We start from the raw sequence: 576,716 nt of genomic DNA, 5'->3' as shown, positions 1-576,716 counted from the left end.
ACTTCTCTAGGCAAGAAACACAACAGAAGGAAAATACCTACTATAATGAACCCAAAACAATTAAGGAAATGGGAATAGGAACATATGTATCAATAATTACCTTAAATGTAAATGGACTAAATGCTCCCTCCAAAAGACACAGAGTGGCTGAATGGATACAAAAACAAGACCCATATATATGCTGTCTACAAGAGACCCACTTCAGACCTAGAGACACATACAGATTGAAAGTAAGGGGATGGAAAAAGATATACCATGCAAATGGAAATCAAAAGAACGCTGGAGTAGCAATTCTTATATCAGACAAAATAGACTTTAAAATAAAGACTATTAGAAGAGACAAAGAAGGACACTACATAACGATAAAGGGATCGATCCAAGAAGAAGATATAACAATTGTAAATATTTATGCACCCAACATAGGAGCACCTCAATACATAAGGCAAATACTAACAGCCATAAAAGGGGAAGTTGACAGTAACACACTCATAGTAGGGGACTTTAACACTCCACTTTCACCAATGGACAGATCATCCAAAATGAAAATCAATAAGGAAACACAAGCTTTAAATCATACATTAGACAAGATGGACTTAATTGATATTTATAGGACATTCCATCCAAAAACAACAGAATACACATTTTTCTCAAGTGCTCATGGAACATTCTCCAGGATAGATCATATCTTGGGTCACAAATCAAGCCTTGGTAAATTTAAGAAAATTGAAATTGTATCAGGTATCTTTTCTGACCACAATGCTATGAGGCTAGGCACCAATTACAGGAAAAGATCTGTAAAAAATACACACACATGGAGGCTAAACATAACACTACTCAATAACGAAGTGATCACTGAAGAAATCCAAGAGTTAATAAAAAAATACCTAGAAACAAATGACAATGGAGACACGACGACCCAAAACCTATGGGACGCAGCAAAAGCAGTTCTAAAGGGGAAGTTTATAGCAATACAATCCCACCTTAAGAAACAGGAAACATCTCGAGTAAACAACCTGACCCTGCACCTAAAGCTATTAGAGAAAGAAGAACAAAATACCCCCAAAGTTAGCCGAAGGAAAGAAATCATAATGCTCAGGTCAGAAATAAATGAAAAAGAAATGAAGGAAACGATAGCAAAGATCAATAAAACTAAAAGCTGGTTCTTTGAGAAGATAAACAAAATTGATAAACCATTAGCCAGACTCATCAAGAAAAAAAAGGGAGAAGACTCAAATCAATAGAATTAGAAATGAAAAAGGAGAAGTAACAACTGACACTGCAGAAATACAAAAGATCATGAGCGATTACTACAAGCAACTCTATGCCAATAAAATGGACAACCTGGAAGAAATGGACAAATTCTTAGAAATGCACAACCTGCCAAGACTGAATCAGGAAGAAATAGAAAATATGAATAGACCAATCACAAGCACTGAAATTGAAACTGTGATTAAAAATCTTCCAACAAACAAAAGCCCAGGACCAGATGGCTTCACAGGCGAATTCTATCAAACATTTAGAGAAGAGCTAACACCTATACTTCCCAAACTCTTCCAAAATATAGCAGAGGGAGGAGCACTCCCAAACTCATTCTACGAGGCCACCATCACCTTGATACCAAAACCAGACAAGGATGTCACAAAGAATGAAAACTACAGGCCAATATCACTGATGAACATAGATGCAAAAATTCTCAACAAAATACTAGCAAACAGAATCCAACAGCACATTAAAAGGATCATACACCATGATCAAGTGGGGTTTATTCCAGGAATGCAAGGATTCTTCAATGTACACAAAGCAATAAATGTGATACACCATATTAGCAAACCGAAGAATAAAAACCATATGATCATCTCAATAGATGCAGAAAAAGCTTTTGACAAAATTCAACACCCATTTATGATAAAAACACTGCAGAAAGTAGGCAGAGAGGGAACCAACCTCAACATAATAAAGGCCATATATGACAAACCCACAGCCAACATTGTCCTCAATGGTGAAAAACTGAAACCATTTCCACTAAGATCAGGAACAAGACAAGGCTGCCCACTCTCACCACTCTTATTCAACTTAGTTTTGGAAGTTTTAGTCACAGCAATCAGAGAAAAAAAGGAAATGAAAGGAATCCAAATCGGAAAAGAAGAAGTAAAGCTGTCACTGTTTGCAGATGACATGATACTATACATAGAGAATCCTAAAGATGCTACCAGAAAACTACTAGAGCTAATCAATGAATTTGGTAAAGTAGCAGGATACAAAATTAATGCACAGAAATCTCTGGCATTCCTGTACACTAATGATGAAAAATCTGAAAGTGAAATCAAGAAAACACTCTCATTTACCATTGCAACAAAAAGAATAAAATATCTAGGAATAAACCTACCTAAGGAGACAAAAGACCTGTATGCAGAAAATTATAAGACACTGCTGAAAGAAATTAAAATGATACAAATAGATGGAGAGATATACCATGCTCCTGGATTGGAAGAATCAATATTGTGAAAATGACTCTACTACCCAAAGCAATCTACAGATTCAATGCAATCCCTATCAAACTACCACTGGCATTTTTCACAGAACTAGAACAAAAAATTTCAAAATTTGTTTGGAAAAACAAAAGACCCGAATAGCCAAAGCAATCTTGAGAACGAAAAACGGAGCTGGAGGAATCAGGCTCCCTGACTTCAGACTATACTACAAAGCTACAGTAATCAAGACAGTGTGGTGCTGGCACAAAAACAGAAAGATAGATCAATGGAACAGGATGGAAAGCCCAGATATAAACCCACGCACATATTGTCACCTTATCTTTGATAAAGGAGGCAGGAATGTACAGTGGAGAAAGGACAGCCTCTTCAATAAGTGGTGCTGGGAAAACTGGACAGGGACATGTAAAAGTATGAGATTAGCTCATTCCCTAACACCATACACAAAAATAAGCTCAAAATGGATTAAAGGCCTGAATGTAAGGCCAGAAACTATCAAACTCTTAGAGGAAAACATAGGCAGAACACTCTATGACATAAATCACAGCAAGATCCTTTTGGACCCACCTCCTAGAGAAATGGAAATAAAAACAAAGATAAACAAATGGGACCTAATGAAACTTCAAAGCTTTTGCACAGCAAAGGAAACCATAAACAAGACCAAAAGACAACCCTCAGATGGGAGAAAATATTTGCAAATGAAGCAACTGACAAAGGATTAATCTCCAAAATTTATAAGCAGCTCATGCAGCTCAATAGCAAAAAAAAACAACCCAATCCAAAAATGGGCAGAAGACTTAAATAGGCATTTCTCCAAAGAAGATATACAGACTGCCAACAAACACATGAAAGGATGCTCAACATCATTAATCATTAGAGAAATGCAAATCAAAACTACAATGAGATATCTTCTCACACCAGTCAGAATGGCCATCATCAAGAAATCTAGAAACAATAAATGCTGGAGAGGGTGTGGAGAAAAGGGAACACTCTTGCACTGCTGGTGGGAATGTGAATTGGCACAGCCACTATGGAGAACAGTATGGAGGTTCCTTAAAAAACTACAAATAGAACTACCATATGACCCAGCAATCCCACTACTAGGCATACACCCTGAGAAAACCATAATTCAAAAGGAGACATGTACCAAAATGTTCACTGCAGATCTTTTCACAATAGCCTGGAGCTGGAAATAACCTAAGTGTCCATCATCGGATGAATGGATAAAAAAGATGTGGCACACATATACAATGGAATATTACTCAGCCATAAAAAGAAATGAAACTGAGCTATTTGTAATGAGGTGGATAGACCTAGAGTCTGTCATACAGAGTGAAGTAAGTCAGAAAGAGAAAGACAAATACCGTATGCTAACACATATATATGGAATTTAAGAAAAAAAAAGTCATGAAGAACCTAGGGGTAAAACAGAAATAAAGACACAGACCTACTTGAGAATGGACTTGAAGATATGGGGAGGGGGAAGGGTAAGCTGTGAGAAAACGAAAGAGAGGCATGGACATATATACAGTACCAAACGTAAGGTAGAATGATAGTGGGAAGCAGTCGCATAGCACAGGGAGATCAGCTCGGTGCTTTGTGACCGCCTGGAAGGGTGGGATGGGGAGGGTGGGAGGGAGGGAGACGCAAGAGGGAAGGGATGTGGGAAGAGATGTATATGTATGAGTGATTCACTTTGTTATAAAGCAGAAATTAATAAAAAAAAATCTCAAAAAACCCACCCCAAATTGTGATGGGTAATGAATAGTGGATACTGTACAATAATGTGTAGAGGGGCGAGCAAAATGGGGCAAGCAAAATGAACCACCACCAACCACACCAAAGACCAGTCTTCATCCAAAGAAGGTGATGTTGTGTATATGGTGGGATTGCAAGGGGTCCTCTATTATGAGCTCCTTCCGGAAAACCAAGCAATTAATTCCAACAAGTACTGCTCCCAATTAGACCAACTGAAAGCAGCACTCAATGAAAATCATCCAGAATTAGTCAACAGAAAATGCATAATCTTCCATCAGGATAACGCAAGACCACATGTTTCTTTGATGACCAGGCAAAAACTGTTACAGCTTGGCTGGGAAGTTCTGATTCATCCGCCATATTCACCAGGCATTGAATCTTCAGATTTCCATTAATTTCGGTCTTTACAAAATTCTCTAAATGGAACAAATTTCAATTCCCTGGAAGACTGTAAAATGTACCTGGAACAGTTCTTTGCTCAAAAAGATAAAAAGTTTTGGGAAGATGGAATTATGAAGTTGCCTGAAAAATGGCAGAAGGTAGTGGAACAAAATGGTGAATACGTTGTTCAATAAAGTTCTTGGTGAAAATGAAAAAAATAAAAATAAAAATATGTCTAGATATGCATAATTTTATTTGATAAAACAAAATATAAGATATTAAATTCTTAAAATTCTCTTTGTTCCTACCTTTTTCACAGTCAGATACTTTTGGCATGATAGCCATGTTATATAAATGAGATAATTTAACTAAACAGAATTTAGTGAATGCCAAGTGAAGCAAATGTTTAAATAGGTTTGCTCTAGTTTGAGTGTCACAGAAATGGGCACTGAGATCTTTTTTTGGTTAAAAATAAAGGGGGGCCCAAGGGGAATCACTGCTTGAGTTGCATAGAGGCCCGCTCTGTGGCTGGGATGCTACTAATAACCAGACGTAGGGTAAGAAGAAAGGCAATGAAAAATAATTTTGCCAAAATATTTGCCGTATCAGCTGCTATCTTCATCCTAGACAACTGTAAATTGCTCATGTCAAGTATCCACATGTCTGCCCTACCTCACTTGGAATTAATGAAAATGGGCAAGAGACACCATATCAGAAACTCTTCTTTCCCTGCTAATCTAACAGGGTTAGAAATGGGCTTCCCCCCTAATGCTGCTTAAATTCTTAAAGAAGTCTAATCATCTCAAAGGAGCAATCTCTTTTATTAATCAAAAGCAACTGAAAAATGTATTAAGCCCATTTTTTATTTTTAAAACTTAAAAATATAGAATATTTGAAATAAAGAAAGTGTACAACACAGGGTAACTGGATGGGCCCTGACCTCATGATCATGAACTTGAGCTCTGGAGTTAGACCTATTTTGGATTCAAATTCCAGTGCCATCGCTTATGTGATAACTTGGTGAAATTATTCAACTTCTCCAATCTTCAGTTTTCTTATCTGAAAATGGGACTACTATCTGTACCCACAGGGCTGTGGCAAAGATTACACAGCAAAAGGCATGCACAGAACTTAGCACAATGCCTAGCATTTACTCACTGCGCCATAGATGTTAGGCTGATAAAATCTCCCAGCAGCGGAGATGTGTGTACAACTATACTTTAAGTGTAATCACAATGAAGCTATCAAATTTCTTAAAGAAAACCAGCACCTCTGTTTCATTTTTTAACGCATTCTTGGAAAAGATGTTGTCCTAAAAGTAACAGATTCTTGCCAGCAGGATTTCTCAAAGGCAGGACCTTAGTTGAGGCACCACGTTTTAGCCTAGAACATGGAATTTCTTAGCACATCACGCAAAAATTAGTCTCTTGGTGGGAAAGGCTGAGTTAGTGAACACAGCAGCAATTTTCTAGTGAGATGGTCCTAGGCTCAGATTTTTAGATCCATCAGTTACTAGCTGTGTGTTCTTGAACTTTAGTTTCCTCGTATGTTTGTTAAAATAAGAAGAACAGTAGCATATACTTACATACTGCTTACTATTCAATATATAACACTGTAGATTGTGTTATTCTGCATCAGGGAGATAATGTATGCAAGCACCTGTCCTAGAGCAAATCTCAAGAACTGGTTTTTGTTGCCCTGGAATTCTTTGATGATGGTGGTGGTGATGGTGGTGTCTAAAGAAACCTTAGGGTTTAGATACCTAGGAAGTTGATTTACAGATCCATTTTGTCTGATGAACAGACAAATAAAAACACGGGAAGAGAATGGTTTTTCCAGTGTTCCAGTTATCAAGGTATTGCCTCTCAGCTCCAAATCCACCCTTTTGCCTGCTCAGCTCTAAATCCAGTGTTCCGGAGCTATATTTTATAAGCATCTCTCTTTTGCAGCTGGCGGCATATTAAGCTTTGTCAGTAGAGGGCGCAGGAGGGACACTGAAGGAGGAAAGGTACCCTTTCTGTTTCACCCATTTGTGCTCCTTCTAGCAGCCTCCTTCGTGGGCCAGCTTCTGCAGGCCAGGCTCCTGCAGCATGTGTGGCAGCCTGCAGAGTCTAGTGGCCAACAGAACATAGCACCTCTCTGCAGGGGCCTCCACCCAGCATCTCTGGTGGCTTTACAACAACTTCTGAGGTATGGCACCTTTTGTGGATGATTTTCCCTTGTAGCATTCCCAGAGGTCCAATTCCCAATGAGTTCCAGCCAAGGTTTCCAGTTTGCCAGCCTCTGTTTGCCTCCACCGCAGGAGATCGTTCCTTGCATTCTGGTCCCAGCTGAAGTTCCTTGCTTGCCAGCCTCAGCTCCAAGCACCTGTGGACCAGCTGTGGTCCAGAACAGCTCAGAAATCTTCTCTGGTGGACTTCTTCGGTAAAAACTGAATCCTAGCCTTGGGAAGGGGGCCTCTCTTACAAGTTTCTTCCCTCTGTGGGTAAGCCCCATCAGCCCCAGGGTTCTCCCTTTATAGTTAATCCTCTGTTGTAGTTAATAACTTTTTAAATTAAAATTTCCCTGTTCAGATAACTATATGGTTTCTGCTCTCTGATTAGACACTGACTATTAAGGTGGGTCCTTAATCCAACTTCTGTGGAAACCCAATGAACTCTGTTCTACCATCAAAGTACCTTTCTCGTGAAAAAATTTCCTCTGTTTCTTATATCTTTCTGGGAAGTTCTGAATAGAATGGAGAGTTTGCTTTTCTATGTCGATCACGCCCCTTTTGTCAATCCATCCTTGGCTCAGATATATACATTTCACTAAATGGGCAAATCAATATTGATGGGAACCTGCAAATGTTATGCCTGTACCAGTTATTAGTTGATTTAATTTGGCTGACTTGTACCATTCTAGGATTATAGTTGGCTTCATCTCAATCTCTCCTCCCTTTTTTCTCTTCCTCTAACCCCCTCACCCTGCCAGTTCCTGACCCCCAAAAGTTGAAACAGGAAGCAGTGGGTCTGGAGACTAGTAAGGGGGAAGGAAAGATATTATAGGAACAGAGTATCATTATAACCTGACCCCAACCTTTCTCTTATGGGCACTGTCCCTTGTCCCAGACAGATGCATCTTTACATCAGGTGGCCATATGTGAACTGTTCTATATGTGAACTGTAACTTACTGCCCCTGTGCCTCTCCAGGTGGTCTGCTGGGACTGGACCCATGGTAACCTCATGCCTGCTTACTCTCTCCTATAGGGGGACAGGCTCTGGGTATGTAGATCCCAGCAAGTATCCGACTCTTGGACCTGCCACAGGGGATGTTAATCTCTATGGCCTCAGGGGGAGCCAGTCCTATCCTCGCCCCACAGGAATAACACCTAAAGCTCTGGGGAGGCTCCCCATCCCACAGTACGGCAGGTTCCTCCTTGCTTCCTTGGTTTGGGGTGAGGTGGGGCTCTCAGCTGAGCCCTACACCACATGCAATATCTTCTTCCAAAGATAGTCTTCACATGACAATCTCCTTTCTCTCCACACTTTCCTGTCCCTTTCATATTCTTGATTCTTCATAGGGGGCTCTGTTGTGAATCTTAACATCTGTTATCTTGTACTGCCTCAGTGAGAGCTTCTATCTATATGAACATTCTCTTATGCGAGACTAATCCTAATGGTAATTATTTTTATGAATTTCTTTTATAAAGAATAAAGTCAATGCTATAATTTTTATATCAAAATTCATATTAATAATTTATATATTTATAATCTAAATCATATTTATATATGAACAATATAATTATAAACTATATATATTTCTAAACTATATATGTGTATGTATCCATATCGCTCTCTGAGTCTAAGGAAAACTTTAAGACAGACTTCATATATTTGGTATATTTGTTTCTAATTGCTGCTGTAACAAATTACCAAACAAACCTAGTGGCTTAAGACAACAGAAATGTATTATCTTACAGTTTGGGGGGTCAGAAGTTTGAAGCTGGTTTCACTGGGCTAAAATCAAGACGTCAGCAGGGCTGCATTCCTTCTGGAAGCTTAGGGGAGAATCAGCTTCCTCATCGATGCCAGTTTCTAAAGGCTGCCACCATTTTGGCTCATGGCTCCTTGCTACCTTCAAAGCCAGCAATGGCAGTCCAGTCTTTCTCATGCTGCATCAGATTGCATTGGGCTCACTTGGGTAATCTAAGCTAAAGCCCCCTATCTTAAAGTCAACTGCAGCTGAATGGCAAGCTTAACTCTATCTGCAGCCTTAATTCTCTTTTGGCACGTTTATCAGAGAAGCAGAACCAGTAGGAGACATATATGAAGAGATTTATGGCAAGGAGTTGGCTCATGTGATTGCGGGGGCTGTCTAGGCACGTCTAAAATACACAGGGCAGGCTGTCAGGGAGGGCAGCTGAAACTCAGGCGTATGCGGAAATTTCTGTCCACAGGTGGAACTTCTTTTTCTTCAAGGAAGCCTCAGCTCCACCTTAAGCTCTTTCAGTTGATTGAATGGGGTCATCCAAATTGTCCAGGACAACTGCCCTTACTTAAAGTCAACTTTAATGGATCATGGATTTTTTATTTAGTACCCGGGGACTATAGCCTAGCCAAGTGGACATGTCATAAAGACCATTACAGTCCACTATTTGTCTACTTGGCACACACACACAACTCCATAAACCATACTTAGCCTCCACATAAAGACATCAACGGAATCGTACTTCCACCCGACATCACACATACTCCATACAACCAAACACACTAACCCTTTCTCCAGAAGAGGATGCAAAATCCTAGGGTAATATTCACTCTTCTTTTTGATATTCTTAAAAATGTGATATAAAATTAATTGTCATTAATATATCTTAGATGGTAAAGGAGTAAGAGGGAAGAAACCAAAAATAATTGCTTAAAATATATACAAAATATTTATAACAAAACCAGGAAGAAACACTCGTAACGATTATAGCCCTAATTTCTGCAGCTGGTTACATGGTTGTAGCTGGTATTTATAGCTATCTTCTTCCACTATCCATTTCATATTCCCTTTGCCCTCAGCAAGCACCTCAGCTAGTTGTGGTTCTTTACCTGGTGAAGTGACCCAAATCTTCATTTCTGAAGGGTCTGGGCCATCAGTGGTCCTGGCTGAATTCGATTTTTTACAGCTTTCCATTGATTTAATTTCAGGATATTATGCTTAATTTTATGTGTCAACTTGATGGGTCACATTATTAAACATTATTTCTGGATGTGTCTCTAGGGGTGTTTCCAGATGAGATTAGCATTTAACTCAGTAAAGTGAGTAAAGTAGATTGACTTCCCCAATGTGGATGGGCATCATCCAATCCATTGAGGGCCTGAATAGAACAAATAGGAGAGAAAGAGAGAATTCACCTTCTCTGCCTGATTGTTGAACTGGGACATAGGTCTTCTCCTGCCCTTGAATTGGGACTAACACCATTAGTTCCCCTGGTTCTCAGGCCTTTGGCCTTGGACTAGAGCTTATACCATTGACTCTCCTGGTTCTCAGGTCTTCAGACTCAGATTACAACTACACCACCAGCCTTCCTGGGTCTTCACCTTGCAGATGGCAGATCATGGAAATTTTAGCCTCCATAATTGCATGAGCCAATTTCTTATAATAAATCATATATACATATTATTTATATTTATACATATTTATATAATCCTATACATTCTGTTTCTCTGGGCGTGATAGTACAGTTGACCCTCATTATTCAGGGATTCTGTATTTTTGAATTCCCTTATAATCCTCCAATCAAGACTAGCAGGCTTTTGTGGTCATTTGCAGATATGGACAGAGCAGAGAAAAATTTGAATCAATTGCTGGGCATGTTTCTAAGTTAGGTTATACACAAGGCTACACTCTGCTTTTTGTTGCAGCTCTAATATAAAGATAACCAGAAGATATAGCCAGTAGGACAATGCAATGATAGTACAAGAAGTTCCAGCTCTGGGGCCAGTTGGACAGGGTTTGAATACCAACTCTGGCACCTGCTGGTGAGGTGGCCTCAGGCAAGTCACTTAACATTTCTGAACCTCATTTTCACTTTACAAAAAAATGAAACTTTTTGAAATAGTTGTAGCATTTTTCCTTTTGTGAAATAAAGAAAACAGAATTTACCAGGATGAGTTGTTTTAGGATTTAAGATTGTAATCTATGTGAGAAATATATGTATACATGTGAAATATAGACATATTTCCCCTGGAAACAGTGGTTCAATATTTACTACTCAGTGTTTGTATGGGCTTTGTAGAACATAACTACCACAAATAAAGAGAACTGACTGTACTAACAGGTGCCCTAGGGTATCTCCTGTATATTCTTCTTTACTTTCTGTATAGTAGAAACTCAATTTCCCTTGTTAATAAGGATAAATCACTCCAGCCACTAGAGTAACCCCTTATTTACCTGTGTATTCAGAGGCATGAGGACCCCAAAGTGGCCAGATGTCAGTTTCAATTTCCATTTCAGTGGAATCATTGTCGTGTCTCCTGGTGGAGCCATTCCTCCCTTTGGAACTAGGACCACTAGACCAGCCTAGACCAGCAGAACCTAAGTTTGTGTGGTCAGGTAGCAAAATCTTTGATAGTGAATCATCAGTGATAATCGTGAGTGAAGCCATTCCCGTTGCCACCCTTTGATTCCTGGACCTGTGAATCCTGGTTATGGGAGGCTGATTTAGAGGATATGCCACCTCTTGGAGGACATTGCCCCAACCCAGGAAGGTATTGTTACTTAGCCAGTGCTGTAACCGAGTCTTCAAAATGTCATTCCACTATTCCAGCAAACTAACTGCTTCAGGATGATGGGGAACGTGATAAGCAGCGATTTCCATGAGTATGGGCCCATTGCTGCATTTCATTTGTTTTGAAGTGAGTTCCTTTACCAGAAGCACTGTTGTGTAGAATCCCATGATAGCGGATAAAGCATTCATTCTACAAGTCTACTCTTTGGCACGGACTGAAGCTGCTGTACACAGGTGGAATTTCTTCTTGATTAGGAAAACCTCAGCTCTGCTTTTAAGGCCTTTCAAGTGATTGAATCAGGCCCAACCAGGTTATCCAGACAATCTCTCTTACTTGAAGTTAACTGATTATGGACTTTAATTACAAAATATCTTCACAGCACCTTGAATCTGTTGGTTTATGTCTCTTGACAAATTTGGGAACCTTTTAGTTATTATATGAGTACTTTTTCAGTCTTGTTTTCTTTTTCCTTTACTTCCAGGACTCTGATGATACAAATGTTAGATCTTTTGTTATAATCCCACAGGACACTGAGGACCTGATCAATTTTTTTCAGTGTATTTTCTCTCTTTTGTTCAGATTAAATAATTTCTATTGTCCTATCTTCTAGTTCACTGATACTTTCCTTTGTGCCCTCCATTCTGCCATTGGGCCCATCCACTGATGGTTATTGTATTTTTAGGTTTTAAAATTTCCATTTAGCTCCTTCTACCTCCTACCTCTTACTCTTCTTGCTCTTCTTTTTCTTCTTCTTCCTCTTCCTCATTCTCTTCCCCTTCCTTTTCTCCTCCTCCTGCTAAAAGAATATGTTTAGTTTTGTAAGAAGCTGACAAACTGTCTTCCAAAGTGGTTGTACAGTTTGTATTCACACCAACAATGTATGAGAGTTCCGGTTGCTCCACATCCTCATTAACATTTGGTGTTGTTAGTATTCTGGATTTTGGCCATTCTGTTGCTGTGTTGTAGTATCTCACTGTTGTTTTTAATTTACATTTCCCTGATAACATATAAACTGGAGCATCTTTTTGTATGCTTAGTTGCCATCTGTATATCTTCTTTTGTGAGATATCTATTAGGTCTTTGTCCTTTTTTTGTTTGGTTAGTTTTTGTTTTTTCCCCTTCCCAGCCCCCACATTGCCTGCTCCACTGATGGATGGGTTCCCCTGGAGCAGCAGAGCTCTGAGCTGCAAGCAACCTGTCCCCTGGAAGACTGTGGTGTGTGGGAGAAATTAAGATAACAAATCTACCTACCTGGGCCTGTTACACATTTCACCATTACCCCCTCTTTTTACCCATTTCTTAATCGTTTTTTTTTTTAATTGTTGAGTTTTAAGAGTTTTCTGTATATTTTGGGTAACAGTCCTTCATCAGATATATCTTTTTCAAATATTATCTCCTAATCTGTGGCTTTTTTTTTTATTAGCTTGACAGTATCTTTTTCAGAGCAGAAGTTTTTAGTTTTACTAAAGTCCAGCTTATCAATTCTTCCTTTCATATATTGTGCCTTTGGTGTTGTATCTAAAAATCATCAAACCCAAGGTCATCTAGAGTTTTCCCTATTTTATCTTCCAGGAGTTTTATAGTTTTACATTTTACATATAGGTCTGTGATCCATTTAAGTTAACTTTTGTGAAGGGTGTATGGTCTGTGTTTAGATTCCTTTTTTTTTTTTTTTTTTGCATGTGGATGTTCAGTTGTTAGCACCATTCGTTGAAAAGTTTGTCTTTGCTGCATTGTATTGCCTTTGCTTTTTTTGTTAAAGATAAGTTAACTATATTTAGGTGGGTCTATTTCTGGGCTGTTTATTCTGTTCCATTGATCCATCTATTCTTTCACCAATACATACTGCCTTGATTATGAAAGCCCTAACTTTGTTGTTCTTCAATACTCTGTTGGCTATTCTGGATCTTTTGCCTCTCCATATAAACTTTAGAATCAGTTTGTTGATATCCACAGAATAACTTACTGGGATTTTAATTGGAATTGCATTCAATCTAGAGACCATGTTGGGAAGAACTGACACCTTACAATATTGAGTTTTCCTACCTATGAACATGGAATAGCTCCCCATTTATTTAGTTCTTTGATTTCTTTCATCAGAGTTTTGCAGTTTTTCTCACATAGGTCTTGTACAGGTTTTGTTAGATTTATACCTACATATTTCATTTTGGACAACGCTAATGTAAATGGTATTGTGTTTTTAATTTCAAATTCCACTTGTTCATGGCTGGTGTATAGGAAAGCAATTGACTTTCATATATTAACCTTGTATCCTGCTACCTTACCATAATCACTTATTAGTTCTAGAATTTTTTTGTTGATTCTTTTGAATTTTCTGCATAGATGATCACATCATCAAAAACAAGCAGCTTTATTTCTTCCTTACCAATCAGAATACCTTTTATTTCCTTTTCTTGTCTTATTGCATAAGTTAGAACTGCCTTATTGATTGTATTTTTAAATTTATTTTGAGATCTTCCTGATTCTTAGTATAAGTAATTTTTTTATTGAAACCTGAGCCTTTTTGTATTGAGAAAATGGATCTTATTTAAGCCTTCTGTTTTAGCTGGCTTTCTCTGACACTACTCTGACAGGGTGCCATTGTTCCTTGTTAATGCTTTGTTACTTGTAATCAAACCTTGTTACTGCCAGACAGAGGTAAAAGTCCAGATGACCCACATGGCCTCCACTGACAATGCAGTGGCAGTGGTCTTGTTACTGCTGGGCGGTGGTAAAAATATTGATTCTCCAGTAGACCTCTAACACCACCTCAGCAGGGAAGTGGAGGGACACCACATTACTGCCAGGTGGGGATGGAAGTCCAGTCTCCTCACATGGTCTCCACTGACACTGCAGGAAAGTTACTCCATGTTGTTTCTTAGGTTCCAAGGTCTCTGGCTGGTTTCAAAGTCTATTTTTGCTTTATATAAAATGTCCAGAGTTTTTAGTTGTACTTAGCAGTCAGATAGAGAAAAATACATCTATTTCATCTTTCTGGGAGCAGAAGTCCTTAGCAAAAGTTTTAAAACTTTATAACACTGAATATTGTCGAGGGTATGAGGAAATTGATACCGGGAGTGTAAACTTTTTCAAATTTTGGTGAGAGCAATTGATAGTAGGCATCCAAAAATTTGAACACGATCAGCAATCCTACTTGTAAGAATCTATCCTATGCAAATACTAACATGAGTACATAAAGAATAAAGGTGATTGTTCTAGCATTGTTTATAATAGGGAAAATAATTAGAAAAAAATTATCCAAAAATAGAGAAATGGTTAATATGGTATCCATAAATGAAATTGTATGACTTTTTAAAAGCAAGCTGAAAAATAAAACTTACTGAATGTTCTACACATATTAAAATTGTTAAGTGAGGCTTTTCCTGTTGCCTTGGGCAACTAAGGCTATAGGCTATGGGCAAAGGATCATGAAGTAACCTATTCTACAGTGATACCCTCCAGGGAACCTTGAACATTTGCGGCTGACCTCTCTATTAAGGCTAAAAACAAGTGGGCAAAATTAGCTCTGTTGCCTCCAAACATTATCCTAGTACATCCCCTGCCCTTCCTTCAGCCTCAGCCATCATCTTAGTGTTCCCTTACAGTCCTATAAAAAGAAGACCTAGGGATAATGGTAGGGTTGGGAAAAGTCTTTGAAGTCAGATGCTGTTGGTTTATGTGGGATCTCTGTTTATTCCCCACTGATTTCCATGGTAAAAGGAGGGGTGATGCTTACCCCCCCACCACCCCATCTGCACAAATCAAGTAAGGGAGAGAAGATCAGGAGAACTGCTTACAGACATTAAGGTTGCCTGAAACACTGTGAGACTGGCATCTCGTCCCCTGAAGGAAATTTTGGGATTTGGGCTAAAATAGTTGATCCATCAATCGGCCCATATACGTACATGAACAGGGGAAAACAGAACTGGAGACAGATGGTAAATGGATGAGAGCTGACCACAGGGTGAGAGGACACCAGAGGCAAGAGGGAAGGTGCTGAAGAGGTTGGGAAAGCTAGACATGAAGATGTAGAGACAAACTCCACTTCATGGAAATGTGCAGAAGGGTGGCTTCATAGCATCCTCTCCCCTCCCAATATCCCCCTCCCAGAAGAAAGCCTGCAGAAGAACTTACTCTTGAGCCCAGGTGAGAAGATATATTTGGGTCCTTGTTACGTAGAGGGCAGCCAAGGCAAGTGAGAAGCAACAACCAGCAGAGGACCACAAGAGTAGGCAGTCAATAAAGAAACACCCTCTCTCATCCTCCCTTACAACCCGCACAACTGAAAATAAGTTCTTAAATAGGTAGAGGAAGAGATAAGCCAGACCCCCGCCCCCCTTGACTCCAACCCAAGTCAATGACCAAACTCACTGCAGGTCTCTGGAACCATGGACCATAGCTAGCAGAGATGAGATTTGCATCGGATGAGATTGGAGTTTTAAACTGGACAATACTGAATTTGTCTTTTAATTACGAAGTGTTGGAAATGCTGTGGTATCTGCCCAAGATATCGTTAAGGATCTGTTTCCCACTCAGAAGAGGAAATTCGACGTAGCATAGTAACAGGAGGAAAGTGAAACTGGTTTCATTTTTATCCCTGTGAACGTAAAACTGTTACTCAACATGTTACATGTTCATGTGTGTATGCATGTATGCAAGTGTGCATATATATTCATTAGTCTATGTGTGTATATATTTTCTAAGCAAAAAGAACTGTTTGGAAGTTTCTGTGCTCCATTATTTACAGTGGCCACAATCTGGCCAATATAAAGATGGAATTTATAACAACCAATAGGTTTTTAATTTGAGAAATAAAAGGGTTTTCTTTATCAATAATGGATGTACACACTGTATGTTCCAGCCAGATAACAGCATGTCCATAAATTTCACAAAGTTGAAAAGGCTTCACCAATTGATGAGAACAAATCTTTCATATTTGTATCCCACACATCCCAATGGGCTAAGTCCCCACCGTCTTGACTAGCGATCTGTAGTCTTTTTCTTAATGAATTTCTAGGAGTTTGACCCTGTAGAGGGTCATTTTCAATGTTGGAATCTCTGGGGGACTGGTTGGGTGGAGGCAGGAGGTAGATTGAAGCATCAGGGCTGTCCTTTCAAGGTAATCAGAAACAGTGGCTTCTGGCTCCTTTGAGCCAGTGTTAGCACTTCTAACTTCCTGCTCAGTTTGAGGTTGACAGCTGTCACTCTTCTCCTTGAACCAGCTTCTTTGGAAGAGCAGGCTCCCTCTCCTCCCATGGGTTTCTGCTCCCTCCTCTGCTAATCTCGGGATTGTTTCCTGGTATTCTTTTTACACTAACTATTGGAAATCTCCTATTTCTGGTGACTCCCTCTTTAAAAAGGGGGTTCCCACAGCACAGTAATTTGCTCATCTGGAATACTATTCTTTCAGCCCTCAGTGGCTAGTTCAGAGGATGGTCGACCCTAGTTTTTTATTCTCCCTGGAAAAAAATGCTATCTTCAATATCCGTACCCTGCTGCACAGCTGGTCCACTCCTTTTCACTCAGCCTTCACTGTCTTTCCACCACTCCAGATTACTTTGGGGACCCGCAGGTTATCAGGTCTGTACATCTCTTAACTCCAACTGTAAAGAGAGTTTCAAGTGATTTCTCACAGGACTTCTGAGCTCCATGCAAACCAAGGGATATGACTGGGCATCTGTTCTATACATCCCTCAGTATTTCATAGCAGTAAAGCTAATCATGCAGCAAATGTGACCAGAACATTTAGGGAAACTCTAGGAGGTGGTGGCGACTAACTCCGATAAACCATATAACTCAGCAACTACCCAGCCCAAATGCTACCAAGGGAAATAACTTGCCTTTCCTAGTAATCTGAACAACTTTGGGGGCAGAAACTCACAGTCTCTCTCAGTAAAAGCTGTATAAGAAATAAGTGAAGTTACCCCGACCTGGCTGGAAAACAAGTTGGAAAAATAATGAGACATCTTTGACAAAGACCTAGAAAGATAATGTTAAGCATTCATAATGGTTCATTGTAATGTGTATTCTTTTTTTTTTTTTTTTTTGCGGTACGCGGGCATCTCACTGTTGTGGCCTCTCCCGTTGCGGAGCACAGGCTCTGGACGCGCAGGCTCAGCGGCCATGGCTCACGGGCCCAGCCGCTCTGTGGCATGTGGGATCTTCCCGGACCGGGGCACGAACCTGTGTCCCCTGCATCAGCAGGCGGACTCTCAACCACTGCGCCACCAGGGAAGCCCTGTAATGGGTATTCTTATAGGCTGCTAGTGAGAGTTTGAATGGGTACGACCTTTCTGTAAAGCAATTTTTCAATATTTATAAAGAATCATTCTTGGAATCTATCCAAAGTAATAATCTAAGAGATAATCAAAGATATAAGGGTGCATAAGGATGGTCAATACAGAATTATTTATCATAGGAAAAATTAGAAGCAACTTAAATGTCCAAAATGAATTATAGTTTCTCCATTAAATGGAAGATTGCCCAGTCATTAGAAATCACGTTTCCAAAATATTGTATGATGTAGCAAAAAGCCTGCTTCATAATATTAATTGACAAGTAGTAGAGTATGAACCGCATATACAATATTAACCTAATTTTGTTATGTTTATCAACCTATATCTCTGGAAGTAAACCTTTTCTTTCCAAATGTTTTAAAATAATCATAGATTGCTTTTATTATCAGAAAAAAACTTACTCAAGAGCATTTGTTTTAATTTGGCAACACCTATTTTGGGACTTTCTGGTTTTGGGGTAAAATTCTTTTCTATAAGGCACACGAGGTAAAATTTTGTTTTTAAAAGTTCTTGAGGATGGAATGGAAAGGCAAAAATTTGGAAACAAGGTTACTCCCTCCCCCAACAGCTGCACAGTTATAATAGTCTTAATTTTTTCATGTTCTCCTTCAGCCCTTGCACAAAAAAAAAATATTATTTTTTTAAAGTTGTAAGTTGACCCAAAAGGGGATGATGGTATAAATTAGCAGAGAAGAGAGAAATTTGTTCATCTCAATCCCTCATTCTCTTTCCCTACTCAATGATTAGACTTCCTTATATGGGCAAGAGAAAAAAACAGTTAAATTTAAATTTTAGCCCAAGTAGTGATCTAGATAATTGCTGATGGGGTATAAAGTGAGAAGCAATTTGGCAAAATGTATGAAGAGCCTAAAACTGGTCATGCTCTTTGGCCCAGAATTTTACTTCTGGAAGATGCAGACAAAGATCCAAAATGGGTATCGTGAACAAACTTATGGTTACCAAAGTGGGGGAGTGGGGAGATAAATTAGGAGTTTGGGGTTAACAGATACACTATATACAAAGTAGGTAAACCACAAGGACCTACAGTATAGCTCAGAGAACTATATGGAATATCTTATAATAACCTATAATGGAAAGAAACTGAAAAAGAATATATATGTAAAAAAAATGGGTATCATGGCCTAAAGTGAAATACCATCTAAATATCTAAAAATCATGGAATGGTTAGGTAAACTGTGGATAGGATAAATAAAATTTGATAAGACATTAAATCTTTTGAAGGTTCAATAATTCTTCAGAGTGCCGTGCCTTTGGGCCATCATCCTCTTTTCAGCCCTATTTTGCTTATTCAGCCATTGGTGGAGATAAGCCCAGACCAGGGTCAGAATGGTAACTAAATAGATATGAACATATCATTTGTTTTTGAATTTTTTCTAAATATTATGTAACATGCAGTAAAGGAAATCATTCTAATGAGAGAGAGAGAGTCTTAGAAGGAGTCTCATGTTCTTCTTGGTTCTGTATTCAGGGCCAGCAGAGGTTCTAAAACTAGTCACGATACCAACAGTTTCTGGGTCTTCTTACATTTAGTTGAGAGTGGTTGGTCATTTTCCTGGCCAAATACCAGAAGTTTGGCTCAAAAACCACATGAAAGTGTTTTCTAGAGTTATGACTTTTAATTTAATGATGAAGGGAACTTTAAAAACCTTGCTGGTGAAGAAATCAAGGCACAGTGAGATTAAATGATTAATGATTAGCTTGGGGTCAGAGTAGCTTAGCCCCTAAAGCTCAGGCCTATGAGTTTTTTTGTTTTGTTTTTTAATAAATGTTTTATTGTTTTACTTTGGAAATTTTTAGATGTTTAGAAAAGTTGCAAAATTTTTTATAGACTCTGTATCTTAACTCACTTTCCCTATTTTAAAACTTTTTACATACACAATTTGTCAAAACTAAGAAATTAACATTGGTACAATTCTCCTAAATCCATACTTTATTTAGTTTCCTTTATCACTACCAAATGGCATTTTTTTATTCCAAAATATTATTCAGAATACCACATTTTACTTGGTCATTGTGTCTCCTTAATCTCCCTTGATCTATGACAGTTTCTTTAGTCTTTCCTTGTTTTTCATGACCTTGATAGTTTTGAAGAGTACTGATATTTTGCAGAATATCTATTAATTTGGATATGTCTGATTTTTTAAAATAATTAGGCTGGTGTTATTGGTTTGGGGGAAGAGTACCATGGTGTCTATGAGCTTTTGAAAATATCACTTAAAAAATATCTTATCCTAATAATTAGAGTATACCTGATAATGTAAATTGAAAAAGTTAGTGGAATTCAGTGTCATATAGTTTATAACTTGCTTTATAAGATTCAGAAGAGAAGAAGAAGCAAAAGACAGGTTCTGGAGATAAAAAGCTTTGGGAAGTTCGTACTTGTTTGAGGGAAAGGCCCCTGAGATAATGCAGAATGCTTGGCAGGTAAGGCATAAAAAAGTTACACTCAGCTATTATAGGGCATGGCTGACTCTGATGGTCTATAATTCATAGTTCTGGTGTTGATTTTCCAGTAGTCAACATAAGTTTCTGCTAATGCACCTATCATATCCTGAAAATGTTTTGCTTTGGACCGAGAGCACATATTTGCAAAATGACTTCCTATATCAGTGTGGTAGAAAGATGGCCCACTATATATAGCCGATCTCCAAATGGCCTGAGATCCAATTTGAGCTTTGGGAAAATAAAAGCCTCCAGGACAACTACCTTGGATGCAAAAAGTGACGTTTTGAAATCACTTCCCCAGATATTTGTTCACTCTTGGGAGATTGGTTAGTCTGGGGTAGAGGCAGTGCACCATGTTGGACTAGCTTAATGAGTGACAGGCTGAGCTGTTTGCAGCTGTCTGCAGCACTAACTTAGAGTGTGGTAGAAGCAGCCAGTATGTCCCAGTAGCCCACCCTTCTGGAAACTGGTACAGCAGGTGCAAGACTGCCCTGCTCTTTCAGGTCCTTGCAACTACTGGAGAGTAAGACCTAAGCTGGAGATAAGAAAGGTGTCATCTTATCTATTGTCAGTGTGTAACACGGGGTCCTACATACAGTGGGTACTCAGAGATGATGCATGGGATGAAATGAGCTACTATATATTATCATTCTAAGATGCATTATTTTTCACATTTCTAAAATTGAGATGCATCTTAACACTGGTCTATTTGTTTGAATTTTCTATATTGTTGGTATTATCCATGCTGGGTTAAATTGCCATGGAAAATGTCTTTTAAAAGATTATACTGCATCAGAAGAAATTTTATTTTGGTATATAGATATCAATAATAAATATAATTTTGTTATGCATAGCAAGACATGGAAATAGAGAACTAATGTATAGGAACAAATGCATTTTTCATTGGAGGAATATCCATAATTCTGTACTTTCTTGCAAAGGCATGTGCAGATGCTTTATAGAACTTAAGAAAGAAGTAAATCATAAGTAGATGACCCTGTTACATTTTGTTACTGAGATACATGCAACGGATTGCCTATCACATGCTGTATTAGTTTCCTGTGGCTGCTGTAACAAATGACCACAAACTTGGTGCCTTAGCACAACAGAAACTTACCCTTTCTTGGTTGACAGCCAGAAGTTCAACATCAGATTCACTAGGTCAAAATCAAGGTGTAGGTATGGCCCCGCTCCCTCTGGAGGTTCTAAGGGAGAATCCATTTCCTGTCTCTTCCAGCCTCTGGTGGTTTCATCACTCTAATCTCTACCTCTGTCTTCACATGACCTTTTCCTCCTCTGTGTATCTAATCTCTCTCTCCTTTTCTCTTATAAAGACACTTGTAATGGCATTTGGGGCCCACAAATAATCAAGGATAATCTCTCAATTTCAACATCCTTAACTTAATTGCATCTGCAAAGACTTTTTTCCAATTATGATAATATTTACAGTTTTCAGGGATTAGGATCTGATGTCTTTGAGGTCACCATTCATCCTCTTATACATGTCAAGTAATGAAACTAGTGTCAGGAGAACCTCCAAATTTCTAAGAATAGGTAAAAGAAAGGTGGGTATGAGTAACTTTTTATTTTAATTAATTTATTTATTTTTTGCGATACGTGGGCCTCTCACTGCTGTGGCCTCTCCTGTTGCGGAGCACAGGCTCCAGATGCGCAGGCTCAGTGGCCATGGCTCACGGGCCCAGCTGCTCCGCAGCATGTGGGATCTTCCCGGACTGGGGCACGAACCTGCGTCCCCTGCATCGGCAGGCAGACTCTCAACCACTGCGCCACCAGGGAAGCCCGGTATGATTAACTTTTGTTGGTATTTTCTTTATCCTCCCTTCTGACAAAATCAAGAAAGGGTAAGCACTGAAATTTGCAGAATGTGTATCAGTGGCTTGGAAGAAAATCACAGTAATTATAGAGGAAAACTCTTCTAAGAAATATTCTTTGTAACCCAGAGGACAAAATGGGTAGTACAGCACTAGATATTGACAATTCAAAGTGGGAACTAATTCAGAAAGGCTAGACTCTGAATATGAAGAAGTTTTAGGAAAACCTTAATATGGCAGATTAATTATAAAAATGGTCCCAAATCTCACCCTTCTCTGTATCCATGCTCTATGCGATGTGACTGCAGCTTTTCCCATCAAGAAGTAGCATCTATTTCCCCACCCCTTGAACCTAAGATGCTCTGTGACTGGCATTAGCCAATACAATGCAGCCAAAGTGACACTAGCAAGTTTTGAACCCAAGTCTAAGAAGCTTGTGTGTTTCTCTTCCCTCCCCAGTCACCATGAAAGCAAGTACATGCCGGCCTATTGGATGATGAGAGACACGTGGCTCTGTCACCCTCATCACCTCAGCCAGTAGCCAGCCTGCCATCAGACATGTGAGTGAGGCCATCCTTGACCAGCTAGCTCTCAGACAAATTGCCCCCCCAACCACAGATATATGAGCAAGCTGAGTGAGAACAGCATAGCCCTGTCCAGATCAGCAGAACTGCACAGCTGACTTGTAGACACATGAGCAATAACAAATGCTTACAGCATTAAGCCGTTGGGTTCTGGGGTAGTTTGTTACATGACAAAAACTGACATGTAATGTGTGGAAAATCACTAGATTTTAATGACGGAGTAAATAAATAATTCAGAATGAATTGCACTCTGGCTACAAAACAGGTTTTTGGACTATTTTAACTAACTTATTTTGCTTATAGTTTCCTTTTTTGTATCTTTAACAGTGGTAGAGGATAAAAAATATTAGTAAGTCTAAAAGAGTTTTTTAAATGAGTATAAAACAAAAATTCTGATTGAAAAAAGCATCATGGCATGCCCTTCTTGTAAGGATTTCTTTCTTTTATAGGGTTATAATCATCCTTAATTTCTTTTATTCTGGAGAGTCTTCCATTTTCAAGGCAGGAGACCATTTCAGTTTAATTAAAGTAGAAAAATTCTATACTCAGCTTTCTGCCACTACTCCATCATATATCTTCTGGTAATTTACTTCCCCTCTCTGTGTTTCAGCTGCTTTACATGAAAAGTAAAGATGATAATACCTTCTAGTTAGGGTTGTTTTGAAGATGAAATATGATTGTTCATATGCATGGTCTCTGTGTAATGCAGATAGATGAAGAAAATTAATAAAGCTGAATCTATACGAGTTAGCATTTTCCTAAATATGCCCAGTAATAACACTGGCATACCAGTGGTGATTTTCTCAATAAAATTATTCTATTCCATAAAGTGGATCATTTGGTTATATGTACATATGTTTTCTTGATGTTGGTATCTCTACCCTTTCCCCCCATTACAAATACAACATGACCTTTTTCCAAACACATGTTGCTCACCATTGGTGTAGCAGAATAAAGCCAGGTGGCCCATATGCAGACACCTCAACCTTGATTGCATTAGATTACATTTGTAGCAAACAGATTTGAGATTCTTGTCTCACCCAGAGCCTACATCTCAAAAGAATCTGCCCTAGCCATCAGCCAACCTGTCCATCCATCCCCAGCCAACCAGAGCTGACAGGACAAGAGGCGTACAACTGACCTGGGGAATTTAATCAGAGCCTCTTAGAACGAGTCTATAGTAGTCCATATGCATATCTCTTCTCTTAAGAATTCAAATTAAGAGGTGCTGAGACTAAAAATTTGGACAGTAGAGCCTACAACTGCATGTTTTTGTAGAATTGGGACCATAGCAACCTAACAAACAAGTTCCATCTGAAATAAAAAGTTCAGGAGAAGTAGAAAGTAAGTCAGCACAGAAAATCAGAAGAGGAAATGCAGAAGACTGGCAGAGAAAGCAGAGATAAGAGCCCAGAGAGCTCCAGAGAGAGAGGAAGGGAGTTGTACTCTTGACTTTCAGTTTCCCAATAGATTTTTCCCTACTGTTTATTTTTTGCCTGGAGATGTCAGCCAGAGTCCTTGTACTATCTTTACAATGCCTCATTCCCCTTTTTATTTGAGCCAGTTTGAAGGGATTTTTGTTCCTTGTAACCAAATGACCCCTGTTGGTTTAAAAAATTCTCCTGGGTTTAGAGATGTCTTGGGTTTCTTTTTAGTCCTTGGTGGGGAGAGAAAGAATGCTTGTTAAGAAAAAAAAAGAAAAAGTTGAAGGAGATATTGAGTGGGTGACAGATGCCTGAAAGTGAGAGATTAGAGGGCAGTAGAAGAAGATGGTATTCACATAAAGTGCAAAAGAAGAACAAAAACATTCTATTAAGATTCATTAGTGAATAATTCCAGGAACCAAACAGAAAAGTTTAGAGGTGACTGGTCCCCAGGGATAGTAAGAATACTGAAGGGAGACATGCATTGTTTTGAAAGACACAGTACTTACTATAGATGTTTTCCTGGGATTTAGTGCTAAAAGGAGAATCTGCATGTGGTGAGGACTAATGTTTCAGGTTAATTCCCCATCAACAGAATTGATGGTGATTTTTTCATTATAGATTTCTCTTTATTTTTAGAATACATGTCCATTACCAAATTCTAAAATTAAAATTAGATGATATATTTAAACCAGCCTTTGGTTATAGCAATGCAATATGAACTTACCTAGAAAACAGAGGAATCTCTAAGAAGCCTATTATTAAGCTTTATACATTCAGTCCTCTTCAAACACTTACCACATGCCTGTCACTCTGCTAGGGGCTGGGAACCAAAAGTGGATCAGTCAGACATGGTCCCTGCCCTCATGGAGCTAGTGAGGATAAGTACAAACTAAGTAAAGAAACAGAGAAATGAAAGAAAATAATGATTACCTGTTATTGATAATGTTATGAATGTTGACATACAGAGTTAGGAACCAGGGACTTCCCTGGTGATCCAGTTAAGACTCCACACTCCCAATGCAGGGGGCATGGCTTCGATCCCTGGTCAGGGTCAGGGGGGAAAGTAGGATCAGGATCCACTGTGGATAAGGTGGTGAGGTCTGTTTTGATCACATTCAAGATGACCTGAAGCAACTGGGTTCCCCTGAGAATTTAATAATTCTATATAATAATTATTCTACTCAATAATTACTACTGGGTAGATAACTATTTAGGGGAGATGCATATCATTCTTTTAGGCACTTTTATAACTTAACGACCAGAAGAAGAAGAGAGGAAAGGAAGAAAACCAATATTAATTAGTGCCCATGATGTACCAGACATCGCCCACATACATTATCTTACCAAAGCAGTCATTACCTTTTTAAAAATAATTTTTAAAATGGAAGCATAGCTGATGTACAATATTATGTAAATTTCAGGTGTACAATATAGTGATTCACAATTTTAAAGGTTATACTCTGTTTATAGCTATTATAAAATATTGGCTATATTCCCCATGTTGTACAGTGTACCCTTGTAGCTTATTTTCTACCTAATTGTTTGTACCTCTTAATCTTCTACCCCTATATTGCCCCTCCTCTCCTCCCTTTCCCCACTGGTAACCACTAGTTTGTTCTCTATATCTGTGAGTCTGCTTCTTTTATGTTATATTCACTAGTCTGTTGTATTTTTTAGATTCCACATGTAAGTGATATCATACAGTATTTGTCTTTCTCTGACTTATTTCACTTAGCATAATGCCCTCCAAGTCCATCCATGTTGCTGCAAATGGTAAATTTTCATTCTTTTTATGGCTGACTAGTATTCCATTGTATATGTATACCACATCTTCTTTATCCAATCATTTGTTGATGGGCACTTAGGTTGCTTCGTATATCTTTGCCTTTTGGGTAGCATTTGCAAAGCAGTCATTATTATACCCATGTTTTCAGGTGGAAGAACTAAGGTCCTAAATGGTCAAGTTTCTTGCCCAAGGATTCAGTCAAAAGCTTTTCCCGCTATACCCTCCACTAGATGTAGATCTAACCTGCACAAAAGGCAACAAGTTACTTACTTATCACCACCTGGATTAATTTTAAAATAAGGATCCTTTTAGTTGTATAATCTACATTTTATCCTATAAAGTCTCTCAATGTATCTCCACTCTTCAAAGCACCTTTTAAGCTAATGATTCTGACCTAAGGGCCATATAAATTCAAAACTAATAATGTCATCTTCTACTGGGAGGGGAAAGAACAGACTTCATCTGAGTGTCAGGGGCAAGGGAAATTCAAACAACCCATCCCCAGCTGATGCCATCTGGTCCCAAGATGTCTACTTGCTTTATTCTTTTCTCAAATATACATCCAGATTTCAACTAAGAGGTTATGTTTCTTTCTCTTTTTTTTTCAGAAATTTTATTTTTTTAATATTTATTTATTTATTTTGGCTGCATCATCTTTACTGTAGCACGCGGGATCTTTTAGTTGTGGCATGAGTACTCTTAGTTGTGCCGTGCATGTGGGATCTAGTTCCCTGAGCAGGGATCCAACCCCAGGCCCCTGCACTGGGAGCCCGGAGTCTTACCGACTGGACCACCAGGGACGTCCCAGTATGTTTCAATTTAACCATGGCAACAGCCCCACTGTCAATTTCTTTGCTCCACCTGCCCTGTACTTTAACTTCTTCCTTCACCATAGCCTCAGAGAGTTAATGATTCACTGGCGGTTCAACATGTATTGAGGTGTCGGGCGCTAAGCTGGATGCTGGGTACAATGGGTGAGATGACGTCGCCTCGAGGAGTCTGGTTTCATAACTCGAAGACATTCTCAACTGTTCTCTCTGCCCTTTCCACCCCTTTCTCCTCCCTCTGCCCTGGGAGGGGATCTGTAGCCTAGTCCTTGGGGTGGTTAATCTTCCCATGAACGGGCTGGAGGTGGACCAGCTGAGCCTGCCAGACAGAAAGATGAAAGGCGCCTGGAACCCCGACGCCTGGAGGAAGCCAGCCTGGCTCTCAAGAATGCCACTGGCACCGCGCGAGTTTCCTAGGGCATCGCCAGAATTTGGAGAAAAGGATGCAAAGCTAAGAAAGAAAGTTCCTCTCGCCAGCTGGCTGGAGTCTGAGCCTCTCCTTGGTGGCTGAGCAGGGTCATTACCCTAGAACCTTCCCTGGGCGGTGTCTTTGCGCTGGGCCAGTCCGCATTGGCACACGCACCCGGCTGTCTCGGAGGCGGCGCCCGGAAAGGGATGCGGACCCAGGAGGCGGTGTAGGCTGGGGCTCGAAAATCAGATTCTCCATCCTTCTCCTCCCGCCCACTTCCAGAAACTTGTCTCCCGGGTAGAAAAACCTCAGAGGAGCTGTTCCCTACTCCGCCTCTTGGCTCGGGGCCCTTTCCTGCCCGAGAGCCCCACCCGGCCCTTGCCACGTTCTCCCTACCAGCCCGAGACCCTGCACCTCAACCCCAGGGCGACTTCCCACCAGCCGGAAGCACGGGGCCCCAGCCCAGAGCAAACCCTCCTACTCCCCCTGGAGTGAAGGGGAAAGCTTTGCTGACCTGGATTGGACCGCGGGACCCTCTGCGCAACCGAGAAGTTGTAGAGGGCATGAGTCCCGGGCGCTTGGATTTCTCCCCCGCTTAGGGGTCGCAACGGAGCCAACAGCAGCCGGGCCCTAATCCATCCAGGCCTTTAATCCATCACCTGAAATCTCTTTGAGAGCTCAAGACGAACGCGCACACACTTCCATACACCAGGGTTGCACAAATCTTTTATTAATATTTTCTGAGGACGAGTGGTTTGATGTCTTGACTGGCATTTAAGCGTTAAGAATACACTGCAGGCCACCGTGGAGCGAATAGAAATGTAAATGAAACTGGAGCCCCGAACATGCAGCCTCTTAAGAAAAAGTAATTCCCAAATATTTTCTTTCTCTCCGCTTCAATGTCTTTTGTTTCTTTAATGAGGCAGATCCCCAAACAGTGATTCTGACTGTGGTTTCCCGACCAGTAGCCTCAGCATCTTTTGGGAACTTGTTAGAAGTAGAAATTCTGGGGCCTCACCTCCACCTCACACCTCTTGAATCTGGAACTTGGATGGATGGAGCCCAACATTCTACTTCCAGGAGCTGTCCCTGTGATTCCCACACACGCCCAGGAATCACTGGCTCAAAAGCCTCCCTGGGCAGTGTTTCCCACTGATCACTAAATATAACTAGCAGGTATCAACCTTGTTTACCACTTATCTGTTTAGAAAGAAGTCTGACTTGACAGTGGGGAAGACTGCTGGAAGCACAGTGAGTTGCCTATAAGAAGTCATAGAAGCAATCAGAAGGAGAGAGAGAGAGAGAGAGAGAGAGAGAGAGAGAGAGAGAGAGAAGGGAGGAGAAGGGACTTCCCCAGCTTCGGTCCACTTTCAGTATCTGTCTCCTCCTCCTGAGAACTTGCAGACATGCTTGTTTGAAACATTTCATTTTCCTTCCAGGCTTCTACAACCTGCTTTGGTCGTTCTCCTTCTAGACTATCTTAGAAAGCACCTTCTAAGATATTTTTTATAACTGAGAGGTCACACCTCCCTCACCCCTAACTATCTGGCTTGTGGTAAAGGGGGTCCCCCACTCCTTCCGATACCGCTTGCCTCCTTTAAAATCGAGACATGCCAAGTACCTGTACTGGCACAGTAGGCTCAAAGTCACACCCCGCTGGGACAGGCTTGAGAAGAGCACCAGACATTGGGAAGTAGGGCATGGTGGGTGTGGGAGGACTGATGACCTGGCAGAAGAGAAGGGTCCATGGGAAGGAGAGATGTTTAGACTGTGGATGTGTGTGTGGAGGGGGGTGGTCCTGCGCCAGGGCTAGTGGTAGCCACAGCCCAGTCATTCCCACCATGTTGCTTGCTGCTTTCTGTGGACAACCTTTGGGTCCTCTAGTGTGCCCAGGCTCAAAGGCTGAGAGCCCTGTGCTCAGGATTTCCTGACAGCCAGGCACCAGTGTAGCCCTTCTGTTTGCTGGTCCCAGTCCCTATCTTTGTTCTCTGAATTTTTCTGGACTCTGGATTTCTAGGAAATAGTCACATTGGTATAAAGCTCTGGACAAAATGGGAGAACAGTGAGGAGGGGTAAAGGGTTGTGTGTGTGTGTGTGTGTGTGTGTGTGTGTGTGAGAGAGAGAGAGAGAGAGAGAGAGAGAGAAATTGTAACCTTCAACATTGCATTGAAGGGGTGTGTTTGTTCCTGCAATAAAAAGACCCTCCCTTGTGCATGCTCTTGAGCTTCCTGCCTGAGTACTTTCAGGTCTAGTCGGGTCTAGTATAGGCAGCTCACCGCCAGCCACTTAGTACAAGTGACCAATATGTCCACGGATCTTTTCCATTACAAAGCAGTTGCAAAACTATAATTTCATTTGAGCACCACTAAGGCTTTGTGAGGTGAAAGAGGAAATGTATGAGTACGATTATTATTATCATTATAATCACGTTTATCCCCACTTTTGGAGATGAGAAAACTGAGAATCCAAACCCTTTCAGGAAAGAACTGGACGCAAAACTAGGGCTTAACTTGCATGTCCCGTGTGCACAGCTTCAGGCCTTATGCTGAAAGCACAGGCTGCAAATTGTCGGTGGGAGGCATGAGGACATTTTTTAACAAATTCTTTTGCCGTTGGGGGTCGTCAAAGAATGAGCAAGCAGAAATTTCTTCTCTAGGGGGCCGCCTGCATAGGGTGCTCAGAATTTTGAGTATTGTAAAAACGTGACTGGGAGCTTGGAAAATTTGCTGAACGTGAAACGCAGACAACTGAATCACGTTGGGACGCATCTCTGACTTGAACTCTGGATCGGTGAGGCGAGGGTAGACGGTCCATCCCTCTGGTAGAAGCGAATTTGGGAAAGGTGGAGGTGGCCAGAGCTTAAAATGCTCTCTTGAGGGTCAAGTTCGGGTAGGGGGGTAAGGGGCTGGGAGGAAAGCCTGACAACCCCGAGAGGTCCTCCGACGTGCGAATGACAGGTACGTGGATGAAGAGTCACCCGCGTTCCCAGCGCTTGGAGAATGGAGATGTGGACTTGGTAACGTGGTAACTATCTCTGGCAGAGAACATCCCTCCTGGCACAGCGGTTCCCCAGGTCAGGAGCATCGCCGGCTCCTTCCCTGCTGTCCAGGCTGAGGGCTCCACCCCCTAAGCGGCCTTTGGTGTTGGTTGAAGGTAAGTGCAAGAGCGGGGGAGCCCTTACTCAAGGTACCTAACTGAGCCGAGGAAAAGGAAAAAAAAAATCGAAAAGAAAGAGCAAATGAAGCGGAAGTTTCAAGGCCCTCTGCGAGGAATAACAGTATAAATAACCGAAGACGTCTTGTAAACACTGCGGTCATAACCCCGAACATTAAACAGCCCCGGTGGCATCTGGCGCATCGGCCGCCGCTGGCTGCGCTGGGGCAGCGAGGGAACCCGGTCCCAGGCTCCTCGGACGCGCCTCTCTGTTTATCTCAACTTAATCTTCCCCAATGAGCTGTTCCGTAGCCTGGAAGATGTTTAAATTAAAACCCAATCCACCGGAAGTCGTGGAGAGGAGCTGAACGCGCTGGCTAATGTAACCGAAAGGCAGGCATGCGCGTTGTTATAAGTAATCGTCAATTATTAATAAGAAATATATAATACACGTTGCAGCCCTTTGAAAATCGTAAAACACATTCCAAAGGTATGGCATTTACGTTTTTCATCGCTCCCAGTATTTCTTCACTGTTTTGCAGCTATGGGTTGCTTGGGTTCATGTACGTGCCTGGAAAGTTATAGAATGTGGAGATTACCTTCCTGCTCATGTTAGCAATTAAACTGTGGAACAACTGAAAATCAGATTCTTCTTTTCTGGTGTGTTTTTCTCTTGAATTGTATAGCTGTTAATAACTTGAATCCTTCCCTTTCTTTGTTTACAGTTACATTATTTCTAGTTGTCTGAAAAGTAACGTGCAAACTTGATGGACTAGTTTCTTTCTGAGGTTTCAGTGCAAAATATGATCTGCATCTTCATAGTGGAAATCGTATTTAGTCCTTGTCTATCTCTAGAAGTTTGGATTGAGATTCAAAAGAACCACTTTTATTATATAGCTCCCCCATAGTTCCCCATCTTTCTATTCCAAATATATATTTTAAAAAATCACACCAAATGTCAGGGCTTTTAGCAATATAAAGAAAGATTTATTTTTGAAAGTAGCAAAAACTTGTTTGAAAAAAATATATATCTTCAAGTGAATTACTTTATAAATGTGACTGTCAAAGTCAGCTATTCTATGATCTACATTTTACAACATATTGTACAAAAGATACACATTGATAGGCTCTTATTATCTATTTATATATTTATAATTACATATTGCACTTGGACCAGCAAGGCTCGCAGAGTCATTCACGGTAGAAGTTAATAAAGTTAAATAGATGGGAATCGTTGTAAGTACAATTGATGTCCTCTGGTTTGGAAACGAATCTCCTCGTCGCTGTAAAGTGTTCTCGAGGGGTGGGAAAGGGAGAGGAGAGTTGCAAGGGGGAAGAAGAGACAGAGAGCAGGGAGGGCAAGGGTCGCCTTCCCGGGGCCCGCTCCCCACCCCCCGCCCCGGGAGCGCGCCTTTCCCAGACTCGCACCTCCAAGGTCAGGACGCCGTGGTTCCACATAAGCGGCTTGCGGTCACCACTTCTTTCAGGTCACTCTCGGGTTTCCCGGCCACCATAAAGGGCCACGTCTGCAGGAGAGAAGAGGGTGGAGGAGGTAAGTGGCCATGGAGGAGGGGTGGGATGAGGCGGGAGCCCGAGACCAAAGGAAAGGGCGCCCAAAGGAAAGGGCGCGGTGGGGGGCAGGCAGTGAGTTGGAGAGGCCCGTTATCTCTGCAGTTTTCCCGGTGACCTAGTGCGCCCTGTGGCTGGGTAAAGCAGAAAGCAGCGTTGGCGCCAAGCCACAGCTCGAGGTGGTAGAGCAAAGAGGGGCTCGCCCTGGGTTCGAAGTGAAACCCAAGAGAGGAGACCCTTGGGAAGCCCACAGTGGCTCCTGCCCTGCCACAGCCCGGAGGCAGATGCTAGGGTGAACCGGAGCAGGGAAGCCGAGAAGGACCTCGCGCCACTGGGCACCGGGTTCAAGGTGAAGCGCCCTGCTGGCCCTCTTCTGACGTCCTGGTCAGGCTTCCCAGCCCTCTCTCTTTCACCCCCATGGATTTCCCTACTTCTGTCTTTGGTTTCCTCCATCACAAACGCCGGTTTTAACCACAGTTTCTAAATTAATCGCCAGCTCTTAAAAACAAATAATGTTAATAAAAGAATATAGCCGTGTATTTTCACATTGTGTTCCTACTGGGCTGAGCAAGCATAGCTTTCTCTTCCCTTCTCCGTTCTGTGTATAATAAAGCTCACTTAAGTTTCTTATTCAAAGATGAAGGCAGCAGCAGTTGTAAATGAAGGCACTGCTTTCATTTTCGGGAAAGATTTTTAAAAGCTGTTTACTCATTCAAAAACCCTGACTTTTAATTAGAAGGAAAAATATGTTTCACAGCAAAATGTGGTTTTGCATCCCCCCCACCCCCAATTCCTGAAACCAATTCAGAGAGAAGACAATTCAAACCTTCAAACCTCTCTCGCTAGTGCCCACCGATAAGAAGACTTTTAAGAGGAAAACCTCCCCTTCTTATCATATATAAACAGAGGTGCTAGTTAGTTTTTGTTTTTCTTTAGCCCCTGGAAGGTTTAAAATTAAATCAAATGAAAAAGGAATTAAAATATAGTTCTTAAACAGTAAAATGCGGTTGAGAAAAATGAGCATTATTTTTTAAGATAAAAAGTAACATGTTCTTAAACTTGAAGGAGAGTGACCTATTTTAATATTACTTATTACACTAATACTCGTGATAATGTTCCGATTATGCTGGTATTTGCTAGAAATTCTGGGCTTCGAAAATGTTAATCCACCTATAGGAGAAGGGCAGAATATTTAAATAGTTGGGGACTTATGTGACAATTATGGGGGGGCATGATGTGTCCATCTGTAAAGGTTCTACATATCCTTGGGAAAGAAACAGAGTTGGCTGTTCTTATTTACAGGAATTAGAGGGGGAGGGGAATCAAGTTCTACTCTTCAGCTGAAAGAAGAATAAAAGGATTACTAAAATGCCGCCTCAGCGCGCAGCACCTTGTCCGCGTTCGCTGTCCCGCACCGGCCCTGGAGGCGCTGGCGCGAGTGCGGAGGGATCCCTCCTCTTTGCCAGCTCGATACTCCTGCGAACTCCTAATTGGGCTGCCACGTCAAGTACTCGCATAAATCAACGCGTTCCCGCGGCTTGGAAGGCAGAGAGTGAGGGCCGTGTGGGGATCGCCTGCACCGGTTCCCTAGAGACTCTGGCTGGCGGTGACTGAGATGCGCGGCTCCCAGGCTGGCGCGCACCCTCTCACCGGCGACCCACTGCCGCCGCGCTGGGTCGCCCCCGCCACCCTCCCCGGGACGCCGCCGCCGCCGCACCGGAGAACTTACCAGGTTGACCGGGTGAATATAACCGTTCTCGTACTTGTCGTTGGCCAGGATCTGCCTCAAGTGGGCGATGTAGCTGGACGCCAGCCTAAGCGTGTCCAGCTTGGAGAGCTTGGTGTCCGGGGGCACCCAGGGCAGCGTGGTCTTGAGCCTGGAGAAGGCCTTGCTCAGCACCCGCATCCGGGCCCGCTCGCGCGCGTTGGCCGCGTTGCGCTGGACCTGCTTCCCTTCCTGGCTGACCCCGCTCAAGGGGCTCTTCTTGGTGGGAGCCTTCCTCCTCTTGCCCAGGCCGCCGCGGCCCTTCTGGGGAGAGCCGGCCTCGCAGTTGGAGCTCTCCTCGGTGCTCTCGTTGGAAGTCACAAACTCCTTGCTCGAGTCCATTTTCAGCCCGTCGCAGTCCAGCATCTCCACCTCTTGAAGGTCGTCCACATCGCTGAGGGAGCCGGTGGACATGTTTGGGGGAGAGGATGAGAGAGACAGGGAAGGGAGAGAGGAGAAAGGGAAGAGAGGAGACAGACCCCGAAACCAGTGGACCCCCCGAACGTGGAGTGTGGGGCAGCCACCTCGGCTTGGGAGCCGGGAGTTGCGGGTCTGGTTGGGTCTCACACCCCTTTCCCCTCCGCAGAGTCTTGAGAAGGAGCCGCGAGGGCTTCTGCGGGCAGGAAGCCGACGCTCTGTTTCCCCACCCCCGGAGTCGTGGCCGTAGAGGAGTGTGAGAGAGCGCTGAGGAATTTGGTGGACACTAGGAATTTATCTGGGGAATAGAGGCGGATCCTTGCAGCCCAGGGGAGGGGCCTGCCAGGCCCCAGCAACTCTCCTAGACCCCTTTCACAACCGGAGGGAAACTCTCACGCACAGCCCCTGATTTCCAGCTTGCAATGTGAACCAACTCCATTGCAGGACGCAAATACCAGTCACCTTCTCCCACTCTTGGCTGGTCTGGGGAGGAGCGGGCCCTACTGAAGCTCCTTCTCGGGGGGGCCCATCTCCTAAGGCCCGCTTTCCTTCTTAACAGGTCATAGCTGCCTGAAACTGAGAACTTTAGGAAAACGAGCACATCCTTTTGCTCTTTCTGGGCCTTCCACCCACAAATCTCACTAGCATCCTCTGGCTCCCCGCTTCCCCCCAGAAAACACCAATTAAAATGCAAGCAGGGATCAACTACCTCCTGCCAACACCCTATAAGGCTCTGTGGCTTTTCCAAGATATCTTCACACCTTAACTCTGGTGAATTAAGACAATAGGTGCTTTCTAGGATCATTAGGGTGATGACAGAGAAAATACCAAAAAATCCATCTACACCTGGTCACTTTAAAGATATCGAGGAACTGCCGGTGTGTACACGAACAGACTTGACCATTGCACACCCACACACAACCACACACAGTTTAGGGGGAGTGGAGGAAATGAGATAGAGTAATACTGGTGTGTGGAAAACATTTTGGTAGTCGATAATCTTTTCTTAATGAAATTAAAACTTTCCCCTAAATTTCTTTCTAGAAGTGCAGTTAATATTGTCTTAAGAATGTTAGTTGCTCTCAGACATCACCTTGTCTGGGACTTCTGGTTTCCTCCCTCCCAGTGCTGCCTGCTGCCTTCACCTTCTCCTTACATCCTCTTGGCTACTAGGGTTCTGCATGTAAAGCTGACATTACAAAACGTTAAGCAAAATGTCCTGTTCAGAAGGTTCTTTTTTCCATCTCTAACTCCAGCCCCGACCATCTTTCCTGTAGAAGAAGAAAATCTGGGGAGTCAGTAGAAAAGCAAAGGGAACCAGAAACCAAGGGATTGAATGACATCGATGGAATGAAATCAGAGAGACAGAATGCATGAATCTTTCGTACTAGTTCTCCAGGTTTTCTTTCCTTGCAATTAAGCATTGACGATGAGGGGCTAGAACAAAATGCAAGAGCGGATTCTGAGCTTTTGGCTCGGAATCTGCACCCCTCTCCTACATTAAGATACCATATCTCTAATCCTGGGCTCAGCTGGGAATTCACTAACCTCTAACATTTTGTTTTGCTAGCAGGGTCTTGTTTGCTTTCCCCCTATGCTGTAAACTAAACAGATTGTCAGCAAATCAGTCTTTATTAATGAATTAGTGAGACCCCCCCCGCCCCCATAATATCTTTGCCCAGGATCCAAAATTTGTTAATCACCGGTGTAGAGATTTATGGGCTCTCTTATTTTCTGTTGTTTGTGCAGGTGGAGATTTAAATGACCATATCCACTACCAAGATTTATTGCGAGAGTGATTGATGTTATAAACCAGGAAAAGGACTCTTCACACAGCAGGGATGATAGAAATATCAAGTTGAAGTTGCCTTTGTCCTCATGCACAAATGACCCAGCACTACAACACAGAAAGTGTAATAATTTAATCTGAGATCCAAGACAGCATTAAGAGAACACCCAACAGGCCTGTTAAATGTTTCCCCTCTGATTCCCAAATTAGTTTTCTTTGATTTTCCCTCCCTTTTCTCAGTCTTGGTAAGACATGAAAGTTTCAGTTATTTTTAGACTCAAAGAGCTATGTGAAAGTGGGCATTGGCCAATACTTTGTGAAACATGTGTGTGTGTGTAGCTACTGAGATATCTGCAGAATAACCACAGGTAATTTATTTATTTGGGCTCTGGAATGGGATGATAATTAAGAATCAGAACTATGGCCTGACCACATACCAGGCTAGTAAGCTAGAAGATTTTGCTTAGAGTACTTTTCCTACTGGAGGGAGAAGGTCTGGTTTTCTGCTACCCTTCAGTTGGTAAGCTGCTGAGGCTGTTTGGGGAATAGCAACAATCATAGTAATGTATACATCCGAATAGATTTCTGCTCTCTGATTTTTCTAAGGTTTGAAACTTAAAAACAGCAATTTCTGGAAAGGAGCAAAACTAGCTTCATGCCACAAGCTGTTTTTTGTGCCTAGCAATGAGTATTATTTTCTAGAGAAGTGAGAATTAAGTCCACTTACCCTGCAGTGATACATTTAGTCTGGGAAGGGCTAGTGGGTTGATAATGAACTTGGGATATTTGTAAAAACCCTCTAAGCAATAGCTACCTGTTTGGGAGCAAGCTATGAAGAAGGCTGTTATTTAGGTACCTGATGTTCAGTCTTGAAGACAGTAGATTAAGATGAATAATACTTTTTCCTCTTGACATTTTGTGTCTACCCAGCTAATAAACACTTAGGGACAGATGGGTGGGGGAAATGACTTATTGTTGGATTCTACTGAGAAAATCAGTTAAGCTGTAACTTAAGCTGTGCCAGATTCTCCCAAAATATAAACTATAATTCTGTGAGAAGAGAAGCATTTTTGAGAAACTGTATTAACTCTTTCAATAACAAGAGAAATCCTTTGAACATTACAGTTTCAAAGAACTAAGTAGAAAACTAGTGGTGTGAGAGCATGAGGTAGTTACTAAAAGTTCTTACCTTACTTTTAAGAGAGAATTTATGCCTCAGAGACATCTGGCCAATTTGTTGCACACTTCTAACAATTTGTTCTGCAAGAAAGGCTATCTTTGAAAGATTTCAATGCTATGGAAGATTTATCTCCAAAAGTAGTAAAATGAAGATTAGGCATGGAGTGTATCCTTGAACGTAAATCCTCGTTTATCAACTGATAAATTTTCAGGAAGTTCAAATTTGATTCAGTTGCACTTGGATGGGATAATTTGCTTCCTTTTTTATGAGAAGAAAAACATCAGGGTTTCTTTTGAACTGACTTCATCTACCATCATCACATTCTCTTTCCCAGGGGGCAGGGAAATATGTCTTTAAACTTGAATTTTAGTCCTTTTCTCACACTCCCTACTAGTTGGCCAGGAGGCACGCAGGCTGGCAAATTGGTGAAACTGCCAATTCTATCTTTCTTTCTTCACTTTTAATTAACACCTCCAGATGTGTTATTCTCTTTGTTTGATGGTAACCAACACCACTTCAACGATGTGCTGACCTTCTATGCAAATTAACACCTCTTTCTCCATTGGACATAATTGCCATTGTATCCTTTGCCGCTAATTGATTATTTTCCATCTTCAGCTTATAAGACTATTGAAATTTGACTCTATTTTGTTAAGTTTTAACTTATGTTGTCAGGTGAGCATTATCTCCCCTTACTGATTTTCAAATTATAATGATGCTGGCCTGTTATATTTTGGTGGCCAAAGTGAATACAGCACTAGTGAGTGAGATTGGGGGCTATGTAAGGACATTAGTGATGGTGATGCTATTATCTTTACCTGGCACCATTTTAAAAAATTTATTTTATTGACATATAGTTGATTTATAATGTGTTAATTTCTGCTGTACAGCAAAGTGATTCGGTTATGCATATACTGTATATACATTATTTTTCATATTCTTTTCCTATGGGGCGCCACTTATGATCAGTATTCAGAAGTCGTCTTGGTGTTCACCTTACTGTTCCCCTCCTTTTCATTTAATTCAATGAACTGTAGATCCAATGCTACAGCACTAAAACTTAAAGCTGGCAGACAGCAACAATAAAGTCCAAAGAAAGACTCATTATGGTTTTCAGATCCAAGAGTTAACCTTGCATCCCACATGCTCCAAAATGTAACTCTGAAAGCAACAAAGCCTGTGCACGTGAAAGACAGATTTTACCTTAAGGAGCAAGTGAGCTGAAAGAAACTCAGGCAGATAGTGAGAAGTGAAATTTTTACAAATCGAGTTTGATGTCATCCTAAGTCTTCTAACACTAGCATATTTTATTAGACCTGCTCAATATTAGGAGAGAAGAGAGGAGAAACTGAACAACTCTCCTGTCAGGTGCCATGTGAGGTTCTTTGCCTCCATTCTCCCATTTTATGTAGAATCTCTCCTTTCTGTTGTCACCACTAAAGAAAGAGCTGCCAAATGAAATAGAAATCTTTTTTTTAAAGTTATATTTGCAATTTTTAATTGAAGTATAGTTGATTTACAATGTTTCAGGTGTACAGCAAGTATATACCTCTTTTCCAGATTATTTTCCATTACAGGTTATACAAGGTTATTATAGGGTATTACAAGATATTGAATATAGTTCCCTGTGCTATACAGTAGGTCCTTGTTGCTTATTTATTTTATATATAGTAGTGTGTATCTGTTAATTCCAAATTCCCAATTTATCCCTCCGCACCCTTTAAGTTTGTTTTCTATGTCTGTGAGTCTATGAAATGGAAATCCTAGTAGAAATGTGTGCCAGAGGCTTTCCACCCGTAACAATGAAGTTTTAGAAAAACTTGCTTGAGTGATGACTTTTCTGTGTCTTAGTGTAAAGCCTGAGCAAAACCTCCCAAGTTTTCCTAAAAAGAATAAATTTTATGGATTATATGAAAGATGCCTATAAAGCATTTTATGTTAAATATGGCTTATTGATGGCAATAAAACAAAGAGACCAACTTACTGTCAGGCCCCTTCCTGTCAGGTTAGGATAAGATGGGCAAAAAATAAAATCAAAGCTTCTTTCTGGTGATGATCTGCTTGTAATTACATCCTTGTGGCAGGTGCTTTTAGCCTCAAGGAGCCAAAAATCATGAGTCATGGAGTTTAGATCCTGGGACCATCAAGAAAGTACTTAGAATGTGACTCCTGACCTCATGAGCATAAAATATGTCCAGGTAATGTAGTATTTTAAAATAGAGCTCCAAAGTGATAGACTTTTAGAATTGGAAGGGGCTGAGAATCAAGAAGGCCCGTAAGTGGTCAAGAATTCTGTGCAGGTTCATATAAGTGGTCAGCTACAGTATTGCCACTTGAACCTGTGTCCTGATTTGCCTTGTAATGCTCCTTCCACTAAGCCAGATTGCTTTGAATTGCTTTTCCTGTTTGAATAATAATAAGAAATGGGTGAGAAAACTTATATTCTATTATCCCCTATTTAGTAACAAGAATCTGTAGCAACTGAACCCTGAACTATACAAAATGAGACAAACTTGAGCCGTCCTGGGGTATAATGATTTGAACTCTGTCTAAGAGGTTACAGTAATGTAAGTTCCAAAGTGGCCTTGTTAAATAAATCTCATTTCTACCATGGGGACCTGATGGGCAGCCCAAGGGCCACTCATTCAATGAACACATCCTCAAATCTGCCCTCTTCTCTCCATCTCCCCTGCTAAACACTGGTTCAAGTCACCAAAGTCTTTTACTAAGATGACTACAAAAGCCTTCTAAATGCTCTTTCTGCTTCCATTCTTGTCTTTCTAAAATCGTCTTCCAACAGAGTGATCCAAGTCATTCCCCTTCTTAAAATCCCTCAAAGCTTTCTATTGTGTTTAATACAAAATCCAAATTCCTTATCATGGCTTACATGATTCTGTTTTGCTCACCACCCTCCAATCACACTGGCCATGTCTGTATCTCTCAAAAACACTGTATCATTGCCACCCCAGGATCCTTGTCCTCACTCCTCTCTCTGTTTGGAGGCTCCTCTCTGGCTCTCTGCATGGTGGAGTCCTTACTTTTCAGGTCTAAGTTCAAGGGTCATCTTCTAGGTAAGAACTTCCTGAACATCCACTATGAATATTTCTGTCCCATCATCCTATTTTATTTATTGATCATAAATAATAATAGCCAACATTTACTAAATGTTTACCACAAACCAGGCACTGTTGTAAGCACTTTCCAGATTAACTCACTTAGTTCTAGTAGCAACCTTATGAGATAGTAACCTTGGAGGTGAGAAAATGGAGGTACAGAGAGATTAAGAAATGTGCTTAATTCATGAAGCTGGTGATCCAGTTGGCTCCTGTTGTGTTATAACCCAAATTGGTGGCTTAAGTTAGTGTCATTTCTCTTGGTTCTGTGGTTGATTGGGCTTAGCTGGCTGGTTCTCACTTGGGGTCTCTCATGCTGTTGCAGTCAGAAGGCAGCTGAGTCATCTGAAGGCTTGATTAGGCTGAACATCAAAGATGACTTCTTCATTCACACACCAGGATGGGCAGGACAGCTAGGGTTGGTCTGGCTGGGCATCTCTCTCTGTACAGCCTCTCCACATGGCTTCCTCAGCCTGGCAGTCTCAGGCAGTTGATCTTGTTACATGACAGCTGACCCCTTTCTGGGTGAGCATTCCATAGGATCCAGGTGGAAGCTGAAAGTCTTCTATGTCCTAACCTTGGAAGACACACAGTATCACTTCGGCCTCATTCTATTGGTCAAAAGTGAGTCATGGAGCCTGCTCAGATTCAAGGGGAGGGGTCTATAAAAGAGGAGGTGTGGTTCAGTGTGCATGTTTCTATTGGCAGGGTCATTCTTGGAGGCTGGCCACTACAGGGGATAAATGGCAAAATCTGGGTTTAAACATGGGCCAATCTGAGTGTAGAGCCTTCACTTTAAACTACTGTTACTGTTTTGAAATTATTGTGTTTATTTGTATTTACTTTGTTATTGTCTCTCTGCCCCATTTCCTCCCCCATCACTGTAATGAAAGTTTTCCTGAGTTCAGGGACTTTGTGTGCTTGGCTTAGTAGTGTGTTCAGAGCCTAGAGTAGCGCTAACACATAAGATGTACTTAAAAAGTAGTTGTTGAATGAATGGATGGATGTTCTAGAACATAGCATACGGAAGGCACACTGTAAACTGTAAGATATGCACACTGTTTAGAGGACTAAACACAACTCCAACATACAGTGGCTCAGACAAGTCACAAATTCACTTCTCTCTTTCTTATAGTGTAAACCTTGGCAGGTGGTCCAGAGTGGATGGGTGACTCTACTTCACAAAGATACCCAGGCACCCAGGTTCCTTCTGTCTTGTTACTCTGTAATCCTTTGGGAGCTGGATGACTTCACATACATAGGTAAAGTCAGCTTACCCTCACCAGCCCCCAGGAGGGAGGAAAAAGAGGGTAGAGGGCGAGCAGGTTCTTTATAATAATGGGATCTAGAAGTTATACATATCACTTCTGCTTCCATTCTATTAGCCTCTTTAGTACAAGGAAATTTTGGAAATATAGTCTCTGAATATAAGGGGATCCATTAGTAGAAAGAAGGGAAGCCAATTTATTTTCTGCCAGTGTATTTGTAGCATAAAGGATCAAGTTAACCATAGCTAGAGTAGAATATTTTGTTTGATTCGGATAGAAAAGGCAGATCACAAGTTCTCTATGAAGTTTACAATTTGTTCAGAGTACCAGTGGGCTTCACTTCTTATTTGGAGCTCAGAATTAGTTGAAAAATGTTTAACAATCTACTTCTGACTACTCATCTGAGCAAACTCATCAATATGAGCCGTTCCAGCAAATTCTGTCATTAACTTACTCTCAGTAAAATGACTTTTTAAAGTTACTGCTCTTGAGAAGTGACCAGAAAAAATGTGCAGGTTGTTAAGGCTGTTTACTACCTACTATTGGCCCTAACTGAAACCCTGTAAATTGCTTGTTTAATTTCTATCAATCTGATCATGCAGCAGGTAAATTTATAAGGGTTTAGAGCAAGTGGAAAGCTTTTTTAAAGTGTTTTACTTTTCTGATATATTTTTAAGGTTTGCTAATAGTTTATCATCTTAGTCAGCAAAATACCATAGACTGGGTGGCTTAAACAACAAACATTTGTTTTCTCACTGTTCTGGACGCTGGAAGTCAGAGATCCTGGTACCAGCCTGGTTGGTTTCTGGCGAGAACTCTCTTCCTGGCTTGTAGATGGCCACCTTCTTGCCATGTCCTCACATGGTCTTCCTTCTGAGTACTTCTGAGGAGGGAGAGAAAGAGAGCGGTCTCTCTCTCTTCCTCTTCTTATAAGTCCACCGATGCTATTGGACCCCACATTTACGACCTCACCTAGCCTTAGTTACGTCCTAAAAGCCCTATCTCCAAATACAGTTACATTGCGGGTTAGGGCTTTGACATGAATTTGGGGGCAGGGAGGACACAAATCAGCCCATAGCAGTTATCTTTAGAAATTACAGCTGGAAAATGGTTTTTCTTATTTATTATTATTTCCAACTTTCAATCTACTCAGGATATGCCTAGGACTCTTCTGTCATTTGAGAGTTTACTGCATCCAATGTTGTTATACCAACCACAATTACAACAATAAGAACAACAAACCTCAGGCTTTGTTTGTCTTGGTTTTCTTTTTCTGAGGAATCATTAGGAAGAAGAGCTTTAAATCCATGGTCTATGACAAGAAGGGTCATCTGATACTTATTCTTAAAATTTGCAAAGGGCAATCCTCCTAGAGAAAGGAGGACATTCTATAGTTAGAAGCTCTAAATCAATTCTAAAGAACCCATTAGTAGAAGAATTTAGGAATTCTTCATCCATTGCATTTGAGTATACCACATAGCTCCCACACAGAAACAGACATGGGTTAGATCAATTCAGTACTGAAATTTGCTAAATGTGTTTTTGAGGGTTACTCAATAGACAAAACAAACTGTTGATTGACTGTACTGGGTTTTTTTTTTTAACTGGTCACTGTGACATATTTTAGATAAAGCCAGTATTATTTTCAGCCAGAATTTTAGGCAAATACTAAACTGCCCCTCACATGAATAAGTTCTTTTTTCTTTTAACTCAATTGCAGAACTGACCACAGTGAGACAATCTACCCAGGAAAGGTAGGGTATAACACTTCTCAAATGAATTTGGGCAGAAGAGTGAACTAAATGTTGGATGTATAGTGTAATGATCACATCCTGTTAAATTATAAAACGTGAATGTTCTTAATAGAATTATGATTTTTGTTCTTATGTTTTTCTCTTAAGCTATTGTGGCAAGTACGACACTAAGGGACTGGGTCTAAGTTCTGCTTATAGAACCAGTTAGTTGTGTGAACTTGGACAAGTCCCTTAATTTAACTTCACTGGGTCTCAGAGTCCTCCTATTTAACCTGATGACAGCAGGGCTGGGTCCCATAGTGTTTAAGGTGTATTAACTGAGATGAATTTTCTAGGTGCACTATCATCTCTAAATTATTTAGTAATGTGGTTCAGATGTATGTGTGTGTGTTTTAAAATAAAACATTGGCATATAAAAACAACTCATGTTGTATTAGACTTCCATCTTTGATACTAGCAGTGGTATTGACACATACCAAGTGAAACTAGTTAAAAGAATAATATTATCTTAAAGCCCCTGTAGATATTATTATATCTTTCACTATGGAAAATAAATGACATGTAAGAATAAAACATTCTTTCTCAAATCCTAGAGAGCTCATGAATTTTTAAATCAAGTAACTGATGTCTATTTAATAAGTATTCGGTGCCATAGAAACTCAAACCTGTTGAGAAACAAAATATCTAGAATAAGATTCTTTTTAAAAATAATTTGTAACAAATTCAAAAGTCATGCAAACTAGGCTGATGGCTATTTGTCAGATGGCTACGTGCTCTGTCATCTCACAATTTTCTCTACAAGGAAAATGTTGAGAGTGATAATGTCTTTTTTTGACTGCTTGTTCCTAGAATGTTAAACTCTACACTAATATACTTCACTTACATTGTTTGTACATATGCAAAACAATTAGAAGAATTTTCATCTTTAGCACAATCCATGCCAATATTTTTCTCCTGAAATATCCAGATAACTGAGACAAAACTGGTATTTCGGGAAAATGCTTAAATTATCTAACCAATTGCTTTCCTTCTCTGCTTCACAAACATAATTATAAATTTTAAAAAATTCTTGAATATTTTAGCTTTCTTTTCTTATATTTTACCTTTAGGTCTGTCCATTTTGTGATAAAAATGCTGTTTCATTTAAAATTATATCCAAAAGAGTGGGATCGACTTAGCCAACTCATCCTTTTGTTCCTGGCTTTCTATAGTTGGTTTCCTTTCAAGGCATGTTTGGTGTGATGTCCTATTTCAATTAACAACTACCAGGTCACAAACCAAACTCAGCTGAGAGTTGCAAACTTGTGGAAACACAAAACTTAAATGCCTCTGACAAAAAGAAAGAGGGTTTTTAAAGGAGTAGGCAAGGCATAAGTTATCATGAGGGCTGTGGGTAACTCTATAGTGTAAGTAGCCATTGACCTGTCCACCGAGTTACTGAAACCTCTCCGGGCACTCCAGGAAGGAAAATAAAGTGTTAGTAGAAGTTTCCTGTAATCCCTCCTCATCATGACATAGAATCCCTTGGGAAACTGCTGCTGTTTTAAGATTTCTCTCCCTGTATGTGGAGTGGTAATTATCTTCCCAATGTCATATTTTAGGCCCCTTAGCAAGTAATCCAACTCATTCTTACTCAGTTGCCATCTTCAATGGCAGGTCTTTTCAAGTTGCTGGACCTCTCCCATTCTAGCTTTACTTTAAAATGGGCTAGTTAAGGGACTTCCCTGGCGGTCTAGTGGTTAAGACTTCACCTTCCAATGCAGAGGGTGTGGGTTCAATCCCTGGTCGGGGAGCTAAGATCCCACATGCTTCATGGCCAAAAAACCAAAACATAAAACGGAAGCAATTTGTAACAAATTCAATAAAGACTTTAAAAATGGTCCACATCAAAAAGATCTTAAAAATAAATAAAATAAAATGGGCTAGTTAAACAGTCCGTGTAAATGTTAAAATTTAACAGACTGAAGCTGTTTCTTCAAAAGCCCAAATAATTTATAGATTGCATTAATTAAGTGAAATCAAACAACAACAACAACAAAGAATTAGATTTAATACTTTAGAGATATTATGACAGCACTTTAATTTTCAGCAGCTTTATTGAAGTATAATTTATATACCACAAACTCCACCCTTGTAATTCAATGATTTTAGTAAATTTATAGAGGTATGCAGCCATCACTATTGTCACAATCTAACTTTAGACCATTTCTGTCACTCCAAGAAGTTCCCTCTTGCCCATTTGCAGTTACTCCTCACTCCTGCCCCCAGCCCCAGGCAATCACTGATCTGCTTTCTATGTCTATAAATTTGCCTTTTCTAGACATGTTATATAAACCATAAGTGATATAAATCAAACATTATGCGATCTTTTGCATCTTCCTTATTTCACTTAGCATAATGTTTTTGAGGTTCATCCAAAATATAGCATGTATTAGCATTTTATTCCTTTTAATTGGTGAATGATAGTCTTGCATTTTAATTTTTAACTGGGTATTTGGCATAGCATGGAAACACAGACCCAACTAAGGGGCATAACTTTGACTTTAGTATTAACAAATATATGTTCAGTGTTTTAAAGAGAAGCAACAAGGTAAGAACTTTCCTTTCATTTTTGAAAACCATAATGGAGTATGATGACTAGTTCCTCATAGTTTTTACTCAGGTTTCTTATGAAGATTACACTCAATTTGTTCTAGGAAGGCTGTAATGTAGAGAGTCGGCAGCTTTTTCTCTATATAAATAACTCCTGAGAGAGAAACTATGTTCCTATTTACACAGACACTGGCTGGGATATATTCCACTCCCAAACTCCCAGGTTACATTAGGTTTGAAGAAAGAGGAAAAAACTGAATAACAATACAGAAAACAAATGCTTACTATTATACAGCAGGGAAAATTACATGAACTACAGTTACACTCAACATTATGGATGAAACAATGTTGAATGAAAAATCAAACCATAGAAGACTACATACACTATGATTGTATAGGGATATATATATATATACATTATATAAAATATTATATAATATATACATATTTAATAAATTATATAGAAACATATGGGGAGGTTGAACACAAAATTCAGAATACTGATTTTATCTAGGGTTAGTAAAGGGATGTGACTGATGGAACGCAAAATTAAATTCACTGGTGTTGGCAGTGTTCTAGTTTTTATGTTGAATAGTGGTACTAGGTGTTTGTCTTAGTCCATTTGGTCAGCTATAACACAATACTATAGAATTTGTGGCTTATAAACAAGAGAAATTTACTTCTCACAGTTCTGGAGTTTGGGAAGTCCAAGATAAGGCATTGGCAGATTCTGAGGCTGGTGAGAGCCTGCTTCCTGGTGCCATGTTTGCACTGTGTCCTCACATGGTAGAAGGGGCTAAGAAACTCTGTAGGGTCTTTTTTATAAGACCACTAATCCCATTCATGAGAGTTCTGCCCTTATGACCAAATCATCTCCCAAAACCTCACTGCCAAATACCATCACACTGGGGATTAGCTTTCAACATATGAATTTTTTTTGGGGGGGGGACAAGCATTCATTACTATAGTAATGTTTTTTATTACTATGTTTCATAACTTACATATGTACTGCACAAATTTCTTTTGCGTGGATCAAATATTGTACAATTATATCATTGTATGATATAACCATGAAATGAACCGGATACAACCCCCTAAGTTTTATGAAGTTCATTAACTTATTATGTCTTCTCAAATAACACAGAAACAGATTTATATTTCTAAGAAAGACATTCTTTGATAGCTCTGAATATTTCAAATATTACATTCAAAAGAAAATCTACTAGCCACTCTCCATCAGTATGCCAGGAAGAACTAGCTGAAGGCGATAACTTCAGTGAGGCCAAACAATTTTTTACTGGCTGAATATCTTTGGAGTTCACTGCCTTTGGGATTGATTATCCTCTTCTCTTTCTCATTCACCTTTTGGGACTTTTCACTACTCATTAAGCAGCTCCATTAGAGAGGAGGGAAAGGAAAGGAGAGGAGGTGAAATCCAAACCACCCAATGTTATTACAGTGTTGGTTAGCAAGTTCTTCTGGTAAGAGCTATAGGACAGACGCTGAAATTAATGGCCATACTAAATTTTTTTGGTTATTTGTGAAATTCACTTTAAGATGTTCTTTCATAAATTATTTAGACAGAGTCCCAAATAAAAATAAGCCTTTAGGTGGGTTCTGTGTCAAGTGACAGAAAACCCATCATGATTTAATAAGCAAAGGGAAATTTATTGGTTCTTACAGGTGAAAAGTCCAAGGATATAGTTGGTTCAGCATATTGAGGATTGGTGCCTAATTTCATCGTCAGAATTCAGCCCATGTTTCTCTGCTGCCTTCTGCTAGGTTGATTTCTTTATCAGACTCCAGATGGAATCAGAATTGCTGGCTAAAGGTCTAGTTACACCTCCTCCCATGTATAACCTCAGTGGGAGGTGGGGGGAAAGAGCGAACGATCTTCTCCCAAGCTCCAGCAAAAGGTCTCATGGCAACTCAACAGCTCTGACGGGCTCACTGAATATCTCCCAAATTTAATCCCGAGAAAGTCTCTGGTTACCAGTTTTCTTTAGTCTTTCCCCAAGGCACAGATAAAAATCTTGAGTAGGTCGTATCTGTGACTCCCCCCCGCCAACCCCTTTCACCTCTTCTCACCCTTGTAATCAGGATTCTTTCCTTACCGGTATTCTGAACTTGCTCTTTTTAGTCCACCATCAAATTGCTAATCATAAAACAATGGCCTTTCCCTTCATTTTCATTCTCTTTGGTTTCTTCCTACAGCATTGGTTGCTGGCTTATTGTTGGTTTATTACAAAAATTATATATAGTTTATTACCATTTACCCAAGTAGTGCTTAAGTATAGTTTTATTGCAAAGCTTGAAACAAAGCAGAAGTATCTTAATCAAAATAAGAAAGTCCTACTTCAGACTTTTCTCAAGCCTGATTTTTCAGTGTGGTGATCAACCTAAAAATCCTACAAGTACTATATTCTATGTATATCTATCAATCAATTGATCAATAGATAGCTCTAGATTTATAGATATGTGCAAGAATATATATATAGGTCCTACATTTGTATTATGCAATGCTTTTCATTTTTCTCTTGCATTATTTGGAATCATAATATACATAAATCATAATATATAAATATATATATATTTCTGTGATTTACTTGTAAATTTAACAATATGACTTGGAAATCTTTCCCAGGTAGCAAGCATAGATTTACCTCATTCCAATGGTTGTGTAATAGTCTATGGTATTACTGAACCATAATTTAGTTATTTGCTGACTGATCCATTTAGGTTATTAACATTTTGTTGTTGTTATTTCAAACAAGGCTACATCACTTTCTATGTATATATTAAAATTATTTTCCCTTTGTTTGGATCCTGTGACACTATGTACTTTATGTTTATGTTTGATCATTTGTTTTATTTTCACTGTCTTCTTACACAAATCACCTAAATATGGACATTTCTCAAATTTCCATTGCTGGTTTTCTCATTCCTTTTACATTGAATGATCACATCCATTTTCAAATCTTTATTACCATTTCTGTACGTAGTTCTCCAATTAAGTCTTTACTCTGGATTTAATTCCTAAAGGCTAGGAATGAATTTTCATATGCCTCCTGGTCATTTCCATATGAATATATCTTGCAGGCAGCACATCCAAAACTAAACTCTTTACTTTCTCCTTCAAACTAACTTCTTGTGTCATACTGATTACTGATAAGAAGGAATAATTGGGATTACAGTGAACCAGATTTTTCAGAGGCTTCCAGCCTTATCAAACCAGCCCAGGCACAAGTTATGCAAGATGAAAATATGTTTTTACAATGATGATAAAGAAAACCTTAAAAAAAGCATCAAATTGAGAAAATAACTAAGGTTGTGAGATATCAAAATTATTTGTCAGAGCCTTGTATTCTTTGAAAAATTATGGTGGTTAAAATCCAGCCATCAAAATGGGCCCAATCAGATATCTCTGGTTAGGGTTCAAGTCATTGTAGATGGTGTGAGCAGACACTGTGCCCCATTCAATTGGTCAGTTGGTCAACAATCCAGATTAACCTTGGCTGGTCTGAAAAAATAGCCTTTCTTTTCTGAGTCTTGTAATATTATTGTAAGAAGTGTTGATATTCAGTTGGTAAGTACAAAGATGGCCATGCCATTGGTTAAATTTCAGATACTTTCATTCAGGTCAGTAAATACTCCAGTCTTGTCACCTGCCTCCTCAATCCTGCCTTGTACTTCCACAGATCTCCCCGGATTTATCTAAAAGGGTTTATGCCTGGGACAACTGAAAGGCCAGGAAAGTAGGGGCACTTAGGAGCTTGCTTTAGTACTATAGGCTCCCAATTCTCCTTAGTTAACAGTACAGGTTGTTAAATATTTTGAATATCATCTGTTTAGAACTTGGAAAATTATTTTTTAAATGTGAGTAAGTATAGGGAAGATGAAGGAGCAAATTTAAATTCAAGGTATTAATACATTTTAATCCACTTAAGTGTAATAGGAAGTTCTATAATCATTGTGATCATCTGTGTGAGTTCTTCAAAGTGTTTATATATATCTAATATATTAGCTTTGGGATTTCAATTAAATGAGAATTTTGATTAAGTAAATTTGAAAATATTATTGAAATGGTTGAATTACTTTGTTAAGTTATAGCTTTTGATTTATTAGTTGTATAATAGTGTTTGCTTCTAATAAAATTGTAAAATCAATAAACTGAGTAAATACAATGTACAAACAACAGGGATTATCCTTGTTTCAGAAGGACTCTTCTTAAATATATAAAATAACGCTATCAACACCTGTAACAACCAATTCTTGTTGTCCAACCCTCAGGCTCCTTTTTCCAGTCTGCAAATATATATTAGAACTTTCCATGTGTCAAGTAACATACAAGGCCCTGTGGACTTTACCTTGTTCATCTTTATCGCCATCTTATTCATCAGGTTGGAATGCAAGGTGCTTAGTTAGCTACAGCACACTGCTTAGGGCAGCAGGCTGTAGCTGCAAACTGCAATCAGCAGGTGCAATGTTGGATTTCTTTTTTCTTCCTTTCATTTCACACATGTTTTGAACTAAGGCATTTTTCTACTAAAGCTGTTTTTTAGATTTAGGTCTGTGCTCCAAATATAAGAGTTTGGTTTGTTGACCACAAAATAGACAGGTCTGAAGCAGAAAGGGATCCTTAGTGTATTGTGACCCTTGTCTTCTTTCCATGAACTGGCTGCTCGAGAGAAATGGGTACCTATGAGAGACAGACTAGCACAGCCAGGTTTGGAGCCAGATGGATGGGTTGTTCCCAGTTCTGCTTCTCTCTGGCTGTATGAGCTTGGGCATGATTAACCTCTTTTAGTTTCATAGGGTGGTTAAGAGGGCTAAGTGAGATTACACACACACATACACACACAGAAATTAGCACATCCGAAATTCTCTATGAGCATGACCTCTTGCTATTACATATTCTATCTTGTGTTTCTTATATGCTCCAGGTTACGGTTCTTTTTCTTCCCCTTTCTCTAAGTAAAATATGCTACTTCTCTGATCATTTAGGTGTATATCTTAACCTAAAGTTTCTAGAGAAATTAATCATTATAGTCTGCAATGTGAACTTTTAGTGAATTATAAGCTGCGTGTTTGAGCAAACCCACGTACCATGAAAATCTTTGTATAACAAAATGACTATAAAGCCATGGCTTTAATTTATGCATTTTAATAAGCATTGACTAACACAACAATTTCAAGGCAGTTAAAATATTTGAGCTCTTAATATCTTTATAACACAATTAGAACTGTATCATTGTTATAATTTTGATGAAACTTTTAAGCTGTGTTATACAGTTATAAGAGTACCTTTCTCCCATATGACATTTAAAGAAGTTCAAAGCAAAGAAATATATTAGAAAAATCAATGTCCTGTGCCTTTTAAAAGACCAAATTTCACTGTGACAGTACTGTGTTTTACGTTCCTTCAATGCATTTGGTCGTTTTGTAGAAATACAGGTTTATATACCCTTTGTAATAATTCTTTCTGCATTCATTATTAAGAATTTATAAGATTACAAACTCATTTCATCAATATTAGCCTCCAAAAGTGATATTTTTATTTAAAAGGCAGTAAATAATTTGCACTAAAGTGTGAAGGACTGGCTGATTTACTCTTAGGAATTATCTGTTTATTAAAAGCAAATGTGGTAATAATTTGAAAGACTTCTGATTTGAAGGGAAAGAGCTACTGTGTACCAGGAGGGTTGAGTGCTTGACATGTGTCATCATGTTAAATCCTCATAATAACATTTTTAGGTAGATGTTATCATCTCCCTTTACAGACATAAAACTAATACTTAGAGTGATTATCCACCCAAGTTCACTCATTCAGCAGCAGGGAGAAGTTGATGGAATCCAGGTTTTCCTGACTGGTATTTCTTCACTGCTTCATACTGCTTCCTAATTACCCCTTTCTGATAGAAATCTTTCTCAGTGGAGTAATTGCCAGATGCCTTTCCTTGTCAGATAAAATGGTATTCTCTCAGAGGTGGATTCTTGGGGATCCATCTTTTTATAATTGTTTGAACTATTTCAGGGACATGGTTTGGTATCTTTGTAATATCTGCAGATGCCTATATTAATTTCTTAGATATGTATACTAACTTCTTAATTATGCTCACATTTTCATGAGTCTTGAAATTGAGATACTCCTGTTTCCATGGTCATCTCTGTTCCCAAGCCATGGACACAGATCATGTGAGCCTCGTTCCTCTGGAACAGCATCAACTACAGAAGCCAGAAACTCAGGACTGATTCTCGACATTTCTTTCTCTCTCACCTTCCATAGAGGATAATCTATCACAAGTTCTGTTGATTCTACCTCCTAAAAAGCTATGGAACCTATTCACTTCTTTCATCTTCCCAACCAACATTATTGTTCAAGGTACCACCACCCCTCACCTTAATAGCTGCAACTGGATTTGTTCAAAGTGGTCCTACCACATCCTTTCTTGCCCCCCTCTATCCATTCTTCATTATGCTGCTGGAGTGATCTTTGAAAACATGAATCTAATGAATTCAGTTCTCTGTTTAAAATCCTTTTTTTCTCATTCCTTTTTTTTTTTTTTTTTTGGTGGGGCCAGGATATCATGCTTATCATTACTTTTAAGCTAAAGACGAATAGTAGTTTTTGGTGGGAGGTAGATCTAAATATGGCATCTTCACTGATGTGGTGATATAGAAAGGAGTAGTATCTTCCATGCCTTTTCTCATAGCTTGACATTATGAAAATTTACTGTGTCCTGCTGTGGAGATAAAAATGCATAATTTTGAAGAAAAATATGATATAGTAAAACTCAAACCAGATGAGGCAGATGAGGACTAATAGTCCTTAGAAAAAATGAAAAGTTGTCAAGACTTTCCACCACACTCCTCACCAAAAAAACAACAGAACTAGATGATTTTATCATTCTATAGTCTCTAAAGAACAGATAACTGCATTTACTTAAGCAGTTTCAGAGAGTAGAGAGAAAAACGTTTCTAAGTTATTTTTATGAAGCGAGTATAATATTGACACCAAATTTTTAAAATGCTATTATACTTGAACTTGTAATAGCCATTCACCATGCCCAAGAACTCTAGTCTATTTTTGTGGAAATCGTCTCAAAGATCCTAAACAAAATATGAGTAAATAGAACTAAGCAGCATATGAACAGACTAATATGATACACATAAGTGTACTTATACACTTTTATATGTATGAACACAATGATATTTAATATTAGGAAATCCATCAATATATTCATTATGTTAATTGATCTCAGGAAAAAACCCCACAGAGTCACGTCTGTATGTGCTAAAGTCATCTGATAAAATTTAACATTGACTTATTAAAAAAAGCATAACTAAATAGAAACTTCTGTAATGTGACAAGGAACTAGACACATTCTCATTGAAGCCAAGGACAAAAAATTTATATTATCTCTACTATGATTCTTTATTGTTCTAGTAGTCTTAGCCAAGGCAATTATACAAGAAGAAGAAATGGGTTAGTAAAACTTCATCGGAGAGAGACAATTTACAATTGTTTTCAGGAGGACAATGTATAATTGTTTATAAATGTTTTCAGATGATAAAATTACATACTTGGGTAATTGAAGAGAACCTACTGAAAAGCTACAGAAAGTATAATAGAATTAATAAAGATGGCAGTTTGTAAATTGATACATAAAATCAACAATTTTCTTAATACAAGTAACAATCTGCTAGAAAAGAAAAAAGAGGAAAAGGTTCCATTTACAACAATAATAACAACAAAGAATTAAACACTTAGGAAAAAATTCAAAAGGCAATGTTCAGTATCTAGTAATAGGAAATATGTATTGAACACTTACTACTGCTGCACACAGTTTGTGCTTTGAGGAGCTTCTCATTGAATTCTCATTACAACTCTCTGAAGTAGGTGCTATTATTATTTCTGTTTTACTCATGAGAAAAAGGAGGTACAAAGTGTTCGTGTAACTTGCTCAAGATCTTATAAGTTTAAGAACATATACTTTTTTTATTTTTTATTTTTTTTATTTTTTGCTTTATAACAAATTTAATCAGTTATACATAAACATATGTTCCCATATCCCCTCCCTTTTGCATCTCCCTCCCACCCTCCCTATCCCACCCCTCCAGGCGGTCACAAAGCACCAAGCTGATCTCCCTATGCTATGCGGCTGTTTCCCACTAGCTATCTACCTTACGTTTGGTAGTGTATATATGTCCATGCCGCTCTTTCACTTTGTCACAGCTTACCCTTCCCCCTCCCCATATCCTCAAGTCCATTCTCTAGTAGGTCTGTGTCTTTATTCCTGTCTTACCCCTATGTTCTTCATGACATTTTTTTTCTTAAATTCCATATATATGTGTCAGCATACAGTATTTGTCTTTCTCTTTCTGACTTACTTCACTCTGTATGACAGGCTCTAGGTCCATCCACCTCATTACAAATAGCTCAATTTCGTTTCTTTTTATGGCTGAGTAATATTCCATTGTATATATGTGCCACATCTTCTTTACCCATTCATCTGATGATGGACACTTAGGTTGTTTCCATCTCCGGGCTATTGTAAATAGGGCTGCTATGAACATTTTGGTACATGTTTCTTTTTGAATTATGGTTTTCTCAGGGTATATGCCCAGTAGTGGGATTGCTGGGTCATATGGTAGTTCTATTTGTAGTTTTTTAAGGAACCTCCATACGGTTCTCCATAGTGGCTGTATCAATTCACATTCCCACCAGCAGTGCAAGAGTGTTCCCTTTTTTCCACACCCTCTCCAGCATTTATTGTTTCTAGATTTTTTGATGATGGCCATTCTGACTGGTGTGAGATGATATCTCATTGTAGTTTTGATTTGCATTTCTCTAAAGAGTAAAGATGTTGAGCATCCTTTCATGTGTTTGTTGGCAGTCTGTATATCTTCTGTGGAGAAATGTCTATTTAGGTCTTCTGCCCATTTTTGGATTGGGTTGTTTGTTTTTTTGCTATTGAGCTGCATGAGCTGCTTATAAATTTTGGAGATTAATCCTTTGTCAGTTGCTTCATTTGCAAATATTTTCTCCCATTCTGAGGGTTGTCTTTTGGTCTTGTTTATGGTTTCCTTTGCTGTGCAAAAGCTTTGAAGTTTCATTAGGTCCCATGTGTTTATTTTTGTCTTTATTTCCATTTCTCTAGGAGGTGGGTCAAAAAGGATCTTGCTGTGATTTATGTCATAGAGTAAGAACATATACTTTTAATTCACAGAATACAATTCCTTCTGGGCAGTGTAATACTCATTGAGGAGCATTTGTTTTAAAAACCCACCATGAAAACTTATATTGCTCTTGGTCTGAAGACTCAATATTTTGAAGACATCAAGTCTCCCTATTTAATTAATAAATATAATGTAATATCAATACAAATACAAAGAAAAAAATTTAAGTTAGATAAACTGGATTTTATATTGCCAGATATATTCCAAAAAAGAATATAAAAAATAATAAGGTAATAAGGGAGGAATGGTACCCTATATTAAAATATATTATAAAATTATATTAATTTAAATAATTGTGTGTTGGCACCTGAGTAAACAGACACATTGTTGGAACAATATGAGGAATCTAGAAATCCAAATATAAATGAAAATTTAATTTTCGAAAATGGTCTTATTTCAGATCAATGGAAAAATACATCCCTTAATAAACTCTGTTAGGACAAATAGGCTGTATCCTTACTTCACTGCTTGAACTCAAATTCTAAATGGACTAAAGATTTAAAAGTAAAAAATTAAAACTATGAAACTAGTAGAAGAAAAGTGAGAAACTTTAAAAAAATTTAATTCTAGTGTGTGGTGGGGGGAGGCAGGGGGAATGTGGCTTTCCAAGCAAACATGAAACCTGAAAGCCATGAAAGAAAAGACTGATAAATATGCTTCCATACATATTTTAAATATAAACAAAATCAAAACACAGATTACAAATAGGAGAAATACTTGGAAGTACATGCTAGAAAGAGGGTTTATTTCCTTAATCTATTAAGAACTTTGTGAACCAATATGGAAAAAGCCAACAACTCCAGTAGCAACATGGTTAAAAGCATGAAAAGGGAAGACTTGCTTTCTAGCACATAATCTTTCTGTAGTTTAAAATTTCATATATATAATATAAAACTTTTGAACAAAAAAGTAGAATATAATTACCCTGTGATAAACCACCTACATATATATCTTCTGAAATATTTTCTATAAATATATTTTTTACAAAACATTGAATTGTATTTTATAATAATTCATTTTGTTATCTTACATGTTATAAATATCTTTGGATGTCACGAAATGTTCTATGACACAAATGAATGGCAAAATCATTTTTCCTGTTGTACATATTTGTTTCCAGTTTTTTGTTATTATGAGCATTCCTTAAATAAGAATCCTTATCCACACCCCATATGATATTAATTAATTCTTTATGTTGAACAAATTCGCTGAAATAGAATTGCTAGGTTAAAGGGCATATGTATTCTTAAATAATAATTTAAATAATAATTTTGAACATTTTTAGATTGTTCTAATTTATACATTCTCAGACAGTATTTGGGAGTAGTTGTTTCATTGATTTCTTGTCAAAATTGTGGATTACCATTTTAAGAAATCCTGACTAATAAGATCACTGAAAAATGTATCTTATTATTGTTTTAATATTATATAAATGATTACAATGAGATTGAATCTTATATATACATACAGACTTTTTTTTTTTTCTCTTGTGATATTAGGCATCTACTTAGAGAAAATAAATGCTGTGCCTATTTGGCTAAAATAACTATCCGGGCTAGAAACAAATCATCTGATCATTTCAATTTCCATAGTCACTGTAGTAGGTATTCTTGCAATCAGTTTAAGGATAGTGTCACAAACAGTACCTTAACTCTTAAGTAGTTACTATTAGGGAACCTACATATGCAGATTCACCAAGCAGTCATACAAGAAGAAAAACCTGATGAGTCATCACAAAATTTGGATGGTTCGCCAGTGTTTTTGCTGATGGTAGAGTTTTTCAACCACTTCCTATACGTTTTTCTTATGATTTCTTTCCATAATAAACCTGATAATTTAAAACTCTCCCTTCAACGGAGCTGGTTTCATTTCCAACAGTCAAGGGAAGACACAAACAGCTTGGTGTTACATAGTCAATTAAACCAAGGTGGAAGAGGGGGAGGGTGGGCACAGTGATAAATGAGCAGTCATTTCAATGTTTTCTTTCCAGAAGAAATCAGAGCCAGATTACACATTATCTCCTCGCCCTGACTTTTAGCAAGATAGATAGCCACGCAAAATTTTCAGGTTCAAATAGTCTCCATCAAAAGGGCGAAAACCCTCATCTTCTGGGCACACTGAACTTTCATCTTTTTTAACTGAAGGGATCCGATTTCTCTTACTGAATAAGAAAGAATTTATTCAAATGACTCTCTCAGTGTTAGGTCTTTAACCAAAATAAAGGCAAACGATGAAAGAAATTAACATCACCACTTGACGCAGAGCTTTTTAGAGATTGTCCAAAAAGTGCTGTTTCAGATTCTAAAAGCAAAGTGATCGTGTTTACTTGTCATCAGTACTCCGAGTTCCTGTTCAGAATTTTGTATTTTAGATGTCGTCTTACATCGTTGCGTTACTATAATACATCGTTGGCCTTAAAGCTGAGGCAACAATAAATTACATTAAAAGCATATACTGTTGGGAAAATAAATCCTTTTGATTGTATTTCAAGTTACAAAATTACCTATTTATCTTTGCCGGTCGATATTTAGTACAAACTTCTTTGTTTTGAGAAGATTTTAATGTAGCACTTCATATATTAACGACAGAAATAAATTCTAAGAAATAAATTAAGATTAGAAATAGAGAATGAATGAATTGGTTTGTTCTTTTCTCGTTAGGTGTATTAACTGTAAAAGCAAACGCTGTAGGCTTTTGGAGCGAATCCACTGCAGAATCTGCGACACCAGGGTCTAAGTTATCTTCAATTAGGGACCAGTGAGTACATTAGGTTGCATTCCATATTGGGTGGAATTAAATTTCGGGTTCAAATCGTTTGTCAGCGCTCTAAAAACCCCAAACGACCTCTCTGATATATGACCCGGATGCTGCCAGACCAAACAATTTTTACCAAAGTGGGCCCTCCAGCGTGGGCTTAGAACTGGGTCACCTGCAGGGCAGATCTCAGCTTTGGTGACCTTCCCGGAACCTGGGGAGAAGGTTCCGCCGCAGAGGGAGCGGAAATCTCCCTTGAAAGGGCCTGACGGCTGCAGCCCAAACCCCTCCAACAGGGAGAGGGTATCCGGGCGGGCTGGGGCGGGTAGCTGGCCGCAGCACATCCGCAGGTGGAGATGCGCATCTCCGCGGAGGTGCGCGCAGCTGTGGGTAGGGAGCAGGTGGGAGGATCCCGCTTTCCGCCCCAGCACCGCCCGGGGTCAGAGGGATTGTCCTCTCTAGCACTGCCCAGTCAATTTGTCAAGGACCCGCATCGGATAAATAGCTGTCTCCCCCAGACCTGTATAGTGACTAATCCAAATAAATCGCAGTCACTTTTCCTGAGCGCTTCAGCGGGCAGCCGGGCTTTAAAGGCTCTGCCTCCCAGACCTCCAGGGAAGACTGGCCGCGGCCTCTGCGCACACCTCAGCGCCCCTGGCCTGCCCGGGAGCCGCAGCCTTCTCTCCCGCGACTTGGGACCAATGAGAGCTGTGGCAGCCCAGCGCCAGCAGCGCTGGCATGATCTGCCGGCTGGAGTTGCCCTTTGGGGTCCCCGGGGTGAAAAGCTAGGGTGAAGCCTCTCATCCTCCTGTGGACTTGTCTGGAATTTTACCCCCCTGACCTGGTTTGAAGATCTCTCCTCTGGGATCTTTACTCCCCACCTTTCTACCTCTTTCGATGCTGCTCTAAGCCTCAGAAATTCGAAATATCTTCCGCATCTCGTTTGAAGCTTTTGGGCCAGTCAGTCAGGATCTTTACCGGTTTCCTCCGAGATTTTTAAAGCTTTGATCCCCAAACTTACAGCTCCATCTCCCCCACTTCCATCCTTTCTCCTCTGGGATCCCTCTGGATGCCTGCTCAAAATACCTGCTGGCGCCAGAGGAAATTCACTTGTAACAGATACTCAGAGGGTGTAAAACCAACACTCTGCTTCCGGGGTCATTTTCCTCCCCACCTTCTGCCCCATCAACTTGTCGCTTAGCCAGCGCCAACACCGGGAATTATTGTGAATCCTGAGTGCAGGGCTGGACAATTTGGAACCACTTTAATAGACCCGATGATTGCTATTTAACACGTTGTCTCCGGGACACTGCTTTGTGCAGCCCTAGATTCTTGGCATCTGTGAAATGAACATGAGGCCCAGGATTGGTCCACAGGTAGCTTTTATAAAGGGATCCAGCAAGTCTTAAAGCTTCAAAATATGTAAAGTAAAAGTGAACTATTCCATTTGCTTCCAAAACCCTTACTGGAAAAAAAAAAATGCTGGGGAAAGCAGAAAATCTCACTCATTTTATTTTGGTGTTAAACTAGAAAGATTTAGGCAACATAATTTTACAATGGATTTATTCCCAGATATTATTTACATTTCATGTATAAGGTGAATCATTGATGAATATATCGATGTTTTATGAATGTTTACCACCAGGAGGTTGAAAGACAGACTTTCTTTTCCTAAACATTTGTAAGAGCATCAAGTGTGTTTTATTTGAACAAATAAAAGCATTATTATATCATTTCTTTTCACAAAAGCAAAACCTAATAGTCCAATAATGTTTTGTGACTGTTATAAAATTTTGCTTTTCAGTTCTATCTAATATCTCATTTATTTTTCAAATTTTACTCTTTATGAATCATTTGCCATGCCTATGTTTATTATGTAAAACTCTTGAGCTTTATAAAACACTGAAGAACTATGTGCTGTGTTTATATTTCTAAACATTTAAGTTTGTTGGAGAAATAGCAGATACTTTTAGGTAATTTTATTTGAAAATTCATCTGAAAATTGTTGTCTTTCAAAGATCTTTGTCTGGATTTGTTTTCTGCTTGGCCCTGCCTCTGTGCTGCTGAGCAGAGCTTCAGGTCTTCAGTAAATGTTCACAGAACTCATTTTGGTTGATAGCTAAAGAGGAGAGCCTATCCAAAGGCCCTCACTTCAATTTCCCTGTCACCTAAAACACCTTGAGATTAGCTCAGCTGTCGTGGGGTGCAATTTTCAGTCAAGATCTGTGACGCTTCATAGTTTACTTTCTACTGTGGCATCACTCCCATGGTCATGAACTTCTGGAATGCTGTTGAGCAGAGATTTTCCCGTTTCATAAATCATTTTCAGAGATCTCGCCTGATTTGTTAGTCAGAGACGGAGTTTAAACAGTGGTCAAAGATAAGGTACAGATCTACACTGGGAGTTCATTAAGATCTTCCTGTGGGAAAAGATCTGTCATATTTCAGAGATTTGGAGTTCCTCATGGAGCCAAAAGTGACATACGATTTTTGTTACTTGAGGTATTTCTCATTTACAAGGTTTTCCAGTTTGTTTCTCTGCCAAAAAGAAATGGCAGAATACATCAGTGTATGAAATTTGTAATTTAAAGACAACATCTTCTAGGTTCTAGAAAAGCTAGGTTAATTTTATGAATACCAAGGTAGACATATGAAATACTCCACAAATTAGAGCTAGATGTCAATGTTATAATTGCTGTTTCTTGAACCTTTTAGAGAGCATGAGGGAGGGACAAGGAGCAGGAGGGAGTTTCTCAGGATTACCAAATTAGATTTTTGAGTTGTCCATTATGGAATTTATTTGACAATTAAACTGTGCAAGGTCAGTTAACCAACTGAATTTTCTTTTCTCACTCCAGAGTATGTTGGTGGGTGACAGAGCATAACAGTGTTATTTCAGATATTATTAACTTATCCTGAAAATAAGTCATTTTTGGACACCACTCAAGGTAAATGATTAGCTTCAGGTTAACACTGACAAATATGAGAACAAAGCCTCATTTGGGTTAAGTTGAAGCAAATTGTTCTCCTAGTAGAACAGAAAAATGACAACAAAAAAGGAATGAATAAAAGATTAAGACAAAAAAATAATGCCGGTCTGATCATTGTATCACTTTTGATTTTTATCTTTTGACCCAATTTTTTTAAAAGTCTGTCATACTTTATAACTTTCTCAAATTTTTTTAAGAAGGGAGATTTTTAAAAACTCCTTAAAATAGTTTTGAAATACAATAATTATCTTTTCAAAAAAATAGAGTTGACAGTAATTTTCTAGTGAATTTGATAGAATTTGTTTAGAAAAGCAAGTAGACAATTGTGCCTCCAAATAACAAATCTAAGCCCAGATAATTACTCAAACCTCCCCTCTGCTTAAAAAAAAAAAAAAGAAACAACTTTATTGAGATATTATTCACATACCATACAACACAAAGTGTACCATTCAAGGTTTTTCAGTATAGTCACAGGATTGTGCAAACATTACTACAATCTAATTCAAAATATTCCCCTCCTCACTACAGAGAAACCCCCAACAATTAGTGACTTCCGCTCCCTCCTTCTCACCCCAGCTCTAGGCAGTCACTAATCTACTTTTCTTTACAGATTTGCCTATTCTGGACATTCCATATAAATGGAATCATATAATATGTGGTCTTTTGTGACTAGATTCTTTCACTTAGCATAATGTTTTTGAAATTCATCCACATTGTAGCATGTATCAGTACTTCATCCCCTTTTATGGTTGAATAATATGCCACTGAATGGATATACTACATTTTACTTATCCATTTATCAGTTAATGGGCATTAGAGTTTCCATTTTTTGACTATGGTGAATAATGCTGCTATGGACGCTTGTGTATAAGTTTTTTTTTTAAATTTTATTATTATTTATTTTTTAAATATATTTTTGGCTGCGTTGGGTCTTTGCTGCTGTGCACAGGCTTTCCCTAGTTGCAGTGAGCAGGGGCTACTCTTTGTTGCGGTACGCTGGCTTCTCATTGCGGTGGCTTCTCTTGTTGCAGAGCATGGGCTCCAGGCGCCCGGGCTTCAGGAATTGTGGCTTGCGGGCTCTGGAGCGCAGGCTCAGTAGTAGTGGTGCATGGGCTTAGTTGCTCCGCGGCATGTGGGATCTTCCTGGACCAGGGCTCAAACCCGTGTCTCCTGAATTGGCAGGCAGATTCTTAACTGCTGTGCCACCAGCGAAGCCCTGTGTATAAGTTTTTGTGCTCCACTCTGCTTTGATTGTATATAGTGTCAAGCACTGCTTGATCTGTATGTTCATGTGATAGATAGATGGAAATTTGCTTTCTATCTTGAAAGAAATAGAAATCTAACCCCATTTTTTACTGCCCATTTACCAGATTGTGAATTGTTTTCCATGACATAGTCATACAATTTATCTCTAAGAAACACTGTAGGAGTAAAGAGTTATTTAATTTGTCTGTTCATTTGAACCAGGTAGAAAAAAGGGCACTGAAAAACAGAAAAAAAATTGTTTTTGTTTGCAGATAGTCAAATTAATAAAGTTATCCAAATGAAACTATATGCAAGTATTAGGATCTAGCTATATTTGCTTATGGACTTTCCATCTGGTGCAATTTAGTTGATTTTGTTGTTGTTGATTGTGCTAACCCTAAAGTCTTGTATGCTTGCTTACTTACTATTGTAATTCTCATATTCCCACAGAATATTCATTTTACACTTTAGTTTTCTCTTCCATTGGGTAAAAAGAGCCTCTTTAGCCTTTTTTGGTTTGGTTTTATCAGTGAGCACTTGATTTCTATGACAGCAGGCTCATTTCCATTTTTAAGGGGCTGGGTAGAATACTTATGGTGTTCTGCCTTGCAACTGTGATGAATCTGACTCCAACGTGTATTTTAAAACATTCATTATTTGCACAGTAGAACTCCAAGAAGAACAGATGGCATGATATTAGATTGAATGGACAACAGTTAGAACTTGTACATGTTCTCTGTAAAAAAGTGTCGTCCAACAGATATTTATTGATTGCCTCTCAACACAGTGCTGATATGGTTGATGCGGATGAGTTTCTTGTATTTGTTTTTTATGTAACTAAGGATTTACATTCTTCGCACTAAAATAGATAAAGTACTGCTCAAGACTGGGGCACTCTTTGATTGTGGCCTCAGTTGCGAGAGACTAACTTGCATAATATGTTTAATTATAACATCAAAACATGAATATTAAAATCTTTTTGTTTTAGGATATTATTTATTACATAGATTTATTACATAGATCCACATAGCACCTGCTGGAATACCTGAAACCTTTTTGGAACCAAACACTTCATGGAACCAAATTTGTAACACACAACAGTTTACTAGCTTTGAAATTCAGTTGATTCTGTTAAGAAACCATGTAACTACCCTAATTCCAACTGAATTAAGGTTTACATTCTGTAGCATCAGTTACAGTATAGAGCTGGTGGTTGTTACTATGTAGTTATTAATAGTTAATCATTGTAGATAACTCTGAAAAAGAAAATCCCCTTTGGTAGCATCTGCAACACTTTGGCAAAAATCTCAATGTATATGAGGTTTCAAAGGAAATAAAGTAGATCTCACTCAATTTGCAAGAAGGCTTTTAAAGAGGTAGATTCTAGTTATCGAGACTCAGCAGTGGCAGTAGGGTTAAAATCATAATTCCCGCAAAAGATGTCATTGACTCTTTTATAACCTAAAACACGGGCTTTCCTGAGCTATGTGAGGTTTAGAGTTAATGCAATGAGATTCAACAGGACTTCCCTGCTTTCCAATTCCCTTTCTCTCCTGTGTCATTTTGATTAAGCACATTTATGTTTTAAATCCAGACACAAGCTATATCCTTTATTTTAAGGTCTCTTTTAAAAAATATGTATAGGCAAGAAGCGGCTTTGGAATTGGGTGAGATTCGTGGCCTGAGAATGGGGTTTTAGACGTGGCAGCATGAACTTCCGGGGTATGAAGTTCAGATGAAGACACTCCATTCCATTAACTTCTAATTGCTCAAAACTTTTGACTCCCTTTTCCTGCTCTAGCATTTCAAAAGAGGTCCTGCACAGTCAACATCCTCCTGAGCTTTGGAAAGTTTGTTTCCAAGTGTACTGCTCAGGACAAAACATGTTTGGGTGCTAAATAGTGTAGGAAGGTGATTCAGTGCAATGAAAAATGTTAATTTGATGAGCCTGGGTATCCCAGGCCTAAGATTCTTCATTACAGAATGATTCTCTGATAATCTTCTTTGCAAGAAAAGAAATGAGACCTGACTTCCTTTCATGGATATGCACAAACTTAGCCTTTCTTGTAGCTTTATATGTTTATCTTCTTAAGTATACACAGATTTATAACTCCATGGTATTTACTTATTGCAGGACAGGTGGCCTCCTGACAAGTTGTCTTCAGAATAGGATACAGTAATTAATCTTATTATAGATATATTGATATTAGTACCATAAAAATCACTCTCTAAAACCATTGTATAGACTGTCTACTGGCTTCCAATTAAACTTAAAAGACACAAAGATAAGTGAATAAATAAGAGAATGAATGATGTAATGAATACAGGATAAAATATAGGCATCTGTTGTCTGTGTAAGAGGGAAGGAGATAGCATGGTCTTTGGCAATCTAGTTAAGTAATTTGCATTTTATTCTAAGGATACTTATCACCTTCTCTCTCTCTCTTCTTGCACTATGTTAGTTACGATTATTATCTGGATAGTTAAAAAGCTTGGCTACTATACTGTATAGGTCATCAAGGGAATGAGAAATTGGAAAATTAGCATGTATCTCATTGGGAATTTCAAAATGCTTATGTAAGTCTTTTAAAGATACTCTATTGATGGATGGGGGCAGGATCTTGAAGAAAATATAGAGAAAATGACAAAGCAACTGGAGTAAACACTGATTTTCCTGTAGGAACTGTAGGAACCTGGGCTCTGAGTGTTTATAAACTATAAAAAGTATCCTTTTTCTAACTTTATTAGTTGAATCTTCTATGGTAGAGTGTCATTGCCTAACTAACATCATGACTATCCAGTAGGTGTCAAATATTGCTTAAATAATTGCCATGTGCCCAGACATACAACTCTGTGCTTGGTGTGTGTGTGTGTGTGTGTATGTGTGTGCGTGCACGTGCACACGCATGTGTGGTAGGGGAGAAGAAGGAAGAGGAGGTGGGAGGAGGAGAGGAAGGAGAAGAAATAAAAGATCTTGAACTTGCTACTCTTTAATAACGAACAATACAAGGCGTACAAGTGCTCAAAAGAAAGTTTCTTGTTCAGGATTATAAAATTAAAAAAAAAAAGAAATTTATTAAGGTGTTAATTTTGTAATGGGAGAGAGAATAAACTCAGTTTTCACTATAAATATGGTGTTCTTTTAGCAGCAGTCGTTACAGAATGTCAGCTGAGTACCACTTAATATTTTTTTCCTCTGAGGGGAGGGAGATATCATACCTTTTGTTTTTATTACTGTCTCCATATGTTCAAGAGCTGGGCCAGGAAACTGATGGTGTTTAATCTGCCACAAGTTTTTGGGAAACCATGATTCAAAATTTCTTCTTTTTTAAAAATAGCTGCATTTTCTTCACTTTGGAAAATTTTGAAAATGCAGAAAACGCAAAGCAAATGATAATTACAGCCATGTTTTGATTCTGAATTAATCTTACAATAAGATTATCTTTTTTATAGATGACCTTTCAGTGTCTGGTTGAGCACTTATCACTTCCTGTGTATTCACATATGGTGGGAAGACTACACATCTCATTGGGCAAAATAGGCATGAAAATAAATCCTCTAAAGCTTCCATTACTTTGCAAGGATAAACAGAGTTGACATTAGAACAAATAGACAAACATTTGTGTCTTTTATTCTCTAATTTTGAAACTAAGGGGAATCTGTCCAGTCAGTGGTAAGAGATACATGTTGTTTTATTTTAGAGGAAACAAACCTTTAAAGAACTATCTGTGTTCCTCTTAGTTGTAAAAATTTCAAAATATGTACTAAAACAAGACATAATAAATTATTGTTGCTTACAGTTCTTTCTTACTAGTGCAAAGAACAGTGGAAAGCTGAAGAATTATTTATTAGATCAACTGAATCTTTGTTGTGAAATAAAAAATACTGCCCTCTAAAACTGTGATTTTTTAAAAAAAAATTCAAATAACCCAACCTGCCAGGGTAAACGTGGTCTACATTATAACCTAAAGCTTAGGGGGAAAACATACACCCTGACTATTAATTTAAAATAAATACTCACCATTGTGCATGCTTTTATAAGTCATTTAAGTCAGAATTTCAAAAATTGAACTATGTACCACTGAATATTAACTGAGCAATTCAGATTAGCATGACTCTTGTGGTTAATATTTGCAGAAACTTCTAATAATTATCAAGATGGCCTTTATTTGTTTTTTCTTGCCAATGACCCATAGGATATACGAAAAGAAAACAGATCAGCTTCTTTCCTGATAAGAAGAGCAACCAAGAAGGCCATCTGCAAGAACTAAGTCGTGAGTAATTTCTTTTTTTAACATGAATCGAAATATGTTAATATACATTACCTTGGGCAGATGAGATGTATGATTTCTTTAAATAAGTTCAAAGACGTTTATATAAAAACAGTGAACAGAGGCACGTTACTTTATCTTTTGAAGAGAGAAGAACTAGTGAAAATGGAAATTCCAGAAATGTCTGTTTCTTAGAATGAGATCAGTTTAAATTTTTCCAGGGCATAACAAAACGCTTAAAAATTTTTAAGCATTAAACTTAACATACCACGTTTTAGAAAATACATAAGAGCAACCTGGATTTAGGGGGTTTAGACCAAGTCTTTGAAGTATCTTAAATCTCCTTGAGACCTAAAAGATTGTTTATAACTAACGGTTGCTTTGTAAAAACAATGTTGACGAGATGTTTTAAAATTTTCCTGTTAAATTTTTATGAGAATATGTGGGGTTGGGAAAAGGGAGCATCTGTATTGCAAGATGATTTCATAAAATTGATTTATGTAATCTCAAAATTGGGGAACAGAATGCTTAGCAGGAAAGAGATTTATCAGTGGGTTGTATATGTGAAGCAAATGAAAATATGGAAAGCTATATCAGCTTAGATGGGCCTAATAATTTCTGAATATTAGTATAAGATTAGTGATACAGCATCTTTAATAGATTTTTTGTGGGTCTTTTTTGTTAGGCCAGTGGAACCCAATACTGTGGTGCACATGACTGAGAGGGAACTGTCAGACTATTGGATATATCAATTCCACTAATATATGTTTTTCTGCAAAGTTTTACTTTTAGAGTGATCAGATTTTATTTAAAACAGATCTAAGAAGGAAAGTTTTTTGGAAATCAAGACTGTATTAGTATTTGGAGCTGCTGACAGGGAGAAGATTCTATTCTTAAAAAAGCATTTCTCTGTCTGGCTGTATTATATGAGTTTTTTTTTTTTTTCTTGTTTGCTTTTAACTCATTCATTCTTGGCTATGTGCTCTTGTAACATAGTCAGTTTTTGTCAAGAGAAGGCCAAATAATGGAGGGATACTCAACACAGAAACAACCTTACAAAATGTTGATTTTTCATTTCTCAGCTATCAATTAATCTGCTGGTCATTTATTTCACTAATTAGCCTCCTCTTGGAAAAGGTGAACAGAAATTTTTACCACTGCTAAATTCCAAGTTAATAAAAACATTTACCTTAGTTTTAATTAGCAAGAGATTTAATAAAGAAGAGAGTTAAAAATACTTGGCATTTTACTTATTTATATTATTAACATACACTTGACTATATTAATGTATAATTCATAAATACATTTATTATATATTACTATATATGAATTGTATTTGTTTTTTCTTATCCTAATTACATATGCACTACAGCATAGAATTTTCAGAGTTAATTGCAGTGACTCTCCTGTCTTTCACTCCCATTCTCTCTAGATTCATTATTTAAACTATTAACACCTTATATTTTCCAAGATTTTGTTCTTATACCTAAATAATATCCCTCATGATATAATGAACGTATTTTGATCTATTTTCACTTCAGATTTATAAGGCTTTATCATTACATAGTAATAATCCTAGATTTCTTAACATTTGGAGAATTCTTTTATTAAATTAGTGAGTGATTTGAGGAAAGCTCTTTTTGTGGGGGAGGGTTGCTTTGCATTTTGTTTCTTATTTTGGGTTTTTTTTTTTTGATCATCAACACTATACTCTTGACAAATGGACATATTTGTGCTTATGTTAAATAAAGTGAATTGAAATTAATCTTATAAGAATTGCATTTATACTCCTTTAAAAAATCAGTATTTCTTTGATACATATATATGCACTACAAAAAAGTGCATTTGACTTGATGTCATTTTTCTAAAAGAGATATACACTTAGAGACTTAAAAAGATCTATATCAAGGTACTTAGTGGGAATATGAATGTTTTAAAGAGATTTCCCTTTGTTTATCTGTATTTACTAACTTTTCTAGAGTGAACTTTAATTGATTTTTTACTTAGAAGTACAAAAATATATTTTACATTAAATTTAAAAAAATCAGTATAGTGGAATTGATCCAGAAAGCTAGTCTCACTGGGTCTTGACAGATTATGGTACCCCTGATCCTTTGTTCAGTGGTTAAGTCAGAAGCCACACCCTTGTCTGAGAGCTGGTACTGGATGTGGGGAGGATGATTATAACCCAGAATCAATGAATTCTCACCTTGAAGGGGACCCCAGTGGCTGCTGCTAGGGCAGCCTTCTCATCCACCCTACAGACGTGGTCACTTTCCAATTCACATGGCCACATAGCCAATGCTGGTTTCAGGAAGTCTTTTTCCAGAGGTCACAGACTCATGAAATATTGGCTGCCATATCAGGTCTGCAGGTCTTCTCTATTTCTTAACAATAGTTAAGAAATTTGGAATTAGTAGGTGCATTTAGCAATCAGGAGTATTCACATAAAAATTCAGATATCTAGGCTGTCTTGAAAATAACCTTGAAAAGGCCAACTTAGAGTTCTTTTCATAGGTGACAGGTGAGTTGGAATAGTGATTGCCCATTTTATGAGGGCCACACACTTTTGTTCTCGACTGACTTCCTATGGACCACCTGGCCCTACAGGCCTTTGAGTTTGCAACTTCGATACATTAGTCAAAAGTAATATAAAACCGTGAGAAAGTGATTCCTCACTGATCATAATTAGGTTTGCCAAACACCAGTTCTCAGGCTGCCTTAGTTTTCCTGCTTGTACTTCTATGTTATTTGGGAATCACCAAATGGGAAATGAAAAAAACAAATGGACCTAACTCAGAGTTTGAAGTACTTAAGAGTCAGACTAAGTTAGGAAACATGGCTTGAGAATATGGGTTTATTAACTCTATGACACATGGATGGTGGGGAAGAGAAAACATCAGAGGCAATAACACTGTCCATTGGATTTTCCTGAGACCAATTTTAGACAGCAGGAGAAGATGACACGGCCTTCTAAGTGTCTTTTGTCCTGGACTCATAATTCTTCCACTTATATTCATTTATAAAGTTCTTAATTTTAACTACATCTCTGATGGCACCCTGAAGCAAAGCACAGAGTGGGAAAAATGCATTGCTAAATCTTGACCTTTGGATTCAAAGAGGATGTTTTAGTTGTGATGTCATTTCCAGACTATCCTTCTGCAAGTAAATTATTAAGATTTGTTAGTGGGAATTCCCCAGCGGTCTAGTGGTTAGGATTCCACGCTCTCACTGCAGAGAGCCCAGGTTCAATCCCTGGTTGGGGAACTAAAATCCCACAAGCCTACGGCATGGCCAAAAAAAAAAAAAAAATTGTTAGATGGAGATACCTACTTGTGTACATCTTACTAAACCTTTCCAAGATGGAAGTGGATTCTAAGATTGACATTAACATCGTAATTAAGGGTGAGTGGCAAAAACATTTTACTCAGAGAAAGAGGAGTGCCATATATATTTAAATAGGATGTCAAGTAAGATATGTGTTTCTTTCATGCTCTATAATAATGACACATACCTTGAGGACATTGAAAATTTGGATTTGTTTTGAGGTTTCATTATCTGTTGTCACATAGGTTAAACCTTTATGTGCTGTAGTTAGAGATATGCTGCAGTTAGAGATTGCAAAGTGTTTTTGCTCATTTAATATTCTTCTAGAATAACTCTCATCTCTTGGCTCTGAATGACCAAATACGTTGCTTATTGTAGATTCATCTTCATAGCTACATTATTTGACCTGAACTAGATGATAACCAGTTTTATTTGCAGGAAAACATTAATCTAAGCAGAAGCATTCAAACATGTGTGTAGAATCATTTCTCCTAGTACACATCTATTTCATTAATTTTATTTCCCAACATCTCACCAAGCTACCTCTGGCACAGTTTTCTTGTTCGTCTAAATAGGAGAGTCCTCTTCAGTCCTACATGACTGTTTACCTAGGCTGTTGATCAATTTTGTTTGGATTTTTAAAAGTTGTCATGGCTATTAAACTGAAAGGCAATACTTAAAGCACATCCCTTTAGATATATTTTTTTTCCTGATTTTATTCCTAATTTAATAATTAGGAAATGAAGAACTGATTCCTAAATAGTTTTTGGCTGAAAAACAAAATAGTATTTTTTAACACAATGCTTAGCTGTGGCTTTTGGCCAACGTTTATGCCTTGCATGTCATTTGTGAATGCTTTCAAATAAAAAATGTGCAGAGTTGCATTTATTTTTTGGCCTCATAGACTACATAAGAGCAATTTCCATGCTTATTCTAAGCCAGTTCTGTAAAGAGATGTAATGCTACTTAAATTTTAAACAAGTCAAGAATCTCAAACAGGGCTGTGTTATGTTATCACATCTGCTCATTCTTTGCATTAAAAGGATTATTCTCCCTGGTTTGCATTGTTCACTACTTGGACATCCAAAATATCAATAACAGACCAAGACCCCAACAGGTCACTAGAGGGAAAAGAATATGGAGAGTAAAGAATAGCATTGAAATACGCTTTAATCTCTAAAAACTGGTTTTTAAAGTTTTGGGTTCATAGATTTTTTTTTTTTTTTTTTAAGCGGTACGCGGGCCTCTCACTGTTGTGGCCTCTCCCGTTGCGGAGCACAGGCTCCGGACACACAGGCTCAGCGGCCATGGCTCACGGGCCCGGCTGCTCCGTGGCGTGTGGGATCTTCCCAGACCGGGGCACGAACCCGCGTCCCCTGCATCGGCAGGCGGACTCTCAACCACTGCGCCACCAGGGAAGCCCAGGTTCATAGATTTTGCTAAGAATCTAATGAAAGCTGTAGAACCCTCTCTAGAGAAATGCACATATACTTGGAAAATCTGAATATTCAGTGAGGCTCCTCATGACTTTGGGCTTGGAGATCACAGGTTAGAAACCCCTGCAACAAATTGATATGTTATATTTTACACACAACATAGACTATGTATGTATGCACATATGTGCTAAGATGTACATAGTCTAATTTTTTAAAAAATTCCTTTAAGTAGTTATGAAGTTAACTCCCCAAGTAGTCAAAAGCTTGGAAATCTTTGTTGTTTCTGTCTAAAGGGATGTTTAATTCCATAAGACACAGGTAGTGATGCTAACTTTTAAAAATCAATATTTTAATGGAATAAAAGAGTATGCCGAAAACAAGTGATATAAAGGTAATTTATCTAACTGCAATTGGGTAATACCTTCTTACCCTCATCCCTTTAACAGTTTTTGATTTCAAATGTTGATAAGATGCCCATTTTCTATGTAAGTCTGTAAAAATTGGATGTTAGATTCCTTACGTCTTCAATAACATTCAGTTCAAAATATTTCTAACTTTCCTTGTAATTCCATCTTTGGACACAGAAAAAATTTAGAAGCCTGTTGTATAATTCCAAAATTACTTAGAAATGTGTTATTTAGAGTGTGTTCATTATTTTCAGGTATTTGGGGGTTTTATATGTCTTTTCTTATTGATTTCTATTTTAATTCCATTTTCATGAGAAAACACTGTGTATGAATTAAATCCTTTGGAGTTGATAGTCACTTGGTTCTATTTATTTATTTTTAGTCGCTTGGTTTTTATATGACCCATTTTGTTGAATGTTTTAGGTGCACTTGAAAAGACTGGGCATTCTGCCATGGTTGGATACAGTGTTCTATTTATGTCAATTAGGTCAAGTTGGTCGATAACGTCCTTACTGATTTTCATCTACTTATTCTCTCAATTACTGAGACTGGAATGTTAAAATCCCCAAACATAATTGGTGTACTGGGTTGAATGGAATGGTGTTCTCCCCCAAATCCATGTCTATCTAGAATCTGTGAATGTGACCTTATTTAAAAATAGGGTCTTTGCAGGTGTAATCAAGTTAAGATAAGGTCCATCCTACTGGAAAAGAGTGGGCCCTTATCCATTGACTGATGTCCCTATAAGACTAAGGAAATTTGGACACAGACACAAAAGGAAGGCAGCCATGTGAAGATGGAGGCGGAGACTGGAGGTATGAAGCCAGAAGCTGAGGAATGTCGGCTGGCAATCACCAAATGCTTTAAATGGCAAGAAACACTCCTTCCCTAAGCCCTTCCGAGAGCATGGCCCTGCCAACACGTTGATTTCAGACTTCTAGCCTTTAGAACTGTAAGACAATGAATTTCTGCTGTATTAAGCTCCCCCCACCTGCACCCGAAAGGATGTTAGGACACTGTACTAATTACTTTGACAGATTTCTCTGGAATGTTTTAAAGTTTTTAGAAAGCAAAAATGCTCCACCATGTTATTGATAACAAACAAGAAATAGATGCTTTAGCTAGCATGGTCTTAACTAATATTTTTGGGTATATGAATAGGGTTATGAAATAGAGATTTTCAATAAAATAGTAAATATTTGTCTTCCACACTTTCAATTATAGGGTTAAACCCAAACAAAAATCAGAACACAAAGATGAAAACTTTCACCCAAATCTCGACCTAGATCATTATTTATCAATCATTCCACTCTGTGCCAAGTACTGGGCTATGTGCTGTACCTTTTGAGGATTGAAAAATAGAATAGAAGCAGCCCTGTTCTCAAGGCGTTCCCAGCATAGTGCCAGAATAAGACCTATAAGCGGCGACCTCATTACAGAGGCCATCAGTACTCTAGTATGCTACCAAGTGTGATGTTTTGGACATATGTCCCAATTAATGTTTCCTTATCAGCTAGCCAAGTTTTCCCTCCCTGCTCCTTCCACGTCTTATTGGATCCAGGAAAGAGGCTGACTGAAGCTACCAGGAAGGAAGGAAAGTCGGCCCCTTCCATCCTCGGAGGGTAACAGGAGGAGGAAAAAGGTGCAAGGGACTGGGGGCATCTATGTCCCAGCTTCTCTCCTGGAGTAGAAGTTCCAGGTCCAGGCCTCTTAGACTCTCGGGAGAGAGCTGATGAGGAGAGGGCGATGCGGTTTGCGGGTTCGGCCGGGGAGAGGCGCCCTCGTGGAGCGCCCCGCATCTCAACACAGCGGGAGCCAGAGGACCGTGCACTCCCATCCAGCCCCGACTCGGCAGAGGATGCGCGCGTGTTGCCCAGGGAACAAGGGACCAGAGACAGCACAAAGGCGCCTGGCACAGATGCAAGACAGCTCCTTCCCCACCCAAAACAAACCCCAAACCCAGAAACTCACAGCGAGGTCCCTGTGGAAATGGCGCCCTCTGGAGGAGACGAGGAGAGGGGTAGAAATAGAAGAGACCCGCCTTGCCCGGAAGAGACAAAGCAAAAGCAACGCTTGGATGTTTATGCAAAAGAGATGACTTAAACTTGCAGACGAGGAGGAGCTGTGAATAGTCAAGTTAAAATTGCTATCCTCTCCCTCCACACCACACCTCACTCCCAGGGTGGGAGTGTATTAGGAAAAATGGACTGCAGGGATCCTTACCCGAGATCTAAAGAGGCCACATTTTCTTCTCAAGTGAAGATCAAGACGACTGAGCCTCTTGCCTTATATGTTCTCATCCTCCGCCCCTACTTGTCCCTGCAGACAAGGTCAAGCCTTTGCATAAACAAAATGGAATATATCTAGGAGTGAACTACCCCAAAATTAACATTCCTAACTGTGCCCTTTCTAAGGCTGTCTTTAAAAAACAGCACCCAATTTCTTCACGTTTTGCAATTTATTATTCTAATCATGCATCTCTGTCTTTTAGAAGTCTAAATGTCACTTTTCCCTGCTCTTATCTACCTCATTTGATGGTTTGATGGTTCCCATTAAAATAAAGTGATGGAGTATAACTGGCTTTTAGTGCAATTGATCACTGCTAGGGGAAGAGTCAGCAAGGGAGCATTCTAGAGCACAAACTTTGGTTCTCCAGAATCAGGGCTGGATTCCTCAACAGATAAAGACAGGCCTCTCAGGGCACCAGCTAAGCTGGGCACCAAAGTAAGTAGGTGCTTAAATCCTCTGAAAGCATTACCTGGCCCTGTGCAGAACAGCTTACTAGAAAAAAGCAGCAATAAGACAAGGATATTTCCCCACCTGATTTTAAGAGGTTTTTTTCCCTAGATAAAATGAGAATAAAAACATGAAATTTTGTCTGTCTATTGAGAAGGTGATATATGAAGGGGAGGAAAGAACCAGAACTCACTCTATTGCACGCTTCTGCCTTGATCTTTGTTTCTTCTCATGAGGAGCTGTTAAAACCACATTAGGGTATATAGTTGAGCTTCCAAAGAGACCTCTGCTTTGGGGATGTGTGTTTGCTTTGGGAGTGTGCGTGTGTGTGGTGGGCAAGGGAGAGGCAGACCAGATACATTCCCTCAGACTAAGGTGGCCCAAGTCCTAAGAAAGAAATGAGGTGTGAACCCCATAACTTTGGGATAATAAAGCAGGGCTGTGAAGACTCACTAGGCCTCCAATACCCCCAACTTCAGCCCAAGGCAGGAATCTCTGCAATGGACAAGAGTAGGTTCCAGATCCGGTATGTGACCAGGGAGTTGATAACTCACATTTCTTACTTTCATTTCTTATTCTTCCACATGATAGAGGTCAACAAACATAGAAACTTGTCTCAATTAACTCTTGCTCCTCCTTTCAAAGTTATATATATATTAAGAGCTATATAAATGTAAGATATCTATCTATCTATCTACCTACCTACCTATATCTTTCTATCTATCTCTAACTCTATCTATATATATTCCTTTTCACCTGAGTACATATGACTTTCCAGTGCCTAGAAGAGTACTTTGCACAGAAGCACTCAATTAATGCTATATCAATCCTCTGAGGGATCTGAAAATTATCCGTGAACTTTTGCTATTCTCTTTTTAAGGATGGTATTATAAAATTTTAAAATATACAGAGTTATTTCAAAACAGCCAATGATTTAGTAATCGATAATGCTAAGATGATGGATAAGTGCTCATTATGTGGACAACATATCAAGTACTCCACACACATCACTTCCTCTGATCCTCACCAGCCTGAGAATAGTAGCAAGTACCAGGCCTTTCCATGTGCTTGGCCCTGTGCTCAGCACCTTGACGACATGTACTATTAACTTTGTTTTTCATGACAACCTTAGAAAATAGGAAGTACTATCAATTCTACCTTAAACTAAGAAAGCTGAGGCTTAGAAAGGTCAAATGATTAGTTTACAGGTCACACTGCTAGTAAGTGGTGGCACTGGGATTGGAGCAGGCACTCTGCTCTTAACCACACATTATTTTTCCCATTTTATAGAGGAATGAGTTGAGGTTTTCTTACAGGTAAGTCAAATCATGTTACTCTTCTAATCAATACCCTTTAGTGACTTCCCATTTCAATCAAAGTAAAAACCAAAGTCCTTATCATCACATCCACAGCCCTCCATGTTCTAGTCCCCTGTTACTCTGACATCACTTCCTACTGCTTGCTGGCTCTCCACCAGGTATAGCTGTCTCTCTGCTGCTCCTTCAACACTCCAGAGAAGGCCGTCCTATTTCAGGGCCTTTGCACTTTGCACAGACAAGGCTGTCCTATCTCAGGGCCTTTGCACTATCTCAGGCCTTTCCTCTGTTGGGCATGCGTTTTCCCCAGATATCCACATGGCTCACTCCCTAACTTTCTTAGATGTAGTCAAATGTCACATCAGGTAATTCTTGACTATTCCATTGCAAGTTGCCACTTTTCCTCCCACCCTGACTCTTGACACTCTCTGTTCATCTTCCCTTATTCTTTGTATTTTTTCTTGAATGTCTGTTTGTATTATAAAACTCATTAGAGAGGGGTCATCTCCCCTCTCTCAAATATAAGCTTCACCAAGGACAGGTTTTTTTATTTCTGTTATTTTTTAAAAATGCAGCACCAGCATTTAGAACAGAACCCAGTATAGTAATGGGTGCCCGAGAAGTATTTAAGTGAGTGCCAAGAGCTTAAGGCACTCACAAAAGGTCACACATTTAGTAATAGGCAAAGTGAGGCTCATTACAAATCCAGTATTGGAGCTTATCCACATATCAAATGCATAAAGTATCTTCTTGAGCTCTTCTTCTAAGTCTCTTGGTCTTTAATTATAGTAGGTCGGGTGAATGTGAATAAACAAACCAAACAGGAAAAAGGCAGCCTTTGTTACTGTCTCTTAAAGTGGGATACTTTAAAGTGAGATCAAATCAGAGGCCAGGTCAGGGAAAGGGGACACTGGTCTTTAACAGAAAGGGAGTTGACAAGTGATGAAGTAAGGAATGTGCTGATGTTTCTGGGCTGCACGAAGGGGCAAAGTGTGGGAAGGTCCTGGATGAAGTTGGTGTTGGGTTAATTAATTAGGGTGGGATGCCTGCACATTAAGGGGAGGAAGGAACCGAGGGAATTGATTTGGAGTGGACTGAAGTCTCAAGTAGCAGTTACAAAGGATCCTGGAGGCACAGGAAGGATGGGAGAAGTGCTGGGTACAGCTCAATTTGGCGAGTGGCCAAAGAAACATGTCAGATATTAGTGAAAACAGGCCACAGCTGCTGCAATTTACAAGCTACATGTCAGGCCTTTCCTTAGCCACCCTTCCAGCCCGCCCCATCTCATGTCCTGGAATAGCCATTTTCTTCCGAAGACAACCAGTCATAACTCAGTTCTCACTTGAGGGCATAAGAGAAGGCAGGGGATGCTCAGGATTCATGGCTAATGGAGAAGGACTCACAGCATTCATGAAAACTCAATTTCCCCCCGAGACTGAGAATTAAAATGTTAGTGTACTGAACTCCCACCTCTTTTGTTCCTAGGACAGTTTTTAAAATTATGGTTATTTTTCTTTAATCTCATGATATCTAAACTTGTAATATCTAAGACTTCTAGAATATTTAAAAGTGTCTTTTTACTCCCTTCCTCTTCAAAACGTATTGATATGTTTTGTATATTTCTCCATCCTAGGAAAAAGATTCTAGATAATTCAGAGTAAAACATATATATGTATGTATATACACATATACTTATATACCGGACAGTTTAAAAGTGGAAACAACAAAGGCATTTAAAGGTACACATGTTGTTACTGAATAATGTAATTTGGCAGAACTACTTAGTAGCATTTCTCCACTCCCCCTGCTCAGATGGTGATTAAGTGCATAGACTCTGGATCCACACACGCTGGGTTGGATTCCAGGCTCTGCCACTTCCTAGCACTTTCAAATTATTGACCTTTATGTTCCTCATCTCTAAAGTGCAGCTAAAAATAATTCTTCACTAAAAGGGCTTTAGTAATGTTTGAGTAAATACATATAACATTTATAATAGTATTAAATGTTAAATATTGCTACTATTTATAGACGCTATAAATACTTAAAAGATTTTTCGTGGTTTCTTAACCTGTTATGTACAGTATTTAGAAAAGGATCCATAGAGAGGTACTTAAATATTTCCTATCACATTGAGGAAAAGAAAATACCATTATAGTTCTAGCCAACCAGTATTTCTTGTTCTGATGAAACATGTAAATGGCATATGGGAAGCTCTTCTATTTAGGGAAATAAATTCAATGTAAAATAAGAGCAGGTTTAACATACAGGAAGTGAATTCTATTATTTTTTTCTATCAGCTTTCTTTGTGATGCTGCTTCAATGCTGAGTGAAGTTGTTTCATGGAATAGCTCTCATTTGCATTCTGAGATAACATAAGGCATAAGGTAACACGATGCCCAAGAACTGCACACTTTTTAGGATGGAGAAGCTAATGTTTTATCAAGCACACCTACTAAGAATGAAGATTTCACTCTAAGTCACTTTCTTCCTTGAGTTTCTTCTAACATGAATTGATCCCTAGCTTACACAAGTATTTTAAAGCATGGATAAAGATTGTGAAAAGCACTGAAACCAAACTAAATCCTAAATAAATTATCAATGAACACATTTACCTCAAGTTGCTACTTTTCATACTTTGTTGTTTAACCAGTTGTTCTGTGGTCACTTGGTTATTTAAACTAAAATAAATTATGGACCACTAATCAGATGTTGGACACTGTTACAGGGGTTGGATACAGAAAATTGAATAGTCCTGTTCTCAGTAAAAAGCATTGTCTAATGAGAGAAATACAAATTATCTTCATCTAAGTATAATGCACGTGGTAATACTATGGTATCAATAGCAATATATTACTAGGGAGATGTTAAAAAGAGAGGGATTAATTCTTCTGCAAGTATGGGGTGCAGGGGTCCTTGAAGGATGAATATAGGTAACTAAGCTTCAACTGAAAGAGCAGCCAAACAGTACATAGTGTTTCTAGTCCATGCACAAAGTCTGTTGAAGCAAGAGTATGAGTTGAAATGTAGAGACTGTCATGATACATGTGGCTGAAAAAGGGCTAAAACCTTAAGCAAGGCAGTGACAATGAAAATGGTGAGGAGAGGATTCATTTGACATTTTGAGGCATAATCAACAAGACTTGATGACTGATGCTCATGTTTAGGGGGGTTAAAATTGGAGATGATATGGCTTGGGTTTTTGACATTACTGAGATGGGGATGCAGCACAAATTTTTGTTTTTTTCTGTTGGTTTTGCTTTTGTTTGGCAAGAATGTATGTACTGATAATTCAGATTGAGATAGTTTTAGTTTGAATATTTTGTCACTGTGAAATTGAAAACCACACTTACCCTATTATCTCTGTGTTCAACTCATCACAGTGTCCTAACTTACAGTTGCACTTGTGTCATGCATCTCATGGTTTCTCTGGCTCATTTTTTTTTCCTGTCCTACAGGCTGTCTTCAGAGCTCTTGGTTTTTAACTCTAGTGACAAACAATAGAATTGACCAGTGCTAACCCAAATAAAATAAAAACAACTCTTTCTAGGATTCGAATAGGACATGCGTGTAGAAGATGTAACCCACTCCCCTGGGAACAGTATTCCAGGTGACTGTTTTTGGCCTTCCAAACCTCCAGATCCCTAACTAGGCATGAGAATTAGCAAAGGAAAGTAAACAGGCCATTTTAGCACACCAGGAAACTTCTCTCAAGTCACAAATACATTCCTATTCCTGAGAATTATACACAAGTCAATAAAGATTAACTAAACAGTTGGAAATACAGCTTAATAAAAGCTGAGACTTTAAAAATCACTCAAGAATATGCACATTGCAAGCAGTTTGGCAAGAAGCTCTTGCACGTTTCTTTTTGCTGTATTTCTTAACACAGTTTCTTTAAAAATCAGCTTTGGCAGACAAACGGAGATCCTCTATTAACGGATACTTGAGCACTTGGGCTGTATTCACAGTTTACTTCTGCAACTCAAAGCCTCAATTCAGACTACTGATGGAGGAGCTTTTTCTTTTATTTTGTTTAAAAATTATTTTTTTAAATCATCATTTAAATGTAAACATGTAAAAATGACATATTAAACAAATGCATATTTCAAGAGTTTTTGAAACAAATGAAGGCACATCTTCTTTTGGTGGTCAATATATATTTAAATGTCAGCCTAAGAGGATTTTAAAGTACATGTAATTGTGACTGGGGCATAATTTTAGAGAATTGTTATCCAATTTGTAGACCCAAGAGATCAATGAAGTTTTAAAACTATCCATTAACTTCTACCTTTTGATCCTATTGTAATTTGTTTGTGTATTTTTTTCAGGGTGAAGATAGAAAATGAAACTCAGATGAATTAGTTTTGCTCCTTGAATGTAGCTTCACTACGAAAGTAGATGAAGTTGAGGAGGTTTAAATTACTCCACAAACTGGAATAAAATATCTAATGATATGTGCATTTAGATTGTTTTATTCCAGTCCCCCAATTACTATTTATAACTAAAAAATATATTTAAATCATAGAAACCATATGTATTTCAATGCTGGAATGCTTTTCTTTAGAGAGAAATATAAAGTATAATAAGTTGATAATTTTTTATAAGTAGTTAAAAGACAATTTATTGAAAATCATCAAATGCTTTAAAATGTCTGTCTAAAAACTCTTGTGTTTGATTTCCAAAGACGTGACCCAGCATGGCTGGTTGTTCTGTTTACATAGTCAGAGTTTCTCTCTGGCATAATCAGTTATCTTACTACTTTTTAAGAAAAACATTAAATCTGAGAATTGAACAATTGCCGGAAAAAAGAAAACAAACAAAAAAACTTTCATCATAAACGGCTTAAGAAGGTATTTTTAAAAAAGTTTTGAGGCCTGAGGAGTTCATTTAAAAGTAGATTTTAAAAGTATTTCAGGGCGCCTTCAAGAGGGCAGAGGAGTAAGACATAGAGATCACCTTCCTGCCCACAAATACCTCAAAACTACATCTACATGTGGAACAACTCCTATAGAACACCTACTGAGCACTGGCGGAAGACCTCAGACTTCCCAAAAGGCAACAAACTCCCCACGTACTTGGCCGTGTGGCTGACAGGGTCTTGGTGCTCTGGCCAGGTGTCAGGCCTGAGCCTCTGAGATGGGAGAGCCGAATTCAGGACACTGGTCCACCAGAGACCTCCTGGCCCCATGTAATATCAAATGGTGAAAGCTCTCCCAGAGATCTCCACCTCAATGCTAAGACCCAGCTCCACTCAATGACCAGCAAGCTACAGAACTGGACACCATATGCCAAAGAGCTAGTAAGACAGGAACACAAACCCACCCATTAGCAGAGAGGATGCCTAAAATCATAAAAAGTTCACAGATACCCCAAAACACACCACCGGATGTGGTCCTGTCCACCGGAAAGACAAGATCCAGCTTCATCCACCAGAATGCAGGCACCAGTCCCCTCCACCAGGAAGCCTACACAACCTACTGAACCAACCTTACCCACTGGGAGCAGACACCAAAAACAACGGGAACTACGAATGTGCAGCCTGCAAATAGGAGAACCCAAACACAGTAAGTTAAGCAAAATGAGAAGACAGAGAAATACACAGCAGATGAAGGAGCAAGGTAAAAACCCACCAGACCAAACAAATGAAGAGGAAATAGGCAGTCTACCTGAAAAAGAATTCAGAGTAATGATAGTAAAGATGATACAAAATCTTGGAAATAAAATGGAGAAAATACAAGAAATGTTTAGCAAGGACCTAGAAGAACTAAAGAGCAAACAAACAATGATGAACAACACAATAAATGAAATTAAAAATTCTCCAGAAGGAATCAATAGCAGAATAACTGAGGAAGAAGAACGAATAAGTGATCTGGAAGATAAAATAGTGGAAATAACTACCACAGAGCAGAATAAAGAAAAAAGAATGAAAAGAATTGAGGACAGTCACAGAGACCTCTGGGACAACACTAAATGTACCAACATTTGAATTATAGGGGTCCCAGAAGAAGAAGAGAAAAAAAAATGGACAGAGAAAATATTTGAAAGGGATTATAGTTGAAAACTTCCCCAATATGGGTAAGGAAATAGTCAATCAAGTCCAGGAAGCACAGAGAGTCTCATACAGGATAAATCCAAGGAGAAACACACCAAGAAACATATTAATCAAACTATCAAAAATTAAATACAAAGAAAAGTATTAAAAGCAGCAAGGGAAAAGCAACAATTAACATAAAAGGGAATCCCCATAACGTTAACAGCTAATCTTTCAGCAGAAACTTCGCAAGCCAGAAGGTAGTGGCAGGACATCTTTAAAGTGATGAAAGGGAAAAACCTACAACCAAGATTACTCTACTCAGCAAGGATCTCATTCAGATTTGATGGAGAAATTAAAACCTTTACAGATAAGCAAAAGCTAAGAAAATTCAGCACCACCAAACCAGCTCTACAGCAAATGCTAAAGGAACTTCTCTAGACAGGAAACACAATAGAAGGAAAAGACGTACAATAACAAACCCAAAACAATTAAGAAAATGGTAATAGGAACATACATATCGATAACTACCTTAAATGTAAATGGATTAAATGCTCCAACCAAAAGACACAGACTGGCTGAATGGATACCAAAACAAGACCCGTACATATGCTGTCTACAAGACACCCACTTCAGACCTAGGGACATATACAGACTGAAGGTGAGGGGATGGAAAAAGATATTCCATGCAAATGGAAATGAAAAGAAAGCTGGAGTAGCAATTCTCATATCAGACAAAATAGACTTTAAAATAAAGACTATTACAAGAGACAAAGAAGGACACTACATAATGATCAAGGGATAAATCCAAGAAGAAGATATAACAATTGTAAATATTTACGCACCCAACATAGGAGCACCTCAATACATAAGGCAAATGCTAACAGCCATAAAAGGGGAAATTGACAGTAACACAATCATAGTAGGGGACTTTAACACCCCACTTTCACCAATGGACAGATCATCCAAAATGAAAATAAATAAGGAAACACAAGCTTTAAATGATACATTAAGCAAGACGTACGTAATTGATATTTATAGGACATTCCATCCAAAAAGAGCAGATTACACTTTCTTCTCAAGTGCTCATGGAAAATTCTCCAGGATAGATCATATCCTGGGTCATAAATCAAGCCTTGCTAAATTTAAGAAAGCTGAAATCATATCAAGTATCTTTTCTGGCCACAATGCTATAAGACTACATATCAATTACAGGAAAATATCTGTAAAAAATACAAACACATGGAGGCTAAATAATACACTACTTAATAACCAAGAGATCACTGAAGAAATCAAAGAGGAAATCAAAAAATACCTAGAAACAAGTGACAATGAAAATACGACCACCCAAAACCAATGGGATGCAGCAAAAGCAGTTCTAACAGGGAAGTTTATAGCAATACAATCCTACCTCAAGAAGCAAGAAAAACCTCAAATAAACAAACTAACCTTACACCTAAAGCAATTAGAGAAAGAAGAACAAAAGTACCACAAAGTTATCAGAAGGAAAGAAATCATAAAGATCAGATCGGAAATAAATGAAAAAAAAAATGAAGGAAATGATAGCAAGGATCAATAAAACTAAAAGCTGTTTTTTTGAGAAGATAAACAAAATTGATAAACCATTAGCCAGACTTATCCAGAAAATAAAGGAGGAGACTCAAATCAATAGAATTAGAAATGAAAAGGGAGAAGTAACAACTGACACTACAGAAATACAAAGGATCATGAGAGATTACTACAAGGAACTATATGCCAATAAAATGGACAAACTGGAAGAAATGGAAAAATTCTTAGAAAAGCACAACCTTCTGAGACTGAACCAGGGAGAAATAGAAAATATAAACAGACCAATCACAAACACTGAAATTGAAACTGTGATTAAAAATCTTCCAAAAAACAAAAGCCAGGACCAGATGACTTCACAGGTGAATTCTATCAAACATTTAGAGAAGAGCTAACACGTATCCTTCTCAAACTCTTCCAAAATATAGCAGAGGGAAGAACACTCCCAAACTCACTCTACGAGGCCACAATCACCCTGATAGCAAAACCGGAAAAAGATGCCACAAAAAAAGAAAACTACAGGCCAATATCACTATGAACATAGATGTAAAAATCCTCAACAAAATACTAGCAAACAGAATCCAACAGCACATTAAAAGGATCATACACCATGATCAAGTGGTGTTTATCCCAGGAATGCAAGGATTCTCCAGTATATGCAAATTAATCAATGTGATAAACCATATTAACAAATTGAAGGAGAAAAACCATATGATCATCTCAATAGATGCAGAAAAAGCTTTCAAGAAAATTCAACACCCATTTATGATAAAAACCCTCCAGAGAGTAGGCATAGAGTGAACTTACCTCAGCATAATAAAGGCCATCTATGACAAACCCACAGCCAGCATCGTTGTCAATGGTGAAAAACTGAAACCATTTCCACTAAGATCAGGAACAAGACAAGGCTGCCCACTCTCACCACTATTATTTAACATAGTTTGGAAGCATTAGCCACATCAGTCAGAGAAGAAAAAGAAATAAAAGGAATCCAAATCGGAAAAGAGGAAGTAAAGCTGTCACTGTTTGCAGATGACATGATACTATACATAGAGAATCCTAAAGATGGTAACAGAAAACTACTAGAACTAATCAATGAATTTGGTAAAGTAGCAGGACACAAAATTAATGCACAGAAATCTCTTTCATTCCTATATAAAAATGATGAAATATCTGAAAGAGAAATTAAGGAAACACTCTCATTTACCATTGCAACAAAAAGAATAAAATACCTAGGAATAAACCTAACTAAGGAGACAAAAGACCTCTATGCAGAAAACTATAAGACACTGCTGAAAGAAATTAAAGATGACACAAACAGATGGAGAGAGATACCATCTTCTTGGACTGGAAGAAAAAACATTGTGAAAATGACTGTACTACAAAAAGCAATCTACAGATTCAATGCATTCCCTATCAAACTACCAATGGCATTTTTTTACAGAACTAGAACAAAAAATTTCACAATTTGTATGGAAACACAAAAGACCCCAAATAGCCAAAGCAATCTTGAGAAAGAAAAATGGAATTAGAGGAATCATGCTCCCTGACTTCAGACTATACTGCAAAACTTCAGTAATCAAGACTATATGGTACTGACACAAAAACAGAAATAAAGATCAATGGAACAGGATAGAAAGCCCAGAGATAAACCCACGCACATATGGTCACATTATGTTTGATAAAGGAGGCAAGAATATACAATGGAGGGGTTCCTTGGTGGCACAGTGGTTGAGAGTCCGCCTGCCGATGCACGGGATGTGGGTTCGTGCCCTGGTCTGGGAAGATCCCACGTGCTGGAGAGTGGCTGGGCCCATGAGCCATGGCCACTGAGCCTGTGCATCCAGAGCCTGTGCTCCACAACGGGAGAGGCCACAACAGTGAGAGGCCCACATACCGCAAAAAAAAAAAAAAAAAGAATATACAATGGAGAAAAGACAGCCTCTTCAATAAGTGGTGCTGGCAAAAGTGGACAGCTACATGTAAAAGAATGAAATTAGATCAGTCCCTAACACCATACACAAAAATAAATTCAAAATGGATTAAAGAACTAAATGTAAGGCCAGACACTATAAAACTCTTAGAGGAAAACATAGGCAGAACACTCTATGACATTAATCACAGCAAGATCCTTTTTGACCCACCTCTTAGAGAAATGGAAATAAAAGCAAAAGTAAACAAATTGGACCTAATTAAACTTAAAAGCTTTTGCACAGCAAAGGAAACCATAAAGAAGACAAAAAGCCAACACTCAGAATGGGAGAAAATATTTGCAAATGAAGCAACTGACAAAGGATTAATCTCCAAAATATACAAGCAGCTCATGCAGCTCAATATCAAAAAACCAAACAACCCAACCCAAAAATGGGCAACAGACCTTAGTAGACATTTATCCACAGAAGATATACAGATTGCCAACAAACACATGAAAGGATACTCAAAATCACTGATCATTAGAGAAATGTAAATCAAAACTACAATCAGGTATCACCTCACACTGGTCAGAATGGCCATCATCAAAAAATCTACAAGCAGTAAATGCTGGAGAGGGTGTGGAGAAAAGGGAACCCTCCTACACTGTTGGTGGGAATGTAAATTGATACAGCCACTACAGAGAACAGTATGGAGGTTCCTCAAAAAACTAAAAATAGAACCACCATATGACCCAGCAATCCCACTACTGGGCATATACCCTGAGAAAACCATAATTCAAAAAGAGACATGCACCACAATCTTCATTGCAGCACTATTTACAATAGCCAGGACACGGAAGCAACTGAAATGTCCATTGACAGATGAATGGATAAAGAAGATGTGGCACATATATACAATGGAGTATTATTCAGCCATAAAAGAAACGAAATTGAGTTATTTGTAGTGAGGTGGATGGACATAGAGACTTTCATACAGAAGGAAGTAAGTCAGAAAGAGAAAAAACATACCATATGCTAAGACATATATATAGAATCTTAAAAAAAAAAAAGGTTCTGAAGGACCTAGTGGCAGGGCAGGAATAAAGATGAAGACATAGAGAATGGACTTGAGGACACGGGGAGTGGGAAGGGTAAGCTGGGATGAAGTGAGAAAGTGGCATGGACATATATACACTACCAAATGTAAAATACATAGCTAGTGGAAAACAGCCGCATAGCACAGGGAGATGAGCTCGGTGCTTTGTGTCCACCTAGAGGGGTGGGAGGGAGATACAAGATGAAGGGGACATGAGGATGTATGTATATGTATAGCTGATTCACTTTGTTATACAACAGAAAGTAACACATCATTGTAAAGCAATTATACTCCAATAAAGATGTTTAAAAAAAACTACCACAAAAAATGTATTTCAGACTTTACTAATGCTTTTATGTCTGAGTTCCAGTTACTTTTTAATAATTTCGTTTTCAGTTATTAAGCTTGAAGTATTAGCACAGACCATAATAATGGTAAAATTTATTTAATGTCGTTCAAAACTGTCATGCTATTTTAAATTGATTATTTCAGTTTTACTCTTTCCTAAGTAGGTGCTACTGTGCAGAACCATTCTAAATATTGTCAACAAATAGAATTTTCCCTCCGAGGTTCACCCTCTATTTCTCACCATTAACAAAGACCTTGTGTATTTCCTTAAATAAATAAGGTTCCCTACTGCAGAGCCTCCTTCTTCTCATGTTGTGGACTTTCCTTTCTTTCTCCCTGTTAAAACTTTTTTTTTTGTCTTTTTCTTCATCCTGAGCTCTGTTCCCAGACTGTCATTAAAGCATTATGACCAAAATGGCTTAATAATAACTTTTACTTTCTAGGTAACTTCTTTCTAAAATGCCAAAGCAAAATAATGCTATGGAAAAAAAATCAGGGATGCTTTTTTTCAAGGGAAGACTTTTCAGTATTTCCTTAAATCATATATGTAAGATCTGCTCTCTTGCTTTGGTCTAATATTTCCATAATAATCCCACAATGCATTTCATGGGTTAGAGCTTGAGTTCATACAGGAGTGCTCACTTTATAGTCTTATCACAGATCTATGGCAATGATTCCTAACTGGGACTGATATGAACACCCTCCTCCCCCCAGGGATATCTGGCAATGTCTGGAGACATTTTTTGTTGTCACAACTGGGGATGTGTTACTGGCATCTAGTGGGTAGAGGCCAGGGATACCACTCAACACCCTGTAATACAAAGGTTAGCCTCCTATACCAAAGAATTACTCATCCCCAAATGTGAATAGTGGCAAGGTTGAGAAACCCTACTAGAGGGCAAAGCCACACTAGAAAGCAGGTAATTAATCTGGCTGAAAGGCTTTCCTTTTAATCTGGAGTCAGAGGTAAAATGAGTTTTGATTTCTACCAAGAATGGTACAGCTATTTATGAAATGGTATATTACCTTTTTGCTTTGGTAGAGATAAAGGATTAAAATATATACACTTTCAAATTTGGATTTAAATTAAGCAGTCTGTATTAAATCAAATAGGCAAGTTTACTGTTTTGCCTTGATCATTAATAAAATAGTTTTAGAAATAACACTTTTGGTGTTTTTTATTTTATTTTTCCACTTAGATTATTTTTATTTTCTCTAACTCAAGACAAATAATTTGGCAAGCCACTTGAGTCTGTGTGACTGCACAATATTTATTAATATCTACCATAGTTTTCATTACATCTTTAAATTACGTCAAGCCCTGCTGGAGTTCTTCAACTTTCCCTGGTTTGTCTCACTAGTTAATTTATTCATTAAATAAACATTTATTGATTATTAACTAATCCAGTCATTGTTCTCTCTCTCTCTCTCTATTTTTTTTTCTGTTGTGTATTTTATTTATTTACTTATTAACTTTTTTTGCTGCATCGGATCTTTGTTGCTGTGCGTGCACGGGCTTTCTCTAGTTGTGGCAAGCGGGGGCTACTCTTCGTTGTGGTGCACAGGCTTCTCATTGCTGTGGCTCCACTTGTTGCAGAACACGGGCTCTAGGCACACAGGCTTCAGTAGTTGTGGCACGTGGGCTCAGCAGTTGTGGCACACGGGCTTCGTTGCTCTGTGGTATATGGAAATCTTCCTGGACCAGGGCTCGAACCTGTGTCCCCTTCATTGGCAGGCATATTTTTAACCACTGTGCCACCAGGGAAGTCCCTGTTCTCTGTCTCTTACTGGTCTTACAGGGAAGACCAGTAAGGAATCAATAGATGGTGGTTTGAGCCAGGATGCTAGCACTAAGTGATTTATAAATTTGTTGATTTATTGATGGATTGGATTTGAGAAAAAGAGAGTAGCCAAATTTTCAGCTGGAGTAACTGGAGGACTGGTGAGATAGATTGTTTCACTGTTTACCAAATATTTCAGTTTCTTTAAATGTAGAGTCTCTTCCAGTGGGAGAATAATACGTCTCTGTCCTATTGAAATTGGGAGGCCATGTGACTTGCTTGACCCATAAACAGTAGGTAGATGGTTTAAGAGCCAGCACTTGGCTTGCCACATCATTTTTCCTTCTTCACAAAACCAGCAATGTTCCAACTAAAGCACGCTCTATCAGTTTGGCTCCTAGAACAAAGCCATTGTGCATTATAACTGCAGGATACACACAGAGGATATGTATCAAGAAATAAACCTTTGTTGTTGGAAGTCAGCAAAATGTTCAGGTTGCTTATTACTGCAGCATAAGCCAGCTTAGCCTGACTAATACAAATGTAGTTGGCAATAACTAAAATGGGGACACTTGCTAGAGTTGTAAGTTTTGGCTGTGTATGGAGTAACCAGGAGTTCAGTTTTGGTACGTAAGATTTTTGAGATGCATATTAGACATCCAAGTGGAACTCTCAAATTGCCAGTTGGATATAAGGGGCTAGAGTTCAAGGAAGAGATATAGACTCAGGATACACATTTGGGAGTCATCAGTTTGGGACTGAGCAAAATTACCAAGGGAGTGAAAAGATAAGAAGTCCAGGAACTGAGCTCTGGAGTAGTCCCACAACTAACAAATGAGACTGAGAGGGAGTAATCAGTAAAATAGGAGCAAGACCAAGAGGTGTGGTGTCCTGGAAGCAAAGTGAAAAAAGTCCTTCAAGGATGATCATCTGTGTCCTACAGTGCTTGTAAGTCAAGTGGGGGTGAGGACTGAGAAATGACCTTTGGATGCAGCAATGTGGAGGTCACTGATGACCCTGACAGGTGCAGTTTAAGTGGGGAGGAAAGCTTGAATGAGACAGGTTCAAGAGAGAATGACAGGAGAAAAGTAAGATAGCAAGTGTAGGTAATTCTTTCAAAGAGCTTTCCTATAATGAGGAGAAGAGAAATGATAGCTGAAAAGGGAAATAGGGTCAAAAATGTTTTCTAGTATGTTGGGTGAAGTAACAGCTTATTGATATGCTGATGGGAATAATCCAAAATGGAGGGAAACAATTGATGAGGCAGAAGAGAGAGGGGAGAATTGCTGGAGAGACCACATTTAATAGTTGAGAAGGGATGGGCTATGGTACACAAATAGGGATGTTGAGCTTTGATAGGACCTCATACAGTTCATTTATAGAAACAGGATAGAAGAAAGTATGTGGATATATGATGGAAATACACAGTTGGAGTGACAGCTTGTGGAACTTCTGATTACTTCTATTTTTCTCATTAAAATAGTAACCAAGGTCACCCACTGAGAGTGAGGATGGGTAAAGAGCTGTTGGAGATTTGACATAATTGTGTATTTTTCTCCATCTATGTTCAGCTGGAGGTGGGGTGGTTTGAAATGTTGGAAATATACACTTAACCATAGTTGGAAGTTGTCCTAGCAAATCTAACAAAGCGTAGGAGGATGAAAAGTTTAAGAATATATTCAGGGGAACAATTGAAATGACCAGCCATGAAATTTTAGCTGCCTTTTCATTTCATTTTAGGTGGCCTTGTCATTTTGTTGATGGTTTCTTTTCCTGTGCAAAAGTTTTTAGTTTGAGTAAGTCCTATTTACTTATTTTTGCTTTTGTCTCCCTTGCCTGAAGAGACATATCTGAAAGGGTATTGCTAAGAGTGATGTCAAAGAGCATACCACCTGTTTTCTTCTAGGAGTTTTATGGTTTCAGGTCTTGCATTTAAGTCTTTAATCCATTTTAAGTTAATTTTTGTATACAGTGTAAGAAAGTGGTCCAGTTTCATTCTTTTGCATGTAGCTATCCAGTTTTCTCAATACCTTTTATTAGAGAAACTGATTTTCCCCTATTGTATATTCTTGCACTTTGGCTTACTTTAGATTTATACAAATAAACATTTACAAAGCCAAACTGAAGAAGGAAGGAGTTTATTGGATATTATTTAATAAGTGAGATGGGTTCCTATAAAGATGACCTAGTCATTCGTTAAAACCTCTGCATATATTAGACAGTTAAAAATTGGTTATTTGTTCAGTATTTGGCTTATTGCCTCCTTCTATAATGTATTGTCTTGGAATATCATTACTCTCAACATCATCCATTGAATTAATGATATTCTTAAGACATTGGCTAATATCATTACAATCACTAATTTTTATGTTGTGGGTATCAGGCATAGAGACAAGTGGTACTTGACTACCAAAAAATGTGAATCTGCTGTTTATCTTAAACTCTGGAGGGAGTCCTGCTTTTTACCTAAAAAAAAATAATAGAAATATAAGTTAACTTTGAAACACCAGGGCAGCAAGTAGTTTTGAAGGCTTAGAAAAAGTTGGTAGTAATCAATGAACTTATGTTAAAAAATAATCACAAACAATTTAAAGTCACTTCTGAAATTAAAAATGGGTTTCATTCCTAAGTAAAAAATATGGTTATTGATCCTACTACTACTCTCAACAACTTTCAAATATACAACAGAGCATTGTTAACTACAGTTACCAGACTGTACATTACATCCCCAGGACTTATTTATCTTATAACTGAGTTTGTACCTTTTGACCACCTTCACCCAATTCCCCCACCTTTCACTTCATTGTGTATATATATATCTGTATATATACATATATATATACACACACATACATATCCATTTTCTTTATCCACTCATGTGTCAGTGAACACTTAGTTAGTTTTCATGTCATGACTATTGTAGATAACACTGCAATGAACATGGGATGCAGATATCTCTTGGAGGTGGTGATTTGAATTCCTTTGGATATATAGAAGGTCCCCAATTTACAATGGTTTCACTTAAGACTTTTCAACTTTATGACGGTGTGAAAGTGATTCGCATTTGAATTTTGATCTTTTCAAAGAAGACACGCAGCTAGCCATGTGCAGAGTGACACTCTCTTGTGATACTGAGCATTGGCAGCAACCACAGAGTACAGTCAGTCATGCGATTATGAGGGCAAGCATACTCACAACGATTCTCTACCCATACAACCATTCGGTTTTTCACTTTCAGTACAGTATCCACTAAATTACATGAGATATGCAACACTTCATTATAAAATGGGCTCTGTTGTAGATAACTTTTGCCCAACTGTCAGTTAACGTAAGTGTTCCGAGCATGTTTAAGGTATGATGTTTAGCAGGTTGGGTTTATTAAATTCATTTTCTACTTAGGATATTTTCAATTTACAATGGGTTTTTCAGGACATAACCCTGTTGTGAGTCAAGGAAGCTCTGTATACCCAGGAGTAGAGTTGCTGGATTATATGATAGTTCTGTTTTTAATATTTTGAGGAACTTCTATTCTTAATATTTTTCATAGTGGCTGTACCAATTTACATTCCAAGGGCCATTGTTTTCATTCACAGCCATTTGTTTCAGTCTTCTACATCTATGACTGCAGTTCATTCTTAAATTATTAAGTAACAACTCAAATGGTAGCTCTGAATGAGGATGAGGGTGGAGGAGTCGCAGAGTCAGTTTGGGGAAGTTTTCCAAGTCATACATTCCTAGCTCCATTATCTTGCTGAGATGCTGATATTCTCCTACCAACTCCCATTTGAGAATCACTTATCTAGAGCACATCCGCAAGTTTATATTTGCTTCCAAGTGGCAAAATTTAAACCAATACTTAAAAACTAAGTAGGAATTTTGCTAAGTGAAAAACTAGAGTGTTAGGATGGAGTAGAAAAGAGGTATTATGTTTTAATATTTTGAAACTTAAGAGTTTCACAACCTTTTAATTTAAAAGCATTTTGAATCTTAGTTCAAAAAGCCCAGTCACATATCCATAAGCAACTGTATTTTTTTCTCCACTAGGTTCTTCCTAGAATTACTCCTTCAGGAATATGGGGAGGGAGTGTGGAGGAAGATACTGTGCCATACCTCCGTCTAACCACTATTTTTCTTTTCACTATCATGCTTGCAGGAATATTTGTTAAATATTATGGCCTATGGGTTGCTGTGCTAGGCACTATTTGCACTTGCCAATGACAAAACACAGTTATCTCCTGTTTCCATCAAAAGCTCTTCCAGTTCTCTGTGGGAGGAACTAGTGTCTTCTTTTTCACTCTCGTGGTGGGTGGCCTGTTGATTTGGGCTGACACAGTTCAGTATGTACTCATTTGGCTAAGCTGTAATTAGACGAAGACTGTGGCACTTCTTGCTTTGTCTACAATGAGAACTGGTGATAGAGGAGACAAAGAATGAATCACATATACCTGAAATATTTGATAGGAAACTCTTTAAGCATAAAAACCATCCAAAAGAAAACAAGACAAAAACCAGAAGAAAGACAGTCTTTATATATAATAAGGAAGTGTCTTTAGCTTAGACGTGTAACAGCAGCACTGCAGATTTTAAAACTGAGAAATAAACTATATACTGCCTTATATTTTTAGTTCTCCGACTACAGAGGAAACTCTTTAAGGTCAGGATGCAAATATTGTATTTGCTTATATTCACAGCATGGCTGAAGATGGGACCCTGAGCAAAGTCTGTGTTCAGGGCATGTGTTTTAACTTACTGACTGATTAATTTGAAAAAATAAGTAGAAATTTTGTGCTTGGGTAATATTGAAAGTTAATTTCAGTCTAACTTTGGGTATTTCTTTGATTTTTTAAATCTTATTTGTGCAGCTTATATTTAATTGTACATAGCCTTGTGTTCTTTGTTAGTGGATATAGGCTCTGAGAAGTTAGGGATTTATTATTATGGTATTTAGCTCAGATTGGACCCTCAATATATTATAGACAAATTGAAGAAATCCAAGGAATAAAATGCAGCTGTAGATTTGACTCCTTCTCCCCCATTACTTAAGACTTAAGCCCTAAGTGATGGATTTAAGAGAGTGACTGTGGCAAAGATTGTCAGCTAGCTACCAAGCAGCCAGTCCCTCCTCTGCTTTAGTGAAAGGACAGTAGGCAAGCAAGCACCCAGAATTCACTTCTCTTTCTCCCTTGGCTTGGAGTGTAAGTGACTTGTGCTCATCTGGGCTGGGACTTTTCAGAAGTGTGTGTGTGGATCCTTTAGGCTCTCCTTCGGCTTCTGCTAGCTAGGTGAAGATGATGCTGCATCCATAGAGAATAGAAAAGCCACAAAATAGGTTGAGGAGAGAGACCCACCACCATGGTTACCAGACCTGAACTGTTGCATGAGTGAGAAATACATTTCAATTGCTTTTAATTCACTAAAAATTTCCTATTTGTTACAGCAGATTAGCTTATCCAAACCAATATAGTCTTTAATTTACCTATATATTTAGGAGTAAAAAATGAATGACTCAACCAATAAAATGCTAATAAATCCTTAAAAGTAGAAACAGATATATACAAAGTACTATACAAACATGAGAAAATAGAAGATATTATGATCACTTTAAAAGAAGGAAAACATTATAGAAGAATGGGATTTGAGGGGCCAACATACAGGACAGAGGCTGTATCTTAAATGAAGATCTGGATTTTTCGTGCCTTAAAATGGCCTGAGTCCTGATTTTGCCACTCATTAGCTGTGTGATCTCAGGAACCTGTGCTTTGGTTTTCTCATGATTGAAGATATTAGACTATTCCTACTTCCAAAGAAGCTAAATTTAGGAAAGAGACACTGCTTCTGAAGTAAGAGCTGCTGTAGTTTCTTGGCTAATTTGAGAATGTAATTAGTTTTTAGTTAGCTTTGTCCTATCATAGCTGGCCTCTCCTGCTGTATACAGTATTCATTCTTTGTGAATTGTAAGTAGAACTTCATTAGATTTCCTCAAAAAACTTTACTTACTCAGCTTTCTTTCAGCCTCTCACTTTAACATATTATTTTTCAATTTACAGAAGTATTAGTGCATGGAATAAATGTATTTATTTCTATATTTAATAGCATACTGAATAGATTTATTTGTATTTAGTAGCATAGTGAATACATGTAATAATATTTAATAGCATACTGAATAAATGTATTTTCCCCATGTCTAGTTCTAGGTTCTAATGTTTTACCTATAAAATGAATGAGCTGGATTGTATACTCTGTAAAGTTCTTTTCTAAAAACTGCGATGTATTCTTCTAGGAGGAAGTTTTCCCAAGTACATTAATGGGGACGCCTTGGCAAAGAGCCGGACAGGCTTTTCAGCTCCAAGACCTCCACAGGCGGTGAGTGTTTTCACTGGAGAATTCCTTTTTACCCAGTGAAAACATTTTTAGAAAAAAATTTCGGTTTTGTCTTTACTGTCAGTTCTTCTCTCTGCAACTGCCCTGCTCCACTGCACCATGCTGGCCCCATCTTTCTAGGAAATAACCTGACTTTAGTGCCCAGTTCCTGGCAAGTGTACTTAATGTAGGCGGGCATTGGAGTGTTCAGGGCCTCACCTCGCCAGTAGGGGCGCTGGCCCCACCATGTTGGGTTTAACCTGAAATTCCCTGAGTCTTGGGTTCAGTTTGTAAAGTAAGTTATTTCTGCACGCGATCACTCCCTAAAAACACTTGAATTTTATTTAAAATCTTTATTTTATTTATATAATACACTTATTTTATGTATAACACCCTTACAGTAGTTAGTAGTTCTCATATAAACAAAATGGTCCTTGGGGCTCTGAAGTTCTTTATTATAGAGTGAAACATTTGTTTCAAGACATAGACTCTTCAGAATAAGGTTCCTAGCTCTTAAGAGCTGTAGTCATCCCTGTCTAAGAATTTTCTGTTGCCTTGAGTAACTATTTGGCCTGACTCTGCCAGCACCCATCTCTCTTTGCCCGTTTTTTAGAAAAGGCATTTATATGTAACGTGCTATGAATGAAGCATTTTCTTTTCTCCTTCAGCTGGCAGCCAAGAGGGAAGCCCTGACATAACAGCATCGCTACCCATTATACACACAGCATCTGGCTGCCTGCTTTTCTCTCCCAGTGCCAACTCACTTCATATGTATACAGTGGGATGGCCAGGTAGCCAAGGGTCATTAAATACACAGTAAGAAGTTGGGAAGGAGAAAAATAGATCAAAATCTATATGAGTCTCTGCCAGAGAAGCCAAAAGGCAAAAGGTCAAAGTTTCCCTGTGTGTTTAAAAATTTTTTTAAATGAAAGAAGACACCGTTTTTATGTTCTGTGTGTCTGAGTGTTAACAGGATGAGAAACACTTTTTGTTCACATTTCCTTGTAACCTTGAACTGAGAATGTTGAAGTTCTTGCCTTGCTTTTTCATTGCATCCCACAGAAAGGTTATTCCAAATTCACTTGGCAATATTCAGACAAGCTATTTCCTAATCCTGAAAATAGCTTTTGTTTTGAGTATTTCCCAAAAGTCTTAAAATATGTTCATGAGCTGTATATATACTTCATTTACTAAACTTTTGGATTGAAAATTCTTAAAGGAAAAGTAAAAGTTGAAGAACAAAGACTTTTAAATATTGTAAATCTAGATGAGCAGAAAAGCACATTAAATGATCACCTTTTTACTAAGAAATGTTATATGAATAGTACAAATTTATACTCAGAAGAGAATGTCACCAATACTACAAAGTTTAATTTTGTTGTTCCTGCTGTGATTCATACTAATTTATTGACTTTTCAACCGCAGAATCTATTTTTTTTTTTTTTTTTTTTGCAGTACGCGGGCCTCTCACTGTTGTGGCCTCTCCCGTTGCGGAGCACAGGCTCCAGACGCGCAGGCTCAGCGGCCATGGCTCACGGGCTCAGCCGCTCCGCGGCATGTGGGACCTTCCCAGACCAGGGCACGAACCCGTGTCCCCTGCATCGGCAGGCGGACTCCCAACAACTGCGCCACCAGGGAAGCCCCAGAATCTTTTTATTTAAAATAAAATTACTCCCTGAGTTACAAACAAGGAACAATATGATACAATGATTCAAATTTGAAAGTCCTTTTCCAAGGGTTTTACGTGGTATAGACTGTTCCCCAAAAAAAACACATTCTGTTTTTTAAAATGACAAAATCATTCATTTCCTTGTTCAACAAATTCCTGTTAAGTGCCAACTGGCATCGTGCTAGTATTGGTGATACAATAGCTGAGGAAATAGACATTAACCCCATAATCACACACACACACACACACACACACACACACACACACACACACACCCCATTCTGTTATTACAGATTGTGATCTATATTGTAAAGGAAAAAAATACGGTGCCTTGAGAGACCTGATTTAACTAAGCAATAGGGAAGAACCTTGTGAAGAGGTAATTGTTGAACTGTGATACAAAGAATGAATAGGAGACAGCTAGGTAAGGAGCAAGGAGGGACAGCATGTGTGATGGTCCTAAGATGGGAAGAAAGCACAGCATGCGTGAGAACCCAAAAAAAGGCCAGTGTGTCCAGGGCACAGAAGTTAAGAAAGGAATTGTCCCATGAGATAGGTCGGTCTGGATCTTGCAAGGTCTAAAACCTTGCTAAGGATTTTGATCTTTATACTAAGGCCAAAGAAAGTTCTTAAAGTGTTTTAGCAAAATGGTGACAAAACGATATGAACATTTAAAAAAATTACTCTTGCTGTATTGTGGAGGATAAATTACAGGGGAGATAAGAACAGATAAAGGAAGACCAGATAGAAACCTATTAAAATGGTTCAGGGGAGAGCTGCTAGCAGAAGTTGTGAAGAGAAGGAAAGTGGAGAGGGTCAAGGAACTTCTAGAAGATAAAATCAATAGGAAATTTCCTAGAATTCTCACTTAGTGAAACTTAGAAGGCGGGGTAAAAACCTTAGTTGATGAGGCACTCGTTTTCCTTATTGTTGAGGAGCAGGTGGCATTTATGTGACATCAGCAGAGGTGGCTGCTGAAGAAGGTAGACAAGTAATAAGCCATCACATGGTAAAAGTCTCAGAAACAGAAAAGCCAAAGTTACCGCAACATAGCGGCCAAGTTAAGGTCGGCAGCAACAGCTGGGAGTTCTCTTGGGAAGGCTTGCTGAATGAAGCAACAAAGCATGACATTCAATACTGGTTATATATGGAGTGGCTCATGATTTCCCAAGCAGCTCTGAAAATGTCCCAAAGTAACCCAAGAAAGCGAAATCTGCCAAGTCACCTGACTTACCTTTGCGATAGCTCTATGTTTTCCCAAAACATCTTTCTCCTTCTAGGGTGCAACACAATAGTCAAGGTTTCACATCCTTCCCCCCACTAAATGGAACCTGGTGTTCTAGAAAGATTTTGGAATGAGGAATCAGAAGACCTGGGGGCTAAATGCTGGCTCTGAACTTTTCTAGTGGTGTACGCTTTCGAGGTACAGTTTCCCTCATATTTAAAATATGGTGAATAGAATCTACAATCTTGCAAGGTTGTTGTGAAGGTTAGGTATTAACAGGTCCTCCACAAATGGTAGCAACAGCAATAACTATACAAAATAATTTTTGTTATTAAAATATCCTCTATCTTTCTTCCTTCTTTTATATAATTTCTCTTTTTGAAATTTTTTCCACACCCATAGTTTCAGCTATACATTTATTTGACAAAAGTTGAACACTTGTTAGGTGTCAGACAATGTATTATACAAGGTGATGGAGACAGAGTGGAGAAGACCAACATTGTCTCTGCCTTCATAGAACTTTTACTTAAAGAGAGGAGGGCTAGGTCTCCCCTGGGGCAGAGACTGCAGACTATTCACAAAATGGGTCCTCTTTTCCTGAACACAAGATAGATTACACTTCCTAGCCTCCCTTGCAGTTAGATGTGGCCACGTGAGTCATTAACAGAATGTGAGCTGAAGTAATATATGTGTCACTTCCGGGCCAAGGTTCTTAAGAGGTGGGTGTGCCTCCCCTACCCTCTCCTTTTCCCTTTAGCGGGATGGATACAGATGATAATGAAGGATCCCAGGAGAAAAACAAAGCCAAAGATGGAAGATACCCAGGTTCCTGGTTTACCATATGGAAGAGAGCTTTTTCCTGCCCAGGAATATTGACCTTGGACAGTTTTATGGACAACAATAACAAAAATAACTTCTATTGTGTTTGAGTCACTAGAAATTTGTGTGCTCATTTGTTATAGCAGTTAACCTCTCTATTGCAGTCCTCTTCGGTCCCAATCTTCTTGCTCTGTTGCAGTCAGTGGCCTTAAGACATTTCTTTTTTGTTGTCCAGAAGGCACCTTCATCTCAAAATGTCTAAAACTAAATTTATAATCTCACCTCCCAAACATTTTCTGACCTACATCTTTCTAATGATGGCATCACCATTGTAAATTTCTCCAGACTTCACAGAGGAATCAACTCTGGCTCTTTCTCTTTTTTTTTCCCCAGCTGCAATCATTAACCCATTTCTGTACCTCTTCCTTTGTGATCCTTCTGGAATTTGACCCTTCCTTTTCATCCCTTCTTGTACCATGAGCACCACTGAAAAAGGTGACTCTCTCAAGAGATAAAGGGGCTCAAGTCATGTATCCCTGCACAGGGCAGTGTCCACCTGGAGGAAGGGAAGCCTTTTTGTAATTTGCATAAAGGTGTCAAAAGAAGTGCTTCCACAAGTTTCTTGGGGGTTTGAGAAGACCCTATGACACACTTATCAAGCCTCTAGCGCTTCATGCTGAGGCATTGGTGGACACCTGCCAATTTATAACATTCTCAGCAGTCTCCCCTACTTCTGGTTTATCCTGTGACTCCCTCCTATGTTAATCTTCTGAAAGCATTGATGTCGTTAATTCCTGCTTAAGATGTTCATGGGCTCGTCCTTGTCTATCATAGTGAACTATGTATTCAAAGCTTACAGTGATATAAAATCATCTTACTTCAACCTTTTATTTTATTATTCTTTCCCATATTTCTCCATGCAAACAATATTGGCCCAAAGGAAGGAACATTCTTTGTTATGTCATAATGTCCCAAGAATTACAGAACATTTAGCCTTATTGAGCCCATCCACTAAATGCCAGGAGAATCTTCCAGGCATTGTGGCAACAACATACATGTCCACAAATTTCAGAGCTGGGGACAGAACTGGCTGCAGTTGAGAAATTCTAGGTCTACACCGCTAACAAAAAATAATATGTATTTATTGTGTTTGTACCACTCTTATTCCTTTATTCAACCAGAACAACAAACAGTGAGCTCAGTGTTATTTTTATGGTTTTATAAATGAGAAAACTTTAGCTCCAGAAAGTGAAAAGATGTAACCAAGTGTATATAACTATTGAGAGAGAGATAGCTGGTAGCTGTGTACTTTATACAAACTGGTCTACTTGGTATGTCCTAATATGCTTTGTTCTACCCTGATTTTCTTCATGGTGTTTTTTCTGCCTGGAATATCCCAAATTTATTTCTATAAAACCTGCTTCTTCAAGCACAAGTTTAGATACTGCTCCCTTCAGGAGCTCTTCTCTGGCCACACTAACCAGGGATCATTTCTGGATCATGGTGATGCTTTCTCCTGCTGGTCAGCCTGCTTCGTTGTCTGCTTTGGACCATCCTACGTGCACGCTCCTTCTCTCCTATGTTGGATCATATGCTCCTTATTGACAGGACCTTATTTATTTTATTGTTGCTCATAATTTCTAGCAGTTTCTTGCATGTGGCTAAATGTGCTAAACACCCACGAAAAGGAAGAGGCCAAATGATATGGTATAGTGGAATTAATATGACCTTTAGAGTTATTTTCACAGTGAGGCTGTATCACTTGCAGTTGTTGGCCTGGCACATGTAATATAATCTCCCCAAGCTTCAGTTTATTCATCTGTAAAATGGTGCTAATAATATTGAACCCAGTGGGTAGAAATGAGGAGTAAATAAGAAGCTATAGAATATTAAGCACATTGTAGGACAAGTAATAGAAGGTATTAGTAGAAGTAACAATGAAAACAACTAAATATCAGGTTTAAAAAATCAACACAAAACTTTTTTAATGATGACCTAGACATTTGCCTGGAAGTCCAGGACTGCATTATCTCTTTGTGACCATGTCTGGGGCTGGTGTTCATTGAATGGTTTTGGTTTGAACTCTTCCTTTTCTCACATTATTCTGGTTGGTTCTGAGCCTGGGAAAATTTAGAGATATAGGGAAGCCTTTCCCTAATACTCCCTACTAAACTTCTGTATAGACCTTGCTATCTAGACACAGGTAAGGTTGGGGGGGTGGGTGGAACAGGAATGTGCTCATTCTGATCCTCACTCAGAGGAGTTTCACTAGGCAATTGCACATCTCACTGTAACTGAAAAACTGTAATATTAACCCCACCAACAATCCATCCATATATCCATATATCCACCTCTCCATCCTTATATCCACCTATTCACCCATACACCCATCCATTTGCCATTCGACATTTCTAAGTGCCACCTATATATCTGCATTATGCTAGGAACTGGAAATATAATGAGGAAGAAGACACAGTTTCTCATCTCAACAATATCACGGTCAAAGAGCCCAAAGAGAAATGTAATAAATAAAGTGAACACAGTTATGTCAATTTAAACAGCATGTATAAGATTCAAACTATTTGTGGATCTGGATCCCTCTGATTGAGTTGAAAACTATTTGTAATCTTTAAAATAACTGTTAGAAAAGGGCTCACTTTCTCTAATAAAATAAAAGCAAAACAAGACCATTCATCTTGAAAGCTAAGTCAGCTGTGAAGTTAGAGGGAAGAGTACACACCAGGCCACCATCATTTATGACATCAATTGCAGTTTTAAGGGGTTCCCAAAACTACCCTCAGGTTTGATAATTAACTAGAAGTGCTCACAGAACTCACTAAAAGCTGTTATGCTCATGGTTATGGTTTATTACAGGGAAAAGATACACATTAAAATCAGCCAAAGGGAGAGACACATGGTACAGAGTCCAGGAGTGTACCAAACATGGAGCTTCCAGTTGTCCTTTCCCCATGGAAGCAGGACAGCATTACTTGCCTGGTATCAATGTATAACAATCAGCATTGAATATTGCCAACCAGTGCTGCTCCCCTGATATTGATGTCCAACGTTTATATTGTAATGTAAGCATTACATTATATTGTAATATAAACATGACTGATTGCCCAACTGGCTGATCTCTGTCTTCAGTCTCTCCAAAGGTCAACTGATACCACATGACCTAAAGCCCCCATTCTAAATACATTGTTACTAACTGATGCAGCCAGCCCCCACTCTAAGTCACAATGTTAGACTATCCAGAGTGACTCAGGGTCCCAAGGCAAACAAAGACACTGTATCAGGCATGACATTCCAAGGGCCTAGAGATTTCCTCTGAGGAACCAAGGGCAAAGGCCAGATTCTTTTTTGGGCAAGATTAAATTCTTTACTACAAATATATTTATTGAAAAAAATATTTTTAATGAAAAAAATCTCACAATTTATAGTAAATTTTAATTTTTATTGCCTACCCTTAATCATGTATCTAAATGAGTTTTGGAAGTCTGCTCAAAAAGTTGGGGATGAAGTGATTAAGATGAGTTTAGTAGATTATCAGATACATTATTTGGGATGTTGGTTGTAAATAGTAAAACACCTACTGGCTCTAGCTTAAGTAATAAAAGGGATTTATTTTGATGATAAGGGGTAGTTTATGAAATTCAAGGTCAAGAATTTATCCTTTCTCTTTCTCTTCACATATGTGCTTCTTTCTTCCTCAAGTTCAGAAGGAGGGAATTGGTCACTCTATGGTTCAGAATATACATGAATAAAGTTGAGTAAAGCAGACACTGATTATTTCTTTCATGGTGCTCATTCCAAATTTCTGTCAGAAGAAATCTGAGCTGCTTAACTTGGAGAAGCTATTTATCTCTGACCAATCAGCTATCACCAGTGAGGTAGGGACACAATGTGTAAACATGTGGCTAGGAGCCCAGAGGAATATGGCAGGGGAGATATCCTACCAGCTATCAACTATAGAGATCCTTATCAACTGCAAAGTAAGATCAATCATTAAGAGGAATGTAAAGAAAGGATATATGCTAGCTTAAAATCAAATTGGGTAGACTAACGGATAAATCCTGGGATTTCAAGAAGGAGACTTATGTTCTATTTTGTGACACATTTACAGTATTATGTTATGTCAGACTATGCATTATGGTGAGAAAGACATGGAATTTGGATACAGAGGACTCGCATCTTAGCCTCTTACTGATGTTGAAGTTAATTATCTTCTTGGAGCCTTTGTTAACTTATTTATCAAATAGGGAAATTCTCAACTCATGAGGTTGTAATGAATAACAAATGAGATCATGTATGTGAAAACACTTCCTAAAATGCTGAACCCACATTAATTATTATCTTTTGGAAATAATCCAAAGATTTTCTAATTTGTCTATTTCAATTCTATAATTGAGAAAATATATACATTTAATGAATCTATTAAGTATTTTGAATTCAGGATTGTATATAAATTTAAGTGTACAGATTAACTTTAACACCAAAAAAAGTGTTTTCTTAGGGAATTACAAGACTTAGCCAAGAAGATCCTCATCAAACCAGACGACTGATTTTTTTTTAACACTGAAGAGATGATTAATTAGGAATAATGCAACGTATTTCAACAATTTCTTTAAAAACTCAGCACTATTTAATTCAGTTCAAAAAGGTTGAGTGGTCATGATGTGCAAAGAATTGTGTTTTTCCTTAAGAGGAAAGAGGGAAATCTGTTTAATACCATAATTCAGGAGGTTGGGCTACTTCCTTTCTGATGTATTACAAACTTTAGGCAGAATTTATTTATGAAACAGTTACTTATTCTTTAAGGAAGGAACTTATTTTCCCTGTGTTTCTAAGGTAACAAATGCAACTGGTATATCTTATCTCACCTTGAAGTATATAGCATTTAAATTAAACGACTGTGAGCACCAAGGCTACCCATACGAGAATATCCCACCTCTTTCCCAAGGTTCCTCTTCCAGTGATAACTCCAAAATGCTCCCTCGGAGTTTTCTACAGTCCTATGGACCTGTCTACTTATTCTTGTCCCATTGAGAGAACAGGAGAGCTTGGAATTTCCATTCCTATGACTGTCACTGAAACACAGATGTTTTGGTCTTTCTAGTGATATCCTCATTGCTTACTGAAGAAAAATTCTTCAGTGACTCATAGTCACCACTACCATGGCTGACCCACTCATGGTTTCTCTAGTTGTAAAGAGAATAAAGGAAGTCTGGCTCCCCTGTGCTACTCTCACCTCTCCTAGCTGCTGTTCACATGGTCATTATTTCTCAGGCAGACCTAGGAGAGCAAGAGAATTGGGTCTGAAGGGCTTTTCAGCCTCAGTGACTTGCTACACCTGTCCTCTCTCAAACCTTCACATCCCAGCACTGGAATGTGTAACACTTAGTGCATAGGAGAAACTCTATCTTGTCACAGAGATGGAGAAGACACACTTCATTTCTTAAAGTCAACTTGGAAGACATATTTAGTATTATGCAGTGTGGTTTAAAGCTGAAATAACTGCCTCATCCCATTTACAATGAAAAAGACCTTGTGTTATACAAGCTATTATTCTTTATTATTACTTATATCCTTAATTTCTCTTTGTAACTGTGGCCACACAGTGCTTGGGACAGCTTGGTTACAAAAAGAAGATAACAAATTCAATGAAGAAGCTCAGAAACAGAAAACTGACAAATGGAATAAACAAGTTTATTGTATTTCCAAAGGGAGAACATAGAGAGTTTGCCAAGGAGACTGTAGGATTTACTAACTTCAGCCTCTATGAGTGTGTAAAATAACTTATAGGCATTCTGGCCATTTCCTTATACAGCACTGCTAAGTTACAGAGCGATCAGACAAATAAAACACAAGTAACTCAGCACACATTTATGGGCCTTTGATTTTACCCACCATCTTCGTGATTGCTCCTTACCTCAAGTTGTTCTTTATTTCCTAACAGAAGAATATCATATCTGTTTATTATTTTTTATTTTAAATCAGGCAGAGTTCTTCTAAAGACTACATTCTCACATATCTCCATTGATATAATAGATACTGGTTTATTTCAACCCACCAAAACTAAACCCAAGTAAAAGGATGTAAAAGTATTAATCACGTTGCCCTCTGTACTTCATACTTACTAGGTTGAACGGTCCTATATGTTAAAAATGTATTTTGATTTGAACTAAACTTGATGTAGTCCTGCTGCATTACAACTCTTTGGGGGACCCAAAAGGCTGATAAAACATAGTGCATGGGTTTAATCTGGTCTTTCTGGAGTTCTTTAAATTGTTTCAGATGCATCTTCTTTTTAACATTAATGTCACCATCTGGGAATCGAGTTGTGGCATGCCTCATTAGTGAAACTTCTCTAAGTGTGAAATTAAAAATAAGAAAAATAAAAATTTAATGCACTGGTGTTAATATCAAAGGGATTGTTTTGTTCTGTCCACTTCACATCTCTAGTCACTTCCACTCAAAAAGAGAAGGATGTTCTCCCTGCAGATAGGGTATTTGGTTTGTCCCATCTCTGCCTTGGACACATAGAATACAATTTTCCTTTCAAAGGATTTCACATTTGTTATTGATATTAGCAGTCTACCTTTCCATACGGTAGGAGGAAGCAAGTTTTCAATGCACATGGTACAAGTGAGTAAATTGAGGTCTCTGGTCACAAAAAGCACATCTCAGTTTTGAAAAATAATTCAACAGATTTTCTTTAACAGTCATGTTTTTAAAAGAAGTGGGTGGTCTGTGTCCAGGATTGTCCATGAGTAATGGAAGGAAGTAGAGAAAATGATCTTAATGAGGCCTCCTGCATTTCCCTGGGGTATTTGCTTTCCTCCTCTCCAAGAAGGCAAATTTATATCATCTCCTCTGTCATCAAACTGTCAACTCCACCTTCCCATTCTTCACTATCAGCTGGTGACTTCACTTACTATTTCAATGAGAAAATAGAAGCATTCAGAGGAGAATGACCTCATCTTCCCATCACCAAATTGACTAACCTTTACATATGCTTGTACGTCAACTTCCCTCCTGTTACAATGATGAGCTCTGTCCTCCTGTAAGGCCTCTTGTCCCATCCTTTCTCCAGCAACTGTTATCTCCTCTCTCCTGAATCATTATTTTATCATTCTCAGCGAGATTATTCCCACAGCCTTCAAGTTAATTCCCTCTGTCTTAAATAAACCAAACCCTCCCTTGATCTCACACCCAATTCTAGCCCATTTCTTTGCTTTTATTTAGTAAAATCCCTGGGATGACTTATGTATACACAATATATCCTTAATATTTTGAACGCACTTCAATACTAGGGATTTTCACCCCTAGTATTCCACAGAAACTGCTCTTGTTAAGGGAGCCCACTGGCTTCCAACTTTTCAGACCAATGGTTAGTTCTCCACACTATCTCCCACCCACTTGCTTCTTGTGCTTTCAGCAGCATTTGGCACTGTTGATGATTCTGTTCCTGGAACACTTTTTTCTTTCAGTACCTGAGACACCACTCTCCTGGTATCTGTAACCTCATTGCTCCTTCCCCTACTAGCTGCTCTTCCCCCATCCGACCTCTAGATGTTGGCCTGCTTTCTGTTTCAGGCCTTAGCCCTCTTTTTTCTTCTATTTACATACTTTTCCTAGCTAACCTTTTTCTGGGCCATAGTTTACAATACCTTCATTAGGCTCGAGTTTATATTCTTCAGCTACAACTTCCCTCCTGAGATTCAGACTTGTATATGTAACTAGTTATTTTAAGTTTCCACGTGGATATCTAATAGGCATCCCAAATTTAACATGTCCAAAATAGAATTTTTTATATCCCTACCCCAAACAAGTCCTGCCCCAAGCTTCTCCAACTGAATAAGTAGAATAAGATTTTGCTCAGGTCTTCAAGTCTGAGAATCTTCAAGTCTCAGGTCTTCAGGTCTAAGAATCATAAAAGATTTCTCTCTTTCCCCCACCCTTCACACCCAATCCATTAGCAAGTGCTGTTGGGTCAGCCTTCCTAATATATTTTGAATATGACTGCTTCTCACTGTTGTCACTGCTTCTAAACTTTTTGGAACATATGACTGTCATGCCATGTTTGAACTCTCATCCTAGCCTCTGAACCAGGCTTCCTGCTTTGTCTGTACTATCCCTGTGGTCAATTTCTCTTTGGTTACCATTCAGAATAAAATCCATGATTGTTCATTATCTGGTCCCTGCAAAACTCTCCTGCCTCTTTCTCCCTGATTCCTTCCACTTGAGCCATGCTTACCTTCTTGATGTTCCTCGAACCATCTGAGCCTTTACACAGCTATTCCCTCAGTGTAGAATGCTTTTCTCTCACTCTTTCACATAATCCAGGTCTCTGCTCAGATATCCCTCCTTCAAAGAGAGCCTTCCTGACTGCATGATTAAAAATATCACCATTCTTTTCTCCCGTCATTCTCTTTCCCCAAACAGGTTTCATTTTCTTCATAGCCCTTATCACCATTTGACCATATGTTATTTATTTAATTTTAGTAGTTTATTCTTTTTGTCTCTTTCAACAATATGTCCACTCGTTGTTATGTTTGCAGGACTCTTTCCTTCTTAAAATACATCTTCTTTTGGCATCTGGGATACTACGCTCTTGGTATTTCTTATGTCTTCATCAACCTGACTTCAGGCTTCCCATTCCATAACTCCAACAGAATGACACTGGGCAATAGGATAGGGAAATGCTAGACTGGAAGAATCTGAAGCACATTTAGGCGACTCAGAGGAAGTCGTAGGGACTATCAGGAAACCTCAAGGTATAAACAACTAGCCTGGTGCCAACCAAAGGTCAAAGTTGCAGGTGGGAGTTCTCCTAGGAGAAACAACAAAACTGGGTGTTCGGTGCTGGTTTTAAAATGGAGTGGCTCATTCTCTTTCAGCTGTGTTCCAGAGCAATCTTTCCTGATCTTAACGGCAACATGCTCTAGAGGGTAGTTAAGGTTCTCACATGAAGCAATTGCTTTTATTTTTCTGTCTCTTTTGTATCTTCTCCCCTTCTGTTGTCTGTCTTTTTATTTCATAAGATTCAATTCTAGCAAGTAGTAGCAGTAACACATCTTAGGGTAAAATAAGTGTGACAGAATTTTTTTATGCAAGAACCTCAGAATAAAGTGGTGAGCAAAAATAGACTTTCTTGGAACTCACAGACTAGTGGGAGAGAGAATTTAATCACATAAGTACACACACACACACACACACAAACACACATGCACACATTTTATAAACTGAAATAAGAGTTATGGAAAGAAAAGATGGCTATGCAGTGAAATCATCCAACAGCTGGGGAAGCCAGGAGTAGTTTCCCTAGAGCTCACACTGGAAGGTTGAGTAAGAGTTAATAAGTAATTTGGGAATTTGGGCCACATAACTCCCCTTTTATGAGCTAGTACTCCTATCTGTACAGAACTGGAAGTCAGGGTGTTTCTCCCTTCAAATTGTTTTTTAACACTTACCAATACAGTTGGCAACTGTGGGTCCAAGGTCAAGTCCGAAAAAGTAGCAGAGAAAGAAGTGGGAGGGGTGGAGTCTTTAGAGTTTATAGGTTATCAAATCGATAAAAATGGTTGAGTTGAAGTCTCCATTTCCATGGAGACAAAATAACCATGTTGGAAATTATATTTTGTGTGGTACAGGTGCAGGCTAGCTATTCTCCCCCAGAAAAATCAGGATAGGAGTCTCAAATACATAACACCTTCCTTGGGACCATGGCAGACATCATTAATTATTAATAGTCTTATTTCCTGCTGAACCAGCCTGGCTCAGAATCCTTCTCAAAAATGTCTCCTAGGCATCCTCCTCCAATTGGCTGCAGTTAACATGAGAGTTAGTAAAATTTATGTACTAATGCAACTGGAGGTGGTGTATATACTTGTAGTAGTATTTATTAATTAATTCCATAATTAATTCTGTGTCTGGGTGCATCACGTCCTGGTGAAGTTATGTTGTCCCAACCACAAGATACTGAGAATCAGTGGTAAAAAAGGAGCTGTGACATCCTTGAGCAGTAACTTTCAAACTTCGAAAGAAAGCCTCATACCTTATATTTCTCATACAAATTTAAAAGTAGGATTCAATCATAACTGCAACATATAACACAGGAATTAATGGGCTTGCAGCTAGATATTGAGCCCCATCTCTTGGTCACTTCCTACAGAAAATCCTGAGACATCCCATGAAATCCTAGCTACTGTGATACACATTCTGGAAACCACTCTTTCATATGATTGTCTTCTCATGGTTTTTGGTCACAAGTCATAGTCCTGGGGCTCGTGAATTAGTATCTAACTTCAATTAGCAGCCTTTGACCAGGATCTTCTAAGACAGCAAGGATGAACTTGGTCTAAAATGTCCTCATGTCTCACATCTTTGTCGATAACACCACTTGGCCACAAATCAACTAAGATGAAGATTTAACATTTTGGATCATGAACACCCTTAAAAAATCTAATGAAATCCATTGAACTTCCTTTAAAAAATGGACATACAAACAAAGACACAGACATACAAGTCCAAGGAATTTATAGAATTTCAGAAGCCCAGGTCAAAAGCCTCTGACTTAAAGATTGAATCTGGAAGATGGAATTCAATCTACAAGTAAAGAAAGTGAGGAGCTTAGCTTGGATGGAATCAGAAGTATTGGGCAGGACCACAAGTGTTCTCCATACAACAGTGCTAAGAATTTCTCCTCTTTTAAAGGACTACTGTTTATTAGGGAAGGTCCTGGTGAATGTTCTTCTTGTCCAAACTATAAATGGGAATTCATGTTTGTTGCTTCCTCTCTTCTTGGCAGCCATCCCCATGTTCAACTATTAAAGGCTGTCTTGAGTGGAATGTGGAAAATATACAATGAGGTGGCTATGGGAAATTGGAATCCTGGTTTGGAATTCTGCTTGTCCTGGGTCCAAAGGCAAGGGTAGATCAACAAGGACATAGCCTTACCCAGCTGGTTCACCACCTGGGCTGGTCCGTCAGGTGGGCTTTATCCCAGGGCAATGAGATGTCATACTCTTTGACTGAGCTGTGGCCCAATGAGAGTCACCAAATGTGTTTCAAAGTATCCTTCAAGTTTAGTATTTTGAACACCTTTTTATGCTTTTGTCAGGCTACAGGTGCACTAGTTCTGTAATCTAAGAGAAAGGTCATAAATTTTGAAATCAAACAGAATTGAAAAACTGTGCTTCTAAGCTCTAATTCTCTTTGATGAGGGGAAGTCACGCCCATTTTATGGGGCCCAAGGAGTAGTCATTAATTACTCCATACAGTAATGCTAGTGTTGGGCAAGTGGCCTGCATTGGACAGTAATTGGTTGTTGGGTGCTGCTGATGAAGGACACACAGGCATATATGCAGATGTCAGGAGGTTGGATTAGGCACTTTAGCTGGGGTTTGGTGAACAAGGGACAAGATCAAGAAACCACTAATAGTGTAGGAGTGGTGGAAAGAGAAAGAGAGGTCGTTGCTATGCAGAGCCAGTAATAGGAATAATGTTGCTCCTTCCCCCAGATAAATAGCTCTTGGAGATGAATCACATGGCAGGTTGACAGGGAACAGACTCCCAAAACATGGAACCCTGGTAGAATATTGGTGAAGTCACACAAGTTGTGAAGTAAGAGCTGGGGCACAGTCAAGAAAAATAGTTAGTGTTTCTAGTTGGTAGGCAAGGTTCTTCAGCAAAGCCTGCTTTAGAATCAGATTTCTTTGTTTAACTCAGTCGTTCAGCATTTCCAGACAGCTTCTTGGCTCTTGCTGTACCTGGTTTTAAATGGGCCATTTCTTGGAGGACTGAAAATTCTCCACTGACACTTCAGCACTTGAGACTCCTGTAAAGTGACTTGGAGGGAAGATTGGAGCCCCCTAGAGAAAGAAAAACTCTTGGACACATACTTAAGGAGTTGAACAACAGAGAGGTCAGAGAGCAAACTGGGAGCTACTGGAACTTTGTCTAAAGCAAGTGTTGGTAATGAAGCCTCTAGGTTTTGAACGAAGGGAAAAGAGGGGGAGAACATAAGTTTGAAGTAATAAAACTAAAGAACAAAAATGGATACTATTAATGGTTCATGAGTAAGTTGTTTACGTGCAATTCTTCAAGTACATAAAATGTATTTTTCAGTAAAAAGTAGTTAACTTTTTTTAAGCTTAACTTTTTAGTGAAGTCATGTTTTCATCAAGAAAAAATAATTTAGGGGAAAAGAGATCATTGTTTGTGTCAGTTATGGAAAGTTCTATGTGTTCAGAGCAAAAGACACTGAGGCACCACCATCTACCAGGTGGCAACGTGCCTTAGTTTCATAACAACCTGACTTTAAGGAAGTAAACCAGTGGATGGTGTCTCTCAACTTTCAAATACACATGCTCCCTTTAGTTGCACAAATATATCCTGCCCTCAGGGCTGGCTATATAATTTGCAGGGCCAAGTGCAAAATGAAAATGCCAGGCTGCTTGTTCAAAAAGCAGGAAAATCATGTTTTCCTTTTTTCCACGGTCTTTTTCAACCTGTCATGGTTTCTTTGTTATTTAACTTCAAACTTCCTGGGCAAAAGCAGACCCTCATAGACACCCCAGACCCTGCCCCTTCCTAACTCATGCCCAGCTTCTCGTGGGGCAAGGGTGGCCACAGTTGCTTGGCAAGGGCAAGGTGGAGGTGGGGGTCACAGGCAGCTGACAACCCCTCCCGGGGGGCAGCAGTGGGAGGAGGCAGGATTGTTAGGCTCCAAGCTTCTGACTCACCCTCCATTGTCCCATTGGACTGCATTTACAAAGCACACATTCAAAGAGAAAATGATTAAGAACTTGAAGATGGCAACTGCAGAGTCTCAAATGTGGAAGGGGAGAGAGGGAGACCCTTCTGAGTTGGCCCTGTGAGAATGCATGAGTCAAATGCCCATGGAGCTGGCCTTACCCCCATGCCATCGACAATTCTGACATATCCTCCTTAGTTGAAAATCACTTTGTCATAAACCAGTGTAGTGTGTTCATCAATGAGCTGGACAACGAAACCATTTCTGGAACTCTTTACAAATAAAGATTCCTGTCACATTGCAGAGATTTCTTCTGGTTTATTTATTCATCCCTTCATTCCTTCACACATTTATTGAACACTTACTAGTTTCTAGGCCTTAGAATAACTGTTATGAACAGGATGGATAAGATAACAGTCAACATCTCTGACTTCATGGGCCTCACTGTCCACTGGGGGAGACTGAACTTAAAGAAGTAACAAATAAACAAATATCTAACTACAGATTATGGAAAGGGTGGTGAAGGAAATAAACTAAGGTGAAAGAATAACTGGGGAGTGTTCCACCTGGAAAGGAGGAAAGATGATACTCATCCCAGAATATTTATTCTGAGAACTTTCTCAGATAATTCTTATTATTATTCAGCTTTGGATTTAACTAAAAGTCTAACTGCTGCTTACCTCACTGTGCTAGAGGAACTTGGCAAATTCACCTTTTGCAGTTTACATTATGAGAGCAATATGAAATCATAGAATGATATTATAATAATGAATATGTTTTTCTACATTATAAATTTCCCCCTAAAAAATTTTCCATCTCATCTCTTAGTTGTGAATCTACAAATCTATTAATTTCCCAAATACAGTGATGACATATTTCACTGGTGCCGAGAAAGTACATTACAGACCCAAACAAGGTTGTAGTGTGTAACAGAAACATGACCTAAAAAAACCACATCTCTTAACTTCCCATCTGTGACAGACCACAGATGTCATCACATGTCCCTAACACTTAATATTGAACAAGAAGTATCCTTGTTTCCTTCATAGAATCACTTAAATCTGTCACAGTATAATTTATGGTGGCTGTGGCAGATCAGTCAGAGAGTAGTCATTTTTTTCTTTTAATACAAAAAAGCTGTGGAAGACATTTTAGTTCATCAAAATGCCTAACAAAACCTAAATACATGTTTCAATTGACCATGTCTTCTGTTTTGTGACTTCTTTCATTATAGCTCCATGACTATTTCAGAACATAGTGAAGGCCCAAAGCCTTCACTCAGGAAAGCTAGGGATGATGGACTTACCCTTCCACAGTAAGAAACTAGAAAATCTCAGGAACTACAACAATGCCTTCCTTCTTCAGAGTGGATCTGCATTTGCTTCTGGTTAGACCAGGCACTTGCAATCTAAAATTACCTCAGTCTGAGTACATGGATTCAGATAATTTGAAGCTGTAAGAGCAAGTCAACTTGTGGTTTACATTTCCTCCTAGAGTATAGCCCTGAAGGGTTCCAGCGCCAAACCTCAAGGTTTATCAATGCTCTCTCCTCTCCCTCTTTGGTAGTCCTGAGCTTCAAGTTTTGTCCCACACTCTGCAAATTTGTTAAGACCTCTGTTCTTCTTCTCAGACTTCTGGTTGTCTCACTTCAGAATTGCCTGTTGTCCCTAGCAGAACGGTCACTTAAATACTGGACTCTACTCTCTGAGTTTCTTATCTTCCTTTGGATATTGGAGAGAAGAAGTAAAATGGAAGAAGGACCTGAAGAAATCAACCAGAATACAATCAAGAGAAAAAGTACTCATAGGAAATACAAAAGTTGATTAAGATTCTTGGTTGGTTGGTTAATATTCTTGGAGCATAGAAGAGAAAGTTCTAAAAGATATCTCATTAAAGTTCCAGAAACAGAATAATGGAAAGGCAGTATTCAAGCAGAACATTATGAGTTAAGAACTTCCCAAGAATGAAATAGATCATCTTCAATGAAATATGTGGATCATCAGGACATTCTCATCGGGATATACTAAAAAAAATTCAACATCTAAATGCACTGTGCTGAGGCACTGCAGTACAGAGACAAAAATTAATCAGACCAAAAGAAAGCCAGAAGAAGAAAAAAGAAAACTATTGCAATATCAGAAGACGTAGCATAAAATGAAGTTGAAGAAATAAACCCAGATTTGTAGTAATATTAACTACTATAAATTCAATAGACTTAACAGTTAAAAGTCATATATTGTCAAATGGGATGAAAAGCAACACCTAAAATAAGAGTATACCGAAAAGTCAAAAGTAAAAAAAAAAAAAGAAAGAAAAATAGGAAAAGATATACTAAGCCAATACCTACCAAGATACTGATAGATAGATAGATAGATAGATAGATGATAGATAAATAGATGCTATGTCAGTCAAATAGTCTTTGAGGCAAAAAAGTTATCAGGCATACAGAGGATTGCTACATGATGATAAAAATTTAATTCATCGGATATAATCTGTGTAAACTTTGTAGCATAGCCTCAAAATGTATAAGGTTATAATGGAAAAACCGATAATAGGAGTATAAGAATTTACAAACTTCTTTCAGTAACTGATAAATCAAGCAGCAAAAATTTTCTACAAGTATGTGAAAAATTTGAATAACATAATTAACAAGCTTGATATGAAAGATAAATAACCCCAAACGAGAGATTACATCTTATTCTCAAACACACAAGGAACAGTTGTCAAAATTGATCCCACCCTAAGACATAATTTCATAGAATTTTTATCACCTAGACCATTTTCTAATAAGTTAGAAATCAATAATAAACAGTGATGCAGAAAAATTCATACCTTTGAAAATTAATTTTAAAAAGCTTTCTAAATAACTCATAGTTCAAGTTGAGTAACAACAAATATATGTCCACATCATGAGATATAACTGAAGCATACTTTATAGTGGATTTATAGCTCCAAATGCTTACACTAGAAAAGAAGAAAGCTGAAAATAAATGAGCTAAGTGACTTAAGAAGTTAGAAGAACAACAAAATAAACACAAAGAAAGTAGAAGGAAGGAAACTATAAAGATGAGTGGAAATTAATCAAATGGAAAACAAATATACAGTAGAGAGAATCAACTAAGGCAAAAGTTCACTTTTTGAAAAAACGAATAAAATAGACATTTTTGGCTCCAAGAAAAGATGAAACAGTACAAATAAACAATATTAGAAATAAAAAAGAAGACAACTATAGACATTGCTGAGACCAAAAAGATAAAACTATGAAATAAATGTTTCCAAAACACATGAGAAATTAGATAAAATGCAAATTTCTTAGAAAAACTAAAACTTAACAACAGATTCAAGAAGAAATAACATGATGAATTTTCCTCTATCCATTAAATAAATTTAATCAAGTTTAGAAATTTACTAACAATAAAACCAGTTCCAGATTGTTTTAGAGGTAATTTAATTCAGAGTCAAGAAACATAACTTTATCTTTACTCCAATTTTTCTGGAAAATCAAAGAGAACCCCCCAATAAACTGTATTTTCTTTTAAAAAAATGAAACTAATATAACCTTGTTACTTAAATCAGATAAGAAAATATTAGAAAAGAAGACTATGGGCTAATCTCACTTATGAGGATAGATGTAAAATACTAAACAAAATATTAACAAACTAAATGAAAAATTAGATCAAAATAATTGGATTTTTGCAGGAATAAAAGGATTATTAGACATTAAAGCATCTCTTAGTTTAATTCTTCATATTAAGAGGTGAAAGGAGAACACCTTCTCAAAATATGCAGAAGTATTAAAATATTAAACACCTCTTCATGAAAACAATGTAAAAAATTTTGAATACACTGCTGACGTAGTTTGGGTTTTCCTAACAGCAGATACTGAGGTACACATTCCAGTAAAGTGTATCTGAGATGTGATTTCAGGAAACATGGATGATCCCACAGACAAAGGTTGAGCAAAAAAGCATCTATCTATCTATCTATCTATCTATCTATCTATCTATCTATCTATCTCTATCTTCTATCTATCTATCTGCTTGGTTATACATACATATATATTTACACTTATATTGTTATAATATAAATATAAACATATATTTATGCAAACTTTACAAGTAGGTAAGATAGCACTATACATTACTTAGGGATACCTGTGTATATAGTAAGTATAAAGCATGCAAGGGAATGATGCATATGAAGTTCAGAATAGTATTTATCTCTGATATTGGGTGCAGAGGACATATCCTTGAGGAGGAGGTTCTGAACTCTATTAGTGAAATTCACTTTCTTAAGCTGGGTAGTGTTAAAAATGTGTGCATATTATTACTCTTTATGCTTTCCTAAATAATGTCTTAAAAAAGTAAACATGGAAGAAAAATAAACTACAGACACATGTCAATGTCAAGAAAATAGAGAACAGGCTATCAATAAAAACAGAGTAATATGTCTAATATTACCAAAAGATTACTGAAAGAAGCCAAACCTTGGCATGAGTGATTGAGGGAAAAGAAGACAGAATATGCTATTAAACAAGGACAAATAACTATAGATAAAATAAACATGAAAATATAACAAGAACTTATAAAAATTATTTGCTAATAAATTTGAAAATTTGTAGCAATATAAAATGTCAAAATTGACACTGGAAGAAATTTTTAAAGATTTGAGTACATAAATAACCATTAAAAAAATCAAAGTAGTAAAAAAAATATCCAGCTCATCCCCAATTATAAACCCCAGACCCAGAAAGTTTCTAGGTGAGTTTTACTAAATTTCTCAAGTTGTTCCAGAAAACAGAAACACAATCATTTGGCTTTTGGAATGAGATTATTATAAACTGACTTCAAAACTGGATTAGTAGGACAGTGTGGGAAAGGTAAATTATGGGCTTATAAACTTGTGAACATAGGTATAAAGCTGCTGATTAAAATATTAAGTAGCCAAATCCAAGAAAGTTTTAAAAATAATACACTGTAATCAAGTGGAGATTGTCACTGGAATACAAGAAGAATTTAATCTCAGCAAATCTATAATCTGCTCATCAGTCATTTGCATCAAACTTTAAAATTGCTTTATGTCAAAAGGTAAAGAGCCACAGTAAGGGAAGATATTTGTAATGTACGTAGTAGACAAAGGATTATTATTCAGACTATTATAAAGATTCTAAGGAAAAAAAGTTAAAATAGAAAAACAGTAAATAATATGTACCGACAAACCACAAAATAACATTTGTGAGTGGTTAATTAACATATAAAAAATTCAGCCTCACTTGTAATCAGGGAAATGCAAATTAAAACAACAATGAACTAATATTTTCCAGTCATTACACTGACAATTTTAGAATTCTGACAATATCAAGGGTGAGTGAAGATAAAGAGAAAACAGTATTGTCATGTATGGTGGTATACATGACATTTGTCATTTGTGAAGCATACATTTGTGAAGCCACTTTGGAGATCAATTTGGCAGTTTATGGTAAAATTTAAACTATTCGTACCATATGACCAGCGATCTTACTTGTAGGTTTATTCCCTAGAAAGCCATTCACATCTGTGTGCAAGACAATATGTAGAAAGAGGTACACTGCAGCCTTGGTTGTAATAGGAAAAAAAATGGACACATCAACTAGGGATGTTGATAATTAAAGTATGTTGAATTCAGGCACAATTTATTCACCAATTAAAATAGATAGCATTGATTCCTATATATTAATATGACTGGAACTCAAAACATGATGTTGAATAACAAAGCAATTAGTCAAATGATAGTAGGTATATTACCAGTATGATAAAATAAGTCACAAGCATAAAACTCAAAAATGGACTGGAAGAGTACACTTTTAACTCATGATCATGAACTTTGCTGGCAGAGGAGCTTGGGAGATGGGATACAGATGGTGGTCAAATGATCTTTAATTTTATTTATAATTATTTAACATTATGTCTTCTGTTCTCTTTGGTGTTCCCCCCCCCACTTTCCCTCCTTCTTTTATTTCCTCCTCCTTTTTTCCATCTTCCTTTTCTTTCTTCAGCTCAACCTCTCTTCTTCCCTCTCTCCCTTCCTTCTTCTAATATAGGCTAATATTACTTGTATAATTTTTTAAAAGAACATATGTAAAAATTTTCTTACAGTAAATGTAACCAAATATTAGCAGCTTTTAATTCTAGGTTGTGGGAATACGGGTGTTAGTTATATTATTCTTTGTACTGTTTGGTCTTTTAAATGTTATTTTTCAAAATAAAAAAAGAATGAAATAAAGCCTAGATTTCACCATTAGAGGATATTTTTGGTGAACTACTTTAATTTCTAGAATGAGTCTGCTTTCAGGTATCACTGCTAATTAGGAAACTGTTTTATTGTGATTATCTAAAAATTTTCAATCGTATCATAAGAACACTGGATTACTCAGCATGAGATTCAGTTATTACAAAAGAAAAGAAAACTAGACAAGAAAATATCTAGTTTGACATGGAAAGTTTCACTTTTTTTCTGAATACCAAAAATGAGTACATATTCTCAGGGATAGAAGGAATAAATCCAGAATCCTTAAAAGGAACCTTTAACTTGCCTTGAAATAAATGTGTATACATCAGTTCCTTCATAAAAATTAATATCCCCAGAACCAACAACCTTTCCCACGGTCATGGATAACCTTGGTTATATTCAAAGCCTGGAAGATTTCCTTGTGGCCTGTATCAGAAAACAATTCCACCAGGATAATTAATATCTTGAGGTAACAGTGACAACATCATTTTCTTTCAAAGAAAGACAGCTGCTCTCATATAGAGTTTTTTGCCTGTTACTGAAAAGAATATTCACGATGTGATGTGACTTGACAGGTGTCCAGTATTAGAACTGGTTTTATTTTTCCTAAGAGACATAAAATTCCCATCTGACTCTGATTTCCAAAATGCCTTGGCACCGTTTATTCCAGTAATTGTTGAAAAAAAAAAAACTGCTTCCACTGGAGAGTTGTAGTGGTATCCCTGTCATAAAAGGAAAAGTACTGGTGAGATTCTGAACACCTGAAGGCCAGGTGAATCAGAAATAAAATGTTTAAGATCTGGTTGTGCAACAGCTTGATCAACACTTAGAGGACTGAGCTTGCATCTAGAAGACCATCTGTGTTGAGATTCTGGCAGTGCCACGTCATCACCTTTGAGCTTCTTTTATCTCATTTGTAGAGCATGGATAACGATAAGCTCTATCATGCTTGTGTCTCATGTGAAGATTAGTGAAGTAATGGATGTAAAGTGCTAATTGTTATTATGGGATGTTACTTGGCACAATAGCTCAAAGGTATTCTGTCTGTCTCGCTCTTCTTCTAGTGCCGATATCTGTTCTTTTCATTTGAAATGTATAACATTTTCCCTTGTGTGATTTCTTATCTATATTATAACAATTTGTTCTACTATTGACTTTTCCTTTCTTAAATACTTTGGGGAAAATGAAATATAAATAAAATTTTTATTTTTATTTATTAACAGCTAAATCTTCCTGTCTTGGATCTCCTGTGAACAAGAGTGAATATGGGCAAACTAAGTAGTTCAATTTATCATGAATATATGTGCTCCTTTCCCAACAGATGTAGAGTTTTTTGGAGGAAAGATTCATATTTTTCATGTCTTGCAGTTTCTCACAGTGCACATAGTAGTGGTTTGAAAAATTACAAATTTTGACATTCAGCAAATCACAAACTTTATTTAATTGTTTTAGTGAAAAATCATATTTGTCTTAAATCTAGTACTTGCCTGTATAATACCTCATAAAAAAGTGTGATCTCTTTGTAAATATTTCTACCAGGCATTACTTTACTATATTTTTCTTCTAGGTTTTTTTTTCATCACGAGAAAAAAAATTATATCAGCTTTATTCCAATATAATTTGCACATCAAAAAATTCATCCATTTAAAGTGTGAAGTTCAATAGTTTTTAGTATAGTCACAGAATTATGCACTCAGCACTACAATCAAATTTAGAACATTTTCTTTACAACAATAAGAAACTCCATACTCATTAACAGTCTTTCTATCACCTTCCTTCTCCCCTTCACTTATCTACTTTCTTTTTTCTTGTATTTCTTTTTTTGGTAATTTTTAAATTGAAGTATAGTTAATTTACAATGTTTTGTTAATTTCAAGTGTACAGCAAAATGATTCAGTTATACATACATATATATGTATATATTCTTTTTCAGATTCTTTTCCATTACAGGGTATTACCAGATATTGAATACAGTTCCCTGTGCCACACAGTAGGTCCTTGTTGTTTACCTATTTTATATATAGTAGTGTGTATTTGTTCTAGGGTTTAAACTTGTATCTTTATCCGCAATGAAGTCTTTCACTATTCTGGTCACAAGTTTCAGGACACTATACTACAGGTAAAAAGTACAATAAAAAGAAAGTTATAGTTATGCTATATTCTTTCCCTGCATTTGAGGTTGAGAAGCAGTGTCAAAAATCTAAACAACTTCTTTTATTACTCAGTTTAAGTGGTATTGTTTAAACACTTAACTGTATAAATACATGGCTGATATTACTGCAAACACCAGTCAGAGCTAATATAGGTATTATTTTCAGACACTTCTCACTTGAATAATGTTCTTTATCTGGCTACATTTCACTCCATATTAGTAGAAAATGAATTATGAAGAAACTTGGGGTCAAATATACAAATCTATTTTAGCTTTAAAATGGTGAAAATGTAACTTGTATATGATCCAATTTAATAGTGGAAAAAAGTAGTTTTATATTGGATATGGGCCCTAGAAATCTTCAATGTGCTTATATCTTTATTTTTTTAATTTAAAAATAAATTTTTATTTATTTATTTTACTTTTAGTTGCAGTGGGTCTTCATTGCTGCACGCAGACTTTCTCTTGTTGCGGTGAGCAGGGCTACTCTTCATTGCAATGTGGTGGCTTCTCTTGTTGTGGAGCCCGGGCTCTAGGCACGTGGGCTTCAGTAGTTGTGGCACGTGGGCTTCAGTAGTTGTGGCATGTGGGTTCAGTAGTTGTGGCTCACGGGCTCTAGAGCGCAGGCTCAGTAGTTGTGGTGCATGGGCTTAGCTACTCTGTGGCATGTGGGATCTTCCCAGACCAGGGCTCAAACCTGTGTCTCCTGCATTGGCAGGAAGATTCTTAACCACTGTGCCATGAGGGAAGCCCTATATTTTTAAATCAAATGTAAACCATTAGGATTTGCCAAGATCAAAAATTTAAGAGACCCGTAAGGCCCTGGACATTTTGGACATTTTTCTCACCCTATCTGAGTCATGCTAGTTCACATGTCCAAGTTTGAAAGGACTTTGAATTACTGATTTTTTCCCACTCTCTTTCAGACTTTAGTTTGGTCCAAATTGGCTTGGAATCTAACTTGGTGCAGTTGAAAAATCAGCTTAAGAATAAAGTCTACAGTGGTAAAAAAATATTTTTCACATTCAATAATTTTGTAAGCATTTGGAATTTCACGTCTGAGGTTTGACTTTATTTGAATTTTGAGTTTAGACACTCAAATTTTGACATGAACTTATGTACAGTTTCGATTTTTTTCATTGAAAATCCATAATTAAAAAGGTAAAAGAACTCATAGTAAACATTAAAAAGAAATTTTCAATAGAAAAATATTGACCTAAATTTTCCATTAGAAATGCTTCCTAAGAGAGTTTGAGAGTGAAGAGAACATTACCCTTAAATAATAAGACATGATAGGTGATTTCAACACATATTTAAAGTGTATATGAAGAGCTGTCATTTTGATAAATGGTTTGACTTGATGGCAAGACCTCTTATTCCAAAGTTGAAAATCAAGGTGTGGCAATGGATGTGTCATTGAATACTGTCTGGACAGTAAAGGCTATTAATCTCTTATTAATACAATTTCACTGCAAAAAACTTTAAAATTTTTATTGTTTAAGAGAAAGCGGGGTACTTCAGTTAAACCATTGGGAATGTTATTCCTGCTATGATTGTTTTTATTTTTTAAAATTATTTTAAAAGTTTTATAGTTTACTAAAATAACAGAAATTTACTGTAAAAAAAACCCCAAACAATTCAGAATGAAATAAAGAACAAAAATTTGAGTTCCCTCACCTCTCATTAGTTTTCTAGGAGAGACTTTATTAATTTATTGGCATGAGTTCTCACAGTTGTTGAATGCAGTTAACGCATAGTATAAAAATCTGTGAAAATATGATCTTTCTCTGGTGGACTAGGAGAGGACAGACAGAATAAATAGATCTTCTCTGTCCAGGCTAACTGTGTCTCTGTTTGAATTAAATTTGCTGAAATTATTTGAAGAAGGTTTCCCTAATCAGTTTTGCCCTCCACCTTATTCCACCAAGTTTTAGTATTTCCTCTAGTGTAGAGAGGCAATTCTGAAATAATTTTCTGGATGATGCATATTACAGACACATTGGGAAGAGAAATTTTTGATTGATTCAAACTTACTATACTTACAATTTCTACTTGAAGGACTAAGTAAATTCACACATGGACCAATAAGTTCTTACTGGGATGTTCATGATTCCAAAATGAATTATATAATAAGTATAAATGTACACTGTTATTTATCTCTAGAGAAAGAAACTCAAGCTGCCTAGAAAGTAGTGAGAACAGCTTAACCAAATTAGTTGTTGGGCAAAAGTCAACACGAAATTTCCAAAGAAAAATAGTTAACGACTCCTCTCACTGCCAAATTTGTGAGCAGATGGGCAGAACCTAGCATGTGCCTCTGGAAAGACATTAAAAACTCTTCTAAAAGGTTTATAAATCTTAGAAAATGCTGCTTCTATTCATAGTAAGTCACCTCACTCTAATAGCCTTTGAGTTTCTAGTTCCTAGGCTGGCCACTAATTAGACACAATTATACCATATAACCCTGCCTGCCCAAAGTAATCCACAAATAACCTGATCTGGAGGCTCGCAGCCCATGGCATTTCCTTCCCAGACTTCTTGCTTGCACTATGAATCTTTTTTTTTTTGCCCTAGTACTTCACCCTATCTTTTCTATTATTTTAGGTGTTCTTATTACTATTCTCTGTCCTGCTTTCCCCCAATATTCCTATTGTTCTCCAGTATCTGTAGTCTTCTGATTCCCATTGCTTTTGTTTATTCACTTTGTTCTACTGTATCTATGCATTCCTCAATTCACCACCACTCCATTAGTATTTGTCACTTGGACTATGGTTTCTCCTGGGTTTAGCCAGTTTCACACCTGCAACTCTGTATCTTCTTTGTTTTATCATGGCTATCCTTGCCCTATATGTTCCCCTCTTTTAATCTTGCTGACAGCCGTTCATAATACCATCATCCATGGTCTATGGTCCCTGTGTCCCAATATAAAAAATGTCTGTATACATACACATACATGAATAATTGAACTTTTATAAACACATACATATTTTTCATAAATTCATAAATGTTCTTAATGCAGTCAGTCTTTTCTTTTTTTCCCCTTGGTTCCTTCTCTTTCCTTCCCTCTTCCTCCCATTAGACTTATTAAACTTTTGCCCACCATGTGCAGAGTAGCCATATTAACAAGCTGGTTTTATCTGTGCTTAACAATTGCATGCATGCATACATATAATGTACACACACATGCATACAGAACGCCAGAAGTTGCATGGGATTTTCTGATCCAGACTTGGATGTTACACAGCATCACTTCTTTTGTACTCTATTGGTTGAAATAGTCATAAGTCCATCTACATAGATCTCACCTCCTGATGGAAGAAATGTCAACAACCTTTGGAGCCATGTTTTAAACAACCACTGTTTGTACTCTGGTCACAAATTATTTTCATTTCTTCCACAGGCAAAATAATTCATCCCCTCTCAAGATCAATCCCTCTTTCTCCTGCTCATGTTTCATCCTATTATAACATCTAGTTCAGGCTTGTTGATATCCAGAATCTCATTGTCTAAAGTAGCTCTAGAGAGAAGAGTTTCTTGAGATATAGTTCCTTGGGTTCAGCTCTGTGAATACCATTCTTCATGATCTGAAGATCTGTGATCTAAAGAAACAAGCTGTCTGCTCCTACACACCCAATATAAAATGGTGGAATAGACTGTGGATAACTGCCAGATGCTCCCATGCAAAAAGGGGAAACAGAAGGGATAGCAGTCACTGATCTATATATCTGAAATATGGCTGGGCAGTATTGCTGGTTTTCAAATTAGGGATCAATAGCATTTCCTGGGACTAATTCTCTGTGGATTTGGAGTTGTCCTCAGAATCTTGGTTTTATACTGTGATTAATCCTTCCTTTTTCTAAGAAATGGCCCAAGATGCAGCTGTAGTTTTCTCAGTCAAAGGCTTCCCTTCGTTTGGTACTGTTGATGTCCATTTCAGTCCAAGTTGATACACTTCCTTTAAAAACCCTATAAGCTTCTTGTGTATCAATTTAAAATCTACTCCATTAGATAAAAGTGACACTCACAAATCTCTTCCGGGTAAGCCCTTCACTACCTTAGGCTCCCGACAAGGCTGCTATGAGATAACACTCTTATCATTCATTCTTTGAAGCCTTGTTGTTTAACAGAGGGGATCACAAAACATATATTAAGAGACTTAGAAGGTCTTTTGTTGTTGGAAAATGTCTCTGAGGCACCATCTGAAATAATTCTGAAGATTTAAAAATTATAGCTACACATTAGCTTTGTATTTACCATGAGATCACATTTTTGCTGATTTGACATGTATCCTAAGACTTCAGTTTGAGAATCTTCTACAGGAAGAGACTGGAAGTAGTTTTATTTTGAAGCCCCTCAAGCCTTGGTTCTTTTATATTTTCTCTACATAATCTTGGAAATGGAAAATTTTCTTCTTTGGCTTATCTTGCTTTATCCATGTCATATGATATACAGCTAAAAGAAAACAGTGAGCATTTTCTTGCATTCTACCTCAAGATTTCCTTAGCCAGATCCATTATTTTATGAGGTACATTTCTATTTCCATGTTACTGCAAGCAATAGTTTTGTTAAACTTTCCCACTACAGAACAAGGATCTCCTTTCCTACAGCTTTCAATAATGTTTTTCTCAATTACCTTTAAGCTCTCAATGACAATTTCTTCAAGGGCCATTGGACTTTTGACAGTGGTTTCCTCAAGGCCCTTCTAGCTTTTACTCACCATCTGGTTTGCAGGCCCAAAGTTAATGCACATGTTTTAGGGTTTTGTTATGGTTTTCAGCAGTATCCCACTTCCAGGTAACAAATTCTGTTTTAGTTGCTACTGCTGTATAACAAATTACCCCACAGATTTAGCAACTTAAAAGAGTCCTTTTTGTCTTGCTTACAGTTTTGTGGCTCAGTAATTCAGAATGGGCTTAGAGGGGCAGTTCTTGCTTGGGGTCTCTCATGCAGTTGTTGCCAGATATCAGCTGGAGATACAGTTGTCTGAAAGCCCAGTTGGGCTGGATGTCCAAGATGCCTCAGTTGTATGGCTAGCAATTGATGTCGCTTGTTCACTGGTAGCTCAGCTGAGGCTTTTGACGTGCCTTTCCAGCATGAGGAAAATAGACTGCTATAATGGCGTTTGGCTTCTTCTGGAGAGTAACCCTTTCAAGAGGGCTGGAAAGAAGCTCTATGCCCTTTTCTCACTTGAAGATCCCATCACTTACGCCTTATTCTATTGGCTGAAGCAATCATAAGCCTTTCTGGTTTCAAGGGGATGGAACATAGACCCCACCTTTCGATAAGAGAAGTGCCAAGCAATTTGAGGGTGGTGTGTTACATCTACCATACTAGGGTAAACATATCAACAAATTACCTTGACAGTCTGTTTATTTACTAATTTGAGAGCAGAGTAAACTGCTCATCTGAACAATGTCCTACATGCCAGGATGATGAAATTATTTCTGCACCTAATCCAAATGTGGTCAGTATAGCAGTCCATCTTTTCTTCTAACCACAGGACGACTAAAAAAAAACTGGCTGTAAAATATTAAACTCAGCATCTTGGCAAAAGAAAACAGGGCTCTCAACAAGGCATATCTGGTGACAAAAACAATTTTCAGAACTTTATCTTTTGATTTAGACATGTGGTTTACCCAATCTTTTTTTCTTAGTTTATTGAATAACTGCAAGGGGCACACCTAGACTCTGCCAGTTTTTCTCATGTGGTGATGATGGGGTTTCAGGCAGCTCCTGCAGGATAACGTCTTGGCTTGGCTAGTAAGTAAGTTATATATGTGTTTTACAGAGATAAACAGCTAAATCAGAAGAATGCAGATTTGAGTTTTCCTTGCTGGGAAAACGACTGGGGTCCACCATAAACAGCTATCTGTGAAGCATATCAAGCCTGTCATTAAATCCAGAGGTGATGCTTGAGAAGCTTACAGGGGAACTAGTGGCTTTCAACCTGAATGGGAAAGGTTTATGCAATGTTGCAATGATACTGTACTTTCTCATTATGGTGGTTGGCATCACAGTTGCTTAGATTGGCATAGTGCCTTCATATACAGGGTAGAATTGCAGAACATCCAGAGTATTAAGTTATTAAGTTAATGTGATATCAGAAAGGAATTCGAAGTGCTGAAAATTATTTCACATAAGATAAAGATAAAAAGAAATCAAAGTCCCCTCATCATTAATCTTCTCATACTCTTATCTCCATTCAGGTTGGTCTTGTTCTTTCCTGGTGGTCTGGTGACTTCTCCCTCCTCTGCCTGTTGGCTCTCCTCCCAATCTCTTTATTGAAATACTGAATCTTCTAATTCTTCCCCACATTGTTAAACTTTACAAAAAGTTATAGAGAGTGTTCCTTTCACCTTCTCAACTTAGGACTGAAACATGAATTTCCTCCGATTACACTCCCTTCCTCAAACCCATCAGGAGGGAAGACTGTACATTATCCCTCTCCCCCAATCCTGATGTTAGAAGATTGAGCCAGATTTCTCCTAGCTCTCTTACTTGACCTCTGTATGATATTGGTATGAATATTTAATTTCTCCTTTTTGAAACTCTCAGTTCTCTTGACTCCCAATGCACTATTCTCTTTTATTATACCCTTTCCTCGAGATTTTCTGTGTTGGTCCCTGCCCTTTGCCCTGCCCTCTTGAAGGGATTGGTATTCTCCTGAGTTTTTCCTTGTCTAAAACTATGTCCATAATCTTCAACTTTCTACGTCTCTTCACCTCGTACTTCCCCAGTACACCTACTCTTTTTCTGCAGTCTTTATTCTAGTTAATGGTGTGTCTATCCACTTGACCACAAAACTGAAAGCCTCAGAGTCAACCTTCTCCTGAAGGTTCAGTTAGTGACCACATATAACAGATGCTACCTCTAAAATATTTTCTTGATTAAACTTCCATCTTTCAATAACTACCATTGTTTTAGTTCAGACATCATCTTCTCTAATTTGATTTTAAAATTCTCTTACTTGATTTCACTCCCTGCAGACTCTTTTACCACCAATCCATCCTCCAAACTGAAACCATAACGATTTTTCTGCTACATAAGTAGAACTGTTATCTTCTGTTTTTAAAAGTCCCTGCCAGTTCTCTGTCTTCTGCAGGATTTAATCCATTAAGCCAGCCTATCTTTTCAGTTTTGTATTCTGCTTTTTCTTCCTAGATTAATAGACAGCTTTCCAGTTCTTTCTTTATTTTTTTTTATTTTTGACAAAAGAACTTTTTTTTTTTTTTTTTTGCAGTACGCGGGCCTCTCACTTTTGTGGCCTCTCCCGTTGTGGAGCACAGGCTCCGGACGCGCAGGCTCAGCGACCATGGCTCACGGGCCCAGCCGCTCCATGGAATGTGGGATCTTCCCACACCAGGGCACGAACCTGTGTCCCCTGCATTGGCAGGCGGATTCTCAACCACTGCACCACCAGGGAAGCCCAAAAGAACTATTTTTTAATTGAAGTATGGTTGAAGTACAATATCATATAAGTTACAGGTGTACAATACAGTGATTCACAATTTTTAAAGGTTATACTCCATTTATAGTTATTATAAAATATTGACTATAGTCTCTGTGTTGTATAGTATAAACTTAGAGCTTATTTTATGCATAGTAGTTTGTACCTCTTAATCTCCTACCCCTATATTGCTCTCTCTCCTCCCCTCTCCCCACTGGTAACCATCACCTCACTCTCTATGTGTGTGAGTCTGCTTCTTTCTGTTATATTAACTAGCTTGTATTTTTTTAGGTTCCACATATAAGTGATATCATATAGTATTTGCTTTTCTGTCTGACTTATTTCACTTAGCATAATGCCCTCCTAGTCCATCCATGTAGCTGCAAATGGCAAAATTTCATTCTTTTTTATGGCTGAGTAATATTCCATTGTATATGTATACCACATCTCCTTTATCCATTCATCTGTTGATGGACACTTGGGTTCCTTCCATGTCTTGGCAATTGTAAATAATGCTGCTATGAACATTGGGGTGCATGTATCTTTTTGAATTATTGTTTTTGTTTTTGTTGGATATATACCCAGGAATGGAATTGTTGGGTCATATGGTAGTTCTATTTTGAGTTTTTTGAGAAACCTCCATACTATTTTCCACAGTGGCTGCACCAATTTACATTGCCACCAACAGTGCACAAGTGTTCTTTTTTCTCCATATCCTCGCCAATATTTGTTGTTTGTGGTCTTTTCGATGATAGCCATTCTGACAGGTGTAAGGTGTGACAGGTATCTCATTGTGGTTTTGATTTGCATTTCCCTGATGATTAGTGATGTTGAGCATCTTTTCATGTGTCTGTTGACCATCTGCATTTCCTCTTTGAAAAAGTGTCTATTCCGTTCTGCCCATTTTTAAATTGGGTTGTGTTTTTGCTGTTGAGTTGTATGAGCTGTTTATATATTTTAGATATTAACCCCTTATTGGTCATATTGTTTGCAAATATTTTCTTTAAATAGTTCTTTAAAGCAGTTCTTTAAAATAGAACATGACATATTCTTTCAAACTTCTTGTATACAGACTGTATGTTCCTAATATCTAAAATGTTTTCCATCTTCCTTCCTCTGAGAAACAATCCTTTTCAAGACATGGTTCAAACATTATCTCTTTTATTGAGTTTTTTCTACTATAGTACCTAGGGAATAGAATGGAATAAACAATATTTATTGAGTGTTAGGTATTCACCAAAGCATTTTGCCAAGTATTTAAAAATTGTTATTTCACTGAATCCTCTCAATAACTCATGCATAATTACTGTTACCCCTTTGTAGATGAATAAACTAGACCTTAGAAGGAATGGATAACTTCATTAAAACATGCATTTACTGAGGGCAGGGATTGTGTCCATTTAGTTCTGTGGCCTTCAGCACTGACCAACAATAGTAAGCGTTGAGTAAATATTCACTGAAGGAAGAAGAATGGAAGGCTATTCCATAGAACATGAACTACAAAGAGGCAAAATATCTGTAATAGAAGTTCTTAGAATAATGGGGGTTGTTGTAACATGGTATAGGAAATGGGAGGAGAGACTGAGGAGAGGAAATGTTTTTTTCTAAAAGGAAATTTAATATATGAGCTCAAGGCAGTAGCACTTTAATGTTGATATTCGTGGGGATATATAGACACAAGGATTAGAAAAGGATTGCTCTATGCCTACAATAATTTGTGGAATGTGCCACATGAGTGCCAGATAACAATGACTACAATAAGACACTCAACCACTTATATTTTTCCAAGCCAACATTATTTCTTAGTATGTTAAAAAACAAATTTATACGATTTTGCTTTTTGCTTCTTTAGTTTATCTTATCACATTATTCACAATTCAGTCAAGCTCTTCAAAGCCTAATACATAGGAATATTTATTCTGCTGTATTTCTGGAAATAGTTTAAAAATCCTTTAAAGCTTTTCTTTTTTGATTATGTATTTATTAAAGTTAACTTAACTAATATTTGAGATTTATGTAACTTTGCTTTGGATTAAATTGTAACATTTACAAAGTTCCAAGTGGATCAACATTTTAAAAGAATTAGAACATGCAAGTATTAAATCATAAGTGAATATTGAAAGAAAAAAAAAGACGTGCAAAGTAAACATGAAACTTGAAGACAAACCAGTAGTATTTGTCATGTAAGACTTATTCCATATTTTTTTATAGAATACCTCAAAATAGGTCAAAAACTCTTAGAATTTTAGATTGGGATTTTGAGAACATTCTAGTCCAAACCTCTGATTGTAAAGTGAACAAATGAGGTACAGAAGGGTAAGTGACTTATTACAGTCAAGGACAAAGCAGAATTAGAGCCAGTGACTATCACCCAACATATTTCTAAGTCCTTGGTTTCTCTTTATTTTCACCGTTGTCTATCAAATGAATGAATTATCAATGGAGGAGTGAAACCATCTAGCTGATGACATCAGAGTGTTGGCAGCTAGTGTGGTTTGTTAAGGAAGGAGGGATTCACTTAAACTGTGTCTCCATCACCTTCCCTATAATGGGCCCCTTGAGGTCTAACATTGCAGAGTTAGAAGCATAAAACGTGATAAATACCCTGAAAATATAATTTGAGCCTCTAACATGAGGAGTTACAAGAAACATAACTTAGAAAGAGGCAATTAGGAAGGATGTGCTTATCTTAGGTTTTCCCAGATTATATATAACCTTGCATTTTAGTATAAAACTGCCAAAGCCAGTAACAGTTTGGTTTATTTTGTGGGGGAGGGAAGAGTGGACATTCAGACACATCAATTAAGGAAGAAATTCTTGCTTAAGAATTATCTTTATGGCTCATAATTGTAAACTGTTTTATATTCTCTATTTATTAAATAAAAATGATTATTCATGGACTATTCAGTCCTTTTCATGCTCCAGTCTTAAGTTTTACTCCAAAGGGTAGAAGGATCTGCTTTAACTCAGAAGGTTTTTGAAGATTTCCAGAACCGGGGTCCTTGCATTTCTCCCACTAGTACTTATCCAAAGCTGAGGTATCCGGCTCAGGGCTTTTTGAGAGAAAGCCCTTTGATTGTCCTGCATTTGGCCAGCTTCCAGATTTACTGTATGATGATTAAGTGTGCTTTTACCCAAAAAAGTTCAGAAAAGCTTATTCTTGAAAAACAGAAAGTCTTATCAGACTTTATACACAATTTAAAGCCCAGATAATGACCAGCTTTTCCTACCTCTAGACAGACACTGCTACAGACTAATCACCAACTGCAAGGAAGAGATACAGATCTAAAGCAAAGAAGTACAACACACAGGGCTGATGCCTTCACCAGGTACCATGCTACTTCTTTATCTACTGACATTTCCTGTCCTCTCCTCTGACCTTTCCAAATAGGCAGATATTTATTTGATTTTTTTATTAAGCCAAATCTGGGACATTATACTTTCCTTATGAAGGAAAGTTAACTATGGTGCATTTGATTTTGCTCTCCACTTTGTTCAAACCCATACGAAGACTCTGATAAACACCAGGAAAGATTAGTACAGTGAAAGAATTAAATAAAGTTCAGGTACAAAGTAGAGGATTAGGGAAAAAGAGACTCAATTTAGGAGACGATGAAACTTGGTTCCTACATTTCTTTGAAGTACAAAGTACATATTGTTTTATGGAGTAAATTATAAGTCACTGTCTATTGCACTGCTTATAATAAAAAGCCCCATATTTTAGTTACTTTTTATAGTAGAGAACTAAAAACCACTTTCTGATATTACTCCAGTCTGCCAAATCAGATCATTTCCCTGTAGCTTTCTTTACTTTCTTACACCCAACTTGGTTCAATCTTCTTTTTTGTTTTAATTAAAAAAAATTTTTTTATTTGTAGGACTGACATTCTGGACCCCAGCTGAGAAGAGAACTTTCCACAGCTTTGAATGGACACTCAGTTTCTTGGCTCCCACTAAACTACTCAGTCAGTTGCAAGTAGACAAAACACCTTGGCAGCCCCAAGCTTGATTTTGCTTGGAACCTGCTTGATCAATGCTGGCTGAACCTGAGCTGCCCTCGTGGTTTACTGCTGGAGTTGGTAGCTGAACCTCAATTGACTCATCCACTGTTATATACCAATCCTTTATCCTCCCTCAGTATTGTCCCAGAGTCAGTAAGATTCATTTGGTTATTCATTTACTGGTCTAATATGCACCAGCTGCTAAGAGATATAAAATGAATGCGATGGATGTGGTCTTGCTCTTTGGAACTGAAGGTTTGTTTGGGAGTACAGATAACTAAACAGGCAATTACACAGCTCTGTGTGCTGGGAAAAAGGAAGAACAATGTGTTATGTAGTCACCGAGGGAGGATGCTTAATCTGACTATGAAGCTCACGGAAGGCTTTCCAGAAAAGGTAGCGTGTAAAGTGAGAGCTATAGGATGAGTTGGAGTTAGTCAAGAGAAACCTGGAGACAGTGCTTCAGGCAGAGAAACCAGCCTGAGTCAAAATCTCAGGAAGAGAGAGCATGATGTATCTCAGGAAAAGAAAGTAATTCAACATCAGTGGATCATAGAATGTGTGTGTTTTGTAGGAGGTGGAGGAGCTGGGAGACATGGTGGGAAAGAGTTAAGTAGAGGCTGAAGGGGACTTTGTAAAGCAAGAGAAGGTTCCCTCAAAGGTGTTGAGAAGCCCCTGGAAGAGCGACATAAATGGATTTGTGCTGTTAGGAAGGTCATGCTGGCTAAAGGAAGGCAAGTGCACTAGCAAGGAGGCTGCCGTGATAGCCCAGGCAAGAGGATGCAGAGACCTGTCCTAGTTCAGTAGTGACGAGGGTGCAGAGAAGTGAGCGGAGAGGAGGGAGGTGTAGGAGGCAGAGTTGATGCACTTGGTGCCTGATGAGACATAGGGAATGATGGAGTGGAAGAAGGCAAGCATAATACCTTGGTTTCTGGGTTGAACAACTGGGTGAATTACGATGCCTTTTTCTGAGCTAGAAAAGAAATGTTTGGTTCTCCTAGTGCCCGATGATCAGCCATAATTCCTTAACCATTCTGTCTTCTCTCTCTTCTCACTCTAACTGGTCTTGCCTTTTCCCCATTTCCCTATTTTCCTTCAGGCTGTGGCCAACCTCACCTTAAATATCTCCTGGCTTTGTTCCACTTTAGAGGTGCTTTCCTTCCTCATATGGAAAACCTGGCCTCACAAAGTTCACGCATTTATACCTACATTATTCCCCATCAGAAATATCCCCTGCCCTTTATTTTTCAGGCAAACTTTGCCAATCTATTGAAGCCCAGATCAGCTATGACTTCCTCAGTGAGGTCATTCCCAGCTCCAAAATGCATACTGTTTGGGTCCACCCCTGTTCCATATCCTTTGGTTCACATCTCCGTAATAGGATGTCCTACCCATTGCATTGTCTGTCTCTTTTGTCTTCACCTTCTCACCATCCCATCACCTCACAGAGGATTATTATTAGCTTCTTGAAGGCAGCTAATTATACCTGTCATTCATACTTCTATTATCACCATCAAAAAAGGGACTTGAGGGCTTCCCTGGTGGCACAGTGGTTGAGAGTCCACCTGCCAATGCAGGGGATGTGGGTTCGTGCCCTGGTCTCGGAGGATCCCACATGCCTTGGAGCGGCTGGGCCCGTGAGCCATGGCTGCTGAGCCTGCGTATCCGGAGGCTGTGCTCCGCAACGGGAGAGGCCACAACAGTGAGAGGCCTGTGTACCGCAAAAAAAAAAAAAAAAAAAAAAAAAAAAAAAAAAAAAGGGACTTGTAAATATTAGATGTTCAAGAAGAGTTTAATGATGAAATATGAATGAACTGTCTATATGCTTTTCCTTACAAATTTCTTCCAGGTTCATTTTCTTCAAATTTTTTTTCTCATTTAATCCCACTCATTAGCCAATTTGCCAATACATCCTTGAGTCTTCTTGTAATAATTGTTTTTTTTTATGTGAATAAATAAGACAACTTCATGGAACTTTTGAGTTTGTTATGAAACAGAGTTCCCTAAGAATAAAGTCATGTTGTGTATGTACAATGGAGAACACACTAATTTTCTAACATATCACCAAATTCTTCAGAACCATGGGATTAGTTGTGACATCTCAGACAAATTACTTAAACCTTTCTAAGTCTTGGTTTCCTCAAATATGAAATGGTAATAATCTATATCACATTCATTTGTTGCAAGAATTAATTGAGCAAATGCATTTAGAACACTTAGCACAGTACCTGGAGAAGTAAAATTGCTCAGTAAATGCCATCTCTTCTGAATCTCTGCTCTCCCTGTAATTGTTTAAACTTTGTATATTTTTATAACTTCTGATTTTTAAAAAATTTTATTCTAACAGAGTGGCAATTGTGCATGTGTATATATATGTGTGTGTGTGTGTGCTGGATGCATTTGACAGATGTTGATAGATCCACTTTTAAAGGAAGCAGTGCATACTTAATACATTGGTCAAGCGAGCTCTCATGTTGTGTACATTTGCCTTTAACAATAACCTTGTGAAATCTCCTGTTTCGCGGCTAATTTGTCATCTACTTTTTGCTTACGTATATTTTTTCTTTCTCCAGTGGGAACCATATCTTTTATTTTTTTGGACCTGTAGAGTGCCAAGTACTATTTTTTGTGCTTATTAGGCATTTAGTAAATATCTGAACAACTCTAGCCTTGCCCCCTTGACCTGGAAATATGGGAGAAGCTGTTCAGTCTCTCTAGTTGTGTCTACAAAGAGCCATGAGCCTCTGGAGGGAGAGAGAAAGAGGTCAAGAATGATTATTTCCCATCAGTACAGAAAGCTCTGAGAATCCTCTTGGCTGTTTTTCTGAAGCAGGAGGGAGTTATTTTCCCTCTTCAGTACTCTGTGTCAGAACCCAAAGTGAATTCTTGAGGAACTATGAGGAAGATGGAAGCTGATCCAAAGTGCCTATACTAACTTCTATGGCTGAGGATTCAGATATCAAGTGTCTGGGTTCAAAAATCATGACACTTTAGAGGCATTGTGTTGTGCTCCTTAGTCTTGCCATCCACAGCCTCCTATGGGTATTAATTTTTAAAAATTAAATCACATACCCTTCCTTCTTCCCTCCCTCCCTTCCTCCCTCCCTCCTTCCCTCCCTCCCTCCTTCCCTTCTTTCCTTCCTCCCTTCCTTCCTTCCTCCCTTCTTTCCTTCCTTCTCTTATTTTTCCTCTTTAGAAATGTTTTTACAAAAATTATACATGCTTATTACAAAAAACTTCAAGCAAGTATATTTTATTTCTTTTAGATTGCTTTCCTGAGTTTGATTAGGATCACTCTTTTAGCACAAGGATGTGAGGTCTTATTTTTGTGGTCCATGTGTGTCATATAAGTGATAACACTTCTAACAGACAAGGTGCTTCAGGCTGGTTTCAGAGACTTTTCCAAGCCACAGGTTTACCTGTACTGGATCTGTAAGGTACCCTGATGAGATCTTCATGGTAAGGTTTTGTTATCTCAAGATCTTCCCCTTTCTTCATTGAAAGAAATTTACCTAGATGTGAGATATTGATGTTAATAAAATTATTAAAGGGTTAACTTAGGGACATTAAGCTATTAACCCCTGAGTTATACATTTTACTAGTACAGCCCCAGTGTCATTAGGAAATCGAGGAAATGAACCTCAGAAAAAGTCTGTCACAGAGCTTTGCTTATAGTATGTGCTTACTAAACATTTGATGAATGACTAAGTAAATGGTTAAATGAATTGGCACCAACCTATATGTATCTCCTAGGTTGTCTGTCAATTTACTTCGAGGTTCCCTACATATTTTTCTCAGTGATTCCTCTGGTTTCTTTAGCTTTGAAAGTTAGATTAGAATGTATGTACTTCTGGGGAAAGTTATGGTAATCATCATATTTTACCAATATAATTATTATATTTCAGAGCATCTAAAGAGCAATAGAGTTAAATACTGTGGTATGCATAGTCAGGCAAGCATAGTTTGAAAATCATTAACTGTAAACACCAATATTTTAAGATCTTTTTATTTTCTGCTAAACAAATGGCATATGTGAAAGATATTTTTAAATGACTGACCCTTTCACAGATTAAAAAATGAGTTTTGGGATTTTCTTTAAGTTTTGCATAGAAAATCAGTGGTATATGAAAGGTAGAAACTCAGGAATTTATTTCTTCATCTTGTGCTTAACCATTTGGAGACAGGCCGTCTCCATACTATATTTTCTTTTTAATGGCAATAAAGTGAATGAACTCAAAAGAACAGTCTAGCATCCTGCTGAGATTGATATGAAAAAGGACAGGGAAAGAAAAGATTCCTCATTAATGGATTTATATTCTAGTGATAGGACTAAGGGGTGGAAAGGTCATTTTGGAAAGTAAAGTGAAACATAGAGCATGCAGAAAAATTATCTCGTTATCTGACTTAGAGACATGAGGCTGCACGTTATCCTCTGTTCGTTTATTTTTTCTCCTAGTTTTCCTTTTATTTTTAGATAAATGTGAGTCAGACAGATGAGACAAGGGTAATTTTTAGAAACCCTCTTGCTTTGCAAGCTTTTGGGAGCAGAGTTTTGCTTGTTTTATATGGTCTGATTGGAAGTGTTATTTGACTGTAAAGGAAGAACAAGGCATTCAATCAGAATTTGGGGATAAGTGGGCAAAACAATGAAAATATTAAAAGTTGAGTGTATAAGGTCATAACCAGACAAAATTTAAAACTTAATTTGAAGACTGAAATTGAAATTCTTTCTAGATTATCAGGAAAGGAAAGACATTGTACCACTGAAAGGACTTTTTAGTTCAACAAGGAGAGTGGGATTAGAAGGTAACTACTTAGATGACCCTATGCTTGGTGACAGGTCACTTATATATAAACACCTTCATTTAGTTTTCAACAATTTCTTGGCCAGGGATGTGTTAGTTTTTAAATATGTAGATGAGAAATTTTAGACCCTGAGAGTAAATGTGTCATCCACAGTCTCAGCTGCAGATTGTCAGAGGCCAAGATTCAAACACAGTTTTCTTTGGCTCCAGCCCTCTGCTCTTACTCCTACCCAGAAGCTCTCCTTCTATCTTCTAGCTCTGGGGATACAGATGAGTAAAGCACCTTGTGTCCCAGAGACCTTACCACCACACACACACAGATGTATCTGTGTATATGTATATACGTCTCTGGTGAGATATAGCTTGTGACACAATTATACTCAAGACACAGTCTCAGCCAAAAGAAGGGGATGATCAACTCTGCTGAAGCTGGAGTGGAGCAGGTCAGCTAAGATTTTATGGAAAAGGAGAAAAAGCCAGTTGAACCGTGTCTCTCATGTTGACAAGGCACAGTAGGTCATCTGAGATGGAAGGGAAAATCTGCACAAAATGACTTGAAACAACAAGATAGAAGATGTGTTTGTAGGATTACCAGATGAAATTCAGGGCATCCAGTTAAAGAGTTTCAGATAAACAACCAAGAGTGTTTTAGTATAAGTATATCCTATACAATATTTGGAACATACTTATACTAACACATTCTTGGTTGTTTATCTGAAACTCAAATTTTACTGGGCATTCTGTAAGTTTGTTTGCTAAATCTGGCCATGCTATACATTTGAGTCTCGTTGGAGACTAGTGTGTAAGGCTGGGAGCACCAGGAGGGGTGCCGAGAGGGTTAGGCTAAGGATCCAGTCTTTGCTATACAGGGGATAAACAGGATTTAAAACAGGATTACCCTACAAATGAGTATCTGTTTATCCTGTGACTGGGTTAATTTATGCCAATTAGTTAAAAACAACAAGCAACTGAACAAAGAATTGTCTCTAATGAAAAGGACATTTCTGCTCAAAGAGTCATATAATAAAATGACTTCCAACAAACTTTCAAATAAATTATTAGTTTCTGATGATCCTTTTCTGCAAAAATGAAAAGAGAAAAGGAGGCACCGTTTGGGTTAGAGAGGAGAAAATTAAATAAAACCAGATATATTTATATCACATATATAGTACATATGTGTTTCCTGTTTAATTTTTAAGTGGAGAAAAAATGCAGATGGAATCGTATTATCCCCATGCAAATCCCATCTAAACTAAACCAAAGATATTGAGCTCTGACTCAGTAGCATGGAATTCTTCCTGGAGTCACAGAAGAAGGCATATCCCATGAAGACAATCAGGAATGACCCTGAGGATGGCAGGTGGCGTTTTTACATTTATTTAAAAACTAAGGGTAATAGGTCATTAAAAAGCTATTTCATTATAGTATTTTTGCTTAACAATGTTCTATGTATCTATGACATTGGAGATATAACATGTCTCCTACCTTGGGGGTGTTGACTGAAAGGAGGCATCTCAATATTTCAGTATAACGTTTAGAAAATTAAGTTGTTTGTGAGAGCAATGACTGCATACCAATTTAGACTTTTCTCTCCCTTCTCATTAAATATGTGACTGTGTCTTTTATTTACCTTTCTCTTCACTCCAGAAAGGCTTTAAGGCAGCTCATAAATATGGGCAAGACCCATCACTCCTACACATGTGGCTGCTCAAGCATTTTGATGATTGTACACTTTAAAGTTAAACGCCAAAGACTTCTTTCTGTATGATTAGTGTGTGTCTGCTTCTGGGGTAGGTTATGGTAATCATTATGTTTTACCAACAACATGATTTTTGTTATTTAATAGTGTCTACTGAACAATAGCATAAATCCTAAGGGAACCATAGTCAAGCAAGCGTATTTTGAAAGCTGTTAGACAGAAAATTTCTATTTGACTTGGAGATTTTGCCTTGGTTTCATTTTTATTTAATAGGGGATTTCACTGTCCTTTGCTTAATCCTGTCCTCACTTTAGTTGAAGTTGAAGAAAGACAAAAATCTAACTCTGGTAAACATAATCTGAGTTTCATCATCAACACTTTTGTATAAAGATCAGATAAATAACCAAAAGGAGGTATAGGTCATAATAAATGACTTCGATTCATTGTGTTTCCCTGGATTATTTTTACTTTGCTAGGCATACTATTCTTGCTTAAAATAAAGTGCTATTAGTTATCAAGGATATGACTTGATAAAGAGTAAGGCCATTTTTAAATCATGGCCTATTTGAGATCTTGCCTTATCTGGGAAAGGATTTAAACTCCAGCAAGAATGGATTAAGGCAGGGGTCCCATGAAACTGGTCCCTGGTGCCAAAAAGGTTGTGGACCGCTGGATTAGGGGCTAGAATTTAACATGTTGGAAGGCCATGCCTTCCAGATATTGTTTTCAATGTTTTGGCAAGTATCTTGTCAAATATGCTAGGGTTTTACTGCATCTGATTATGACAACCTCAGGCTCCAAATGAGCTTGACAAGCTGAACAAATTGGCTGAGTCTCACAAAATGAATTTTGTGACAATAAATACACATAAATACACATCCCTGTACCTGGGTTCAGAAAACCAACTGGGAAAATAGTTTGTATTGAAAATGCTGGGAAAAAAATGGCCTAGGGCTTTTAGATAATAGTGAGTTCAATATAGGTCAACAGAGTGGTGAGGCTGTCATAAGTTTAATAGGGTCTAGGTCAATTTTGGAGCAAACTTTCTAGGCTAAGGAAGATGTGATAACCCCACTCAACATTTCACAGTGGTCAAAACTTCTTTTCAAATCCTGAGTTCATATCTATGCACCCCACTTTAAGAAAGTATGCTTTCAGAAACAAAAGATGTTCTTGGTGAGAGGATATAAAATCATGTCAAAGGAAGAAAAACTACAGGGACACAAGATGTTTTATCTGGAAGAAAGAAGAGTTTTATTATTGAAGAGGAAAAGGTTTATTCTCTCTGCTGTCATATGTATACAAAGACCAATCCATAGAAGCTTCCAACTAAGGATGGACTTGCTTATAGTTAATCCTGTTTAGATAGAATGGGCTGCTTTGGGAGACCAGCATCTCTCACTTGTTGGAGAGGCTGGAGAGGTGATTTTCACATTGGATTTATATCTAGATCTTTGTGGTCCTGTCTGAATTGGGTATTCTACTATTCTAAGGGTGTTTAAAATATTTACATGTTTTTCTGGTATGAATATCTTCCAAAGCAATCAAGTATTTCAGAAAATTTAGAGATATTACAAAACAGAAAACAATGACACTAAACTAGCATTTGTTATCACATAGACAAAGTAACTGGTTGATTGATTAGAAAATTAAATTTTGATGCATAGGTATCTAAGAGACATGACTTGTTTTCTGGTTATTGGGCCATCTTGCCTACAGACATGCCATTTAAATATAATTCTCAATATAAACAGGCAAAATAAATGACAACAAATACACATAAAACCCTGATCAAAACAGTTTGAAACTACATTAGCTGTAAAATTCCATTATAATCAGAAATTTTGTGTTGGTTGTTTTTATGCATCATTGTCTCTTTTCAGTCTTTTAATGTACAATGAAAAATCTCCAGATAACAAATGCTTGTCAAGCCCCAGCCAATAGTTCATTTGTTTCCAAGAATATTTGATATTTTAAGATACCCATATGACAAAATAAGTTAGTCCCTTGGAGTTTGTTTTAATAAGATTCATAAAATCAATTCTATGATCCTTCTTTTGTTTTCCTATCAACACCCCCTCTACTTCATTTTTGCTAGCCACCAGCTGGCTTTTTTTCCCACTGCAAAAAGACTCTAAATGGCAAGATAATATACAAAAAGAGATTTGCTCCAAAAGTTCCACGGAGCCAACTATGTCAGCGATGGAAAGAACTAGTACATTTTGTTTTGAATATAAAAAAAAAAATCCTAGATCTGGCAATTTGCCTACTTAAGCCCCAAATATTCTTGACTCCAGAATTCTAAGTGAAGCAGCTCACCTTTTCTTCTTTAATTTATTTCTAAAACTATGAGGTAAAAATTTGCATCAGCTTTATAATATCCCTTGTGATGTCAAATCACATTAAAATGTACAAAGTAGAATGTTAAATTATAGTACAATAGTGTATATATTAGTCAGCTAAATTAGAAGGCTAGATGGTGTTGAAATTCTCATAACCAGCACTCCAAATCGTGATAGAAGTTTTGATATATTCCTTAGTTAAAAACTCCTCGTGTTATGTAATCATCCCAAAGTTAAGGGATCAGGTTTGGATGACTGTGGAAGGGACAAAATCCTTGAAAGTGAACAAAGAAGTGGGTATAGCCCATATTGCTATAGACAGCCATGTTGTAGCCATGAAGGAAGCCATCCAAGGATGAGGCAACCAAAGTCAAAGGGGTTTAGGAGAGGAGCACTGAGTCCAGAGAATCACAAAGAAATGGAGCAAAAGCTCAGATCACACCGTTCATGAAATTTGTTCTCACTTGAAATATTGGAGATGTGAGTCAATAATAAGTGATATTTTAGATTAAAAAAAATCTTGGTGTTCAATTCCATTAGTATCTCACTTTCTTTCTTTTCCTGTTATTTCAATATTATTACAAGGTACTCTTACTTCCAGGATTTAGAAATCAGTTACAAAAACTCAAAGCATATTTGTCCAGCCAGGGTTGTCTCAAATTTTCAGGAAATAAACATTTAGGCAGAAAAGCAGGTGGTATGCTTTCTGCACAGGCTTATTTTTCAATAAATACAAGCCAGTTCAATTCACTGCTTTCCAGGTAAAATACCTCATAAGAGATAAATGTCTGAGGGTACTCTGTACTAACATTTTGCCTTAATGTATAAATTCTCAGAGGTATGGAAAATGCATGAGTGTTAGAAAATCATATTGAAAAATCTTTAGATCTTTAGCTCTCCAGGAGACTAAATGAGAGGCCACCTTGCTATCCTGTGTTCTAACAAACCCTTACCATATTAAGAGCTCACTTGAAAGCATTTCAGTGTATAATGTGTCATGTACGAAAAGGGCAAATTTGTACACTCAAAGCATGCATTTTTGAAAAACAAAGCACTGCTCAAATATGAGGACTCGTAGTTACATATCATTTTAATAGAGCTACATGCTAAACACCATAACTTGTAATTCATGAAAGAGCTTAGGGCCCATACGGTGAACAGGATTAAATTCTATCCTAATAACTTTCTCGGACAAGCTAGTGGAAAATTAACTGCATCCCACCAGGCAATAAATATATCACACTAAACAAAATTTAAACTAGGGAACAATCAACTCTTTTTCTTTGTTCTTTCAAAGGAAAAGCGGATTAGACCTCTGAAGAAAAGATCAAGGCATTTTATGGGAAATTCAGGGGAAAAAAAAAAACTGTTTGGACTGAAATCAAAATGTTATGAATAGTACTTTCTAAGTAATGACACATATCAGCAGCATTTGTAACCATAAGAACAATGTGATAAATTTTAATCACTTGGGACTCCAGCTCTGTGGGAAGTGCTCACTACACAGACATCATTTATAGGTTTCCAGTTATGACCTACGTCTAAAAGACATTTTAATGATAACTGGAGAAAGTAGACAGATTGTCTTCCTAGAGTGTTGAAGTTCCTGCTTGTTGTCATCCTCAGCTCTATTAAAGAGTAGAGGCTTACAAAGGTACTCTTCAGTCTAGCAATCAGGATGCAAGACCAAAGGGATGGAACTATCTAAGATAAAATATGCCAGAAACGTACACTCCTCAGGATTTCCTGTGGGAGTCTGACCAAAATAAAGCAATATTAATAAATATAAATTCTGGAACACTATTATCAACAGAAACAGAGTCTTGAAATGTTCCCTTGAAATTCTTCTAGTTTCCTCAGGCAGGTCAATTATTTCAACGTTATTGTGCAAAATGTTAGACCTCTCTACAGGGACAATTGCTTTAAATTATATTAAAGACTCTAAGATTCTAATAGACATGCTAAAGGAAGGAGTTTAATTTGTTGGATGCTCTAAATCTTTGAGCTCACTCAAGATCTCTCACTCAGGGTCCTTTAGCCTCTTGGCCTTGAAAACATTTGGGAACAACAACAAAAAAAATGTAGTTTCAAAGCATCTCAACAACAAAAAGTATGCAATTGGTGAATTTGCTTTTTATCCTTTCCCCTGTCTTTACTGCATATTTGGAGAGAAAGGAAGCTCAGGTGATTCAAATGGAATAAGAGAAAGAGAAAAGAAACAGCCAAGGAAAAGGTTTGTATTCTTAAACCATAAAGAATCATCACCCTCAGTCAGATTTCATCCCAGTAATTTGAAAAACATCCCTTCGAATGTAGCTCAAAGCCAAGCAAGATTTTTTGGTCCAAGTTTCCTCATGAGGCAAGACCTTGTGAGTCTTGAGCCTTCAGCCTCCCTGGGCTTCCATACCATCCTGAGCAAGTGAATCAATTCTTACAGTCAGGGAGACACTGCTTTTAACTATTCTCCCTTCAGAACATTTGGTCACCAGCAACGTGGGGGAATGAAATGACTGCTTGCATTTCTCCTTGCATTCTGGTTTCAAAGTATTTTTTTTTTACCCCCCAGAATAATTTTCCTTAGTAGAGTTAAGGAAGCCAATATACATATAACATCCCACTCAAATCTAGCAAGTTTATAACCAACTGAAGTAAAATCTTTTGTTTTACAAGGTTATTTGCCCAGAAGGGCTAATTACAAATGTGCTTGACTTCTCCATCTTTCAGCAAAATCAGTAGCTACTAAAATCAGAGAGTGCTGAGAATAGAAGATGGGGCAGTAATTACTCATCTTGCCTTAAAGAGTAAATAAATACACATAAATCTGAAGAGACCTCTGTTTCCTAGTTGATAAAATTCTAAAGTTATTCTAAAATTTGTTTCAAAAAATCACTTCCTTAAAGGTAGGAATGAACAAAGTGGTTGCACATCAAAGATAATCACCAAATGGAGTCACCAAACATGTCCCTGGAGCCATATTTTAGACATCCAGGGACTCTCAATATTACTATCTTTTTAAATTGTTTACATATTAAAATGTAAGACCTGGTGTTAAGCTGACAAAATACTCAGAATCAAGGTTTGTTAGTGGACACATGGAAGCAGCAGGATTCATGTTATTTGTTACTTCTAAGGATGAGGCTAGAGGGCAGCTACTCTCAAGAAAACAGACCTTTCTCAACTAGGCTGAGCTGCAAGCGCCAATGATGACCTGACCCCAAATGAAAGGGCTAAAGTTAATCTAAGATATTTACATCATAGAACTTTCGAGTTTTGAATGACCTTAACAATCTAGACACTTCCCTCCTCCTCCCATCCTCCCTATGAATGGTTCAATGACCCACCTAGTCTTCCACCCCAGGTCTCCAGATTGGTTTATTATGATTATTTTTTGGCTGCTAGAAACCCACAGCCATGGTTGATTTTTGTTGTTGTTATTGTTTTTCCTTTCTTTTTGTATTTTTTTCTTTTACTTTTAAATTTTCTAAGGCAGACTCTTTATATTCATGAAAGTCATGTCAGTGAAAATGTTCTTTCTAAATGCTTTGTATTTTCTCTCAATCTACTCTTTCAGGAATGCTTATCTTATGAGAAAAGACCGTGTCATGAATGGAGTGTCTGTAGAGCTGTTGAAAATGCTGAATGATTACAATACAGCAGAAGTATGACATCCAACACCAACTTCTTGGTTAGGTTAACTGATTACACTTTCTGTGATTAATAAACTACCCTACAGATTAACAATGAGAACTAGTTATTTAACCATAGTTAGGGCTTGGCATAGATGTGATAGGCTATCTACTCAAGGAGCCTTTTGAACTGCAGAATATGTTTAGTATTTTGATTTCAGATGAAACACCATAGTTGCAACCCTTTCTCTGTTCTTTATTTTATGACTGTGGATAAAGTTTAGACAAAGGATCATTTCAATTATATGTTTAATTCCAAGACTCTGTGAACCAGGCAAATTCCAGAGCATGACAAATTGGGCTATTTCATTTCACAAGACCTTTATTGCAGATCCTGGAGTTAAGGCTAACAAAGATATAATGATAATAATCAGCTAACATACAGGATAAGAGGAAATGAATAGAAGGAAGAAGTTACATTATAGTTGATGGATAAATGATATCTCATAAATGACAGAGATTTGTATCCGATTCTTAGGACTAGCATTTTTATCAATTGTTTTTTACTTTTTCATTCACAGGGATGTTTATTTGTTGAATAGTCAATCTAAACCACACTGCACTTTTGAACTTCCCATTTTAATGGGAAGGTTTTGTCAGAGAGAAATCTGAATTCACACAGATTTGAGAAGTGATGTAAGCTACTACATACTGTGTTTTACAGCCTTTGAAGCTCACACCCTCCCCGCATATAACACACCCATCAGTCCAACACTCACAAAGCTCAGCTGGAATGAACAGCTTCACTGAGACTGAAATTATTCAACCAATGTCTCTGCCCCTGCCTCACTGAAAACCTCCACCAATAGGCCCCTTTGCAGACCTCTGTGTTCAGGGGAGAGATGTGACCACATCAAGGGTCAGGAATCAGTCTAGTCTGATTATCTGTATAGTATCTATATATTATGATCTGGGAACGGGACTTAAAGTCCTTTTAAGCCCATTGGGACACAACGATCGGGTTTTATAATATACATTCCTAATTGAGGGGCATCTTTGCTTTAGTTTTCTTTATATTGCAGCCACATGAAAGCATCATCTGACTTGGTTAAGGTTCTGTGTATCAGAGATCCTCATGTGAAATGAAATTTCTGTTATTAAAAAACAGAAAGCAAAGAGGACTGGGGTTGACTTTGTGAATACAGCCTGAAGGGGGCTAGTGCATCACAGCTAGCCGGGAGGGAGTCGGGGAAAAAGTCTGGACCTGCCCTAAGAGGCAAGAGACCATTGTTTCAGGGTGCACAAGGAGAGGGATTCAGAGCCCTGCCTAAATAAGCTTCAGAGACAGGTGTGAGCCGCGGCTATCAGCACGGACCCCAGAGACGGGCATGAGATGCTAAGGCCACTGCTGCAGCCACCAAGAAAACTGTGAGCAAGCACAGGTCACTATCCACACTGCCCCTCCTGGGAGCCTGTGCAGCCCACCACTGCCAGGGTCCCGTGATCCAGGGACAACTCCCCCGGGAGAATGCACGGCACACCTCAGGCTGGTGCAACGTCACGCCAGCCTCTGCCACCGCAGGCTCGCCCCACATCCGTACCCCTCCCTCCCCCCGGCCTGAGCGAGCCAGAGCACCCGAATCACCTGCTCCTTTAACCCTGTCCTGTCTGAGCGAAGAACAGACGCCCTCTGGTGACCTACACGCAGAGGCGGGGCTAAATCCAAAGCTGAACACTGGGAGCTGTGCGAACAAAGTAGAGAAAGGGAAATTTCTCCCAACAGCCTCAGGAACAGTGGATTAAATCTCCACAATCAACTTTATGTACCCTGCATCTGTGGAATACCTGTATAGACAACAAATCATCCCAAAATGAGGAGGTGGACTTTGGGAGCAATGATATATATATATTTTTTTCCTTTTTTTCTTTTTGTCAGTGTGTATGTATATGCTTCTTTGTATGATTGTGTCTGTATAGCTCTGCTTTTACCATTTGTCCTAGGGTTCTGTCTGTCTTTTTTTTTTTTTTTTACTATAGTTTTTAGCACTTGTTATCATTGGTGGATTAGTTTTTTGGTTTGGTTGCTCTCTTCTTTCTTTTTTTATTACTTTTTAATTTTCTTTATTTCTAAAAATTTTTTATTTTTTACTTTAATAACTTTATTTTTTTTAAGTTTTTCTTTCTTTCTTTTTTTCTCCTTTTTCTTCTGAGCCATGTGGCTGACAGGGTCTTGGTGTTCTGGCCAGGGGTCAGGCCCGAGCCTCTGAGGTGGGAGAGCCAAGTTCAGGACACTGGTCCAACAGAGACCTCCCAGCTCCATGTAATATTAAATGGTGAAAGCTTTCCCAGATATCTCCCTCAACACAAAGACCCAGCTCCATTCAACAACCACCAAGCTACATTGCTGGACACTCTATGCCAAACAACTAGCAAGTCAGAAACACAACTCCACCCATTAGCAGAGAGGCTGCCTAAAATAACAGTAAGATCACAGATATCCCAAAACACACCACCAGACACAGTCCTGCCCACCAGAAAGACAAGATCCAGCCTCATCCACCAGAACAGAGGCACCAGTCCCCTCCACCAGGAAGCCTACACAACCCACTGAATAAGCCTTAGTATCTGGGGGCAGACACCAAAAGCAACGGGAAATATGAACCTGCAGACTGCGAAAAGGAGACCCCAAACACAGTAAGTTAAGCAAAATGAGAAGACAGGGAAATACACAGCAGATGAAGGAGCAAGGTAAAAACCCATCAGACCAAACAAATGAAGAGGAAATAAGTAGTCTACCTGAAAAAGAATTCAGAGTAATGATAGTAAAGATGATGCAAAATCTTGGAAATACGATGGAGAAGGTACAAGAAACATTTTACAAGGACCTGGAAGAACTAAAGTGGAAACAAACAATGATGAACAAGACAATAAATGAAATTAAAAATTCTGTAGAAGGAATCAATAGCAGAATAACTGAGGCAGAAGAATGGATAAGTGATCTGGAAGATAAATAGTGGAAATAAATACCACAGAGCAGAATAAAGGGAAAAGAATGAAAAGAATTGAGGACAGTCTCAGAGACCTCTGGGACAACATTAAATGCACCAACAATCGAATTTTAGGGGTTCCAGAAGAAGAAGAGAAAAAGAAAGGTACTGAGAAAATATTTGAAGAGATTGTAGTTGAAAACTTCCCTAATATGGGAAAGGAAATAGTTAATCAAATCCAGGAAGTGCAGAGTCCCATACAGGATAAATCCAAGGAGAAACACACCAAGACACATATTAATCAAACAATCAAAAATTAAATACAAAGAAAAAATATTAAAAGCAGCAAGGGAAAAGCAACAATTAACATAAAAGGGAATCCCCATAAGGTTAACAGCTGATCTTTCAGCAGAAACTCTGCAAGCCAGAAGGGAGTGGCAGGACATATTTAAAGTGATGAAAGGAAAGAACCTACAACCAAAATTACTCTAGCCAGCAAGGATCTCATTCAGATTCGATGGAGAAATTAAAACCTTTACAGACAAGCGAAAGCTAAGAGAATTCAGCACCACCAAACCAGCTTTACAACAAATACTAAAGGAACTTCTCTAGGCAGGAAACACAAAAGAAGGGAAAGACGTACAATAACGAACCCAAAACAATTAAGAAAATGGTAATAGGAACATACATATTGATAAGTAAATGGATTAAATGTTCCAATGAAAAGACATAGACTGGCTGATGGATACAAAAACAATACCAGTATATATGCTGTTTGCAAGAGACCCACTTCAGACCTAGGGACATATACAGACTGAAAGTGTGGGGATGGAAAAAGATATTCAATGCAAATAGAAATTAAAAGAAGCAGGAGTAACAATTCTCATATCAGACAAAATAGAATTTAAAATAAAGACTATTACAAGAGGCAAAAGAGGACACTACATAATGATCAAGGGATCAATCCAAGAAGAAGCTAAAACAATTGTAAATATTTATGCACCCAACACAGGAGCACCTCAATACATAAGGCAAATGTTAACAGCCATAAAAGGGGAAATTGACAGTAACACAATCATAGAGGGGAATTTAACACCCCACTTTCACCAATGGACAGATCATCCAAAAGGAAAATAAATAATGAAACACGAGCTTTAAATGACACATTAAACAAGATGGACTTAATTGATATCTATAGGGCATTCCATCCAAAAACAACAGAATACACTTTCTTCTTAAGTGCTCATGGGATATTCTCCAGGATAGATCATATCTTGGGTCACAAATCAAGCCTTGGTAAATTTAAAACTGAAATCGCATCAAGTATATTTTCCAACCACAATGCTATGAGACTAGATATCAACTACAGGAAAAAATCTGTAAACAATACACTACTTAATAACCAAGAGACCACTGAAGAAATCAGAGGAAATCAAAAAATACCTAGTAACAAATGACAATGAAAACACGATGATCCAAAACCAATGGGATGCAGCAAAAGCAGTTCTAAGAGGGAAGTTTATAGCAATACAATCCTACCTCAAGAAACAAGAAACATCTCAAATAAACAAACTAAACTTACACCTAAAGCAATTAGAGAAAGAAGAGCAAAACCCTCCAAGTTAGCAGAAGGAAAGAAATCATAAAGATCAGATCAGAAATAAATGGGAAAGAAATGAAGGAAAAAATAGCAAAGATCAAAAAAACTAAAAGCTGGTTCTTTGAGAACATAAACAAAATTGACAAACCATTAGCCAAACTCATCAAGAAAAAAAGGGAGAAAACTCAAATCAATAGAATTAGAAATGAAAAAGGAGAAGTAACAAGTGACACTGCAGAAATACAAAGGATCATGAGAGATTACTACAAGTAAATATATGCCAATAAAATGGACAAACTGGAAGAAATGGACAAATTCTTAGAAATGCACAACATGCCGAGACTGAATCAGGAAGAAATAGAAAATATGAATAGACCAATCACAAGCACTGAAATTGAAACTGTGATTAAAAATCTTCCAACAAACAAAAACCCAGGACCAGATGGCTTCACAGGCGAATTCTATCAAACATTTAGAGAAGAGCTAACACCTATCCTTCTCAAACTCTTCCAAAATATAGCAGAGGGAGGAGCACTCCCAAACTCATTCTATGAGGCCACCATCACCTTGATACCAAAACCAGACAAGGATGTCACAAAGAAAGAAAACTACAGGCCAATATCACTGATGAACATAGATGCAAAAATTCTCAACAAAATACTAGCAAACAGAATCCAACAGCACATTAAAAGGATCATACACCATGATCAAGTGGGGTTTATTCCAGGAATGCAAGGATTCTTCAATATACACAAATCAATTAATGTGATACACCATATTAGCAAACCAAAGAATAAAAACCATACGATCATCTCAATAGATGCAGAAAAAGTTTTTGAAAAAATTCAACACCCATTTATGAAAAAATCCCTACAGAAAGTAGGCATACATGGAACTTACCTCAACATAACAAAGGCAATATATGACAAATCTACAGCCAACATCTTTCTCAATGGTGAAAACCAGAAACCATTTCCACTAAGATCAGGAACAAGACAAGGTTTCCCACTCTCACCACTATTATTCAACATACTTTTGGAAGTTTTAGCCACAGCAATCAGAAAAGAAAAAGAAATAAACTGAATCCAAATCAGAAAAGAAGAAGTAAAGCTGTCACTGTTTGCAGATGACATGATACTATACATAGAGAATCCTAAAGATGCTACCAGAAAACTACGAGATCTAGTCAATGAATTTGGTAAAGTAACAGGATACAAAATTAATGCACAGAAATCTCTTGCATTCCTATACACTAATGATGAAAACTCTGAAAGAGAAATTAAGGATACCCTCACATTTACCATTGCAACAAAAAGAATAAAATACCTAGGGGTAAACCTACCTAAGGAGACGAAAGACCAGTATGCAGAAAACTATGACACTGATGAAAGAAATTAAAGATGATACAAACAGATGGAGAGATATACCATGTTCTTTCATTGGAAGAATCAACATTGTGAAAATGACTGTACTACCCAAAGCCACCTACAGATTGAATGCAATCCCTATCAAACTACTCATGGCATTTTTTACAGAACTAGAAAAAAAGTCACAATTTTTATAGAAACACAAAAGACCCCGAATAGCCAAAGCAATCTTGAAAAAGAAAAACGGAGCTGGAGAAATTAGGGTCCCTGATTTCAGACTATACTACAGAGCTACATTAATCAAGACAGTATGGTACTGGCACAAAAACAGAAATATAGATCAATGGAACATGATAGAAATCCCAGAGATAAACCCACACACATATGGTCACCATATCTTTGATAAAGGAGGGAAGAATATACAATGGAGAAAGACAGCCTCTTCATTAAGTGGTGCCGGGAAAACTGGACAGCTACAGGTAAAAGAATGAAATTAGAACATTCCCTAACACCATACACAAAAATAAACTCAAAATGGATTAAAAACCTAAATGTAAGGCCAGACAGTTTAAAATTCTTAGAGGAAAACATAGGCAGAACACTCTATGACATAAATCACAGCAAGATCCTTTTTGACCTACCTCCTAGAGAAATGGAAGTAAAAACAAAAATAAAGAAATGGGACTTAAGAAAACTTAAAAGCTTTTGCACAGCAAAGGAAACCATAAACATGCCGAAAAGACAACCATCAGAATGGCAGAAAATATTTGCTAATGAAGCAACTGACAAAGGATTAGTCTCCAAAATATATAAGTAGCTCATGCAGCTCAATATCAAAAGCAAACAATCCAATCCAAAAATGTGAAGAAGACCTAAATAGACATTTATCCAAAGAAGATATACAGATAGTCAACAAACACATGAAACAATGCTCAACATCACGAATCATTAGAGAAATGCAAATCAAAACTATAATGAGGTATCACCTCACACCAGTCAGAATGGCCATCATCAAAAATATACAAAGAATAAATGCTGGAGAGGGTGTGGAGAAAAGGGAACCCTCCTACACTGTTGGTGGGAATGTAAATTGATACAGCCACTATGGAGAACAGTATGGAGGTTCCTCAAAAAACTAAAAATAGAAGCACCATATGACCCAGCAATCCCACTGCTGGGCATAAACCCTGAGAAAACTATAATTCAAAAAGAGTCATGTACCACAATGTTCATTGCAGCTGTAGTTACAATAGCCAGGACATGGAAGCAACCTTAGTGTCCATCAACAGATGAATCTATAAAGAAGATGTGACACATATATACAATGGAATATTACTCAGCCATAAAAAGAAATGAAATTGAGGTATTTGTAGTGAGGTGGATGGACGTAGAATCTGTCATACAGAGTGAAGTAAGTCAGAAAGAGAAAAAGAAATACTGTATGCTAACACATATATATGGAATCTAAAATATAAAATAAAATAAAATAAAAAGTTTATGAAGAACCAGGAGCAGGGCAGGAATAAAGACACAGATGTAGAGAATGGACTTGAGGGTACCGGGAGGGGGAAGGGTAAACTGAGACAAAATGAGAGAGTGGCATGGACATACATACACTACCAAATGTAAAATAGATAGCTAGTGGGAAGCAGCCGCATAACACCGGGAGATCAGCTCACGCTTTGTGACCAACTAGAGGGGTGGGACAGGGAGGGTGAGAGGGAGACGCAAGAGGGAGGAGATATGGGAACATATGTATATGTATAGCTGATTCACTTTTTATAAAGCAGAAAGTAACACACCATTGTAAAGCAATTATACTCCAATAAAGATGTTTAAAAAAACAAACAAACAAAAAAAAAACAGAAAGCAACCAATAAAATTTCTATCCCCAAATTCCCCTTCCTTCAATTCGTTCAGTCTGTCCAAAACAAAGCATGGCTTACGTGAGGTCAACAGGATTCTGTTTTGGAAATAACATCTTTGATTTTCTAACATAAAGATATCTTACTTTTTAAGCTGCTATTCTGTTTGTTGACAGTCACCAATGTCAGTTTTAAAAGAACATAGTACAATGTGTAAGACCTTCCTTATTGTCAGAGTGGAAAGATTGCTATATTCAAAGCAGACAACTTCATTTTCAAGTAAGTCAGTTTCAGCCCTCCATTATTAATGGCTGGAATTTAAAAACAACAACAAACCACTCAGATATTTTTCCAAGACTACAATCTGATTCTTTCCCGTTTCGCCAAACCTCCCACTAGACAAGTAGGAAAGATAAACAAAGCAACAGACCCCTGGGTTGTACACACTGACAAGATTGCAGGCGCTAGGATTAGACTGTTTCATCCCCGTATCCAATGTCTCCCAGAAGGACATCTAGTAGGAGGAAAGAGGAAGCATGAGGTTAGGAACTTAGAAAGATTGGGCAGATAGTCAAAGCACTGGATAGATGAGGCCGCCTGTAACTCATTAGCCAAGTATCTCCCAGGGGCCCCTGCAAACATCCTACAGCCGGCAAAGGAAGCAGAAGTCTTCTTACAGTCTAGACTGGCGTTATGCCTACACCGTCTCCAGGTCAGGGCGTTGCTTGCTCAAGGTGTGTTAGGGAGAGTCCAGTACATGCTCCAAGTATAAAAGCCTTAACTCAACATTTGCTGAACTGCAGACATGGTAAAAAATATCATGGCCACGACTGCTTTCATGCAAGAGGCAGAGTGACAATGGTAAGAGAAAAAGAGCATTGTGACATGTCAAATGCCATTGGAAATTGATCAGATGAGTAAGTGACTGCTTAGCAGGCATAGGGTACCAGAGGCATGCTGCTTCAGAACACTACAAAGAAAAACCCTTTGTTTTTGGTGCGGAATTTACTGAAAAATCCTAAGGATTTTGTGCTTATATTTACTCCCATGATAAATATTCTAAGGATAAATATCATTCTGTTAGTGAAAGATGGATTGTCTTGACGTTGCTCCTTCCGTCCATTAAGTAATCATTTACTAATCTATGGCTGTATTTGTTAAGAAATGGCCCACTGAGCTTCTGAGAGTTCACTGGACACATCTGAGCCCTAGACTCTCTCACATCAGCAGGATAACAGAGGGTTTGCTCTGGAAGGGGCTTCCAGGTCATCTCACCCAGTGGTCCTCAATCTCAGCAGATATAATACCTCTTTAACTTACAAATATTTTCTACAATCCTCTTGACTAGCTGAAATAAAATTCATAGGTGCTTGTCTACCTGTACACATCATTTAAAACCCTTAAAAAGTGCCCTAACTATAATAAGAAGGAGGAAGAAAAGAAAAAAGTATTTGTAATAAAAGAAGGTGCCTTTCAAAATGTGACAACTTAGGTGCAACTATACTAGAAGATACTATGAAGTAATCTGAGGTTTGTCCCTACTTAGAATGAATGAGTTTGTATTTAAATGAAGACAATGCGACTTCCCTGGTGGCGCAGTGGTTAAGAATCCACCTGCCAATGCAGGGGACACGGGTTCAAGCCCTGGTGCGGGAAGATCCCACATGCCACGGAGCAACTAAGCCCATGCACCACAGCTATTGAGCCTGAGCTCTAAAGCCCACGAGCCACAACTACTGAAGACCGCGCCCGTAGAGCCCGTGCTCTGCAACAAGAGAAGCCATTGCAATGAGAAGCCCGCGCACCTCAATGAAGAGTAACATCCGCTCGCCACAACTAGAGAAAGCCCGCACACAGCAACAAAGACCCAATGCAGCCAAAAATAAATAAATTTATGAAAAAAATAAATGAAGACAATATTCAAGTGCATATTGTCAATACCTTCTTTTATATTGGCGTTTTGAAATATGAGCTAAATAATTATATTCTTATAAATACTTCGATTTACCATGAAGGTGACAATTTTATTGGTAATCCAAGTACCACAAGAGTGTTACATCTAGGGAAAGCAACTACATTAATATTTAATTAACATACTTTAAATTTTCAAACAAAACAGAATTGGCTTTTAGGCTCAGATAATAATAAATAGGTTATTCCCCTATGCCTTGAGGGACATTTGAAAACTGTGTGAACATTTTCTGGTGGGATCGTTCCATGTGTTGCAGAATATCAGGCATTTTTGGCTAGGTCCATTAGATGCTAATATCACTCTCCTTTCCCAAATCTTTAGTTGTTCCTTCATAATTTTCCAAATATTTCTGCACCTAGGCGTTGAGAACTATTTATCTATTCTAGTCTTCTCAATCTACAGATTTAAAACTTGAGGCCCTGGTAGGTTAAATCCTTTGTTCGGTATTATACAACTAGTTTGTGCCAGAATGGGGACAAATCATGTTCATGGATTGACTGCTCCTTAATCTAATTATTTTCGAAGTTTCTATGAAATGTCTATAATGGTTTTAACCCTTATGCCCAGGCTCCATCCTACTTTTTTCTTATATCCTCTAGTCTTGCCCTTGGGCCCAACCTGTATATTCACTATTTTCAAAATACATTGTCCATTTGCCAATTTGCTATAGTCTTTCACATTTCCCATGCTCAAAGTGTCCTCTCTGATCATCTTTTTTCAAATATACTCTGTTCCAGGAAGAATTTCCTCACATCCAAACCTGAAATTGTCTCTCCCTCTGGTTACATTTTATGGAAGTCCTTGTCCAGCCCTTGTCCTAATCACTCATTGACTTGCACCATTTTAAGAGTGTATCTACCTAGTAAACAACCCAATGGCAGAGCCTACGGCTCATACTGCTTTGTGTTCTGCTTACCATTTATCACAGCTCTGTAATGCAGAGTAGGTACTTAGAATCAGTTCTCAATTTTTATTGTTAATCACTGCAATGCACACAATCTTCAACCAAAGGGATACTTGGCATTCAAGTTAACTTATCTTGTTCATCCCTGAATGAGGCAAAGCACAGCTTCAAGTAACTTGGTCGTGCTGGGGAACATCTGGGAAAGAACAACAGAGACATCAGTCTGGCTTGCAGTGATCAGGAAATGGAGTGGATCATTCCTAGCAACGGCCCATTTTGTATTTTGGAGGCAGAGATATAAACAATGGCAGGCTCTGTTAAAAGCAGCTGCAGTCACAAATCTCCCAACAAGCTTCATATGTGCAAACTACAGGAAGGATTTCTGGTACCATATTGGGCTTCTCAGTCACACACGGAGCTGGAGCAATCACTGTCAGTCGTGTCATCTTTGAATACGACACAGAACAACGTGTTCATATCCCACTTGCCATGTGAGTGAAGGTGGAAGAGAAATGGGGTAGGGTCACTGACACCAGCTGGTCATTTGTTAGACTGTTTATTAACCCTCTGCAAAATAGCAATAGAGATTTCATCCTTGAACAGAAAAAAATTTTTTTAAAGTATAAGTAGAAAATAGCCCTCAAATTAAATCTGCACCAATTTTATAGATTCTGTCTAACTTCAGGTTTTATTTTTTGCAAGTGTCTGCTGATTCATTGTCAGGTTGTTTGGGTTATCGCCTTCTCATCTGAACGTTTTATTGTGAAAGTGCAAGATGTGAGATCTAACATGATGTATTAGGCATAAAAGTAATCAGGGGAAAATGTAGTTAAGCCCATGTATGCTTTGGAAATGTGCATAAATATTTACAAATTATAGAGTTAAATCCAACTTTTTTTGGTAAATGAAATATATCCCAAATTTTTGTAAATGAGAAACATCAAACTCTGGAAAGCAGTAGGACAGCAAAGCAAAAACACTGGCAAATTGATTCACAACCCCAGCAAAGCCAGTGCATGTCAATTTCTCTTGCTCTAACACCTTTATAGATTTATGTGTCTGAAATGTATTTTTTTACACTCATACATAATTTTGGTAAGGATTTTGATGATTAGCTGTGCATCTGGACAGAGACCATCTAAAGTCAATGCTTTCTTAAATGTTAACGAAACTATCCATAATATTTCTGGCTTGGGTTGTGTTTCATGGTTCATCAGACCAAATTTCCAAAAAGTGTAATTTTTGATCTATTTTCTTTCTCTTTCTAGATTCTGACTCAATATACAGAAATGAAAATGGATGCTGTCTGTCTGTTGGCAGTGTGGGCAATGACCGACCTGGCATAAGTGACCCTCTCTGTGTTAGCGCAGTGATCGTAACACTTTCATTTTTCACTGCTTTGTGTGGTTTGGTTAAATAGCAAATTCTATTTGGAAGAGACACTTTTAGCTTATATTCTTCTATATTTTAAATAATTATCTGTGGCTATTAACATAAGCTTTAGTTAGCGTTTTACATTAACTGACCAATCATCTAAAACACTAGAGAAAATGACACAGAGGATGGGTAAGCTCAGGTTGGAGAGGTAGGAAGAAAAAAATGTTATTTCAGGAGTACGGACCATGATCTACATCAGTAATAAAAAAAGATTATTTTGTGTTAGTCATAATTAGAAGGTAAAGGTTAACCATGATTGGTAATGGTGTTGTTTTCCATTTTTATCAGTGAACACACAGTAATTATCTTGGGGGTGTTCATTTTCACTCATAAGTCTCAGTTAGCTGGAGAGATACACAATTAATATTCAATGACAGTCCCTGGCAGTAATAAGAAACCACCATGCCTATCTTGTCATACAGAGCTGCCTGTAAAGGGCAGGGAGGCATGCAGTGGTCTCCTTAACGAATGACTAAGAAAACTTTTCAAAGGTAGGTATAAATTGTTAGATGATTTTGATTGAATCAGCTGGCTCCATAGAAATGGGCAGACATTATGTGTAATTTTTTTTAAAAAGCAACATGAATTCTTTTTTGACCCAAAATAACTAGTCATTTTAGTCAAGACAGGCAAACCATATGTATATTTAGATAGACTCATAGAAGTGGGAGGGTGGATTCTGAAGGAGCACATGCAGAGATCGGTGGAGGTGGATTCTTGTGGATCTGGGGCTGCATGAAGTGTCTCGTGGCAATTAGCCCCATACTCCTGGGCTTATTTTCAAGAGTGACATGTTCATATTCCAGATAAAAAGTATCTTACAAGAATATTATGTGGGATGAAAAGGAAAAAAGAGTATCAGTTCTCACTTATTTACCAATAATGTTAGCCAGAGCAAAAGAATTTATTTCCTACTCCTTTGACCTAGACTAACAATATCGATCTTTGAAAATGATTTTTATGGGCAGAACATTTATTAAGAAGGCTTAATGATAATTTCTTTTGTATTCATAAACATTTCCCTGAGTCAGTCTCTGAGACCATCTAATGCCTGAATCCCAGGCTCAGGATCCTTAAAGGGCTCTGAGCATGTGACCCATAACTGAAGGTTAAAGACATTTCCCAGGCTTTGCTCCACCTGAAATACCAATGTGCAAAGTATCCGTATTGCTAGATCCAGACTCCTCATTAGGATGGAGAAGTCTACTTATCTTCCTTATTCTGACCGACCTTTCAGCTTCATGTCTAACACACCTGCTACTCCTGCTGCTCCTCAAACTGAACTCATCTCTTCTCCCACATACACTTTTTAAAAATTAATTTATTTTATTTTTATTTATTTTTGGCTGCATTGGGTCTTCATTGCTGTGCGCAGGCTTTCTCTAGTTGTGGCGAGCGGGGGCTACTCTTTGTTGTGGTGCGTAGGCTTCTCATTGCGGTGGCTCCTTTTGTTGGGGAGCACGGGCTCTAGGCACGTGGGCTTCAGTAGCTGTGGCACGCGGGCTCAGTAGTTATGGCTCACGGGCTCTAGGGAACAGGCTCAGTATTTGCTCCCACATACACTTTGATGCCTCCTGTTTACTGCAGCTCTGCCACTTAAAATTCTGCCACCCTTTTGAGACTTATCTCAAATATCACCTCTTTTGGGAAGAGTTCCCTCATCCTTCTAATTAAATTCATCTTATTCTCTTTGATATTTTTATGCTTCATACACTCAATAAGAGTACAGACATTTAAGGGAGAGGAGAAGGGGAAAATAATAAAGTTTTTATCATGTAATCAAGCTTTTTAATAGTACTTAAAATGACTTCTATCACTTCTTGTACTGTATTAATAATACATATTTACTGAAAATGAAAAGAACAGTAATTCTACTAATAATTTAGTATATATCCTTCCATTACTTTCATCCATGTGAATGACTATATATGTGTAGATATATAACATTTTTTACTCAAAAGAGATCACATGATAAAACTTTTAAAACTGCTTATTTTATCATAAATTGTTCCACATTTTTAATCAAATGTTTTCAATGGCTACACAATATTTTATTGAAAGGAGATATCAAAATCTATTTAACTAACACGTTATTATGGGACATTTCCATTTTTCCCATTTTTTGCTGTTTTAAATATTCTTAGAGCAAAAAATTTTTACACATCCCTTCAAAAATATTTATTAGGTGCTTATTTTATCTTGGGCATTTTGTGATATATTTTCTCTGAAAAAAATAAAGTTTAAAAAATCTAGATCAAATTGTATGAATACATTAAAGTATTGATTCCCTAATACCTTCTTTATATTAGGATATATACTTATTTTTATACCTTTTGCCAACAGGTCGGTGAATACCAGTTTGAATTTATTTGATTTCCAATGGATTTTACATTTAAAAATGTGTTTTAGCCATTTTATTTTTTCTTCTTTTGTGAATTAAGTTACTACCTATTGTACATTTAAAATATCAGGTGTTCATCTCCTTTTTATTAATTTGGAAATCTTCTTTATATATTAAACATTTTAACAATTTGTCTATCACTACACTGAAAATATTTCCCTAATTTTTTCTTTCTTTAAATAAAATAATTGCGTGTGGTTTTTGTTGTTTTTGTTTTTTTAAACAGACTTAAGAAAAACTTTTATGAAGTCATATCTTTCAGTTTTTTCTTTATGCTTTTTGCCTTTGATGTCATGTTTAGAGAATTCTTCTATACCCTCAAAGCTCTATAAGTCACTACTTTCAAAAAGTTTGTATGGTTGTGGTGAGTTTGTATTCTGTCAGCCTAGCTAATTTGCCAGTACATTAAACAGAGTTCCATTCCCTGAATAGTTCCAAGTCTGGCTGGGCCAGAAGAGACATTTTGTATGAGATTTGGAAGGTGGAAGTAAAGCAGGGTTATATGTCTTTTATTCTCAGGAGGTTGGTGCAGGGTCACCAGGCACTGCTGCAGCTCAAGCATGTGGTCATATATCTGCTAGCTCATCTGGTTCTTCCCACCAGATCCTTCTTCACTTTTTCCAACTCCTGGACCAGGTGCATATTTACATCCATTGGTAAGAGCCCCAGTCCTGCAAGACACCCTGCAACACTGAGACCTGTAGTTGAGTTGAACTTGAAAAGCAATTACAGGAGAATATCTTTAAAATAAAGTCTATAATCAGTAACATGGGATATTATTTTATTTATTCAAGTCTTCTTGACATATTATTGTTTTCTTAATATAGATTCTTCATATTTAAAAAACTAATACAAATAATTTACATTTTTTCTTGGTGCCACTTAGTGGGATCTCTCTCTCTCTCTCAGTCTCTCCATATATTTAACTGTTACTTCTAATAATTTTTCAAACCATGCTTTTGGCTTCTCTGATAAGGGTGTGCATGCAAATAACAATACTTTATATTTTATTTTACAATGTTTGAAAATATCTTTATTTCCCCTACCTTAATGATAATTTAAAATATACAAACAATGCTAATCTGTTTAACTTTTTTGCAATGAATTTTTACTTAATTAGCTAGCATAGATAAATAAGCACTTAGTCTGCTTTCAGGTAAAGTTATGTAACTGATGAAAACCAGTGTTTTTCTAGGACACTGGACCAATTAGTCATTATAATTAAAGACAAATGTAATTACTTAGGTAGTATTTAGATTTTCTGATCATTTGCATTTAAGTTGTATGATGAAATCCATATCATGAAACAGATATCACAAAACAGTGATGGAAGAAGAATATGCATAAATGAAATCTCTAGATGGCTTTCTTCCAGGAGAGTGAAGAACCTGGTGCTCTGGTCCATGAGGGTTTTGGGAGCCAAGTTTTCACAGAGGAGAAGGTGCGGTTGTTCTAGTCTCTCCATGAGAGTGAGAGACAGAGGGGAAATTGATTTAGTGTTTCTGGATCCAGCCTCATATGTGTATGAGTGTCTGTGGTGTGTGCAGTGTGTGTGCTGACAGTGGACAGGGGCTAGTCTCAAGTTAATTGCAAAATAATAGATCGTATTACATTTCTCTCCTTCCCCTTCCTTTTGCTCTTTCCATGTCACACTGCAGTCAGTGTAGGAGCAGCTTGGGTGGTAATGAGGCTGTCACTGCCCACAGTACAAACTGCTGCAGGGAGACCTAGCTATCCTATAACCCTTGTTTAGATCTCCCCACTGTGGGATTTGATGCTAAGCCTTCTAATGGACAAGTAATAAACTCTCCTAGGAAGAGACCCTTTTCCTGCCACCACTACAGCTTGAAAAGTGGTTTTCATTTCGTCCTCCAAAAATGACAACCTCTACATCCAAAGCCACAGCTCACTGGGCTAGGCCTTTTTTTGTAAAAAAGATGGAACTTTTTCATTGAAGCTTTTTTTTTTTTTTTACCTCCAAAGGCATTGACCTGTGTCAAGTCATAGTCTCAATCTTTTCACTCTAAGCTTCTGATGATCTGGAGATGAGCAGGGTCTGATTTCTTTGCATTTACTGGCCCAAATGACTTAATGATAATTAAATTCCCTTAAGTACTTTGCCTGTACTCATTGGCTTGAAAAAAAAATATGGGTAGAGTTTTGTTTAAATGAGAGGTTTCAAAACAGACTGGAAAATTAAGCAAGAAAATTCTTCCGTGGGCTTATTTCATGTAAATTGTGAATGGCTTTGGCCTGAAGCATAATTACAAACTGGACAAAGATTTTTTGGAGTTAACCAAGAGTTTGGTTTCAGGAGTCTGTCCATATTCATATAGCATACAATTCAGTTCTAACAACACCAAGGTTAGATTTACATTTTTTCATCTGATTTCTTTTCACTTCCAGGAATTTTATAGGAACCTCGGCTTCTTCTTATCATAAAAGAAAAGAATGGAAAAAGTGACAAAAAGAGTGCTGCTAGCCAGTAGGAATGCTTGACTGACAAATGTTGATGCTCAGACCTTAGGGAGAGTTCAATGTGAGACATGTTAGGAACCGGGGCTTTCTCAGTGCCACGAAATTTGACAGTGTGGATTTCTGCCCACATGGGGACTGTTAAGTATAGAAATAAGAAAGGAGATTAGCATTTTTCTCCATAACCATAGCTCAAAATTCTCCTTGAGTTTTGACTTTTGATAGATCATAGAAGTCAGTTCATTGTTATGGCTGTTTTGGTTGTAATAGGCATACTTGATTAAACTCTCCTGCTCTCTCAGTCAAGCTGAGCACGGGAATCAAATCCCACATGGAAAGCACCGAATACCATGGGTAGATGAGAAGCTAGTGTGCACACCCACCATCATGCCTGCTCAAACTCACATATCTTCAAGAAGCATCTGTCAAGAAAGATTTCAGGAATAACTTGAATATTGACCTTCAAGCAAGGGAGTCAGGGTCCCCAACCTAAAAGCAAGAAACATTGAAGATTCCCTTAAACTGCATTTCCTGTGCTTTTATACCAGGGAAGTAGAATCCTTTAGAGAAGACAAAAATTGATACTTTATTTTCTTGCAGAGCAAGGATATAAGCTAATCAGACCTACTAAATTAGAATGGAAAACCCTAGTGTTTTTGAAAATGCTGGTGGGAAAGCATCAGCGATACCTGTCTTATTTCTTTGTGTTCTTCCTTCTTCTCTTACTTATCATTTGGATATTTCATAATACCTAATATATAACACCCAAACCTTTCAATGTCTGTTGATTAAGTCATAACATACATATGCAGACAAATTAAACAAAATAGTCCAATAGAAGTACTGAATGTTTGGAGTAAAACTGAATTTTCAACACTGTTTTCACAATCAGAAAATATTTTTCCTTTAAAAATAGTCACATAAATAACAAAATAAATTCGTTCTCTTTAACTTTAAACTGATGAATACTTTCATTAAAAATGGAAGAATTATTGTTTTTCCTTTTCCATTTTGGTTTATCACAGGATATTGAATATAGTTCCCTGTGCTATACAGTAAGACCTTGTTGTTTATCCATTCTATATACAATAGTTTGCATCTGCTAATCCCAAACTCCCAGTCCATCCCTCCCCCTTGGCAACCACAAGTCTGTCCTCTATGTCTTTGAGTCTGCTTCTGTTTCATAAATAAGTTCATTTGTGTCATATTTTAGATTCCACATATAAGTGATATCATATGGTATTTGTCTTTCTCTTTCTGACTGACTTCACTTAGTATGATACTCTCTAGGTCCATCCATGTTGCTGCAAATGACATTATTTCATTCTTTTTTATGACTGAGTAGTAGTATTCCATTGTATATATACCACATCTTCTTTATCCATTCATCTGTCAATGGAAATTTAGGTTGTTTCCATGTCTTGGCTATTGTGAATAGTGCTACAATGAACATAAGGGTGCATGTATCTTTTCAAATTACAGTTTTGTCTGGATATATGCCCAGGGGTGGGATTGCTGGCTCATATGGCAACTCTATTTTTAGTTTTTCAAGGAACCTCCATACTGTTTTCCATAGTGGCTGAAAAATGGAATAATTCTTAATCTTCATATGAAGCCATTTTTACTCAAGGTAGAATACATGTAGTCATGTTGATGAAGCAGAATTTATCTTTTCAGTGACATTTGGGCAGAGGTGTAAATATCTATGCATGGTTATCATATCAGAAAAATTCTAGAGTATTTTTGGTTCATTTACAGTAAAGCATAAGAAAGTCAGTTTCCTTGGAAAGAAAGAATGCAAACACTAATAATTACCAAACACCGTTGTGAAGAACAGAATCAAAAGGAAGTTTTCTGGAAAAGGAGAAAAAGGGAGGAAGCTGAGTATTAGATAATGCAAAGAAAGATAACATTAACCAGATGCAGGATGCATTCACATTCTGAGTTTCATGGGAGACAGTAAAGAAGGGTTTAGGCAGGGGAAATGAGGTGGTAAAAGAGGAGGAGAAAGGAAGCTGCCGAGAAGTGTATCCACTGAAAAACACAGTTCAGTCAAATTAGTGACATTTGCAAAATAATATAAAATCTAAAGTCACTTCCAAGAGTGTGAAAAATAATTCAAGCAACTGAGGACAAGGAGACTAGATACCCAGTTGACACAGAGCCTAAAGTATTATGTAAAAAGTAAAAGAACACTGGTGTACTTATTCCCATTATTTTGCTTGTTTAGGGATGAGGATTAGAAAAACTAGAAATATAAAAATTGGTTAAAACTATGCAGTATTTATTAATCAAAAAGAAATTCTATTCTTTTTTTTTTTTTTTTTCTTTTGCGGTACGCAGTCCTCTCACTGTTGTGGCCTCTCCCGTTGTGGAGCACAGGCTCCGGATGCGCAGGCTCAGTGGCCATGGCTCACGGGCCCAGCCGTTCCACAGCATGTGGGATCCTCCGAGACCGGGGCATGAACCTGTGTCCCCTGCATCGGCAGGCGGACTCTCAACCACTGTGCCACCAGGGAAGCCCTATTTAATCTTCTTAATATACTGTGACCTAGGCATTATTGGCATATTTCACAGATGAGAAATTGCAAATCAGTGATCTTAACTAACTTAAGTCCACCAAAGCTAGTAAGTGGCCGAGTTGTGATTCAGACACAAGTCTTGCTGGCTCTGTTAGATTACATTCATTAGACTATAATCTGTTGTCTACAACTACAATGGGCAGGTTCACAAAAGAGTCAACAAAATCTCCTATAATGAAAATACACCTGATAATCTCTCTTTAATGTGTATTCCTTAAAAGCTCCAAAATTTAGAGGAGATTCAAAAATAGTGAAGTGACATGAAATTTAACTGGCTTAAGTAATAATGAGCAGGGACTTCCCTGGTGGTGCTGTGGTTAAGAATACACCTGCCAATGCAGGGGACAAGGGTTCGATCCCTGGTCTGGGAAGATCCCACGTACCGCAGAGCAACTAAGCCTGTGCACCACAGTTACTGAGCCCACGTGCCACAACTACTGAAGCCTGTGAGCCTACAGCCTGTGCTCTGCAACAAAAAGAAACCACCACAATGAGAAGCCCACGCACAACAACTAAGACCCAAAGCAGCCAAAAATAAATAAATAAATAAATTTATTTAAAAAAACACAACAAAACAAAACCAAAAAGTAACAAGGAGCAAAACAAGATGTAGATTAGTATCTTAATATGAAGAATGTATCCAAGTTGAAAAGAGCTTAAAACACAAGAGCTACAATTTTGGTGGTTAGTAAGCTAAAGAAAAAAAATAGTTTAACTAAAACACATATTTCATCATATGACATATGGCTGTATGACTAATTCAATTACTTTAGCTGTCTTTATATATGATGCTTATTGGCTCAGTGTAAGTGATAAATCATAATGACTGTTCAAACGAATGGATTTGCCATGCTGAAATCCAGATTTAATTAATTTAAGCAGGCTGGAAACAATAGTATTTGTGATATAAGAAATAATCAGAATAGATGGCCCAGATAAAATTCCCTCTCTCATGTAGAAGTTATTTCTCTCAATAATATCAATTTATTTGTTCATGTAATGATTGAAAGCCTTCCATACATGTGCATTCTTCTAGGTGCTGCCAATATCACACAACAATATGAAGTTCCTGTCCTAATGGAACTTATACTCTAGGCAGAAGACAGATAATGAAAAGTAAATAGAGAGCTAAAATATTTAATGTCAGGGAGTGCTATAAAGTTCTATGAAGACAAAGTGGAGAAAAGGGGATGGCAACTGATGAGAGATTATTTTAGAGAGTTTGGCCAGAGAAGGTCTCTTTCAGGTAAAAATTGAGGAGAGATTTAACAAAGGACAAACTTCATTAGAATATTCCTTGTAAAACCAAGATTTGTTATTAATTTGCAAGTATAAGACTCTATGATTCAGTAATATATGAATATCAGATTAAAGACATGGGAGATACCTGTAATGTGATTGATATTCTTAACCTCTGAAAAGAGTAATTTTTTTAAATTGTGGTAAAAAATGTTAAAATTTACCATTTTAACCATTTTTAGTGTATAGTTCAGGTGCATTAAGTTTGGTCATATTGTTGTGCAGCAGAACACCAGAACTTTTTCATCTTGCAAAACTGAAACTCTATACCTATTAAACACTAATTCCCTCTCCCCCATCCCTCTAGCTCTTGGCAACCACCATTGTACTTTCTATTTCTGATTTTGACTACTTTAGACATTTCATGTGAGTGGGATCATACAGTACTTCTCTTTCTGTAACTGGCTTATTTCACTTAGCTTAATGTCCATGAGGTTCATCCATCCTGTAGCATGTGACAGGATTTCCTTCTTTTTTAAGGCTGCATAATATTCCATTGTATGTATATACCATATTTTCTTTATCCATTTATCTGTCAATTGACATTTGGGTTGCTTCCACCTCGTGGCTATTGTGACCAATGCTGCAATAAACATAGGTGTGCAAATATCTCTTTGAGATCCTGCTTTTAATTCTTTTGGATATATACTCAGAAGTGGGATTGCTGAATCACATGGTAATTCTATTTTTAATTTTTTGAAGAACATCCATACTGTTTTTTTCATAGAGTATGATGTATGAAGTGATGATGGCACCATTTACATTCCCACTATGGTGCACAAGGGTTCCAATTTCTCCACATCCTTGCCAACACTTTTATTGCCAATAAGTTTTGTTATTATTATTATTATTATTTTCATAGTAGCCATCCTAACTACTAAGTTGTGAGGTTATATCTCATGGTGGTTTTGATTTACGTTCCTCTAATGATTAGATGATGAGCATCATTTTATAGGTTTGTGGACAATTTGTATATTATCTTTGGAGAAATGTCAGTTCAAGTCCTTTGCACATTTTTTTAGTCAGGTTATTTGACTTTTTGTTGTTGAGTTGTAGAAGTTCTTTATATATTCTGGATATTAATCCCTTATTAGATATATGATTTATAAATATTTTCTTCTACTCCATATGTTGCCTTTTCACTCTGTTGATGGTTGTCCTTTGATGCATAAAAGTTTATAAATTTGATGTCCATTTGTCTATTTTGCTTCTGTTGCCTGTGATTGTAGTGCCACATCTGAGAAATCATTCCCAAATCCAATACCATGAAGTTTTCCTCTATATTTTTTTCTGAGAACTATAGTTTTGAATCTCACATTTAGGTCTTTAATCCATTCTGAGTTAGTTATTTTATAAAAGGTAAGATAAGAATTCAACTTCATTCTTTTGCATGTAGTTATCCAGTTTTCCCAATTTTATCTATTGAAAAGACTGTCCTTTCCTCATTGTGGGGTTTTACACTCTTTTTAAAAAATAAATAAATAAATTTATTTATTTATTTTTGGCTGTGCTGTGTCTTCATTGCTGTGCATGGGCTTTCTCTAGTTGTGGTGAGCAGAGGCTATTCTTTGTTGCGGTGTGCAGTCTTCTCATTGCGGTGGCTTCTCTTGTTGTGGAGCATGGGTTCTAGGTGCATGGGCTTCAGTAGTTGTGGCTCGTGGGCTCTAGAGCACAGGCTCAGTAGTTATGGTGCATGGGCTTAGTTGCCCCATGGCATGTGGAATCTGCCAGGACCAGTGTCCCCTGCATTGGCAGACAGATTCTCAACCACTGTGCCACCAGGGAAGTCCAGGTTTTTGGCACTCTTATCAAAGATCATTTGACCATGTATGGGAGAGTCTGTTTCTGGGCTCTCTGTTCCATTACATTGACACTGCTTTGTATTTATGATTGTACCACACTTTTGTTTACTGTAGTTTTGCAATATGTTTTGAAATCAGGAAGTGTGAGTCTTCCAACTTTGTTCTTCTTTTTCAAGATTGTTTTGGTTATTTGGTGTCTCTTGAGATGCCATACTAATTTTGGGATGGATGTTTGCATTTTTGTAAAAAATTGGTGTTGATCTTTTCGTTGAGATTTTATTCGATCTGTAGATAGCTTTGGATAGTATTGGCACCTTAAGGATATTAAGTCTTTCAATCCATGAAGTCAAGATGCATTTCCATTTATTTGTGTCTTTTAAAACGTCTTTCAGCAAAGTTTTGTAGTTTATAGTGTACAACACTTTCACTTCCTTGGTTAAGTTTATTCCTAAGTATTTTATTCTGTTTGTAGCTATTGCAAATGGAATTGTTTTCCTAACATATTTTTGGCAGAGGTGCTCATTGTTAATATATAGAAATAGAGCTGAATTTTGTATGTTGACTTTGTGTCCTGAAACTCTGTTGAATTCATTTACTATTTCTAAAAGAATTTTTGTGGAATCTTTAGGATTTTTATACATATGATATCATGTCATTTGCAAAGATAATTTTGTTTCTTTTCCAATTGGATTATGTGGTTTTTTGTTGTGTTTTGTTTTGCCTTTTGCCTAATTGTTCTTGCTAGGGCTTCCAATACTGTCTTGAATAGAAGTGGTGAGAGCAGGCAAACTTGTTTTGTTCTTGATCTTAAGGAAAACTTTTAGACTTTCACCATTGAGTATGTTGTTAGCTGTGGGCTTTTAATATATGGCTTTATTAAGTTGAGGTACATTCCTTTTGTTTCTAATTTGTTCAGTGTTGTTTTTTTACCATGAAAATGTGTTAAGTATTATAAAATGACTTTTCTGCATCAGTTGTTATAATCATGTGTTTTTTTGTCCTTCATTCTGTTAATGTGGAGTATTACATCAATTGATTTTCATATGTTGACCCATTCTTGCATTATAGAAATATAACCCACTTGGTCAAGGTGTGTTTAATCCATTTAAAGTACTATTGATTTCTGTTTGCTAGTGTTTTGTTGAGGATTTTTGCATCAATATTCATTGGAGATATTGGTCTATTTTTTTTTCTTGTAGCATCCTTGTCTGGCATTGGTATCAGGGTAATGCTGGCCTCATGGAATGAGTTTGGAAGTGCTCCCTCCTATTCAATATTTTGGAAGAGTTTAAGGAGTTTTGGTGTTCACTCTTCTTTAAATGTTTGGTAGAATTCTCCAGTGAAGCCATCTGGTCCCAGGCTTTTCCCTGTTGGTAAGTTTTGGATTACTGATTCAATCTCCTTACTAATTATTGGTTTAGTCTAGAGTAATTTTTAAAATAAACTTTAGGGAGATATAATCAATGTGCAATAAAATGTAGCCAAAGTTCAGTGAATTTCCCAACGCTAGTGTTCTAACAGTTCAGTATTGTATTTTTGAAAACTTTTCTCTATATTAAGAGCATCTTATAACATAGGACAATCAGAGTCTTAAGAGTCAATCAGCAGAATGAATATAACCTCATGATGTAAACCACAAAATAAGTTAGGCCATTAAATTATGTCCACGAAATAGAGAGTTTACCTTAGAAATTGAAAAATAATTATTATGCTTTCCAACTTTTGTAAAGAGCTAAGAACTGAAAGAATCCTGATAAGCTCTTAATTTAATTAAATAAGTTCAAATTTGACAACTATTTGTCAAGTATTCACTATGTCTGAGGCATGATGTTAGGTGCCAGCAGGATGAAAGTACAAGAGATTACCTCTCTTTTGAAGAAGCTTAAATAGAAAGTGAGAGACAAGAAAATGGTCAACTATAATTCAAGGGAGAATATTCACTAAAGAGGAAATAGTGAGCAATGGTGTAGAAGAGGACTGACTGACTCACACGCATGTGTGTGTGTGTGTGTGTGTGTGTGTGTGTAAATGTAAGGAGATGTGGAATATTCTCCCCATGACATCTCTTTTAAAGACACTATAATTGATGGACTGCAAAATGGTTGAGTGCTTCTTATTGGTAGCAACCCTGGGGAGGTCATTCTGCTGCCAGGTTATAAAGACCAGGTTATAAATATTGTGCCCATAGTACACGATTTTAGAATAGTACAGAAGATGAGCTGCCGTAGAAGATAAGTGGAGTGCCCAAACATGGGCATTTTTGCTTGATACTGCTGAATTCTTCTACTTATTAGGTCTTTCTTTTTCAAGAAGTACATTTAAGACTCCTTAGTACTGAATCCCATTGAAAAGCAGAGGATCAGACGAGGAGGAAAAGGAGAGAAGACAATTGACAAAAGGAAGGATTTATTTATTTCTCATGTAGTCATCGGTGGGATCTTTGTAGATGCTGAATGTTGAGAAGGTGCACGCACCCTAGTGTTTGTGAATGTAACTGAGGACTCCAGTACATTGTGGGCTGGATTCTCTGAGCAGACTGACCAATTCGCAGAGAAGCATTAAAAACCTTTTATTTTCCTTCTATAAGGGAGGAATCTGCTACTCTGCAATAGGGCAGCTATTATTTGTGTGACTGTTACTAAATTTAAAGGATATTTTATACTTTCCATTGTTTTGTCCTCTCAGTAATATTCCATGCTGTTGAACATTTTCTCTTTCCAACAAACTCTCCTCCTTTGGCTTCCATGATAACACACTTTCCTGGTTTTCTTCCTCTCTGAATGTTTCTTCTTAGTTTTCTTTATCAGAACATCTTCATCTCTCCATCTCTGAAATGTTATTTCACATCAGGTAACTATTTTTGGCTCCTTTTTTCTTACGTCATGTGTTCCCCCTCATAGGTCTCATCTACTTCCATAGCTTCAACACATTCTTTCTAATTCATCCATCCATCCTTCCATCCATCCCTCCAACCAGTCCCTAATCTATAAACTGACTTATGTATTTGACATCTTCACTTGGATATCCACAGACGCCTCAAATGAACATGCCTAAAAGTGATCTCATTATTTCTACTCCCCAATTCCAAAGCTGTCTCTCATCTTTTGCTTTTTCATTCAATGAATAATATATTGTTCACCAATCCAAAACAGCATTTTCAGCAGTATTCTTCACACATCCCTCTTCCAAACACCAAACTTTTGACCAAACATCAAATCTTGGTACCTCTATGTCCTTGGTACCTCTCAAATCTGCCCACATTCCTGCATCCCAACTGCTTCTACCCTAAATAAAGCCATGAGCCTCTCTCTTGTGACTTACTGCAAGAATGTTCTAAGCTCCTTGCCTCAGGCTGTGCCCCACACAACCATCTATTCACCAGATGGTGATCTTTCTAAAATGCAAATCTGATCATGCCTCTTCTGCTCTCCACTGTTCTCAAGACGAAAACTAGGCTCTATAACATGGTGTACAAGACTCTTTACTAACTGAGTCCTGTTCACCTCTCCACCCTTGTTTCTCACCCCATTATCTTCACATCTGCTCTTTATGTCTCAGCCTTCTACACTCCTTCTTGTGTTTCTAAAACAGTTCCTTTAAGCATTAAGTCGGTGAAATGTTCCTTGAATACCCTTCCCCTCAGTTTAGGTTGAGCCCTCCTCCTACATACTTCCATGGTACAGAGCAGTTCCCTCTTCCTGGCATCGTATTGTATTGAGATTGTGTTCTTGCTTGCCTGTATCTCCCACTGAAATCTAAACTTCAAGAAGGCAGAAACCCTGTTTTATCAACAATTTTCCCCTAGTACTTATCTTATAGTAGGTGCTCAATATAAATGTATTCATTTAATGAATAAATTGCAATGTATTCTAGAAACGTTAAAGAAAATGTTCTGTCCAAAAAGGCATGGCTATCAGGCACACACACACACACACACACACACACACACACACACACACAATTTCTTGCCTAATTCTTCCTTAAATCTCCTTCAAGATTTTCTTATGGTCCCTGTCCTCTATTCTCAGAACTGATCCCAGGCTAGACCAGAGCGTGTATTGGTTTTCTAAGGGGTAGAACTCTAGTTCTCTTAGTGCTTTCACATACTGATAGAATCCCCCAACCTCTTTAAAACTCCATCTCTTTCTCTACTACTTTATCACAGTTTTAATTCCCATTTATTCTTTCTCTAATTTATTTGTGAAATAAGGGAAGATTGAGTGGGGATTTCTGCTTCTCATACATCGTTTTCAGAATAATTTCACTTGCCTTCCCTCTCTCCAAAGCATATTCATAAAGGTAACAGATCACACAAATGACTATATAGTAGTAATTTTATAATTCAGAATTACTATTTGACTACTAAGCCAGGAGGCTGAGTTTTTTTGCTTTTTTAAATTTATGAGGTTAGTAGAGCCTTTAGTCACTTGCCCTGTCTATTACATCTTTGTGCCACTTTATAATAATAAACCGCCTCAGCTTGTGTGAGAGTCCTAGACTCATGTTTAGATTTGTAAGGTAATAAGTTCAAGGAAAACGTAGCTGAGGTCTTAATATTCAAACCACTTTGCCTCAGTGTTTATTCTTTATACTAAACATGTCTATAATATTATACATTTTATACTTTTACATTTTTACATGGTTTTGATGACAAGGAATGCCACATCCGTACATCTGGAAGTGGCAGTTACTTCCTCACATGTAGGATAAGTAGACTTTTTATGACATCCTCATGTATTTAATTAGTTTTGGTACATCAAAATGCATTCTCCTTAATTGAACATGTAAATATTTGGAGACTGTGGGTTGAATAGTGAATTCTAATTCCAATATTTTTGTGATAAAAACATTTCCAACAGAAATAAAAGGATGTCAAGTTCAGTTTATAAGCCAGGTAAATATTAACTGCTAGGAGTTCTATAATGGCTCCAAGTATTTTATTTGTATTAGAAAGAGCAATATTGTGTACTGCATATTTATTTCAAATTTATAGTTCTCCACCTTGGCATTGGCTTTCTTTCCCTGTACATCATTCTTATGTAACTTAATTAAATATTACTTCAGCATTTTCTGTTTTTATAAACAGATGTTTATCTTAGCTCATCTACAAGAATATGGTTCCTTTCCTTTGCATGTACAATCTGGACTAAAAGGGAGCAAATCCCACCTGGATTTATTGTCATAAACAAGTCCCCATAATGGTAGTCTCCAGCTAATATTAGTTTGTCAGGGCACTGTCTCCCAGCTTCTCAGTACTAGACCCTTCAAGTTCTTCTGTGCCACGTTCTTGTCATCTGCCATGACATTAGTTTCTGGAAGATTCCTTCATTGCTATATTGAACCGTTCTGCAGAGATAACCATTGCTGCTACCAACACTTAAACACAGGGTGGCGAGGGGAGAAGTGGCTCTTATTTATAGTATGTTTATGTTTTCCGTTCTGTGAGTTGCCAATTTATATTATTTGTCTATTTTTCTTTTGCATTTCTTGCCTTTTCCTTTGCCTTTGTAGGTGTTCCTTGTATAGTCTGGATACTAATCTCTTCTTCCAGATATTTGCAAATGTTTTCTATTAATCTATAATTTACTAATCATTCACATATTAAAACTTTGTATGTAGTGTCTTTTGTTGAACTGAAAAACATAATTACAATGAATTTGATAAATATATTTTTTTTCAACTTAGACTTTATGTTGTTGGAGTCTTATTTAAGAAGTTCTTTCACATACAAAGTTTAAAAAGACATTCATTTTTTTAAGCTTTATAGATTCATCTTTCACACTTAGATATTTAATCTACCTTGAATTCATATTTGCAATATGGTGCAATGTTAAAATCCAGCTTTTCTTTAGTTTCAAAAAGCAAGATAATTTCCTAACCCTTCAACTGTGCAATCTATTTTCCTCACTGATTTTAAGTATAATTTTTAATATATAGTGTCCATAAATATATGAGCCTATTGGTGAATATTCTGTTCTGTTCTACTGATCTGATCTGTTTATCTATTCCTGTACAGATATCTTATTTTTTTTATTGTTACAGCTTTCTAATGTATCTTAACATCTTACAAGTTGATTTCTCCCTATTTGCTATTCTTGCTCAAGTTGACTCAGCCCTTCTTGGGTAGTTATTCTTACATAAATATTAGTATATATGTCAGGTTCTTCAAAATATTCATCTCAACTTTGTGTGTGTGTGTGTGTGTGTGTGTGTGTGTGTGTGTGGTATGCAGGCCTCTCACTGTTGTGGCCTCTCCCGTTGCAGAGCACAGGCTCCGGACATGCAGGCTCAGTGGCCATGGCTCATGGGCCTAGCCACTCCGCGGCATGTGGGATCTTCCCAGACCGGGGTATGAACCCGTGTCCCCTGCATCAGCAGGCGGACTCTCAAAAAATGCACCACCAGGGAAGACCCATCTCAACTTTTGATTGGTATTGTAAAGAATTTTTAGATTAATTTGGGGGAAAAGTCATTATCTTTATTGGTTCAAGTCATGCCATCCATGAACATAGTTATTTTTTCTTCGTTTATTGAGGCCTTTTTCTATGTCCTAAAATTGAACTGTAAAAATTCTCCATGAGATTCTCGTGCATTCTTTTTAGATTCATTCTTAAATCCTTTTTGTTTGCCCTTGTTACCATTTTGTGTCAGCTTGATCAAATTGGAACTATGATTTATTTAACAGTAGAGATATCAAATAATTTGTATCTTTCAAGGAATTTGTCCATTTTCTTTAAACTGCCAGACCAATGGGCATAATTTTGCTTGTAATAATCCGAAGATAGGGAGATTATCCTGGATTATACCTGTGAACCTAATACAATCACAAGGGTCTTTATAAAGGACACAAAGGCAGGAACGTCCAGAGAAGAGATGTGACTACAGGAGCAGAGGTTGAAGGAATGCAATGACTGGCTTTAAAGATGGAAGAGAACCATGAGTAGAGGAATGTGGGCAGTCCCTAGAAGCTGGAAAATACAAAGCACTGATTCTTCTCTAGAGCCTACAGTAAGAATAAAGTCCTGCCAACACCTTAATTTTTGCTCTGTTAGAATTTTGACCTCCAGAACTGTCAGATAATAAATGTGCATTTATGTTTGTGATTTATGATATTATCTAACTTTGTGGTAATTTTTTACAGCAGCACTATGAAACTGATACATATGGGTGATGTGATTGGTTTTTTAGAAAGTTGTAATTTTTATTGTATCTTTCTGAATTACCAAAAAGATCTATTTTATAATAAGTCCTGAGAATTAAGGGAAGTAATGAATAGAAAAGAACACAATCCAACTCCTGCTACAAAGTAAATGTTCTGTAAATATTGATCCTCTTTGCTCTTTTCATATATTAGGAAGTACAACATCATTATGGAGTTCTAACCAGGTTGAATGATGTAACTGGGCAATTCTTTACAAAGATAAGCCTCGTAGCAACCACAGAGGATAAGCAACTAGATGCTTCTACAATGATCTGGGAAGCAGATCTAGTTCACTCCTGAACTAGAGTGATGATAATGGGAATAGAAAGGAGAAGTCCAAAAGATATTTCAGAGAAGTCAGTGAAATATTGAATGTGGAAGACAAAAGAGAGGCAACAGCAAAAGATAACCCTTAGCAAATATGCCTGTGACAGGGTTAAATTCAAAAGTACCCCTCAAACCTTTAGGATCTAGGGAGATTAGCATCAGCGTTAGTAAAGCCCATTGTCACTGGCCCATTGTCATGTTCATGTCTGATTCTGAGCTAATGTGCAAAGTATCTGTTGCTGGTGCTCTTAACAATCTTCCTCCAAGTTGCTCCACTCTTTTCTGATAAACTCTTGACTGTGTCAATACATATTGGATATGGTCTAGGAGAGTATTTTCCAAGCTGTAGTTCATGACCCATTAGATATCATGAAATCAAGTTGGTGATATGAAAGCAGTATTTTAAAGATGTAATAGAACTGAATAGAAGAATAGAAAAAATATGTATGTGTAGTTCATGTGTAGTAATGGTAAGAAATATTTTCTTATGTGTGTGTGTGTTTGTTTATGTGTGTGTGTAAGTGGATTGCAATGTAAAATTAATTTTTTGTGGATCACTGTCAGAAATGTTTGAAAAATCTGGTATAAGAGGCATCAACCTATCCATACCCTTTTTACACAAGGGAGGTCAGACTCCACGGCAATGTGGAGATCAAAATTCCTTTCATCCTTCACTGCAAGAGATTGATCTCAGGCTAAAAGAAGAGTAATAACCACTTAAATTTTCTATTAATTGACTTTTATAACACATATACACTAAGACTACATGTTTATGAGGTATGCCCTCAGATAACCTATCATTCACTTTGTAAATAACAACCATTTATTTAATACCCATTGGAGACATGCACACTATCATGGATAATATTGTTGATCATCTTTGATGGTGTCCTAAACATTTTCATGTACATCTTTAAATTACTCTAATTCCCATATGAACTAGTTCTATCACCATCCAAACTTCAGACACAGTTTAATGATGGGTATTCTAGACTTCATTTATAATGAGCTTTAATAAAGGCTCCAGTAGCCAAAAAGTCACATGAATTTTGATACGGCTTTTAATATATCAAGGATAGAAAATGTCTTTATGTTGTTAGGAATTAACCACAAATAGGTATTTGGAGATATAAAATATACTAAACTTCAGAGTGCCTAAAATGTTTTCATGAATCTTTGGTTCCTCCCTTTGAAAAGATGGAAAGTTATTTGAAATCAACAACTTATGATTCTAATTATAATCACTTGAGGAATTAATGACAGTATAAAGATTTCTTTTATAAATTGAGACAAAATAATATAGTAAAGTTAAAGTGAAGTGAATATCTGATAAAATACTATTTGAATAAGAATTGAAACACTTTAGGGACTCTCACAAACCAAATGATTGATGAAGTGTTAAATTCAGTTTTTAAAGCAGCAAGATAAATCTTAATGAGATAAAATAAGACTAATTTAAAAATTAGTCACTACTTATTCAAACAAACTGTAAACAATCTTGACAGTAAAACAATGCTGGGTAATCACTGATCAACTTTTATTTATTTTACATTTATATTCCACAATATGATGTAGGAGATAATTTGTTGCTTTATAAATTATGTTTTCCTTATACCTAGGGAGAATTTTCCTATGAAAGACATTAGATTCTTGGTCATACACGTTGTGGTATTTTCTCATTTCATAAGATTTAGTGTTACTAGTCTAACTTTTCAGTTTGTAACAGATTTCAAAACAAGTCAACAGACACATTGGGACATTGGTTATTTTGGGTTAGTGTCGAGTAAGTGAATATTCTAGGAGATTCTGGTGCTGTGCCAATGTCATTAAGGCTAAGTTACAGAGTCAGGTTTTTCAAAAACTTTGTTATTTGGCAAGAGGTCCTTTTTTCATATTGTTACCCGTTACTACATTCAAAGGACTTGTCTACAGATAGGTTGATAGAGGGCAGTCAAGTCTTTTGTACTGCATAAATTATATCATTAAGTGTCTGAATATGGATTGACTTGTTCTCAAGACCTAAAAACTAAACACAGCTGAGAGCTAAATCCCATGACAAATGAAAGCTCTGTGCAAAGATCACAGACCGCATATAGCAAATGGAATTTCTAAAAACCACATTATCCTCTAATATACACCTGATAAATGATCATCTACAACTGCAGTTTGAGAGAAAAAAAGAATTTAATGTTGCTGCTTCAGGATAGCAAGAATCAAAGAAAAAATGTAGCATATACATTAGAAGCAGAAAAGATTAATGCATTCAATTTAGTGTTCAATGTAAAAAAATTGGGGGGAGGGTAATAAATGATAAAGTTAGATTAAAGTTAATGCATTAGGCTGTTCCTCTTGAAATTCCTGTGGAAAAAAACTTTTGTGTTGTATGAAGTAGCATATTTAATGCTACTTGCAATGTTAAACCAAACAACTATGGGTTAAATATGGAGAAATTCAACTGTAGTACTCTTAGTTTTTTTGCCCCCCCCCCAAAATTTCTTGCAATTGTATTTTAAAAGTAACATGATTATTTTGAATAATATATATATTTATTGAATAATAATAATTTGTATTATATAAATAGTATATTATATAAGATTTATATTTTTGAGTAGTAGTTTAAATTAGCCATGCTGGTCAAATTTTAAAGAATTATCATTATAACTAATTTCTAAAAAACTGCTATCAAATCAATTAACTAGATAAAGTGGTATTCTTACTAAGCAGTCTATTAATCCATAGTCCATTTGATTCTATTTCTTTCTCAGATTTTTTATTGTTTAGTCATGGCTACTATTTCTGATAGAGAAAACATATAATTAATTTGGAATAATAATATAAAGTGATTGAATTGAGATTAAAGGCCAAATGGGCACCCAGAATTTGAATTTTATTTCATACCATCAAACGAGATTCAATCTATATGTGTGCAACTTAGTGCTTTTTGATGCTTTCTCATTTTATATTTACATTGGTTGATTTGTGCAATAGATATTTACTAATCATTACTGTATGTCAGACTTTGTACAACCCACTACAGATACAATAAAGAACAAAGTACAAAGAGGCTTCTTCTCTCTTTCTCCTTTTATCTATTTTTGACATTGTCATATCTTCCCTTCTGGGGTACAAGCTCCATAAGAAACACTATAAATCTTTTTTTAGAATCTTACCATACTACTTAGTACAGGATATGCAATAGTAGATGCTCAATAAAATGTAAGTCAAAGAAAAATTACAATTAAAAGTAGCTTTGAAGTCATATAGTCTAATGGTTTATTTCTACAGATGACAAAGCAGTTAGGCAACTTACTACTTAAGATCCATAGTTAGTGCCACAGGCAAGATTAGAATCTAGGTCAACTTCAGACCCCAGGCTTTTTATAGTGTCATGCTCTTCCACTTCTAAGAAGATGATTATCATAGGATATTCAAAGATAAAATGAAACTAGTGTGTTACATCATAAATAATTTTTTAAACAGATTAAAATATATACATTCCATATAATTAATTAGAAAAGAATATAGTGAGCAGACTATAGTGGTCGTGAGTCAGGAGGAGCAGGATGATGTTGAAGATAATGAACAAGTTTGATTTTGCATAAAATATCTTCAAAGATGTAGACAATTTTATTATAAATCTTATAGAGAAACAATGAAAAATCTAGTACAGAAATTTGAGAAAATCATAGGGAAATAAGAGATGGATAATATATGGATTATATGACTCAGATAGAAATGGAGTAGTTGAGAAGGGAGAGAGGGTTTGAAAATAGGCTTTCTCAATTCTATATTTACATTATAGGATTTGAAGTAGAAGTTTAAGGATATTGTAAATTTTTGTTATAAACAGAAATCTTCAGTATATCTAAGTCTATAGAATTTTGATCACTATATGATAAATGTAATTGAGTTTTATTAGGGTAATATTACTTCAAAAGGTGCATATTAATTTTATTAGGGAATAGATTGAATTAGGCTTGGATATAACTATAATATTTTAAATGAAGGAAAAAAGAGAGTTATTCTAAACTTATAAATGTGGGAAGTCAGTATGACAACAATTTGAACTTCTAGTTTCCATAACATTTTCCTCAATTTTATGGTTTTAATCTTCATATCAGCTTAATGAATGCTAAGGAATGAACTGTGTACCCCCCAGATTCATATGTTGAGCTCCTAACCTACATGTGACTGTATATTGAGATAGGGCTTTTAGGAGGTAATTAAGATTGAATGAGGTCATAAGGGTGGAGTCCCAACCCATTAGGATTGGTGGTCTTATAAGAAATTTCTCTGTCTCTTTCTCTCCCCAATGTGCACACAAAGAAGGGGTCCCATGAACACACAGCAGGAAGGCAGCAGACTACAAGCCAAGAGGAGAGGCCTCAGAAGAAAACATACCTTGCTGGCATTTTGGACTTCCCAGTCTCCAGAACAATGAGAAATAAATTCTATTGTTGAAGCCACCCAGCCTATAGCACTTTGTTATGGCAGCCTTAGCAGACAATGAATAAAGTAAGAATGAATAAAACAATAAATAAAGTAAGAATTTTGCTAATAGCTACACTTGACAGATAATATACCTGATATGAGGAGTGACATTTTTGAATTAAGCTTATGTGGTTGCAGGTTTGGGACATAAAAACAGGTTGCTTTAAGTCCATTGTTCATTTTCTTGGTTCATCCATAATTAAAGAGTCATTTTGAACTAACCTTGCTTAGATACTATATTCAGTATTTTAAGTCATAGATTAATCAGTAATGCAGACATCAGTTTAAGTTCTGCTAGCAGTAATCAACATATTATAGAGAATTTAGTTGCTGAGCAATGCCATAGTAGTCAGAAAGTACAGGAAACCACAGCTAAGATTTCAACTGCCCATACCATTGGGGAGTGATTTGAAGATTGCCTAAAACCACACAGAACCTTACATTTGCAATCTGCTGAAGCCAACTGTCAAAGGGACAATAATGGCTTTACCTCACTTCAGCCTGTCACACTCCATGCAAATACCTTTTGTTGGCAGGTCTGCACTGCAATCCTGCTGGCAAGGGTGTCTGGAAGATGCGCTTCTTGGTTCCAGCTCCAGGAATACACAAGACAGAGGGCAATAGGGAAAGCATGCTTTTTACCCCTGAAGAAAATAAATCCATCTCAGTTAAGAAGCATGCTAATTGTCTTCTCTATGCCTATTTGTCACTGTCGTGGACTGAGGAAAATTCAAAGACAATTAAGTCAGAGTCAATGACAATGCCCTCAGGTCCTCACAATCCAGATGACACACAAGAATAACATCTGCTGATAAATGCTATAATGCTATACTGTAATTCTTTACCAGTTATATCATTTATATTATGTAATACCTCCTCAGGAGAAGACTCATTCAGAAAAAGGTCTTCTCAAGAAGAAAAATGAGTATAATTTATTAATATATTTTGAATTCCACTCTGACTAGATTTTCTTGTTCAGTTATTATGTTAACTATCTTCAGGAACATCTTTTATGAAAGTGTCTTCAATATTAGTGTAAGCATTATGAATACATTTAAACATAGTCATAACATTTTATTATCTAAAATAGCTATTAGTATAACTCAATAAAGACTAGTCTAGATCAAAGACTAAAATTATAGCTCACTTTAATCTTCAGACATTATCACTGAATTTATATATGATTTGGTTCCAATTTACGTTTGGTAGAACAACTACAGTTTTCAAAATTCTCTTTTGACAACATCACAGGATTTATAAAAATGTCTAACTACTTTTTTATCCTGCAGAAATCTTTACAATAATATCTCATATCTATGAGTTATATTTTAATATAATTATCCCATTATAATAAGTCAAATTTAAAAATACCTTTTACAACTTCCCACGAATTGTGATTTTCTCATCTTTCTTTCACTAGAAAAAAAAAGCATGAAAAGAAACATATCATTAAGTTATATTATTTATACAACTGAATATTATCACTTCGTTGTACAAAATGAAATCTAAAGTTTTCTAGTTGCAATTATTGCTAAAATTAATTTTAAGATCACACATGCCTTTCCTTAGAATCTTATCTAACACTAACTGTTCTTTTCAATATGTGTATATATTTTGGAGATCCTTAAATGATTCTATCTCAAGAATAATAAATGAGGATTATATTTCACAATGCAGAGCTCAGTAGATACCCCTTCCCCAATGTAGATCAGGGTCTTTGATGACAATTTTAAATAGAGGGTCTTGCAAATGTTATCTCTTTCTCTTTTCCACTAATACATTGTCTGTCAACATATAGCTTATAAATGCCTTAAGAATAAACTCTCTGTATTCAAAATTATTGTATTAATTAAATTAATTCTAGGTCTTAAATAGACCTAGAAGTTTCCCAAGCTTAGTAGGTACTCTACATGTTTATTGCTGCTGCTAATAAAAACATCAAAGTGGTTTTCTGCAACTTGCTTCAGTGTCATATTGCTCTGATACACTCTTAGGAAAATGATCAAACCTGCTCTACATATACTTTTAGAAATACCTTTGATTATGTCATCAACAATGACAAAGAATTCATAATAATTGTAATAAAAGTAATATACAAACATTTACTGAGTGCATACTATAATTCTAGTAATGCCCTTAGGTTCTTTACATCTATTATTTGAAATGAACCACAATCTTGCTAGGGCGGTATTGTGAGCTCCACTTTACAAACTAAAACTACTATTTGAAAAAGTGGAAAAAGAAAATGTTATAGAATGTAAAATTACATTTCATAGAAATACAATTCTCATATTTTAAGGAGACTCATAGTGTCAATTACAAAACTAATATCTCCTAAAATCTTATTTTCCAGCAAAACAATAAAATCCAGAAAGGATCTTTTGTTTTCTTTCAGTTCTTTGTTTCAGAAAGAGTGACAGGGAGAAATGGCCGGAGGACTGTCGCTGATCTCTTTTCCAATTTTCTTCTTTCTCAAAATGTATTCTTTTGTAGCCAGCCCAAGTGATTAGGCAACCACTTCCACCACTGTCACTGTAGGCTTTCCTGAATATTCCTTCCAGACGTTCCTCAGTTAAATTGCATCAACGACCTTCACTTTATTCTGAGAAAGTATCAACAGGTGCAGCTGAACTCTGATGCTTAAAATTATGAATTATGAAATAAACCCAGAGCAGAACTAGAAAATTAACAGTGGTTTGGCCACGATGACATAATGGTGACAGAAGGGCTCAACTTAAGCAGTTTAGAAGGATCATTTTCCTAGACATTTGAAAAACAAAATACTTCCCTCTGATTTTTAAGCTGGGAAATAATCTCCAGCTAATTTATCAGAGGCACTCATCATCCAATTAGCCACCAAGTTAATTCTATTCTCCTTACAGAAACAATTATTTCAGAAAGATATTAAAGATAATTCTTATTATTCAAATTAAAAAACAAATTATGATCTTTCCCCAAACCTCTATCCCAAGGCTCTAGTGAATGGCACCATGGTGCCTCTAAGTTGTGCAAACAAGAAAAGTTGTCATCATTGTTTATGACATGTTCCTCTCCTTCACCACCTCTTCCCTGTATCCACTCATCAGCAAATCCTATGGATTTTATCTCTGAAATTTTTACCAAATCCATGTAAATTTTTCCATTTCCCCTCAACCCTAGTCTAAAGCTACCATTGTTTCTCATCTGGACTACTTCTAGAAACATCTCAGGGACTTATTTATAATTACTGTTGTATCATACTCAAATCACCACTGATCTAGAAGTGATCTTTACAATGTAAAAGACAGAGTCATGTACTCCTTTCTCACCAGTTGGTTTCCCATAGCTCTAAAATATTGATTCTTGACAGGGCCCTTCATAGAATATTTTGGAAATATGGATGCAAATATTTTATTTCTAGTCCATGGCAGACTACATTTCCAAACAACGACAGTATCCTTAATTCCATATACATTTCCTACAACATGACTTTGGCACGTATCCCATCAAGAAGTGAAAAAATTTTCCCTCTCTTTCAATCTAAGTGGCTTGGTGACCACAGAGTAAGTGATATTATGAGACTTCAAAAGTTAGTTCATAAAAGGTGATACCGCATCCACTTAGCTCTCTTGGAATGCTCTTGGTACCTAGCTACCATGTTTTGAGGAAGCCACAGCCACATAGAGAGGTCACTTGCCCATGTTCTGCTCAATAGTTCCAGCTGAAATCTCACCTTTCAGTCAAAATCAAGCACTAGATGTGTGTAAACGAACTTTCAGATTATTCAAGTCCCCAGCTACTGAGTCATTCTTAACTCTCAAGTCTTTCTAATTGAGACCTCAGACGTTGTGGCTCTGAGATATGCTGTCACTGCTTTGCTCTTTCTGAATTCTTAATACCCAGAATTTGTGAGTGTAATAAAGTGGTTATTTTATGCTCCCAAATTTGGGGTTGTTTGTTATGCAGCAGTAGTAACTGGGACACTGCTTGAATTTATATGTTGAATTCCACATAATTTTATTATAAATTGTTTTTCTTTTATTTACTTTTATATTACTGTAAGGGCATTATTGATTTTTTTAAAAAAATTATATGTCTAGGTAGCTGTATTAGTCAGTATTCTCCAGAGAAACAGAACCAATAGGATGTATTTATATCAATATCTGTATCTTTTTGTCTAGATTTATTTTAAGGAATTGGCTTATGTCATCATGGGAGTTGGAAGACCACAATCTTCAGGGCAGACCCAAGGAAGAGTTGACGTTTAATCTTGAGTCCAATGGCAGTTTAGAGGCAGAAATCTTTCCTCTGCTGGGGACCTCACTTTTTTGTCTTAAGGTTTTCAACTGACTGGATGAGACCACCCACACTATGGAGGGTGATCTGCTTTACTCAGAATCTACTGATTTAAATGTCAATCACATCTAAAAAGGAATAAAAACCGTGCAAGCTGGAGAGTGTCAAGAGAATCTCCACTTTCTCTCTTTTTCTCTCTTGGTCCTGCCCTGAGGCCAGCCCCAGGTGTGGAACTGTACAGTCATGGCAGCTGTGGCAGCAGGCATGTGAATCCCCAATGGAAAATCCTTCTCTGGATAAAAGAAACTTAGAAAATAAGTCCCTATGCTGATTCTAAAATTTACATGGAAAGGGAAAAGAGCTAGAATTGCCCAAACCATTTTGAAAAAGAAGAAAAAAATGAGAGAACTCAGAATTCTTGATTTTAAAATGTACTGTTAATCAACAGTAAGCAAGGCAGTGTGGTATTTGTGAAAGGATACATATTTTTACTGTGTGTAAGCTAAAAATAAATGGTAAAAAAGACAAAATGGTTATATGACAGCAATTTTATATGATGCAATCTAATATACCAAATATTGATTTAGCCAAATATTGTGACATCACTAGATTGGAAGACTAGCAGGAGGAGATATGTTTGTGTTGTAGGTGGTGAAGCTAAAGAGTTAAATCCTGATGTTGAATTGTAGATAGTCAATAGATAATTTCCTATATTAAAATATTAGGAAACATCATTTTAAAGTATGTTATTTGGAAATACTGAGACATACAACAAAAGAAATGGTGGAGAATTGAAAGTGGTTGTTTCTGTGCAGTGGGATTCTGGGGTAGAGAGACAGGCAAGAATCGTTGTTTGATAACACATTACATGTAAGATTTAGGGCATAGTTATATGTAATTGTTCTCTACTATACAATATAAAATAAGTAGGATTTAAAAGGGTAGAAACCATTCTGGACTAGGGAAAGACTGAGTGCAGAGACCAGCTCTATCTAAATAGGAGTTCTTCACCTGGAGATAACGGTGGGTCTAGTGGGTTCAGGGGACAGTAAAGACAATGAGCTGTTTCCAGCAGGGGACTGTGTTAGGAACAGTAGGGCAAGTAGTTGTGTCGACCCTGAATGCCAGGCTGGGAGCTTTGGACTCAGAAGTCTGGAGGTTTTGAGTCCAGATGAGAAGTAATTGCCTCTACCTGTGTGACCTGGGACAAATTGCTTATCTTCCTGGATCTCAGTTTCATCACTGTAAAAATAAGTAAATTATATTTAAGGGTCACTTCAGATTCTATGATAAAACTAAGGTTCCAGGATGGTTAATCTGTGGCAGTGAGAAAGGGGGAGACACAAGCAGGCAGTCTAAATTGGAGGCATTACAGTTACTTATTTTAGAGTCCCAGGAGAAAAAACAAGGTATTTATTTTGTGCAAGAAATGAAAGAATAGCAGTAATGTATAAGACAAAGTTTCTCAAACTCTTTGGTCTCAGGATTGTTAAAAAAATTTTTTTTTAATTATTAAGGATCTCAAAGAACTTTTGTTTATTTGGGTTATATTGATCAATATTTACTGTATTAGAATAAAACACAAATGTATACAATCTCACACAATTTTGCACTCTATTTCAGAGGGCCCCAGGGCTCCCTCATGGGTCATCATAGATTACAGGTTGAAAATCTCTAGTATATGAGTTTGAGGTTAGAATAAATGTGCAAGGCAAATCTGATTTTGCTAGAAAATTTTGGATTGGTTCTAGAAAACAAACTACCCAACATTGGTTTTATGTTGCTGAGCCAAAATAGTCTTTGGTCTAAATCATGTTGCTGGACTAGATGACCTTTAAAATCCCTTCAAACCTAAGATTATATTATTCTGTGATTCATCCTTATTGGCTAGTTAGACTGTTCTGATTTCATTGCTTTGTTTCACCACCCTTACTTCACTAGGGTTATATCCAACTGGCCTCATGTTTATTCCCCAGAAACTGCAGTCATAAATTTATCTTCCAATTTCCTTTGCTTAACTTGGAAAATGCCTAGTGAATTAAAAAGTCTATTTCCAGAGAATAAAAAGCAATGGCAAGTAGCTTATTTATTATACACATACATGCTTCTAATGACAAGGAACAAGAGAGGAAGTGTTTTTTGGCCAAAGCATTGCATTTTTACAATTCAGAATCATTTTTAGCTAGTAAATCCCATTATTCTTTCCTACACCACTTTTCCAACAGAAGAAGAGTTCCATTAAAAAAGAAGAAAACATCTTTATCCAAGCGTGTATACCAAAGGAAGAAGGTCTTCTCTGCTTGGGAAAGGCTACAGTACCATAAATCAGCATGCACAGATATTTTCAAAAATTCCAAGAGCAAATTGTGACCTTGAACATATCATGTATTTTCCGGGACTTCAGAAAAACTTTGGAGGCAGAGAGCCCACCAAACTTCAAATTTGTGGTTAAGTAACTTGAAACAGCCAGCTGATCATTAGAAAATGCAGCCCCAAATAAGGATTCTCCAAATATAGACATGTTTCCAGAGAAAAAGTGCAGACTTTATTTTAAAATTTTAAGTTTATTATAGAGACAGAATCCAAATCTCTGAAGAGGCTGAGAGGCAGAGGTTGTAGGCTTGCTGGGAAGAAAATTAAATTCACATAAATGAATAACAAACCTGATTCTCTGCCTAAATTTTATCAAAGTGCGATTTGGCTTAGCTTCAAGATTAAGTCAACTAATTAGTGTGTTATTATGTTTCCAACGGCCTTTCTGCCTTGTCCTCCTTCCTACCTAGCTTGAAATTCCCGCCATGTGATAGTCCTGGTGAAATACCCCTTTGCCACCTAGACGGGAATGCTAGCCCTCTCCCATCAGTGCAGTGCAGGTCAGAGCTTTAGTGAGCGATGCCTTGTGTCTGAGAGTAACACACATACTCTAATGTTAGTAAGAAGAGAGAGTCACTGGCCTATATCCCTGAATCTCCCCTTCCACACACACCTCACCCCTTTCCCACAAAAAGCAAGCCTGAATGTTCCCAGGGACAGGAACAGGCCGAGGAGCATCCAGCACAGAGCCATCATCAATACCTGAGCAGTGCGGATGCCCAGGACAAATATCACCTGCCTTATATTTTTTCTATCACCACGGCAAGGGTGTAGGGGTGAGGGAGCCCAAGAATTAGTCTTTTTCCACAAGATAGGGAGCCCTGGGATGGTACATGAGAGAAGGAGATGTTTTCTCTCTGACCCGGTATCCGTGCTTTCTTCCTGAAGGGTGTTGCCAGGCCCCACTCCTAAGCAACGGCTGAATTGACAGGGATGAATAAAGCATATTAAAATAAAAAGAAGTGATGTACTCAAAAGTGCAAGCATGGTAGCTAGGAGTACCTTTCTCAGCCTGATTAACATTAATTAGCTCATCCTCTTAAATTAGGGACAATTCCTTCTCCCTCATAAAATAAATCTTCTGTGAAATCAAATATATAAAATGTTGAAAGAAGGTGTATCAAGGGGAACTCATGGATTGCTCATAAAGTAGAATAATCATTTTGGACAATTTGGCCTTCTCACGTGAGATGAAACATGCAAACAACCAGCAAGTCTATTCTAGAGGAAGTGTAGCAGGAGTGCTCCAAGGGCCACAGGCAAGAATGTTCAGAGCAGTTCTGTTCAGACACCTAAAAAACTGGAAACAACCCAAATGTTGGCAGGAATACATATAAACATGCTCTGGTCTAGTCATACAAAAGCCTAATATATAGCAGAAAATGTCGACAATCTCTATTCCACAGAACCACATGGATGATCCTTAGAAGCATACTGGTAACTGATAGAAAGGCAAGTTCCAGAACACTGTACAGTGGGCTTTGCCTATCTGCAGGTTTTGCATCCACAGATCCAACCAATCTTGGCTGGAAATTTTGGTTGAATCAGCAGATGCCAAACCTGCAGCTATGGAGGGCTGACTGTATACAGTATGATATCACTTTTATAAAACCCAGAAACTAAACATTATGTTGGTTAACCATACAGACATATGTGAAAGAATTATTTTAAAAAGTAAGGAAATGAAAAACAGATAATGTTGGATACTGGTTGACTTGTGGGGGGCTTGGGGAGGCGGAAGTATAAGACTAGTAAAAAGCATCAGAGTAGAGGCCAATTATCAGTAATGTTGCAATTCTTGGATTGCAGATGCTTTTTAAATTAGAAGGAGATAAAGGAGAAAGAATTGAAGAGTTATCTTCTTTCATTTTTTCCTGCCCCTAATCAAGGAAAAATCAGTAAATAGCTGAGAGTCCCAGAGAGAGACCGATGGTTGGAGAAGTTGTGCTCTTGAACTTCTTTCTGTCTTCAACACAATGCTTTCCTCACAGGAAGTGTCCGCAGTAAAGCTCACTATCAACTCCAAACATGAAGCTCTCATCCAACAGCACATGGGAGGCTTTTTGGCTGCCACAAGCTGCCCCCAGAGAATCCACTCATTCTGTGTGCTTGTCGACTGTGTCATAGCTCAGCTTGAGTCTCCACAAGATAAGCTCTTCAAGGCAGAACATTTCCAGCTGTTGTGGTCAGACAGCAGCAGGTTCTTATCTGAGGACAGCAGGGCCATGTGGCACACTGCAGCCAGGGCAGTGTTGGAGAAGCATGTGGTCCCTGTACACAGTAGCAAGGTCCAATGGACAGCAATTAGCACCAGGAGAATGAAGATGAACGGGACATATACATAACCTTCATAAAAATGTCACAGGGAAAAAGACTCACAAACCATATGGATCCATGCCGGGTCTCTCCCAGGGATGGCCTTTTATATTACACTAGTCCAAGTGATGGCTTTTAAAAAGAGATTTTTTTTCACTCCCATGTCTTTCTGACCAGCCCTACCAAAAGAAGTAAAGAAATAGGCTGTCTATGTGATGTTGGATGAAACAATCTTGACATTTTGTGGCTTTCTCCACTCCGAGTTTCTGGACCAGCATTCTCATCTGCATATGTTGGTAGCTAATTAAGTGGACAGCCTCCTCTGGTACTATTTTCCCTTTTATTTTTAGTGATGTTGTTCTGAACTTGTGGGTATTTCAGATATGTCCTCATCCATTTTCAAAAGGTCAATACTTAAAAGTTCGTTGTTCTTAGCAAAGAAACAAGCCCTCACCAGCTGATATAAGCAGAAAAAATGTATTCAAAAGAATTTTGTGTCACTTGCAAGATCACACAGATGGCTGCAGAATCAGTCCCAAGTTACAGGCAGGCACTAACAAGGAGACTGAACAAAACTGTAGCCAAAATCCAGGCACAGTGATGGTCCAGAAGTCAGTACTGACACTGCTGGTGACCACAATATCATGGGGTGCTGGATACACTGGCTTTATTGTTGCTGCTGCCCTACATGCCCCATCCTGGGAAAGTGAGTGTGGGGCTGCTGACATTACAAATAGGAAGAAAAGTCATTTTGATTTTATCTATTTGAGACATCAACTTCTGATTCAAAATCTGGAACACCTAAAATGTGCCTCATGCCACTCGCGGTGTTTGGGATATATCACTGAAAGAACAAACAAATGCCTCCATCCTCTTAGAAATTATATTCAAGCAGAGGAGAGTGGAGTATCTTGAGACGAACCATAAACAATAAAGTAAAGGATCAGGTAAATTGATGTTAGATGATAAAGTGCTTTAGGAAAACAAGGGTAGAGTAAGGGGGATAAAAAGGGTGGGCTGGGTGGGTGCTTGTAGGTGACAATTTTAAATGGAGTGTTTTGGGAGTCCTCATAAAAGAGTGACATTCCAGCAAAGATTGCAGGAGTAGAGGGTTGAGAGATCTTGTGGCCACTGTAAAAAATACAGTCTGGCACGTGGACCATGAATTTCAGAGGGGACAGTGAAGTGATTTGTGGAACTGGAGCAGTGGGAGAGGGAGACAGTACAGAGTGTTACGGGGAATAAAAGCAGAAGAAAAAAGGTTAACTGTGAGCCCAGGTGAGAGATAAAAACAGTAATAAAGGGTTAAATGAGAGTATTTCCAGGGTGAATTCAAGACAGAGAATGTGCATTAGGGGATTGGGAGCAGGGTGAGTACCAGCAGCTCCTTATCAATAGAGGTAAGGAAATTTGGGGTACCTGGGTCATAGTCTCAGGTTGTAGGTCCTTTCAGCTCCTGAAAATGATGGTAGAAGATTTGGGTGGAGGAGTGGTCACAGATTCAGTGCACTTATTGGAGGAGACAGAGTCTTATACTAGATGTTTGGACTTTGCCTTGATATCTGTTAATGGAATGCTATAAACTGAATGTTTGTGTCCATCCAATATTTGTATTTTGAATCCTAGTGCCCAATGTGATGGTGTTTGGAGGTGAGGCTTGGGGAGTGATTAGTTCATGAGGGTGGAGCTGTCATGAATGGGATTAGTGCCCTTATAAAAGAGGCCTCAGAGAGATGGCCATCTATGAACCAGGAAGCAGGCTCTCATCAGACACCAAATATGCCGGCACCAAGATTTGGCACTTCCCAGCATTCAGAACTGTGAGAAATAAATTTTTGTTTTTTATAATCCACCCGGTTTATATCATAACAGTAGTTATAGTTTATATTATAACAATAGTATTTTGTTATAGCAGCCTAAATGGACTAGGACAATAGTAGAGATTTTTGGAGAAGCTGATGGTTACTCTCAGTGTGTGGGCCCTCTCTTGACTCTTGATGATGGGATAGAAAGTCTAGGTGATTCTTGTGGAGTTATCTGATTGGCCACACTTAGGTCGGGTGCCTAGCCCTATCCACAAAGGAACCTGGCAAATAAAATATCTGACCCATATGATGGGAGGAAAAGTGTCAGTTCCACCTTATAATATAAACCCAGTTAATAAATGTAGAAAGAAACAAGGGAATAAAAACTCACCATTTGGCAATCACCACAGTAATAATTGTTGCAGGAAGATGCACTGATTGACCACTGGAAAACTTGAGGAGAAACAGGATAGTTACATAGACTCAAACTGTCTCTCCCAAGATATTTATCAATTGAAAAAGGGAAAATAGTAACTACAGTGGAGAATCCCAGCAGATATCACTTAAGCAAGTGTTCAAAGGTTGATATCACCAGTAGTAGGATATATTGAAAACATATACCCCCTGTTTCAAAGATACATTGAGGACAAAATATTATTTCTGCAGTATTTTTGCCAAAAACTGCATAATTTCAATCTAATTGTTGGAAAACATCGGACAAACCACAAAATAACTGACCAGTACTCATCAAAATTGTCAGGGTCATGAAAAAAATGGAAAGAATGAGGAACTGTCATAGATTGCAGAAGACTAAGGAGACAAAACTAAATGCAGTGTGATATCCAGAATAAGATCTTGAAACAAACAAAAAATGACATTAGAAGAAAAACTGATGAAATTAGAATAAAGTTTGTAGGTTAGTTTGGTAGTATTGTACCAATGTTCATTTCCTTGCATTGATAATAGTACTATAGTTACATAAGTTGTTAACATAAGGAGGTGAATTATCTGTACTATTCTTGCAACTTTCTGTAAGTCAAAAGTTATTCACAAATAAAAAGCTGGAAAAAAGAAAATATGTAATTAAAAGACATTCCACAGTGTGAGAGAAAATAGTTCAACAAATATAATGATCAAAAGACTCATATCCAGAGTAATTTGTGAGTCAATCACAAAATAAATAAATAAATAAAAACAACAGATAACCCAATAGAAAAATAGGCAAGAGACTTCAACACATACTTTACAAAAGAGGATGTCAAAAATTCCAGTGAACACGTAAAAACGTGTTCAACTTCATGAATCACCAAAGCAATGTAAATTAATAACACAATGAATACAATATTAACCTACCAGAATTGCTAATGTTAAAGAGATAACACAGTCAAGTATGGGTCAAGATGCAGAGCTGCTGTGACTCTCATATACTCGTAGCTAGAATGAAAATAGGTACAAACACCTAAGAACTTTTTGGCATTATCTACTAGAGTTATATATATATATCCTTTGACCTAGCAATTTTACTTCTAGATATATATCCATTAGAAATGAGACAATGTGTTTACCAAAAGATATGTCATAGCCTACAAGTAAAATCTATTCAAAAGTTCATCAACAGTAGAATGGATAAAGTATGGTAATCATATAATGAAATATTATATAGCTATGAGAATGAATGAGAAGTGAAACATGAATGAATCTCACAAGCATAAAATTGAGCAAGAGAAGCCAGACTCACAAAAACATGTACTATGATGTCATTCATATGAAAGTCAAAACAAGCGAACCTAATCTATGATTTTAAAACTTACAATAGTGAATTTATTTGGAGAGGAGAATGGGAGTAGTAATTGGAATGTGCAGAATGGGGAGTTCTGGGAATTTGATAAGGTTCTATTTCTTGATCTGGGTGGTCTCATGGGTATGTTCAATTGGTGATCAACAAACAAACTGTACTCTTAGAATTTTTGCACTTTGATGTATGTATGGTAGATTTCAATAAAAAAATTTAAACCTTTTTTCTTTGATAGAAAAAATGTATTATTTAAAAATGGAGATATGGTTATTTGCAGATATCCTCTCCCCGCTTTTTGTTCAGGATGGGATTATAAGCATTCTTTCCCATATCGATACACTTCTGTCTCTAATTTCTTATTTATGAGAAATTCTCTGTCTCTTTTATTTCCTTTTGTTTATTGTTTTCTTTCATATGTCTCAGGTTGATACTAATGTGGAACACAGGGTCTTTTCTTTGATTTCTTTCCAAAATATTACCAGAAAGCCAACATAGGTCATAGACTTTTACTTATTTTAGGGGGCAAATAGGGCAAGGCAGGAGGCTTATGCAGAAGATCATATGGTTTAAATATAAACTTCTTAACCTTAAAAGTCATTGCCATTACCCTTATCCTTTCCTCCCCCTCCACAATCTCCTGCTGGAAAAGTTTAACTGCTTACTTCCTCTTCCTGGATTCCCATCCCCATCATGTTTCTTCTCTTCCCTAATCTAATGTTTGTTATTGGTGGGTTTTTTTCCTTTCTAGCTAGCTTATTGAAATCTCCCATATAATTTTCTTTAAAATCACTTTATTTCATGCATAAATTTTACTGGCAATATTCTGAAAGCTAATTTCCCGTATCAAAGATGTCTCATCAGATTAGCCAAGCCAAAATAGCCCTCCCCACTAGGATATGAGTTTGTTACTCTTCTCTAGGCAGAGTCGTGCTGCTGGTCCTTAAACTGATAATCATTCTTCACTTTTCTTGATCCTTACACTGTATTTACTCACAGTTATTTTCCTAACCATGTAGGTCCTGGTGCACTGCCCACGTTAATATCATATCTATTTTTCATTGAGATATAATTGACATATAACTTTATATTAGTTTCAAGTGTTGTTGTACAACACTTTGTCTTTTAATTTAAGAATAGAGGCAGCACAGGGCCATACAGCAGCTCAAAACAACAGAACTGGTTTACTGTTCTTTTGTGTCATTTTTCTCTGAGGACTAATTTATTTCTGGAAGACCTTGTCATCCTCTTATAATTTATTGCCAAACCAATATTTTCATGCATATTCATTTATTTTTTACCTTGCTACACAACCATTACATTTGTAGTTGCCTGATGGGCATTATTACTTGGAAGTCTGGTTATTACAACACTTTTATTATATCTAAAACCCAATTAATATATTCTGTCTATCCATGGCACTGGACCACAATATTGATTATGTCATGCTAACTGCAGAGGATGAACAGATAGTGGCAAGTGCATTGAATGCCCATTAAGACTGATGAATGGCACAGGAGAGACAATAAACTCTCAAAAGTTTTAGAAGGCCTATCATATTGAAGAAGTTTTAATGGGTCCAATGATCTGGGTTATCCTTAAACAACCTTTCTAAGGACACATTGTTATTTATTGCAGCCCTCTTCATTAAGAAAGAATCTCAATCACTTTGTTGAAACTAGCACAATATTGTAAATCAACTATATTCCAATAAAATTAAAATTAAAAAAAAGGAAAGAAGCTCACTTCACCTCAAAGAGATTGTAAGTAAGAAATTTTGTAGGCTTGGCTATCATGCATTTCTTATGTGAACCCCTAGGTATGAAGCTAGAAACATTCAGCTTCCAGAAAGAGATGGGGTCATTATTAGCCTCCAGTTTACTAAGAATACTGTGAAGTTCTAGTGGTCCACCTCAACCCAGTTTACTCCTCAGAGAACCCTCAAGAAATTGTTTTTGTAGTTGCATTACATAAGAAATTATATCTATAGCCAAAACTAAATTCTATGCTCACTTTATCAACATTATAAAACCATTTCTCCTGTGTTTGACAAGCATAATATCAATAAGTCAATCTTAGTGTTTTAACATTAAAACCTTGTCTCTTTTTTTGTTGGGTCTGAAAGTGATAGCACATCATCTATAATGTACTCTGAACCAAGAATGCCCTCTTATAAAAGTCCTCAGTTTGTTTTTCCTCTGTAGAACAATATCCCTATAAACTGTAGAGAATCCATTGTTAAAACATGAAATCTGTCTTTGATAATTTTAGCTATACTAAGTAATAAAGTAACTTTGGTTCAAATGTAAGAGAAACATCTCTATCCTTCTTTTATTTCTGTCTGTCCTGTTAAAGAAAGGTTTAAGAATTAATTTAGGAATTCATCAACTTTAAATAATGAAGGAGATGAGTGTTTAGGTACCAATAATTTCCAAATCTGTCTTGAATATGTCAGCATTTGATAAGAAGAAAGAATGATGAAGATATTAATAATTCTGCTTTACTCTTACCCCAAATTGTTTTAAGCCAAGGCAATATATCTGGATTTAAATAATGTTGGTCTAAGAGAAAGATAGCGCCTAAAGAATAATTGGAATATCCAGTGGAAAAACTTTTTTTTTCTTTTGTCCAGTGGAAGAATCTTGACTCTATAATCTCTCTACACCACACCTGAGCCTGCCCTTAAAAAAAGAAAAAAAAAAAAAAAACTATCAAAGATTTCTCCTCACGTTCCCATTCTTTCCCCCAGCCCCACCTAGAAAAGATGTGAAGAAATTGCTTCACTTAAAAATTCAATCTAACCTAAATGTGATTAAGTCTGTTGTTATTTTTGTTTAGTCACAAAAATGTAAATCAAATTTTCACTTGGAAATGAAACTGATAATTTGAAATGGTAGACCAATATGAATTAGTCTGAAAGATTTTTAGATGAAAAGGAAAGAACTTTTGCAAGTATAGGAGGATGAGAAACAGAAAATTACATCATTTATATGAAAGAAAAATAGTTTACCTCATATGATTAATGTAAAAATTAAATGTGAAATTTGAATCCTAAGTCAACTGAGTAAGCCATCGCATCTAGGCCAACTATATTTCTAGATAAAAAAGCAAGATAATGATTTTTTATATCAATCCTATTGTGAGAGGTAGTCCAAAAGGGATTGGTATTCCTAGAATATATTGATAGTTTACAGAGATTATAAAGAGCAATTTATATCCAAACTATCCCCAATAAATCTACACCATGTGGTCAGTGCATCTAAAAAAGAAAATTTTGACACCACTGGTAAATTTTTAAAACACACAAAAACCAGAAATGAAAATAATGAGCATATAAGACTAAATATTTGTTAACATTTTGCCATATTTAATAGATTTGTGAACATTATTCCCACACATATGCTGTACTTTTACTGCACACTTATTCAGTCATAAACAATACATATTTTTTATCTTTAAAATGTTATGCAACTGACATCATACTGTATGTATTCTTTCTATAACTTCTTTCCTTTCAGTATTATGTTCTGGAGATTTTTTCATATTGAACGCTAGTTTTAATGGCTGAGAAGTTTCCATTGCACGTCTTTTTTAGTTTAGTTTAGCTTGTTTGTTTTTTTATTTTAACAATCAGTGTTGCAATGAATATCCCAGTACATGTGTCTTTATGCACGTGTGTTAGAACAGCTGGGCTACAGGGTATAAAACTTTAATTTTATTAGCTGTAGAGAGGCAGTGCATCATACAGTAGGTATGTTGTTTGTGTGAGTTCAAGTCTTGACTCTGTCGTTTACTCTGTGTGTACCCTTGCCATATTTGACTCTGTTTCTTGATCTCTAAAATCATGATAGTAGAAGTAACTGCCTATGACAGACTGCCTGTTGTACTCCAATATCCATTATCTCCTTTGTCCATAGCAGAGTTTCAGGTGCCCAGATAAAGGCTACATTTCTTAGCATTCTTCCAGCTAGATGTGAACATGTGACTACATTCTGGTTAATGGGGTGTGAGTGAAAGTGATGTACACTCCTGCATGTGTTTGTCTGCCTTTCCCCACTTCCTGCTATCTAGAAATGGTGAGAGAGAGAGAATGGTATGTGTGTGTGTGTGAGAAAGAGAGAGAGAGAGAGTCCTTATTCCTAGAGATGGAATCTCCATCTTGAAATCTTGAACCTGGTAGAGTTGCCCTGTTAGCCATCTACTGCTGGACTGTTATAAGGAGGATAAATAGATGTCTTATTTAACCACTGGGTTTTTATTAATCACTTTTTTACAGCAGTCCAGTTCAGACTCTAAAAATACACCATTTATGACATTGTCATAGTAAATACAACAGTGCTTAGAACAGTGTTCAACGAGTATATCAATTATTTTGTTATCATTCCAACAATTGCCGAATTGCTCTCTAAGGTGTTTCACTAATTTATAAACTTACAAGCAGTGCATAAGTCTTCACACTTCATTGCATTTTTTATATTGCTGCAATTTGATGGATGTAAATTACTTTTTATTAATTCATATTTTCTTATTAAGATTTTTTAAAATGAAGAGCAACAAACATTTAGAAAAGTGCACAAATCATCAGTATACAGCTTAATGAGCATTTATAAAGTGAGAATACATGTATTATCAGAATCAAGAATATCAGACCTCCTTTTTCCTCCTCCCAGTTACTACCACCATCCTCCTTAAAGGTAAACACTACCCTGAATTTTAATCACATAAATGTTATGGGCAAAATTGTACCCCCCCCCCCACACAACTCATTTGCTGAAGTTCTAACCCCCAGTACCTCAAATGAGACTGTATTTGGAAATAGAGTCTTTAAAGAGTAATTAGTTTAAAAAGAGGTCATCGGGGTAGACCCTAATCCAACATGACTGGTGTTCTTATAAGGAGAGATTAGGACACAGATGGGTACAAAGGGAAGACAATGTGAAAATATAAGGAGAAGATGGTCTTCTACAAACCAAAAGAGAAACGTCTCAAAAGAAACCAACCCTGCCAATCTTGAATTTCTAGCCACCAGCACTGTGAGAAAATAAATGTCTGCTGTTTTAGACATCCAGTTTGCAGTGCTTCATAATGGCAGCCCCCCCAAAACTAGTAAAGTAGATTAGTTTCATTCAGATTGATTTAGTATCAGAATCACTATCGGATTCAGAATCTTTTGTGTTAGATCTGTTCACTAAAGATATTTTCTTGAGATTTACTGCATTGTTGAACATGGTGGTAGTTTGTCCATCTTGTTGGTCTATGGCATTCCATTACGTGTGTGTAAAAATTTATTGCTCCATTTATGTTGATAAGCATTTGAGTCATTTCCAGTGTTTGGCTGCTATAAAGAGTGTTGCTTTGAAGATTCTTGTACAACTTGTTCATATTGGTGAGCACATGTTCATTTTTCTTGGGTATTGATCTAGGAATGGAATTGTTGCATCATGGTAAGTGCATTTGTTCAATTCTAGTAGATTCACACAAAAATTTTTCTAAAGTAACTTCACCAGTCTACACTCTCAACAGCAGTACATTCCAGTTGCTCCACATTCTTTTGGCATGAGGTATTTTCTGTATTTTTTATTTTGGTTACTCTGATGTGTAATAATTTCACTGTGAATTTAATATGTATTTCCTTAACTACTAATGAGACTGAGCACTTGCTTTATGGACTAGCATATGGCCAATTTTATACTTGAAAAGAATGTGTATTCCATGTTTGTGCAGTGTCCTCTATTATTTCAAGTCAGTTAAACTGGTTACTCATGCTGCTGAAATCTTCCATATCCTCATCAATCTTTGTAATAAAATGCCCCAATGATTGTGGATTTGTCAATTTCTTCTCTACATTCTGTCAGTTAATTGATTTACATATTTTGAGCCTTTATGAATTGTTATATATGCCTAGTAGATTGGATCTTTTATCATTTTGAAATATTCTTTTTTATCTCTAATAGTGATTTTTTCAGTAAAGCGTACTTCTAATATTAGTACAGTTATATAAATTTTATTTTGGCTAATATTTGCATATGTATCTTTTTTCATTCTTTTTAGAAAAAAATTACTTTCAACATTTCTACATTCTTACATTTAAGATGCATCTTTTGTGTGTCATAAATGGCTGACTTTAAAAAACATCCAGGGACTTCCCTGGTGGCACAGTGGTTAAGAAACCGCGTGCCAGTGCAGGGGACATGGGTTCGAGCCCTGGTCCAGGAAGATCCCACATGCCATGGAGCAACTGAACCCGTGCACCACAACTGCTGTGCCTGTGCTCTAGAGCCCGCATGCCACAACTACTGAGCCCATGTGCCACAACTGTTGAAGCCTGTGTGCCTAGAGCCTGTGTTCCACAACAAGAGAAGCCATTGCAATAAGAAGCCCACGCACCGCAAGGAAGAGTAGCCCCTGCTCGCCGCAACTAGAGAAAGCCTGCACGCAGCAATGGAGGCCCAATGCAGCCAAAAATAAATAAATAAATAAATACCAAAAAAAAAAAAAAAAGCCCATCCAATTCGATAAACTTTGTCTTTTAATCACAGTGTTCAGACTACTTAACATTTAATTAAATAGCTGTTATATTTGGGTTTAAATCTACCATCTTATTATTTATTTTCTATATTTTTTTTTTGCCCTTTCTTGTTTTCTTTTAGATTAATCAAGTATTTTTTATTATTCCATACTTACCCTCTATTACTTTGTTATTCATTATTATACTATTCTTTAGCTGATTAGACTAAAGACTAAAACATGAACACTTGATTTGTTACATTTTAATACAAACTGTTACTTTTGCCACTTCCCCAGTAATGCATATATTCTTTTCCCGTCTTTCATTGTTACGTATTTTACATCTTCAAATATTTAAACCACACAATGTATTAGACAATATTTTAGACATTCATTCAGATGTATTAAAATAATTATCCTTTTTTTGTTCTTTATTTTTTCCTGCTTTTCTATGCAAGTTTTCTACCTAAAGAACTTAATAAAAATTTTATTATATATATATTTTTTATTGTGGGTCTGCAGGTCACTAACCCTCAGTTTTTGTATATCTGAATATATACTTATTTTACCTTAAATTTTTTTTTTTTTTTTTTTTTTTTTTTTTTTTTTTTTTTTGCGGTACGCGGGCCTCTCACTGTTGTGGCCTCTCCCGTTGCAGAGCACAGGCTCTGGACATGCAGGCTCAGTGGCCATGGTTCACGGGCCCAGCCGCTCCATGGCACGTGGGATCCTCCCGGACTGGGGCACGAACCCACATCCCCCGCATCGGCAGGCGGTCTCTCAACCACTGTGCCACTAAGGAAGCCCCTACCTTAAATTTTGATGGATATTTTTGCTGTGTATACAATTCTAGCTTAGCAGGTAGTTTATTCCAGTATTTAAAAACTATTACTTTCTTCTAGTTTCTAATGTTTGTGTTGCATATTTAGCCATTAGTCTGTTTCTTGCTTATTTGAGGGTAACATTTTCTCTCTGGATGCATCTGATATTTTCTCTGTATTTGTATTTGTATGTTTGAATCTTTTGTGTGTCAGTAGTTTTACTCTGATGTGTATCTGTGTGGACTTGCTTTGTATTTATCTCTTGTGTGGTTCATAAAATTTATTGAGTCTGTAGCTTGATATTTTCTACACATTTATGGAAATTCTTAGTCATATTCTTCAAATATTGTTTTGTCCCACTTTATCTCTTCTCTCCTTTTACACATATTATATATTTATTACATGCTAGACTTTTCATCATGTCCAGTATGTTTCTTGTAATATATTCTATACTTTTTCTCTTTTTTAGTCACTGTGTTTCATTCAAGCTATTACCTGCCAACCTGTCTTCCAGTGCCCTAATTCTCTCGTTAACAATGCCCAGCCTTCTGTTAAACCAATCCACTGAGTTCTTAATTTGGGTTTTTATATTTTTCCAAGCTAGAATTTTTATTTGATTCTTTTCTCTGGACTCTAGTTCTCTGCTAAAAGTCTCTATCTTGTTCTGTACTTTTTTTTGATCATATTAACCATAATTATTTTTAATTCTGTGTCTGATAACTCCAATATTTGGATCTCCTATGGATCTGTTTTTATTTTACCAAATTTTTTCCTTTTTGTTCTAAGTAATTTGATTCTGTTTCTGGTGTGACTGGTTGTTTTAAATGGATGTTGTCATTGTATATGAAAACGTTTAAAGATAATCTGACACTCATGATAATATTACTTTCCTACAGAGAGTACTAAATTTTGCTTCTGGTAGACAGACAATTAGAATAGAAGGAGGTCATCCTAATCTATTTTGGGTTGAACTAATTCCAGATATTTTTCACTAATAGTCTATTTCCAGTTTCCTTAGTCCAAAGCGTAGCCTTTCTGAAGTTTCAGCTGAATGTCTGGGACATTTTACCATGATCTTCTATGGTAAGCCCTGTATTAATTTTTTGTCTCCCCAGCCTTTGTGACTGCTGGAAACTCTGAAGTTTCTTAATCTCTTAGGTACCAGTTTTTGTTTGGTTTTTGGCATCCTGGCTGAAAGTTACAGACTGGCAAATACTGACAAATATTTCAACAGGGCAGGCAACAGTGAATATTGAGCTTACTTCTCCGTTATTCCTTTCTCTTTGGAATTTTGGCTTCTCAAGTCCTAACTATTTTGATGGCTCTCTGAAGTCTTACAACAGATTTAAAAATTTTTCCAGACATCTTTTGTTGTTTTATATTAAAATATTTAGTCTTATGCAAGTTAGGCAGCTATACCCAGATGCACACATCCTCTGGCTGTTATTTTAATTTGCATATCCATTTATTATAGTGGGATTGGGGAGGTCTTTATATATTTACTGATCATTGTGTTTTCTTCTCTGTGAATCCTTTGTCCAATTTTTATTAGGTTGTTTTTTGGTTGCTTACACATGAAGAACTCCAGATACTATTTGGGGGAAAGGAAGCTATAATATGTCTGCAAATATCTTCCTCTAGTCTGTGACTTGTCTCAATTTTTTTATGTTACCTTTTGTCACACAGAAATTTTCAATGCTAATAGATAAATTTCAAACATTTTTTCCTTTATAGTTTGTGGGTTTTGTGTCTGGTTTAATAAATTTTTCTGAGTCCTGATGTTATAAAGATATCCTCTTAGGATTCTCCTAAAAGTTTTTCAGTTTTATTTTCATATTGAGGCCTTTAATTTACCAGGCATTTACTTTTTCTCTGTTGTATTATGTAGGAATAGCCACATGTTCTAGCACCATGTATCAAATGCCAACCACTTCCCAACTGTCTGGTAATGTCACTGTTAGTGTTTTAGGTAAGATTAATTTTAGTATTTTTAATGTATTAATGACATTAATTTCTTTTTTATGTTCATATAACTACTTAAGGACAGTAATCACATCTCATGGCTCTTTGACTCTCCCAAACTTTTTAACTTTTACAAAAATTAAGTATAATGAAACATTGTTAATAGATATATTGATCTAAACTGATTCATGCTATATGTTGATAAACAACATAGCTCTTTCTACCTAGCACAAAATGTGCACCCATGATTTCTGTTGGATATTGCGACATGTGCAAGAAAATATTTACTTGTGGTGACTCTAAAATAGAGCTCTAGAAAAATATTATTAGTATTAGCTGAGATTTATTGGATACTGATTATGTGCTTGGAAATATTCTAAAAACTATGTTAACTCTATATGTGTTAACTTTATATATTTAATGCATTTCTAAGAAAACTGTGACTTAGGAAATACTATTATCAACATTTTTCAGATGAGAAAACTGAAGCACACTGTAACAAATTTTTACTCAAGTTTATAAAGATAGGCAATGCAGAATCATTTTATTTAATCCACTTCATTTTAACTTGAAAAATAAATGAAGTATTGCTATTGTATAACTTTCAGGTAAACAATAAATTGTGAAAATATTTCTAAATAAATATATATATTTTTCTGTGATATATGTCCACATTTATATTTCATTTTATGAATACAGTTATCATAATCATCAATAATAATTTATTGGAAAAGTACCAATTTGTGGCATTGTACAAGGTGTTAAAATTAACTGGAATTTTCTTGAATCTGCATAAAATGTTTGGTATGTTTGACTTTCACTGCTCTTTACTTGATAATGGCTGCATTTCAAGGGATAATGCACTTTATGTGCTGCTCTGGTGGTTAAAAACACATTTCACATAAATGGAATAAAGAACATTTAATGAACTAAGCTCTATGCATGTGAAAGCCAACAGAAATATTTGAAATGGTGTTTATTTTATAGCCCAGAAACTGTATTTTAAATGCTAGTATATGTTTATATGACAGTTCTATTAAATATAAAAGAGTCCCATTACAAGGGAAGTCCTTTACATAGACTTTTTATGTGGTCTAAATAGCATACCCAGCCCTGCAACTCCTCATGTGAGACATTTTTAGAACCTTATTTATGTTAAAGCCATAACAAACTAGCAACTAGAAAACTATATTGGGCACAAACGGCTAATAAAAAGAGATTGTTGAAAATACTTCTTAATAGCAACTTAGGAAGAATCCTGATGAAACAAAGTCAAGGCTCAGTGTCTCTGGAAACCTGCCACCCCAGTAATCACAGACCACAGGTACTCCCCCTTTTCCATCTTCATTGCTTTCTTGGCTGGAAATTAAACAGCCAATGAACTTTAAGATTGGTATTTGCCCTACTTTTCATCCGAGTGCCTACTGAGCCAGAGGTGTTCTGGAAAAAATCCTAGGATCATTTTCCTCCCTGTGCTGATTATTTACTAGATGATTCCTCTGAGAAGTAGGGCAGATACTCCAAAACTGGTCAAAGGGGGAAGAATGGCAGCCTGTGTGCACACATGAATCTGCATGTGTGTGCAAATGTGTGCATGTGTTTTCTATATGTAAGGTCTGGACACTTGAAATCTGGATCACTTCTCAGCTGAACTGCTGTGTTTAGACAAGCTAGCTAAAATGAACAGGTCAAACCCTTTATTTATAGAGTAAAAACTATTTGATCTGGGGTAGATATCAACTCTACAGTCAAACATGTGGGCCAAAGTCATTTTTATTGCTACTTTGTGCAGAATTCTGAAATGGTTCCTGTGGTAATCCATGTGAGCAAAGGAAAAGTTCCCACAGAAAAGTGGGCCAATCAAGTGTGAAATGTTGCTTGGATCACTAAAAAGCCAGTATGTGTTTATATAATTGAAAGTGTAAAGCAATGGAAGGAGAATGACTTTAATTTCTGAACTGCAGGAATCTCCTCATGAATTTTGCTCACCCAGGCGCTGGAGGTACACTGCTAGGGCAGTAGCTGAGGCAGGCACCAAACCAACGCTCTCTCTATGAAATATATAAAGATGCTGTACTCTGGAATATAGTTTGAAAACTACTCACCTATTGTAGTTATCTATGCCATAAGATGAATTGTTCAAAACCCATCAATTTTTGGAGTTGGCTGCCTCCTTCAGGTCAGTGACATTTGTCTCTCACCCAGTGAGGAAATTTGCTCCCCAACACCCTTGATGGAGGGGCTCCAGTCTGTTTCTGAACTCACAGTGTTGGGAAGCTCAAGACCTCAAAATCTGTCCAGATTTACTTGTAAGGAAATTTTTTTACAAGACATTTCCCAACCCATGTGTACTTAATTTATGTAATCATGTCACTTAAATGAAAATGGCCACCCAAGAACAGTTGGCTTATCTTAGAAGTTTCCCACTGCCATTCTTGGAATTTCCCTTTGGAATAGGGAAAAATTATACATATATACATACATATATATATTGAATATATATATAGCTCTATATATCTCACATATATAAAAATGTATTTTTAGCCTGTGTCATCCTGCTCAGCTTCTGAGCCTTTGTTGTGCTGAGTGGAGGAATGTGCCTTAAAGAGAATATCTTGAAGCTGTTCTAGGGCCCTAAATAAAGTATGTTTGGACTTGGAATATGAGTCAAGTTAATGAAATTAAAGTGCTTTCTGATTTTCTTATTCTCCATTCACATTTTCATTCTCTTTTAATCAAGTTGATTCTTCCTATTTGCAGACTGTTCTCCTTGATAGGGTTCTTCTAATAATACAGCTTCTGGATATGGTATAACAAGATATTGATATATGAATAACATCAATTTGTATGTGTCCATTTTTTTCTAAATTTTATTTCTGATTAAGTGTACTAGCACCAAAACTTTGGAGGGAAATATTGGGACTTTTGAAGGTTTTAAGATATCTGATTCTACTGGAATATTTAAGACAACTTTGAAAACAAAAAATAAATTTAGAGGACTAACACTGTATGTTATTAAGACTTATTATAAAGTTATAGAAATTAAAACAGTGTGGCATTGGTCATAAGACAGAGAAATAAAAGAGTAAAATAAAATAGTTTACAAAATGACCTACATATAATAGACAACTGATTTTCAACACAAGTTCAAAGGTAATTCAATGGTGAAAAAATAGTCTTTTCAATAAAAGTGCTTAGAAATTGGATATCCATATGGAAAAAAATGGATGAATAAACAAAAATTTGATTCATACATAACATTATATGCACAAGTTAACTCAAAAATAGGTTACAAACTAAATGTAAGATGTAAGACTATACATCTTCTAAAAGAAAACATAGGAGAAAACGTTTATGATCTTGGGTTAGGTAAAGATTTCTTAGATGAAACACCAAAAGCATAATTCATAAAAGAACAAATTAATAAATGAACTTAATAAAAATTGTTCTTTGAAAAACCAAGACTAGGAGAAAATCTTTGCCAAGTACCACTCTGATAAAAAACTAGTATCTCGCACATGTAAAAAATTCTCATAACTCAACAATATGTAAACAAATAATCCATATTTTTAAAAAGTGGGCAACTGGGTTTCCCTGGTGGCACAGTGGTTGAGAGTCCACCTGCCGATGCAGGGGACACAGGTTTGTGCCCCAATCCGGGAAGATCCTACATGCCGTGGAGCGGCTAGGCCTGTGATCCATGGCCGCTGAGCCTGCGCATCTGGAGCCTGTGCTCCGCAACGGGAGAGGCCACAACAGTGAGAGGCCTGCATACCGCAAAAAATAAATAAATAAATAATAAAAAGTGGGCAACAGTTTTGAATAGACACTTCATCTAAGAAGATATAAGAATGGCAAATAAGCACAAGAAAAGAAGTTCAATATTATTAGAGAAATGCAAATTAAAGCTACAATGTAATAAGGCAGAGATTCTTTGCAGAAAGTCACTGTGGCTTCCTGTTTCAGTAGTCTTTCTATGGAACCTAGCTGGCCTGCCACTTAGGGCCAGCGCTCTGACACCTCCTCACAGATCCCACAGACCACCTCCAGGAGCCCACTGCCTGCCGTGGTGGCCAGTTCCCCCTTGCAGGTTTACCAGAATGACTGCCAGGACTCAGAGGTCACCAGCAACTGCCAGATCAAGCAGGAGCTCTACATTTCCTATATCTACCTGTCCATGCACCTCTTACTACTTTGACTGTGATGATGTGGCTTTAAAGAACTTTGCCAAATGTTTTCTTCACCACTCTCATAAGGAGAGAGAACATGCTGGAAACTGATGAAGCTACAAGAACCAAGTAGATACCCAAAACTCCCATCAGGATATCAAGAAACCAAACTGAGACCACTGGGAGAGTGAGTTGAATGCAATGGAATGTATGTTACACTTGAAAAAAAGTGTGAGTCAGTCAGTACTGGAACTGCATAGACTGGCATTGACAAAAACAGACCTACTTGTGTGATTTCATCTGGACATACGACCTGAATGAGCAGGTGAAATCCATTAACGAACTGGGTGACCACCGTAATCAACTTGCATAAGATGGGGGTCCTGCAACCTGACACTACAGAGCCTGTCTTTGACAAGCACACCCTGGAAGACAGTGACCCTTAGGACTAAGCCTTAAGTTGGCTTCTCCATAGCCATGGGGGTGACCTCTTTGGTCACCAAGGCAGTGCATGCATTTGGGTTTACCTTTACCTTTTCTATAAGTTGCACCAAAGCACCAACTTAAGTTCTTCCATTTGTAGCATTCTTTCAAATAAAATAATTAGGTACAGCACACCCCCCAAAAAAACTGCAACAAAATAACACTGCATTGCATACTTATTAAATGGCTAAAATTTTCAAAGCTGATCATACTAAGTGTTGATGAGGAAGTGGAACTCTTACTGGTAGAGATGTAAAATGGTAAAACAGCTTTGGAAAATAGGCAGTTTCTTAAAATGTTAAACATACACCTATCATCTGACCTAGCAATTCCACTAGATCCTACCTAAGAGAAATGAAAGTACACGACCCTATAGAGACTTGTACACAAATGCTCATAGGAGCTTTATTTATAATAGCCAAATTTCCATTAATAGGTATGCATAAACTAAGTGATGTGGTTCACCCATTCAATGGAATGCTACTCAATAATAAAAATGGATGAAATATTTATCCATGTTACAGCAGGAAAGAGTTTCAGAATAATTATGCTGAGTGAAGGAAGTCAGAAAAAAAAATCCTGTATGATTCCATTTTTATAAACTTCTGAAAACTGCGAACTAATGTATTCTGACAGCAAACAGATCAGAGGTTGCCAGGAGAAAGAAGGTTAGGTGGTCCTGAAGGAAGGGATTATGAAGAAGTGCAAGGAAACTTCTGAGAGTGATAAATATGTTCATTACCTTGCAGGGGTTGTTCAAATTCTGTACTTTAAATATGTGCAGTTTATGTACGTCAACTATGCCTCAATAAAGCTATTTTAAAAATCTCTGAATGGCGTAAACTTAGCACAGGTTTATCTTTAAATAGATTGTTTATTATTTTTCTTTTTTTATCTGTTTTCTTTTTATTAAATTAATTTTTATTGGAGTACAGTTGATTTACAATGTTGTGTTAGTTTCTGCTATACAGCAAAGTGAATCAGTTATACTTATACATATATCTACTCTTTTTAAGATTCTTTTCCCATATAGGTCATTACAGAGTATTGAGTAGAGTTTCTAGCTATACAGTAGGTTCTTTTCTTTTTTTTTAACTTTTTATGTTCTATTGGAGTATAATTGATTAACAATGTTGTGTTAATTTCAGGTGTACTGCAAAGTGATTCAGTTATATATATATATATATATATATATATATATATATATATATATATATATATATATATATATATATATATACACATGTATCTATTCTTTTCCAATTTTTTTTCCCACTTAGGCTGTTACATAATATTGAGCAGCGTTCCCATGTTATACAGTAGATCCTTGTTCGTTATTAGTTGACATATAAATACATCTTTTAAATGAGCCTTTAAAATGTTAGCCTAGCACAGGTGAGAACACTGTAAGTAGCAGTGACTGTTTCCCTTGTTTTCCTGGGCTCTTGCCCTCATCCCTTTGGGCAACTTGCTGCTCTCTAGCTCCTAGGTCCAAGGTCATGCAGGGTTGCTACTGCTATTGGCTTGCTCTTTCACTGCTCATCTTTTTCTCTCGAACATATGTTTCTCAGACTTAGATTCTCATAAGATCCTTTAAGAAAAGATATGTGTAAAATTGGTAAACACCCTTCTTTCATTTCCTCCTTTAAAAAAACACATCAGTTCCTAAATTAAATAACATTGTTTTTTGTCTTTTGGTTATGTTTTGGGTTTTTTTTTTGGGGGGGTGGGAATAAAAGTATTAACTTTAGCTTTCCGTTTGACATTTTAGAAGTGAGATAATTAGCAAAGTAAGCCTTCTTTCTAATGAAAATTAGTGCAAGCAGATAGATTTTATTAATTTAGTCAAGAAAATTGGAAAGTGAGAGCTTGCCCATGGAACCCATCTGGTTCTTGACTAAATTTCAGCCCACAGTCAAACAGCCCCAAGTGATAAGGGTGCTTGCTGCACTAGGTTCATGGGCTTTAAGGACCCAAAATGCAAAGTCCACAAGGTGAAGGTACTTCTCTGTGGAAATCGGCCCTGCTTCTCTGTTTCTGTGTTAATGACTGTACATCTCTTCCTTCATAGGGCCCCTTTCTTTATCTCTTTCTGTGTGACTGTGTGTGGTCTCCTTTTGTGTCTATTTCTCTTCCCTCTTCTTTGACTCTATTAACTATATCATGAAGTTAAACTTTGTTTTTATTATTTTATTTATTGAATGGAATGTTTGAATCTTCTTCCTTAGAAGCAGATGGGTGACATATTTTTACTCCTCTCCAAAAACCACTCCAATTACAATGCAACTAATAAAATCTAGTCGTTTTTTGCTTTTTAGTTATATGCACTTCAATTTGTTTTTTTCTGTGCTAGTGGCTCTGCTCTCCCCCATCTTTCCTTGACAGCAATAATGCTGTTGTAAAGTCATAATTTGGTGAATTATTGTAGTTTATAGACTTATTTGTAGGTGGTGTCAAGTGCATTACAATACAGTTGACAGTATATGTATTTGCTATTTTCCCCTTTAATTTTTTTTTGCCTATTTTGATTGCTAATAAATATTTTATCAGTAAAATAAAACTAATTAAGTATATGCATTTTTTAAAAGCTTGCTTATTTAACAAAATTATTATAATCTTCAAAACTGACTTGACAAAATAAATTTTGATTACGAAATCAGTAGGGGTCAATAGGAAACATCAGTTTTCTTATATTGCTTTGGCCAGTTTTCTCATCTTTGGATGAGCGGGTGATTGTGACCACACCATTTGCACTGAGAGGACACCAAAGACTAGTTTTAGATATTCAGTTTTGCACAATAGAAGATCCCCGAACTTCTAAGAAAGTTTACTTCATAAACTATGGCTAATCATCTATGTCTGGTATTCTACCAAATAAAACATGAAGCCATGGATAATGGACCTTACCAACAATTAAAGTGCAGTGTGAAATACAGAGTGAGGCAAATGAGAGAAATATTACAAAAGAGTTTTGAAAACATTAAGCAAAAATATTCTAAATTGATTTAGTCAATTCTGTAAGGAGATTAGAAAAAAAATACTGCTTGAAATCCTGAGCCTCTGATTCTATATTATTTTAATCATAGAAAATAAACAGTACAAGACAGGGGAATTTCCTTTGAAATACAAGTTGGAGAGAACTTCTTTTGCAGTTCCTTTATTGTATCATCATCTCTTTCCAATTCTGCTCTTACTTCATGACTTCCTGATAAAGAGCAGTTATAAAATTTCCAGAATTACGCCCACCTGCAGCAACAAGATTTAAAAATGGGAGTATTTACAGAAGGAGAGTTCAGCCACATTCACACTGACCTCTGGGGATATAAAACAGCCTCTAGTAACAAAGAGAGGCAAGGCTTCTTCAACAATAGACAACCATTTAGAGGGAGCTCTCACCTATATCTCTCTCTAACCCATGGGTTTCCTGTCCCTGTGAAAAAACAAGGCTGTTTGCGCAATGAATACTCCTCTATGAATAGACCAAGTGGCTGATAGAGTTTACACCAGGTTTGGAACAAGAAATGGTCACCAGTGGTACGAGGAGGAATCACAAGAGCAGCTCAAGTTAGAGCAGATGTTGGCCTTGGTTGTTTCCATATTGCAGTGAACACTCACTGTGCATTAAGCAGTAGCCAGCAGGCAAGGCACACTTTACCTGCAGTAGCTGTACAATCTTCCAGTGAGACTCTAATTCCTCACACTTGTCTGGGAAGAGAACCTAGAGCCTGGAGCCTTTCCTAGGATTCTTAAAAGACAACTTCTAGGCAGCAAGTGTGCATCTTCTCTTTTGCTGCCAAAAGTCAGCAGTAGGCCGAGGAGGCCAGGGCAGAGGCATTCAGGCCTTGGACTCTTGAGTAGAGACTCAGCCAGAATTCTTTACTGTGTAGTCTTGTTTGCCTTTATAAGGTCAAGCAAACAGCCTGCACTCCTGCTACTGCCATCCAAGCTGCCCCCTTGATGCTAGTGGAGTCACAATGTAAATAAAACTAGAGCGGAAATTTTTTAGGTAGCAATATGGATCTGTCAGGTTTTGGTAAAAGAGCAAGAAATCAGTGTAGGCAGTTCAAAATGTGGGGTTTAATACAAAGAATTTGGTGTTTATAAGTTAGTGGAAAAGGCAAGAGGGGCAGAAGTCGGGGTTGCACTGGACATCTGCATTCAAGGTCACACCACTGTAGCTGCAATTGATAGGTTAGGAGACAGCTGCCACTCCACTTCACACCCAGAAATCTGGGGATGAACAGGGGAATCTGGCTTCCTCACACCCCTGGTCTCTCAGAGCTCATGGTTGGCCAGTAAGGCCACAGAACGATGGCCTGTCCCACCCCTACACCTTCCAAATCTCATGGGGGCACTTTGCATTGATAGAAACTACATCATATCCAGGATGCAAAATCAGCAAGTTGGTTGCAAGAGAGTTTCAGAAATGTGGAGGTAGGGATGGATGTGGAGGGTCTGTAGACACTGTCTAGTATCATCTGTTGCTATTATTCTAAAACCAAATAAAATGTGACTGTAAGTGTTATTTTCCATGAGCATAGTACTCCTGGCAAAGTTAGTACATTATTGATAAATAAAAGAATTCAACAGCCAAAAACTATAGTCAACACTTAGCAAACTGACAATGTTAGATAAAAATATATTAGTTTTTTTCTGGTAAATTCAAGTCGGCTCTTCATAAGAAATGGTATAATTTCATCATTTAAAATTCTCACCTCTATGATGCTTATGGATAAAATATTTATGCATGTCTTTGCATACAAGTAACTTGAAAGTTTTAAGCAAAATGGACCACTAATTGAACTAAATAATTTCAATTTCCATGAACAAACAGTCTTAGACTTAGTTTTATAATCAGTTTAATATAGGTCATGTGGATTAATCATGCTCATGGTGATTTTTATTTTTTATGACTAAAATGTACCATTGCCAATAAAGCTGATAAGTTCAGAGGATTAAATTTTCCTGTGGTTTAATTTTCTTTTCCTTCTTCTGTGACTAGACTTGGTATCTAATATATATCAGAAAGTAATTTCCTAATATAAAGCACAAAAACGTCTAGAGTGTTGAATACCATTATTCAAATAATGTTTAAAAAATTGCTGTGGCTTCCTTCTTTCCCAGGAAACAGACTCTGAGACAGAAATTTGTGCAAGTGATTAATTGATGAGCACTCTTGGGAGAAACATCTGCGAGTGTTGAGAAATACTGCGAAGAGGGGAGGAGTTGAACCATGATTCTGTTGTAACAGAGGCCTCAGCAGATCCTCTGGAGCGGAGATGACCCTTCAGAGTCGTCCTGAATCAGGTTGGACACCTATCTTGACTACGTTGGATGTGGGCTACTCCCAGGGAACAGGTGTTACCTTGGGTGAGGCAACGTCCTTCTACAAAGGGCAGTGTCCACTAGAGATTATCATATTAAGTGAAGTGTGTCAGACAAAGACAAGTATCATATGATATCACTTATATGTGGAATCTAGAAAATGATACAAATGAACTTATTTATAAAACAGAAACAGACTTACAGACTTCAAAAACAAATTTATGGTTACCAAAGCGGAAAGGTGAGAGGGTAGGGATAAATTAGGAGCTTGGGATTAACATACACACACTATTATATATAAAATAGATAATCAACAAAGACCTATGGTATAGCAGAAGGAACTCTACTCAATACCCTATAATAACCTATATGGGAAAAGAATCTGAAAAAGAATCTATATACGTATATGTATAACTGAACCACTTTGCTGTACATCTGAAATTAATGCAGCATTGTAAATCAATTATACTCCAATATAAAATAAAAAATTAAAAAAACAAAATAGATAAACAAGGATCTACTGTATATTCAATATCTTATAATAACCTATAAAAGATTCTTTTCGGATTTGCTATACACCTGAAACTAACACCACATTGTAAACATTTAATACTTCAATTTAAAAAATAGTTTAAGAAAGGTGAATTAATAAAAAAATTATCATAAGAAAGAGCAATGTCCAGAGAGGAACTCACTAAGAACCTTCAGCTGTCAACACCCCAGCATCTGGAAGGATGAGTGCTTCAACCCTTGAGGGGGATCTGGACTGACAGACCCTAACATTCACTATACCTCCCACAGACACCATGTTGAAGACACCCTAAGACAGATCAAGATCCCAGCCTCACCCTATTTAAGGAAAACATTTGTTTGGACACACTGATACATTCTATATCAAACCACAGTATATTATCTTGTTGAGTCTTAAATACTGGAAAACTTTCTGGTTAGATTGTACCTATAGTGAAAACATAAGTATTTTGGAGTATACATGTGATACAGTGTTTTTCTATGTCAGAAGGCAGTTTTAGTTTATTTTTCAATCTTACAACTATCTTTTGGAAGTCTAATTTTGATTCTGTGTTGTATGAATTACAATTATTGTGAACATTCTCTTATTACTCTAGCATTGTACATAGTTGCCTATTTTCCAGGCAACTTGAGATATCTTGTGTGAGAAAAGATTTTATTTTCAATCTGAAGTGTCACATTGTTATAAAAAAATGAGTCTTGAATCTTTGAAGAGCAGTCTAGTTTTATTTGTGTTATCAATTCTACACATCAGTGTTCTGAACGTGAACGTTTCAATTTTTGTGAAATTAAATTACAATACTGTCTGAAAAGTTAAAATTAAAGGAAAGGATATGTCATTTTGAATGATATTTGTTTAAGATAACTTATATTAGAAGTCAATTAGTATATAAAGCAGTGCAAACAAGAAGATCAGCATAAAACAGAGGCATAATGTTGATTTTGTGGAACATCAAACAGAAATCGTGAAGCACGATCATTAAAAGAAGTTACATCAGAATGATAGTATATGTGGCATGTACAATTATAGAAACAAGTGTACTTAAAAGTTACTATATTTGGTGCAGGATCCAGGTGATGAACATAACTCAATCTGTGTTACAGAAAAAGAAAATTTTACTATTAATTAACAGCAATCAGTGAAGAAATAAAGCCAAAGGGAGTTTTGAATACATATAGACAAGTAAGGAGAACATTTCAGGTGAAGAAATTAGCAGTAGGACCTGGGAAATAGAATACATCTAGAAAAGTCAGTCATGACTGAAGATAAATTATGATTAATATATTCACCACCATAGGAATATTAATATATTAGTGTTTTCTGGTGTTCACTAGACCTTGCTTTTTTTGCCAACTTTATTTTCTTAAAATATATCTTTTTTTTTTCTCCAGAGAGATTGCTATTACTGATCCTTGAAAAAACTCATGGGAAGTGGTTTTCTCCTTTCTTAGGGTTGGACTTAAATCACCCTGAGATTTTTCTAATTGGACGCACATTTGGCTGCTGAACAAAGCACAGGATAACCCATCACCTGAGGCTATAACAATGATTCATTTGCACTAAGATGATTAAGGAATGCTTATATTTTAGTTAAAAGTCAAGAATCCAATGTTGAATATCAATGATTTTTCATAAATCTGGAAGATACTTTACCCACAATTTTCCCCATCAACAACAAGTAAAGGTTTGGAACACTGGAATTGCCTTGCAAAATTAGTTTTGGGGGTTGGGAGAATATCCATGAGAGAGATCAAATGTATGCATCATGGGCTTTTTATGGACTGTCAGTGTTCTTTCAGTGACCCAATGAGACTCACTGCATAAAATCAGGCTGTACCATAAGAGATAACAATGAAGAAAGAGCATCATCACTAAAGAAACTTACCTCCCAAAAGCCCTTACCCACAATTTCTCTAGGCTGAACATTCAGTCCAGGTGAACTGATATGCCCAGGGTTTCCCAGCACATCTGGTTTCCCATATCAGCATCCCCATGACTGACTTCTGATTTTAGCCACATCTGCACTGCACGGTTCCAGGTGACCTCAGGCTCATCTCAGCTAACACTGTCCTATCCAGGGTACATGCTCTCTACTTACGGGCTTCCTGCACTCAAGTGCAACATAGGGGGTGGAGGGGTAGTTTAAATGCCCAGAGGCAATCCTCAACGGAGGAGGGATAGGAACTGTTGGATAAATGCACTATTTTCCTCCAATTCTTCACAGGGGACAATTCTGGGAGTCATTCTGAACATTTCCCAGTCAGTCCCAGAGGAACTAAGCCCATTGCCCAAAACAGTAACCTTAATCATACACCTTTAGGTTGAATAATCCTGCTTTCCTGCCTCATTTCCCTCTTTTTCACTTCTCCCAGGGACCAGATTCCAAATAAACTAACAGCAGCCAAGTTCTTGTCTCTGCTTTCCTTTTGGGGGAACCCTGATTAATATACTTCTGATTATTATTATTGTCATCATTATGTTATTTATCTCATGTCAAAAATGAGTCATCTCAAAATCCTTCCTGCTTAAATTAGACAAATATTAAGTTTTTATGTGTACTTTTGTCTATTTTGTTCTACTGACAAATTTATGTATTGTTTGGAATTGTGTTTTTTTATAATACATTAATACATATTAAAGCATAGGTTCCTTCCATTTTTCCTCCTTGTAGAGATATTTGTGGTTCTTAGTAATTTATTTTTCATAAGAATTCTAAATTAATTTTATCCAATTCCAAGATAAATCACATTGTGTCTGCAATAAATGATTTCAGAATTTGCATTAAATTTACATATTAATTTGGAAAGAATTACATTTTAAATATTATGTTTTTTCATTCAGAAATAAAATATATTTTCTCAAGAGTCTCAGTTCATTTGGGATGCTATAACAAAATACTACAGACTGAGTGGCAACAGAAATTCATTTCTCACAGTTCTAGAGTTTGGGAAGTCCAAGATAAAGACACCAGCAGATTCAGTGTCTAGTGAGGGCCCTCTTCCTTGTTCATGGACCATCTTCTCTCTGTAACTTCACATGGTTACTGGTGGGTCAAAAGGCTAGGAAGTTCTCTGGGATCTCTTTTAGAAGGACACTAATTCCATTCATGAGGACTCTACCCTCATGACCTAATCACCTCCCAAAAGTCTCCCCTACTATTACCATCATATTGCAGGTTAGGTTTCAACACATGAATTTTGGGGGAACACAAATATTCAGTCTATAGCACCAAGTGTTCAGGTATCACTATTATATAATTTTCTTTAAATTCCTTACCTTTCTTATATAATATATTCCTAGGTATTATTTTTTCATTTGGGTTGTTATTATTAATTGATATTTGTTTTTCAATTTGGATCTTTAACTGGTTGCTAATATAGAGAAAGTCTGTCTTGTAAGTTTTTTTTCTTTTATCTGGCTACTTTACTAAATTTATTATATAGTCTTCTATGTACTCTGAGCATATAACCCTATCATATGTATTATAGGTAACTTTGCCTTCTCTTCTTTAATATTGATTATTTCTATTTATTTTCTCATTGCATTTGTTAGAGCCTCTCAAATGGTATTGAATTATAGTAGTAATAGCAGGTATCACATACATAGCTTTTATTTTTAGTAGAAATTATCTCAGTATTTAATTATTTTCTACACTGGAGTTTTGGTAGCAAGCTTTTTATTATATTTAAGTAGTTATCTTTTATTTCCATTTTATGTAGAGTTTTTATTATGAGATTTAACAAAATTCCAGGAATTGAGGGAGTGAGGTGGGGAGAATTCCTCATGACTGTACACAGAGGGGAAGGAGGTAGTAAAATGGGAGAGTTTGGTGGAAATAAAATTACTTAGCAAGGTTGCAGATGAGAAGAGTTACATATGAAGTTTACATGTGGAAGGAGACTGGCCTGAGGAAGAGGTATAATCTCTCTCTGGCCAAGCTGAAAGGAGGGAAGGCAAGGTGCTTGAAGACCCAGAGAATCTCTGACTTGAAGAAAGGGGATGTTTTCTTTCCTTGTAAACTACCTTGTCTCCTTTTAAGAAAAATTTGGGTATAAACTAACATGGGCAGACAAATAGGGCTTATTTTAGATTTGAGACTGGCGGGTATGAATGACGCTGTATGACTCAGAACAGTGATCACAGACTGGCAGACTGGGAAGCTCGAAGGAATAAAGACAAAGGGCAGATTAGCGAGAGTGCATACAAAGGGGCTGATGGGAGTAAAGATGCTATGGTGAGAGAGGGTGATGTCAAGATGCTATATGAAGCTGGGTGTCAGTGACTTAGCAGGGTGATGGTGAGTGAAATTAAAATCAGAGGACTCCAAGGCAAGAGATTTTAAAGAGCTGTTAACATGGAGGTTGAAGTAAATCTAAGTTGATGGTAGAGACTTCAAAAAGAAAGAACAAAAATAAGCCAGGTGCTGAGTCACTGAGGAAAATAAGATGACAGAGATGAGTGTGGGCACAGGTAGTAATACTAGATGATAAACTTAAGTAAATATCAATAGTGGTCTTCGTTAAGGCAGTGGGGAGCTACTGGGGGGTTAGAATGAGAATCAAACAGGCTAATAAATGCACAGGTAGATAGTAGGGAATTGCAGAGCAAGAGAGGAACAAGTGTTCAGAAGGAGCCTGCAGGTGGGCAAGGCAAGTGAGGATAAGAAATAAAGGAAGGAGACAATTTCGAGTTAGTTTGGAGTCACATGTTAATTGTATCAGAGAGTTTAAAGATTATGCTGTATGTTATCAGTGGAGGGCTGAGTAGTCCCTCCAGTCCCAAAGATTTAAATAAACCTTTGTGGTGTGTGGCTTCTAAAACTTTGTTTTACAGTAGGCATAGGGGTTTAAAGATTCTTCTATTGGCTCAGTGGTTAAGAATCCGCCTGCCAATGCAGCAGACAAGGGTTCAAGCCCTGGTCTGGGAAGATCCCACGTGCCGTGGAGCAACTAAGCCTGTGCACCACAACTACTAAACCTGCACTCTAGAGCCCATGAGCCACAACTAATGAGCCAGCGTGACACAACTACTGAAACCTGTGCACCTACCCATGCTCTGCAACAAGAGAAGCCACCACAATGAGAAGCACTCCTAAAGCAACTAGTCCCTGTTCACCACAACTAGAGAAAGTCCGCGCACAGCAACAAAGACCCAACGTAGCCAAAAAAAATTAATTAATTAATTAAATTAAAAATAAAAATACATTTAAATATTCTTTTACTTGTCTTGTGTGTGTGTGTATGTGTGTGCATATGTCTAGGTCTGTTAGGGTTGCCAGATTTAGCAAATTAAATACAGACTACCCAGCTAAATTTAAATTTCAGAAAACAAAGAATAATTTTTTAGTATACATATGTCCCATGCAATTGAGCATATTTCACAGGCCATATTTGTACTAATTTTTTTTTAATTTATCTGAAATTCAAATGTAACTGCTCTGTGTCTGTGTGCATATGTAGGCAGGTATCGGGTATATGAGCTGAGATATCCTTTCAAACTTAGTATCTTAAAAGAACAGCTCAGAATAAGTCATGAGAAATCTTATCGCTGTATGTTTTCCTAATCATTATAAATTTAACAGGCAATGGAATTTACATACATGGAATTTGTTTCCAATTTCTTAAAAAACGTTTCCAAGGTTCAAGCATAAACAGAGGAATTTGTTCTTTAATAATAGCTTCTATAGTTAAACTTTTCATGTACTTCCTCACACCAACCCCTCTCAAAGACCAACCTAAAAAGAATTTTCTTTCAAAGGAAAATGTCATATTAGGATTTTGAGAAATTTATGACTTTTTAATATTTAGAAACTCACATTGGAATTCTTGCACTGTTCAATGACTATATTGCTGTTATCAACCTATAAAATTCAAATATAATTGAAGAACTACACACATGATTTCCTTATGTGAGTGGAAAGGTTATACTTGCAATTCAACCCATTCATTATAATTATAGTCAAATTTTTGTGAGATTAAAAAAATTCTGTAAATATAATGGAATTATTTACTTAGATTCTACTTTTTAAAAAATTGAAGGTGCCAAAAATTATGTGAGTTGGGACAAAACAGAAGCCTGGAGTTTGTTTTCTAACCATGGCTTGTGGTCGCTTCACATGATACTCAGCATCTCTACTCAGAGAAGAATGTGGTTCTGATGAGCACATGGACTGGAGTACCGTCTGGGGCTAGTTTTTAGCACTCCAAACATGTGAGTGGCTGAAGTTAAATCCAGAAGTCTTTAGAAGTGTGTTTTGTGTGTTTACATAGCAGTTCTCAGTGGCATCCATCTTCCTTACACCGGATGGTCCAACCCACTGAAGTAGCATCTCTGTGACGTTAGATTTAATAGTCTTTACTGGAGATTGCCTCTGTTTCAAGGTCCTGCCTGGTGTCTGCAGCCCTCCTTGCCTCGCAGATGAGCCACTTGTTATCTATATGCCATCACCTCCACTCCTTCTCTTTACTCCACCTTCCCTGTGGGTTGAGAGCTGTGTCCTGACTCCAGATGGCAGGCAGGGGAACTGCAGGCACTCGAACTTGGTACTCTGTGATTTGGAAACAAAGCACCTTGCAGCTTATGTATCTTCAACATTTACCATGTGAATCCATGGTTCTTTATGGTTTCACATCCACTGTGAAATGATACAAAACCTCCCACGGTAAATTATATTATTCACAGATTACAGATAAGGGGACTGAGATCAAAACGGAAAAGACAAAGGAACTAACATTTACTGAGCATTTGCTTTGTGCCTAGCACTGTGTCAAGCATTTTACAAACATCGTCTCATTTAATTCTCACCACAAACCTAAGAATTATGTGTTGTAAGAGGCAGGAGTTACAACATATATTTTGCAGATGAAGAAATGTGCTCAGAAGAGTTAAGAAACTTGTCCAAGCTAACAAGTGGTAGAAGAAGAATTCAAATGAAGCCTTGTAATTCTAAAGCTCACACTTGTCCCATTTCACAATGGTTCTCCGTGGAAGTCAGTTAGCTTGTCTAAGTTTACTCACCTAGGAAATGGGAGATATAGGATTCAAACTTATGTAGGTCTGACTCCAAAGCCCATAAAAAATAACATTTAAAACAAACTTATGGGGCTTCCCTGGTGGCGCAGTGGTTGAGAGTCTGCCTGCTGATGCAGGGAACGTGGGTTCATGCCCCGGTCTGGGAAGATCCCACATGCCGCGGAGCGGCTGGGCCCGTGAACCATGGCCGCTGAGCCTGTGCATCCGGAGCCTGTGCTCCACAGCGGGAGAGGCCACAACAGTGAGAGGCCCGTGTACAAAAAAAAAAAAAAAAAAAAAAAAAACCTTATGGTTACCAAAGGGGAAGGGGGGGAGGGAGGAATAAATTAGAAATTTGGATTAACAGATACACATATATACATATAACTGAATCTCTTTGCAGTACACCTGATACATTGTAAATCAACTATACTTCAATAAATAAATAAATAGCATTTAATGGGGCTGGTTAGACCATTCAAAAAATGTTGCTGTCTGTAGTAGATCCAAAAAAGAGCACTACAGCTCTTGTCATTAGTAAATTCTAAAAATGTGTGTGTGTGTATGTGTGTGTGTGTGTGTGTGGTTTTGGGAATACACTGATCACATTGCCTTAAAAAAGATGTTAAGTCTACCACTAACTTCCTCCTTCCCCAAGCATTAGTGCTTAAAGTCCATTGAGTGAACCTGGTGTTTGAATATAACTACTTTATTCACACAGCAATGGCGTTAGGCTGATGCCATCCCTCTAATGGGTCATGCAGCTCAGGCACAGGCTTAAGATACTAATGGCTTTCTTAAGCAGCAGAACTCAGTGTCCAGAGATAGTACCAGATATGCTTCTTAAATGATGGAGTATGGGTAGGTGGGAGTCATTTCATGGGAGTAAAAGATTGGAAGAAACTTGGCTTCTAGTTTTAGCTTTGAGACTAATATACTGTGGGATCTTGGGCAGACTGCTTAACCTGTCTGGGCCTTTAGTTTCTTTATGTAGATGGGGGCTGGGTGAGCCATGTCTTTATGTTCACCTATATTTAGCATTCATTATATTATGACTTAGTGATATTTTCTGCATTTTGCTTCCACCTGTTAAGAAACAAAAACATCTGCAGTGGCTCTACAGCTATGATGGGATTTCTTTAGAAAGTAGAGTCAGGGAAGTCATGGGGAAAATGGTATGGCAGACAGGATTGACCTTTGAGTCAATACTCTATCTTCTCCTGGCCTCAAGTACTCAGCAACAGCAGATGTCTTGCCTGCTTTTAGCATATCCCCCAGATCTGCTCCTTTGCAGGCAGCTTTCCATTCACAGATTTTCCTAGTGGGCCCTTGCTTGCTTCATATACTCCCTGCAGACCAGTCTGTTCTGGGCCTCATCCTGGGTCTCACACAGAGGTAATATTCACAGTAATTCTAGCCCTAGGGGAAAACTATTTGGGTTTTAATCTTGGCCTGATCATCTCTCAGCTGTGTGGTATCTGGAAGATTACTTCACAATTCTCTATTCCAGTTTTCTTACCTGTAAAACAGGGGAGATGATGGTGCTTACCTCACTAGCATGTCATGTGCATTAAATGTGTTGAAAAATGTAGAAAAATTCAGCAGAATTCCTGACATATAGTAAATGAAAAATGTATATTATATAACAGATAGGATTAGAAGCTTCTGGGTGACTGATATAACATGTTAATTAGAACTAATGTACTCATGGATGGCTATGACTATACATTTTTCCTATCCCTGAAGATGAATGTGCATTTTCCCACTTTTGTGTATTAATGAAATCAATGGCTTCATGGGGATTCCTGGCATTATGGCTTACTATTAAGGCAGGCATATTGGCTAAATACCCTTTCAGCAATGCTCAGATCACAGCCCATAAGCTCCCTTTGAATCATGGGACTGGCTCTGAGTGTACAGTTGACAGTACTGGGCAGAAGGCTGCCCACGCTTGCCAGCACTCCTGACAAGAGAAATCAAGAGTCACTACAAGAACCACCAGAGATACATTTCTTACCACTCCTTTGAAAAGTTGTTAGAGTAGCACTAGATGTGTTTACACACACACACATACACACTAAATACTAGAGTCCTCTCTAGGGTACTGTCTAAAAGAACTATGAAAGCATCATAGGGCATTAAGGCTCCCTCTTGCGAGAGAACCAGAATCACAACTAACTGATGAACAATCATCGACAGGAAGACACTGGAACTCACTGAAGAAGATACCCCACATCCAAAGACAAAGGAGAGCCACAGTGAGATGGTAAGAGGGGCACAATCACAATAAAATTAAATCCCATAACCACTGGGTGGCTGACTCACAAACTGGAGAACAATTATACCACAGAAGTCCACCCACTAGAGTGAAGGTTCTGAGCCACACGTCAGGCTTCCCAATCTGGGGGTCCAGCAATGGGACGAGGAATTCCCAGAGAATCAGACTTTGAAGGTTAGCACGATTTGATTGCAGGACTTTGACAGGACTGGGGAATGCAGAAACTTCACTCTTGGAGGGCACACACAAAGTAGTGTGTGCACTGGGACCCAGGGGGAAGGAGGAGTGACCCATAGAAGACTGGCCCAGACCTACCTGTTAGTGTTGGAGGGTCTCCTGCAGAGGCGGGGGGTGGCTGTGGGTCACCAATGGGACAAGGAGACTGGCAGCAGAATTTCTTGGAAGTACTTCTTGGCATGAGCCCTCCCGGAGTCCGCTATTAGCCCCACCAAAGAGCCTGTAGCCCCCAGTGCTGGGTTGCCTCAGGCCAAATAACCAACAGGGAGAGAACTCAGCTCCATCCATCAACAAACAAGCAGATTAAAGTTTGACTGAGCTCTGCCCAACAGAGCAACATCCAGCTCTACCTACCACCAGTCCCTCCTATCAGGAAGCATGCACAAGCCACTTAGATAGTCTCATCCACCAGAGGGCAGACAGCAGAAGCAAGAAGAACTACAATCCTGCAGCCTGTGGAACGAAAACCACATTCACAGAAAGATAGACAAAATAAAAAGGCAGAGGACTATGTACCAGATGAAGGAACAAGATAAAACCCCAGAAAAACAACTAAATGAAGTGGAGATAGGCAACCTTCCAGAAAACAGATTCAGAATAATGATACTGAAGATGATCCAGGACCTAGGAAAAAGAATAGAGGCAAAGATAGAAAAGATGCAAGAAATGTTTAACAAAGATATAGAAGAATTAAAGAACAAACAGGGCTTCCCTGGTGGTGCAGTGGTTGAGAGTCCGCCTGCTGACGCAGGGGACACAGGTTCGTGCCCCGGTCTGGGAAGATCCCACATGTCGCAGAGTGGCTAGGTCAGTGAGCTATGGCTGCTGAGCCTGTGTGTCCGGAGCCTGTGCTCTGCAATGGGAGAGGACACAACAGTGAGAGGCCCGTGTACTGCAAAAAACAACAAACAAACAAACAAACAAACAGGTGAACAATACAGTAACTGAAATGAAAAATACACTGGAAGGAATCAATAGCAGAATAACTGAGGCAGAAGAACGAATAAGTGACCTGGAAGGCAGAATGGTGGAATTCACAGCTGTGGAACAGAATAAAAAGAAAAGAAAGAAAAGAAATGAAGACAGCCTAAGAGAACTCTAGGAAAACATTAAATGCACCAACATTCACATTATAAGGGTCCCAGAAGGAGAAGAGAGAAAGAAGGGCCCTTAGAAAATATTTGAAGAGATTATAGTTGAAAACTTCCCTAACATGGGAAAGGAAAGATCCACCCAAGCCCAGGAAGTGCAGAGAGTCCCAGGCAGGACAAACCCAAGGAGGAACACTCTGAGACACATAGTAATCAACCTGACAAAAAAGACAAAGAAAAATTAATAAAAGGCACAAGGAAAAAATGACAAATAATATACAAGGGAACTCCAGTAAGATTAAGAGCTGATTTCTCAGCAGAAACTCTATAAGCCAGAAGGGAGAGGCACGATATATTGAAAGTAATGAAAGGGAAACACCTACAACGAAGATTACTCTACCCAGCAAGGATATCATTCAGGTTCAATGGAGAAATTAAAAGCTTTACAGACAAGCAAAACCAAAGAGAATTCAGCACCACCAAACCAGCTCTACAACAAACGCTAAAGGAACGTCTCTAAGTGGGCAACACAAGAGAAAAAAAGGACCTGCAAAAACAAACCCAAAACAATTAAGAAAATGGTAATAGGAACATACATATTGATAATTACCATAAATGTGAATGGATTAAATGCTCCAACCAAAAGACATAGGCTCGCTGAATGGATACAAATACAAGACCCATATAAATGCTGTTTACAAGAGACTCACATCAGACCTAGGGACACATTCAGACAGAAAGTGAAGGGGTGGAAAAAGATATTCTATGCAAATGGAAATCTAAAGAAAGCTGGAGTAGTAATACTCATATCAGATAAAATAGACTTTAAAATAAAGAATGTTACAAGAGACAAGGAAGGATACTACATAATGATCAAGGGATCAATCCAAGAAGAAGATAAAACAATTATAAATAAATATGCACCCAACATAGGAGCACCTCAATCCATAAGCCAAATGCTAACAGCTATAAAAGAGGAAATTGACAGTAACAGAAAAATAGTGGGGGACTTTAACACCTCACTTACACCAATGGACAGATCATTCAGAGAGAAAATTAATAAGGAAACACAAGCTTTAAATGACACAATAGACCAGATAGATTTAATTGATATTTATAGGACATTCCATCCGAAACAGCAGATTACCCTTTCTTTTCAAGTGCACACAGAACATTCTCTAAGATAGATCACATCTTGTGTCACAAATCAAGCCTCAGTAAATTTAGGAAAATTTAAATCATATCAGGCATCTTTTCCGACCATGCTATAAGATTAGAAATAAATTACAGGGAAAAAAACGTAAAAAACACAAACACATGGAGGATAATCAATACCCTACTAAATAACCAAGAGATCACTGAAGAAATCAGAGAAGGAAATCAAAAAATACCTAGACACAAATGACGATGAAAACATGACGATCCAAAACCTAGGAGATGCAGCAAAAGCAGTGCTAAGAGGGAAGTTTATAGCAATATAATCCTATCTCAAGAAACAAGAAAAATCTCAAATAAACAAACTAACTGTGTAAAAGAACTAGAGAAAGAAGAACAAACAAAGCCCAAAGTCAGTAGAAGGAAAGAAATCATAAAGACCAGAGCAGAAATAAATGAAGTAGAAAGAAAGAAAACAATAGCAAAGATCAATAAAATTAAAATCTGGTTCTTTGAGAAGATAAACAAAATTGATAAACTATTAGCCAGACCCATCAAGAAGAAGACGGAGAGGACTCAATTCAATAAAATTAGAAATGAAAAAGGAGAAGTTACAACGGACACTGCAGAAATACAAAGCATCATATGAGACTACTACAAGCAACTCTAAGCCAATAAAATGGACAACCTGGAAGAAATGGACAGATTCTTAGAAAGGTATAACCTTCCAAGACTGAACCAGGAAGAAATAGAAAATATGAACAGACCAATCACAAGTAATGAAATTGAAACTGTGATTAAAGATCATCCAACAAACAGAATTCCAGGATCAGATGGCTTCACAGGTGAATTCTATCAAACATTTAGAGAAGACCTAACACCTATCCTTCTCAAACTCTTCTAAAAATTACAGAGGAAGGAACACTCCCAAACTCATTCTACAAGGCCACAATCACCCTGATACTAAAACCAGACAAAAATACTACAAAAAAGAAAATTACAGTCCAATATCACTGATGAATTTAGATGCAAAAATCCTCAACAAAATACTAGCAAACGGAATACAACAACATATTAAAAGGATGATACATCATGATCAAGTGGGATTTATCCCAGTTATGCAAGAATTCTTCGATATAAGCAAATCAATCAATGTGATACACAATATTAAGAAATTGAAGGATAAAAACCATAAGCTCATCTCAGTAGATTCAGAAAAAGGTTTTGAGAAAATTCAACACCCATTTATGATAAAAACTCTCCAGAAAGTGGGCATAGAGGGAACCTACTTCAACATAATAAAGACTATAAATGACAAACCCCCAGCAAACATCATTCTCAGTGGTGAAAAACTGAAAATATTCCCTCTAAGATCAGGAACAAGACAAGGATATCCACTCTCACCACTATTATTCAACATAGTTTTGGAAGTCCTAGCCATGGCAATCAGAGAAGAAAAAGAAATAAAAGGAATACAAATTGGAAAAGAAGAAGTAAAACTGTCACTCTTTGCAGATGACATGATACTATACATAGAAAATCCTAAAGATGCCACCAGAAAATTACTAGAGCTAATCAATGAATTTGGTAAAGTAATAGGATACAAAATTAATGCACAGAAATCTCTTACATTCCTATGCACTAATAATGAAAGATCAGAAAGAGAAATTAAGGAAACAATCCCAGTCATCATTACAACAAAAAGAATAAATACCTAGGAATAAACCTACCTAAGGAGGTAAAAGACCTGTACTCAGAAAACTATGACACTAATGAAAGAAGTTAAAGATGATACAAATAGGTGGAGAGATATACCATGTTCTTGGATTGGAGGAATCAATATTGTGAAAATGACTATTCTACCCAAAGCAATCTACAGATTCAATGCAATCCCTCTCAAACTACCAATGGCATTTTTTACAGAACTCGAACAAAAAATCTTAAAACTTGTATGGAGACACAAAACACCCCGAATAGCCAAAGCAGTCTTGAAGGAAAAAAACAGAGCTGGAGGAATCAGACTCCCTGACTTCAGACTATACTATAAAGCTACAGTAATCAAGACAATATGGTACTAGCACAAAAACAGAAATATAGATCAATGGAAGAGGATAGAAAGCCCAGAGATAAACCCACACACCTATGGTCAACTAATCTATGACAAAGGAGGCAAGGATATAATATGGAGAAAAGACAGTCTCTTCAAAAAGTGGTTCTGGGATAATTGGACAGCTACATGTAAAAGAATGAAATTAGAACACTCCCTAACATCTTACACAAAAAAACCTCAAAGTGGATTAAAGACCTAAATGTAAAATCAGAAAATATAAAACTCTTAGAGGATAACATAAGAAGAACACTCTTTGACATAAATCACAGCAAGATCTTTTTGGACCCACCTCCTAGAGTAATGGAAATAAAAACAAAAATAAACAAATGGGACCTAATGAAACGTAAAAGCTTTTGCACAGCAAAGGAAACTATAAACAAGACAAAGATACAACCCTCAGAAAGGAGGAAAATATTTGCAAACAAATCAACGGGCAAAGGATTAATCTCCAAAATATATAAACAGATCATGCAGCTCAATATTAAAAAAACAAACAACCCAATCAAAATTGGGCAGAAGACCTAAATAGACATTTCTCCAAAGAAGACATGCAGGTGGCCAAGAGGCACATGAAAACCTGCTCAACATCACTAATTATTAGAGAAATGAAAAACTACAATGAGGTATCACCTCACACTGTTTAGAAAGGGCATCATCAGAAGATCTACAAACAACAAAAAATGCTGGAGAGGGTGTGGAGAAAAGGGAACCCTCTTGCACTGTTGGTGGGAATGTAAATTGATACAGACACTATGGAGAACAGTATGGAGGTTCCTTAGAAAACTAGAAATAGAATTACCATATGACCCAGCAATTCCACTACTGGGCATATACCCAGAGAGAAACATAATCCAAAAAGACACATGCACACCAATGTTCATTGCAGCACTATTTACAATAGCCAGGCCATGGAAGCAACCTGAATGCCCATCAACAGACCAATGGACAAAGAAGATGTGGTACATATACACAATGGAATATTACTCAGCCATAAAAAAGGGATGAAATTGGGTCATTTGTAGAGACATGGATGGACCTAGAGACTGTCATACAGAGTAAAGTGAGTCAGAAAGAGAAAAACAAATAACATATGCATATTAACACATATATGTGGAATCTAGAAAAATGGTACAGATGAACAGGTTTGCAAGGCAGAAATAGAGACACAGATGTAGAGATCAAATGTATGGACACCAAGGGGGGAAAGTGGGGGTTGGTGGTGGTGGTGGTGGGATGAATTGGGAGATTGGGATTGACATGTATACACTAATATGTATAAAATAGATAACTAATAAGAATCTGCTGTATAAAAAAAATTTTATAAAAAGAAAGCATCATAAGGCATTTATAATACAAGTATTGCCCTCTACATCAATCTTCAATATTTCTGTTAAACACTGCACTGCATTTTATGCTTCTATTGACTTGACATTGAGGGTAAAAGAGTGAATTGGTGTAATTTTTTGTTTTGTAATAATATTGTGCATATCAGAAGTTTATTATGTAACTATTGAAAGGAACAACTATCCAAATGTGAGCAGAAAAACCTGGATTTTTTTCAACTGTCATACATTTCCTTATTAATGAAATTTTATGACAGTGTTTTTTCTGGTTATGGTCAGAAAACCACAAAGAATGCAAAGAAGGAAAGAAACTAAACAGAAAAACAAATCAAATGGAATTAATTTTTTTACCAATGTCCTGCTTTGCTCCATCTATTGGGTTTGATATTTGGAAATTTGTAAAAGGTTTGGCATTATGTGTATGAGTATTTTTCCACATCATGCACGCATTTTTACTGAGTCCATTTGGCATCTTTAAACATCACCATGCAGTGAGTGCCAAGTGCCAGTATGATTAAACACAGGAATCTGAACGGTTTTGTTGACCAGCTATTGGGACTTTTCATTATAAAACCTGACCTTGTCAAGGATTGGTTTCAAAAGAAACCATGTACTTTATTGATTAGGATTTTTTTTTAATAAAAAGTTACAGCGAATATTTTGAAGAGCAAAATACGAAGAAGGCATTTGAAACATTTCTGTATGGACCAGAATAAGATTTAGCACGCAGAGCAGAGTTTAAAGCCAAATATCCAACTGAAGTTACCAAGAGCAGCTGCAATGTGTAGTGGATTTGGACTAATAATGAGAGATACTTTGTATTGCTTTCCTTATAAGATCGGTATTTTTTTGTATTCTACTCTTACCAAAGGCCAAGTGTCCTGGCTGATATTGTTTTGTGAATTGAATGAATGACTAGAATAACCGTTATGAACCTCCAGTGAGCTACTAACCATGCACATAGCCACATCTCTTCTGCTATAGGAAAAATCTCACATTATTTACACATATATGCAAGGTATTTCTCCATTCTATTTTTATACCTTTTTTTTGCATCCTTTATTTACTTACAATAATCTTCTCTTTTATTCAAGGAACATTTCAATAACTGCAGGAAAAAAAGAACAAGGTAAGATATCTGTATTTGAAATATCAACATCAAAAAGCACAGGGGAGAAAACAGTATGTTTCCTGTTTCTTTTCCAAAACAAAAGAAGTAAGAAATTCTTTCATGGTTTTTTGTTTGTTTGTTTTTCAAATCACATTTTCCTCAACTTTTAAAATAATAATCTTCCTTGACAGCCATTTAATAATTGTGAGTGATCTATGACTTTATTATAAAGTACTCATCTCATCTAATGATCTATTTCCTTTACCCCAGGGGCCAAGTACAAAGCTAAGGAATTATCTTGGTGATACTTTTAATAACTTCCTGTGGGATTGCAAACCTCAACTGCAGCCAGCTCTGCAAAGGAGTTAATCATGTAATTTCACAGATTAGACACCACAGGGTTACTAATGAGAAACTTCAGTTTAGTGATAAACTTTTTTTTTCCAGGAATATTTTGAGAGGCCTGTAACCTTTGGCTGACACCCAGCAAGGCTATTAGTTTAACCATGGGATGCACTACCAAATGCGCAAGAGTCAGCAGAACTTCTTTTCTGGAAAGCTGATTATAAGAATAGTTTTTTTAAGAGACTCCAGAAACAGATGGAATGGGCAAAAAAAAAAAAAAAAACAGGAGGAAGGAGAAAGAGAAGCATAAAAGAACTATCAACTTCTGTTGGTTGGCATAACTTCAGCTTCTAGTGTCTTTTCTACCATATGCTCAAGATGGAAACCACAGTTCACATTTAAATGTCATGCTGCCCTCTGTTCCATAAACATGTATCATCCATCACTAAATATTTAGATCTGAATTGTTGGAGCTGAGTTCTGTGCCAGGGGTAGGGGGATTAATTCCTTTCAAGGTCCTCACATGATGGATTTTACACTGGAGTAAACATCCGAGAAGAGCTCACACTAAAACCATAAAATATATAAAGTTTAAAGTTTAATTAAGTCAACATTATTCAAAGTGGTTGTCATATTTTATGGCAAACTTTTCATGTTTATTTTGTATGACTCCTAATAAATAAGCCCCTCCTGATCAGACAAAAAACACAGTTAGATTAAAGTCAAGGGCTCCAAACCTAGGACTGGAAAAAGAGTATTCCTAGATTGCGGATAATACAACCTTTTCCCATTATACTTTTAGTTCAAAAACTAACCTCTTAGCTAAACACTGAGTCAATATCCTGTATAGACAGAATATTCGAAAATCCTTTAAGGCTTTATCAACTGGACTGTGGGGAGACAATAAACTCACATAGAAAGGAGCACAGGCTAACAAATAATGATGAAGAACCCATGTAATGAAACAACTTTCATTTGATGTTTTCATCCTATAATAATATATAGACAGCATAAGAAGAAAAATAACTAATTCAAAATAAGCTCATACTAGCTTGTTAACTTCTTAAAAATAACTTTTCTTAAAAGGTAAACTTTTGAAAGGAAGCTAACCCCTCCTCCATAAATCAGTACTCTAGAGCACTAGATTTTCTCCCTTAGTATTAAATAAGGAAATTGATAATCATACACTCTTTCATGTTTGATGGATATGGTATTAAGGATAAAGAGAAAGTGAAGGACAGAGACCAGCTAAAGCGAATTCCTTACCGCAAAGAGTTGAAGTGTGGTTGCCACTCTGTTCAGACTTTCTCTCTCTCTTTTTTTTTTTTTTTTTTTTTTTTTGCGGTACGCAGGCCTCTCACTGTCGTGGTCTCTCCTGTTGCAGAGCACAGGCTCAGAACGCGCAGGCCCAGCGGCCATGGCTCACGGGCCCAGCCTGTGGCATGTGGGATCTTCCCGGACCTGGGCACGAACCCACGTCCCCTGCATCGGCAGGAGTACTCTCAACCACTGAGCCACCGGGGAAGCCCCAGACTTTCTCTTTTTAAAGTGAAATCTCCCTCAGTACAACAGTGAGAGCCCTATTTCTTCCCATAGGAAAAAGAAATCTCTGTCCAAAGAAGTAGTTAAGCTTGTAAGGAGAATTTTAGAGTTGGAATAAAACTTTAGCACTTGTTCAAACGTGATGTTTTCTGAGAAGAAGACCAAAGCTGAGAGAAGTGAGTCTTCCCAGTTCACACCACTAACTGGTGGCAAAGTAGGTTTAGAATGTGTATCTTCCATTGTCCACCTTACTGCTTTCCTATTCAGAATACTGATTTAATAATGTAGATATCTGCAGAGAAAGTGCAAGATAGGTATAATGGTCCTGATGGTCCTTCAGAAGATGGAGATGGTAATAATAACTTCGATGGTTCTTGGGTTGCATATTTTCAGAGCTAGGTGATTTGATGCAACACACTAATCACTGTAAAATGTAGCTACAGTGAAAGTAAAAGATACTATTTTTCAATTGTATCCTGCATTTACACAGTAAACACCCATCAATGGTATCAGATATCACTGGCTTTACATCCGTATTTTAGAAGCTACATATTGAGGGCAAAGTGTCTTTCCAAAATACCAAATTACTGAGAAGACTGAGGATAATTTTTCCCTAAACTGGGGCTCACATTTATTTTATTTTTGACAAGTCCATATATATATATATGTATGTGTGTGTGTGTGTGTGTGTATATATATATATATATATATATATATATATATATATATATACACACATATATATATACACACACACACACACATATAAAAGAACCTAGATAGATTTCTTTCCTGGAATAAAAATATTTATCTATCAAATGAAAAAAATACATGCTATCGATATAGTTCATTATCATTTGGACTAGAGTTTGAGGTTTCAGTGAACTGAAAAAAAATTTTTAACTTATTGAAATCTGACAAGAAAAACACAAAATTCATCTCATTCTTTTCTGCTGAGAAAATGTCTCTTTACATTGCCATGCTTAACATATTTTGTAAAGTCCAGACATCATTCTTATTTGAATTTTTGGTTCTAGATCACTTTCTCTCCATATTTCTACATAGTTCTCTTTGTCATAAACAATGAAATGATTGTATTGATACATATGAATATATCATAGTTTGCTAAATGCCTCCTCTGGAGATTACATATTTTATGAAATAAACATGTGATTAAAAGGAAAAGAAATGAAGATAAAAATTATACTTTTGCACTGAAAGAGAACTTCTGATTAAGATTGTGATTACAGAACACAAAAACATTATTCCAAATACAGTTGATTTTGTGGGAACTTGGATGCAAATAATAACTGTAATCAAATTGTTCACTGTTTCAACATCTAATAGATCTATTAAAAGATCTATTTAAAATTCACTAAGGCAAAAAAGGTGAAGCATAACTCCCACTCACCTGCTGGATGCTATGGTGTTTATCTCACATAAAAATTATTTCACTGGATAATTCTGAAGTTTAAAGTTCTTTATTAAATTTCATATTTGAAAATCATGTTTAAATTTTTCTACTGACTTTGAGTAATATGCAGGTACAAACTTACACCTACATATATCTGACTGAGAAAATTATTACTATGTATTACATTCTTAATTAAAGAAATCAACTCATATAAAGTAAATCTGTATATACTTAGTATTTTCAATACATAAATGAGTAAACTGTCTACAGAGATATTTTAAAAACTATGAAAAAAATGCCATACACAAAATTCTGCTTTCTTTTCCATTGCGTTGCTTGCCAAGAAACCTTTCCTTGATTCAACCTAACCTCATCCTACTAGACTTTCAGGAGTGTGGTTTCTGATGCTCAGAAACTGGTGACTCAGCAGGCACACTGGAGTGTAAGTCAGTTTCATTAATGCATTCTCAGGGTAAGTACATGGGCAGCTAGTATTTCCAAACTATTTATTTTGTCTAAACATTTTCATGAGTAACCCCAAAAAATGAAATTTAAAAAAAATCAGACTGCAGTCAGAGATATGAATAGGAGAAATAAGATTTCAAATTTTAGTAGCAAGTGTGACATTATAGTATGATTGGTTTGCTTTAATTATAAAACCTCCAAATAAAGCTATATTGGTCTTTAGGAGACACCTCCATTCCGCTTCAGAACTGGCTGCCCACTAACAAGAAGAGAAGTAATGTCACTAGAACATCTAATCATTAAATACGTAAAATTCACAAAGGTACATGAAAAATGATGATAAACTGTGGAGAGTTTGTACATAGAATTTACTCCATAGTTATTTATTGAATTTTTAATTTTAATCAGCAATTTACCAGATGTAATCATCCTTATCCAAAACACTAAGAACTATTAGGTACCTACCAAAGCTTGGTGAACTAGGCACTTCTCTCTTGTTCTCCAAAAACCCTGAGTGGGAGGTTTATTGTCTTTATTTCACAGAGGAAAGAAATGCCCAGAGTGAGTAAGCAACTTTCTTATGGTCACACAGTATGTAGCAAAGCTGTGATACGAACTCAGACTCATCTGATATATAGTCAAACTTGTTCCATCAAATTATTCTGTAAACTCTAAAAATATAATATAAAATGTGGTTTAAGAAAATACTGGACTGGTTTCAATTGCATCTCCGTTTCCCCTTCTTTCAAAAACCAAACTAAGCTTTAGCTGACACTCTAAAACCAATCATCTGAGCATAAACATTCAAAAAGGAGGTGAAATGGCGAAAGTATTGCTATGAGGATTTTAAAGGATGAGGTGTGGTAGATTGCAAAATGGCCACAGATTCTTCCCATCCTAGTATGCATGTCCCTTGCAAAGTGACGTTGCATCTATTTCCATCAGGAAGTCAAGTCTATTTCTCCACCCTGTGAATCTGGTCTTGGACATGTGACTTGCTTTAGCCAATGAAGATAGGAAATGTGACACAAGCAGAGTTTACTTCCACCAGGGCATGAGGAAATCCAGTCTAGCTAGCAGGAGAGGCCACATGGGGGAGGACCTAGGTGTCCTGACCAGCAGCCTGCTGACTTGTGGCCTATGAGTGAAGCCCACGGGCCCAGCCAAGGTGCCAACGGACTGCAGTGAGCCCAGGTGAGGTCAGCAGGAGAGCTCCCCAGCTGCCGGCCCTCTCCCTGACCCACAGAATCCTGAGAGAGTAAATATTGGTTTTTATAAACCACAAAGGCTCATGGTCATTTAACATATCAAATGCTACAGTAAGTTAATTTTTTAAAAAATACATGGAATTCCTAGTCCTTTCCCTCAGAGGTGGCAATGAGCTTGCATTGAGCTATATGATTTTTTTTCTTATGTCCAATCTTACTTTTTTTGTTCAAGCAATCTACTTTAGTAGATGGCTTTGTTGCTATGAAATATTTTTTTTCTCTGAAGAAAGTTAACTGAATTCTTTAGGCATGAAACCCAAGATCCCGGCTTCATTAGCATCCTGCTTCTGGAACTGACAGGCTTGGCTCAGATACTGTTTTCACAAGGGTCTCTACAGCTAACAGAATGGAGCACAGGCACCAGGGCCACATTCTGACGTTTGAGAGTCCTGACCCCTTTGACTTTGTGGGCTGCTTCCTCCAAAAGAAGGATTGATAATTATAGTTTATGACTGTATTGGTATAAAGATGAGTATATTATATTACATCTTAAAATGTTTCCTTCAATTTAAAGGTTCATTTTTTTTCTTCTGATTTTAACAGAAATTAAAACAGTTTCAAAGGCCCTTAAAAGTATTGTGGGCCCCGGGCACTGTCCTTATCGTGCTTAATGTATGTCAGCCTAGACAGACATTATAAAGGATAAACTTATTTACTCTTTTCTAGTTCTTCAGAACTACTATTTTATAACCAGGTTGAGAAGACATGTGTGCATGTGTTTGTGTGTGTGTGTGTGTGTGTGTGTATGTGTGAGTGTGTGTGAACATTTGGGCTCCTTTTATGGCTGAAGTAGGTAAGTCACCTCTCCACCTTCTCCCCCAGCCACATCTCAAGCTAAGGGGTCCCTGCCCAGAGATAATTACATAGGGATTGCAGAGGACGTAACTGTTCATATCCTACAGAGACCAAAAAAAAAAAAAAAAAAAGAAAAAAGAAAAAAAAAAGAAAACCAACACTAGGGAATCTTTAATATAAACATTAATAGTTTCCCACATCTTTGTTTAGAGAATAGCCTGAGGATTTCTAAACTTTTAGATCCTGTTCATTCCAGAAGAACTGTTTCACTTATGGCCGCATAAATCTTTGGCCTTTAGAAGTTCCAGGATTAAGACTCTTTAGAAACTAGAGTCACAGAGAACTCACAGGTGATTGTATAGCACAAATCTGATTCTGGCTATTCAGGAGACATAATATTTGCTAAGATAATTTGAGTCCAGCTCTGACATCAGTTATAGAGAATAGAGATTTGAAATAGAATAGAATGAAACATGGAAAGGAGCATTTGGTAGTAATTCTAGTATTATTGTTTTTTAAATAGGTTGTATTTTTTTTCTGATTACAAAGGAAAGATAAATGCAATGTAGAAAATTCAAAGAATGTTTTTTTAATTAAAAATGAACACCATGGAAAGTAGTATTCAGGACTACCAGGTTGGATGTGACTTGAGAGAATTTAGGGTATTATATATTTTTTCTTGACCTCCAAACATATTTCACTGGTATTTCATTTTTTAAAAAAATTATTTCATTTTGAATCTAATAATGTAAAATGTTCCATCCACTAACATGTTCCCAAGTGAAAAAGTAACTATTTTAAATAAAGTTAAAATGAGAGCTCCAGGAGTCCATAACTTAAATGTCCAGCCAAGGTTTAGATCTCCACATCCTCTCATATTTACCCAGCATTTCACATCACCTCGTCTTTGCTCAATCCCAAGCCTCCTTGGGGCTGTATTAATGCAGCTCAATCTGCAAAGCTGAGAGGTTGGAAGTACAGCAGAGTGCAGGGCCCACTTCTGACCATTTTTCCTCCCTCCCTTCTAGAGTCCTGGGAAGAAGAACTCAGGTAAGTTCCATATAAATACAAGGACAGGACAGACCTAATTTTATACATTGTGCTCTCATCCCTAGAAGCTACAAAAATGTCCCAGAAACTAAAATATATTTATATCCAAATTTTATTCTCAAGGCTCTCCTTCCCACTTGGGAGTAACTCAAAACCCCAACTTTGGGTTTAGGATGTAGGACTGAACTTTGCTGCACAGGTAGGCAGGCAGGCATGTGTTCTCCAGAAGGAGAGATTCTCCCAGCTGCTTTGGCAATGCTTTCCAACTGCTGCAACATGGTAGACCCAAACTCACAATAGGAAGAATAGCATCACCTCCAGGCTCACAGTCCCTGCTCAGGAATCTCACTCATCACATGGTCTTCACATCTTCGGAGTTCTCATAAATAGGCCATCCGTTTCATCAAAGGCATCCTCATTGTTCCAGGCAGGTGCAGATGATTTGGCAATTAGACAAGGTGATGCAGCAAAGGAGTGGCTTGTGACTGTGGTCCTCTTGTTCAGGATAAAGCTGTGAACTTGCCTCTGAGCTCAGCGATGTATCTCAGTGGTGTTTTCCCCTGACTAACCCACCTCAATCAGGTCAGTCCCTAGCTCCCCGTCCCCTCAGCATTTTTCATTCCATTCGAACCGATTTACCGGACTTACTTGTTATGGGTTTATTTGTCATTTCCAGATCATTTCTACAAATGCATTATAAACTCTAAGACACTGTCTGATGAACTTCTCTGCCTCCACCATGTAACTTCCCCATATATACACTGGTCGTTCCACATAGGTATCTAAATTCATGTTGGTCATCAGCACGTGGATGCCCCATGGGAATCTCCAATTCAACATCCAGAGCAGAACTCACCATTTCTTCTACTCCTGAGGCCCTGACTTTCCTCCTCTAGTTACCAACCTAGGGAACAGCATTCAATCCAGACTTCTGCCAGTCATCTTGACTCCTCCTCACTACAGAATTCATTGAAATTCTTATTCCCTTAATAATTCGGGACTACTTATCCTTCTTGCTCCTCATACTGCTAGTATGGAGGAAATCATCCTTTTTGGTCTGGATTTTACTGCCACAGCCTCTCAGCTACTTTCCCTGTCCCTAGTCTTGATTTACCCAACCATACTACACATTGTTGCTAGGTTATTTTTCTAAAACTGAAATCTGATTATGCAACAATCTTGCTTAAAACAACTCAATGATTCTTTGTTTACCTATGGCTATAATTTACAAACAAGGAACTCCAGGAGAAGCAGGATGCATCTTCTTGATGATTAATTGATTTTCAGGTTAAAAATTCAAAGTATATTAAAATTAATATATTTTAAAGGAGGTTATAAAATTCACATTTGTTTTTAAATATGGAAACGAGGAATTTTAACTTGAGCAGCAACAAATTTAAGGAGGCTACATATCTCTGGAGGATAAATACTTGCTTGCTTTTGCTGTTAGTTGTAATTTGCCAAGAAAGAGAGAGAGAGACAGAGAGTGAGTTAGTTTAATGGATAAAATTTAAATTCCTTAGTATGGCCCAGAGAGCTTATTATGATCTGGCCCTCTTTATTTCTTCAGCCTCACCACGTGCCTCTTTTGACCACATCTAAGCACGCTGCCTAACTCTTATTCATTTTTTATGTCTCAGGCACGGCTCTATCAGGAAATCTTCCTTTTTCTCTCCCTTCCCAGTCTGGGTTTATACTCCCTTGCTCTCTGATCTCCCAGCATCCTATGTGTACTTCTATCATAGCTTCTACCACACTGCTTTTCCTTTGCAGTTTTTTCATGTGAGTCCTCCATGTGACTGTAAGCATCCTAAGGGTAGGGGTCATGTAACTCTGAAAGTCCTGTGCCTAACAGAAACCTGAGCACATAGCAGTTGCTCAGTGAATGCTTGAGATTAGTTGAATAATTATTGTCCACAAAGCAAAGCACAGGAAATCAATAAGTATTTAATTTAACAAATGATAACTAGGAAATAGACATTTCTCCTCAATTATTTTCCTTTTCCTTTGAACATTCATAATTTCTACCTTTGAGTTCATAAACTCCTATCCTATCTTCTAATCACAATCTCCTACTTTCCTGTTTGGTGGGCCGGGGAGGATGCTGAGGGCAGTCAGAATGCAGATTTGTAACTAGAAATTGATCCTTCTCTGTCCCAGCTGGGACTTCTTTGTAACTTGGCAGCCTTTTAAATTGCTCTTTTCCCTCAGTGGATGTTCAAATATTGCCCACTGCTGTCAATTCCATTGTCATTTCAGTATCTGATCTCACTTCCTAATTCATAGACTAACCTTAAACTTCTGCCTTCCATTTAAAACACTGGAAAATTCATCTTTATCTTCTTTATCCTTTTCTCTTCTCTCCCTCTCTTAGAGAAAAAGTAACCCCTTCTCTTCAAGAGCCCCCCGCCCCAACCTGTGCTCTAGGTCCCAATAATTTCATAACAGTCAAATACCATAAATGCTTTTCATTATGTAGTCTATGTGGTCATCCTGTGACATTTGACATCATTGCTGATCTCTTTTAGTTGGAAACTCTTTTCCCTTAGTTTTGAGTGGTTGATTCTCTTCTACCTTCTACCCTTGACTACTTTTCAGGCTCTTTCTCCTTCATGTATCTCCACTGTCAGTGTTTTCTAGGGTTCCTTCCTCTGTTCTTCTCCCATTAAGCACATTCTATCAACAATCCTTCTGTTTTGGATGTAAGTGCCACCAACATATTCATCATGTTGGTCAGATCTGTACACTCTGAAGTACAGCTCCCAAGGCAACTAAACCTAGAAGTTTCATGGAGATTTCAAACTCAACAAGAAAGAACTGTCTTTATATCTTCTCCCCTCCTCTAACCCTGTAAGTTGCTCTTCTCCCTATGTTCCCTGTCCAGGTTCATTGGTGGCACCATCAAGTTGCCCAAGTTAGAAACCTGGGAGTCAGCTCATGATGTCCCTCTCTTTAATGGCAACTGGTTGATGAAAGGCTCTTGACAATTCTTCCTCCAAACTTTAACTCAGTTTATCCCATCCTCTCGAATCCAACTGCTCTCATCAATCAATGCTCTCATTTTGTTCTTCATCATTTCCCACTTGGTGTGTTACAACAGGCTCTAGCAACTCCCCTCTTGGGCCTCACCTTCTCTCAACCCACACTTCTCATGGCTGCCAGAGTTGGTTCTCTGAGCCAGCCCAGACATTACTTCCTGGAGAACCACGGTCACCCTCACCTCCTCCCCAGGTGAAGAAGGCTGCCTTCTTGTGTGTGCATGTAAGGCCTTGCACAGCATCAAGTCCTGCTATAGTTCTTGTACTCTATTGCATTCTTTCATCTTCTGCTTCCCTCCATTTTTCTGTCTTCCACCAAATTTTGAGTTCTTTGATCACAGGAACTCTGTCTTCTTCAATAGCTCAATAAATACTGTCTTTCCAGTTCAATAAATATTTATAGGATAAAATGTTTATTGAATAAATTCTTCTAATTCCTTACCCTTTTCCACTGCATGTTGTTGTTATTGGTTTTTGTTAAGAGGTAGTACAGTACAGCATTTAACAGTGCAGGTTTTGAACTGAGATTTCCTGAGTTCAAATCCCAGCTTTACCACCAAGAAACTGCACTAACTGTGCAAGAAATTTCACTTTTCTGTGCCCAGATTCCTGATCTAAAAAATGGAGATAATAATTTCCAGGATAGTATGAGGACTAAATGAATTAATACGTGAGAGACTAGTTTCTAGACTATTGCCTGACACACATTGAGCCCTTAATAGATGTTAGTCTTACTATTGTCATATTTTTCTTTCTCTTTTCTTTACCTTCCTTTACTCCCTCCCTCCCTTTCTTCCTTCCTTCCTTCCTTTCATTTTTATTCTTTTTGTTTATTTGGGATCCAATTTTCTCATTTTCTCCTCTATCTGTTTCATATTTACTAACAACTCATAATGTTCCAGACACAGAGAAGGCCTTGCTCTGGGGAGTCACACAAACAAATACCTCCTCTCAAAGGTTATGTTGATGTGACATTTTGAGATGGAGTAAACAGTTGCATTGTGGCAGTGATCGTGCTCTGGAATTTGGCTGCAACACAGCCCTCTATAGCATGGAAAGCAGAATAAAGATCTCTAGAATCCCATCCAAGGTGGGTAGAGCTTTTCTAGGATATCTTATGTTATGACTCTGAACATGGCACTACTGTGGGCTTCAGGATTGTTTCTTCATGGTCAGTATCATCTGACAGAGAGACCCATTTCAGAACCTCCCCTGAGCTAGTCTTTTCTGCCGGAGAAAAGAGGACTTTAGACTGGATTTTGGTAGCATACGATTTTAACCCTCAAAGTTAAATTTCTCTGGAAATTTGACGGCTACCCCCCTTCCAATATTTCGAAAAGGTTAAAAATAAGAACCACTGGCTCTTATGCAAATGTTTGATTGCTTGTGGCCAATGTTATAATACAGGTATTCAAAATGGTCTGTCAGTGTGTGTCTGAGTTCACTCTCATTCATGAATTTCTAAGGAGAAGTGCAGGTAAGAGAGTGTGTGTGTGTGTGTGTGTGTGTGTGTGTGTGTGTGTGCTGTAGGGAGAAACCACAAGGGCAATTTGAAAATTTGCTTAGCTTTCTAACTCGAATTTAGAGAAGGAGAAAAATCAAATGTTTATCTGCAAGCAAACACTTAAGTAAATGTGGGCAAAGGATTTTATTTTCTGTTTTTACTATTGATTTTTGCCACAGGCTGAGAATTGGATTTGGTCATGAAGAGGCCCTGACACATTGAATAATGTAATATAATTCCTTGCACACAGTTATGTACTTGGTAACTATTTGAGGGGTGATTAAATGAGGAAATAAATTTATGAATATGAATGAAGTGTGATGTAATATAGAGTTGCCTAGATACATTTTTCTGGAGGAATATACTTGTGAGTGCATCAGGCAAGAGAGTTAGAATAAGAGAAAGTAAAAACGATAAAAGACTATGATAAAAAAAATCTTTGAAGAAAAAAGCAAAGAGTGGTTATAAATATAGAAATTTTAGTTCTGTTACTATTGGCCTAGTGACACTTGAAAACCACTACTCTCTGGTGGTGATGGAGACAAGGAATACCTTACAAATGGAAGCATGTTAGGAACTTAACATAATTCTGAATTTGAAATGCATACTTATTCATACTTGAGGACATATGGACAGATCCTGATTTCAGGGCAGAAGTAGAAGCTTTCAGGCAATTTACACAGAGACAGAGCTAGAAATTTGAAGCACTGAGCTCATCCTTTTGTCCTCCCACTTTGGCCAGTGTATTTGGGAACAACCTACCAATCCCAACTGTACTCCTTAGTTTGACTACAGTGTTCTAAGATATTAAATACATGATCACCCATAACCTTACCTTCTACTGGTATTTGAATAGGAGTATCCAATGGTAATTTTTTGTGTATCTCAATTGCCACACCAAGTCACGGACTACCAGGGCCCTTTTCTACCAGTGGAAATAGAATTATTAATGCTTTTAAATCTAATCACGTTATAGAACCACTTCAAGAAAACCTAGAACCAACCCAGAAAACTCATCCTTGAGATTCTGGTCCTCTAGAATCACTTCTCATACCAAAATTTGTATCAGTCATATTTCAGCCAGAGACACAGAACTACACGGTCATTATATTATACCATTATCACATCACACTACACCATTACCTCCTGACACATGTGACTCCATTATCACATCACATCATCATCACACCAAACCATCATCAAACTACACCTTAATCACACTAAACCATCCTCAAAGCAAACTGTATTCACACCACAGCATCATCTCCCCACATCAGCATCACAGTACATCAACTTTACCAGCCCAGCATCATCGTCAGCATGATCAGTTTTGCTACTAAATTAAATTAATCTGAAAGAACATTATATCATGTGCTTACCTAAAACAGTAAAATTCTGGCTGAAAAATCAAAATCAATTTATATTTATCTATATGATCACCATTCCCACACTACTCTTTTCATTCGAATTAGTCCTACCATCATGAACTGAACTACTACAGCCGCTCAAGTTCTCATACATATATTATCTAATTTAATCCTTGCAACAATCCTTCCTAGGTATTTATTATTACTCCTATATAGTAGATGAGGAAACGGTGGCTTACATAGCAGGTAAATTGCAGATTCAAAATTCTAATTAACGTCTGCTTGTTTCTAAGTACTGTGCTTTTTACCTTACACCATGTTGTTAAATTTGCAAATACACATCACTTTTTTTTTTTTAACCAATAAATGGCTTTTATATGTCTGTGACCTATTTACACAAATAGAAAAATTCACATCAGATAAACTCATCTCTACAGCTAAATTATGTGAAATAAAGCCAAAAGTACTGGTTCTAGTGTACAAAAACTTTAAGATGTTTTTCAAAATACTAGAATAGTTGGATGACACAGTCCCTTATTTGTTTCTTGTTTGATTCACTTTTACATAAGACATAGTACCACATAATAATTGTATCTTGATAAAGTAAATTCATTTCTCTCAACATTCATATATCAACACAGTACCTGTAAATAAGTGGCATAGAGTCCACTGGCAATTCAGAGAATAGTATTGCACAGCACATGATAATGATACGAGGAAAATAGCAAATGACAGCAAATTTCTATTTAACTTTCAGTAGAAAAGTAATGGAAAGAAAAATTAAACTAGACAGTTCACCATGGAAAAAGAATTTTAAATGAGGGTAAGTAAAGTGCAATGAAATAATATGGAAAATAACTATAAACCTTTAAAACAACTAATAATAAATAAATGTTATCTGGATTAAACTGACAGTTTTTAATGAGCCATACGTAATTTATTTGTGTCCTGATGAGACTGTAATTTTCTCCAAAGCTTATATCCAAATATTTTTTTCTTCATGACAAAGATAAAGTAGCACACATACCAAAAATCTCTTGAAAGATGCTATAATTTAATCCAAAAAGATAGTGAAGGCCCATGTCCATTTTGGGGGAAGTTGTATTTTATTGCATAACATGGTTTACAACAAAAAGTTGGCCATGGAATAACATTTTATTCCATAAGCAGCCAATATATTTGCTAAAATGTTAGTTCTTTTAGTCCTAATCATATTGCAATCTTTTGGGACTATTTCAATAACAATAATTTCAACAATTAATAATATCTAATGAAAAAAACCTCATGAAGTTGCACAGTTATGTTCTATAGAAACTTTATGGGGCATGTGTTCTACAATCTGATGTTTGACATGCAAAAGGGTTCACTCTCCTGATATGCTACTAAACAATTCATGGGTGGTATTTGAAAACTGGTCAAAGGAGATGCTATCTAAGTTTCAAATACAAATCTTGCCTAATGCAAAGAAAAGGAAAATCATAAAAGATAAGAAGACAGTTTAATTTCTACACTATATATTTCAATAGAATGGGCACATTTGTGCATACCTGAGCTGTTAATAGATGAGCTAAATTCCCATTACAATTCATTACCTCTCTAAAATGATTTGTGATTTATTTATTTATTTTTTTTGTGGTACACGGGCCTCTCACTGCTGTGGCCTCTCCCGTTGCGGAGCACAGGCTCTGGACGCGCAGGCTCAGCGACCATGGATCATGGGCCCAGCCGCTCTGCAGCATGTGGGATCTTCCCGGACCAGGGCATGAACCCGTGTCCCCTGCGTCGGCAGGCGGACTCGCAACCACTGTGCCACCAGGGCAGCCAGATTTGTGATATTTTATTTTCATACATTATTCTTTGGTCATTTATTCTTAAAAGATAATCCAATTCATGAAATCTGGAATCTTTAGGTAAAAGGTATTTCTCTAGCGTTTTTCTTGAAAGAATGTTGGTGCGTTAGTAACATGAATGCCATTATTTCATTAAACAAGTGCTTGTGCAAGATACTTTTTCAGACTTTTAAACTTCAAAAATCAATCAAACATTGACCCTGGCATCAAGTTCTTACCATATTGTAGAAAAGATAGATATGCAAATAAATAAACATAGCATAGTCTGATCAGTGCTAAAATTGAATAAGAGAATGATAAACTCCTGAGGGAGAATGGAGATGAAGAGTTCTCTATGGAGAACTTCCTCGAACTTCCCAGTAATGTAGGTGTTCCTCAGATTAGAGGAAATAGGTATTCCCAGGCAGAGAAAAGAGCTTCTGCTAGAAGCCAAGGAAGGAAACAATGTGGCATCATTTTATCTCCCTTGCAAAAGGCTTAGTCCGTAAGGAGCATTGTATTTCCTAGTTAGTCACAAGCAAATGATGCAATCAGTTCTGAATAAGATGTGTCTCCATCGATAGAATATCAGAGGACCCATTGATTAAGATGTCAATAATGCTCTGATCAAGTGGCATCCATATGACACAACTCTAGAAACCAACTCTAGTAGATTCTTCAGAAAACTTTATCTGAAAGAAGTAGAACTTTTAGAACAGATACTGGTGGAGAGATTCATGGACATCTCAGTTAAATTCCTGGTTTCCAATGGTGGGATGGTAGAACTTAGTTTTAACTAGTTAACTAGGAAGGTATTGGTTTGGAATGGAATCATGTGGAAGATTGAATGTGAAGTGCTAGAATGCTCTTTCTCTTCTTCATCATGATCAACATTACATTCACCACCATAGTCATTGTCATCATCATCATCATCATCATCATCACTGTCATCATATCGCAGCATGTTCATACCACACCACCATCACAATCCATTCACACCATCTGGAGTGGATCATGCTATAGAATCAATTCCTTGAATAGCTACAGAAGAAGTGATGAGAATGGAATGCCAGACAATCACTGGGTGGGATTCTGTCCCAAATGCTTGCCTCCATTAGGACTTGTCTCAGATGTAGGTCTCTTTCTCTTTCTATTTTTCCTTCATTCTTACTAGTGACTTTTTAAAACCTCTCTTCACCTTCTGTCTTTATTTTTTCTTTCTTTTTCTTTTCTCTAGTTTACTATGCCTAAACAAAGAAGCAAGATTAAAGGAGCATTACTCTGATTACAGTGTCAATTTGATGACATCAATTGATTCAACTGACCAAAGAGCATTCGATTAATGGCTGGAGGAGCCATTAGTAATCCTTTAGTACATTTCCTTATTTCACAAATTAGGCCACTAGATTCCCAAGAGCAATTGTGCTTTCTCAGTCTTTCTCCATCCAGCCAGTCATCAAATTCTGTTTATCTGCTGATTTTCTTTTCTTTATTTCTCACTTCAATATAATCCTAAAGAAGCAGGACCTGCCGCCAGCTGGAATTAATTCTTCATTTTTGCTGAACTCATATAATACCCATTTTTGCTTTATGACAACCTTTACTTTATTGTATCTTAGAGTCTAGTTAGTCATTTATAAGCTTGATCTTCTCTGTTAGCTGGCTAGAAGACTTGTCTTTATAGTCTCCATCCCTGTCCATAGTTAATGCACTGCATGTCATTCCACAGCATTTTATTTCATGTCTATTTATGATGCTAAGCACATAAATAAATAAATGACAATACTATGTGGGAAATTCAAAAATGAAGGTATCTTTGAAATAAAGAGAGAGCCCAGAGGAAAGGGAGTGATTAGTTTGTGTTGAGGTATCTCAAGGAAGACTTCCTGGAAGAGGTGATATCAAAGCTGAGTTTTACCAGATGACACTAGACACCCTAGGGAAATAGTGGATAAGATGAAACAACACAGGCTATACAAAGGCATGAAAACCCATAGTATGCTTGGCAAAATATAATTTACTTGGAGCATAAATTTTTGTGGAAAGAAGAATGGTAAAAAATGAGTATGTCAGTTAGGTTACCATTCTGCAACAACAGTAGAGAGCCCAAATTAACCAAATAAATGGGGGTTCATTTTTCTCATGTAAGTTTGGAAGTTTTGTTCTAGTATATCAAGTATGTCAGGGCCAATTCTAATGCCCTTTTCCTCAGGGTCACAGGATGGCTGCTGTAACACTAGGCATCTTGTCTTTGCTAAGACCAGGAAACTGAAGGAAGAGGGGACAGTGGAAAGCATTAGTGTATCTGTTCCTTTGACCTAAGAACAAAATCCTTTTCAGAAGTTCCTTCACTGATTCTGCTTGCAACTGTCTGGAAAGCACTGCGTCACATGGCAGCCTAGGACACATGGCAACCCAAAGGGAGGTTGGGAAAGTGACAGTTTAGCTTTTTGCATTCTACTGCAGAGCACTCAGGGCGAAGAGCAGTTGAGAATGAATATTAGATTAGCTAACAGCTGTGTCCGCTACAATGAGCTTTGGAAGAGAAACTAACTCTATAACATGAAGGTTTTGGGGTTTTTTGTTTGTTTGTTTGTTTGTTTGTTTTGCTGTATGCGGGCCTCTCACTGTTGTGGCCTCTCCCGTTGTGGAGCACAGGCTCTGGACGCGCAGGCTCAGCGGCTATGGCTCACGGGCCCAGCCGCTCCGTGGCATGTGGGATCTTCCCGGACCGGGGCACGAATCCGCGTCCCCTGCATCGGCAGGCGGACTCTCAACCATTGTGCCACCAGGGAAGCCCGTTTTGGGTTTTTTTAATGACAGGTTGACAAGCTTTAATTTTTCCTTGTGTAAAATAAATTCCAGTGAACAGTTTTGAGAGGTGTGATCAAAGTTGTATATTAGAATAAACAGTTGCTTAACGGCTTGACAGAAGACACACATAAGTTGTTCCTTATAAATGTGAAAGTAGTTTGAAAGGAAGTTCATATTAGCAAACCATTGTTCAAACTTTGGTGTCTCTGAATCTTGACACACAAAGTGTGAGTAATATCATATTTAAGTATGAAGGATATAATCTCATCTACATGTGCTCAGACACACACACAATATACATGTACTTCCCATGCAATTTACATGGATAGATCCCCAAGTTAATTTAGTTCATCATGATGACTGGATCACCATGCTCCTCTGTTTTTTCTAAATAGTTAATTTGATCATTTTCGAAGTGGGCAGAGACCACATTTTTCTGATGGATGACTCCATTTTTATCCAATTCCTTTGGAAGAACCTTTGATTATTATACTGATTTACAAATTAATTCTTAGAAATTAAGAATCAAAACCTTCTCAGGTCCCTGGTTCAAGATAGTAGAAGCCAGTCATTGTTATGTTCCATTATTGGGTTATAATTGAATAGGAATATCCATAACAATCACATAGGAGCAGCCTGAAATCTCATGACAAGTGTGGAAATTGGTAAGAACAAAAGGATTCTGGTATAATACCTGAAAAAAAGGACTTTTCCCAGAACATTCACATTTTTAAAAAAATAGCCATTTCTCAGACTTAATCTCTGAAGTGAAAGTACTCATTCCACTTTCTAAACTGTGGAAGAGCCCAGATGAGTTTAAATAGCAGAGCCAAAAACCACGACACTTATTGAGTGTATAGGAACAGAAACAGGAAGAAAAGAAGATAGTTAAACATAATTGTTTCAATATCAAATGAGAGAAACAGAGGTGAAGAATCTCTTAGAGAGTCAGGAGAATGCCAAAAAGAGAAAGCTGATGAACGGGAGAAGTGGGGCAAAGTAGTTGGCGATGTCTCGGCAGGCTTTTTTAGCAGTAGCCTTGGGGTGGGAGTTCCTTCCTGCCATCTCCACAGACAGACTCTTTCTGCCCCAAGGGTACGAGCAGCAAACTGCCAAACTGCACAATGGGTCAAGAGGGAGCTGGACTGATTTTTGGAAACAAAGAGAAAATGCACAGCTGCTCCCAAGATTTTTAAGATGAGGATGAGGAGTTATTGTGCAAATGAACTGGCATTTCCTGGGCAAGTCTGCACTGAGTTGCTGTCTTTTCCAAGTCCCACGTGTTTTACCATTTTTGGTTAAAATTTCAAGTCTACATAAACCTTGTGTCTTCCTTCACCTTCTCTACCTAGCAGACAGTGAGACCAATATATCCATATTATTGAAATCTCCACTGCATTTCTTAACTTCGTTTTCTGTCCTCCTATCTCTGGTCAATCCTTGTAGGATTCTGAATTATAGTCTGGAACTGTGGAAAGGAAAAGAAATTTATTCTTATTGATAACATCTATCTATACTTACATTTATATCTACATTTTATTCTCAAAGCAACAACAAACCTATGAGGTAGATATCATCATTTGTGTCTAAGCAATGATGAAATGGGGTGCAGAGAGGTTAAGTGTCCTAAGCAAAACTGGCAGCAAGTCTGCACAAGAATAGAAATCCTGCTTAGGAGCCAAGCTTGTGCTGGGGAGGCATGGCTGAGAACTGTCACTGCTTTACAGTTGTGTAATCAGGCAGGTTCTGGTTATAGATCTCAATAACTTAGAAAGGGTACATGGGACTCCAGCAAACCAATGATAGTTATTCAGCTCTCAACATGTGTGCAGGACACAATTATCAATACCTAGGGGAAGAATCAAAAGTAAAAATAGAATAGAGCCCCTTCCACCTAACAGCTTAAAATATGAATAATATATAAATATGTTTCAATTATGAAAGACCAAAGATGATGTATTAATTATTTGCAATAATATTAAAGCAGAGCTTGTGCCCATAGGTCCTGAGGGAGGAACACCTTAACAGAGCATCAAGCTCTGTTAAATACATCAGATTGTTATGGCTTTTTGGAGAATTGACCCCTCTATCATTATGTGATGCCCCTCTTTATCCCTGATAACTTTCCTTGATCTGAAGTGTGCTCTGTCTGAAATTATTATAGCTTCTCCTGCTTTCTTTTGATTAGTGTTAGGATGGTATATATCCCTCCATACTTCACCATCTTGGAAATACCTTTGATCAGAAATAGGTCTGGGACCACCACAGAGTGCCTTTTTTTTCTTTAGAGATTTTTTTTAGATCATTTCTGAAATCATCTTGGCAGTTTGGGCTTCCAGACTTGGACATTCACGCATTAATTCATTCTATGAATATTTATGATACCTCTCTTTTGTCCCATACATGCCCAGTACTAGACCCTGGTGATATAATAGTAAACAAGATAGATGTTCCCCTTAGGATTATTTTTCAAAAAGACTAGAATGCAGATAATTTTCTTTCCATTCTCAATTTCATCATTACAAGATATTTAATTTTTAATAAATTACCTAATCTGAGCCTCAGCATCTGTAAATGAAAAAAAAAAAAAAAAGCTATGGATTGGGTTGCTTCTTTCAGCTTTAAAATTCTGTGATTATATACTTCTTTCATCTTTTCCACACTTCAGGAGAAAACAAAAATAAAAACAAAAACAAAAGAAATCAGAACATCTGCTGCCTAACTTAGGAATGCCCATAAAGAGAAGTCTCTCATTCCAAAATGTAAGTGATAATCCTGAAAAGAAACTTGACTCAGTCCAAAGAAAAAAATCAGACAGAGAGACAAAGAATTCAATCCAGATTTAAAAATGAACAGCAATAAACAGTTCTAAAGCTAAAAAAGAAGGAATGGGCCCATGAGTCAATCTGCTAACCACCTATGTGTTGAAAAAGCCATAGGTATAGAGCTTCTAAGACCTTTCCCAAAGCCATGCCACAGAAGTGATTCCCATAAAGAAATGGTGTAATATTGGTTTGTGAAGAGTACAGAGACATGAACATAAATGTACTTTGAAAAAAATATTTTCAAAATTAGAAATTAGGGTAAAAAGATAAAGCATGTGCTTCTCCACTTCACCCCAGTGGCGGGCATACAGCAAAAGCTGTAATACTGCTCACTTTCTGGATAAGCATTTCTTATTCTCTATTATTTTCACTTACACATGCCAATGCCTACCTCAGATCATATGGTCCCTTAGCCACAATTATCACTTATTCCAAGACAAGTTCCTTGTGAATTTGAAGAGTAAAGTTTAATCTTCAGTTGTTTCAAATGTTCACTGTATTTTCCTTATCCTTCATGTCAGAAATGCAAAAAGATTATGACAAATGAATTCTTACATGTATTTCTCTGGGAGATGCTTCTTATATTTTCAAAATATAAGGACTGAGACCAAGTACAAATAGGGAAATTTTCTATAATGCCATCTAGGAGTCTCATATATCTATCTCAAGTAGAATAAAATAACCTCCCTGTCATGTATCCAAACACTTGAAGGGAAAATTTTGTGTTATCAGATATGACACGAGTATATTTCTCAGCAAAAGCTGTCTCATATTCTTGGGGAAAAATAATATATTGATTTTTTTCTACCTTTTCCCTATCTTTTCTTATCACTTAAGCAGATAGCTAGCTCAAGTGTTGGCCTGTGACAAGTACAAGACAGAAACAGTTTCTGGTTTGTATTTCCAAAAGCCCAAGAGCATCAGAAAACCTCACTGGACTTGCAGAAGAGGGAGCATGGAGGAAGGAGAGGGTTGCAGTGGAGGGGGTAATGGTTAGGGGCATGTTAGGATGTAGGGTTCCAGCATGGGGTTATCAGCCTTAGCCAAGATCCCTTGCCTCAAGAATAGCACAGTAGGGCTTCCCTGGTGGCGCAGTGGTTAAGAGTCCGCCTGATGATGCAGGGGACACGGGTTCGTGGCCTGGTCCGGGAAGATTCCACATGCCGCGGAGCAGCTGGGCCCGTGAGCCATGGCCACTGAGCCTGTGCGTCCTGAGCCTGTGCTCTGCAACGGGAGAGGCCACAACAGTGAGAGGCCCGCATACCGCAAAAAAAAAAAAAAAAAAAAAAAAAGAATAGCACAGCAGCTGAACCCAGCCATCTCCATGAGAACATGGCATAGAAGAATGCACCTATAGCACAGATGTTCTGCTTAACTATGGTCAGAGGTAAGTGAAAACAATCTAAGGCTCTCTAAAGAAATTCTTTCTTTTCTTTAAAATTTAATTTTATTTATTTTTTTATACAGCAGGTTCTTATTAGTCATCCATTTTATACACATCAGTGTATACATGTCAATCCCACTCTCCCAATTCATCACACCACCACCACCACCACCCTGCCACTTTTCCCCCTTGGTGTCCATACGTTTGTTCTCTACATCTGTGTCTCTATTTCTGCCCAGCAAACCTGTTCATCTGTACCATTTTTCTAGGTTCCACATATATGTGTTAATATACAATATTTGTTTTTCTCTTTCTAACTTCACTCTGTATGACAGTCTCTAGATCCATCCATGTCTCTACAAATGACCCAATTTTGTTCCTTTTTATGGATCAGTAATATTCCATTGTATATATGTACCACACCTTCTTTATCCATTTGTCTATCGATGGGCATGTAGGTTGCTTCCATGACCTGTCTATTGTAAATACTGCTGCAATGAACATTGGGGTGCATGTGTCTTTTTGAATTATGGTTTCCTCTGGGTATATGCCCAGTAGTGGGATTGCTGGGTCATATGGTAATTCTATTTTTAGTTTCCTAAGGAACATTCATACTATTCTCCATAGCGGCTGTATCAATTTACATTCCCATCAGCAGTGCAAGAGGGTTCCCCTTTCTCCACACCCTCTCCAGCATTTGTCTGTAGATTTTCTGATGATGCCCATTCTGACCCATGTGAGGTGATACTTCGTTGTAGTTTTGATATGCCTTTCTCTAATAATTAGTGATGTTAAGCAGCTTTTCATGTGCCTCTTGGCCATCTGTATGTCTTCTTTGGAGAAATGCCTATTTAGGTCTTCTGCCTATTTTTTTATTGGGTTGTTTGTTTTTTAATATTGAGCTGCATGAGCTGTTTATATATCTTGGAGATTAACCCTTTGTCCATTGATTCGTTTGCAAATATTTTTTCCCATTCTGAAGGTTGTCTTTTCATCTTGTTTGTAGTTTCCTTTGCTTTGCAAAAGCTTTTAAGTTTCATTACGTACCATTTGTTTATTTTTCTTTTTATTTCCAGTACTCTGGAGGTGGATCAAAAAAGATCTTGCTGTGATTTATGTCAAAGAGTGTTCTTCTTACGTTTCTCTCTAAGAGTTTTATAGTGTCTGGTCTTACATTTAGGTCTCTAATCCATTTTGAGTTTATTTTTGTGTATGAGGTTAGGGAGTGTTCTAATTTCATTCTTCTACATGTAGCTGTCCAGTTTTCCCAGCACCACTTATTGAAGAGACTGTCTTTTCTCCATAGTATATCCCTGCCTCCTTTATCATAGATTAGTTGACCATAGGTTCATGGGTTTACCTCTGGGCTTTCTATCCTCTTCCATTGATCTATATTACTGTTTTTGTGCTAGTACCATATTGTCTTGATTACTGTAGCTTTATAGTATAGTCTGAAGTCAGGGAGGCTGATTCCTCCAGCTCCGTTTTTGTCCTTCAAGACTGCTTTGACTATTCGGGGTCCTTTATGTCTCCATACAAGTTTTAAGATTTTTTGCTCTAGTTCTGTAAAAAATGCCATTGGTAATTTGATAGGGATTGCATTGAATCTGTAGATTGCTTTGGGTAGTATAGTCATTTTCACAATATTGATTCTTCCAACAATCTAAGAACATCTCTCCATCTGTTGGTATCATTTTTAATTTCTTTCAACAGTGTTATAGTTTTCTGCATACAGGTCTTTTGTCTCCTTAGGTAGGTTTATTCCTAGGTATTTTATTCTATTTGTTGCAGTGGTAAATGGGAGTGTTTCCTTAATTTCTCTTTCAGATTTTTCATCATTAGTGTACAGGAATGCAAGAGATTTTTGTGCATTAATTTTGTATCCTGCCACTTTACCAAATTCATTGATTAGCTCTAGTAGTTTTCTGGTGGCATCTTTAGGATTCTCTATGCATAGTATCATGTCATCTGTAAACAGTGATAGTTTTACTTCTTCTTTTCCAATCTGTATACCTGCTATTTCTTTTTCTTTTCTGATTGCCATGGATAAGACTTCCAAAACTATGTTGAATAATAGTAACTAGAGTGGACATCCTTGTCTTGTTCCTGGTGTTAGAGGAAATGCTTTCAGTTTTTCACCATTGAGAATGATGTTGGCTGTGGGTTTGTCACATATGGCCTTTATTATGTTGAGGTTGGTTCCCTCTATGCCCACTTTCTAGAGAGTTTTTATCATAAATGGGTGTTGAATTTTGTCAAAAGATTCCTCTGCAAATATTGAGATGATCATATGGATTTTATCCTTCAATTTATTAATATGGTTTATCACATTGTTTGATTTGCATGTATTGAAGAATCCTTGCATTCTTGGGATAAACCCCACTTGATCATGGTGTATGATCCTTTTAATGTGCTGTTGGATTCTGTTTGCTAGTATTTTGTTGAGGATTTTTGCATCTATATTCATCAGTGTTATTCATCTGTAATTTTCTTTTTCTGTAGTATCTTTGTCTGTTTTTGGTATCAGGGTGCTGGTGGCCTCATAGAATGAGTTTGGGAGTGTTCCTTCCTCTGCAATTTTTTTGGAAGAGTTTGAGAAGGTTGGGTGTTACCTCTTCTCTAAATGTGTGATAGAATTCACCTGTGAAGCCATCTGATCCTGGAATTCTGTTTGTTGGATGATCTTTAATCACAGTTTCAATTTCATTACTTGTGATTGGTCTGCTCATGTTTTCTATTTCTTTCTGGTTCAGTCTTGGAAGTTTATACCTTTCTAAGAATTTGTCCATTTCTTCCAGGTTGTCCATTTTATTAGCATAGAGTTGCTTGTAGTTGTCTCGTATGATGCTTTGTATTTCTGCAGTGTCCGTTGTAACTTCTCCTTCTTCATTTCTAATTTTATTGATTTGAGTCCTCTCCCTCTTTTTCTTGATGAGTCTGGCTAATGGTTTATCAATTTTGTTTATCTTCTCAAAGAACCAGCTTTAAGTTTTATTGATCTTTGCTATTGTTTTCTTTGTTTCTATTTCATTTATTTCTGCTCTGATCTTTATGATTTCTTTCCTTCTGCTAACTTTGGGTTTTGTTTGTTCTTCTTTCTCTAGTTTCTTTAGGTGTAAGTTTAGATTGTTCATTTGAGATTTTTCTTGTTTCTTGAGGTAGGCTTGTATAACTATAAACTTCCCTCTTAGCACTGCTTTTGCTGCATCCCATAGATTTTGGATTGTTGTGTTTTCATTGTCATTTGTCTCTAGGTATTTTTTTATTTCCTCCTTGATTTTTTCAGTGATCTCTTGGTTGTTTAGTAGTGTATTGTTTAGCCTCCATGTGGTTGTGTTTTTTACGTTTTCTTCCCTCTAATTGTTTTCTAATCTCATAGCATTGTGGTTGGTCAGAAGAGATGCTTGATATGATTTCAGTTTTCTTAAATTTACTAAGTCTTGATTTGTGACCCAAGATGTGATCTATCCTGGAGAATGTTCCATGTGCACTTGAGAAGAAAGTGTAATCTGCTGGTTTTGGATGGAATGTCCTATAAATATTAATTAAATCTATCTGGTCTATTGTGTCATTTAAAGCTTGTGTTTTCTTGTTAATTTTTTGTTTGGATGATCTGTCCATTGGTGTAAGTGAGGTGTTAAGGTCCCCCACTATTATTGTGTTAATGTTGATTTCCTCCTTTATAGATGTTAGCAGTTGCCTTATGTATTAAGGTGATCCTGTGTTCGGTGAATATATATTTATAATTGTTATATATTCTACTGGATTGATCCCTTGATCCTTATGTAGTGTCCTTCCTTGTCTCTTGTAACATTCTTTATTTTAAAGTCTAATTTATCAGATATGAGTATTGCTACTTCAGCTTTCTTCTGATTTCCATTTGCATGGAATATCTTTTTCCATCCCCTGACTTGCAGTCTGAATGTGTCCCTAGGTCTGAAGTGGGTGTCTTGTAGACAGCATATATATAGGTCTTGTTTTTGTATCCATTCAGCATGTCTGTGTCTTTTGGTTTGAACATTTAATCCATTCACGTTTAAGGTAATTATCGATATGTATGTTCCTATGACCATTTTCTTAATTGTTTTGGGTTTGTGTTCATAGGTCCTTTTCTTCTCTTGTGTTTCCCACTTAGAGAAATTCCTTTAGCATTGTTGTAGAGCTGGTTTGGTGATGTTGAATTCTTTTAGCTTTTGCTTGTCTGTAAAACTTTTGTTTTCTTCATTGAATCTGAATGAGATCCTTGCTGGGTAGAGTAATCTTGGTTGTAGGTTCTTCCCTTTCATCATTTTAAGTCTATCATGCCACTCCCTTCTGGCTTGCAGAGTTTCTGCTGAGAAATCAGCTGTTAACCTTATGGGAGTTCCCTTGTATATTATTTGCCCTTTTTCCCTTGCTGCTTTCAATAATTTTTCTTTGTCTTTTATTTTTGTCAGTTTGATTACTATGTGTCTCAGCATGTTTCTCCTTTGGTTTATTCTGTATGGGACTCTCTGTACTTCCTGGACTTGGGTGGCTATTTCCTTTCCCATGTTAGGGTAGTTTTCAACTATAATCTCTTCAAATATTTTCTCTGGTCCTTTCTCTTTCTCTTCTCCTTTTGGGACCCCTATAATGTGAATGTTGTTGCATTTAATGTTGTCCCAGAGGTCTCTTAAGCTGTCTTCATTTCTTTTCATTCTTTTTTCTTTATTCTGTTCCACAGCAGTGCATGAATTCCACCATTCTGTCTTCCAGGTCACTTATCCGTTCTTCTGCCTCAGTTATTCTGCTGTTGATTCCTTCTAGTGTAGTTTTCATTTCAGTTATTGTGTTGTTCATCTCTGTTTGTTCTTCAATTCTTCTAGATCTTTGTTAAACATTTCTTGCATCTTCTCGATCTTTGCCTCCATTCTTTTTCTGAAGTCCTGGATCATCTTCACTATCATTATTCTGAATTATTTTTCTGGAAGTTTGCCTATCTCCTCTTCATTTAGTTGTTTTTCTGGAGTTTTATCTTGTTCTTTCATCTGGTACATAGCTCTCTGCCTTTTTATCTTGTCTATCTGTCTGTGAATGTGGTTTTTGTCCCACTGGCTTCAGGACTGTAGTTTTTCTTGCTTCTGCTGTCTGCCCTCTTTAAGGAAATTCTTTATTTTTTAATTCAAAGGAGGTGAGAATCTGGTATTCATAAAGACACAGAGGTGAGAGCAAGGGAGTCTTGCTGGAGATGACAAAATACCTCCAAAGTCATTGGAGAGGAGAAGGAAGGATGCTGAGCAAAGAGGTTAACATGAAAGGAAAGAGCTAGTCATTAATTGGGTTGAAAAGACTAGAAATTACCTGAGTGGTTGAGCCAAGACTGAGATAATGAAAGCTTCCTATTCAGGGACTACACCTGTTGCATTTGGGTGAATTCAAGAGAGGCACTTGGAGATGGTTCCAAGGAGGAGATAACCATGATGATTTGGGTGTGCACTGAGGAGGGCCTTGAGCATGGCAAACAGAGTGGGGTTTTACAGACAGGATTATCAGCCTGCACTAGTGATGGATTAGAGATGTTGGCAAAAGAGAAAACATTTTAAAAGAGCTCAACACCAGGAGTCTGGTGCCTGGGGTAATCTTGGTGCCATGGAGGTAATAGAACATTGGAAGAGATGGGCAGGAGAGACGTTGAGAAGAGGTGGAAGGAGGGTACAACTGTAATGGAAAATGAAGATGAAGAAGTAGTTCTATTAATTATCCTACAAACAAAAATAGTTACCAAATTTTTATAATCAGAATATTCAGTGTCTTAATAATCATTTAAACCTTATCTTACGGATGGGAAACTAAGACCCAGGAAGAGTATAGCTCCTTTGTCCAAGACTGTTCAGCAGGCCACTGGAGAATGGGCACTAGAGTCCAATGTCCTGACTCTACATAAGGACCCTCACATATTGCATTTCTATAGCTCTTGGCTCCATCCCAGTGCCCCATTATGCCTTTCCTCACTCTCTTTATTGGTAACATTCATTCATTTATAAGAAACTTTATCCAAAGGCTTTCTTCCTTTCACAGTACCAAATTTGGCATTGTATTTCTCTAGTACATCAAAGAAAGGCTAGCTCTAGGAAGTTTCTTCTAAACCATGTCACTATTTCAAAAAAATTCCTTGAGCATCTACTCTGTGCCAGACAATGCTTTGATACAGCAGTAAGCAGGATAGTCCCAACTTGAATGGAGATTGCATTCTAGTGGTAAGAGGCAGACAGAAAACAATAAACAAAATATGTCAGGTGGCAGTAAGCACTGTGACAAATAGAAGAGGGTCAATGGAGAAAGAGTAAATAGATGGGTGATCAGGGACAGCCACTCTAATAAAGTGACATATGAAATAAACTTAAATAGAGGGAGAGAGCCTTGTGCAGATATCTGGGAGAAGAATGTAAGAGCAAAGAGTATACAGCAAGTGAAAAGGTCCTGGAAGGGGGCTGTGCATGGTGTATTTAAGGAGCAGAAGGAGGCCAGAGAGACTGCAGCAGGTTGAGCAAGAGGAGAGAGGAAATGAGGTCAGGGAGTTGGCATGGACACAGACCACCGGAGGCTCATAGGCTATGGCCTTTGGCTTTTGTTATGAGTGAGAAGAAAAGTCATTTGAAGGCTTACAGAAGAGGAGTAACATAGTCTGGTTTGCCTTTGAAACTAATCACTGTTTGCTGTACAGGGAAGAGGTTTTAAGGGTGGATGGATGAACACATGGAAACCAACAAGGAGACCTTTGCAATAGTCTAAGTGAGAGATGATTCAGGCTCTGTCTAGGATAATGGGTATGACAGATGGTCAGGATTGGGATATAGTTTGAAGGCAGAGTCAACAGAATTTGCTGATGAATTACATGGGAAGCAGAGGACTCATGGACTTTAGCCCTGATAATTAAATTGTCCATTACTAACAAGGAGGACTTGAGAGACACAGGTTTAGTGTGAAGTAGGGAGAGGGGAAGAATCATGAGTTGTGTTTTGGATATTTCAAGTCTGAGATACCTGTTGAGAAAGAGAAGAGCAGCCCCTGATATCTGGGAGCTGGCCTGGTCCTATCCAGCCCGGCCTGGGGGTGTGTTCCTGGTTTTCTTAGGCTGGAGGGCTTTGACTCCCTGTAGACATCCAAGTGGAAATATTGAGAAGACAATAGACTAGACCAGGAAGAGTGTCAAGGCTAGTGATGTAAATTTGGTATTCATCCGTATAGAGTATTCAAAGCAGTGGCACTGTATGAAATTTCCTGGCAGTGGGTGGAGAAAAGAAGAGGTCAGAGGACTAGTTCTGGGGCACTCCACGTTTGGAGTTTAAGGGGAAGATGAGAAACATCCAGCGAAGGAGACTAAGAAAGAATGGTGACCGAAGTAGGATAAAAACTGAGAGCAGGGAGAACCCAAGAGAAGCCAAGTAAAGTATTTCCAGATAGAGTGGGGAACAGTGTCAAAGGTGAGAGTTCGAGTAATCTGAGGATGGGGAAGTGACCATTCCATCTGGAATGTGAGGTCCTTGGTAACCCAAGGAGCACAGTGTTGGTGGAGGGGTTGGAATGAAAGCTGGCTTAGAGTGGCTTCCAAAGAGAATGTGAAGAGAGGAAGGGGAGACACTGAGTATGAATAACTCTTCTGAGGAATTTTGTTGTAAAGGGAAAAATATCTAGAGAATTCTGTGGGAAGAAATGGAGCAATATCTAGAGAAAATATGGGGATATGAGGTAAAAGAAGGACTTTTATTTTGGAAGATGAATATAAAATGTTTGTGTGCTGTGGGGAGTGACTCAATATAGAGTGATTGATTAACAGTTTTAAAGGAAGGATACACTTGGGTGAGTCAAAGGGGTGAGATTCAGGCTCAAGTTCATCCATCACAGGGGAAAACAGAGTGTGAGGTACAAGCAAGCTGGCTGATAGATGAGCTGGTCCAAGCATGTGGGCATTTACGTCTAACACTCTGACAACTTCTGTGAGCTTTTCTGAGGAAAATAAAGAAGGTCATCAGCTACCTGAGAAAAGGAACGAGAGTACTGGAACTATAAGAAATGAGAAAAGGTTGCAAAATATACTCTAGGAGAGTGGAAGTGTCTTACCACCGATCTTCCTCTTCTTAATGTAACAAAAAGGAACCTCAGATAGACATAGATGACCATATCATAAGGAGTCTTTAAAATAAAATTCCACATGCATATATACACATGTATAATTTTGAATACTTTTAATTATGTGGTATGTGTATACAAACATAAAGCTAAATTTATGTTTTATTAAATATGACACTCATTAATTTGAAAAAAATTGTTGAACTCAGAAATAAAATCCCCCGCAAAAAATTTTTAAAATCTAATTACATTTTTGGTGATGCATCAATTTTTATGCATTGATTTTTAGATTTTTTAATTGACTTTTTAAATTTTAATTTTTATTTTATATTAGAGTATAGTTGATTTACAATATTGTGTTAGCTTCAGGTGTACAGCAAAGTGATTCAGTTGCACATACATGTATATTCATTCTTTTTCAAATTCTTTTCCCAGATAGGTTATTACAGAATATTGAGTAGAGTTCCCTGTGCTATGCAGTAGGTCCTTGTTGATTATTTATTTATATATGGTAGTGTGTATATGTTAATCCCAAACTCCTAATTTATCCCCTACCCCACCTTTCCCCTTTGGGACTTTTTTTACTTTTACCCAGAGACCTTTGGATGTTGCATCTTTTAGACCAGTGGTTCATAAGATTGAGCGTGCTTCAGAATTACTTGGGAGGACTCATCAAAACACTGATGGCTGGACTGCAATCCCAGTAATCCTGACTTAGTATGGCTGGGGTTGGCCCTGAGAATCTGCATTTCTAGTAAGTTCCCAGAAGCCGCTGATGTCAGTGGACCAGAGACCACACTTCATGAACTGCTGATAGAGAGTCATGGGTTTTGTCAGTCTTGTGTGTGTAAAGAGCAGGAGAGATCTAGGGAAAGAGATTAAGAAGGTGGATAGGTGTAAACAGGAAATAGAAGTGAAAACAACATACTTGTTATTACCTGGGTGGGGACCTAGATTTCGAATAGCCTTCAATCTGCATTTCTTGTTTTATTCTCCAGCCACTGTGCTTTCTATCATTCCTGGAAGAAACCTCCAATTAGAGTGGAGCCAAGATAAGATTTCATTCCATTGCAAATGTTAAGCTCTCATTGATAAGAGCCTTTTCTCTCTCTATTTCCAAGGTAGTTTCTAGCATTTATGGATGTACGACTGAAATAGAAAATGCTGTACTGATAGGTAAATAAGCCATCGTTTCAGCAGCTTACAACAGTTGCCACCTTGTATGTGACCCCGAATTCAGTTTTCTTATGGGGATACAGGCTGTGGCCTTAAATTCCCTCACCACCTACTCATCTCTCCTTGCTCCTGCTTGCCAACTTTGGCCTAAGAGCCCTCTCAGGGCTGTCCAAACCCATTTGTCAGGAGGTCATGCAGTAAATATGCCACTGATCCCAGCCCATTAGAAGAGCTTCTGCCAAAGGGCCATCAGCACCACAGCTCTCAGGCCTCTTATTTACTTTCAGCTCCCTTTGCATCTTTATGTTTTGTTTAAAGTCAAGTATACAGTTCTCACATAATAAATGTTAACTAATTACTTGACCAATGCCTGCAGTAACACAAATGGGAATGTTGTGAAATTTCAACAGAGAAAGTAAAAACTGAACAAGGGAGGGTATTTCATAGACAATATCAAGTTTCTGCATGGTAGATCATAGGGTAGCTTATTTTAAAAATTCCTTACATGACAAAAATTCTAAAAGAAAGATACATTCATTGTTTTTATCAAAGCAAAAAGACAAAAATTAAAGTGCTTATAATATCACCCATAAATAGGCTCAACTGTGGCTTTGATGACTGGCCTTTCCAATAGAGGCACACATGCATGCACAAAGACACACATCTGTGATAAAACCAGACATGCTTTTTTGTGACTTTTTAAAAAAATTTAATTTGTTGTAAGCAGCTTTTCACATTTTAAACAAAACAGGCTCATTTAAAATTGCTGCTTAAGTATTCTTTCATCTGAATGCACCATACTTTATGTATTATTGAACCAGTCCCTCTCTTTCTGAACATTTCCACTTGATTTCTTACTTTTATAATAATGCCACACTTAGCCATTTTGTAGCTAAATTGTTAAGTTCATCTTTATTAATTGTTTTAAGATAAATTCCTAGAACTGTCATCTTAAAGTATTAATGCAATATTACTAAATGACTTTCCAGGAATCTTTTACAAATTTTGTTTTCTACAGCAGTGAGACTGCCCATTTCTCTAATACTTTTGTAAACTATAAGTATCATCAGTTTTCCAAACACTTTTGTTTTAATTTCCATTTCCTTCTTAGCTAAATGATACAAGTTTTTTTTCACCAAATATTTCTTGTTATTTCACATTTTTCTTTTGTAATTTCTTACTATTATTCTTTGTTTAGTTTTTTTATTTGTTTTTTTCTTATTTTGAAAACATACATTTTACATATTAATAATATTTGGTTGTTTTATATGTTGCCATGTTTTCTTTGTTTCCCCTTTGCATCTCAGTTCTATTTATGGATTGTTTTTAACATTTACATGTCTTAGATGTTTGGATTTGTACCTCTTCAGATCTTATCAATGTTTTCCTTTATTGTTTATGTTTGTGGCAGTATGACAAAGCAATATTTTATAACTTAGGGCTTTCCCAAAGTAAAATTTTAAAGATATTTTTCCTTATTCTAAATAAACTTCTGTTACACTCTGTCCTTTACTGATTAGATGTTGCCCACTCCAGGGTTTATAATAAAGTTCCTCTCCAACTATGGATTGCTCTGAGATCATCCCAGTCTTTCCAATGAAGAGATGTTGAAAGCTAAAGATACATATGTCAGCTCCAATCATGAGGCGACCTTAAGAAAAATTGGTCTTCTTTATCAGAGATGGGGTAAAATAGAAATTAACAGCCCCAGTTTTGAAGCCATAAAAATCAGGTTTCAAAAACTGATTCTGCTACTAGCTAGCTGACACTGGGTGAAATAGCTGTGAGAAGACAATAATACTTATCTGACAAGATTATTGTTGGTATTAAATAAGATAATTCCTGTAAGCATCTTGCATGTTTGGTAGGTAGTAAAGAGAAAGTAAATTATTTCAAAAGTTATTTCCAAATTTCAAGTATCTTAATGTAGTTAGATCAATTAACTTTTGCCATACCATTACACAGAATGCTGATCAAGGTGATGTTCATTCCCAGAACTTGAGTTTGAACTCTTTGAAAGCAGAGACTGTATGTCATTAATATCTCTACTCCCAGCATCTTTTATAGGGACTGACACATATAAATAGTTGTCAAATGAATTAACAAATTTAATTTATAAGTTCAAATACCTAAAATATTCATGTATGTTTTTCTTCATGAATCATGAATGGAATACTTTAGCTAAACATATATCATCTTATTACTAGGAAAGCTATAACAATTTGAATGGAACAATTCAATCTATTGTTTTGGTGAAGGGTTGGGAGATCACAGAACCTTGGATAAAGAGAAGTTGAGCTGAGAGTACCCTACTGTTGGGGATTACAAAACAGAGTGAATTGGAGCATATTTTAAGGAACATCGTATGGTGGGTAGCATGTATTGATAAATGGGTAAACTGATTGTAGCATGTAATAGCTTTTTTGGTAACAAAATGTACAACATTAAGGATACCATGATTTTATTCTTATAAACACCAGACTCTCTCTTAAAGGTTTCATCCATGTTGAGGCTATATCAATTCTCTACCTATCTAGTATTCTAAAATCTCTCTCTCAATTTGCAGTTGCTTTGTATTAGTGCCCTTATATAGAGACATAAGTTACTAGATTTTTCTCCTTCCACTGAGTGTCCAAGGTAAAAGATGTATGGTTGATATTGCTCAAAAGAATAGAGAGATTAAAGTAAATGAACTTACACGAGAGCGATTAGTAACCATGGAGCAGATATGAAGTGATATAAGAATAGGAGTCTACAAAGGTTTAACACGCTAGACAAGACAATAGAAAGGGATGATAGGGTCAAAGATTATTTAGTTTGTTACTTAACATTAATCAAGACCAGACTATGGTTAAGGCACTTGACTGGGTCCTGATGGAGTACAAAGATGACCAAGAATAGGCACCTGTAACCAAAGAAAGTAAAATGTTTTATAAATTGAAAAATATTATATCATAAAATTTGTTGATCTTTACAGTATCCTTGCAATTTAAGTAGGACAGGTATTATTAGGCACAGGGTACAGAAAAGTAAGAAAAGTGAACTGAGGCTCAGAGAGAATTTCTTAAATCATGTAACTTAGTATCAAGTTCCCAATCTCAGACCTTATCTTTTAATCCAATGCTTATTCAACTACCACTTTGCTAATCTCCTAGGGGTGTAGGTACTTTGGTTAAAACAAATTAGCACTGATGACAACTGAATTAAAATTTTCTCATCACAGTTTTTTTTAATAAGATAATGGTGATATGAGGGCAAGGTGGGGCAGCTTTTTCTGTATCTTTTAACACATCTGTTCATGTTTCAGGATGAAAACTGCATTAACTTTTGTAAATCACTGTGCCTGGATGGTTTACTCCTATTGTCTTTCTCAGCAGCTCTTGTAATTGCAGAGGGATCTTTGAGAAATAACAGAGTAAGCTTCTCTGAGACAATCAGCATCAGAAGAGAGTGCTTAGCTTGTCTTAAATGTGCTGCTCTCTGAAAATCAGTAAGGACCCGAGATAACAGGACCTGTGAGCTCTAATACTTAAGAATCCATGAGAAATGGAAGGTGCCTTCTGGATGCAGAGGCTTATGGCAGAATGGGACTGGAATCCTGAGTAAAAAAGAAATAGAAAAGAGAGAAAATACAATAGGGAGAAGAATTCTGGTGCTAAAAGTTTTAACGAGTCCAAGCTCGCCCTGCTCGCCACTCGGCAGGCAAATGAATCAGAGACGAGGTGTTGAGGCAAAGAATAGGACTTATTCGGAAAGTCGGCAGACCAAGAAGATGGCAGGCTAGTGTCTCTGGAAAACCATCTTATTAAGATTTGGATGCCAGTTTCTTTTATAGTACAGAGAGGGGGAGGAGATGAGGAAGTAAAGTAAAAAGGCCATAAGTTTTACAAATATCCCCTGGAATGGCCAGCCTCAGTGAGGGGATGTGTTAATTTCTTCTTCTTCTTTTTTTTTTTTACATCTTTATTGGAGTATAATTGCTTTACAATGATGTGTTAGTTCCTGCTTTATAACAAAGTGAATCAGTCATACATATACATATGTTCCCATATCTCTTCTTTCTTTCGTCTCCCTCCCTCCCACCCCTCCAGGTGGTCACAAAGCACCGAGCTGATCTCCCTGTGCTATGCGGCTGCTTCCCACTAGCTACCTACCTTACGTTTGGTAGTATATATGTCCATGCCTCTCTCTCGCTTTGTCACAGCTTACCCTTCCCGCTCCCCATATCCTCAAGTCCATTCTCTAGTAGGCCTGTGTCTTTATTCCTGTCTTACCCCTAGGTTCTTCATGATATTTTTTTTTTCTTAAATTCCATATATATGTGTTAGCATACGGTATTTGTCTTTCTCTTTCTGACTTCACTCTGTATGAAATACTCTAGGTCTATCCATCTCATTACAAATAGCTCAATTTCATTTCTTTTTATGGCTGAGTAATATTCCATTGTATATATGTGCCACATCTTCTTTATCCAAGAATTTCTTCTTCCTTGCAGCTATCCACAGGCTGGTGGGATTAAATTATCTCCCTGTGAGCTGAACAGAGGCACTTTAGTTTAACATTCAGGCAGAGGGGCAGGGTTCCCTGAGGCAGGCCATGATGTATGATTATAATAACAAAAGCAACGAAAAGCAAAGGTTAAAGTAGACGAAACAAGCAAAAAAAATGTAGAAGAAACAGATAGAACATGGAGTCGATTTAGCTCTTCCCTGTTACAAAAGGAAAAAGTTTCTTATGGATCAAAAAGGACGATAGGGGAAGAGGAAAGGGATGTTTATGAAATTCTCTTGTCTCCAAGGATATTTGTAATGAGCTGAAAGTAAGACCATGTTCTCAAAGTGAGGGATTAATGAGTGGACCCTGCCTGGCTTTTCATTTGTAGCAAACATAATGTCAGGGTTTGCTTACCAAATTTTATTTAAATGTATTTGTTTAAACATTGGCATTTTAGGTAATTTTAAAGATTTTTCTATTAAAACCATTGATTAAATGAATTAGAAATTGTAGAATATATGATTTGAGCTCTTTGCCTAGCTCACATTGATCACTTACTCTAAGAAAGCCTCTCTGCAGTCATGGGGTAGGTTCCCCACAGTCACGTCTTTGGTTGTGTCCCTGTTCCTCTGTCAACAATGAATTAGACTTAGGTATACACGTTTCCCAGTGTGGGCCAGGGAATCTGCACAATCTGCCTTTCCAGGAAATTTGCAATTGTGATACAGTGATGATTGCTTTTTCTCAGGATATGAATTAAACGAGGGTTTTGAAATTGGGAGTTATTGAGTTATCTTCTACACATTGGAGTGCAGATAAAGAGATGTTCAGAGAAGAGCAAAAATGATAGGAAGTCTACTGCCATTCTGGTTTTCAGAGTCATATTACTATATCAAAAACATATTTTTCTTTTTATTAAAGTATAGTTGATTTACAGTATTACGTTAGTTTCAGGTATACAATATAGTGATCTAATATTTTTATGGATTATATGTCATTTAAGTTATTACACAATAATGGCTATATTTCCCAGTGCTGTACAACATATTCTTACTGCTTATTTATATTGTACATAGTAGTTTGTATCTCTTAATCCCCTAATCCTATCTTGCCTCTCTCCCACTGGTAACCACTAGTTTGTTCTCTGTATCTGTGAGTCTGTTTCTGTTTCGTTATATTCATTTGTTTTTTTTAGTTTTTAAATTGAACATTTAAATGCTAACATACAGTATGTCCTTCTCTGTCTGATGTATTCCACTAGGCATAATATCCTTCAGGTCCATCTACGTAGTTTCAAATGGCAAAATTTCATTCTTTTTTATGACTAATATTCCATTGTATGTGTATTATATATAGATATATGACATATCTTCTTTATGAATTCAGCTGTTGATGGATACTTATGTTGCTTCCACATCAAGGCTATTGTAAATAATGATTCTATGAACGTTGGGGTGCATGTATCTTTTCCCTGAATAGACATTTTTCAAGAAATGACATATAGATGGCATGAAAAGATGCTCAAGATCACTAATCATCAGAGAAATGCAAATCAAAATCATGGTGAGATATTACCTCACACCTGTCAGAATGAATATCATCAAAAAGACCACAAATAACAAATGTTGGTGAGGATATGGAGAAAAAGGAACCCTTGTACATTGTTGGTAGGAATGTAAATTGGTGCAGTCATTGTGGAAAACAGTGTGGAGTTTTCTCAAAAAGCTAAAAATAGAACTAGCGTATGACCCAGCAATTCCACACCTGGGTATATATTCGGAAAATAACAAAAACACTAATTTGAAAAGATATATGCACCCCAATGTTCATAGCAGCATTATTTACAATTGCCAAGATATGAAAGCAACCTAAGTGTCCATCAATAGATGAATGAATAAAGAAGATGTGGTATAGGTTTACAATGGAATACTACTCAGACATAAAAAAGAATGAAAATTTGCCATTTGCAGCAACATGGATGGACTTGGAGGGCATTATGCTAAGTGAAATAAGTCAGACAGAAAGACAAATACTGTATGATATAGCTTATATGTGGAATCTAAAATATACAACTAGTGAGTATAATAAAAATGAAGCAGACTCACAGATATAGAGAACAAACTAGTGGTTACCGGGGGGAGAGGGAAGGAGGGAGGGGTTAGATAGGGGTAGGAGATTAAGAGGTACAAATTATTAGGTATAAAATAATCTACAAGGATATATTATATAACACAGCAAATATTTTATAATAACTATAAATGGAGTATAACATTAAAAATTGTGAATCACTATATTGTTCACCTGTAATTTACATAATATTATACAGCAACTATACTTCAATAAAAAATAAAATAAATATCCTTATCTTTTATAAATACATGCTAAATTGTTTATGGGTTGAATAAGAGAAATAAGTAAACTGAACCAAAACTAACATCAAACTTAATGGTGAAAATCTCTACTAACAGGAAAAAGAAAAAAGATGTCCACTCTTGGAATCATCATTTAATATTGTTTTGGAAGTGCTAGATAATTCACTTGGGCAAGAGAACTATATAAGGAGTATAATAACTACAACAGAGAAAGCAACATTATCATAAATTACAAAAAATATTTATAGAGCATGAACTGAAAACCTATCAGAAATAATTTAAAAAATCATTAGGAATACAGGTTATAATACTAATGTAAAAACCATTAACTTTCCCTCATATAAACAACAGAAGACTGTGATGTATAACAAATAAGCAAGATCTCATTTAAAATGTCAAAAACATTTCAGAATACCTAAGCATATATGTAACAAGAAATATGGAAGACTATATGAAGAAAATTTTGAAACTTTTATAAAGCATGTGAAAAATACATAGAAGAAATAGATATTACAAAGATATCCACTCCCTAAATTAATCTATAGATTTTGTACATTCTCAGACAAAAGTCAATATGATTTGGGGTGGAGAAGAAGTTTTAAAAAATATTCTAAATTCGTTTTTACTAATCAGCAGGTAAGTATAACTAGGGAAAATGTTGGTTTGTAAATCCTAGTTTTCCACTCTCCCAGTTTTTGAGGATGAGGGAAAGCAGAAGACATCCCTGGATGTCTACTGGTAGTGGGTTCCCTAATGGGGGCTTTGGCTTGGACGGGCGGCCCCACTGGACCCAGCTGAGCAGGAGAGGACAACGACAGCAGCTGTAAGCCCTCAAACAACATCTCACTTAAAATGTCATGTGTGCTACTTGGTTTAAATTGTCACCCCTCCAGCAACCACAAACAATGCAGACACAGCAGATGTGTTTTCTATTTAGAATTAAACAGTTTATCTCAACCACTGTCATTGTTATAGAGAAAAAATAAATAAATATCCATCTTAATGTAAACTTCAAAAGGTACTTTCTGGCAACAGGAGATATTTTCAAATCCAAAGTCCTCTGAGAAAACTAGGATTTGACCACAGATTTTTTTTTCAAATCGGGATGCTGGCAGCTCCAAGAGTAGTAAAACACAGCCTGGTCAAAAGATTTCTGGCCAGATATTACATACAATAACTCATGTCACTGATGCTTAATGGTCCAAAACATTAAGTAAACATCATAAATGTCTTTTGTTATTAAATGTTCCATTCAAACATTTTGTTTAACTTTTGTGTCATGGATAGAAAATAAGAAAGCTGCGGTAGAGATTGGCCCTCATGATAATCTTTGATTCACCTTCAGAGATATTTTTTTAAATGTATGCCATCCTCAAAGTTACAAAAAGAAAATAGCATTTCTAGCCTTTGGTGTATGCATTCTATCTCTGGAAGTTAGACTACTTGTAAGCTTGACTTTTTTAGGTCAAGTTCAAATTACCACCCATGTATTCAGAAGACTATAACTTTGTTCTCTCTAAAGTTGGGAAGTCAGCCTTCCTCTGTGATAAGTAAAGTAGAAATATGGGTGTTTTCTTAATGTGAGGTTACTAAGACAGGGAAAATGCTACTATTCATAGATCATTTTGCAAGAATAACAATTGCTGTAGTAAAAGGAAAACCAAAATTGGTTCGTAAAAAAAGCCCTATCAAGACAGTGATTATCTAGCATACTCTACCCCAGTTCACATATTTTGACATAAATGCATCTGTGTTTCACTAATCTGAAGGTTCCATTTAGTCATAAAAACATGACTCATTTTATCCTTGATCTAACCTCACCTTTTCTCTTGTAGTGTTTTTTGTTTTTGTTTTTTTTTGTGTGTGTGTTTTTTATCTTTAGCTGAAACATCCGTGAAAAACTCTGTCATGATATTTTACCTGTATTTTTCCATGGAGCTCTTTTTCTTCCAATTTAAGTAAAGCCATTTGCCCAGCTACCCTTCTTGGATTATATATTCTCATAAGCCCAAAATGCTGAAAGGGTTATCAGGATTCTTTCTAGTTCTATTAGGGAGGAGACCATCCAAACAACACAAATCAAATGGCCATCCATTTCTATTCTATAATTTTTATGTAAAGAAAATCTGAAACCACATTTGGTATGTTGAATCCCATCTCAGTTAATTCTAAATGCATGTTTTCTATCATATGCAGCAAGCCTTACACGTTTTGGGGAGAAGGGTACCTCCATTGTTCTAAGTAATAAAATTTTCTAAATGGAACTCCTGGAAGTTTGTGTTTTCACAGTGTATCTATGATTCATTTGTTTATTCATTCATTCAAGCAATGTTTCATCTGACAATTAGTTATTAAACACATACTATGCTATAAATGAGGAAATTTCATCTTTTCCTTGATGAAATTGAAATGAAACAGAACGCTGTGGGCCTCCTCGGAAGAAAAACCTTTCTGTGTCCCCCATTTCTTGATTACAGGAAATAGGCTTCATTCAGCCTCTATGACCTTCCCTGAGTTCCGAGGGCAGGTTCAAACAGTTGGTAATTAGAGAAGGGAGGGGATGCAGAGACAAGGGAGGAATAGTTGGGAAACAATAGTGCAGCCTTGGGGCAGAGTCCTGGTCCCCCATCAAGGGATACACATAACAATATCTTTGAGTTGTTTTGCAGATACTGCAAGCCCCCCACTAGGTGGGAGAAGTATACTGCCCACAAGCGCTTAGACCCCAGACTGGTTGGAACCAGATAGTTGATGATGCCGACTCCACTTACCTCACCACCAACCACGTAGAAGAATGTCCACGAGCTGATCCCCCATCTTTGAACCATTACTATAAAATGCCTCACTACCCCCTCCAGGTCGGGACACACAGTCTTGAGGGCATTAGCCCGCTGTGGCCACCTTTGCCTGGCAAAGCAATAAAGCTATTCTATTCTACTTCACTCAAAACTCTGTCTCCGAGATTTAATTTGGTGTTGGGGTACAGAGACCAGATTCGTCTTCAGAATTGCTAGACTCCAGTCAGTCTGCCATATTTTTCTCCCTGCCAGGACAAGTACCATTTTCTCTGTGTGTAAAATTCATTCAGAATCCTTTAGGACAATCACTCCCTGAATCTATTGTAGAATGACCAAGAGCATTTTGTTACACTTTGAACTATATTTATATAGCATCTAGAGCCATAGATTATGCAAATGAATGATATAAAAAGTAGCAGGATTGCACAATTTTATAACAAAAACAGTAATAGGAAAGGAAGAAAACTCTTACACTACACTCTAAAAAGGAAAAACATAATTGCAGAAATCCCAAGTGATGAAACTAGTTTTTTTTTCTTCTTAATAGTACAGAGGAAACAAACATAATGGAATCAATAAACAATGAAATAATGATACATGTTTAAACTAATGTTATACATATTATTATTATTAAACTAATTATTAAGCTAGTAATGAAACATACAATTTTAGACACAGTAGAACATGACAAGCCAAGGCAATGCCTTCACTTCAAATGGAAAGAGTAGTTGGCTATCTTAAGAGCAGTTGGTTCATAAATTGACTTCAAGGTGTTTCTTTTAGCTTTTAGCTAAAATTCTTTTTTTTAAAGAAAAAGGTATTCAGAGATAAGATATTCTTCCTGGCTCAAAGTGGTCCTGTGATTGCAGGAGAATTTTAGTGTTTACATATCCTAAAGGATGGGAAGAGCATGAGACAGTGGAGAATGTTGGACCTTCATCCTTGTGACCAGTTTTTTTGGTGAGAAATCTCTTTCAATACTTTTTTTTTTTTTTTTTTGTGGTACATGGACCTCTCACCATTGTGGCCTCTCCTGTTGCAGAGCACAGGCTCCAGATGCGCAGGCTCAGTGGCCATGGCTCACAGGCCTAGCCGCTCCGCGGCATGTGGGATCTTCCTGGACCGGGGCACAAACCCGCATCCCCTGCATCGGCAGGTGGACTCTCAACCACTGCGCCACCAGGGAAGCCCTCTTTCAATACTTTTAATGACTAAATCTCTGTAGATAGTAGATTGGCCAGAGCTTTTTCAGTTGCAAGTGAAATAAATTTGAATGAATTTGAGTTCATATAATCAAAGCAGGAAGAGTAGGACTGGAGCTGAACACTCTGACAATTCATCCTAGGTCCTGAATTCTGTCAATTTCTCTCTCTTTCTCTGTCTCCCTCTATCTCATGTTTCAGTCACTGTCCTACACATTGGAGATACAGCAGTGAATACACAAACAAAGCAACTAGATTTGTCCTCCCTTATGAACTCACATTGTTTCATAAATCTTTAAGCATGGTTTTGATACAATCACACAGAGATGGCAAAAGGGCATCCCTGGAAGAGAAGGAAGCATGAGCAAACATCCAGAGGGAGGGAAGTGTATGTGATGGACATGCCAGTAATAGCCAAGGATGGCTGAAGCACAGATTATGCACAGGCATGAAGAGGGAGATGAAAGCTAAGATGGAGTCAAATGCCAAAATACATTGATTGCCCCAGTAAGGAATCAACAGTGAAGACGTCATTTTGAAGATGAATCAATAGAATTTGAAAACACATAATAGGTAAAGAAGAGAGAATTGTCAAACGGGAGTGTAAAGTTTTTAACTCTAGAAACTGTGAAAGAGCATTCCCATCCCCTCCACTCACCTTCACGCACAGCCACACAAAACAGTAATGTGTCAGTGGATTCATCAGGGTTCTCCAGAGAAACGGGACCAACTAGATGTATATTTATATAGAAAGAGATTTATTACAAGAAATTGGCTTATGGGATTATTGAAGCTGAGAAATCCCAAGATTGTAGTCAGCAAGATGGAGACCCAGGAAAGCCAAAGGTGCAGTTTCACTCTTAGTTTGAAGACCTGAGAACAAGGAGAGCCAGTGGTGTAAGTTCCAGTCCATAAACCTGCAGGCTGAACACTCAAGGAGAGCCAATGTTTTAGTTTGAGTCTGAAGGCAGGAAAAGACTAATGTTTTAACTCAGAAGCAGGCAGGAGTTTAACTAACTTGCAGGGAGGTCATCCTTTTTGGTCTATTTAGACCTTCAACTGATTAGACAAAGCCCACCACACTAGGGAGAGGAATCTACACAGTCTACAGGTTCAAGTGTTAATTGCATCCAAAATCTCCCTCACAGACACACCCAGAAAAATGTGTCACCAAATGTCTGGGCACCTGGAGGCCCAGTCCAGTTGACACATAAAATTAGTCACATTGGGCTTAGGTACATTTGAGCCTTGTTCATGGGAATTCCTCTGTTTGCAATGCTTTCTCCACCCTCCTGACCTTCCCCACCCTGAGTCCTGTTAGCCACCACCATCATCCTTGAGAATATTTCCTTGTCCTTTAAGAATTTTCCCAAATGTAATTTCTACAGTCTTCCTTAAAGCCTTACACCCACACTAAGCCATCCTAGGTATGTTCTAGTTGACATAGCACTTTGCACATGCTACCATTATAGCACATATCATATCACTTTAATCATTAGTTCAAATTTCTTTCATCTTCTATTAATCTGTGAGTCCTCCAAAGACACAGACCATTTATTACTATTATTTTATTGTGTTAAAGTATATAAAAACATAAAAATCTGCCATTTTAACTATATGATGCAGCAATTCTACTCCTAGGTATATACACCCAAAAGAATAAAAAACAGGATTCAAACCAATGTTCATAGCAGTGTTATTCACAATAAACTAAAGGTGAAAACAACCAAGTACCTATCAAAAGATGAATGGATAAACAAAATGTAGCATATTGATACAATGGAATATTATTCAACCATAAAAAAGACAAGTTCTGATACATACTACAACATGAATGAACCATGAAAGTATGCTAACCGAAATAAGCTGACAATGTTTTACTCCTCCTTGTATATATATCACCTAACATGGCTCCTGACATGTGCCTAGCAAATTATTTCCTGTATAGATTTGGAGCCAGAGTTTCTGAGTTCAAATCTTAGAAACTTCATTTCCTAGTTGTTTGATCTGGGCAAGTTATTTAACCTCTTATGTATGCCTCACTTTCCTCATTTGAAAAGTAGGGGTAAGAATTGTATCTATGTTGTAGGGTTATTATTTTGATTAACCAAGTTAATCTGTAAGGAGCTTAGAGTAATATCTGAAACACAGCACTCACAATTGTTAATTATTATCATTATTATTCATGTTATCATTTAACAAACTTGTAGATGAGATGCAGGCTGGGGAAGAAGTTCTTAACATCTGAGAGATGGAGTTTTTAAGAAAGTACTGTTAAGGCTAAGAAGACCGATATTCTTTTTAAAAGCATTTTGTGTGCCACATCACAGAGAGCATAAGAGAATGGGCACTGAAGTCATGTTTCCCAATTATGAATCATGGCTTCACCATACACTAGTTAATTGGCTCTGGGTAAACTACTCATGCCTGAGCCTCAGTTTTCTTGTCTAAAATGGGGTTAGTAAAGGTTGTTATGAGAACTAAATGAAATAATGCATATAAAGTGCTTAGCATTGGGCCTGATACAAATTAAGCACTCAGTACGTGCTAGCTGCTATTAATAGTGTTAAATTAGATAGTCTTGACTGAGTTCTTGACACTCTTTCATCAAAAACATTTGTCTGTGATCTCAGATATTCTATCTGCTTGACTCTACCCACAACTTCAAATCAAAGACAATCTACTTTATATTGGAATTGGATTTTAACCATTTTTTCAGAATGCCTACATATTCAATAATAAACATGACATTCCTCTGAAACTGACCTCAATCATCCATTACTATCTAGACACGGAGAAAAAAAACCCTTCACTTTGTGTAATGTCAAGCTCAGTGCATGTCCTAGTTTTAAAAATAAGACAATTATATAGATGGAGGGAACAGATGGATTAGATCGGTGAGTGTTTATCATTTTTTAATATTTTGAAACCAGATGTGCTACATACACATTGCTGGTTGCCTCCTCCTAAGGAAGTTTCATTGGTGGGTTACTAATCTTTAATAAGAAATTACAACATTTTCATGCAGCTTAAATCAACTATTTTTAATATACAGTTATACAACCACTGCTGCAATCCTTTAGAAAATAGAAAACAGATGCTTAATAGAAGGAATACTATCAGCCAAGAAATTCCTGATGATCTTTTTATAGAATGTAAACTTACATATTTTATGGGTCTTTTAATGAACTGCTATAGAACAACTTCAGCAGTCAAAACATTTCATGAATGTAAACGTGAACAATTTGTCACTTGTTACTATGTTCACAGGAAAACCTTCAGTTGCACTCCTGGGAAAATGGGCATATTAGTTGCTCTTACTATGTTATTAACAACATCTGTTATTTACCATAGATCTGATTGGATACAATGGAGAAAGGAGGAGTTAGAATAAACAAACCCAAATGCCTCTATTTCTCTAGGTGTTTCTGCTAGACCTGTCAAAGATCCCTTGCTAGATGTGAATACTTCTGTGCTAATCGTGCTCATAGGGGGATGGCACAGTGGAGTTAAGACCAGAGATTGTGTTCTGTTTCAGGGATAGCTTTAGTAGAGAAAAGTTCAGTAGAAACTTGGATCCTTGTGAGCAGGACTGGACTAGAAGTGTCTAAAAGGAGACTATCATTCACCCATTGGGGCAACACCTTAACCAGACTTCCCTTGGCTCAGTCCAGCTGTGAAATTGATGAAAGGAGGTTGCAAGCAATAGTCACCTAGTTCCATTTCTGAATTCACTTCTGTTGGATGCCCCCTGTACCTCCACAAGGTAGGACACCGAAGCAAGGATTGAGAGAGTAGGAAATTACCCCTCCCATATATCTACCCCATCACCTATGTTATTCTCATATATCCTATGTGATTTTTAATGCTGGTTTAGAGCATGAGGGAGGAGGGTGAAGAAAAGGAAAATAAAAAGTAGAAAGAGATGATAGTACATTTAAGGAGTAGTGTAAGTACTCTGCCCTCAGCAGAATCCCCAAAGAAGAGGGTAGGTTTTTAAACAAAGCAAAATAAGATGAAATAATGTAGCATCCTACCCACTCCATCTCACCACTGTCTATGGGAAAAGATGAAGGCAAATTGTCTGATGATGCTAAAGTCATCAAGTTTAGAATAGAAATGTATGCAGACACAATTTTCTCTCCTAGAAGAATATGAAAACTATTTCCCTTGTTTAAAAAGAAAAATTTTGGTCTTACAATCTTTTAGAAGCTTAAAAACCTGTCAGAATGGCTATCATCAAAAAGACCACAAATAACAAATATTGGTGAGGATGTGGAGAAAAGGGAACCCTCGTACACTATTGGTGGAAATGTAAATTGGTACAGCCACTGTGGAAAACAGTATGGCGATTTCTCAAAAACTAAAAGTAGGACTACCATATGATCCAGCAATTCCACTCCTGGATATATATCAAAAAAATAAATAAATAAAACAAAACAAAAAAATATTAATTCAAAAAGATAGATGCACCCCAATGTCCATAGCAGCATTATTTACAATTGCCAAAATATGGAAGCAACCTAAGTGTCCATCAATAGATGAATGGATAGGGACTTCCCTAGTGGTGCAGTGGTTAAGAATCCGCCTGCAAATGCAGGGGACACAGGTTCGAGCCCTGGCCTGGGAAGATCCCTCATGCCGTGAAGCAGCTAAGCCCATGTGCCACAATTACTGATGCCTGAGTACCTAGAGCCTGTGCTCTGCAACAAGAAAAGCCACTGCAATGAGAAGCCCACACACTGCAATGAAAAGTAGTCCTCACCTGCCACAACTAGAGAAAGCCCGTGCCCAGCCACAAAGACCCAATGCAGCCAAGAATAAATAAATAAATAAATTTATTTTTTAAAATAATAGATGAATGGATAAAGAAGACTGTATTCCAGATACAATGGAATACTGCTCAGCCATAAAAAGGAATGAAATTTTGCCATTTGAAGCAACATGGATGGACTTGGAGAGTAACACTGTATGATATCACTTATATGTAGAATCTAAAAAATACAATGAACTAGTGAATATCACACACAAGAAAAGCAGACTCACAGATAAAGAAAACAAATTAGTGGCTGCCACTGGAAAGAGGGAAGGAGGGAAGGGCAAGACAGGGGTAGGGGATTAAGAGGTACAAACTACTATATATAAAATAAATAAGCTACAAGGATATATAGTACAGCATAGAGAATATAGGCAATATTTTATAAAAACTATAAATGGAATATATCCTTTAAAAATTGTGAATCACTATATTATACACCTGAAACTTACATAATATTATACATATAAACTATCCCTCAATTTAAAAAAAAAGAATTATGTACTAGTTTGCCTACTAGATTTATCACATATAGAAATAAAAGTGGTACACATGTTCCAAAAAAACAAAAAACAGAAAATGGAAATACTGTCGTACCAAAAATTTGCTGCCTGTGGAAAAGTTTAGACAGACTACCTGACCCTCATAGAAATGAGTGGAAACCTCCATCTTGAAAAAAATTCAACATAAAATACAACATTTATAGCCTAATGACAGTGTTACTATAAAAAGACACGTAGGATGACCCATAAGCCTGAGCAGATAGCAGGAAATGGGTAAGCTCTACTTAAGTGGCTTTCATGCATGGTTCAAGTGAATTAATATTTGTTAGTTCATTCATTCAACAATTTTGAGTGTCCTATATATGCAAATCATAGTGTTGTATTCTGTTCAAGATGAACAGACATAACGTGCTTTCAAGGAAATTATAGTCTTCTAAACGTGATAAAAATGAATATAAAGATGTCAGAGACTACTAGTTACCAGTTAATATTTCTTTTTAACATAGAACTAAATGGCTACACACCTGTTGCAATTAGGTGTTACATTTAATTAGATTCTGATTAATGGAATGTAAGCAGAGTGCTGTTTGCGATTTCTGGAAAGACATCCTAAGGGAAGGTGACTCAGCGAGGTGGGCTCTTTTCCCCTTTCCTTCTCCTACCGTCATTCCTGTTTCCTGGAACACGTGCACCTTGAGATTTAACAATTATCTTGAACAATCAAGTGACCTTCAGGATGGAAATAGCAGAGTGGACAAATCAAAAGATAAGACAAGACTGGGTTTTTTGAGCATACATACTAGACCTAAAATGCCTACATCCCACTGCTTTTACATTAGAGAACAATTAAACTCTACTATTAACTGATAAACTAAATTACTGTAATTAATGCCAGAAAGTGATAAGTAATATTGTATAGATACAAATGAAATGCCATGACAATAGAGGAGGGAAAATCTTGATGATCAGAGAGAATTTGTGGAAGAGGTTGTGTATTAGTCAACTTGAGCTGCCATACCAAAATAGTACAGACTGGGTGGTTTAAACCAGCAGTCCTCAACCATTTTGGCACCAGGGACCAGTTTCGTGGAAGACAATTTTTCCACAGACAGGGTGGGGGGAGATGGTGCAGGTGGTAATGTGAGTGATAGGGAGCGATGGGGAGTGATGGGGGGCGGTAGATGAAGCTTCGCTCGCTTGCCCGCTGCTCACCTCTTGCTGTGTGACCCGGCTCCTAACAGGCCAAGAACCGTTACCGGTCCACAACCCAGGGGCTTGGGGACCCCTGGATTAAACAACAAAAATTTATTTTCTCACGTTCTGGAGATCAGAAGTCCAAGATCAAGGTGCTTCAGAGTTGATTTCTGGTGAGGGCTCTCTCCTGGCTTGCAGAGGATTGTCTTCTTGCTGTGTCCTCACCTGGACTTTCTTCTGTATGTGTTGAGAGAGAGAGATCACTGTTGTTTCTTCCTCCTCCTCTTCTTACAAGGCCACTGGTCCTATAGGATTAAGGACCTGACCTTATAACGTCATTTAACCTATATTGTCTCTCTAAATGTCTCTGCTAAATATAGTCACAGTATGGGTTAGGACTTTAAGAATTTCGAGGGGGAATGTGATTCAGGTCATAACAGGTGGTATGTGAACTGGGCGTGCAAATTTGGGTAGAATTTAAATATACAAAGACTGCCAGTATCAGAAACAAGGAAACTGAATAGTTAGATAGGGGTATGCAGGGTGTACACATAAAATAGGAGTGGTTCCAGATGATTGGACTCTAAGGGCCATAAAGGGAATTGAACTATAAAGACCATAAAGTAGAAGACAGAATTGGAAGCTAATTTGGAAAGTGAATGGCCGGTTCAAGTTTGGACTTCATTGTTCAGAGAACGAGGAGTCATTGAAGGTTTATGAGCTGAGGAATGACACGATCAGAGTTGAACTTCAGAAAGATGATTTGTGGGTAGAATGTAGGAGAGATTCGAGTGAGTCGAATCTCCTACATTCTACCCACAAAGCTGGAAACAGAGAGAACAGTAAAAAAAGACTATTTCAATCATTCAGGGAAAATATAATCACTTGAAAGTTATATCCAGTTAAATGCAGTCATTGTTTGCTTTAAAAGTGGAATTCTTAATATTTTTCTTATCTCTATTTTTCCATTTGGTTTTTGGCATTTTTGTCCTGCAGCTTTTGTCTTGGCATTTTGTGTTCTGAAGACTTAATCTTACTACTGACAACATCTTGTGTGTTCATGGAATTCACACCCAGGAATTAAGGAATTTTTGGAAATTTCAAAGGCAGAATAAATCACCTGTCAGAGATTCATAATACCCACTATGTAATTGGAGTCACCTACCCACCAAAACCCTACAGTTTTGGTTTTCATAAAACATAAATATTTCACAACAAAAAATGTAACTGTGAAAAATGCTAAACTGGGAATTTGAAATTTATTGAGACATCTTTTATTTAGCTACACGAATTGACTTCCAAATGAACACTCATTGTGTTATCCATACCATTCAAAATAAATATCAAAATTTATTACATGAGTGGGAATTTAAAAACAAAAAAGCCCCCAAATTCTCAGCAAAACCTCTAGTATAGCAAAAACAGCATATTTTGCTTGTATTTTAGCTACCAAGTTGTTTAGTTTTTCTTTTTTTTAAAAAAAAACAACCTTATTTCTTCTCATGATGGAATTCTGCCCATAGCTCTATTCATGATAACCAGAACTCCAATCCATTTGGCATTGACTCAGCTGAATCTTAGCTGAAATAATTTAGTAATTTCTCAGTAGCCCCTCTAGACCAGATAGAGGCTCAGTGGTTTATAACACACCCTTGTATATATAGTTTCTCCCCAATGTCAGAATCACAATTGACTTTCCTAGTTTGCAGAGCAATAAAATATATCATTAATCAATTAATAGCTACAGACTTACAGTCATGAGCAAGGCTAAGCACTGTTGGGAATAGAAATGGAACTCCTGTTCACTGATGTATGAATCTTAGCTCCAGATTTTATAAAAATGTGTTTTTTTTCAGACTTTCTCCAACGAGAGAATTCCAGGAGCTCTGGTCTATTTGAAATTCCTCTACAATAGCCTGGTCCTCCCTAGCAAGGGGCTCATGCATGCCTCTCACTGGTGCTTCTCTACTGCCATGTTTCTCTGCCTACTCTATAAGCATCTCTATGCTCCTGTTCTATGGCTCTGGCTGCTGAGTGATGCCTGCCATCCATGTGGTAATCTGATGACTCCTCTTCCTCTGTCCCTAGGTGTTGGTTGATCATCCATTCCCAGGACAGTGTGTACATCCCTGCTTCACCAAACTCTAACAGGCCTCATTCACTAGACCTGAACTGCACAGACTACAAAACAGCGAGCCCTGTTCTAGTAGATTCCTAATCTCAGTTTCCAACACCCCATTGAAGCAACAGAAAATCAGACTTCAAACACAAAGATGTCTGGGTTTAAGTAATTAGAGACAGATATTATAACAATCTTACATCTCTAGGATAAACTCCTCTTGGTTGTTATGCATTATCCTTTCAGATATTACTGGATTCAGCTCACTAATATTCTTCTTATAATATTATTGTTTTTTTATACAATTTTTAAAGGTTACACTCCATTTACAGTTATTACAAAATATTGGCTATATTTCCCATGTTGTACAATATATCCTTGAGCCTATCTTACACCCAATAGTTTATACCTCCTACTCCCCCACCCCTATATTTCCTCTCCCCTCCCTCTCCCCACTAGTAACTACTAGTTTGTTCTCTATATTAGTGAGTCTGCTTCTTTTTGTTACATTCACTACTTTGTTGTACTTTTTAGATTCTACATATGAGTGATATCATACAGTGTTTGCCTTTCTGTCTGACTCATTTCACTTAGCATAATGCCCTCCAAGTCCATCCATTTTGCTGCAAATGGCACAATGTCATTCCTTTTTATGGCTGAGTAGTATTCCATTGTGTGTGTTTGTGTATATACACACATACGTGTATATATATACCTCATCTTCTTTTTTTATTGGGTTTTGATATCAGAGTTATGCTGACATCATAGGCTGAGTTAGGAAGGGTTTCTCCCTACTCTATCTTCCAAAAGAGTTTTGTGCAACAGTAGTATTATTCCTCAAAAGCTTCATTAGAACTAACCAAATAATCCACTTGATTGTAGAGTTTTCCTTGTGGAAAGGTTTTTGATTATGAATTCAGTTTTTAAAAACTAGTCATAGGTTTTCTATATCTTCTTGTGTCCAGTATGACAAATTTTGTCTTTCTATATCTTCTTGTGTCAGGTATGACAAATTTTGTCTTTCAAGTTTTCTGGTGGCATCTTTAGGATTCCCTGTGTATAGTATCATGTCATCTGCAAACAGTGACAATTTTACTTCTTCTTTTCCAATTTGTATTACTTTTATTTATTTTTCTTCTCTGATTCCTGTGGCTAGGACTTCCAAAACTATGTTGAATAATGGTGGTGAGAGTGGACATCCTTGTCTTGTTCCTGATGTTAGAGGAAATGCTTTCAGTTTTTCACCCTTGAGAATGATGTTGGCTGTGGGTTTGTCATATATAGCCTTTATTATGTTGAGGTTAGTTCCCTCTATTCCCACTTTCTGGAGAGTTTTTATCATAAATGGGTGTTGAATTTTGCCAAATGATTTTTCTGAAAATATTGAGATGATCATATGTTTTTTAATCTTCAGTTTGTTAATATGGTTTATCACATTGATTGATTTGCATGTATTGAAGAATCCTAGCATTTCTGGGATAAACCCCACTTGATCATGGTGTATGATCCTTTTAATGTGTTGTTGGATTCTGTTTACTAGTATTTTGTTGAGGATTTTTGCATCTATATTTATCAGTGATATTGGTCTGTAATTTTCTGTTTTTGTAGTATCTTTAACTGGTTTTGGTTGATGGTGGTGTCATAAAATGAGTTTGGGAGTATTCTTTCCTCTGCATTTTTCTGGAAGAGTTTCAGAAGGATGGGTGTTAGCTCTTCTCTAAATGTTTGATAGAATTCCCCTGTGAAGCCATCTGGCCCTGGACTTTGTTTATTGGAAGATTTTTAATCACAGTTTCAATTTCATTACTTGTGCTTGGTGTGTTCATATTTTCTATTTCTTCCTGGTTCAGTCTTGGAAGGTTACACCTTTCTAAGAATCTGTCCATTTCTTCCAGGATGCCCATTTTATTGGCATAGAGTCGCTTGTAGTAGTCTCGTATGATGCTTTGTATTTCTGTGGTGTCCGTTGTAACTTCTTCTTTTTCATTTCTAATTTTATTGATTTGAGTCCTCTCCGTCTTCTTCTTGATGAATCTGGCTAATGGTTTATCAATTTTGTTTATCTTCTCTTATCAATTTTGTTTATCTTCTCAAAGAACCAGCTTTTAGTTTTATTGATCTTTGCTATTGTTTTCTTTCTTTCTATTTCATTTATTTCTGCTCTGATCTTTATGATTTCTTTCCTTCTACTGACTTTGGGTTTTGTTTGTTCTTCTTTCTCTAGTTCTTTTAGCTGTAAGGTTAGATAGTTTATTTGAGATTTTTCTTGTTTATTGAGGTAAGCTTGTATTGCTATAAACTTCCCTCTTAGAACTGCTTTTGCTGCATCCCATAGGTTTGGGATTGTCATGTTTTCATTGTAATTTGTCTCTAGATATTTTTTGATTTCTTCTTTGATTTCTGCAGTGATCTCTTGGTTATTTAGTAACATATTGTTTAGCCTCCATCTGTTTGTGTTTTTTACGTTTTTTTCCCTGTAATTTATTTCTAATCTCATAGCATTGTGGTCAGAAAAGATGCTTGATATGATTTCAATTTTCTTAAATTGACTGAGGCTTGATTTGTGACACAACATGGGATCTATCCTGGAGAATGTTCCATGTGCACTTGAGAAGAAAGTGTAATCTGCTGGGTTTTGATGGAATCTCCTATAAATATCAATTAAATCTATCTGGTCTATTGTGTCATTTAAAGGTTGTGTTTCCTTATTAATTTTCTGTCTGGATGATCTGTCCATTGGTGTAAGTGAGGTGTTAATTCCCCCATTATTATTGTGTTACTGTTGATTTCCTCTTTTATAGCTGTTAGCATTTGCCTTGTGTATTGAGGTGCTCCTATGTTGGGTGCATATATGTTTATAATTGTTATATCTTCTTCTTGGCTTGATCCCTTGATCATTATGTAGTGTCCTTCCTTTTCTCTTGTAACATTCTTTACTTTAAAGTCTATTTTATCTGACATGAGTATTGCTACTCCAGCTTTCTTTTGATTTCCATTTGCATGGAATATCTTTTTCCAGCCCTTCACTTTCAGCCTGTATGTGTCCCTCGGTCTGAAGTGGGTCTGTTGCAGATAGCATATATATGGGTCTTGTTTTGTATCCATTCAGCAAGACTGTGTCTTTTAGTTAGAGCATTTAATCCATTCATGTTTAAGGTAATTATCGATATGTATGTTCCTATGACAATTTTCTTAATTGTTTTAGGTTTGTATTTGTAGGTCCTTTTCTTCTCTTGTGTTTTCCACTTAGAGAAATTCTTTAAGCATTTGTTTTAGAGCTGGTTTGGTGGTGCTGAGTTCTCTTAGCTTTTGCTTGTTTGTAAAGTTTTTGATTTCCTCCACATGCAAGGGATTGGTTAAAAGTGATTATCCTGTAGCATTTTATATAGATAAGTTTCTTTTATGATTATCAGATATTTACAAGAAATAATCTAAAGTAAGTTTCAATTATGATCATGAAATTAGCTAGATTTAGTTTTGCTTATATGGCTTAAATGGTTTTGTCTGCTTGGGGGATTTTTAAGCCTGGCCTCCATTTTGTTTTATTTTAACAGTATGTTGAATATCTGTAATATTCTCTTATTATTCTTTCATTATCTGCACAGTCTGTAGCGATAGGTCCTCTTTCATTCTTGGTGTTGAAAATCTGTGTCTTCTTTTTTCTTTGTCAGTTTAGCAAGGCATTTATCAATTGTACTGATGTTTTGAAAGAACCATTTCTGGTTTCATGGATATTCTTTATTAACTTATATTTATTGACTTCTCCTCATTACACATGATTTTTATTATCATAATTATATTGTATGTAGTTATGTTTATATTTTATTTCTATTTTTTACATTCTTCTTTTGCTCAATTTGGATTTTTTTATTCTTACTTTTCTAGTTTTTTAAAGTAGAAGCTTCTTTTTTTTTATTGAATGAAAGATTCATTAAATTCTGTAGTGCTTTACAATTTTCAAAAGTTTCACACACATTCTTTCATGTAATCCCTTAATAACCCCTTTTGCTGCCCCACCCCTATATTGTCCCTCCTTTCTTCCCTTTCCCCACTGGTAACCACTAGTTTGTTCTCTATATCTATGAGTCTGAAACTTTGACTTTTGATTTGACACTTTCTTCTTTTCTAATATAAGCACTTAATGCTATAAATTTCTCTCTAAGCACAGCTTTGGCTGTATCCTATAAATTTTGATATGTTGCATTTGCATTTTTTTCAGTTCATAATTTTTTCTAATTTCTCTTGAAAGTTCTTCATTAATCTATATATTACTTAGAATGTGTTGTTTAATTTCTAAATATTTGGAGATTTTTCTCTTATTTTTCTTTTGGTTTGAAGTTTAATTGTAGTATGACCTGATAACATATATTGTATAATTTCAGTTCTTTCAAACTTGTCAAAGTTTGTTTTATGATTCAGGATATGGTCAAATGTTCCATGTGCACTTGAAAAAAGAATGTGAATTCTTCTATGTTGATTAGAGTGTTCTATAAGTGTCAATTAAATCCAGTTGATTGATGGCATTGTTCAGCTCTTCTATACCCTTGTTTATTTTCTGAATAGTAGTTCCTCCTACTCCTGAGAGGAAAGAATTGAAATCTTCACTTATAATTCTGTATTTGTCTATTTCTCTTTTCGGTTCTGTATGTTTTTGTTTCATACATTTTGAATTCCTGTTGTTAGATGCATACACAATTAATATTATTATGTCTAACTGATAAGTTGACCCTTTTATCATATGTAATGTCCCTCTTTGTCCCTGATAATTTCTTGTGCTCTGAAATGTATCTTGACTAATATTAATATAGCCATTTTGGCTTTTTTTTCGGAGTATTGTTTGCACAGTATACCTTTTTCCATCCTTTTAATTTTAACCTACCAATATCCTTATATTTGAAGTGAGTTTCTTATAGACAGCACATATAGAGACCTATCATTCAGTTACTTGGATTTACAGCTATCATTTTATTATCACAAATCACATATCTACAAGTAATTTTTAGCAAGTATATAAAAAATCTCAAAATTCAATTAAAAATGAATCACACTGTGCAATTAAACCATTAGCAAAGACATGAACACATACTTTATCAAAGAAGATATTAAAATGGCAATGGGCACATGAACCTAAGTGCAACATAATTAACAACTAGAGAAATACAAATTAAAACCACAATAAAATGCCACTACACATCTATTAGAATGACTAAAATAAGAAATAATGGACTATATCAAGCTCTGGTGAACTATCTTTGCAGATGAGTATTCAAGAAATAGTACTGGTATAATTGTTGCAGGAAAAGAAAACCTGGATGTCTCTTTCTCCCTCTCTCTCATACACACACACACACACACACACACACACACATGCACAAATACATTCACAAACACAAAATTGCAAGTGTATTAAAGATCTAGCGTAAAAAGAAAAAAAAACATTTAAAGAAAATACATGAGAGATACATGAGAATGTGCTTACAATTTTAGAGTGTAAGTGATTTTCTAAACAAAATACAATAATCACAAATTACAAAATAAACAAAAAGATAAAAATTAACTTATTTGGAATTCCCTGGTGGGGCAGTGGTTAAGAATCCACCTGTCAATTCAGGGGACATGGGTTCAAGCCCTGGTCTGAGAAGATCCCACATGCTGCAGAACAACTAAGCCTGTGCACCACAATTACTGAGCCTGCACTCTAGAGCCCACAAGCTACAACTACTGAGCCTGCGTGCCACAACTCTTGAAACCTGCACACCTAGAGCCCATGCTTCGCAACAAGAGAAGCCACCATGATAAGAAGCCTGCGCACTGCAATGAAGAGTATCCCCCACTCGCTGCAACTAGAGAAAGCCCATGTGCAGCAACAAAGACCTGACACAGTCAAAAATAAATAAATAAATAAATTTATTTTAAAAAATTAACTTATTAAAATTTAAATTCTCTGTGTTATACCAAACCCTTAAAAGGGAAAAAATGCAAACCACAGAAAGGTGAAAGATAGTCTTAATGCATGCATAAAACAAAGAATTTATATACAGAATACATAAATAACTCTAAAAAAATGAACCAATAAAGAACAATCTAATAGACAACTGAACATAAATATGAACAGGTAAGTTAAAAGAGGAAGGCAGTAAATGACTAGTAAACAAATGAAAAGATACTGGAAAATTGGAATATGTAAAGGAAAATCAAAAAGATATACACTTGCATGACATTGGGTTGGTGAAAAAACTTTCACACTTATTGCCATGGAATATGTAGAAGAACATTAAAACTATACAATTCTGGTTGAAGTGTGGCTTGTTAAAACCATTTTGTAGAGATTTGGTTAAACACATATAGCTTACGACTCAGAAATTCCATGTGAACTTATATCTCTAGAGAAATTCTTACTCTTGTGTATAAAGAAAATATAAAAAATTGTTCAAAACAGCCATGTTTATATTAAAGAAGATGGGAAACACCTTAATGCTAAACAACATAAGAATGAATAAAAATTGTGAAAGATAGACATTTAATGGCTTACTATATAGCAATGAAAATGAATGAATGAATGAATGAACTTCACGAAACAATGTTGAGTGAGACTAGTAAGTTGCTGAGGAATACATACATCATGACACTACTCCTATAAAGCATAAACACATGCAAAACAAAACTATATATTCCTTAGGGATGTGTGTGTGCATGTGTGTATCATATAGGTATATGTATTCTAATTAGTAAAAGTGAAAAAAAATGGCTGGAAATTTTAAATCTCAAGATGAGGGTAGCAACTACCTTTGAGAAAAAGGAAAATTTGATCAAGTAGATGTATTATAGGAAACTTCAACTCTAATGCTAAATTTTTATTATTTTTTAATTTAATTTTATTTTATTTTATTTTTTGCGGTACGCGGGCCTCTCACTGTTGTGGCCTCTCCCGTTGTGGAGCGCAGGCTCCGGACGCGCAGGCTCGTGCAGGCTCAGCGGCCATGGTTCACAGGCCCAGCCACTCTGCGGCATGTGGGATCTTCCCAGACCGGGGCACGAACCCGTGTCCACTGCATCGGCAGGCAGACTCTCAACCACTGCACCACCAGGGAAGCCCTAAATTTTTATTCTTATGCTGGGTGGTGGCCACACAGTTTTATACTTGTTTGTATGTCTGAAATATTACACAATATATTTCAGGGAAAAAAGGAAAATAATTTACATATCAACAGATCAAAAAGACAAAATATCAAACAATTATCTCAGAGGCAGGAAAAGCTCTTAATAGACCCCAACCTTCATTCGTTATCAAAACTCTTAGCGAAGAAGGAGTGGAAGGCAACTTCCATAATACAATAAAAGAATACAAAAGACTTAGCAAACATCAGACAACTTGATAAAATATTTAACGTGTTCACTTTAAATTCACATCAAGACAGAGTTGCCTACTTCTCTTCAACATTATATAGTGGATCAGCTATCACAACCAGACAAGGACAAGACCTAACAACTATGACTGGAAAGGGGGGATCAAATTGTCTCCTGCAGTTCTTGGTTTTCCTTTTTGCTTCTCCGGGTTCGTGGCTGAGCCTGCTCACCTCTCCTTGTCAGCACTGCCCGGGACTGGGGCAGGGGGTCCTCTCCCCAGGACCCCTGCTGCCGAGTAGGACAGAGCTTCTCAGTTTAGTAATTTGCAGCCTAAATTTGTTATTGCTATTCTCAGAGGGAAAAAGAAGTAGCAAAACAAACAAAGCATAGAAAACAAAACTTTTATCATCTCTTGAACTAAAATTCCTATCTCTCATTCTTAAATGATGAGGATTAGGACTACACAGTCCCAGCATGCCCTCTGCCTTGTATACATCTTCTTTCTAATTTCAGATGCGCTGTCGTTCCCAGAGAATTGTGTCACAATGGCTTTTCCTGAGTGTCTAGGTTCAGGCAATGTCACACTGTGTGATATGTATGGATCACCCCAGGGCACGGTTTCCCACTGCTTACAGTTCTCATGATGTAAAGTCTTACTTTATCAGTTAAACCTGTATTAAACACAACAGACCAACTGTGTCTTCACATTCTTTTGGGGAAGTCATTCCCTCTTACTCATAAAGAGAAGGAACAGAAGAAAGATTTTTCTGGGTTAAAATCTTATTAAATCAATCCTCAGTATTAACAAGGGAAACAAAAATGATGATTCAAGGAACTATTCACTGCAGTAATAAAATCTTATACTTACAAAGCATTTTACAGGTTTCATAGTATTTTTACATCTATTAGCTTGGCAATTCCAAACTCATTTGACCCAAGAGTATGAAGTATATTTATAATGGAAATGTAGATATATAGTGTGCTTAGGTTAATGTAAGCAGTGAAAAATCATCTCATAGGTTAATTTCCAAAAAAAAATCAAATATAATTTTTTAAAAGCCTTACAGAATTCTCATAAAATGTAGTTTGGGAAACATGAGATTTTTTAGAAGAATTGACAGGCACAACAAATTCTATGATGTCAATCATGAAAAAGTTATTTTTCTCAGTTATTAATTCTTTCAAATTACTATGTAAAATTATGGTGACAAAAATAATGGGGAATACAATATAAAATATTTAATTCATCTAACCCTTTCATTCTGATGTTTCCTTCTAGACTTTATATTTGGTTTTATATGCATGGCATATTATCAGTACCCATTTTTTTATTCAGCAAATATTATATCAGAAGCATTTTCATAACTCTCATTTTAATAGTTATATGGTTTTACACATTAGGCTAAAATTTAATTATTGCCTTTCCAATTGTTGAGCATTTAGATTATGTTCAGAGAATATCAGAGAATACGCATGTGCAGACAGCTGTTTCTTTTCAATTTAAAATAACACCAGAGGGCTTCCCTGGTGGCGCAGTGGTTGCGAGTCTGCCTGCCGATGCAGGGGACACGGGTTCGTGCCCCGGTCCGGGAGGATCCCATGTGCCGCGGAGCGGCTGGGCCCGTGAGCCATGGCCGCTGAGCCTGTGCGTCTGGAGCCTGTGCTCCGCAGCGGGAGAGGCCACAGCGGTGAGAGGTCCGCGTACCACAAAAAAAATAAAATAAAATAATACCAGACAACAAGCAACATGGGCACAGAGCCAGTGTGTCACTTTAGGCTAGCCACTGTGCTTCCAGCTAACCCCTAAATCAGTGTATTGGAGGTACTCAATAGTTATTGTTTGATTCTCTGAATTAATAGAAACTTGCCTTTGAACTGTGTTGCAATTTGCTTTTCAAAATGACTGCTTTAACTTTTATTAAAACTAACTATGTGTGAAGATACTAGTTTTAACACATCCTCTTTAAAACTGGATATTTCATCGATTTAAAAATATTTCATTATTTAAAAATTTTTCTTATGCAATATGTAGTAATTTACATTTCTTTGGTACTGAAGTTGAATACATTTTCATGTTTGTTATTTAATAATATTTGCTTTTTCTAATTGTTGGTTCAAATTTGGAAAATGAGATTCAGAGAAATTGCATATAAGCAACAAATATGGACTTGAGCAGAAATTAGGCAAGTTTCTAATCTCTAACCTTCTGATGCATTAAAAATGATCTCTACCATAACACTTCAAAAGCAGTTAATTATTGAAGCAGCAGTTTTGACTAATTTAGCTTACAGGGTATTATATATTGATGTGAGACTCTAGGTAAAATATTTGTGCCTTGGCATCTCTAAAAATTATGAATATACTATTCCCAGATCCCAGATTTTTATAGAGTTAATTTAATTGAACCTCCAGTATTTTGCTAATATTAGTAATAACTTGGAATCACTGACTATTTGAATTAATAAATTATTTTCTGAATGTTTAAAATGTTTCAAAATGGTTTAGGGTTTGAGAGGACTTTACTTACAGGTTAAAATGCTTCCAAGTACTTGTATATTTTGAGTCAATTGCATTTTGCACGTCCCCTTAACTGTTATTATATGACAAGTCACAGAATCATTTCTGAATATTAAATGCAGCTTCACAGAAAATAAAACTTTGGGGTCTGGGAGAAGAGACAGTGATCTTAGCTTATGTTTCAGAGAGGTTTTCAGGACTTCAGGGCCATACCCTTCTGTAAAGAGGTCACAGGAGGCCAGAATTGGGGGCAAGATGGGGGAAGCAAATTGCTAACCCAGTCAGTTTTCTTTATCACTGTTAAGCTCTCAGGGGAATCAGTACACTTTTATTAATGGATTGGACGTTTGCTTTTAAAAACTCAATTTCTGGTATTTTTTGACAAAGTTGCATTTATACGAAGCATATACAAATCAGGTGTGCTAGAGTTAGCACGATATTGCCCAGTTCTAACTGGAGGGAGGGCTGAGATCGCCACTCAGTGGGACCTGGTTTGAAACACGTTTCTCAGGATGGCTAAACCTCACCACACACCCTGCAGATGCAGCTAAGGGGAGACAAGCTTTTAGTCACCAAAGCTCTCATCTCCATTCCCAGTAAAACTACTATAAATCAGTAGTCAGAGAATGATGAAATGATATCTGTAACGTTAATATTTGAGAGAATATGCATAGTTTTTTTGAGGGGCTCAAAATTTGTACAAATATACACATACATGCAAATATACAAAACACATATATGCTGCACATATGTGTATATGAACTTGTTTTTATATGGCACCATATGAACTTCCTGTAATTCTTATTGCTTTACCTATAACTTTGTAACAATATCACACTTATCAAGGAGGTAGTTGCAGAAAAGAAGCTTATTCCCAGGAGGGATGCTACCACAGTGTGAAGCAAACTACTGTTTTCTAAAGCTTTAAATACTTCCTCTTCTGAACTGGCCCCCTTTTAGACTTCAAATAATCTTCGTATTTGTGCAGTTAGAATAAATTCTGTTAAATGAAATATTCATATTGAAGGATAATAACTAACATTGCAGCTTCTCTACAAGTCATGCTACTTCTGACTTTATTTTGTGGACTAGTTCTTAGAGGAATTCCTGCATTGAGATTCGAACTCTGAAAGAGACTGGATATTAGAGGGATTCCGAACAGTTAAAATGGATCGCCCTCTGGTGTCCCTTTGAAGTATTGCCAATCAGGAGACAAAAACCGTGAGCGTGTATTATTGAAGAGGAATCAAGCAAAAGTTTATGGAGTTTTTTCTCCTTTAAATGAATACATTGCAACAATTCCAAGGAAGCAGCTGTGAGATATTCTTGTGAACCCACCGAAGGAATCTCTTTATTCTTCTCTCACTCCTTAGGTTCTGTTGATTTTATGTTACTGCTCTTTTCTCTCAAGTCTTAGCCAGTTCTTTACCCATCAAAGCTTTAGACTCTATATCTTTTGGTCTCTGAGAGTAGTCTTTCTAATCAGTTAGTCCATGAAAAAAATATTTATTGAGCTTCTACTATGTGCCGGATACTGTGCTAATGGCTAAAAGAAAGATGGAAGAGATACTTTAAATTTTCTCTTTTGCCCTCTAATATTTTCTGGCTTACCAGGTTTTACTGATTATTTAGGGAAACCCACCAACTTGTAGGTAAACATAATATCAGCTTCCTCTTGCTCTTTGGGAATTCCAGTCACCCTCGAATTCTTCCCCCACAATTCTGAGAATCCTCAAAATTGTCTCAAATGTGCTTGAGAATTATTCTCTTATACTCAAAGGTTAGCCAACATTTCTTGGCAGAAATTGAATCCTGGGAGGATGAAGCATTCATTCATATGGGAATCAAAAACTGAAAAAGGAGGCTGGAAAGGTGGAACATTGAGATCTGTTCAGACAATGTTGGTTGGGGGGAATGATTAAGTGGGTAAGGCAAGGAGCAAGAAAGCATCATGAGGATGCCTGACAATTGCAGTGTGAATGAGAACATGCAAGGTGTAGGGAGATGCACTGGAAAAATGTGTTATTAAACTCTGTGTGCATTATAATTAAGTTTAGAAGTTGGCCTAGAGAGAGGAGGTGGCAGCACTGCCATACCTTGGTGTATCCCCTGTCTCTCCCCAAGTGATGAAAGGCCAGGGAAGTTGGGCCAGCAATATCCCCAGGCCTGCACTTGGCATTAGAGTATAGTTGGAGTGGGTGATCCTAGAGGTACTCTTCAGAGGCAGTGTATGAGGGGGTTTTAGCTAGCATGAAAGGAAACAATACTGGATTGTATTATAAAATCCAAATCGAGAAAATCAAAAGGGGTCTGAGATGTGAAATAGTGAGTCAGGGACTGAAGGGGAAGCTACCTGAGAAATACAAATGTGAAAGGAATTCATGGGGTCAGGGTTCTGCATCGGTTATGTTTTATGTTTGTTTTCAGTTTTGTCTTCTTTGGACTCCTCATGGCCTATGCCACAATCTAGGGAACTGACATGCCACAGAAAAAGGTTATGTCTCCAATTCATATTGGTTCAAAGTCTGAAGATCCCCTGAACTTTGGGCTGAATGCTAGAGGTAGTCTTTTGAAAATTAGTTTGCTTTTTTTTAACCTACATATCCCTTCCCTCTTTGAATCTTGAAGGTGGATAAGCAGTAGTGTACCTGTACAATCCAGAATCTGGAAATTGTTAATTAATTTGAGATGAAGTAGGATCATAATCCATTCTCATCACATTCTCTGAAACTACATCTTTTCATCTCTACTGTAACACTTAGCCGTTAGAGTTTTGTGAGTTGTTTTCAGACCTACATATCCCATTTGTATTAGAGCCCCTTAAAAGCAGAGACTATGTCTTATTCACTTTTGTATCCCTAGCACCTAGCATAGAATGTGCTTGTTTTAAAAAATGAGATTTATAAATATTTTGTTGAGGAAATAAATTAATGAATGATAAAATTACATTCTAATAAATGGAGTGAGTGCAGATTAGTTGTTTATATTTGGGTAACCATGTGTGAGGCCTTTAACTTTCTGTATGATATTGGGCCATCAGGAGCTTGAACAAATGAAAAATAAAAACCAAACAAGCATAATAAAATGTTCCATATTGCTTAGCATATAAAATGCAATTCAAAAGAGACCCCTGACTTCTTATCAAATTTAAATCATACAATGAATCTATTTTCTCCATAAATCTCAAATGTGACACATTTTATAAGGAGAATCAAGTTTTAGTGGTCAGCACTAGGAACAAGGACCGATTTCTGATGATTGGTTACCTAGATTAAGACCGAGATGAATGAAATAGAAAAATCATAGATCCCGCTTCATGTCTTTCTGGGAGACCCATCTTTCTCATCTTTATTAAAAAATAATAATTTCTCTGAAATTTGTAGACCTCAGGACATCTTTCTGATTGAACACAAGTAAAAATTGCAATCTAGTCAAATTCAAAATTTTTTTAAAACCTGGGGTTTTTTTTCTTCTTTTTTCCCCCCTCCAGTAGATAATTTAAGTATTTTTTAATGGCTTATCTGAGTGATGGCCTCTGGTCTTGGTAAACCTGTTGACCATATTGATTCTGCAGGTACAGTTATTTGAGCAGAACCCATGCCAGTTTTTTTGAATGTCAATGTTTCACTTCCAAAAATTATAAGCCCTTTGCCTATTGCTGATTTATTATAATTTTAAGTTGGTTTATTTCTTGACAAATTGTAAACCTGGGTTTCTGACACCAATATTTTACCTGAATAATAAAATAGATTCCCATTTAGGTCTTCCATGGTGTTTTTTTATTATCCATAATCTTCTTTGGGGAGTACATGAGGAACCACCCAAGATTGTTCCTTTGGTTGTTATTTTGAAATGTTTGACTCTGTGCCTGGAAATCTACCATGCACAAGTTGTAGGAATGCAATAAATATTCTCAGTAAGATGGCTACTTGGCCGTGGGATCTGCACCTCGATATTACTACAGGAGTCCCCAACAGGTAAGCAAGACACCCTAAAAATAGAGACAACCTTATTTAAGAAATAGAAAACTAATTTTTTTTCTGCATACTTCTTCTTAAAAAAAAATATTTGCTCTCTTTTTAAAAGATATCTAATGCAATATTTACCAAGATTTGAGTATAATGGTTCACTTAAAATTTTTTAAATATCAATGAAAAATTACAAACATTCCCAGAAGTAGAGTGAACAGTACAAGGGAACCCTCAGATTCAACAGTTTACTACCTTTGTTTGACTATTCCTTTTTCTTTCCTTTGTTTTCTTTGGTGAAATATTTTAATATTTCAAATCCCACACCATATTATTTCACCCCTAGATATGTGCAATCTCAAAATGGACGCTTTTTTAAACATAAATGCTGTTACCACATCTAAAAAAATTAACAGTAGTTCTTGGTATCACATGATATTTAATTCATAATAAATTTCCCAGATTGTACAGAAACTTGTTTTTACTGTTGGTTTGTCGAGGATGCAACATTCAATATCTAAAATGTAGTTGAATCCCCACATGTGATACCCATTGATAAGAACATAAAGACAAATCACCTACATGAACTTGGTAACACTTTTAAATAGGATTGTATTTTACTATTCTCAATATCATCTACATATATTTGTAAAACGATAGTGCATATGTGTGAGATACTTTTCAGGCTACAGGTAGTACTTGATGACCATTTTATTTTGTACCCTCTCCTCAGGCTGTGAGTCCTTAATCTTGACTGCATTTATTTATTTATTTATTTAACATCTTTATTGGAGTATAATTGCTTTACAATGGTGTGTTAGTTTCTGCTTTATAACAAATTGAATCAGTTATACATATACATATATCCCCATATGTCTTCCCTCTTGTGTCTCCCTCCCTTCCACCCTCCCTATCCCACCCCTCTAGGTAGTCACAAACCCCCTGCTGATCTCCCTGTGCTATGCGGCTACTTCCCACTAGCTATCTATTTTACGTTTGGTAGTGTATATATGTCCATGCCACTCTCTCACTTTGTCACAGCTTACCCTTCCCCCTCCCCATATCCTCAAGTCCATACTCTAGTACGTCTGTGTCTTTATTCCTGTCTTAGGCCTAGGTTCTTCAACACCTTTTTTTTTTCTTAGATTCCATATATATGTATTAGCATACAGTATTTATTTTTCTCTTTCTGACTTACTTCACTCTGTATGACAGACTCTAGGTCCATCCACCTCACTACAAATTGACTACATTTATTAAATGGTTAGAGACAATTCTAACTTAGACCAAGATTTTTATCTTATATTTGTACTTATCAAATGTTCTTTTTTTTGTTTGTTTGTTTTTTGTTTTTTGCTGTACATGGGCCTCTCACTGTTGTGGCCTCTCCCGTTGCGGAGAATAGGCTCCGGACGCACAGGCTCAGCGGCCACGGCTGACGGGCCCAGCCACTCCACGGCATGTGGGATCTTCCCAGACGGGGGCACGAGCCCGTGTCCCCTGCATCGGCAGGCGGACTCTCAACCACTGCGCCACCAAGGAAGCCCCCATAAGTTCTATTTTATTGTTAGTTTTATTGTTAACTAATGGACCTCTGTTGTTGGAATTTTAATTGTAACCCTGGATTATTATTCTAGTGGTTTTCTAAGGTTTTATGCCATAGACTACTTAATAAATGAGATAATTTTAGATCCTTTAGGCATGCTAAAATCTGAGCTTCCTTATACTTGATTCTACTCTTATTTTTATAACCTTTATTAATTACTAATATATTTCCAAATACAGATTTTGTATTATTTAAGTTATTTTTAATTAAAATAATATCTTATGAATTAAATTCTAAAAATTATAATCTTAAAGAAGTGAAACATATTCATTGTTAAAAGCATTAAAATTAGAGAAAAATTAAAGAAAAAAATAATCTTTTATAATCTTGTGACCTAGAGAGAAACTCTGGTAATATTTTGTTGTACAGTCTTCAGTTTTCCCTAACTATTAAAATGTGGCTTATTCTGCATATACAATTTAGTTTCTACTTTCCTACTCAGCTTTGTGTTGTGGGCACTTTCCTGTTTCATTATGTTTATAAATGTGATTTTACAGGCTCCATAATATATCGGCATATGGATATATCATAATTCACTTAAACATTATGCCTTTGCTGAGTCTGTATACTGTATATATATGTACAGTTGACCCTTGAACAACATGGGTTTGAACTGTGTAAGTCCACTTATATGTGGATTTTTTTAAAAATAGTAAATACTCAGTACTATACAATCCCCAGATGATTAAATCTGTGGATGTGGAACTGTGGCCATCAATGGATTCAACTTGTCATAAATTTTTTTAATCTAAAACATTTTCTATTTAGAAGGATGTTTCTTGATATTTAATGATAATTCTTATAATAATCAGAGCAAAATCTAAAACAAACAAAAAAATTGGCTTTCCTATTCCTCAGAAAAACAGTGTGAGAGTGTGTGGACAAATATATGAGAAAGGAAGAAATGGAGAAAGGAGAGAATGAGAGGAAAAGTGAAAGAGAAAATGAGAGGACAGAAACTAGGGGAAGCAAGAGATACCTACACATGCAAAGGAAGGCACTTCTGTCTTTAGCACAATTAATTAAATTATCAGAAAATAATCATACTTTTGCTGACTTAGAAAGGTGGCAAATATTTTTTCCCCAGACAAAACAGAAACTCATTGAGTGTGTTCTGATTTAATATTCCTTACTTCAGGTCATTTCTTAAAACTTTTTATTTTGAGATAACTGTAGATTCCTGTGAAGTGTTAAGAATAATATAGAAATATGCCATTATTATTTACACAGTTTTTCCAATGGTAGCAACTTGTCAGGTCATTTTTGAGGGAAAAAAATAACATAGAATCATTTAATTGAAAAAAAATGATTTAAGCCCTGGAATACAAGAATTTTCAACATAACAAAAATCAATCAATGTAATACACCACGTTAACAAAGTGAAGGTCAAAAGCCGCATGATTATCTCAATTGACGCAGAAAAGCATTTGACAAAATTCAACACCCTTTCATGATAAAAACTCTCAACAAATTAGAAATAGAAGGAATGTACCTCAACATAATAAAGACCATATATGAAAATCCACAGCTAACATCAAACTCAATGGTGAAAGTCTGAAAGCTTTCCCTGTAAGTTTGGAAACAAAGTAAGGATGCCCACTCTCTATTCAACATAGTGTTGGAAGTCCTAGCCAGAACAATTAGGCAAGAAAAGTAATATAAAAGGTATCCAAATTGAAAAGGGAGAAGTAAAATTATCTCTTTTTGCAGATGACATGATCTTATATGTAGAAAACACTTAAGATTTCACAAAAAAACTGTTAAAAGTAATAAATTCAATAAAATTGTAGGATATAAACCTAACCAAGGAGGTGAAAGACTACACATTGAAAACTATAAAATATTGCTAAAATTGGTGTTAAAGGTACAAAGAAATGGAAAGTCATCTCATGTTTATGGATTGGAAGACTTAATATTGTTAAGATGGTCAACACTAAAAAAAAAAAAAAGTATCTACAGATTCAATGTATTCCCTATCAGAATCCCAATGGTATTTTTTTGCAGAAAAAGAAAAATCTCTCCTAATATTCATTTGGACTCTCAAGGAACCTAGAATAACCAAAACAATTTTGAAAAAGAAAAAAGATGGAGGACTTACACTTCCTGATTTCAAAACATATTACAAAGCTACAGTAATCAAACCAGTGTGGCACTGGCATAAAGACAGACATAGAGTAGAATAGAATAGACAATAGAATAGAGAGCCTATAAACAAACCCTTGCATTTGTGGTCAAATGATTTTTGACAAGAGTTCTGAAACTATTCAATGGGGAAAGAATAGTCTCTTCAACAAATGGTATTGGGAACGCACATGCAGAAGAATGAAGTTATGCCCTTATCTGCCTTTATACAAAAACTAAATTGAAATGAATTAAAGACCTAAATGTAAAACTCAAGATGATGAAAATCCTAGAAGAAAACATAGGGGAAAGTCTTCATGACACTGGATCTGGCAATGATTTATTGGATATGACACCAAAGGCACAGACAACAAGAGCAAAAATAGACAAATGAGACTACATCAAACTTAAAACCTTTTTGCATCAAATGACACAATCAACAAAGTGAAAAGGCAACCTATGGAATGGGAGAAAATATTTGTAAATTATATGTCTGATAAGGGTTAATATCCAGAATATATAAAGTACTACAACTTAATGACAAAAAATCAAATAACCCATTTCAAAAATAGGCAAAGGACTTGAATAAACATTTCTCCAAAGATGACATACAAATTGTCAGTAAGCATATGAGAGGATGACTCATTATTACTTGTCATTGGAGGAATGCAAATGAAAACCACATTTAGATATCATTTCACGCTCACTAGCATGAGTACTATCAAATAAACAGAAAATAACAAAAGTTATTGGCAATAAAACGTGTCAGCTAGGATGTGGAGAAATTGGAATCCTTGTGCATTGTTAGTGGGAATGTAAAATCATGCAGCCATTGTGGAAAACAGTATGGAGGTTCCTCAAAAAATTAAAAATAGAATTACCCTATGATCCTACTTCTGGGTATATATCCAGAAGAATTCAAAGCCAAGTCTTGAGAAGAGATTTGTACATCCATGTTTAGCCAAGAGATGGAAGCAATCAATCTCTCCATCATCAGATGAGTAAATACATACAATGGAATATTACACAGCCTTAAAAAAGAAAGAAATCTTGTCACATTCTACAATATGTGATGGATGAGTATACATGGTTGAACCTTAAGGACGTTGTACTAAGTGAAATAAACCAGTCACGGAAGGATAAATACCATATGAGTCTATTCATATGGAGTATCTAAAGTAGTCAGAATCTTAGAAAAAAAATTGAAAGGTGATTGCTAAGGTCTGGAGGGATGTTTAATGGGTTATAGAGTTTCAGTTTTATAGGATGAAAAAGGTCGAGAGATCTGTTGCACAACAATGTGAATATACTTAACACCACTGAACCATACACTTAAAAGTGATTAGGATGGTAAATTTAATGTCACGTGGGTTTTTTTAACCACACACACACAAAAAGTGATTAAAGCACATTCTTTCTCATCAGTTTCCAAAGTTCAAAAAGCACAGCTTTGCTCAGTGAGTTATTTAATCAATGAACTCTCCAGTTTTCCTGAAAACATTGGTGATGACAAAAGTGATAGCACTTAATACCACCAAAATTTCACACTTCTGGCCATCTGCTTTTCAGAGTAAGTGAATCTTGAAGACAAATTAACATGTGGTGCATGAAAGAAAGGCAGAAAAATTGGGAATCTGCCCAGACCTTCCAAGGCCAGCACTATCCATTTGGTTTGAGAGCAGTATTCTTACATATGCGCAGGTCCTTCACATTCCAGGCCAAGTTATTTCTTTATAGAAACAATCTCCTATAGCTCAATTCACCCCATGTTCCTCTGATATAATCATTCAGCCTGAAGCACAGCAACCTGCATACCTGATTGATTGCATCTCCTTTCAGATTTGGCTTTCAAACCCAACTTATTCTTCTTATGTGAGGTAGAGGATAGGTTAGAATAAGCAATACAATGTAAATCCTCATAGGGCCATAGAAGTTGAGTTGTTTTGTCAGGAAACCTTTAGGCAAGCAACCCAGGACATCTTTGGCATTTTAAAATAGATCAGTGGCTGGATCTGAAAGCAGCTCTTTTGCTCCTTCCCTGTTTACCCATTTCTGTCCCCCTCTAACCTTAAAAGCTTAATTATAGGAATGAGATCACTAAGCAATTGAACCTAAGTAACTCCTGACTTATGCTCTCCTGAATGCACAACATACCTTGTCTAACTTGTTGATTCTTTTCCTAAATAAAAAGAAGTAAGAATGAAGACTTAAGTAGTTAAAGAGTGATTAGCTCTCTACCCCCAACAGCCTCTTAAGGAATCCTACAGGCAGATCATGCCAGCAAGATAACATCTGAAGAGTGAGTCGGCCAGCCTGCACGTGATGGAGAATGATGCAGAACCCAACCTCCTGCCTCGATGATTCACTGAGATTCTTCCCCCATTTTTTCCCTTTAAAAACTGCCGTGGCTGAGCAGAATCTTTGGAGTTGGTCTCTGGACACTCGTCCACCTTCTCCTCAGATTGCTGGCTTTTCTGATTAAAGTGACTTTCCCTTCTACTGACACTTGCCTCTAGAATTATTGGCTTGTGAGTGATGAGCAGCCGAACCTGGGTTTGGTAACAGACCAGCAGCAGCATTACCTGGGAACCTAGTTAGAAATATAAATTCTTCAGCCTCATCCGGACCTATTGAATCAAAAACTCTAGGGTGGGGTCCAGTGATCTGTATTTTTATAACCCTCCAGGTGATTCTGATGCCAGCTGAAATTTGAGAGCCATTGCTCTACATTGTCTGCCTCTATGTGACAGAGGCCAAATAAAACCTAAATTTTAACAGTAAATGTGTAACAGCAACAGCAGTAACAGCAGGTGGCAGTGTTTGACTATTTCTGCCTTTTTTCTAGCTACCTGTACTCACTCACTATAGGACAACTCAAATTGTCAGACCTGAAAAATGTATCGCTGGTTACTGGCCATTTACTAAAAAACAAATTTCATTGCTATTTTTCTTTCCAAAAAAAGAAGACAAAGCTTCATTTTTCTGAAAATATAGAACCAAAATCTAAAAATAAAAAATATATAGATATATATTTTTTCCTTTTGGGAGCTTTTGGGAAATTTAACTTGGAGGGTTTTTTTTTTTGAATTGTGTTACACCAAGATATCAAGATAATAAAGTGCATGGACAGGGGCTTCTTAAGTATATTCACACAGAGTCAACAGAATTTGCATTCTTCCCCTACCACACCCAGCTAGCTGTACTTTTTAGTTTTCTATTCTATGCAGTCATGACTTTGACCTGTCCTATTTACATATGTGTCCCTGGTGTGAATCCTGAGCTTAAGGATAATTTAATATTTTGAAAAGGGATGATTACAGTGCAAGCCAGAGTTTTAATTATAGCAAATGGGACGGAGTTGGAAAAGAACTATCACTGCTTTAAGAGATTATATGACATATGTATGATTTCAAGAGAGTCAGGCTTTCCAAAGTGAATGATTCCTTTTCTCATTACTGGATCCAGCACCAGCCACTTTCTGATCATCAGTGGCTACAGGGATTCAGTCCTGATCTGCCTCAAGTCTTCTAGAAGCCTGGCCTCCCAGTGACCCTACCTAGATCACAGAGACTCTGGCCCACTGCACTGGGCTTGCTCAAAGGAGACCGTCCTAGCTGTAGCCATGGCCTAGTCCCATTTACCACGTTCTTTAAGCACAAAGGGTTTTTTCTTTTAACATTATTGTACCCTGAAGGGCTTTTCTTGATAAATGGCCCCTTGAATGACACGTATAATAGCATGCCGTGCCTTCTCAAAGACGAATGACTACTGCCAATGACAGCAGATTCAGTCAGGGCTACTGCTACCTATTACTGGAGCTCTGTTTTCTATGTTCTTTTATCTTTAACATCAATTTGTTCCTGTCATCCATCATAAACTATAGAGGCAGGATTCCACGTACAAAGGCAATGTTTGAACTTCTCTAATGGCAGCATGTTAAATATACTTTCCTGATACCATGTCCCATTAATGTTGTGCTGCCGGGGGACAGAAATCCATCAGTGCCTCTTCAGATCATAATCCTGTCTTGTCTTGAGATCACGTTTCATTATTCCCCAAGCCAAGAATACATGGGGTCTGAGTCCCAGCCAAATAATGTGATTCTGGGACATAGATCGGGATTACTGAAGATAAAGTGGCCTGGCCATGAGGCGTACTGTAAGAACACATGTGCTTATTAGATTGCGTCCCATGTCTGTAGCAGACGCCCTCCTGCCAAGACTGAATGCTACTAAGCACCTACCGCCCCTCGGCTCCCATGTGAGTCACAAGTTTGCTTTCACTCCAAAAGCAAAACATAACAGTGAGAGAGCTCATGTCTGCTCAAGACCGACAAGCTGTCAGCTCGTCTGGGGACAGAGGGTGTCTCCCAGCTGATGCAGCACCCCAATAATGCCAAGTGGCGCCTGAGGCGTCCTCACAGCTGCAAGCTATTTCTTCCAGAATGAATCATCCATTCTCCTCTGAGTTCCTTGTGCTACTCACCGTTGCTCACATCATGCACATACACACGGAGGCTGCAAAGCCTCACACTTCGTTCCAAACATCTAAAAAGCCTTTTGGCCTCGGTGTCCCCCTCCTTACATGGTAATACTAGAGCTCTGAGCCACTGACAGAGCAGGGCCCTATCTCTGAAGGAACATGGAAGTCAGAGGCAATATCAACAAAGACCTAGGGTAGCTTGTTTCTGTACTTGATAAAAATGTATTTAAGGCAGATATACAGTCAACCACCTTTTTTTTTTTTTTTAATTATTTATTTATTTATTTATTTCTGGCTGTGTTGGGTCTTTGTTTCTGTGCGAGGGCTTTCTCTAGTTGCGGCAAGTAGGGGCCACTCCTCAGTGCGGTGCGTGGGCCTCTCACTATCGCGGCCTCTTGTTGCAGAGCACAGGCTCCAGACGCGCACGCTCAGTAATTGTGGCTCACGGGGCTAGTTGCTCCACGGCATGTGGGATCTTCCCAGACCAGGGCTCGAACCCGTGTCCCCTGCATTGGCAGGCAGATTCTCAACCACTGCGCCACCAGGGAAGCCCTCAAGCACTTTTTAAGTGGAGTTACGTGTACGGGATCACAAGGAACAAGTCATGAGCCTTGGAAGCACTTCGACATTCATGACTGAAATCCACTTGGTCTTAAGTGAAAAATGAAAGAGGCAGAAATGATTGCTCTGTAATTTTATCCTTCCATTTGCAGACAGTGACGGATGGTCTCATAGTTTCTGAAAGTGTTGGGTGCAGATCATCTCCATCAAAATCATCTGGAGTACTTGCTAAATGCTGATTCTTAGCCCTCATCATCAATCTACTGAATCAGAATCACTGAGTTGGGGGCCTTGGGAATCTGGATTTTAATAAGATTATTGGGTAATCTTTTTGGACGCTGAATTTTGAGAACCATTTATCCAGGATCTTAAAAGACTTTCAGATTACTAATCACAACGGAATTCTCTGAAGAGCGATGGGGTGTAATGGGCTCCAACAATGCCTTCAATTAAATTTTCATGCATAATTGTCCGAATGTAGGTGGTTGTTCTCATGATGTATATATACCGCCAACATACAAATCTCTAACAGGCAATAATCAGGTCTTTTACTTCCTTTACATTTTCAGCAGTGACAGTGGCAATACAACTGTATGTAAACAAGACATACAATCTTGTGAAGCTAAACATAAAACAAGGCATAGAGGAAGTCAAGCAAAACTGAAAAAATTATTTGAATTTACTGTATTATAATTGAAGGAACATCTCACTGGTATTCAGTTGGGTGCAGAATAAGTCTTTCCTGATTGCATAATTTAACTGAAGCCCACAAGGACACCGCAAGGTTGATGAGAGCGCTTAACTGGCTGTTGGCAAAGTTCTGTTAAGAGGACAGCATTTCCAACCTGAGTTGAAACCGGGTGTGATCCAGAAGCCTAAGTGCTAGAAAAGATCCTGGCATGTACTAAGTGTTCAATAAATGCTTGTCACATGAAAATGAGAATTATGATTCCATTGCTTCTCCCTTTTTACTGATTCATAGCTTCCTCCACATTTCTATCCAGTTATTTTCTTCTTACTGTCCCACATATTTGCCCTAACAAATAATAGTAATTCTTAAATGGAAAATAGCCAATGGTATAAATTAAGAGAAATGGTCACAGTGATTTTATCAGACATTACTTGTTACCATTTAGACAACTTCAAGCATTAGATCTAAGCAGAAACTCTAAGGTGATTAAGTTTTAGAGAAAATCAAAATGCCCAAACCTCTAAAAAGACTGTCCCGAGAACCTTTACCATTTCTTCTTTCTACCCATAAACACTGTCTCAAACATGTTAGCTGAAAAAGAATACTTTACATGTATTATTACATGTGGTTCTAATGCCTCCCTCTATTTAGAAAGCTAGCTCTGCGAAGACAGGAACTAAAAATATACTTAATACTCTTTATAGGCACAAGTAGGTTACAGGGTTTAGGTAGCTTGCAGGCAGTTAATAAATACCTAAATACCAAATGAAAGACAGCCAGGATCCTGGCAAAAAAAAGTAGCCAGGAAACAGTGCTCATGCCAAGAAGGGGCTGCTGGATAGTAAGGAGTATGCCTTAGGGAGAGACTAGTGGTAAGTCCTTGCTAACAGCAACATAAACAAAAGATTCAGAGCGAAATTCTTACTTACTCCCAAGGACTAGCCTGACTCTGGATATGCTGTTCTTGGAAAAAAGAAAGAAAAAAGAAACTCTAAATGGAAGTAAACAGATTTGAGACAAAGGTATCTGCAAGAGTTCATCCAGCTTCTCAGCCTCTCTCCTATGCTTGCTGCAAGTGAATGACCCCTTCCCATCCTTCTCATCGGGAAACAGGTGTCTCCTGCCAATTAGGATTTAAAAATCAACAGGGGCTTCTTAAGAGAATGATGACAAGTCTAATTGCAAGAAGCAGCTGTTGAGACCTTGGTTACACTGGGGCAGGGTTTATTAATCCCTATTTTGCTGGGTCCCTGGCACCAAGCTGGGGTCAGCTCCCCTGTCACGGGGTCGAAGCTGTATAATGTAGGGCGAGGATTTAATGACCTGAGCTAAGCAGGAGGGATGAGAGCACCCCGCACTGATCCTGGGAGTTGGGAGTATACAAGTCAAGTGGACACAGAGGCACTGTCAACAGCAGCCTCAGTTGAAAGGGTTGCCACTGCTCTAGAACGTGAGCTGCATGTTTACATGAGGCCCTGTGAGTTATTCAATCTACCATTTTTTCTGGCCTGTTTCTGGCTCATATGCATATGCATATATGCTCAAACATCACCTCCCGAGGAAGCCTGCTCTCCCAGTCCATCTCTCTGCTTCTGGAACACAGTCTTCAGGGCTGCACCCCACCTCTTCTTTGTGTGCTTTTATTATTTGCATGTACACCTGCCTCATTCATTATTAGGGTGCAAATTTTTAAGGACAGATATCTGTTTTAATTGTCTTTGTAGCCTTATCATCTAACCTAGAACCTGCCATGTAGTAAGAGCTCAATAAATGTTTCTTTAAGCTCCCACCTCCCAAACCAGGAGGTGTGGAATCTATCTGCCAAAGCATCGCTAACAACTGCCAAGGCAAACAGGAGTCTCTGCTGCCGTCTAAGTCATTCCTTTAAAATGACAGTGAAGACAGGAAAGTCCAAGAAACATTCCTCTGGAAACACATGCAAACATTAATTCTGGAATGCCTTGGCATTCTCTCATAAGAATAGCTCAGTGAGAGCCCAGCAGAGACCAAAACGAAACCAGAGACTAACATTTGCTCCTAGAAACTTACAGACCTTAATATAGGCAGTGCTGAGAGGTCAGGGTCAAGTGGATTTACACGATGAAGAGTTTTCAGTAGAGAAATTCTACAAGTCCTATGAACACATTAAGGTCAGCTGCTATATTAGTATATAGTCCATATACCAATGAAATCCTTTTTAATTAACAGTTACTGGAATATTACTCTGTATTACCATTTTTTTCTCACCAATAGAACCCAAAGAGAAATAAGATTTTGCTTTTGTCTTAAGCTGCTTCCAGTAAGGACATAAAGCACTGTACGATGAGCATTAATGCACTGAATTCCATGTTCTACTAGCAGAATGAATTGCAAAGCATAGGGAGATGATTTTAGTATGAGCAGTGTTCAGAAGACGAAAAGGATTTTTAGGAAGAGGAATTAATTAGCAAGAGCAATGAGAGTACAGGGTGTTTAAGGAAGAGCAAGCAATTTCCATGGGAAACCCCAAATCCCAATGGGCAGAGAGGAGGGTGAGTCAGTAGCATTGGTGTCACACATCATAGGAAGGAGTCTCTACTTAGTCCATTAAGAGATCCTGGGGTCTTTAAAACAGGCTTTCAAACAGCAAGGAAACAAACTTAGTTCTGTTCTTTATCACCCCGGTGGTCTGGCTCACAGGTGATGTATTAGAAGTGTGTGGAGGAACTTTGGGTAATCCTCTTGGCAAAAATGAGTTGAAATCTTTAATAAGGGCTAGGGCCAGAGGCATGAGGTGAGGACAGAGATTTAAAGAACATTTCAGAAATAGTATTGCTAAGCCTGGAGAGGGAAGAAAGAAGGAAGGGTCATTACTAAGTCCAAGGCTTATAGTTTGGAGAATGAGGTGGACAATTATGGCATAAAAAATGATAGGGAATCCAAACTGTGTGTTGGACAGATTAAGGGCAGAATTTGTAAGTAAAGATAAACTTGTAAAAGGCAAAGAGATTTTACATAGGGGTGTGGATGTATATTAGTATAGAATGTTTCCTAAATAAAGTATTTTAACATCATGGGTCACTTTGTAGAAAAACAAGTCTACGCAAAGTGCTAAGTAAAGTTCGAGTCATTTTATGATTTCAAATAATGTGTATATAGCATCAAAAAAGGAAGAGATCAACATATTGGATCCCCAAAATACAAAGTTGAATTTATTGTTTGCTGAAGTAGGAAGAACTCGGCTAGTCATACTGAGCAAAGAGAGATCTTACAAAGGGTTTGGAGAAGAACTTGTTTTGGGTGGTGTTGGTTACAAAGGCAAGACAAGGTTGCCACAGTCTTGGAAGCAGGGTTTTGTGTTGGTGAGGGGCAAGAGTAGTTTGATTTCAGCCTTAAAACATGTTCACTAGAGTGTGAGTGCTGCGCAATTGCTGACTTTGAAAATGTAAGGCTGTCATTGATTGGTTGGTTTTCAGAGTTGCTTCATTGCAGCAAGTCCTCATTGATTGATTAGGTAAGTTTAAAATCAGCTCTGGTGTTTGCTTGTTACCACTACCCTTTAACTGAAATTTGTTGATTAAACAGGTTTAAAAGAATTTCTAGTCTTTACTGAGTAGCAAAGTTTTAGAACTTTCAGGCTTTCCTGGGAGCATGGGGGAGACTTTTGTTTTTCTTTAATTATTCTCAATAGATATGAGACTGTTGCAGTAATGACCTAATAGTCCATTTTGCTGCATTACTACTCTGAAAATCTAAGAATAAAAAGCTTCTTCATTTTTGAAACTTGTCATACAAATAGTAGACTATCAAGCAATCAAAGATTTCCAATATTGCCAAGTGTTTTAGATTTGTGGAATTTTACCTATTAATTAATTAATTATTAATTAATTAATAAGGAATGAATTAATTATTAATTGATCTGCCATTATTTGGCTAGCACCTAATATGTCTTTTCATTTGGCTTATATTCATGGTGTTACGCATTGTCTCATTCAGTGGAGAAGATTCTAAATTCAGTACTGGAGTGAGACAGTTGAAATTCAGAATGTTCCTTACTGAACTTAGGGGATACATACATCTGTGTGCTGTGGGTTTCCTTTATAAATCATTGGTTGTGCCTGTCAAGCTGTTTAGATACTTTGAATTCTAAGGTAATTTTTGAGAAGACACCATTTGGTTCCCTTACAGCTGATGTCTGGGTCTATATGTGTTTCAGCTGGGGTGCTGGTCCTGACAGGCTGACAGAATGCTTGCTAAGTGGACGTCTAAACAGATGTCTCTGAGCACATATGCCATCTCTGCAGCAGATCAACAGAAGGCCTGCATTTTTTATATTGTGATGTAAGATTAGGAAGCCATTTTAGTTTGACATGGATGAAAAGTGGTTCCACTTCAAAAACTATTAAATTGGAAATAGTATTCAATTCCAAATACCATCCCGTACAGCTCTCATTATAGCACTTATCCCAGGCATTGTAGTTGTCTGTGCTTCTAACTGTATCCCTCTCCAAACTCCAAACACCTCTTGGGGACAAGGTCTCCTTCCTTTGCTATTTTGGCCCAGTGCCTAATAGAGGGCTTGATAAGTTTTTGTTGAGTAAATGAGTCAGTAAGTTTTTATTGCCAAATGCCAAAATATTTCTTAAATGTAAACAGAAGTCACATACTCCTTTTATTGATATTATGTTCATTTCCAATTTTCAATCAACTATAAATGCTCAAATCCCCAAATAGGAAAGAATATTGGAAACAATACTTTTCATTCCCCTTATTTTAACTTTATAAGTGTTCCTGAAAAACAGAGGGGAAAAGAATTTTTTTGATGAACCTTGAGGGCACTATGTTAAGTAAAATAAGTCAGACAGAGAGAAAGACAAATACTGTATGATCTCATTTATATGTGAAATCAAAAAACAAAACAAAACTCACTAAACTTATCGATGTAGAGAACAGATTAGTGGTTGTCAGAGGTGGGTGGAGTGGGGATGAGCACAATGGGTGAAGGTGTCAAAAGGTACAAAGTTCCAGTTATAAAATAAATAAGTCCTGGGGATGTAATATACAACATGGTTAATACAGCTATAGTTAATCCTATACTGTATATTTGAAAGTCTCTAAGAGAGTAGATCTTAAAAGTTCTCAGCACAAAAAAATTTGTAACTGTGAGGTGATGGATGTTAACTAGATGCACTGTGGTGATCATCTCACAATATACACAAATAACAAATTATTATGTTATACACCTGAAACTAATATAATATTCTATATGAATTATATCTCAATTAAGGGGAAAAAAACCCTAAAAGTAAGATCAATAAATAGGTCTTTTGATTCTTAATCCTGTGCTTTTCCAATCATCCCAAACTGGTCTTTCTACACATTAAAAACTTTTTCTTATCAGTCCAAAACACTTTCTAAGCATCATTTTTGTATCAACTTTATCGGACTATTTAAATTTAGAGTCCATATTTTCATTAAAATCAGATTCAGAGAGCAGAGTTCTTGTGATGGGTTCTTTGTCATAGTAAACCACTAAAACATCTCCTCAATGATTGTCACTGGATACTTCAAGCTACTACTCTTAGCTTCTTCCTTTGTAGTCATCATGTTACCAAAAGTGGGATCCAGCTGCTCGCCATTCTAAAGCCAATAAAGAGGCAAAGTTGGTGGAAAGGAAAGTTTGCTTTATTTCAGAGGCTGGCAACCGGAGGGAAGGGCAGACTCCTGTCCAATGGCTGACTCCTCCCAACTGACCATCAGTGGGCAAGAGCTTTTTAATATAGAAGGAGAGAGGGGACTACATGCAGAAACAGCACAGTTGGCTCTGACAGTCATCTTGAAATTGGTCATGAGGTGGTCTGATCAGCATCATCTTGATTGTTTCAAGTACAGTTAGTCTTCAGTGCCAGGGTCGGTTTGTTCCCATTTCTCTGAGGCCAGTTGTTGGAATTGTGGCAGCTTATGTCATGGCTACAGTCTGGTCATCATGTAGTTAAGTTCTTCCACCTGGTGGGGGTTTCAGTGTCTACAAAACAGCTCAGAGGATACAGCTCAGAATATTATCTATAGCCCTTGAAGAGGAACTAAAGGTCCTTGACTTTGCTTAATGACTAAACTGTTATGTTTGTCCTGTTTGACTGCTTTCCTTTGCTTCTCTATTTTCTCACTTCTCTGATTAAACTTATTCTTTGACTAAAGTTTTTCTACAGACAGAAGGCAGGTGGAAGACGGGGAGGGGTGTGAGGGGGAAGGACCACAGGATCATGCTCTGTTTCATTCACATAAAATATATATCTAAAAAAGGAATTCTAATGACAAAGAGAAGAAGGGGACAAATGTTAAATCATATAATTTAAAGCAGATTTCAAGCTTGATTCAACATCAGAACATCTTGTAAACCCATAGCCAGATATGCTGAAGAGGCAATCTCTTGGTTTTCCTTGACTAGGTTTCAATCTGGCCTGTGCAAATCGTTCATTCCTTCTTTCCTCAGGCATGAGCAAATATTACAGCTCTTGACCTTAGAGACACTCTTGTTGACAGGCAAAAAGGGGAGCGTGACTTTAGTAAGAAGGAAGTAAGCTAGAATATTTTGGCATATACGGCTTTTACAAGTTGTTCATGAAGTGAATCACATTTTACAGAAATTGAAGAGCATCTGCTGCTAAAGAATCTTGGGATAAATCTTTTGTAAGTGAAAAAAAAAACAATGAAAGTACACATATTAAAATGTCCTTAATGCCGCTCTTAGCTGCTGACACTTGGCTCCTGATGTAAAACCAAGTAATAGGCTCATGGCCTCCCTTTTTGCCTTGAAATGGAACACCCACTTGACTTGGAAAGATCTAGGGACATCCTTACTCCATTGCCCTAAGCAATACAAATAATGCAAAATTGGCAGTGGTAATTACTTGTAGACAGTAGAAGAAACCAACATGACTTTAAATTTTGCAGCTAAATTTTGGGGTAATTTGTTACACAGCAATGGCTAACTAATACGTGGGGTAGACAAGTAAGTCTTTCTCCATCAGCTTTTCTGATATAGCTGGGTAGAGGAAACTTAGTCTCCAAAATCATACCATTTAACCTATTGTCTGCCTCAGCTCACATGAGGATGAATAAAGACTTCATCTCAGGCTAGAGCACTAGTGTCCAAACTTGCTTCTACTATATCAAATATGAAGAGAAAAGGGACTGATAACTCTCTTTTTCACAATTTAACAATTGTGGTGCAAACATTCCCTCTCAAGCCCTTTACTCTTCTTAAGGCTCTGAGGAGTGATTACTTGTAGACAAGTCTGAGTTATTACTGAATAACATCCTCACATGCAGTTTGCACAGTATTTATTGAGCAGCTTTTAATGATGAATAGAGTGAGAAATACCAGGCAAAGAATATGGTAATAACAGTACATAAATTTTATTTTCATTTAGCATGAAAACACCTGATTTCCTTCAACATTGTAAACATGTCACATTATTAGGCAGTGAAAGTCTGATGAATTTAAACATTTATTTAGACATTGTTTTGAATGGAAAAGGTACTTTAATTCGACTTGCCTCCACTACTCCAGATCACTTTATTTTTATTTGTTTTATTTCACTTTGGTTGGGTTTAATTAAAAACAAATATCCCAAGGAGAGAAAGCAACTGGAAATTTTTCTCAAGATGGGATTGGTTATTTTAAAGATATTTCTCTTCTTATTCTCTTGAGAACAGAGAGAGAAACTCAAGATAGAATACTTTATGGTCAGATTTTGGCAAATAGCTCATGTTCTGTAGTTAATAAATATGATTCAAACTAAGTGCTTAGAAGGAAACTCTGCTAGACCATTTTTTTAAACAAAACATAAAAAATGCACTAATTAATTATGTACAATTTGGTCATTATTTAAAGAAGGGAATTTCAGGCTAGAAAGATGATTTATTACTATATATAATGTTAAAGAAATAAGTACCTAAAAGGTTAAATTACTGCCCTGTAAAAAGACCAACAGACAACAGCCTCACAATTGTCAAGGTCATGAGTTGTTTCATTACCATGATGTGTTCTCCAGCACTAAGTTTCTGTCAGTTGTTGTAATAGAAACTTTTACTTTTAGGGTTTATCATTCAGCTGTTAAAAAAAAAGGTTCTGGTTGACCTAAAAACAAAGTAAATAAGCTCTCAGGGTGTGCGCCTGTATGAGTGTTTTGGGTTACATGAAAATAGGGGAAAAGAGAAAACCTGTACAAGTCCTAACTATCATGCTAGTTCTGATCATACAGAATGTTGGGGACTTGTTGTGACTTGGCAGTGCCCTTTTTGCTGAACACATTGTGTGCCTATCAGAGGGGCTGTCATGAGTCAGGGTGATAGGCTAAACATTTTCCAAAGAAAGAAAAAGTAAAGAGTGGTCACAGGATTTGGCATCCAGTTGACTAAGTTTGTTCTAAACTGCTTTTCATAGATGAGTAGGTGATGTGGTCACTGGATTTAGGGCAGGGAGGATGAGGGAAGCAGATGGAGCTCTGAGATTCCAGGCCTACATACCTGTGTTCTCAGGATGTACGGCCAATTTATAGGGTGACATAAAGTAAGGTGCCAGGACTGATCAAGGGCACTGTAATTTAGAGGGGGGAATATTTGAAAGTAACAATTTAAAACTATTCTAAGATATTTTAGGTTCCTTTCTTTTTTTTTTTTTAATTGATTTTTGGCTGCATTGGGTCTTTGTTGCTGTGCGCAGGCTTTCTCTAGTTGCAGCGAGCAGGGGCTACTCTTTGTTGCGGTGCACGGGCTTCTCATTGCGGTGGCTTCTCTTGCTTTGGAGCACAGGCTCTAGGCGCGCAGGCTTCCGTAGTTGCAGCACGTGGGCTCAGTAGCTGTGGCCCGCGGGCTCTAGAGCTCAGGCTCAGTAGTTGTGGTGCACGGGTTAGTTGCTCTGCAGCATGTGGGATCTTCCTGGACCAGGACTCGAACCCCTGTCCCCTGCACTGGGGGACACGAGGGGAGTCCTAGGTCCCTTTCTTTTAGATAAACAGTTCCCTCCCTTTTATTTTCCTGCCGATCCCATGTCTCTTGGCCGCAGCGTAACCGGAAAGAGCAGACCCAGAGAATCAGGAGTCCTAAACCACTTAACATACTTTGACCAATTCTAACCTCCTTTATTCTCTCAGACGTTGATTGGAGGGCATCCTTTGGGCTGTTTGCTCCAGGAATCACCATTTCCAATTGTTTATTAGTGCACACTCTCTTGACGACAAGTTTAAGGAACAAAAGGAAAGGAAAGGAAAGGAAAGAGAAGAAAAGGAAAGGGAAGAAAAGGAAAGAAGCACTCTTGGTTTACAAAACTAAAAAAATCCAGGCATGGTTGTTGAGTAGAAGTTCTGGCTCCTGACATGCTGAAACTAAATTCTCCAATAATATCACCAGGCTCCATCTCTCAGCTCATGTGCTGGCTTCATATTCAGGTTCTCTCTCAGCATGGTGGGAAGAAGAATCCTGGTGTTTTAGGCTGAAAAAGCCACCAGAGCTTATTATCCCAGAAGGACAGTGCATCTCCCACAACAGATTTGGAGAAAAGCCTTGGGGTGGGCTTCCATAAGCCAAGTTTTGGTCCTATACCTATCTTTGGGCAAATAAATTATTGTGGCAAATAGGATGGAATATGCTGATTGGCTAAGGCTGAGCCCAGAGGTATGGTTGTTCCCTAAAAAGGGGGATACTGAGTACACAAAAAAGCTCATGTTTACTATAGAAAAGGCAACCCATGGAACAGCAGAAAATATTTGCAAATCATATATCTGATAAGAAGTTAATATCCAGACTACATAAAGAATTCCTACAACAACAACAACAAAAAACAACCCAATTTAAAAATAAGCAAAGGACTGAACAGACATTTCTCCAAACAAGGTATATAAATGGACAATAAGCACATAAAAAGGTGTTCAACATCATTAATCATTCAGGAAATGCAAATCTAAACCGCAATGAAATATCACCTCACACACATTAGAATGGCTACAATCAAAAAACATAAAAGTTAATGATGATGTGGAGAAATTGGAACCCATGTGCATTAGTAGTGAGAGTGTAAAATGGTGTAGTTACTATGGGAAAGTGTGGTGGTTCCTCAAAAATTTAAAACTGGAATTAGCATATGATCCAGCAATTTCACTTCTGGGTATATACCCAACACATAAAGTAGGGACTCCAAGAGGTATTTGTACACCCATGTTGATAGCACCATTACTTGCAATAGCTCAAAGCTGGAAGCAACTCTAATGTTTATCACTGGATGAGTGGATAAACAAAATGTGGTATATGTATACAATGACATATCATTCAGCCTTAAAAAGAAAGGAATTCTGACACACACTGGGTCAAGGATGAACCTTGAGGACATTACACTAAGTGAAATAAGCCAGTCACAAAAGGATAAATACTGTACAACTATGTGTACATGAGGTACGTAAAGTAGTCAAATTCCAGGGGCTTGAGAGAGCGGAAAGGGTTTTATTTTTCAACGGGTGCAGAGTTTCAGTTTTGCAAGACATAGTGTTCTGTGGATAAATGGTTGGTGATGGTAACAAAACAATGTGAATGTACTTCAAACCACTGACTGTACACTTAAAAATTGTAAAGATGGTGGATTTCATGTATATTTTACAACTTAAAAAAAGCCATGTCCACTATAGAATTTTTAAAAAGATATGAAGTTGACCAATCTGTTTCTAAAAAAGTTTTCTCCATTTACCCTTTAGGGACTTTCTTCTGAACATCTTCCTTCTAGACACTGCTGAGATCATTCTGATTCTTCAGTGCTCCACCTTGGTTTGTTTCCCCTCATACCAGGTGGCTCTTGAAACTTCCTAATTCCCCACTCTGCTCAGATGCCTGTTCAGAGCCCTCCTTAAGGTCATGCCTCAGGTCAGGGAGCATGTAAGTCAGTTGTGCTAAAAGCTGTTGATGTATGTGTTACATTCAAGAAAGGTGTTTTGAAAAGGGGACATTTTCCAATGTTTTTAACTAAATGTCAATCAACTCAGCAGCTTTCATTGGATAGTTATCTCTTGGGTTTCCATATAGAACTGGATATAATTGTGATCACTAAGTCAAACCATTAGCTAAGGGTCCTTTTACCATTTACCTGCAAAAGTTACATTTTTATAGCACAAGAGCCATTTGTCACATAGGCAACATAGGATGTTACTTGGATGGCATTTATACCCATGTGGGGAGATAAGAGTTACAGTTAATTCCATTACTTGCAATCTCACATGCTTTTTTAAAAACATTTATTTTATTGACGTATAGTTGATTTACAATGTTATGTCAATTTCTGCTGTACAGCAAAGTGATTCAGTATACATATATGTGTATGTATGTGTGTATATATATATATATATTCTTTTAATATTCTTTTCCCTTATGGTTTATCACAGGATATTGAATTCAGTTCCCTGTGCTATAAGTAGGACCTTGGTGTTAAATCTCCTATATATAATAGCTTGCATTTGCTAACTGCAAACTCCCAATCCATCCTTCGCCTCACCTGCTCTTGACTGCACTTTTCCTCAGGTCATAATTCTACAAGTTCTGAGCAACTCAATTACAATAGTTGGACAGCCAGATACAGTGCAAGGAGCGTAACTCTGCAGCCTAGATCGTCCACCTGATAGACCTACCTTCCAGTTCTATTTGTGCCACGCACCAGTCATGTGACCTCTGGAAGGCACTTAAACTATACAATAGGATGAATAATACCAGCTCTCAGGGATGTGATCATTAAATGAGGTCACACAGGGTAAGATCCTGGCTCATTATATGTCTCCAAATGTTAGTTTCCTTCCTCTTCCTCCTCTGGCACGCTCTCTCCCTTTAGAGCTGACTCCAAAGCTACCAATTAAATCAAAGCAAGACTGCAAGATGCTCCCATTGCTCACCTCACTTCAGTGGTACCCACTGTCTCCACCCAGCTGACAATGCTGAGGTCAGACGAGTAAAACTACAACAACAATAAAGGCTTCACACAGAGAGGAGGAGCATGAATGAATATTCACACTCTGCACAGACAGAAAGAAAATGTTCCCTTGTCTATTCTTAGAAACCAATTCTTGAGCCAAGCCTTGTAACAATGCATATTGCCAAAAGGGGTAATAGTATGTGGTAGTAGATTTTATTGAGAAGAGGGGTGGGTCCTCAAAACTTGGCAAATGCACTTGTCATTTGTAAAACTCTAAATGCAAATTTTAAAAAATGATGTGTTAGACCACTTTTTTTTTCAGAGCCCTTTCTAGTGTCTCCTGTACCTCCACCCCCTGCTGTTCCCATAACTGATGTAGAAGTAATTTCATGAGCCAAATAGCATAGTTTTGCAGGTGTGTGTTTGGCATTAATTTTAATTTCTGTTCACATACATGTTATTACTGCCCACTCTCATGACATAGTTTATTCAACCAAAGCATATATCTTAATGAAAGCCATATTTTGGGGGAATACATGAATCCATCTAAGAATAAGTGATTAAATCATCTGTCATTTACTGTCGAAAATTTCACAGAGGCATTTGAATTTCTCCAGGGTTGTAAACCAGGGTTTATCTTTACTGGAAACTGGGGTAAGGCAGGAAATGGGGAGCAGCATGTTAAATCAATTGGTCACCCCCAATAATTTTCCCTGGTGTGCATTGTTCCTACACATTCTACATTACTGCCATCTTTCCCAAATTTCACTTGAGCTGTCTCAAGTTTGCACAATGCTAAATGCTTCTTAAATGACTAACTGATATGATCAGATGAAATTATTTAGATTTTTGGACTGTTTTCAGAGTAACTCAGTTATGATGCAGTAGGGTGTTTAAGAAACAGCCAGGAAGTTGCTGCAAAGTCAGCTTCACACAGAACAATTCTTCCAAATGAACACTTTCAAACACTGTATCTTCCTTCAATAACAAACACCACCACCAGCAATAAAAACAGCAACCAGAAGCTTTTTTCCTTCTTTTGTGTTTCTGATCTCTGTGACCGGCACTGCATCTTCCAAATTTCCCAAACCAGAAACAGAAGGCAGGCTGGATTTACCTGAGAAGCAGTAATGATTGCTAAGTCCTTATCCTTTTTAGCATCTTAATCTTTTTGAGTCTGTGTACATCCATAGTCACAGCCATCATCTAATTCAGGAATAGATCAATAACTCTCTGGGATCCTCTTAGATCCCTTACCTCTAATGAGTTGCCAGAGAAACTGTTATCAGGCATAAATCCGGACGCATAAATCCTTTGTTTATAAATGGTTTACTGAGTACTACTTATCCCAGGATAAAATCAAAATTGATTAGCAGTGTATTGGAAAACTTCATAATCTGGCCCTTGTTTATTTTCCAGCCTCATTTCTTACTATTTCCTATCTTTACTCTGTGCCTCAGAAACAGGAATTATTTGCAGGTCCTTGACCACATCATTCTACTTTTCTCTCTCTTACTTACAGTCTCATATATATATTTTCCATTTTATCTGGGTGCTTCCCATCGCCTTTTCCCTGGCCTTCTCCATTTTGCCAGTGGAGTTCCAGCTTGGAAATCATCTTGTCCAGGAATTCTCCCTTTGTGGGCTGGTCAGGTGCATATGCAAGTTACTGGCCACGTACCATGTGCTTACTCATCGTGGCACCTTTCACACACTGTCTTCACACCCTCCACCACCGAACCGAGGGTCAGGAGTGTGCTGAGTTCAAGGTCAGCCCTACCAGCTGTGGTTCTGTGAAGACTGACGTGATGGCTCTTCCACCGCCTCCAACACATGCTCTCATTCAATTCTTTGTATTTCCCGGAAGGCTCCCCAGAGAACTAGATTGACATAATCTTCACAGCTCCCAGGCACAAAACTCCAAGACTTCATGACTACAAAGGACAATACAGTGCCCTTTAGCTGTAGAGACAGTGTCCGCACAAGCCCCAATCAAAAAGTATTTCATGGGCAGGGAAAATGAGCATCTGGGTTGTATATATCTGCTTTGTCAGAGATTTCTTAGCACATTATATCTTCACATTTTTCAAACTCTGTGCTAACACAATCCTGGAAGATCCTCTGGAGGAGGGTCAGGCATTTAAAGTCAGAGCTTGGAATTATTTTTGCTGTGTGCAAACATCTTTCTTGGCCAGAGTACATCCCCAGAATTGACTTTGGCCTGGTTAGATTTGAGAGGGCTTTGAGAAGTGACCAGTGAATGAGAATATATGTATCACTACATCCAATAACTGATTTTTTATAAATAAATTCAAACCATGCACAGATATTAAACAATGGTTACCTTTTGCTACCTAAGGAAAATCATACACTTCTCTTTCTTTCATTTTTTTGTTTCTGGGATTCAGAATCATGAACCACAGAGTCTGCATAGATCTGATTTTTACATAATATTTTGTGGCTTTAAGTAATTTAAATCAACTAAATCTACTGATGTTGCATATTATTTTTTTAAAGAAAAGAGTAAAAGGAAGAGGAAGAAATCATTGATTCATTATGAACTTATTACTTTTCCTCATGTATAACTTTTCAGCTCATGTATAACTTTTTTCCAAATACACCTATGCTTATGGCTTATTGTTCTTTATTTTCATGAATTATTAGGACAGTAAACACTCCAGCTAAGTTGTAAAAATTTACATTGGTCCCATCTAAACTTACCTGTATGTTTTCTTTTTCTTCTTTTTTTAAAAATCTAACTCTACCATTTTAAATTTCTTTAATTCCAAACCATGATCATACAGATGTTTTCCTATGGTTTATGCATTCACTCACTATTATATGCCAGACACTTTCTTAGATACTGGTTATATAGAAGTTAACAAAACAAAACAAAACAAAACAAATCCCTGCCTTCACAGAACATACATTCTAGTAGGTGAGTCATCTAATACAAAAGATAAATAAAATATGTGCCATTTTGGATAAGTGTAAGTATAAGGACTAAGTACTATTTAACAGTAAAGCAGGGAAATGACAGAAGTGCTGGATGAGCATATGCAGTTTTAGAGATGAGGACATACTCATCAATTTGGAGGGTGATGTTTTAAAAAGTTGTGAAAGAGCTTGGTCTGAAATTTCCCTATGGTTTGCATTTGAACAACAGACTTGCAAGTAAATCAATACTATACACAAGATGATAAAGGAGCTGTTATATCTGTTTCAGAAAAACATTCCTTTATCACTCTTGGAAGCTACTTATAAACCATGTCCCATATTCATCTAAAGGGAACTTGCTTTAAATATTCTAAATGGTATTATTTTATCACTAATGATACATCTATCACTAATGTAGTCACTGTCACTAGTGACTACATTATGCATTATACTTTAATGTAACTACCTGTATGTAGAAAACTATGTACTCACATCTTTTTCAGTACATCAGCCCACTTTTAGTCTTAATTAGTGACATTTTACTGTGTTGCAGCTCAGCTTGCCTTAACTGCAAACTATGCAATTTAGGCACAAACAAGGGAAGGTAAGAAGACAGCAAGAAGCCTAAATACAAATTTCACGTTATTTAGAATCAAGCTTAATACACACAACAGAAACTCTACGACATGGAGGGTGAAGAAAATGAAATCATTTCCAAAGGTATTTATTGAGAAATAGTAAAGATATACATATTTTTACAAGCTTTTAATATTAATTTACATTTCTTTAAATTATGTAGGCCCCAATAATCTATACTTTACTAATACATAACAGAAACCCTTGACTTTGTTAGATTTCCATAATGCTACCATAGTTGGGAGTCAAAAATGCAACTTTGGCTCAAGATGCTTGTTTGTTTTTAAAAGAAATACTAAATGCCATATTCACTGAGAATGCAGGCTTGTCATAAACAAATGTGCATTAAAAAAAAAAAACCCAAAAAACCTTCATACTGAGCATGCTGTTGACACTATTTTGAATCTTAGCTCACCAGAGACTAAGGGAAAAAACATTTTTAGAGTGTTATTATCTACTTTTTGTGCACAAATTGCATGATACTAAAATATTTTTTTTTTTTGCCTCTGAATTTGACTTACAAATCTTTGTAGGGTGTAATGACTTAATCTTGTCTGTGACACTATTGTAGCTGGGTCACCTGTTTTGCTATTTTTCAGGTGGAACACGAGGTGGTTACCTGTCCCGGTGATATCACAAGTTTGTACATATAGGAACCAAAAACCCATGCCCATGACAAAACATTTTCAAATTGGTTTATAATAAGGCACAATATCCTATATGTCAACAGAACATGGAAACTTCCAAAGGGGCTTGTTTGTTTGTTGGTTTATCTTTTGTTTTTAAGATCAGAAAGGAATAGGATCTTGGGTTCCTAAGGGGGGGAAGAGAAGCGTTCTAGCCTGAGCATGCTCAAAGTCACAGGACAAACTGTGATGTGGGCTCACTGGCCTGCACCACGGTGGTGGTGCCAGATGAGCTGTTCTCCAACAACTTAGCATTTAGGTTTTAGGCTGGCAGCCTCTTCTGAACCCATCATCATCGGAGAAGAGGTCTGTGAGCAATAGCACTGCTGATGTAATCAGTGACTCTTCTCTTTGCCCTGTAAAGGGGTGTTCCTTTCTGTACCTGCAGGTTTAGCAGCATAAGAAGCCTTGCCTGTTTGGTATGAAAAAAAGAGTGAAAAATTTCAATGTAATGCCAAAATTCTATCATTTAAAGAACCTGGCTCTACAGTAAAGATAATTTTGTTTTGTTCACAGTAATAAATATTTAAGGTTTTAGTGCACAAAATAGAATTATGTATTGATAATCAATGCAGCTCTTTAATTTTTTAAAACTACTATTTTCAAGCTAAAGGCCAATAGAAATGTAAGATTTATTATTATTATTATTAAGTATTCCAACCTTAATCTGTCTGCAAGAGTACTTGGTGCAGAGTAGCCAAAAGCTACAAAATTTAAAGATTAAGATTAAGGTCTACGTGTGATGAAACCACAATCTTAAAATCTGCAAAATAGGGTCTCAATCTCTTTCTGCCCAATGTAAACATGGCCTTAGCATACAGCAAAGAAATACAGGTTTATAGCCTGGAAAATAAAATCACATTTCCATAGCAAATGTTGTGATCAGTGTACAAAGCACCAATCTTTTGGGAGCCACTGAAGCTTCAGATGATGGATTATCATGGACCAGCCTCTGGTTAGGAGCACTGCTTAGTAGCTGGATGGCAAGTTCCGCATTGTGACATTTTAAACACAGAACTTCAGGTGTAGACACCATTAAAACACTCCTAGATCTTGAAGTCTTAAATTTCCACAAGGGAAATCATGTCATACGAAATGACAGGAGAACCTGTATCGTGTTCCTAACATGGGCTACACACCAAGAAAGAAAAAAAACATGCAAACACAACGATGACAGGCTCTCCTTGCAATGAATGAAGTCCATTGTGCAGTAATGGTACAGCCAGAAACTAAGGTACGCAGGTCTGTAATGGAGAGAAACTGGATGGATGTGTTAAGACAGAGAACCAGATACAATTTCACTGTTGTAACTTCAGTAACGCTGCCAAGATCTGGCTCACTTGTTAATTTATTTTATGATGATAGTCTAGGTAAAATTTTCATTGATTCACTTCTTTCCTTAGAAACTATCTGGGGCATTCACCTTCCACTACTGATGATATTTCATTTTTGCAATGGCATTGGGAATAAATGCACTTAGCTTTATTTTAAGCCCTGTTCACCCAATGTGAATTTTAAGCCATGTTCATGCATATCCTAAGAAAGTTTGGGTGATATTTGCTCATGATTTTCATCAGAATATTTTCCTCTATACAACTTAGACGTATCAACAAGTCAGACTCCAAATAGTATAGGTCATGATGAATATGGCTCCTAGTTTTCTCCAGTAAAACTGTAGAAAGGGTACTCGAGGTTTCAACATACATTTCACTTTCTAAGTAAAGGTCCCACAGTCTTTCCCAAACCTTCTGCTTCTGGTTGGATGCACAAATAGTTGCCTCATACAGTTATTGGAATTATTAAGAACTCAAATAAAACACAAGCTTTCCTTTATTATTATTGTTTTCTTATTGCAACAAATACTCAGTTTCTTGCTGATGCATTATTAAGCTTTGATAGCTTGAATTTTAAATTTGGTCATCTTAAGAATGATCACAAAGGTTTTTGTTTTTCATTATCTACAGAGATTTTAACCAAAGTTACATTGTAACACACAAATGCTGTCTTGTCTTTAAGGCACAACACATCAGTATGAACATTCTGTTTGCCAAACTTAAAAAAGAGACATGATTAGATTCCCATTTCCCCTCCCACTACCCTCCCCGACAAATGAAAGAAAAATTGCATCCACTTTCAAAGTCAGTTGCTAATAAAGTCACAGTAAATTACTTTCATCAATAATTTACACAAATTACAGGTCTAGATAGGACTGTCCTTACACAGTCTGGGTGCATTCCAATTCAGATTTTCTGGGCTAGGTAGGCTAAAGTCAGATTCAAACCTCAGGGCTGAGAAGATCTCCCATTTTGAGGAATGTTGTTGAACCTTGTCAGACGGAGCCTGTGTTGGTGCTTTGCCAGGGTGAGAGCTCTTTGCTAAAGCTGTTACTTCCAGTTAGGACTCATTCGGTGTGTACCAGCAACCTCCACAGATTTTTTTTTTAAACCATTAAAGTGTTGTAAATATAAGACCATAGAGCTTCCTTTCTGTAGCACTAAAGTTTAATTCCATTCAGCAATCTGAATTCTTCATTCTGGAATTCTCATTCCAAATATGATTTCATCCTTTAAGACAATTTATATGTGTAAAGCCAGAGGCATTGAATCACACATAAAAATTCAGTGTACTTGAAATATATAAAAAAAAAAAAAAAAAAAAAAAACGGATCTCCAGCTAGAGAACACAGTTACAAATACTCTAATTCCAGTGCTTGATGTAGAGCCAAGAGGTCTGAATGACTTGATATCCTCCAAAAGGGCATATTGTGCTGTGTGGTTAAGAGAGGGAAGGATGGGAGAGAGAAAGGGAAGGGATGGAGAGAGATCATAACTATTATCTCAGTGAAGCAGCGGTCCACACAAGGAAGTGTAGTTCACCCAAGTTCAAGGGAGGGAGTTTAAGGGAGGGATGATCATATTTGAAGGCTTGGTAGCATCAATGTGGTATTGTCAAAATAATAGAGAAATAGATCTGAACTGGATTTTAATCATAATAAAAGAAAGTAATGAGATTTCTTAAGTAGTTTAATATTTATTTTGGAAAGTATCATTACTAATATCAGCATCTGGGAAAGCAAGCTGAGCACCAAAATCCTACGTGGCTGGAGGAAAACAAATTTTACTTACTACATCACTCCTTAAGGTCCATCTCTCAGAAAAAAATGATAAACTTCCTAAATCCAAGGCTTTTTGTCGATTTGAGAGGAAGAGGGTGAATTCCTTTCTACATTAAAAAATAATTTGAAGCTGGACTATATAAGGTAGAAAAAAATGTGGGGATGATCAAGTTTCTTACTTGTCTGGGGTAAGTAATAATTTAAGCCAGCAGAGTTGACCTGATTTATTTCCTTGGTGTGGGATTGAGGGAAAGCACTTCAGCATGCATGCTCAAGAGGGAGATATCACCCCCCTCAAGGGGACAAAAATGAGTTTTTGTGGGGAAAAAATTCTTAGATATTACAATGGTTTGTGGCTCTCCAAAGCTATACCAGTAATGGTATATGCGTGGTATTAAAATTTCATGAAGGATTGTAATTAGGAAAAAAAATGTCTAAAAATACTTCATTGTGGACAATAATGAAAAAAAAAGGAAATAATGCACTATAGCTATTTAAAAAACCAAAGTTTTATTTATAAGTTTGGGCTGATCACATCTTGTAGAATATATATTTTCATGTAAAATGGAAATATATATATATTATATGTAACATGGAAAAGACACTTTATTATAAAAATTAATAATTAAAATAATAATCACTATTGTTATATAGTTTTTTACTGCCCAATATGGTAGCCACTAGTCCAATATGGCTATTGAGCACTCAAAATGTGGTAAGTCCAGTTCAAAATACGCACTGAATTTCAAAGACTTAGAATTGTTTTAAAAATGTAAATATCACATGAATAGTTTTTATACTTATTAGGTGTTTAGACAATAATATTTTGAGTATATTGGTATATTATTAGAACTAATTCTACCTGTCTCTCTTTTTAATTCTTTTAAACACAGCTTCCAAAAAATTTTAAATTACAAATATGACTCACATCATATATTTCTATAGGGGAATTCAGCTGTAAACTTTGAAACTTCTTCTTAGATTTACAAAACGAACTATGCTTTTGGGTCAAATTAAAGCACAAAATTCATCTAGAAGTAACTTTTTAAAATTCAGCTCAGATCTATTTGTAATAGCAAAATAGTACTTTATATTTTTGCACATGCGATTACAGCTACATCCAAAGAAGAGCATGCATTCTGGATACTAGAGAAACCAACCACCTGTGTTTCAAAATAGGATTATAAGCCTTCACCATCACCAAAACTGTACCTACATAAACAACCATTTGGAAATAGCATTCTAACCAAGGTTCTTATCCACTTGGAGGCATGCCTTTTTCTCCTGAAGTTTTGGGTTTAAAGCCGAAGGTGTTAGCAACTGGTATACCAAGTCTAGTTTTCACGCCACACATAAATGGAGTTGAATTTATAAGTTTTAATTTTCAAAGGCATATACTGTTTCTGGTTTGGAAAAGTGAATTTTATTAGCCCTGACCTAGATGTGTGTGAATTTCACATAGGCTAAAAGGCATGTAAAATGCTTGCTATGGTGGCTGCACTGACTGCTCTTTGTTGTGTGTAATTATGGTGCCAATATGAAAAATTGAAACAACAAGGACTCAGGCCACTGACAAACTCCAGAAGATATTTCAACTGTGTGCAACCGGAAGGATTTCAAGTGGTTGTCAGCTTGGGTCACTGACAACTGCTAATTAAGACCGAGGGGCACTGTGGGAAGATGAGTCTGAAACAACTCTCTTAATGTTATGGAAAAGCATGGAATATTTCAAGTATGGCTTCCAACACATCACCAAACCTTCTAAAGTGGAAGCTCCTTCTTTTTCTCCATTTTGCTTGATTTGAATTGACCACAAACATAGATCATATCTTTTATCTTTCTTGTATCACTATAAACTTTCCTAGGAAACTGTTTATGTTGTTTTTTTTTTTTTCGGGGGGAGTGTGAGGGGGGACAGAAATCAGATAAACACTCCAGCACATGCAAGTGTTTAGTGAAGCCTTTATCAGATGATTATTTGAAATCTCCTCAGGATAATAAAGACAATATTCTTTCTATGTAAAACAATATATGCTGACATGTCATTGTTCAGCAATACTTATTCATCATTTTGCTTTGTTTTATAAATTATATCACTATAATCCTGGCTAGATGATATTTTGCAATCAATCAGTGAAGGAAGCAGTAGATCTCAGTGTTGTGTTGATCGGTAGTCTGGTATCTGGGGCCAATCTTGATATCATTCTCCTTTTGATGCTGGACCAACCAGTTAATGGTTTTTTAATTGCCTTGATTTTTTCAGAAATATGGGCCAGATGAAAAGGCTGATTTAAACACCTAAGGCCTATGAGATCTTCTGAATATATTCAAAGCCAGGTGCTTGGCTTCAATCAAGTACCAATGACTCACCAAAACAAATAACACTCTTCTAGAAGATGTATGGGACATTGCTTCTAAGTCTCTATAACAAGTTGGCACAAAAGGATTTGAATAATATATCCCACTCCAATAGCATTTATTAACTTCTCTAGTAAGTTTTTTTCTTCATCTATTAAAGCTACCCTCAGATTTATCATCATGGGGCACAATTACTACTAGGCACTCGCAAGGGCCATATGGCATAGAGGATGGATGGGAAAAGGGTAAGAACTGAGCCACTCACATGGCTTTCTATGGAGCTCATTAAATGTCTTTAATCTTGTTGAACTTCATGTGCTCAAAAATGGTTTTTTTCCCCCATCTTTCTTATATCTGTGTGTATTACACTCACACACACACACACACAAACACACATAAGCACACTCACAAATAAATGTAACTAAATGTTCCTATATTTCCTATGAAGTTTCAGGCAAAAAAAAAAAAAAAATGCTAGACTCCAAATGGTTTATTTGAATGTAAGTACTGACCTTCTCATGCTCTTACTGCTTTGCATCTATAAATTTAAATCATTTGTCAAGCTGCCATTGGGCCAAACTACAGGAATGCAAACAAAAAAGCTTGCATTAGAAGTATCACACCAACATTGTTTGAAACAGGTTACCTTTTTTGCTGCCTGTTCTTCTTCTACACCATCCCCAATTACAACATATACTACTTTTCTGCCAAACCTTTGCATTATTCGTTCAAAGCAACTTTCTTTTCCTGGAAGATAAACAAGATAAAGTTCAGAGCGAAGTTACCTGATTAGCGGCATGCTCCTCATCTCGGCCATCTCCAATCACAACATAAGTTATGTTAGTGCCAAATCTGGACACTATACGCTCAAAACAGCTTTCCTTGCCTGAAAAACAATGCACTGCTTATTCTTCCAGCCATTGCATTCATTAACCTAAAGATTCATAAAGTGTTAAGTTACTTTCTCTTGAACATCAATCACTTAAACTTGCTTGCAAACTCTGGGTTTATGAAATCAACAAATATAGCTGAATACTCTAAGTCTTTACTTAAGACAGATTATTAAATGAATGTATTTCACACTCCAAAAAAAGTCAGTAGGGCTAAGTATCTAATTGGAAAAAAAAATTATATCTCTTTTATACCTTTCAGTCCATCAAAAGACTATAGGAACAACTTTACAAGCAGCTATCAGTTTTTACATTTATTTGTGTAATTCTACATTTTATCTAGTTTGTTTTAAGTAGTATAGACAAGTCAGCTAAAATTATTACTCTGAAAAATTGAAGGTTCACCTAGAACGAAAGAGGAAATACTAAGATGTGGATTTATCTTGATAAACAATTCCTTTCTTCAAGTGGCTGGGAGCTAGTCTGCTCAGATTACTTGTACTAAGGGTGCTGTTTGCTTGGGCCACAGCACTGGTGACACTAGTATCCTCTGATTGCACTATGGGAATAATACCACAGAATTTTTACATGTTCTTTGTTTTTACAACCATTGGCATTATTCTCTGAATTTCATTCCCAGCATGTTCATTCAGTCATGGCTTCTTTTTCACTTTTTCTTACTCTGATAGTTCAGAACTCCAAAAAAATACTAGCTTAAAGGGAAAAATAAAAATGATTTTTTTTTCAGATTAAAGATAAGGAACAATTTGGCCAATAAGAAAGAATGTTGTCCTTACTAGAGGAAATGTTTATGCTTGTGTAAAACTACTTGATTTGTCAAAAAGCAAAATCAGGTTTGATGTATTAATCCTGTTAGCATAAATATACTTATATAAAAAATGAATGGGATTGGTACCAGGGCTCTGAATTGCAGTGCTTAGGACAATGAGGAATTTACTTTATGAAAGCTAGGCTCTCTTTAACTATACTCCCAAAACAGCTGTAGCTGGGGGCTCTTTTTGCCTGTGCCAATATCAGAACTCTGCAAGGCCCTGGGCAGGTTATTTCTGGTAGGGGATTTTAGGATTCTGAACTCTTGTCAAGCTGCCAGAGCCTAAGTTTGTTGACCCTCAAGGCACATTGTACAACCCATCTATTTCCCCAGGCATTTCCTTGACAGACAACAGAATACATGAGTTGCTTTCTTTTAACTCTTTCAAGATGGCAGAAGTTGATGAGCTTTGTTTCTGAAAGTTTATTAGAAGTCTTAGTGCCTCTGAAAGGCACTTAAAGTCAAAGATGGCTCCACAGATAGCTATGATCTAAATAAACAAGGTTGTAGTTCTTTGATTGCTACTGAACTTCTGTAAATGTGGATTTCCAGCCATTCATATGTAATGAATGCTCCAATTATGTTTTCTGATTCATGAAATTTTTTTCCCCTGGAATTAAGGTTACTAGTTCAATCCATCTGATACTCCCTTATAATGCCAAAGCCGTATTTTTATCTTAGATCTAGATTATTGCACATGCAAGGATGTAATACCATATACCATATTAGGTAAAATATTAAATACTATGGCTAAAGGTACTGTATATTATTTAGATAACATGTGCCATAATGAAATACAAATATAATATAAATGTATATGTATATATAAAGAGTCAGAACTATCCAGATACCGAGTTCAGAATTTCATAGGCAACAGTTTTCATAAAGTTTGCACATGCTCAAAGAGTTGCAGGGGACTTCATTATTCAAGCTCTATTCAAATTTGCTTGATATTCTTATAGCAAAATTGATGAAAGAGGGAATCATGTGGAGACACACATTAAGACAATCCCCCAAAACACAGATATGAACATATTTCACAAGGAGTTAGAAATAATTTTCTTACCTATTTTAGTTGCACTGTAAATATTCTCAATGGGAAAAGCACCTCCTAAACTATAGAGTAGAACCTTCGCAAGTGCTGGGATCAGCTGGGTTGTTGTTACCAAGACATTTACGCAGTTACTCCTAAGATGAGGAGGAAACAGGCATTTTTGTTTTCTAATACTAGATAACTTCTAATAGTACCAATGTTAAATTATCCTTCAGTCTTTCAATTCCAGAATGAACAGTCCCTGATAACCTACCCTTTCAATTTTCAACAGTTGTGTATGGTACCTATCACCTGGTAGGCACAATGCCAGATGCCAGAAATACACTCCAAAATGAAGGAAGTGAAGGAAAATAAGTTTGCCCTCCCATCCGGATCACAAGCTAGACAGGAGGGAGACAAGTAAATAGACCCCTGCGAATAAGAAATGTGTTCTATAACCAAGATCTCCTCAGGTCCCTGTGGAACCTCACAGAAGGATACCTACCTCGGCCAGCGGCAATCATGGAAAGATTATTAAAGGGGGCATGGCTTACCTCTGAGTTTTACAAGTGTGCACATCAGCAGTTTTCATAAAATTTGCACATATACAAAGAGTCACAAGGGACTTTGTTATCTGAGGCAGGTAAGGTATTTCTTAGGGTGATAAGACTCCATGTCCCAGAGTTTTTAGAGCCTGGGAAAGTAGAGGACACAGGAAGGGAGGAGGTGATGGGATGTGTAAGAGGAGTTTTTAGATTTTGTGCAAGAAACAGCCCAGAAAGTCCCAATCAAGGTACTGACAAATGTGCATCCTGAAGAAGTAAAAATAGAGAGGATTCTTACTTAGAACAGAAGGGGTTGAGTTCCTGAATCTCCCTCTACCAACCAAGGGCAAACTGCATTTAATGGGCCTTGTTTTAATCCATCTACTAAGGCCTTACCCTTTGGGAGTGAGAATCTCCCACTCTGCAATTTACATCTGTTTCTTTCACAGTAGACAGGATGGGGGTTGAGGGTGCAGTGGGGAAGGTGAGATAAAGGAAACACCAAGAGAGGGGAGACTGTTAGCCTGAGTCAGGGAAAAGAATGGACTGTGGCCCTTCCTTCTGGATTACAGGGAAATTGAGCTGTCCCACCTGGAGGGGCTCAAACCACACACCTGAAACTGGGAATCAGAAGGCACATATCTAAGCACCTTTCTCTACTAGATATTTTGTATCATGAGCCTTTAATACATATTTGTAAGGGCTGATACAATATTCTCTAGAATTCTGCAGACTGATTTTCAGAAAACTGGTCTCAAGGGCAACTTAGAAGGACAAGTTGAGTGCTAAATTCTCATAGGTATGTATATGCTTAGCCCCCAGTACTCTTCATATTATGCTTTATATTCTTTAGACATATCATGCGTAAAGAAGGCTACAATTTATTTAAAAACAATTATAAAACTTTTATAATGATAGCCTTTTAAAACATTTTCACTTCTAAATTATCTCCATAGACACCTGATTTTTGTAATAGGAGCACTGACTCCTAGATACAAATGATGAGTTTATCAATTTATATGGGACAAAGAAACAAAGACTTCTAGAGGTAGAAGTTTAATAAGTATCATGAATACAATATTAAATTTTACTAATAAAAAAATAGAGAGCTAGAAAGTGACTTGCCTATGATCAGACAAAACTTCCCCAAATAATGGCAGACTACTAAGAATAATACACAAATACATTACTGTATTGTGACACAAGGTTCTACATCATATTTCATCAAAATAAGATGTTATTCAATGTCATATATAGATGAGTGTTACAGAATGAAAACATGGTGGAATAAAATATAGCACAGGCTTTGAAATCTAATAAATAAATTACAAACATTGCATATATTTATATGCAATTTATAATGCATTGTAATTTTCAATTACAAACATTGCATACATTTATAAATTGCATATATAGACATTTGTAAAATGCAAGCAAATATAAAGAAGAAAATGAAAAATACCAATTATTTAACCATCCAGAGATGATAACTGCTATCCCCATTTTGTGCATTTATTTTTGGATTTTCAGTCTGCATGTAGATTGTTTTCCCATTAGGATCATACTGTATGTGTAATCTTACATCTTACTTTTTTCATTTGTTTTTATCATGAGCCTATTTATATATGTCATATTGTCCATTATTCTCCCTCTCCAACAAAACATAATGTATGCAAACTACTCTATCTTGTGGCTGCACCACCATTTTTTAAAGTTAAGCTTAGTCACTTAGATGGTTTTGATTTCTCAGTATCATAAACAATGCTACCTTACATATAAATTTTTCCTATGCATATGATTATGTCCTTTGACTACATTCCTAGAAGAGGAATTAGAGTCAGAGTGTACACACTTTGCTACAGGCTCTGATATATAATTCAGCAGTGTTTAGTGTAAACATCTGCTTTTCTGACAGAGTTTGTGAAATTTACCAATAAGGTGATAGATGTGGATAACTTGGCAACTTTCATGGTACTTAAAACTTCAATGTATAATGATTTATTTTTCCCCTTCATTTCCTTGTCATACATTTATTTATTTAGTTAGCTATTTATATCACATACCCGTGTGTTTAATAATAATCTATATATAATATACAATGGCTACACATAGATAATCTATATAACAATGTAATGTAATACCCTTTGGTTTTTAACTATCTAGGAGACCTCTTTAAAAATAATGAAAGCACCTTCTACATTTTACACACGATTTTAGGGGCTTTTGTCCTCACATCCCAGCTTTCTTGCCCTTTGGTCTCCGTGTCTCTGTGACCGCACAGAGCTCACAAGGCAGCAAGTCCCATTTTAAAACAGCTTTAATTGTTAGACAATTCTTCCCACATGGAGCCAGAACCTCCCTTCACTGGCTTCCTAGTCATTGGGACCAACTCTCTCCTTCATAGATGCAGAGAGAAATGTAATTTATTTCCAGCCCAACATCTCAAGTAGTTGAAATTGGTAATCTTGTTCCACACACGGCTCTTCTTCAGACTAAACTCCTTGGTTCCTCCCTCTGACTGTTCCTTTTTTGTAGTTTCCACAGCCTAAACTCTTCTGGCCACTTTGCTGGACACAAGATGCTACAAATATGTCACAGCCCCTGTTGGAATGAGGTGCCCAGAACTGAGCAAAGTACTCTGTTCTGCTTCCCCAGCCTGACCCAGGAATCTACTGCCCCCTCCCCCTTCCATTTAGAGACTCTGCTATAAATGCAGTGGCTTGTCATGCCACGTGGTTAAAAGCCACGTGCGGGATTTGGGACACACTCTTTTACTTCCATGTTCTGATTTGACTCTCCTTTTACCCTGCTAAGGTGTCTCTGTATCTTGATTCAATCAGTCCAAATATTAGCTCTTCTCTGAATTTTTTATGCACACATTTGCTAAGCATGATTTTATTTATTCATCCAACACAGAAATAAAACTAAGGAATAGGATAGAACAAATATTCATCCCCACCCTACTAGCTATCATGTTCCAGATTTATATTATTAATTAGCATTTATGGCACATGGTACACAACTAGTTATGTCAATTCAGTTCTATTATGTACACTAACAAGTCAGCATTTCACTGTTTGAACTAAACAACACAAAGGTTACAAGTTTTCAGGAGCTTCCTCTTGCTTTTTTTTGATGTGTTCAAATTACGTATATTCTCTATAATGGCATAAAAGACTTAAAAACATGCACTAATTGTATAAACAGTATTGTGTTTTTTGCCATCATCTTCTGTACTTTGTCACCAACAGAGTGCTTTTTTTTTTAAATTTGAAAGTCAAATGACATTCCCATGGGGTTTATCAGGGGTCATGAGGAGAGAACGGTAAAGAGATGGATCTCCCAGTTATTCTGAGAAGCAGCAACCCCCATCCTCCATCCCCAAACACACACACACACACACACACACACACACACACACAGGGAATTTTAGGTCCCTTCAAACTCTAAAACAAATCTGGGAATTAAAACATTTTAATATATGCTATGCTATTAGAACTACATCTTCAATACAATAAATATAGAAACTGCAACAATACCGCTTACCTAGTACTAATAATTGATAAAGATTTAAGTGCATTTGTTAGCCAGGAGTCCGTCAGACCTTCAATCTCAGCCCTCAACTGCAGCCACGCATCTCTCTTGGCAGGGCCAAGAAGTCCTGCAACACAGAAAAGTAGGGCAGAGTCAAGAGATGAACATTTTTCAGGGATGCCTAGTTTGGTCTTCCTTCTGTCTACTCCAGATGATTTTTATTCCCACCATATCAAAAAGAGAGAGATTGATATCAACACTGATCTTCCATTTCAGAATTGATTATCCATTGATTCATTCATTCCACAAACATTTATTGAACAACTTCTACACATCACATTCTGGGCTAAAAATTAGGGATATAACAGTGAAAGGGTGGGTCCCAGTCTCTGCCCTCACTGATCCTAGAATCTGGCACGGTGGATGCCAGTCACCTGAGGAGCTTTGACAACTACTCCAGAAGACTGACAGGATAGGTGTGGAGAAGAAGTAGGGGTCTACCAGCCTAGAGATACAAACCTCAAATACTTTGGTTGTCTGAAAATGTTTAGTTTCTTAATAATCACAACCATTACCACTTGGAAACCGAAATAATGACATTATCGCATATAGCTATAGAGTTTTCTAGAATTTGTTTCTAATACTAGTGCTAAAGCTGTCAGAAATACTTTGTTTTGTAAAAAGGAATTAAGAATTTTGTGTAAAATACTGAAGCCTATGATACAACTATAGACGATGGTTGAAAACTACATTGATGTTAGGATAAGAAAAGAAGTAGGCATACTAATTTTATTGAAAAAGCTGTTGCTTTCATGAGGAAACAAGATCATGTAAATCTATTAAAAATAAAGTTCCTTAGTTAACTCATATTTCAGAATATTAAGAGTTCATTTATAGGTGGATAACTTTTTTTTAGTAAATAAATAAATAAATAAATTTTTGGCTGTGTTGGGTCTTCATTGCTGTGCATGGGCTTTTCTCTAGTTGCGGCGAGTGGGGGCTACTGTTTATTGTGGTGAACGGGCTTCTCATTGCAGTGGCTTCTCTTGCTGTGGAGCATGGGGTCTAGGAGCAAGGGCTTCAGTAGTTGTGGCATGTGGGCTTCAGTAGTTGTGGCATGCGGGCTTCAGTAGTTGTGACTTGCGGGCTCTAGAGTGTAGGCTCAGTAGTTGTGGCGCACGGGCTTAGTTGCTCCACGGCATGTGGGATCTTCCCAGACCAGGGCTCGAAACTGTGTCCCCTACATTGGCAGGCAGATTCTTAACCACTGCGCCACCAGGGGAGTCCTCGGTGGATAACTTTTTAAACCAAAATTTATAGTTTCTACTGAGCCTCATTTGTCATTATTTCAATAAAGAGATGCTAACATATCACAAAAAATGGATTAATATCTCATTGCTTAAACTTTTTAAGCTATACGATTATTTACTAGTAATCTTGTTAATTTTAAAATAATTTTAATAATACCCTTTAAGAGGGATATAATGACACGCCTGAATGATAAAAATTAATTCAGATTTCCCAAAGGGATATTTATCTTAAAGTTAAAGTTATTACCCTCAATTGCTTTTAAATAGAATACCTATTTATTTGATTTTACAGAAGTGTCTTGTATAGAGTGTTAGAGTGAATTAGGAAACCTAAGTTGCCTGCCTAAATGCATGGGCAGGTTAGTAGCCTGCAGGAGCCTATTTCTCATTTGGAAATAAAGATCTTCCATATCTAAGCGCCGTTTTGGTTCTAACATTATTACTGTCTATGGTTCTACATGTTTTGGTTCTCTTGTAGTTACTGAACATCTATTGTGCATCTATTACGTGCTTCAAGCTATCTAGGCACTGGGATACAAGGCCAATAGACACACAGCCAACCTTAAGATGTGTATGGTGTAGTATATATTTTATAGATGAAAACTTTATTTACTATATTGCATTCTATGACATATATGTAAATATACACATGTATAGCATGCACAAATATATATTTAGCTGTCTTATTTCAATTTTAGATTCTGGTTTATACTCAACCATCCCTCTTTTTTTTAAAAAAAAGAGAAACAAACAAAAAGCCCCGAGAGAAGAATGTTAAGTGACCTCATAACTAATCATACGATCTTGTTGTTCTAAAATTGATCCTAATAATAAAGACCATCAAGGTTTATTATACCAAGAAGCACATCCAAGATCTAAGTTTTGATGTTACAGGTTTTGATATCACCTGTAATATATGAATGAGTACAAAATGGTTTAGATACTACCTACAGAGTACTTGAACTTATAAAAACCATGATATAGTTAACACTATACATGGCAAAGATATACTGTCAGATAATATGCAGTTTTTGACAGGATAAATTTAACTTGTTGAAGTCTTCAAAATGACATAAAGCACAGTTTGCATTTATTTCTGATAGCATTCCAGAAAGGTAATGATTGCTAACAACTCTGCTTCACTGACTAGGGCTCTTGTCTTTAGACAGATCTTTCCACAGCCTGTATCAGTTCCTTTGTCTGGTTTTCACTGAGAGCGTCCCAGCTGAGGGAGGGCAAAATAAATGTCCTGCTATTAATCTTTCTTAAAATTTAATTTAATTTATTTTTTATACAGCAGGTTCTTATTAGTTATCCATTTTATACACATCAGTGCATACATGTCAATCCCAATCTCCCAATTCATCCCACCACCACCCCCTCCCACCCCCCCGCTTTCCCCCCTTGGTGTCCATATGTTTGTTCTCTACATCTGTGTCTCTATTTCTGCCCTGCAATTAATCTTGACCAAACATCTGGGCACAAAGAATTCCCAATTCCTTTGACAGTGCTGCACGTTTTATTTTGCAGTTAGATTTCCCCCCCACACACACTAACTCTAAGAAACTAAAAGTTCTGGCTCACTGTCGTCCAGCATGAGCTCTTGGTAATTTATCTTACAGAAGGATAGTCCCTAATATGAAACTTGAAACTACAGTTGAAATTGTACCTCTATCTGCAGTACCGTTATTAAATTGTAAAAGCCACACATACCTCCCACATTGTTCTTGTAGGTGTTGTATAATTCTTTTACTCTTCTGTAACGAAAAGCCAACTTCCTCATCCAGTCAACCCCTCCTCTTACACCTGTTGGCAAACAAAGGTTTGCACTACTTGCAGCTGCATGGAAGCCATCAGTTGCAAAACTGTAGGTACTGCAACACCCAAAATACATTAAAAAGAAATAATTACATGTGCAAAACTTCACAGCTGAATTTCTGTAGGAAAGAGCATACTGAAAGGCATGGCTTACCTTAAGTCTTGCCCATTATCATCAGAGGAAACATCATCTATATGAACTTGATCACACTCCTGTTAAAAACATTGGAAGAGTTGTTTTTCAAACGATGCTTGTCACCCTGTTTGAAGCTTTTTCCATCTTTCCACTTGATCAGCCCATGGCCAGAAGAGGGCAGCATTTGCCCACCCATCCCACCCTCTCACGCTGGGAAATGGCACCATTTCTACTCTGTAAGATCTAACTCCAGAAGAGGACCTTAAAAGGGGCCTGAAAACATATGGCATGTGAGTTTCTTTAGAGCAAATACAAAAATAATTTTAATCTTAAAATTATTGAGAAGAAATTTTCTTGAATCTTTACAATAATCACTGGTGATCACTTTCAGCCATTTCTGTTAAGCATATTTAAGTATGAAAATAAAGCTAATCTGAAGATACTCAAAACTTGTTTGGGCTGAACACCTCAGTGGTTACTATTATTTATTATTTTTGGAGCAGCAACAGAGGGGCTTGATGATCATGGTGTTCTGTTAAATTTCTATGACTTCCTTTTTGCTGGGCCAGTGATACCATGAAAAGAATCATGCTGATGTTGTTTTAAAAGTCCTGATCTTTCAACCAGCAAAAAGCTAATAACTGTAGAAGCCGACACTTTTTGTGGTTGTTTTAAATCTTTAAACTGAAAAGAATACTGAAAGTAAAAGGGAGTAATGAAGATTTACCAACTCAAATGTGCTACAAATTCAAAGGAAAATAAACTTTAGGTACATACGCCCATATAATTGACCTAAGTTATAGTGTACTCAGAGCAAATGGTAACTTTTCTGGAAAAGAATTCATTTCTTCTTTGCTGTTCTAAGAGTCGTTTTCTATCTTCAAATAATCTGCATAGTTCCAGTGAAATAGTACATGATCTGAAGGTGGAATTTTGGTAGGGCTTTCAATAACTAGTTTACTAACCTCAGAGTAAGTATGGTTTAGCCTTTTGGGCCTCATTTTTTCCCCTCAGATAATTAGAGTTCATCATTCAAAATCAATTCTGAAAAATCATTAAATTTGAAAATAAGATGCCATACTAAAGGCTTTTCAGCTACTATTTATAATCATTATAGGACTTGGAAGTATCTGATGGTGAAATATATAATATCTTATCTCTAGCTTTCCACACTGAGTATATTAGATCTTGTTGCAGTCTGAGGATAAATTAGTTGGCTCAGGTTTCTTTTAAAATATAAAACTTAGTGAGTAGCTCAATCAATACAATTTTAGTACATAACTTGAAAATCCAGGTCAACTAATTTTAAAGGTTCATATTATGTACATAAATTATAGGTTTAGTAATTTTTGAATAAATATATTCATAAGTAAGGAAGGGCCTCAAAAAGTTAACCTTACTGGAAGCTCCCTGAGGGGGTTGTTTGGGTCACCCAGATATGCTATACCCACACTTAAGGCACTCTCTGGCACGAAGTAATCACTCAACACTTCTTTGTTTGAATGAATGGCAGAAGTCTAGACAAATGTAGTTCATGACAGAATTACCACAATCATTTAAATTTTCTAACATATAGTTAGGTGATAAAAATAATAATATTCTAGATGGTAAGGGCTGTAAGAAGATATTTATATTAAGAGTGGAGGGGAAGGCAGGAGAACAGAGTACGGGCTGAGGCTACAGGAGAGGCATTTACAGAGGTTCTTCCCCATTTTGACTGAGTGTTTGTTGAAAGGAGCACAGCCCAAACTTTAACCAAAGAAGGCATTATGCTTCCAGAAAATTCTCAGGGAAAAGTATTGAAAGCAACTATAGTAGCTCTTGGATTGGGCTCTAAAGGAAAGGGTGAAGAGATTTAACTAGTTAGTATGAAAGCTGAAAATAAAAGTTCTTCCAGAATACTGAGGCAGCAAAGTAGTTCTCGATGGCAAGGATTATTTCTTGAGTTGGTGACGTTCTTGGTAAGTATGAAGACCAAATTAAACCACTATTGAAATAGAATCATGCGAAGCTTCTGATTCCACTGAGGTTCTGAAATCTTTTATCATATAAACAATTTCCATAATTTTATAATAAACTAATGATATTAAAAAAGGGGGGGTCTTATGAATTACACTGGTAATTAGAAGTAATTTCTATATTTAATATCCTCCCATATAATTTTTATAGAAATTCCTCTGACATTTCAAGTATTAACTCATATGATTAATTTGTACATTTTGCCCCCAAATTTATTTTTTACTCCTGAGGACATCAGTATATCAAACTTATTGGACCATGAGTTCCATATTTGAAGTTATGTTTGAGGTTTTTCCAAATGGAACTTCTCTTTAAATTTATGCCTAGTTAACTATGCTTGTTGACTCTGGACCATTGCCCGAGGATTACAGTCCAGTGAAAGAAGCCTGAACTTCAATCACTTACATTTTTAGAAAAATCTAAATAATTGTTCTTCAATTAGTGTTCACTCAGAGGAACTTTATAAGAAACATTTTGACAAAACACAAAATAATAAAAACAGTGTCATGCTTTGGCTTTAACAAACCAGTGAAAGAACTCAAACATTTGGAATAATTCTGGCACTAATCTTAAATTCTTTAATTTTGTCTTATAAGGTGACTGCAAAGTTGTCACTGATCTGTATCAGTTATAATCCATAGCAGTCTTCTCTCACTTTTGTTAGCCAAAACTCCCTGGTGCCTTCTCTTCTGGAAGTTATTTTAACTGAAATAACATTTTATTTAAACAGAGAGTATTCACTTCTTAGGGACAGTGGTGTGAGCATTTGCCTTCTCTGCAGTTGGACAGGATGTAGTGAAGTATCTATTAAGAGGATTTAAATTTGTATCTTTTAAGGAATTATGTGAGAGCAGCTGCTACTACATATGTTGCAGTAGCTATTGAAGGATTTGAGTCTCAAATTAGATTTTTAGGTTAAGAAAAGGAACACTGAGAGATTAAATACACAAGGGGAAATCACATAATAGGCTAATGATGAAGTTATTCTCTTGAGGAATTCCCTTTGTCAGTAGAAGCAGACATAGCTTAATACCAGTTATGAAGCTCATGACAATCTTTGCTTATAAGAGGTTTACTGAAATAAAAAACTGGGAGAAAGTAAAGTTTCAAAATCAGATACAGAGGATAGTGGGTATGTATGTAACTTTACTGAATGATCTTGAAAGCTATTGTTTAGATTTTATTAGTTTTAGTGTTTGTTTATCTCACCTAAGTTAGCATAAGCCTCTGAGTTTCCTTGGGCACCTGGATGTGCGTGCACGTGGGTGTGTGCACATCTGAGAACTCAATCAATTTCTATGCAGAGACTAAATCATTTCATTGATTTAGTACATTATTGTTGGATACTAAGTTTTAGTGTTTGAGTAAAATGGAATTTTTATCACTTTCTAAAACACAACTAAAAAGCTACCATCATAGACTAGAAAGTCAATATCAATATTTTCTCAGTTACTATTTCTACCTGAGATCCTGTTGGGTATTTTAAAGATATGTTTTATATAGTATCAAATCCAAAATAAAAATTCTTAAAGCACCATAGCTGACCACATGTTTCTGATATGCCAATATTCACATCAAACTTGCTAAAGGTATATTCAAATTCACCATCATCAATATAAAGTTATATTCAAATTCATCATATGTTCTCACTTTAGTGTTCTGTTAGAAGTTGGATGATAAATTTATTCCATCTGGCTTCCAGTGTGCCACTAAATACCTAGAGTCATTTATTTCATTTATTTCTAGTAAAAATAATAAATGAAATGAAATAAAACTGTAAAACTTGGATAAAACCATATCAAACTTCTTTTTTGTGTGTTTTACAGGCTTGTGAGGAGTAATAATCTTAGAATTCTTTTTAGAATGAGACTTGTCCATTTTACCCAACAGAAATATCAACCTAAAAAGTTATCACCATATATGTATAAAAAAATCAAGTTCCCAAAAGATTAAAGTGTGTTTCCTATTATTGTGTATATATAAAATCATTCTATACAGTAGACAGTAATAAGTAGCAAGATTAATTTAAATCAGGTTTTAGAGAGGTGATTATTACTTCTTATTATCTAAAACTGGAAGACTTGCCCAAGAATACTGATCTTTCATAGTGTCTCTTAAAGAAAAAAAAATAAAACCTCTTTAAACAGAATTTAAATTTTATTATCCAGTAAAAACAGTGACTCACTGCAGAGAGAACAAGAAAGAAAATGCTATTACACAGGCTTCCAACACATATGTTTATGGGATATACTGAACAGCACATCTTTTACTCATGCCTCAGATGTAACTAAAACTGGGTTTAAGAACTTGTCAATTAAAAAAAAATTATTCAAAGCACTAACTTGGCTTACTTTCCTTGCACACGTCTGTTAATTTCAGCATGGTATGGGGACAGGGTATGTGTTCTGGAGCCAGACAAATTCCAGAGTTTCAAATCCCAGTTCTATCACTTAGCAGGTAGCCTTAGACATGATTTTTATGCTGGTGAACCCTACAGTTTCTTCTCTACAAAAATAATGTGATAAACATATTTATTCCAAAAGTTTGTTAATTAATTAATGGAAAGCCCAATATAAAATGTCAAACACAAGGTGCAGATTCAGTAATAATAATCCCCATCTTCACTCATAATGTGATTATAGATAAATGCTTTAATTTCATTGTGAAATTATGGGATAAAAATCAATTTGAATGAGTCATTTAAAAAAAGAAAGAGAAATCTATTTCAGCATAGTTGTTCTTGACAGAGAAGAACTTCTGTCCAGTGCCCAAGTTACTCAGTTATTTCAAATTTTATCATCTGAATGCCTAATAGCTCAGATCATTAGCACTCATATTATATACCTTATTACAGTACTTATTTAGCTATCCTGAGGCTATTTTTTCTTGGGTTCTTTTAGTTTGTTGTTTTTGCTTTTACTTTCTCTTCATTTGAGGTTGGAAATGGAAAGATGAATTAAGAAAAAAAGAGAAAATAAGTGCAATCAAACCAGTCAGAAGTGCTATGTAAATAGCTCTTGCATGGTTTTATCCAGAAGGGGAAGAAATAGGGAATGATAATGCCTAGAATTAAGTTTCGGATTATCTATATTTACAAAACAGAAGTAGATTCACAGATGTAGAGAACAAACTTATGGTTACCAGAGGATAAGGGCGGGGAGGGATAAATTGGGAGACTGGGACTGACATATACACACTACTATGTATAAAATAGATAACTAATAAGAACCTGCTGTATAGCACAGGGAACTCTACTCAATACTCTGTAATGACCTATATGGGAAAAGAACCTAAAAAATAGTGGATATATGTATAAGTATAACTGATCACTTTGGTGTACACCTGAAACTAACACAACACTGTAAATCAACTATACTCCAATAAAATTTTTTTTTTTTAATTAACGATCCACGCTAGAACCAAGAACAGTATCTGTGACTAACTATTGTACAGTGATTAACCTAAATTGCATCCTGGTTAGTAACCTGGAAAAGCTAATGCTGATTACAAAGATGGAATGAATTGTGGCTGAGACACCAAAAGGACCAGGAGTAGTGGACAGGGGTGTATGGTATGAGACATCAAAGCAGACCTCCTTTTTGAAGACACTTTTTGTTCTAAATATGCACCAGTAAATATGTATCATTCATTAACACAATTTCGCTTTTGTTTATATTTGCATATACAATGTCTCCCCTTGACAGGAACTTTACTGTTCTCTTCAGCTAAATTTCTATCTTTCTGGTTTTTTTGAGGTTATCTGCATATATAGAAACCATATAAGATTTTTAATAGTTTGATACAACTATTCTTAGCTCTGTAAATTCTTACCTCTAAATCATTAAAAAATAAATGTGTATCAGCAAGATTAAAAATCATCTCCTCCATTCGGAGTCCAAGGGTTACAGCCATGGGGGGATCCTGAAAAGGAAATGCACATATAATAAAGTAAATTTTCAATAACCACAGTTATTATTAAAATTATCTTAAGTGCATATGCCTGTAGGGGGTAAGGAGGTGGAGACTGTTTTGTTTTGTTTTTTTTTTTTTTTGCGGTACGCGGGCCTCTCACTGTTGTGGCCTCTCCCGCTGCGGAGCACAGGGTCCGGATGCGCAGGCTCAGCGGCCATGGCTCACGGACCCAGCCGCCCCGCGGCATGCGGGATCTTCCCGGACCGGGGCACGAACCCGTGTCCCCTGCATCGGCAGGCGGACTCTCAATCACTGCATCACCAGGGATGCCCTGTTTAGGTTTTTAACCTAAGATGCAAAAGATTTCCCAATTATCAGAAAAGGTGCCTTTCTAAAGGGTTATCTACAACATATTAAATATACTGCTACATCTGTGAATTTACAGAACTTTATATGAACAGAAGAATGACTTAGATACATTTTCACATAAAGCTATATGTTCATGAGAGGAGGAGGAAGGAAGCAAGCTAGTTCACAGGACCCAGTTTACATATACTCCATGGAAAGTCCTTTGGAGAAAGGTACTTGGATGGGACACTGAAGAATGGAGCAGATCTGTTAAAAAGAGAAAAGGATGTCCTTTTAAGAATGACAACAAATAAGTATAAAAGAGAGAAAAGTAGGTCTATTGGATGTTTGTAGGAGGAGAGCAGATGATATTGTCTGGAGGTGGGATAGGAAGAGCTGGCAGAGCAGCTCTAACTTCATTATTGATTTTATTTTGATCAACAGGCAATATTTATCTGAATATGTGTAGAGTCTGATCTAACCTGCATTTGACTAGGGATGAAGAGGGAAGGGTGGCGTAGGGCTAAAGGAATATTAATTGAGTAAATATAATATAGAAATGTCTAAAAATAAAATATATACATCTAGAAGTCCAATGAAAGTAAGGGGATTTAGTAAAAAGTCAAAGTGACTTAATTTTTCTTTATAGAAACTAAGAGATTACACAGCAGCAAGGAGTTGAGAATGAAGACCAGAGTTGGTATTTTACCACAGTTAATTACAGTTGAAAGCCTGGAATAGAGAGGCGTAAGACTTTATTTTAAAAAGTAAGCCCTTTATTTTAGGGCTAGGGAAATAAGTCATGCACAAACCTTGTGTTTAAAATGATCAGAGTTGGAATGATCTCTAAAGGAGAACAGCTCTGGATATGACTCTGGAGATGAGAAAAGAGAAAACCTGGAAGGGACAAATCCTCAGAATTTGAGACCAGAATGGGTGTTGTCAGGGAGAAGAAAATGGTTTCAAATAAGGCTGACAGATCTAGACGGATACTATTGGTTTTGGCTGAGAAGTTATTTTGGAAGACCTTAGAGGGTGATTTGGGTTGAGTGGCTGGGCCAGGAGCCAGACTGTAGGGATGTGAGGAGAGAGAACCAAACTTGTGTTTTCAATGTTCTAATAAATGGCATTTCAAGAAATGTATTTAAACTTGGGGAAATGTAATGCTAACGTTACTTCAATTTATGATAAGAATATGCAACCCAGGTCAGGTCAAGCAGTGTTCATATACACCCCAGAACTTCCTCGACTTAGCAAGAAGAAGACCCTCTTTATGTCACACCTATACTGCAACAACCAATGTTTTCCCTCTGTACTTCCATAATACTTTGAGGGGGGAAATCCTAGAGTGTAACCATATTTGAAGTGAATGTCAGCCTCATATTCTGTAGTGTTGAAAACCTACAGAATAGGAACTGAGTGCTGAGAAGGAGAGAGAGGAGAAGGTCACAGAGATGTTGAGCAAAGCTAAGACTTGATGTGGGAGAAGATGAGAGGACAATCATAATATGTTGGGTGTCAACATAATTTTCCAACAGTTTTTTTTTTTTTTTTTTTTTGTGGTACGCGGGCCTCTCACTGTTGTGGCCTCTCCCGTTGCGGAGCACAGGCTCCGGATGCGCAGGCTCAGCAGCCATGGCTCACGGGCCCAGCCGCTCCGCGGCATATGGGATCCTCCAAGACCGGGGCACGAACCCGTATCCCCTGCATCGGCAGGCGGACTCTCAACCACTGCGCCACCAGGGAGGCCCCCAACAGTTTATTTACATCTCTTTCTTGGAGATTTCTGTGGATTTCATAGCTAGACATTCTCTCTTCTCAAAAACAGAGACTCGGGGCTTCCCTGGTGGTGCAGTGGTTGAGAATCTGCCTGCTAATGCAGGGGACACAGGTTCGAGCCCTGGGCTGGGAGGATCCCACATGCCGCGGAGCAACTAGGCCCGTGAGCCACAACTACTGAGCCTGCGCGTCTGGAGCCTGTGCTCCGCAACAAGAGAGGCCGCGATAGTGAGAGGCCCACGCTCTGCGATGAAGAGTGGCCCCCGCTTGCCACAACTGGAGGAAGCCCTCGCACAGAAACGAAGACCCAACACAGCAAAAATAAATAAATTAATTAATAAACGCCTACCCCCAACATCTTAAATAAATAAATAAATAAATGAAAATAAAGTAAACAGGAATTCTTCTATATTAAAAAAAACAAAAAAAAAAAAACAAAAAAAAAAACAGAGACTCATCGTTCACATATTTGATGGCATCTTGGTGTTATGTCCTCTGGCCAGTATGACTCTATGCTAGATTCATCTGTCTTCCAGTGACAGGATCATTTGGAGCAATGTACCCAAAGATCAAATAAATTCCATTTTATCCAACAAGTATTCATTCAAGAACGAGAACAAAAATACGAAGTGCCCCATTTTGTGTCTCAAGGAGTTTCAAAACTCAGAGGGATCTCTTGCTCTGTTTCCTTCAAATATAAAATTGTTTTTTCTTATTTCTTTTTTTTGTTGTTTATGTTTTTGTTGCTGTTGCTGAAAGAAAATCTCTGGAGGTAAAAAAATTTAAAAATATACGTGTCTTCTTTCTGTAAAAAATTCCTGTTTCCAGACTCCCTCTCTCTTTTGTTATGGTGGTGGGGGGGTTGACTAGGCTGAGGACACAGAAAACTTGTAAATATTCCATCTAGTCATGGAACCATGAACAAAAAGCCTACAGAAATATCAGGAAAAATCAAATGTAATTATAGCATGAAAACATATAATTCCATTAGTGATGCTCTATGCTTTTGAGGAATGTTCACTGATGCAAGACAATAAAACTGAGCTCCACAGGACTATGTTATGTTTCTGATGATTACTGCCCTAAAGATATATATTTCAGATGGGGGTTCAGAAATGTCTTCTATAAAAGATTTTCCTTCTTGAGACTAGATTGGTTAAAGTCTTATCGTATGATTTGCCAATTTTTCTTTTTAAAGTTTTAGATAAAATTTTTCAATTTCTTATGTTCATGCCTCACATTCTTTGCATTTACAGATCAGATTTATAGGGATGGGAGAAAACGTACTGTTTCTTTTTTATTGTTACTTTCGTCAATGCCACGCTTCTGTAGCACGTAACTCTCTATGATACCTAAGCAGTGATAGGAAAATCCATGAAGAATGCATTCTGTGCATCTGATAGGCATGCAAACAAATATAATTTTTAAAAAATCAACAAGAATTCTCTAACAAAGAAGCATAGCGTATGACATGATGAAAACTGTTTTTGAGCACCCCACTGGAATGCAACCCCATGGCAAAGGAAGGGGCAGTTATTTGTTTCTCGAGCTCTGGCAATTCCACATCACACAGGCTCCTAGAGCCAGGACTTAGTAAGCATTTTGGCAAAACTTCATTGGTTCACCGGGAAAGTTTCAGTTTGGGGTTTGCGTGAGTGTGAACTGGCTGTATTTTGCTAAGGCCTGTTGAAAGGGAGGTGTTTTGTCACCTATGCCGAAGGCTTGACACAGAAGGGCTAGGAATAGCCATGCCACAAGCCAAGGAAAGCCGTGCTTGTAAGAGGTGCTGATCTTGTTTCTAAGAGAACATCAGGTGAGGGCTTATTTTCAAATATCTGGTTTTACTTTTCTTTTCTTTTTCCAGTTTACTAAGTCACTGGGATAGCTAATTCTAAGTAAGCAGATTTCAGCACCCCATTTTCCAGCTAAAGAACCCCCAGATGTAAGAATACAAGAGAGATGGACAGGAAGTTGGTGGATGTCGCTGTCATGTTGGACACCCTCGCCCTTGCAGAGCACCGAGCAGGAGCTGCCAGAGCCTGCAATCCCACGGCTTTATCAGGCATTTGAGAATTAAACATACTTCTGGATTGAAGCCAACTTTTATACAGAGATGTTTGCTCGTTTTCATTAGACGTTTGTAGAATTATGGTCACCTTATGAATCAAGGGTTACTGCCTTTCCTCAGTTTAACTGTAGTGAGTGTTGAGTTTAGGGTCTGCAATGAAGTGACAGTGAAAACTTGGATAGAGGGGGAAAGTGGGATAATAAAGTGAGTAACAGGGTTTTGTGGTAGCTCTGATACATATTATACATGCATAACAGTTCCAATCGGTTCAAAGTGTCTACAGCAGAGTTTCATATGGGGCAAACTGAACCTCTGCCAACTTAAATTTACTCTGTGTAGCGTTCTATGAAAATACTGAAACTATTCCCAAGACATTTGTTGGAGAGAGAGAGATAGACAAGAGACACAGAGACAGAAACAGAGACAGAGGGGAGATGAAGAAAATGAGTAGCTCTTGGCCCTTAACTGTGTGCTTTTCAGCCGGATGTGATCAGTGTATAACCAAGTCAGGATCAAGGACAGCACTTCTCTATATCAAAATACTAACGCCTATTAGCCATGTAAGCGCAGAGCATAAATTGGAGCCAGACAGTCTGTCTATGGGCCTTGCCCTGCACTGGGCCATCAGCTGGAATTCCTCCTCTAGGGACACACTGTAAAAATATTTCAGGAGAGGCAGCAATTATGTATTTTTAAAGAAATGGGGGATTTTTTTCTTTTAAGAACTCAAGCTCTTGAAACAGTTACTCCCTTGGGACCTGAATCATATTTGTGGACATGTGCACACAGAGGCAGAAGATGTGCAAATGCATTACAGGAAAAGAAAGATAAACTAGCTCCACGAACCAAGGTGGAAATAGCTAGTGGGTTTGTTAGAATACCTAAACTCTTTTAATCAGCGACAAGAAATGTCATGACATTCAGTCATGAATCAGAAGGGAAATTTTACAATTGAGTTGTTTTTCTATAATGGACAGGCAGTGGGCTTAAGCGTTCTCAGTGGGAATTGGAGAAGGATTTTAGGAACTTTTATGTATTTATTGAGTGTCTACTATGTGTCAGACATGATCAAATTCTGGGCAGAGAGCAGAAAATTAAATAAGCAAACTCCCTGCCCTTATGGGGTTTATATTATTACTGGATGAGTCCTCTGATGAATACATGGACAAAAAACAAGGAAATCTGTAGTATTTTAGGTGGTGAAAAAAATCAGTCAGCAGACACAAGGCTATGGGGATGGGTGGTGATGGCTTATTTAAAGAAAGTGAAGGGAAAGCCTTTCTTAGGAGGTGATAGTGGAGGATAAGAGACCTGAGAAAAGGGAGGGGACTAGCCATGCACAGACGTGGCGATAGGGAACATACACAGAGGCGACAGTGAGGCTAATGTGTACGGGAGAGTGTGAGGCACAGTGACCCAGGTGAGAGACATGAAATGGACCAAGGATTTTAAGAAAGAGGGAGTGATTAAGTGGGTCAAATACAAGTGAGAGAGACCCCAGGAAGATAAACCATGAATTTGGCAATATAAACCATGAAGTTGGCAAGATCATTTCTCAGACTTGAAGAGAGTTGTAAGACTGGCAAGAGAGGGAAGAGCAGAGAAAGAGGGCAGTGACTGGAAAACGGCTCAGGAGGCTTTTCTGGTGATGGGACTATGACGATATGTAAAAGAGTGATGGGAATAATCCAAAAAAGTGGGACACTGGGGATTCAGGAATGAAAGAGGTCTTTTTGGGAGGCGATTCACTGGGTAAGTGAGAGGGCCTGGACCCAGGGCATGAATGGGGGTGCAGAGAGCAGGAAGAGAATACGGTTATGGTGCAAAGATAAAGTGATCTTTCCAGTTTGCTTTTTTTTTCTTAAAGTGATGGAGGAGGAGTTTTGTGCAGAATTGAGAGGGGACTTTGAAGGACTGAGGGGAGAGAAGGTTTGAAATAATCAGCTGGAAGAGTTAGCCCAGGAGTGCTGGGACCCACTTGAGATTTGTGGCCACGTTCAGCTCTTGAGGTACAGGTAGAGTGTTGGACAGGGTTTTTTTTGATTTGTTTTGTTTTTTTCAAGGTGAGCCTGATGGAGAAAAAGAGGCATAAAGATGATGAGGCTTTATGCAAAAGCGGGGTGATAGCATCATCCAGGGCTGGGATGATGACGTCTGAGGCAGAGGCTCCTGAGTTTGACCACATATGAGAAGCACCTGGGGAGCTTTGAAAAATCCTGCTGCCCAGGCCACACCCTGTATCAATTAAATCAGATATTCTCTGAGGTGGGACACATGCATCAGTAATTTCTAAGCTCTCCAGTGATTCTAATGTACACAAGACTGAGAATCAGTGATTAAGATCTTTCTACTCAAAGTGTGGCTCACAGACCAACAGCACTGAGTTAGGAGCTTGTTAGACAGGCAGATCACAGACTCTACTCCAGAGATCTACTGAAGCAGAATATACAGTTTAACAAGATTGCCTGGTGACTCATAGGCATGTTAATATTTAAAAAGCACTGGTCTAAGAGCTCTCCTGAAGGTCTGGGATGGTTAGGGAACACCAGAGCTGGCATGGCCTTCTGGTTTCCCAGGAGTTAAGCCTCTGAGACGCTTCCAAAAGACTCTTATGACCTGAATCAGTCTGATTACTGCGTAGCATGGTGACTCAGTATAATTTCTTGGAAATTAGGTTTCCCTGGAAATAGCTTACAGTTATGAGTAAGAGTGAATTGCCCCACTTTCACCTCCATAAAGATCATCTGTGGACTTAACTTCAAGGACCAGAGGACCCATGGTGCCTCTTTTCTTAGTCATGTAGCCAACGACCTTCTAGGGAGCAGGTAAAGGTGTGAAACTAGTTAATTTTTCCTCTGGATTAAAAGGATTTGTTCAAAATCCAAGTATTTGATGTAAGCATCATATTTGCAACTGAACAGTAGTCAAATTAAGTAATCAGAATCATGAAGGGGACATCACACAGCTTACCTACCACTACCAGCTTCTACTGTTTTGATCAGTAGAGAATCCAATGAATAAAGCTCACCCACATTTATTAAACTAATAACAGATTAAATATACTTCAAGGGGAATTACAGCAATAGTAATATGTTACAACTATAGTTGCTATGCTATACTACTGCTATCGTAGAGATTATGGATTGACAGAACTTGCTTCCAGCCCATAATATATCATAAATATTTTTAAAAATAAAAAATAGTAAAGTATCATATTTATATTATGCAATATATAATAGTATAGCATAGCAACCGGATGGAAAGGGACAAGAAAAGAGAATGGTAAGAATGACCATGGAAGGATGAGCTAGAAAGCACAGGACTGAGAGAAAAGTGACAGAGATGGCAAATGAACCCACCCAATTGAGGCCTCAGGACTTGGAGAAAGGTGGGTGGTATATTAGAGGAAGACTGTAGAAAAGATAAGTGAGACATGAATTTCAAAAAAGGCAAGTTAATGATAAGTTATGGAAATTTAAGGCAAGGTAATAATGTAATCTGCCTCCCTCCAACACCCAAGATGTGAGATTGAATGTTTTTTTAAAATTTATTTATCTTTTTGTTGTTGTTGAGGTATAGTTGTTTTACAATGTTGTGTTAGTTTCTACTGTACAGCGAAGTGAAGTAGAGTTACCTGTGCTATACAGCAGGTTCTTATTAGTTATCTATTTTATGCACATCAGTGTATACATGTCAATCCCAATCGCCCAATTCATCCCACCCCCACCCCCACCCCCTACCACCCCTTGGTGTCCATACGTTTGTTCTCTAAATCTGTGTCTCTATTTCTGCCTTGCAAACTGGTTAATCTGTACCATTTTTCTAGATTCTACATATATGTGGTAATATACGATATTTATTTTTCTCTTTCTGACTTACTAGAGACTGTCATACAGAGTGAGATTGAGTGTTCATAAGCGAAGATCATAAACGGAGATTGAAACTTCAGGGAGGTTATAAAAGGTGTCTCCAGAAGTTTGTGCTTTTAAGAAATGAATAACCACTTATCTTTCTCGTATATTAATTTCAAGTTTCACTGTCTCTCAAACTCCCTATGAGAGCTTGAGAAGTGTCACTGTCTTTGATTTAGCTTTACTTTTACATACATATGTACAAGTGACCCTTGAACAACATAGGTTTGAACCTTGTTGGTCCATTTATATGCAGAATTTTTTTTCAATAAATATGCTGGAACATTTTTTGGAGATTTGCGATAATTTGAAAAAAACTCCCAGACCAACCACATAGCCTAGAAATATTGACAAAAAAATTTAAATTAGGTATATCATGAATGCATAAAATATATAGAGATACTAGTCTATTTTATCATTTAATACCATAAGATACACACAAATCTATTAAAAAGTTAAAATTGATCAAAACTTATGCACACACAGACTGTTCATGGCACCGTTCACAGTCAAGAGAAATGTATACAAACAAGATTAAATGCAGGATTAAATCATAACTGAAAAAATTAACTGTAGTCCATATTGTACTACTGTAGTAATTTCATAGCCGCCTCCTGTTACTATTTCAGTGAACTCAAGTGTTACAAGTATCCGCTTAAATGCCAAGTGACGCTAATCAACTCCTTGTGAGCAGTTCATTTCTCCAGTAAATTGCACATTGCAGTAAAAAGTGACCTCTTGCAGCTCTCACGTATTTTGCATTGTTTACTGCAATACCATAAACCTTAAATAACACCAGGGGACCCATACAAGTGCCCCTAGTGATGCTAGAAGTGCTCCCAAGAAGCAGAGAATAGTCATGACATGACAAAAAAAAAAGTTCAATTACTTGATATGTACCATAGCTTAAGTTCTTCAGCTGTGGTTGCCCTCCATCTCAAGATAAATAAATCCAGCGTAAAGACCATTGTAAAGAAGAAAAGGAGATTCATGAAGTCATCGCTGTGGTTACACCAGCAGGCTCGAAACCTTGCTCTTTTTCAGAAATACCTTTTTATCTCACGTGGAAAATCCATCTTTGATGCGGGTTCAGGATTACTACAAGAAAGGCATACCTGTAGATTCTAATATGATTTGAGAAAAAGTGAAGTCATTAAATCACAACTTAAAGCAAAAGGAAGGTGAAGGAGCTAAAGCTGGAGAAATTAATATCAGCAAAGATGCTCTGATAATTTAACAAAGAGGTTTGGCTTAAAAAATGTCATGATAACAGGAGAAGCAGCTTCACACACCAAGGGGCAGCAGATGTGTTCCCAGACACCATTAAGAAAATCATTGGGGAGAAAGAATATCTGCTGAACAGGTTTTTACTGCAGATGAAACTGCCCTATTCAGGAAAAAAAAAATGTCACCAAGGACATTTGTTAATAAGGAAGAGAAGATAGCAGCAGGATTTAAGGCAGGAAGGGACAGTCTAATACTACCGTTTTGTGCAAATGCAGTCAGGTTTATGATCAGGATCGCCCTTATATATAAAGCTGCTAAACCCAGTCCTTGAAGGGAAAGGATAAACACCAGCTGCCAGTCTTCTGATTGAACAAAAAGAAGGCCTGACAATGAGAACACTTTTTCTGGATTGGTTCTATTGAGGCTTTGTCCCTGAAGTCAGGAAGTACCTTGTTAGTAAGGGAATGCTTTTTAAAGTTCTTTTGATATTGGACTACGACCCTGGCTATGCAGAACCCCATGAGTTCAACACTGAAGGTACTGTAAAGTGGTCTACTTGCCCCCAAACACAACACCTCTAATTCATTCTCCAGAACAGGGGGGTCATAGGGCCCTTTAAGGCTCATTATATATGGTACTCTATGGAAAGGATTGTCAATGCTATGGAAGAGAACCTCAATAGAGAACATCATGAACGTCTGAAAGGATTATGCCATTGAAAATGCCATCATTGGTATAGAAAAGTCCCTAAAAACCATCAAGCCAGAAACAATAAATTCCTGCTGGAGAAACCTGTGTCCAGATGTTGTGCATGACGTCACAGGATTTATGACAGAGCCAATCAAGAAAATCATGAAAGAGATGGTGGATACAGCAAAGAGAGGTGAGGGCGAAGGGTTTCAAGATATAGATCTTGGAGAAATTCAAGAGCTAACAGACACCACACCAGAAAAATTAACAGGGGACAAATTGATGGAGATGAGTGCATCTGAACCAGTGCCAGACAACGAGGAAGAAGATGTAGAAGAAGCAGCGCCAGGAAACGAAATGACATTAGGCAGTCTGGCAGAAGGTTCTGATCATTCAAAACTACTTTTGATCTCTTTTAAGACGCAGACCCTTCTATGATATGGGCGCTGAAACTAAAGCAAACGGTGGAAAGATTGGTACCATATAGAAACATTTTTAGAAAAACGAAAAAGCAAAAAAAGTCAGACAGAAATTGTGCTGTATTTCCATAACGTTACACTGAGTGTGCCTGCCTCTCCTGCTTCCCCTTCCACCTCCTCCATCGCTTCCACCTCTGCCGCCTGGTGAGACAGCAAGACCAACCCCTCCTCTTGCCCCTCGTCCTCAGCCTACTCATTGTAAAGAGGCCGAGGATGAAGAATTTTATGACGATCCACTTCCACTAAATGAAGAGAAATCATCATGACAGACAGTTAATAACCTTATCTGTTATGTATGTGTGTTGAATGTCTTCATGTGAAAATCTAATAACTGTACGGCAAGAACTGTATGACACGTTTTTGTCCCATAATCACCATTGCCTAAGTTTTCGTCTTGTAGAACATCGTGTGCAAAGACTTGTATTGAAGTGAACAGCTTATCCTTACGTGTGCATAAGGTGAGTGATATATCATATAAAATTAATAATGTGTTAGCTTTCTTACTGTTTTATAACTTTGCTTTCAAAGAATTACATTACTGTACAGTATGCCCCTCTCTAGTAACTGGAGAAACGGCATATCAGCCTATCATCACAGGTAAATGTTTTTGTTTTTTTTTATAATGTAACTGTGTCTCCAATACTGTATTAAGAATATGACTGTAGGGCTTCCCTGGTGGCGCAGTGGTTGGGAATCTGCCTGCCAATGCAGGGGACACGGGTTCGAGCCCTGGTCTGGGAAGATCCCACATGCCGCGGAGCAACTAAGCCCGTGCGCCACAACTACTGAGCCTGCGCATCTGGAGCCTGTGCTCTGCAACGGGAGAGGCCGCGACAGTGAGAGGCCCGCACACCGCGATGAAGAGTGGCCCCCGCTCGCCGCAACTGGAGAAAAGCCCTCGCACAGAAACGAAGACCCAACACAGCCATAAATAAATAAACAAATAAATAAATTTATAAAAAAAAAAAAAAAAAAAAAAAAAAAGAATATGACTGTAATGCTGTGTGCCATGAAAATTTTACAATGATTCATTCATTAGTGTATAGGTTAGGCTACTGTGAAGCAACCATATTGATGACACTTAGGCTACCATAAAGCAATCACATCGCTGCTTTGTTATCAGTGCATGAATCGTTATGTCTGTAAATAAATATGAATTTCTTTTTCACATTATCTTTTCATTTTTGATGTCTAGTGTTAGTAATGCGTATCACATCTACAGTATTTTATATCATGTAAGACAATACTGACATAAGTACTGACAGACAATTCACCTTATAAACAGATGACAAACTTATGGTATTGATAAATACAGTACAGTACTGTAAATATACTTCCTCTTACTTATGACTTTCATAATAACATTTTCTTTTCTCTAGCTTATTTATTGTAAGAATACGGTATATAATACATCAACATGCAAAATTCGTGGTAACCATTTATGTTATCAGTAAGGCTTATAGTCAACAGCAGCCTATTGGCAGTTAAGTTTTTAAGGTGTCATAAGTTACTCAGATTTTTGACTACATGGGGGGTCGGCGCCCCTGATCCCCCGCATTGTTCAAGGGTCAACTATAGTATGTTTACATGCATACGCATGTGTGCCCTTAAACACATATACTATGAGCAACCATGAAAAACACTAAAAATTTTTTCACTTTATTTTTCTTTTCCATTATGGTTTATTATAGGATATTGACTATAGACCCCTGTGCTATACAGTAGGACCTTGTTGTTTATCCATTCTATATATAATAGTTTGCATCTGTTAGTCCCAAACTCCCAATCCATCCCTCCCCGACCCCTCTCCCCCTTGGCAGCCACAAATCTGTTCTCTATCACTAAAGTTTTTGAGACTTGTAAATTCTGCATTCATTCAATTTATATGTCCCATGATCACTCTCTAGTTATGCTCTTCTTCTCTACAACATTGAGCTGAGTATCTCACATTATGAGATGAAACAACACATACATTTTTTGATAAAACACCCAGTTTCCCCAAATTCAGTTTCTCAACATTCAGATTTCCTTGGAACTAAAAAAACAGGTTACACTCATTGAATGTTTGCTCTGAGGTAGGTAATGTGCTGAGTTTTAATGCACCGACTCATTTAACCCTTCTAATCAAATTATGAAGTTATTATTCTCCCCATTTTATATAAAAGGTAACTGAGGCTCACAAAGACTAAATAAACTACCCAAGGTCACATGCATAGTAGGAAGTGGAGATAGAATTTAAGCTCAGGTCCCTTCTCCCTCCAAATTCAGAATGCTCTAACCATTATGCCCAGAGGGGTGGTCACCTGCATGCTGCCATCAGATTGGCCTCCAATCCATGGTTCCAACACTTGATTCATTCTAACCACATTCTAGCAAATCATGTTGCTTTTCTTTAGGTGACATACACATAAGTCAGTACTTATCTTCATGACAATCTCATCATTTAAAATATAGCTTGTGCTGTTTCAGAAGCCTTTCCACATAAGTGTGTGTAGATTGTTTAATATAAAAGTAACCAGTGGATTTATCCTGATGAACATATCATTTCTCCAGTGCTCCTCTTATATAAGATGTTGTCTAAAATGAGCAAGTAGTTTTGGGAGCTTGGATTTCAGTTTTGCAATATAACTGTTCACTTTTCCTTCAGTCTTTTCCCTGACCTGGGCTATTTCCTTTGCATCCTTCCTGTGGAATGACTTTTAGAGAATCATGGTCTCATAGCACATGACACATTAATGCTTCAAAATAAACCAAATCCCTAAAGCACAATTTTTTTTAGCTTCTTTCACTTCTTCCTCTAACAAAGAGGAATTACTGCAACTTATCAGGTAAAATACTATATACATTTAATCAGGGAATAGAGATAATCTTCATAAACTCTAACAGATGATGGATGATTCCTGGTCTGCGTCCTGCCAAATTTACAAACTCCTACTTTAGAGCTGTGCAGTGCTGAAAGGTGTACATGCCAGCTGGTGCTCAGCTGCAAAGCCCATCATCAGCTCCACAGGCAGCAGAACTCAAATACTGACATCCCTCATTTGCCATCATGGTAAATATCCAGCAATAGTTCTGCTTGGGAAAAGAGCATGTTGTGTTGACAACTGAACAGGGTCCAAAAGTGATCACATATTAGGAAGATCCTTGGAAAATTCACAATATTATTTATTTATAAACGGAAGCAGGATTTTTCTAAAGTTTCTTTTTTAGTTAAAACACAAAAGTTAGTTACGCAGAGCAATTTATGAGTAAAAATGGCATTCCTATATTATTATGTTCCATGAATTTTATTTTGATAGGTGGTGGGGAAAGACATGAGACCAAAAGAGTGCAGTGGGTTCTGGCTGGCCAAACCACTTGCGAGCTGTGTGACATGGTACCAATCACATAGGGTGGTGGTGAAAGTGAAGGAGATAGTAATGCATTTAACAGGACACTCAGAAAAGTGCCAGGCACATAGCAAGAGCTCAAAAATGGTACTTACTTACTTATTTGTTTGCTTGTTTGTTTATTTTTACCGGGGTTGGAGGTGGGGAAGAGAGAGAAAAATAGGTAGATGGGTAGTTAGGTGTGGTCATGGCAGGACGTGATTTTACACACTGGTGGTTGTATTTCCAGCTCTCAGCTCACTATATTTCAGGCCACTGCAGTACCACTTTGTGCAAACATTGACCTTCTGCATGTCTGGAGATTTCTGTCTTTGTCATTTCCCCTTTTGGGGGAAATAGTGCATTAAATTTCTCCGCCACAGGACATGGATGATAGTTTTCAGAGCTAAGTGCTACTTTTATACTTTTTTTTTACATTATATCATTTAATCCATCCAGTAACTCCAGGAAGGAAATGGATTATAACCATGTTTAGATGTGAAAACAGGCTCAGAGGTTAAATGGGTAGCTTAAGGTACATGTAGGCACAGGACTTCCTCCTAACCTCTAGTTTGGTGCTCCTTCAGCTGGATTACTGCCTTACAGAATGTGTTCTGAGCAACCCGCAGGACTCAGGAAACCCTTTTGGGGTGACTGAGAACAATGGGGGAAGGGATTGCCTACTTGAGGGAAATGGGATGTCTCCAGTCCCCCAACTTCTACATTTCACCTAGAGCAGATCTGCCCTTATATGTTTTATATAAAGATACTCAGCGTGATATACTACAAACATAAAAGATTCTCTGGTTAAAAGAACAGAAAAATCACTATGTCATACAAAACTTTTACACTCTGGAAGTGCACACTGTGGAAACAAGACTGATCCGAGAAATTAAAAGGACTGAAGACATTAACAATTTCAAGATCAGATAAACTTTACGTAGTACAGGGGTCTTTTTTTTCCTCAGCAGAAATAATGGCCCAGGTCACTTTCGCTATTGGCAAAGTCCTTCTGAATTGTCAACTGATCACCAGAAAGACCTCATTTCAGCCGGTCCTCAAGGTCATTACTTAGACACTCAGGAATGGAGGAATTAAACATGGTTACAAAGGATTCTTAACTGTAAAACATCTCAGGACCTTTAAGATGATAACATATACTGAATGGCCATAAAATTCAAGTATTCCTCAAATTTATTTGGCCATCGGGTTTTTTTCCACAAAGACTACCAATTAACATATTTTGGAACTCATTTTCCCAAGAAAAATGTTGGGGAAATGCTATTTTCTAGCGGTTCCCAAAGCATGGTCCATCAGCTTTATTGAAAATTTATTCCAAAGGTGAAATCTCAGGCCCTACCTCAGACCTACAGAATCAGAAACTCTGGGTTTTACAATCCCTGAGGGTCAGGGACTCACATTCAACTTAAAGAAGCCTTTCTCCAGTCAGCAGTCTCCTAAATGGTCTTCTTCCTCTAAACTCCTTTCTCCACGAAGCAGCCGATCTTAAACCACCGGGCCCCAATTCAACCTAAACCCTACAACAACTTCCACTGCACCTAGAATAAATTCCAAATGCCTTACGGCAGACACTGGACCTGATGCAGCCCCCTGCCTGTCTCTCTGTTTTTACCTTGTGTTATCTTGTGTTACTCTCCTTTGTTTACAAACTTCCAGCCACACTGCTCCTTTATATTCCCAGAACACTGGAAGATTGCTCCTGCCCAGAGCCCTTCTATGTCCTCTGCCTGGAACGGTCCCCTCCACACTCCTCTCCCCCCTAATCTGCACGGCTAGTTCCTTCTTGTAATTCAGGTGTCAGCATCAATGTCACCTCCCCAGTCACCCGCCCAGTCACTCTCCATCTGACCTAGTTTTATTGTCTTCAGAGCAGTTACCATAATCTGAAGTTACTTTGTTTGCTTGTAAGCTCCATGAGAGCAGGAAGCATGTGTACCTGTGCTAAGTAAATATTTGTTGGATGAACACAGCTGTCCTTGGAGCTCTAGTTTATTTTATGGTGTGTGGTGAAGCTGCAACTACCCAATGCCCTCTGTGTCCCCTTCAAATGACCCCTGAGCTACATGTGATCCCAAGCTTCACAAGATGGGCCTCATATAACAACATCCTTTATTTATCCACTTCTTAACATGCCAAAATATTAATGTCTTACTAGATAAAAGGCAACACTAATTTCCTTATTGACATTAAGAAAAAAGATCAAATTACTTTAAAAAATAAATAATCATTCAATAAACATTGTTATCTAAATTGTTTTTCATGCAACTCAATAAAGGAATTTTCATTTTGATTAGAAAAAAATAGAGCTTAAAAACATTTTCCCTTTAATTTCTTTTAATTTCCTGGAGGAAACCATTATTCAACATGGTCAACTCCAGCAGGCCCCCTTCCACTAGCAGAGAATAGTATTAAGGACAAAGATTTGTTATGAGAATGACCTGGTTTCCAATATTCGTACCAGCATTTATCACTTTGTGACCTTGGTCAAGTTTCTTAAACGCCAATAACCCAGGTTTCCTCATCCACAGAACTTGGATCACAATACGTTACAGTAGAGTAATTATAAGAGTTAAGTTGGATAACATTTGTGAAAGTAATCACAGTTACAATATTTTTGAGCGTTAGTTCACATCAAGTGTTCTGCTAAGCTATTAAACATGGTATTCTCTTTACTTCTCCTTCACTATAGATAGTAGTATTCCTATGTTACAGAAATGGAGATGGAAGAATTAAGTAATTTGCCCAAGGTCAGAAAACTGTAAGCATCAGCACTGGGTTTTCAAAGTTAGGTTTCTCTGACTCGAAGGCTCTTGTCCTTCTCCCCCATCCCTACTGCTTGTGAAACGCCAAACACAGGTGCTCCCATATGGTAGGTGTTCTAGAAATGTAGGCTTATCTTCCCCACACCCTGCCCACAGTGCCTCCGATCCTATTCCAATTCTGCACCACCATGAGGTCCTGGTATCTGTCTACCACACTCTATTTCACTGAACATTTCTTAAGTTTTTCCTTTTGATGGAAAACTATCCCAATTGTCTGCAAGAAGATAATTAGAATCATTCCAACTTAAAGGAGAACTCACACAACTGCCTTCACAGTACCTCACTAATTGTCCTTATTCCTTTCAGGAAACGTCACTTGTATATTGTGTTCATGGTAGCTTAATCGTCTACGCCATGTGATGTTCTATAAGCAGAAACGACATGGGCTTTGAGGTCAAAGAGTCCAGGGCCCCAAGAGTCATCTCTACCACTGACTAGTTGTGTGACTTTGCACACATCTTATTCCCTCTCTGAGCATGTTTCCTCACGTACATATTGGGGAGAAGAACCCACCCCTTAAAATTGTTGTGACGCTTAATGCTGGCACATTGTGGGCATTAAATAAACATTAGCTTCCTTCTTCCCCTCACTTTTCCTGCCGTTTCTGCAAGCTCTGCTGTTTTAAGCCTCTGTAGGCATAGAGAATGTCTCTCTTTTCTATGCGAACAAAGCTTTTTGACAATACTTTAAAATAACGGAACTTGTTTGTGAAATGAATGCCGTATGACCAGGTGGCCATCCCGGGACGTGATGGGTTATTTCAGTGATGTACCACTGCTGAGGGAAGTAGGAGAACTTTGCTTTTGGAATTGCTCTTAGAGCCAGTTTATTAGTCACTCAAGAAAAGCAGCTTCATTATTTGATGTTGTTTTTTAATGGTTTACCACATCTCTGCTTCTTTACTGGTACCCCTTCATATCCCAAATAGAAGGCCATGCTCAGTTCTGGGATGGTAGAAACTTTAAGGTATTTTTGACGAAAAGGGAAATATATATATATATATATATATATATATATATATATATATATATATATAGTGACATTTTGACCATGCACTTTATTTATCGCCTTGGGTTCAAATCATCCTTTTACTTCTAAATATCACAATTACCACAAAAGGATGAAGAATTGAAGTCAGGAAATATTTTACAAATCCAAAGGTAATTCCGAAAGATGAGTCCCACCAATGATTTGGCATAATAGAAGCAACATGGATATTTAGGTATAGCCTCCAATGGTGAATATTTTGAAGGGAACTTTATTTGGATTTGTGTGTTCAAATTAGACTGTTTATTTTAAACATTTATCTAATATGAAAATTTGCACAAAAATACTGTAATCAGTTCAATAGGATTACTGTGTATTCCACATAAGCCAAAATTATTTCAGAAGAAAATGCTTTAGATTACTATTTGGAAACTTTTTAGACTGTATATTTGGAAACTTTTTAGACTGTATGCTCTATCAGTAATAGAATTTTGAGTGTGTACCACAAATTTATGTATAGTTAATTTATTTATAAATTACATACATATTCTTTGAGTTATAATCATTTACATGTATTGAAACAGATAAGAATAGAAATTGCAGGGTATAAGTGTGTTATTTTCTCTCCTTATCTCAGTGAAGCTCCTTGTGTATATCTGGCACATATGCATACATCCTGCTTTGGAGATCACTGTTTTAGATGATAATTGTGATAAAAGAGCTAAGAGTCCTTTTTCTGAATGGTCACTAAATAAAATTGTTACCTTTCATATGTTTAGCAACTTTCATTACTTATACTAAAAATCAAATGCAATGCAAATTCATCAAGAGTGAAATTTAGGAGGAAATGCTTGAGTGCAATTAATTCATCACAACTAGTCTAGAAGATGTTAAAAACTGCATGTTGAGCTAACATGAGACCCTATGAAATAATGTGACACTATAAAGATGAAGGGAGACACTTCTGTAAGTGTCATATGAAAAGGAACCAAAGTTAGATACAACTTTGAATACAGTAATTGAAGGCAGGCCAACATGTTGTGAATTGACTCTGGTTAGACTGTGAGTCCTACAGAACCAAAGACTCAAATGGCCTCTACAACTGTGTTTCTAGTTGCAAAACCTGTTGCAGGTGCATCACTCTTTGAAACAGACTCACACACGTGTATAACAACACTGTTACAAGAAGCAAGCTGACTATGAAAATAATGGCAAGAGACAAAGGAAAGTAACGAGAACATCTGCCTCTGGATTTGTATGTGTGACAGGGTATTATTCCCAGTCTCTATAATATGCTTCCTCTAAGTTACCAAAAAATACTTATATTTATAAATGCAAAGGATCTGTCAGACAAAAGATTACTTCCTTATTTCAAGTGGCGTTCCATAGCAACATTTGGTGCAACAAATTAATTCAAACAATTTCTTGAAGTGCCCTTATTAGACAATAATATACATATTATAATGTTTAAAGTCCATTTCAATTTACAAAAACATTTTCTAAAATAATTATGTGAGGGTAATAAGCTTGGTTTTTCACATAGAAAATTCAAAGTTATTATGAAGAAAGGAAAAAGAATATGATTTCTAATTAAGTTCTGTAAAATTTGCCAGTTCACGTTAAAGAACAATGAGCCATTGGAAATAAATAATTAAGAGCAGACTTGACAGACTGCAATAAAAACACTACAAGGTATTTTTAAATGGCTTTTGAGTTTATTTAAAATAAAATTCTAACAAGGTGTCTTGAGGTAAAATTTCTTGATTTCTTACCTTGCCATACTTCTGGGCATAAGATCCCGTGAGCAGTGAATGGAAAACAATGATGGTTTCATCCAAGTCCCAGACAAACACACGCTGGAGAAAAAAGATAAATATTGAAGAATTATCAAGTTCTAAGGAAACAGAATTCTCTTTACAAGTAGAAGTCCTCTTGTTTTATCATTGGATATAATCTTGATACCATTATAAGGAAATCTATGCTACTCCATTAATTTTTCCTCCAAATTTGTCAAATCTAACCCCTGTAAAACCTGAGGAGCAAGAGTGACAAAAATAATAAGGCTTAAAAATGCGATGTCCTAATCTGAATGAATTCATTCAAATATGTATTTGCAGTTAATACCCAAAAGACATGTTTCGACTTTATGATAGAAGTGTGTTCTTATAAAATTTTATGTCTCATGAATTCATGAAGTTTTCTAATTCATGCAAAGAATTATATTTTAAAAAATATTTTAAAGAATCAATGAACAATCCCTGAATAGAAATTGTAATGTGTGGACCCTTGGGTCAGATTAAGTCATAAGATGGGTTGTTTGGCCTGCACAGTGTTTTGAACGATTTCAAATTATTGATTAAAATTTCCAGATTAGAAGATTTCACACGAAGTTCAGGGTTCTGACTGCAGTAGACAAACTTCCGTTTTGTGGCAATGGTCGCTGACAGTCCATGTGGCAATGATGCAGGGGTCCCTTTAGACTGGGCCGGTGCTCCCCACTCTTCCCAGTCTGCTGGCCCCCTAGCCCAGTTCACTCATTCATATCACCTGCTGGGTTCTTGAAGGCATTTGAATCTGCTACTGTTGTTCGCATCAAGGAAATGATCTCTTATGCAGAGGTACAAGGGCTAGTACTTGACTTTACTAAATCTGGAGATTTAACTTTTTTTCACAATTAAAATATGCAGCTGTGTAAGAAGTAACACATTATGGTTAAGAATAGTTTCTTCTAACGTTTTATAATAAAAAACAACCTGCTTAGTATGTATATATCTCAAAAGATCTGTCCCAACTGGAAACAATGACACACAGAAATTTTTACAAGTATAAAAATTTTAACATATGTATCAAATGATTGGAATTTTTCTTATTTTCTGATGACAACTTCTTTTCTCCATACAGATTAATTTTACCTTTTAAAATTTATTGACCCATGTAAAAACATCTTTCATGACCCTAGTACTCCCAGAAAGAGTGCTTCTCAGATAAATACCCCACAAACAATGGCTTTATTTTTCTAATTTCTGCTTGTGCCTTCTGTTTGTGTCTTTTGGATCAAAAGATGCAACTATCTCAGGCCTAGAATTTATAGAGCATTTTTAACTAAGTTGTTATTCTCTTTAGTTTTGCCATTATAATGGACGAAATCTCTAATTTCAGAGCTGTGAAATGCCTACTTCATAGTAGGTCCACTCATTTCATGATATATCTTTTTCTTTTAAGTCTGAAACTTTACAGAACTGTACGGTATAGAATATATCATTCAATAAAATGAAACATCACATTACACCTTTTAAGGAGAAGTCAACATACCTCCAGGTCACTGTCGGGAGGCGGGGAGGGATTACTTTTCCGGCCTCTTCCTCGGGACTTTGACCCAGAACTCCTGCACGTTCTCTCATCAAGATCCTTGATGGGTGTGGAGGGGCTCTGCACGGTATCAAACTCTCCTGTAAATAACATGAATACTGTCAAGGACGGCACTTCATTTTTAGATCAGGTATGAGTCTTCATGATTAATGATTTTAACAAATCCTACAACAGAAAATTCCTTATGACAAGAAAGATTTATAATCAAATACACAAAATTTTAATTTAGTCAAAATTTTGCAGGTCACACAGGTTTCTCCTAGTTTTGATCTATGTGATCTATTAAACCTGAAGACCTTTTGTACTCCAGATGCCCTCAACTTCCTATCTCTATTCCCACCTATGTATTTATCTAAATTTAGATCTGTTGTCACCTCCTTATGTCTGAGGATGAGATCCCATCCCTCCCCTTGCAAATATGACTTCCGTGCCTCACCTATTAGAGAATAATCATGCTCCACTACCCAAACTCTCTCTTACCTTCCCTTCAATCTCTCCTGTTTCTAGGGGTGGGGGGCACACAGACAAGTTGAAAAGTCCTTCCCTTTGACCTTGCATTTCTATCTAGAAGCTATCTGTTTGCTATCTTTTCTTTTTAAAGGACCCGTCTTAAAAGAACAGCATGTACCAGTGCTGTCCAACAGAAATACAAAGTGAGCCACGAATGTAACCACACATACATATAATTTTAAATGTTCTAGAAGCTGCATTAAAAAAGGTAAAAAGAAACATGTAAAATTAATTTAATTCCTATATGCTAATTGCTCTAATATACCCAAAACATTATCATTTCAGCATATAATAAATATAAAAATGACATGTTTTACATAATCTCGTTTTCATGCTAAGTCTTCGAAATCCTGTGTGTATATGACACTTAGAGCTGACTTCAATCTGTACTAGCCACACGTGCCTATTAAGCCCTTGTAATGGGGCTAGTACAGACTGAAGTCAGCGGCTACAGTACTGGATGGCACATTTGTCTCCACTTCCTGACATTTGATTTGTCATAATCTAGCTTCAGTTCACCAAAACTCTAAGAAAACTACTCTTACCCAGAGTCCCCAGAACCACCTAAATGGCAAATGCGATAATAGATAGACTCAGTCCTTACCTTCCTGGATCTCTATGCTGTGTATGATCCTCTTCAACACCACCTCCTCAGAACCATTAGCAGCTGATATCCTGCATGTTTTAGAATCTTTCTCATGAGTCCTTCTCTGTCTAGGAGACACGGACTCCTTTTCCTTCTCCCATTCCTTACATTCTGGTACTTAGTACTCCCATCCTTTGATCATTTTCCCCACTCCACACCATGTGGGCAATCTAACCCTCTCATAGGTCAGTCACTTTCTACGTGAAGACCCATACATCATACCAAGTCAAATCTTAAGTTTCAGACTTTATGTTTAATTGGGTTCTGCATGTCCCACAGATACCCAAAAGTCCGACACGTCTAAAGCTAGTGATGCAGCATCTTATGAGGTGGAGAGTACAGAGCAGTGGCAAGTCTGTAGGAGAGGGTGTTAAGATAAACCCACCAAGGCGACAGTGAGGTGCAGTAAAACTTCACAAGTAACAAGAGTTGGACTTACTATATGACTTCAAGCATTTTACTCAATCTCTCTGGATCTCAGTTTCGTTGTATACTAAAGCCTGGGTAATAGCAGCTATCTTTTTTTATTACTGAGATAAATCTGATTTATGTTTACTTTAAATCATATGCATAATGTTAAAATGTCTAGGAGAGTCCAATGGCAAACTATATTAAAGTTACACAATTTTTAAAAGTAAAGATGTTATGACTCTCATACTTTATCATAAAAATTAAAATAAAATAATTATGAGGACAGCCAAGCAGTTATTAATCTAAATAAACACGTCTGAACAAACTAGATCACACTTAGGTAACATTTTTTCTGAGATGTTTTAGGTAAACAGTGTTTATATAGCTAACCTCTAATAATTTCTAACGGTCAAATGTTTTCTTTGGGAAACATTTGTGCATGTCAGGACAGCATCAAAAAAAATGTCTGTGCTCCAAATATTATTTGCTCTTAAAACCTTGTTAGCACAGTTCATTGCATGGGTTTCTGCTATCGAATGCATGAGAGTAGAAAGCATAATAAAAGAATCTTTAGTTACGATGCTGAATATAGCCCTATGTCATAGTAAATCATGTTTCAGCTTACTTGTATAGGCGTTAGCTGGGGATTTGGGTATTTAAACACACACCTACTTTTTAAAAATATCACACAAAATGTTTTCTATTTTCAATTATTTTTATAAAACAGAATTTTTCTGAGGTTACTATGTCCTGCCAATCAAATGTTCTTTTTCAGATAAAATATTGATTCAAATTAACACACATTTATTAAGCTTATAAAAGTTTTTTGGTTGACTTTCCATAAAACCTATCTTTCTATCCATTATAGATCAATTTTCAGGAGTTAACTCTCATCAGGCAGCTTTGTTCTTGCTACAGTGCAAGAGGTGAATAGACAAAGTCTTGCAAAATCCCAAAGTTACTCTGCTCAGTTATGGGTGGTTGATTGTTGACTGGATCCATAAAGACGGGGTTAGGCAGGAACAACTCAGCTACTCAAATGAACTGAAAGTCAGCAGCTATCACAGCAAGAGAGTGAAAAGCGTAGAAGGAGGAAGGTAAAAGACTGGTCATAGGAAGTGTCTGGGTCTCAATAAGCTTATTGGAATACGTGTTTGGCTAGAGTCACTGTTCATTATGTCTGAGATTCACCCACATTGTAGCCTGGAGCAGTTGTTTGTTTTTTCCTTAATGTGGCTGGAACTTCATGACATATGTATACTATGCTTTATACATTCTGTTGATGAACATTTGGGTTATTTGTAGTTTTAGGCAACTATGAATAAAGCTGTTATAAACATTCTTGTTTATATCTGTGGGCATAAGCTCCCCTTCCTAGCATATCCCTATATGTATATACCTAGCATATCCCTATATGTATATACTAAGCATATGCCTATATGTATACACCTGACAGAGGGACTGTTGGGTCGAATGGAAGGCATATGTTTACCTTCAGTAGACACTGAGCACTCTTTTCCAAAGTTGTTGTATTAATTCACTCTCTTACTGGCATTGAGAGTTCTAGTTGCGCTACATCCTCGCCAATACTTGGTATTGCTAGTCTTTTTTATATTAGCGATGGTAGGGGTTGGTAGTAGCTTATTGTAGTTTTAATTAGCATTTTCTTGATGAGTAACAATGTAGAATACTTTGTTTCTTACTCATTTGGTATCTACTTTTTATGAAGTAACTGTTTAAATCTTTGACTAATTAAAAAAATTGGGTTATCTTTTTCTTATTGATTTGTCAGAGCTCTTTACTGTGAAACGTTCTTTACACACACACACACACACACACACACACACATATATATGACTTAAGCTTCACTTCTACCCAGTGAATTTGGACCTGTATTAGCCTCTTTTAATAATGGGAGAACTGGAGACATGTGGGACTCAATTAACTGACCAAGATGAAATAGCCTGTATGTGAAAAGTTGATATGGTTCCAGAACTCCCGCTTTAACCACTAGGTAATACTTCCTCTCCCAAATAGCACCGGTCTGTCCAGGTTACAAAAAGGTCAAATGTATATCTGTTTCTACTAATCAAAAGAGTTACACAGACTTTACACAATTTCTGTGACAGTGAGGGCCAAGGAATTCATCTGAAAACATCAAAGTAAAAGAGCAGGTCCTTAAGCGGGCATGTGCTGTATTTGGGCTCCTACAGCAACCACCCAGATGGAAATGAACTGACCTCCATATCTTTTGAAGGTTCTAGCCTTTCTTCTGATAAAGGGTAAAATCAGGAACTTGAGCTCAACTGGTCATTAAACATTTGTTGACATTTGTTTTTTAAAGGAGAAAGCTGTTAATTCCAGTGCCTCTGTCAATTTCACTCAGGTAATTGCACTAGGGTACAGTAATGCTGCAGGTAGGGAAAATGCAAATTGGCAGAGAAGTTAAATGTGGTCAGTCCTTTCCGTTTAAATCCTCTTGTTGCCTTCAATGAAATGAATTAGTACTTTGCTTTCCTTCCTGTCCTCATGTGAAATGCCATGAGGCCTAGAAAGTCTACTGAGTTCTGCCTAAGAAACTGGCTTCTTTTCAAAGAGTGATCTTACCATCCTTTACTTTTCTGCAACACTTGTAAAGTTTAATTAGCTAATGTATCTGAAATGTTTGCCAAGGTCTCAGACTACAGAATGTTGTTACAAATTGCTAGTTATATTTAATTTTAAAGATGTTTAAAATTTTAAAAAGGAATTATAAAAATATCACTAAGCTTAATGTGCTATCAGTCATCAAACATTCTGAATGCGAATCAAAAATATAATATACCTAAGATAACCTTTATGTTAAAGGCAAAGAAAGATCTTTTCAAAGATAATGAACTAAAATATCTGTTCTTAATCAGCATGGTAATGTTTCTTTAAATACATTGTCAAATTACCTAATAAGGTAAAATAAATGACTGAATGCTATTTGTAATTTCCAAATAACATCAGTCATTACCCATTGCCCTAGGCTTTTTCCTGGGCTAACACTATACATGACTGAATAATTATCTTTTAATCAGTACCGTAATGAATAACTGCACCTTCTAAGTTTTGGATATTTAGATCCAACTTTATTTCATTAGGTTTATCGCTAAATCAGAGCAACCAGCTGTCTCTTATAGAACATAAAGTATGTTTCCATTTTAAACATGGGAGAAGTCAACAGTGAATGATTTATGACAAACCGTGGATTTAACTGTTAGGTCTCTGCTTTAAGTCCAAACGCAGAGCCAGTCAGTGGAAAATACTCTTTATACCCTTAAACAAAATACCTCAAATTTCCTCAATAATAAAGAAAAATACCATAGTTATGAACTTGTTTACTTTTTGGATGCATGCCAGATCTGAAAAGGCAAAATCAAACTTAAAACTACCTTGACTGAAGGTCTGAGGTCACAGAATTCCTTAAAGATCTAGACACGTGTATTGTTATGATTTTGGTTGAGAGAATAATATGGGTACAAGTAGAAATAATTTCTTCTTTAAATTCAATGGAAAGTCTCGTAAGATCTGACAATTATGTCAAACTATATTCGTTGGTATTAGCAACCAGTGGAAAGCTGAAGAAATTGCAGCATTCTGATACTGAATATGAGAATGTCACATATGAATGTGTTACATTCAAAGCCACGTACTCAGAATATCTACATGTCTGCGTTTAGTATTTTTAATGTAAATAAAATAGCTATTCTGAAAGTTGATTATTCTTTAGCTAATAGAGAGTACCCATCTGTGTCTTTCGTGCATAGAAACTCTTGTGGTCATATTGAAATTAGAAAAATCAATCTTCCACCCAAAGTTCTACCCAGAATAAACCATTTTTGGGTATTTGAATGGTTTTCATTCCTGGTAGCTCAATTCTAGTAAATTCCAAAACACTCTGCCAGTCCTGTCACTCTGTCTCTGATATCTCAATGATAAAATATTTAGTCTGTGGTTTTGCTTCTGAACACAGTCATTCTACTTTGTTTTCCCCGTGCATTCACCAGCGAGAAACACCTTTCACAGTGTGAAGAGAACATCAAATATCTCCCCACCTAAAGTGCTTCCACCACTTGTAAACAAGGATTCTGAAATCACTCATTCTTTAAATTAACATAAGATTCTTAATGAAATGTAAGTGTTTACTGAAAGAGGATCAGGACAGAATTGGAACATGGGATTTAGGCTGGGCGGAAGTTAAGGCAGGTAGTGTGCCAAGGGTGTAAAATTTAAGGGCTGTGAGAATGAACGCCCCCTTACATTCTGCACCCCAGGCAACTCTTGCCTTCCCTTCATCCTGGCCCTACATAAGATATGGCTGCTAAGAGACAGGGAGGTTAGGTGGAAAGCCTAAAAAGAGGGAATGAGGATTAGAGGTTCAAAGGGGCTATGTGTTTATAGGAGGGAGGGTCTAAAAAGAAGATAAGGGGAAAGAAATTGACAGTAGGGGCATCAAAGTCTAGTACACCTATTAACAATTTTCTCTTCGGTCCATAGTGAGATTAGAGACAATATTTTGAGATTCTTTTTTTAAATATTCTCTTCCATTATGGTTTATCACAGGATACTGAATATAGTTCCCTGGGCTATACAGTAGGACCTTGTTGTTTATTCACCCTATATATAACAGTGAAGCAAAAAGAAAGAATGTTGCCATTTCATGAATATAATTGCATTTTCTCTGTCGCTTAAAGTATGTTTCATTGTCGGGCTTCCCTGGTGGCGCAGTGGTTGAGAGTCCGCCTGCCGTTGCAGGGGACACGGGTTCGTGCTCCGGTCCGGGAGGATCCCCCGCGGCTGGGCCTGTGAGCCGTGGCCGCTGAGCCTGCGCGTCCGGAGCGTGTGCTCCGCAACGGGAGAGGCCACAACAGTGAGGGGCCCACGTCGTTAATATTACCCACATTATCTAGCATTTTCCTTTTCTCAACATTCATACTATTTTAATTATTTTCTTGATCTTTGTCTTGCTTGTTAAATGGAAGCTAAATGAATCTAAGTGAATGCAGATAACATATTCACTGCTGAAATACCAGCAGTGCCTGGTACCTAACAGGCACTCAATAAATAATTGTTTAATGGGCTTTTTGTCTTCTTGGAACCACTGGTCCAGTTAGAAAGAATTTACAGTATTGTGACCACGTGTCCCTATTTTCTTGCCCTTCCAAAGCAGGACAAAAAAGAAGCAGAGATGAGTTTGGATCTTGCAAATAATTGGAAGTCAGAAAAAATATTCTTGAACATACTAAGTGGTATTTACAAAAACAAAAAATTTCTTAACTTTGATTTTCTTATTGAGTTTTGATAGTTCTTTATATATTCTGGATACAAGTGCTTTATCAGATATGTGTTTTACAAGTATTTTTTCCCAATCTGTGGTGTGTCTTTCTATTCTTGTGATGGTGTCTTTTGAAGAGCAGAAGTTCTTTGTTTTATGAAGTCTAATTTAGCTTTTCTTTTCTTTTATGGATTGTGTTTTTAGCGTGATATCTATTAAATTTTTATGTAACCCAAGGCCACAAAGAGTTTCTGTATGTTTTCTTCTAGAAGTTTTAGTTTTAACATGTTTTGTATATGGTATGAGTTACAAGTCAAGGCTCTGTTTTATATTTTGTTTTGTTTTGTTTTGCATATGGATGTCAGTGTTCCAGCACCATTTTCTGAAAAACTATTCATTCTCTCTAATTGCCTTTGCACCTTTGTCAAAAAACAAACTTTTAGTATATGTTGTATCATTGTATATGTTGTATATATTATACACAACATATACTAAATATATCCAGAAATATATATATTTCTGGACTCTTTATTCTATTCCATTGCTCTATGTATCTAACATTTTTTTTTTTTTTTAAATTTATTTTTTATTTATTTATTTATTTTTTTTTTTTTGCTTTATCACAAATTTAATCAGTTATATGTATACATATGTTCCCATATCCCCTCCCTTTTGCGCTCTATGTATCTAACATTTTTGCCATTGCTCTATGTATCTAACATTTTTGCCAATACCAAACATTCTTGATTATTATATTTTATACATTTTGAAATCAGGCAATGTGAGTCCTCAAACTTTGTTCTTATTTTTCAAAATTATTTGGCTATTCTAGTTCCTTTGTCTTTCCTTGTAATTTTAGAATCATCTTGATAATTTCTCCAAAAGGTCCTGCTGGAATTTTGATTGGGATTACAATGAATCTCTATTAAACTTGCTTTTAACTTTAAGTTCTTCAGCTGTGTTAAATATGTGTCAGCAAATACAGTTCTAATAAGGATACAGACAAGCTTCTGGCAGTGAAGACTACGATGGATTTTAAATATGTGTTGATCAGACAAAGATATTAAACTACCTACCAATGATCCTAAAAATCCTAGGAATGTGGGAAGTGTTCACTGGCTGGGGCTACTGATGACTCGTAAGGTGAAAAAGTTATACAGTTTCTCAAGCATAAAGGAAATATTATCAGTTTTACCCAAAGAAGATACTATTACACTTTTCTATGTTGTCAAGGTCTCCATGAAATAATTAGTCTGGTAAAAGATCCACTTACCTTTTATCTCCATATTCATATGTATTCTGTCATTTGATATTAAAATCTCCTAACTGTCCTACACCTAAAAGAAAGTTTTCTGGAATGCCAGAAAAGCCTCATCTAAATCACTGGTACTAGCACAGATTAAACATCAACATAATTATCTGGAAGCTTTCAACCTTGTTTTTAAAATGCCCATTTTCTCCATATTATTAGATACAGCAAAACATATAAAAAGTATTTCACCTGGATGAAGATCTGTACCTGGTTGGCTAGTCAGTCCTGTGAGAGATTCCTGCAACTGGTAGGTTGAGGTTGAGGAGGACGTGCCATCAGCTGTGTTATTTGATGTCATATATGCTCCATATGTTGATGCAGAGTAATACTGTGCATACTGGTTTTGGCCAAAGGCTGCATAGGATGGATAATCCTGAAATAATAATTGACATGTGTGTGTGTTTGAAAGACAGATTACCCTCTAGTATACTCCAAAGAAAAGCAATCACAATGGCAGTGGAAAGATTAGTATCTGGCTCCACTGGTTCTGGAGTCCACAGCTTTGAGGTGATCCTAATAAGCAGAGACCATTCTGTGGGCATCTCCTACATGCACATAGTAATGAAATACCTTGCAGGTTTTGCAAACCATGTCCAGTACACAAATTTTAATCTGTTTAAAGGTTGTATATGCATCACCTTCCCCCCAGAATTACATTTCCAAAGATGTACATCCTCAGGTCTTATGCACTTGAAGAGGAGAGAAGGAGGTGTTCATATTCACAGCATTCATTCTCATCTTCTAATATCACCAGCAAGGAGGAGGTGTGCCCCTCTCCCCGCTTCCATACAGACCTTGGGCTGCATTATTGTGATTTTTGCTCCCTTTTTAGGCTACCCTTGATAATTTTGTTTTCTTGGCAGGAGGTAAACAGTAGAGAAAAGAAAATGAATAAAAGATATTCTTACCCAGTTTCTCACAGGCTACATACCACCTGAGGCCTTGACCTAAAGTCTTTCATGAGGCTTTCATATATTTAGTTTGCATCATTTGTTAGAGAAAAAAGAAAGCCATTGGGTCAATTCCTTTCACCTGATTTTTATTTAAAAAATTTTTAATAATTTTAAAATGATGTAAATAATCCTTCAAAATCCTTTTACATATTAAGATAAGGAATAAGTATTTGTTGCAAGAATTGGTGTTTAATATATCTGACATGTTTTAGCCCAACTTGTTATCAGTGATGACAAATCCTTGGTCAGGATGAAGATTCCCTAATGCACGCTTCTAAGGGAAACAAAGATCCATGGTTGATGTGGTTTCCAAAAGAGGAAATTCTCTGCGTTCGTAAATATATGTATAAGCAAATATATGTATCATCAGAAAGGGTTAAGCAGTACGGCAGAAAATGAAAATTCTATTTGTCTGTTAATTTCAGGATCTGATGTTCCCTACTATTACCTGAGACTCAAAAACAAAACAAAACAAAACAAAACAAAACAAAAACCCAGAAAACTCTTGGCAGTATTTGGACAAAATTCCTAGTAACGTATTTTTCTCAGAGTAAAACATGGATCACAAATATTAACACAGTGCTTACTTTCTGTCAGGCACTCCTCTAAGGCCTTTAGTAGATTTACTCATTGAAATCTCACAACCTCCTATGCAGTATTATTACTATCTCTATTTTACACTGAAGTAAAGGGATGGGATAAAGGCACAGAATGTTTAAAGTGATTTGCCCAAGGTCAGACAGCAAGTTTCAGGGCTCAAACTGGAAGCCAGAGAGACTGACTCCAGCATCTATCTGTGTGGGAAGCTGTCCACTGGGCTGCCAGTGCCCAGAGAGGAAGATGAAGTTACTCATTGGAACGGTCCAGTCTACCAGCTTCCAGTGATTATAGTGTCTTTTTGCACTCAAATATATCTCAAAGATTTCCCCTACTCTTCATTTCCACTCTTATCACCTTGTCCAAGCTACCTTCACTGCCTGTTGTAGCCAAGGTACCAGTTTTCTAACTGCTCTCCTCCTTTCCATTTTTGGCTTTTTCCAAAGTCTCTGAAGCCAGAGTAATATTTTTCAAAAATATATTACATGATGCTATTCTCCTGCTAAAATATTCTTTAATAGCTTCCCTTTGGGCTTGGAATAGAATTGAAGTTCCTTATTATAAGCCACAGGGCCCTACATGAGCAGACCGCAGCCTACCTCGATAAATGGATTTTTTCCCCATCTGCCCCTTAGGTGCAAACTAAACTCCAGCCTTCTTTGAGTTCACTGACACCCCAAGGTTTTCACCCCTCAGGGATGTGATACATGCTGCTTTCTATGCCTGAACACCCTTGCCCTCATTCTTCACCTAACTTTTGGAAGACTTGGCCTAAATGTCATTTGCATGGAGAAGCCTTCCACAAAATCCCCCTTACTCAAAATTAGCCTTCTCATAATATTTTTAATAGGACCCTGTTCTCCCCCTTCATGCTTTCCAATTCTATATTTACTCAGGTGTTTACTGGTTTACTGTCCGCTTTTCTCAGTAGAAAGCTCCCTGAAGCAAGAAACAGGTTCCATTCACCCTGCTCCTACCTTCAGCTCCCCAGGATACAGACCAGTTCCTAATATCTAATAGGCACTCAGTGAGTATTTGCTAAAAGAATAAATTAGTCTTCAGACCATGGTCCAAAATACAGATTACACATTATATTGGGGCCACTGAATTAAATATACTGCTAGTACTAGATGTATTTTGTGATATAAAACTGTTTGTCAATAAATTTTCTTCTCCTTATTAATCATTTTTTTAATCTTCCCAACAAAGAACAAAGCAGTCTTCCCCTTATGCTACCACTCTGCCTAGTGTATATTTCTTTTATTATATTCCAAATATTCCACTCCGTGTCCATATTATTTTCATGTCTGTGTCTTCAGGAGGATTGTATCCTTCCAGAGAGCAGGGAACACCGACTTCGAATCTCCAAAGCACAGTCAAAAAATCTAATGGCTAACAGGTGCTCAATAAATGTTTGGTGTATTAATAAATGAGCGAGTGAAATTAAGCTACCTGGATTATCAAAAATTCTCAATTTTTTATAATAAAATATGCATACTGACTTTGATGTTTACTGTTTTAAGAAACCATTTTTCAAACTAATGTCAAACTATACAGTTTAATCCTGTCAAAAATATCATTATTCCACTGTTTAATCATCAAATTTTCCTCTTTACCTCTTGTTACCTTAATAAAAATTGAAAGGAGAAGGCAATTAATATAATTTCTTCAGTAAATCCAAAGAGCAAACACTTATGCAGTAACTTATATTTTAGAATGCACAGAAGTCCAGCGATTATGTTAGTGTATTGCTTACCCATGAAATCAGCTACCCTTCTACCTCAGCTACTCTGAACATGACTGAGAAGCAGGAAATAGGGACAAAACTTTCTGAATATATCACAAATTCATGTCGTTCCATGCTAACTCACTCATTCAGGCACGTCCACACTTGTTCCACACATAATTCTAACACGATTCTAAAAACAATCGCAGGTTTCAAAATACACAAAAATTTTAAGCAAATATCACTATGAGGACTAAGGAATTCTAGGAGCAGGTGTAGTGGGTGACAAAAGCAAAAAATTACAGCTGTCAGGACAGTAGGAATTTAACAGTTATCAAGAAAAATCATAGAATTAAAAAATAAAAGCCAATAGTAGTTTGAGAGGCATTTTGTTTAGGAACAAATGCTTTGGTTTTGGACCGAGTGTTTTATAGTCTACATCATAATTGATTACTGATTATAGTTTAACCTATGAATTTTCATAATAACTGTTTTGTCAAGAAAAAATAAAATTATGTTTAGTATAGTTTAAGATAATAGAAAAATATGCAATATATTCTGTAATTTCCTGTCAAATGACTAAAACAATCATGGCTTAAATGTTTAAAGGGCAAATCTTTAGCAATCAGGAAAACTGAAACATCCAGAATTACACAAATCCAAAGAATTCCAGATAGCTAATTTTTACTACCCTGAAATGTCATCTTAATTTTAAATACATAAACCTTACTAACCTGATACTATTCGTCAAAAATCTGAAATATATATAAAAGCATAAACACAAAAAGCTACTATACCTGTTGTGAACCACTGAAGTTCGTTGAATTGGAAACTGAATTATTTGCATAAATAGTAGATGATGGTGCAAAGCTAGAACCTAGAGGTAAAGAACAAATTGCATTTTAAAAATATTTCTTGAAAAATATAAAAAATATTTCACTTTGCAGAATTCAATGAAATATATATTAAATTTTGTTGTTGAGACAGTGAGATTTAAAATTGAGAGATTTCTAAGGAAAATGTCCTTAGCTCTGTCTTGTGACAACAGGTAAAGTCTTTTCTTTAGAAGTCTATAGAGGTAAACAGGAGCTTGTGGGAACAGTCTTACCAAGGACTCGGCTAACCTTCAAGGGTCAATGTCTACACGTACAGAAGTACTCAAAGAATAAGATATTATCCATACTGAGACTACTTCCAGGAAACTACTGGAACTTTCCAGTGGTCATATCAACTGCATAACATACAAAAACTACTCAAGTTCAAACATTTGGCTGGGGCTAGCTTAGGAAATAAACACATGGAATTCATTTAGAGTTCATGCTTCCAGCTCCCCATCTTTTTGTTCCTCTATGTCCTTTCTTTAGAACAAAAAAAAGCTGTGAGCTAGGGCTCAGACCCAAGGGAGAACTGTTTATACTGCAATCATCTAAGGTTTGACGATCTTCTAAAATTTTACGACAAGGTCTGAAAGTTATTTAATTATTTTTAAAATTAGATCAAAAACAAGTGAACTATCAATTTACAGATTCAAAAAAAAATGTTCTCATGGAATGTACTTGTTAAGGAATAAAATAAAAGACTATTGAGGCAGCTGATTACTTGTTTTGTCAATGTGTCTTGAATAGCAATAGTATTAGGTAATCAACACAAACTGACATGGCCTGGAATATCCGATATGAAAGTATTCTGGGTAATAAATGGATATGTCTCTATGGCATTTCCCACAGTGGCTTATTGTGGTTGAGGCATGTATGCATATATGTATCTACCATTATAAGGAAAAAAGAGACCTGTCACTTCAGCCAAAAAGGTCTAAGTAATTATTTCATTTTAGTCAGTCAACTAAAATGGCAATATTAGTTGGTTCAAATAATGTTAATATAGCCCCCAAACTCTGACAACCATATAGAAAAAAATGACAGATAGGAAATAACCTTTTAATGTTTTTAGTATGTCACTAAAATATTTTCTGCAACTACTACACAATGTTCAAAAATAATTTTTAATTGGAGACAAAAACAAAAAGAAAAATTAAATAATGATCGTACATGGAGAAAAAATTTTTTAAGGTGGAGGTACAAATTATCTAAATATTCCTATTCAAGAAATATAGTATTAACAGGGGAGAGGTATTTTAGAAATGAACAAAAAAATCTCCAATTATTCAACAGTAAATGGGACTTAGAGAAGTGCTAATTCAATTTTAAATTTAATCAAAAAAGCATTACGTATGTAAGGAATCCTGACAAGAAAATACTGGGTTTTGTCATGAATCTTTGAAATCACTTAAATAGGTGCCAAACATGTGACTAGCGTGGCGACTGGCTTGGAGGTTGCTTTGCTTGGACTTAGTTTCCTGCCAATTTTATGCAACTTAAACTTAAATATTTAACTTTGATATGGGTCATGTTTCTTGATGTATACTGAACTCTTTTCATCATGTTTCTTCCCAGTTATTTGTCTTTTCTGATGACCTCGTGTGAGCAGTGGTAAGATTTAAAACTGTCCTCATGACTTTAAATTCCTAGTCTGAAGCCAAGGAGTCTCATTCAAATAATTCTTTCTCACATAACATGTTTCTTGTGTGGTACTTACCTGGCATCTGGTAAGAATAAGGTGTCTGGCCTGGCTGTGGGGTAGAAAACCCTGGGCTGTAACTGAGGCACCCACTCTGTAATGGCGACTGAGTTTGTGAGAGTCCGCCCTCTGTCTTGATGCCTGGTAACATCACGCCCAGATCTGTTTGGAAAATGCATGTGCAACCCATTTCGTTAGTAAAGTAATCTTACTTCTGAGTTGTAACATATCAATATATTAGACTATACAACTACTAGCCAGCAGGATTACATGCTTATAACCAAAGAAGAAGAGAGAAGATGTGAAATACCGTAAGTGGGCAGGCTATAGGGCTGTCCTGTCTGTGAGTACGCTGTGTAGACGGCTGGCTGCTGCATCCCCGAATACTGAGTCTGGCCTGCATAGGCAGACATTGTTTGAGCTGCTGGTGTAGAAAGAATGTGTGGATAGGGCCTAAATATCAGAAAAATAGCATTACTGTGGCAACAAAGACTGCATATTAATTCAGACAGCTTAGATTCAGTGAAACCTGATAATAGCCCGGAAGTAATCCTCTTCTTTATCCACATATCATTTTAACAATATGGAAAAGGACAAGAGTCTGAATGTCAGGAGCCCAGGCTCTGCTACAAACCAGTCTAGTTACCTTGGACACATAATTTAAACTCGCTAAGTCTACACCTCACCTGTGAAAAGAAAACTTTGGTTTAGATATCACACCTAAAGTCTCTTCCAGGTCTATATTGCTTACATTCGAAATAGTATTCTAACTGATATGTAGATGAGGAAAGTGAAGCCCAGGCCAGTTAATTAGTACATTCATGAGCATATTTCCTGTTACCATGCATGACCCAATGCTATGTAATGACTACAAAAGTCATTAAAGGCCCTACCAAGAATTCTCTACAGAGAACTAGAAATCTTAAACAATAAATAAAATTAAAAAAAATTAAAAAGTAGGCAGCTTCCTGAAAAGAAATGGAATGCCATTCCCTTCATCATGCCACATCTAACAGAATGTTCCCAAAATGGATATCCAATCTCTAGCCTATACTTAAGGAGAAACACTCTAGCTGCTGTGGAAAATAACTTTTAACTGTACATGATCAGGAATCCAAAATCTTGACACATCTGGCTGATGGCAACCAAATTCAGATACACCCAATGTAGTTAAACTTGAAATTTCTACCACTGTGCTCAGAAAGTTGACTACATTAGTTATAAAAGCAATAGTGCATATCTTTCAAAAATGTTTATTAGAACTTGAAATCCAATAAAAATATCATAATGATGGAACAAATTATGAAGTGTTGATGTTTGAATAAAATATAATCTTTTTAGATTTTCTTTAAACTAGTCAGCATTTTTGAAGTTTCATTAAAAAATCTGTGTTTTCTGATTTGAGCTTGATGCTTTCCTCAAAGTATATAAATATCCAGAATTAAAGCAATTGTCTAGATATAAGTGAGGGTATTCCTAGACTTGTGAAGGGTATTTACCTAATGTCTAATCTATCCAATGAATCTATCCAAGTATCTGTCAATTCAACTGCCTATCTATAACATTTATATACATAAATATATCCTGATTTAAAGTTGTTATATTGTGTAAACATGATTAATCAAGATAATGCTGGAAAATTATTCTAACAAATCTGAAAGACTACTGACCACTTACTTGGAAGGATACAGCTGTGGGGAATATTGATGCGCTGATCTGGGGCTATAGCCACTACTTGTTATTACTGTAAGACACAAAAACCAGTGCAAAAAAAGGTTGCTTTATAAATATATTTCACTGGAGTGTGCAAAACTTATTTCAAGAAATGACTATGTTAGAGATATGTTTCAAAAAATTCATTCATTTTCTAGACAGAAACAGATGCCTAAACATTTTCTTCTAATTAAACTGTTTCACGTATGTGCTAGGAGAATGACACGAACTTTTTTCACAAATCATTCCCCTTCATCATTCCTCCATTTTCTTAAATCCGTAGCATGCTCTTACATATTAATATGCTATGAATAGATCTCCTTGACTATAGGTAATCAAGCTTTCATGATATAAAGGTAAATTTTTAAATTTGCAGACTTTATGTTTTAAATTCCAAATATATTGCTCTTCCTGCATATTTATTCTAATAGAAATATAATAAAAATTAAGAAAAATATGATGTTTCAACCTTCATTTTCAAGTTGTAAAATGAAAGCGTTTTCTCTTTCCTTTCATTTTGCCAATCCGATGAGTAGTTAAAAATGCAGGGTCCAAATAATTCTAATAATAATTGGAATATACACAGAAAGCATGGGTGATAATGCAACATTAAAAAAAAATTTAACTGCAAGAAGCAGCAGCAGTCATATTTATAAATATATTTTGAACTATCAGAGATTGTACTTTTTTGAGAAGAACTTAAAGGTGAAAATCAGGTCCTATTAACATTTCAGCCAAACATGCAGTCCCAAACTGGAATGTATCCAAAAGTTTGGAAGTTTCTCTTTCCTTTAACCATCTGCCTTGACTAAGACAGATGTACTGCAAATATATGGGCCCTAAAGTGTTAAGGCAGTCCCTTCAGAGCCAATCCATACTGGGCAAGCACACAGAGTGTCTTTATTAGGCCATCTGCTGTTCATTCACTTTTCAAAAAGATTAAAGTAGTATACAATGCAGTGCTGGAATTAGTTTAGTCTAATCAATCATAGTTATACTTCAAAGTACTATGTCTTTTCTAAGTTGTTCATAATAATTCTGGAGCTAAACTTTTAGAATTGTAAAAGTGACAAATAGGCTTAGGTTGCTAACTATTTTATGAAACATGATATATTTCTATATCCAAATGCTATTAAGTACCCTTGTGATCTATTGCTTCATAAACACATAGAATTTAATGTATTTAAAATACTATTTAGACTGTAAGTTCTGAGTAGGGAGAGTATATTATAGTTTTCATAGCAATAATGCAGAGAGTTTATTTTCAAGAATATTATGGATCAATTTTGACAATCACTGAATATGATTAGAGGTGTTATGTTCTAAATATTTTCAGCAACCAAATTTAAGTGAATTTGCTATGTATATTTGAAAACACATGGACCACTGAACCATTAATTTTCTACTTATTTATTAAAAACATAAAGTATGTTTAAAACTTTCAAATCAACTCAATGAGAACAGCCCTTTTCTCTCACACTATGGGCACTAAACATACACTACATAATAGCAACAGTGTACTGCACAGGAAATTCAGTCTGATTCATTGATTCATAATAATTATACCCTATTTAGCAGAAATATACTTAAGTAAGGCTCAATTCCACATTTTTTGTTTCATTTATAAAACTTCATTGTGGTACACTCAAGACTCAGGCTATACTAATCAGTTATTCTCAAGACTGTTAAACACAAGGCTTTTCTAAAGAAACATCAAATAATAAAAAGAAACATTCAGCTTTTATTGAATTAGCCAAAGAACCAAATTATTTCAGAAAAGTAGCTTCACATATATGAACACAAATCTGAATATATAGGATGCTTCTTCCCTCTAATGAATGAATCTAGATATCATTAGAATAATGTACCCATAACAGTATAGAGGCTCAACCTTTAAAATTTCATATCAATGTCTATATGTTCATTTTCTAGGTAGAAAACAAAACCTTTGACTCAGAAAACTATGTTTACATAAAACTTAGAAAGTTTATGCTTCTAAAGAAGCTGTATATATTTTATTCTAACTAATAAATCTGCAGATAATTGAAAACAACAACAAAATTGGATTAAAGTGAGCTGAGATTATGCTGATCAAAGTAAAGACTGTTTCTACACAGAGCAGCCTAATCTTTCCAGTATGATTTCTGGAATCCCATGTACAAATTTAGGAGACCTTCCTTTTATTCCCTGTTGTCATTTAATTCATCAAGAGATGTATGCAAAGCACTCAACTCATTATACTCCATCATTTCTGCATACAAAAGTTAGCAAAAGTGCTTGTCTTCAAAATGTCCTGAAAATTAATTAAAACACATTTTTAAGGAATATTATCATATTCTCATAGGGTGGTGTCAAGCAATTTTAAGGTTTTACCCTTATTACTGTAACACCTTAGATTAGTGACTCTCAATGGGATGAGAGGTGGGAGATGAAGTTGGGGAATGGGTGGAAATTTTGCCTGCCAGGGAACATTTAAAATGCTAGAAGACATCTTTGGTTGTCACAGCTGAGGAAAGCTACTGTTAACTTGGGATAGATGCCAGGGATGCTGTTAAACACCTTACAGTGCAGAGGACAGCTCTCCCACAATAAAAAATTAGCCAAGTTTTTAATAGTGGTGCTGTTGAGAATCCCTGACCTAAAGCACTCTGTCTAATTGAACGTGGTCCATGGCATTGGAAATGTTCTATATCTGAGTTGTCCATTATGGTAGCCACTAAAAAACCCCACATACAACTCTTAAACACTTAAAATGTAATTAATGCGACTAGATAAAAGATGTTTGCTTTACCAAATAGTATTTAATTTAGACTTAAATAGCCACATATGGCCAGTGGCTACTTTTCTGGACAGCACAGCCCTAGATAATTCTTAAAAAAAAACTGGGACACTATTTGTAAATATAATATGAGTAAATTCCAGACAGCTTGACAGTTCACACCTGTTTCTTTTTCCATCTTTATCTTTTCCAGTGGGGTATTACAGAAAAGACTGTTGGACTGACCAGGACATTATTCTAGAATCATTTATACCAGTGACCACCTGTGAGGCCTTGACTGTATGGGCTTAACCACCTTTAACTTCTCTGTGCCTCCATATTCTTGCCTATAAAACGGATCATCACAGATCTCTGAAATTCCTTCTGGAGCTAACATCCCATAATTTTTTCATTCAGCTTTCATTAACTTGTAGTGTACTATTTAAGTATATCAGCGATCACTTAATTTCATTCCTATCCTTAAAAACTGTGTTCATATATGCATTTACTTTGCAGAAAGTTTACAACACTTATGGTAAGTAATATAAATGCTAGGGTAAGTTGGTGCCTATTTATCTGCTAAGAGGCAAGAGAATTGCTAGAAAGGAGGTGAATTAGGACACATGCTTCTCTATACAAAGTGTATAAATTATTATATCTTTCTGTTTGGAGTACTAATATTTAAGTGAATACATGGCAGCTGCTTCCAGTCAGTGTGAACCAATGAAACGGGATCATCTGTATCTATAAAAATCAAATATATGCTATAATGACATTATAGTCAAGGATTTACCTCAGCTCTTTTTACATGAGAAGCATACCCACACAAAATCCTTGTATATGCGAACATGAATAAATATAAAATATATTAGAGTAGAATAACAGAACCAAGATTTAATTATCACAAATACTTTTCTAGGTTTAGTGTTCATCTTTCTGCTATACAAATTCCTCCTCAGGTTAAAAAAAAAAAACGGCCTTTCACCAGATAATCAACCAAACGAAATATAGTAACGAAAAAAAATCTTTCAGTCAACTTATTGCGTGTCCTTGTGCCCACCTGGGGGTTATCAGGTATTTCTATTTAAAGAGGATTGATGTTTAAAGACACGCTATTGTTCTCTTTGAAGCATTTGAGCGAAATTCGTGCTCTCAGAGGCTGGGTTCTAATGCGACCAGCATGTGCTGTCCTGCAGCCCATTAACCTTTAATACCTGTCACTCAGCTGCTTACACAGGAAGGTTTTTTTTTTTTAAACCCAGAGAGGAAACAAGGTTATTTAGAAAGAATCAAATGGATAGTTTTACATCTCGAATGTTGGAGAGAAGGCAGTTTTGATGTCATTTAAATGGGTAAGTTGAAGGAACAAAGTTAAGAATTACAACCTAATAACTAAATTAAGCACTGTATAAAATAATTATGAAAGAATTCAGTTCTGCTTATTTCTAATAAGAAAGTCAGGGGATTGCTTTGCTGTCAACTGCAGATTCAGCAAAACTATTCTAAACATCATTTCTAAAAAAAGCATAATTTTATGACAATGAGTTTTCCAAAAAGTGAATTTATTGCTGAATTTATAAAAATCCAATTCTCGCTTATTCACCAGCAGGATGAGGTGGACCCCAATGCGTACGGAACAACACACGAGCTTAAGGCTTTACCTGACCCAGTAAAAGTGTCAAGCGCTCCATCTCCAGTCGTGGTTGTGGTTTCACTGCTGTTCAAAGGCTCTGTTTTGACTGCAAGGAGAGACACTACGTAGAAGAATAAGTACATGTGAGTTTTATTTCTAACTTTATATCAAAGATGCTGACTGTACGACTAGTGGCTTTTCTAGCTACCATGGCATGCAAGAGAAAACTTGGGAAGTCGATGAGGAGAGTTTTGTTAATTTAGCTTCTAAATGGACATGCATTTATAGAGGATTTAATCTAAAAATCTTCTGCCTAAACTGGTTCTCTCGAATCTGGCTTTTAAGGCAGTCAACCTTACACAGTGAAACAGCAGTACGTGTATTTGCATTTTTAAATCACCTAAGCACACTCTGGGATTATAGTCAAAAGGCAGAAGAAAGGAATCGTCAGTCAGTCTTTAGCACATTTAATCCAAATCGTAACAAAGAGATTTACTGCTTATATTTTATTCTTCCCAAGGTGACATTAAAAAAAAAAAAGATTGTTTAAGAATATAATGAGGCATATGCAAATACAGAAACCAGGGGTGTATTCATATGGTGGGTGAAAAATGAAGCACTCAGTAAAGTTCTGCTCTACAAAAGCCAAAAGAGCCATAAGGTGTTGGGCTTTTTATTCTAATGGTATAACAATTTTTAATACATTATAGACATAAACATAGAATAAGAGATGGTTTCTACAACAGTAATTGTATCTTTTGAAAACTCTTTCATATATTATTTCTCCTTTGAGGTGGTATATTTTGGCAAAATCCTCACTTGGCAATGATGTAGCCACTGAGGTATACATCACTGTCATTATTAGATGCAACGAGTTTGGCAGGGGCAGTGAAAAAGCCTCTACCCATTTTGTCACACCATATTTTCCCTTTGTGGGCAGAGCTCCATGTATCACAGCAGCAAGGGAATAAACTAAATTATTTTCTGCTTAACACCTCTTATGTTTCCTGGTCATAAATGGAATGACACAGTTCAAAACCTCAGAAGCAAGCAGAAAACTATAAAGAAGAAAGCTGAAGACTAGCCAACCACGGACAAATATGGCCAAAAGAATAGTGGGTTCAGAGAGTACCCACCAAGCAAGCAAGTCAGCGACGTTACTCTGTTAGAAAAGCAATTAATGATGGAGAAACATGCAGTAATGATTATGTTCCCTTTCCACATGAAGAGAATTGGCTGGACCCTCCCTCAGTGAGCTCTGGGGTTAATTTAGCATCCGGGATTTAACTATGTCATGAAGATTTGCTGGAAGATTCAGAGTCGAACTGTAAAGGTTGGAAAGAATCCAAACTCTAAACCACACTGCCTCACAGGCAGCACTAACTAACCAAGAATTCCTTTCATCTGTACAGAGATGGTCCAGAGTAGGGTTTAGAAAGGTGTAAAAGCTACTCTCTACGATGCAATGTCCCCATCTGACTTCTGACATATGACAAAAAGGAATCGTCCAAAGCCACCAGCAAAACTAAGATAAGAGACAGTTTGTCTTCCAAATTCTAATCATGGCTAAATTCCTATTTAAACATGTCTAAATCTATAACAATATTTTTAAAATAGATGTATTAATACTAATGGTTATATATATTTCACTTGTGAAATGGGGAGGGGGGAAGTAGAATGTCTAAAAAACTAACCAAGCTAGACATGAGGTTTAGTTTTGTTACTTTGGATCCCAACTTTGAGGTTTGATTTCAAAAACTTAGAATTGGTGTTATTTATAATCTCCTCAATTTGAAAGTTTCAGGTGGTCAAAAGGAGAAGGAAGAAAAGCCAGAGAGAGAGTTTGAAAGGAGTAGGAAGAAAAGCCAGAGAGAGAGAGTTTGTGGTTGCATTCATTATCCTGGAATCATCTCTCATTAAAATTTTAAAGGTCTGCTTTTAGTCAAAGACAAAGGAGGCTCATTTATCTGAGAAGAGGCATCACTAGAAAGTATATAAAGACAAGCATACACATCAAGATGTGTTCAGTGGACTAAAACACATGGATTTAAAAGTAATAGTTAAATGGATGCTAACACTTGGGGGAAAACATTACACATTAATCCAAACTTATTTTTCATATGTGGGTAAGAGTTGAAAAATAGGGAAAAGGGGGAAAATCAATCAGAACAGAAAATAATTTATGTTCACAGGAGGGCAGCATCAGCAAACATCTCTTGAGTAAGATGCAAAGTTATTTTGATTTGATTTTTATAGAGAAGGAAAGTAATATTAAGTAATAATGTTTTTTTCAGGAACAGAAAACTCAGAGAAGTGAAATGGGCATTCTTTATATGATTAGCTGATTTATTAAAAAGATGTTAAAATACAAAGAAGTGTCTTAATATTTAGAAAACAGGTAATGACTATAAAGTAAACATTATGATAATTATAAGGTTTGAAAAATGGAAGTCGTTTTCACTACAGGTCTGAATATATTTGAAATGTATTCCATTTTCTTTTGTCATGGTTTTGTTTCCACACATTTAATATGTGTAAGACACTATTGGAAAGATGTTCATCAATGAAACAAATCTAGTTTTATGCATCTATTTTCTAAAACTTATAAAAATACTCATTTCAAAAGTTTATGAGTGTACATTCACTGTCATGTTCAAATGTATTTTTTTTTTTTACTGTATTCTATTGTTCTTAAGTTAACACAGAAGTTAAACAGGGCTTTTAATTTATTTTAAGGACTGTGTCCAATATCATTACAGTTCATGCTATCAAATGTACAGAATAACCTTCTATAGAAGGAAAGCATCATCTTTATGAACAAAATTCAAACTTACAAAATAAACATTTTGATTTCAAAAGCCGCAATCATTTTTTAATTCTTAGGTTAGAGAGTTTTGTGGTTTTATTCTTCTACATGCTTGAAATAAGTGATTCAAGGTTCATTTCCCAAAAGGTGGGATGGAAAATCTACATACATATAGCACTTTGTACAGAACCATTACTTCGAGAAATAATTATATTGCCAGGCCCCCTCCATGCTAGTTATCCACTTGCAACTTAGATGTTTTTCATAAAGCCAAATAGTTAAAAAAAGTCAAAGTCATTTTATTATACTGATATGACAGGGTTTTATTTTTAACCTTCAAAAATAATTGATCTCTGTGGACTAAATCAAGATTGCATGAGATTATTGTCAGCTATGGCTACTAAGTCACTGATTTTCTCTCTTTACATCCCAACCTTCTTCTATACTCTCATACAAGTATTTTCAAAGCAAATTTAATCTTGTCCCCTCAGATTATCTTTAGAACTCAAGTACAACATTAATATATATTAATTATTTTTAGAGGAAGTCTGTGTTATTATCATAACTTAATGCTCATGTTCATTTTTTGCAATATTAGGCTTAATTAACCCTTGAAAGAGAGGTAACCCAAGTACTTTACATTTTACATTTCATCTTCAGAGATCTGTGTTTAAACTGGTGTCCGCTTAAAAGACTATATATGTAATTCCAAATATACTCCTTCCTGAACCACAAAATCTCACGTAGCCACCTCTGACAACTTAGGTTCTACAAAGAATTTCAGGAGGAGTTAGATCAGGAAGGATACAATTTACAACACTGCAGGGGAGGAAAGAGGTACTGCCTACTAGTTTTATGATTTATGTTTTTCTAAATCCATTTTTTCACTCAAAAACCTATGAGCACCAAGTGTCTTTCATTTCTAAATATCCATGAAGTACTTAGTTTTGTAAAATAATTTGATGATGCTTCCAATTTACGGCTTTCATTCCAGAAAGAAAATCTAAAAAGAGTAGAGCCACAGTAGTAGCTGGTTCTACTGCACAGACACATAATACTCAGAAACAAATTCATCCCATGTGAATCAATCATCTATATATTAAAAACTCTGGGAGATTCTTTTCTGTGCTCTACAGATTTCAAATATAGAAAACACCATAAACCCAATCAGAATGTCTGATCTTGGTTCCCCCAAATCAGAATGTCTGATCTTGGTTCCCCCAAATCTTCTCTTTGAAGTATTTTCTTAATCTCCATGTAGAATCAAATATTCCCTCCCTCTGCTGTGCACCCACCTTGAACACATTATGCACTCATTATTTTCTTTTCTGTTTCCCTCTGCTAGTCTTTTGGTCCCTTGATGGCTAGTATCATGTTCTATAGGTCATTGGGTTCCCATTTCCTAGCACAGAACCTGGCATATAATAGGAACCTGATACATTTTAAGTTAGAAAGTGAAAATTCACATTTAGACCCTATCCTAAGCACTTCCAATAAATATAAGTATTTTGTATATAAAGTATAGCTAATCATGTATCTTGACATCATTAGGGAAATTAGAATCTTACTTATATATGGAAGTAACTTTTCACATGATTGGCATGCATTTACACGCATGTATATACATGTACATGAAGTAGCATACATGAATTTATATCTGGGTTGGCAAACTACATCTCAAGTGCCAAGTCTACCCCATGGCCTGTTTTTGTATAGCCCGTGAGCTAAGAATGACTCTTTCATTTTTAAATAGTTGAAAAATATCAAAGAAGAATAATATTTTTTGACATAAAAATTTTACAAAATTCGAATTTCAGCATTCATAAATCAAGTTTTATTTGAATATGGTCAAGTTCACTTGTTTAAATATTGTCTATGGCTCCATTTGTGCAATGAAAGCACAGTTGAATAGTTACAACAGAGACCATATGGCCTGCAAAGCTGAAAATATTTACTATCTGACCTTTTACAAAAAAAGTTTGTTGACCACTGATCTGTATGCTAAGATATGATTGTATTTATTATATTTTTATTGACAGTTCTTCATTTTAACAATTTCACAAGTGACAAAAATTTGAAAGGAAAATCTAGATTCTAATATAAATCTGCAGATATAATTACAGAATTAGGATTAAGGTGATGAACCCCTTTAAAAATTACTTTAAGGAGTAATGTAATATATTTAAACAGCACCAAGGTAGTAGGGTAGGATATTAAGGTGACACTATTGACTCATTCGTATCAGTAAAAGCTATCAAAGTTATCATTTTGAAAATCTAAAGTTAATGGAAAGATCTTGAAAAGCCACTAAATTAGCTTTTGCTTTTGTCTTTTGTTTTATTATAATAATTTTATAAAGTGATCAAATTCCATCAATAAAACCCAGAATTATAAATAAAATAGTTTACTCTCAATGGGAAACATTGTGCATCAAATGCTCAGCTTATGTTATAAACACATGGCATAAAGAGTCATTAAAATTCATTAAATATTTCATATCATTATGCCACTGAGACTATATCCTTAATAATCAAAGTGTACTTAACATTTTATTACTAAAAGTTTGCCTCTGTGGCCAGTTTACATGTTCTAAATGCAGAAAAATTTATTATCTGACCAAACATTGGAGAGTCTTTTAACACACTGACTGCACGTTTCCATTTTCCTTAAAAAACTGTTGCCTAATTATTATTGAATTATTAATTAAGGAAAAGGAATTATGTTGGTTTATATTGCCCCAAATTTACATACATTATATGATTTAAAACAAAAGCTTTGCCAGTAAAGTATTATTATCTTTCTTTTGTAGACAAGAATTAAAGCTCAGAGAGGTTAAGTAACTTGTCCAAGATGACACAGCAAGTAAATGTAGTGCCAGGTTTCAGATCCATGGTCTTCCTGACACAGAAGTCCTTTTTTTTCCCACATGGTCACACAACTCTTAAACATTAATACTAAGAACTAGGAAAACTTGATGTTTTACACATAAAAAACTTTTTTCTGTTGGATATTAGATGTAAATTACTAAATATTGATTGTATATATTCACTATTGTAAAGTTGCCTATGTTACATTAATATGTCAGAATAGAACAACAGCCAGTGAGCTAAGAATGTTTTTTATATCTTAAATGTTTAAAAAAAAATCAAAATTAGAATATTTTGTGACATGTGATAATTATATGAAATTTAAATCTCAGGGTCCATAAATCAAGTTTTATTGGAACCTGACGACTCTCATTCATTTATGTATTGCCTATGGCTGCCTCTGAGCTACAGTGACAGAGCTGCATAGATGAGACAGAGAGAGACAGCATAGCCTACACAGCCTAAAACATTTCCTGTCTGGTTCTTTGCAAAAAAAGACCCTTGAGTTAGAATTAAGAGGAACTAAGTTCTGGCAACATATTTTTTTTAAGTATGAAAGTATATTTTAAGTGTGGAATTAAAAAAAAAGAAACTAATACTATAAAAATTTAAATAACGGGCATAATGGAGTATTTTTCATCCACTGGTCATATATTCTAATTTAATCTACATACAGCAAGGTCCAGGCAAACTGTGCCTATTCTAACTGCTTGCTTGTAATGCACATTTCTAACAGGTCATGAGCTCTTCTTTTTAATGCTAGAATTGGGTGGTTCTACAGAGGTTTTATGTGGTTTTGTTTTAATTTTTAAATTTTGATAGCACATTAACTTTTGGTTTGGGAAAAAGTTTATTTATATTATATATATATAAATATAGGGATGTAGTTAATATCTATAGTTCAAAACATTTTAAGAGATTTAATATTAATTTATAATTTTAAATGTATAGCTTTCATCACTGGTAATTTTTTAAATGATGGGTTTTTAAATGTTAATATTACTTAAGGTATTTTAATTGGAATATTTATTAAAGTCTGTAAAATAGGAAATATCATTTTGCCATGTTATGAATTTAATTTAATTTATGAAAGCCTATAGGCTATGGAGATTGAGTTTGTACGTAGGCGCAATCTGCTTCAACTGCTCATTGACGTGACAATTGTGTTGAATTATCACTTAATAAACTGATAGAAAAATAGTAGATGCACCCGTTTGTGCAAAATTATGAAAAAACTAAGAAAAGAATACTACTGACCTAAGATTAGAATACCAGTTGATAAGAAAAACATAGCCAACTGTTATCAATAAACAACTAAAAGGTGAGTTCGTGTCTCCTTTTTTTTTTATATAACAAGTACTGAACACAGAAAAGAGAGTGCAAACAGAAATAGCAACAGAAAGCAAACCAGAAGGGCAAATCCACACACCCAAACACATGCAGTGTACCATCATCTCTCATACTTGTTGCGGAGGAGGGGGTGTTGCAACTCAGCAACCAGTCTGCAGTGTTTAAAACAGTCATGTTGTCCCCTGAGAACAGGAACAGCATAAGGGTTCATTGTCTGAATGCCTGCTCAGTGTACGAGAATAGTCTTCAGTGCTTGTACTAGTTTCTGACCCTTTTGCCAAAATTATAACTGCACGGTATGACTTTTACATTTTAGTTTATCAGGTATGTTTTAGTTCAGTTAAATATACATACATGGTGATTAGTGACCTTCAAAGTCTGATTTCAGAGTGCATGTTTTTTTTTTTTAATCTTATTATTTGCACCCAAGTTAAGGTTTAAATATAAATGTTCTTACTCCACAAGTGATCACTAAACAATCTTATAAATTTGCAATCCTATAATTAATTAGCCAAAATTATAGATGCATGTTTAGAGACAAACACTATAAACAAGGAAAATGTTAATTTACAAAGGGTTTTATGTAAAACATTATTAAATACAGGCAAGTTGCAATCCACACAACTTTACAAAGAAAATTTTAGATTTCACAGTTACTCTAAAATAAGTGGAAAGAGGTGTATCAATTTAATAAATATTTACTGAAAATTTAAAAGAAAATATGATGTGGCAAATGCTGATATCTAATAAAATGAATAGCTTACAAATTAAAGCAATTTCCAAGTAATTTTTCACTCGATGAAAACATCTATATCTACAAAACTTCAAGGTAATTGTGAGTAATTAAAAATGCAGCTTATATATGTGTATATATGTACATATATATGTATAGGCTTTCTACATATACATATTCTGATGCAAAAATCAGATCCTATTTTCTGACAGGTTGAATGAATTTTATAAAAACAATAGGGTTGGGCTTCCCTGGTGGCGCAGTGGTTGAGAGTCCGCCTGCCGATGCAGGGGACACGGGTTCGTGCCCCGATCCCGGAAGATCCCACATGCCGCGGAGCGGCTGGGCCCGCGAGCCATGGCCGCGGAGCCTGTGTGTGTCCGGAGCCTGTGCTCCGCAACGGGAGAGGCCACAGCAGTGAGAGGCCCACGTACAGAAAAAAAAAAAAAAAAAAAAAAAAAACAATAGGGTGAAATATTTGAAATAGTTATTATTGTTGCCATATGTTGTGGCATAATTATGAGCTAATCATATGAAAAGGTATCTAGAAAAAAATTCAATTCCTATTTTAAATACATGTTAGGTATTTCTCTCTTTGAAAAGAAAATGCAGCAGATATGGACATTTTTCTATTCCCGAAACCATTTTTTAGAAAAATTTTGGAGTAGGCTTTCTCTCAAAATTCAAAATAAAACCAAAAACTCATAGAATTTCTTTTCTGTTTTCTATTTTTGTTGTTGTTGAGTAAGATCAGAGAGTAAATCATTTGGCCACATTTTTTACATTTTGAAAAATATGTATAAGGGCAAATACAAAAAGAAAGCCTTGCCAAAGGCCTTCAAAATGTTGCTCTGGGCTATCTATTCTTTCTGACTGTTTCCAGCTATAGAGGAGGAGCAAAAATTTCAAGAAAATCAACAGAACAATAAATAATCCATTAACTATATATTACTTGAGTATAATGCTATGATGTTATTGCTTATGAGATATAATATTTCTTTATTAGCAGATCCCTAACATGTAAAGCCACAACAAAGTTTGAAATGTGATTCTGGGTGTCTTCAGGGTTGTACACTTACCTCCTGTTCCATTTGTGGTGACCGATGTGTTGCTGAGATTAGCTTTCTCCAGTTTGGAGCTACCAGGAGTATCGCCACCTCCAACAAGAGGATGAGGACTTGCTAGGTCCTGCATTTCCATAGACCTGTTGGAGCAGGAAACAGAGAAAAAGTTGAAATTTCAGCAATGCTTTCTTAATAAACTATGTATATCACTCTACTGAGCATGAAGGTGATCTCACAATAATAGGAATTGAAACCCACAGCTTAGACTTTTTGGTTAATCAGGTGAACATGATGGTCCATTAAAAATTAATAAATAAGTAAAGCTTCCATGATAGTTAAGCTTCCTCATTTGTTTGTTATTTGTAATAATCATACAAAAACGCAGATCTACAGGAAGAAATGAAGAGTGACAGAAAGGTAAATTTGTAGGTAAATACAAAAGCTTATCTTATTTTTCTCTTACTTCATGAAAGACAGTGAACTGTGTAATTTATGATATAGGATAAAAGTAAAATATGTGACAACAACAGCACAAAGAATAGTTGCCAGGGGTGGGATTGGGGTGGAAATGAATAGGCAGAGCACAGAGAATTTTTAGGACAGTGAAAATACTCTGTATGATATTGTAATGAAAGATGTATGTCATTATACATCATGCAAACTCACAGAATGTACAGCACCAAGAGTTAACACTAAGGTAAACTATGTACTTTCAATGTAGGTTCATCCTTGGTAACAAATGCAGCATTCCGGTGAGTGATGCTGATAATAGGGGAGGTTATGCATGTGCAGGGCAGGGGGTAGATGGAAAATCTCTGTACCTACTGTTCAACTTTGCTGTAAGTGTTAAACTACCCTAAAAAATAAAATCTTAGGAAAAATCAAGTCAACACTGGTTGTATGCAAATAAAGCAGTGGTTAGTGAGAAATTTATATCTTTAAATGGTTACATAAGAAAAGAAGGGTTTAGAATCTGTGATCTAAGTTTCTACCTTAAGAAACCAGTGACAGAAAGGCAACTGAACCCAAAGTAAGTAAAAGACAGGAAACAATGAAAAGCAGAAATCACTGAAATAGAAAATCTATGAACAACAGAGACAATTTACAAATCCAGAAGATGATCATTAGAGATACTGAAGATATTAAAAAGGATAATAAGAGAATATTATGAACAATATTATGCCAAATAATTCAATAATTTAGATAAAATCAGACTTTCTTGAAAGACACAAACTATAAAAACTTATAACAACTTTTAAAAACTGTCCTATACCAATTAAAGAAATTGAGTTCATAATTAAACATTAAAAAAAAAAAACTCCACAGCCATATGGTCACATTAGTGAATGCTAGCAAATATTTAAGGAAAAATAACAGCCATCTTTTATAAATTCTTTTAGAAGAAAATAGGAGGTAACACTTTTCACTCCACTGTAAGTGACCAGAATTACCCTGATCCAAAGTCTGCCAAAGGCAATTCCAGAAAAAAAATTATGGATTTATATTTCTCATGAACATAGATGAAACAATATTTCAAAAACTATTATCAAATAAAATCTAGCAATGAAAAGGTAATATATGATGACCAGGTGTGTCTTATTCCAAGAATTCAAGTTGAGTTAACACTTAAAAATCAATAAATGTAATTCAATATATTAACTGAATATACTTTCAATGGGTGTAAAATGCATTTGACAATATTCATTATCCATTCATGATACAATTCTGAGAAAACTAGGAAAAGAAGAATTTGCCTCCCATATGATAAAGACCATTCTTGAAAAATCTACATCTTACATCTTATTTCATGATGAAATATTGAATGGTTTCTCATTAAAGAAAGATCAGAACTAAGGCAAGAGTATCTCTTTTTCCCACTTCAACACAACATTTTATTGGCACTCTTAGTCAGTGGGAGAAAACAAAAATGAATAAGTAAAAGGGGTAAAGCTTAGAAAGAAAATTTGTTAATTCAATAAAATAGATAACTAATAAGGACATGCTGTATTAAAAAAAAACCTGTTAATTCACAGGTAACATAATTGTTTATGTAAAAAATTCTGAGAAATCCATTAAGAAAAACCCTATGAGAACTAATGGGTGAATTTACCAAAGTTACAGGTACAAGGGCCTTGCCAATCATAAATAAAAACATGAACCAAAAATATCTGAAACATCAGTCGATGCCTTTCTAGTTCAAACACTGAACTACCAAAACAGTGGCTGTTCAGGAGGTTGGAAGTTGGGTTATTCACAGTCCCGCTCCAGCTCAACTCAACTCCAAAAGGAATCTGAATGCTCAGACCTTGCTCTCACAGTCAGCCAGAACAAACAACTTAGACATTTTGGGAAATAAAACAAAATAAATACCATGTTTCAGTCTCTACTGAGTTTCTGTACATAATCTTCAGAAAACTACAAATATATGATTTTCAGAATACTATAAATTATTTTGTACATAATGTTCAGAATGACATCTTGACTCATAACAAGAAGCAGGAATATATGACCCATAGTAGAGAGAAAACACAGTAAATAGAAGCAGACCTGTAGATGACTCAGGATTTGGAATTAGCAGACAAGGATTTAAAAAACTATTGTGTATATGTGAAATAATTTATAGGAAAATATATGTACACAAGGTATAAACATATAAATATGCCATGTATATAGATAGATACATATATGGCATATATACATATGTGCCATATATATTTTATATGTATGTATAATTATGAATATAACGTGTATGTATTACATCTAAATATTGCATATAGATAAAAATGAAAACTGCAAAAAAGAGCCAAATGAAAGTTCTAGAATGAATATTATAATATATTAAATTAAAAAATAGTGTTTGGATGGACTTCAAGGCACTGCAAAAAAAAAAAAAAAATCAGTAAATCTGAAACTGGGCCAGTAGAAGTTATCCAAACTGAAGCAGACAGACAAAATATTGGGGAAAATATTGAATAAAGTAAAAGTAACCTGTGGAATATTATTAGAAAGCAAGAAAGGGAAAGAGACAGAATAATTTCAGAATAAATAATGGCCAAATTTGATAATAAACAGCAACCCATAAAGCCCTGAAACACAATAAATGAGAAAAAGAAAAAGAAAACGAAACCTTCAGCACATTACAGTCAAATTCTTAAAATAAGATAAAGAGAAGTCTTTATAGCAATCGGATAAAAAAGACACAGAGGAGAGGAGAATAGTAGGAACTCCCAAAAGTATTATCGGTAACACACTCCTGATAACATGCCTAATTACGGTAAACAACGAATGCTTGTGATTTTATCTTCTCCTACCGAACCCACCCAACATAAATATTTTTAGTTTAATTGAACTAATAAATGAATAATTGCTTATTATATGCAAAGTACTGTCACAGGTGTTAGGCTTGCTAAATGGAGAAACCATGGTCCTACCCTCAAAGAAATTTATGATCTAAATGAGAAAGCAGATCCTGTGCATAGAAAACTACAGTACATTAAGTATCCAGACAGAGCCTGGCGGCACATCCTGGAGGACATTGAGAGCTGCGTTCCCTCCCTCTGACCAGAGGCGTGTGGGGCTTGGGAGACATATGAAGAGGATTTTCCAGCTTTACCACGTGTCCACTACTAGGTTATATGTCTGAAGGAGTTGTATAGAAATTCGATAAGTGGTTGGGATAAATGCTGCGTAGAAGGTAAGAGGCTCCATAAGAGTTAGGAGGTGGATGGGGCCCTCAGAGGAAAGCACTCAGGAGCAGAGGCCAAAGCAAGACAGAAACCTTTGGCCAGAGAGGTTTCATCACACTAAGTTCATTTTAGGGTGCCAGGGGAATGTGCTGTCAAACTTGAGGAGTTTATTCCTCTTCTTTTTTTTGTTGTTTTGGGGTTTTTTTGACCGTGCCATGTGGCATGTGGGATCTTAGTTCCCCGACCAGGGATCAAACCGGCACCCCCTGCAGTGAAAGCACAGAGTCTTAACCACTGGACCACCAGGGAGTTTATTCTTGACCCATAGGCAATGAGGAGGCATTGAGGGTTGTTGATCTGGGGAGTCATGAAAAAAATCTGTTGTAGGATTGATGTTAGCAGTGGTTGTTGGCACGCAGGGTGCCTGCGACACAGGATTACTAAACCCAAGGTGGGTCGATGGGAGATTATAGAGGCGAGTTTTCCAAGGAGTGGGGCAAGCAAGGAGTGTTGCTACTATTAATAGTGTGAACTTACTTAAAGAGTCTAGAAAATTTTCTCAGAAATTGTTAGCTGGGTTTTGATGAATTCAAAGAAGGGGTTCTAGGGGAAGCATCTGGTTGGTAGTATTCCTGAAACTGCAAGGTAGTGTAGGGGTTCACAGCCAATCTGAACCACATGCAACATGAAGAAGCAAGGAAAATCAGTCAGGAATGAAAGGATGGAGCCCACACTACAGAGAGGAGTGGGAATATGTCACTCCTGGAAAACAAAAGAAAGATAGCCTTTGTATCTCACATTCCAGTTTCAAGGAAGCCAAAATGCAATTATCTGGCTCTTTACAGTAAGTGTCCTTTGCTTGAATTTATTTTAATGGGTTGATATTTCTTACAGTTAATAGAGCCTTTAGAGAATAGGCATGCATTATTGCTATAAACTATACATTATTGCTATAAACTATAAACTATACAGTAAGAATATTCCTGTACTTTCTTTTGTACGTGAAACTTCAGATTCTTTTTAAGTCTAGTTCATACAATATGTAACATATAAAATATAAAGTTTACCTTAGAGTTCAACAGCAGAAAATGTTTAACAGCTACCAGTTTTTACTGAGTACATATTGTAAGACGCAGCCTATGCTTGCTACTTCAAATATATCCTCTCTGTTAATCTTTACCTTAACACACTGATGTGCATATTATCTTCCATATTTTATAGATAAAGAAATTGAGACTCAGAGAGGATATACAGCATGCCCAAGACCTCATAGGTTGAAAGTAGCAGCACCAAGACTTGAACTCAAGTCTATTTGATGCCGGAGCCGAGGTTCTTTCTGTCACATTATATGTTTCCCATTTTTTAAAGTGGCTTTACTTTTTTCACACTGTGAAACCACAATTAGGAATGCATATTCTTGCAATAAAATATTCTGAATGGTTTTCAAAAAATACTCAGTATAAGCATCTACTCTGACAAATCTACATTACCATATTTAAAGGGGACCCCTTTCTAAATAGCACAGAGAATTATATTCAATATCCTGTGATAAACCACATTGGAAAATAATTTTTTAAAGAATGTATATATATGTATAAAGGTGCCCCTTTTTTTCTTCCAAGATGTCACTTTCAACCCATGTCATAAGGCCATGTGAATACTAGCATCTTTCTGGACAATATAGAAAACAAACTTATTCATAAGCACAAAAACTCTATATAAAAAAAAAAGAGAAGACTTGCAGGTCACGTGCAGCTGTTTTCTTGGTTCTTGTCTGCATTCTTCTGTAGCACAGGTGGAATTTATTTCTAGCAGACTTAAATATCCTCTTCAAACCCAAGGAAGAGCATGCTTTATACTTGTGCATTTAGCGTCTCCTGTAACTCAGAAACCATGATTCCTTCTGCACAGAGCCTGGTAATGAGTCATAGCCTGTTTATTTACAGGCTGAGATTCCACCAATTCTTCATGACCCAAGAAATGCAAAAACATCCTAGACTTTCAAAGGCATTCACTCTCATGCCAGCTTTTTTCTCTGCATAAAGTGGACAGCATGTATGCAGGGCTCTGTGTCCCAAGCTCTCAGAGTCTACCTAACTAGCCAATTTTCATTTTGACTGTCAGAATGCCTTTAAGGGCAAGAGTTCAGGTATTTGCTTTACTCATAACTTCCTTTTTTATGTAATATAAGCCTTTTCATCCTCCTTAGCTGAAAAATTGGAATAACAAAATCAGCTTTTACTTAAATATTGAGAGTATAGGTTGCATTAGGGCAGGGATTATTTTCTATTCATTGCTTTTTTCCTCTACACTTAGAATTGTGTGGGGTACTTAGTGAGTGCTAAGGATGAATAATAAAATAGGAATAGGAAAAATGCTGATGAAGTGATTTGAATTACTTGGAGTCAAGCATACTCTCATTCAACAAACACTGCTTGAGCATCCAGGAAGTTCAGGGACATTTCTAGGAATCCAGAAACTATCTTCTGAGGGCTTGGAGGCTAATAGGAGAGCAAAGGGATGGGTGGAGGGAGATGGGGATTAGCACTGTGATGTCAATGTGTATGGAAGGTTTCATATTTGCATGTGAAAATGTTAGGACTCCCAAATGAGTGAGGTGTGTGTGTGTGCATGTGCACCCATGAGTGTGCAAGAGGGTGGGGAGGAAGATGCCCTGCATGGATACAGAAAACCACTGTGCAAGAAAAAATATAATAAAGCCATTTGGTCAACTTAGATTGGATGAGAGTCATAAGCATGTCACTACTGGGTACCAATTTCCACTCTCTGGAAAAAGCACATCCGTCCACCTTAAACCAACACATTTCAGATTAGGAGCCAAGAAACCCTTGTCCCAGCTGCAGTCCTGAGCCAGTTTCTCCCCTGGCTCAGTTAGGCTGGGAGATGTGGATGCTCTCTGCTTCACGGTGTCTATGTCCCTGATCAGGTGGCCAGAGAGTCCCAGAAGGAGGCCCTCACTAGCCCATTTCAGCAGACATCATCACAACTGGACTCTGCTGCAGAGAAAAGGAAATGTTGGAGGAAGAAAACCCCTATCAACAAGGATCAGGGAAGTGGGCCATGAATAATGGGAGCTATTCTTGCAATTTGCCAGTGACCTCATGCCTGTCCCTGAGGCCAGCCTGAATGCTTGCAGTGCAAGTGACCCATCTGCCAGAGTGACCTCAGGCCCTGGAGTAACAGCAAATAAAGCCATGGACACACTGTTCTCTGGACACTTTTACAGTCCTTCCTTTCCAGGGCTTCCTTACAGATCTAGAAAAGTCCTACAGTTCTGGCCCTTTCTTCACTACGACTCTTAACAGATTATTTAGATAAAACATGGTCTCCCCACCCAAGAAATGTGAGTAAATTTTTAAAAAATGTATCTCTAAAGCATTTCTCTAAATTTAGGTTTTCAAAGCCCCCCCCTTTACTTTGAAAACAAAGGAAAAAAAGCCCAGTGAATTCTCCAACCGTTATTTGAAAAGTACAGGACTCAAGTTTCTGTTAGATCAGTTACAAACCATGGTTAATGAAGCAGGAAATTATTTCCCTGCAGTAAGCAGAAGAATAAAGCCATACGGTCACAATAAAAACATCTAATACCATTAATTATACCAAGAAATATATAGACTCTTTTTCTAAGGAAAAAACTCTACCAGTAAGGATCAAACATTTTACTGGATGATTGAATGAGGGTTTTTCAATGCTAGAATGTTGAATTGAAAAGAGCAAAGCATTAGCATAATGTACACAATAAAGATAACTCTCTATGAAAATGATGGAATTTCGGAGTCTTGAGGGACATTCAACGTCCTCGAACGCAAAAATACCATTTTATGTGCAAGGCTGTGAGTACTATGTTAAGCGCCTGTACTATAGGCTGAAACCTGGGTTTTAAACTCCATCTCTATCACTTACCAGTCAATGGACTTTAGGCTCAAAAATGAAGTTAATGATACCTACCGGAGGGTTACTGAGTGAATGAAATAAGATCACGCACGCAAATTACACAGAATTTGGCACACAGTGTATCTTTATGAATGTTAGCTATTACTAAAGTCACTTCTACAATGCTGCCAACAAATGCCTGATTTGTCTGTTTGAAAACCTGTAGTATCAAGAAAATTGTTTTCTTAAGAGGCGGCCCATTTCATTTTCCGCTCACTTATTAATCAGAAAGTCTTCCATACGTGGTTTCCATGCAACTTTGGTCCTGGAAGAAATTTAACCCATTGACATGGGGTAAGTCTAAACGTTCTTTCCCATAACTTCCCTTCAAACCTCAAAGAGGAATGTCCCAACTCAGAGCCTTAAAGGTGCAAAACATGGCAGGAATATTAAAAGTATCACTCTGGACCCATCAGTATAGTCTGAAGAGTACACTAGCTTTGCTATCAGACACTTTACAGTATGAACAAACACTGAAACCCAGCCAACCAAACCCCTATGATTTGTCCCATGTGATGCTTTAGAGCCCTGCTTTCTCTCAGCCACAACACATGCCATTGGCATTTGGAACCTAAGTGAACAGCTTTTCATATATTCCTCTTAAATGCTATCTTGTTGGACTGAGCCCACTGTTTCACCTTGTCCTGTCAGATTCTGATTCTGCTGTTCCAAGTATTCTTTCCCTGTGCCATTTCACCCATAAACTTTCCTAGCATGCACTCATTGCCAAATCACAATAAACATGTTGAACAGGCCAATGTCAAGGACAGGTCTTGAAGAAGGCACTAGAGTTATAACTTTAGATCTATATCACTGGGAGATAGTTACTGAGCTAATAGCAGTACTATCTTTCAGTCTCTATTTTTCTGTATTTTCCTCATAAATATATAAAGAGCCTTTGAGACACATGTTGTTGAATGCCATATGTGCTAAGTATAATGCAGGCCTTTGTTCCTCTTTTCTGGTATTGCTGTCAGGCTATTCTGTCATGGCTTTTGCTTAGAGAACTTATGCTGGATTCTCATGATCACAGCCCTCTTTCTAATTATTTATATTTAGTTATCTAAGAAGGTAATTTTATTTTTTTGAGATTGATTTAGAACATTTTATTTTAATTTTTAAAATTTTTAGTGAAGTATAGTTGATTTACAATGTTGTGTTAGTTTCAGGTGTACAGCAAAGTGATTGAGATATACATATATATGTATATACACACCTATATATATGTGTACAGTGAAGTGATTCATATATATATATATATATATATATATATATATATATATATATATATATATATATTCTTTTTCAGGTTATTACAAAATATTGAGTGTAGTTTCCTGTGCTATACAGTAGTAGATCCTTACTGTTTATCTATTTTATACATAAAATATATAAAATATCTATTTTATATATAGTAGTGTATATATGCTACTCCCAAATTCCTAATTTATCCTCCCCACCACCTTTCCCCTTTGGTAACCTTAAGTTTGTTTTCTATGTCTGTCTCTGTTTTGTAAATAAGTTCATTTTGTATCACTGGTCTAAATTTTATTGTGTCACACAATGAAAAAAATGATTTCTCTTTAGAAATCTGATCCTAAAATACACATATGGCATGTGCTTTATTAGATAACAATATGGATTGGGAATCAGGAACAGGAATCTAAGTCTATGATCTACTACTTAGAAAAAGTTAATGGGTGTGTGTGTAGATGGTTTTCCTAATATCTTCTCAGGTTTACACGGCTCTCGAAATAACACTGTGAGTCTTCCACAGACAGGCATTCTGTACTCTCTCCGTTTCTATGCCAAGACATTCTGTATCTTTATGAGGTTACTCAACCCATTCACTTTGAACGCAAGGAAGTTAGCACCTGCCACGGGGGATCAGAATGTGAAATGTGAGGAGGGAGCCCTGTGATAAGTGCCTGACCTTACCAAACAAACAAAAAAAAAACCTCTAAGAAAACAATGAAGAAAATGCAGTAATATACCAACATACCGACCAGAGTGTTGTGCGGCTCTTAATACAAGCAATTAAAGTTCCACTCTACAGGAAGCAATGGTTGAGGCTGTGTGTAATTCACAGAACAGCCAGCGATGCTAAGAGACGTCAGGGAACTCCCCCACTGCCCCATTCTTATGACCCCATAACATGATAGTCTCCACTAAAAAAAAAGTCAAACAGCCATCTTAGTGATAGAAACTTGGGGCCCATTTCTCGTCTGACGTAATACTTCACGGAGCAGGTCCAAACACAATGCAGGGCCCTTGAAATCAGCAGGAGCTCAGCACTCTCATCCATGCCAAAGAGCAAGATGAGAAATGGGGCTGGTATAAATATTCATTGGGAAGTTACGGCCAACCTCCTTGTGCTGTGTGTTTAATGCAACTCAAAACTGCTCCACCTGGTCCCTTCTGGCTCCCTCATGTCTACCAGGGGCTGGCAGCTGGAAGGCAGGCTGAGCTTAGAGATCTTTTAATTTGCTGTAGCACCAGAGGGACAGACAGGAGGGATGACAATGCATATGCTGGGATTCAATTACAGGGCTGTCTTTTTCCCAGGTGGGAGGTAACACTGACTGCAGAGAATTCAATGCTTCATCTGTTAAGGTCCCTTAGGAAAAGATGGGTGGTTTGCAAAAGCTGGGGGTGTGGAATAATGCTCTATGGTCGGCCCTCAAGACAAAAATCTTGGCAGAAATTATCAGGCAAATTGAATGGTATTTTGTTAGGCTCACATGCAATCTTTACTTTTCTCATTTTCCAAAGCAAAATCATTCTGTAAATTCTGTCTAGAAAATACAGATGGCTGCTCCTAAATTCTGAAATCAGTTGATGTGTAGCCTATAAAATGTAGGATGAGAGAAGCTTTGAGATCACTGTCCCATAAGTCTCACTCCCAAAAAGGTGTTTAAATATTCCATAAAGTTAGATGTGCTCCAACCATGAACATTTAAGGGGAACACACACTGTTCTGAATTTAAAGCACTGAACAGTTCCTAAAAGCTTGACAAAAATACCTACAATGTAATTTTTTCTTTACAATAAAATGGCATAATGGCATTACTCTTTAGGACCCTAAACTCAATAATCTGTTGTAGTTTGTTGGGGTTAAAGGGGGAGGGTGTGCTTCTTATTCTAACTGCTACAAAGCAAGGTTCACCAAATACAAAAGTGAGGTTGACTAGTGTCTGCTGGATTATTTCTCTATGAATAGTTACTGCACTACTAATTACAAACCAATACTATCTATTTCCTGGAGCAGATCTATCCGTGCTATTACTTGGACAAACTTCCTAGGTGGATGGCTTCATTTTTATTCTGTATTTAAAAGGAAAAAAGAAAGCTGCATTTGTTTTTGTCTCTCAATTTGATGCTTGCCCTAGGACAGCATTTTCTCCCCATGGTGGTTAGAGTGGAGCTTTGCAATAACCAACTCAAACCAAGTTCATCTTCTGTTCAAAACCTTCTAACGTTTTCCCATCGCTCCTAGAGAAATTCCCCAGTTGCTCACCTGGCCTCTCAGGTCACTTCCTTATGTGATACACCGATGCACCATTTCCCTGACCTTGGCTCCCAAGTGATTCCCTCACTCATGGAGCTCCTCTATCCCATGGCACACCATCTCCCCAACCCTGACCTGTCCATCTTCAAACATACCCAACAGGCTCCTAGAACAGACTCTTTGCACTTGATTTTCCCTTTCCCTGGAGCACCGTTCCCTCAGCCATCCTCCTTGTTCTGTTCCTCTGCTCAGACCCCCCCCCACCTTTCTCTGCCTTCCTTATAAAACAGCAACAACCTCACCCAATAATTACCCACTATCCAATTTATATTATAATTGTACCATTTATACTGCTTTATTCTTCTTCAAGGCAATTATCTCCCCTGACATAGTATATATTAATTTATTAGTTAATTGTCTCTCCCTCTAGAATGTATGCTCATGACAGGAGGGGAGTTTTTATTCATGGCTGTATCTGTAGTGCCTAGAACTGTGCCTGGCATATACATGTTCAATTAATAGTTGAATGTGTGAATAGATTTTCCAGTAATTTCAACTGACTGACCTAGTTAGTCCTAGTTACCTAGGCTTGATCACACACCTCAATATCACTAGTTTTCTGTAGCATAGTTTTATTGTTTTTTAAAATCAACTCTCTGATTAAAAAAATACAGTTCAAATATACAGAATTTTACAATTTGATTGACAGAATCTCTAGTATTTTTTCATCTTAAAATTTGAAGAATAGAGTAAATTAATAATTATTTAATGAGTGCCTAGCATGTAATCAGGTACTACGTTTTCTATATTTTTAGTAAAAACATAGTTTTACCTGAAATTAAACATTTTCTTATACTCTTTACAAAATCCAAATTTTAGCTTAAGATCAAGTATCTTAGTATGTTCAGGCTGCTATAACAAAATACCACAGGTTGGTAGCTTATAAACTACAGAAATTTATTGCTCACAGTCTGGATGCTAGGAAGCCCAAGATCAAGGTGCAGCAGGGTTGAGTTCCCCGGTGAGGGCCCTGTTCCTGATTCATGTTTTCTGCTTTCTCACTGTGTCCTCACATGGTGGAAGGGGCAAAGGAACTCTCTGGAGCCTCTTTTATAAGGGCACTAATCCCATCCATGAGGGCTCCACCCTCATGATCTAAGCATCTCTCAAAGACTATTTCCTGATACTATCATTTTGAGGGGTTAGGATTTCAACATATGAATTTTGAGGAGACACAAATATTTAGACCATAGCACCAAGCAATGAGGTTGAAAGTAAAACTGTTCTATTTTCAGTCCCCAAATATTTTTTGAAGCCTCAGTAGAGTATAACATTTAAAATCTCTCCTAAACACACACATACACAGACACCTAAAATTAAAAATAATATTATTTTCTTCTTTAAAATATTTCTGAAATTTAATAACTCTGTGAGATTAAAAACAAAAACAAAACAACAAAAAAAAACATAGCTTTGTTTTTCTGCCTTTAAAGTGATTGGGAACTCAAGAGGGCTTGAGAAATTGACTAAGTTCGTACAACTGGTCACTGGAAGAGCTTCAACAGAACCTAATCAGCAGCCATGGACTAGACTTTGACACAGGAATAGGTGGTTGCAAAAAAGCACTCCTCTTTCTATTTCCCCCCTCTAGTTGCTATATAAACATTGCTCTTCCTTTCAAAACTCAGAATTTTCAAATTAGAGTCAATGCTTCATATTTTCTTTCTCACCTCACAGTAATCTTCTTTCCACTTCAATCAGTTTCCAGAGTCTACCTAGATTAACCTCGTCCCAATTCCTAATATAATAGGCTTTTTCTTTAACTCTTAGTTTGGCCCCTCTTTGGCATTTCACATTGTTAATGACTTCTCCTCAAAATTTCTTCCTCTTAGGCTTATCTAATAATTCTGTAGTGGTCCTGTTGCCTGGCTATGGGTTTGCCATTTTTAATTCATTCCCTTTTACCTAAAAGAATCTTAATTTTTGTTTAGGTATTTATTTCCCACCAAAAAAGCTCAGCGTCTTAGAGAAAGCTAAGTCTACCCTCATTTCCAGGAGATGGCAGCCTAATTCATCTTCCCAGTTAATGATTGTTTCAGGAATCCTAAGGTAACCATATTTGTGCCAACGAGATCCAAGGAATACTGTGCTGGAGACTTGTGGGTAAGTTCCTCTTCATACTTCTCAGAGAGCTTCCAGATCCAAACTGAATCTTCAGCTGGTTGTGAACGAAGGAGCATGGAGTGTTGATTTCTACCCCCGGTCATTTTATCCCCAGTGGGGAAATAGCCTTAGGGCACATCCAAAACTGTGGAGGGCAGAGCAAAAGGAGACAAAGGAAAGTGATTTCTCCATGAAGTTATTGAGCTCCTGGATCAACCACTCAGAGGCCATTCTACCTCCGGAATTCCAGTTATGTGAACCAATAAATTACCTTATTGTTTAAAGCTCCATGAGTCAGCTTCTCTATTACCTGCACTTGAAACCATCTTAACTGATACAACTACTCTTTCCTGGTTTCTTGACGTCACATCTGGCCATCAATTTTCAGACTTCTTCGTGGGTTATTCTTGTCCTCTTAACCTTTTGATGCCCATAATCTTGCAGCCTCGGCCCTCATCTCATGTCACTCAGGGAAACACCCTTCTGGGGAATTTCCACACATATTTATGTCTTTAACAACTATTTTTTGTTAATCAATTCAAAATCCCTCCCTCCTCGCCCTCAAATCTCTTCTAAGTACTGGATCTTATCTACAATGCTATACTTGTCATCTCCACCAGGATCTCTCACAGACTCTTTTAACATTCTCTGCCCACAGCTAAACTCATCATCATCACTTTCACACCTATTCGTGCTCTTATCTCTAACTGTACTATTACATTGGTCACTCAAATCAGAATCCTAGGCGAGATCCTCAAGCCTTCAGTCTTTAGCAGGTTCATCAAATATTCTCAGTGCTTCTGCCTAAATAGATTCCAAATTAGGAATCTATTTAATACTTAAATTAGATCTTCATAATTCTTCACCTAATCTTTTCTACAGGCTCTACATATCACACAGAATCTTAGCAGTTCACTCATTCTTAAGTGTATATCAAGTAGGAGGGGCTCTGACCATACCTTGATGATGAACAAATAGTTTCCTGGTGTTTCTATCTTCTCTCCAAATCATCCAGACAATCATCAGAATTATTTTTCTCAAATACAGCTATAACCATGTGACTTCCCTTCTTAAATTCCCTTCCCTCCCCAATACCTCTCGGGGGAAAAAAGGTTCTCTACTAGCTTAAGTTCAAATATTTAACAAATATGTACTACACTTAAGATTCTGGGTTAAGAGCTTTGAAAGAGTGCATTATGATTTTCTTCTTTTAACAATTGCATAATTTAGGAAAGAGTTGGTAGATGACCTTAGCCATGACAAAATATAAGTATCATCATTCTATTCTGAATCCAAGAAACTGAATCAATTTACTCTGAGCTAGAATATTCTCATATCATTTTTTATGCTCTATCTAGACCTAGAATGATCTTGATCTTTCATCTTATAGTAATGTACAAGAATTCCAGAAAACACATGATTGACTAAGTGACACTGTCAGGTACAGAAATCGCTACTTTTCGGAAGCTGTATCACATTCTTTAAAATTCAGAGATCACTCAAATTTGTTCATATTTCCTTCCAAGTTGTTCTTCTGAAGAAAGGACTATTGTTTATTATCCCCACCATAGAGTAGACAATTTCATACCTTTATTTATTATTTGACAACTATTTGGGTACCCAGGTGCCCTCAGTTTTCCTTTATGAAAAAAACAAATTCTGTGCTTATGTGGAGCTTACTTTCTAGAGTGGGATAGGAGAAGAATATACATCCCCTTATATTATAACCATCATTCACTTTGAAATGTTGCAGTGGGTTATTTCACCTATTTATAAGACTGGTTACAATGCAGTTAGATTCTGAGTGCTATAGATCAGAAACACCAAAGGTGTCCATGGGAGATGTGGCTCAGCCGCACAGGTGTAACTTTAACGAGACATAAATTATTAGCAGAATTCAGATACATGGAGGAGAGAAGAGAGAGTATTCTGGTGAGAGGATAAACTTGAGCCCTGGAACACAGCTGGAATGAACACACCTTGGCATGGGGAAGTGGGAAGAACAGGCCAGCTAAAATGGAGAATGTGTGTTAGAGAAGAGAAAAAAGTTTGATTACTAGCATAGCTAGAGCTTTTAAAAGCCAAGCAGTGGAATCTGACCAGGGCGGGGTACTGTAATTAAAGCAGTCATTGTAGGAGCTTAGCCTGGCTAATCTGCATTAATATGGTTTAGAAAAGAGGGAGAAGTTAATGACACAGGCAGGTTTGGACGCCCATGCAACAATTCAGGCAGGAAGTTAAATGGATTTTGACTAAGTTGGTGATGACAGGATTGAAAACAAGGGAAAGGCATTAAGCATATTTTGGTTAGAAAATTACAACTTGATGATCAGATATCTAAGTCAAACATTCATTTATTCATATGTACTGAGCATCAAAATTTGAGTTATTAATACTTCTCGAGTATCCAACATATTTACTGAGCACCCAACATATTTACTGAACACCTGCTAAGTAACTACCATTCTACCTGTTAGTAGATTCAAAAGGAAAAAAAGACATGGTCCCCACACTCTGTGACTGTGGTCACAGTCTAGTAAGGAAGCTGGAACAACAGCACAGAACAAGGGCAGGGCTATGGACATTGGCAGCAGAGATGAGAAGTGATTAACTTTGCTGGGGTTTTGTAACTGCACGTGCATCTGTGTATGCAGAGATAAAAGAAGGCTTCAGGACTGAGTTCTGAGTGATTCTCCTGGTCAAAGTTGGTGAGGGAGTTCAGAAGATGGGAAAACAGGTTTATTCAAAGGCCCGGAGACAGGAAATGGCCTAGTGTGTTGAGATACCTGCAAGTAGTACAATATTTCTACATCCTAGAGATTAGGGAGCAGGTGATGAAGAGCACAGAGAACTCCTTCACCTCCATGATGAGGACTGTGAGTTGTAGTCTGCTGGCAGGGAAGAGCAAGTGGAGAGCAGGTAGCAACAGTGCGGTGTGGTCAAAACTACATTTTAGAAAAATATGTGATGACCACGTCGAGGCTGAATTAGAGAGGGGAAGTCAAAGGGTGTCAAGGAGTCAAGGGGGGGGGGTCCAAGATGAGAGACTATTGACCTGCTGAGGCAGGAGGTGAGAAGAGACTAAACTTGAGCATGATAGAGACAATGCAATGATGGTCAGGCAAGACGCTGGATTACCAGAACCTGGAAACTAATTAGATGTGAAGAGAGGGAGATTTCAGAGATCACTCAGGCTTTGAACTCACTGGTTGGAGGAAGGATGGAACAAAAGAGGAAAAAAGAATAGAGATTGTTTTCAGTGAAAGTGAGTTGATGTGTTGCTTTGAAGAAAAGATTTCCAAGGAAGCGGTGCAGGACCTCCTGACCTCGGGGTAAAGGAAAAATACCTCTGATTTCAGTTCTTCACCTGCCCCATGATCTTCTACTTAGGTTTGCCTGCTTTGTTTTCCTCATTAGCTTTTTGATTTGCCAACAGATATCTAGTTCTCACACCACATAATTACTGAACATCTATACATGCCAGATACTGTCTCAGGCTCTGATTAATAACAGGTATTATTTCATGTTTAATGTTTTGCTTATGAGAAAGTTTATGGATGTAAACGTTTTTCTCTAAAAAGGTCAATCAATTCAATAACTGGAAACAACACAAAAGTCTGTCAAGAAGTGAATGGCCAAACACCAACCAATACAATAAAGCAACACAAAGGAATGACCCACTGATAGATGCTCACAGCATGGAAGAAAGTGAAAATAAATAGAAAGAAGATATGTGCGTGCAGGAAACTGAAGGTGGGGGAAGTGGAAGGGAGATAGGAAAAATTATTGAGAGGCAGGAGCAAATTTTGGGGGTGATGGATAAGTTGACAGATAATTGTGGTGATGGCTTCACTGGCGTACACATACGTACACATACGTCAAATCATCAAATTGAACGCATTAAATATGCATGCTAAATATACCTCAATAAAGCTGTTTTTAAATAATAAAAATCATAAGTATCTTTTTGTGTGGATTATGCACTTATTTTTTCTCACTTCTCCTTTCAACTTTTTAACAATATGTCTGTATCCATACAGCAATATTAAAATATTCAGTAGCTGTATCAGTGAATCTTTCTGTTTTGTATCTCTTTTAAGACCTTCTTTACTAAATACATACATATATATATATATATATTCAATATATATCTACTGAATCACTTCACCGTACACCTGAAACTAGCACAACTTGTAAATCAACTATATTTCAATAAAAGTAAGTTAAAAATAAATAAATAACTCTCAGGAAAGTTTTCTGTATACCTCACAAGTGGATAGTCACTGTCACAAAAGAAGTTGACTTTAATTTTCTTCTTTTGCTTTCTTACATTTTAAATGGATGCTATAAAACCATCTCATCTTTGTAATAAAATTCATTTCAAAAATTGTAAAAATTATAAAAATGCACACTGGCCAGGCACACAATTACTCTCCTAATAATCAGGGAACAGCAAATTTAAAGAACAGTGAAATACTGTATCAAACCCGTCAGACTGACAAATACTACAAAATCAGGTAAGGTCAAATGTCGGCTAGAGTGTGGTAAAATGGGTAAGTCTCATGCTTCTGGTAGAAATGTAAATTGGTACAGAATATTTGGAAGGAAATATTGCAATATCTAATAAAGTTGAAAATGTGTTTATACCATTAGTGGTTTCAGAACTATTATTTATTTATTTATTTATTTTTGCGGTACACGGGCCTCTCACTGTTGTGGCCTCTACAGCTGCGGAGCACAGGCTCTGGACGCACAGGCTCAGCGGCCATGGCTCACGAGCCCAGCCGCTTCGCAGCATGTGGGATCCTCCCGGACCGGGGCACGAACCCGTGTCCCCTGCATTGGTAGGCACACTCCCAACCACTGTGCCACCAGGGAAGCCCCTGGTGCCATTTTTAAAATACTGGAATACTTTTTGGGTGTATTTTGTGAAAATATTCCACAGCTTAGTTCATCCCTCCTAGATTTCTCTCGAATCCTCTCCTGCCCCTGTCCTTCCTCCTCCTCCTCTCTGACAGCCTCCCAAACCCTCCAGTCACTTTACCATTCCTGGAGACCCCTTGCCTCATAACAGCTCTCTTTCTCTTCCCCATCCCAACCTCCCCATTCCAAGCCCACATTTATCCCCCAAAAAAGGCTGAGCAGGGATCAGAAGTGCCACCTGAAGAAGACACATCTCCCTGCTGGGGTGGAGACAGTCCATCAGTGGGCAAGGTGGACACAGCAGGCAGGTACTGAAGCCCTTATAGCATGTCAGAAGAGGCTATTCCAAGGGCATCTGGCTGAGGTAACAACACCCAGGGATCAGCAAAGCCAACAGCAACAACAGAGATAGTTTCCAGTTTTATAATTCGTAGCTATTAATTTTTAGTGATATATTTTAGATATTTAGTGTCATAAAATGCTTTTATTGATGCACACACTCTGACACTTTAAAGTGCTGTTATTAATACTTGTATTACAAGATAAATGCTGAGGTGCTGGCTGTCATTTGCTCTGATACAGCAAACACCATGCACTCAAATTCCTCTTTTCTGTTTCAACTCCTCAAAAAATGTATCCCATAACATTGTTTGTTTGTAAGAGTAAACACTTAGAAACTATTTAAAGGTCCATCTAGAAAAGAATGCATAGATTATTAGGGTTATGTAAATACAATAGAATACTATACAATGTTTCCAATAAATGAGCTATAGCTACATATATTAATATAAATAAAGAATGTAACGTTAGAGGAAAAAAGTCACAAAACAATGCATATTGTTTTATAGTCACATGGCGTTTAAAAATTGGCAAATGCATATCATATACTGCTTTTGAATTCATAAATATGTAGTAACATATAATACACTCATGGTAATGATAATTTCCAAATTCAGGATAGAATTTTCTCAAGGAGAGAGGGGATAGGTAGCTCACTACACAAGGATCTTCAGCAGTGTCTGTAGTATGTATTTTTTGATCCGAAGTGAACATAAATTGATGTTAAGATCTTATATAGAGTGTGGGTACAAATATTTATAAGTGAATAAAAATTAAGCAATAGTTTTATTCCCTTTTAAACCAAAAAGATTGGTACCAAAACGATTTCATATTTTCTATTATAGTGTAAAAACAAAAACACAGTCTTGTAGACATATGCTACCTTTAAAACCCCTTTATAATAGAAAATAGTGAACTATTAAGATGTAACAGAGGTGATGGAGGCTGACTAGGTTTCAATTCCAAATTCACACCCCAGCTATGAAGTTATGAACATGAGGAAAATGTCCTGGTTAAGCTGCTCCTGTAAACAGTTCAGCTTTTGATGATGGAATACTCTTCTAGAAAAACATCTTCTAAAGCTGAGCTGCTCTTGTGCAAATTTAGCCTTAAGCAAAATAATAAACATGGTTTCAATCCTTTCCTATTATGTGATGCCCAGTTTCAGAAAACTCTGGATTTTGCAATTCAATTAGTATCACCTCAAAGTGAGGTAGAGCTTCGGGAACACCCACGGAAATATCTCCTAAATCCAAAAACATTAAAATGAAGACTGTCTGGGCCACTCTCGAGAACCATGTTAAATGAAACCTATTGTAACCAAATTTCAGGCATGTGGAATACATTCCAAACATTGTGGCTTGCCACAAGCTCAGTATATTAAGCCCTATCCCAAATGAGATGTGCCTTGATTTATTTAGACTCCTTGGCATGTCTGGATTCATGGGTTGGCAGTTTGAGTAGCTCTTCTTCCTGGGTTCTTACAAGAATTCTTGGAGAGAAGAGTTAAGCTAATTTGAATGACATCTATATGGAACCCGACTCCAGGTGCAATTATAATCAGCATGCGGGGGAGGGGAGTGCGCGGGGGGTCGGGGGCTCGGGGTGGTGGGGTGGGGGGGGATGAGCTGCTAAGCGCATCTTGGGGAGGGGTGGGGGAAGCAGATAGCTCACTCTGACCTGCCTCTTGCATGGCCGCATCTAGCCTCGTCTTCCCTGGAGAGGAGGTACGTCTAAGAATGAGCCAAATGGGAGAAAGAAGGAGGGAAGGGTTTTTTTTTTTTTTTTTTTAGGTGTCTCCATCTCCTATCTGCAGAGAAACTTGACTTAGAGGGCAGCGTGCATGAACAGTAGGGAGAAGAAAAGTGAACCAGATAAAAGGTTGTGAAATAGTGTCCTCTTCTGTACCAAGGATGCAGCGACTTCTTGAACGACCATGGAGCCTGCTCAGTTTGCAGTAAACTGAGTGTCAGAGTTTACAGCGCTGCTTGTTGGATTCCTCCGGCTCAGTCACCAACATTAACTCTAGCAGTCTGGCGGCAGCCGCTCAAAATGCAGTCATGATTCAGGGTGGCCCCTTCAGTTTCCAGCCACTGACGGGCACACCGCAGATTGGACCTGGATCTGGCAGAGGAGATGTGGCCCGTGCTCACACAAGTGTTAGAGCCCTCAATGTCATCAAGGTCACCCCTCCTTCGAACATTATTTAGCAAAAGGTAAACTCATGAAGCCGCTTTCAGAGTTCTATTTTAGAAGTCCAACTGGTCTGGATGGAAGAATGGCATGTTTACAAGGCCTGGACTCTAGTCTCCATTCTTTTCCCGGGGAGTGGCATTACTTAGATTCCACTGCACCTCTATTTTCTCATGGAGAGAACCAGGAAAACAGCACTTGTCCTGCCCAACAAGGTAGATGGTATAAAGACGATAGAATACGTTTGGGAAGATGCTTTTAAAACTCTAAGTCGTATGCAAATGCAAGAGGTTATTTGTAATTATCGCAAAAATAATCAGGAGAGACCTTATATTTACAAAGTTCCCCTTCTCTCCATAGTCTTATAGTGTTAGGTAAACACTGGATGTTTATCAATAGGCTATCAGCTCTGCCCCCAAGGGATGCTGAATACATGTTCATGGACTTCATAATAAATACGAAAGCAAGCATGAAGATATGATTTGCCCCTAAAAGAATGCCTCTCAAATTATGAGAAATTCCTACATGCTAAGTTGTGGGTGATTTTTGATGATGTCCCATAGACTAAAACTACAGATTTCATTAGAGCTTTCCTGTGCGGTCCCTTGCCTAAATACATTCCTGTAGCTTCTCCACTATAGCAGGTCACCTCAGAATGCTTCCCATGTTTACACTGGCACTATTTCCCCAAAAACACACTAAACAGGACCCCTGAGCAGTAGTATTAACATGAAACATCTCTTCTGATTTTTCAGATGTGAGGCATTTCATTCATTCATTCATTCATTCTCAAAGGTCTTTCTTTGATGCCCGCTGTGTGCTGGGTACTGAGCTAGGCACTCCGTACACCAGATGAAGATGGACTGTTTGTTCTGCATAATGAGATCACACCTACTCAGACTGTCATGGCTGATATATTCTTTGACTGTATTGTACTCCTTTTTAAATGCACAGAAACCTTTTTTGTTTGGGTAGTATGATGTTTTGGTTTGTTTGAGAATGTGCACATAGAAGACGCATAGTATTTATGGAGTTTTTGCATGCTGTCTTCCATTTCAGAATTATTTTTGTATAGGATGAAATTATCTCATTCACTCACAAATATTTATCTGAAATCTACTGAGGTTTGTAAGTAATAATTCATTTCCTACAAGACTTTAGAGTTTAGTTAGAAAGACAAGCCATAATGATCATAAATGAAAAGCCAGTACCAGGCAGGGTATCACAAAGGGGCAGTGATGACACACATGTAAGATGTGCCCTGAGGGGTCCCAACACATAAGACCACTGACATCTTGTGAAGGACAGGGATATATCTCAAAGAAGGAACTCTGATGAATCACAAATGAACTGCAAGGGATATTATATCTGCATGTAAATGAAATATTTCCATTTTGATCTAGGACTAACAATATCTGGGCAAGAATTGCCCTATCACACAGTGTAAAGCTGAGTGACACACTGGTTCATGGGTTTGTATAAGTGGAGATCATGCTCCTGGACATTTTTTCCCAAACTCTGTCCTGTCTCCTTTATTTGTAAGGCTAGGCAAATTCTGAACTTATTGAAATCACATCAGAAATTAAAGAACTTGAAGAATTTCTGGAATGAATATTGAAATACTATTGCATAATTCCACCCTCTATAATGAGAGGAAAGGACCATCCCATGTCCTGTGAGTGGATATGATTAGACATAATCTAACAGTGGCCCAGAAACAAGAGAGAGACAAACTCACAGACACAGAGAACAGACTTGTGGTTGCCAAGGGGGAGAGGAGGGTGGGGAGGGATGGATTGGGAGTTTGGGATTAGTAGGTGCAAACTATTATGTATGGAAAGGGTAAACAACAAGGTCCTACTGTATAGCACAGGGAACTATATTCAATATTCTCTGATAAACCATATGGGAAAGAATATGAAAAAGAATATTTATGTTTAACTGAATCACTTTGCTGTACAGTAGAAATTAATACAACACTGTAAATCAACTGTACTTCAATAAAATAAATTTTAAAAAAGAAACAAGAGAAAGAAATCAGGGAATTATATCACTCTATTTATGCTTCTCAACCACAGGAACAGAATAGAATGCCATGGCAGTAAGTCTTCATCAATTTAGAAATTATTGCTCATGGCTTAGCTATTTTCTCTATTTTCAAGTACATATCAAAAAAAGAGAAATATACAGTTTTCTAACCTGGAAATGCCCAAATTGTAAACTTTATAAAACCATAATTTTTCTTTTGATCCCTGATTGTATCTGTTTGGTTAATCTGTATATCGGGTTATGCTGAGCTACTGTACTACCATTTCCCCAGCTAATCTGTCTAAAATATAAACTACTCAGGTTGAATAAAACCTTAAGTTCATGTATCAGACTTCATACAATTTATCTGTGTACTGTCTTAACAATTATGTGTATTTGAAATATATTGAGAATAAATACAGATAGTTTATATTTGTGTGTGTGTGTATATATATATAAAAAGGCATACAATGCATGTGTGTATATGTATATATGTATACATTTCAATGTTAAATGTCATAGTCAGGAAAAAAGTCCAGAGTATAATGACAGCAATAACTTTCATTAATCATGCATTCAACAAAGATTCTTGAGCAATTAGTATATGCAAGGTGCTGCACTGGGCAGTGTGGGGAGAAGAGATTTATAAGACGTCTAAGAGTCTAGCATACACATAACAAAGCCCAAAGCTCAGCCACAGCTGTCACATCCACTTTGTGAAAAATGTGGGCTGTTACTCAGGCACCACCCCTGAGAGGCAGGCTCTTATGAAAAACACTCCTAGCATACAGTCAACCACGACATAGACATTACACATTTTTACTAAGTAGTACATAGGTTCACAAAGTATATTGCTTTCCCTCAACTGGTGAAGGATGAAAACCTAAAGTGGGAAAACTGAAGACCACAGGCAAAACTAATGCCACAATGCAGCACATCATGGGGTGAGCTGTCAAACACAGGGAAAAGCAGTAAAGGCAAAACAAATCTGGAAAATCAGAGAAGAGGGTGTGGGGTATACTTCCAAAGCAGGAATACTATGCAGTGCATACAATAAAGGAATAAAATGACATACCTGGTTTAAAAACCAGCCATGGCAGAAAAAAAGCAGAATATTCCTTATATATTTTGGGTAATTAAAAAGGTTCCTGTAGAAAGATTCAGGTTTTCACTCAAGAAATGTGTCTTCAAGTCTCAACTCAGCTCCTCACAGAACTTTGTGATTTTAGGCAAACATTTAACCTCTCGGAGACTTATTTCTATCTATATATTGTGAACAATATCTATTAGTGTTATTGTAAAGACTAAAGGAAAATTATTTTTGATTGTTGTTTTGTTTTTTTACTAATATGAATGAAATATCCAATTTACAGTGTATTCATGATATGTATGAGGGCTGTGTATACACACAAGTGTATACAAAGATAAATCCTTATTCACTCAACATTCTACAACATATATATTCTGACTGTCTACCATGTGCAAATACTGTGCATTAACCAACTCATCACAAGTCCCATGAGTTTATCTTGAAAACAGACCCCATATTCACCTTTTATTTCTTATTCCCATTTACTTCACCCTAACCCTGACCCTCTCTCTGTTTCAGGTGTGAATCACAATACTGTCCAGACCTTATTGCTTCAACCATAATTCCCGACCTATCAATAGATCCACCTTCCTAAAAGATGGCTTTCCTTCCCCTGTTTAGGTACCATTTAGCTCACAAAGTGTAGTGGAAAGAGAGCTGAAGTATAGGCCAAGAGGTTAATATCTAGTCTTGGTTCTTCCTCAAACTCCCCAAATATTGAGCAAATCCCTTAACCTCTCTGGATTTCAGTTTCCCCCTCTATAAACTGAGTAGATTTGAGATAAATGATTTATGGGTCCCTTCCAACTCTAATATTCTTAATTTTAAATTTAATATTCAAATGACACATCAAAAGCATCATTGTAAAAACCTATAGTCAAGACAACTGTTCCACTGTACACCTGTCAGAATGGATATTAATAAAAAGACAAGAAATAACAAGTGTTGGAGACAATGAGGAGAAAAGAGAACTCTCCCACACTGTTGGTAGGACTAAGCTGGTGTAGCCACTAGGGAAAACAAGTATGGAGGGTCCTCAAAAAATTAAAAATAGAACTACCATATGACTCAGCAATTCCACTTCTGGGTATTTATCCAAAGAAAATGAAAACACTAATTCAAAAAGATATATGCACCCCTGTGTTCACTGCAGCATTAGATACAATAGCCAAGACATGGAAGCAACCTAAGTATCCATTGATGAATGAAAGGATAAAGAAGATGTGGTATTATGTGTGTGTGTGTGTATATTATATATGTGTGTGTATATACAAATATATATATATATATACACACATCATACACAATGGAATACTACTCAGCCATAAAAAAGAATGAAATCTTGCCATTTGCAACACCACAGGTGGATCTTGAGGGTATTAATCTAAGTGAAATAAGTCAGACAGAAAAGACAAATACCATAAGATTTCACTTTCATGTGGAGTAAACAAAGCAAAACAAATGAACACACAAAATAAAACATAACTAGACTCATAGATACAGAGACCAGATTGGTGTTTACCAGAGGGAAAAGGGGTTGGAGGGCTGGTGTAATGGGTGAAGGGGATCAAGAGCTTCAAACTTTCAGCTATAAAATAAATAAGCCATGAGGATGTAATGTACAGAATGGGAAGTATACAGATGACCCATGAATAACTCAGGTGTTAGGGGTGCTGACCCTTTACACAGTGGAAAATCTGAGTATTACTTATAGTCAGCCCTCCATACATGCAGTTCCTCCATACCTACAGTTCCATATCCGCAGCTTTAACCAACCTCCCATCATGTAATACTATAGTAATTACTACTGAAAAAAAATCCACATATAGATGGACCAGAGCAGTTCAAACTCATGTTGTTCAAGGGTCAACTGTAGTCAAAAATATATTATTAATTTTGTATGGTGACAAATGATAGCTGGACTTGTTGTGGTGACCATTTCACAATGTATATAAATGTTGAATCCCTATGCTGCACACCTGAAACGAATATGACACTGTATGTCAACTATACTTCAATTTAAAAAAAGACAACTGCCCCAAATTAAATAATGATCAGGACAGGATGTCCTTTACCAGCATATTGCTTTACCCTGATCCATGTAGGTAGCAGGCGTTCAACATGCTCCCACAGCCACCATTGCACCCACAGTGGAATAACTATAGAGGTCAGCTGGCCCCACCATCTCTACTAATTTCTGTGAAACTAGAATGGATGCTATGAGGGAGATGGTTTTCTGCCCTACCCTCCCATTCATGTGTGAGCCCTGGTATTTAAGGAGTAGAGGGACATAAAGGGAATATGCAATTTCACCTCAAGGAACGTGGGTCTACTGCTTTTTGCCAAGCAAGCTGGAGTACTCAGATTTGGTGCCTTTATTCTCAATGCAAAAGTCTGATTGCTCTGAATGCAAAAACATAGGTGTGTAAATTCTCATGCATGTATAATTTTGTTTATCTATGATATCAACATACTATAAGGTATACATATTGTTTTATCTTTCCTATATGATGTTGAAATACTCTCTGAAGCCCCATCTCCTAATGTACAGATCCTTCATTCACATTCCCCTCATAATCTTCCTCAAATACGTAAAAACGCATGATTGCGTTTCAGCCAAGATGGAGTAACATGAAGCTGACTTACCCTCCCACCTGAAAAACAAGCAAACACAACACACAGAACAATGGTTTTCAAGACACTGAACATCAGGCAACATAGAACAGTGATCCCTGAGAGATAGGGGACAAATCAGATGAGACCTCCAGCCTAGTCTCTGGAGAAAAGTTTCAGGTCATGGTGAAGAAAGAAAAAACCCATGTGGAGCCCAATGAGTTGATGCGCTAGCACCTGGCACAGCAGGGCGCCTGGCCTCCTTCATATCAGACCTGTGCAGATGCTATATCTGGTGTTAACTATTTTGAATATCATCTATAGATTCAGAGAGGAATAAGACAGAGTTTCTGCCCTCAAGAAGCTCAAAGGCCCACTAAGGAGAACAGTATGGAGGTTCCTTAAAAAACTAAAAATAGAGCTACCATATGATCCTGCAATCCCACTCCTGGTATATCTCTGGAGGAAACCATAATTTGAAAAGATACATGCACCCCAATGTTCATAGCAGCACTATTTACAATAGCCAAGACATGGAAGTAACCTAAGTGTCCATCAACAGATGAATGGGTAAAGGTGTGGTATATATACACAATGGAATATTACTGAGCCATAAAAAAGAATGAAATAATGCCATTTGCAGCAACATGGATGGACCTAGAGATTATCATTCTAAGTGAAGTAAGCCAGACAGAGAAAGACAAATATAATGTGATGTTGCTTATGTGTAGGATCTAAAAAAATGATACAAATGAACTTATTTACCAGACAGAAATAGACTCACAGACATAGAACACAACTTATGGTTACCAAAGGGGAATGGGAGGGGAGGGATAAATTAGGAGTTTGGGATTAAAATATACACACTACTATATATAAAGTAGATAACCAGCAAGGATGTACTGTATAGCACACGGAACTATACTCAGTATCTTGTAATAACCTATAATGGAAGAGAATGTAAAAATATATATATATATATATTTATATATATATATATATATATATATGTATAACTGAATTGTTTTGCTGTACACCTAAAACTAACGCATTGTAAATCAACTATATTTCAATAAAAATTTTTTTAAGAAAAAAGAGGCTGGGGGACTTCCCTGGTGGTCCAGTGGCTGAGACTCCACGTTCCCAATGCAGGGGGCCCGGGTTTGATCCCTGGTCAGGGAACTAGATCTCACATGCTGTAACTAAGAGTTTGCATGCCACAACTAAGGATCCCACATGCCGCAATGAAGATCCCACATGCCACAACATACATACATACATAAATAAATATTAAAAAAAAATAAAGGGGCTGGAAAAAAAAAAGAAAGAAGTTCAAAGGCTAGTGGGGATGCAGACATATAAAAGAGAAAATTACAATACAGTTTTCTAAGTTCTCTACAATAAGAGCAAACACACAATCATTTGGTAATATACAATAGGGATTCTTCACCAGACCTTGGAGGGAGCAGATCTGAGAATAGTTCCTAGCAGAGGAAACCATATGCTATGTTCTAAAACCTAAACAGGAGCTGAGCTAAACAAGGGAGGGTAGGGGGATCCAGCAAGAATGGGGAACCCACTTAAAAGCCCAGATATGGGAAGGAGCATGAAGGCAAGGAAAATAAAAGGGGCAAAGAAAGAGAGAAAGTAGTGGAGAGGTCAGTAGGCACTAGAGCATGAAGAGCCTTCCATGTCTGGCTAAGAAAAGTGGACTAAAATTCTGCAGGCGATGGGGAGCCACCTATCGTTTAAGGAGGGAATAATTAAACTTGTATTTTGTATAAATCATTCTACTTAATGTGGAAAGTAGATTGAAAGAGAAAACCAGATGCAGAGAAATTATTAGGAGACTGTTATTTAGGTGATAGATTATGGGTATGAGCTAGAGCAGTAATAGTAGAGATCAGTAAAAGGCAATAGATTCTAGAAACTCTAGGGGGATAGATTTTATCATTGATCAACTATGGGGAAAAAGCATGAGAAAAGAATCAAGGGTGGATATGCAGATTTCTGTGATAGGGAAGGCACTATTCATTGAGATAGGAAGCAAAGAAAAAGGAGAAAATTTGAAGACACATGAGTTCAGTTTTGGACATGTTGAGATTAAAGTGCCCAAGGGACATGCAAGTAGAGACACCCAGCAGTTAACAGGGAGCTTGGAGGAGAGATCTGTGCTGGAAACAGATATGAGATTCATCAGCCTAAATATTTATCAGCCCTGCTTAAGGAAAAAGTTACCCAATAAACAGTGGTAAATGAGAAGATAAAAGTGGTAGAATCTTGGGAAGCACCACTGCTTAAGGGATGGGCCACGAAAGAGGAACACAAAACAGACATCAGAAAAGAAAGAATGAAGAGATGGCAGGAAAGCTAGGAGGGTATGGTCTCAGGATAGTTAAAAAAATTCATTGGATTAATACTAGAAGTTATTAGTAAACTCAGAAATTGTAGGGAACCCAGAACATATATGGGGAGAATTGGCCTTTGACAGCATAAGAGACAAAGAAAAATGAAATAAGATACAGAGAAGAGATAAGAGAGGAAGCAAAGGAAGTTCCTGGCCTGCAGTTTTTAGTTTATCTGTGAAGTAGGAGGCAATATCTTCAAACATGGGAAGATGAAGTGGAATAAGGTTAAGGAGAGTGGAGAAAGTTTTGAATAAGTACTACCAGAAATGAGAAAAGGAGTTGTTTGTGAGACAGAATAATTGCCAGGGAGGATTAAAATCCTAGTTGGAGAAAGAAGGGTGAATTGGTAGTTTTCTGGAATACTTGTAGTTATTCTCCAATATTTTGTGACTCCCTTCTACCTTTGTAATAAACAGGATTTAGTTATGGTCATGGCCACCCAACCATACTTCTGCATTTCACAACCTCTCTTATGCACACGTGGTTGCATTCTATCCAATAGGACTGAGTGTAAGAGATGTGTCATTTCCATTTGGGTTGATTTTCCCTATCCTTATGCCCTTCAGCTGCTGTGAGATGTAAGAACTAGAACCACCACTTTGGACCCACCAAGGAAAGTCAAGTGAAGAGGAAACCAACCACCAGTTCTTGATCACCTACCAACCTCTGAAATGTTATGTGAGAAAGAACATCTATCTTGTTTAATTTGGGTGCTCCCAGATTTCTTTGTTAGTCTAACTAATACATAGGGTAAGTCTTAAAACACTTGGAAGCCATGAGTATATGAGCAGAGAGGGGTGGACAGTTTTGATTTTGCTAAAGGGTATGATAAAGAGAAAAAGGGATAGAAAACTAAGACTCCAGGCAGGTGAGTCATTGAAAAGGTGAGCCATGAGATCTCAGACAGACAAGAAGTGACGATCATTCAGAGCTGACAGACTGGGTCAAGAGACTGGGTGCCTTAATGAGGTCTCACACATTAGGGTCACTTAACAGGAATCAATGGAGACTAAAGCAAACATAGAACCACACATAGCAATACAGATGAATTTTTTAAGGTACAAAGTTAAGCAAAAGAAGCCAGACACAAAAAAGTATATATAGCACATATATCATTCCACTAATACAAAGTGAAAAACAGGTAACATCAAACTATGATGTTAAAGGTAAGAAGGGAGGATTGTGGCTGGGAAGGGATCATGAGGTAGGCTGCTGGGAGCTGGCCGTGCTCCTTGTCTTCCTTGGTGCTGAATACATGGTGTGTCCAGTTCCACGAAAATTCACAAAACTGCACATTTATAAATGTGCACATTTCTGTATATACATTACACTTCAAAAACTAAATTTTAAAACTACCCAACTGAGAAAAAATACATGCCTTTTTTATTTATCGAAATAGTAAAAGTTATAGTTAAAAAAAAACCAACACAGTAATTCTCATTGCTGGCAGGCATGAGACAAAAACTCCTATGCCTCCTGGTTAGACTTTCAAATGGCACAAGCTTGTGGAAAGCTATCTGGCAAGATGTTTCAAGAGCTTTAAAATATGCATGGCCCTTGACCTAGAATTCCATTTCTAGAAGTTCATTCTAAGAAAATTAGAAATATGAGGAGACTTACACATAAATATATTCAATGAATTATTTATAAGAGGGGAAACTTTGAAAGGAACACAAATGTCCCCAAATGGGAAAATGATTACATAAACTATTATATCCTGTGATGTGATAATTATGGAAATAATTTTCAATTACATGGTGAAATGATTATAATGTAGAGTTTTTAAAAATGCAAGATAGAAAAAGTGAATAAACAGCATTACAATTCCCAATGCACATAAAAATATATGTACCAAAGTGCAGTTATCTCTGGGTAAAGTGATTTTGGTTTTCTTTTAATAAATTTTGTATTTCCTAGATTTTCTAAGAAGAGTTTACAATATTCTGATTAGAAATTTAAAAATAAGCATGCTGGTATTGCATTTTTATTTGCTTTTCTCATGGAGTTTCACATTTTTATAACAACACAAGTAACAACCAGGTTCTGTTCCATAAGGACTGTATTAACTATTTGACTCTGAGCTGCTTGAGGGCAGGGTGTATTTTATTCATTTTAACTTTCCTCCACAGTACTTTGGAAAACAGTCTATATGCTCAAAAAATACTGAATCAAACCCATATTAAGACCGTTACCTTCTATTTATACGGTTGTACTCTACAATTAAACAAACATCATGAAGCATTAAACCTTTCGTTGCTTGTATTCAAAAGTAAAAATAAAATACTTCCAACTGCACGATTTCTGGTTTAGCCACACACCCCACTGTCTTCTGATTAGGCTCAGGAGGGCAGAAGGTCCAGAGTTGGTGTGGGTAGGGTACAGGGGAGCAGAAGACAGGACCGAGGGCTCAACCCCACCTCCAATGCTCCCACTAGAGCACCACTACTTTGATCTTCTAACTCCCTTCCCCTTCCCCCAGTATTCGTGGCTGAAGGAGGTAAAACCCAGAAATGCCAAGGGTGAATTAACACCTGGGGGTAATCATTTAACTGGCCCAATTGGGGAACCAGAGCCCTGTTTGAAGTGGACTGCAGGGAGCCTCTGGAGGGGAGGAAAGCCAGATCAACAGGAGAGACTGCCCCGGCCACAGGAGAGTAGGGAGCCTTCAAGGGGAAAGGGAAGACTCATGATTGATAGAAGAAATTAAGATCTCAGTTCAGTGAAAAACTACGGAGAACATTTTTTTTTTCTTTCTTTTTTGGCGGTACGCGGGCCTCTCACTGTTGTGGCCTCTCCCGTTGCGGAGCACAGGCTCCGGACGCTCAGGCTCAGCGGCCATGGTTCACAGGCCCAGCCGCTCCGCGGCATGTGGGATCTTCCCAGACCAGGGCACGAACCCATGTCCCCTGCATCGGCAGGCAGACTCTCAACCACTGCGCCACCAGGGAAGCCCCGGAGAACATTTTTTTGAAGGGTCTCCTTCACAGTCAAACTGTAATCTTTACTTTTGGAAGAAGTTGCTCATTTTTATACCAGGTGATAATTTTTTGAAAATTGATGACCTGAATATTAATTACCAAATGCCATTAATTAAGCTGGATTTACACCAACTTAATACTTTCTCAAAATGTGTTTTCCCTCTCTCCTAAGTCTTCAGACACTGCTGTTCACTGTAAAGTTTAGATCAAATTTGGAGGAAAAGCAGCATGTAATTTATATTTAAGAAACACCAATAACATTCCTATTTTTAAAAAATAGGTTTTTACATGAGCAGTTTACTCATATAACATTCCATAGGAGGCTAACTTTTCCATTCACTTAGGCAAGTTCTAGTATATACCACTATTACCTCATTAAACCAATGAAAGAGGTTTAATCAACAGATGTTGGTAGCACATAGGATGCTAAGGTCATGACCTGGCTTTGCAAATATTAGTAAATTTGAAAGGTTAAACTTTTAATAGACATGCTTTGGTTGTAGCTGTATTTGAAGTGTTTCAAAAGCTTAATAGCCCACTACTTCTTTTTTTTAAGTCCACTCAAACAGCCCTGAAAGAAATGAATATACATTTTAATGCTTTAATTTTGGTTGGGAGAGTAGATGTTTCCAAGTTATCTTGCCAATCCAGCCTCAGATGCCATCTCTGACAGAACCCAAGCCTTTTCTGTGTTCAACAGCAGCTAAGGACCCAGGACCTTAGGACCACTAACTCACCAACTACGTTTCACTTATAATGAAATCCAGATTGAAATAGGGGTTTTGCAAGATCAAAGTCTAGTTAGTGGAAGGTGAACTCTTTTTTCACTACTCAAAAAGGAACTGAAGTTTTTCTCCACTAAATATGACCACACATCTCCATGAGCTCCACCAAAAATTTAAAAATAGCCTTAAACCACTTCACAGTTAAAGCCAAATTTAATTTTAAATCACATAAAATCGAGAACACACTCTACTCGGATGAATACCATGGACAGACGTCACATCATAACCCACACTCACGGAGTATCCCATATACGCCAGGCACTGTCCTAAAAGCTTTGAGGGGTAATCTCATTTACCCCTCACAGAAGCATCTGAGGTAGGCACTGTCTGGATGGGGAAACTGAGGCACTAAGAGGCTAAGGAATTTATCCAAGGCCCCACAACTAACAAGTGGTAAATCCAGGTTTCAAATTAAGTCAGTCTGGCTCCAGAATCTACATTCTCTACCATTATACTAGATTACTGTAAAAACAACTTTTTTTTTTTTTCTGCACTGAGATTCATTCAATCTTATGCATAGATTCCAGAAATCAGACAAAGTTTTTTTTTTTTTTTTTTAACCTCTACACAAATCGTTCAGGAGGACAAGACTATGCAGACAGCCCATCTGCAATGTAACCACATGAAAGACTTCCGGGCAAAGTAGAGCCTATTAACTGAAGTGCGCATAGGGATCTGCCCAGGAGCCAGATGCCACCCTCGGAGGAGGGATATCTTCCCTAGCTCACCATCCAGGACTTTAGCTGGGCAGTCACCAAGAAGAGATGAAGGCGGGATGGACTTTTCATCATGTAAAGCGTCCAAATGTAAAATGCATAATATCTTTTGTAAGAACCATTAAATCCTTAGTAATAACACTCTTTAGCAAAATCCAAACTGCAGCACCCACAGTAAAAGAAACTCTACAAAGGTATGCATTATAATTCTGGGAATGTTTGCATAATTAAGTTAAAGCTCGTCCTAATCCCCTTTTCATGTTGAGCTCTTAATATAGGTCAGTTTTTTTGTTTTTTGTTTTTTGTTTTTTACCCCCTACTTTAAATCCTCCAAAGAATGCTAGAGAAAATGAAGCAACCCAAACAAGCAGCTTTTGATTTTCTGGCACTCTACCATTTGGAAAAGAGCCTTGAATTTCATGATAGATAGTGGTCTAGGAATTTAAGAACTATGAGTTTGGTTTCAATAAGAAATACCTTTACAAGGAAGCTGAGAAATGGAAAACAGCAGCAATGTTTTTTTTTTTTTTCTTCTTTCCTGAAAAAGAAAATCAGTAACAAACATAGGAGCCCTAAGCTGGATTTGAATCTACATAGAGTTCACTATTTGATTTACAAATTCCTACTAAGCTCAACTTAATTGAATTGAGGAGACTAAAATCACTGGAGCTAAGAAGATTTATTATTGCATTTTATCTGTGGCACAAGGGGTCTTCAGATTATTCAAGAGTCAGGGGAGCTGGCACCCTATGAACTACCTCTGTTAAAGCTGGCTGTAATGTGACTCCACTGCGGGGGGAGAAAGCAGTCTTACAGGGCAGGGAAGGAAGTGAGCAAGAACAAAAGTTCTGGTGATTTGGGAGAGTTTGATACTATAGGGTCTGTCTCCTTTCATCCCCATCCCCATTCCATCCCCATTCAACCTCTAGTACAATCGTCTTCCAATTTAAGAAATACTAACAAATTCCCAAGATGAAATAGAATGATCTAAATAAACCTCTTATGATGAATCTTTTCTTCAATTAAAAAAATGCCTCGACTAAGTTATTTAATGATGTTGGTTGATAAAACCACGTGATAACACGATTGATAAAACTGAATTAGCATTTAAACAATTAACTTAAACAGTTCAATTATAGAGTTTTAATTAACCCTTTCCCTAATAAAAAAGTGGTATCAAAGTTTTATTTTTCTTTCTAAATTCAAACACACAGTGTATCACACATTGTTCTGAGATTTTACACCAATAGTTGTAGGCAAAATTGACTAAAGAGAACATAGACAACTCAGCTGAAAGTTGAAAGTCAAATAAGTGAAGAAAAGTGAAATTTTAAAAAATGCATATATTTCATTTTAATTTTGATGGAAAAAATTCCAGAATTAAAAAAAATCATAGTAGCATCCTGGAAATTATATATTTGGTTATAACATAAAAACAGGTTTTATAAAACTTGTTAATAGCTTTCAACTTGAAAACATATACAGACTATGCAATCTAACTGATATATATTAGCATTTAGCTGAGGACAACAGAGGATTTTGAAGAGCAAAGTACTCAACGTCATGATAAATCTTAGCATATTTTTAATGAAGAGAACCCAAAAAATATATATACTCATTCAAAAAGCTTTCTGCCTCACCTCACCCCCCACCATATCACCTGCCATTCTCTCTTCTTCACTGCTCTCCAGCTGGCCCTAATGTTCCTAAAACACAACAAAAATGCTCTACCCTAGGACCTTTGTACATGCTATTCTTGCTGCCTAGAACTCTTTTCCCAGATACGGCCCGCACCGTCATTGCCCCTGTCTGGTGCTCTCACTGAGGCTTCATGCAATGTAAAATTATCACCCTCTGTCCCCACACAATCCCTCTTTTCTTTTCCAGCTTTGTTTTTCTCCAAAGCATTTATCATCACCTAATACACTATTCTATATTTTATATTAATCTTGCTTATTTTTTACCTTCCTCCAGTAGAATGTAAATCCCAAAGAGGAAACTCTTGTCTCTTTTATACCCTGTTGGACCCCCACCTAAAGTAGTGCCTGGCACATTACTGGAATTCAATAAATATTTGTTGAATTAATGAACCAAGAGTATTTGCATTCCTTAGATAGGTAGTAGAATATAAATTATTGAGAACAATTTTTTAATGAGACCTGTGGAAATTAGTAACCTCACTGTGACAAATGCAAGAAAAGTAAGAAAAAGTTACTAGACAGCTTTGAGTTTTTCACAACAACAGTGCTTTCTACCACCAAGATAATCATTACTTTCATTCAGAACCATTAGTTTATAAGAAGTGTATTCAATTCTGGTTTATATTGGAAAAAAGAGGTTGCCAAAATGATACTGATCCATTCATTCATTCACATACCCAGTAGATATTTTATGACACCCACTTCCATGTCCCAGCAGGTGGCTAAGTCCCTTGAATACAAATAAAAGGTATGGTCCCGACCAACCCAAAGATCAGTTAGGGTGGCAGGGCGTCAGACAATATTCTAGCACAGTATGGTAAGGCCATGGCTGTGGTGAGCATAGGAGGTGGATGGGAAAGGCGCCTCAAACACATACACTGAGAAATGATTTTCAGAAAGTGGGTTCCTAAGTGAGAAAGGAAAAGTAAGAGTTATTTACAAGGAGAATGAAGGGAGTGTGTTCAAGCAGAAAGAACAGCAAGTTTAAAGGCAGCTAAGAATGAGTGAAAAAGTACTGTTAGGGAAGAGCCTGAAAATAGAATGTAATCATAGATGTTGAATCAAGTGAACAAGGAATTAGGGTTTCTCATTTCTCCCTCTTCACATGAAGAGCAAGGGGACTATAAGCTGAATATAAGCAAACTGCTCTGAGGTGGCCGATGAAGCAGGGACACAGGTAGACCAGAAGTCCATCCCAAAACTAAATGAAAATGCTGTTACTCATAGATTTATATTACCTGATAATTAAATGCATAGAAAATTATTAGTCTCAAGTATTTCATTATTTATTTATTTTGCAGTACACGGGCCTCTCACTGTTGTGGCCTCTCCCATTGCAGAGCACAGGCTCTGGACGTGCAGGCTCAGCAGCCATGGCTCACAGGCCCAGCCACTCTGTGGCATGTGGGATCTTCCTGGACCAGGGCACGAACCCGTGTCCCCTGCATCGGCAGGCGGACTCTCAACCACTGCGCCACCAGGGAAGCCCTCAAGTATGTTATATTAGGCAAAGCCTTTAGCAGTCAAGCCAGTAACTGGAAGAAAATGTTGAAGAAGAAGAAGAAGAAGATCACTACAAGATGGTGGGAGTTGGAAATATAGATGATTTTTATTTTATTTAGTATGACTGCATGTATTTCCAATCTAAAGGATCTACAATGTATTATATTTGTAATATGAAAAAATCAGTTCTGAATGTTTTAGGAAAAATATTAAACTAGGAACCACTACTTGTCAAACCCATTAAGAGTCTGTACTGTCTTTTCAGACGGAGCTCAGTGACTGGGACAAACATAGGTCAGCAATAAATACTGGTTAAATGGATGTGAAGGAATTAATGGAATAAAGTTATTCATTGCTTCAGTAACCAGGGACATTATCTGTTCTGCCTTCATTACTGAATAATATCAGAATTAGGAAATAGACAATGTGCTTCATATTTTTAAATCTAATCTATCTCTTTTTGGCAACACTCACTTTGGAGTTTAAAAAGTGAACAAAGGAAGCAGCCCAAAGAAATCAAGAGTTTAAATTCCCAAGACATTTTTATTAAGAATATATGATAGGGAAAGATATCTACCTCCCAGTTCTGAAGTATTAGTTATGGAGCAGCTTCCTTTCTTTTATAAGACAGTATAAATTATGAATGTGCAAATAGAAGGTTATTATCACTGAAATTTGAAAAGATTGTTTTAAGGAGATGAGTTCAATCATAACAAATAAATAGTTCTTGATATAAAGGAAAATCCTTGATGTTAAATGTAATCTTTCTTAACAAACACTTTCATCAAATTGTCATTTTAATATGGAACTAACATTGTACACTATACTACCCTTGACTTAAACATACCAGAACAAAGTAGTATTTATTTTTCCACTTCAGTTAAAGAAGGCATTTTGGGGAAAATTGAAAGATTATTTATTTTATATCACTATATGCTCTATGAAACACTATTGTTTAGGCTAAGTCTTTAGGACTTAAAGCCTATGGAAAACATCAATAAAGCAAGGCAGTTAGCTGTTTCATAGTTTTCATTCTCTATCAGGCCAATTTCTGTTTTTCTTTATAAACAAATTATGATGGTCTGAAAGGACTTTTTTTTTTTTTAACTTTTCTGCTTTCAGAATCCCAGAATTATACTTACCTTCAGGTACACTAAAAGCACACGAATTCTAATTTAGCAAAACACTTTTTTTCTCTCTTTGGCCTGCACGATACTAATGCTTCCTTTTACATAAACACATGCACACAATGGAAGTAACAGAAATAATTAAAAAAAGGTATTTGATGCTGTTCTAAGTGCTAAATTCATTACCTAATTTCATGCTCACAGGACCTCAAGAAGGAAGGCATTGTTATTATCCCCATGATAAAAGTGATGACTCAGAGTCATGAGAGGTTAAGAGAAGGGCTTCCCAGGTGGACTTGCAAATGCCAAGGAGCTGGGCTCCACCTCAGACTGTCTGTCTCCAGGGCCTATGCCCTTCACCACTGTACAATGCCATTTCTCAAATATTCAATAAGAATTATTTATTAGCATTGTCTTCTCAATTAAAGGAAGTATCAAATAATTCACCATTCCATAAACCATGCTCCTCCCTAATTCTTACTGGTCCTTCTTCCTTGTTACCCTCTCTCTTATTTCTCTACAAACATGAGATTTTATTATATTTTCAAATGGATTCATTCGATTATTCTTTTGGGCTTAAAGTCTAGTCTTTCTGGCTTCATATGTATGATCCTAATTGTTATTGACAAGCTAATATATAAAGAGCATACTTAGTGATGGCTCAGGATTTTCACACAAGGGATTAATAGGGAGCAACAGCTCGTACTAGTCAAACCTCAACAGCAACTTCATCTTGCAGTGCTCCCTGAATCACTAGACTAAACAGAGGCCAGCACACAATTCCTAATTACAGTCAGAAATTCTCACAGTGCTTCATCAAAATGAATTTGCTCAGGGAAAATTTGACTAAACTGTTCTAGTACACATTTCAGCATCTGTGTTGCTAAGTAGTCTGAATTAAGCTTCTAGATACTTAACTACATTTTCACTTTGAAATGCTTTTTATAATACTGTTTTATTTTATGAATGCTACATTTTTAGAAATCTGACAGGGAATTAAAAGGGCAGGTATTGTATTTAGAGAGTTATTTACTAAATAATGAGCAGCTAATTAAATAATAAAGATAACACAGTAAGAGCCTGCCACTCTACAACTTAACAAAGGCACCAACGTACTTCTCTCTAATAAGGGGAAGTTTTAAGAGTTATCATTAGACATCCTTCTGTGTTATTACGCTGTCTGTGGTAGGTGTGCATTCTGGATCCAGAAAACTACAATGATAGAAACAAGATGTGTGTGTGTGTGTGTCTGTGTGTGTGTGTGTATACACATACACATATGTAAATCCCCCTCTCCCAAGAATACTATAAATACTTTTGAAAAAAAAATATGTTTTGGCTGAAATTATCTAGACATCACTTGGAGCAGAAAGGTCAAGGAAAGTCCTCCCATACACAGTGAAGATGGCTGGTCATAATGGGGTGGTGGGCAACTCCCCAGCTCTCCTCCCTTTTCCTCTTAGTTCACTGTGGTTACTGCTCAAAGGATAGAAAAAGCAGTACATTCTCCTGTGGCACTGCTGCTGTCTGTCATCTTTTCGCTGGGTCTGCTAAAATACTGTGTCTCTGGTATAAGAGAAAGTTATGTAGAAAAAGACCCTCAATCCAAGGCTCCTTATTTCTAGGAAAGCTGAGTCCTGGATTCTGCCACATTTAAAACAGGTCAAGTCGTAAGTCCCCAGGGTCATCTGCATACACATCTTGGGAAGATAACTACCTTTCATTGAGTGTTTACTATGTGTCATACATCAAACATAAAATCATCTAATTTAGTTTTCATGAAAATAAAAGAGGAAGGCACCAGATTTCTGGGGTAAAAGAGGAGAGGAAACTTAAATGTTAGTAAGTAGGATGATGACACTTGAACTCAGATCTTTTTGTGTCTAAAGTCTATGCTTATTTGATACTATTTTTTAAGAAGAGAGTGATAGAACAAAGTAGAAACACTTGAGCTGTGCCCCTCAGTTTAATTCCAAAAGCAAAACTGCCCATATGAATCATTTCAAACTCTTTTTCGACACTCTTACAAAGAGGTTAGAATTGATTAGAACGTATGCCAAGTGAGTGAGAAAAAGTGTACAGTTTAACATAAAAGAAGCAGATGCTAACTGAAGTTGGTTGGAGACCAAATCATAATTTAGAACACCTCAAATGTACATAGAAAAATAACACTGTTAAAAGAGAAAGTAACCAATAATACTTTGTATTCTATATTACTATCCTTAAGTGTGATACCTTTAAACGATGTCCAAGGGCAAAAATGCGAAGTCGATTTTCATGAATTTTGCTAAATAAAGTCCTTATATTGGTGCAGACTGTTTACACAAGGGGGCTTGCATGTAATTTTCTCACTTTTATCTGGATCGATTTTGGTAATGATGTTGTTTTGCACATAATACATAGCTGTGTTTCATTTTTATATGAAATTTTTAAATAGAGAATATATAATCACAAAAACCCCAGAAATAAGTAGATAAATGCACTGCTATTCTGATGTGCAGATTCAGAAACGTAAAAAAACTAAGCAATGTCAGAGAATGAGGCAAGGAATCCTTATGGATATTACAAAATTTGGAAACCCACATTGCCATTTTTTCAGATCTAACTGCCTAATTGTTCCTTCCATCTATGTTTTTCCAGTAATTATACAAACCCCCTCTTTGTATTTTCTCTCATTTAATTTTGTTTAAACTGTGGCAGAACTTTATACACTGTCATTAAACAATTATCTTCCCATCAAAATTATTTTAAGAAACCTACTCTGGAAATCAAACGGGCATGTTGCCAATTTATCCATATAATGTGGAGGAGAAAAAAAAAGGCTGTGAACATTTTTAAAAGTCAGAAAACTACTTTTAAAGCCAGAAAAATAAAAAGTATTGTCATTTAATGGGAACTTTGTTTCATGTCACAGTATAAACTCCTGCCAGAATTCAATGCTATGTAACTACTTATATTTTGATTTTCAGCAGATGTAGTCAAAGTTGACAACATTCTTCTGTGAATCATTAGAAAATATTTTCACTGAAAACATATTCTTGATTTAAAACATAAGTGGTCTCATTTGATTTTTTTTTCTCAGCAGCTTGTATCAACCTGTTTTTAACTCCCTAACTTTTGCCATCTTTCTACACTACACACGGACATCTTGATCTAGTGAACCAACCAGATAATGAATAATATTGAATACCGGTTTTTCACAGGAATCCTCTACTTGAAAGAGGGGGAAAATATACCAAAGTACTTGTTTAACAAAAGTAATTTCCTTCTGTCCCTAATGCTTCATTAGGAATAATTTATAGTTGCTCCAAATTAAATGAAGACTAAATTATAATATAAATACGCTTGGTCTGACACTGACAAAAAATTTGAGCATGTATAAATTATGCCCAGAAAATCCACTAGCAAAGCAAGCTGATTCCCTTCAGATTCTGACCTGGATTTAGCATGACCTGAGTTGTCACTCCTCTAAACAGAAGCCTGAAAGACTGCAGACCTTGGAAGGCACACATGTAGTCAGAAGATAAATAACCATGTAGTGATGCTATACCTTATTCTTATTTAATTAACTGTCATCCACATGCTTTATGATTAATCTGTAAACAAATCAATCGTCCCGCATCAGGTACCAAATGTATCAGCTATAATCACCCTGTGCAGGTTTCTTGTTTATATACACATTTTACAAGTTAACAGTTGGGGGGCAAGATTTTACTAAATACAATTTTAACCTGCAAATTGGCCTCTTTTCAGAAAAGTCATTCCAGGACTTTCTTTAGGAAACCGCCCTCCCATTCTACAGTATGGACAATTTACCCAAGAAAATGTCCACAGTTTCATCGAAATTTTGGACTGTGCTAAAACCAAAGTTTTCAAATAAACCTATAGCATGCATGCAAAAAGAGCAATTTTAGGAGAGAACTTTGAAATAAGAAACACATGTCAGACTCAGAAGTTTAACTCTTACTACTGACGATATCAACAGAAAAGCCCGCTGGGTAAAAGTAACATGAAAATATGAAGAAAAAAATAGCAGTTGGATAAATCTGACTCCCTAAATAAGAAGAACTGGAAACCTGCCCTGATAGTCATTCAGTTAGTGAGGGTTCAACCAACTGATATGCAGGTTCACTTTGGAGGTGAAAATTCAATTTAATGGAAGTCTATTGAATAAAATTCCTTCCTGTAAAAAAGAGGTAACATTATTTAAAAAGTAAAAAACTCAAAATACTTCAAATAAACTAGTTTAAACAACCCCCTTACCCTTCCCAAGACACATAGAATCAATTCACATGGTTTGTAAAACCAGTTTGGTTACTCTCGGGAATTGCAGGGATGGAAAACAAGCATTCCTTTGCTATTCATCGGATTCTTGACCTGAAGATAAGCCTCCGTTTTGCCTGTCTTCTCTTTTTCCCCATTTTATTTAGCAGCCACTCAACTGCTTTAATTAAAAAGGACCCTCAATGCATGACCATGGGGGAAAGGATGCACAAAAGAATGCAATGTAAAGAATGTGGGAGTATATTGCACATGCAAGTAAGATAAATTAATTCCAAAGAATTTCCAATCCCTCTTTAGAGCACTCATACATGAGAAACCAAGGAGAGGTTATCAATACTTATAAGCCCACTATTCCTAATATTCCTCAAAGATCACTAATTCCCCTTGCATGAAGATAAACCTTTCCATAAAGTAAAATTCAATTTTATAAAACTTCATATGCCCTAATACCAAGAATTTGTCAGAAGAAATTCAATAGATTGGAAATGGAATGGAAGGAGTAAAAGGCACTGAACATATAGAAATTTTGAAAATGATTCTGAAACCTTACATTGCTCTTTCCCGTTGTCAGGAAAAGGCCTTGAATTCCGACTCTGGAGCTTACTGACTGTCTAAGTAGCACCTACAGTCAAATGATGTTATTGGGACACCGACCTTGAGTTTTTTTGCTAAGTTATTGATGAGCTGTGTTTTGCTGTCTATACTCTCACTGGATGCCCTTGTTCCAATGTCAAGTGTCTGTGCGAGCCACAGCTGGGGTTAACTGACAGAGTCTATAGAAGAGAAGAGAGCGCTTTTTCCAACAAAGTTGAGTGACTCATTCTGGGCTTCTGGAAGGCTGGATTCCCTAGCGTCATTTTCTAAACCTTGTATTTCTCAAATCTTTTAAAAAATCTCCACGAGACACATATGAATTTTTTAAGATACATAGTAGCCTCCTCTGATTACAATCAGCCATCTATTGGGTACTTGGGGAGCGTGTGAAAACACACCAGGGAGTTTGGGGTTCTCACAGTGACGGGGCTGCTACTGAGATTTGGAAGAAACCAGGTTCCGACGGTCCAGCAATGTGCTGGACAGTCCTGCATAGCAAAAAATTGACTCTTAAAATCCCCTTTGGAGAAACACTGGTGGGTCATCCACACAGTGGGTCATCTAGTCATGTACATACACACCTCATTTTTTCTCTCCACCATGGTTATCAGCATTGCTTCTCTTTTTTAAAGAAACAACAATACCTAATGAGAAACTTACAACAATAACTACCCCAGGAGCACCTCTGCAACATTATGATTAAGACTATGTAAAACTCCATGTCTGAGCTACAGCAGCCGGTTTTGTTTCCTGCTGGATGCCAGGCATGATGCTCCCACGGCAGCTGCTGCAGGAGGGTATGCTGCTCCCTTGGCATTCTGCCAAACCACATTAGTCATCTTTTTCCCAAGCATGATACGTAACATCCCCATTAGTTGGGACTCTGGATCTTCCATCAGAAGAACAGTAGAAAATGAAAAAATGGGTAACACGGGGGAGGATAAATAATACCGGATTATATCACGTCATGTAATAAGACTGGGTGTGTTCTTGAAAAGATGGTATTATTCTTGAGAAGCATGGAATTTCTACAAATTAATCACATGACAGAATGCAACAGACAAGCTCCTATTTAAGTCAAGCCTATAGAATAGAACAATCACTTCCTATGTGATCTTTTGTTTCAAGGAGCATTTTCACATAGTGTTACTTTAAAGATAAAAGTGCAATGTCCCATGATAAAAGTCACCCCTAAGACAGGAAAGAGAAGAAGACACAGAGGAAGGGGAAGAAAGAGGGAAGGAGGGAGGGATGGAGAAAGAGAGATTGATCGTCACATTTTCTATCTCAAAAAGTTTGGTAAGGGCATGATGATCTGAATTAGAGTGACCATACTACGTATCAGGCAAACTGGGATTTTTTGGAAAGTCAAGTGTCTAACCAAAGGGGACACTGGGACAGCCAAAGTAAACTGGGATTGTACTTGGGGCAAGCTGGGATGTAGAGTCACCCTCCTTGCTACAGCAAACAGAGGCCTCTCTTGGATTCGCCCTTGTTTACAAATGACATTTAAGCCTTATCAGCTATAATGCAGCATATCGTGGTGAGAATAGTGTAAAGGCATGAAGAACTTCTCACCAAAAAAGAAACAAAAAAGTAAAAACTGGCTGCTCATTCATTGATATAATAAATGTTTACTGGTTTCCTACTATGCGGCAGGTACTGCGCTAGGTACCAGAACTGGACTGAAAATCTCTAAATGATTCAGACACTTGAGTTGCTCCTATTAGTGGAAAAAAGGATAATTCTACAAAATCTCAGCTATCAAGAAACTTCAAAGCATGTTCATTAGGGTTTAGTCAAAATTCTCGCTGTCACTAAGGTGTACACCATTTTAAGCAATAGCACATTTAAAAGGAAATCACTTTATATAGAAATAATTCTAAAATGTGTTATGATGATAAACACAATTTAACTTTTACTTATAGAATCAAGGTGATCAACACTAATGAGAATCAGTACACTGTACTAAGGGCTGCCCTCAGGGGTTACTAAAGCATACAGGGCTTCTAGCATTAATAGCCAAAACATCCCACATGATTAAGCATTTTGCTTTCTTACATTTATGTTTCATCATTTTCCTGTCTCTTTTTATTGTTACACTGTCACTTATCAATACCATCACTATGCGTATTTGTAATAAGAGCCGTCATTTAAATTCACCTAATATGTAGCAGGTACATCTCTAAGTGTTTTCCCTATATTGCTTCATTTAGTCTTAAAATAACCCCATGGGAGAATATGGTATTAATCCCATTTTTCAGGTGAGGTTATGTGAGGCACAGAGAAGTAAAGTAGCTTGCAACAAGGCCAAACAGCTGGAATCTGAACTCAGGCAGTCTACCACATTTGCCTATTATGCCGTGTAAGCATGCTCACATCCACTTTATTATGGTATGAGCTTGAAAATTAGAGGTATACATAAAGTAAGAGAACATACACTCCAAGTCAGCATCAGAGAGAAGCAAGCATGTGATTTTGGGGGAATCGACTCTATGACACCTAGATTTGTCATCAGGCTTTTTTCTTTCTCTTTAGTTCACAAATATGCCTGCATGTTTCAAGTCTGATGGATAACTGAGTTTGCCAAGTTTGCTGAGCCTTGGAAATTAATTATAGTTACAACAAAAACATTTTATAATATAAGCTTATTTATGTTTATCTGAGGTTGGATAGTTTTCCATTAGAAATTTAGTTTTTTAGGAAAAACAGAGTTTAATTTTGGTTACATGAATTTTAAGAAAATAGAGACAGTTATCTGGCACAGTAAGCATGCCAGAAAGACATCAAGTATCAGGTGATAGAAATTCATAAACTCATGAACAAAGAATCCATTCATCCCTTGGCTTATTGAAAAGCAAATGAGAACATTGTGTAGGTTGCTAAGACAACTGAGATGTGATGATTAAATGTGAGATAATGGCAGAATCCCTGCACCTTTACGAATCAAATGTTTAGAATCTTTACTAAGCCCTCATCTATATTTACAGCTGAAACTTTAAGAGCATTACTTAAAAAAAAAGAAACAAACAAAACAGGCTTCAGGCTTTTGAGCTCTGCTGATGAAGACGCTTGAAGCCTTCTGATCAGGAGAGAGCCCTAGTCTTGGAGAATGTGTGTGGTGTGGCAAAGAGAGGTGTTCCTGGCTGTGGATCAGTCCCATCTGGTAGCAGTGATGAATGAGCTGCCTGCCAGAGACTATTACCAATGAGTCAAGAACAAATATTTGCAACTGATTTATTTAAATTCCAAGTAAATATTTTCAAAATATGGGAAAGACTAGAAATAGTAGCTTTTTTTAGAATGTTGCTATTTCAAATTTGAAACTCTGGTCTCTCTCCATTTTGGCCACACTGTTCTCCCCGCTGTTGCTTGAACATGCCAGGCAGGCATCCATTGAAGGGCCTGTGCATCCCTCAACCTGAAGTGAATGCACTTCCCCCAGCCTTCTTCTTGACTTACTCTCTCATTTCCTTCAAGCCTTTACTTAAATATCATCTGATTTAAAATCACAATCTACTCTCCCCAATACTCCTCATCTTCCCTTTTATCCCTAGAATTGATCACTTTCTAACATACTCCACTATTACGTATGCTCCTGTTTTGTTCACTGAAGTATCTCAAGCTTTCAGACCACTGCCTGACACATGGTTGATACCCAATAAATGGTAACTTTAAGGGAAAGAATAAATGTTCCTATAATTGAACTGCTGAAAAGAAAACTAAGCTCCTCCTGTTTGTTCTCATGTTAAGTCGGCACAACTTAAAATGGGACCCCCAATGTTTCTACTCACATTGAATAACAATTTTAATTATTACTGTGATGCAAAGTAGAGTCTTATCTTAGCTCCTCTGATCCTCTGGATAAAAATCACTAAACAAATGCTACTTTATGTGATGTGTTACTCTGACCAAATTAATTCAAAGCAGCTAACAGTCTCCGGAAAGACTGTTTTAGATGATTAACCATAAAGACTTCAGAGGAACTCAATTTAGTATAGAAGAGGCTGACCAGGAGCATAGCCATTCTCTGGAATTCATCACTAATACACGTGAGGAAATCAGGAGTTTTCTTATTTTTGGAGGACAATGCAGGCTGTCAGAAAGAAGAATCCAGATCCTTCCACTGCCACCATGCCGATTTCAAGCCAAATCCATTATTTCACATTCTTAAGACAAAAAAAAAATAAATACACGATGTAGAAAATTTAGAAAATATGTTTAAACCATGAAAAAAATGGTGTATAAGATTTTCTCCAAAAAATAACCACAATTTGCTAAATGTCTCTCAGGCCTTTTAAGTAAGTCTCACTGTTGGTTTCCTTGCCTCCATGGCACCTGTGCCATGGCTGATCTGTCATCGTAAGTACAATTTTAATAATATTATTATCTGATCAGAAATTCAGTGGTGACCTCCTAATACCTGAAAGAGAGGTGGCCAAAATTTCAAGTTTGGACTACAAGTGATTGATGGCTGACTGTATTTCTTTAGGTAGGTTTGAGAACTGGTTTCAAAAGAAAGAAAGTCCAGACCTAGATACTCATTTTGGCAAATTTACCTTCAGAAAAGTAAATAATTTAAATTGCAGTATGAAGAACATTCATCAATTATCTAACAACTGGATTAACCGCAAGAAATGGAGAAAACAATTTCTATTTGGATTGGTTTTTGAGGGCAGAAAAGGAGATTGGGTTCATTGAATAGTAACTGGTCAGTTTGAGGATGGGGACAGGAAGGTCAAAAATTGGGTAGAAGGGTTTACAAAAAGAGGTGAATGGAGCTCCTTTTACTTTGAAGTCTGGCTGCCACTCCACTTAATGCTCTTGCAAGAGATCTCTACTTTACAGATCATAGTTTGTAGACCCCTGACCTAAAATCAAGGTCCAAATCTCCATACTAGTGAAACAGATAACCAGTGAGTTACATATAATCAGGGAAGGAGCAAGTGATATATGCTGGGTTACATAAGATGAAGGGCTTGGGGAAGGGATGTTGGATGAAATAGGTGGGTTGTATACTCTGGGTAGGGAAGAGGTAGAAAGTAGATGGCACCTGATGGGTTAGCTGCTCAGCATCCTTTTCTTGGAATTTGTTCTCACCACTGATTCATATGCTCCTAAATGTGCCTCCTGAAAGCCACTCTGATACCATTCCCTTCCATGGAAATTTGGAACTGAGATAAAGAGAAAGAGAGAGATTCTCTTATCTGGGTGTCTGAAGAGGTAAAAATTACAATATCGGAGCAGTGTCACATGGATATTTTCCTCCTATTGTGGGTCCTGCAGAAAAAAATAAGACTGAGCAGCCATCCAACCATCATAAAGAGAGAGAAAGACACTGAAGCAGCCAAGCAGTGAGGACAGGAAATCCAAGCCAACCACAATCTATGCGAATTTACCTATTTTCCAATCTCATCGACTATTTCTCCATATGAATCAAATGAGACTACTCAACAACCATCCATAAAAGATACCTTTCAATTTCAGTTTCTAGTCCTTTTTTCCCCCTTAACCTCACTGTGGATTCTCTTTCTCCCATTTCTTCAAATCTTATCTCTCCTTTGATACCCAGCTGTAGCCCTAAATCTTCCATGCAACTCTTCCTAACCACTCTGGCCCACCGTGTTCAGAATTCAGGCTACACTCTGGTGTATCACTCTTGACTATTCCTCAGTGAAATGAGCTCATCTGTAGAGCTAGCAGGGAAGTACTCTCCTAAACAGATGCTCTCAGCTAACTAACTGCACAGTACACAAATATCGTATTTTACTCTAATGTCTATGTAGGTAATGGTGACAGGAAAAGGGAATGAAAATCAAGGTACCTATGTGACTGGTACATTTTTTTTCTGGAATTTACTTTCTAGGGACCATGTTAAATTCAAGAACTCTTCTGTCAATCTAGAGCTAAAGGAAGAAAATGAAATGGGACTCAATGAACATCTAACACACCAGAGTAAGGGCAATAAGAGAGTGGATAACAGGTAGCCCAAGTAATCCTTGACCTCTTATGGACAGCAATTAGGCATGAATAGTACATGTCCTTATTTTTACCTCTTGCACACACTTTCACTTTTAAAGTTATTTGTTCATGCTTCTGTGTATACTCTAAATGTCTACTAAATACTGTGTGTCTAATAACGAACAATCCCATATGGAAAGTGTATCATTTAAGAAAGGCTCATCCCACAACCCGGCAGACTAGAAAGGCAAGGTCTATATCCAAGGAAGCCATAGGGGATTTGTTGTATTAGTTCAGAGGCGAGGCGACAAGAGCCTGAACTTCCATATTGGCAGTGGGAAGGGGCAGGATAAAGAGATTCAAAACACAACAGAGGAATATTAAATACAATTTGATGACCAACAGGATTTGGGAAAGGAAAGAGAGAAATAAGTCAAGGATTATTCTGAAGTTCTGAGTCAGGACAACTGAGAGAATTATCACTGGAAAGAAAAGATCCTGGGGGATGGAAAGTAATCATTCTATACAAAGGGAGTTTGAGATGGCCAAGAAAAATCCCTAATAAAATTACATTAGGACTTTGTGGTTACAAGAGAAGTTACAGGAGAGACTGCAAGCTGGATTTGCGTATTTGGAAGTTATTCATTCACTTAACGGGTATGTACTGAGGACCTGCTTTGTGCCAGGCCCTGTGCTATATCCTAACGTTACAACGGGGAGCAAAAAAAGCAGAGATGATCCCTCACTTTGTGGAGCTTATAGTGTAGTGCATGAAGCAGTCATTAATCAAATGAGGCAACTGTGAAGGAGAAGGCCATGAGGCCCTGATGACGGTGGGACCGGAAGCAGCAAAGGCTGCTCTGTGGAAGGAGTACTGAGCACAGAGCTGAAGGATGAGTTGAAATTCATGTTACCATGGGGAGCAAAAGAAAGCAGAGATGATCCCTCACTCTGTGGAGCTTATAGTGTAGTGCATGAAGCAGGCATTAATCAAACGAGGCAACTGTGAAGGAGAAGGCCATGAGGCCCTGATGATGGTGGGAGTGGAAGCAGCAAAGGCTGCTCTGTGGAAGAATTACTGAGCACAGAGCTGAAGGATGAGTTGAAATTCATGTTACCATGGGGAGCAAAAGAAAGCAGAGATGATCCCTCACTCTGTGGAGCTTATAGTGTAGTGAATGAAGCAGGCATTAATCAAACGAGGCAACTGTGAGGAGAAGGCCATGAGGCCCTGATGACGGTAGGAGTGGAAGCAACAAAGGCTGCTCTGAGGAAGAAGTACTGAGCAGAGATCTGAAGGATGAGTTGAAATTCAGCAGGTGAGCAAACCTGGGAGGGGGAGGGGAGTGCAAGAGGGGAAGGAGCAGTCCAGCCTCTGTGGAGGGAGGAGCATGGCGTCTGTAAATGCAGATCTTCTTACAGGGGAAGGCTGATTGACACTGAGGCTAGAGTAATAGGAAGTGGCCAGAGCATTCTAGACATGGTGGGCTACGTCAAGAGTTGTGAACAGAGATTATATGTGAAAAAAAAAAAAAATGAAATGGAAGGAAAGCAAAAAATGATCAAGAATAAAATCTCGGGATCTGAAGATAGTCAATAATGTATTACTAAGTCAAAGAAATGGTTACATAATTCCATGGACTATACAGTTAGGTTGTGTTACTGAAAGAACCTAAGTTTATTGGAACTACATCTTGAAATTTTCAGGTTTGAGGAAATGTAACCTGGTATTAATAACTTTTGATGCTTCTTGGAGACAGAATTTTGGGCTAAATGGACCTCTAATTTGACTCAGTGAAATACAATGTGTGTTTTCACCAAGGGGCCCTCAGCTTTCACTGCTATGAAAACAATATAGCATTTAATTTTTTGACAGGCAATTATATACAGATAAACATTTCAGGCTTCTGGAATTATTGCAATAATTTTGCTAGAAAATAATCATGTATAACTTAATACTTTAAATATGACACTGTCATATCATAACTATTTACATAAGATGAATTAGTTGCATTTTTTAGGCTTTTACACATAAACATTGAATAGATAAACTTCCTGAGGCTCACTTAAATATTATGATATTAAACTGAGATTAATTCCAATGCTTCCTTAAAAGCTGGAGATTTGTTCTGCCTTTCTCTTGGTAGTTGTAGTTAGTATAGACTAGGGTACCCTCACCATTACTCACAGAATCTTTTTTATTCTCCATGTGCAAAAACTATCATCTTAGCTCATATGTACCATAAGTACTTCCTCTATATATACTTTCATATTCTCCTTTAGATCTCTTTACTGTAATCTTCTGGCAATACTGCAGCCACAATGAGACAGAGCAATCATAGGAAAAGAACTGGTATAATTCCCAGAAGTCACTTCACAGCTCAATTTCACCAAAATTTTTATTTCCGTTTACTCCTTAATTAACAAAACAAGTATATAACAAAACTGGCTGATTTGAGTTTTATCTCCTTTCTAAGTTCTTGATCTCTTCTTGGTGAAAATGCTCTAATAGTGGCCCAAAAAGGAAAAAATAAAGAGAAACAGAAGTTTACCAGAGAAATCATTCGGGTATTATGGGGACTATTTTATATATAGGCACTCTAAGATATTTGCCAAGAATGCAATTAAATAATGAGATAAATTATTTCCTCACCTCATAAATGAAGAGTTAAAAAAAAAAGTGAGACTCATAGAAACTTCTAACTTCACTCCAGGAAATATCTATTATTTTAAATTAAACAAAAACCATGTATTTTCAGGGATGGCTCATGTTAGACACAAATCTACACAAATAAAGTCACATGAATATAGAAAAAAATCAACATAAAAATGATAATTCAGATTTTGTTTTAAGATGGTCTGTCTAGTAATAGACTTAATTTTAGGGAAAGGTAAAGCATGAGAAATATAAATTTTAGTTTTCTCATGTACCCATTTGAAGGTCAACATGGGTTTTAAGAACAAAGGCCAATAACACTACATTCTCAACATGGCTACGACACAGATGAAAGTAAAAAAAAAGAAGTACATTTAAGGAATGTCAGTTTTTCCATGAAGCACATTCTATCCCTTTCCATATGACATCAAGTTCAATACAGTCTAATGAAACTGAGAGAATACTGTCCCTAATGTCTGACTTTCAGTATATACACATAATATTATTTCTAAGAAAACATTTGACCTTCCTTATATTGTATGGGTTTGTAAATTCTCTTTCTTCTAATCTACCAGTCACATCTGCGGGCCAAGCATCTCTTTCCAAAAGAGGAATTAAGGCCAAGCAAGACAAAGAATTTGCTGATACACATATGTCACTCCAAAAATTTCCCTGGCAAAGTTTCCACACCCAATTTAATTACTTCCCTACTGTAAAAACACTTTCCATCTGCATTTATTCTAATCTTTTCAAATCCAAAACCAACATACTATAAAGCTAGCTAAATAAATGAATGATATTAGCTTTAGGTTCCAAGTGAGGGAGCATTTTATAAGGCAGTGGGTCTCCAGCTCCCATGCATTTTATGCTGATACCATATTTCATTTTGAGCTTAGGCTTTGCTTTTGTTTGTTTTTTTTGTTTGTTTGTTTGTTTTGTTTTTGCGGTACGCGGGCCTCTCACTGTTGTGGCCTCTCCCGTTGTGGAGCACAGGCTCCGGACGCACAGGCTCAGCGGCCATGGCTCACGAGCCCAGCCACTTCGCAGCATGTGGGATCCTCCCAGACCGGGGCACGAACCCGTGTCCCCTGCATCAGCAGGCAGGCTCTCAACCACTGCACCACCAGGGAAGCCCTTGAGCTCAGTTCTTTACTATAGATTTGTTTAGAATAGAATTACCTAGCCCCAGGCCTTAACTCTCTTTCTCTTTCTCTCTCTCCCCGGCCCTCCCACACACATATACACACACACAGAGGGGAGGGAAGGAGGGAGGAATGGGGGAGAGAGAGAGAATATATGAATGTTTGTGGTTCTTAATGATCAAAAAAGAATGTACCCATACATGTATATGCTAAAGTAATGCTGCCCATTATCTATAATAAAGGCATCTTCATGTTTTTTCTGATTGTTTATAAAAACTGAACCTCAGTACATGCATATAATAATTATTAATTTTGGCATCCCTTGATTCGTTGACTATTCAGTAAGCTATTGTATCCTTTTTGTGCAAGATGTTCTGTAGCGTATCTTTATTCTCTTCTTGGTGTTCCATCACTGCACAGACTTAATGCCATTTTGCCACTCCCATACCTAATATCTGTGAATAAATAGAGAAGCCAAGAATAGCCACTTCTTTTTGTTACTGACACTATGAGGGTGTGGAGGTTGTCATTTGCACCATAAATTAGGAGAAGGGACCAGACACTATCAAAATGTCTGGGCAACACTGAATCAATAAGTGATTCTAAGTTTTCTTGAAGGCCTTTCCATCTCGGGTTTTTATAAACAAGGGTGCTTTATGTGTTTGTTTTTTATATCACAAAGCTTTAGAATCCTTAGAAATTGATTTGCCTAATTTTACCCATATATTGCAGATTAGGAAACTTTTAGAAGCAGTTAATCCATAGCAACCAACTAGTAGTTTCCAAGAAGTCAAGACACTTTTCAATTAGTTTTTATTATATAATAATAATATATAATAAATATATTTAAAACAATCTTTTAAAAACAACTGTTATTTATCTTAAAAATAAAATTGCACTTTTAAGGCCATATGGGTTGGGATTTGCTAGATAAATGAGAATGATCTAATTCCAGGTTTAAATACATTGAGATCTGAATTCTCTTTTTCTTTTCTAACTTACTGATATAAATTGAAAACACTGAGTCACTTTGGTGGCTTTCTGCTTGTTTAAAATTTGTTCAAGCACTAACACTATCTGTCCAAAAATCCTGAGGGGCCTAAAGAGTAAAACATTTTGATATACAATATTAATAAAAAGAATATAATTATATGTTCTGTTTTCCCTACTAACCCTCAAGACCAGCTATTTGCAAAGATTATCTAATTAGTTAAACTGTAAGTCATAGGTGGGTTTCTCATATAGGTCAGCAAAATGGTCAAGAAGGAAATGTCCACAAGGAATAGAGCTTGAGTCTCCCCTCTCCACACATCCTGGAATTCCTTTGCTTTGTAGGAAAAAATTAATGGTTCATCCATTTCCTAAAGCTCCAATAAGCTAAAAGTATTTGGTTCTATTTTGATATTGAATCGTAAAAGACAAAGATCATATGTCAAAAATCCTATATCATATTATATACTTTTGATGATCCAAAAGAAAAGACCATACACAATCATTTCACTATAATATATATAGGAATTAATTATAAGAATATCATATTATATAAAACAAAGGAAGATTTACTCAAACTGTGAATGGACTGTATATAGTATATACTTGCTTTCCAAAAGGAAAATATGGTGGTCATTAACATTTTACCTAGCTCTGTATTGTTTTACTATACCAAGAGAATCACTACATACATCATAAGCTGCAGCAAGTAGGACAAAATAAACTAACACCCATCTCACCATTAAACAAATTTCTTAATGTAAGAAGTTAAGCTATATCATTTATATCATATGAAGGATATGCATTTACTATTGTTATGATATTTAAAATACTTTTACTTACCAATTTAAAATTTTGAAATAAAAACAATGAGAATGTATAGACCTAAAAATGTCTGTTAGGCATCTGGTCCAACCACAAACAACTAAATGGGGCTAAACTCCTATATGTAGTGGCCTGACCACTTTAATTCATCATTTCTTCAAGCTCTATATAACCATAAAGAGAATGCCAAGTTAATTTTTATCTTTTCTCTTTGATGGCATTCTCAAAATCTAGCAATGTTTGATTGAAAAAAAAAGGTAGATTTTTGGTAAACACAGATTTAAGAGGCATTCAGTTTCTGGCAAAATTTCAAATGTGAATACGTTATAAGAAGAGATTAGAAAGAAAAATGAGGGTGAACTTAAAATAATGGATGCTAAGGGAATATATTTTCCAGTGTTCCTAGAGATGTTCCCACTATTGTTCTTTAAAGTTGACTTCAATCAGTGCCCTTTTTATTAATACTATGATTAATGGCATTCTAGCCAGTCTAATGTGTAATTTCCATTCAGATAAGTTGTTAAACTCAATGTTTTAAAACACAGTTGTATCTGGAGTCCAATGTCTTATTAGTTCTCCAAAACTGCAATTTCTCTTAGTGAAGTCTTGGTCCCTATTTTACTGTACCTGGAATTCTGGGGTTCTGGAACATCTGATTCTGTGCACGTTTTCTTTACCTGTAAGAAAAGAGTACTAGTTAGTCTCATATGAAAATACAACTTCCTCATTCAGGTTCACACACTTGTTAAATTTAGAGTGGCTACAGCTCTGCTCACCAAGATCTCTATAAAATACTCCCCACATTTTACAGCAGTAGCATGTGGTATTAAATAGTGTATTTCATTATTATCCTATGAACAGCTGCCAAAGGCACTTCCCTAGACTCCATTAGTATGTAAAATGTTCAGCTAAAATAGCTTGGGACTAGCTTAACTAGGAACAAAGAAACCAAAGAACCAGGTTTCCCACTTAGGAACTGGAAAGTCATACTGCTCTCAATTCACTAAGAAATGTTTTTCCAGTTGATACTGCTTCTGTCTCCTACTAAAGCACACAATAATAAACACCAGGTTCTGGGGGCAAAGCACAGTGTTAGCTAAAACATTCATATATTAATTTTCATTTTCTCAATCCAGTGGCTGTATGTTTTATATATTTCTCAGCATATCAATTAAGTTTTGGCATTGTTCACAGACATCTCATATATATTTAGAGTATACTTTGCAGACTGTATTTCACCTTTGTGGTTTTTAACCCACAAAAGGTAAAGAATGAAAATAACTTATACTTTTAGGACACGCTATCCATTTCTGGACAAAAGTGTGTGATACATCCTCTAAAATAAGGTAAAGCACACATCCATTGCCTTTCACAATTTAACTTCAAGCATAGATAACTATGTCTGATTATTATGGTCTTAATGGTACATTATATGTAAAGTAAATTCCGTTTCAAAAATTCCTTAGTTAATATGGATCATAAACAGTATACATTAACAAGTCCATTGTCATACACTCTGGGTGTTCACATTGCCATGGTCTATTTATGCAACCTACAGAATCCAAGGCACTTTAACCTCTAATATGTAGCTTGGAAGTGAAAATAAGTCTACTGAATATACACCATGAGTATACTACGTAAGTGTGAACTGTGATACAAATGGCATCACTTAAGAGTAAGTTTTAAATGTTAAAGATACAGCATTGTCTTTCCAGCTCACAAAGTAACTCTTTCCTCTTCTGACTTAAAAATACAAATACAAAAAAAAAAAGATCCTTACACTTTCAAAAATCCACGTTTTTGATTTCAGTTCTAAGCCTAGATGTTTTATAATTGGGGAAATCAAGTATTTGCTTGACTAACTATACTCTTTTTTGCATCCACTGTATACATTCATACAGTATGAAAATAAAACTGGTTAGCAAAGAAATTATTATCTCTGTCCTATTAAGTAACATCTATGCTCTTAATATGAAACTTAGCACCAAGAGATGGAAGGGTGAAGAAATATTTTTGAGTAATTAGTTTAAAAAAAAAAAGAAGAGGGAAAAAGGAAAACTTTTCTTAAAATGTAAGCATAAAATTCACTATGAAACCCACAAAAGTCCATTAAAAATTCCAAGAAAAATAACAAAAAGGGAAGGACACGATAATAAAACCCTTCTTACCCACTGGTTCTTTCCTATGATTCATCACCAGAAACTATATGAACTGCCCAATGAATATGTAGAGATCACCTCAAAGTGAATGTCACTTTCTGAAAGACTATGATAGCTTGACTTTGGGACTGACTAAAGGAGCTCCAGATCACACAAGCAAACTAGACAGATACTTCCAAGCAAGAGTCAGAATGAGACAAGCTTCTTATGGTTTAAAAAGCAAAGATTTTTAAAAATCTTTAATACCAATGGCTTTACAAAACATCTTTCTCCAAATAACTAACCAGAAAGTTCTTATTATTTTAATTTATTCTTAAAGTTGTAATTGTAATGCCAGATAACACAATTATTGATTACTTACTATCTAGTTTGCACAGTCCCAGATTCATAGCTTATGCTTAATAAGAATATGATGAAAGATTGAAGTAGATATAGATATTCTTTTAGATATTGTTAGAACTTTGCATTCTTCAAAGTAATTCTTTTTTGGGGGTTTATTCATTTGTTCATGGTCGAATGAGGGAAGAATAATATTTAAGATACCATGACTACTATAGGAGAGGTCTATACAGTGAGGTTGATGTTCAGAGGACAATCTATTTATTCAGAGGCAAGTGACTTCTGAGCTAAGTCTTAAAGGACATAGGCTTCAAAGATGAAATCTGGAAAAAAGTAGGTACTTCAACGTCATGGGGTTTGTCAGAGGAACCATATTATGAAGACCTTATAAATGGTAAAGAATTTGGAATTTAATCTTTGGACAATGAAGACCGATGAAGGATTTTAAGAAACAGACTGGGTAGAGATGGTGCAGGAGGTAGTGTGGAAGGGGACAGGCTGAGGACTGAGAGACAGATAAGAGCCTAATGCAGCAAGAGGGAAAGTATACATTCCATGAAAGCAGACATGGCATTGATCTTGTATAGCACTAATCCTTAGCTCCTTGCCATGGTCTGAATGTTTGTACCCCTTCAGAATTCATATGTATAATCCTCACCCCCCAGAATTAGAAAGTGGGGTCTTTGGGAGGTGCTTAGATCATGAAAATGAAGGCTCTACAAATGGGATTAATGCTCTTACAAATGAGACCCCACAGAGCTCCCTAGCCCTTCTACCATGTGAGGACACAGTGAGAAAAAGTCACTGGCTCTAAACCAGGAGGTGGGCTCTCACCACATACAACCATGCTGGAGCCTCCATCTTGCGTTTCCCAGCCTCCAGAATGGTGAGAAATAAATTTCTGTTGTTTATAAACTACCTGCAGTATTTTGTTATAGCAGCCCAAATGGATTAAAAGAGTCCCCAAATACTAGTTCACTAAGTGAATCATTCAATCCATCAGTGAGAGATGGTGAAGACCTGAATTAAGACAGGAGCCATAGGGAGAGTTGAGATGATGTTTTTGATAGATACTTCTAAGACAGAATTGACCGAATATTGTAATTGATTGAAAAAAAGTATAAAGTAGAATATGATCTGACCTTTTAATCTGTCCTTGCAAAAACTTTGGTAATACCAAAGATCAAAAAAAAGAGTTAACTTATGACTTTTTAAAAATACTTCAAAACCCTATCTTTCCTCTGAATTGATGGAGAAAAGTTAGATGATCATTAAGAAACTTGTTTTGCAAGTTCTGATTATGCAGAGACGTTAATCACAAGTCATGCAAGCTCCAATCATCATGTTCTATTCTGCCTTCCAAAAAGAAGAACTGGTAAGAATTATCCTACCTGATGAAAAGACAACCTACAGAATGGGAGAAAATATTTGTAAATGATGTGAGAGACAAGGGCTTAATCTCCAAAATATACAAACAGCTCATACAACTCAACAACAAAAAAACAAACAACCCAATCGAAAAATGGGCAGAAGACCTTAACAGACATTTCTCCAAAGAAGACATACAGATAGCCAGTAGGCACCTGAAAAGATGCTCAACATCACTAATTATTAGAGAAACGCAAATCAAAGCTACAATGAGGTACTACCTCACACCAGTCAGAATGGCCATCATTAAAAAAGTCTACAAATAACAAATGCTGGAGAGGGTGTGGAGAAAAGGGAACCCTTTTACACGGTTGGTGGGAATGTAAGTTGGTACAGCCACTATGGAAAACAGTATGGAGGTTCCACAGAAAACTAAATATAGAATTACCATATGATCCAGCAATCCCACTACTGGGAATATACCCAGATGAAACTATAATTCAGAAAGATACAGGCACCCTTATGTTCATAGTAACACTGTTCACAATAGCCAAAACATGGAAACAACTTATCCCATTGACAGATGAATGGATAAGGAAGATGTGGTGTGTGTACACACACACACATACACACACACACACATGTACACACACAATGGAATACTACTCAGCCATAAAAAAGAAACAAATAATGCCATTTGCAGCAACATAGATGCAACTAGAGATTATCATACTTAATGAAGTAAGTCAGAAAGAAAGACAAATACCATATGATATCACTTATATCACTAAAATATGGCACAAATGAACCTATCTACAAAACAGAAACAAACTCATAGATATAGAGAACAGACATGTGGTTGCCAAGGGGGTGGGGGGAGGGAACAGGATGGACTGGGAGTTTGGGGTTGATAGATGCAAACTATTACATTTAGAATGGATAACCAAGGTCTTACTCTATAGCACAGGAAACTATACTCAATACCCTGTGATAAACCATAATGGACGAGAATATAAAAACATGTATATGTGTATAACTGAGTCACTTTGCTGTACAGCAGAGATCGGCACACCATTGTAAATCAACTCTACTACAATAAAAAATAATATATAAAAATTTTAAATAAAGAAACTTGTATGTTCACAGTGTCTTGGTCACAGAATTAGAAGCCAAATGGAGAGTTTTACCTAAATTTAAACACACTGTCCCATTTGAGAGATCAATACTTCATTAAACAGTGGCTGCTGAAATATACACACTATTAAAGGAAGACTATTCTTACAAAATACATAGAATTTTGTCTTTAATGACCACTAATTTAGTTTTGAATTTGTTTTGAATAAAGCTGAAACAAACAGGCCAAGAAACGAGGCAGAATTTCATGCCCATAATTTAAATCCAAATCTTAGTTTTCATAAGACACACAAGGAAACGAGCCAAAAATATGCCAAGAGAAAAAAGACAAATAATGTTAAATGCATTTAATTGGTGGCAAAAATGTGAATTTTAACCCTACTTAATGTTATAAAAGTACATGCAAAAATCAAAGCAAGATGAAAAAGAATTAAGAGTTTATTTCAAGAAAATAACTATTAATACGTAATGAAGATACAAACATCAAACACTGAAATTTTTGAATGAATGAACAACAGCTAAAATATTGGAGTGTTTATCATATGCCAGGCACATGCTTAGGTAGATACTACTTTTTATCCCAATTCACAGATGATGATGCTGAGAACTACAAAGAACTACATAATTGCTGCAAGCAATTATGTAGTAAATTTTAAATCCTGATCTATGAGGGCATTTTAATGAGTAAATGTTAAAAAACTAAAATTCATAAACATATAAACTAATCTCTCTAAAATGAAGATCAAAACATCTTAATATTTAAAAGTTCAATTTTTAATATTTCATAATGATAATTGCTGCCATTTATTAAGTATTCTTTTCCACTCATTGTACTGGACTATATATATGTAATATCACTTAATCTATGAAGTCCGGAGTGATGGATGAAATCCTCCTTCTACAAATGAGAAAACCAAGGCTCAGAGAGGTTAAGCAACTTGGCAATGTCCCACAGCTAGCACTAACAGGGACAGAATTAGAACTGAATGCTCCACAGCAAGCCTTTCTCTCCGATGCTAGATTTGCCAGTTGCTTTTATCAGGTTGTTTTAAAATTAAGAGTTGAAACTAGCATTCTGGGGAACAATTTTTGACGCTACTATTTACTTCTTGCAATATATTAACCATCAAATAAATCTTTTAAATTAGACTACTGAAGTAACCTTTTTTTTAACCAAGCACTAGTAACATGTACCAACACCCTAACAAGTGCAAAGATGGTCTAATGCATAAAACAACATCCATTTTGTTGTCTTTGCTGTTGTTGTATGTCTGAGGTATCAGGATCCACTCATTCAACAAGGCTTTACTGAATGCTTTGGGGTTATGAGGCGCCCTTCTAGGCACGGCGATGAACTAGACCTGAACAGTCCAGCAAAGTAGACAGTAGACACACCGTGGCTATTTAGAACTTGAAATGTGGTTAAGTCTAAACTGAGATGTGCTAGAAATGTAAAAGGCACATGGGATTTCAAAGACTATGTATGCAAAAAAGGGAAAATATCTCAATATTTTTTATACTCATAAATAAAATGATATTTAGGTGTACTGGGTTATAATCACTTCTTTTTACTTTTCTAACAAAGCTAAAATCACAAGTGGTTTGGACTATATTTCTGTTGAACAGTGCTGACTTAGATGAACAAAAACCTGCCTGCATGGATCATGCATTCTAGTGGAGGAGATATAAAGTAAAAATGTAAACAGATAAGCAACGAATATAAAGTCAGCAGCAACGATTGCCAAGAGAAAATGAAGCAGAATAAGGGGTTAGAAAAGACTGGTCAACAATATTACATTAGCTAGCCACTTATAAAAAACTGATGTTCTTATTTCACAAAACCATTCACTCTCTAAATTTTTTAGGCTGTTATGTACATGAGTAATATAAATTGTACTTTTTAAACAATTATAAAGAATGTGGGATCTGGTATTGAGAATAATGAATATTTCCAATGTCTGGAAAATATATGTATAAAATATAATCTCTAGAATGTTTTGCATTATGACAATTATATTCAAGTATAAAAATCAACTTAGGGCTTCCCTGGTGGCGCAGTGGTTGAGAGTCCGCCTGCCGATGCAGGGGACACGGGTTTGTGCCCCGGTCCGGGAAGATCCCACATGCCGCGGAGCGGCTGGGCCCGTGAGCCATGGCCGCTGAGCCTGCGCGTCCGGAGCCTGTGCTTCACAACGGGAGAGGCCACAAAAGTGAGAGGCCCGCGTACCGCAAAAAAAAAAAAAAAAAAAAAAAAAATCAACTTAAAATTTTTCACATTTTATAACACTAGGTACTTTGAGAGGCTTACAATCTTTTGAGGGAAAACAGAATTAACTCGTAAAAAAAAATTGCAAAGAAAAACCAGTTTCTTTTATCCAATCCACCATCTTCTAAAAGAGCTGGAACCAACTATCCCAATTATTTTGTAATCTTGCTGTTTATAAATCCTGAAACATTAATGATAATAAAAAAAATGTAGGACTTCCCTGGTGGCGCAGTAGTTAAGAATCTGCCTGCCAATGCATGGGACACAGGTTCAAGCCCTGGTCCGGGAAGATCCCACATGCTGCAGAACAACTAAGCCCGTTTGCCACAACTACTGAGCCTGTGCTCTAGAGCGTGCGAGCCACAACTACTGAGCCCACGTGCCACAACTACTGAAGCCCGCCACCTAGAGCCTGTGCTCTGCAACAAGAGAAGCCAACGCAATGAGAAGTCTGCGCACTGCAATGAAGAGTAGCCCCTGCTCGCCGCAACGAGAGAAAAGTCCGCGTGCAGCAATGAAGACCCAAATCAGCCTAGATAAATAAATAAATAACGTAAAGGATGGAATAATGGAAGAAGACATTTTAAAAAGACCTCTTTTGTAACTTTATTTTGTTTTGAAGTGAAATTTAATGATTAGGCCTTAGAGCATACTATACAGTGATAATAAAAGATCAATTCTGAAACTATAAATCCAAGATAAAAACTTTATAAATGAAAATTTGCTGATGTAATGAATAACATACATATTTTTGTGGGTAGTATGTAAGACAATTTTTATTTCTTCACTGAACTGTGTAGAGAATCTAATAAAAAATAGATTTGAATGCATTACTGTTTAAGGAGAACAATGGATAAAATATAGATATAAAAATAAAATTCGTTCCTCCAATACAAATTATATTGTAGGTTATTTCAAGCAATACTCTTCGGAATACAGAAAGTGATACAGAATTAATGTTAACAATAATTGTCAGCTTTGATTTATTTCAAGTGTGAATACTACAAAATGTGCATGACTCAGTAAATAATATTTATACAAATACTGTAGTGTATCAATGCCTAGAGTCTTGTATTAGTACACACTTTATAAAATGTATTTCATGACTGGGTTAGATAAATTATTATAAATAATTGCTGACAAAGCAGAATGGGTACCTAACTTTAGTTACCATTAGGTTCTAATTTAGTAAAAAAAGGAGACAGAGGTATAAATTGTTATGTGCCATTTTTTTCATATTTTCTAATACTTAGAATTTGGTCATATTTGAATTGTAAATTATGTAACGGAACTTAAAAGTTTTTCTTATGATTATTCCAGCTTTATTCTAGAAATGTAAATTATCCTCTCAATTCCTACATCTCCATTAGATGACCTTTTTAACACATTTAATTTTTTCAATTAGGTGAACCAAGCTCAGAGCTTGATGTGCTTCCCCCTGAACATCCTGTTCTCTAATTAACAGCATTAAATAAATATGAATTAAACGATGTCCCTTTCTATTTTACTTCAGAATGCACACAGTAACATAACTAAGAAAATATAAAAGTAGTTATATGAATTAATTTTAAAATTGAGTCAAAATAATAACACTTGGCATACTCAAGTAAACATATATTTTTTGTAGTAGAGGCTTTTGCCGAAAATTATTCTAATGTTTATTTACTTAGAGTAATGAAAGAAAATATATGTTCATTTTCTAAATATAATATTTGCAAGTTAATACCACTTTAGAACTTACCACACTAGGTACACTTTAATGTGATAACTACGATTATTTGTGCAGCCAAGTAAATATAATTTGTGTTGAGAAGATCAGCATAGAATTGCTATTCTGCTATTCTCCCATACAAATTTACACTATCTAAACTGGCTTCTATGAAAACGTCTCCACATTTCTCAACGAGACTTATTTTACATTTTTTAGGTATGTTACAATTCAGTTCTTGACTTCTAAAAACTCAGTGCATGAAAAAAGAATCTTTGGAACACAAAGACTGTCACAAAGAGTTTTAAAAAAGATATCTCTGTTTTAATATGCTCATACAAATTTGAGAGTTTTTTCAAAAAAATAAAATACCATTTTGCCAAATGGTGGTCAGAAAATTAAAGTTTTGGAGACAGACTTTGTGAAAATCTAATTACTAAATAATCTAATAGAACTATTGTTATAATGTGTCATTCTTCCTTAGAAACAAAAATCTTGCAGCTCTATAATTCACACATTTCTGAAATTCTTTCCATGGAGTTAGGGAAGTTTCTTTACTCCTCCCTTTTCTTATTATATCCCTCTTTGACGTTTTTATCATTGCTTACTCGAGCTCCTCCCCGCAATACCAAGTATAGGTTTCCAAAAGCCCAAGGTACCACTTACTTATTATAAAAGTGTGCGAGAACTCTACTGCATTTACTTCGGTCCAAAGGAAAATTGCCATAACCCTTCTTTAACTGCTATTCATAGACAAATTATAAAGATACGATTGAATATTCTGTTATTAACTGCAACTGTAAACAAAAACAACACATAAGACGCTCATAATAGTGGGATTAGAGGGTTAATAAAAACAAAGCCACCACCGAAAACCTGAAGTGGAAATTATTTTACCCCGCTAGTATTGGACTGTCATGGCAAAATATTTCTTGATTTCTGGCCTTTAATGCAGGAGCCTTCCAGAACCCAGGTTTGGGGGAGGGAGGTTATATAAAATTACACACTGGGGAGGAATTATGTTTTAAAGGTAAAAAATCCTATAGGCTATAACTCTTCATCAACTACAACTGTCACAATAGGGTTCAAATTATTTGAGAGTTCATTGCAAGGTTGAAAAGATTTAAAAAGAAACTTAGTAACAATGACTCAGGGAGACAAAGTATAATTATTCATGTTCAGTATATGTGTATTAAATCAAATGTCAAGCCACATGAGCTTTTAAAATTCTGGAGTACATTTTCTTCTTAGTTATGCCATAGTCTTTTGTCACCTGCCATAAACTCTATATATACTGTATAAAATATTCAGGAAAATTTCAAACTCTTTCTAACAGTATGTTTTTTCATTACTACCCACCAGGGACTATATCAAAAGTAATACAGTACTTAAAATGCCACAAAAGTAACCGTAAGATGCCTTAACATATCATGTTACAGTTCATATGAAAGTTGGTCCCCTCTTAAGCCTGGAAACGAGACTAGATTGCCATGATACTTGGCATAAATATGACAGATAAGTGTTAAAATGATTTTTTTTCTCACAAATGTGCACTATAAACTCTAAGAGATAGCTACCTATGTTTGTATAGGTCTCTTTATACTTTTGAACATGTATCTTTGCAATTCTGGGTGTCACAAGATAGATAATATGAAAACAACAAAAAGGAAAATGGAATGTGCAATTCTAAACTAAGAACTAAATACTTAATGAGCATAATGTTGATTTGGTAGAATCCATTGCAGTTAAATTCAAATTGCTGACTCTACTGTACATGTTCTCACTGACCAGGAAAGAATAAAGCCACAAGTGTGCAATATGAAAATCTTTAGCTTTAGATTTCCCTCCATTCAAATGGAGATTTATGAATTCACACAAACAACGCTTTAAAAATAATCTTAAGAATTGATCCTATTCCCCTAAATAGAGAAATCCTGCTAATGTTTTTGACAATGTTTTTTATATGTTTGTTTTCTTTTTCCTTTTTAAGATATTGGAATGTTTTGGCCACAAGGTTAAGAAAAACTTCCCAATTTATCATGACCTGCCAAGCACAACTGACCCCTAGACTACACAGCCCTCTACCACTTAACTAATTCAGCTCATCTTAATCATGAAACTTCAAAAGAATTTGGCCACAGGCGTAGACTAGCTATCATTTGTTTTAAAGTATAAATATCAGTCATTGTGCAACATATTCTAGTGCGCCTGATATCATTTGTGTACTAGGTACAATTGATAACTAACCTTTTCAATTTGAACAGTAATCAATATAGAGATAATCTGGTTTATTAATATATAATTGCTGGATTTTAGTAAAAGTTTCTGTTAAAATCTCTCTTAGGTTTGAATACATATATGTAAACTTTAAAAAATATTTTCAACGAATATTTGAAAACTCTCCTAATGTGCCCAAAGGTATCACAATAACTAGTAAGGAAAACTGAGAAAGTCTTTAACTTTAAAAAACAACTTGACAGGTAGAATGTAAACAATAAAATGTTAAAGACAATTTTAAATTGAACAACATATACCTGTAGATTGATCTGAATATGAATTTACATATGATATAAATATTTCTGGCACAGCGTGTTGATAAAAGAAGTATAAATGGACAGCTATATTTTCAAATTTTGTAAATTTTAAATTGTTGATCTTCCATTAAAATAGCAACTTTTAAATAGAAAATCCTGGGGTCCTGGCATCATGTTCTTTATTTTTAAAATTAAACTATACCCAATAAGCAAAAATGTATTTGTAGCATACTGCATTTTAATTTGATTTTTAAATGACACTCTGGCAACATTTTGAGTTTCAAACTCTATTCTAAAGTAGTTTTATATGAAATCCATCTTGCATAACCATTGTTGTAAGAAGCTTATAAATCACCTTTCCTCAGGTTTTAATCCTAAAATGAAATTCTTCATTAGCAGAGTTAATAAAACACAGACTCTGTGTCATAATTTACACACTAAAAAAACACAAATTATGTTTTGAGTAAATTGAGTAGATTTTCTATCAAATTAAAGTAACATTTTGAATTACCTGTAAGCTAAGGGCAAAAGACAAAATAGTTCCATGTGAAACATATTTCACACATACAAATTTGTGGTCAGAAAAAATAGTTCCATTAACTGTGTAACTCCAGGTAAAAACTAAGCAATTTATTGCAAGCCTTTTAAAATGTACAAGTTGATTCTTTAGCTGGAAGTGAAATTTAGTCAGGTAATTTCAAAGTTTCTGTGACCTTAAATATGTGTCTATCATAAAGAATGAAGTACCCTCTGCAGTCTCAATGTAAAATAGATCCCCACAGTGGTTAAACTCAAGGGTTAAAGAGTAAAGGAACTATAAATTAGGTTTATCTGTCGTGAAGGTCTCATTCTAGGTAAACCTAATAAATAATTGAGATATACTTACAATTTTTTCCTCTTTGACCTCAATTAAAATGGCTTTCTGAGAGCGGGTTCTAAGGACAATTTATCGTGGTTTCCTCAATACACACTTATGAAGTCATCTGGCTTTTGTATTTCTTCAACAGCTGCATTACCTTCGAAATTGGCTTATAGTATTTCCCCAAAGCAAAATGTGAGACTGCCCCTGACACACACAACGACCTTCCTTCTGCGGGTGGCTGAGTTCAAAAAGTCAGATCATACAGTTTCAAAAATTCTAACAACAGTAACTCGTAAAGAACTTGGAGGAGGAAAGAGAGAAATCAAAGTAGAGATTTTAAAAATTGGTCTCTCTCTCTCTTTCTTTCTCTCTCTCTCCGTCTCTCCCTCTCCCTAAGAAGTTATAACAACACATTATATGATTATTAGGATTCGCTTTTGTTGCTATTTTGATAAGTAGTATTTTACTAGTTTAGGAAAGGTTGGGTGAAAGAACAAACCAACAGGCAAAAAGCAAAATAAGGTAGTGCAACATCATTATTCAATTACACAGGATTCCAGAAAACAGTAACCGCAACTAAGGAAAGGAGCAGGAAACTGGATAGCGCTGACTGATGCTCAGTAGACCCTGGTAACCAAACTGGAAAACTTATTGGCTGTGATAATTCATCCTCCTTTTCTTCAAACAGGTTCCCTAAACAATCTAACTCTGTTAGTAAATCAGACACTTAGAAGACATTTTCTCCTCCAGAATTATGTTTTTCTCACAAGAATAATAAAACAGTATCAACAGAGCAAAGCTTTCCTCAGTTGTCTTGAATGAAAGAAATCTTTAAGATACTGTAATTATTGTGGCAATTCACCCACAGCTTAGTTCCTTGATACAGCAAAACACCAATTCACACTCTTTCTTCATTCAAAGATAAAGAGATTCAAAGATAAAAAAATATGTTTAAGTAATTTAAACCAAAACATTCCAAAGGCTTCCACATCAAGGTTTTAAATCAAAGCACGTGCTCAAGTGCACATCCAAATGAAGGTAAAAACCAACTGGAAGCTTAAGATATCATTAAGAAGTTAAAATTAAACTTACAATCATAGTTTTGGGAAAAAAAATAAAGTTCCATAAATAGAGGGAAATATTTGTTCTCACAAAAAAATATAAAACACATCATTGTGATGACTACACTTGAAATCTAATGAAAAATCCAAATTTGGCACAAAATTTCAAAATAAAAGTTATCCAGAAAAAAAGCCTTTCATTTAAATGGCTGGTATTAATTGTTAAAACCCTGCAGCATGTACCTTATTATAAGGGAAAACCCCTCAAAGTCAACTATTAAAACTTTCTAATGAAAGCTAATCTATTAATTATCAATTAATGTATCACCTGCATTTCTCCCAGAATTAACATAAGGTAATTACAGAGGTTGAATTTTAGGAAGTAAAGACAAAATGTATTTAAAAGTTTCAGCATGGGCAGACTAGGGTTTTTCTCTTAATGACCTCACTTAATGACCTACTAACTCAATTTTTATGTACATATTTCTTCTCTCATCCTGTGCTAAAACTGAGAAAAATCCAAACTTATTTTACCTAATATTTTTCTCTGAGATAGAACTGCTTATACTTAAATGACTTTCTACATAACACAATAATAATTATAATGCCTCAATCAGAAGCTAAATACAACTTACCTCATTCAAAGTCCAAAAACCTGAAACTAATTCCAGTTTTATTTGGAAGGAAGTTTTGTGTGTATGTGTGAAGTTCAACAGCCAATAAATTCCACTCTCCAGTGTGAGTAGGATGAAACCCGGTTCAAGGATTACAGAACAGTCTGCACGGTTTATAGTCTTGAACCAGCATCCAGGTAGCCTTAAAAACACCTTGCTCTGCCGTGAACCTGCAGGGTCTAGGAGCAGTGCAGTTATTTAGGTTAACTAGGAGGAGACCAGGAGAGTAAACACTCTTGGCTCTGACCAATGGCTTTCCACGCCTTTCTGTTTATAGTAAGATGACTTGCCGTCAGAGGTCACCCCCATCAACAGCTCCTGTCTTTCACTGGGATCTAAAGCATTTATCCTGATTCCTAGGCTGTCAACCTGCTGTCATGGGGACACCTTCATAACCCATTGGTGTAGCTACTCGAAGAGTTTAAATCCCTGCATTAAATTTTCTAAAAGCAAATTTTACTTGAGTTTCTTTTGAAGTGAAACATTTCTGCAGGAGAAATACCTCATGGCAAGTTAAGAACTGGTACTCATTTAAATAGGGATTAAATGAGGATTGGTATTCATTTAAAGTCTCAACCAACACTTTATGTTTTTTGTTTTTGGTTGAAGCAGAAGGCTTGTAAGATTTCACTTTCATTATTACATCTCTCCAATAAGCACAAAATTTTCTTCTTCCCCTAGGCATACATATGTGCATGCTGACAAAATGGAAAGATAATTACGGGCATTTGTATTTCATCCATTTTTAATGTATTTTTATTTGAGGTAGAGGAAGGGATGAACACAATTAGAAATGCTCACACAGAGGTTATCATTTTATGTAAAATATTTTCTAAAATAAAGCCTTTTGTGTTTTCAAAAGAAGACATATGTAAGTTCTAATGAAATGAAAAGGAAACAAGAAGAGCTAAATTCAAGAGATAAGGGTAATGCAAATAAGTCTATTCTCCGGCATTGAGGTTCCCCTTTTTTCTAAAGGTTTATAAAAAAGAATTGTGTTCTTTTAAGAAAACAATATTATGCAACTTTCCCCATCGAGCCCTTTTAAATATGTCTCACAGATCTCAAAAAAAAAAAAAAAAAAAACTAAGCTCATTTCATAAGTTCCTCCAACAATATTTCAATTTAGCATTTACAGGCATTATGGGAATTACTGCCTCCAATTTGTCTGTGTAATTCTGGGATGGTTTCTTTTTCTTTCATTTTTCTTGGTCTCTACAGTGTGACTCCGATACAGTGAGGCAAAGCGTTCAAAATAAAGACCTACGGCCAAGGATTCAATACTTCATTCTGAATAATTTGTACCACAAGTGTTTCTTGAAGTCATTTTCATTTTCGAGGGTGGAACTAAGTGAAGAGCCATTACCTATTTCAGGTCTGGTCTGCACTACAAAAACCCCAGTGCCCTTAGGGACTGAAGACGGCGCTATCTCCCCACAGTACTGGCCACGGATGTTGCTGCTGAGAAACTGGATAAGGGTCCATATCCCACCCACAGCACACGTTAGCCCAGGTTTTGATGCCATTCCAATACTTACTTGACAGAGAGCTGCCTGGGTCTATTAGAGTTAATAAGATATGTTGATTAATTATTTTAGAGACCCCATGTTTGACAGATTCAGTTCTTTGATCTTTGTATGGTTAGGATCACTAAAAGCAACGTCTTCTTTGCAGCTGAATCATCTTAAGTAGTTAGAGCTTCTTGAGTATTGTGGTGTACATCAGAGTTGTTAAGTTCAACAGAATATACTTCTGAACTGGCTACTTTTTAAACGGATTATAAATTACTCAATATTTTCTAAACTCTTAAGAGCTCAAGAAACATTCTTGGAAGTAAAAATCTATGTCTGTCCCTATTACAACAGAGACTCAACAAACCATACCCAAAACCCTGAGGAGGACAAAATCAGTTCATAAATTAAAGAAAGTTGTCTGTATGGTAATTTTCTTTCCCAGTCTCAGTTGGGAAGTGGGGGGAGGGCAATGAGCCACGTGTGGTGATAACTTTGAGGTAAGGAAAATATAAACATGAAAATAAATGCCATGGGTGGAATAGGGAGGGTGGGGGGGAGATGCAAGGGGGAGGGGATATCGGGATATATGTATACATACAGCAGATTCACTCTGTTATACAGCAGAAACTAACACAACATTGTAAAGCAATTATACTCCAATAAAGATGTTAAAAAAAGAAAAGAAATCCCATTTGTACTTTCAACTCTTAAAGAGTACAGATAAATAAAATTTTTCTGAGAAATGTAATCTTTATCTCAGCTTACATTAAGGCATCAAAATGTTCCTTGGATCATAAAAGTAAATGCAAACTTTTACTTTAGACCATTATGACTAAGTAGGAAAATTACACTGATGGTTTTTTAATAACATTTTATGGACAAAGATTGTTGGGATGCCCTTCTAGCCCCAATGTACTGCCACCAATTAATTACGTGACCTGGAACAAATAGATAAACCGTTCTTTCTGAGCATTTGTTTCCCCTCCTGTGAAATAAAGGTTTCCACCTCAGAGTGTCAGTGGTATAGTATTTATTTTTTCAATGCAAACCACATCCTTTGAAGACTCCATCCACAAAATAGATTTTATTTACCTATAATTGCTTTCATTACCCATGCTTAAAATCAGGCATTGTAGCTGTCAATCAATGCTGCTAATTATTATGACATACACTCCAGGTACAAATGAGTTAATAAAATAGCCAAAATCAAATGTACTAGATGTTTTTAAAAGCCAGGAGAGCCTTATTTTGAGCAAATGTTTGGTTTCCCTTATGTATTAAAATACAAAGTAATAAATACATAAAATACAGACACAGAAAACAAACTTATGGTTACCAAAGGGGAAAGGGGGATGGGGGTAGGAATAAATTAGGAGTTTAAGATTAACATATACACACGACTATGTATAAAATATATATAACCGAATCACTGTCTTGTACATCTTAAACTTACACTATATTGTAAATCAACTATACTTCAAAACAAATTTTTTTAATACTGAAAATGGCACCTTGACCTCCAAAATCTCTATTTAGTCTTTCGATTCTACCTTTCAGAGATGTAAGTACTATCAATGAGGGCCTGTCCCACATTCTGATAAAAGTGAAGCTATTATGAATGGCTGGCAGCCGGTACATTACAGCAGTGACTTGCATGGTGTCCATGCTCCACTGGTATTTCTTAAATGCAGGAGTATCTTTCCAAGCAACATGCAAATCAAGATTAAGTTTATTCAATCATGACAACTCTAAGGTTTAGTAGAAATCACATAATTTTTTTAAATCAAGAAAATAAATCAGTTACTGCAGTTTCATGGGGTGCATCCTTGACCACCTACCCTCCATAAACCCTTACACAGGTTGATTGCTTCTGTGCCCCCTGCTCTTCGTGTCTTCCCCACTTAGTGGCATCATCTCCTCTTTTGTACACTGTCTAGTAATCTATCAAACACCCACCCTCTTCAGAGTTATAAGATACCCACAGGCTCTGTTATAGCATTTCCCGCCACTTTTTATTACTGCCTAATTAATTACAAGGCAGCTTTGTGAAAAATCCCTAGGAAGGATATTAGAAATTAAGAGATAAAACAGAGCCAACATGAGAGGACAAAAGAACACCAAAAGTGCAATCATATAATTCTGACAACAACTGAAAAACCACAGAGAATGGAGAGAAAAACAATTTAAAATGTCTGTGTGTACAATAAGCTCCCAAATTGCTGGTTTGAAAAAGGCCACATGGAATCAAAATTAAACAGCCACCGCAAACTACAGCAGCCTCCTTAGCCAGGTTACTGATGTGGTATCTATATTAGAATATAAAAAAATATAAAATTCAAAACCTAAGAACCTATTTTTAAATAAACATTTAGCAAATTATGTCCATGACCTAGTATAGCAAATACCACCTAGTAATCGATGCAGTAATTATAGTCATCGTTTGTTTAATCTTTTTCCTTCTTTTTCCGATAAGGCTGACAAACTCAAATACATTCAGGAGCCAAGTGGGTAACTTGAAGGAGTGAAGCGGGTCAAACGGAGGTGAGGCTATTTGCAAAATGAATGATCTGCCCAAAACCATTCAAATTCCGCACTCCCTCTCATCTATTCTCATGTCTTAAATACTATCCATATGTTGTAGATTCCCAAATTTTCATAACCTCCTAAGATCCATCCTCTAAGTCCTAAACTCTTACTTTCTCCTAATTTACATCTCTATATAAATATCTCACAGCCATATCAAACTTTAACATGTCCAGTGTTAGGTTCTATTATAATTCTTTTTCACCAAGTCTATTTTTACTGTTCCATATTTTCCATATAAATAAATCCAGAAACCAGAATCATTGGGTCCTCCATTTCCTCAAACTCTGCATCTAAACGCATCTATGCAGCAAGATTAGACCAACTTGAAGAACCACACCCCCCAGAGCACTAGACCAAATTAGCAGAACAAATCTCAGAAAGCATCAAAGTCAACCAGGTGGCTTTATCCTTAAGTTTCTGTATCAACCTTTCTACTTGGTCTATATATACCAACGTGCCTCACAAGAGGAACTCTCGGACAATTCTGTTATCCACAACAAGCTGGCCAGTGAGTTGAGTCTTCTCTGAATGCATTCCAGGACCAAGCTCGTGTCACTGATCACACCAGCTAAAATCAGGAACAAATTTCATATCGTCACTTCTAATTGGAGACAGAGATAATGTCCCACAGGGCACACATAAGTAATAAGTCAATACCTCTCCATGAAACTCTCGAGTGACCAAGGGTGGCTTCATTTTGGATGGAGTTCCACATTTGATGATATATGATCTATAATCTTAAACATTTGAGTGTCTCTTATGTCAACCCTAACATAAAAGTCATCTAAATGACAAGTACAGTTCCAAGATGCACACTGAGCCACCAGAAAGAAAGTGGCCTTTACATTTGATGGTACCCCACAAGTAGGAATGGCATTGGTGGGGGAGGCACAGGTACATGGTGCCTCCAATGTGGCTTCTAGGTCAGTTGGTGGGCCCGATGGTTCCCATTGCAGCTCCAATGACTGAGTCTAGTCTTGTTTTGCAAATTAGTCAGTTCGATCTCTGTTTGTTCATACCACTAACAAGTGGCATTTGCTTGCTCTATGAAAGGAATGAGTAACAGCTATGGGAATGATGGGGAAGACATCAAAAGGTGTTCAGAGGCTTTTTGAATGAGAGGTGGGGCTGGGCCACCTTCTGCTGGTATGATAGACTTGTTGGTAAATTTAAGGGAAATGGTGTTCCAAACATGTCAGAGATGTCTGGCAGGGGGATAGCAGAGCCAGGAGCCAGCTAACTTGAAGGTGCTTCTAACAGATGGGACTGCCACGCTAAAGCATTTTCCTCCAAGAGGAAGATTCTAAAGGTGGCTGAAAGACAAAAAATCATTAATGTCCTTCCAACTACTGCACCTCCCAGACCTAAAGTTTTCTACCCACAGCCTCAGAGTCGTTGCTCTTCCTCCATCCCCACAAAATCATGTGTCATGTTCCAGTCACTACACCTTCACCTTTCTCCAGTCAGTTTTTACTGGCACACACAGATCTCTCATCCTGAAAGGTCAAGAGCAAGAGGCCAAAGCCGTTTTTAGAAAACATACAGAGGCCCATATGTTCCCCACTTTGACCCACAAGATCCACTCTAGGGGGACTCTAGCAAGCAGTTTACTCAATCAAGTGATCGATAGAATTATAATCTAGGATGATTCAATCCAACAAGAAAATTCAAGTGGCTGAACCACAGTAAGTTTGAATCCTCTGCTTCCCCTTTAACCAGGCTGCCACCTAGAGGGTTTACCTAGCAGGCTGTCTACGGTAGCTTTCAGGGGAAAGAAAGACTCATCATGTCTAGGAATGGTCAGGATAATATGCCAATTTTTCAAAATATAAAATTTGATATAACCTCTCACACCTTTCATCTTGACCATAACCCAGGAAGTAGCCAAGAGATGATCCCTTAGTGGGGCCAGTAAGATTCATTAACCGAAGTGTTTTACTAATGTATGCCAGAAGATCAGGGAGGCAGAGTTATAAATCTTCTGAGTTGATTTTAAGGAGGCTGTTCCAATGTGCAACAATACAAAATGTTTGTGGATGATTGGGAGTGTGAAACCGCCCCTAAGTACCTTGCCTATCAGCCCTAGCTTCCGTGATATAAGGTACACCATTGTCAGATTTATTTAGATTAATTTCAGTGGCCCCAACAGTGTGGCTGGAGTTGGCTGATTGGAATGGACCAGCAAAACCATAACCTGAAAAAGTGTCAGCAGCTGTGAGGCACCACTGACAGTCCCAAGAGGGGTACAATGCAGTCAATCTGTTAGAAACAGCAGTGGTAAACCCCTATAAAATATGTCTTCCCTCCCAGAGACAAACAGGTCAACTATATAGAGGAGTAATCAGTCTTCCATGCCAATCATCTCTATAACAGAAACACAGAGTGCTTCAGTTCCTGCCCAGTCTGTGACCCTGGCTGTGCTGCCTGTCCAGGACAATAATGAATCTAGGTAGCAATGGCAGCCATCTGGGTGGTGCAAGCTGAACCAGTTTGATTCCAGTTGGTTCTCATCAGAGAACACGCCCTTATCATAAGCATCTTCATGAATGGCCCTGACAGCTTAACCATGTCCACAGCTTGTGGCCCTCAAGAAGGATTTTATAATCTGCCAGTTGGCAGTTTTTCAAGTGGCAGACCATACAACTAATCATTGGCAACTTTCCCAGCTAAAATAACTATATAACAAGATTCATTAATGGAGTATTGGCCAACACTATGAGAACTGCCTTGAATTCTGCACATCAAACAGAGACAATATCCACTTTTCTACATAGCTGATGGTGAGGCTGAACAACCATAGCAGTCCAGTGGAGATACCATTAGGTTTCAATTTAGCTAATCCATCAGTGAACCAACCTCAGGTATTTAAGGGAATCTTCTGGGAATCAGGAGGATAAGGTTTTCCCCAAAGGGAGAGCTGCCACTTTTTCATGTGAAGTTAAGATTCTGTTGGTGTCAGATCAATGGCATTCCTCACTATACTATTTCCATTTGACAACCAAAAGAAGTCATTAGGATTGTGGGGCTCGAAAGGTACTAGCACTTCTCTATATGCAGCTCTTTCAGATCAGGAGAATCCTTCTGGATTTTATAAGCATTCACAGTATAATCATGAAAATTCAGTAGTGGAAGCTATAACAATGATACACTGAATTGACCAATGAGCCCCACTCACAAGATCTGTTAGCTTCCTTCCCCCATTGTAAATCCTGCTCAAGCCACATTCGCTAAATTCAGGTACCTCTTTCCTCCATGGGTTGGGTAAAAATTGAGTACTTCTATCTAACGTGGCCAGAAAAGTTGAAGTCCCTCCCCTCTCCAGAGTTTCCCAGTGTATAACATATTTTTTACACACCATTTGGATGGATGCTTAAGATTTTTGGTCCTTCTCCAAGACAGCCTCATCCCTAACCATCTTTCTCCTTAAAGAAGTTGAATTTGGGATAAAGGGGGAGGGAGAGATCTAGGGGCACAGAAGGAGAGAACAGCTCCATGCTAGTAAACAAGGTGCATTTACTTGATTGACAGCTGGCTTAGAGCTCAGTCAAATGAACTTCTAATGCTTTCAGTCCATGCAATGTTCCATATTGGGCAGCAAGATCACCATCACTGACATCATCTATTTCAGCTTGGGGAATCCCGAGACTTAGTAGCCATAAAAACTCTGGCTGTGGCTACGGTATTTGTCCCTTTGGCTGACTAGGGCTTGATCTGCACAGCAACGATTGTTGTAAGGCGTCCTTTTTAATGGAAGGCATTTACTGCCCTATTATTATAACACCTCTAACATTCTATCCTTGTTTCAACATAAGAATTACAGGAGTTTTCCAAGGCAGAGAGGATAACTGCACGAATTTGCCTCAATTTCTTTGGGTCATTTTCTCATTTCCCAATAGATCATCTTTGTCAGCATTCCAGGGCAATAAGAGCCCCAATACTAGTCAATACCTCATCTATGGTTTTCCATGAAAGTTTTTTGTTTCAGAGACAAAGCTCCCTTACAGCAGCCCAGCCACTGCAAGAACTCTAAGACCTTTCACTGTTGTCTCCTAGCAAATCTAAGATTGTATGACAGACAGCAGGAGAGGCTAAGCCGTAAAATAGACCAACTATCGCTATTCTTCCTTAACAAGTATTATACAACCCACACCTTCATCTTCCAAGTGAACCAGTCAAAGTTCTAGCCATTTGTCTAGTTTCTATCCATAATGGTTTCAAATGTCTCTCCATTCCTGCTTAGGGTGTGAAATTATAACCGTTGTTTAGAGAGGGTCAGAACATTCCTTCAGACTAGGACGGGTCATTGTATTAGTTGTCACAGTGGGGTGGATCTGACACTGACCCCCAGATTGGCAAGGAATTCCCCATGCCTGGAATAGGGTTAGCAACATTTTCCAGTCCAAAAAAAGAGTTTTTTTTAGATGCACCTATTCATTTTCTTATTTGATCCTGTGAGATAGTTATAATCTCAATTTTACAGAGGAAAATAATAAAAAATTCATATATTTAGCAACTTCCTCATGATAACAAAAATAATACTTGATAGTTGAAATGCAAATCCAGATCCTTTGCTACAAGTCCAGTACATTATGATACTTCTGCTTTAAAGAGAAGGCTCTGATCAGAGGGTTGAGTAAGAACATTTTGGTTTCTTACTATCAAATGAGTTTCAGGTAAGTGAGTTTTGCAGTGTTGAAGTAAGAACTTAAATAAAAGTCAACAGAACTTAAATAAAAGTCAATGAAGTAAGAACTTAAATAAAAGTCAACAGAACTTAAATAAAAGTCAACAGAAGCTGTGAAGTTATCAGTGGGGTTCACTCGAGGGTTTGTTTTACCTTTGACAATTGCTTTAATTCAAACCATATTGAAAGGAAAATATTATGTAGTAGCAAGACTTAGTAATACTTTAGGTAAACTGGGCCTAATGAAACATATGTAAAATATATATAACATTTACATAATTATTGTTCCAAATAAAATATATGAACATATAATTATATATAATTACTGTTCCCCAAACAATAAGAATTACCATAATATGAAATCTGTGCCCTCAAGCAAACCTATCAAAAGACCACTCTACCCCTCCTCTTAATTACAAAACAAACGGCCCTAGTGATGAAGCAAACATTTTTGTGTGAATACATTCTAAAAGAAATTAAGTGTTAATAAGGAAACAACTGCTTCTGGATAATGGACTCCAAGGTCTTTGAAAGCTACTGCAAAACAAACAGTTTAGACTTTTTGACATGACCTGGAAATGGGAGTGTTTGGATTTATGTCAAATCCTGAAATGTATGGTGTGAGAGTGGAAAGATATTTTAGGAATTTTTCCAAATGATTTCTGCAGTTCAAAAATTATCTTACAATTAGATCAGGTACAATCATTTAATTAGAGTTTTTAAAACTTACCTTTATAAAATTCATTTTACTACTTTAACCACATTCAGATATTTCTGCAAAATAGATTTTGTAAGAAAAATACAAACTATTGTTTCTGCTCTTACTATAATAGGAAGTAAACTCTTAAAATAGGGTTGCCTCAGTTCAGAAAGGCTCAGGTTAACCAAAAGAGAAAAAGTGAAGAATAAAAGACTGCTTTAGGGCCATTAAATATACTGCAATTATAACTGTAAATATACAGGAAAAATAACCAATTTAATTTTAGACATATATAGCTATTCTTAACCAAGTTTATCATGAATCATGAATGCAAATAGCAATTGGAGCCCAGATTCATGGTTTAAATAAATAATTGTGTGCAACTGACAGAAGAACTGCTTCCTAAGTTTGAATTAATTTTTCCTAAACTACTCTCTACACATTAGTTATAATAATAGATAGTTAAGATGATTACTATATAGGTATGTACCATTTCCTTATTATATATCTTCCTATTAGTTATTATGATGCCATAATATGATAGACGCTCTTGCATTTAAAAAAACTCACAGGCTTTACCAATACTCTTTACTCCCTCCTTATACTGAATAATGCTTTGATACTTTGAATGCTAATAGTTAGTAGACTAATCTTCTGTAAGCTTATTCCCAAAACTCTTTCACATTCATGATCTTGTTTGGTCCTCGTAATACCAAAATAGCTGGCTTCATAATAATAGCCATCATTTCTAAATCTGTAACTGAGCAAACATCACCATCACCTTATGAGCAGTCAACTTCTCCTATACTCTGCCTAACTTTCTTAATAACAGCCAAGAACAATAATCAATAACCTCAGAAATAAAAAAGTTTTAGAGAAAGTACCATAGATAGTTATGGTCAAACACTGACTTATTTCCCTAACGTCATCGTAACAACCATCAAAATGTGCATTAATACAACTTGAGTAAAATAAGCCAGTTTCAATAATTCACGTTATTCCATTCAAGTGAAAAACTGTAAACGAGGGACTCTTGACTTTAAAGCTGATCATATGTGTTATGGACTAAATGTCTGTATCTCCCCAAAATTCATATGCTGAAGCCTAACCTCCAATCAATGTGATGGTACTCGGAGATGGGCTCTTTTTGTTTGTTTGTTTGTTTGCATTACGCGGGCCTCTCACTGTTGTGGCCTCTCCCGTTGCAGAGCACAGGCTCCGGACGCACAGGCTCAGTGGCCATGGCTCACGGGCCCAGCCGCTCCGCAGCATGTGGGATCCTCCTGCACCGGGGCACGAACCCGTGTCCCCCGTATCGGCAGGTGGACTCTCAACCACTGTGCCACCAGGGAAGCCCAGAGATGGGCTTTTTGTAAGGTGATTAGGGTTAGATGAGGTCATGAGGGCAGGGCCCTTATGATGGGGTTAGTGCTCTCACAAGAAGAGACACCAGAGAGCTTTCTGTCTGTCTCTCTCCACCAAATGAGGACACAGGAAGAAGGTGGTCTTCTACAAGTCAGGAAGAGAGCTGTCACCAGCACCAACCATGCTGATACTTTGATCTTGGACTTTCCAGCCTTGAGTACTATGAGAAACAAATTTCTGTTGTTTAGGCCACCAGTCTATGATATTTTGTTTTGGCAGCCTGAGCTAAGACAATGTGCAACCATATCATGTAACCCTATTGAGAATTATTTTTCAAATAAAAGCATGCCCTTAAATAATTCATTTGGTTTTTACATTCAAGATCCTGAATTCTTGAAGCACATAAATGTAAAAAAGATTTTTCAATATAAAAAACATAACCTTAGAACATAACTAATGACACAAAGCTCTTAAGAGATCTTATTAAAGATCCTAATATAGCAACCATTGAGAAAAAGCCATTATATGTAAGCTTAGGACAGGGGTTCATTCCCAGGAAACTTTAAACATTACACAACTATTTTACATACCATTTGCCTGAAACTTTATTAAGATGTCTATGGACCAAAGAGGCCTATTTGTTATTCTATTTTCTAGAAGCTGCTGCAGTAGTCTTAATGAGAAGCTGACCATGCTCTGGGGAAAATTGAGGATCTACAGAGACCCTCTGTTTCTTTGATCTCCCATAAATTTTGTGGTACGCGGGCCTCTCACTTTTGTGGCCTCTCCTGTTGCAGAGCACAGGCTCTGGACGCGCAGGCTCAGCAGCCATGGCTCATGGGCCCAGCCGCTCCGCGGCATGCGGGATCCTCCCAGACCGGGGCACGAACCTGCGTCCCCTGCATCAGCAGGCGGACTCTCAACCACTGCGCCACCAGGGAAGCCCTCTCCCATAAACTTTTATGTGGAAAAAAAAATGCATCTCAACCTATTTTCAGTGGTCTGAGTCATATCTTTACACGGAAGCTGAATGCCTTTATGAACAGAAATAAAGCCCCCCCCCTTTTTTTTCTGGCACAATTTTTAATAAACTGAAGAACTCTAGACCCTTTCTTTCCCTATAAACCATTCTTGTTCCAGAAATGTCTCTAAAAATTTTTATAAGAATCCTTATAAAAGATTTGACAAAAAAGAAGCAGTCTAAGGCTGCTGAAATGAGTACATATTTTAGAATCTGAGAATAAAGAATTTGTGATCCATATCTGCTGCTTAAAACTTATGTGAAATTTTTAATTAGAAAATTTAAGATAAAATAACAGTGCTCAAGTCACTGTGTGACTGAATAAGGACTATAGCACAGAATAAGCACTCAGAAAACACTGGCTAGTCTTCATCTTCCTCCTTTATTATGACTACTATTATTGCTATGACTTTTCAATCCACCATGACAACTATTACCCATAATAACAATACTAGTAACTATTATTATGACTGGTGGTATGTTCACTTCTGGTAATGAAAAATTACAACTTCACCCCTCTGGAGTTCATTGCTATACACAGTTCATTCAGGAATTTAGGGGACATTTTGCCACAGAAGCTGTAACCAAGGACTTCTAAAGCATATCTAGCCTTGCCCTTAATATTACAAACAAGTATGTTGTCATGACGTTTATAAATTTTTCTTAAAATACTGTAGCATATACAATGTATTATTATGAGTGGGTTACTAACATAAAGCTATCATTTAGGTGCTTTAATCATTCTATTAAAAAATGCAAGAATAGAGGAGTGATATTATGCTCACGAAACCCATATTCCCTGCGGTGACTGCTAAAAGTCTTCTGGTATCCTTATTTTCATCAACAATGAACATTCGGACAATTAAAATGTTTAATATAAGAAATGGGTTTTTGCTGATGAAAACAGTGGCCTCTTGACTAGCACTGTGAATGCCAGAAATGAGCTCTCATAGATGAAATTAAAAGTATTCAAGATAAGTGGATTGCTAACATATTTTAGCAGTACTTCCCACCCTTACATAAAGTGAGTACACAAATCAGAGCAGCCTGCAGCCTTTACTTTTGAGATGACGTTTGTGGCTAACTCTTTAAGCTGGGTCATGAACTATAGAAGATTCTGATTTTCTAATACTGGCCATAAGGTGAGAGAATTCTGCTTTTGAATTTTGACATTTGCCTTAACTGAAACATTCATGCAAGATAATAATCACAATATCTAGAAGGACATTGAACTAGAACTTCCTTGAGCCTACAGAACAAATTCTAGGGCATTTTTTTTGCGCTTGCTTGCTAATAAATGTTTAATACCATCTTTATATAGGAGGCAGAATTTGGTCTGAGGCTTCTTTCATTTTTATTCAGGAGCAAGATTTGGAAGGGAGAGTAGATAACCTTCATTCATCTCAGCATTAACTACCTTACAGAACAAATACACACACAGAGACACACACACACGGAAGCACAGGCACACACAAACATTAGTGCTGCTCATAGGCAAGATGTTAGAAATGGAATACTTGATTAATAGATAATTGAGAAACTTTATGTAAAAAATAGAGGAATAACTCAATAATGATCATGATGCATTATTCAAGAAAAATCTCGCCATTGTTACAGAAAAAAGCATTCTCAGCGCAACTTATAGTCATGACTTTTAAAAATGCATGTGCGATTTATTCCCAAGTAGAGAAAATACTACCCACAGTGGGATTTTTATTGCAATATATACTTGCTTTCATTGTTAATAAGCTATGAACTTATTATCATTTGAACTTGTACATACTTGTCCAAAATATCTTTAGTGTTGGGACAACAGGATTATCAACTTTTCACAATTGCCAACCATGATATTTTGAGCTATGACACAAGGAGCTTCACTAATGGTATTAAATCTGTTGGTTTAGCTATGGGTGATTGAATTCCCAACTTTCGGTGTCTTGCAAGACTTACTCCCTCATCTGGGTGCCTCTGTGCAGTGTACAACCTGCACAAATACGCACAGTGGCCCTGAGAACTGTTATAACAGAGATATATGCCAAGTGCTATGGGCCTGTAGTGGTAGGAGGGACTGAATTTCGCCAGGTAAATGGCATCTGTCCAAATTATAGATGAGGGAGAAAGCATTAGGATGTGTCCAAAGATACAAAGGTCTGAAAGACCTGGGAGGTTAGGGGAATAGTGAATCTAGGAACACTGGATAATATATTTGGACTGCTTGTTTTGAAGAAAAGGATGCCGATGTAAGATATATTTACAACCTCTCTAAGTAGACAGTTTACAGTCATTACAATTAAATATTAAAACTATTATAATTCAAAAAGAGTCATGTACCACAATGTTCATTGCAGCTCTATTTACAATAGCCAGGACATGGAAATGACCTAAGTGTCCACTGACAGATGAATGGATAAAGAAGATGTGGCACATATATACAATGGAATATTACTCAGCCATAAAAAGAAACGAAATTGAGTGAGGTGGATGGGCCTAGAGTCTGTCATACAGAGTGAAGTAAGTCAGAAAGAGAAAAACAAATACCGTAGGCTACACATATATATGGAATCTAAAAAAAAAAAAAGGTTCTGAAGAACTTAGGGCCAGGACAGGAATAAAGATGCAGATGCAGAGAATGGACTTGAGGACATGGGGAGGGGGGAAGGATAAGCTGGGACGAAGTGAGAGAGTGGCATGGACATATATACACTACCAAATGTAAAACAGATAGCTAGTGGGAAGCAGCTGCATAGCACAGGGAGATCAGCTTGGTGCTCTGTGACCACCTAGAGGGTGAGAGGGAGATGTAAGAGGGAGGAGATATGGTGATATATGTATATGTATAGCTGATTCACTTTGTTATAAAGCAGAAACTAACACACCATTGTAAAGCAATTATACTCCAATAAAGATGTTAAATAAATAAATAAATAAATAAATAAAACAAAAACAAAAACAAAAAAAGACTCTTCCTTTTATTGAACTTGGCTTCAACTATATGTTTTCTTTTCTTTCTCCTTTTCATGCAGGTGCAATTCTAATCTCATTATTATCATGTTTTGTAAGTTAAGTCAACTGATTATATTCATTAATTATAGGTCTCCAATTATTTTCTTTTCCATTTATTTTAATTTGTATTTATTGATAAACAATAATGGAAAGAAAAAAAACATTTCCACTAATCCCTCAGAAAATCTATTCACATTATTTATTTCTTCTAGATTCCTTTAGCATATCCACCACATTATCTATATTATACCACTTTTATATGTATGTATATATTTTAACCATTTATGTAAAAGATGTAGAATAAATACTAAAAATTATAATGTACATGAAAATGCTGCATAGTTTCTTTCACTTAATATATTATATAAATTCAAAACATTTCCATGTTGTTTCATTGTTTATCTTTTCAAACTCTAGAGTATACATCATAATAAAAAAAAATCTCAAAACAAACTTCCTCTAAGCAAGAGAGTACTGGCTATTCCCATGGCAGCCACTGAATTGCAAGATTCTTACACTTTTATCAATTTTAGCCAAATTAGATCACATTTTGTACAGAAGACAATCCTTATACATAAACTATTAAAATTCTTGGCCTAATTGTGATGCTTCTTAGCAACACAAATATAGGTATATTTTTAAAATACCTGGCTTTGAGTGATAATGATGTGTCAGTGTAGGTTCATCAATTTTTGTCAGCTTCACCACTGTGGTGTGGATAATGCAAGAGGCTGTGTATGTGTGGGACAGGGACAGTATGGGGATCCTCCGTATACATCACTCAATTTTGTTGTGAACCTTCCCTAAAAAATAAACTACTCGAAAATATGAGGTGTGTTAATTAAAAAAAAATTAACAGTCAAAAAGATTAAGCTGTAAAGTTTCTGAGATTTAAAAAAAATAAAATTTAGTGCTTCGCTGGTGGTGCAGTGGTTGGGAGTCCACCTGCCGATGCAGGGGACACGGGTTCGTGCCCCAGTCCGGGAAGATCCCACATGCTGCGGAGTGGCTGGGCCCGTGAGCAATGGCCGCTGAGCCTGCACGTCCGGAGCCTGTGCTCTGCAACGGGAGAGGCCACAACAGTGAGAGGTCCGCGTACCGCAAAAAAAAAAAAAAAAAAAAAATTTAGATCTATATTTCAAGAATGAATACTAAATAAAGTAGGGATTCAATAAATATTATTTTCTCTTCTGTTATTTTTGTCTTTAACATAGCAGTAAGTCTTGCCATTTCTTGCTTTAAATTCTTCCTCATAATTTGTTTAAAAATAATCTAAGATGGGTGAGGGGACCAGGAAGAAGGTATAGGTGAACATGTTTGATATTCTGTTGTTAACTATTAAAGATGGACGAAGGGTATAAGAGTTTCTCTACTTTCCTTTCTCTACTTTTGTAAATGTTTGGAATTTTCCATAATAAAATATCATAGGAAAAAAATATTTCTCATGGAAATCTGTTCCTGACCATATTAAAGAACTTGTATCATGGATAAACAACAATGTCTTACTGCATAGCACAGGGACTATATTCGATCTCCTGTGATAAACCATAATGGAAAAGAATATGAAAAAGAATGTATATATATATATATATATATAACCAAATCACTTTTCTGTACAGCAGAAATTAACATAACATTGTAAATCAACTATACTTCGATAAAATAAATTTTTAAAAAAACTTGTATGAGACTCTCCCCACATCCCTGTGATAAAACAACTAGAAATCCAGATAAAATATATGAAATGGTTTATTTTAGATACTAGACAAAGTCAGCAGAGTAATCCAGGAAAGCAGGGAAATAAAAAAGACAAGCTTTACAATCATAACAGCTTTCTGTCTAGAGTCATTTTCTTGACTGTAATGCAGCGAGGGTATACCTTTAGATGAGAAGTCAGATAACCGAGTTCTAGAAGGTTAAGACGCCTTGAATACATGGGGCAGGGCAATGGAGATAACAGAGCTATGCAGACAAATTGCTCCAGAAATCTACATGGGGTCCCTTTATATTGCTGCTAAAACTAAACGGTACAGACATAGGTTGAAACTCCACATGACAGGTGGAAAAAATAACCAGTTGATAAACTCCCATCTTAACTAATCTAATCTAAGGTACAACATTTACAGAGAGCTAGAAGACATTTGTGTTCCATCAAGTTGGAGTGGAAAGACCTCACTGAATATCTGGGACATACTGTTGAGACCCTTGAAGTTCACACCTTAATGGAAGGCAAAACATGCACTAGGTTAAAAGCTACAGTGGACTCACACTAATAACACTTAAAAACAAGCCTCTAAAATGCAAGTTCCTTAATGGCTTTCTAAAACATGGTTTAACACTCCAGAATGGAAGACAATAAAATCCAGACACTCAACAGCATAATACTCATTATGTTCAGTATTTCATAAAATGTTACTAGCTGTGCAAAGAAAATATAAATAGAAGAAAAATCAGTCATTAGAAATATATACAGAAGTAACAAAGATAATATAAATTGGAGAAATGGATATTAAAACCATTATCATAAATGTGCTTGAGAATTTAAATGTAAATGGGAATATAATAAAAAGAAATGAAACGTAAAAAAAAGAATGAAATGGAACTTCTTGAGCTAAAAAATTGAAAATTTGAAATAAAAATAAATTCACTGGGTTGGATGAACAGCAGATTTGACATTGAGATAAAAAGATCAGTGAACTTGGGGACATAGCCAACTGAAACACAGAAAGAAAAAAGAAAGAGATAAGGAAAAGTAATAGAGCCATAGGGACTTGTGGGACAACATTAAGCAAACGTATGGTGGAATGGAGAGGGGAGCAGAAAAGCTTCTGCATAAACATGTCCAAAAATTTGGTGAAAATAAAGTTTTAGAATTTTAGAAAAATTTTAAAAATAAATTTTAAATGACACCTTGAGTCACACTCTGGGAGAAAATGTTACCAATATAAGCATCTGATGAAGGACTTTCATTCAGAATGTATAAAGACCTCTTACCCAAGGATAAGAAGATAAGAAATCCAATAATTAATGGGCAAAGACCTAACCAGACAATTCACACACACACACAAGATATATCATGGTTAACAGCACATGAAGTGATGCTCAACAGCATTATGAATAGGGGATTGCAAATGAAAAATTACAAAGAGATATCACCACACGCCTGCTAGAAAAGATAAAATTTGAAAGACAATACAAATGGTGAGACTGTGGAACATCTAGAACTCTTAGGCATTTCTAGTAGGAATATAAAATGGTAAAACCATTTTGGAAAATAGTTTGGGAGATGCTTATAAATTTAAACAGGCATTTACCATATGACCCAGCAACTCTATTCCTATATATGTAACCAAGAAAAATAAAACCATAAATTCTCACAAAGACTTGTATATGAATGTTCATAGCTTATCTATAATAGACCCCAAAATCTGAAAACAAGCCAAATGTTCACCAAGTCCTAAAAGGATAAACAAATTGTGGCACAGTCACATAACTGAATATTCTGCAGCGATAAAAGATAAATTTCTGATGCTCACAAGAATTCAGGACGCCCCAAAGCATCATGCCAAGCAAAAAGAAGCCAAGCAAAGAGATGTCATTTTGTATGAATGCATTCAAATGAAATCCTAGAAAAAGCACAACTAATCTATAGTTACAGAAAGATCAATGGTTGCCTGAGCCTACAGACAGGAGATTTGCTGATTGCAAAGAAGACCGAAGAATTTTTTGGAGTGATAGAAATGGTCTACATCTTAATTACAGTTGTAGTCACATGGATGCAGACATTTGTCAAAAACACATCAAATGTTATATTTAAAATGTATGCATTTTTCTGTAGGTAATTTGTATCTCAATAAATTTGATTGTTTTTAAAATCTCCCTCAGTTTCAGTACTTCTTCTCCATTACATGTCTCTCTACCTGCACAATGTCAATCGGAGTCCAAGACAGCATAATTTATCTCATTTGCTGTTGCAGATGCTTTCTTTGTGGTCTCTTTGTTTCTAGTATTGACCTACCACAATGCATCTATATACCAGTGTGGGTGCTTTAAAACACACTGTTCTTCAAACTGTAGGATATGACTCTTTACTGGGTCATAAAATTGAATTTTTAATGCAATGGAACAGAAAAGAAAATATGAGAGTGACATGTGTGTAATAAAGTTAAGTATATTTTCATAAAACTTGAAGTGTGTGTGTGTGTGTGTGTTGAGGAGTTATCTAAAATATTTCTGACCATGAGTCTAAACCAAAAAAGTATGATCTCTGCTTCAAATACAAACTAGATTATACTTAAAATTATGCAATGCTTTCCCATTAATTGCATTTCATATAAAATCTAAACTCCATGCCCTGGGCTCTAAGGTCATCTTTATAATCACATTTTAATATGGTCCCTGCCTACTTCCCCATCCTCACCTAGCTCAGCTTTTTTCTTCACTCACTGCCCTCTAGCCCCTCGGTCCTGTTTGCTGTTTAAACACAGCAAGCTCTCCTCTACTTTCTGGTTTCTTCATTTAATATTCCCATTATCTAGACGATCTGCCCCAGATCTTTGAATGTTACTTTTTGTGTCAGTTGGGTCTCTGCTTGGATGTCACCATTTCAAAGACACCTTCATTAATACCCTGTAAATTAGCCTCCACCGCAACCCCAGAACTCTCTATGGGAACATTTTGTTTTATGTCTTTAAGCACTTAGGTCCATGTAAAATTGTTTTCATTAGCTAATCTGATGACTGTGTGTCACCCTCTCCCCCATCAAATGAACTGGAAGTTTCACGCGAAGATGTACCTTTGTATTTTCACTCCTGTAACCCCAGCACCTAGAACAGTGTGTGTGGCACAAAATGGGATTTAAATCATTTTTGTTTGCTTGTTTCTTCACTAAATTACACTGTCAACATCATAGACCAGACCACTGTCACCCTGAATAGCAATCAACAGAAATGGTAAAGGGAATCAGAAACACTTCAACAGATTATAGGAACTATTTTTTGATCCAGTATTCTTGATTTGATGAGTATTTAATGTCTTACATATTCTCCACTTAAGTTATTTTACAAACTTTTCTGACATTTTATACAGATAAGGTTTGCTAAAATAGGTAGATTGCTGTTATTTTTGCTTCTCTTAGAAGAGCTCCTAAATTAGCAGCCCCAAGTTGAACCTGGCCAGAAGATACGTTTTGTTTGACCTGAAGGAAATTTTGATTTTGAAGTCAAAAAATAATCCTCTGGAGTAAAGAATAGTTACTGACTATTTATTGAATGAAATCAAAGTTGTGACCAGTTCATAAATTGTAGTTTTCTCTCAAAGCCAAGAGGCCACAATAAAGTAAAGAGTACAGGCTTGAAAATCAGACGTCATCCCAGTTCATGTTTTCACTCTGCCACAAGCTAAGCATGTGATCTTGGACAAGTTATTTTAACCACTCTGTGTTTCAGTTTCATCATGTCTAAAATAGGCATGATAACAGTTACTTAAGTGTAGAATTGTGGGCATCAAATAAAATAACCTACAATAAATGCTGACAACTATGCTTGACATAGATTAATTCATGATAAAGTTTAGCAATTATTATTTCTAAACACTGTGCTAAATCTAGGCAACCACCTTGCCCTTTTTAGTATTTACTATGAGCTATGACAGCTCTAAAACCAAAGGGCAAGAAATGGGGAGGCATGTATACTCACAACTTCAAATGAAACATCACCACTGTAATTCTCCATTTTAAATGCATAATTTACCCATTGTACTCTCAGAAGTTAAAAAAGAAAAGAGTTGAATACATTTATATTTTGAGGGAAAAAAATGAAAAAATAGAATAATCACTAACCTTCTTCAAGAACATTATAAAGTATGCATTTAAATACTCATAAAGAGAAACTGAAAAGTATATGAAAACCAACTACAATGAAACTGTAGAGAAATGCATCATTTGGAATAAATGCCATGATCAGAAATTCATGTGAATTGAAACATGAAAAGAGTATCATGAAATCTGAACAAAGTTGCCAGGAGAGGGTCACACAAAAGAACAGAGAACTTTGCTCTCACTTACTTTGAAGTATCTCATCTTCTCCAAAGCCCTCCTCACTGGAGAGCTGTCACTTTATTCTTTGACACTTGTAAAAACACCCTGCAATTATCTGTTAAACTGTCTATCTTTCCAGTAGCCATGAGCTCCTTAAAGGAAAGGCTGGATCTTCATCTTTACAATACTGTATTACTAGTAAGGCTTTTGAAACATAATTTGGTCGTACCTCATCACTAAAATAATGCTTCTGTTTCTGTAAGATTCATAACTGTAGCAACAGGAAAAGCTTTTCTGCATCATGTGTTAAGTTCATGTCCTAGGTGCAGTATGGTGTGGTGGTCAAGACCCAGAGCAGCAAGTCAGCCTGACAGGACAAAAATCCTCAGTCTTAAGCTACTGCTCTATAACTGGAAAATGGGCATGCCTGCCAGATAAAGCCAACTGAAGACAGAATGGAATAATACATTCTGAGAAGTATTTAGTTTCTAATGACCCAGGAAGCAACCAATAAGTACCAGCCATTATTTCATAATAAGGCTAATAATAAAGGAACTGCACAAATAAACAGAAAAGAGAATAATTCTAGAATATAGTAACTATAATTTTGAGTCCCTAAGGTTTCTAACCATAAGATTTTTAAATATAATAAGTATGATATCCTGGGAACAACCATTTTTGATAGATATTAATTCTATCCAAAAATCATAGACCATGTCTAAGATGCTCTACTGATCTGAGTAAGCCTTCCTCTGACTACTTTAATGCTAATTCTAATTATTTATTTGTACTTTTTCAAGCCCATGAAACTGTACATTCTAAGTATATGTCAAAAAAAGATTATGTAACTATCCCTTGGGGGGAGAAAAACTTAATATCTATATCAATTTTAGCCCAGAGTTTGACCAAACTAAAATTATTTAAGCCTATGATTAAAACAAATAAACTTCCATAACCCTGGAGCACATTGGAGACATAACCCAGAAAGCCCAAAAGACTAATGGATAAACCCGTTACTTCAATCATATCAAGCAATCATTTCCCTAAAGCAGTTTCCTCTCAGAATTAGCCTGACACAGTCTCCACAGCTGGGCTGTGGTGAGTGCACCTAACTCGAGAAAGGTGTGAACAGGTGACATGTCTGTCACCCATGCAATCCATACCTTCATGCTTTTTGATTGTGGGTGTTATGCTCTCAAGTCTTCGATTCCAGGTAACCCATGTCGGATTAACTCTAAATCAGAAACACTTTCTTCCCCTAAAGATGCCCTTACCTGCTCTTAAGTATTACGTATTGTGCAGAAGTAAATAATAAAATATGCTTCAAAATGCCTTGAAAATTGAGGATGAATCCAATGAATATACTATTAGTTTCACCCTCTGTGCAGAATCACTTTTCTTATATTTAAGTGAACTAACAAATTCATGATTTACTTACTATTATTCTCAATTTCAATTTTTTAAGATACAACTAAAATGTGATTTAAAAATGGGAGCACTCTCACTTATTACTAAAACATATGATGAAATAAAAATGCCTGGCCATTTAAATATGCTGCTTTCATTCCAGTTCATTTGTTTTATAACAATGTGAGTGATATAAAATTTTTATGGCATCTATATAATATTACTTCATATATCAATATCATCAGAACTGAGAAACTTACTGGCTTACCTTAAAAAGGCCACTAATGGAGGATAAGATTGATAACGTGCAAAGTTGATAGCATATTTGGAAGTTAGAAGTTGAGTATGCAGACTTTGGATTTAAATGTTGAATTAAAAATACTTTAGTAAATCTTCAATGACATATATATATGCAAAGATGTATCATATACATCATATTTAGTATCCATATGGAAAGGTTTAGTTTGTTAAGAGAGATTGGCCAAATAATCCATGCCACAAAGTAGAACTCTTCACAAGACACAAGTGGCAAAGTCTACATCTCATCACCTCTGCCACTTCACTTCCATGTAACAGCTACATATCTAATTAACAAACTATATGGCAAGAGTGTGCTTAATGATTTTCTTTCTTCCATAGAATGACTTTGCACAATTTTTTCTTTTAAACTGTTTCATTCTATTATTCACTTTTAAAACCTTGATAAAAATCACAGCTCCATATATACACACCATTAGAGAACAGCATGTCAAGAGCTAATAATTTTACCTAATTAAAGAACCTTGAAGGAATATCTAGTCTCTTTTCAGAAATGAGACTGTTTCTTTCCAAGCCATCTATTTAACCAGATTAAGTAGAGAGGAGAGAAAACCCAAGGCATTAATGGTATTTTTAAGAGGTAAGCAAATATGTTTCTCAGTTCTAATGATATTGATAGATGGAGCAATATTAGATAAATACCATAAAAATTTTATATCACTCATGTTGTTATAAATCAACTGAAAATGGAATGCGTAAAGGGAGAGGTATGACTTTGATATGATTAAAGAAATACTTATCAGAATCTATACTATGTTTCATTTATATAATCTATAAATGCATATGTAAAAATATAATATTTATATCAAAGTGATCATTTCAAATGTCATCTCATTCAAAATACCAACTTTGTCTAAAGGCAGTTTTCTTCCTTAATTGGTTTACTACCTAAAGTTGATTGGTCAAAATATAAGTAGAACTGAATTTTAAAAACCTGTAAAATTAACCTGAAAACTCGGCCAGATAAAATTGAAACAATTCAGTTCGTTATTATAATCATAAGCAAAAGCAAAATTCTCAAAAAACTAAAAGTTTTGGATTCTTATATTTGTAAAATTATATTTCTCAAAAAACAACAGAAATCCTTTCAAAAGGAAAAGGGGCATGGACATCCCTTATTACATATACTTGAAATCAAAGGGTCATAGATCTACTCCAGTGTACTCCATATGTGGAAACCAAAGACCTGAGATAAGTCAGATCTGTCACGTAATCAAGGGCCTGGGTCTCCTGACTTTCAGTCCAATATAACCCCACCTAACATTTAGCAAGTGTTGAACACAAGCTAATTTCTTTTCCTATCAGGCCCTGCTTTGCTACCTACATCTGTTCCCATACATACAGTAGAATGAAGAATCTACTGCCCTTTCTTCTCATCTCAAGAACGAGAGGTCACTTTGATATGACAAACAAGGCCAAAGTAACGATTTCTTTAATAATGAATAAAATTTGTTAAGACTCTGAGGGCAATATTTTTCTGATGAACAAAAAAACTTTGCACATATAAAAAAGTCCATAATATTTGATTTCCCACTAAAACAAGAACATATTTATAGATAACCTGTGTGTACCCTTTCCTATGTATATGTGAATATGTATAAATATTTATGAAAAAATATGGTTCACCTTTAACACATATAAAATTCTTCCTTTTCTATTTTAAAATAGCAGCCACGATCTCAAATAAGAAAATGAATGTGTAGACACTTTGTAAATGAATCAAAGTGTGTGTGATTTGTTATCATTAGCCTTTGTTAAGTTAGGTCATCAGAATACAGTTTACCTGTGTGTGTAGGGGCCGAGGCGGGGGGTGGGGGTGGTTGCTGGTGATGGTGGTGGAGATGGAGGGATTGCTGGGCTAGGATGGGGCCACTTGCTAGGGAACAAGACCAACACTGACCCAGTACACCACCTGAAACTGAGTTCAAGTGTAGGATCAAGGTCTATGTCAGAAAACCAAAACAGATGGAGAGGCTGGGACTCAAGGATGGCATATTAGGGACAGAGTAAAGGAGCATACAAGTGAGTAGGAAATGAAACCAATAACAGAGCCATCCCAGTAAGTTCAGCTGAGGAGTCACAAGTAGGAACTATATCTGCTAATGTGGACAATTTTGTTCTGATGAAATTCTTCACAACTGAGCTGTTGCTAGACTGGCCCAAGGTCAAGCTCTTCTCAAAGAAGCCCACTCCTTCATTTTCCAGCATATCTGCATATATTCTAGAATAGTCCGTAAACCATTTCAAAGAAAAATCAACTTACTTTCCACCTCCTGAGCAGAAACCTTTAAAGCTAAGAAATGAAATAACTCACAATAGCCACTGATGAGTAAATTTTCATATTTACGACAACTGTTCACTTTTCTATAACTTAAAAATAAATTAAACACAAATTCATTCTATTAAAATCATAAAGATAAATAAACCCATTATAGATAACAGTGCTCAGAGTACAGAACAATTAGTAGAGTACACAGTTAAGATTCAAGGCCGTACAATTTATTTAAGAAACATTAGCATCAAAATATAAGGAAATTTTCACCATTAAAATTAATCAACACTGTTCAGTTTCTATCAAGCCTACTTAATGGCTCAGGTATACTAAACAAAGATATCAGAAATCCCAAATTCTCTCATCAATACCGGTTTATCCTAGCAAAAGCCACATATAAAAATGTTAAAGAATTACAGTATGCAGAAGAAGTTCAATGTATGCCTTAAGCCAAGTTCAGTTAAGTTCAGAAAAGTACTAGAAACCACAGCTATTACAGTGGGTGTCTTAAGCTGGAGAGCAGCGATGTACCCTGTTCAGGAAATCCTCAGTAATGAAGGACCTAAATTTAGATGCTTACTATAAAACAGGCTTTCCTTGCCCTTTGATTTGCCTGCTGACCTGTGTCTGTCTCCCTTTCCCCCAGATGGGCCCAAATCATTGCCTTGAAATTCAGTCCATTGGACCAAACCCTGAAAATGTGTCCAGGCTTCCTGAAACCCTTCTGGGGATTGGATCTGCCTTTGTACACCACTTACCTGCTGGGCTAGAATTAATCCTTAGGCTTATATCAGCCCAGATCCAAAATGACTTCATGGTACCACCCACCTGATTCCACCCTGCCACAGAAGAAACCCAAAGGTGTTGGTTCCAATCTAGACTGGTCTCAAGTTCAACTCAGTTTCTGAGATTTTATGATCTGGATTTGGGGCTCAGTCTTATAGTCAATAAATTGCCCCTAAGCCCTGACTATTGTGAGTTAACATCCCTAGGCCAGTCAGCCCATTTAGGGTCCCAGCATGTTTCAAATGACCCCTCAAGATATCTTTGAAAAAATTCAATAGCATTAGACCACATACTGTCATATAATTAATCTTGAACTTGACTATGAGAAGATATGCTACAAAAGTAAACAGGTTGAAAAAATGTATTCAGTCACTTAGGGAGACTGCTGAAAATCAAATTTCAATAGATGCTATCCATTCCGCACTAACTATTTCACTTGTTGAATGGTAAGCTTTTTTTCTCCTTAAGTGGTAGTTGGCTTAAAGCCACCATCCCCATTAGCTACATAGTTGGTGAGAAACAGTGGAAATTTTTTGTCCTGCTTATCTAGAAATCCTGCTCTCCCTTAGCTAGTCATTTTTTTTTTATTCAACTAATGCAAAAGTCCTTTGTTTCAATGATAGAAAAGAATTTTCTAAATTCTGTTCAATCTACACCTCTAAACTAGAATTTATTAGACTATTTTTATTTGAAAGTCCATAAAGCTAAATCCAGCTGGAATTTACATTTTAATGTTATAGTGGACTCAACAAAAGGCTTCACTGTTAATGTTTCATCCACATCTCTCAGGAAAGGATCCAGATTAGTTCACATGGTAAAATAGAAAGAATAGTATCTTTGACCAAAATGTGGCCTGAGTGTCAATCCTGGCTCTACTACTTACCTTTATAGTTTAAATTACCGTGTAGGTTAAATTCATCCACATGTCCATCCAATCCCTTATTTATTCAACTAACATTTAATGGATACCTACCATGTTCCAGGCACTTTGTAGGCACTCCAGGTAAAGCATGAATGAAACAGACAAAAATCTCTGCTTTTTTGGTGCTTGCATTCTAGTGAAGTCAAACAGACAATAAATAAGTGAGCAAGGAAAATATATGGTATGTCAGATGGTGATAAGGGCTATGAGAAATTGTAGCTGGAAAGGAGATTCAAGAGGATGGGGTGGAGGAAACAAGTCCCACTAATAAGGTGATATTTTTACAGCGATCTCATAGACATGAGAGAAAAAGTCTAGTATAAATGGGAAACAAGCATTCAGGGTCTGGTTGCGTACAAGTCCCAAGGCAGAAGAGTGCTTTGAGTGTCTGAAAACAGCAAAGAAGCCAAGTGGTTGCAGAGGAGTGAAAGAGAGGAAAGGCCCTTGAAGCTGAAGTCAGAGGGAGTGGTGAAACTGATGATATTGAGCCCTGTAGGCCAATAAAGCTGTGGTCTTTTACTGTTAAGTAATATGGGTAACCACTGGAGGGTTAGAGCAGAAGAACTGCATGGCTGATGTCAGCTTTCAAAAGAATCTCTCTGGCTGCTTTGTGAAGAAAGAAACATAGAGGAGTCAGGGAACACACAGGAAGATCACTTCAAGCTTGTGTCACTAATCAGTGTGAAATTAAAGGGGAGAGGGTGAGGAGTAGTTAAAAGTGTGGATGGATTTTGAAGACTTGGCCAATACAATCTACTGATGGACTGGATTTTCAACAGAAGTTATTTATCATGGAACCAAAAACTTAGGAAATGATAAAGTTTAACTCCTCCTACATGTATATGTGCTGTGATACAGGCCCTGGACATGAATCCTGGATCTGTGGATCTGAACACCCTGAACACACATTTTAAGAGAAGGTCTTCCAATCCCCCAAGGAAGATTTGCAAAAAAAACAGCACTGGATAAACACAGGGAAGAGATGCCTAGCCTACCCAAAGGACCCACATTGTGAAATGTGAAGAAAGGAATGAGGGTGACCTTGAGAACACTCTAGGTCAAACTTGCCCATGCCCTTTTTTTTTTTTTTTTTTTTGTGGTACGTGGGCCTCTCACTGTTGTGGCCTCTCCCGTTGTGGAGCACAGGCTCCGGACGCGCAGGCCCAGCGGCCATGGCCCACGGGCCCAGCCGCTCCGCGGCACGTGGGATCCTCCCAGACCGGGGCAAGAACCCACACTCTCTGCATCGGCAAGCGGACTCCCAACCACTGCGCCACCAGGGAAGCCCACCCATGCCCTTTTGAATGGCACAAGTCAGGAGTGCAAGATGTGTGTGTTCAAAGGGGTAAAAGCAGAAAAAGAACCATTCTTTTATCCAGAGGAGTGGTCCAAAACCAATCTGTCAAAGAATGGGACATAAGGTTTTACAACTGCTTCTTGGCTTTTAAATTCTGTTTGTCTAAGTCTATAACCACAATCCCCCCAGTAAACAGAAAGGGTGTGGGATAAACTTTTGCCCATGCTTGAACACATTAAGCCTATGTACAGTCTTGACGTTGGTGACAATTTTTTAAACTCACTTCAATGGATATGACAAATCCTGATACTGTGACTTAACACCCCCTTCTCTTCTAAGTCTTTCCCACCACGTTGTACCCATACTGGTTGCTAAATTTCACCAATGGGTTGCTAAATTTCACCAATCCCAGGATCAATGTTCCAAATATCCTTGTTAGTTTCAGCAACTATTTTACACACCTCTGTAACTCATCCCTGGCCTTCATCCCTGATGACTCACTGTCATGTTACTAACCTTTTCTGCCCTCTGGAAGCACAGTCCTTCACTGCCTCAAAGGCAGTGACCTCCCATTTCTTCTCCACTTCAGCTACTTATAAACACTTACCTGGACTTTATCATAACTTGTTATTAATCAAACTGTCAAAGCTTGACCTCTCTTTAAGCCCTCTCCAAACACAAACTCTTCTCTATTATCACTTCAAAAACCACATGACTACTGAACACTCTACCCTAACTACAGGATATAGACCCCTTTGGCTTTTGTGTTTCATTAGACAGCCAAGAATCCACGATCATCTTTTCAGAGGATAATCTGACCAACAAGCAGGAATGACTTTTTCCCCTCATTTTTCTTGCATATTTCCATTTAGTCTCTAGGGATGACCTCTGTTTTTCAGACACCCATGATCACATTTTCCCAATTCTAAAAACAGATAAATGTGATATATTCTTTCACTGATGGCTCTGTACCACCTCTGCCCTCTGTACCAGGTTGCAGTCTGATTTAACTGCAACCATGATATACCTGCTGGTCTCTAAAGGTAAATGTGTTTACAGCAACTGCTTTAATGCTCTGAAGCTTCAGCTCCACTCAATTCCACTGGCTCTTTCGACTCAGTATCTGAACTTGTCTCCTTCAGAGACCTAACAAAATGGAAGTGGATCTATCCTGATGGACTCACTACCTTGTGCTGCTTCAGCAGAAGTCCAATAAAAAGTCCTTTTTCCTGGTCACTTAGTCACTTCCCTTAGACTATCCAAACTCTCACCAAATGATGATTTCATCAACAATGACTTGTACAAAACCATATGACAAGTCTGTGACCCAGTCTGCACAGAGCCAGTGTCTCCCAATACCCAGCACGATGTTTTTCCTTACCACATCCAGCATTTTCAGCACTGATTTCAGCACCTAATAAAGTCTTCTGATAGCGATAAAAATGAGTATGGCAATCAATTTTTAAAAGAGACCAATGATGACATACTCTTCTTCAAAAGATTCTTAAGGATTTGTATTTTTAGTACATAATACATCTGCCTATTTCTGAGATGACAAAAAAAAGAAGCAATTGGTGATCATTTTCTAAATTTTATCATGTGTGTGTGAGTGCACAAGCACATGCATGCATGCATACACACAAGAACTAGTCATTACCTCTTCTATAATCATCATACCATAGTTAGGTTAAACACTGCCAAATGTGGCTGCTATACTGTTTCCTAAGAAATTCTTTTAAGGCACAAATGTGGCACTGAGCAAAAGTACAACACAACTGAAGTGTTGTATCAGGGGCCATGGTCTTACGTTAAACTATCTGTCATTTGTTTATAGATAGAGCTTTAGTAAAGGTTAAATGGCTATGACATCTAACTGACTTCTAGAGGTAAAAATAAAAGGCTTTCTTTTTTATGAATTACTGTCAATGTAAATTAAGTAGAGATTTTCCTGAAAGAACCATCCTGGAATGGAAGTACACATTCAGGTGAAGTAAAACAAACCATCCAGTTACCTCTAGTTGAATAAATATGACAAAATATTTGTGGGTGGTACCAAAAAAAATTCCCTCACTATATATAAGGCACAAATAAAATTTTAGTTTAAAATGAACATACATTATCAACATCAAATGCTAGTGAAATTACGAACATTTTCTCTTAACTTACTAGAACTTTTCTCGTGTTTCTAAAAACGAGTATCTATTATTTGTGGTAGTAATAATTTGGTAATTTTTTGGCTAATGATTAGACAGGTCAGCCCATAAGGTAAGGCCTAAAGTATTTGACTTTTTCTAAATCATATAAAGAATTAATGTTAACTTTTATATTTGAAAAAATTCTGAAAAAAGCAATAGCTTATATAATGTTTTTACATAGTATAGCTTCATAGAGAGTAAACAGTGGAGAAAAGTGACTTTTAAAATGTTACCATTACTTGAGGACACGGGGAGGGGGAAGGGTAAGTTGGGACGAAGTGAGAGAGTAGTATTGACATATATACACTACCAAATGTAAAATAGATAGCTAGTGGGAAGCAGCTGCATCGCATGGGGAGATCAGCTCTGCGTGCTTTGTGACCACCTAGAGGGATGGGATAGGGAAGGTGGGAGGGAGATGCAAGAGGGACAGAATATGGGGATATATGTATATGTATAGCTGATTCACTTTGTTATACAGCAGAAACTAACACAACATTGTAAAGCAATTATACTCCAAAAAAGATGTTAAATAAATAAATAAATAAATAAATAAATAAATAAATAAATAAAATGTTACCACTGAAAAGGAATGTATCATTTAATTGTCTGAAAATCATTTTAAGCAAGAACAATTAGAGAAGTATACCAAATGTGTGATATTTTGTGCAAAAGAAATGTATTACAGTAATTTCTAAAAGTCTATTCTTCCAACCAAACTACTTAACTACCCTGTATAATCAAATGATACATTTTCACTTTAATTTCTCAAAATATCTCAAACCCGTTATGTCTAAAACCAAATCAAGGGACCAAGTGGTGACCCTCCACTGGAAAACTACCAATTTTCTTCAGTAATTAGTATTCAGTCTCTAGGGTGATACTCAAAGATCACTAGGGTGATCTAATGGTTTTAGCTTCTGTTAATGATACCCTAATCAGTTATTATATTAGGAACTGCAAAATGGTGACTTTCTATCATTCCTCTACTTATAATAGCTGGCTATTTTCTGTGAAGAAGAGCTTTTCTCCACTTCACCCTACCCCCAGAGAATCACTATAGTTCACAGATTTTCATTTCCTCCATTTGTGTTATAATAAATCACAATCATTACTTTGAATCCTCTATTAATGCCTCTAACCCATGTTTTACAGTGCAGCCAAAGCCATGTTTTCTAAAAGCAAAACTTTTTCTCACCCTCTCTCTCTCTCACACACAGACACAGACACGTTTAACACTTTAAGGGCTTCCCAATGCTCTTAGGATAAAGACAAAAAAAATCACCCTTACCTTAACAGTATAAAGGCTATTCCCCTCCTGGAATGTTCTCCCCAACTACTTCTTTTTTTTTTTTTTTTTTAGGTTTTATTTTTTATTTTTATTTTTTTATTTTTTACATTTTTTTTATTAGTTTCTGCTTTATAACAAAGTGAATCAGTCATACATATACATCTGTTCCCACATCCCTTCCCTCATGCATCTCCCTCCCTCCCACCCTCCCCATCCCACCCCTCCAGGCGGTCACAAAGCACCGAGCTGATCTCCCTGTGCTCTGCGGCTGCTTCCCACTATCTATCTACCTTACGTTTGGTAGTGTATATCCCAACTACTTCTTACTGCTGAACTCCTGTCGATCAGTTTTAGTCTTCAATCAATCCCTTTCTCTGAGAAAACTTTTAACTATTTAATCTAACTTTGCATTACTTAAGACAGTTGGCTTTTATATTTACTTGCATGGCTACTGGCATTAGCCCTCTTTTACTAACTTAACTGCAAGCAACATGAGGGCAAGAACAGAATCTGTTATTGTTTTACCCAGCACAGTGCCTGCAACATAGTAAATGCTCAATAAATACCTGTTGAATAAATGAATAAATGAACCTAATGCATGGTGTCACTAATTATTTTTATTTACCTTTAAACTATTTAGAGACAGAATGGAAGTGTCTGTAAAAGATGCATAAACAATCAATCAAAGTCCCCAGGACTTATCATTGAGTACATCTACAATTAGCTAAAAAGGAAAAGCAAAGCCCTAAGCATTACAAAGGCAACACTGCTGAACCACTGCTGTAGTCTTCCTTTTTTTTTTTTTTTTTTTTTTTTTTTTTTTTTTTTTTGTGGTACGTGGTCCTCTCATTGTTGTGGCCTCTCCCGCTGTGGAGCATAGGCTCCGGACGCGCAGGCTTAGCGGTCATGTCTCACGGGCCCAGCCGCTCCGCGGCATGTGGGATCTTCCCGGACCGGGGCACGAACCCGTGTCCCCTGCATCGGCAGGCGGACTCCCAACCACTGCGCCACCAGGGAAGCCCCTTCCTTTTTTTTTTTTAAATTAATTTATTTATTTATGTTTGCTGTGTTGGGTCTTCGTTTCTGTCCAAGGGCTTTCTCTAGTTGTGGCAAGCGGGGGCCACTCTTCATCGCGGTGCGTGGGCCTCTCACTATCGCAGGCTCTCTTGTTGTGGAGCACAGACTCCAGACGCGCAGGATAAGTAGTTGTGGCTCACGGGCCTAGTTGCTCTGTGGCATGTGGGATCTTCCTAGAACAGGGCTCAAACCCGTGCCCCCTGCATTAGCAGGCAGATTCTCAACCACTCCGCCACCAGGGAAGCCCGTAGTCTTCCTTTTTTTAATCAAAAATATTTTTTGGCTATCTGGATCAATGGATCAATGGACTACCCTGAAAAAACTGAAATGCAGAAAGGCCTTTACCACGTCATTGGTCATGTCTAAAAATAACTTTCCTTTCTTCTGTAGAATAAAGAATTCTCTCTTATAGCAAACACTTTGTGTCATAGCAAAAGTGACATAACATGATCCATTAGAGCTTTGACAACTTTCTTAATCCAAAAATTAGCTAAAGAGTATTATTTTGGCTCGATCTGTATGTAGTTGCTACTGACTGGATTTTGAAATTTCAGCAGTGAAAGCAAATTCTCAACACAAGATAAATGGTTGCTAAGTTATTCTTTACAAAGGTACTATTTCTAATATTTATGCTAATACTCATCAACCTTCAGACTACATAATAGAGCCTTAATAAAATGAACCTTAATCAAATAGACTATTTTATAAACAATTTGGTAGAGGTCACTAGGGTGTTTTTTTCCTGGCTAAGAGTGATCAAATAGATAGCCTGGCAAAGGCATGCTCATGTAGGAAAACTACTGAAACCCAATACAACCTCTAGCTTGTGCTAAAATGTTCAGCACTGCTGATACATGCCAACTAGACACATGGTAGCAGAGACTGCTAATCACAATTACTAATACAATTTCCAGATACCGCTTAAGAACAAAAACTCCTGCTCTGAAAGTCTTACTATTACTACCAACCTGCAAGCAGACAGATCATGTTGAAAGAAATATTCCATTCTAGGCTGGACTATTTTAAATTTCTGGTTGCAAAACACTGAAGGCTTGAATCTCTTTTTTTAGATATAAGGAGCATGAGGAAATAGTTACATGGAGTTTCTCCCTACATGCCTTTGAGGAATATCATGGACAACTTATGCTTGTAAAATCAAAATTTTTAAAAAATGATGTTTTGCTTTTAGCATGTGTATCTGCTAATTCAAATTTCTGTCATACTATAAGTTGAAAGCTATAAGGTGGGTTATAAGATATCCTTCCCAAGACTGATTCATTATCACTGAGCAAAACAGCAAACTGGGCTGGAAAACTGTACAGAGAGGCTTGATGTTTCTTCTGCTCTGTCTTTGTAATTATACTAAGTGGTCAAGATTGAGAGATAACTGAGAGCAGTGGAATTTTACCAATTAAAAAGAGTTACTTCATGTGTATCTGTGTGTGTGTGTGTGTGTGTGTGTGTGTGTGTAGCCCACCTGTAAAGTTCCTAATCATAAAGGAATTTTCCAGAAGGCGAGATAATTTTATTGTCTGCAAAAGTTTTGTTATTATGTAGTAATAACATTCAAAATGTATAGGACAACCTAATCGGATTACAGAATGTGATAATACTTTCTATAATTCTCAAGTTATTTATTTTCCCTTTTCTTTACACATTCATCACTATTTTAATATATTAAGACAGGTGTTCTTACTAACACAAGTGGTAGGAAATAAAGGGAAAAAAGAATCATAGGGGATTATTTGGTGTTGGACACTGCTGCTATGGCTAAAATATTGAGCGTGTTGTCTCATTTTTTACACAGTATTCTCAATAAATACATAAAGAATAAATTAAAACATGTTCAATTTCTTTTATGAAGTGAGCATTGAGAGACTCTCACCAGAAGTAATAATGTCTTAGTCAATTAGTAAGCAATTATTTATTGAATGTTTCCTAGATGTTAGAACTGCCACTACACAGAATTAGAGTTAAATTTTATGGTCATCTATATCCATTTTTTTTCTGATGCTTAAATTCTCTTTCTCTTTCAACTCTAACACAAGTTATCCAGCCTCTTTTAAAATATTTCCAAGGATGGAAAGTGCATTGCCTCTTAAGGAAGCTCATTTTAGTGTCTAGATTAAATTGTTAAGAAGTTCTCATCTCTGTTCTCATTTATCAAGCATTCATTAAGGGAACACTATGTACCAAGTACTGAGCCAGGGTTTCAGCATGTTCCCTGCCTTCATGAGGCTTACAGTCTAGTGGGAAAGAGAAATAATCACAGAAAATGACTACAAAATACACATTTTGATAAGTTATTGGAATGAAAGCAAAAGTGCTTGGCACATGGTAAATCCAAAATAACACAATATTGAATGAATCAATGGAGATGTGATGAGAGTCTATAAAACAGGAAGAGAAATGATTTAGACTGGGGAATCTGGGAAGGCTTCTTGGAAGAAGTGACATTTAAGTTAAGATCTGAAGGATAACTAAGAATTCATCTGGAAAAGATCCAGGAAAAATCGTGGCCCCTTCCATTCCTAAAATAATATGACTGGGACTATGCTGGAATGAGCATGTGTGTGGTGGCGGGGATGGGGCATGGGTGGACTGAAGAAAGCTGAAGAAGTTGCAGAAGTTTTGCAGGCCTAGTAAGGATATTAGATTTTAGTCTAAATAGAATTAGAAATCTGTTGAATAGCTTTAGTCAAGGGGGATGAGATGATCAGTTTTTGTTTTTGTTTTTGTTTTTAAGTCCCTCAGTCTGCTTTCCTGTTAGTTTGGCCCTCATCCTGATTTCTATGGCTGCAAAGAATACGTCTCATTCCTCTTTTTACGACTGTCCTCCATTCAGTCAACCAAGGGAAAAAGAAGCCCTAAGAGCTGAGCAAACATGGCCAGGGTTTCAGGGAAGGCTCTGCGTGGTGACTATGTGGATGCCCAGTAATCCCGGGGCACTGCTGAGTCCCCAGTGAATTCTGATCCAGTCAACTGACCCATACACGGTTCAGTCAGGATGGGTGTAAGCTTGATTGGAGGCCAGTACCCAACTACCCAACTTAGATTTTTCAGGAACTGACAGACCATTCATAAGAGAGCACAGTTACCTACTTATAGTTGATCGCAAAGTGTGACTGCAGTTAACTACTTTTAACCATTAAAGGTGACATTTTCCAAAGGTACAAACTTCTAGTTAGAAGGTGATTAACTTCTGGGGATCTAATACGCAGCATGGTGACAATAGTTAACAATAGGTTATTATATACTTGAAAGTTGCAAAGAGAAGAAATCTTAAATGTTCTCACCACAGAAACAATAAAGTGTAATTATGTGAGGCTATGGAAGTGTTAACTAACCTTACCATGGTAATCACTTCTCAATATATATGTGTATCAAATCATCGCATTGTACACTTTAAACTTACATAGTTTTATACATCAATTATATCTCAGTAAAGTTGGGGGAAAGGTGACATTTTCATACCTAAATTAGGAATTTAACTCATATTATTTTGTAAATAATTTTGCATGTGTCTTTGACATATTCAACACACTTTAAAAACTAAAAATTGCTTCAAGCCAAAAATCAATGTGTACACTGAAAATGCATAAATATGGAATTCAAATCTGAAAGTATTGACCAATTATCTTCTCTCTAGGTTCTGAAATAAAAATCAAGCCAGCCTCTTGGACGATCACATTGCGAGGACTCAGCACGGCTGGATAAAAAGCACTGTTGCAGTAAAGTAGGTCCTTTCTTAGAAATGGAACAGAAAAAGCCTTTCATTTATTATTCATAGTGCCTTGTGCCCATGTCAACTCCTGATTAATAATTAAAATTAATCTCATTACAGAAGATTTCATTACAGGATAATTTAATTAAATGATGAATTGGCTCCCAGATGTTACCTTCTGTGCCATCTTTTAAATAATGCTGATGATGACACAGGGATTCGCTAAGTATCAGTCTGGCCTTAAGAAAATAAATTATTTATAGGGTTCTGCCATTCTGCCGACAATAAATGATACTGATCACACCTATGCTGTATCCTTCTCCAAAGTCACATTTTCACAAGATGTCTGATATTTTCACAAAATTTTTAATGTCCATTGGAAATTTAGGGCCATGATTTTGTCAGTCATAAAAATGTGTTTATTTGGCGAAAATTTTAATTCACAGAACCTATTCATTTTAAAGGAGAAGTATACAAAGGAATCTCAGAATTTAAAATCTGAAATTTCAACTTCAAAATAACAATGAGGAGGAATATATTAATCAATTTTTGCACTTCTAGAGCAAAAAAAAGTTCAATTATGCAAAATAATCAAGCAACATTAGTAATAAAACTTCAGAATTTTGTTTGATTTCTATACAATGAAAATGTCCCCAGTAAAAAGAGACTCACAAAGTCAATGTATTTTTTTCAATTTTCCATGAACCAACATAAAGCACAATTTTTAAGGGCTTCCATACAACATACTTCACTGTTATCCTGCTTTCACTGCACTTTGCAGAAGATACATATGCTGATAAATCAGCATAAGAAGAAATGAAACCCATCAAACCAGACTTTTAGGGGGTGAAAATATTTAAGAGACATTTCTTTATTAAATTGGGGAAAATCTGCGCTTTTTGAATGCCACAGTGCATGACAAAATCTAGGCCATTTCAAAAATTATCAGCCAAACATACAGGTTTTAATTATTCTGCTTGGTTTATTTTAAGGATTTTGATCCAAAATAAGATACTTATACATTAAAATCTCAGTCTAAGACAGTAGTTTTGGATTTTTGTTATTTCTACTAGCAGAGGGCAGATTTTTCTTAAATGGGATTTAGAAAATTAAGTTAGAAAATGTGACATAATCTTCCTATAAAGAAATGTATTGCTCAAAAAGATACATGCACCCCAATGTTCATAGTAGCACTATTTACAATAGCCAAGACACGGAAGCAAGCTAAGTGTCCATCAAAAGACGAAAGGATAAAGAAGATGTGATGTGTGTGTGTGTGTATGTGTATATATATAGTGGAATATTACTCATAAAAGAATATTACTCATAAAATATTACTTTTTTTCATAAAAAAGAATGAAATTATGCCATTTGCAGCAACATGGATGGACCTAGAGATTATCATACTAAGTGAGAAAGACAAATATCAAATGATATCAGTTATGGGTGGAATCTAAAAAAATGATACAACTAAATGTATTTACAAAACAGAAATAGACTCTCAGACATAGAAAAGCAACTTATGGTTACTAAAGTGGAAAGGGAGAGGTGGGTTAAATTTAAGAGTTTGGGATTAACAGGTACACACTACTATATATAAAATAGATGACCAACAAGGACCTACTGTATAACATAGGGAACTATATTCAATATCTTATAATAACTTATAATAGAAAAGAAGCTGAAAAAAGAATATATGAATATATGTGTGTGTGTGGTATGTAACTGAATCACTTTGCTGTACACCTGAAACTAACACAGCATTGTAAATCAACTATACTTCAATTTTTAAAAAAGGGATTCACAATGTTTTAGAAATGTAACATACAACATACATACAACAAAGAACATAAACCTTAAAAAAAAAGAAATGTATTGCTTCAGTAGTGTTTTTTTTTTTTAACTCATTAACAGAGTGGGTAATTTATAACTACAGAGCAATAAATTGTACTGTCATATCTTTGACATACACTATTTGCTGGCTAATCATCAATATAACTGCTATAATCAAAGTATCAGAGGTGGATCGTATCTTGAAAGGCACCGTCTAGAAGTCTATCTTCTATCCGATGTATGAATTCCCTCAACATTCAACAACAAGGAGATGGTCTTGACTTGAGTATCTCTACCAGAGTCACAGTCACAATTTTTCAGGGCAGCCTATTTCATTTTCAGTCAGCTGATAGGATTAGAAAGTTCTCATACAGGCCCTTTCTGAATAACTTGAGATTTTCCACTTTTTTCCCCTTTTTCTCTCCTTCATACTACACATTTTTCATTCAACGGGCAAGTTCCCTTCTCTGGCCAAGCTGATCTACCTTCCTTAGATAGCTCTTGCTTATTCCTTTGCATTTTGATCTCCTTCTCTGCCAAGTCAGGTCATTTCTGCTTTCGAGTTGATCCCAAACATGTCCCATTTACTTCCACAAGTAATTCTTATTAACCCTATTGTGGTTTGTATCATGTGGATTTACATGCAGCTATATACTCTACAACAATGGCAGGTCTCAAGCAAATAACACAGAGAATTGTGGGAAAATGTTATGCCTTTTGAGAAATACCAAATATTTAATTCTATCAGTATGAACTGGTAACAGTGTTACAAGAAGACATACGACTACTTATGCAATGTAAAATCAGTCATAAGCATACATAGTTCTCACAAAATTAATAACTCACCCAAGACTGGATGTTTCCAAGATTTTCTATTAATTGATGTTTGTGACTTGTTCTTTCATATTAGACAGGCTAAGGTTTTCTAAAACTATAAAAAACAATTTTTTTCCCATGAATTGGGAAAAAATGATCATTTCACTTCCAATTTCCCAGCTAGAATTTCAGCTCTTTCATGAGGGGTTACATTGCCATTTTTTATATTCCTCTTTAGTATCTGTAAATGTTTTTAGTAGTTACTCAACAGGTATGGGCTCTAGACTGGGAATGGATTTGCTAGTGAAGAATAAGACTCTTAGGGTAGATATTATGTATATTAGGAAAGTAGAAATGGGAAAAATAAACTCAAAAATGTTTTAAAACTTTGAAAAGTTTGGATGGTATAAAAACAAACCCAATCATTGAATCACAATATACTAGAATTAATTGTCACCACTCCAAGAACTAGGAGAGGCTGCTGCTTTAGGAAGCAACATAAACGTCCATTGATGGAGGAATGTATAAAGAAGTTGTGGTATATGTATACAATGGAATATTACTCAGCCATAAAAAAGAATGAATAATGCCATTTGCAGAGACATGGATGGATTTAGAGATTGTCATACTGAGTGAAGTAAGTCAGAGAGATAAAGACAAACATCATATGATATTGCTTATATGGGGAATCTAAAAAAAAATGTTACAAATGAACCTATTTACAAAACAGAAATAGAGTCATAGATGTAGAAAACAAACTTATGGTTGCCAAGGGGGAAAGATGGGGGAGGGATAAATTGGGAGATTGGGATCAACATATACACACTACTATATATAAAATAGATAACTAATAAGAACCTACTGTATAGCACAGGGAACTCTACTCAATACTCTGTAATGACCTATATGAGAATAGAATCTAAAAAAGAGTGAATATATGTACATGTGTAATTGATTCACTTTGCTGCACAGCAGAAACTAACACAACTGTGTAAATCAACTATACTCCAATAAAAATTTATTTAAAAAATAAAGATTAGGCAAATAAATGAAAGATACTTTGAAAATGACAGAGTAGAAAAATTTCCTTACACTCAAGTGGAGCTCTATTTTTTTTTGAACTCAATTAAATCTTCAAATCTTTGAAGTTGATATCAGATGAGGCTCTCACGTAAACATCCAGTACCATTTTTATAAGCCAAATGTTTACCTGTAATGTCTTCGGCAAACCTGTGGATTTATCAAAACAATCCATCTTCAAGATTTTAAAATTCATCAATATTGAGTCTTTTATTTTTTTAAATCTGTGAATGTCTTTATTTTCCTTCCTTTATTTATTTATTTATTTATTTATTTATTTATTTATTTTCAATATTGAGTCTTGAGGGACAACTTTCTATATACACACTTGTCTGGTATTTCTTGCCTATTTCTCTATCCATACAAAATACTGAACTGGATTTAATTAGTGACTACATTTGAAAATATTTATCAGTGGAGGAAAGCTAGAAGCTAATTTTAAATAAATGACATATAGGAGGCAGATTTTATTTTTCTATATATTTCATTTTCTCCCTAAAAGCAGATTATTTAAACCAGGTATTTTATCTCTTTAGAGAATGCTAATGAGTATTATCATTTATTGAGCATTTAATATGTGTTAAATGATCACTACCAATATTTATCTAAATAAAGCCCTAAATCCATTAAATGAAATAGATTAATATTTCTCCTCCAATAAAGATAAAGATAGTTAAACAAAGGTAACTTAATTAATTTGCCAACAGTCATACAGCTAGTAAATGGTGGAATAGGGATTAAAACTTATGTCTGTGTGAATCCATATAATAATAATAACTTTCAAAAAAAATTTTAATAATACCGTTTTTTAAATGTTGTTAGTGTCTTCCATGTCTTATCTCATTAAATCTTTACATAACCAACCCTATGAAATTGGGTACTTGTTTTTTTAATTGAAGTAAAATTGCTTTATAATGTTGTGTTAGCTTCTGCTGTACAGTGAAGTGAATCAGCCATCTGTATACCTATATCTCCTCCCTCCCACCCCCCCATCCCACCACTCTAGGTGATCACAGAGTACCAAGCTGATCTCCTCCCTGTGCTATACAGTGGGTTCCCACTAGCTATCTCTTTTACACATGGTAGTATATTTATGTCAAAATGAATCTCCCAGTTTGTCCCACCCTCCCCTTCCCCCCACTGTGTCCACATGTCTGTTCTTTACATCTACATCTGTACTCTCAACAGCACTAGTTTGGGGATGAGAAAACTAGTCATAAAGGGGTAAAATAATTTTCCTATTACTAAGGTGGAGAACCAAGCTGTAATCTCATATCAGGCAGTCTGACTGCTTGGCATTGCTCTTAACCTCTCCTCTAACATCACGTTCTCAAAGCCTCTATCTAACACCCCCTTTACCCCAAAGGGTTACACTGGTTATATATATGATCCTAAACTTTATTAAAAGTCTACCAGCTTGACCCATATGGAAGTGACACAAACCAGTTTGCAGTCTATAGGAACTTCTTCCATCTCACATCTCCCAATCCACACAACCTGTCATCTATGTCATTTAACACATATTAAATGCTCAACATATATTAAATGGACAACTGCAGTGGCCTCCTACCTGGTCTTTAAGCATCTAGTTTTTTCTCTCTCCAGGGCATATACCTATGAAACCGTCTCTATAGATTGATTTGTAAGAAAAGAATGACTATTACTCAATATAATTTCTAGAAATTTTCTGATATAAAAGATAAAGAATCACTAGTTTCTTGTGCATGTCCACTTACTGAATTGTATCCAGAATTTTGACTCTAGAATTGTAAAAGACAATTTAGAAGCAGAAAACCTCCTAGTGTGCTTTTATCACTGAGGGAAACCAATACTTTTAGCCTTTTTTTTTTTTTTCTTTTTTTTTTACCTCCTGTGAATCTCAAATTCCTCCCTGTGTTGCTCCCTATGTATCATGATCAATATGGGGTCCCACTGATCTTTTCTCTGGTTTTAATTTGTTTTTAATTTATTTGTAATATCTTTGAGGTTATTGGAAAATAACCTTAATTTTAAGGTTCTGTGAAAAATAGCCCTTAAAGTCAATATTAGTGTTTTATTAGTGTTTAACTAACAATAACTGTAAGATGTAGGGATTTGAACAAAAGATCAAATTACATATCACTGCACTGAAAAGAAGGACCATAATCTCTACTTTGACATAACTCATGCTGGGCCAAGGGTGAGGCATGAGTCTTCAGCAACAGGTACCCTTGGGAGGTCAAGAAATAGGGAGGATGGAGCCAAGGAGAGAGCCCAAAGAGGCTTGGTTCAGGCAGGCACTGAGAGCCCGGAAAGGCCAAGTGATGGAACAGGCAGAGCCACTGGAGACCACAATGCCACCTGTATTTAAAGAACAAAGGGAGTCAGCTAGCTGCCCATTAGGCAACACTTCATCCACAGAGAAGAAATGAGGAAGATAAGTCAGATCTCTAGAGAAGAGTGAATCACCCAGTCCAGCCAAGCAGGCAAGATCTCAATCCCAACAGAGGATCAGAGCCCTCTAAACACAAGGGGGTGGACGGGTCCAGTTCTGCAGCCGCAAAGCCCTGCCCAATGTTGACCCGCCTTACCAGACACCACTGACGGCAGCAGAACTTACCCCACTCTGCCAGTTTAGGGGGCTGAGGTCCCCCAGCACATGTCAAGCTCTAGTCAAGACTGGCTCTGGATCTGGGCTGCTCTGGGCATCACTGCCTCCACATGTGAGGGAACAGAAAAGAAGGCAGAAGCTGCATTTATCTTTCCAAATCTGAACCCGCAGAGGTGTGGAAGTCCCCTCAGGGTCTTCCTAGGAAAGGATCTATAAAGCATAAGAGGCAAAGAGGCAGACCCCGACACAGGAACTGGCAGATAAAGTGTTACAACAGAACTAACTATAAGGCAGGTGGGTGATGATAGAGAGGGCTCAGTTTATCACTTGTGAAAAACTAGTGGCTGCTGGGAGAAATGGAGTGTGGAAAGGGTTGAGGTCAGCAAACTTACTTCCTGCTTTCCTGTAGATGAGCCAGCCGAAAGCACACAGCCACACCCATTCCTTTACCCATTGCCTATGGCTGCTTTCTCCTGCAGGGGCACACTGAGTCATTGAAACCAGGACAATACCGCCACAAAGCCTAAAACATTTGCTACCTGGCCCTTTACACAAAGAGTCTGCTGATCCCTGCCTTAGAGAAATACTGGTCTATCTATATGCAAATTTATACATGGAGATATGTGCACACAATGAAAATTTAGAATTTTAAGATTTGAAAGGACAGACCATAAAATCATCATAAAGTCAACCTCCACAGCTAAACCACACTAATAAGATGGATCACACAGATGTGGATATAAACAGTAGTAACTCTGATCATGACAAAATGGTCCACACCAATAAGATATGCTATTTCAGTTCTCTGTCTGTCTGTATGTTTTTTCCCCACCCCATCAATGTTTGCCTTCCACAATATGCTCTATAAGTTTCCAGGAAAAAAACTAACAAAACTTGAAAGACATTAATTTGATTTTTTTTTTTTTTTGTGGCCATGGCTCACAGGCCCAGCCACTCCGTGGCATGTGGGATCTTCCTGGACCGGGGTACGAACCCGTGTCCCTTGCATTGGCAGGCGGACTCTCAACCACTGCGCCACCAGGGAAGCCCTTATTTTTTTTTATATTGGCTTATTTTTCTAATAAAAAGTTTTCTTTTAATTTATTATTATTATCATCATTATTATTAAGATCTATATTCAAGAAAGTCCATGAAAATTTTCATTCAACAAGTATTTACTGAAAACCTACTCTGTGCATAAGCTATGCTGGGATCCAGTTTGAACCAGAAAAATAACCTAGGATTGGTTTTCTATATTTTCCCTTTCACAGGAAACCTCTATTTTCCCAACACAGTAGAAGGATTTTGTACATTTATTTTGCATAAAAATAGTTCATAAAACCAAAATAATAAATACCAGTATATGCACTTCTAAATTGAGTTCTTGAAAAAAGTTGGTGGTCAGGCATTAAATCTGACACTTCTCTCACCACAAAAATACCAAAACAAAAATTAAAAAAACTCAGAATTTTAAATCTTCAAAGATTTTGGATTTCTTATATTTTCTTCAAAATTACAGAAGCTGAAATATGATTATAGACACTGCTTGAAATTATCTTGGGGGAGAGTAGAATACAGTATAAATTTTCTGTCATATGAAGAGACACACTGTATAAAAAATAGTGCACTTTCCAAATTTAACAATTTTACAAATTTAACAAATTTAAAATTTAACAATTTTAACTCTGTTTCTAATATGAAGCTACAGCAAGATTTGTTATCAGTTGAGAGGTTATATGAATTATATATGAACTGGTATCCAATTTTCAAGTTGCCTTTGAAAACCTGAGAAGCTTATTTTCAAAATTAGAAAAATAAATCAATAATATTTGAACTTGTTCAGATGGTGGTAGAAATTTCTTTAAAAGTTAATGGATGAGTTTTAATCCCAAAGAAGTCCTTTTATTATCTGAGGAATAAGAGTGGCTACCCAGATAGATCCAGATACTACACCAAGGAGCTTCTTGTAGATGTGTTGGTACCACCGCTTCCTGATGTGTGCCTTATCACCTAAGGAGAGACTATGAAACATCTCTAAGATTACAGAAATAATGGTGATAATTTTATCATTTTTGTCTATGTTAACACATAAAACCTAGTTATTGGAAAATAAGTTTTTGAAAGTATTGACCCCTAATACATTCACTCCTATTCCTGCTCTCTCTCTCTCACACACACACATACACACACGTTCACATGCACTAATAATCCTTGATTATCCACTAGAACCACATTATCAACTATTAAGTTATTACATACTTGTTAAAAAATGTACATTTATACTGAGCCGTTTGGGGATACTAGTAATGATAGTTTTAGTAAGAAATGAAAGCACTGTCTTTGAATTTTATAACTTTCTGTTAACCAAAATTTATATAATTTTTCAGCCTCTAATTCAGATGGATTACACTGCATCTTTATTTTAAAAAAATGGAAAGAACCAGTAGCAAGACCTTTTCACTTTTGTTGAAATTCAAACTCAGAAACCTAGGCAACACTCTGCAGTTCAGAGTCTCAAAGCTCTCCTTGGAGTCACTTTAATTCTTAATGTCTTAATTACTTGCACTTATTAAATAATTGAAACTCTCTAGCAAACAAAAGACGAGATGGCTATCCTCCTCCCTGACCAACATGATGGCATGAGCTTATTCGAAAAAAAGAAAAACAAGAATTATGTATGGCTTGGGGAGATGTGCTAATGAGTAGAAAAATGTAAAGCCTGTAGTCATCCTGGGTTTTTTTGATACTTACACACACACACACACACACACACAGATTTTGTACTGACATATATTAGATATAGATATATAGAATGGAAATGCATTTTGTCCTGATCGATAATACTTATATTTAGAAACAATCACTAGAATCATAGGCCCTCAAAGATAGCAGGTTAGTTAGAGATCAACTTGTTGTATTTCATTAGCGGCAGGCATGTGCAGTGCACATGCAAATTTTGTAAGGCACAGAAAGTCTAAAATGTATTTGTAAAATATGATAATTTTATGCTACTAGTTTTAATTAAAGTTCTGTATATTGGTTCATTCAGTATTCATTATTTGTAAGGCATACTGCTTCTGAATTTCTTTTATATATGTCTATTCACGAGATTCACTGGCAATTATAGCATGTTACAATAGTCAAGATATAGTTACATCACATAATGTGTATCATATAAAAGTCAATGCAACTTTACCTCAGAATCAGCTCCTACTACTGACATTCCGGTGTCTGTTCCTTTGGAAAACAGCCTCAATTATCATGAGGATCAATATTATAAATATTTTAACGAGGGAATTGTACGCATTTGCTAAATAAATTAATGAATAAAATTAGCTTCAGGTTTACTCATTCACTATGCTTTCTTCTCAGTAGCCTTGTATTCCAAGTGTTCAAAGTCTTCAGGCTTTTATAATTATATGCTAATCACGTGTTTCTTGTAGGAAAAGCCATCTTTAATTCTGGGTAGAGTGCAGATATCAATGGAAGACTGTCTATGATACTAGTCACAAATATTCATATCTAAAAATGGAAGGAGAACAGTCATTTATAACACAATGATTATACAACTCAATTTTCTGTAGAGGCCTTGGTTTACTTATTGTTCTATATTACTACTTGTAGTGCCTTTTTCTACTCTCAAAAGTGTCTCCATTTCAGGAATAAATAGTAAAGCCATTCAATCTAAAGAACCAATGCTCACCCTTTTACCCTTCAGTAATTATTACCTATGTCTGGTCTCAAATTCCAGTCAAAATGCTTCCATATTGTCAATCACTGACATACTTCTGGTGGCTCAAAAACCATAACAATAATAAACACAATAGGAAAATATAAAATCAAAAGCTGTAATTGAGATTTTTAAAAAATATGGTAATTATCTTCAGGCAAGAAATGGAAAAGTAGTTAGGGAGGCAGAAGCCATGGACCTCTATGTCTAGAAGCAAGTGAGAAAACCTATGGCCTCTAAGTCTAGCAGTTGGGACTTAGGCTCCTAAGCATCATGAGATCGGGGACCACACCCAGGATAACTAATTGAAACTAAGCTAAATGAGGCGTGATTGCCTCTCTCACATGCAATTTCATTTCATTGTGAAAGACTATGTGGAAAAAAAATTGCAAACAACTCACAGAAATTTAAAAAGAACAGAAGATATAAATATTACAAACTGAAAATATTGAAAGGAAGTTTAAAATTTTGTTGAAATAAACAGACGTTGCAGAGCAATGAGAGGATCTACCACAAAGCTGATAGCAGTTGTAGAAAAGAGATTATAAATATATTTTATAAAGATATACAGATTATGGATAAGATAATAGATTAAAAATATTTTGAGATATAAAGGTAAGAATTTTCAAAAAGTTATATCATTTTTCAAGTCAATAATTTACTCTGAATATCATACAGTATAAATAAAGCTAAATCTACACCTACATATAACATAATAAAATTGCAAACAAAAGATTAGTTACTGTCAAAGGTCATTAGAGAGAAAAAGAAATGGCAGATTATTAACAAAGGAGCACCCATTGGAATGACAGGAGTTTTTAATCAGCAACAGAGGTCCTTCATTTATTCAAAAAATATTTGATTTTTTACTGTGCTCCAGGCAGAAGATAACATCTTTAAAGTGCTAAGGAGAAAATCAATGTTAGTTTAGAATTTTATACCCATCTAAATTATTATTCAAAAATGAAATTTTTAAAAAGTCACCCTTAGACCAACTCTGAATCAATTATTTAAAGATATACTTCAGTACGTAGAAAAATAAATCCATAAGGATGCAACAGAAGAAAAGAGAAAAATATATTGTAAATTTAATCAACTATTTACTGTAAAATAATAATTATATTCCATCACAAAAAAAATAGAACTGAAACTTTAGTCAATATTAACAATGAGAATTATCCACTGAGCATTTATAACATGGCAAGGTATATTCAGAAAGAGGATATAAATATAGATTAACTCCAGACTTTAAAATGTATAATAATTTATGTATATTTAAAAAGTAAAGCAATTCCTAAAGAAGTAGAACTACAATATAACTTTCAAATAAGCAGAGTAAAAGTAAAACAAAATACAGAAAGCTTTAGCAATCCAGTAGAGCACAGGAAGGGGGAAAGAAAAGAGCAAAACAAAAGAATGGTAATTGAAAACTCAAAAGAAGATAATAAAAATAAATATAAATATACCTACAAACACAAGAAATGTTAACAATAAACTTCCTAATTCAAAGACAGGAATTATCAGAGCTATCTAAAAATAAAGAAATCAAGCTTGTTCTGCTTGGAAGAGACACCCCTAAAACAAAACCATTCAAAACAACTATTTTAAAAATGAGAGCATGGGGATGGAAAGAGAAACACTGAACAAATATTAACCAAAAACAAAGCTAATATAGTAATGTTATTAAAAAATAAAGTTAAAGTAAAAAAAAAAAAAAAAAAACAATAGGAGTAAAAAGATATATTGTCCACTAACAGAAGGGAAAGTCCAGCAAGAAGATATAATAATTACAAACTTGTATGCACACACAACATAATCTCAAAACATACAAGTAAAAACTGAGTCACAGAGTAAAAAGAATAATAATAAATAACAGACACAATCTTTTTTTTTTTTTTTTTTTTTTCGGTACACGGGCCTCTCACTGTTGTGGCCTCTCCCGTTGCGGAGCACAGGCTCCGGACGCGCAGGCTCAGCGGCCATGGCTCATGGGCCCAGCCGCTCCTCGGCATGTGGGATCTTCCCGGACCAGGGCACAAACCCGTGTCCCCTGCATCGGCAGGCGGACTCTTAACCACTGCGCCACCAGGGAAGCCCAACAGACACAATCTTAAAGGGAGATTTTTATTCATCTAGCTTCATGGCAATTGATATATAAATTCTGACTACTAACTCTAAGCACAGAAACACAATCCCCCAGTTGTCTCTAGACCTGAAATTCTCCACCATTTGAAAGATATCACCATGTGGATACCCTCAAAGATTTAAGCAAATCCCTGAGAATGAAAAAAAAAAAAACCCACCCAAGAGCTGTGAAGAGAGGCTTCCTGGGGTCTAAAATCTGGTAAGGGAGGTTGAAGAGGGGAAGCGTGGATAGGGTATTATTATGATCTAGACTCCCTCAGAAGGAGGGCTGACTGGATGGCATAGCCTTTGAGCTGCCTGCTGCAAGTGCAGTTAGTGAAAATGCTTTAAATGTGGTCTCCTGTAAGTAGATTCACTGCTTGGACACAACTCCACAGATTCATACAGACTTTAGAAAAATGGTATTTTTTGTTCAGATGATCACATTCATACAGTGTTGACTGCCTTTAAAAAACAAGTGGATGCCAAAGGAAGTGAAAGAAGACAGTAGAAAGTGCAGTCCAGGACTCAACAGGGAAACCCAAAATTAGAAACACTTAGATAAAATGATAGTACAATAATAGGTAAAAATAAGCACAAATGACATCTGTAAGTGGTGTTGATAGTGATACAGAACATGTTCAGGTATCCTGGGTGTTTAAAAGGGCAGTTAAAGCTGTTGAAGTAACTAAATTAGTTCAAGAGACTCTGGATGGTGAAAAACATTTGTTTATTTTTTGAACTGGAGCATATGGACAGCAGAATAAAAAGAGAATCCAGAAAGAATAAACCAAGTGCAAGTTTTATCAGATGAGAGACAGAAGGCATGGAGGTGAACACAAAGGTGCCACAGGAACTAAGGTGTGAAAATAACTAGGACAAGCAAAGACATGTCATTAGTTTTTGCTTACCTCCACAGACAAATGACAATTTTCTCTAACAGTTTATTCACTGTCAGAAAAATCTTTACATCAAATTCTAATCAGTCACCAAAGAGTATTTGGCTACAAAATTCTGTTTCTAAGTTTGTGATAATTCTGCTCACATCTTCCCCTTTAGTTAGTTCTATGTTCAGTGGAGCCAGCAAACAATAACCAGTCACACCCACAGAAAGTTCTAACAATTACCACAAATCAGACTTAAATTGCTCACAAAGTGTCATGCTTCAGAAAAAAAGCAATTCCAATTGAACAACCATATGCTAAGAAACAAAGCACTAGGACATCATCACCCTGAACTATAGATCAACAAACAAATACAAGTTAATTTCCACAAAAGTATATATTTTTATCTTAAAAGCTGAAAGAATAAAAGCAAGTGTCCTTACAAGATAAATAGTGTGGTCACACTTGTATAAGAGATAAATAAAGGGACTTCCCTGGTGGTCCAGTGGCTAAGACTCCACGCTTCCACTGAGGGGGACCCAGGTTCAATCCCTGGTCAGGGAACTAGATCCCACATGCTGCAACTAAGAGTTCGCATTCAGCAATCGAAGATCCCACATGCCGCAACAAAGATCCTGCGTGCTTCAACTAAGACCGAGTGCAGCCAATTAAATAATTTTTTTAAAAAAAGATAAATGATACATGGATGGATGGATGGATGATTAAGGGTGAAACTGAGTATGGTTATATAAAAATTCAGATGGATACACACAAAACTATTTATGTGGATATCACCTAGGGACTAGGAGTGCCATGATGAGAAGGTGTCATTCTTTTTTGTTTCATATACTTAAGAAGAGTTTGACTCCAGAAATTGGATATGGGTTATTTATCATTATTTTTATGTTTATTAATCTAAGCAAATTATTCCAAATAGTGGTATAACAGTAATAAATATAAACTTAGAATTCTGTTAAATTAGGATTATTCCAACATAAAACCAAAGAAGGAGACCAGAAATACACTGTTATTATTAGTACTTATACAAATTGTTAATAATAAAATCATAATTACTTTGGTCCCAATGCTTGCCCAGAACGGATGACTGGATTTTTTACATGAAGTTGAGATTCTTTGGAGCATTATGAAGATCTGCAGTCACTTATTTGGTAGTTACAGGTGTGGACTATTAGCTATTGAAATGAGCTGCCTCTGAGTGTTTCCATTTCTCAAGGTCCCAGAGCCTTCTGACCTTTTGATATACCAAGAGAATGAACAGAGCTGTACAGTTTTGAGCAGCTGCTTGATGGTGATAACATCTCCTAGGGTAAACTCTGTCTCCTAGTCCCATTTCTGTCTCTCTTTATCATTTTCTTTCTTGTTCCAAAATGAACAAGGAATTTAGATGAGGCCCCAACAGTCCAAAATGAATAAAACAAGCTTAGGCTTCTATGCAGGCCAAAAGAAGAAAATGCTGTTAAGCCGCTCGGACACAGAGAAGGTACCAGAGGGCCTGAATGTTGCATGGAGAGCAAGATCATCAACAGTTATTGATAGTTAGGAAGTGGTCAGAGCCTTCGCTCCCACTGACAGTACCTTGAACTAATAGGTACAAGGCAAAGGAAGGCTGTACTAGAGGATCAAAACAGTGATTTGAGGAAAACACTGAGATGAACACTCTATGTATCTGTTGGATGGGGTAAGAGGCAAAACACAGTATTAATGAATAGCCATATATAAGTAAGGGCCAAAGAGGGGTAGGGTAGAAATTCAATGGAAAGTAATTAAACAACAACATGACAGTGGTGGAATTGGCAGGCTAAAGTAATATTTCAATTAGCACTTGAATATTAATTTTCTGAATTATCAAATTACCTAAAAAAGAGCATCTACCAACAAATAACTTCACTACCCAGAAAGATCTGCTCTAGCATACGTTACCTTAACTAATACCCATGGTAAAAACCTATTTACATAGCTGATTATAGAACTATATTTGTTACGGTTGTACAATTAAGGCTATAAGAGTTTTACCTTGGGGCCCATAACCATGTGAGGTGGAAGGATTATACCTGAGAATTTAACAGAGCAAATAAATGCAGCTTATTTATTTTTTACATGTTCATCTACACACCTTCTAATATTAAAGAAATCTCTAAGTAAATCTTCACTATTATTAACTATTTGCTGAGAAAAAAAGTAAAGCAAGCTGCCAGGCTTTTGAGAGAATTAGGGAGTTTTCAGTTCACTGAAGTGAGAATTAGAGTCTCTTCAACAAGAATAAAAATCACATACCCACCTCCATGGTGATATCAGCTGAAAGGCATCCTTGGGCCCTAGCAGGCTTTGCTGGATGCTCTATGGGAAAGCAGAAGTGCTTTCTGGAGTGTGTGTTGCGTAGTCCCACAGCTTGGTCCCATTAGGCCAGACCTTTCTGCTGACACTTCGAAAAACACTCTGTTCCTGTTGATTTTACCTCTCCCCCTTTTTAGAAATTACCACACTGTGGCTGCCACTTTATTTTAATAAGAATTTCTACCAGAAGATGCAAACCAGCTTTTTAATAACACAAATCTTAGCAGTGGACAAAAGAAAAATGCTTTCAAAAGGAACTAAAGTAAGAATCAATGTACCTTCCTGATCATTACTACAGAATACATTTCTTACCAAAATTTAATTCTACAAGCTTCCTGCTTGTGTCATGACTAAGTTCAAATTTTTACTTCTATTTAAAGACCCTATGAATTTGCCCCAGTCACCCTAATCACTTCTGTTCCTAACATTTATTTAGAATCTTTCCACTTTTCTATCAGTGGCACTTAATTTTCATTAATCTCCACTCTGGGGGAAAATTCTCAGCAAACTTTCTGAATTTAAGAATAGTTGATAGATTGAGTTTGGGGTTAACATATACATGCTAATATATATATATTCAATAAAATAGGTAAACAAGGACCTACTGTATAGCACAGGGAACTATACTCAATATCTTGTAATAACCTATAATGGAAAAGGTTCTGAAAAAGAATATATGTACACATATATGTATATATATATATATATAACTGAATCACTTTGCTGAATACTTGAAACTAACACAACATTGTAAATTAACTACACTTCAATAAAAAATTTAAAGAACAGTTGATAACCAAATCTCAAATAAAAATAGATTTTTTCTATTTGCTCAATAATGTCCCACAAATTATTTTTTTACTGAGGTATAGTTTGATTTTCCCACTAATTAATTTTAACATAATTTAATCAATTAAAAATACAGTTTACATATGATTAAAGAAATATCTCACCTTAAGTTTGAAGTCACCAATAAGAGGAGAAAAAAAGAATCGTCAACTTTCTTAGAAAACACTTAGTTTTAACACTCGATGCGCTTCCAAAAGCATTGGGAAAATACTCTATAAAAAACAGACTGTGTGGTGGTTGTCCTGAATAATATCTGCAGCCTCCCCTGACTACACAGCTGTACAAGCCAAGTGTGATGTAGTGGCCTGAAAACTGAAATTCTGTGCTGCTTCAGTAATCACAGATCCTTACTGTCCAGGGGCTCCATTAAGCATGTTCCAGGAGACTGGCTCCCATCCATGCAGGTGGATTTCCCTTCAGCTTAGATACGTCCTTCCACCAAGGAGAATTAGGGGAAGTAAAATATTATACAGAATGTTCTTTTAAAGTTGTATTAGAAAATCAGCCACCACCCAAAATTACACACCCATATTAGTCAAGTAGGGAAAACAAGGTGATCCTGACATTGGATCATAATGGATTCCAATTTCAGCTAGAAATTTCAATTGATGTGCAGTTCCCATCACCAACTACTGAAAGGAGAGAGCTATAGATTACTATATAGTACCATATAAAATGCTTTATGGGCTGAAAAGGGTATAACCGTTAAGGATGATGAAGAGAGTAAAATCAAAATAAAAGTAATCATGTATAGGGGCTTCCCTGGTGGTGCAGTGGTTGAGAGTCTGCCTACCGATGCAGGGGACACGGGTTCGTGCCCCGGTCTGGGAGGATCCCACATGCCACGGAGCGGCTGGGCCCGTGAGCCATGGCCTCTGGGCCTGCGCATCCCGAGCCTGTGCTCCACAATGGGAGAGGCCACAACAGTGAGAGGCCCGCATACCGCAAAAAATAAAAAGTAATCATGTATAATATTAGCTTTTGATTAATATGATTGTAAATTGCTACGTTAACTAGATGTTAGTTCTTGAGAAGTATGGTTTGAGAAGCTGAAATGTTTTCATGCAGAAGACAAGTTATATCAGTGTGCCTGGAAGAAAAACAGTACTTTATTACCATTTGTGAGAATTAATCCATTCAATAAAGTAGAATAATAAAAATAAATACGTTGTATATTTTCACATTTCATATCAAGAATAGTTAACTTTTCATCATTTACATGAAAGGAAAGAAGGTATGCATGGCTAATCTAAAATAAAAAATATTTGACTATGAAATGTTTCTGATAGATTATTTTTCTGCAAACTAAAATTTCTCAGTAGGTTTCACTTAAGTCCATAGTTAAATGGTCTTTCTAAATCAAGTAAATGAAAGTTAACGGGTAAAACTGAAAAAGGTGAGATAAGTTTTGCAAAAGTTAACAAGTTTTGTGTATAATATACAAGTTTCTATATAAAAATATGCAGTCAAACATAAGCACTTACTGTGTTATTTAGTGTTCTCATCTATATTTTTCTTCTAGCATAACATTGAATCAGTAATGCTCAATGTATTTTTCAATTTTTGAAGTACAACTCAGAAGTCATAAGTAATCTGTATTAAATGAATGATTTGGCCATATTTACATTTTTATGGCTTTCATAACCACATATGTCTCTGTCCATAGAATTTACTCAGATATTAATGTAGAACTTATAAACTTTCTACAACTTAAAATAGTTTTTTTAAGTATAGAAATAGTTTTTAAAAATGAAGCTTCATACCAGGATTTAGCCATTTTCAATTCCATAAAAGGTATTTTGAAAAGTTAGCATTCTAACTTTTCAAAACACTCAGCCTGCCTCAGAAAAATAAGACATCAGAAAGAGCCTCATGGAAAGAGAGAAATAATTCATATACATTCTCAAATAGGATTCCTTTGTAGCAGCTTAGAGTACAATCAATGAAGGTAACAGAAAAATCCCAGTCTAACAATTATAGAAGGAAAAGAAGCCAGATAATTATTGCAGATATTTGTGTATCAAAGAATGGAAAAGTATGTTTATAAAAGTAAAATAAAAATAAATTATATAACATATAGATTCAAATTTATCTGAATAGTTGATCGTGCTTAACATATTTTGGCAATAAATGAGTAAATCTGGTTTGATTTTTTTTATTGAAATAGCAACAATTAACCTCACACAGATTTCATGTTTCATTAAATTATCCTGATCAGCATCTAAATCTATTATCTCCTAGAAAAAAGATTGTAGACCAACTGGGGTAGGGAGAAAAAATTAAAAAGGGAGAATTCTTCAATCTAAAAGATTTTTTTCCAAAATAAAGACAATAAATAGTAAATATGAATCAGAGTAAGAAGTACATAATATGTGTAGATCCACAATCTCCATCTATCTGAGAACTTTTTCCAGGTAATCTGGAGAGCAGACACAGGCAGAGGGTCATTCCTCATTCCCCAGGAAGGAGATATGTTTGGCTTGGGGCAAACTTCCTTTTTCCCGAAGGACAGTGACAATGTCTTCCGATCATAAAAGAGAGCATCTCTTTCTCCCTAAACCAAAATGTAACAAATAGAACTCTCCCACACCCATGTATACTCATACATACATATTTATACATACTTATACATATCAGACATATGTATATATTTATACATACTATAAACCTAATATGTAATTTTTATCTTTAAAAAGTAATAGAATGTTATAGCCATGAGTTTTGAAAGAAATTTTAAAGCAAGAAAACCTAGTCAATAAAAGAAAATGAAAATAAATATAAAGAATATGAATGACCTTAAAAACTGAATATTTCTATACTTAATCCTAAACTCCTCTTTCCCATAAGGGAATATGAAGTAAACATAAATGGGTGTAGTCTGACTCAATGCTATAGGAGAATGGAAGAAAGTCATATCCTGAAAGTGAATATAGACCAAGATGGAAAGAAGAGTAAAAGAAAAAAATGAGGAGGATACAAAAGAAACAAAAAGGAATATAAATTTAATAGAGGCAGGAAAATAGTATGGAAGCAAAGAAACTATTACAGAGGGTGATTTATAGGGAAACAATCTGCTTTGGGTGAAGATAAACGTTTGAGCAAATTCCTCCAGTTTAGTGAGGAAGAATATCTAAATGGCAGTCTAGCTGGAGAATGGCTGGAAACTAATATTTGAGGAATACAGGGAAATATTTGAGAAATAGTAACAACAATAATCTATGTATATACCAATTTATAGTTTGTAATGTACTTTCACTATTTCATTTGACTTTCACCACAATGAGTTAAGTATTTTTATTACAAATAAGACGAGGAATCTGTGATTCAGAGTATTAAGTGATTTGCCTAACATAGGTTGCGCCCTCTCTCTCTCTCTGACACACACACACACATCCACAGCAAGTTAAGTGGTACCACCAGGACTTGAACCTACATCTCCAAATGTTTAATTATATTTGCCAACATCCACTCAAGCACTTAACCAAGAACCTATTAATTCCCCTCTTGTCCCCCATTATATTTAATCCATTAGAAAATCCATAAATGAGATCCACAACATTATATGGAGCAGTCACTTCTTATGCCATCCAGCCATGGTCTGCCTCTGCCACCGCAGGCTTTTGACATACTACTTCTTTCTTCTGGAAAACTCTCCCCTACACCTCCTCACCCTTCCGCCTTCACACAATCACCCATCCTTCCACTCAACATAATTAATTCCTACTCATGACCTCAATCACAACTCTCTCAGTACAACTTCAGTGTTACTTGCTTTCATAAAACCATGAACCTATTCTCCATAGTATTGGTCAGTTGTACTTTTACAGTTTTTTGCTTGCTATTATTTGATTAATATTTGCCCTACCACTAGACTCTAAGTTCCATGCATACAGGGTCCACGTGTGTTCTTTTTCTTTTCCTTTTTCTTCCCTGATTCTTATTTATTTATTCATTAATTGATTGCAAACTGTGTCCCTACTACCCAGCACAGCACAGAGCCTATGTTGTACACAAGTTTTATAAACATTCCTGAATGACAATGAATGGAGTTTACATTCTAGGGGCAGCAGATCATACAGGGATTGTAGATAAGGAATTTGGCTTTTTAGCTGAGTGCAGTGGGAAGCTACTGAAGGATTTTGGGAGTGAAGGGGGTATGATCTAATTTTAAATTTTTAAAAATTTACTCATTCCATTGTATAAAGAAAAGACAGGACACAGAAGAGAGAATAAGGAAGGGATACCTGCTTGAAGCAGCAGCAATTGTCCAGAAGACGAATCACAGCCTGGCAGGGGTAAAGCAGTAGAAACTAGAAAGATGTGAACAGACCGGGCACATATTGGCCAATAAATGGACAGGCCTTGATAATGGTAATGGGCTGTATATGGGGAATGAGCAAGAAGAAAACAGTGAAACTTAGTTTTAGGTTTGAGATACTCAAAAGACAACTAAATAGGGTAACTAACTTCAAATACAGATAAAGGGAAGAGCCCTTATGGCAGAATCATCAAAAGAAAGATTCTAAGAAATAGAAATTTTAACTGAGCTATTTGTAATGAGGTGGATAGACCTAGAGTCTGTCATACAGAGTGAAGTAAGTCAGAAAGAGAAAGACAAATACCGTATGTTAACACATATATATGGAATTTAAGAAAAAAAAAGTCATGAAGAACTTAGGGGTAAAACAGGAATAGAGACACAGACCTACTGGGGGTGGGCTTGGGGATATGGGGGGGGGCTGTGACGGGGCTGGGGAGAGGCATGGGCGTGTACACACTGCTGGGCGTGGGGTGGATGGTTGGTGGGGGGTGGCCGCGTGGCACAGGGGGATCGGCTCGGTGCTTTGTGGCCGCCTGGAGGGGTGGAATAGGGAGGGTGGGAGGGAGGGAGACACAGGAGGGAGGGGATGTGGGAACAGATGTATATGTATGACTGATTCACTTTGTTGTAAAGCAGAGACTAATAAAAAAAAAAGAAAGAAAAAAAATAAAAAAATAAAATAAAACAGAGAAAGACCAAGAAAAAAAAAAAAAGAAATAGAAATTTTAAAATAATAATATATATATAACCTTCTAGAAATCTAATATAAAGGAAAATTTAAAAGATAAAAATCATAGTCATTTCCTACAAAATTAATGCTAGTCACATAGTTTTTAAAGTATCCTAACACTGTAATATTTAAGAATCTATTTTTGGATTTTGAATCTGGTAAACATGAGACACCTAAATCACACAATTGTGTCATAATCTTTGATGCTTCACATTTATATATATATTTTTACATCTTTATTGGAGTATAATTGCTTTACAATGGCGTGTTAGTTTCTGCTTTATAACAAAGTGAATCAGTTATACATATACATATGTTCCCATATCTCATCCCTCTTGCGTCTCCCTCCCTCCCACCCTCCCTATCCCACCCATCCAGGTGGTCACAAAGCACAGAACTGATCTCCCTGTGTTATGCGGCTGATGCTTCACATTTCTTTTCAGAGTTTTACACATTTATTTATCCTCAGGACTCCTCCAAATACAGTTCAGAGTCACTAAAGTCTTGAAACCAATGGAAATATCATTAATGAAATCTTAATGCCATATCCAATTACATAAGTCCTCAGAAAACTATCACCAACTACTTGATAACCATTTCCTATGTCAATTATATGCTACAGTTTTGCTTTACAGTGACAGTGGTTCGCTCAGACTTGGATTGAAAATGTTAAAATTCAAACTAATCAAAGTCATATCCTAACATACTATACTAAAATTATATGATAAACAACTAATGGATGACAGGGAAGGAACAGGAGATACATGTTGCAATAACATATTAATAGGCAATAAATAAAGAATTATTCAGAATCAGAAATATATATATATATATATATATATATATATATATATATATATATATATATATAGTGAAGTTAAATTGTTTTCAAGTCAGAAGAAGACCTATATATAGCTGAGAAATAACAAGGCACTAAGATCCCTGTTCACCAACAAGTGTTCTGCTAAGAAAAAAGCTTTTCCCCTTCTGCAAGTAGACATTATTGAAGATCCTATAAAGCAGGAATTATCAAAACACAGCACAGTGTTTTCACACAGGCTCTCCACTGTAAATTGCCAAATAAGTAGAGTGTACCGCTTCACTTTCCAGGCAGTGTGACCACTGAGGCTACTGGTATGAATACAATGCTCCCTCATGCCATCATCATAAAACCTCATGCTGAAGGAAGACTGTATTTAAGACCTTGCTAATTAGCATCGAATTACAAAGGCTTTTCCAGGCATCTATTTTCCTAGTCCCCTTCCAGTCCCCAGAACCTTCTCCCTGCTACTTGCTTCATCAATAGAAAATACTGTCTCATACCCAAAAGAATAAGATGAAGCTCTCACCCCCCAAGGTCCATATATTACCCTGGGGTTGGATCTGCTTTCTTCTTTCCACAGACTAAACTCACTTGACTCTCTTGTGCCAGAGAACTTAAAGACTGACAAGTTTCAAACCAGAAAAAGAGATCCAGTTTCAAAGCAAATAGCCATGTTAGAACATTATCTTATTACAGTAAATGGTTTTATTAGACTTCTATTGAGGAAAGAATGGCAGAATGGTAAGATTAATAGTAAATTAATGAAAACTACTCCCTAGCATTGTGGAGTGCTATGACCTTAATCAGAAAAGGGGACAAAGATTTGTTTAAAAATGTCTACAGGGCTTTAAAACAGAACATTTTTATGGAAAAAAAAAAACAACCTACGTTTTCCTATCACATCTGCGTATATTCATAAAGATATTACTAATAAGTTAAAATTAGAATTTTTCAAGAGTATTTATCTCTGCCTCATTTATTTAAGAATCTTTTTATTAAATTTCAAGGTTTCATTCTGTCTAAAATTACTGCCCTTCTGGATAATCATGCAACCAGTATCAGATTCCACTTAAACTCGAATATATTGAAATTTGTTCCTGAAAACAAGTGTAGTATCTCCATTAAATCTTAGTTTAATACAGAGTGAATTAAGTCAGAAAGAGAAAAACAGATATCGTATATTAACGCATATATGTGGAATCTAGAAAAATGGTACAGATGAACTGGTTTGCAAGGCAGAAAGAGAGACACAGAAGTAGAGAACAAACATATGAACACCAAGGGGAGAAAGGGGGGAATTGGGAGATTGGGGTTGACATATATACACTAATATGTATAAAATAGATAACAAGAACCTGCTGTATAGCACAGGTAACTCCACTTCGTTGTACAGTACAAACTAACACAACATTGTAAAACAACTATACCTCATAAAATCAACCAATCAATCTATCTATCTATCTCAATTTAAATCTCTTTGATTTCCAGAGTTTGGTGATGTTTTTTCTCATTGCCCATAAAAGAATATTGTATTGTTTTAATAAAAACAAAAATATATATATCTTAGCATAACTACTAAAGAACCTGAATTATACTGGGAATCATAACAAAGCTATACTATAGTCTTATCAAACATAATACTAAAAATGTTTTTCTGCGCATGTTATTTTTTGCTATATTTTGTTTTAAAGGGTGAAAATAATATTCCAGTGCACCTAGAAAATTTAGTAGCTACAGAAAATCATATCCACAATTACCATCTTGCAATCTTTTCTGATTCAATTTAGATAAAAAATTCTAAAAACCTCTCTGAACATAATTTTTTAAAATTTATACAATAAACTTATTTAAATAAATTCACAAAAATATAAAATTATTGAAAATGAGACAACTTGTTTTAGTCTAAAATTATTGCCTATGGAATCAGGAGTCCTGGATTCAACTCCCGCTTTTTTCCATTTATTAGATACAGTGTATGATTTGGGAGAGTTGTTTAACTTCTCTGATCCCAGTTATCTCACCCATAAAAATGCAGCTGATGCCTGTACTGTTGTGAAGGCTGAATTAGAAGGCTAGCACTTTCTAGCCATGTCACCTTGGGCAAGTTACACAGTTTTACAGGTCCTCAGTGTCCTCATAGATAAAATAATGGTGATTATAAATGTATCTACCTCTAAGATTGCTGTTATGAATAAATGAAATTATTTCTGTAAAGGGTTTAGAAATACGCTTGATACATAGTAAGAGCTCAGTAGCAAAATCATTATTTGCATGGTTGTCATTATACAGGGAAAATGCAACAAACACAGTGTCCTAGAAAGAAAACATTCAGACAGGCTTCAGAGGCAGTCCGAGCTGGATTAGAATGCAAGGTTAATGTTAAGGTCTGAAATGCCTCCAGCCCATAGCACTTAATGGGTACTTGATTAAATACCTACCTGTTATTATGACAACAGATTCTCAATTCAGGTGACTCTACTCTGAAAGGAAGACTGTCCCTTTCAAACTGCCAAATCCCACTAAGAACTTTTCTCATCAGATAGGACATTCTGTTGAAACTTTCAAAAGACACAAGCCTGAGGTTCATCTCTCTGGAATAAAAGGAAACTTAAATGCAGGAACGTTTAACTGCATTGATTTAGTTCCTTATGAGGCCAGAAAAAAATGTCATGATCTATTAAAACATTCAAAACCTCTGGGAGCTAGGACGGATGTTGGAATTCTTTCGAACCATGGAAGAAATGATTCAGTATGCAGGGACGTGCTAGGAGGCGTCTAATGAAACTCAGCTCACATTCATCATGTGCTGGATCCTGGAACAGCTTTTGCTTTGTCCCAGATGGTAGTTTAAATACGTTTCAAACTATTGTTGGTTTATATAGTACATGACAGAAGATAATTTAAACACAATGTCCCAACTGTATATTTGTTTTGGTTATAACACTTACTGTGTGTGCAATAAATGCCCCACTACAAAAATAATAAAAAATGTTTTTCTTGTACATAAATCATTCCCTGCTTGGTTGCAGTGATTGGAAAGTGTGGATTAAATACATGTCATAGTTTTTTTTCAAGTTCCTACTGAGGATCTCTGTCCAGTTGAGTTCTTTTATGATTTAAATTTATGTGGGTTATAAATAAGACATTTTATCCCTTATATTTGATTTATAGAAATAACTACATAAACATGGCTATAGTAGAAGTTTTTTTAATGTTAAATATTATAAACTAACAGGCAACAAACAAGAGAGAATCTGATTATGCTGATTTTTCAATATCATTAAACATACAACATAACTGAAAGATACAAGTCTGGTTTCCAAATTAAAGATTCCATTTTTTTTTTTTTTTTTTTTTGCGGTACGCGGGCCTCTCACTGCTGTGGCCTCTCCCGTTGCGGAGCACAGGCTCCGGATGCACAGGTTCAGCGGCCATGGCTCACGGTCCCAGCCGCTCCACGGCATGTGGGATCTTCCCGGACCGGGGTACGAATCCGTGTCCCCTGCCTCGGCAGGCGGACTCTTAATCACTGTGCCACCAGGGAAGCCCAAGATTCCATTTTTAATAAATCTCTACAATAAAACTAAGTGGCTCAGAAACATTGAGAGAATAAAAGAAGTATTTGTTTTTCCCCTTGGAGAATACACTTTTCACCTGGAAAAAGAGCTGACCAAATTAAAGCCATGCAAGGTAATAGAAGTGAGAGCATGGACTGCTGCATGGTACTGGCTCTACCCATTACTGGCTATGTTATGTCTTTCCACTATCAGGACCCCACTTTCTTTACATGCAAAATGAGGAGCACATTCTATAAAGTCCCTTTAACACTGTATGCCTTTTGGTGCTTTTATTCCAAAAGAATATGGGCTCTGGAGCCAATTTGTTCAGTTCTAATCTAAACTCTGCCACTTACCTAGACAAGTATCTTTACCAAGGCGTTTAGCCCCTCTTTGCCCTAGTTTTCTTGCTTTTGGAATTCATGATAATAATCATGCAGTATGAAAGCATTGTCTATCTGGCAGAGAAAAGGACCTAGAAGCATCATAGAATTTTACACCACCATTAAAACTGCTAGGGAAAATAGTTATTTGGCCCAATGTTTACTGTGATTATATCAGACATACCTTCTAGAAGAATAAATACACATACCACACACTCACAGGCACACAATAACATTAAGCACATTTATAATCCTGTTACTTAAGAATTATGAATAATGGCAGAAATATAGATATATCCTCCATATGTTTATTTACTTACATATTTTATTCTTTTGTATAACGTACTTGAAATTTTGAATAGCTATGAGGTAATCTAACCTAGTTGACAAAGACAGACCTACTTTCCAAACACAAGTCTGCCATTTCCCAATTCTTTGGTCTTGAATAGGACACTCAACTTCCTCAGCAGCTTCATGTGCAGCATAGATACTGGTATAACAATAGCTACCACATTAAGTTACTGAGAAGATTACAGGGAAAAGAGGTTAAGGAGCCTGCAAGACGCTGGCTCACCATGAGTGCTCGCTAAATGGTAGCAGTTGTCTTCTTGGTTGGCTCAGTCCCTATGCTTAACTCCTTACAGCAGCGATTGGCAGGTAAGGCTGTGATGACTCAGCTGTAACTGAATATATGTTTTCTCACTCAACTTCCAAAAAGGCATGTTTAATCTGCTCATCAACTCACGGAGAGCACCGTGCTCAGCAATGCAAAGTAGAAGAATATACATTGAACCCTCTTTGCTGAATGTCATTAGAGGTTTTAACAATCAACTAATAGCTAACATTTACTATGTGCCAGACACCATTTGAAGTGATTAACAAGTTGTTCAGTCCTTACAAAGAGCACTTCTTGGGGCTTCCCTGGTGGCGCAGTGGTTGAGAGTCCGCCTGCCGATGCAGGGGACACGGGTTCATGCCCGGGTCCGGGAAGATCCTACATGCCGCGGAGCGGCTGGGCCCGTGAGTCATGGCCACTGAGCCTGTGCGTTTAGAGCCTGTGCTCTGCAACGGGAGAGGCCACAACAGTGAGAGGCCCGCATACTGCAAAAAAACAAAACAAAACAAAACAAAACAAAACAAAACAAAACAAAGAACACTTCTCACCACTCCTCTCCTATCATACTGGCCACTTAGCTGGTCTTCCGTCTTCTGACCTTGCCCTACCTAGTCTATTCTCAAAATAGAAGGCAAAGTGTTCTTATTAAAACAGTCAGATCGGGCTTCCCTGGTGGCGCAGTGGTTGAGAGTCCGCCTGCTGGTGCAAGGGACACGGGTTCGTACCCCGGTCTGGGAGGATCCCACATGCCGCGGAGCGGCTGGGCCCGTGCGCCATGGCTGCTGAGCCTGCGCGTCCATAGCCTGTGCTCCACAATGGGAGAGGCCACAACGGTGAGAGGCCCGCGCAACGCAAAAAAAAAAAAAAACAAAACAAAAAAACAGTCAGATCATGTTATTGCTTGTCTCCAATTCTCCGATGCTTCATCTCACTCCAAGTCATAACAATGACCAAAAAAGACCTACAAACTCTGGGCCCCATTACCACTCTGACCATCTCCTACTGCTTACCTGCCCTGCTCCTGTCACAGTGAATCCTTACATTCCTCAAACATGTCAAGCACTTTCCATCTTGGGATCTTGCATTTGCTGTTCCCTCTGCCAGGAATGTTCTTTCCCAAGTCACCCTCACTGATAGGACCTCCTTCAGGTCTTCACTCAACAGTCATCTTCTCAAAGAGGTCTTCCCTGACAACTTTGTTTAAAAATGCAACCTCCTCCATTCCCCACTTCTAACCTGGCCCTATCCTCCTTCTGTCATTTAACACACTACACATTTTCCTTATGTTGTTCATTGTCTTTCTCCCCACTCCAGTCTACCCAGAATGTAAGCTCCCTGGGATAGGGATTTTTGTTTATTTTTTCAGTGCTATATTCCCAATGCCTAGAATGTCCTGGAACACAGTAAGTATTCAAAAATTAACTCCTGAATTAATGAACAAACCCTAGAAGATAGATCATCTGTATCTCCACACTTTACAAATGAGAAAAATGGAGAAGGTGCCTGAACTTGCAGTAAAATGTAGAGGCAGGATCAAAACTCACTCTCTAGAATGCACACTTGGTCACTATGCTATTCTGCCTCTCGAGATAAATTCATGATTTCTTATGATGCACCTAACTCTCCATAATCTGGGCTGGCCTATTTCTCCAGACCTATCTCTTAGCCCTCCAACAACAGAGCTGCTTGTGGTTCCCAGTGCAAGCCACAATTTCTCACCCACTTCTACTTTTGCTATAGCTAGTTCTTCTCCTGAATGTTCTTGATTTCTTCTGCTGCTATTTCCCTAGATTTCTTGTACTCACATTTCAGGATCTACCTGGGGATGTAGGAGAAGGAAGGAATGTCCACCTTCCTGAAGGAGATTCTTGGGTGGGGTGCCTTCCCTTGGACTACCATAGACCACTGCACATGTTCCCAGAGATGCATGTCCCACGTGTTATTAAAATAATATATTAATGTTTGTCTTACCCATTAGATAACTAATTAAATGACCAAATAATTAACTAATTAATTATGTGTATCCCCAGAAGCTAAAAATGAGACATAGCATAGGACTGATAGTTAATCAAGTTGGAACTGAACAATGGCCAACGAAGTCCACTAGAAAGTTTATGTGTTAGGGTGTAGAAGGGAAATCCCTGCTACCAACAGTATCAAATACCACTCTTGTTCTTTCAAGGAGAATATATCAAGAAAGAAAAGAAAGAAAGAAAGAAAGAAAGAAAGAAAGAAAGAAAGAAAGAAAGAAAGAAAGAAAGAAAGAAAGAAAGAAAGAAAGAAAGAAAGAAAGGGAAAGAAAGAAAGAAAGAAAGAAAGAAAGAAAGAAAGAAAGAAAGAAAGAAAGAAAGAAAGAAAAGAAAGAAAAGGAAGGAAGGAAGAAAGAAAAAAGGAAGGAAGGAAGGAAGAAAGAAAGAAAGAAAGGAAAGAAAGAGAGAGAGGGAGAGAGAGAGAGAGGGAGAAAGGAAGAAGGAAAGGAAAGAAAGGAAGGAAGGAAGAAAGAAAGAAAAAGAAAGAAAGAAAGAAATATCCATTTATTCATTCATTCAGCCAACAAACTTATTCGAACCTTCTATGAGAGACTCCATGGACACTATGAAGATTGAGAAGCTAAGCCTTCCCCTACCTGAGCCCTGTACATACTCCACCACTACCTCCAAATAGGAGCTAACATTCTCATATTCACTGTAGTGCCACATAATTTCACATGAGTGATACAGACAAGGTGCTACCAGAACTGTGATGTACGAGATATCACTTCAAGCTTGGGGGATAGGAAAGACAATATGAAGGGAATGATAATTAGCTTGAACTAAAAGAACTGGTTGTATTGTAATATTCATATTTTATATAGGAGGAAAAGAAGATTTCTCCTAAACCAAATCTTAAAAGATGGGATAAAGTGAAGTATCCTTTGTTACATCCAATTATAAGGACTGAAGTAATTTAGGTATTGCTAGGAGAAAATTGTACTGTGTGCTAGTAAAGTATTCAAAATCTCTACAGCTGACCCCAGGAATGAGGAGAGGCAGAAAAGACAGGGAGAACAGAGACCAGTCATAGTCACCATCGTGGAGGAAGTGCAAAGGGAGCTTATAAACACTGGCCTCTCCAGTTTTATAACAGTGTCTGGAAAATACTGGCCTGGCTTTCACACCTGCCTCCAATTGGACTTTTGATGGGACTGTCTCTCTGTTTAAGTAAATATCTGAAATAATTAAAACGAACAAACCATAATCAAATCACCATGAACAACTGCTTTACCAGTTTCAAACAGAAGAGAACATAAAAACCAGCACAAAAAAATTAATACAGCTTGTTCTACCAAATACAAAACTAATCTATGCTGCTAAGGAAAAAAAAAATTACTGAGAAATCACCGAAAACCAATATGCTTATGCTAAGCATTTACTAGGACCAAACACACACACAAATATTGTTCAGCACAAGCCTACATCTTATAGTAAAATTAAGAATCATAAACAAGCAAACAAACAAGCAAAACTATACAGCAGGAGGCAGCAAACAAGGGCTTGTGGGCCAAATCTGTCCTGCCATTTGTTTTTTGTAAAAAAAGTTTTAGTGAAACATAGACACATTCATTTATTTACATACTGGCTGTCACTGCTTCCGCCCAACAAAGGCAGAGTGAAGTAGTTACAACACAGACTGTATGGCCCACAAAACCTGAAATATTTACTAACTGGCAGAAAGAGTCTACAGACCCCTGCACTAAAGTAGTAATATAAATCTTTTATCTGTGATTGTGTAGCTGATGTAATATTTCCTGATTATGGAAAACTTTTAATTCTACAAATTTTCAAAAAGCTTTTCATTTAATAAAATAAAGTTATTATCATCATACGGTGATAATGCTCTCATCTGTTCATAAATATTTAAGATTTTAGTTTTCATAATGTATAGCTACTTAGGTTTTACTATAAATAGTAAGTTGATGTGTAACTGTGCATTTGTGTGTAGTGTGTATACATTTTTGTAAAAGTTTCAACTTCATTGCAGAACATAACCACTAAGCTAAAAAATTAAACCAAGCATAACTGACCATTTGTTATGAAGGATTTGTTTATAGAATGTCAGCGTTTCTGGTTGAATAAATTCCAAATTCATTCAGTTGTGAAATAATTATTTAATGAATAAGCTGTAAAAATGTTATTGACTTTGGTTGATGGGAATAAATAGTCTAGACTCTAAAAACCAACTCAATACACTACAATTCTAGTACTAATTGAAATCTTGGGCACTCAGGTATTTTTATCTCTGCCCTATTCCCCAAAGGACCCAGGCCATGGGGTCCTGACAGCCTTAAGTCTGGCCTGCCTAACTGCACACTCCCTGACTGTAACCAAACTTCTACTTGGCTGCTAGAGGAATCTTTGTAAAAAAGCAAGTCCAATTCTATTACTGCTTACACTCTTATAATGGTTCCCCATAGTTCACACCACAAAAGTTCAAACTCTTTCACCAGGCATTCAAGCCCTTTCAAAATCTGGCCTCTGAGTCATCTGCAAAACCACCATCTTGCACGTGCTGTCCTCCCTTCCTGGAACACCCTCCTCCCCTTCTGTGCCATTTGAGCCTAAACATTACTCCTCAGAGAAGTTAACCTGATGCTTCCCCTGTCTTCATCCCAGATTTGGTCATGCTCTTTTGTATTTCCTCAGTCTCTGGTCCTCAGAGCTCAATGACTATCACCCAGTAGACTGTGCACTGAGTTTCTATATGGATATGTCACTGTCATCTTTCTGCTTCTGAAGTCCAGCACATTCGGTCATCCAAAGTGCAGACTGACCAAAATCTGTTGCATGAATGAATGTATCAATGAAAACCAACACAGAAAGTCAAGTAAAGCATAGTGAATAAGAATGTGAATTCTGAAGATCGATCCAAATCCAGCTCCACCACCTACTGGCTTTTACATTATTATTTTGTTTTAGTTGAGTAAGTATATTGATTTAAAATGTTGTGTTGGTTTCAGATGTACAGCAAAGTGATTCAGTTATACACACACACACGCATATATATATACATATATATATATATATATTCTTTTTCAGATTCTTTTCCATTATGAGTTATTACAAGATTCCGAATATAGTTCCCTGTGCTATACAGTAGGTCCTTGCTGTTACATTATTAAATATCTGCGAGTTCCAATTTTCCTCATATATAAAACCGAGATAAAATGGCATCTACTTCATATGGTTGTATGAAGATTAAATAAAATAATGCACATAGAATACTTAGCACAGTGCCTGTTATGCAGTAAGATAGCTATTATTATCATATGTACAGCTATTTTCATTTACTTTGTATTAGGATATTGCTTTTTTCACAGAATTAAAAAAAAAAAAAAAAGCCTCGAAAGGAATCCAGGAACCCACTAAAATCTTGATAGTCATAAAAGTCATACTGTTGCACCAAGGGAAAACCTGGAAATTCAGAACATACACAAAGGAAAAAACTTACCAGCCAAAGACAATGGTGGTTAGAATTTTCATCATGTGTTATTAATACAATAGTATAATATTTAAAAGATAAACACATTGATTCATCATGTTTTCCTTAAGGAATTTCTCCTTAAAGGGTTATTTTAATAAATAGTTCACATATTTAAAGTTTCTTATGAAGATGGTTTAATAGACTCTTATGATTGTAATAATTATGCATGTTCCAGAACCCTCTTACAGGGCATGAACACAAACCACACGTCCTATTCATGGGCGTGACTCACACAGATATGCCAGTCTCATCATAGTCAAAAGTGTACAAAATATGAAACATGTGCTATGAAAAGTCAAGACTCAACTAGAGTTAGCCTTTAGCAAGATGAAGTTTCTTAGGATTTTACAAAAGCTTTGCTTTTAATTTTTTAAGCACTGGAAAATTTACTGGACATACAGAATACAGAAGGCAAGTGGAACAGAGTGGTAACGATCCAACCACTGTGTTCATTAGAAGTTTTAAAAGGCGATTTTGTGAGAAGGTACTCATAATACTCCTCCACTTTGACTCTTCCATCAATTAAAGCTCATCTGAAAATGATGGCAACCGGTATAAGAATGCATCACTCCGGAAAGACACTGAGTTACAACATATTTTGTACAAATATGTGTGCTTAACACTGAGATTAACTAAATATTGGCAAATAAAAGTCACTTGTTCCTGAAGGATCAGCTATTTTCAGTCACACATTTGTACTAAATTCTGTGTTATTCTTATTACATTAGCATTTTTAAATTGAAGTATAGTAGAGTATTCAATACTGAATTGACCTAATATTGTGTCAGTTTTAGGTGTACAGCAAAGTAATTCAGTTATATTTTTTCAGATTATTCTCCATTATAGGTTATTACAAGATATTGAATATAATTCTCTGTGCTATACAGTAAATCCTTGTTGCTTATCTATTTTATGTATAGTAGTTTGTATCTGTTAATCTCATAATCCTAATCTACACCCCCCTTTCCCCTTTGGTAACTGTAAGTTTGTTTTCTATGTCTGTGAGTCTGTTTCTATTTTGTAGACAGATTCATTTGTATTATTGTTTGTATTTTTTTATGACACTACATATAAGTGATATCATATAACATTTGTCTTTGTTTGACGTACTTCACTAAGTATAATATTCTCTAAGTCCATCCATGTTGCTGCAAATAGCAATATTTCATTCTTTTTTGGCTGAGTTCATTACATTAACATTTAATAAGAGATGATGAGAGAATGAGAGAATAGACTATTAATACTCATCACATTAACTTCTATTTGTATCACTATTGTGAAGGGTAACCACTTGTTAGCTTGATGTTAAGTATTTAATGGCACCATTTCAATGATAAAAATATCACTATGGCCTTGGGTTTGCATTGAAAGGTGGAAAGAAAATTTTCTAAAAAGAGTTAACAAAGGAATAAGTAGGATTTTAATGTATATGTTCATTTTTCTCATATTATGGAAATAGGTTCATAATTATGAGAATTTTTTACTTGCATAATTGCACACACATTACTGCACCCATGTGGTCTGTTTTTCTAATTCACTCCCTGGGACATCCCATAGGAATTCCCACCTTAAGTCTTGGGGTCTCCAATCTACAGCCACACCCTTCTTGTTCTCTAGATTTCCAGACTTTGTCTCCTGCCCCCAATTGACACATGATCACCTAAGAAGAGTCCTGCTTCACTCTCCCACTACATAAAAAGCACTACTGAGAAACCTAATTTATAGCTCCATCACTTCTCTGTCATCTCCTTCAGGGCAGGGACTCTTGTACTTACCTTTAAGTGTCTACTTCAGAGCCTGATGCCCAGCCCCTGATAGGCACTCAGTGAATGAAGGTATTCATACATTTATTATGCTGAACCACATTAAATTGTCATTTTTGTAGGTCAAAAATGGTCAAACAGTGGTAGTTCTATAAGGTCCAACCTAATATTTTTAGCAAATGACTATAAAGTGCATACTCTGAGGTAGGGACAGTTCTAACATATATCAACACACTTACTTCTCATAACACCTCCTAAGTTAATACTTTTATTATTCTGATCTTTGAGATGTGGAAACTAAGAAAGACACAGTATGGTTAAGTAAACTGCCCAAGGTCAAAAGGCCAGTGCATTTCACTATGTTATTGTTCCTGACATTGATTTTTATAGAGCAAATAAACTCTTATCATTGCAGATATCAGTATAAACTTCTGATTTTAAAAATTAAGACTCTTTGGTTGTTTCCACTGAAAGGGCCTAAACACAATGACACTCCTGAAGCAATGAGCACATCTTGGTTTATAACTGCCATTCCCCACCTAAAGAAGGAGGATTCCTTGGGAAAACTAGCTGATTTGAGAGCCAGTGAAGTGATAGCACAAAGCAAGCCTGGAACATATTCTTGCTCCAAAGACTAAAAACGGACTCAAAGATTTAAGTGGGGCATATCAAAAGGACACAGGAGTTGGTTTGAGGGGCTCCCACTTAAATTCAGGACAGTTTGAGGATCAAAAATAATAACTTATAGAGGATAAAAATATATTTAATTAAAAATAATCCTTGAGACCACAATAAGAGAAAAAAGGTAGACACGTCAGAGAAGAAAGCTCTTCTTTACAGAAAAATAGCAAATAATACATATAGAAGAAATAATAGACCTTGGAGATTGCCATTTTGCAGCCCTCAGCATCATAGTTAATTCAGGCAATAATCATTAGTGGATGCTAAAACCACAGAGTGAGAGGTTGAAGAAGAGGATCTTCATGCAACCTGAAGGTATCTACCCCATAAAGCTGGGAAGAGCCACCTCAATGCTGGGCTTGGACTCAGACCCTTGTGTGTTTACAACCTTCTGTGCCAGCAAGAACCACTGTGGACTAGAGAAACCCTTCCTGCTAAGACAGATGTAAAAATTCTGCATAAAAATCAAATATCTTTTAAAGCATGGCAAGAAAATAATGAAATTCCTCAGAGGACAAAAATTAAAAGACTGGAAAATTCTACAGGGTTAGTGAGTACAGGCTGGGGTTTGCCCTAGAATCAGTCCCCACTGGACTCAAACTTGGGTTTCAATGAGACAAAGCCAGGAGTTCAAACAGGTGAGATATTAAGATCTGGACATTCACATCAAGGTGGGATCCTTGAATGGCTGCACCTGCAGAGATGAAGCAGAAAAAGCCCCATCTTGCATAGGATGATGATGGGGCCACATGTCTGTCTTGACCTTGGCTTAGATGGGAAAATAAGAAAACACTTTCCTGAGAATTCCTAACCACAAGCCCACAATCACTCAATCTGGGAATCAAAATTCATGCTACATGGGTTGCCAACAAAATTTAAATCAAAATTTAGTTTAAATTAACCCCAGATGATAGGGCTTCCAGGCATCTGGCAGAAGCAAGTACGAATTCTTTGTGGAGGAACATATTTTAAATCCAGGTCCCACAGGATTCCCACAGATAAAGTTCAAAACAACATGAGCTCAAAAACAAGAACACAAATACTAACCAAAAGAATGACAGTTGTAGGTAGATTAATAAAAAACCAAATAGATTTTAGAGCAAAGATCACTTGATAAAGACATTAACACATACTGATAAAAGCTAATTCACCAGGAAGAATGCAAAATTTTAAATTACTGGGTGTATGGACCCAGTAACATAACTTCAATACATATAAAACCAAAATACAATTGTGGATAAACCAATAAATCCACCATTACAATGAGAGATTTTAACACACGTATCTCAGTAATTGATAGATCCAGTGATGCCACCCCCACAAAAAATTGATAGGTTAAGTGATAAAAATCTGTAATATGGAAGCTTTGAACAACACAATTACGTCTACTTTAATGGACATAAATGGATACCTGATAGATGATAAATGGGAAATAGACAATAAAGGAAAAATAGCCAAAGCCAATAAATGTGCTTGGAATGATGAGACATTTAGGAAAGAAAAAAACTACTCCACATCATACAAATACTGAACTCTTGATTTCCTTCCCAATCTTCCTTCCTGAAAATTTTCTTATGGTAATATTCATCATAAGTCAAAAAACTTACGGTCATCATTGACCCTCTTTTTTCCTCTTAACCACATCCAATCCTTTATCTTATCTTGTTGGCTCTACTTTTGAAATAGATTCTACCACTTATCATCACTTCTACAGTCACTACCTTAGCCCAAACCACCATCATCTCATGCCTAAACCACTGCAATATCCTCCTAACTGGTCCTCAAACCCTTTCCTGTGTCCTATGGTCTACTCTTCATCTAAAATGTAAGCAACTTCATATCAGAAACACACGCTCAAATCTTTCCAATGACTTCCCATCTTTCCCCGAGTAAGATCCAAAGTCTTGACCAAGTTTTGGCTCCAAACCACCTCTCTGGTCTCTGACCCTACCTTCTCCCCTACACTCACTTTGCTTCAGGCACACTGGTCTCATTTTTGTTCCATGTTCACACCAAGCAAGTTCTCATCTTCACAGCACTGCATGTGCTGTTCCCTCTACATGAAGGCTGTTCCTGCATATATTCCCATGGCTCATTCTTTCACTTCCTTTACACCTCTGCCCAAATGTCAGTTTTACAAAAGGAGTTGTCTCTGCCCATCTCTAACCATCAACCTATAGAAAAATAGTATACACACCTCTTCCTCTATCACTTTCTATCCTGTTACACATCTTTGCTCATTTTCCATAGCATTTACCACCACAGGAAAAGTGTATATACTTTGTTTCCTTTTTTATTTCACTAGAAGGTAAATATTTGAAAGTAAGAACTCAGTGTCTTTTTTTCCACTGCAGTATTTTCAGCACCTATAACAGTCAGTACCTAGCACAGAGTAAATACTCAATTAAACTTTTTAAAATAAATTCACCAATAAATAATACATATGATATAGCAGAGTAAACAAGGACCCCGGAGTCAGACAACCTAGATTTGGATCCAGTCTTTGCCACTCATTATGTGAATTTGGGCAAAATCATAACCTCACTAAGATTCCATTGTCTCATCTTCAAAAAGGGACTGTAAATACCTAAATTATAATTATAATTTTTGCAAAGATAAAAATTACATATATACACATAAATTTAATATGTGTGAAACATTAATCATATATAAATCACTGTGGTTTATAATTAGTAGGTGCTTAATAAGTAATATGTGTCATTATTTTTTATTTTTGGAGACACCTTTCTACTATATATCTCTCTGTAATGACCAAGCTGGATCTCAGTGCAAGGTCCTAGAATATTGCACCAGTAAGACAGTTGCCCTGGTAAGGCTAAATAAAATTCTTTGAATACAGCTTCAAATCTATTTTTTCTAGGTGCGTTCAGAGTCCCAGCATTAATCAATGATTCGATTTGTCACCATGGTAGGGGACCACTTGTATACATAATCAGAAGAAGAACTTATTTATATAATGATCATTTAAAGAAGCCTTTAAAATTCAGATATCACTTGAAACATTAATTTTGTGTAACTTGCAAAAAAAACTGTATTAATCACAAACAAGCTCTGCATGCATAGCATATTACAACTCACATATTAACTTTGATGTAGCAGTAAGAAAACAACCAGTTTTTAAAATGGACCAAAGACCTTAATAGATACCTCACCAAAGAAGATGTACAAACGGCAAATAAGCATATGTCATCAGAGAAGTGGAAATTCAAACAACAATGAGATACCACCACGTATCTATTAGAATGGCCAAAATCTGTAACACTGACAATACAAAATGCTGGCTAGGATGCGGAGCAACAGGAACTCTCTCACTCATCTTTGGGGAAAAGGTAAAATAGTACAACCACTTTAAAAGACAGTTTGGCAGTTTCTTACAAAACTAAATATGCTCTTACCATACATTCTAGCAATCATGTCCCTTGATATTTACCCAAAGGAGTTGAAAACTTATGTCCACACAAAAACCTGCACTTTATGGCAGCTTTATTCATAATTGCTAAAACCTGGAAGCAACCAAGACGTCCTTCATTAGGTGAATGGGTAAATAAACTGTGGTACATCCACAAACAATGAATTATTATTCAGCACTAAAAAGAAATGAGCTGTCAAGCCATGAAAAGACATGAAGGAACCTAAAATGCATATTATTAAGTGAAAAAATCCAATCTGAAAAGGCTACATACTGTATGATTCTAATTATATGACATTCTGGAAAATACAAAACTATGGCAACAGTAAAAAGATCAGTGGTTGCCAGGGGTTGGAGGGAATGGATAAACAGGTAGAGCACAGAGGATTTCTAGGTCAGTGAAAATACTCTATAAAATCCTATAATGATGGATACATATCATTATACATTTGTCCATACTCAAAATCATAGTACTGAATATAGCTCATCTTCCTGGAGCATCACTTTTAACAATGGGGCTGGGAGAGAGAAACAGTGCTTGAGTGAGATAATCTAACTACATTTTTAAAATGTATTTTCTATTTTAAAACATAAAGATACATTACAGAGGAGAATGTAAAACATGAATAATTCTTTTTTCAAAATCAATCATAAGCCTCCCAAGAAGTTTCATTTGAGACTTTCTATGGACAATTACAGACTCCATCCTCAACTTGATATAAAGAAATATAAGGATTCTGTTCTCTCCACTGCTCTTCAACATGTTACTAGAGGTTCTAGCCACTGCAGTGAAGCAATAAAAATAAAAGGCATTTAGACTGAGGAACGGTAAGGTAAAACTGTCTTTATTCACAGACAATTGTATTGTCTATAGAGAAAACCCCACACAGTAGAACTATAATTACTTGGCAAGGTTGCACAATAAAAGATCAATATACAAAACTCAACTTATTTCCATATACAAGGAATGAACAATTGGAAATTGAAATTAAAAACTTTTGCAATAGCATCAAAAATATGAAAGACTAAGACATGGATCTGACAAGCTGTAAGACCTGTATACTGAAAATGACAAAACATTGCTGAGAGCAATTAAAAAAGACATAAATATATGGGCAAAAGGCCTCACACTGATTGTTAAGATGCCAATTATCCCCAACTGATCTGTAGATTCAATGCAATGTCAGTCAAACTTCCAAAAGGTTTGTTTTCCTTCTCTTTTCTTTTTTTTGGCAATTAACAAGCTAAGACTATTAAAATGCATGACAGACTGGGAGAAAATATCTGAAAGTATATGTCTGATAAAGGATTTGTATCCAGAAGACACACACACATACACACACATACACAAACACACATGCAGTTTGTTGCATATAAATTATACCTCAATAAAAGTTCAAAAATTAAAACAAATTAAATAAGGCAATCTCTTGTTTCTGAAGGATTCTTATGTCATTTCAAAAATCAGTTTTAAGAAGCACATGATTATGTGATCCTTAAGGTCAGGGACTATGACTTCTGTCTTTTCTTTCCTTTCCCCCAGGGTCTGAAACCACACATACAAGTCTCAACAGAACATCTCAATTTAAAACTATAATTATCGGGCCTCCCTGGTGGCGCAGTGGTTGAGAGTCCGCCTGCCGATGCAGGGGATACGGGTTCGTGCCCCGGTCTGGGAGGATCCCATGTGCCGCGGAGCGGCTGGGCCCGTGAGCCATGGCCGCTGAGCCTGCGCGTCCGGAGCCTGTGCTCCGCAACGGGAGAGGCCACGACAGTGAGAGGCCCGCGTACCACAAAAAAAAAAAAAAAAAAAAAAAAGACTATAATTATCTCACAAGCAAGAAGTCTGGAAGGAGGATGTGCCAGGCTTGACAGCTCAATAATTTCATCAAGGATGCAAGTTCTCTCTGTCCTTCTGGTTAGCCATCTTTAGCATTTTGGCTTTTCATTCTTAGGCTTATCACCTCATTCTCAGAGAATGGCTAAGGCATCATATTCTCCAGCAGCAGCCTCCAAAGCAGTAATCAATGAAGGGATGAAAGAAAGGAGTCCTCCCTCCTGCAACACTCTATTTAGATGAAATAAGACCTTTCCCAGAAGCCCCTTGGGTCAGCCTCCCAGCACTTGACCAATCACTGTCAGGGCAGACTAAGATTACCATAAATCTGCCTTCAAGCAATTCCACACCTAGAACAGTGGGTGGCCCTCAACAAAATCAGGATTCTGTTAACAAAGAAGAAAAGAGGTAAATGACTAGTAGGCAACTGAAAAATTTTTCTACCAATGTTGAGTTACAATATAAATAGAAACCCTGAACTGCTTTTACTATTATGGATATACTTAACTTCCTATCCTTTATATTCCAGAAAAAAAGCATGAATATAAATGTTTAACTATTTACCCATAGATAAATGGTCTCAAAAAAACACTTCTTGTAGTTTAGAATACAATATGCTTTAAAATAAGGGTTAAATAACCTACACTCAGTTGAAAGAAAAAGAGAGAGGGGGTATGACATAGGTAATTGTGAAATATACTAGAACACAGGGTTTGAAAACCTGCTGCTACCATTGATTTCTGAATCTCAAAGAAATAAAAACAGAAAGGAAAACACACTAATAAAATCGATCTTGACATGGACAATACAGAATATGAAATAGGAACTTTCTTTGTAATGCTTTAGTCATTTCTTATGATCATTTCATTTTTACCCATGTCATTTTCTTCAGAAACAATTAAAATTAGTTCACATTCTCTGTGCAATAGAGCACTGCAGTTGGGTTCATTGTGAAAAGTCTCAGATTTATTCTATTGAGGATAAGAAATCCTGGCTAAGGGTTTTCAATGTGTTACAGAACACTGGGAATTAAATATGGTAGGGATTCATATGGATTCAAATCAGTCGGAAATTATCAGTAAAGCTTTACCCTGTGTGACTTCAAAATCCATCAGTGGAAGTTCTCTAGACTCAAAACTTCAACAAATGTCCTAAGTGAAAGCTCTGGGACATGAAAAAAACCAAGCATGCTTGGATTGTAAAGAACTGGGACTCAAAAATCCACCTATGAGTCCTCTATCATCGACTGGCTGTGGGTGATAACCTTTTTAATCTCCCTGATCCATAGTTTCATTGTATCTATGAAATGATAGAGTTGGATTGTTTGGTCTCTGCTGTCTCGTCAAGCTTTCAAATGCAAAGATTATGCCAAAGGGGCAACATTTAGAAAAAGGAAAAAGCTAATTAAATAGTCATAATTAAATTTCTAGGAGCTTTTTCACAAACATCCAGATGTCAAAGGATATTATTTAATAACATTATAAAGTCTGAAAAAAGCTTTAACAACACAAAAATTTTCCTTTTCTATCAATTCCTAAATTTGTTACTTGTCCCAAAGACAGAGAAAATCAGACACTGGGAGCACATTTTTCCTCCCAATTTCTTGTATAAAAGTTGATACATTCAATCTAATAGAATCTAACAGCAAAGCAACTTCCGGCTCAAGAGCCCAACATCAACATTCAATCCATCTTCATGTAACAAACACCAATATCCTGAAGACCTTCAGTTAATTTCCTTACATCTCAAGCTTAACTTTAAGGGCTCAAGAATGGACATAATGTACATACACTTCCAATGACAGTGCAAGAAACAATAAAATAAACTAAGGGGAAAAAATTAGTCTAGTATTAAAACCTATTAAACCAAAAATGCTTGGTGTTAAATTTATTCCCTTGAAGTTTAGCAAATTCATTTAACATTCTAAAATAATTATGTGTAACCTGAAATTATCATGAATGATTCCTGACTTACTTCTGCAGAATAACTTATGCACAATGGAATGTGTCAGAATCACCCAAAAAGTAAGCAGATACCATTACAGAAAATACCATATAGATGTTTAGCAGACAAGCACTCCAGAAAGACATCTTATCCAACCATTGATAACAAGTTACTGAACAAACGTCTAAACACCTTTTAGGATTTTTCACAGAGTTTTAATCACAAATTATTTTCCTGAGATAATATGCAAGTCCTTTAATTTTGAATGACTTTCAAAATCCAAGGTGTTAAACAAACAAAATGAGGGAAAAAGCATCAGTCTAGCTGGGATCCCAGCCTATAAAAACCTTGCTTCATGGAAAAAAAAAAAAGAAGTCCACAATCTCACAGTGAGGATGGAAACAATCACCCCAAAAAGGAATCATTATGGATATTACTATGCAAATCACAGAGGTTTGAAGAAAGGGGGAGCCTTCAGTCCAGGGTGAGTGAGCAGAGGTAACTACCTTTACAAGAGTCTCATTGAAGGATACCTGTACCGCTAGACAGCTCCAGTTAGTAGTGCCCTGACATTGTCCCTTTCATCTTATGAAAGTGCTCTCAAAACTGAAGGCATAAAGGCTTTTTACTTTAAACTTACAGACTTCCAGGGGCTTCCCTGGTGGTACAGTGGTTGAGAATCTGCCTGCTAATGCAGGGGACACGGGTTCAAGCCCTGTTCTGGGAAGATCCCACATGCCGTGGAGCAACTAGGCCCGTGAGCCACAGCTACCGAGCCTGCGCGTCTGGAGCCTGTGCTCCACAACAAGAGAGGCCGCGATAGTGAGAGGCCCGCGCACCGCGATGAAGAGTGGCTCCCGTTTGCCGTAACTAGAGAAAGCCCTCGCACAGAAATGAATACCCAACACAGCCAAAAATAAATAAGTAAATAAATAAAAAGGCAGGCATTTGAAGCCCTTTCCAAAAAAATTAAACTTACGGACATCCAGACTTACTTCCCTTAATATTAATATTTGAAGCATTGTTATGATCTGTGACATCTACTCTATACTTTTCATATCTGAGCACCATAAGTAAACTGTGGCCATATGTAGTTAAACAATATACAAAAGCATACAATGTATATCAATTTTTCAAATTTATGCATTTAAAAATCACTGATTATACATAGTAGTTATCAAATACCTACGTGTTATAAGATTTGTAAAATAAACAGAAAACTTTGAGGCAAGCGCTATTTAGACAAAAGTTAGCTAAAATAAAGGTATAAAGCTATAAGGTATAAAGACATCCTAAAAACAACCATAATATACTTTTAAATCTTTGTTGAATAAATATTTTAACTTCCTGTGCAAGACTTTAACCTATTGTTTAATTCCGGGTCAAAATGAAGTAACCCAATTATGCACTCTGTTATATAAAAGGCCCAGAGGATGAAATTACATCTCTTTTTAATAAGATCCTTTGAAATCCTATCCTGGAGTAACTTAGCAGCCAAATTATTTTTCTTCTGTTAATGCTGATTAAGCAGTAAATAATAACTGGGAGAAAAACAAACACGTAAAATGAAGTGTTTCACACCTTTGTTGGAGAGTTCTTAAATGACCCTGAGCTACCAACAATTTCAGTATAAGCTCAAATGAAATTATTTTATCAACCTCTAAATATTATTTTATCAACCTCTAAATAAAGCAGTAATTCAGGCAGTTTTCAGGGTGTTAATTTTAATTTCTAGCTGTTAAAAATCTGTATACAAAAGTATTCAAATTTTAGTGCTGAGGTTGGAAAGAATAAAAAAATCTTGTTTCAAAACACAGTGCTGAATTGATACAGCCACTATGGAGAACAGTATGGAGGTTCCTTAAAAAACTCAGAATAGAATTACCATATGACCCCGCAATCCCATTACTGGGCATATATCCAGAGAAAACCATAATCCAAAAAGACACATGCACCCCAGTGTTCATTGCAGCACTATTTACAATAGCCAGGCCATGGAAGCAACCTAAATGCCCACTGACAGATGAATGGATAAAGAAGATGTGGTACATATATACAATGGAATATTACTCAGCCATAAAAAGGAACAGAATTGGGTCATTTGTAGAGATGTGGATGGACCTAGAGACTGTCATACAGAGTGAAGTAAGTCAGAAAGAGAAAAACAAATATCATATATTAATGCATATATGTGGAATCTAGTAAAATGGTACAGATGAACCAGTTTGCAAGGCAGAAATAGAGACACACATGTAGAGAACAAATGTATGGATATCAAGGGGGGAAAGTGGAGGTGAGGGTGGTGGTGAGATGAGTTGGGTGATTGGGATTGACATGTATACACTGATGTGTATAAAATGGATGACCAATAAGAACCTGCTGTATAAAAATAAATAAATAAAATTAAAAAAAATTTTAAAAAGGGTTTAAACATTAAGAACAAAGAAAAAAGAAAAAGAAAAAAAACCACAGTGCTGTTGCAATGGCCTTAGCCCGATAAGGTGCTTAAGCCCTCCCAACCTCCATTTTTGCATCTATAAAATAAAGGGTTTGGAAAGAGCAATCTCTAAAGTTCCCTATCACCTCCAAACCAAGCCCGCTAGCCCTCAGTATCAAGCATGGCCATATTTAAAGGAGATAAATTAGGCGAGACGTTTAATATAAAAGAAACATGAGTGTGCTTTTGAATCTTCCTACAGACCCTGGTATAGAAAGAACAGCAGAGACTCCAAAGTCCACCTACACCCATTTTTTTAATCAGTAGACTGACAAATAAAGAACCATCTATTTTATAGTCCTCCCTCTGCCCCTTTCACATCGTCTCTGGTGTGATCTGCAAATTACAGAAAATGTTAATATAAAAGAAATGGACACAGATCAAAGCTTTTTTCTCCTTCAGTATGAACCCTCAAAACATTTCAGTGTCATTGTTGCTGCTGCTGTGGTTGAAGACACAAGTCAGGGTGGAGGACTGAAAAATCAAGAGTGCATTGAATTTTCCCTGGGGACTCGCCTAGCAGTTAGTATTGGCATTTTCCCAGAGGACTCACCTAGCAGTTAATATTGGAGCCAGACTGCCTCAGTTAAAATCCTGCTCCCTCACCCACTAGCTGGGTGGCCCCCTCATCTATAAACTGGGGGATAATAATAGTGCCCACCTCATCAAGCTGTCATGAGAATTAAACGAGCTGATATACACAAAGCATTCAGAAAGCCCGAGTGAGGACTGCATAAATGTTAGCTGTGAGCATCTGGGGCTCACAATCTAGGTATAATCCGTTGTCCACAGGTGTCATCCACAGCAGTTTGGGGAAAACAGTAAAAGTTAAACGAAGTAGGCAATGTCTGCTCCTTTTTTTTGAACTCTCTTTTGCTTTTTTGGCAGAGCTTTCTCCACCCTGCCATGCTGGCTCCTGCCAAGAGATTTAACATGAACTTCTTCCCATGTGAACACGAACAAGGGTATTTGCATCCTAAAGAAGTCTGAGCAGAGAAACCAGTCCTCCATCCAAGAAGATATGAAATAATAGTATTCCACGTACTTTGGGGCAAGTACTTTCTCAGTCCGACTCTATTGTCTAATTTGCCACAATCCCATCTAAATAAATAGGCTCTTCTTTTTGTTAGGGGTACTGATATCCAAAGAAAACAGAGAAAGCAGTTTCTTCCCAAGATGAGAGGCATTTTCATTGACCACAAAAGTATTTATTTTTCTCTTGTCTCTTCCTAATGGTTTTGATGCAATAAATAAATAAATAAATAAACTTTCCATGCTAACACACAGCCTTAAGTCCTAATCATTGTGACCTACTTTGCTAAAAGAAAACTGAAAATGTCTCACAATATTGAGTTCTAGGAGATCTCCTTCCATTTTTTAAAGTAATGCGTATTCCTGATCTTCTTAAGCATTTAATACTAATTATACTACCTAAGCATTTAATCCTACCATGCTTCCATTCACTTCCTGATCTTGTACTTCCCTCCTATGGAACTAAATAAAAAAGAATGTCATCCAGGGAGAGCACCTTAGAATATCCAAGGATACAGGCATTCTCTAACATTTTCAGTCAGAGGGTGGATCCCTCCCTCATCCCACCATTATCTTCTCCATTCTGACCTCCGCTGATCCCTCCTCCCTCTGTGACAGCTTGAGTCAATTCTCCACGGAGTCCTTTTCCCCCGTCACCAACCACACACAAGCTTCCCCTTGTTTGAAAAAGGTGCTCCCTTCAATCACTCATCTGCTTCTCTTCTTTCAACATACAAACTTCCTCTTACTTCCTTATCATCTTTTCTGTGTTCAGCCTCTGAGATGTCTCTACATCTTTTCTGGGTTCAACCTCTGTGTTGAACTCTAAAAGGACTGTGGCCTGAGGAGCCACCAATGGCCTTCTAATCAACAAATGAAATAGCCTTCTTCTCAGCCCCCATTCTGCTTGTCTTCTTGAAATGTCAGAAAGTGATGACCAATTCCTCCTGAAAGTTATTCTTGGACACTGGCTCTGAAGACAGTATTACCCTGACCTTCCTTTCTTTTCCCTATCTCAGTCTCTCCTGATCCATCTTCCCCCTTCCACTTCATAAACATGGTATTCTCCTAAGTGTATTCTCATCCTCCTGCCCTTTTGCCAGCTATAATTTCCCCTTATATACAGCACCTTAAAAAATACTGTTCTGCTCTATGTGACCAGCCTAGACATCTCCTCCATGGCACCACAGAGTTTTACCAGTTGCTAGTTTGACGTGTTCTCCAAAGTTCTAAATTCAAATACATCTGTCTGATTACTGAAGTCACTGACACGTGGTCCTGAACTCTTACTGGTATCCCCTAAGCTTGAAACTCCAGGATAATCCTTGCCTTTTCCTTCTCCATATCTACCACGCACCTTCCTCCCATTAACCCTGTTGGTTAGTTACTCAAGTTCAGTAAAGCTTCAAGTTCTTTACATTGATTCTTTCCTAGCTTTCTTTCCACTGTCACACATTTAGGCCAGGAGTTGGCCATGTATGGTCCACAGCCTGCCACCTGTTTATGTAAAAAAAGTTTTATTAGAACACAGCCATGCCCATTCATGAATGCGTTACCTATGGCTGCTCTCACACTCCACCAGCAGAGGTGAGGAGTTGTACAGAGACTACATGGAAAAAGCCAAAATTATTTACTGTCTTGACTTTTGCCAAAAAAAGTTTCCTGCCCCTGGTTTAAGCCCTTTTCAGCTCACACATAAACTGCTTCAAGGGCCCCTAAACCATCCTCCATGCCAAGTTGCACACCTTCACTAATCTTCCTACCATCTGGTTAATTTTCCTAAAACAACATTTTAAAAATACTATTCTCTTGCTCAAAAATTATGGGACTTTCCATTACATCCAAGATAAAGGTCCAAAGATAGGGCAGCATCTTATACATCTCTACACTTCATGTCATGACAAGCATCATGCTGGTAACCATGCACCATGTAAATACCGAAACTTGGCTTCAAAGACCCTTTCTGTCTGGTCTCAGGACTTCTCAGCCAGAGTCCCCACCACTCTACATCTTCATCCCCACAAAGCTTCTCATTCAGTCATTCTAATCCATCTACAGTTCCTGGGCAGGCTTTACTGCCTTATATTTTGCACCTCTGAGTTTTCATTCCTGCTATTCACCAGGCCAGGATAGGTCCTATTGTGTCCATACAGTTCTATCTTTTCATTCAAGATCAAGTTAACATATGACCTAGCCTATCTAGAATTCCTTTCTTGACCTTCATTGAAAAGACTTTCCCTGCTGATAGCATAGTACTTATTATTCTATACTGTTAACTTGGCAATGTTGTTTTGCTTAAGTTCTGTATTATCATGTGTTTGTCTTTTCATCCCAGTTCCCTCAATAATTTAATATAGCATATTATATTAATGTTCAGGTAAACTTCCTCAAATATTTTGCAGGGAATAAATATATAAACAAATAACTCATTGAAAGTAGACATAATATAGATCAGTGATGCTTGCCTCTCCCCAGAAGACATCTGTCCATGGCTAGGGACATTTTTGGTTGACTGTCACTAAAGAAAGAGAGTGGGGGAGGGGGGAAGAAGGTGCTGCTGACATCTCGTGGGTAGATACCAAAATGCTTCTAAACATCATCCAATGCGCAGGATAGCCCCCACGACAAAGAATTACCCCACCCGAACATCAGTAATGCTGAAGCTGAGTATCCCTGATGTAGATCAATTCTTTGCTAAGCTGGGATCCATAGAAACATCATATCTACAAACACAGCAATAAGAATGTAATACTTGTTGACTATTTTCTTCTAAATATTTATGGGTTTTTGTTACTTGGACAGAAAACACAAAGAAGTGAATGATGTTTGAATACCTATTCGGCTGTATGCTGGCTTTTTCTCCTGAGAGCGGTAAATCCAGTAACCAGTAACTCAGGCATAATATATGATCCTTAGGAAATTTGAAAGAAAGTACATCAAAGGAGAATTCACTGACTTTGGCAACGTATACTAGCTGCGGCATACCTCAGTGCTTACAGGTGTTATGGTAGGACAAAGACGCTGTCTTATGTAAACTGTCATCTCTTTAACCTCTATATTTGAATGCCCCAGAGCTCAGTCCTTTCAATTTGTCTCTATCTAGACTTCACCTCTTGGTGATCTCAACCAATAATAGTTCTTTAAATATCATCAATACCCTGAAGCCTCCCAAATTTATTTCAAGTCCAACCTTCTCTCCTGGGTTCCATAGGGTTACAGCTAACTGACTCCCCCCAACATTTTCACTCATTTTTCAAATATCAGGTAAAACTTATTATGTCCCTATTAACTCAGTTGTTTAATACTCTCCTGGGAAGCTGTCCTCCATTCAGGGCCTCATCAATTCAATCTTCCTCCATCTTGGAGCTCTGCCATCTTTACCTGCAACCCTCCTCCCCATTCTCCACACTAGGCAAACATAGAGACTAAAGAATCACGCACAGGCTTCTCACTGCCTCAGCCTGGAAATAATACACACATCACTTCCCCTAAACTAGCTATATCATCCTGTCTAAATGTAAGAGGGCTAGGAAGTGTAGTCCCGGATGCACCAGAAAAGAGAAGTATGAAACAGGGTTGGTGAAAGCACATCAATGTCTCTGCTACCATGTCTAAAATTGAACTCCTGATCTCCACCCTCAACCTGTTCCTTCTAACTCATTCCATCTCAGTAAATGCCCCACTCCATCCTTCCCACTGCTCAGAACAAAGACCTGGAAGTCAAGGTCTTTCTTTCTTTCTCTCACAATCCACATCCAATCCATCAGCAAGTCATCTTGGCTCTACATTCAAACCATACCCTGAACCCAGTCATTTCTCACCATTTCTACTGCTATCTTGTCCATTTCACACCTGGATACTTAGACTAGCCCAGTTTCCACTCTTGACCTCATATGGCCCATTTTCAACATAGCATACAGGATGATCTTTTAAAAACTTAAGTTCCATCATGTCATCCCTAAGCTCAAAACCCTCGAATTGCTTCACATGACACTCAGAGCAAAGCTCAGGCTCTTACAATGGCCTAAAGACCTCTACACAATCTGTACTCCTCACCTCCACACTCCCATTCTGATCACTTCCTTATCACCCCTTGATTGCTCCACCACTGGCCTCCTTTTTATTCCTTGACTGTATCAGACATAGTGCCATCTCACTTTTTTCACAGTTGCTGTTCCTTCTAACAGAAATCCACTTTCCCCAGATACCCACATGGCTTCTTCAAATCTTTGCACAATGCCATCTTCTTCGTGAGATCTCCCTGACTACTCTCCCCAAAACTGCAACTTGCTCCACCCATACATCTTAGCTCCAGAACTTCCTACCCTCCTCTCAGCTTTATTTGGTTTTTCTGGCCGCACTATTACTTTCTAGTATATAATGCTGGTTTCCTGTTCATCTCTCCCCACTAGAATATAATAAGCTCCATGAGAATAATATTTGTCTATTTTGTCCACCATCTAAAACTATGCTTCAAATATAGCAGTTCCTCACAAATATTCACTGAATAAATTAGTAGCTACTGCCCAAATCTCATTTTAAAATAACTCTAGAACATCTTACAATCATATATTAAACTAAAAGTTTGGGCAGGACAGAAACTGTCATATATTCATCTTTTAATCCTTAGTTTAGCACATTTCCTGACAGAGGGTGAGAAATTTTTATTTGTTTAATTGTGTTTGTTGAATTATCATCAATTTTCATATACTCTTCTATCTTACCACTCCCTGTTCTAAAGATTTAGTGATGACAGTTGTGCAACTGATTTGTAATTGTAGTGGAATAACTTACATTTCCCTCCACAATATTTAAAACTTTTGCTCTTTATTTAAATAAGTGGAGATCAAGTTGAGTTTCAATCCATACTTTAAGATACCAAATGTATTGAACAGTCTGAAAACCATTTAAGTTGAAGAAAGCAGGTAAGATAATGTGTGCAGCAGCATGGATTCTGGAATAAGACTTGGCGAGCTCACACTCCATCAGCACAGCTTTCTAGCGGTCACAACCTTGAATGTGATCTCTAAGCTCAGCATCAGCGTGCGCTTCTTTCAGTCGGGGTTATGACGGAGCCTGCCACATGGGGCTGTTGTGTGGTTTAATGAGATGAGTCACACAAAGCACTTAGCATGACAGCTATCAGTGAATGCAAGCTGTTTTCATTAGTGAATATTTTCCATTTGGCATATACCTTATAGCAAAAGTTATGTTACATTAATTTTCCCACTTCTCAAAATTACTGAAGCATGAAAAAAACAGATTATATTCCTATCATAAATAATTACTTTTATTTTAATTCATAAGGTAGAATTATTGGACAATCAATATACCATATGTAAGTTGTAAATTTAGATAAGAGACTTCTGGTACCCAAAGATATCATCGCTCTCATTTGCACCTATACTATGCAAACAAAGTGCTCAAAGCTGGATAACTACTCAGCTCAGGCTCAGCGAGTATGAACTTTGGTGCCACCCCGCCTCCCTACCAAGTTCATGGCAGATTGCACTCTACTGATAATGTTACTCTTCCAATGAGCCAGGAGGTAGCTTTAGGGTTCTTTTCCACATAGTTGCCACAAACTGATCGGAGTTGACAGAAGAAAAGTCTAATATTTACTCTCTAGATCTTGACAAATGGTATGCAATTACAACCCGTATTCTGTACAATATGGAGCTTTCCTTCTCTCTCTCTTTACATATATGTGTGTATTCTAAAATTTGTAGAAAAGTTTTACTAAATTAAGTTATAATTTTAGAAGGTCATAGAAGATAATTCATGGAATCTTCCTGTGAATCTTCATAAGCTCATGCAAAAATATAGAAATTCAAAGTTAGAAAATTGCTTAAAATGAAAGAGCAAGTCTCAATGACTAATAAAAATTAAAATATATTTAACGTATCTACTTGGTAATTTCACCGTTTAGTTACTCTATTATCTAAATGAAAAGCAAAGCCATAATTGGCAACTGGGAGTTATAATAGTTCTGAAATTGATTCAGCTTTAAGAAGAATTCCATTGAATCCTGAAGTATATTGTCCAGTTGGGTGGTATAAAAAAAATACATGTTGTAAATATGGTTCTTTTGACTAGTTAAAAGGACAAGTTCTTCCAGATTTGTAGCCTCAAAAACAATAACCTGATTTCGGTTAGATCTGAATAAAATACGCTGTATGCATGATCTAAAATCAATTAGACTATCCAAGGAAAAAGCAATAGAAGAGTAATAGGATTTCCAGATATTGATAATGCTACATTATCAAAAATGAAATAGTGATTTAAACTGAAACTAATAAAAATAATTCTTTTCTACATAGTGTTGAAACACTGATAGAAGTTGGTGATTCTGAAGCTCTACATCTAGATGATAAGTTTGATGGTATATTCAATTCCATACAACATCTAGAAAACTGTCTAAATGGCTCAGAAAGCAGCTCAGGTTTTAAAGATGTGCTAGTGGCTATAGTCAAAAATGATAATAGGGAATCTCTAAGAACGAACAGCTGAGGAATAATCTAAAATCATTTGGTATTCCAGGTGTGAAAAACAGAGACAGAAAAGAGATTAATTTATTAAACTAACTAGAATTTTAATATGCATTATTAAATTAGCAGGTTTGATGCAAGAAAATAAATACCATTAATATCTACATATATATGGACTTCTAAAAATACTGCTGACATATACGATGTAAAATATGTATCCAATGGATGTGACTTAATTTAGACATCACTAGTGGAAATATGTCATCAGTAATATAAATTAATTGATTCAGTAACAACGTTTTACATATGTAGGAAAACTCAGGTCCTTAATGTTTCAATATTAGGGAATGCAACTGTACCATAAACTGTAACTCATTTTACCTAGTAGCCACTAATATTTTATTGTATAACATATACTACATAAAATTAACAAACAACATATTTTTTCAAACCTTCTACCTTGATGATTAATTTAGGGCAGACTCCCTCTCACTTTGATATGAATGAATCAGACCAGAAAAAATCTGTGGGAATCTTTAGCACCACCAAAATAAGACTTTATAATACCTTAGTGTATAAAGATACTATAGAAGCTATAAGAACATAAATATTGCTCAGCCTTGATTTGAATACAAGGAATATAATATATTTCAGAGTATCAAATGAACTTCTGATTACCAGTATAAATACTGTTTTGTATAATCTAGATTCATATTTATTAACAAGAGCAACATTTCCTTAAAAACTGTAACAAGCTATAATTGGATATAACAAACTGCTTCTAAATAATTATGGGGCTTCCCTGGTGGCACAGTGGTTGAGAGTCCGCTTGCTGATGCAGGGGACACGGGTTCATGCCCTGGTCCGGGAGGATCCCACATGCCGTGGAGCAGCTGGGCCCGTGAGCCATGGCCGCTGAGCCTGCGCGTCCGGAGCCTGTGCTCCACAATGGGAGAGGCCACAGCAGTGAGAGGCCCGTGTACCGCAAAAAAAAAAAAAAAATAATAATAATAATAATAAATAATTATGAAGTTCTAATAAAGAACTTCAGACAAATATGAAAGTTAAATCTTAGTCTAATTGCTTACCTCTTAAAATTTCCTAGATTCTCTAAGCCAGACTGCAAAAAATGATCCAGATATAATGCAAAAAAAAAAAAAAAAAAAAAAAAAATTAAGGACCAAACTCTGTTTTGATCACATGCTGTTAAACTAGTGTTACATGTTATATGCAATTTTTAAAAAATGTTAAGTGATACATGAATTCATGAGTCAGTAATCCATTCTGAGAATAACATTTTGGCTTTCTAAAATTTTTCAGGCTGTTCATTAACATACCTTACTAACAGTATATAAAAGCTTTTGAAGAAAACATTTATTGAATGTCAGCAAGAATTGTGCTAAGAGGTAAGGATAAAAGATGAACAAGAACCACTATTACTCTTAAGTAGTTTATAATCTAGTAGAGAGGCAAATAAACAGATAAGATTTCAGTTCTGTGGGGTAAGTCCTGGGATAGAGGTAAATGCCAAAGTGTACGGCAGCACATTGTAGAGGCCCCTGACCCAGCGTGGCTGACAGCGCGGGGAAGAAGGAGGCAACCTGAGAGCCTTGTTCAGAGGGAGTGAAGCCCTCAGTGAGTCTTTGAGATTTACAAGTTCTCCGGTGGGGAAGAAGCCCATATGGGAAGAGGCTAAAGTGTTAGCAAATGCATAGAAACCACAGAGTCTGCAAGATTCAGGGAACTGAAAGAAGCCAGAAGTAAGACTGGAGATACAGACAAGCAATTAAGTCTGTGTGCTTTACTACACACTTGGGATTTTCTCTTGAAGGCAAGAAAAGGCCTGTGAAGAATGTTAAGTACAATAATGATGGGATTAGGTGTGTAAATTAGGAAGGCCACTCTAGAAACAAAACAGAAAAAGACAGTTAAGAGATAAAAATAAAGATCCAAAATAAGGATATAGAGATAAGAGGACAACTTTGAGACAGATTAAAACTTAAGAATGGACAGGACTTTGAGATGGGGATGCAGGAGAAAAGGATGACTACCTGTTTTCTGAATTAGCGTACTCAGTAGCTGATGGTGCCATCCACTGAGATGGGAAGTAGTGGAATAGAGAAGAAAGGGGGGAAAATTGTGAGAGGAGAGCTGGTGAGTTCAGTTTTCATCTGCTGAGTCCATAGACCTCTGTGCTTCCTGTCAGGGATGTCTGCCAGAAGGTAGTTGAATATGCAAGAATGAACACACATACTCAGTAAAGACCATATGAATATATCAGGCTATTGTAATATTTGCTAACATTTATTGAGTTTTTACTCTAAGGAAGGCATGTGCTGAGTCCTTATACCATCTTTTTATTATCCTCCCCACTCTACAGATGAGGAAGAGTTTGAGAAATTTCCCAACGGTATTTAAGTGTCAGAGATGTCTGATTTCACAACTCAAGTCCTTACCTTACGTTGTATCATGCAAAATCCATTCATTACAGGTTTTAGGACCAGATAACAGTGGGTTCAATTCTAATCTCTGCTACTTAAGAGTTGTTTTAGCTTAATATTCTCTAAAGCATAGTTTCCTTATCTGTAAAATGGTGACCATAACAAACACATTACAAGGATATGGTAAGGATGGGAGAGAGTATACAGAAAATGCTAGATGTGCATTAAGTGTGCAAACTGGCACCTATTGTTATGTCTATGCCTAGAGGAAAAAAAACCTCTTTTTTGAAGTAAAATAGCTATGATCTAAGTAAATTCCCTTTCATCTTATTATGAGCTCTCTTTTAATTTCACCCTATTTGTTCTATATCTTAATAAGCACTAAGTATCATTATTCAAAAAGCTTTGAGACATTAATCAATATACTCTGGAAGATTTAAAGTCACTTAAAGATTTCATTCAAACAGGAATCATTTCAATGTAATGGGAGTTGATTCTATAGTGAGGAAAGTCCAAATAAGAAAACTCAAATGCGATAAGGCATGGAGAGAGCTTTGGACTTGGAGTCAGAAGACCATTGCAAAGTCCCAACTCTGACTTGGGACTTAATAGACTCAAGTGTCCCTTTGCACATGGACAAGATGAACAGATGAGTCTGTATGTTCTTATAAGTCTAAGAATGCTGAAGAAGAAGGCTTTATGATGTTTATAAAAACCAACGCAATTAAGCCATGAACACTTGATGCACACTTCAAGTTTCCTGTGGTTTAAAGCAGAAGTGCCCACTCTTGATGGCCTATCAAACCACTCCACAGAACAGGAGCTGTCAATTTTTCTCTGACGGGATCATAACCCTCAGATGGAGAGTTCAGTGTTGGCGAAGGAAAAGAGAAAGAGAGAATGGAGAGCAGTCTTTCCTTCTCTCAAAATCTCTCCCATTCTCACCACCGGTTCAGCAGCTGGGTTTGAGCTGAGGTCACCCAAGACTTCTGATTCTCAAACCTGGCTGAACATTAACAACACTGAGAACTTACTTTTTTTTTAAATGCTGAGTTCCACAGCCCTAAAATGTCACTGGAAGGAAACTATATGATTTACAAGTGCTGGGTTTCACTTTGTAAAAGGTGGTATGAAGCATTTGGGGTAATAACCTCACGCTAATGGTAAACCTAAAACTATATTCTCTTTAACCTCTTTTAACTGTATTGAAGCAAAAATTTGTTCTTAAGTATATACAGACCCTAAGGTAATTAACTGGATCAACCATCCCTGTTTGCACAGACTCCACCTGCTTTAGCTTTGAAAATTCTATGTCCCAGGAAATTCCTGGGTCTCTGGAAAACAGGGACAGTTGGTCAGTCTAACACAGACACACACACACACTCACGCATAATTGCCCACATGGACACAAACTTTTAAGTAATCCTCAAAGTTTGTACAGAACAAAGTACAGATAGACAGTAGTCCTCTCATGAAGCATCGCCACTAAGATAATGTCATCATTCACTCAAGTACGTATATGGTCACACTTACAGACCTCTGATGCCACTGGGATCCAAAAACATAAAATGGCATGGGTGACATATCATCATGCTGACTATCGCCCCTTTTGCTAGAGTCTACACTACCAATACTTATAATGCAATAAACAGAATTTTTAAAAAACTACCTTGAAGCACCTGCCTCCCAACTGCCTTTTGTCTACTTTTGTAAAAACTCGAGCCATTTTTGAGGAATAATATCTCTACTATTTGACCGATCTTTTAATAGCCTTATGGCTTTGTAATTTTTTGTTACATTTTTCCTTTAATGATGCCGTGTGAAATTAAATAATAATATAATATAAAAAGAAATTAGATAATGGTCATGATGTCTGTCTGTAAATTAAAAACTTGATTATAATTTCATCTAAATGAAATACTTAATAGAAAATAAATTAAATTAGAATGGCATGTATACACCAGAACACACATTATTCTGATTTTTAAATTGAACTCATTATAGAAATCGTTTCTAGAACCACATTATTATACACCAATACACTGTCCTCTATTGCCTGATGGAAACATAAGACTTTAAGTTCAAGTCATAATTATACAAGCTAATGGAGACGAGCATCAGTCTGCATAACACACACGTAGTAAGTACACGTATCTCCTTACTTGTGACATCACTAGTTGTCTGTGGGCAGAACAGCTTGGGCCGCAGTTGGCAGAACTGTGGGATTGTGGGGGAAGATCTCCCACTGACGCCAGTTCCACACACTAAAGAACTAGTGTCATGGAGACATAACTAATAAGTTAGGAGGAAAGGCCATATAAATCCTTTCCCTTTGAGAAATCCGAATCTTAAAACGGTTGCCACCAATCTTGTGCATTCTTCACTCTCCAGAGAGCTTAGCAAATAAGGAAATCCCTTCAGGACTGTGGTCACTATCCTTGAAATGAACAATAAGCATGCTAGTAATATGCTTCGCCTTTCATGCTTCTGACATTCAACAACACATGCACTATCCAAGCACATCTGGAATAAAACCCTACAAAGGAGGTGTGTAAAGTTGCTGAGACTGTCAAAAACACTTGGCATGATTTCAATGCCCTCATCTTTCTACCACTGGCTTTACGAGTAGACAATCAAGGAAGATCTCAAAATATGATATCATTAATCAGAAAGAGTATACATTTCCAAAGGTTTGTTTTATGATCTTGAAAGAGAATTTAAAAATCAACTAAAAAATAACAAAAAACTTGCTTTTTACAATATATTCTTTTAAGTATGATTTTGAGTAGTCTTACCACAACATTTTTCAGCAAAACTGAGATTGAATTAAGACTTACTGATTGTTCATTTAAATCCTGGGAGTCTTCCATGTGGTTTTCTTACTTCTCCTGCCACTCCCAAGTAGAAGCAGCTTCCTTCAATCAAAAATGGACTATCTAAAACAAAAAGATGAAAACAAAGTGGAAAAATGAAAAAGTTATCTTTAGAAATTATTTGTAAAATTACCAAAACTTTGATTTACATGATAATTGGTAATCTGTAGAAGCATTTTAAAGAACAAAATTCATTATCCCCGTATCTGATAGAAATAATGATCTTGAAAATCACATCATAGTAAAACTGAGCTATATAAACAGCTACTCAGGCATCCTGCAGATAAGCAAAAGCATCTGAGGACAGCTTCAGAGACCCAGGCTGTGATAAACACCTAGTCTGCTATTTTGCTGAGAGAGGTCTGTCATTAAGCAATTGACAGATTAAAAATTAAAAGCCTGCATTAACCATTCATTTTCTAAAGTACATAAAATTGAAAAAAACATAATGTGTATTTTAATATGACAGCTCTCTATTACAGGAAAATTTGTCTTAATCGCCAGACTCAGTTCTAAAACATATAATGTTATAAAATGCACACCCAATTTTAAAAAGAGAATGAAAATAAGACTATTATGCTAAAGAAGGTATTACAGAAATATGTGGGAAGAACAACTGGTCAGTAAACTACTAAAAAAAATTCATCTTTACTCCATATCGTATATTAAAAATTTTCTAGGCAAACTAAAGTTTAAAAAAACACTAAGAAAAATAGGCATATATATTTTTAATTCCCAGATAGAGAAGACTTATATAATAAAAGCAATGGAATATAAAACAAAAAAGCCAAACACCCCCTTGAGTTTCCCACACACACAAATAATCACAATTAAAAGATACATGAAAATATAAAAAGAAGTATCTCTGCAAATATCAAACTCAATGGGCTAATGTCCTTAACATACAAAGAGCTCTTACAATCCAAATAGAAAGGCACACACACCCCTACAGTAAAATGGTCAATCACCACAAAACAATGTTCAGACTTATGAATAAATGAAATGCACTTTAAAATAGCAATGATACATTTCTAGCCCTTCATATTCCAGTTCTAAAATAAAATTAAAAGAATATGAGAGATTAAAAAAGATTTATATAAAAAAGTGTTCATCATAGGCATAAACAGATATAAATTATTAAATGCACATTTCAAGGAATATTTGGTGACATCAAAAATTTCTGAGAATATAATTTCAGTGGAAAATAAGTATTCAAATCTGCAGAAACAATGTGTTCCCAATTCAGTTTATTGAACATTCAACATATGCAAGCGTTTTGCTCAGTTCTACATATTCCCTACTACAACCAGGTAGGCGTGGTTTTAATTTCTGCTTTGCATTATGGTCTACAATAAACCTGTTACTTTCCTTATGAGAACACAAGACATTTTAAAGTGTAAATTGTTTTATGCATACATAAACACAGGGACACAGATCAAACATTTTTTTCTGATTTTCTCAAATTTTTTCTAATTTTATTTTTTTAATTTTTAAAAGTCATAAGAGGTAATGGTAACATGTAAAGTAATAGTCTCAGTAAGATACTGATTGAGAATACTGCAAAACCAGAAAAGTGTCATTTTAAAGAAAAGCACAATTTTAAAGTGCATTTAAGATGGGAAGGGGGAAGTGTAGATATTAAGGCACACTGAAAGGTGTTGCAGTATACATCTAAATTCAGGAGGATAGGTAGGCAAGAAGTTCTAGATTTAAAGATGTAATTCTTTGTGTTGGAGGTGGACCTGAGAAACACTGACTGGAAAAAGACAAACTCTTTTCCTTTTACCTCACACCTCCATCTTTCTTCTCCCATTCTCCCCCATCTCCTCGTTATGGACCCTCATATCACATCTGGGTCTCTCTCTCTCTGTTTCTGCTTCCTGCTGATCTCTTGCTTGCTCCTCCTATCCTAACAGACCTCCTGATCCTTGGCCCTGCACACTGTCCCCTCCCCTGGTTACCAGGGCCTCCCCGGCTCAACCTTACCTTGGATATGGTGCACACCTTAGGATGTATGGCCACCAGTCTAATTGATGCTGACCTACTAAGACTCAACACCTACCAGCATCATGAGCCCCTCCTCTCTCCTCCAGGAGGGAATCTTGATGGATCATCTCCTTTTGAAGGATGATTCATCACGCCATTTTCTCCTTACTACCTGCATAACAAATTAGCCAAATACTCTCCTGAAGGGGAGAATCTGATGTTCCTTTTCATTCTAATAGATGGGTAAGATGAATGGTAAAAACACTGTACCATAGTACAAAGGGAAGGGACACTATATTCAGCTATGTAAAAACAAAACAAATAATTTGTATTTCTGAATAGAGAAAAACAGACCCAAAAGTGAAAAGACACAACAGATTATGAAAAATATCTTCAATAAATATTATAAACTTTGTGACCTTGAGAACAAAGAAATCGGCAAGGAAAAGTTTAAGGACCTTTTAAGGCCCTTAAGCAAGGATGTGAAAATACAGATCATTATTTAAAATGTAAATAATAAATAAACATTTGGAAAAGTGTTCACTTTCACAGTTGCCAAAATATGTAAACTTAAGCAACAAGCATACATTTTGGATTCCTGTGTACATCTTCAATAACTAAACCATTTTAAATATTACTAACACCCAGTGTTGGAAAGGATACAGTGAAAAAGCTGTCCTCATTCAACTGCCACTGATAATGTCAAGTTTTCTAATATTTTTAGAAAGCAGTCTGTCACTGCATTTTAAAATATGCTTAAACTTTTTTACCCAATAACTTTCCTAAGGAGTAAACTATTCCACTCCAAAAGTCACAAGGTATTGACTACAGTGTTATTCATAATAAAAACTAGAAACAGCCTCATCTTTGTAGAGCATTGATTAAACAAATTACGGTCAGTAAATTTAATATAATATAATTTAAGGATCAAAATTATAATTATAAAAATGACATGGAAAAGCAAAAAATTACTGATTGTATATTAAGTGAAAAAATCAGAACACAAAATTTTAGCTATGCTAACAGTAATGTACAACTAAGTGTGTGTTTGGATATTCATGAAAAAGAAACATTAAAAATAAAAATAATTTGATAAAGAAGCATATCTTTGGCTTCACATTCTTTGATTATTGTTGATTTTATTTTCTGTGCAATAAATAAAAGTTTATTTTTTCCACCATAATACAGGAGCACAGAGTAAGTAAAACTAAATGATGCTAAAATGATTTTACAAGATCAGTTAAAACCACAGCAAACAATGAAAGTGAATTTTCTAAGTAGTAGTCACTTTCTCCAAGTGACTTCTGTGGCTTTCCCTATGGAATAAATTTCAAAGCCAGCGTAATCTCTTTAGGGCAGGTATTCTTTATCCTACTTACTAGTGTCATCTACAGCACCTCGCTCAGTGCCTGGCAAGCATTAGGTGGCTAACAAATATTAATTGAATGAATGACAAAATTAATGGTGGATGAAATCATACATAATGTACTTGATGATGTGAACAAAAAGTATAAACAGCCATATAATTTAACTTTTGAAAATCCTGTCTCAAATATGTGGCTATTTTAAGAAAAATGTTGACCTGTCCTGTGTTTTTCAGGTAGAGTCTTGTAATTTTTCAAAAAATCTAATGTTGAGATTAGTCCACCAGGTATTTTCCTATTCGCCTGACCTAGCAATAAAATATATGTACAATAACATGACTATTAATACCAATGTAACCTATTATTTACTTACAACATAGCATGCTATTTTAGTTTCCTAAGGTTGCTGTAAAAAAAGTACTACAGACTGGGTGGCTTAAACAACAGAATTTTATTCTGTCATAGTTTTGACAGCAAGAAGTCCTAAATTAACATGCTGGCAGGTCCACGCCCTCTCTGGAGGCTCTAGAAAAGAATCATTCTTTGTCTCTTCATATTTTCTGGTGTTTGCTAACAATCCTTGGCATCCCCTGGCTTGTAGATGCGTCCCTCCGATCCTGCCTCCATTGTCACACAATATTGTCCCCGCCTATCTCTTCACAGGGCCTTCTTCTGTGTGTGCGTCTCTGTATCCAAATTTCCCGACTCTTACAGGTACACCAGTCACTGGATTAGCACCCACTCTAATCTAGTAAAACCTCATCTTAACTCCATTACATCTGCAAAGACCCTATTTCCAAATAAGGTCACCTTCACAGGGAAGAGGGTTAGTACTTAAACATATCTTTCAGGGGACACAATTCAACCCACAACACATGTACAGTTATCACACTAAAATGATTATTAAGATGTGATCAAGGTTTAAATGTAATATTTCTAGAAAGAATACACAGGAAGTAAATTAAGAATACTGATCATTAGGATAGAAGGGATCCTCTTCCAGAAGGGCCACCATCTCAGGGCACTGGTGAAATTTCAAGTGAAATTAAAAATTAAGACTTCAAGAAAGATGTTCAAGCATAAGAGAATTAAGCAAAAACTAGCCTTTTTCTGTTAACCACTGGTTCAGAATCTATTTAATGTTCCAGCTGGGGAGCTATTTGCATCAATGTTCCATGTTATAACATAATACTTTGTTTTATAATTCCTTAAAATTGAGATTGTTACTTAGTTTAACTGTTTTACTGTAACATGAATTTCTTTCTTTGCCAAACACATGCAAGTACTAAAATATTATTAGCCCGGTGGTTTTATATTATTGAACCAAGTAAAACTATCTGGGCTAATTGCAGACACAGTATTATTTTACATCATAATTTAGCAATGGTTATTATGCTAAATCCTTTAACATTTAGTTTTCACAAGTATATGGGAAAAAGACAAGAACCCTCTTCGAATCAAGTAAGAGAAGTATTACCTCTTAATAAAGATATAAAATTAAGGTATAACAGTAACCTCATGCCGTTTTATGAGGCAATAATCTAGTTCCCCCACTCTATTTCAAAGCCATTCCCCCAGAAAAGGTGAATTTCAAACAGGAATAATAGTGACCTCACCCATTCTGTGTTAGATGATTTCTTCTGAAGTTAGGTTTTCAATACACAGAAAATTGGTCATATCCTTTTCTTGAACTCTGCTCTAGGCATGAGGTGGAAACTCCTGTCTCTTAGAATATCAGAATAAAAAAATCAACAATTCTTCAATTTAAATAGTTAATGAGATTTATACATCAAAAATGTTATAAACAATTCTCAGAAATGGCATGAGGTACTTAGGCTTGATCCAGGTGGTAGAGAGAGCAAAGGACCCTGTGCCTTCAAGAAAGAGAAGATGTTGAAGTCGTAGGAGTTTGGGGAGTCTGTGTGATGTAACCCTAATCCTGTGTCTTTCTAAGCAAACCATCAGTAAAAATTAGATTGCCCAGGCACGCTTTACCCTGGCTGAATAAACACAAACCTGAAGGTGGAGTGGGTGGTGCTCTCTGTTCCAGGGCTGGCATGGGATGAAGACAGAAGCTGTACAACCAAAATCTACACCTCTGGTTACGTACACATGTGGCAAGGCCATCCACTGGTCTTTAAAGCTGAATACCTGGGCTTTGTCATCCACTCCTTGACCACTACCCTCCACATTCAATAAATGACCTATTAATACCTCATAGAGTTCACTCAAATCTCTCCATGTTTCTCTCCTTTCTGCTACCATAGTAGTTCAAACCCTCGTCATCCCTGGACTGGAGAAGCAGCCCCCGAAGGGTCCTCTATTCTTGTTCCCTGAACCTCATTTTTTTCACAGTGTAGTCAGAGTGATAGTTTTAAAATAAAGATATGATTTTATTCTCTTAAAACAACTCAGAGGTGCACCCCTTCCTTGGGATAAACCAGAAGTCCTTTCATTGGTCCTACCTGCAGCTATGGCAGTACATCTCTCTGCCAAATTGCCCCATAACAAGTGATCAGAAGTCAGATGCTTTTGCTCCCTGGGGCCATGGACCGAAGTGGGAGTTCTGAGGAAGACCTCCATCTTCCTTCTTCCTGTGGTCGAGGCCTTATTCCACTGTCCTCACCATCCCCTCACTCTTCGCTACCATCACACTGCCCTGCAGCCAAAGACTGGAATTCCACCGGGAGTCTCCTGTGAGGGTGCTTACACAGTAGAGGCTCTGTTTGCTTCTTGCTGCAGTGCAAAGAAAAAAGAAGGGGGAAAGAGACTACATTCCCCCACCCATGTTCCAAATGTCTAGTCTATTCCTAGGGAAAGATGTAAAGATTGCAGGCCATCCAAACTCTTGTTCTAGTCCCTGTGCAGACTCTGCAATGGCGACAGAGGTGTGTGGATAGTCCCATCCATAACCTCTGGCACAGCCCCCTTTTAACCCAGGTGGGAGCTTTGGAGGATTTATTACACGTGCAGAGTTTCCTGGGCCAAGGGAGGCGTCACTACATTGTATTCCATCATTCAGAACAGCTAACCTATTGTTTGAATTGCAGATTATCAAACTGCAAGTTAATTTTCAAAAACATTTGTGTACCAAGTTAAGGCTTGCTTGCATGGGGTTATATATACACCTATTACACTGACCCATATTCAGTTTATAACACACTAGGTCCCCCAGGGCTTTCCGAGTGACACCAAATTACCTCAGTCTAATGACTCGTCACAATCTTTTCCAATGGCTTAGGATGTGGGCCTGGGAAAGTACCAGGCTAGTCCTCCTTCAGTGGTAAAATCTCTAGGACATGGAACTTGGGAGCTCTTTACTGCCATGAGTAAAAAGCTGATCTGCTAGGGAGAGACAGAGAGGAGCTGACCCAAAAAGAGAATCAAAAGCGGGAGACGGCAAGAAAGTCCTGGCAGAATTGAAGTCCCTGGATCCTGTTACTCCTGAAGCCTCACTGTCTCTCTTGCTCTTCCTGCTGCTTCGTTGTTCAATTCTTCCTTGGATTCCATGAGCGATCCTCATAATCTTCAATTAAATTCTCTCCTTTACTAAGCATATTGTCTCACATAAAACTGCAATTGTATAAGAAGTCTAACAACTTTTATTCCCATTACATTCTTGAGATATTATAGATGGGATCAACTGTCAATAAGGGCATTGCTTTCACATCCTCTGCACCAAGATCCCATCATTTCCCTACAAATTTCATTAATGGGTCTGTAAAGCTGGGTCAGGCACTGGCTGGTTTCAGCTGCTCAGGCAGCATGCCAGAGAGGGAAGCCAACAGCACAAAGAACACCTAGCTCCAATTCTATGGCCATCTGTTCAGAGAGGTAAGATGGGCATTCTGTGACCATGCACATGACTCTTGTCCCTGCTTATACAAAAGGAAAACAGCAAAGGTGTCCAAGAAACAGATCTGGGTGAACAGCAATGCCTGACTTCAATCGCCTTAAATGAAGCCAAGCTACAAAGTAGATGCTGAGCTATTTTTGAACTGTTTACAAAGATAGGGCATGGACTTTGCAAAATGGTCCATTTAACACAAAATGTTTAAAAATAATGTGGTTAATTTCTCATGCTAAAAAATTATAACAAGCTGAATTTCATGATAATCATTTGGGTCCTTAGTGATAGGTGCATTTGACAGCAGTAATCTTCCTGGACTTATAAATTACCATCACTTGGTTTTGGACAATAAGGGCCAACCAAGGTTTTCTATTTTGTTTGTGTCTGCTAACTGTTGATGGTTGGCTAGTCAACTTAGAAAACATAGACGCAGTTGTAACCAGCTGGTCTCAGAGAAACATCTAAAAGAATTCTGAGCTCGGGCAACTTTTATTACACCTACAAACTCAGACCGACTCTGTAAACCTACTTTCCTTTTCACGTGTTGCCCCTGTTGTTCCTCCCAAACTGCACTTCACACTGACTCTTTCTGTATTCACTGTCATAGTTCATCTAACTGGCTCTCCTGTAGCCTGGCAGAAAAAAAACTATCTGAGCCCTTCTTTATAAACAGTCTGATTTTTTCTCAGCCATAAACCTCTCTTCCTTATCTAGGAACGCTTTCTGATGAAGAATATAGGACCACATGCATTACTGAACACACATCTGCTGCCTTTACACACTTCTGGAGAAAAATATGTTGCAAGTTTAAAAGAATTGAAGAATACATCCTCTAAGTTTAGTATTCAACTCTTGAAACCCTAGAAGTCTAAAAAATGGTTTGCTGGAGGAAATATAAATTTAGTGATTCCTAGTAAAGACTTCTGGAATAAAACAAGTCTATACGTGAGTCCTTGCTTTACTACTGGATAACTGTATGGCCTTGGGATAGTTCATCAATACCTCCAAATATCATTCTCTTCATCCATAAAATAGAGAAAATAATAATACCTGCATTATATTCTGTGAAGATTAAATAAAATCATGTATTTTAAAAATGTAAGCCATTTACTGGTGACAGAGTAGAAGAAAATTTCTGCTTTTTATTCATTCTTCATATAATGAATCAAAATATTTTAAGTTTTTGCCATACTGTGGAATTGTACCTATGCAATTTCTGTGAAAATGATTTTTAACTCTGTTCAATTAAGAATATTATACTAATCAGTTATTTTCGGAAACTGCATGAACTATCTACATATAGGTAGTTAGTAGCCAAAGTCACCAGTCTTTAACAAATTCTCTGAACTCACATTAATTTGTAAAAATGAACAATTATTTGATTTTTGATATTTTGATCAAGTAATTAGCCTTCACCCCTTTTGAGTTTGCCATTCTACGTAGCATCAAAGTTGTGAGTGGTTTCTTTAGCACTGGGAGATTGATGCTGCCAATAACAGAATTATCGATGAGTATGTGAAAGAGAAGGGAACATATTTCCAGAAAAGAAAGCAAGAGAGGAATGGACATTCGGTGTTAATAGGATGCTAAGAAGTTCTTAGCATCCTAAGAATTGGCAAAAGCAGGAGTAAAGCGCTAAATATTAGTGAATAAATACAATCTGTTGTTACTGTGTTGTGATATCTTTAAAACACAAAAAAGGAATGGTAAATGTGATATAATTGCAAAAACACATCTACTTCAAATTTCTGAAAAATAGGGAACAGCAACTGGAGTTAAGGGGCAACTTGAAGGCTGTTGTGATGACCTAGATAAGAAATCAGGAGAACCTGGACTGATATGGCTGCTGAAAGAAGCCTGGAGAAAAGGTGGATATGGGGAATAACATGGAAGACCAATCAATAGGACATTGAAAATATACGAATGTACCGTAACCAACAAGGCAAATATAACTCACAGGTGTCACACCTGGATTCTTGAGAAATTGGCGATAAGGAAAAGTGGAGCAGAAAAGATATGTTTGTGTGTTATTGTTTTTGTTGTCATTATGTTCATTTATAAAAATGGGCAGAAAACAGCAAGAGGCAATGCATGAAGGAGAAATTCTGAGAAGTTTGTCTCTTTTACTGAAGGAGGGCTAGAAAAACTCAGCCTACCATCCTACTCAACAAGGAAGCTTGTCATGTGATAGAGCCTTTGGGAGAGAATAAAAGAAATAATTATTTGAGATAAATCAAAACCTCAGCCTTGCACAAATGTAAATTCTAAATAGTTACTACGTTGCTACCATGGAAACCTCAAGCCAAAATATTAAAATCAATTCTGATCCAGAGGTTTGAAATCCCTAGACTGCAGGGGAGCAAATGAAAAATTGGTCCATAGGCCACAAAGGATTCTGAGAGAAAAATTCATCAAAAGTGATAAGCTACATCAGGAAACAAACACCACAGAGACAACAGATGGAACAACAGGGGAACTGGATTCCAAAAATTTGAGATTAATGACAGTCTGAACAGTATCACATAATAAGTATGCTTAAAACAATTAAAGAGACAGAAGAAATAAAAACAAAATAGAAAGAACCACAAATTACAAAAAGTAAATACACAAATTTGGAAAAGAACCATAAAAGTGTCTTTAAAAATATATCCATTGAAATTTCAAAAAAGAAATGAATGAATTAAACAGCAGATTAGATTCAGCTAAGGAAACAATTTGTGAAGTAGAAGATAAAACTCAGGAAGTATCCATCCCCACAGAGGAAATTAATGAAAACAAAAACAGCAGCAACACAAACGTATCTTTTCCTCTCAAATCTTATATATCACCAATTTCTCAGGAATGAAGGTGTGACACCTGAAAGTCTTATTTTTTATTTTAAGGGTAGAGGATCCAAAGTATAACAAAGTAAACATGAGAGATATAAAATATAGCAGTAACTTTGACTTACTGAAAGACAAGTTACATGCTTGAATTGTGTCTATAGTGAATAATAGTTAAGAATTTAATTAAATATAATGCTATTTGCCTTCCTAAAATTTGGGACACCTAAGGAGAATTTTATTCATCTAGATTTTTTAATTGAGGCATCCAAGAAAGTTTGAACACCATCTTTTCTCTCAATAAATTTCCCTATAGCATTGGAGTATAAAAGCATCCACTGACTTTGTAACTGCATTAAGAGTAGGATCACATTTACAAAATCTGCCATCATAGCTTCTAGAAATCCAAAGAATTCCGTAAAGGCTAAAGCTGAAAGAATTCATAAAATAATATCTCAGGGCTTCCCTGGTGGCGCAGTGGTTGAGAGTCCGCCTGCCGATGCAGGGGACACGGGTTCGTGCCCCGGTCTGGGAGGATCCCACATGCCGCGGAGCGGCTTGGCCCATGAGCCATGGCCATTGAGCCTGCGTGTCCGGAGCCTGTGCTCCGCAACGGGAGAGGCCACAACAGTGAGAGGCCCACATACCGCAAAAAAAAAATAATAATAATATCTCAAATATATTTGGTGTTGCTGTTCAATTCCATGTTTTGCTTCCCTGCAATATGTTTTGACTTTAAGGGCAAACTTAGAGAGAAAGAAAGAGAGAATATGAATGAAATCCATAGCACCTATTTCTTTGTCTTGGGATATGAGGAGTATAGAAGTAAGTAGGGTTTAATAGACTGATCATATGAGTTTATAGGTACAAAACTTAAAGCTTCTTACCTCCATTGAATAGAACCATCTACTTCTCTTTCCTTCTGTCAATTCTTCCTTATATAATAGTTTAAAAAATCTACCTTTCTGAACTTCTACTCTGGTCTGCCCACCAGAACCACAAAGCAGAAACTGAATCCCGCTTTCATATGTATAGCAGGCTATTAGATATTAAGAGAGGGCTATCATTCATGTCACCCCTAAATCTTTTTTTCCTCAAGTTAAGTACCCTTAGTTAATAAGACTGCATCTTTAATTTAAAAAACTCTTTGTTTCCAAGCGGGAATTAGGGAGGAATTCAATCAGCCACAAAAGCATAACTGCATAGGAAATGCATTAAACAGAAGGTAGATATGAAGTAGGTCATAGTACATCATTATTTTAAATTATAAATTGACATTAAACCAATACAGATCAGCATTAATGTATAACAAATATTACATTCATACCCAGACAAAAAATGGAAAAGAAATCAAACTAGCGGAAATGGAAATTAATAACAATAAATTTTCAGAGCTGTAAGAATGTTCCTTTGAGAAAGCCCCTAGGGGTTTTTTTTGTTTGCTGGTTTGTTTAAGACTGAATTATTTTCTGGAAAAATTAAAGAAGAAGAAAAAAAAAAAAAGACTAATGTTTAAACTGCAGAAAGGTTGGTTTGCCTAGGACTTGGCCATACCTGAGCCTGTTTGTAGAATCTACAGGTTTGGTTCCCAGGACTCCAAGTGCTCTTGGGCCTCAGGACTGTCTTGGGAAAGAACTCTTCCATGGGAAGAGCTGGTGAGCCATAAAGCCAGAGCCAAGTCTGAGTCCTAAGTCTCAGGGCTGCAAGAAAAGGACAAGAAAACAAACCAACCAAAAAAGTGTTAAGTGAACTCTCTGGAGAAAAGATGAAGGACAGATGGCACCCCTCTGTCCTTTGGATTCTCTGTTATAGGGTGCTGTGCAGGGGGAAGATGCAATATTTTGCTGATTTGAAGCTACCTGTGGCACCAGCTCTTCCATCAAGGAGAAGTGAGGTCTGACCCAGAGAAATACTATTTGCTTTTTTAATATGACAAAGGGTGGAGAAGAAAGGAAAAAAAAAATGAAGTGGGTGAAGAAAGCTTGGGAAAATACTGGTTAAATGAGTATGAAAAAGATCACAATGAATAGGAATTTAAAATATGAGACTTGAAACTCAGGAAGATGAGAGAGGAGCAGAATAATCGGCCCCTTCCCGATTAAACCAAATATAAAGACACCAGTTATAAAGATGTGGACGCTGGTCTTTCTGTACTTTTTTTTTTTCTTTCTTTCTGTACTTTTGATGGCTGTTTTGGTTTCTCCTGGTCATTACCCTGCTCCAGGGCTACCTGGAGCTTCCACCAAGTTCTTGTTCAAACGCTTGAACAAACTATATTAGCCCTGAAGAAGCATCAGATGCTTCTCATAGACACTGCTGTGGTCTGAATATAGACAATCCAACTTAGGTTTTAATTCCTTAATTTTTTTTTTTCATGGTCATGAAAAAGAAAAATACAGTGAGTTTCTTTAAATAAAATATCCAAGACTGGGCTTCCCTGGTGGCGCAGTGGTTGAGAGTCCGCCTGCCGATGCAGGGGACACGGGTTCGTGCCCCGGTCTGGGAGGATCCCACGTGCCGCGGAGTGGTTGGGCCCGTGAGCCATGGCCGTTGAGCCTGGCATCCGGAGCCTGTGCTCCGCAATGGGAGAGGCCACAACAGTGAGAGGCCCACGTACAGCAAAAAAAAAAAAAAAAAAAAAAAAAAAAAAAAAAAAAAAAATATCCAAGATATATAAATGCACAATATTATTTATAGTCCCTACATTAAGACTGTATCTTGCAAAAACATGGTTTCCTGTATAACGTATGAATGAATGAACAAATAAGTAAATAAGGAAACACTCCTAAGGCGCATGTCAGGAAATAGAAAACTTTAATTTCATGAAGTTTCAGACCTAAGCAGGCAAACAGAATCGTAGATTTCTGCGTCTGCCATGATTCAGTGTGTGGCTTTGGGAAAACCTTGTAATTTCTCCATACTTCAGCTTCTCACCCTATAAAAGGAGTATATGGCTTGAAATTTAATTCCCTCACAGCAGTGAGAGCTTTGATTCAACATTTATAAAAGGCTTTTTAGCTTCCCAGATTAATAGGCAAAATACTGTGGTAGCTGTAAAATCCACTTTCCAAAAAGTATAAAGGTAACTGGTCAAATCTGATGTAAAATAATACTTGAGAAATAAATACCAGTCATATTTATTACTTCTCCATTCTGTTTTCTAAGTAATAAAAATTATTTCTAACAGAAAAAGTATCAAATTAATATTCAAGCCAGTTGAAGTGTTATCATCGCAAGCTTACCTACGTTTGGGAGAAGGGGAGTTGTTTTATTTTTCCAGACTGTCCCGCGTGTTTATATGGTAAAGTCAGGAATGCTGGGCATGGTTTTGAAGGCCTCTAGCGTATTCGTTGGTTTCTGGCATTCTAATGCACTCTACTCTTATAACCATAAAAGTACTCTTGAGTGCTTCTGGAAATATATAACAAATGCTTAATCAATTTAAGAGTGTTTTAACTGCATACATGAAATTTCTTGGGAGGAAAATGTTAGCTATTCGACACACATATAGTACTTAAGTTAGCAAGAGAGTTCCTTCTCAAAGGCACAGAGCAGTTTCCCCATAGTAATATAATTTTCAGTTTTATGTGCCTAAGTCCTATTGAATCCCTTAGAATAACAGGAAATTCTGCAGGAAGAAAAAACTCACAAAAAATTGATAGCTATATTTACCCAATGCTGGAGGAATAAGTTAGCTATTTTGAGTTGGATTACTCTTTTAAGGCACTAGATAACCATTAAAGGTTAGCCAGAATCTTAATTAGCCAGAAACTATGAGAATTGAATATTCTGGAGACAGACTTTTCTGCATATAAGACTCTAACAGTAAAGCCAACTGATTAACATACTTCATATTAAACTTTATGTATCATGATACTTTAGCCAGGACTTGAGTGGCAATTCTCTGGATTTTGATGCTTTCACTTTAATTTTCACATTAAACAGATTATGACATTTCACAAATTTACAAGTCAGAACACTGATAAGATACAGTTGGTATTTTGGTAATATTTAATAACATTCAAAATGGAGTGATCTCATAGTAATACAATGTCTATGCCTTTCATCTACATGTTTAAAAGCTATAGTAATATATGTAAGGTGCTTAGAACTGTGCCTGGCACATAGTTGGCTCTTAACAGAATAATAATATACAATTCCTCACAAATTCTCAACAACATCAGAGTTTCTCTTAACGATTCTTATAAATATTTTATGGTGCTAAGTAAAAACATGTCATGAATATTATATACACTGAGTTTTTTCTTCCTACCAAGTGGTTTAAGAACTATGAATATATATAATAATCATTCATGTAACAGAGTAGTAACCATTCTTAAATGAGATATTAACTACATATAACATAGATTTGTTATATATGTGGTTAACAGAATTATTTGCTCTTATCAGTGAACTCTTCCAATTAGTGTGTGAGTCTCATTACTAACCAGAGCACAAATAATTACAGCGTCAACTTAGCATAAAATTTTGCCCTTGGCTTTTATGAGAAAGATGCAAGCATCATCACAGGGACACAAGGTGTTACAACCTTTGTGAAAAGTATTTTGGCACCATTTATGCAAGATGCACACACTCTTTCATCTATTATTCCTACATCTAGAGTTTTACCTACAGGAATTGGGGTCAGATATACAAAAAGATACATAAAAATCATGATTGCAGCAGTCTTTGTAATAGTAAACACCCGCAAGCAACCTAAATATATACCAGGAAGGGAACAGTTAAAGTGTAAAACATATTCATACATTAAACAGAAGTACCCCAAACTATATGTAATGATATGAAAAAATACCCAAAATACAGCCAATCAAAAGCAAGCTTTAAGACAACTGATGATCCATTTTGGCCTAAAATGTAAAATAAAAATAAATTACATCCCCATAAAATTCTTACATTTACGCATGTATAGGAAAAAATGTCTTAAAGGAAGCACACTGAAGTACAACAATTTGCCCTGATTTGTGGGATGTGGAAGAGATGGATAAAGTGAGGGATATCAACTTATTTTAAATATATGTTATTTTTTTTTAATTTTATTGAAGTATAGCTGATTTACAATATTGTATTAGTTTTGGGTGCACAGCAAAGTGATTTGGATATATATATATATAGATATATAGATATATATAGCCTTTTTCAGATGCTTTCCCACTATAGTTTATTATAAGATATTGAATATAGTTCCCTGTGCCATACAGTAAATCCTTTTTGTTCATCTCTTTTATATAACTATATCTGTATTTTAAATTTTTTAGTAAAGTATAACATACACACAGTAAAATATGCAAATCAAAAGTTGACAGCTGATAAATTTTTATTACACCTACACCCCCATCTCACCATCAGTCAGATCAAGATAAAGGGCTATATCAGCATTCCAGAAGCCTCTCTCCTTGCCTCTTCTAGTCAAGCCCCTCAAAGGCACCTCCTATTATATCTGTTTCAATATGTTACACAAGATATAGATGACTTTTGTTTAAAAAAAAGATTGATTAAAAAAATCTTGCTTCAGCATTATGAAGAGCCCTTTTTGGAATATTAAATATGCTCAACAAGTTATTCAAAGAAATCAATTCAATATACGTAAATATTGAGCATTTTCAGTGTCTTCCTGGTATAAACTCAATTATTCCTTACAAAAATTCCACCAGGCAAGTACTATTATTATTCCCTGTTGACACACGCCGCAACTATGGCTAAAGCAGGTCAGTAAATAACTTCTCCAAGGTTACACTGCTGATGAGTGGCAGCCCGGAAGGATACATACAAAGGCAATCTGATTCCAGTATTTTCAACTCCTTGTGGAATTCAAACAAAGAAAAATAAAGGCAGCAAGTTGTAGAGGTGGCAGCACTAGGGTGTCTTCCAGCACAAGGTCTCGTTTTAGCTTCCTTTTGACTAAATCACTTAACGTCTCTAATCCAGTATTCATCTGCAAAATGGAGAGTTAGGCTAAATTCCTCTCCTGATCTGATTCTCTGATAAACAACGTGACCTACGAAAACATAGAGCAAATAGGCTTCATCACGATTTAGTACAATCACATACTGCATTCAGAAATGACTCATACGAGGAAATAAAACCACAATTTTTGAAACTATTGGAAACAATTATTTTAATTTAATGTTATTTTTGGACACAGAAGGCTTTTTTATCCCCTTAAACAGCAAGTCGGTGGCTTTGAAGGGTCTTGCTCATCTTTTTGAGGAAAAATGCCTGAAAACAAACCACTAGAAACTAAACAGAAATTTTTCTTCCTAAATTATGCCTGAAAAAACCGACCAAATTTCTCTCACTAAATGACCACATATACTTCTAATGGATACCTCTAGGAATTTTGGTCCCCATATTTTGAAATATTGACATAAACATATACAGAACATACTTCCTCTCAGATGAAATCCATAATTCTGAGGGTTAAAAATTCTTCAAAATAACATGAAATGTATCTCCACAGAAATCAACCAAAGAGGCCAAAGTTTGTTTCTAGAGAAAACTGGATGTAGGAAAACTATAAGTCTCCACTAGAATCTGCCTTTTTAATTTCAGTTTATCCAAAATACCAGTTCATGTTGGCCATATCTTTTCTTCTGCTAGAATATCAGTAATACTTTGCTACAAATAAAGCTTTAAATAATTTAGAATAGAATAGAACCAATAAACTAGCTTCACTGATCATATGCAAAAAAGAAATTAGTTTCCAAAATGTAAACAGGATCCATTCTTTGTAGTTGTCTGGCTCTGGATGTATGTCCTTTGAAGACGTGCAGGGAATAGGGTAGCTAGTGAATTTCCATCACTACCCCAGGCACTGGGGCTACAGGGGAGGGCAGATATGGTCTCGCCCCTCAGTGAGTTCAGAATCTCTCTAGAAGACAGATTCACATAAAATTAGCTCCAGCACAATGTGCTCTTATACCAATAGCCCACATAAGGCGCTATGGTATTACAGAGAGAAAAGAATTAATTCTGCCTGAGCCTCGGGAAGGCTTCCCAGAGGAGGTGACATTTGAGCTAAGCCTTGAAAGATGAGTAGATTTTTTGTCCAGGTAGGCAGCAAAAAGTAAGAGGCAAGGAGGTTATGGGAGTTGGGGCAGTGGAGGACAAGGGTGGTGAGGATATCCCAATGAGAAAAAAGGAAATGCCTAATTGTATTTTATGCCATGGAGCGTTCATAAAAATAGGTAAGTCTTACATTCATATCCACGGTACAAAGAAATAAACCTGAGAAAGTAGGTATGTGACTTGAATTCTCTGGGGGCTTCCCTGATTTATGAACCCAAGAAGTGTTCATTTGGAAAAACAGAACTTCTGGTTCACTGGCTATTCTCTAATGACTAAAGGGCTACCAGGCTTCCTGTTCAATGTCAGGCATAAAGTGCCTGGATGGACTTGAGGTTTGCTACGCATTCTTCGGACTTGCTGTCAGTGCATGGAGCAGAACCCACCTTCACTGTCTGAAAATTCATGATATAAGCCCTTGGCCTATAACCCCCACCTAACTCCCCTGGAAGGGCCCCCATCTGTCATTGGGTTGCCCAGCACCCACTTTATCTCTCTGCTAACAAGTAGCTGTAAGGAGTCCTTCTCTTCTTAGAAAACAGAAGTACTGATACATTTGATCACATACAGTACGCTGTATTTGCAGCCACTTTTTCTTCTTAAGAATACATTTCAAAAATTAAAGCATAAATCAAAGGAGAGGTAATAGAGAAAGAAAGAGAGACAGTGAGTTTGTTTTCAAGTGCCTCTGCCCTGCCTGCTTGAGCATCAATTAGTAAATGATGTGAAATCCCTAGGTCTGTCTGACTGCTTCCAGGTAACATGATTACCTGCCTAATACAATTAAAGTAAAACCACTAGACAATACATATATGTGGAATTTCAAGTATCCTTGTGATTACTAGTGAGATTTAAAAATTCTTTACTCTTTAGAGCTCATATGAACATTAGTCTAATCATATATTTATAATATTGTTTCATACTCCAAAATAATTTTCACATCCAACCCAAAACTCATATAGGCAAAGTTAACCCCTCTCACTTTAACATTATATGTTCCCTTTTTTTTCTGCTCAGTAACTTTTGAAGCATCTTTCATATATACCTAAACTAGGCAAATGTCAGATGTAGTACTCAGACTGCATCACATTTACTTACAGTCAACTGCAGATCAATTCAGAGACAAAATGTTATGTCCTATAGAATTAGAACATAAGGTCTGGATTTGGTAAATCAACAAAGAAGTTTTTATGTTCATTTTTACTTTCTTCAGACTGTACCAATATTATTAAACTCAAGATCCTGAAACTGTGGTACAAACTGAAAGCTAAGACTTATTTAGTTTGAAACTTTCTTGTTACAAACAAACAAATGATTTAACTGATAAAGTTTTTTCATCGTAGTCAGTTGTGATTATAGATAATACTTTACTTTTTCTGACACTACAGACTAAAACAAGTAAAAGTTCCTTACTTCTGAATATTTATCTATGGGAAAAGATGAGTAATTGTCATTATCAAAAATGAATCAAAAGTATCTGCTAACAAGTAACAGCAAAGGTAATTTTTCTAAAATAGACATATAGGTGATTCAAATAAATATCTACTTCCTACATACTTTCCTAAGTATTCTGTTCCCCCCACTCATATACTGTTTCCCAAAAAGGAAAATATGCTGACGATAGTCAATCTGTGTAAAGCTATATGCTGACCATAGTCAGTCTATGTAAAGTTTATCTATGAACACAGACTAATAAGAGTTGTTTGATTTTGTGTTTAAACTTAGGAAGAAGGTATGAAGATTCTCCACACTTGAGTAAAAATAGAACAGTCCTCTCATGCAGATGCCTGGGGCTCTTTTGACTTTATCAAGTGATCTTAAGATCTACTTTGACTATGGGCCCTCAACTGAGGGCAATTTTGTTTCCAGAGGACACCTGGCAATGTCCGGAGACACTGTTAATACTCAGGGGAGGGTGCTACTGGGATCTAGTGGGTAGAGACTAGGGATGCCACACAACACCCTACAATGCACAGGACAACCACACACAACCTCCAACAAAGAATTATCCAGCTCAGAATGTCAACAATCAGTCTTTGAAAAACACTGGTCTAAATATACTGAGCGAAAGTTTTGTGGCAGCCTGGATGGGAGGGGAGTCTGGGGGGAGAATGGATACCTGTATATGTATGGCTGAGTCCCTTTGCTGTGCACCTGAAACTATCACAACATTGTTAATCAGCTTTACTCCAGTATAAAATAAAAAGTTAAAAAATAAATAAATAAACAAATAAATTTTATAAATAAATAAGCTGAGCGATTCAGGCACAACATCAGTAGTAGCGTCATATTTTTTATACAGATGCTCCTGGCAGCAATTCAAAGTAAGCAGTTAAAAAACAGAACCTTGCCAATTAATATTTTAACTTCCCCTTCTCCCTCAGCCCCACTTTGCCATATAGTCATTACACCTGAATCCAAGGACCAAATGATCAAGTCTAGAAATGGAGATGCTAATGACCTCCTACTGTCTCTGCAAAGATAAGAGTCATAGTAATCTTTAATGTTATCTTTTAAAAAGTTTACACTGAGCTCATCAAGCTCACTCAGTTGAAAATTATACAAATTCTTATAATTGGTGCCTTCAGGCTGAAGAAAAAAGCAACTGGGGAAACAAATATTGGCTATAAAACAGAAGTACCATTACAGAATGTTCTTACGGTGGCTTAGAGTACTTGAGGAACCACACAGATGAAAACCTTTAAAAATCTAGATAACTGTATGTGAAAGTATTTGTTAAAAGAAATGCCATGCAATGTAAATGGCAAAAACTAAGTTTTCTAATGTCTTTTCTTATGGCTCCAAATAGAGTCTCAGATTTGCCAAGATCACCCCTGGGTATTAAATTTGTACTTGGACCATTGGGGACTCAACTTATGATCCCCAGTCTATGACCCCAAAAAGGACTTTCCGCTCTAAATATCTCTGGAATAGTTGGCATACTCTAACGGAGGGAAGACAATCAAATTCGTAATAGCTAGTACTCATATCAGACACTATTCTAAATGCTTTACATATATTTACTTGTTGAATTTGCATATGAACTCCAAGTATGTTCTACTACACATGAGAAAACTAAAGCAAAACCAATTTAATTAACATGCTCATCATTACCGATCATTAGTGTCAGAGCTGTGCTTCAAACTCAAGGAGCCCAGCTCCATATTCTTTGTACTTAATCACTATGCCATAAAAAGAAGTGGGTCCCTCAGATTTCAAGTGCTAAGAAATACCCATTTCTCCAAAGATTTTCGGGATCTTCAGCTTATCCACTAGATCATTGACTTCCCAGTGGTCATAAATACATCTCTGCATCATTACACCCATACAGACAAGTTGGGCCTGAATTCAGAGATGGCAGAGGGTGTCCAGTGCTACCACCACTGCCTTCATTCCCATTTCCTTCACTCACTCACTCAAAAGGAATGTACGGTCCCCTACCTACTGGAAATAGCAATTTACAGAATAGCAAATACTGGTAATAGCTTCAGTAAATTCTCAGTCTAGCGCAGAATTTAAACTCATGTTACCTATTACATTTCAATGTGGCAACTGCTATACCAAAGGTGGAAAGTGGGTGCTTTGGGGACAAAGAGAAAAGAAACATCCAACTCAGCCTCTGGCGGTGGTCAGAGGAGGTAATACTTTGAATCCTGAGTCTTGCAAAAGCAGCGGAAAAGGAAGTTTCAGGGGGAGGGGCAAGATGTCTTCCAGATAGAAAGAAGCACATGCACAAAGCCATGAAGTGGAAATGACCAGGCTGTATTTGAGGGCTGCACTTTTCCATACAGCTGGAGAAGAGATTTCTTATGAGTGGCTGGTGAGAGGTGAGAAGGGAAACTTGAGCAAAGTTCTCAGCTTCAAGGGCCTTGTAGATCCTGCTAAGAATTTTAGAATCTGTCCTATAGGCAACAGGGAATTTTTTTTATAGAATTTTAAGTCAAGAAGGGACCTGATAAAAATTGTGAACAGATGTGGTTGAACAGCCTCAGGATGGGAGGAGATTCTTGGAGACAGATCCAGCATAGACCAGAGTGGTCCCCAAAGAGAGACAGTCAAGATACCATAACTATACTTTTAACGACAAAGACAAGATGACCAAGCATGTGTAGGACAAGTGTCCCCCTACAGCTAATGTGGTAATCTGAGGATTAAACCTGTGACCTTGGGTACCATAGTTACTTACCAGGCTAACCATTCCTATGAATGGTATATGCCAGGAAAAAGTAGAACTTATTATAATCATAGACTAAAAGTCCCAAAGTCTTCAAAATTATCCAGAGTAGGAAAAAAAAATCTATGCATCTCACTATAATTTTGGCATCTCTTCAGCAACACAGACAATGTAAAAAGTATTTAATAAGCATTTATCATATGCCCAGAACTTTGCTAGTATTTTCATGAATGAAGCCTTTAAAAATTAAAGTCAACAACTGAGAAGATAAAACAGACCTAAATGAAGTCTTCTTGGGTTGACTAAGAAAAACAAAACAGTAGCATCATCTTAATACCTAAAGTTCACGTACAAAATTTCGGTAGTATTGATGTTCTTGACCAACTCACTGAGGTTTGCATTCCAAAGTTACCTACTAGAAGCACAACTTGAGATTACTAAAACACTGCAAAAGGAAAATTCGAATGTGACTCGCCCACTTTGTGATTAAATTTGGCTAGAATTACTTGAGTCAAAATCATATGTGAATACACATTTGCATTAACATATAAAATTTGAAGTGAAAAGAATTAGTTAATTCAGAGACCTGTGGACTCTGCAAGTCATCATCACTTTCAACATACTGGACACATTAAGTTAGAAATATTCAATCTCTTAGTTGGAACATTCAGGTCTTTTCAAATCCTCTAACATGAGGGAGTTCAGAGTCAGAGGTGAAATGTAATGAATAGATGCCTCCACTGGGTATATGCAAAGCCCTGTGAATTGTGTATATGACCTTACAGAGAATAAGCCCTCCTGGTATGTGGTAGACCTACTTGATTAAGGATAGAATTTCAAATTTAATGTTATTGCTTTTGTGAGCAGAATTAAACTTAATGGTATATGAACATAAATTTTTATGATTTAACTATAGCATTTCACAAGAAATGTCCCTTTCATTTTAAAAAAGAAGGAGGAAAGAATAACAGAAACAGTAGCAATAATTTATGTGAAAATCTAAGGTCAAGTCAATTTATGCCACTGCTGATATGTCTTCATAAAGTCTTTAAAGGAAAAAAAGATGCTCCAATCAAACAAACCTTTGTAGCAACAAATTCTATGTGCCTCATTCAGACTTGTAATTCTATGTGGGAAACATTTTGACTACTTTTTATTTTCTCAGTACTAAATTGAAAGAAAGTTGCAGATCAGTTGATAAGAATATTCATGTTACACTAGGGTAAACTGACACAACTTTTGCCGATGTGTTACACTGTGTTTTGGTTTTTAGTGGATGACACACTCACAGACAGCAGCAGGTATTCTGAATTGACCCCTTCCGTCAGAAGACTCGTTTTATTTGCAGCCTGGATGACCCTTACAGAGAGTTTGGGAGGCCAATGGTCAGAGGCAGGGCTGATGAGTGATTCACAGGCCACCCACATCCTGCTTCACGAAGGCAGTGGACATTTCTCTAGTGGGCATAGTGTCAGCTTTCACTTGAACAAAGCGTACTGTGGCTGAACATGTAAATCAAAACGAAAACCACTGCTTCATTGGAAAACACATTAAAGTTATAAAACAGATTATTAACAGCAGAACAAGCATGTTCACCTAGAGAAAAACCTTAAAAACGCAAAGTCTGATATCCGTGTAAATTGAAAGTGTCTCCGAAATATAAGTGAGCCCGTTATCATTTAAACTGCCTCTAGAAATTCATTACACAGTCCTCATCCGTTGGTTCAACAGAAACGTGTAGATCTGAGATTCATAACCAGCATTCAGGCTTAAAGCAACAAGAGAAAAACTGTAAAATTGATAACATCTAACTAAAGGATGAGGCTTGAAAAGTAAAGGAAGAGTCTACTTGTAAGTCAAATATTAAAAAGGTCTGGACAGAAGTTCTCAACATTTGGGGAACATTCTAGAATACCAGTTTCTCCCAATGTAGTCATTGGCCATCAACCTTCATGATTTTGGCTATGTTAGCCAAGCACTTGTTCACTGTTATTTAATATGTTTCTTTAAATAGGTGCTTTTAAATTTTCTTCTGCTTCAATCCTTTTTTGGTTTTGCCTTAAACAACATTATCCAGGAAATTACAGGTTTAATGTGAAATTTTACATATTTTCCTAATATCCTTAGAAATAAATATATAACTAATAATATAAAAATAAAATGTTTGGGTACCACCTAAAATGAACTCATGTGTAACAGGTGGCAGCAACTGCCTAGGGCAACGTTTAAGGATAGGGAATCTGGGATAGGGGGGAAGAGATGAAATCCTGGCTCCACTCTACTACATAATTCTCATCTGTAAAATGGGAATAATAAAAAAGGCACCGTTGAGAAGATTAAAATTAGCTAATCCACATAAATAACTTAAACTGTTTTGCAAAAAGTAAATAAATCCTCAGTAAATGTCAGCTGTGATGTGATGATGATGATAATGATTGATGATGTAATTACTGATTACTTACACAGAAAGATTACAACTATACAAAAACTGAACTGACAATTTTTATTTTAAAATATACTTTAAGGTCTCCATATACTTAAGAACATATACTTTAGATATGAAATTTCAAGATGGTTATTCTATATTGCTTTAATGCAAGTTCACTTTGAACCTATTCCGATGTGATCACAGTAATCAAACTTTGCCTAAAAATTTCAATTAAAAAAAATCTACCTGTGGGGGAAAAAAAATAAAAAAGCTTAACATGATAATATAGGTCCTTCTCTCTCAGAAGTACATTAAAATAAATTTACTTACTGTACATACATAAAAGCTTAACAATATGAGCTGTTTTATTAAAATGTTTTACATGGGGAAAAAAATTAGAATTCCTGACATTTTAACATGGTATTACTCTTCATCAGCCATGAACCGAAATCTCAGGGTGAGAAAAGGGCCAGACCAAAGCTGAAAGGTTTCAAATATCAAACTATACTATTATGTCAGTGCCCTAAGATCAATTAGCACCTTTCAATGACAGAAAAGGTTACAGCGAGACTCAGAGGTACACACTCTGCAACTGTTTTAAACCACCATGTAAATGTGGTTTTGATAACTCGAAATGGTTTCTATTTTTAAATTCATCTGTTTCATCTCTTCTTCTGGAAGAAAGAAAAGGAGCTAGGGTGGTAAGGATAGTGGTATTTATTTTCAGTACCACTCTCCTAGTAGAAACCTGGATGGGACATGGTAAGAATCACAAACTTCACCAAGGCATATCCTAATGTGCAGAGCCACAAGCACTATTAGGTGACAGTAATGTTTACAAAGTCTTCAAACCTCTTAAAAGCAATCAGATTTGCTTATACTACTTCGGAATATGTGATTCTTGTTTATTTCTTCCACTCAAGTTCAAACTAAGTGAAGCCAAGTTCACTCCATGTACAACTTAATATTCAGTGTCTCCCACGATAAAATTCATCTAACTGCAAAATGCAGTCTCATGCTAACTGCAATGAAATACACCACTGCACCTCACCCATCTCTAGAACGAGTGCCTGAAAGAGCATGTCATTTCTTAGTTCACTGGGAAAAATTCATGAGAGGAGCAGGTACACTGAAAGTCATCCTATTCCTCCTGGTGTGGATTGCATTCACCCAGTAACTGTTGTAATAAAATCCTCCAACGGTATTTCTGAATACAATTAGTTTAAGATACCCTACAGGGAGACACATTATAAGAGTTTAGGATATGTAAGAATAATATCTACTTGAAAAAGAAACTGTCATGATTATATTCTCACTGAAAAAACAACAAGGTGTTTCATAGATGTTTTGTTCAGCTCCTCAGTGAGGGGATTCAGAACATCTACTTTTGATAACACACTCTTCTGTTTGTTTCTTAGATGAGTGATCTGAAATATTTACAACGAGACAGTACCTAATTTTAGGTTTTAAGTGCTTTAACAGCTCCATGAAATATGACCAGCAGCTGCAATACAGAACTATGGTGAATAAACTTCTTGTAAAGGGGGGCCTGTTTTTACTGAATGTTCAGTGTTCCTGCATTTACCTAACAGAGGGGAAAAAAGATAATGAAAAATAGAATAAATACTTGCGCTCTTAAATTACTTAACATTTCACTAAGTCTTGAAAAGGATTATCTCCCCTCTTCTTGAATTCTGTATAAAAAGTGCGAGCTTCCACTGGGAGAAATAAGTATAATTTTATTATTTGTGAGTTAGAATGTGAACTTTCCAACATCCTAACTTTTCATAACAGTAGTCATGGTTTTTCTATCATTCTACATTTCTAAAACTTCAGAATAATTTAATTTTAGTGCATAAAATTTTTAAAAATGAAATACCAAGCCACATAAATATATTTTTAGACATGGCATCAGTCATTTAGAGCTTGCAACAGAGATTGAAAACATGAAATGGGATACTTTATTTCCCGTGGCTATGTAAAATTTATTTACACCCCAAATCATAATATAAATAAAAAGAAAACTCTCAGAAATGGAGGTCTTATTTTTCTTTTCTGTTTAATTCAAAGAGGTTTTTGAAAGAAAATAAATAAATTACAGCAAAATGGCAACCTACTGATCCACTCTCAAAAATGAAACTTTCATGAAAAGACAATTTTTTTCAACTGCTTCTACAAATCCTCTAGAATGCAGCATCTGTACTTCTTAATAAGAGTAATGATTATTTTTATACAAATTTCTTTTTACACAAATCTTAGGGGTTTTTTAAATTTTTAAACTTGAACATAAACTTAAATATTCTCTAAATATATATTAAAAAATTTCATTCTGTAAAGAAGAAATTAAGTCTCTAATATCAGTAAACTACTTATTCATTAAAAAAGAATAATCAAGTAAATCTTTTAATTTCAGTTATAATCGTGAAACAACCTCTAATTACGGTGGCCTTAGGTTGACGCATACTATTTTCAGATAATTGGCAAAGGAAAACTGGCTTTTGAAAACCTATTGATTTTAGACCTTTACCTATTATGAAAGGCAAGGATACATCCTTAATAATCAGAAAAAAAGGAACAGTTTTCAGACAACCTAATTATGTTACTTTCAAAGCTATAACTGTCAAGGGTTTTAACTGTCTTCTACAGCCATTTCCAAAAAAAAAAAAAAAATGGTGTAACTCTGAATGGCTTACAACTTTTAATGAGGCAGAACAAACTATTTTTATGGTTTATAATAACAGTAAAAATGAGTGTAGTTGTATCTGCATCCGGTATTGTTGCCATAAAGATCAGATTCTGGCAGTCTAGCTATACACAAAATAGTTTCCCTCTTCTTACTACTGCTATCTATTTCTTGGGATAATGTTATACCACACCCTACTATGTACCAAATATTTTGTTTTAGGATTCTCTCCCGGCCCCACCCCCTTCCTAGCTTTTGGCTCTTCAGCTATAAACTGGCCAGAAATATTTAAAAAGAAAAAAAGTTGTGGTGGGGGAGGGCAATGTTTCTGCTTAAAACCTAATTTTACCCGTGAAAGGTTACATCCCTGTCCTGAGGAGGTTTTCAAAATAAAACCAAAAACAACCCAACAGACACACACACAAAAAAACATCCTCAACTTTCAAGACTGTCAGTCACCTACGTGTAACTCAAACTTCAGGAGCTGTAGAAAGGGAGCCCGCGGTGCTTAAATGCTCCTAAGACTCCCACCTAAGTCCAGAAGAAGGAGCACCCGCTGAAACTGACACGCCCGAGGGTGCAAAAGGTGGCCGCA

General features: G+C 36.9%; 2 protein-coding genes and 1 pseudogene across 11 annotated transcripts; 1 reads left to right on the top strand and 2 right to left on the bottom strand.

Moving 5' to 3' along the window:
* Nucleotides 1-31,606: 31,606 nt before the first annotated feature.
* Nucleotides 31,607-33,918, bottom strand: TCF21 (transcription factor 21; the record flags this gene model as incomplete). Its single annotated transcript, XM_079716792.1, has 2 exons — nt 31,607-31,696; nt 33,469-33,918. The coding sequence occupies 2 exons, from the start codon at nt 33,916-33,918 to the stop codon at nt 31,607-31,609; spliced, it is 540 nt and encodes a 179-aa protein (XP_079572918.1).
* A 152,662-nt stretch (nt 33,919-186,580) lies between these two features.
* LOC307061560 (ferritin heavy chain-like) lies at nt 186,581-204,422 on the top strand (annotated as a pseudogene). Its single transcript has 2 exons — nt 186,581-186,877; nt 203,811-204,422. The product of its transcript is annotated as a ferritin heavy chain-like (transcript).
* Nucleotides 204,423-319,224: 114,802 nt separating this feature from the next.
* Nucleotides 319,225-549,728, bottom strand: EYA4 (EYA transcriptional coactivator and phosphatase 4; the record flags this gene model as incomplete). 9 transcript variants are annotated; one of them, XM_079716539.1, is made up of 19 exons in its annotated part: nt 319,225-319,305; nt 322,658-322,758; nt 324,800-324,921; nt 328,858-328,972; nt 331,869-332,029; nt 332,128-332,186; nt 337,960-338,049; nt 357,513-357,596; nt 359,053-359,189; nt 367,477-367,660; nt 371,361-371,440; nt 373,159-373,302; nt 373,451-373,593; nt 374,818-374,884; nt 379,273-379,365; nt 386,381-386,449; nt 388,080-388,204; nt 442,858-442,907; nt 549,696-549,728. In XM_079716539.1, the coding sequence occupies 19 exons, from the start codon at nt 549,726-549,728 to the stop codon at nt 319,225-319,227; spliced, it is 1,938 nt and encodes a 645-aa protein (XP_079572665.1). The 9 variants fall into 9 exon arrangements, with proteins under 9 accessions (XP_079572665.1, XP_079572667.1, XP_079572666.1 ...); XM_079716541.1 differs by lacking the exon at nt 322,658-322,758 and adding an exon at nt 322,797-322,897 and having other exon boundaries at nt 367,495-367,660; XM_079716540.1 differs by having other exon boundaries at nt 367,495-367,660.
* Between the last annotated feature and the right edge of the window lie 26,988 nt (nt 549,729-576,716).

This window comes from Hyperoodon ampullatus (assembly GCF_949752795.1).
Source record: "Hyperoodon ampullatus genome assembly, chromosome: 12".
Taxonomy (NCBI): Eukaryota; Metazoa; Chordata; class Mammalia; order Artiodactyla; family Ziphiidae; genus Hyperoodon; species Hyperoodon ampullatus.
The sequence above is the reverse complement of the archived record's forward strand: the minus strand, read 5'-3'. Positions and strand labels throughout refer to the sequence as shown.